Below are 536,707 nucleotides of genomic sequence, written 5' to 3'. Positions count from 1 at the left end.
GAGCTACAGCAGGACTCAATTACAAGCAATTGATTCCCATCTCCACAATTCCTCTGGCCTCCTAAACACACCTCACAATCTAGTATGAAAACGGCCTGGAATTCAGCAGGGCCTGGGAGCAGTGCCAGAAACCACAGGATACCTATCCATATGGAAATGCGCAGCCACCAATGCAGCACAGAGCGGTATAGATGCCTGGCATAAATCATAGGTAACATCTAACAGTGCAGGCACAACAGTGGGAGCAGGCAAAGCAGAGATACATCGGTACGGATACACTGATGTAATTATTATTCCAGAGGGGATTCTGAATGTAAGCAAGCCATTAGATGTGATGACAGCTTCTTTGTTTTTTCTTACAGAATTTCACCATAATATACAGACTAAATTTGATTGGAAATGGCAGGGTATTTTTTCTGACAATCCCAGGCGTTAAATCACCGTCCTCTGCATGTGTGTGGTTTCTGCTACATCATTTTTGTGGGTACTAAAGAAAGATATGGAGAAATACTGAATTAAAATGTAGGAATATATTTCTTTCTTCTTCACCAGTTGTGTTTTTTTTTACAGCAAAACAAACTGTAAGTTACATTTGATTTTCATGGAAATTTCTATGCATGATTATCATAGTATGATTTAGTAAAGGTCTTTTCTTGTTTAAAATATAAAACTTCAGTTTTGTATTAAAATTTTAGGGTCTTTTCAATGTTTTCTTACAGCTTTCATGAATATGGGTTCTGAGATCATTATCTACGGGGATCCTTAGGTATTAAACAAACACTGTGAAAGTAACATAGATGACTATGTAAATACTTCAAATTTAAGAAGTTGTTCCAGTTTACAAATTAACTCTAAGGTAAAATTTCCTAATTGTTTTCGTTTCTTGTCTAATGTGCTAACGTTGTTCCAAGGTTTAATAGGTGAAGCAAGTACACTTTAACAATGTTTCTGAATTTCAGCAATGGAAAACTGTAGTAAATAGAAAACAGGGAAAAAAATGCACTAAATTAATTATTATGAAACTGCAGTAATTTACCTGGCCATTGCCCAAATCCTCCCTAAAAAATGAAGGACTCTCATAAATTGTTGGAGGGGTGGTGGAGGGGAAGCTTTTCCTTAGAAATTCTATAAAGTTAGTTAAATAGGTTCATTCTGCCTGCAGCACAGAAGCCTTCCTCTTCTATGTGGAGACCAGTTTTATTTCTTCTGTTGCTTTTTTCCTACTCTTCATTCTTCATAACATGGCAAACATCAACACTGAACTTCACTCTTCCAAGCCTGCCTATGTGCCTAAATCATAATATGGGATATCTGTTTCCTTATGAACCTTTTCCAACCTCATAGCATTCTTCCTTCCTTCTTCATTGTAACAGTATTTTCCCTGTATTAATTCCTCCACATTTCACATTTTAATATGTGAATTTCCTCCCGTAATCAGTTACCGTTTGATCTTTAGGCTTCATTGCAACTATATTTGATTGACCTTTATTTTCAGCTTCTTAAAAACATCTTAATGCCTCCTCTCATCTTTTTATTTCAAAATAGAAGTGCAACTTTATTATGATTATTATTTATGTTGCAGTCCCAATAAAAATGCAACCTTGCACTGTACAAATATAGAATACAGAATGGTATTTCCTTATCTCAATATCCTCCACTGAACATATGCAAGACTCTTTTACCCAAGACTACTTAAATGTGCATGTTTTTCTTTTTGTGGAAAAAAAAACTTCATTGAATGTTTCATTTCTTAAAGCACTCCTCATTCTTAATCCCTCCCTTCTGCAACTTTAGCCTTGCCTCTCTCACTTAAAATTCTGTTCTGTTCCCCACAAGGACATTTAGTATCACTTGAGTACTCACCTAGCCTCTCGCTGCTGGACCAGAGGGGCAGGGGTCTCCTCAGGACCTAGCTATCTCATATATCTGAGCCACTCCTACATGGATGGCTCAGATAACCTAAGTTACCTCAATTAGCTCTAGTCATCTACGTTTAGGCAAATGGGCATAAGCCCCTGCAGTCAATGAAACTTGGGGAGCAGTTGAGATGCCATGGTACTGGAGGCTCAGTTGAGTCTGCTGGCCGAGTGTCTATTGTCATTTGATGTGTCTTATGTTACTCTGCCTGACCTCCAACTGCCATTCAAAAGAGTTGCCATCTCTAGTAGGTCCTGTGTCACACCCGCCAGCTCCACGAGAATGTCTCAGGCACCCTAGCGCATCTCGACATTCAACAGTGTTTGAGCCAGCTGAACCAAGCTCTACACATCACCTTTAGGCTTCACTCACTGCACGGAAAATGCTTCATCTTCCTCAATTACAGTTTAGATACCCTGGGCTCTATTCAGTCTCTTAAACACAGGTATCTAAGTGCCTTTTGAGATGTCCTGGAGTATCTGAGGCATCCTCACAGGCTGGCAAGTATGGCACTGGACCTAAGGGAGAAAACCCACACATTTCTGGAAAAGTTACTGGAGGCCAGACAGGTCATCTCAGATGGCTGTAAATGCCTACATTTAGATGACTGAACCAAAGAACAGTTTACACGAAGACCTACTGTTCTAGGATCAGTGATCTGAATCTCATGTCTAAAATGTGATTCATTAATTTCTTAACTTCACGCAGAGCATCATATCTGAGTTAACCACTTTTATTTCTTTCTGTTAAAAAAGAAACTGGTGCTTTTTGGATAGCTATTTTCTCATCCTGAGGTGATAAAATAAATTAGGTGAATCATGCCCTAGAAGTATTTCCATATTGCCATTGGCTCCGATGAGAGCCCAGATGACAAGCCCAGAAGTTGAGTTAAAAAGTAGCTAATGGAAGAAAAAAACATTGAGGCCCATTAAGTATTGAAACATGACTTTGGGTTCAGGAATTCCCTGCTCTGAAATATGCTGGACATTAACAAAGTATTATTTCAAGATTTCTACCATGCATTTGCCATCTCTTTTACTTTCCCCGGGACATCTGGTACTGACCACTGCTGAACATGAGATATTGGACAATCCAGGTTTCTGGTCTAACCCAGCACAACATTTATATGTTCTTACATTAATTCTTATCTCTGTAAATCTGCTCATTTCCACTCCTGAAACAGTGTCATCCTTAATGCCTCTGGAAGCCTGTTGTAGTCCATACAACTTCTGCCATGAGTATTGCATCCCTTTCCCATTGCAAGTAATAGCTTCCTACAGAACAAGAAAAGAAACAGTCCCTTCCTTAAAGAAGCAACTTATATGGGTTGTGAAAAGTAAGTATATTGGGTGGGCATAGTTCTTGAGAATGCTTTCCTCTGTAAGACAAATAAACACACACTTTTATGCTTTGTTTTACAACACTGCAAAAAGTGGTTATGAACTGGAAAAGACTAGCAACATTGATTCCAGCAACACTGATTCTTGGTTCAGGAAATGGTTTTATGAAAATAATACACCACACACAATTCAAGAAGCATCTGCACTTGGATTAAGAACTTCGGCAACCTGATCTCTGCACTGATGGAACCAGTTAATTTCAGCAAACCTCTAAAGTAATAAAAGGTATCTTAGTAACCATGTAATTACTTAATACTTAAAATACCACAATGATGAGTGTTGTGGTGGGTTAAATGGTTGAGCCGACCTTTGTTGTGGCCCTTCACACAGTGACGTATAGAAAAATATTGTTCTAATTTTCAGGCATGCTGAGATACCATACCATGAACTGAAAACCATAAGAACTGCCAAGTCTCAGCAGCTCTAAAAAACACCCCCAGGTGAGATGATCTGAGAATCCCTCTACACATAGCCTTAAGAATGTTATGTTAGAGTACAAATTACTTGAATGGGGACTGTTTAGAATCCCTGCTATCTTTTGCCCAGAGAGCTGGACAAGAGACATTCTAACACAAGCCTAACAACCAACAGCTGCTAAACTGTAATTATCCTATCAGCACAGAAAAAGTTTACTATCATTCAGGTGAACGCCAGGTTTTCCAGTCTGAACTCAAAGAGATTGGCAATTTACAAACAGATGACAGACTTCAATCACCTGATAAGAAATGTTATGACTGGTCATTTGACAAAGAGAATTAGTGCCTGTAAGAAAAAGGATGTCTGGTAATTTTAGTGAGTGAATGAATGAACATACCGAATAGAATCATAGAATCATAGAATGATTTAGGTTGGAAGGGACCTTCAGAGGTCATCTAGTCCAACCCCCCTGCAGTGAGCAGGGACATTGTCAACTAGATCAGGTTGCTCAGAGCCCCGTCCAGCCTGACCTTGAATGTTACCAGGGATGGGGCCTCCACAACCTCCCTTGGCAACCTGTTCCAGTTTTTCACCACCCTCACGGTAAAAAATTTTTTCCTTATATCCATCCTAAATCTACCCTCCTTTAGTTGAAAACCATTACCTGTAAAAACAGGTCTTGCTAAAGAGATTGTCCCCATCCTTCCTATTGTTCCCCTTTAAGTACTGAAAGACTGCAATAAGGTCTCCCTGCAAGGACCCAAATTACCGGCAGATGTACCATGTTACTTCATGAGGTAGGTAGCCATCTCTTGGATGGAAATTTAGCATACACTGGAGGATGTTGATCAAATCCCCCAAAGAATGCCCAAGAGTAATAACAAAATTAAGTCAAAATGGCATACATGAATCTTATTGTTTTGTCTGAGTTCATATATCCCTTGTGCTTTCTAATTAAGGGCAAACAGGCTCTCAATGTTTTTAAAAATTGTTTTATGTACTTAACTTTTCCCTGGAGAGGTAAATTATGCCCACCAGATTAAAGTTCAGAGGAAGGATGTCATTAAATGCTTGAGGCACTATAAAGCGTCGGTACTGGTGCTAATGCCAAGGAAAGATTGGTCATAAGTATCCACTTCAATGAAGGAGTAACAGAGTCCGAATCTAGCAAATGCACCAGAACGGACAAAGGAAAAAGTCAGTGCTGGAGTCTATTCGGACTTGGGAAGTTGAAAAGCACATGTGAGTTGGGATTAAAGCAACCCTTTCAAAAAAAATCCACATGAATTGCATAATTAAAAAATAAACACTTTGGGGTCACATTAAACTTTTTGACATACCTTGAGCTATCACTCTAATCGCAGGCATTTCTAACAGAAGGAAGTGTGATATCCTCAAAGGCTTGCATTCCTGACATAGCTTTAGGTATTTGGACACATAAGTCAGAAACCTATTTCAGCTGCATTTCCTCTATTTCTGGTGGAGCAGCTCAGCAAGACTCTGACCAACTAAGAAAAGCTGAGTAGAATGATTCTAACTGAAATTGTGTGCATCATTTATAAAGTTAGTAAAGGTAATGACACCCTTATACCGCATACCCAGTCTAAGAGCTATAGCTACGAACGTTAACACCTGTTGTGCCTGATTCAGAGTAGCCATCTGAACCTCCTGGGAAATATCCTGGCTGGTCTACTCGAAGGCATTCTGGCTTAGACCTTCTCATTCTCTCTGTTGAACATTTCACTTTCCATAAATTAAGCACTTACAGGTACCTAAGAGTTCAAAAGGGCTATGAGTGTCCACCAGACCAAGGAGACCTTTGGTTTGTTTTACAAACCTTACAGTAAATTTTAGCCCCACGGTTATAAAAACTTAAATGGTTCAATTTTTAATTATCAAAGTGATTAGGTGCAACTCCTCCCTGATTTTGCAAATGGCAGATATTTAAATTTTTTGATCCAGCTTGAAAAGACAAAATATATACAAAATTTACTCCTTTCATATGTTTGCCATTTTTAACATCAAGTCACAAACATTTGTGGATATCCCATTGCTGTCTTTCCTTTCAAGGATGAACAAGCAAGCCTTCAGCAGGGCTATTTTACAAGGGTCATAACAAGTCTTTGGTTTAAAAAGAAGCCCTTCACACTAAACTGGTATGGTGTGAGGGACATACAGGCTGATACACAAATCTAAGTACAATAGGGACTCTCAGAAACTTTCAGCATTGCTCAGTCCAGCTACTCCAAACAAGTATTGGAACCTGTAACACTGTGAAATAGATGGTTCAAGAAAACAGGGAACGAATCCACCATGCTATTTACAGCACCAGGTTTGAAAGCTGCCTCCCCTTGATCTCTAAGCTCTGTATTTATTGTGTCAGAGGGGAATACAATATACTATGCAGTAAAGGGAGTGGTCATACAGACACAGGATGTACTTCACACTTACTAGACTTGTTCCCTGCACTCTTCCCATCTGAACACGATAGTATAGAAAATATTTATGGGGCGGTAAGTAATTTTTGTGGATTTTTCCCATTCCACATAGCCCAGAATACTCTGAACCAGCTCCAGGAAAACAGGAGCTTGCCAAAATATTAGTTCAAGCAGGTGGTTCCAATTCATAGGACCTTCACCTTCTCTATGCTTCAGAGGTTCTTGGAACAACAAAAAACCTCACATGCCTATGTTGGCAAGCGTCAGATTTGAAAGGCAGATGTTATTCTCACATCCACCCATTGGAATCTTTTTGCCAGATTAGCTAGTGTCAGAACTATTACTTAGCTTTTGAACTGGCCACATGGGAGGGCTGCTATAATAGGGCAGCGATAAACCATGTGCTCCCACTGATCTTTGTGACTCGTACTGGGAAAGAAAGAAAAAAAAAAGAAGAAAAAAAAGAGTCTGAAGAATGGTAATTTCTTACCTGTTAGTTTATTTTTTCACATGCCTTAATATGCAAACCCAAACACTAGCTAAAGATCCTCCTGTCAGCAGATGGACACAGGGAAAACATAAAGCCCCGGGGGTGTCAGATTTGAAATGCAAGGGGATCATCTGTCTGGCTAAGTTCAGATTCAAACTTCTAGAACAATAAGGGGGGAAAATGCCATTTCAGAATGTGCAGTAGAAAATTTTTAGAAAGACAAAATATTTGGAGAGAGAAAACAACAGTTAACCAGTTGAACAGATACTACAATTTTACAGGTAATTACTAATTCCAAAAGCAGTACCAGCTAAAGTGATTACCCAGGTAAACAGTGGACAATTGATAAATATTTTTCTTGTTTTCTGTCTCTCTGCAAACATTTCGATTATAGTGTTGGTCTGTGCCCCTCCCCATGTTTTACCTCCATCTTGGACTGATATGGGCTAACAGTGGAGGAGTGTTATGCCTTGATAATTTCTTATTCAGATGGATGCACATGACATGCCCAGCCCACACAAGCAGGACCGGTAACCAAAGAGCCGACCACCTTGTAACATGACTAAAGCTTATCACAAAGTCACATGGCAATGACAGATGACTGGGCTTTTGTGAAAGGATCAAGCCTGATCAAAGCAACACCTTCTCTCATTGACTTGAAGGGATAAGTATGTGCTGGAAGAGCAAAAGCTAGGGCAACATTTCTAACAAAAAATAGTTTGAGAGGGAATAGATGCAATGTGGTTCGCCACTTCATACTTAGATGCAGCATGTCTGCGCTTTTGCCCTCAAAACCTATGTTAAGTATCTACTCCCCAGGCAGGACTTTGTAAGGGTTTCTCAACTATGATCTCAAACAGTCGGCACGCTGAGTGAGGAGCTACTGAGAGCCAGGGAGTAAGAAATACTGACAACTGAGCCTACATTACATCCATCCCTATGTAGAAGTTAGTCAGGACTCTAGAAAAAAGTTCCTGTCTTTTGAAGACACAGCATCCTGACTCTTTCTTGAAGAAACACAGCAGAGCTCATACTTTTTTGTTGTAGTTAAATTGCAACCAGAAGTGGTGCCAACACCCGCTTTTAACATAACATGTGGTGTCCACACCTCAGTTGGAAGACACAGGTTTCATACCCTCGCAGCACATGGTTCAGCTCACATATCCCACCTGACAAATAAGGGCCCTAATAATCAGCCACATAACTAACTAGGAGGGTGGACTTTCTGTCCGTCTGTACAGCAGTGGGAGGAGAACATCAATAGATCATGACATTGTCATCCAGGGGCTAGGTGATCAGCAGGAAAGTGGCATTTGTAGGCTTTGGTCTTTGCTTCTAGCAGAATGCTAATATTAAATAAGTGAAAGGTGGTCAACATCCATTGAATTTTTCAGCCTGAGAACACTATTACATCCCCTGTATCTGGGGATGAGAGTGCCCCAAACATTTGGTGCTGTATCTGGTGTGTGTGCCTGCGTGTATATGTATTTGGTATGGAAGCCCTGCTGCCTCCTCTTCAGCTGTGTTTCAGAGGAAAGCATCCATTGTATTTTTGTGAGACCCAATCCATCAGGCATGCTCCAAAATTATCTAACAGATTGGGTCCCTCAAGCGTTTGTAGATGGCGTATAGTCTGCTTTCCCAACCTTCCCCTTACTTGAGACAACAGAAAGGTATTGAGTTGTTTAATCTAGCAGTAAGTGTCTTGGGAACTTCACAGTCCTACAGGAAGGCATCTAGTCAAGCTAGGCAGCAGACGAACAGGTGGCTTTTGGATCACCAGTCCAGGCTCAGGCAATACAATTCCACTTAAATCCTGCTGTAGATGCTTTAACTCTGTTACTGGCTTCAGCCCCATGATGGTATCTATAGCAGCTGTGACTTCAAGCCCATATTGATGTGAAAAGGTGAAAAGGTTGGAGAATATTCAAGTGGCTGGCTTAAACATTTCACCAGGAAAAATGCATTCTTTCTTGGCACAAAAGCATAAGCTTGAGTCGCTTCTCTCTCAGTCCTAAAACTTAATCTCTAACACCTGCCAAGCTTCTCATAAAATATTGAAAAGAATAAAAAGATGACCTGACTTTCTGTCACATAAAAAATGTCCTCTGAAGGTAAAAGTAGTCTTTTTATTTTCAGGGGAAAAAAAGATGGAAGAATAAGAGAAATTCTGGAGCTAACTGTGAGAATGTTTCTCTGAGGGAATAGAAATAAAGAAATGTTATAAAAAAAAAAAAAGAAGTAGCAGGGGATCTCTGCCACTAGGGATGGGTCTTCTCCCACCCTTCTATCCAAGTGAGTGTTAAGGTCAATAGTGAATAATCTCTGAGAGATGTGTCCAATGTGTATTGGATTTTCTTTCTCCATGTTGCCTTCTTAGAAAAGCATGATTTGCTTGTTATTTTTCCTGGACTTCCTCCCAATGATTGTATGGTTGTTTGGTTTTACTGTTACTCTCCAATGTATTACATTGGTTTTCCTTTACTCTTCGTCACTTCCAGTCCTTTCCTGAATGAAATCACTCAAGCTTAATGCTTTCAGCCCTCTGTCTTGTAAAGGTTTTGATCAACCTTTAACTTCACAGAACAGCAAGTGTTCAGCCACTCACATTTTCCAGTTTCTTAAACGGCATCCAGGGTCACTTCCCCAGCTTTTTTTTTTCCCCATTTAACAAGGGTTATAGAAAGCAGCTTTCTATAGCAATAAAGTTTCTGGATAAGAAAGGTCTTGTTTTATTTAATTCATACTGAATACAGCTCTGGGTTTCTAGAGAAGATTGAGGTTGTATATAACACTTCTTTGTGGGCAGAAAAAATGCAACTTAAAAAGAGATATTTTCTCAGAAAATGTTTGAAGAATTGAGTTTTCAGAGGTGAATCTTCACTGAAGAGAGCTTCAGACAAGCTGAATGCAGGGACTGGCTGCCACTCCAAAAGATGTGGGTCTTCCTTAGGTCCTATGTGCTAAGTGACAGCACTGTATGGCTGTCTCAAACAATGCTGGTCACCAGCATTAAGTAAATTAAGCCTGCAAGGATAGGATCCCGCACCTGAATTTAAGATGCTAAGCACAGACGCATTGCTATGAGCTGGGTGTCTAAGTCACTATTGTGGTCATTATAGGTCTTGTCAGTGCAGCCAGTGAACTATGCAGACTGATTCAGCTGACCAAATGAAGTATCTACTTCAAGGTGCAAACTCCTTGGAATGTACTGGGTTAACTTCAGTTGCCTAAATATGGCACCTTGTGCCATTTGAATTGTCCTGGGGTAATCCCGCCTGGCCTCCAGTTGTCTGTCCAGAATTCACATTGCACTGTATCTGAAGGCCCCCTTTCAACGTATTAAAGCACAGGATTCAAGTGGCTCCTGTGGAGGAACCTGAATCCCACCCCACTGTCTGCAATGGAAAGTTAAGATACCTCACTCACATTCTCATAGCTAAATTCTGTGCTTGAAGGCAAAGCTGAACTTCACTCTAGGGGACTTCCTTTGAAATGCAGTGTACAGAGAAAAGAACTAACCCCCTTTTAGAGTGGAAACATTAAAGACACTCTCAAATACCTTGGGAACCACGGAGTATAAGATAATTCATTTTTGTACTTATTCCTCAGACTTAAAAACCCCATTTTGAAATGTTAGGGATAAGCAGGAGGTCTCTGGTAATGCTTCTAGATTATTTCTCACTTCTTCTACTCTTATGATCCCACCAGCATCCTGGCTGGACCTTCTCCTAGTTACTCTGAAACTTCTTCCCAGAGAGTGCTCCCCGCTCCCCCCCACCCCTTACCATACATATCCCTATTACATATCCCTATTATTATCCCTACAGTAATACCCCCTTTTTACAAAGTGTCACGGAAAAAAATTGCAGGCATGGCACGTCATGATTTGCTTGACAAAAAGAGGTGCTTTTAACAAGTACCTGTCTTTGCAAAGGAAGACTACCCCAGCTTCATGAATACTGACTGAATACTTATTCAGTGTTTCATTCAAATGTGCTTAGCTCTTAGGCGCATACTCCAACCTACACTTCAGATAATGTTGTTGACCAAGAAAGTAGTAAGAACAACTGCATTTATTCAAACATCAAAGATAATATTGTTTATGGGTGACTTACTAAAGCAGTGTGCCTTACTAAACACCAGCTCCACCTGCACAACTTGGTTCATCCACAGCCGTTGTTTAAGCTGTTGGAGAGAATACAGTGAAAGAGAGAAGTGGCAGACTTTTAAAATTCCCAGTGCTCTTCTTCAGTCTTTGCCTTTTGTCATCTTTCATTCATTTGGTATGATAGCAACCTTGCTAAGTACAATAGGGATACATTGCTAAGTACAACCAGAAAGCTAGGTGAGAGTAGGGGTTTTTTGAATAAAAATGATCCCTAAAACCATTTACTTAGGAAATCAGACGGTGAGGATTAGCCGCTATCACACTCCATAAATGCTTGGGATTACGTACTTAAATAAACAGCAATCTCTTAAGGGAATTAGTGTTTTGGGGTCTTTTCCATATTACATAATGTAAATGACATGATACACTAAGTCACAAAATCCAATAAAAGTACACAGGAAAGCAATGTTACTCCTCTGAGTGCCAGGACCTCACTTTAATTTATGACTGCATGTACGTAACACAACTCTTTCAAAGGGTTCATAGCGTAAACGGCTTATTGCTTTTATGGTAGCACAATTCCTAAAGAAATTAATTTATGCTACTTAGCTGAAGTCTTATTTTTGCTGACTTTTGGCTTTTTAAAAAAGTCCTGTTTAATCTCCTATCATCGTCTTTTATTTTTATCTCCAATTTCATGTTAAATAGCTTACCAAATCAAAACCTATTCTGTAAGTGGTCTGGAGTGGAGAACCCAGTTCAGAAGTGCTGTTCATTCAGCCCAGATATTTTTCTGCTTCCTTCTGCTTTATTTTTGGTCTGTCATGACAAATCTTAAAGAAAAAAAAAATGAACATAAAACCCCAGCAAATATTATGTAACTGTATAAAGCTGGCAACTTCCCAGCAGAAAACTGTTTATAAATACACTGTCTGGAGCTGAACAACCTCAGTATGGAAACCCAGCTCCAGGAATTCTCAAGGGAGCATACAGCAGCTCCCCAAGTAGATGTCCACATGCAGTGAGTCATCAGCAAGGGCTCAACCTGCAATCACCTGCACCCAAGCACAGCAGCCCATGGTTTTCAGGTGAAGAGCAACTCTGCTACTTGGCCCTTACTCAGTAAAAGTGGGGCACTCATCTAACTGCAGCAAGCAAGGCAAGAGCATCGAGAGGGTGCAAAAAACGTCTGGAGATTAGATTTTTGCATTGATACTCCAGTTGCATTAGTGAAGTGGCATTTCGCAGCACTCAGCTGGGGAAAGGGGCAGCAGTTTTCATCACTTTAACCTAGAGGGGGTACAGAAATGGACATGTGCAGAGAGTGGCCTGCTGCCTGGACCTCACTGCCTCACCCAGCGCTGGGCTGCAGCCCCAGGGCAGGGAGGATGCCTGTAGCTGTCCCCCATTTAGAATCATAGAATGATTTAGGTTGGAAGGGACCTTCAGAGGTCATCTAGTCCAACCTTCCTGCAATGAGCAGGGACATCTTTAACTAGGTCAGGTTGCTCAGAGCCCCATCCAACCTGACCTTGAATATTTCCAGGGATGGGACATCAACCACCTCCCTGGTCAACCTGTTCCAGCAAAGCACCGCCCTCACTGTAAAAAATTTCTTCCTTCTATCTAGTCTGAATCTCCCCTCTTTCATTTTAAAACCATTACCCCTTGTCCTATTGCAACAGGCCCTACTAAAAAGTCTGTCCACATCTTTCTTATAAGCCCTCTTCAAATATTAAAAGGGATTACAATAAGGTCTCCCCACAGCCTTTTCTTCTCCAGGCTGAACAAACCCAACTCTCTCAGCCTGTCCTCACAAGAGAGGTGCTTCAGCCCTCAGATAATTCTTGTGGCCCTCCTCTGGACCCGCTCCAACAGGTCCATGTCCTTCTTGTGCTGAGGGCTCCAGACCTGTACACAGTAGTCCAGGTGGGGTTTCAGCAGAGCAGAGCAGAGGGGCAAAATCCCCTCCCTCGATCTGCTGGCCACGCTGCTTTTAATGCAGCCCAGGAGGGCTCAGAGGCCTCAGCCAACAGGTGGCAGGTGCTGGGGCTGGGGGCTTCCACAGGCAAACCAGAGGAGGACATTTGGTGTCCTCAGGGCGGCTCCCAGGGCTGCCCTTCCCCGCGGGGTGGCAGGCAGGGCAGGGAAAGCAGGGCAGGCAGGGCAAGGCAGGGCAGGGCGGGCAGGCAGGCAGTGCGGCAGGCAGGGCAGGGCAGCAGCCGCCCCGCAGGCCCCGCCGTTGCCACGGCAACCCGCGGCGGGCCGCCTCAGGCCCAACGGCTGCCGGGGGTCTCCAAGCCCGCCTGAGGGAGAAGGAGGAGGAGGAGGAGCTGGGGGCATCGTTGATATGCGCGGCGCCTCGCCGCCGCGCCGGGGGTGCGAGGGCGGACAAAGGCCGGCTTCATCCGGCTGCGGGGCCGCGCACACAAGCCGCTCTTGTGGCGGGGCGCAGATGTTCGGAGGGGCGAGGCGCGGGGTCGCGCCACCGGCGGGCGGCCGGGAGAGGGAGGCGGGGAAGTGGCCGCCCTCCCGTCTGCTGGGAGAGCGGAGGGGAAAGGCAGCGCTGAACCACCGCCAACCCGCCGCCCGAGTCCGGCAAGCCGGGGGCGGGCGGCCGGCCCTCGCACCCCAGGGTCGCCCCTTCCCGCTGGACGAGGAGCCGGCACGCCGAGACCCGGCGGCCCCGGAGGAGGAGGCGGCGGGCCGGCGCCCCGAGCTTTGCGCTGCCCCGCCGCCCCAGCCCGGCGGGCGGAGAGGCCACTTCCCCCGGCAGGGAGGGACGGAGGGAGGAGAAGCGAGCTCCTGCGTGGCGCCCCAGGCCCGTGGCGGCGCGGAAGCCCGCGGGCCATGGGCCCCCCCCTCGGCAGCCGGGCCCTAGGGGAGCTCCCGCCTCCTGGGGCTGGGGGGCGATTAGAAAATGAAAGCTAAAATACGAGTATTAGCTATACTTAATTTAGAAGCGAGATGAGGTAGTTTGGTGTTTTTTTTTCCCCCAGTGGCCAGAAGCCAAAACTCCCACTGAACACCTCGCTGAATGGGAAAAGCTGCCTTGTTTAATTATTGTTAGTCCTTTTTCTCCAAGAAGGAAAGGAAAAATATTCCCATTATTTTAGCTCTTGGCCTCAGATTCTTAAAAGAGTCACGGAAGACATACTGAACCCAACCCTTTTTCCTCCCCACCCTCCCCCCCACTTGTTGCCAGCACCCATAGAGGCACGCGCATATATGTGAAAAGGGAGAGGGAAACATTTCTAAGCTATTACCTGAGCAATTGGACAGAGCAATTGGATAGGGCACCACGGGTACACCTAACGCTGTGAGGAATTCAAATCGCAGCAGTAACCTCAGTGGTACCCTTTCTCCGAACCACACCTCGCTTAGCACACTAATCCACCCAATGCTGAGGTACGTTTGTCCAGAGCACACACAGAGCAGTTCTGGTAGCATTTGTAACATGGTGGAATCCACTGTTCATAAGATCACATGGTTGTTCATAAAGAAGTTAAAACCTCGCTCGAATGTAGATTATAGCAAGTTTGCTGGGTGGAGTGGCTGATACACCAGAAGGCTGTGCTGCCATCCAGCAAGACCTGGACAGGCTGGAGAGCTGGGCTGAGGGGAACGTCATGGAATTCAACAAGAGCAAGTGCAAGGTCCTGCACCTGGGGAGGAACAACCCCATGCACCAGTACAGGCTGGGGGCTGGCCTGCTGGAAAGCGGTTCTGCTGAGAAGGACCTGGGAGTGCTGGTGGACAACAAGCTGACCCTGAGCCAGCAATGTGCCCTTGTGGCCAAGAAGGCCAACGGTATCCTGGGGTGCATCCAAAGCAGTGTGGCCAGCAGGTAGAGAGAGGTTATCCTCCCCCTCTACTCTGCCCTAGTGAGATGGCATTTGGAGTACTGTGTCCAATTTTGGGCCCTCGGTTTATGAAGGACATGGAACTGCTTGAGCAAGTCCAGCGGAGAGCTACCAAGATGATCAGGGGACTGGAGCATCTGCCTTATAAGGAAAGGCTGAGAGACTTGGGTTTGTTTAGCCTGGAGAGGAGAAGACTGAGGTGGGATCTTCTCAATGCTTATAAATACCTAAAGGGTGGGTGTCAAGAAGATGGGGCCAGGCTCTTTTCAGTGGTGCCCAGCGACAGGACAAGGGGCAATGGGCACAAGTTGGAACACAGGAGGTTCCACCTGAATATGAGGAAAATCTTCTTTTCTGTGAGGGTGCCAGAGCAGTGGCACAGGCTGCCCAGGGGGGTTATGGAGTCTCTTTCCCTGGAGACATTCAAAACTCACCTGGACGTGGTCCTGTGCCCCCTGCTCTAGGTGTCCCTGCTCAAGCAGGGGGGTTGGACAAGGTGATCTCCAGAGGTCCCTCCCAACCCCTACCATTCTGAGATTCTGTGATATATAATTCTCTCCAAATGAAAAATAACGATAGCTGTAAACCAGCTAGTAGGTCAGGCCCTTTTTCAGATGTCTGCTTTCCTGCTTCCTGTTCCTACACTGTTTCCAAAATAACAGTTTGCTCTAAGGAAAATACACAAATCTCCATTACATTGATGCAAACATGCCAACATTCCCACCAGTGTTTGGAAGCACATCAAATGTGTTTGTACTAGCGGTAATCGTGAAAGCATTATGATGAATAATAATATACAGTCATTTAGATGTTTTAGGGTATCACTTTTTCATTCAGGTATTACTAAGATGTGAGTTCTGTCTTTCCAATAAAAATACTCAGGTTTGCTGGTAGCCTTGCTTTCTTGCAGATGTGTTGTATGGCTGAGAGCCTGGTTTTGAAAGGATTATTTTCCATGTTAGGGAAAAAGGCTGCTGCAAGTTTTAAAAAGACGTTACACTTTTTTGACCATTGTTCTACTTACACCTTTTCTTTTTATGGATGGATCCTGCAGCTGTAATCTATTATTCTGATCAAGTATGTCTTGGCTTTTATGATGAAGCTAAACATGCCTTTAGAAAATGTCCTAGCGATGTATTAATGTGGAGATGTGGTTTCAAGTAGCAGGAACACAGTGATCACAAGCAGTACTTGGTAAAGGAGATGACTGTGTTTAACAGTATTGAGACCGGGCCCATATCTTCAACTCACAATCCCTGCTTAAGTGTTAGGAATTTTCGGACTGGATTACTTAGTAGACTATCAAGTCTGAAGATGAAGTCAGAATTTGTAAGGGAGGATGCACTGTTCGCAGCACAGCACTTTTATTTAACACTTAATTATGAAGCTGTGCACAGAGGAGCTTTTGAGATTGTTGCCATTAGAAACTGAGCCCTAGTTGCTGGGGTTATATGGTCAGGCTGCCATCACCACCCCCACCTTCATCCCCTGCTCCACTGACTGACCTTGCCATGCTTGGCTGAGCCGAACCTTGAGGTGCTGCAGTGTTTTACATTGCTGGGCCCAGACATTTAAGGTGCGAGCATGCAAGGGGTGGTGCCATCCTCAGGGATAAGAGTATTTTCCTTTGCTAAAAACCTGCCAGCTGTCGTTTAATATCACTGAGTATCATGTAACAAATATAAAAGCTACATGACAGTGAGAATGTCTCTCTTCCTACTGATCTAGGCTGGAACACAGCAGTTTCCATTTACTTCTAGCTACTGTGAAAAGAAAGCTCTGTCGACCTATTTTGACACTCAGCCAGGGAGGTGACTACATCAGTCAGAAGCCGACAATTTTTGTTTCCAAACTCACCCACCAGAATTTTAATACTATGCTTTGTTTGAACGGAAAGGCTGTCATTTCAGTGCTTTTACTCACCACTGATCTCAGCATTATATATTTTACATGGTATTTTGAAGCCATACTATTAGCCATCGTTATAATATACACTGTGTAAAATTATTGTGTGTGTAAGCCTGAAGAAAATTTCTAGTGAATTTCCATGTTACATAGTGGCACCGAACGATCTTTTGTGCAAAGATATCACACGTTTGCTCGTTTGTATCCTCTTCTTCCCAGGAAGGCTCTGATACTTCAATGTACAAGGCATTTGAAGTTCTGCAGTTGATTTTTGCAAGACCAGCAGCAGGCCTTGAGGTCTCCTAATTCTGCCTGTCACGGAGCATCTCCCATGTTGGGAGCCAAGAACATGCAGGACATGGCGGGATCAGATCCTGAATTAATTCTCCTGGGAGTAATTGATCCAGAGAATGATTTCCAAAGGCACAACTTCCAAAGGTGCCGAGTGCTGATACACAGCAGCAAAATGCCGCTTTGCAGACCAGCAAAGGAGCAGTCGCTCTAAGCATCAAAGCATAGGAAAATATTTTGTAGAGAACAATGCATCAGCAGGACATTACAGCCTTTAACCTGGATTGTTGACAGGTCCAACTGGATCATTGCTGGCCCACTGAGGGACTGCCTGAGTTTTCTGTGCATCATTTCTGCCAGACAGGATTCCTTCAGGTGCACCTAGCAGCATTTTGCTATAGTGAAAAGAGAAATTTGAGCCACATTGTCGACAACTGCAAAACATATAAACATCAGATGGGCACTAAAGCTCCACTCCCTATTAATCATTTGAAAAATCTCCCTCTGCATGATGCTGCCTGGGCTCAGGGCTAGAGCAACAGCGGGACACTGCCTTGGGGTTTGGTGGGACTCTGGTCCCTTATTCCAGAAACCTCCACTGAGATTCTCTTGTCAGGGAAGGAGCTCTGGAAGCCTTCCATTCATTACGCTTTTTGAGAACCATACCACATTCAGTCTGAGTATGTAACTAAGTTTTGGATTAGAGGGCAATCATAAACTTCATGCACGGAGTCTTTTTTGAACATAAGTTAATGTCTCAACTGGGATGGGCCGCAGAACCTACAGCTCTACCTTCAGTACCTAGAAAAACACTATTTGTGGCTGATGCAGATGTATGTTAAGCAAAGTATGAAAAATAAAATTTATTTTTAAGTTGAATCAGTTACTGAGCAGTGTGAGATGACAGTAATTATTTTTAACGTTACTTAAAAACCTGTATTTTAAAGAAAATGTAGGAGTTCAAATATGTTTGACATTTGTGAAAGTCAGAAGAAATACTGCTGATTGACAAAACCAGCAGTTTTACAAAATAATCTTCAAGCACAGTATCTAAAAAAATTCTGTGATTATCTGAAACCTAAGCAGAGGGATATAAAGTTAAAAACCGAAAAGAACTTTCATGGAGATGTGGTGAACATATCCACTGGTGTATCTTCTGGTGAGATAAAAGATGGTCCAAAGAATAAGCAAATGCTTACAGTTTCAGAGATCCATTCTTCTGTAGCAAACTCACAACTTGTATATTGCCTGTCACTTTCATGTTCAGAACCAGTATTTTTTCAAAAGAACATCTTTCCACTACAAACACTGTGGTTACAAGAAATGGCTTCCACACATTAACTGGAGCTGTTTGCAATGTGATTTTAAACAAGTGAAACTTTTCCAGAGCTTTGATGTTCCAGCAGACTGTGAAGGCCCATGGTTATATCCCTCCCTTTATCTGAAGAAACTTAGATTGGTAACAGAGAAGTTAAAGTGCAAGCAAACCACACTAAATTTATGTCTCCATAAGCTTTATCCTTGGCTATTTAATATACAGTGATCAGTATATTGGAGATCTCTCATGTATGTTATGGAAATCAACGGTATTGTCAGAGCTGCGGTTCACAACAGTAGAAATGCTTGGAACCCAATCTGTTAATTTTTTCAAAGAGATGGCAAGTGCGTTCTTATCACTTCAGATTGCCCTGCAGTACTTTTAAGTGTAACCCTTTAACATGACTGGCAGTTAAGCTTTCTAAGCTCCTAGGATGTCATTGCGTGTTTAATTCATACAATAATTATTAACATACCTTTTTTCAAGAGAATCTTTTTATTTCATGAACAAAAACTTGTCTGGTGTAGAGAAATTCAAATGTGTGTTTTCCTGGAAGTCCTACCTTTACGACTCCTTAGAAGGGCGCTTGGACTGCTGGCAATTGGCGCCTTGTTTCCTTTGCCATGAAACTAGGCCTTCTTATAGAATCAACTTCCCAATTCTTCTTAGAAGCTTTGTCAGGCTGTTCACAGAGGTAGCTGAACATCTTGCTGTCTTCAGGCTCATATCCAATCTGCCTTTGAAGAACCAGACAGCAAAAGAAAGATTTGCAAGGTGCAAAATTGCATGTTCAGTGTCAGCTTGTTGAGGTACCTATTTAAATGTTTAACATAGAACTTCTCTCCCCTAGCTTATGTATTCTCCAAACAGAATTTCTTGCTTTAAACCCGGTTAGAAGCCTTTCTGGGGCAGTTTACCTACATATTGTGACAGAAGTGGAGACAAGGAAGGATAGCTGGCTCCCTATGAGCCAGCAAGGATGGACAGCTACACACAGAGCTCCACTGTCACCATTTTGTAGCATATATTGGCATGTGCTTAGTCAATATTCATGACAGCGTTCTTCTTCCAGAGGTCTGGCTAGAGGGATTCAATGCCCATTGTAGTTTTGTGTCTCTCAAATACAACTGAGCCTTCAGGAATCTGATTATGACGGTAACTGGAAGTTGACAGGAAAGTAATGGAGCTTGCAAAGGTTTAATTTGGATGAAAAAAACTTGTCATGAATACATGGTACAGAGCAATATTTTCTAATCCGTGAGACTAGCATATAGTGGGCATGTGGTGGGAGGAAGGAAACTAAGAAAGGATGTCTTTCAAGCTGACAGATTTGATCATGAGAAATCTTTGGCTCCAAGTTTGGGTTTTGTTTAAAGTGTCTTCCTGGCAAGGCAGGCTTCACAAATGAGGAAGTCATTTTCAGACACTACACTAATGTCATTTTCTGACACTAATGAATCTGCATCTGTAACGCATACACAGTGCTCAAATTCTCCTTTACAATATTCAACACTAGAGGAAGCCTACTTAAATGAGGGAAATTATTATGATTTCGCTGGAATAAATGAGGACAGAACTTGACCAACTTAATTACCTGTACTTGCATCAATTAGTGTGCGCACTGTTTATTTTCTGTCTTTGGAGTAAAGAACCACTGTAATTGCCTCATACCTTTTGTTACAGATGTTCTGAAAGTGCTTGCAATACATGCTGGAAATTTCTCCATACAGTCCTCAATTTCATGTTATAGGCACTTGTCTTTGATTCAATGAGAAGGATGCACTGAAAGCCTGCAATAAATTATTAACCACGTCAGTGAGCCAGGTTTTGGATAGCTTAATTTATATTGAGTACATCTCTATCCAGAGGTGGCATAATTGAAATAAATGGCACTTGCTCTTCTGTAAGGAGACACAGAGCTTTGAGTAAAGCTATCAGAAGCAGTCCAGGCTGTGTGATTTTTGGAGAGAGGTACTGTAGAAAGCACGTGATATATTCGTGACACAGATGAGCCAATCAGGAGTCAAGCTGGTTGGTTTTCCTGTGGGTTTTCTAATAGGAGGCAGTATTGAATATTAGCCTACACATGTATAAATAATCAGCTATGACAGTAAAACAAACCATATAAAATAATTCTAAAATAATCCCCAAACTGAGATTTAGCTGAAGTGAAAGCTGCAGTTTCTGTAAACTATGGCAAGGTAACACTTGGGCTAGCTACCTACAACTGTGCGAGCTAGACAGGCTCTTCCTAGACATCAGTCATATGTCCTCCAGACAGGAATGCAAAGGTATCTTTGCTCCTCTTTACAGCAGTTGAGATCTCAGCATGGTCTTTCCCCAGACCCTTTACTCTACTTCTGGGAGGGAGGGGGCTGATTTGGCCAAATGAACATGGACATGCCCCTTTGACACCCTACTTGCCAAGATAATTTCTGAAATACCAAGATGAGAAATTAAACTGGGGTTCAGCAGTCTGAGGGACACACGATTATATGAACACCCACAACAAGAGAGAAAAATGTGATTCAATTAGTTTTTATGATTTGTTAGCTGCCAGATTGTACTTGACAATCTACACTCATTCCTAACGTCAGCCTGCTCTTGATGTTGTGGTTTTATCACGAGTTCTTGTTGACAGTGTAAACCACCTGTGCAGTAAAACCCTGTTATTATCCACAATCACAAAGGGTGATTTTACAGTACATACAGTAGATTGAATGTCATTTTGTACCAGTATGGGTTTTTGTGAAAGAGCTTCATATTTTACAGTTGCTTGTAGTAACTGTCGTATACTGGATCATGAAATTTTGCAAAAGTGTACTTCAGAAATAATATTACTGTGGATTCCATTAGGGAGAGCACTTGCTAGCTTTTGTGATAATCAACCATGAAAATAATTTCTGTTGTTGTAACAGATATAGCAGTGTACCTAAAAATGTAGTTCCCTTTACATTCAAACCTCTCTTTGTTTTAAAGGCCTTACTTCCATGCACATATACGCATGCCCTGTGTTGACTGGAGGAATTATGAATTGTAGGATGAGTATCCTGACTTCCAAAATACCTGAACGATCAGAACTTTAAGCTGAAATTGTGAGGACTGTGGGCAGCCAGCATCACCAAAAAGCCAACTCCTGAATAATCAAGGAAAAGGATAAGAAAAGGCCTGGATTCAGTCAGGCTGCCAGAAGGTGAGAACAAGACCAGCAGGTTTACATGAATGCCCAGCAGCAGTTGTTCTGACAGCAACATATAGACAGTGAGAAGCATTTATCACCCTTGATAAGCTGAGCATAGATTTCATGGGGTTAGTGAAATAATATTAGGAGAAAGCAGCGGTCTTGCTGATTGAAGCCAACAGCAAGCAGAAGTAAAGGCCAAGGAGCTGGGCAGGTAACTGGAGATTGACCAGGTGTTGTAAGAGTTAAAGAAGAGAGCCCACATAAGCAACTATAAAAAATGAAGGAGCAGAGAGACTAAACAGAGAGATAACAAAAAAACACCAGCTGTGCCAAGTTTTTTCCTGCCTTATGTAACAAGGAGGTGTCTGAGGCAGAAGAACAAACAAATACACATAGGTTTGGAGTAAAAAGAAAAAAACAGTGTTAAGGAATTAATATCTGACCCATAAAATCTTGACTGACCGACCCCTGAGAGAGAAAAAAACATGTTGTATTTAGGCCTGTGGCACTTACCTGAAAGAGAATTACTGTCTGAAACTTTAATATTATTGTTTAACATTCTGGAGAATGTAAACATTTTTAAAGAAATTTCAAAACATGGGAATTCATTTCTCCTGCAATAGAAGATTGTGCAACATAGCGATACATGTATCATCTTAAAATGTTGTATCTGTAGGTATAAGTACTCCTGAGCTTCAGAAGAGAAACTTAGATCCATATCCATTATTGATAGTAAAGGCCTTTTTTGCCATTAGATTTTAAATCTCTCTGCAATGTTCTATGTATAGATTTAAATTCCTGAATCATCCTGAATGGCTTCAGTTAGGTTGCTACAGCAGTGTGTGTGGTATCAAACCAGCTCTACCCTTGGCAGGCCTCAGGTGGCCCCCAGCTCAGTGCAAACTCTCCCCTTTGTAGAGGTACCCGCCTCTCGTGGGACTTTTTCCAGGAAGCCTCTCTGTAGCTGCTTCTTTTGGATTCTCAAATGCTTACTGCTCTACAGTGAGCATTTTGTTAGTTATCATCTTGCAGCTGTAGAGATCTTTTCCATTTCGCACTGATGAAACATAGCCTATCTCCACAGCTGTATTTGAGCTGCCTTACCTTGAAGTGAGGAGCACCAAGCTGCAGATAAGACCCTGTTCATACCTTGAGATTAGACACTGACCTCACGTATAAAACTACACACTTATATTTAGATGTCATAGTCTGGAGCTGAGTCCCACCAGTGCTAATTTCACTGCTACTGTATAGCCTCTGTTTTCCATCTCACATGGTGCCTGCCAGCACGAATCAATGATGGAGTGGTGGTAATGCTGACAGCTTCTCAATGAAGTGCTCTGGCACATGGTACCATGCTAATGGCCTACCATTTCCCCCCAGTACCACAAAAGCTCAGACATCTGCTCCCAGACCTGCTGAACTCTATGTCTCCACCACAGTAAGGATCAGGGGATGGACCTACAACACAGGCAGTGTTGTAGTAGATATCCCTACAGACAACTTGATCAAGAAGCGAAGGTAGATGAATCCTTCTTTGGGCAGCTGGATAAAGCTTGAAAGTCACAGACCCTGGTGAGCATAGATGACTCTGACCACCCTAGTATGTGCTGGAAGGGCAATGTGGACAGACGCAAACAATCCATGAGATGTCTGGACTGTACTGAAAACTGTTTCTTGAAGCAGGTGATCAATGAACCAACAAGATGCTGGACCTGCTATTCAAAAAACAAGGAAGAACTGATTGAAGATCTGAAGGTTGAGGGTAGCTTTGGCTGCAGCAACTGGGAGACTGGTGTTTAAGGACCTGAGAGAAGTGAGCAAGATAAACAGTAGAATTATAGCTGTGGACTACAGAAGAGCAGATTTAGGTCTGTTCAGGAAAGGCTTTCATGGGAAACCGTGCTGCAGGGCAAAAGGCCCCAGGAGAGCTGGCTGATCTTCAAGGACAGCCTCCTCAGAGCACAAGAACAGTGCACAATGTTCAGAAAGTTGAGCAAGCATGGCAGAAGGCCAGTATGGGTGAACATGGAGCTCCTGCCTGAGCTCAAACACAAGAAGTAGACAGAAGGTGGAAGCAGGGACAGACTACTTGGGAGGAATGAACAGACGCTGCTCAAGCGTGTAGGAATACAGTCAGGAAAGCCAAAGTGCAACTCAAGTTGAAACTAGAAAGGGAGGCAAAGGGCAACAAGAAAGGGTTCTGTAAGTACACCAGTAGCAGAAAGAAGACTAATGAGAATGTGGGCTCATTGCTCAGTGGGGCAGGGAATCCTGTGACAAGGGACATGGAAAAGACTCAGGTATTTAATGCATTTTCTTCCTCAGTTTTCATTGGTAAGGTCTGGCCTCCCAGGCCCCTGAGCTTCCTAGCAGCCTGCAGGTGTGAAGCAGTACCCACAGTAGAAGAAAATAGAATTGAGGAGCATTTAACCCACTTAGGCATTCACATGGGACCAGATGGGATGCAACCGAGGGTGCTGGAGGAACTGGCTAATGTGACTGTGGTGCTGCTAACACTTTTGAAAGGTCATGGCAATTTCAAAGGGGAGAGGCTCCTGATGATTACAAAACAGCAAAACTTGCACCCATCCTCAGGAAGGGCAAGAAGGAGCATCTACGTAACTACAGAGTGGTTAGCCTCACCTCAGTCTCTGAGAGAGTTATGGAGCAAATCCTCCTGGAAACCATTTCTAAACATATGAAGGACAAGAATGTGGTTGCGAGCAACCAGCATGGGTTTATCAAGGGCAAAACATGCCTGACCAACCTCATTTCTTTTCTATGATGATCTTGTGCACAAGGGGAGGGCAGTGTGTGTTGTATACCTTGACCTTAGCAAGCCTTTGACACAATCTCCCAAAGCCATCACCAAACTGGTGAGATACAGGCTAGATAAATGAATGATAAGGTGAGTGGAAAATTGGCTGTGCTGTTGGGTTCAACAAGTTGTGATCAATGACACAAAGTGACTTGTATGTTGGCCAGTAACTAGGGGTGTCCCTCAGTGATCAATAGTGGGACCAGCAGTGTTTAATCTCCTCATGGATGGCCTGGCTGGTGGGATAGACTGCATTCTCAACAACTTTGTAGATGACACAAACTGGGGGGAAGCAGTCAACACACTGGAGGGCAGGGCTGCTATTCAGAGGGACTTTGACAAGCTGGAGAAATGGGCTGACAGGAATTTCATGAATTTCAGCAAAGGCAAATACAAAGTGTGTCTGGGGTGGAATAAACTCATGCAACAATGCAGGCTGCGGGTCGGCTGTCTGGGAAACAGATTTTCTGAAAAGGACCTGGTGATCCTGAAGGACAAGAAGTTTAACATGAGCCAGCAATCTGACCTTGTGGCAGGGAAAGCCACCAGCATCCTGGGCTGTATTAGCAAGACTGCAGCCAGCAGGTTCAGGGAGGTGATCCTCCTCTACCTAGCACTTATGAGACTGCATCTGGAATAGCGTGTCCAGTTTGGGGGTCTCCAGTACATGAAAGACATGGACATACTGGACTGAGTCCTGAGGAGGCCAGTAAGCTGCTCTGGAGCTGAAGCATATGATCTATGAGGAAAGGCTGCAAGTGCTGGACTCTTGTTTAGTCTGGAAAAGCGCGATCTAAGGGGAGATCTGCAACTAAAAGTTGCGTCTGCAACTACCTGATCAGAGGACGTAGAGAAGACAGAGACAGACTCTTCCTGGAGGTGCACAGCAACTGGATGAGAGGCAGTGGCTACAAGGGGGAACATGGGAGATTTCAGTTAGATGTGAGATTTTTTTCTTGCCATGAGTCTGATCCAGTATTGGAAGAGACCCAGAGACACTGTTAGGGGACACACTCCATCCTTGAAGGTGTTCAAGACTTGACTGGACACAGATGTGATCAACCTGATCTGATTAGCCCTGCCTAAGCAGGGGGATGGATGGGATGTCTCCCAGAGGTGCCTTCCAGCCTACCCGATTCTGCGAATCCATGAGTCTTTGTCACCTGGTATAATGCTCCTAATACAACTTGCATAATGTGAGGAAGGAATACATTTTTAAAACCTGATTTCAAAATTCTGAAGGGTAGGTGAAGATATGATTACACATCAACATCAGATGACATCTAGAAGTCAACATAGGTAGCTACACAAGGCCACAAACTGTAGTACTCTAGAAACAGATCCCAGGCAGTGGTAGAGGGAGTCCCCACTATGTCCTAGTAACAAGCGATAGGACGAGAGGAAATGGCCTCAAGCTGCGACAGGGGAAGTTTAGGTTGGATAGTAGGAAAAACTTCTTCACTGAAAGGGTTGTCAAACAGTGGAACAGGCTGCCCAGGGAAGTGGCTGAGTCTCCATCCCTGGAGGTATTTAAAAGAAAAATGTGTAGATGTGGTGCTTGAGGATATGGTTTAGTGGTAGACTTGGCAGTGATAGGTTAGTGGTTGGACTCAATGATCTTAAGGGTCTTTTCCAACCTTAACGATACTATGATTCTATGATTCAGGTAAATCTAATGTTGTCCTGCAATTTTTAGGGTTTTGTTCATTGCTGGAATTGTTCCAGCAAACACCTGTGACAAATTACAGATCCTATTTTTATCCGTGTAGCTGGAGGCTCAGAATCCAGTTTCAGCCTCTGAAAATGATTGGTATTGAGCCAAAGAACAGGGATAGCCAACCTGTATATGGCAAATACACTTATTAATAATGGAACACGAAACTGAACTAAAATAATAACCATAATGATACGCCTGGTCAGTCAAGAAATGCAGAATTTTTTGTGCCATCAGCAATGTTTCAGCCAAAGTATGTAAGAGCAAAACAAAAAAGTGAATCGTCACAAAATTGGGACATTCCTCACATGAGTATAACCCATCTGAAAAGAAATACCAACAATAAAATACTGGAAAGGCTCAAAACTCATAACTGTACACAGTGTGGATGATGCATGCTAATTCAGTCCTCTGTGAACTGGCATTTGTAGTGAGGCTGTTCCAAAATGTTATTAAGGGCACTGCAGCATATTGCAGAATGTGCTGGCAATGCCAAAAACAGAGGGAAATCAGGAACATAGCAAAAACACGAGACAGCTGCCAAAGATTGATTTTCTGTAAAGGTGGGAAGCAAAGACATGGGGGCTTTTGAAGAGTGGGGAAAAAGTGTTGGAGTTTTTTTTGCATGTCTGTTCACAAGAGCTGAGGAGGCTAAACGTAGTGGTTGAAAGGGGTTTAATGTATGCACGTTCTGTGCATAATTACACTTGGGGGAACACATTTGACAAGAAACCAATATTAATATATCAGTGCCTGCCTAGGAGCATCTCAGCTGTTACCATGCAGTAACTCATGAGCCCTTGGATCCACACAGTGCTTGTCAACAGAACTTATACTTCAGTCCTCCAAAAGCGTAAGTCCCTGCCTCCTGAAATCAAGAAATAATAATAAAAAAAGCTCCACAAATTACAACATGTCAAAGGTAACTCAGAAAAGTGGTAAGCTGAATTCTAGTTTCACTTTTACTGTTGCGACATGATAGTTTTCAGAAAGTTTGTCAGTGAATGCAGATGCTATGAGGTGAAAAATGTGGGAACTGTATTTTAAAAGGTTCTTACGCATGATCCAGTTGGGCCACTGGTCACAGAAACTGTACAGAGGATTGTGGCAAGTGCTGAACAGTTAAAATGCAGATGCTGAATGAAGCAGAACTCTGGCAAAGCATTTGGTGCTGAGTAACTACCGAATCACACATGGTATCAGCAATAAAATGAACTAAAAAGCTCCTGTAGGGAGAAACAGACCAGCCAGCAAAAAGTTAAAGCTCCATTGACAAGTAGTGCCTGGAACAAAGAAGAGTCAAAAATTAACTTTACTTCTGACAGGAGCTGGCTCAGAATCATTTAATGGTTTTAATTCTTTTCAGTTAACGTTAGTAGAGGATGCTGACCATGGAATAACTGTAGAAATTTGAGGAAAACATTACTCCATCTAAAAATGAAAAATAGGAGTGATATGTTTTTAAACCAAGAATAAAATCGAAAAATGGAAGCGTAAGCACTCGTGACTGATTTAAGAGCTTTCATTCAACTTCGCTTGGCAAGCAGTGCAGGTGCTTTAAGATGTTACTGCTTCGCAGCTGTTTGTTATGGTCGCTTTGTAAGAGGTTATCACCCTTTAGCAGAATTGACAGAAGGAAATGTATGCCCGTGCACAATCTACTTCAGTACAGGAATTGTATCTTATTCAAGCCCACTTTCGCTGGTGATTTAAGGCTGGCTGTCAGCCTTCGCGTTAGCGCAGCAGAGGCACAAGCACACGTCCCCTTGTGCCAGCCCTGCGCTGATGACGATAATGGAGACACGAGAAAACTTTCCAACAACTGCAGCAAGATTTGCTGGATTTTATCTGTCAAAGTCTTAAGCCCCCCAAGACAGTTCTGCACTTTTAGAGATTTTGCCTTTCATGTGAGAAGAGAAGTTGAAAGGCTGAGTTACGGGACTGAGGGGCTAAGTAAAGGGGTACCTTAAATGAGCAACACATGATTAAGATATAGGACTTAACATTCATACGGAGACTAGGTTGGAAAGAAAAGGACAAAAGCATTGGAGTAGGTCTTCCAAAGACTTTGGAAGATCTCCGTGGGTTTCAGAACATAAGTGAGAAAACCACATTGCCTTCCTTTTGCCACTCTCCTACGCCCTCAGGTTCAAGTTCCTGGGAGAAGACCCTTCATCCTCAATCAGAAACTGCTTTGGAACAGGACGGAGTTACTGCTCTGCAGGAGGAAAGCAAATGAAACAACAGGTAGCTTGGGTGCAACTTCCTCGCCAGAGCCAGAAGCACAGTGGAAAGAACAGTGGAATCTTTCATTTCTCTATAGGTCCAAAACAATGAAACCTGTAAAGTGGGAACATTTTCCACCACACACTGGGGTATACGTTTCTGCAGAGAAGAGCCGGAAATATTTTCTGCACTTGATGTAAAAAAATAAAGTTTTGTGACCATTTTCCTCCCTATTGGGAAACACTGTTTTTGAGGATCACCGAGTTGGTTTTAACAGATGTTTCAGATGAAAATACACCTTTCTGACAGTGTAGATGTTGTTAAGGTATACATAGATGAAATTTTGATGTGAGAAAAACAATAGGTTGACGAGCGGCTCCTGGCAGCTTTGAAAAGAGTCAGGGCTTCTGGAATAAAATAAAAAGAAACAAAAATGTAAATTTCATATGGTGGAAATAGCATACCTCATTAAGAAGCTAACCTAACCATATGTACAGGGAAATGAAAGTACAGCCGAGGCCATAACCTACCTGCCTTAACAAGCCAGAAAGTACTTTCTTTTTGTCATGTTTCTCATAACTGTACTGTCAAAACTAGAGATCACTGCCTCAGAGAGGTTAACAAATGCAGAATGGTGATGAGAACAAATGGAGAGGAACTCTTTGGCTTTAGTAATTAGGTGAAGAAAGTTTTTGTCTTTATTAGTGAGAATGTTATTTATGAGGTGTGGGTGGAAGCTAACCATAAACCGCTTCTTGCCATTGCCAAAAGCACTTCAAACGCCCTTTCTACACCTCAGACAACAGATACACCTTTTCTTCAGCTATACATATATGATTTTAGATTGAATTCTCATCTGAGGAAAAATGCATTGGTTGGTATATTCTCAATAGCGGAGCTCTGCAACTGGCAATTTCATCTGGTCACAAAAGTATTTTCAGCATTTCCGAAATGCATTTATACATTACCAGATATTTAGTCCTGTGAGCTGCGACTGCATCCATGAGACACAGAAGAGTAGTGTGAGAGAGCAAACTGCAGAGGTTTCCAGGACAGGTATCAGGTACCCTGATACAGAAGGTCAGACAACCCTGGCATGGATGTTTGGCAAATGTGCAAAAGAGCGAAGTCTAAAGGCAGTCTACGTGTCTGTTGACCTGATAAAGAAAAAATATCAAACTGTCTAATCTCAGATGCAATACGGGTGGGGGTGAGATACTAAGGAAAGTACTAATACTACTGTTGTAATACAATTTCTAAAATAAAAATATAAAATAATAATGATATAATAACAGCATGTTCCCAGCTATTGCTATTGATTTATGGACGGTCCTCACAATACTAGATGAGATTTTCTCTAAATACACTAAAATAATGTTTCCAAGATCTTGCACAAAAAGTATTTCAAAAGCTACAAAAAGGGAACTTAGGCATTGGAAATATAAGAAATGAAAAGGAAGTATTTTGAAGTTTGTTGCATATGCCAAAAATACAGGCCAAGGCAAATGAAAGAGCTCGTATTGGCACCACAGAAATTGTTGGACCCCTGGAGCAAGGTAGGCATAGGTTTGTTTATACTGGCTGAAGAAGACTAATATTTGTCCTACCTTGCTATTCTCACTTTAAGATAGCTTTACTAGAAAATATTGCAACTAAGTAGGCAATTAGGTGTAACAAATTATTTTCTGGTGTAGAAAGAATGAAACTTAAGCCACAAAAATCAGTAGATAAAGAATTTTGTGGGGAGCAGAGGCATGTAACTGCCAATCCTTGTTATCTCAAATCTAAAGTGTTGTTAGAAAACAATGTCTAAATAACAAAGCACTGTAAAATAACCTGCAGAACCAGACTGATCTGTATTTAGATTAAATTACAGAAGGGTGATGATTAAATTTAGGTTGTCATCCATTGACATTTTACTTGACAAGATGCTGAAAACTACCAAAACCTGATGTCTGCTGTATAAAGAAAGGAATACAGCAGGATAAAAAGCCTGATATGATCTCATGACCCAAGAGCTGCCATCACTTCATAAACTGATGCTATGCATCAGGGAATAATGGTCTCAGAAGACAATGTCGTGCTTGTATCAGAACATCACTGTTCATATATACTGTGAAAGTATGGGTGACCCCTTTTCACAAATGGTAGTAAGAAAAGCAGATTAGCAATCTTACCAGAAAATGCCATCATGCTGAGGACATCTTTCCTGATAAGGTCTCTGGTATAAACCAAACCAAATGTTAATTGCTGAGCTTTATGAGGCTGCCATCCAGGCCCCAAAGGACCTTACTGGCATCAGGCAGCCTCGCCTGGGGCCTCCCCTTACAGCCTGCCCGTGGCCCAAGGGCCCCATTTCAGCTCAGCCCTGGGCACCCAGCCCTGCCCTGAGCCATGATGGAGGTGTCCCACTGCCCACCTGGGCCTGACTTGTTCCTTGGCCATCCTGGATTGACTTTGCACCTGGCCTGTGGCCTCGCACATGCATGATGGACACTGGACTGCCATCTTGACCTGACACTTCTGACTAACACAAAGAAACCCTTCAGTCAGGCTCGTTGCTCCACTGGAAACTTGGTGAACATGACAAATACATCTAAGCATTTTATGTTTCAAGGCCTCATTCTCATTTTGGTTTCTTTGAGTGGTCTAACTTCAGAAGTTACTATGAATTAATCCGTTTCAGCATCCAGCTGAGGTGCTCTAACTGTGCTTCTGTAGGAAGGGTCTGAGTTCCAATATAATAGCCTATTCATAAGGCTTTTCCCTTTCGCAGTTGAAAGAACTATGTCCTCACCACAATCAGCCACCTCAAGCATGGAAATTATCAGTCGTCATAAGGGATGGAAGCCTTTTCTTGGAGGCCCCAACACTGATGAAATTTCAGTCCTATCATTTTTAATTCTGACCATATCTCTGCCACTCCAGTGGAACAGAAAACCTTGCCCTTTTGAGATCAGTGAAAACAGCCCTTTTGAACCCTCAGAACATGTCACACTTTTATTCATGAGATCAAAGACCCCATTATTACTGAGATCCTGTTCTTCAGTTAGGTACTTAGGCAATTTGTCACCTCTTGTCTTCAATGCCTTAAGTAGTTTATTCCATGAGTTCCATGAGGAAGACTTTCCAATTTAATTATCCTTGAGGACCTTGTCTGAAATGTCTGCTTTTTCAAAATCCATACAAAATTGTAGACATCAGAGCTGGGCTTACTATTCCATCAGGATGAAACACAGCCATATGTAGCCTTCCTACGCTTTCTGAGTACAAAACTCCTGGGTTACATATAAGCATTGCATTACCATGGGAGAACCTGTTCACCTGATTTATTTCTCACAAGCTTCTTCAGATTCATTTCTTCCCCCATTATTTGTAGATGAATGAGTTTTCCTGTCACCATGTTGAAATACAAGTAGTTTTATTAAACTATTTACCAAGCTGTACAAAGTTCTCCATGATACTGACTGGTCACTCACCTAATCTTTGAGTCTTCTACAAACTTTAGGGGCAATATTTCTGTCTTTTCGTTAGGGGGTTGTGATAACAATTTCAACATCATAGTGGCCAAAACCATATAGAATATACCTACTCAGTGAGAAATATTCTCTTACAGTTACCTTTTTGGTCCCACGAGGTATCCATGTGTCATATTGATTTTAAGTTGGTCTTGGTCCTCACTCAATGTTGTCTTCCACCTAATGATGATCTTGAAATGTCTTCAGCTATTACTATACCAAAAAAGTCTGCCTCAAAATGCAATAATTAAAGCTTCAGGCAGCAAAGGTGAATTTATGTGAGTACAAATAATCCCAGCTTTACCAGTGACAATTATTTTTAACAGTAATGTTTTGCAGAGTCATGCAAGATTCGTGAGGTTGATTCTCAGTCCCTGTCTCTTGCACATTCAAGCAGGGGGAAAGAAAAAGTGCATCATACTTAGTTCCCAAGGTGGAAATATTTCCCATCATTCAGGGCATGTTTATTACAAACAGCTAAATGTAGCACTGTTGGTCATCTGCCACCGCACTGATGCAGTGCAGTCTGTCTTGGACATGGTAGAAGGAGAGGAGGGAAGGAGAGGGAAGAACTGAAAGGCACAGAAGAATGTAGAATAGCTTCCAGGTTCTATCTCACTTCAGCTCCTTAAAACCTTTTAATTAAAATGCATTGTGCAGCATCAGGAAAACCAAGTCAAATTTTGGTGAAAGAAAATCAGGGGGGTTTTGTGCCTGTTTAGAATCAGCCATGAACATTGGCCATTCCAGAACAGCCAGCCACTGATCCAGAAGAAAAATCTTCAAATAAGAGAATGGTTAATCTCAACATGAGGCATCCCACAATGACAGGGTTTTGATTTGAGACTCTTATGTTGTAAGGTACATGCGAGAAATATTTAGTGGCTTAACTGTCCCTGAGGAAGCTGAGAAATAAGTCACTGAAACCAGAACACCTGTTATTTATCCACTCAGTTTGTAGCCCAGCTGCAGGTAGGATAAAAAGGCTCAACTCCAGTTGCAAATGCAAAATATTTAAATATCTACTTACATGTGCATTAAGTAGATCATATGCAGTAATCAAATCTATTTATTTCTTTTTCAAAATATTTGGATACATTTAAAATTATAATTAATTATTCTCCTGCAGTACTGTCACACTGTACTACTTAAAAACAAGTCTGAACCAAAAAGTATTAAGGCTATAATGTTAATACTAATAAGTAGGTCTCTGGAAACGGATGATAGGTTTTTAAAAGTAATCAAAGTGAGAGAATCTGCGGATAACATTTTAAAAGCCTATAGAATTTATTAAAAACCACATGGCTATAGAGTTTGAAACTAGTTCGTAGACTATAACAGAAAATTTTCTCATTGTCAATGCTTGCTGTTTGGAGTAGAGACCATATACTTTTCTTTGTGCTTGCACTGCATCTATCATGCTGTGGAATGTTAAAAGAAAATTTTTAAACGGTGCAACTGCAGTCTCGAGTAGTCAAAGGACTGTTTTCATTGATTTCAAAAGGGTAAAGTCTTCTGTTTTTCTAATTCTATAGAAGTGTCATACTGAAATGCTAACCGAGTTTTCCAGAATGCCTATTTTAATATCATAAAAGCATATCCAAAATTATACTGGCACATTTATTACAGAAATAGGTGTGGATAGGAAGCAGTTAAAAAAATGGGCAAGCCAACTCAGAAAAGCTTAAGCCATTGACTCCCTCGTATGAATAATCTAAGTTTCAGGTACCTCTTACTTGTATACCCCTTTCTCTTTAACAGAAAGGATCAATTTAAACTACAGAGCTGGGCTGTGTTCCATTTCCCCTCTACTGTTTTAAATAAGATACTAAAGTTCTTTCCGTTTGTCATGGAGCATTAAGGGCATATTTTCATCGTGGATTATATAGTATCAATTGTTAATATGCCATGTTGTGATGGACCACAAAACATCATAACCTGGAGAAAATTTCAGATGTATGGAAGAAATTCTAGTTGAACAAGAAACCATGACAATGCAGGGGAAGCTAGGCCTCTTTGACTGCAGTTAAAGCATGCAGCAAATTTGTTCCACCAACAGGTTTTCCTGTGTTCTGTGATTGACAAGGTTTGTTCAACTTCTGCAGCACTGTGCATACTAAAGTTTGTGCATGAAATTATTGCCATGTATGGGTTATACAGATGCTCTACAAACCGAGAATACAAAAGCGATTAAGCAAACGAGGCAAAAGCCAAGGATATAGTTTACATCCCTTTATGTTTATATTTATACTCCTCTCCTTAGCCGGAGACAGTACTTTTTTTGACCTCCAAATCAGTATTTTACTGAATGAATGTAGTATTAGTCCATTTGATAAGTCTCAGAGAAAATTCTTCCCTTGACAGGAGATACACCTTACACTGCCCTGCCTGTTTCTCTCCGCAAGCTTTATGTACATCTAATACCCGCACAAAGTCATGTCTGATGACTTGCATACATCAATATTGCGGGGGGGGCGGGGCGGTGGTGGAATAACTATAGGCCAGTGTCTTGGCCAGATTAATTTTTACTGCAGCCTTGGATTTTTACTGCACTTTGATGATGGAAGACCATAATAATTTGTCACAAATATCGTCAGATGTCAGTATCACTGTACGTAGAGTGCTGGATTGGATTTGGCACAGTGGCTATTATTGTTACCATGAAACAAGCTTACTGCTTCGTTATTAAGAAGCAAGGAAAGAGCAGCATGTACCTGACCTTTGAATAGCATAGGTGCTTTCAAAAGACACATTAATTTTCAGATTTTCTTTAAGCTGGTCCCCTCATCCAAAGTTCCTATTGCTAGTAATGGCTATTTTTAGACTTTTTTTTTTTAACAAATAGAGCATAGAGTACTGGTATAAATTGGTGATCAACTGAAGTAAAAAAATCACTTTCCTGTGTTACACTTATTATGCCTTCACTTAATTTGGGCATAAAGCCAGGGATTTACTCAGAAATACAGTGATTTGAGGACAATTGATCTAGAGAAATGCTGAAGAATTACACAGTCAAAACCAATGTGTAGCAGTGTATATATAATATTACATATATGATATTTAATATTAATATATTTGTTATAGATATCTGCATTTGACACATTCAGCATGTAATTAACCCAAAAGTTTCACCTGTTTCTTCCTGCTTTTCATTATATACATAAGCTACACCTTGGTCTTAGGTGCAGGACAACAGAAAACTGATTCTGAGAGGAATTATAATTGTGAGAATCATTGTGTCTGTCAGCTTATTTTTTTCCTGATTCTTGCTGTCATTTTAGTCAGTGGAAGTAGTCCCAGGTCCTGTATTTCCCTAACTAGGAAAAACAATACCAGAAACCACCTCAGACCATTTCTAACCCATGAAAGTTTTATTGGTAGCATGCAGCCACCAGCACTGATGCAAACACTGCACACGCTGCCTATGCCTGTGACATGCATCTTTCTAAAAAAAGTCCAAGACATTATGGACAAGTATCACCATTCATTTCCTCACAGTGCCCTGTCTGAGGCATTTTTGTAACGAGCTGTGAAATACCAATAATGCACTAAGAGAATTATGAGAATTCAGAGCTAAATTTGCACAGTTATTTTCATTTTATCTGGTAGAATTCAATTTTTCCTCGATTTTTTTAGACATTTCAGATATTTCCCTGCATCTCCTCACTCCTTCTAACTTCTCACAGGCGGATCCTCACCAGACCAGAAGAATTCTTTTGAGACACAGCAGCTGAGTGGGATATACCAGAAGAAATCCAGTAACTGCAGCAGCTGTTGGAGTAGTGATCAGAATAGGGCAACCTAAGAAAAATAGATGATGTAGATAAAGTATGAAAATCACCAGGTCTTGTAGGTATTTATTGTCCAGAAAGACTGGACACAGCCTGCCAGGTGTGACTGAGCAATCAATAACTAAATTTGTGGAATGAACATTGCAAAAAAGGTGGTGTTTATAACAGGGATATGCACTGACTTCTATTTTTGAGTCTATAAACACTCTGTGAGTACTGTTTTGGGGTTTTATGAACATTAATGGATTAGTGAGGTTATGTCACTAATGTGAACACTGACTGCTCGGAGTAAAGTCTATATCTTTAGAGAGACAGGACTTAAGAAAAAAATGTTATGTTTGGGGTTTTTTTCCTTGGGTTTTGGTTGGGGTTTTTTTTGTTGGATTTTGGGTTTGGTGTTGGGGTTTTTTTTTTGGCAGGTTAACACTCTAGCAGTTATTCTTGAGGGGACAGACTACACTTTGCTTCCTGGCCTCATAAATCCCTATTCTGGATATCAGGACTACTGCTAGGAAAGATCTGTTTGCTAGACAAGCAAGTACAGGATGCTTTTCTTATGATAAAAGACAAGAAGAGTGATGGGGTGCTTCACGACAAAGTTGGCTCTCAATAAAGAAAATATTACCATTCTTTTTTCTTTTGTGTGTTAAGTATGGCATAATATATGTGTGAAGCAAAGAGGGAAACCTGATTATCAAGGTAAGGAGTGAGGTTAAACACTTGATTTTGAACAGCCTGTCAAGATGCTATATAGCTGAAAGCTTCTTTATGGTTTGTCACAATATAGCAATATGTCTTGTACATACTTCTCCCTCTATTTGACTTGCACAGAGATTTGAAATCACTTCTCAAATGCATGTTCTGAATTGAGTAGGAGTTTGCTGGCTTGCTGTCTGATATTTCTGATTTTTGAACATAGATACATAAATCATTACCCTTTAAAGCCTCTTCTAAAATTTATTGGATTATAATTAACAAGGATCAATTTAATAAAAGCAGGAACACTTTTTAAAACACATTAAATCTAACCAAAATTATTATGACATTTAAGAGCAAAGTGCAAGGTGCTTACTGTTCCAACATTAATCATGTGCCAGTATGGATGGGATTCATTTCACCTCACTATAGCCATTTGAAAATAAGTCATCACACCTCATCTGCTCACCTAAATTCCTATTAAATCAATGGCTAGGGACAGGGGTCCCCAGGGGACACACCAGCCCATTCTCAGACGGGTGAAATAAACAGACACCTATTTCTTACCAGTAAATATAGACAGAGCTAGATGATGTGAGATAGGAGCTTAATTTATTTGTCTGCAGATAAGGATCTAGTCTGTTTGAGAACAGTTATGGTATCCAGGAGATCCATGTGGTGGTGGCAGATGTGACCGAGGACTGACCCACAGAAGACCCTTCCACAGTGGCAGCTGGAGGCTAGACAGGGAGGCAGAACTGTGGATACCTAGCAGTTCCTTAAAAATGCAGTAAATATGTGACTGTTGCCCCTGAATCATGTCCAATGACTATAAAGGGAGCTCAGGCACATCTAAGTTCCAACACTTATCTGACAGCATGTACCACTGCCACACTATCTAAAACCGGTAGCTTTACAGAAGGAAGGAAAACTCAAAACAGACTGAAAGTTTCCCCATAGAGATACTCAATAAAATAAGCAGGTTGGCATCAAGAGAGGATGGTGCAGAGCCCCTCTTCATCCCCTCTGCCTGCTCTGGGACATATAATGTTGAGCTGAAAATCTGTAACCACCAGCTGTAATTATTCCTAGGGAATGAGTACAAGAACGGTGCAGCGAAGATTGGAAACACATCTTAAGTAGTGGTTATCACCATTGGTATAGGTTGATGAAGGCAGATTAGCAAAGTAGCTTGAAATCACCCTGCCTTGCATGATGCCTGCAATGCCATCAAAAGAGAGCACCACCAAGTAGTTTTGGAAGAAAACAGCATCCTGCTGCTTCAGTTGGCTTCCATTCCTAGTCCAGCAAAGGGTCAAAGATTGTCTTCCTAAACACAAAAATGGGATTGTTAGAGGACAAAAGGGACATTCATGCTTAGAGCAACAAAAAGTCTACAAGCAAAGAACAGTTGTGGCTTCCTAGCTTCCCAAGCCAAAGCAAAGCGAACAGTATGAACCACCCACACTGCCTTTACCGCGACCTATGCCTCAGTCCAAGTACCGCAGGAGAGTAAATTTTTCTTGACTTGAGCAATGGGACTTGAAAACCAAACCTGCTTTCTGCAATCTTTAATTTACAGGCTTATCTAACAAGCTTACCTTTAATGTAGGCTGACATGCCACTGGATTGTTTGCAATAATAACTTTAATTTTTTGTGCGTGTTCTTCTCTATTTATTCTCAGGTATGAGTTGCATGAAAGTTTCTCTTTATACTTATGCCCCCTGCCTCCCACCACCCTTGCCCTGCTCATTGAGTGCACTCACTTTTCCTATTCATGGCTGAGATTCCTTCATGGCCACTGATGGCTCCCCATGACATTTGCGACCACTCCATTGATACAGAAAATGGCATTCAGTCACAAGTGTGGTCCTGGACTTCCTTCTGTCTTCTTATGTATTCTGGTGGAATGGGTCATATGCCTGTCACTCAGTGTTGCCAGCCCATTTCTAGATCATGCCAACCATTTGAAAGCTCTTCCAGTTCCAGGGACAATGACACCCTGAGCAGAAGGACTTAAACTTGCGACAAGGGAACTCACGGTATTGTATACCCAGGGGACTGTGAGTTGTTGCTGAAGAGCCATTTTGGGCAACAGATGCAGGGCAACGTTTAATGAAGGGCTGCCCATGCCTACATGTTGACCTATCTTGTGAGCTGACTTCCTTGTCTCTTTGAGAACCCAGGAAGATAACCTTTCTAACACCCCTACAACATGAGCAGGAAGAATAGGAAGCTACCACAACCTCTGTGATTTCATGGTAAGCATCAAGAATTAATTACTCTTGAGGAATTAATTTTTTCCCATAGGCAATACTACTGAGGATTCTGCAGTCTTTCCTTTGAGGTATTCACAAAGGATGTATTCCAGCGCAAAGCCCACCCCAGCAATGAGCACGAATAACACTGGGCATTCTGGTTTTCAGATAAGGGTAAAGCCAGGCTTCTAAATAACCAGATTATAACCTCAAAGGCATCTTTTTTCCCCAAGAAAAAATAATTTTCACTTAGTTGCCCTCTCATTTTCCAGCTCAAATTTCACTTTTACCCTCTAGAATATATTCTTCATACTTAGGTTCTCCAAGTCTGCCCTCCTCTTAGTTTCAGTATCTTCATAGGCATATCCACATTAAATGTGCTTTCATCTTTAGCTTTATCCTTACCAGAGCTGTATGTGGGAAAAAATGATTCCTGCCTGTGTCCAAACCTCAAATATTGTTTATTAAACACATGCTGTGTCCCAGTCTGGAGGTAGCTGCACCCCCCTGAGAGGTCAAGTGACAACTGTATGTCCGACATAAGTACACTTGGGATGAGAAGTGCTGTATATATGCTGTACTGTTGTTATAAAATGTTAGCTTATACTTGCCTCTTTTTTTCGTCTTGTAGACTCATATATCAGTATTAGAAGCTGTAAAGCAGTTCAGCATACATAACAAGAAAAATACATTGCCAGTATTACCTCCCTCTTTGGTATTTGATTGTTGAAACAAAGAGGTCTAGTGGAATGTTTGGCTCTTAAAATTATGCAGCTATGTCCTGCAGAAGCTTAGCGGATGTGGCAGGGCAGTAATTGTATTTTGCCTGGGAGTTTTTTAAATTATCTGGGCACCAAAAAAATAATGAAATTTTTTAAGTGGTGGATTCAGTTGGGGCTACGCAGGTATGAGCAGTCTCTCTTCATTAGTGTTTATATCATGGGGTTGCCGAGGGACCTCAGCGGCAAGCAGGGCCCAATTGTTGCACTGTACAAATAAGGTAGAGTTTACCCCAAAGAAGTTATAACCTGAATACACGAGTACCTAGAGGCGAGGAGAGCGGCCCCACATCTCACTGGAGGTCGGGAGCTGAGGCGAGAGCCCCCTTCTCCCGAAGCTGAACCCCTCTAAACCAGATTGCTTCTCTCCTGAAGCTCTCGCCTTCATGTCACAGGTGCCTTCCTAGTCAGCTTGAGGCTTTTTTTGCTGCAAAATCTTTCATGTTCTGCCTGCAAGGTAGACAATATTGATTTAAAAAACAAAACCAAAAAAAGAGCAAGAAGGGTCTGCTTAGAGCTGTCAAGGTTAAACTTTGAAATGATTCGTCACTTTCCATCGCAGTCAGTGCAAACTACCAGCATTTCTTAAACATTTCTTTCAGCAGTCACTTACTTGAATAATTAACTCCCATGACCCTGCCTTGTCATTTACTGGTTAACACGGTCAAATGCTATCATTAACTTTCAGCATTAGATGTGCTTTCTCATACTTTCCACCCGCTGATGCAAATGCCTGGGCTCAAAGCTCACATTTCTAAATGCAGAAGTGCACAAACTCTTCAGAGGCCTCCTCCTGCGCAGGCAGTTGGCTGTGGTGCCGCGGTCTCCATGTTTTCCTTGTCTTCTCGGTCCCTTGTTTCTGGGCAGCCGCAGGGGAAACGTGTTGGGAGAGAGCAGAGGTTTTACCTCACAGTGGCCCTTCTTTATCAGCAAAGCCAGGAAGCTGCACAAATCCCTGGCACGCATCCACCTTCGGCTTTCTGAGAAGCAGATAGTGTGTTCCAGCCGGTGCTTCATTTAAAGAGGCAGGCTGTTTGGGGTGAATAGCTAAGAGTACAGAGCACTGGGGCATCGTATCTGCACGGATTATTTTTTTTTTCCCATCCAGGAAAAAAATGCGACCAAAGCGATGGTGGGGACTTCCCAGGTGATTGTAGCTAACAAAGTGGTAAGGGCTCCTCAGGATGCTACCGAGGACTCCTGAGCTCTTCCCTATGGGACCAAATTTTGCAGGTCTTAATCCGATGGGAAGTTTTGTCCTGGAGACAAATACAGGGTTTGATCCAAGTGTAAATTTTTCATTTTGTACCCCTACTAGGAGTAGGGTGGGAAATTGCAACACAGCAAGCTCCCTCTGTCCTCTTTAACGCACAGGCAATGAGCAAAATGTCATCAATCTCAAAGAAAGATTTATGTTCTTGTCCTTTTAAATCCCTACCCTCCATTACACCATTACCACAATACATAAGGTAATGGCAGAAGTTGAATGAGTCGCGGGAGACTTTCACTTAAATTTAATCCAAACTTTAAAAGCTGCCTACTCTGCATTGCCACAGTGTGGCATGTTTTTAAGCTACAGAAAATATGCTGCATTCAGCAACATCACATAATGTTAAGCTACCCCGTGGTCCTCAGTGTCAACGCTGTTGGTGACAGGCAGGGTTAAAACCAAAACTCTGATTATTAATTTTGTCTGTCACTAGCAAAGATAATTCTTTGATTATGGTGGTTATTATGGAGCTTGATTCAGGGTCCAAAAAAACCCGAATACTTTTAAACTCATCGTAGTGGAAAATCTTTAAACTGCTCTTCAGTGCGTTTAAGAATTCCTGTGCTCCCTCTGGGAACAAAATCTAAACCAAAATCTAACATGAAGGGAACAGGCTTGCTCTGATGCCAGAAGTGCTCTAATTAATGTATCTGGTTTTCATGGTGATAAATGGGGTCTGTCACAGGGTAATAATTAATTCTTAATAATGTGAACTTCTCAAGGTCATTTTGCCCTTAGGTTTTTGAAGAGTTCTCCATAACCAAAGCTGATACTGTAAATAAGCAAATCTTGATTTGGTACACGTGGTACAGGTATGTGTTTGCATTACTGAGCTCGGCTCCCCTCAGAAGCAGACATTTCATTTTTGATGCTCGGGCTACTGCCCTCCCACTCTTTGTTTGCACTTACTTATCCGTCATGCAAATGGCCATGTTGACTCATCCTGTCACTGCAAAGCTACCCAGTCTCTTCCTAGCTGGGACAGATCCACTGTCGGGGTTTGATGCTGGCAGCCATTGTGTGGGTGAAACACGCCCGTTCCTCTGCTTTAGTATTATCACCTCTAAAATTAGGGTCTACTTTGTTGCTGGAAGGCCTGTGCCAACCAAAAGGACATGAAATGTTAAAACGAAGGGGCATTTTTGAAAAGCGATCCTAACACCAGGGAGAAAAAAAGAAAAAAACCAAGATTTTTTTTTTTTTCTTAAAACACTAATCTATGTTCTGCATCTGTCTACTCATTTACCCTCTGGTAACACTGTCGGCTCCCCCTTTCCCAACAGTTCTCTCTCTCATGGAAAAACTGGGCAGGAAGAGGTCATTGAAAACATTCTTGGGGATTGAGGCTACCGGGGCTTGCTGCTGCACAATTACGCAAGCAGATCCTTTTGAAAACAACTTTTAAGAAGGAAATAGGGAGCTTATAGTGAACAAGTGAGAACAGTACTGATTGTAACTGTGTGCCTAGTACTGACTTTCCAGCCTTATATGGTAAATTGGGCTGTGCTAAGGTGTAGCTGAAGGACATGAAACAGAAGAGAGAAAAAAAAAACAGATAGCTATCTTTATTATCATCATTTTAAACCTTTATTCTGTAATTTAGACTAAGCAGAGAAATCTTGGAATCCTATGAAATATGCTTTTAATAGAAAGACAATGTAGCAGCGTGAGCATAGGTGGCAAACCCCAAATTTCCGCTTGATGTTGCACAAGTCGCTTTCCTGTGAACACTTTGGGCTTTTTTCATTTGGATTTTGTTTTTAACATGGGTTTCTTTCAAGGGTTTTGGAATGGTGAACACTAGAGCTGAGCTAGGTAAACACCGTTATGGATCCCGAGTAATCTTTCATTGCCAATCAAAGTAATGACTTTCTTTCGCTTCCCCTTTTACTTTCTCTCTCTCACTTTGATTTATACCCTGCTTTTTTGCTTAGTGATTTTTCAGAAGCTTCAGAGAAGTTAAAATAAACATGTTTAGTGCTGAACAGATTCATCTTCTCTTCATATCTTCCCTCCAGTCCTTTGCCCCGTTCACAGAGCTGCCATGCAGTATGGCTGCCTCTGGATGACGGCCCCTGCCATCCTCTGAAACCACGGCGGAGACATCCTGGGTGAAGTGCAGGTTCCTCCTGTGGAGGGGAGGCAGTAATGAGTAATGTGCCCTTAAAATTGTCTGCCCTCTGGGTTAGGAAACGTGTCTTATCTAGGTCACAGGTCAAGTTATCACATCCGTATGCGTAACCATCTAGGCTTGTCCGGAGGTCTGCTGGGGCGAGTGGGGAGCTGTGCAGGGACAGGGTCCAGCTGCAAGGTCAGGGGCCGAGTTTGGGAAATACCTCCGCTATTGACTTTGCAAGTCACAGATACACTTCAGGGGACAGGGATATGAAGTTGACAGCTTCTGGCTCTAGCATGTATTTATTAAATTCTCCTCTCCTTCTTCAAACTCTATTTTTTGGTTTCCTATTTTACCTGTTCAACACAAAGGCACCAAGCTGGCTGAAAATAATATGACACATGCTGGTTCTTTCACACTCTTCAAATATACATATAGAAACACTGAAATTTTCATTTTAATAAGAACTATCTCGTGTTTTCCACTGAGTGCTACAAGTGCAACTCAGTGTAATAAACAGGTTTACATCAGAGGGGCTACTTACCATAAATGAGGGCAGAATTTTCACATAAAAGCTTAAAATTACCACATTTCTTTTTAAAGGCTGTTATCTTTATTAAGTTATATTGTGAAAATTCAAGGGTAATATTTAATAGACAGAGGGTGCAAGCCACAAGAGTGAAGCCAATGATACTGCATTTATACATTTCCCTCTAAAGTGATTTGAGTTTAAGTTTCTTTTTACACTGCTGCCACTATGGAAAACGGACTTGGGAAAAAAACCCAAACCAAACCCCCTCAGCTACGCATAGCTTTGCAGACATCCCTAACCAATGCTGCTTTTACCCAAATGACTTCAAGTACTAGTACCAGGTAAATCTCCAATAGCTGGGTGGCTGCCACACACCCACTTCTGCGGATGTCTCTCTCCTTTTGCTTTGTCTGGTTTATGGCTCCTTTGCATTGGTGCTCTTCATCGTTAACAGATCGGTGGCGTATTGCACTCCCAGCTGGTTCTGTGCTTTCCTGTCTATAAGCCTTCATGTAAAAAACCTCACTGAATCGATGCCTTGCCAATGTGTCTGAAGGTTGAAAAAATAACTTAAATAATGCTGACATGTGTTTGCTTTCTCAAAACAAACCTTGTGCCTGTAATGTTAGAAGCTATAATTGCCTAGGGAATTTCTTCCTCTGACTGTGTGAAAGGTGACAATAAAAAGAAATCTTCTTACAGGGAAGTCCTTTTTTTCTCTTCACCAAATTGTTTCACTATGAATCAAGGTTATAACTAGAATGACAAAGCAGCAAAAGCAGCCAGGGCTTTCATTCAGGCCCTGTTTTGCCCTGAGTCCTCAGGACCCAGCCCGCCTCCCTGTTTCCTGGGATGTTCCCGTGGCTGCAGAGCAGGTGACAGCTCTGCCCCCGGCCAGGAGGAATCCCCAGGGCCCTGGGGTGACACAGGTAGGACCTTGGGACAACAAGGGTAGGAGGAGAGCTGCTGCTGCAGGGGTAGGACAAGGCTGCTGGGGCTAGAGGTGCCCAGGCTTTGGGGAAGATGCTTCCTTCCTTTTCCATGGGTCCAAAGCAGATGTTGGGGTTTGATGCCAAGGAGGTATCACTGCAATAGGAGAGGGGCAGGGCAGGGGGGGAAGGTAGTTTAAAAAGCCTTAATCTAATCCTCCTGCATCAACAAACCCTGTATTAGAATGAAATATTTTCAACTTGTCTTAATCTAAAGCAGAAGAAGACAGGTCTTAGAACAATTTAACTTTCTGGATAGCATCAGAGGAAAGGCTTGAGACTGACTCTGCATTGGCAATACATACTGCCGATATGCATATACTGAAATACATACTGAAACTTGAAAACTGCGCAGCAGCGTCCTCTCCCAGCAGCGTGACTGCGCAGCGGGGGCTGCGCTGCACTACCACCCTGACCACAGGCCAGCTCTGGGGGCCGCTGGGAGCAGCGATACAGGCACTGCTGCCACCCCAGCATCACCCCGGGCGGAGAACTGCAGCCAGCACAGAAAACGTCCTATGGGCTTTGGGGAGCCCCTCCTCTGGCATGTATACAGCGTCCCTCCCTTCTGCAGGGTATTGCGTCTGTATGAGCGCTGGGCGGGCGGCTCAGGGTGCCACAGGGAGCTGCCAGATAGAGCAGGGACTCGGCCTCAGCTGCTGGGTAACGGTGTCTCAGGCCAAAAAGTTGCCGACATTTTATGCAAAGCACATAAGTGACCTCTTGTGATTTCATCTGAACTCTTGCCATGCAAGGTCTGAGGTGGAAGCTTCTGTTATTGCTGGTACTTTTCCCATAGGGTCTGGCATACATCAAGAACTGAAAATGAGGTGGGATACCCAAGGCTTCTAACTCACTTTGCAAAAACAGGGTGTAGTGTGCTAAAGAAGGAGTGTCAGGCTTTGGCTTTCTTAAATTTCCGGGCTATTGTTGATTTATATCAGATCCTTAAAGCTATTTAAACACAGTGTTTTGTTGGTATTTCCTTAGTATAAATGAGTGAAAGGGATGACCTATTTCATGGAAGCTTATGGATGTATTCTTCTCAGAAAGACCCAAAGGGTTCTTTTGGCATCAGCACATCCGTTAGGCAATTGTTGTTAAGATGCATAATATGAACCAGGTAGACTTTGTGGCTCCTGGAGGTTTGTCGTGCTATCTTCCTTTGAACAGATACCTGTAGTATTTTGTGTATGGCATATATACAAAATTATATGCATTTATGCTACATGCTAAACCATGCTCCATAAAACTCTCTGGTCTCTCTTATAAAACACTTAGGATATATGCCATGTGTGGAAAAATTCTGTGCCAAACTAGATTTTACAAGTTTTCATGCACATTATTTAGATGATTTATCAACATCGCTATCAGGATATTTCAAGAAAAAAAGATCTTTCAAAGTTACAAAAAGGAAGTATATACTATACGATTACTGCCAGTGCTTACTTCTAATTAAGACTGTCCTGAAATAAAACAATGAAAAGTATATAAAAATAAGTACCTTCAGACTGCTTATGCTAATTCTTGTATTTCTTTGTTCTTACTAGAGGCCAGTGACAATTCTGGGAGCAATTCACAAAGACATCCCTGTTTCATCAGTTCACACTTGGTCTACACTAATGGTCTTTTTTCTTTTTCTTTTTTTTTTTTTTTTCCAAAGTGGTGCTAAAAGCGCAGCAATCTGCAGGTGAGAGCCGAGTTCAAAGCTCTGCCTCGGTGGCTGGAGACAGCGGAAGCCAGGCTGCGGCCCAGGGCCACAGCGAGTCCCCCCTGCCACCCCCCTGTGACGGGACGCTCCCCACGCCACACTGATTTGGCCAAGGCTCAGCCAGGAGCTCAGCCCAAGAGCAGGGGCTCAAAAGTGGGGATGGCAAACCACAGCAAGTGGCTTGGATGGACAGAAAATAGACCACAGCAAGGCTTCTTTTGACCTCTGTCTCGCTCACCTGCAAAGCCATCATCCTTCGCATCATCCTTTGAAGTCCTTGTGAGCAGATTCTCCCTCTGAAGAACACCAGCTTTCAGCCCAGCTCCTCGCATGTGTAGCTTAAAAATGTCGTCATCAAATCACAGGCAGCATTTACAGGGATGGCAACGCGCTGATGCTGAGCAGTGTCCTCCCCGGCTGCCCCCAAGGCTTGCAGTGAAGACTATAAATTCCAGGAGTATTTCTGATTTGAAGAATACAGCAACCAGATTTCTAAACCGAGACCGTGCCTTTGCTAGTCAGTGGTACCATAATCAAATCACTAAGCCTGCGTTATGCTGTGTTTTTTAAACCCAAGACAAGTCAAAAAATAAAGTCCAGACATAGTAACAGGCTGAAAATGTTGGAAGAGCCTCTATATTTCAGACAACTTTGTTCTGATACTGTTTTATTAATTTTTTTTCTTCTTCATAATATTAAAAATGAGATTTTTTTTTTCACCAATTCTTTTTTTTTTTCAGGACATGCCACCGAATTACTGGAAATATTATAATAGTCATTTCTCACAATCTAAAAGAAGTAGAATCCAAGCTATTACAGAATACATCCAGCAGCTACAAAGAAGATGCTGTTTTGACTTGAAGGTGCAACCAAAATATGTTTTTCCCATTGAAAGATAATGGAAAAGGCTAAACCAATACCAGTTGGGGAAAAAAATTAAAAATTACTTGTATTATATGGAAATATTGCTTTCTTATTTTAAAACACATGTGGACACACACAAGAGTGGGGAGGTAGGGCGTACCCTTTTTGTAAATGAGGAAGCTTTACCTTCTCCTAAATTGTACAGTATGAATCCCCGATCATCTGTCATAGCCTTAATCTCAAATAAAATTTGCATGGGCTAAACTGATAAGTTATTACAAGTTAAATAACCAGAGGAGAATATTAGTCAAAAGCTTGCTCCCACCAAAGATTTGATATATAGTTTCTGAGGAAAAAAAGATACTGCTCGGTTCTGAAACAGGCCCTGGAGACATTCGGGTATTATTTAATAGGAAGAGAGTTTATCCTGGAACAGACCGTGGTGCATGAGAGTGACTGAGCAGGATGAAAGACTCCAACAGCAGAAGCACAAGGTGGTATCTATCACTCCAACCTTTTCATTTCCCAGCCAGACATATGGCTGAATCTTGTAATTTAAATGCAGATTATCTGTCCCAGCAGGAGTGCCTGAACATCCTGGAACGAGTGTCACGTTTCAGTAGGGGTGTCAGTGACTGTTTTGTGTTGGATTGTTTAAAAATATTTTGTTCTCTGCCAGATTTAAATATTTGTCATGCTTTTAAAGGATGGGTCTTCCTTGTAGAGATGCTTTTTACGCTTTTAAGGGCAAAAACATTAATTTCTGTTTTTCTGTGCTACCTGAAAGCTAGTTTGTGTCCTATTTACACAGGAGGAATGAATCTCCCCATTTACGGTACCAGGGTGGCTGAACTTCAGAGCATTTGGCACCTCAGCCTGGGATGGAGCTGCAGTGTACAATGCACAGTGGTAAGCTCTGTGCCAAGGGCCTTTTGATGCAGACACGTCATTTAGTCATGTAAATATAGGGGTTGCATTAAAAATGAAGGTATATAGGTATTAGCCCATGTGGTTTTTTGCCAGATTTTTTTGAGGAGCAAGCATTAGTAGCAGCACATACACCTTTCAAAATTATATTGGGACCTGGACAAAATCCATGTACCAAAATCCGAGGGATCCAGACTGCCTACTCTCCAGCACTGTCTGGCCCACTAGATGTTTACTCTCCAGAAACATCCTGGTCTTCTGTCAAATCCCTCAAAGAAAAGTTTCAAGCCGGCTCAGATGCAGCCCGGTGTCAGGAAATGTCCCACATCTTTCACCTACGATCTGTCATGCTCCAGCCTGACCAGGCAAGATGCCCAACCTCTCCTGAAATTCCCAGAGGGGCCTTAACCTATGGGACTCTGAGTTCAGCTTTCAGCGTCTTCGGGGTTAGCTGTCTCACCTTAGAAACGGGACACTTTTTCAGCTGTCAGGGTTTGAGGCTGCAGCTCCTAAATACCACAAGAATGCTTAAATCGCAGTGCTGGGGAAATTTGTAGAGGGAGTAAGCTCTGCTGCTGCTGCTCAAGTTAAGCCACTGTGTGGGTGGCCCAGGAAATGTCGCATGGGCAGAAGGAGAGCCAGGAAGAGAAAGCCAGTCTGCCTCAGCAGCCATTAACAGAGGGGTGGAAGAGGGGAATGAGATGGACAGTGCGGACATGGTGCGGTGATTGCTCTCGGGGGAGTTAGAGAGCACAAAAGGCTGTGGGAAAGTCATATAGAAAGACACAGGTGTCCTCAAAGCATAGCAATGTTGTGGCCCAACAGGTACTCGTTCTCAAGTCACATCCGTGCCAGTAACCACGGCACAGGTCCAAACGCTAGCGTGTGGGTAGCCACATAGCGAAATGGTTAGTGTGGTCTTCTGGCACTACGTTGGCAATTGTCAGCTGGGGTAAGACCACATCAGGTCTAGGACTAATGTGAAAAATACAGTTGTTGACACGGCAAGGACTAGGACGTCCCTGCTGCTAGGACTCTTTTCCCAAGTGAAGGAGAAATGCCTTTAAAAGGCTACTTCTTAGACTGGAAGTGGGCAGCAAATTACAATGCAGGACCCAGGAGAAGTGACTGGATAACAAAGCAGAGTGACAGAACAGGACTCAACCCAAGCGCTGTAGAGGAAGCCACACTACACAGCTGATCCTCCTAATAATCTTCATACTATGAAATGGTGGACAGAGGAGGTAGACGGAAACATATTCTGAGCATACCTTGATGGAATACCTTTACCTCTCATGCCCAAATAATGCAACTTTTGTTTTAGTTCATGGGCAATTAAATAATTAATTCAGATAGAACTGAATCAAATGGGACATATTCCAGCATAAGACACATTGCAAGCTACAATAAATTTATGTGCCGGGTAAAAGATAGGTCCCTCAGGTAGGTAGTGACTACGTTTATTGTCTAGACTGGTACGGGTGCTGTGGAGGGCAATTGCACATGTTAAAAATGTACATCCCTAAGAGGGACACAAAAGAAATGACGCACTGAAAAGCCCATCAAAACTTATTTCAAAAAGTTTTCGTCATGTCTGTGTCAAGGCTCTTTGATTATTATTCTATTGTATGGTAGAAGAGCTAAATCGTTCCTAAAGGCTTGCGTGCAGACAGATTAGTGAGCAAAACCGCAGAGAAAGGTGAGAAAGGCCAATGGAGGCATTTTTTTTTTTGGTATTACTGTTCTTCCCACTGAATCTCCAAATGCCTCTTTAGCAAAATGCATTCAGTAGGTTAGGAATCAAGGAGTGTTTTCACATATTTTGATGCTCATTAGCAATTGGTAGGAGGGAGAGTGGATCAAGATTTGACAGCCACCTTTCACAAGCACAATCTGAAAATCTCTGTGTTTTAGAGGGAGATTTTGACGTGCTCATTCTCCAAACCCCCGGCTTTTAGGTTTGTCCTTGCATATTTCAGTTTAAAATCCCAACCAAGAAAATCATCACTTTCTATGCCTTGAGGCTTTGATCCTTTGAAAATCTGATTTAATGAATTCTGCCTTTTGCCTCTCACCTAGATAAAGTCTTTTAAAAAACAAACCTACTGCCATCAACAACACTAATAAATGTCCTGTCTGTAAGCACAATTAGTAAGAAAATAGCCTTAGTGGTGTTTAGCCTGCAGACACCCGGTGGAACTCTATAACCATAGATTCTAATTAAGGGATTGACTTTTCAAGAAAGATTAAAATAACGGAATGCATTTAGCTTTGCTAAACGATGACAGGGAGGGAATAGGAGAACCCTCAGCAACAATAAGAAGATTGTAAACACCAACAATGGACAAGAGCTGTTTAAAGGAAGAGAAAGAACACTTTCTTAGGCACCAAGAATAATAAAGAATAATGGATGCACAAATAGAATAAATAAGTCCAATGTTGATTATTGGTATTCTTATTAGAACTTTTGAATGAACACAGGGGTGTTACTTGTCAAAGACAGATTTATTCATGACCAAGGAAAATGGAAGGGCTCTGATTACCTTATTACCACTGCTGAATGAAACATCTACTTCCACGTTACCAGGGAGAGGCTGTACCACTGTACATCCCCTCATCATGGAAATGTTTGCATCAGGTCTACTTTCTAGGCAGCCTTTGTAGAAATGTTCACCAGAAATAACATTTACAGAACTGCAAACCCACTTCACCCTCCAGAGGAGCAGTGGTGGAGCCACTACCTTGCTCCTGCAGAGAGGGGAGGAGTGACCAGGAAGGCAGTGGAGGCCGTACAGTACGGTGTGCCCCTGGTTTTGACACTGTCTCCAGGGGCAGGAGGTGTTCTCTTTCTAGCATGACCTTGAGTAGATCCTTGGCTCCGCCATCAGGATTGCTTTGTCAGGTGTCTAACCAGCTTGGTGGGGAAGACAGAAATAAAGCTGAAGTACTTATAGTCTGCTACTGGTATTCAACCCCGCTGTAGGGATTTCTCTCACTTGTTTTGGAGAAAGACATATTTTGGGGTTAGAATAGCTCCAAAGCCTGTAAGAAAACATAGCTTTTAACTCATATATCAAAAGCCAAACTCAACATTGTCAAGCATTTCCAGGTTATTAAGATGTAGGCTCAGGCAGAAGTCTAGTTGCGGTAAATGCTAATGCTAGAAACTCTCACTAAAAACACTGTGGTGTAACCCATCATGTTTTCTGGGTCTTGATAGTGGAAGTGAATGCTATTATTGCTGAGAGAAGTAGGATCTTCAAATTAACCTGGGCTGTGTCCACTGAAGTGTCAGGATCCAGAGACGGATAGGGAGACAGTACACAGTTCTGGGTTCCCAGAGACAGAGGTGAATCCAGCGAGGCTCCAAGATTGCTTTCTTCCTCAGTCACCTGGGGACAGTTTCTGATGGTTCCTCAGAGTGTTTCTTTCCAAACAGAAAACTAATCGCTTCTGCTCATCCCTGCTAACATTAAATGTCCTGCTCTTCCTCTGGCATGTGGGCTCACCAGGTGAGCACCTTCCCTCTGCTCCACAATGTGGACAGAGCTGGGGACATGTACTATTTTATGTCATTCTAATGTGATGTTTTATCAACATTCCCCAGCAGTTATTCAAATAGAAAGATAACTGGGGATTTTTTTATTTTGTTTTCGCTGTAGAGGATGCATGGAGTGTAGCATTACAGTGCCTACCATGCAATTGTGATGGCATGTGATGGCAACATTTCCAAATAGTCTATCCCACAACAAAAGGTCAGCAAGTAACCACTTAGACAGACACAATGACAGACTTCCTTTCTATCTGACATGCAATCTTCGAAGAAAATAAAGACAGAAATTACTGAGTACATTTGTAAAACATAGAATGAGAGGTGTGTGTACAAAACCAATTAAGGAAAGAATTGCTTTTTGCTGCTTTTTTCCTGGTGCACTCTTTTGGAAATTTACCTCCATATACTAATTAACCTCTGGGTGACTTCATGTAAATTAGATGGCATTCTTTGCAATACTGCTGTGGTAGTGTAAGTGATTTAAAGTGATATAAAGTGCTTTAAAGGTAACCAACAAAGTTTCCCTTTAATGTATTACACTATAAAGATGTTGGAATGATCAGGCTCTCTTGCAATGAGAGATAGATGCAGAGATGGAGAAGAAAAGGTGAAAAGTGATGTGAAAGATACTGGGAAGAAACACAGAGTTCAAGGGCCACATCCCCAGCTTGACAAACATGCCCAGGACCACTAACTGCATGTAGACATTCAAACGGACATCATCTCAGGCCCTGGTCTCATACATTGAAAATAGATATTAAGGATGTTAACTGGAGTCCTAGAGTCCTTGGTGATCTCGGAAAAGTGAGTATCACCTAGGAAGCCAGGTGATTGGCTTCCCTTATGATAGCTTGCCATGCAATTAGTTTTCCTGGGTGTCAGAGACATCAGGGACAAGGAGTCTTGTGAGGAAATTTCACTAAGGAAACAGTGGCCAGATTTACAAAGATCTGTTTCTACACCTAAAAGATTTCAGAGCAGAATTAGCCTAGGTGGCCTGGTGTTACCCACAAACACCCAAAGCACTTGGGACAGCGAAGACATGAGGAGTGACCAAATTAGTGTCAAAAGAGCTGGAGTCCACGCTGAAGCCAAGTGCGCTCCTGATGCCCACTGAAGCGTTTGGCATGACAAAGATGTCTGGCAATGCCAGTAAAATTTAGAAACCTATTTTAGTATGAGATGAGTCAGACCCTAAAGGTGAATATCTTTCTCCATTAGAGAGGGTGCAAGGGTGGTTGCTCTTGATGTAAATGCCCACAGTCCACATTTAGTCAGAAATATCCCAGTCCCTCAGGCAAGCACAGCTCATGTCAGGAGTGGTGCTGGGAGATGAGAGCAGTAGGAGATACATCACCTAGGTGCCTGCTGTGTATTAATATTATTATTGTTATTCATAACATATATATTAAAGCATTGTACATTAAAATGTATACATATTGAATACATATTGTATTACATGTCATATATACATTATTGTCAGGGTACTGATGCATCATTTAAAAAAAATAAAAGTGAGCTGATTCAGCCCCTGGAAAATATGGCTAAGGTGCTCAGCTTGAGAGAGTACCATGCTGTGACTCCTAGCCCCATAACGCTACTGCCTTGCAGCCCATGCTTAGGCTCCTTAGCTGCTGAGACGGGGAAATTCTACTAGATGACTGGTTTCAGTTATCCTTCTTGGTTAGTTTAAGAGGCTCCCTGCTCAGTGCTCTGGCTGTGGTGAATCCCAGGCACTTGATTCTCCCCGTGACATATACAGAATGGGTATTTCACACTGCACGTCACAAATTCAGTAATAGGAGCTTACAAGCGATGTGCGGCAAAACTCGGTATTGTCATGTTGTCTGTGGATGTAAAGCCGGGTGCCTGGAAGTTAAGCACAGTAGCACCTAGCCTGTAGGCTCGCAAATTTTGTCAGATTTAGCCTGTCATCTGTGAAACGCTGAAACACTTGGAACAACGCCAAACAGCTACCTGGTTCACTGTCTGCATCGAACAGTGGATAGTCAGGCTGAGAGACTTACTTCAAGGCGGCCTTGCGGGAAAAAAAAAGGGAACATTTCAGAGAATTATTAAGGGAAAATTACATCATCAATTATATAATAATGGCATTAGGCAACTTTGCATGCTGCTGTTAGATGGGGGAGTGAATTTTCAGTATGATGGAGAGGCAGGCGCAGTGATAGCCGTGACAATGAGGGATTTCCTCCTCAGGGCATCCTGGTCATCAAACTCTCCCCAGTTACTCTACTGGGAGAGCAACCTGTTTAGCATTTCCCCTCCACCCACCCTTCTCCCAATAAACCTGCTCCTGGGCGATGCGGGGGTACCTAAAGTTCTGAAAGACATCGAGGAAACTTCTAAGATATCATTTCCCTTTGCTGCTTTCTACCTTCTTTTTGCTGAAAAGAGACATTCAGTCTGCAGCACCTTCCTCAAAGCAGCACCGAGGCTGCCAGCAGGGCAGAGCCCCTCACTCCGCAATGCGCTTTCAAACCTCCAGCCATCGCAGCCAGCATTTATTTGTGCCTCAGTCACAGAGGCCCATTCTTCTCTTAGCTCCAGTGCTTAAAAAAGAGGAGTGGAGGTCCCTAATGCTGGGGCTGTGAGGCAGTGATGCCTTGCAATCAGCCCCAGGTTTTCCAGGTTCAGCGTAACTTTGCATCGCTACAGGAGACATACCAAAGACATGGTGGAATAGGAGGGGGGCTCCTGATAACACTTTAAAAATGAAGAGAAAGCCTGTTCAGAGAAAATAGGTGGCAGACTAAGAAGGACGGAGCCGCCTTTTCTCTCTACCCCATGGCTGGCCTCATGCTCCGGTGTGTTTCCATGGAGGCTGTTGCTGTCACTGCATGGCTCACGCTGGAGTGTCACATTGGATGGGAGCCAGCTCAACAAGAAAAATAAAGTGAGTTTTTAAGAGGTAATGTGGTAAATGTTCTTCTCAGTCTGGCTACCAATATGTGCTGTCTAGCCTGAGGCGCGCAGCACATATGGGTGAAGCTACTGAAGTTTGGTACTTTTAACTTCTCGAGTCACTTTCTACAAAACCAAAGGAGACGCATTAGAGTAATTGAGGAAAAGAATAATAATAATAATAAAAAGGATAGGTAAGGAAAGGCAAGGCCAAGCGATCTGATCTCAACAGACTGCCACCACCATAAGAATTCTTATTCTGGGGCTTACAGGCTTTTCCACATACTGGGGGATTTTCCCTGCTGCTTAGGCACCGGCAGGGCGGGCAGCTGTTCGCAGCAGTAGACGGCTGGGGTAGCAAAGCGCCCCGGCCATGCTGATGGTGCCCAGGCAGGTGATGGTGTCCAGGGCAGGGGCAGATGCTGGCATTTGGGCCACCTGCTTGGGGCAGCTGTAACAGTAGCTCTGCCCTCCCGCCCTCCCAGCAGCTGTTGGAGTAGGCAGCCTGGCTCCAGCTCCTCCTGCCTTCGTGAAAATTCTATTTTACCTCCATTGCTGAGGCTCGAATGAGCTCTGGTGCTAGCTGCTTGCTCCACAGAGAATTTGGTCAGCCTGTTTGGGGGGGGGGGCTGTGCTAGAAAGGGCAACTTTTGCAAAGCAAAATATAGGTAATGTCTGCTCTTCGGAAATCTGCTCCTCTCTCACTTGTGGTCCTTCAAGACACTTCAGCAGGCATTTTGTGGTGTGCCCCTGGGCTTCTGGGAGAGCATCGCAACCTCCTCCTCTTTTTCCCATCTGTCAGCTCAGTAGTGACAACAGGGCAGACTGGAGTTTCTTTCAGCTCATTCGATTTCTATGGTTAGCAATTGCCAAGTGCTCAACCATTTGTAAAAATCATGTCATCAGCTGTCATTAGAAAGAGAATTGATAACTGGTATTCACTGCGCTTTGCAGTCACTCAGATGAATTCATTCTCTTAGTTTAAAATACAAAAACCACACAAACAAGCCAGACATTAAGTAAGCAATCGCTACAATACAATGCTTGGGTTTTTCAGCTGTTAGATTGGTACCTAGTGGCACAACTATGGTTAATAATCTGTGAAATTCCCCATTTAAAAAAAAAATATAACTCATTAAAAAAAAAAATTTACTCATCAGAAATGTGATATGTGCAACTGAGTCCAGACGAAGCCTCTTAATGCTTGTGAGCCATCAACCTTTGATCCAGAAAGCATATGATCCAGAAACCACCACGACAATGGATATGTCCATGATGCCCAGGAGCAAACCCAGGCATTTCAAGGCCACCTAATGAAATAACAGAAGTGTTGAAAAGAACCATTTTCAGCGTGTCCCATTTCCAACCTGATTCTGAATCTTTTCCATTCTTGAGGCCGGGTAAATACCTCCTGAATCCAAGAGATTCTGGTACTGGAAAAGCTAAGTTACATGGCCTTGAAGTCAAAACAAAAGTTACCAACGTGAATGGCCTGGCAACACAGGAAAGCATCTGTGAGACAGGGTGGAAGATGTCTGAGTCTGAGTAAAGAAGCATCATCTAAGTGCTTATTTGTTTGGAGATTTATTCTGTTCTAATTTATTTAACACCTCCACAGAGAACAAAGAACTTTGCTGAATTAAAAGCAACCGGGAAAAAACCAGAATTTATTGAAAATATTTGCTATATCTAAAACCTGTACAGAAAAGCATGAAAGGCTGCTATGATAATATCTGCAAAGAAGACATCCCAGATGTTTTTGGTTGCCTGCTAGGTATGAGATCAGATCAATGCCCACCTGAACATGTTCCTTTGCTAACCTGCCTGCCTAACGCTTCTCAGCCCTATGCACAAAACCCAGCTATTTCTTCCGTCTTTGAAACTGTTTCTCCAGATCTTTCACATGCAGAACTTCTTTTGTAGCCTACAAAAGCCACGTACAGGGAAGAAATTAGATATTGCCTATTTTACAGCGACGCAGCGGTGCACAAAGTAACCAGGAGCCACAGAGAACACAACACCGGTGGGAGTTACAGGGAAAATTTGGAAAGATTGTCCCACACCACATCTCTGTCTTACAAAAGGAGATGTAGTAGCTTTAACGTTCATATGAGAATACAGTACACCTTTCTATAAAGCACTGTTTAAGAGATCCCGGTTGGGGTTTTTTTGGTGGGTTTTTTTTGTTTGTTTGTTTTTTTTGTCTCCTAAACAACAGTAGACGACACAGTATTCAATATGAGGAGCTGAGATAATGGAATTGAACATGGAGCTTAAAATGATGTAAGAAATTTTCTCAGGGTTTATGTCCATAAATTCAGCCAGAGAGTTTTGAAATGAAAATCCAGAGCAGACCGTTCCGTTCCTGGGCATCAAATTGACACAGTGTCCAGGGACAGGAAGTGCTTGTCTCCATTTTATTTTCTTATAAAAACATTAAACAAACATTGGAGAGATGCAAAACCCAAAACCTTCTTCTTTACCAGAAAAATTTCACTGATGACTTCCTACTCCCTATTAACTTTTGCCAGTGTCAGATAATACTAGATAGGGGACTGTCCCTCATCTTTTTCTGCCTCTTATATAAGATATAACCCTTCAAGGGCTCTTGCTAAAAGAAAGCAAGTTTAAAAAAAAAACAAGAGTAGTCCATGACCTCAGTCCAAGGTTACAGAAAGGGCATAGAGCTTTCGGATCAAGGGAGTGAAGCATTAATACTGTGCGGCCCCACTTTCCCAGAATATGTGTCTGGGCAACATTGCTAGTCTAAACCTGGCAAATCCAGCATTTTGATCTCTGTCCCTGGAGAAAAACATACACCTATTATATCAGATTATAATTTTCTTCTTTTGTGCAGTGTAACCAAACTATTCTCCATTACACACTTTATTACATCAGAGAGGCTGCATGGTGTACGCTAACACTGCCGGCTAGGTTGGTTTTGTTGGGTTTTTTTTATGGAGAATGAGCTGAAGGGAGGAAGATTTCCTGATCGTCTGTCTAAGAACGAACAATTGGTTTATACAAAGTACAGAAAAACCACAAATGTGGTGTACAAAAGCTAGGATTTTCATACCCAAGGAATATTACTGCTGATGTTTGAGCAAGTCAGGTGAAATACGACAGCGCTACTTGTCAGTTGTACTTCCACGTTTTAGATTGACTGTTTTGGTTAATGGCCACCTAGAAGTTGGCTATAAACCCTAGCATTTGATGGTTGGTAGATAGTTGTGTATGGTGAAACACTTTATAAATAGATTCAAAGAAACAGAAGCTGACGTTCTCACCCAAATAAACTTTGCAACCTCATGCTTGATGGCGGCTGTTGGATAAAGGCGCAAGGCTCACGTGTTCATGTTGAGCTTAACACCTATTTCAGTAGAGAAGGAGTGGAGGAAGCACTTGGCAGGTGATCACAGGCTGGATTGCAAGACAGCAACCATACCCGAAAGGCTGTATCTGCTGATGTGGTCAATCCCTTGGCAAAAAAAAAACCCACTCCGTTTTCATCCCTGTATCCAAAAGGGAAGGCTTGTGAAAGGAATTAGTAACACAATCCCTCAACTGCGGGTATCTGAGTTGATTATCTGTCAACCTAAAGGTTTCCCTAAGTTCAGCAAATGAACACAACCTGTCTTCTAAAATATATCATGTAATTTGTTAAAGCTTTTGTCTAACCATGCATCCCAAATAAAAACGCATTTAGTTTTTGGTTTGGGTAGTAAGGTTCTTTTTTTTTTTTAAAGTTTATTTGAGTTAGAAAATTGAATACAAGCTGAAATGGAATAAACAATAGATAACTTGAGTGATTTTTTTTATAACTGGTGTTAATTTAAATGACAAAATCTCTCAATATTCAGCACATTGCTGATTTATTTCAGATGTATCTTTATTTGTTTCAGGCTCACATTGTTAAAATATGCTATTGATTTTCTGTTTTCTTTTGTTCTGAGGTTCCAGTGTGCTCTCTGCTGGTGATGCCATTCCCCATTTTGAAAAATGATTGATTCATTATGATTAAATTAAAAAAAAAAAACACAAACCCAAACCAAGACTTAAAACACACTTAAGTTAAAGGCAGAAGGCGCTAAATTGCTTTCAGGAGTATTATTTACTTGCACATTTGCGGGATTAGGATCTAAGACAAAATGCAAACAGGACAATGGATATTGGGGAATAATGGTGAAGAAAGTTCTGCATCCGTGGAGGACAAATGCAGAAGAGGTGAGAGGCTAAGGAACATTACGGACAGATTTTATAGGACCTTCTTTTCGGTAAGTTTTAGGCATTAGGGGAAGAACAGCTACAAGAAGACTGGAAAGAGCCATTTGAAACTGCAAGTGATGGGACTGAATAAAAGTGAATTAATAAAACTGCTTTGTAGGCAATATAGCAGGAGTGGAGAAGGATTACGGAAAAAGTCTAAAATACGCACATAAACGCACTTGTTGAGCTTATAAAAAAGGAATTAACCAAAAATATTCCATGGGCCGATTTGTTCTCCTGGCTTCCAAAAGGATGTTTTCCTATTTTTTGAATTGTATATGGCAATACGCTGTTGGGGTTCCTGTTCCAAAACTTAAGACTCTTGTTTCTGAAAAAATGGCATGCTGAAGGGTGCCATTGATGAGCAGGAAATGTGATTAAAACTCCTTCTTTCAAGAAAAAAAAAAAAGAGAACTTTCTAAATCATGAAAAATACTAAATGTTTTCAAGAGTATTTCTGTGTTAAAATGTAAACCAGAACCTTCTCAAATAGACGATGTATGCTCAGCTTTGTTAGGCTAGATGAGAATGGGAACAGAAGGGTCAGGTGTACGGAGTGAGCCAGGATGGTGATTTAGTAGGACAGGTTTTCCATAAAAGGATGTGATTGAGAACTACATTTCTCTATAAATCTGCGATATATATCAAATACTAATGCGCAACATCCCTACTTCTGTATCAATCTATTGATATATAATAATGTAATACGCTTCTCCTGAGAATGTAGCTACATATTTTTTGCTTTAGTTACTGCCCTGCAAATTCATGCATATGGGTAATAGTTCTCAGTAGCAGGCAATAGACCATGTAAACAGCCAACATAGCACGTAATGAAGCTCACGGAGAACAAATTTTATCACCAAATGTCAGTCAGCCGACCCCTCTTCTAGCTGATTTCCTTAGATATATAAGATAAATGAATAAAATATTTCTAAGTACGACAAAGTAAATATTGATGTTTTTAAATATTTTATCTGAAATTCAATGGAAATGAGCTTCGCCTGCTTCTCAGGGCACAGCAACGTGTGCGACGTGATGCTTCTCTGTTACACACCTTATCACACTGTCTACATGCAATCTTCTTCCCGCTATCACTATTCATTTTTCATGTGCCAAGTATTCATTAATCCTTTAACCTCAGTAGGTAGAAACCAGTTTTTCTCTGCGGATCACTCAGCGCTGGGAAATTGTTGCTCCCTGTTCCAAGTGGTTAAGAAGGATGAATGTTACTACTCGTGTTTTTTATTGATAATTCTGAATACAAGCTAATATAAACTACGCATCTATCCAGGGAACGTTTCCAGTGGTGTTCTGTAGTAGCCTGCTTCCTATGGGAATGCATATTTCATCTTTTAAAATGAGCGTTACACCGTTAACTTTTGACTTGGGTAAAATCTTCTGAAACCTAATGAATCACATATGTAACTTATGGCGAGTCGTTGGAACTGGCTCCGTATCTGAAGTAGTAATATGAGGAAATACGTTGCTTGGGTCATTAGACTGTATTTTAACTCTATGCTCACTTTTCTCCAAAGGAAATGATTACACTAGAGGCAAAATTATAATAGCAAATCATGCCTAATCCCCCTTTATAGCTTGCGGAGACATACATTTACATAGGCCGTGAGGTAGACTGCTGTTTATATCCATTTTAACATTTCTTATTTGCTATTCTGCTTTTTTTTAACCTTGTGGAAAGAGAGGTAAGATGCGGGGACAAATAGTGAGGGGGTTACGTTACCTAAACCACTTATGCCAAAAGGCAGCAGAGGACTAGCTGCAGGGAGAACACACGAAGCGATGCATAGATGTATTTCAGGCAGTTGGCGTGAAATCCTCTAAGGGAACAAACATAGTTTCTGGTTCTTCCGGCTTCCTCAGTAAATATTGTGTAGAGCAGCAAATATTAGTTTGTATTTATTGAAAGTCATAGCATTTTAGCAGTAATTATTTACCCGAGCTCAGCCTGGCTTTCTGTGTAAATACACAAGCTATACAGGCTTTTACAAACACACCCACACCACGGGCCAACCTACTAGACAAGGGATCCCTCTTTCTGCATTTTATTTTATTATGATTGGGATCCTCTTGAGCTGTTGAGCTGAGCTTGAATTTGAGGAGGACGAGGGGTGGGGACTCAAAAAGAACTCGCCATTTTCTACCGGCTCTGAGGGCGGCTTTTCCCAGGTCCCACCACAGCACCCTGACTATTCATAAGGCTATTAAGCTTCCTTAAATCGAATCCCACCCCCCCGAAACATTGCCCAGACTCCATCTTAGCAGCCAGGGCTGGTTAAAGCTCACCTGTGCTCTGGCCACGCCATATGTTTACACGGTCATGCTACGCAAACCGTAGGGGAGGAGGCAGAAAACAGCCTTATCAGCTTTACATTAACAAAAGGCTCTCCAAGGCAAGGGTATCCCTAGGCAGCCTGTCAGGCCAGCTCAACAGCTTTGGCACTGGTCAGGCATGGGCCAGGATCCTTCTGCCAAAATATTTCAGTGAGTAAACATGTAATGGTTTTGGGAAGAAATAGAGATTTGCTTCTTAAAGTTTAAGACCGACTGTCAGGATCTGTATTTTGTTTCCTAAGGTTTTAAAAGTTCTTCTTTTAAACCATGCGTATAAGAGTTTATGTTTTAAACAAACGTTAAGATTTTGGAATCTGTTTCTCTGTATATTCTCATTAAAAGCCTTCACAACCCGGTATCTGCACCCCTTACGCGTGAAAAACCTTCCCATAAAGGAAGTTCTCAGTTTGCAGAGGCGCGACTCGGACTTAGGCGCTGGCCTCCAGGCAAGAGGAGCCACCTCGCACGCTTCTCACGGGCTGCACCCTGTGTGGAGGGGGAAAAAATCACCACCACGAACAAACCAAGAGGAGAAAGCTTTGCCGAGCTCGGCCCCCGCCAGGTACCCGCATCGGCCCGGCAGAGCCAGCCCAGAGCCGCCGAGAAGCGAGGGCCGCCCCCGCCGACAGCCCCCGGCCCGCCACCGCCCCGGGTCCGCCTCCCCACCCGCCGCCCCTGCCCCCGCCCCCCGCCCGGGGCTCCCCGCGGCGGCCCCGCGCCTGCCGGCTCCCCTCAGCGCCCCCGCCGCCCTCTGTGTGGTGCGTCCCCTCACCACACCCCCCCCCGACGCCCCTCACTGCCGCGCCCGCCGTGTCCCCCCTGGGGCCCCCTCAAGGCCGCCCTCCCCCATCTCGGGCTCCCCCACCGCCCCGCACCCCGCCGAGCCTCCCCCGGCGCCCCGTTAACCGCCCCCGCCCCGGGCCTCCCCACGGCGCCCCCGCTGCCGGCCCCGCCCTGCCCCTCCCCTCGGCGCCCCGCTGCCCTGCCCCCCGCGGCCGGGGCCGGGGCCGGGCAGCGGGGCCGGGGCGGGGGGGGGGGCTGGTGTCGGTGCGGCCGGGCGTTCCCGTCCCCACCTCCCCCGGGGCGGGGCGGGGCGGGGCGGGGCGGGCGGTGCACCGGGGGGCCGGGGCGGCCGAGGGGCGGGGGCGCGGCCCCTCCCCTCCCCCCGCCCGGCTGCCGGTGGGGGCGGGGACGCGCCGCATGCCAGCGACGCCACCGGCGCCCGCCGCGGCCGGAGCAGGGGCCGGGAGCTGGGGAGGGGGGACCGCGGTCCGGACCGGGGCCCTTTGTCTGAGCGGCCGGCGGGGTGTCGCGGCGGCGGCGGCAGCGGCCCCACCGTGAGGTGAGGCGAGGCGAGGCGAGGCGGCGCCGGGAGCCTCCACCCCCGGCCCACCCTGCCCCCGGCTCATCATGTGACGCGGGTAAGTCGGCGGCGATCGCCGCGCTTCCCCGGGCTGCCCCCATTCATTTCCCGGGGACGGCGGCGAGCCCGGCCGCCGGCTGCCTCCGCCTCTCCTCTCCTCTGGTCTGCTGTGGGGGCGTGTGTGACACTGCCCGGGAGAGCGGGGCGGACGGACAGACAGACAGACAGAGAGAGAGCGGGGACCCTGTGTCAGGGGAAGGGAACAGTTTCTCCTGCTCTGCCGCTTCTGCTCAGGTCTGTGCCGGTTCCCTTTCTTATCGGAATAAACGGCTAACATCTGTATTTTTTGCTGCTGCTGTCCCAGTCAGCTTCCTTTTTTTTTTTTTTTTTAAAATAATCGCTCCTATACCGAAGTTAATAATTTTAAAGAAAAAACGGGGGCAGGGCGCCCCGCCTCCTGCCCCCCCCCCCCCCCCCTTTACCCAGCGCCACCGGAGCGGGCTCCGCCGCCGGGGCGAACCGGGGGTTAACGGCGGTGCCCTCCCTCCCCCCCTCCCTCCATTCCATCCTCCATCCCTCCCTCCGGTGCCCCGGCGGCAGCGGGGTGGGTGGGTGGGGGGGTGTGTGTGTGTGTGTGCCCGAAGTTTTCCCTCAACTTTCCCGCTGAGCCTTTTGGGTGGGGGGTGGAGTGGGGGGGGGGGCGGTGAAAAAAGCGGGGGAAAAAATAAAAAGGGATAAGCGAGGAGTGATGAGCAGCGAGCTGGGAGCGCCCAGCCCTTTGTGCTGCCGTCCCCCGGCTGGAGAGGGGGGGCAGTGGTGCCCCTGTGCCTTTGGGGGGGGGGGGACGGGGTGGGTAAAAAATTAATCCATAAAAATAAATATTTTAAAAAATATACATCAGAGCGTAACGTTATATGGGGGAAATCAGAGCGTAACACTATATGGGGGAAAAAATTAAAAATCAGGGTGTAATGTTATATTACCTTCTACAAAAATAATTATCTTCTATAAAATAAAGTACTTGCTCTTCTAGAAGTCGGCCGGCGTTGCTTGGGGAGCAAACCGCTGGTATTTGCGTTAGAAGCTTGTGCCCCGTGGTATCGGCGTCACCCTGGGAAGCCCACCGAAAGCTTTCCGCCGCTGGCGCAGCTGGGTAAATGCGCTGGGATAAAATTTGGACTCCTGTCCGCCTCCCCCAGAATCCCACAGCACCCTGTTGGGGTAGCGCGGGATTTTGGGGGAGGCGGGTAGGAGCAACCAGATGGGTTATTTTAGATTTCCCCTTCTCCATGGTTTGCAGGGATGCGATGCTCTGCTCCAGACGGCGGGTGTTTTCAGATCTTGGCTCCCGCGAACGGGCTTGCGTGGAAAATAGCCGTTTTACGCGCTTAGGGAGCAGGTACGAGCAGTTTGGTAGGAGGCACCCAAGAGAAGTTCGCTTGCACCAGGGTTTATATCGAGCTTGTAAAATCCTGCTAGCTTTTGGCAGTCCCCCTCCCCCTGAATAAGTAAGTAAACCAATTTTTTTTATTATTTCTCCATCATGAAATAAATGGTATTCTTCTCTCCCCACTTATTTTTTTTTTCTTTAGCCTTTTTTTTTGTCTCGCCACGGCAGGTAGATATACGCGGCAACTTTGCGGGGCTGCTTTATATAGCGCTGGCATATGGGCTCCATTTTCTGCTTTCTGGTTGGTCTCCAACTCTGAAATGTACAGGAACAGCAAAGTGGTCTTAGCGTGGGATTAGTAACTGTGCTGAATAGGTCACAGATGGGGTGATAGGAGCAGTTTATTAATGACGTAAGGCTGCATAAACCGAGTCTGCTTATTTCTTTTTATATATATATATTCGTGCTGGGGGAGGGGGAGTATCTTTCTAATGGGACGTAATCAACTTGAAACCGCTGTCTGCAAGCCGGCGTGTCACCTATCGTCACAAGCCAACCACGCATAACGAAGGAAACCTTGCATGCGGATTTTTTTTTTTATTATTTTTTTAATGCTTTTTAAATTTTTTCCCCTCCCTGCGCTGCCTGAGGCTTTGGCAGCCGGTCGGAGCTGCCGGCAGCGGGTGCCCGGGCTGGAGCCTGGCGGGATGACATCACCCCTTCAGCGGTCGGGGAGCAGCACCCATGCGCACCCCTCCCCGGGCTGGCACCCCCACCCGCTCGCCCCCCGGCGCGTCCAGAACAGCATTGGTGGTATTTTCCTCCTTCCCCCCCCTTTTTTTAATTATTCTTTCCCCCCCCCCCCCCTTCTTTTCCTGTGTCTGATACCTGGAGTTGGGGTGGGGGGGAGCCATCTGGGGGAGCACCTTTCTTTAGGCAAACCTTTTCATTAGCTTACTGGCAGCTTTGCAAGGTGGCTTGGGCTTTCTCCCCCCACCTTTTTTTAATCCTCTTTTTCTTTTTTTTTTGTTTCCCCCCTCAGTTCATGGAGCAGTCGATAGCATTTAAAGAGGGCTGTGAAAAATCACGTTTTCTATCCCCCAGCTATGGAGAAAAAGGCTTTTTGAGGAGGGCCTATGCCACGGGTCATTTGAGTGATTGCACGTGTGCTTGAGGGGCTGGGAAAGAGTTTAGGATGTGAGAGATACTGTTTGGTTTGTGCTTCTGATAGTGAGGCAACATCAGATGTGTAAAGAAGGGGGGGATGGGAAATGAGGTATTTTTAATTTTTTTTTTTTCCCCCAGCAATACTTAATGGTAATATTTCCAGGCCTTCCTGTGCTCTCTGGTAGAAAAACCTTTGCTGGAAAGGCCCCCGAGAGCCCAAGAAGGCTGTGTGTAACAACTTTTAAAAATAAACTCTAAGATTCCAGGACGGGCTAATCGCGGAGTCCTCTGCCAGCTGTTTCTGTCGGGATGAGCCAGCCCTGAACGTGCGTGTGGCAGGGCTGAACCAGCTCTTCTTCCCCCAGGAGATGGTAGAGTGGGGTCAGCAAAGGGCTTGGGCTGCAAAGCCTCGTGGTAGCGACCATCTTCCTCTTCAGCCAGACCAAGGTGGCACGTGACAGTGCTCATTACAATTAAATGGAAATACGGAGCTTGTTTTTGAGGGAAATGGACGATGCCTCACCCGGGTGCCGCACTGTGGGGTTGCAGAAGGTCTGTGTGATTCAGTGCAGGTTTCAGCGCTAGCAGGGCATCCTGTTATTTAGATTTTTGGATAGTGTATAAAATAAAGGGAAGGTTAATGGTAATGAAAGGAAGGCTTACGCTAGCCTTCCCACAGCTGTAGTGCTGTAGCCTCCGTGCTTCAGGCTGCTGGATCACCTCTGTGAGCCTTGCGCAGCCGCTGGTACCACTTTTCAGGATGGCCAACGTCCTTGCTCGTTCCTTCAGTGTCACTTGCATCATGCAACAGGTCTTGTCAGTACAAGGTTGGTTTTGACCAAGTCTTTGTTCAAATCAAGTAAAATATGAGACTGTGAATGAGGTGTTTGTATATGAATAAAGCCAGGGAAATACTTTTACTGAAGTGTTTTGCTTGTGGCTTTTGAAGTACTGTGTCTTGGTTCATTTTGTTGGAGGATGACTGTGGTTTGCCTTTCCTTGACGTAACTACAAAACGAAACAAAAAATTAATTCCTTGGAATGGAAATTTCATTTTTAGAAAAGCTGAAATGGATGCAGCACCGAGACTTTGACCTTCTCAGCTCCTGACTAGTGGTTGTTTACTACAGCTGCAGCTGTGCGTCTTTGAAAGAGGAGGAGCTGCAAACACAAGCATGCTCACTTTCCCCAGCTAAGAGGAAAACATATAATGAGCATGCTGTTCAAAGTGAGATGTAAAGAAAAGCATTGAGCAGTCAGGTTGCGGCTTTTGCTTTCCTTTTGTGCGAGGTGTGCTCTGCTGTATCTGTAAGACAAATTTTGAGTCTTAGAAGTACAAATGGGAAAGCATGAAATGACTACTCTTCCTATGCAGTGAAAAAGAAATTAATTTTTTTAAGTTAAATTCTAGAAAAGAGAAATGCTTTTGCACTGTGGTACTAAGGACTCTTTCAATGTTGTTCTTCAGTGGGAAAAACTCCATGTAACCTTAGCCTGTATCCAAGCACTGAACTTCAGATAGTCCTCTTGCTTCAACTGAGCGTTGTCTTTTTTTTTTTCTTTAAGTCAGTGCTTAAATGGAAAAAAAAAATAAAGGCATCAAGAGTTAGATTTGAGGATTCAGTGTCAAAATGATTGTTTTATTTTATAGCTAGGCATAGAGCTGTGTTGACAAACTTGACTGGAGCATTGACTAGACCTGATATATGTATGTGGCACTGTTGCAGAAGTGGGTAAAATTGGATCAATGTTGTGCAGTCTCTTTTGGTTTATATGTATGTAAGAAACCCTCCACAACTGTGCTAGTGGTGCCGTGTTTCCATGTGGAAGCTCTTTTCCATGTAGAAGGTCTGCTTAGACTTGGTGCCCTAAAATCTGTGAACTTTCTCATACTTCTGCAAAGTTTGGTGTGACTGGGAGGTTTGAAGTTTACTCAGAGTCTGTGCTCTCATGTTTGCTCCTAGGCAATAACTACAGTACAAAAATGGTAGAGTATTCTTTAAATAGTTTTATTTACCTTTTGGTGGCAGAGATTTCTTAATACTGAGTGACAGGAGGAGGAGGAAAAATGAACATGGCTTTGCCAGAAAGTCAGTGTATCTACACTGTATGTAACACTGAGCTTGTGTGGACTTTCCTTTCTTGAGTTCAGTGTAAAATCTCATGGTATTAATCAGGAAGCATGATTTAGACTTTGGTCTAAACCAAAATCAAAATATAATTTACAAATATTTTTTGCATTTATGCCTACTGCAGAATAATGTGTTTTAATTTGGAGAAGACAACTTCAAATTATGGTGTGCCTTGGTCCTATAACTATTTCTGTCATTTCCTGCATTTCTGGGAAGGGATGGTGGCATGAGCTTTCTCAGTGTTTCTCCACTGAAATATATGGTAGAACTTGGGAGTGAATATATGAAGTCATGTGAAATACATTCAGGGAGCGTATGCTTCATACTGACTTCACACTGACATGCTGCTTCATGTGTTCCAAATCTGCACATCAGCTCCGGTGTCAGAGGAGCCCCGTTAGCTGCAGGTACAAGGGTAGGACTTACGTAGCTGTTGGCTTGCTGATTATTGCTTTTTCATTTTTTTTTGACATTTTTTTAAAGTTCGGTAAAATCACAAGGATGCAAAAGCTAGGGTATATCAGAACTAAAATTGTGTGTGTTCGGGTCAAGGGAGATCCCATGATGAAAGACTATTAAAAGTAGATGCTCAGCGATACTGAATAAAGTTTACCAAGTCTGTTGCTCACTGGCATTTGCTACCCTCTGGATGCAATCCTTGCAATGCCTGTATAATTTTTTTTAATCTCCTGGTTTGTTTATTTGTTCATAGATTTCATAGATTTTTTTTTTTTTTTTTTTTCCTTGAAACAAGTGCCCTCATGTACTGTGGGTTGCTGGTAGTGCTGGCGTTGACAGGCTTTGGAGTTGCAGTGCAGACCAGCACCACTTGAGTTAAGGAATGTCTGGTTAGCGGTAGCAAGCTTTTGTCCTCTCTGTGAACCAGCCTCCAGGACGGGAATGAGGCAAGCTCTTTGCTAATGGCTGGCACGGTATTTGCTACATAGCAGAGTAATGATGGGACTCAAAAATCCCGAGCTTTGTTCTTGGCTGTGGGTCGAGTGTGTTCTTGTCATTTAAATGTAGAACAATCAAATGCATGACCTTGGACATCAGCGCCACAAAGGGGATAATTAATCAGATGATGTATCTTGTCGGGAGACCTGAGTTCTGGACTCGGTTTTGTGACATGTCACCTAGGACAAGCGCTTTGTTACCCTCTCTGTAAGGTGGTAAGCAGTGACCCTAATTCCTAATTAGCGTGGGGCATTGTCCAGTGGTCAGAGCTTCGAAGAGCACAAGGTTGTGCATGCTAATGCTGACCCTCCCGCTGACTACCCGAATAGTTTATTTTTTTTCTCCACCTTGGCCAAGAAGGGCTTTGCTGGTGGTGGTGTTGCATCTCTTTTTCTGGAGCCGTATAGGTCCCTGACAGCAATGTGGGAATCACAGTGGTGCTGGCTGGCTAGGTCGGTGCAAGGTGATGTGCAGAGAGCTCAGGCTGGCTGGAAGTAAGTTCAGGTCTGTTAGCAGAGTCGGAGATGCTACCAGTGAGCTCTGGAAGCCTTCCTGAGCATGGGCGAACTGTAATTAGATATTTTGTTCAAGTCTCGACAGACTGGTGTTGACATGGGCAAAGGCAGCTCTCTAACCCCAGCAGTTTCTGTCTTTCTCTGTGGATCTTTGAGGGAGAATCTTTCCAACAAAATACTCTGAACTATTTTTGAGCTTTTTTCCCACTACTGAAATGGTCAGAAGTGACTGGTGTGTTCTCAAAGGCTTTCAAGTCAAACTTTGCAGAAGTAGTCACTGAGAATTTCAGCTGAAATGATTAAGTTTGTTAAATGGAATAATACAATATTAGAAATTTGTAACATGAATTTCAAAGAATAACTGTGGCTGTTGTCATTTACCGCGGATGTTACTCCTTTTTTTCTATGGGACCAGCATTTTCAGACGGTCTGCTAAAAATTGAGGACGCCTTTTATAGCAGATGTGATAACATGTTGTTATCCAAGGTAGCCTCTGAGATATTTAGGATTAATGGTATCAGTTGCCAGTTCTTCCTAGGAAAAAAGAAAGATAATGGGTGTATTATGTAGCAACATCTGACACAAATCTGAGCAGGACTTGACTGAAAATCAGAATAATACAGGGTTGGTTTTTTTTTTTGTATCTGTCTTTATTTTGAGTGTGCACTGCTGGCATAAAAGAGTGTTGAGTTAGTCTTAAAGTATGGGTTGGCAGTGCTCTAGAAGAGCATGTAGAGAGCTGTGATTGATGACACTTTAACATCTTTTAAAGTGTTGGACAGTAGTTGGAGCTCTTCCAGTTCCTTTTTCAGAGAATCTTTCAGTTGCAAGAAAATTTGCGTTAACTGGGAAATGAAAAGATTTCTCTTAAAAAAAAAAAAAAACAAACAAAAAAAACCCAAAACCCCCAAAAAAACCCGCCCAAAAAAGAACCACCAAAAAAACCCCAAAAGTGGGGAAAAACATTCCTTTCCAGTTTCTATAAATCGATAACGGTTACAAGGTGACTTAATTTTCCGCTAGTTTCATCTAACCAAGGAAATCTTTTGTATAGACAGTGCTCATTTTTTCCTTTCAAAATTCCATAGGGCAAAGTGGGTTATTTTTCCCCTTTTGAAAGGGAGAGGATGCAAACTCAGTCTAGTTAGCAGACAGATTTGGAGGCTGCTATTTCGGAAAGTGTTGCCATTTTCACTTTTACTTTCCAGATCTATATTCAGCTAAATCAACATTTTGCTAAAATGTCTTTGACTTCTGTCTGAAGAGTAGATATCAATAATTATGGACCGTCTATTCTAAGAAGTTGATAGATCTGTAATTTTTGGAAGTAACTATTGGGATAAAGTTTACAAAAGTTGCATCAAACAATTAAATAGAAACCTAGCACAAAGTGAAAAATATCATGCGATTTAGTACACTTTTTTGTATTTGCATCCCAGCCAGAATCCAAGATGGATTTATTTTGCGCTTGCTTAAGATGCGTTCTCCTTTAGGTTTCATGTGTTACTGGATTTAGGAAGACAATATTTCTTTTTCATTGTGATGCTAAAGAAGCATGTGGACTAGGCAGGGATGGGCGGCCTGAGTGTGCGCATAGCAATCAAGAGCACTTGCCTACATCAGTTCTGGCAGATAGCTTGAATAAAATACAGTCGTTTCCCTAAAAGAGGAGCCTAGCTCATCCTTGCCTCAGAGATATGTAATAGAATCGTTAAGTTTGGAAAAGACCCTTAAGATCATCAAGTCCAACCGCTAACCTATCACTGCCAAGTCCACCACTAAACCACATCCTCAAGCACGACATCTACCCTTCTTTTATTATTCTCATGATGAAAAGACCACTGTTGGCTGACAGCAGAGGAAGTCTCAGATGTTTAGCTCACTCACAGATGTTTAGATGCATGCACTGTACTTGTTTAAAGATAGGCAAGAGGAGACCTGCTCTCCTTAAATCCTTGGAGAAGCATTCCTGGCCCTGCAGGATTTGATGCCGGTGAAGACGGAATAGCAGTTTCCATGGGCTCTTCTCTTGGCTTTTGTTATTTGGTGTTTAACTTCCCCTGTGTACTGTGAGAGCTGGCACCCCTAGCCAGGCTGCAGCTTCCTTCAGTAGGGACAGCACTGGGAGCTCTGCAGTTTGGTACCCAAGTCCTCATGTAGGCATAGCCTGAAGTCCATCAGCAGAAATGAAAAATACTTGGACTTCCAGATCCCTCCCAAATATTATTGAAGTTCTAGGTATGCATGGCTTTCACTGACATGTCTTTTCCCTCTCCTCAAAAAAATAAAGGGGGGGGAAGGGAGAGGGAGGAAGAGGGGAAGAAAGATGGGGCCAGGAGAAGAGGGAAAAAATCAAGAAAAAGTGAGAGGAAAAAAAGGAATTAAAACTAAAAGAGAAAGTTTCTTCTTGTGACGAATTCTGACCGCAGTTGATATATCATGTTCCCATCCATCCGTTCCTGTAACTGTGTGTTCAGCTACGGCGCTGCCTTCTGCTTCTTGCCAACAGCGCTGCCCAGCCCCTCTTCAGGTGAGGAGTCCTGTTTTCTGACAACCCTTCCACTGACGGCCACAGTGGAACAGTGTCTTGTCATTAAAAGGCTGTTTTGATTTTTATTGCCAGTCAGATTTTCTGGATCCTGGATGATTTTAAAGCTGCCTTCATTTTATGAAGGGTGTAGCAACTTTTAACTACTCTCTTCCCACCCACCCCCCGCCCTCATCCTGCGCTTCCTCATCCTGTGCTTTTTCTTAAAACCTTTTCTGTTTGTACTGTTGTGCTTTCCACCCATCCAACCGAAGAAACCAATGGCCCTTAATGCTATTTATGGCATATATAAATATACATATATGTTTAAAAGTGCTACTTGCTCCACATAATGGATATTTTCTCAGTTGTTCAGCACCTAACTGGCAAGCCCTCTGAGCAGGGCTGCCTTCCCGAGAGCGTGACTCTCTGTGGAGGCTTCCGCCTGGCCAGAGAGTGGCAGGTGGGGTAAAGGTGTTCCCCTGTGTTTGGCCATGGGTGCTGAAGTGTCTTTCAGCAGACTCAGAGCGAGCCAGGGTCAGTCCCGTGTCCAGGCTGGCTCCTTGGATATTACTGTGATATCATAAATAGAAACGTGAGGGTAGCACAACAAGCCTTCTTTTCATATTGGTTAAATATTAGAAATATGAAAATAGTGGAAATATTTTCCTTCTGTTATACAATGTTAAAACTAATTCAGCAAACCCAAAAATTTTTATCTGTATCAAAGAATCTGTAAAAGTAATTTTCATAGGAGGGAGGAGAAATAAGACACATGCTACAGCAATCATTCGATATGATCTAAACCAGTAATTCCAGTCAGTGTTCGTCAGACATTATAATGTTTTCAGTTTAAAAGTTGAATGACTAGACCGCAGCTTTTATGAAGCTTGAGGATTGGCAGCAGTGTCAAGTATGGGAATTGTGTCCTAAAAGCGTTTTTACAGTGCTGCAAGTGCCATAGAAGAAGCAAAGCCACGAAGCCACATCTAACCAATGTGTAAGTTGCAAAGATTTTTTTAAGGATTTCTGCCTGGATGAACAAGTTTGAATTCAGCCGCAGATGCTGAATTCAGTTCATTCTCCCAATTTGTAATATGAACCTTGTTTTTGGAGACCCATTTAGTTCTGTCTGTCTAGTTGGAGGCTTCCAGCTTGAAACTGAGCTCTTGGTTCAGTGGTTTAGAAATACTTCTGGGCTGTTCCGCTTTAAAACTATCATCCTTGCTCTTGGTGCCTGATGCAGGCTTGCCTAGCTCTCTGTAGAGCAGTCTTTTGCCTAAACATGAAGTCCCATGTTGAGAGGAGGATTTAATTCCCTGTGTCGTAGGCTAAAGAACATTAGGTACTGCCCATAGGGTGGTGTGTAAAATACAGTTTAAGTCTTCAATGACTTTGTGAAAAGGTTTTGAAAAGTATTTTCGCTCTTCATTGAAGAGTGAAGCTGCATTTTGAGTTTAGACGCATCCCAAAGGGTGGTATCAGATGATAGCTGGTTCAGTTCGAAGTCTTTAGTTGGTGGTGGACGTGTTGACATTTAGGCAGACAGCAGAAGGAACAGTCTGTTAAATGAAGTTATACTCACTGGAGGCAGGACTTAATGAGGGAGAAGAAATATGAGATCTCAACATGGGATCAAATTGTAGATTCATTGATTTGAAGATCAGAAAAGACCATTATGATCATCTCATTAAATTTAAATAATGCTGTCAGTACAGCATGAAGCACGTATGGTCTCTTGGAGCTGGAATATTTTTTTAATACATGGTTAGGATGTTAGAAACTTCATGCGATGGGGAATCAACTGTTGTCTTTGGTAAGCTGTTGCAGTGGTTATAATTACACTAATCTCTATGCATTATTTGTACCTTGAATTTATCCACACATTTGGCTTCCAGCCACTTAACCTTGTTATACCTCTGTCTCTTAAGTGAGTGGTCATCTGGTCTCCTGTCAATTCCTTCTTCGTCTTCGTTTTCAGAGTTTGCATAATTGAACAGTGTTTTAATTTGCGGCTGTTGAAGAGCATGAATTGATTTAAATCATTTTGACTTTAAAGTAATGGGCAGGAAAAACTGATTTAAACAATCAGTTTAAAGCTTGTTTGGTTTCTGCAGTTCTTACTGATTTTTCCATTCCCAGTGACGTCCGTCAGGTAAGTGATGTTTACTGTGTGCTGATATGCAGCAGATGAAATAGTCTGTATGCAAAGTATACTCATATTTTTAGCCGAGAGGATGCATTGTATGCATACCTATATATTTGAAAAGCTTGTAGACTTAATATTCATTTACTGAATGTTAATTTTTGCATGTTTAATATTAGAGCATGACTGATGATGGGTTTCTTATTAACTAGATGATTTAATTTTACTATTACTTTGTCAGCTATACTTAGAAACAGGAGCTCATAAACTAGAAAACATCACTGAAATAATTTTTATTAATATTTTGATTTTATTTTTAATGTGCAGCTTACTTTAAAAATCTTCTTTAAAAAGTATTTGTTTAAAACTAACTTGTATATTAAAGGAAAAATAATACTTGGTCATTAAGATAAACTCAGTTTCTGTTTAAAATATCCTTGAGAATTTTAGAACTAGTAGGTATCATCCTTCAGCATATTGTTTGTATTAAAAGACTGGAAGAGAAGAACATATTTACCAGGTTTCTTTTGTTCCCAGTAGATTTTTCAACTTCTGAATGAGCTAGTTATTGGTGTGTGGTGGTTGAATAAGCTGTGGGAAAGAAGGTATTCTGTTATGCACCTGCTTATTGATTAGTTTACTACATTTCATTTTTGTTTAATCTGTTGTTTTTATCAGGTTAGTAGTTTCTGTGAAACTTCAACAGCAAATGAGTACTGCTTGAGCATTGATGAAAGAAGGAATGTAAATCGGTTTAATAATTTCAAATGTAATTTTGTTGAATAATTTAAATGAGTCAGAATTTTTCATTAGACCATATAATAACATTACAAAAAAGAAGCCATTTCTTTACCAGACAGGTTTTGGAGCACTGTTGCTTAGCCCGCTTCTTCTAGGGGTATTAAGCATTGTCAAAAGATAGGAGTAGCCATCTGTTCTCATCTTGTGAAGCTGCCTATGAAAATAGGTTTTTTTCAAATACTTCACTTATTCTCAGCAGATGACACTGACACCCCATTTCTCAGTTGTCTTTTTGGACGTGTCTATTCAGTGTACTATAAAGTATGAAATAGGATGCTTGTTGGTTAGAGGTACCAGCTGAGCAGAACCACCCAGGCTCAGTGTTTGGTGTGCTTACCTTGTGCTGCTGCACTTCTCAGATCTTTCTGTCTCTTGCTCACTCTGTTTTTGCTTCCTACATTTTCCCAGGGCCATTTCAAATTTAATAATGCTGTTATTTGGGTACTCCACCCCTCACCCCCCCCCCCCCCCCCAACTGCCAATTGTTAATTATACCATTTTTAAAAGAGTGAGTAAGAATACCAGGTGATTTTGCTGAGCACTGCTCAACTTGGGGAAGTTGTGCTCTTTCACAGTGATCTTCTCATTGAAGTCCTACCAGTACTTGAACAAACTGGAGCTCTTCTCTGTAATTATTTCATACTTCTTGGAGACTTTCTTCCGTGCTTACATATATACTGCTCTATTTCCTCAGTCTTCTCAAGGAGATATAATTATGTTAATAAAGCCTAATTTCTATGTATTCTGACTTTAAAACTGTGATTGAAGGTAACCTCATTTTATAAGGAAACCAAACTGAAGATGGGCCTTTCTCCTTTTTTTTTTCCCTCTGTCATCTTCCTAACCTCTTAAAATGGCAACTAAAGGCCAAAGCAAGATTTTTTAAAATTTTTGCACGAGCTTTTTCATTGCATAGTTTTGTTCAGTGTGGTAACTTCATTTCTACTTCTGTTTCTCATGGAGCCAGGCAAAATGGTGTAGGATGTGGTGTTACAAAAAAAAAATAGTACAATTGGAAGTGTAATTCTCTTCTTCCCACTCAAAGAGGGAAAAGAAAGTCTGTTGGCTGTGTCGCTTTCTTTTTGCAAGTTGATGCAACGAGTGCAGATCCTGTGAGAAGGATCAGGGTTGGGAACAAGGCCATTGTGCGATATAGCCCTCTGCAGCAAGTCAGAAAAATGACTTGCGGTCAGGGGAAGGGTTTTATTAATGCTTTAAGCTGCCTGAGAGGAAAGTGAACCAGGTAAACAGCACTAGAAACATATCCAGGCATGATGAAGACCCTCTGCCAAAAGAATATCTCTTTATGCTCTTCAGAGAAGTCCAAATGGGTGTTTACTTACCTGTGTATTAAAAAAGGAAAGTGAAATACATTATAAAGCTAATTTTACACACATCTCATACTCCACTGCTACAAAACCGATTGGTCTGTGGGGAGACATTGCCTTTCTAAAATCCAGTCAACCTCCAGTCACTTTTTACAGCCCCAGCATTTGCTCTGGTTCCTCCTCCTGACAAACTCTTCTCCTGTGCACACTGCAATGTCTTGGTTTAGGCATCCAGTAGGGTGCTTGAGGTAGGCTTGTACTTTCTTCCGTTGGGCTTACTACTATTGATGATTTTTATGTTCTTTATGAACCACCAGTTTATTAAGGAATAGCCCCTTACAGTCCAGCAGTGGTGTATGAGGCTCATGAACAGCTCTCCACAGAGCTTTTGAACTTTGTCTTCTGAGTACAGCTCTTTGCACGGCAAAGAAATGTGAGCCTAAAGCGTTTGCAGTCGTTAGCTTAAAATCCTTTCTCTGCAAAGGCTAATAATGATTTCATTTTTTACTGAAGTAGAATTTTTGGATGTTTGTTGTTCTTCACCGTAACGTTGCTCTTGTTTTCTCCATGCAATGTCCATCAGCCTTTTCATCTTTTTTACTTTCAAGTTTTTTTTTTTAAATGCAGAATTAGTTTCCATTGCACACAATTCTAAATGTAAAAAACAGCTATCCCTTAATTTATATTTTCATGTTATAAATGGCATAGCATGTTACAGGTCCCTGGAGCCCTGAATTTCTGCTGAAAATTTATTGCAGCGGTTCCTGAACACACTGGTGAAGCAGTAACCCCTTGGTTTCTGGGTCGGTGCAGTAGACAGCTGGAGCTGCATATGGCGTCTCGGTGCTGGTGTCTTACATCACCTTTGGGAAAACTTGTGGTACCTCACAAGTTGCCACGTGGAAAGCAACTCCATTTCTTCCGTTTAGGTCAGGCTGTCAGGTGTCTTACACGTCCCGGTCTTCTGTAACTGGGACATCTGAGGTTTGAGGTGACTGTGAATTCCCTTGCAGTCTAGCAGGAGGGTCCCTTGGGCCTTTTCCTCTCCTTGCACTCTGGGTGAGGGCTGCCTTTGGTATATGTCCTTGTGTTTGTTCTGGCTCCAAGACCTTGAGAGTGTATTTCTGCTCTTTCCCATCTGTTTCCCAGTTATGCTGTTGGACTCTGTGTGAGTTGCCCTTCTCTGCGTTGAAGGCAGGTTGCAGGGGAGAGAAACTACTAAATTAAGGGGTGGGGGGAGGAGACAAATGGTCCAAGAAAAGTAAATGCATGAGTGTGTCTGTTTTATTAGTAAGTGGTGGCAAAAAGAAAGCCCATTGTTACTCAGTGGTGAGTTAAGATCTTTTGAAAACTATTTTCTGCTTAATATACTTTCCATGCAATGTGGACTTCCCATATTGCAGCACTAGTTATTATCCACTGAAGATCTTGCCCATTACTAATATCTCAGTCATCAGCTCTGGAATGATATTTCTTATACTGCAGACAACTTTGAGGCATTTTGTAAGACAGAAATTGGTTTTCACTGCTCACCACAGAAGTTCATGTAGCTAATATGATGCTTGGTATGTTGTACAAAGTGATTCTGTTGAAATGGTTCATTTTTGTTGTTCGAACAATCCTCTGTTGTAATGTCAAGAGAGTCTCCTGGCTGCTCCTTCTAGGCTTGTTGAGAAGCTGCAGGTTTATTTTGTGTGTTGCTCCTGAATGCGGATCTTTGTAGGTTGCAAATTCCTGCTGGATGCAGTAAATTTTGTTACAGCCAAAGTCCGTGGATTTGTCTCGATGCCTGTTATGTCAGGAGGAAGTTGAAATGCTTCCTTGAAGGGCTGATGTTTCTCTTGTTACCCTGAGCCACCAAAGAGCATCTGTGGCTTAACCAGTGTTGAGTTTCTCTGAGTGAGCAAAGTGAACTTTGAATACGTTTCGTGTATTAAACAGCTGTCAAGGGTGTCTTGTAGGTAGATGCGAGCAGATGTGAGAATGCGATGTGTGTTTTTCTAGTCTGGATTCTTCTGGTGAAACTTCAGAGTCTTTGCTTTCACAGCAAGGATGTTCAGACGCATAATGCTCTTTAAGTATATCTTTTAAAAGCACATTACTTGGCTTTTTGGAAACAGAGTTCTTACAGAACTTCAACAGACAGGAAAATGGATTTCTTTGTTGCTTTGATCCAGCTTCAGTGTGCAAGAGCACAAAAATACTGTTGCAGGTGTTTTAAAGTTTGAAGTCTTCACATTAATCAAAGTGGAATTTGTAGATTTGTTACTCCTACTTAGTGTCAGGCTTTACTTTTTCCTTCTCTCCTCTTCAGATAGAGATGATATTATGTCATTGCTCCTTGGCTGATAATCTTTCTCCAAAGATCCCATCAACAAAATTACTTTCGAGTATGTTTTGTGCTCCTCACCATTTATTTTACATCTGCAGGATGCAGTAAGCTAGTCATGCCTCAAATTGATTTAAATCTGTCAAATAAGAAAAATTATAGGAAAAAATATAAATCAAGTAAGCAGCATTCTAACACACTACTCTATCCCTAGATTTGGTCTTTATCTTCATTAAAATTTGAACTTTACCATGAGGTACACAATACAATTTTAGAGGGTGGTGAGATACATTCAGACCTCCACAGGTGGTGTACTGGCTGATAATTTGGAAGTCATTTGAGAAGTGCCTCATTCTTGCACGTGCAAAATTAATGTAATGCTGTTCAGCCTGGGTGCTTTTAGATGTACCATTGAGAAAAATATGTAGAAAAGCTGAGTAATACAAGGATTGTTATACGTGTGCTTCAGATGGCAAAGTCCACAGGGATTTCTGTAGATGCTTGCTGCATATGTTGTTTTAGCTGCTTCTGCAGACTGATGTGGTTTTTTTCGGAAGATGTAAGGAAAAGTGTAACTTCTTTCCTTTGTCAAACCAAGAATAACTTCTGAGTCCTGTAGCTGTGAAAAGTATATTGAAAGAGGTTGTTTGCAGGAGGTATTATCCACTTGGTTTCCTTGGAAATGTGAAACATGATTTACAAATATTGACCTGAGAAAGCTGCAGCTTAGAGGAAATCCTAAACTGTTGGTTCAGGCTTTTAAATTAATATTTCTGAAGAGTTTAGGCCATATTGAAAGTTACTGCATGTCCGTGAAATGATATTTATAATAATTCTGGGTTTCTGTGTTTCTTGGTGTAATAGCTAAGTCTGGATGCTGGAGGACTGGAGAGAATCTGTGAGAGTTCTGCTGGGTAAGGAGTGCTGAACTGGGATCCCTGGCTCCAGTTTCACCTGTGTTTAAACAACCTGACTCCTGCTGGAGTTAACGAATTAATGCTCCTAAAAATCAGGTCATTAGTGCCTTACAACTGATGGACTGCAACCTGGAATGTTTTCTTCTTGGTGGAGTTAGGCACTGTAAATCATCATTCGTGTCTTGTAAATGTTTCTAAACTCCGTGGAGGGTGGTGTGAATGCTCTTCATTATGTTTATGCAAGAGGTCGTGTGGTAAGCCTAAATAAATTACATTGACCAGATAACTTATTTTTATTTTATAGGAATTTTCATATATGCTTGCTTTTAAAGGCTGCTGATCATAATTTGGTCTTGCTGGGCTTGTTAAGGTTTTCAAAACGAAAGCTCCTTTATCCCTGGAGCATGATGTTGGGAGAAAAAGCATACAGCACAGTGTTGTGTACATGTGAGGAGTGCTGAGTTGTATACAGAGTGGATAGAGATTGTTTCTGTGCTCTCGTTAGCGGGAACAGGTCTTGGTTCAGTCAGTCTAACCAAGGTCCTGCTGGCTGTGGTTTTATCTGTGCTTCTCTTAGTGTCAGTGCGGGCTTATGCAGTCCCTGTTGCTACTCCTCTCCTGCGGTGCCTGTCCTGTTGTCACTCACACCACTTCTACTGCCAGCGTACTGGGTGGGACCAAGAAACTGCCCTAACTTCTTGGGTTTTACTGAATGACTTGGGTTATTTTCCCAGTTCATCCTCCAGAACAGCTATGACTGTGCAGGAGCAGACCAAGTGGTTAGAGGCCACAGTGCTGCTGGCAGGAAAGCACCTCTATGTGTTCTCAAAGTTAGGAGTGTGACAGCCTTATGTCCGCAGTGTTTTGAATCCAGAGGAATGCCTCCAGAGCAGAGATGAGGTCTTGGATTTCCCTGGGAAAAAGCCCGTCCTACATGTGTTTGTCTGCTGGCTGTAGTGCTAGTTGTTTCATGCCCATGAGAAGATGGCAAGGCATAGTTTTTAAGGAGGTGTGAGGTATTATGATGAGCAAATGGTGCAGTTGGAAGGAACGTGAACATGCAAGCCTGTGCTTCTGTTTTAGACCTGTGTAAGACCGTGTGTGTCTCAAACCATTGGATTTTCCCCCCAAAATTACATGTTTTATGCAAAATATTATTACTTCTTACAAACTGTGCCTTGCTTGGTAATTATAAAGGTATTTATTTTGAGTGGCCTAAGGTAGCCTTATATGGCTACATTAATTAAGGCAGGATGAATGTAGGTCTGCCTACATCTGGGGCTACAGGAAGATTTTACACTGGAGGGAGGAGGTGGGATGCAGACAGGCAGCTGCAGAGGTGCTTGTAGGGATCAGGTCCTAAATGTCCAGAGGCATTGGTAGTGTAGGCAAGCAAGGACCACTGAAACGTAGGTCAGTGTGTCACAGATAAGACATCTGTATCTATGGGCTGTATGTCTTGTGAGATTTGATGTTAAGAGGAAATAGAAGACCACAAAGCCAACCAATGCTGCTTTTCTTATCAAGCCAGTTTAAGTGAGGAGAAAGGCTTTGTTTAATGCTTCTGTAAATAATCCTTAACAACCTGAAGGTTACAAGGATGCTTGTCTCTGATGTGGGTACTAAAGAAGGATTCAGCTGTATTGTTTTTCAGTGGCTGGTTCTAGCAGATGAAGGCAGCTTGCTCTTGGCTTGCCACCTGCAATGGCTATGGATTACAGTGGCGGAGGCTGTGAGAAGCCAGGAAGATTAATGAATGGGAGGAGGGAATTGGGGACCTATGCAAAGAGAGAAAGTGCACACGTAGAAGAGACATAGCGGAAAATGGCAGTGATGCAAAATCCCATGGAGACTCCTGCTGTTGGCAACTTGTGCACAGAAGTGTTAAGCTGAAGGGGAGGCAGTAAATCAGAAAAAAGGGTTTGGTTGGTGTTTGCGGAATGAAGACTGAGAAAGGAAAGTGCTTGACGAGTCTTAGGGTGAGGTGGTTTTTTTTTTTGGGGGGTCCACAGACAATCAAAGCGGAAGGTAGAGTTTTGTATGGCTGAAGTCAGAACAGCAGGTATACCAAGTCATTCATTGAGGATTGTGAACATGCATCAGAGAAAGTGAGTCAGGCAGTTTAGGATGCCAAACATAGATACTAACCAAAAAGGAAGATAATTATGTCAAATGAACTGTGGTTCTTTGTACCCAAATAAACAACATGGATTACTGCAAAGTCAGTCAAGATGGGAACAAGGATTTGTAGCATGAGAGTTTTGCTAAGGTTATTGTTTTTATGTGAAGCCATCATGCCAATGCAAACTGAATTTCATACTGTAGGATTGATTGTAAGATAAATGCCTCCAGATGAAAGCTGGAGAGAAGTCATTGCTCTTTACATAAACTTAGAAGGAAGAAGGGATAACTGCAGTGAAGGTGTATAGAGACTTCTCAGAATATGAAAATAATAGATGGAAATATATGAGATGGCAGTGTGATATTGCTTTTATTTGAAGAGAGAGTATTATTCTGGGTTCCTTCATTTAATAATATGATGAGTGTCTTCTGAATATTGCTCACTTTAAGGCATTAGAATAGTAGCCCTATAAGTAAGGTATGCAGCCTCTAAGGCAGCAGTCAGGAAAAAAATATACCCTTAGACCTGTTGCTCTTTTCCAATTTCTTCTGATTTTCTAGAGTGTCACCAGTAAATTGGTAATTGTAAAAACTCAGTCCTGTAGAAACATCAGGGGAACTTTAAATGTGCAGTGCTTTTCTGGCAGAATATTGTTACTATTTTCAGCTTTAGGCTCCTCTTTGTTTCTGGCAAGTATAGGTAGATTTTAGAAATAGTTATGTGATATTTATTTAGCTGTTGCTTGTATAATACTGGAGGCTCAGAGCATCTCTCAGTGGCTCCAATGCAGCATCAATGTCAGTCATCAGATATGTTGGCTCTTACCCTTGGTGGTATAGACTTCTGGGAGTAAGGTGATGAAAGAAGTGAGAGATGACATTAGTCACAGAAAAAAGGGAATATCAATTCAAGTAGAAAGTAAATATCTCTTTCTTACTTGCCTTCAGCCTGTAATGTGTGTGAATATCTGTCTATCAGCTGGTTCTCTGACTGAGCATGAGAGCTACAAGGCGTTAAAGCTTTCTGGATAGAGCACTTGGATTCTCTGTAGCCTGATGTGATGAAAGAGAGAGCTATTTCTGCTAGAGGGAAGGTGGAGACTTCTGTTTTCAGCTCTGTGACAAGACATTCTTCATGTTGCTGATGAAATCAGCATTGGAAGTGTTCAAGGCCAGGTTGGATGGGGCTTTGAGCAACCTGATCTAGTGGAAGATGTCCCTACCCATGGTAGGTGGGTTGGACTAGATGATCTTCAAACGTCCTTTCCAACCCATTCTGTGATTCTAAATTAGAGATGTTAGTATGGAGGTAAGTTGGAGATGTCATCTCCTTCGAATCAGAATTGGCTCTTCCATATCTTCCAGGGTGTGTTTGTCACAAGGCTGTTATTGCCACAGGCTGCCTGGGGAGGTTAGAACCAGTGGGCAAATGGCTTCCTTTAAGAAGAGAAAAGGGTGTGGAAGAGAACTGACGGTGGAGTTGGCAAGGCCCGTGGAGTCGTCCTCGCACTGAAAGGAACTAATTATGCTGGTCTTGTGTGTCAGATTTACTGGGTCTGGATTCAGATCTGTACCCTGTACAACTTGAAAATGAATTCACTGAAGAGCAATATAATAGCGTGGTCATATGTAAATGGTGAAGTTACTGAGAGAGTAGGAAATGCTGGGTTTAAGAGGGAAGGATTTATGTGGCAAATGGAGTCTTATGGAAAAAGCCTGGTTTTAATGTACTCTAAAAAAAAAAAATCTGAGACACTGGCAGGCATCCTCTTCAGTTAGCAAACTGCAGAAGCATGTCTGTGCAAAATGAGAAATGTGTTTCCTTGGCCAGCTTTTCTGAACTGAAACATTAAAGGTGTTGTGAAATACTGTAGAAAGTACAAATGAGCATGTTGTCAAGAAAACCACTTTGCAACATGTAAAGGTTGCACACAGAGTACAGCTGGAGTGGCTGTATAAAAACAGGAGTGAAGCTGGTTAAGAGCAGTTGGCCCTGTTTCCAAGAAAGATGACTTTCTGGTATACATAAGAATTTACATCATTCTCCAGCCTTGCTAGAGGCAGTTTGTACACTGCTGTGCACCTCACTTAGTAATAGTGACAGTCCCAGACTTAGGAATGTTGAGATTTTGGGGACAAGATTTAGGAATGGGAAAAAGACTTGGGTACCTGGTCTTAATTGCATCATTAAAAGTATTTATCTGCGTGGGGTACAGTGAGATGGAGGTGGGAATGGAGAGGAGGGTGGGGGAGCATCTGCTTTTTCCTGAGCTAAAGTTGGGTTTTTTGTGTGAATCAGTCACTGAACTAGAAGGGGGCGTAGAGTTACAGAGAGATCAAGTCCTTGGAAAGAGGTGTTCAAGCAAGAAAGGGGAGCTGCAGGAACCAATGGAGGACCAAAGCAGTGGTGTTTGGTGTGAGACTAATGAGAGGTAGAGCAAGTGGACCTCGGCATCTGGAGGCTTCCAAGTGTATATGAGAACTGGTTGGGTTGCCACTTGCCAGCCGGCTGTTCAGGGGAATAACAATGACAGAGAAGACCCAAGGACAGCGAGGCCTGGGTGCACAGACAGAACACCAGGGGATGAGGGAGTAAGGTTGCACTTCTCAGAAGAGTTGAACTATTGCAAGTGCTGCAGTGGCAGTGCCAGGGTACTGCCTGCCTTCTGTGCATGTGGAATACTGAAAATACACACTGGTGGGTTTTGTAATTCACAGCCGAAGAGCCTGTGGCTCTACAGCAGTATACCCATGTTGCTTGGGTGTAAGAGCAGCTCTTTTCGCAGAGCTGTGCACCCATGCAGCACCTGGCCCTTCTCTCCTGGGTCTGTCTCCCTTCCCACTCAGTAGCAGAAGTAGCTCCATCCTTGTGGAGGCCTGGAGAGCACGGCTCTGTGAACCAGAAGTTCTTGGGTGCTGGAGTGGAGGTTTCCTACAAATAAATAAATTGTGGCATGGGGGGAAAAAAAGTGTGCATTAATCCTGGATTAACTTGAAGTTTAAACAGTGAAGCTCTCACTGTTTACACAGTAGATAGAGTATCTGTTGAAGGAAATAAACTACTGCATGTCAAAAAATATAACACAGCCACTGAGGTATTTCTTAGAAATGACTATGCTTTAAAAAAGTTAGGTCCTTTAATTTGCAAGCAGCAGGGACATTGCATAGTGGAGTTTCACTCTCGATACAGGTAGTTATCCACTTCTGTCACTAGCAGTGTTTTGCTGAGTGTGTTATTTCAGTCAATGTGTCCTGAATGTCACTGCAGCTAAACTGAAGTTATTCCTCCATAGTTTCATCATATTGTTCGTATTTATAATAGTGAAAAATCCTGTAGTTTGTAGACACTCTGTGGGTCTTCTTTGCCGACTTCTTAGATACTTAAAGTGAACTTTTCTTCAGGGTTTTAAAGATGTGGTGCTTGGTTAAGTGTAGTATAGGTGGCTATACACATACAAATTGCCAATTTTAATGGTTTATCATTGTATCTCGGCTTCAAGTTAAAAAAAAGTTGTTGGTCTTTCCCCCCTGACATACTTGAAAATTTGAGCTGAGATTGATTCCTTATCAGCAATAAAAGTGCAGCAGGTAAATAGAGGCCTCCATTCACCTGTGTAACTGTGTTGTCTTAAAAAATGCAGCTGATACTGTAGGAATGAAATACAGATTCTGGTGTGTTGTCTGCTTTCATTTCACTGTGCAAGAGAATAGGTAACTTCAAGGAGAAGAAAAAAAAATCCTGCAAAATCAGGAAAATACAGGAATTCAGCACTGTTTATCTTGCCCGAGTATAATATGTGGAAGAAATGATTGATTAAGGTTACACTTGCATTCTTTATAGCACTTAGAAGTTTCTTCTGTCTTGTTGCCAGCTCTTCCCTCTTAGAAATTATACACACAGAGACTAATTTTCTCCTTTTTTTGTGGCCTTGTTACACTGTCTTGTCTTGTTTGGGATTTGAAGTCTAAATAGGTAGTTGGGCAACAGCCTTTTCCAAATTCACTTAACAGTAACTGACTTCCCCTCTACCACCTCTTTTCCCATCTCTGGTATAAATTAACAATGCAATAGCATGCAGAAGATGATGAAGACTGGGGAGTGTGGGAGTGTGGATGGGGGCTTTCCCTTTCCCTCCCTGGTGTGGGTTGTCTATGAATGTGGGAATTGGACTTAGTGTTCATTCTTCTCTTAATCAAATATTGGTGATAATACTTGAGGGAGGGGGAAGAGTGTTCTTCTAAAGGTACTAAGGCTGGAGGTTATATTAGATTGGCTGGAGTCAGTCTAAGTGCAGTGTAGGGGTGCAGAGTTGTTTCTGCTCATTTACTGAAATAGTAAAGTTAGCCTTAAAATTTACCCACAGGGTATCTGAAGTTGGGTACCAAAAATGTGTGTCTGCTTTTGAAACAGTTTAGCAACTGGTATTGGTTTTCATATTGAGACATTGAAAAATGGTGGGCATATATTTGTAAATATAGGATAATAATGCAAAGTATTCTTTATAGATGTCTATCCTTAAAGGTTCTTGTGTAAGTAACTGGAGACAGTTATTACCCTGCCACATCTGGGAGGCAACCAAAGAAATTAAGCCAAGCTTTATGCCTGCGAGCAAAAATGCAAAGGATGTAAAGCTAATAATGTCAATGCCAGGGAGACAGTAGTTATCCTCTTTCAAAAAGCACTCCCTTCATTGTCATCTGTACAAACAGTGAGTGGTATGAGATGTACCTCACATCGTGTCACTTTAAAGAATTATGGATTTTACCTGGATAGTGGTTTCAAACAGATGAAAATGCAATTCAGGTTTCAACTTCTGCCAATTACAGCATAGCGGTGACAAGGAGCTGAAATCTTGGAGAGGCTGACTTTGGGGTGCATGTGATTTCTGTCAGTGATTCTGCTAGAATGAAGTGAGGAGAACAGTTTTGATCTTTCTTTCCAGATAGCAAGTATATGAACACTTACCGTATTTGTGTTTAGTGCATCAGTGCTGTGTTAAACTGAAATTAGAAAAGTGAAGTTTTAAAACTATTTTTTTCTGTCTTTATACTGAATTATATCAGAGTTAGTGTATCCAAAAGGGTTATTGTTGTTCAGTAAGTCTTTCAGAAAGTGTATGAATGCTGTGATCAACCTGTTTGCCGAGATCTTTCATAAGGGTTTATTATAATTAAATCAGTACCCAAGGCACACTTCAGTTTTGCTAACAGTAGTGCCTGATCAGAAGGCCATGGAGAATAACACAGAGTACATGGGTGGTCCCTTCGAAGAGAAGCTGATCTCCTCATTTGGGTCTATTCAAAGACTCTGACTGTAAATTGTTTAATCTGCTTGGAGAGCATGAAAACGGTTCAATTATGTTAATCAGCGGCTCTGCATCATCACAGAGTCGACCTGTGCTTTTCTTAAAATCATAGAAAGGTTAGTGGTTGGAGTCAATGATCTTAAGGGTCTTTTCCAACCTTAACCAATCACTGCCAAGTCCACCACTAAACCATATCCTCAAACACCACGTCTACCCTTCTTTTAAATACCTCCAGGGATGGAGACTCAGCCACCTCCCTGGGCAGCCTGTTCCACTGTTTGACAGCCCTTTTTGGTGAAGTTTTTTCTAATGTCCAACCTAAACTTCCCCTGGCACAGCTCGAGGCCATTTCTTCTTGTCCTATTGCTTGTAACTAGGGAGAAGAGACCAACCCCCACCTCGCTACAACCTCCGTTCAGGTAGTTGTAGAGAGCAATAAGGTCTCCCCTCAGCCTCCTCTTCTCCAGACTAAACAACCCCAGCTCCCTCAGCCATTCCTCAGGAGACCTGCTCTCCAGACCCTTCACCAGTTTCGTTGCCCTTCTTTGGACACGCTCCAGCACCTCAATGTCCTTGTAGTGAGGGGCCCAAAACAGAACACAGTACTCGAGGTGGGGCCTTACTAGTGCCGAGTACAGGGGCACTATCACCAACCTGCTCCTGCTGGCCACACTATTCCTGATACAAGCCAGGATGCCATTGGCCTTCTTGGCCACCTGGGCACACTGCTGGCTCATGTTCAGCCGGCTGCCAACCAGCACCCCTAGGTCCTTTTACTCTGGGCAGCTCTCCAGCCACTCCTCCCCAAGCCTGTAGTGTTGTGTGGGGTTGTTGTGAGCCAAGTGCAGGACCCGGCATTTAGCCTTGTTGAATCTCATACCGTTGGCTCTGGCACAATGATCCAGCCTGTCCAGGTCCCTCTGTAGGGCCCTCCTGCCTTCCAGCAGATTGACACTTCCACCCAGCTTGGTGTCATCTGCAAACTTACTGAGGGTGCACTTAGCCCCCTCTCCAGTCAACCATGAAGGTATCAAACAGGACTGGCCCCAACACTGAGCCCTGGGGAACACCTCTCGTGACCGGCCGCCAACTGGATTTGACTCCATTCACCACCGCTCTCTGGGCTCTGCCGTCCAGTCAGTTTTTAACCCAGCGCAGAGTGCACTTGTCCAAGCTGTGAGCAGCCAGCTTCTCCAGGAGAATGCTGTGGGAGACAGTGTCCCCACAGCCTTCCCCATATCCACTAAGCGGGTCACCTTATCATAGAAGGAGACCAGGTTAGTGAGGCAGGACCTCCCTTTCATAAACCCATGCTGGCTGAGCCCGATCCCCTGGTTGTCCCGCATGTGCTGCGTAATGGCATTCAAGATCTGCTCCATGATCTTTTCTGGCACCGATGTCAGGCTGACAGGCCTGTAGTTCCCCAGATCCTCCTTCTGACCCTTCTTGTAGAGGGGTGTTACATTCTTGTTCTGTTAGAGAATATTGTCCGTAAAGGCATCGTAAATGTTTCATTTTCAAATAATTTATTTGTTTTATTTGTCCAAGCCCTGGTCATAGGTCAGGATCCCCTTATGATAGGTAGTCCACAAGCAAGCTCCTACGAATCTTAAGACAGCTGGCAGTAGATGGACACAAGCAGACCAATGGGGGAACACACGGGAGAGCGATGAGTGGGATCTTAAAACAAAGGAAAAAAAAATCACAAATAAAAAAAGCCCCCCAACAAGTCAAAACAAGTGGGAAAACAACCCAGGTCTCAGCATATCGGCATTGTGGAAAAGGAAGTTTGAAGGTGGACAAATACTTCTTGTAAGTGATTACAAAATGCACTTTATTTTGTGTGTGCGTGCATGTGTGTGTGTATGTATATAAAAATTTGTTCTGTATATATTATACCTTTAGGTATAGAAATACCATCTTTTCTGTCTGTTTCACCCATCCTTTATTTGAATGTCACTGTCCTGTACAAGAACTGCCTTGCTCTTTCCTGGGTGTTTATGCCATTTCAGTACAAATCATGCTTGCACAGCAAATGCACCACTCTTGCTGGCTCTTTGCTCTTCTTGAACTACTCTTGTTTCTCCTTTCTACTTGGAAAGCAGCTCCTTGCATCAAATCTACCTGAGATGTGTCAAGATAACTTTTCCCCCACCTTTTAAAACCCTTTATGGTTGGGCTTTTTGTTGTTGTTGGGTGTGGTTTTTTTTTTTTTCCCCCGCCCCTCCCATCTTGCCCTTGTTTGTTATGCCCATTCATTGTCCTCCTGTTTCACCTTACCTGGGTGGTATCCAGCCCAAAAGATACATGCAAACAAATCTGTCATCTTTGCTCAATCTTTTTATTTTCAGGGAGGTAACTTTTTCCCTTAGGGTTGTGGTGAGTATCTTCTGGCCTCTGTGTCTCCCTATCGTTCCTGTCTTTGTAGCCTCTGAGTGCTTTGACGACTTATTCTGGAGTTGGGCTTAATGATGGGTGCTCAAACCACCCCCTCCCCCCACAGCAACCTGCTAACCACCCCATCAGTAAAAGTTGAAAAAGATTTAAGAGTGCCAGAGGCTGGGTGAGGAGGGGAGAGGTGAGGTGAGACAGGAGGCACTGAGATAAGGACGTTGTTCCTCAAGTCCACTGAAACTGGGAGAGCACATCAGCTATGCCTGTAGCAGCTACGGTGCTTTCGGCATGATTGTTGTGCTGGTGCTGTAGCCTTCTCTGTAGATGGGGAGGGGGGGATTCTTGGAGGCAGGATTCGTCCTGCTGGTTTTGCAGCCCTGTGGGCAGGAGGGGATGTTTTTGGGTGGCTGGGTCATGTGGAGGAGAGGGCTCCCAGTGCAGCACTGCAGTGCAGGAGCAGCAAGAGTGGGAAAAGAGAAATGCGATGCTGTCTGGTCAGCAACTGAGATTAAAAAAAAAAAAAAAAAAGAGAAAAAGAAAAAGACAGTGTTAACAGTTTAATGGCAGCCAGGAGGTTTTTGCAGAAGTCTGGAAAGTTTATGACGTTGTTGATAATAGCATGCAAATCCTCATGCTTAACAAAGCTTTAGTAGGCTATCAAGTGACATTAGCTACTGACATGGTGCTTAACTCTTATGCCATAGCATGTATAGCTGAACAAGAAATAGCTTCTTGAAGCCACAGTTTTGGCTGAAAAAGCCATCAAAGAGATTAAATACTTGGTTGTGGTTTTTTTTTTTGTCTGCATTACTGCATGTCTAAGGATATCTTCAGGCAAGACTGACTTGCCCAGGACTGGTTCCACAGCAAGGCATTTTGTATGATGTGCCATAATCGTTTGGTCCCAGCGGTTCTATGTTGCTGGTGCTTTGTGTGCTGGAGCTCCTGGCATCTTGCGAGGCGGCCTCTGTGTGGCCAGATGCGCTTCAAAGCTTGTGTTTTCAGGTGCATGATTTGAGAATAGGGCAAACAAATTCCTAGAATTGCTTAGTTTCAGAAGTAAAACTTGTTCAGGGGTAGGTGGAGGCTTTGCTGCATCTTTGATTTTTCACCTCCATTTTTCTGTGCCGTTCAACTCTCTTATGCGTGTATGTAACTTCAGTGGGAATTAGAAACTCGGAAAAGTTAAAAAATAAAACTTTTCTAGAACATGACCTCTACCGTCTCGGGCATGAGCAGGCTCTGGCAGATAGATATCTTGCTTGGCAATTACTTCTGCTCAGCAGTAACAAATGTAGCAAGGTACTAAATAGCTTTTAATGCTCACTTTGAATAAGTTGATAAGATGTGATGGAAAGAAGCCAGAGGAGATTAATTGATTGCAGTTTAAAGGTACTGCAGCAAATCACTGTAGTTTGAGTGTTGCCCATCAGCCTCATTCTCCCATCTTCTACTCAAAAGAACCCTGCCATGCTGCAGAGAAGTGGAAATACTTTCAGTCTGATGGTATGTATTTCTACTTTACCTTCCTCTCTGCAGCGTCCACCAATCTTCATCATCCTGTCACATTGAGTTTTTGGCAGCGTTCTCTGACGGCTTCATGTTGTCAATGGGGATCAGTCGGAGCTAAGTCCCACAGTTACTCCTGTGCAGACCGCAGGAGGGTGTGCTGGTGGTGCCTGATGTCCCTCATCGTGCTCCATGCTTGTAAACATCAGAAAAGACGTTAAGTGCCAAGTACACTTTGCCAGGAAACTATTAAACCTCTTTGGTTTTTACTTAGATGTAAATATTAAAGATCCTTCCACTAGCAGTCCTTGACCTGTGTCTGCATCCCCCTCTCTGTCCCCCGAGGAATTAAAGTCCTAAATATTTTGTGCAAATGATGTTTTCTGTAGGTTGTTCTCTTCCAAGTGATTCTGTCACCTTGCAGGCTGCAAGGGTGAAAGCAGTTTCCCCTACGTTCAGTCACTGCAGGTAGGCATCTGGTTTAGCCTAGTTGCCTAGATGTCTCCTATCAGCAGTGGTAGACAGAGATCACCAAAGGGTGTTTCCTCCTACCAGTCACAGAAATGGATCTTGAAAGATGATGAATTGCTGTCTGGAGGTGGCTGTCTTTTTCCTTGACTACAGAGGGAGCCTTGAACTGTTAGCTTCAGTTAGAAGTGCATAGCTAGCTAATGTTAGGTGGGCTGTTGAGTAGCTGAGGTAGCCTTTTTTCTGCATTATCCTCCTCTTGGTTGAGGAGGAAAATACAGAAAATGTTGAAATAAACAAAAAAACCCAACCAAACAAAACAAACCACAAACCCCCAAACAAAAATCAAAGAGGTGTTCTAGTGGTGTTTGATGTATCCTCACAACAAGGCCTGAGTAAAGGATAGAGGTTTCTTGAAAACTGAATTTGCATAATATGCAAGGGGTGGTTATCAAATCAGTCAGGCACTGAGGTAGTAGAATGTGAATATGCATGTGCAAATCTTCTACTTAGTCAGCCTTCTCTTTCCTTTTCCTCTGAATTCCTGTCCCGTTCCATGATTTAGTGGAGTCATTCAATTAAATACTTCCTTGCTTTTTTCCTTCCTTTTTACTCTGAATTTCTTGCCCACTCCTTCTGATCCATCTCTTTCTAAATCGGGTTTATTCCCTCACGTTCTCTCTTCATCCACCCATAAGGGTAGTCGGTCTTGATTGGGAAACGGGCATGAAATGGTCGACTTCCTCTCCTCCCTCTGATAAGTTTAACTGGCAACTTCATGAATTTTCTTTATTCCCAAGAGCAGCTCATAAAGGATAGATTTCTTCTCCCATGTGCAGTGAATGTGAGGTGATTGCCAGAGCATTGTTCTTCTAAATAGCTTATTTTTCTCCGGGGATGGACCCTCCCCCAACTATTTTTAGAGCACTGATTAAGTGATAATTTGTGTTCAGGCTTCCCTGAAGTACCCAGTGAGGTACAGCACCAGTTGGTTGGTGGGTTTGGTATTCTGGGCAGAGCACCAGCAAACTTGTGCACTGAAGTTCAGATGAAGAACATAACTGAGTTTTTTGTGGAGACTGCAGGAAAGCCCTAGCCCGTCCCTCCCTCTGTGCAATGTTGCCAGTTGCTGGGCTGTTTCAGGTGGCAAGAAGGTGGATCTCTATGCTGAAGTGATTGTATCAGTATCCGTGGTTCATGTGCAGCTTCTGTGAGCAACTGCATCATGTATCCAGAAGCAGGGCTGTGCTGGCACAGGGGTTTTGGGTGATCTGAGTGTGCAGCTGTAGGAGAAGGCAAGCCAACAGGCTCTGCCGAGGCTGACACCGCTGAACTCCCTCACACGGCATGCTGTGTCCAGCACTGGAGAAAGGAGACCTCAGGAGATCCATTGTCATCTTCCCCAGCTCCTTCAAGGTGTGAGGTACATGTTTTGTGCTTCTCAAAGCACATGGAGAGTTTTGGTATGTAGGCTTGGCTGGGTTGGCCAGCCTGACTTGCTGTCTCCTCGATGAACTCCCTCCCCTCTCCTGAGTGTGTGCTCTCATTGCAGCTGCGTTGCTTCCCAGCTGCTGCTTCTGGATCTCTCTTCCCTGCTGTGAAAGGATTGTAAACCTGACCCTCCTCCACTGACCCTCCCTCTTTTGCTAGGAGGTTGATGCATCTCCAGCAGAGTCTCTGTGCTCTCAGAAGAAGTGTTGTTTGCTTTCCCCGGATAAGTAGCTCTGCATTCAGTGGCCCACTTGCAATGTCAGACTGGCATTGTATCATAGCATCATTTGCACCACTGAGCCATTTCAGTGGACTAAGGGCGTGACTGGTGTGAAATGATTCCTTGGTGGGTAGTTCCCAGCACCTTTGCAGTGTTTAATTGCTAGTATCCCCACGCATGCTTTCCTTTAGCAATAGTTTTGAGGTGACGTACAAAACTTTTTTCACATTAGTCTTGCAGTGATCTGGTGCTGCTCTGACAGCCCACATGGCCAGAGACAACTGCTGCGTTCTGGCTGTGCTCATCCTGACTCTGGGTAGCACTCATCTGCAAATAACCTACCAAATGAATTGCTGCGGGAATTTCCACCTATGCTGTTGGTTGTCAGCTTGGGATTAGTTTCTTTTGCAGCACAAAACTCTCAGAAGTGTTCACAGAAAAGGTACAGCCTGTGAAAGTCTTCACAGAAGTCAGCAGCTATGCAGAAGACTGCTTTCACAGTGTGGCCTTACCTTCTTGTGAAGGTTTACCTGTAAGCACAAGTTGAGGTGGTTGCTTTGTTCAGTTGGGTTTGTCTCTTTGCTAGGTCTAGGCCAGATACTTTAAAATACTAAAGAACAATTTCTTCCCACAAGTTCTTCCAGGTAAGTTGGGGTGGTACTGAGTCTAAGGGCTCCATCTGCTTTTTATTCATGCATTGGGCCATCTCCAGTTTTTGCAGCTCTGTACTTGAGGATCTTGTTATTGCTTTTCTGGTGATCTGTCCACTGAGTTTCCCTTGTCATGTGGCAACTTACCTGCTTTATTTGGTTTATTTTTGTTGGAGATCTGCGAATTGCTCATCTGGGGTAGGAAAGACCCCTTTGTTGTGGCTCTTGCCAGTCAACAGCAACAGGCTTAGAAAAGATGCCCCAGATCCCAGCTGGTCAGGCCCTGATGTGGCCAGCTTTCATATATGAGGCACCCCACTAGTCTTCTGCAGACAGATGGCATCCACCACAGTTTCAGCTCAGTGCCGGTAGACTCAGACCCTTATGTATGTCTTAAAATGGTCACGAGCTCTGTCATGGTTCCGTGTAGTCCTTCAGTGTGAGACAGGATGTGAGAAACAATCTTTGCTAGTGTGGGGCCAGGACCTCTGAGCTCTGCTTATGGTCAGGTTCTTGTTGGATTGATATGCCCAGTCTGTATAGCAAAACAAGAGGAAGAAAGTGCTGTCCACAGTTGCTTTAGTCCTGCTTGCTTTATAAGATGAGAATAATTTAAGGGTCCTGTTTGGTAGGAAAAGGTATGAAGGCCTATGCAGCCATGAGATAGGTGAGCAGGGCACCCTGCCATGCTGCTGTGGTGATGACTTCCCAGCATGAACATTGCAGCTGTTCTTCAGACCTGTTCCGTGTCCAGTTCCTTCCTTCTTCCTGGCTTTTCCTGATGGATCTGGGACTTGCTTGGCTTCTTGGTCTTTCAGTGGTGCATTGTTCAGTCCTTCAGCCTGAAAAGCTCCTGCTTGCTCTTACAGGTCTCTTCCAAATGTTTTGATCGCCTCTAAAAGGAGGCTTTAGAAGGCTAAAGGATGAAGAACTTGGAATGCCATGTAACCAAATACGGGATGCAGGCAGAAAGCTCCTATCCAGATGAGTTATGCTCCCTTTCAGTGGCGGCAGGAAATCTTCAGAGAGTAAACACCTAAAGGTCAGAGAGGAGATGGGAATTAGTGATGGGGTTGGACTCCAGGACTGTCCAAGTCCAATAAATAAGTTCAGCTTCCTCTCCATAGTAAAATTGCTGTCTCCATGTGACATATGTTGGAATTTGGTCCGCCACCTATATGTAACAAATAACTCTTACAAATGAACGAAGGACAAACCACACAAAAAAGTATTTGGAGTTGATGCTCTTTCCTTTTTCTTTCTTTCTCTGTCAGTCACCATTCTTCCTTTTAGTGTAATTCCCTCCTTTTCTTCACAAGACTCTTCCTTTGCAACTTCAGACCATGCATGACAGAAAAGGAGGCAGTGCTCCTGCATTGTGACAGCCCGCAGACAGTACCATCTGAGGGGATGTGCTGACAGCACGCTACCCCTGAGATGCTGCAAGTAGATGTCCCTTTGTGGGAAGCAAGTAGATGTCCCTTTGTGGGGAAGCAGGTTGGTCCTCTTATGACCTTCCAGAAGTGCCTTTCAGAAGAGATCTCGTGTGTGTGACCTCCGTACTAAGAATTTATGTTGCACCAACAGTTTTAGAAGGGCTGTCATAAACAGGCAGGGTGTCTATTCAAACCACCCATGTCTTTATATCTGGACATAAATCATGAGTTAAAATTTCTGAAAGCCTCTTAGTCATTTTGACTTTGAGTGAGAAATAGGCTCCAAAAACCTAGCAGCTTTCACAATGGCTCTGAAGCATCTGAAGTGGAAAGATGATTTGGAAGATGACCTGTGTCATACTGAGATGGTTAATTTAGGTTTCTCACATAAATTCAGTTCAAACCTTTTTTTCCCTTACAAAAGCTTTTCTTGCATTGGCACCAATGACTGCTGCCAGAGCAGTGATGTTTTCTGCCTGCATTGTGACCACACCTGCGCCCCGGTTGAAGTCACACAGGTGACTTGAGTCCTTGGTAATCTGATCCTGAAAAGGTGTGGAGTGGTCATGGGCGAAAAAAGCATGTTGACTGTACCATCTGATCCGTAAACACGGTTCCAGATTGCTCGGCTCTGGCTCAGTGTGCACAAGTGAGGTGCCGCAGTCCCCTGAAACACAGCTTCGCAAGCTTGGGTGGTTGTGGTGGGGCTGCGGCCGTGGCAGCGTTGCTCGTCGGGCTTTGTCCAGAGGCAGGGCTGTGAAGTTGTGATGCATCACAGGCGCTTGCACTCTGCACTCATTTGTGCATTGAGGTGTAAAGCATCGATTGTAAAATATCCCCCAGTGGTTTATGGTCTTGTTGGAGCGAAGCGTACTGACACAGATGTTCTTATGGAACTTGCTGGTATGCATTTAAGTTTATTTGGGAAAGTTTATTTAACTGAAGTCGTCATTTTGAGTATTTTGTATTGTTTAGCAGGCTGAATCTCCCATCTCCCACAACTCCTGGGTGCATTGCAGGTGCTCTGGGCACTTCCACTCCTGCACCTTATTTTAGCTGTCCTCTTGGATTTCGGTGTGCCCCATAACTCTTTACATGTCTATTGCTAGTCTGCCTCTCCAGAGTGTCCCTGCGTTATGGCAGAATAGCAGGAGTGTGAGATGTAGGCTTGCTTGTTAGTTTGGGGCTGTCCCCAGGTTTTCTGGATAGGAATGCTTTTGCTCTGAAGTGGCATAGCAAAGTACAACGGCAGCACTGGGAGTGTTTCTGTAGCTCATTGCCTCACTATATGCTTGCTTGTGTTTGGAAGGTTATCTCAGCAGTCATAAGTTTTAGGTTTTCTTTTTTCTCATAGGGAAGATTAGGTTCTGCAGAACCAGATGATACTCGTGAAGGTTTCCTACTTACCATGTGTGGGCAGATGTGTGGATTTTTCATATTTTGCGTCCAAAAGAGATTTTTTTCTTTTTTTCCCCCTGTACTCAATGAAAGTGAACATTTAGACTTGGAGGAATGGAAATAATAAACCCACCCTTTTCTACCTGGGAGCAGACTGATGCTTCTGCCAACTGACCTCTTTCAGAGAGCCAGTGAAGTCATCAAGCCCATCTATTTTCATCCACTGACACAGTGCACCAAGGCAGCTGGAGGTGCAGGCACACAGCAAGCAAGCAAGGCAGGGAGGGTGGGTTTTATTTTTCCTTTGCTGCCCCAGCAGCAGAACTTTTTTCTTGTTGATTGACAGCATCACCATTTCAACCCTCTTGAGGTTTTGGTAGATGGAGTGATCTGAAGAGGTTGTAAACATCTCAGGCAGAAGTGTTGAAGGGGCAACTCAATGTATGTCATACAAAAAAGCTGGTCTCAGCCTTACGTGCATGTGGCTTGGTCTCAAGCTGTCGTGATGCCTTTGTTGAGCTAACTGGGTCATCGTGGGTAGGTGAAACGGTGACCATCGGGGGCTGCAGGCAGGATCCTTGATTTAAACAACAAAATGGAAATTTTTTGACCAAGTAAAGGTCAGAAATGCCAAGGCTGCTATGAGCTGATTCAGTCCTGCAAGAGATGGTCAGAAAAGTGGTACTACCAGAAGTAGGACACATAATGTACAATTTATCAGTATATAGGGAAAACACATTTAATGTCCTGCTGTGCAACAAATACATCCACTACAGGATCACCAAAGAGCGATAAGATGCTCTGTTTTTTAATGCATCTCTTCTCACTTAGTTAAAGAAAGTCACTTTTGTTCTTTATTGTTCAGTTAATCAAGAGCTTTATCTCATGTGCTTGTACTGTAGGGTTTCAAGAGTGAATGATGGGTAGGATTCTGCCTTGAGGATTACATATTTGCCACCACAGCATATTTAAAGGTGTACCATGAACTTCATATTATGAGCAATTATTGAAAATGGTTATTTCTGAAATGTGAAAATACTGCTAACTATAGGCAGCCTGAAGGAGTGTGCTGGCAGCCTCTCAGCTGGCTTAGAGAAGAGGCAGGCTGTTTTGGAGGTAGGCACAGAAGCCCTATCTCACCGTGATGTGTAGTTAATGGAACAAGACAGAGTTGTGGCATGACTGTGTTCGGGGGTCACGACGGTGAAGGATGCCATGATTCAACCTGATGTAGCAGTGGAGCCTTGGCAGGAAGCTGCCGTGTTTATAAGAAGCGGGGTAACCACAACGGCCGGCGGCCCTGAAAGATTCCACTGTGGCTTTCGTTATGAATAGCAGGCATGGCTGCTGAAAACCTGGGTTAAAAAAAAATATAAATCTAAATATCAGCAGGAGACATGGTGTGAAGGAGACATGAGTGCTGTCTCCCAGTAACAAAAAAAAAAAAAAAATTCCTGGTTCTGCATCTGTCGTGGCTGTTTTAAGATGGAAAAGGATCAAAGATTAAAGAATTCCAAAACACGCTTGATTCTTTTGATTCTTTTTTTTTTTTTTTTTTAAATGTGAAATTGATGTTGGGGAGAAGTAGGGAAGAGGAAGGCCACTGTTGTTTTGGTCCGTTTTGGTAGAAATGGAGAGAATGGGCTCCTTGCAGTCTGCTGCTCACTTCATTGCATTAAAAGACCTCTTCTGCCAGTGGTTTTGTCCTGTTGCAGAAATCAAGTGGTTTTGCTTTTTTTTTAAAATGCTTTCTGAAAATGATAGGCTGCATTAGCCTGAATAGGTTGAAATAATGTATTGTTTTAATCATTTGTATGCCACACAAATACATCTCTCTTGCAGCCTGACCTGGAATTTAGATCAAGACTGGTAAAGAACTCCAAAGTTTTAACAGTGATTTTTATTTTGTACAGGGGATGCGTTTTTATGTCTGAGTGAAGGGAAATCCCCGGAAGTTACACACCTCAGTCAAGGCTGAATCTCTCCCAAATGTGGTGTGCATTTTCCAGTGTACGTAGATTACATTTATACATAAAGCATCAGAAGTGAAGTTCCAAGTCTTTGGCTATGATAACAAATGAGGCGTATGAGCCAGGGTTTTTGGCTGACGTGTTATTGTGAAACAAAGTGTCAGTCAGTTTTGTCTTCTCAATATCATTTGTGTGAAAATCGTTTAAATTGCCAAAGATAAATGAAGGGTTTTTGGCCAAGCTTTTTCCACTGCAAGTCTGTTTCTCTACCACGATGCAGGCATGGATTTAGCTTTTAACCTGCTATGTTCCACGTAAGAGGTGGTATTAATCAACTTTGAAAAGGAGTTTTGTTTTCTTTGTTGGCTTTTCGTTCTGCAGCCTGTTAATCTCGTTGCTCTTTCTAGTCTTGAGTATCTTTTTCTGGTGCATTACTGTGAATTCTTAAAAGGATGCTGAACCTTTGTGGTACCAGGCTCAGTCCTGCCTGTTGTTTCTTCCATGTAAGTACTGACTTTTATGAGATCTCTGCCCTTTGTAGCTCTGAGCTGGGCTTGCTTTGATCCTTGTAGGGCCGGGTACCTGGTTGCCAGAGCTCCATGGCCTGAGCTGCTTCTGCTTTGCCTGTGGTTTCGCTCCTTGCTCTGCTCGCCCCTCACGGGGAGTCAGAAAAAGGACAGCCTGTCCCTGCTGCCCTTTGCTAACCTGCCACAAGCTCAGCTGATGAATTGCGTAAGCACCGTGCATGAAATCAGTGCAGAAAGGAAAGCGCGGGGGCGAGGGGGAGCGCAGGGTAAGTTGCCACACGTTTATAGCTTGGTTCTTACTTGGTGCTTTTTGGCATCCCGTGTCAGAGGGAAATTTGACAAAACTTAGCAGTTAATTCTGAACTTGACTGATGTTATCTGCTTCCTCAGAGGTCAGGAAAGTGCAGACTTGAGCTTGTTTTGGTCATCGCTGGGGTTGAATTACAAGCATGGCATGTGGGTTGGGCGGATGATGAACTCTGCAGCTGGGGAGGGAGGAACAAAGGGCTTGAATCTGGCTGGTCTGCACCTTGCTTTGTAACTGAGTAACTAGATTAGCTCCTTTTTATATCATACCTTGTTCTTGCACAGCATTTACACATAATGTGCAGTTATGGGTGGTCTAGATTCATGTTGACTTGGTTAAAGGTAGCAGTTGCTTTCATAAAATGCCGTGATGGGTTATGGAGGTGATGATGGCAGTTCCTTGTCTGGTGATGTCTTTGTAAAGAATGTGGAATTCCCTTACATACAGTGGTTTTTTTTATATATAGCTTTGTTTGGCGTATTGTGTAATAAATCTCTTGGGATCAACATGTTTAAGAGCCCCTTTCTCTTCCTCTTTGATACGTATGCTGTTGTGGTGAGAGAAATTACTCGAGCTGGAGTCCTTGTTACATTAAAAGTCATTTATTAGCAACACATTTTCCATGGGGAGCTTTGGACTTTGGACTTTCTGAATTTGCCCAGACCTCTGTTTGCTGTAGAGCATGGCACAAACCCCTTGTGCCTAGCCGTCTTATGAACAGAGGGGTTCACTGAGCATTGTAATTTGTGTGCTAAGAAATGAATTTTGCAGCTGGATTGGTTTTTGTCTTTTGGGGAATTCAGTGAACAGTTTCTAGCTGCCTTCTTGTGTTTGTAAATTTACCAGACAGGGGAAGTGCCTAAAACCACGGGTTTCCCCCCCCGCCCCTCCCCTGCGATACAGATCTGAAGCTGCTGGCTTGGAAAACTTTGATATTGCAGAGCAATGCAAATATGTAGGGGGCTGTGATACCATTAAATCTATTACAACAAATTAGTCTTTTAATGTCTGTATGGAAAAACTAAAGTTCAGAGTGCTGTTTTGCATTGATACCCACGCCTCCTGAAAGCCACGAGAGTCTTATGTTTCTCGATTATGTGCTTCTCGGCCTTAAAGACTAACTTTGAGAGAGCAGTAGCACGTGTAAGATCTAACTGCTTTAAGACATCTTGAGTTGGATGCTTAAATTCTGAGAAGCCCAGCCTCCTTTTGAAAATCCTGGCTGACAGTGCAGGGTTTGTTTGTTTTTTGTGTGTGTGGTTTTTTTTTTAATATGTCATTTTTTCATCTGTAGACTCCAGCATCTGACAACGTTGAGCCCAGAGGATTCGCAGCGGCCTGAGAGAGCCCTGCAAAGAGAGATAGGGGTGCATTGGGGATTGGACCTCCTTTCTCCTCTGTGCCTATGTCTGTCCAGCTCCCAGCACCAGGGATTTGGTGGAGCACCTCGTCTAGGTGAAGAAGTCTGGGTTTGCTTTCTTGTTGGTGTGGCGCAGGTCAAGCAATGTGTGGTTGAGTGCAAAGACCTGGAGGTTTTCCTTTGGTTCAGGGGAGGTGAGAAGTTAGCCGGCCTGGAGGACAGATCTGTTTGAGAAATGGGGGTGCGAGTGGCTGTGAGGAAGGATGGGCTTGCCATGTGGCACAGGGGTCTTGCACCCCATCACGTCTCTAGATGTCCTCCAGCAGGAAGGAAGAGGTTTGCAGTCCCTGCATGCTGTTGGTCTATCCAGAGCAGGTGACAGCTCCTGTGAGAGCACAAGCCAGCAGCTTTTAGATGTAGCAGTTACCCACAAGAGGTTTTTGTTTCCTCCTAAGCAAAATTTGTCAGGTTCTCTGATAAACTTCTCCCTTGGCTGGTCCCACCTACCTGTCCAGAGCTTCCCATTTTGGTATTCAGCTTCAAATAGCATTTGAGGGCTGTTTGGGTTTGGGCTCAGAAACAGAGAACTTAATGGGATGATAGATGAGAATAGGACTTGATTTTTTTTTTTGTAAGGCCTAAGTGACTTACTTCCATCTGCCCTGAAGTCTGAGGGCAGAAATATGCTGCATCTTAAGAGCCCATATACGGATGAGAAAGGTACAATCCATTTGCCAAATCAAAGAGCAGGTGGCAAGAAGACAGAAAAAAACAATAAGGAAAGCTCTGGGATGTTAGTGTAGTAATGCAAGAAAGCTTACCAGTGCAGATCATTATGGTGAAAAATTTTTCCTTAAAAAAAATTTAAAAATTTCCTGGATGGCATTTTGGTGGTGATGGTGACAGTCGTAATGGAGAAGAGGAATTCCGTTTTTGGATGTGGTTACCTCTTTGCCTTTTCCTATGCTTCAGAATTGGGCAGAAAGCTGTAATATTTGATTTCTCCAAACCAAACGCTGCTTTCCATGCGCAGCCCAAGCATGGAGAATCTGATGCTGAATGATAGGAGCTTCCTTCTGGAAGTGACTGTGAGAGAGTGAGTGTGGCAATGCTTGTGTGACCTACGGTTAAGACTGTCCGGTTTAACACCCTGTCACGAATCATATTTCCCACTTTCCTTTTTGAGTGTCTCCTGTTCTGAAGACAGGGAGGTTAAACTTAGTATTTCTTGGAGAGCATAAATATCTCCCCTCTAAGTGCTTGGATCTGTGGTAGGATAGCCAATTCACAGTGGTGTTATTTTTAAATTACCTATATTCCCTGCAACACAGAATGAAGCTCAAGTGACCCCCTCGGGTGGTGCTGGTGGTGGTTATCAAATACGTTGCGGTTGTATCTTTCTGTTTTGAATGTGGCAGGGTTGCAGCAAGAGACTTCTGATTTTTTTTGTTGTTGGTTCACAGATCCCAAAGAGTGGGAATTTTTTAGTATTTTGGGAATGGCAAGAACACACGAGGGAGGCAGAACATTCCTTGTGCAGTATGTGGAAAACAATTTAGAAACTCTGAGCTGTGTTTCCAGATACTCAGGTTGTGATTGCCTTAAAATACGAATGAAAAAATAAGAGGAACTGCTTTTATAGTGAGAGACAGTTGAAATGCAAGGAGCATATTCAGGTGACTGTACCTTACAACCTTTAGAAAAGCCTGAAAAAGCAGGATCTCCCAGAATACGTTCCTTTTTCCTAGCCTTTTAGAAAGCTGAAGATGCACGAGTGTGTGTTAATTTTTATACATTAAGACATGTTGGATAAGATAAGCTATATGTCCTCTTTTCTCCTTTTTGACTTTTCTTGTTTTCTTGCTGCAGATCATCTATTTCCATAATGATGCTTAGACTGTTCTAGATCTTGCTGCTCCATCCCTCTTCCCTGAGGTCTTCCCCAAATCATCCCTGTTCTCATGACTAAGGATCAAACAAAAGTGCAGATCTGTGTGGAGGACAAAAAGAAGAACGAAATAACTCCGCATCCCCCAAACACTGCGGTGCACATGTGGTTTTTCCCAGGAAAGATTTGAGGGAGACTAAGGTTGAGATGACAGGTGTTAGTTATGTTCCTTTACATCCTTTTGGAAGATGCTTATGTACTACAGAGCAAAGGATCCAAATTAATTCCATTCCTTGAAATATCCTCGTACCTTTTATATTTTGCTTGCTTTATGGTTGGCAGATTTGAGATTGTTTTATAACTGTGTGATCTTTTTTCCTGCCTGGGGGAAACAATTTAAATATACTAACAATTCATGTAACCCTTTTTGAGACTCTCGTATTTTTTCTTACTGAGGAACACACACAAAAAAACCCGCAAAAGCACCAGACTACTATAAGAGAGGCTTTCCTCTTAGTACGTTGGGGTGTCTGCAGTTGTGAAACTCTTTACAAAATAATCACCACAAATTTCTGTGACAAAGATTTGGCTTGTTAATGCCAAAGCATTTCCTGAATGTAGTTGTTACCTGGTCTTTGTCAAGACAGTGGCATTTGTTTTGATTTCAGAGCAGCTCAGTTTTTGTCTGGAAGAGTTCTGAAGCTGTATTTTTGATTCAGGACAAGGAGCTGGAAGGCTAGCGATGCATTCCTCCTTCTGCAGCAGGCTTCCTGTAGGAAGCTACTGAATTGCTCAACTCTTCTGCACCTCACTGTGTGCTCTGGTCATTTGAAAAGCTAATGCCCTGTAAATGATTGCTTTGGAAATTAATTAAATTTGGAGATCACTGCATGACGGTGGTCTCATGCAGTCTTTATATTTTTTACATACATATCTATATAAATTATGTAATATATATAAACAATATATATTTAATGCCTCATGTTTTTAAAAACTATTTCAGTGATGAAGGGTACTATCCAGAAGAGATGGGGTTTTTTAGTTTTTAAAAATCATAAAACAATCTTACAAGAGCATCTTACAACTTGTTGTTGATATATTTTAAGTCTTGGCTTTCGGAATTAAACATATATTAGTTTTAGTTCTTTTTATTCTCAGCCGTTACTGAGGGGCACGATACATGTCAGGGCAGGGAGGTGATGAACAAGAGCTGGGGTCAGGCAGAAGCAAGTCTGAAGTCTTGTCTTGTAAAGCTTCTCGTGGATTATAAATAATTTCAGTCAAGATGTTCCAAATACTCTGTTTTGTTCTGCCTGTAGGACAAAATAAAATGAGTTAAGGCAAAGAGCTTCTTCAGACCATCAAGGTATAAGTTTTCATAGTTAAATTCACAAAATAATGAGGAAAAGCTTGCATTTGACAATAAATATTTTAAGAAGTAAGTTCTATGTATTGCTCCATGTAAATTCCAGATATATAGTGGAGGGTGTGAATGGAAAATAAAAAAGAAAATGCTTTAAAGGTAGATGAGGAATAAAAGGAATATAAGATGTTGTCCAGTGTTATAGCACTGCTGTGGATGTGCAGTAAATAGTATTATTTAAGTGTTAATCTTGGAAGTGGGAAAAAGTATATTGCATAGTGTAATCGGGTACTCATTGTGGTGATACTTGATGCTTGTGCTACCTGCAATGACCTGACTCGAACTTTTCCTTTTGGGGCTAGTCCTTTTACCAAGCACACCTGGAGCATTGCCGTGGGATTTGTGCTCTGCTCTAGAAGCCTCTTCCCCCACCTTTGACAGTAAGGGGAGCCTTGGGTGATGGCTTCAGATGTGCTGCTGCCCAAAGGTACCACTGATCAGATGCCTGCATTTTCAATCAGAGGATGTCTGTGAAATTTAGCAAAATCCTCCTTACACGTTCGCAGGACATATACTGTTACTTCCCAGGGGCAAAGCTGCCAAATTCTACAGCCTCGGTACTTCAGCCTTTGAACTCCTTTCCCATGATTTTGTAATTATTTGTAAACATACTTAAATGTTCTGCCCTCATGGAAAATAGGGGAAGGTGATTCAGAGAAGCAGCAGGAGTCAAGGAGAGTAAAGGGAAGCATGAAATGTCCAATAAATACTGATTTGGTAATATTAGCAAAACATATGTCTTATGTCATGCAATATGAGTTTATTTTAAAAGGGATTCAAAGCAGTTGGAGAATCTTAAAACCGCCAGACTTAGACTTGTCTTACCCAACTATGTGCTGGAGGCTGTGTCTACGTGAGCAGGTGGTCTGGAGCAGCAGAAGCAGGTGGAAGCAAAGAGAGCAGTTGTCACTGTGGTCCCTTATGACCCTGTTGGGGGTTAGGAGTGTTTGGTGTGCAGCTGGAGAGGGGCTTCTGGTTTAGGTTCCTCCAAAAGCAACCTGGTTTGCGTGCACCATGGCTCCTCTGGGAACGAGGGTAAGCTGATAGCCCAAGCCAATGTGCAGCACAGAGGTGGCTTCCATATTGCAAGGTCTCTCCAGAGACCTTAAGGGACACATCTGCAGGGGCAGTTCAGCTCTTCTGTCTCTCTTAATTTGACTATATTTGAAACTTAGGGTCACCAAATTCCTAAATAGGGTAGTTTGGCATTTAGAGCTTATGTGGCGTAAAGCTCAACTTAACTGCTTGAAGAGCAGTAGAAGATAGCTCCTTTGGCCGCAGTGTTTGTGGTCCTGTGTTATAACTCTCTGTTCTCAGTTACTGCTTCAACAAAAGATTTGTTGCACGCTAAATTTTCTGAAGGTTAGAGCAGACCCAAATTAATGGAAAAATGCTTCTTCCCATTCTCAGAAGGGGAAGAGGTCTCATTTTATTTAGTCTGCGCTTGGTTTGTGGAGTGATTGTCTCTTTATCTAGCATCCTTGTTTGGCCTGGATATTCCTCCGGGCACAAGGATGAATCATTCATCTCTGCACAGGGTGAGAGGCTTTCTTTTTTTTAATGAGTAATATTGTGGCAGAACTTGTGCTTTCCCCCCTCCCCGTTGGGAATTGCTGCTGCGTAGAAAATCAACCAAATAGGACATAGTTACGTAAAAGACAAATCGCCCCTCACCGTGTACTGGAGGATGTCACTGTGGGAGTCGCAGTGCAGCATGCCACGCAGATGCTGTCCATTGTGTGTTATTTCTGCCTTTGGACCAAAGGGCCAGGGAAAGACAATGACAACAGCCGAGAAGGGCTTAAAATAATTTGACTAAAGTCAAACCCCAAACAGCTAACACTCAAAGGTTACTGGAACAGGAATATGTTCTAGGTTTTTAAATGCATAAGCTTACAACATGGCTAGTTATGTTAAAGTTTGGTTGCCTGTTACTGCAAATTACTATTTCTGTGTGCTACGTGGAGGTTTTTTTTGTGTGAAAGAGCTTGATGGCCAAAGTGGATTAATGCCTTTCGCATCTGCAAGCCTTAGTTCAGACCAAAAGTGAAATAAGCCATACATGATCAGAGTGGACACGTGTGCACATCATAAATACTGCTGTACAGGCTGGCCTGGATTGAGAATTAAGAGTGCCTTTTTTTTGTAGGAGGGATTCAGTGCTTAAATACCAGCATTTCACAAGCACCACAGATTTAGCCCCATTTTTAAAAATTATTATTCAGATGAATCCCCAAATCATTCTCACTGGGAAAATTTTGGTCAAACTTGGGTTTTTCTTTTTAAATTTTAAAGGTATGTTACAATTTGAAAGCTTTATAGCCATGGGATTTGAAGGTCTGGGGTTGTCTGGCATTTTTCCAGGTAGTCCAGCTTGCTTTGGAGGAACTGGGTAGGTTGGCAAAGCATGGTTTGGGCTCCTTTGTTAAATCCATCACAGAGAGTGAGAGAAACGGGCAGTAGCCGTGGTGAGGGCTTTATTTTGTGAGTACTTTCTGCCTTTTCATCTCAACCTCCCAAAATTCTGTCTTTTCCAGGGTTTTCCTTTTTTGTGCCAGGCTTCCTGAGGGCGTACAGGTGTGGCAAGCCTGGGGTTGTTACTCTGCTGCTTTCTTGGGAGGTGCCGGGGGAGCACAAGCTCCTGCTGCATCTTCCTCAGGTGTTGGTATTGATCTGAGATGGACTTCTGCAAAAATGGGGCCTCTGATCATGCTCTGGGAAGGCAGGAGCAGCCTCCTCATCTTTTGGTCATAGCGTGGGAAGGGTAAGATTTCTGAGACTTGATAAGACCACCGGTGAGTGTGGGACAGGTGGTCCCAGGTGCTTATTTGACATGGCTTACTTAGAGGTATGGATGAACAAATACAAAGATTAAAGCAAGCAGTGAGCTGCAGGTGTGGACACTTCAGCAAACACAAGCGAGAAAAATCAATTTTTCACAAATGAAAGAGGAGAAAAAAAAATCAATGGGGAAAAGACTGTTATTTTCAATTTAAAGCCCGAGGAGCTGGGGTTTGATCTCTGAGTTCATGCTTTCCTGTTCTTATTCACGTGTTGCATGGCTCTGTTATTGGAGAACTGTAGACTGTGTTGTATAGAGATCATTAAATATAAATGGCTGAAAGAATGTGAAATACTCCCCATCCTTATTTATTTATTTACTTGTCTTGTCTGCTTGCTGATACTTCTCCCTCTGCAGTTAACTCCTGTGGCTGCTAGTTCCCTGTACGGGAGTACTGGAGTGCATCGAGCTTTTGCTGTGAGGTCCACCAGCCTTTTCCTTGTGCATGTTGTGACAATATTTAAAGCACACAAATCAGACTGTAGTTATTGATCTGTATTTGTTTCTTTTCAACAGACTGTGATTCCATCTGGCTACCTGATGGTGAAAGTGCCCCACAAAAACGTGGCCAATGTTTTAAGTTGAAATGCAGAATTTGACTTTGTAGTACTATCTGCATGAGGTCTGGTAAATGAGATGTGAGGGGACCCAGGTGGGATGCAGAAGACCCTCTCATCTCTGCGTGGTCCAGCCTGCTGTAATGACAGGGCAGAGTATTATTTTTTTTATGTTAAAAACAAAATGAAAACAGTATCTTTTGCCGATTCCTATTGCTAGATTCCACGTTGCCAAACACATGTCTGCTAGCGTTAACTGTGTGAGAGCTGTGCTGCCTTGCAAATCTATTCATGTGCAGACTTAGCGTGGTAGGTAGTAGGCAAAACCATGTACCAATGCAAAGACACTCTTCTTATTAAGGCTCTGTGAAAGTGGAGGGCTCTCTTGCAAACAGGGTAGGTCTTGGCTCTGTTGGCATCTCAGGAGAGCAAGCGGAAGTGATCGTTAGGAACGTACTGCCAAGTTCAAAACTACATGTCTTTATCGCTCTCTTTAATCTATAGTAACTATTTTTTCTAGTACCTATTTTTTCAACTTAACTGGATTTCTCTGCTATCTATGACTCCAGCTATGCCAGTACAAAAGGTGGTGAGAGATGCACCCACACCCATTAAAGGCTTAGAGGTTTTGCCAAGGTGGATGGGAGAAAAAAGTCTGTCCTAACTTGGATTAGTTAATTTCTTTGCAACAACAATTTAGTGCAAGCATGCCAAGAGTAGTTGTGCTGAAGAATGTTTAAATACATGTATTTATATATCCATGCCTGTATGTACATATATGTATTTATACATAGGTAGATATATGTGGGTATACAAGGGTATGAAATACGATAATAAGGGAAGGTGATTTAGATTTATTTCATTTAACACCTGATGGAGGCACTGTGCTCAGATGAAGGTGGTCAGCACAGTGTTCCTGCTGTGGTCAAGGAAGAGGTAAACAGCTCTTCTAGATCTCCGGTGGGCTGTGGTGACCTCCAGAGACATCTGTCCCCATGTAAACTGCCTATAGGGAGAGTCTAGGACACCTTTGGTCCCCAACTGGATACATTTATTAGATGCTTTAAGGGGAGGAGGCCATGATGGCAAAAATAATGTGAAAGGTAGGCTTTTCAAATCGTCTGAATGACTGAGACAACTAAATGTGACTCTGACTCTCAGTGGGATGTATCTGAATGGCTGAGATACTCTTGAAAATGCCTCTCAAGCTAATACACAAGGACTTTTGAACTAAAAAAGTAAGGTGTACAAATTGCAAACCGATTGCCACATGATACAGCGTGTTCCCATGTTCGTGGAGCTCTGTAATAGGACTGTGCAAGCCAGGCACAAGTTTCACTACATACCTCTTTTCAGCTGCTACCCCAAAAACCTGCAACCCCAACCTCACCCTGTTGTAGGCTGTCACCCGCTCAAGTGTGTTGTTTGATTGTGTTTTTGTGTGTTATTGTTCCCTAATGGGGGATATCAGGTCTGAAGGGAGGGTAACCACTGGCCAGGGCGGTTTCAGCAGCAGTGGGTAGCATCTTCTTCGGCGGTGGTGGTTGGAGGAGGAGATGTACTCAGACCCTCTGTCGTTTCCACATTGTGCTGCTGCGTGAACAGTGTCTGGAAATCGCAATTCAGTCTTGTGCTTCTCTCCCTTCCTTGGAAGTTTCTTGAGGCTGTGCAACTTCTCTGTCCCTGCAACTTCTGGTGTGAAGTGAAGCTGGTGCCTCTAATGAAGGGGGTTGTTGCAGGAAGAATCCTTGCCATGCGGTTTGAGGAAAGGTTGCGTTATTGTTCTGAAACTTTTTTTGGCTGGGACTGCAGGAAGATCTGAGAGACAAACTGGGAGGAGAAAAAAAAGAATAATTAATGGATACTCAGACTAATATTTTCAGGGGATTACTTTATTTTTTATATATATATATATATATATATTTGCCTGGGTGGGAAAACAGCCAAAGAAGTTGGAAGAAATCAAGATGTTCACTAGCTGGACAGCAGAAAAAGTCTGAGTGTGCTGGACCCAGAGTGCCTCTCCAGTTCTAGGTGAGGTAAATAGTAGAGAAAATAAAACTAGCCCAAGGCTTTAAAGAGCAATCCCCAGTTTTAACTGGCTGCAGTCAGGTAGGGGTTGGAGAAAGCAGGAAGAATCTAGGGTGGCATGGATCTCCCTTGCTGCGTGGTTTGACTCCTTCCTCTGAGGTTGCTGTAGTTGTCAATAACTGAAAGTGCTTACAAGAAATTGTTCTTCGAGCAAAGCAGAAACCTGCATGGCGGGAGAGCTCCCATGCTCCTATGCTCCTGCAGAGCTGGAGCATGGGTGCGGTAGATATTACTCTTGTTTTTGCTCTTTCTGTCTTGCTGCTGGTTTGCTAAAATTCAGGATAGCCAGAAATGTTAATATAATGAAAGTACTCCTACTGGTCCTGTCACTTTTTTATTAAGCTCATAAAGGCAGGACATTGCCAGATATGTGTATTGTAAAAGTAAGGAAAGCACAAGCATTACAGCTGAGTAGCTTGAAATTTGCATTTTTCTGAATTTTTCCATCCTCTCATTTCTTTTAATGTGATTATCTGTTTCCTTATCTGACTTATCTTCATACAAGTGTCTCATTCACGTTGGTATGATGTTTTCTGTTTATGCCTTGCTCACCTTTTTGTGTCTCTTTCCATTCTGGTCTGTTGCTCACAAGTATGCATATGTAGGATGCTTTTGTGATTTAAAAGCATTTAAAATCAATAGACACAGCTTGTCTCAGTGACTTCGCTATAATTCCTGACAGTGGTCAGCTTGCTCAGCTTTCTGATGCAACAGTTTCTGTAAAAACAGAGAAGCAGGAAAAACAAAACCCACTACACCCAACCAAACAACAAAAAAATGACACTGTTCCCTCAGAGGAGTATTCTGAAGTTTCTTAAAGTACTTTTTCATACTGAAAGAGCTCTAAAAATGGATGCTGCGTCCTTTGTATTGCCTCTCTCGCCATCACTTATCCTGTTCTTCCTCTTTTTGCCCAGCTTTTTTTACTTTGCATATTGTTCTCTTCCTCCTGTTCCTCCTTTAGTGCTCTTTTTCCTTCCTTTGTCCATCCTTTTCCTTTCCTGGGAGGAAGCTATATTCCTGCTGTTCCTCCTGTTCCTAAAGGTACGTGGTGCCACTTGCCATATCCCTCTGTTAGTTGGAAGGCTTGGAGGAGATTGCTCTGCCATTGTGCTGCTGCATTCCTCATTGCATGGCTGATGTGCTTGGTCTGTTCATCTTCCTTCAGAAAGTAAGTTTGGGAGTGCTTAAATCCTATTGAAAATCAGTGTATTCTTACACACTGCTGAAATTACTGCCCCAGTGGCTGTTTTTGGAGCTCCAGAGGAGGATCTGGTTTAACTGCAGAGAAAGGCAAGGCCACCTGATGTCTACAAACAATGGTCACATGAAGCATGCGTGGGGCTGGAACTGAATGAGGGACGTGAGTGATTTTCTTCAGGGAGTATCCAAATGCATAAGACAGCTCTGGGAAGGTGGGAACACGCTCGGTACAAGACTGGTCATACTGTTTCTTGCTTCTCGCTGCCTTCTGAAGAGCAAATGTCTCATTCTTGGCTGGGAACAAGGTGTGGAGAGTGCTGCTGACCCCCTGTTGCTGCTGCTCGGTTTTAGCCAAGATGAGTGAAACATTGTCAGCTCTCCTGAAGTGAATAAGGTTTGCTCTCCTCCAGATGCAGGAGCTGCAGATCGGGTACCTCGTGTAGAGGGTTTGGGTTTAGCATTGGCCTTTTTTGGTGCATAGGCAGTTCACTAATTCTGGTCAGTTCTTACATGTGTGGGTGAAGGCTTCAATCCCACTGTGAAGTGCCTCTCTCTTCCCACGCACAGAGTCCCCATCACGGGCTACTGGGTGCCAGAGCTTGAGGACCAGGTGCCTGCGAGCTTGGAGCTGCAGTGGGGGACATGTGGACACTGTGGTGTACTGGATCTGATCTTCAGGTCTGTTTGTAGGTGCCAAATAATGCTCAGCTTCCGCAAACTGAGTAGTTGTCTCTTCTAAAGCATTTATGGTACCTAGTTCTTTGTGGTTCTGATATTAGAAGGTAGTTGGGATTACGAATAGCTAGTGGTGAAAAATCACTGAGACAAAGTCAAAATCAAGCAGTTTGATCTGTAATGCAAAGGGTACTTCATTGTAAGAAATTAAAAAAAAAAAAAAGCAGCTTTTAAAATGAAAACTGAGGTAAGCACTATCAGTGAAAGGACCTTAAAAAGGTTGCAGCCAGCAGTCATGATGGCAGGATGTGTATGGAAGTGAGTGTAGATAATGTTTTACCTTGAACATTATTTCTTTTTATATTCTTATGGTAAGGGTTTTTGATAATACTAAGCAGCTGAAACCCCGTATTTCTTCTAGAATCTCTAGTTAAATATGCGTATGCTTCCACTGGAAATCCGTATCTTCAGGGACTGCTGATTTTTAGCTGAAAAACTGTGTTCTAAGAAGAAACTTAGCATAGGATATCTCAACAAAAATAAAATCAAAGGGACTTCAGGTATAAATTAGCCTGCTGCCTGTAGAAAACCAGTTAATAGGACTGCAGAAGTTATGCTGTACTGTACTGCAAAGAAGTCTGCTATATAACAGAAATGGCATATTGTCCAGAAAAGAAGGCAAATGGTCTGTATATGACTAGAGTTAAGGTGTTGCTCAGTAATAGTGGTGGTTTTGAATTACCTTGGAGGAACCCGTTTTCTTAAAGTGCTATCTTTAGAGACTATGTTGAAGTATTCCTAGATGGACGTAGGAATGTGTGCTCCATTGGCTTAGCAGCTGGGTCCAGGATGCTTTTCTCTTTTGTCAGACCTACAAGTGAGTCTTGGAGGTTTCACTGTAATTTTATTTTCTTTTGCCTCTATAAACAAACATGTAATTAAAATATGCCATTTGTGCTGCCTGCTGTGAGACACCATGCAGGTAAAGATTCGAACATGTTCACTCGTATGGAAGCAAAGTACTGAAAGTCATCACAGCGTATCCTACCTCTTGTCTCTGACTGTCTGGTCTTCATTAAAGTGGCCATTGACATCATATCTGACAGTTAAATAGCACTCACGGGTTAATTTAATTTTCTTTTGAAGCGTGTCTGTAAAGTAAAGAGAAAGAGTGTTGAGAAAGAAAAATACTCCTGTGGACTCTTTGGCTTCTTCTTATGGAGAGTTCTCTTTATGTTTTCACTCACTGTTTCGGGAGTGAAATTACATTAAGGATTGATCGCACAGAAGTTTAATGAGAAAATATATAGCTCTGTCAACAGCAGACGAGTCCTGAGACGATTCCAGGATTACACGAAAAATGAAATTATTACAGGGCCACAGAACTTGATCCTACCAGCCCTTGCTGATGAATTCCTGACATCCTGGCTGAAAGTCAGTAGTAGTTTTGCCTGTTTGGTGACCTTGGTTCACCAAAGGATTCAGATGAACATCAGAGGTGGTGAACCTCTCATGAACCAAGAGTCAATGAGGTGAATCCAGAGTGGGGAGGGGGAAGGAAAGAACTAGTGGCACCACGCTTTTTAGATGGGTTCATCTGTTCTATTAACTGTGTCCTCCACCAAGAAATGTGACTGTCTTTTCCTGGCAGAGTTGCTGTTCTGCTTTACAGCTGAGGAAGCTGCGGTTGGGCTGCATGAAGGGTTTCCTAGGTGGTACAGTGTGAAAAACAGGACTACCATTGGGGACTATTTGTGCTGGGCCTGGATTATTCCTTAGAAGGACATTGCACTCTTTGATGTGCTTTGATTTTTAACTTGATAAAAAGAAACAGGGTATTAAGTATTAATTAGGGAATAGAAGTAAAATAATAATTAGAAGTAAATAATAATTAGAAGTAAAATAGATAAATAAACGTAAACCATAGTTATTTTTCTGAAGTACAGCTTTTATCAGATACAACTGAGTCTATGTTAAGATCTAGAAACTGTTGCTGCCACGGTCAAAACCTATTTTTTGGGTAAATTGCATGACAGCAGTGATTTTAATAAGGGATTTGATGCTTGGAGACAGTGAGTAAAACCGTTGCTGCGCTCTGAAACAGCCCATGCTCACCACCTAAATGGGTGTCCCAGGCACCTCACACAGTTGAGTCTTACATATTTATGTACAGAAAAAGTAAACACTGGGCTTGTAGAATTGCTAATACATTATCTTGAAGGATTAGCTACAAATTTATATATTAAAAATTTGAGCTAGACTGATGTGGTGGCTTTTCTTGCCTCAGGCTATATTTATGCGTTATAATCCTAATCAAAAGTGTCATAAATCTGTGCTTTTTTTCATCTTTATTTTCACTGAAAGCAATACATAAAACTCTGCTTGCCATACTTCTCTTATACTTTCATGACTTGCCAGTATAATAATTAACTTAAATCCCCTGTGTTTCCCACTTCAAAATCAATGAGGGTGAAACTGGCTTTGTATTTTACCAACAACAGTGTAACAGTGAATCTGGATTGTTAAGCCTTCTTAGGCAACATGTATTTATCCTCCCTCCTTCCATCCCTCCCCTGGAGAATGTGGGTTAAAAGTTAAAACATCTAAGTCTTGTGACCGTATTCTGAGAGAGAGAATGCTTTGCTTCCGTGGTTGGGTGGGGTTTTTTGTTTTGCCTTTTTTTTCTCCTTTCTCTTTTTTGTTTTTCTTCCCTCCAGAGCTGTATATTCTCTTTAGCATGTGACTTGATCATTTAAAAAATAATATAGTGTTACTCTTTGAAATGACTGTTACAGTGCAAAGATGGTTATGGGCAGAGCGCTAGATATTTAGTGTGAACTGTTGTTTTTTTGTTTTGTTTTTGCTTTTTTCTTATTCATTGAGTACTGTTTCCAGTTGCTTGGTCGCTGCTGGCTTTCACAAAAATGTTGAATGCTGAGTATACCTCGTGTGATGCAAAGCAGGGAGGAAGGTATGTTCGCTCACCCTTGAGTTTTTGCTGTGGGCACCTGATGGTGTAGTTCATGGCGAGCCGTGCTGGTGAGCATCCGTTGCCAAAGGCAGTGGGGGCTCTGGAGAGATGCCTGGAGGCACTGTGCGTGTAGTGAGCTGGACCAAGGCAGAGCTCCCTCACTCCCTTCCAGACATTTCCCAAGGATGGATATGTCCCACGGCCTGAAACCAAGCGTGACCTTCATGATTTACGGTTGAAATGCAGGCAGAATTTTCCACAGTCTGCTTTGTGTTCCTTCTCTGTGCTTTTATATGAAATCAGTTATGCCATTGTGGACAAAATTGTTACAGATGTTGCTTGAAAACCACTGTTTTAGTGTGGCGTTATTAAGTATTTTGGAACTGAGACACAACCTGGTCACTGTTAATTTTTCTAGGAGGGAGAAACAATATTGTCTGAGGTTGCACCGGTTTTGAAGGGAAAAGGGAACTGAACATGTCCTCTGACTCCTTGGTACGGAGTGCAGTCTAACTTTAGCATTGAAGTATAATAATAATTATGGATCCCATATGCAATTCTACTGATGCAATCTGTGGAGTCCTGGGTGATTAATATCACGTACGCGTCCTGGTGCTTTGTTCACAGATGATAGGAAACTACAAAAATCTGTTCCTCCTTCTGTTTCATCATGTGATTCATATTCTTAGTTTGTACATAAAAATCTGAAACTTGAAATTTCCTTTTGGAAGATATATTTTATATCTCAGATGGGTTATAACGTGCTTACATAAACAAACCGTGTGTGTGGAAGGGAAAAACCAACTGGTGGAGTTATTGTTACTTTGCTTTCACTTCTTGAAAGTTTAGTCTTTCTCAGAGCAGTCAATCCAGGCTACTTAAGTACCCTAGATGTAGTCTGATAGTATGTGCTAGTGATAGCACGTGATTTGGCACTCAAGTGATGCGGATCTGTCTTTTCAGCTGAAAACATACTGTCACTTTCCTGGCGTCTGTGTAAGCGTGGCAGTAGCTGTTGTTACGCTAGTGGGCATCGCATGGGAAGAACAGGAAACCCCTGACATGGGAACTGTGTTTGAAAATACAGTTCCTGATTATGGGAAAGCTGGAATATCCCTGAACAGTGAGAATTAACTATGTGTACTGTGTTTTTGTGGTATAGTACTTAAATACGAAGCTGCTGGGTTTTCTGCCTCTTCAGAATGCCATGAACAAATCGGAGGTTTCAAGATCTGTTAGAAAATACATATAAATACACAATATAAGTTTTTTACACATTCGTGGTCAGGAGTTCTGAAGGAAAATTGCATTTACTTGTGAACAGCTTGGAAGGAAAATAGGGTTTGGAGTTTTTTTGCCCAGTTGCAGGAATGCTAAAACTTGTGTGAAGCTCCCTAGTTCAGACTTTTTTTCCCCTGAATTCTGGGTCTTAAAAATTTGTGCCACCAGAGTGGGATAGTCCTATACTTCCAAAAAACCTGTATTGCCACAGTCTTAATGGTTGGATGAAACCTAATATACACAGGAGAAGACTCAGAATGGTAGATTAACGTAGGTTGTGGGGGATCTCTGGAGGTCATTCATTTGGTCTAGTCCCTGCTCAAATCAGGGCCAAATTCAAAATTGATTCCAACTTCAGAGTTCGGTGAGGTTGCTCCGACCCTTGTGTAATCCAGTTTTGAATATCTCCAATAACGGAGATTCTGTGACCTTTCTGTGCACTCTGTTGCAGTGTTTGATGGCCTTTATAATAAAAATATCTTTTGATTTCCTTACTTGGAATTTCACTTGCTGCCGTTTTGTCTCCTGTTCTTACACACCTCTGAGAGTAGTTGGGCTCTGCTGTCTTTGCACGATATTAGGTAGTTGCAGACAGCAGTAAGATCCCCTTTTCCTCCCTCCAAGCCTTCTTTCCTCCAGGCTGAACAGCCCCAGCTCTCACAGCCTGTCCACAAGCACCATGTGCTCCAGCCCCGACCAGCTCAGTGGCCTGTCCTGAATTCCCTCTGGAGTGTTCGTGTCTGTCTCGTACTGGGGAGCCCAGCCTGGGACCCAGCACTCCAGATGTGCCTCACCAGTGCTGAGCAGAGAGGGAGGATCACCTCCCTCAACCTGCTGGTGACGCTCTTCCTATCGCAGCCCAGAATGTTGTTGACCACCTTTGCCACAAGTGCACAGGTGCTGGTTCAAGGTCAACTTGTCTCTCAAGACCCCAGCTCCTTTTCCGCTTTCCAGCTGGTTGGTCCCCAGCATGGACTGGTGCATGGAGTTGTTCTTCCCCAAGCGCAAGACCTGCTGTTTGCTTTTGCTGAACTTCACAATGTTCCTGCCAAATCATTTCTCCAACTTGCTGACATCCCTCTGAATGGCAACGCTGCCCTTGGGTGTAGTGATCACTTCCCTGAATTTTGTTACCTGCAAACCTGCTGAGGGTGTGCTCTGTCCCATCATACTCGTTGTTAATGAAGCTGTCCTATACAGTATTGGTACATAGAAATTGGCTACTAGTAGGACTTTGAGTAGCTGGTGAATATATTTTGGGGCCGGTGGTCCAGCTGGTTTTCTGCCTGCTTTGTAGTCTAGCAATTGGAGGTGAAGGACTATTTATCTGGAGTACATAATGAATCATATAGGTTTCATAGCAGTAATATTTCTCTCATAAATCTTTCAGATTTTTTTAGGTATAGTTAGAAGAATGATTTCATTCTGGCACCCTCTGGTTCCCTTGGTCTTAAGGGTGTTATTTCAATCACTCTGCTTCTGTCAGCTATCTGCAAAGTGCTCGTTCAGCTCATATTTTCGTAACTCCCCACAGACCTTCCTCCCCTGTATTTCACATACAGAAAACTTGCATGTGGCATATTTACAGGACGCAGTCCTGGCTTTTGAAGGTCATGGTATTTTGCTTTATTTTAATGATGCTTTGTCCTGTCCTCCTCTTGTTCCACCATGTGCTGAGACTTCTTAGCTGCTATCTCTTCTTTGCTTTACTCTAGATAGCAAATTTAACCTTTTCTCTTCTAGCTTTCATATCTATTATCCTATTTTTCTGTTTTCTCTTTAAATATAAATTAATATGAAAAACTTATGTGTTCGCCCTGCTGCTACCTTGCACCTCTCCCCAGTGCGCTGTTTGCAACTTTGGTGGCAGGGCTTCCTGTCAGCATGTAAAATAAAACCCAGCACACGAGCTCATTCACACAGGAAGGAATTGCTAAAAATGGCAAAGCCGGGGCACTGGAGTGTGAGCAAGTGAGCAAAAATTCACAGATACACCTGTCTTAAAGTCAGCAGGAGTGCACAGTCACAAAACAGGAGTCAGTTACTTCCCTGAAAAGAACCTCAGTAAAAATATTAGACTTACATAGAGAAATGAACAGAGCAAAATAAATGTTAAGGGTAGCTTTCCATTTGCTGTATTAACACATAACCCATTTAGTGGTACAGATTTACACTTCATCTTTACATACCTTGAGTTGGGATGCATTGAAATAAAAAATAAAATCAAATACATGGACCAAATACTGACTTTTGTATTTCACTAGGGATCACAACCAATTAGATCATCAGCTCCAGGGACCTTTGTAATGACCTAGATGTGCCAGTATTGGAGAGTTCAGTGGTATCTGGAAACTTCATCTGACTAGAGTTAGCAACAGACTTCCCTCTTCAGAAAATAGGTTTAGCCAGGGGAATGCAGACTTCTGCATGAAGGAACTGCCTTTTGCCACTCCTGTTGTTTTTGGGGGGCACAGATCAGAAAGCTTGTGTACAAAATCAGGTTTTTAAGAAATTGGAGGACTGATGGCTATTGTGTATGGGTTGTTTCTTTCCATTTAAAAGACTACTGTATTATTTCATGTGATACTGAGGAATGGAAATGTATTTTTCTTACGTTCCTTCTTGTTCTTGACAGCTAAAACTTTGTGATAATAATTCATATTGCTTTTCATCTTTAAAACAGTTTGCAGACATCATCTGTGATAGTTGATCTTCAAAACATCCTTAAAAGGCATAGAATTTATTGGAATTAGTCATATTTTGTGGGAAGTTTAGTCCTAATTTTCCACTGAAAAACATTTACTTTATAGATGTCTATAGGAACAATTGAAGTACATATCGGAGCTCTTGGCAAACTCCCAGCCCGCATACACTGACTGGTTTTGTTCTATTTGTAGTCCTGATGGTAAGTTAAAGCAGATGTTTTGTCTTCAGAGTGAATCAGGATGAATCTTGGTGCTACAGGCAGTTTTGCTTTGCAGGTCAAGTGATTCCATTCTTGAAGCTTGTCTGTAATGGATGTAATGAAGATGTAATGAGTTTTGAGGTAATCACAGTGGTGTGAATTGCTAGGGAGAGACTAGATGATCTCTTGAGGTTTTCTCCATCCTAGTTTTTATTTGTGTGAATTCTCCATCGATGGCTCTTCAGGTGGCAACAGAGAAAATGAAGCTGTGAAAGCAGGGGAGGGCCAGGTGATAAGGACCCTGATCTGGCACACCCCTAGCAGGAGTGGAGGAGGAGGACTGATGCTTTCCTAGCTATGCCGTCCCACTCTTGCTAATTCCTTTCAGTTCGGGAACAGATCAGAAGACCCCATGGTCTGCTGGACCTTGTTTCCAGGGTAGTCATAGCTTAAGCTTAAGCTAAGGTTCGTCAGCTGCTTGAAGCTTAACTTAGTATTAGTTTAATTTAGTGTTAATGCCTCCCACTCCTATGGAGGAGGTCTTTTGTCTTGGGGGGCAGGATGGGAGATGAGAGGATGACATTGGCAGAAAGCTGAGCCCTGGAGAGGCAACATGGTGGTGGTCTCCTGCTGTGAGGTCCATAGCAAGCCCTCTCCAGTTCAGGGCTCGGTCTTGCTTTCCAATGCCTACAAGAGACTCTTGTGATCACCTGTGTAAAGGTTTGTGTTGCTCTGTCCTTACCACCTACTGCTCCAACCCCGTAACAGAACTCAACATGGCTAGTTCTTGTCTTCATCACCCTCCTCAAGAGGAGGGCAGGGCATGTTGTGACTGTTCAGTCTTCTTTCTTGAAAATATATTCTCTTCTCCTTTTCTGAACCCAGAAATGGTGCGTGTCTGAGAGTGCTGGGTGCAAAGCATGACGAAGCGGGTACTGCTGTCACCATTGCTGGCGCGCTGGTCTTCAGGAAACTTCTCAAGAGCAGCTTCTGTGAAACTTTTGCATCTCTGGTACAATGTGGAGATGTTTGTATATTTTGAAGGCACTTACAGGATAGTAACAAGATGTTTGTGAATGTCATCCCTGGATATTAGTACAAATGTGCTTCTGTATTTAGATAATACGCTCCTTCTGAACTCATTCAATGTAATGTGTTCTTGTGGGCTCTTTTCAAACCCTGATAAGAGAAAACAACACGGGGAAAAAATACAACAGTATGTGTTTAAAAGAGCATATTTTGTATTTGCGGTCATACTGCAGGTTATGATATTTCCAGTTAGGCTTGTGGCTTTTTAGTGGATTTGCTTGTTAGGAAGCCAGACCTCGATGCTTTTTCATTTTGAAATGGTGCTGGCTTTTTCTAATCCTTCTCCGCATGTCAAAGCCCTTTAAACCTCTGGCCCCAGGCCGTGAGATTTTTCCATAGAAGAAGATGACTTGCCATATTTGATACCCTAAAGATTAGGGGCCTGTTGAGATTCCCTGACTGCTTGACACTTGTATTTTAGCGTGTCTGCTGTGAGCAGTTGTAGATGAAAGTGGGTGGGTGGATGAATCACCGGACCGATCTTGCGTTATTGTCACTTGGTCAGTTGATAAGGGAAGGAGATGAGAAAAGTGGGCTTTCTCTGAATGTTAGATTGGAAAATGCAGCTGGAAAAGCAAAATAATCTGACCGTAATGCATCAGTGGGACTAAGAATAGAAGTGATGCAGCTGGTGAAAATGGCCCTTAAATGCAAGAAGCCTCCCCCTGTTTGCCCTCCCCAGCTGTAAGCCTTCAGTTGGGTACTAAGGCTTGATGGGCCAGGGAGGGGTGGTAATAGGCCTGTGCTGAATATAGCCCTGGTGGGAGCGGTTTGGATTTTAACCCTTTGATACTCATTCCCTGTGTGGGTTTGTACGTATGTCCACGTACAATTTTTTTTTCCTCTGAAACTAATCCTTGCAGGATCTAGAAGAGCCTGATCCAATGTGTAGGCATTGTTTTCACTTCCATACTTTCTCTGGTATTAATTTCAGGGCTGTAACACAGATTTTTGTGTTTTGTGTGGTTTTTTGTATTTTTTTTAAACTGTGAACGTGCGCTTCTGGGAGTGTTATTCTCAATGGTTTACTACTTATTATCTATAAAACTTGGTCTGTTTAACCAAAATTTATGGTTTTTATTTTTATTGACTTCCATTACCATCTGCCATGTATATTAAAATTGGTATGATTTTCTTCTCCCCCCTCCAAGAGACTAACAATTATTTTGTTTTCTAATGCTTAATTCATTGTCTTATAAAAATCAGCAAGTTATAACCTGCTTCATATTATAAGACTGAATTACAGTTAATTAAAAATATATATTTGTAATGGGCATGTTAACAGAATCTTAATTGCAATAACTCAACAGGATGCAACCCTGTAGGGGTTATCATTAGGATGATGACATTTGCCACTTGTGGGAGTGTTAGTTAGCAGTATTCCTTGTTTATTACAAAGAACACTGCAGCTACCTCTGCTTTTAATAAAACCATTCCCAGAACGTCTTACATTGCAACATGCAGGGATATTTGCTGTTCGCCTCTGAACTGCTGTCAGTACTTTGATTGTCTGTGGTGGTGAAATTAACTGAAGTTTGCTCCTGTAGTGATGCTTTTATAATTGCTTCGTTGTTGGTAACGAAAGCTTTTCAATAGGAGAGCATTGTGTGAGACGGGTTCTGTTTCGGTGGCGCCTTGGAGTAGTTAGCACCAGCCACCTGTACTGCTAGCAGTGAATTCAGAATATTGAAGGCTCAAAATATGGAGAACAAAGAATACGGAAAGCTCCAAATATGGAGAACAGAGAATATTTGTATCTAGTGAATAATCAGGAGCACAAATTAGGATATAGAAGAAATAATTATCTTTTGTATAAAAACTCCCTTGAAATCTTTCATAGTTAGTGGTGGATTAAACAGCAGGATGGAATCAGAATTTGTCTTTTTAATGGGAATAAAGCCAGTCTCAGTGAAAGTGCGAGAGCATGGTTGGATTAGTGCCAGTGGATGAGTGGTCCGCAAAAGAAGGAAGCTTGGGGAAGAGGATGAAGCGAGAGCTGTGGTAAAAGGAGTGAGGAGGGTAGGTGGGACAAGTCACGGAGGAGTGTTGGGTTCACAAACTCTACATCGCCTTGTTTCAGATTATAATTTTAAACTTTTGAAGCCACTGAATGTCAGGCAGTGGGGGCATGGGACTGCTCTCTTCCGTGAGTGGTGAGGACAGGGTGGTCTGGTTAACAGCCCCATACCCCTGAAGTTTGTGGCTGGAGGTGCCAGTTGCGGCACTGGTGCCCAGGTGTGCACAGGGGACAACGGTTCTGGAGCCGGAGGGGCTGCTGCCTTGCAATGCTGACTTGCATACTAGAAGCCCACCCTGGCAGCAAAGGAGATGGAAAGGGACATCCAGCGGTCGAGGCGGGAGGATTTTCCTGCCTGGGTCAGGTGTCAATGGGAGCAGGGTCTGGTGGTGGCTGTGTTTTGAGGGTAGCTGTAGGGTTCCGGAACCTGAGAGAGAATGGAAGAGACTTGAGGCTTGAGATCTGGACAACTACAACATTTCTGTGTTGGGTAATGCAGAAAGAAGAGCAGGTGTAACCAAAGGGAGTAGGTGGGAGAAAGGGCTGGGGGGACTCTGTGACACTGACGGTAGATGAGGGGCAACTGCTTGAAATCAGTATAATTGTAATGGCAAAACCTGTGTTTGCTGTCTCTTATTTAATCAAATTATAGGAATATCTTCCAATAGTTAATGTATTTTAAGAGCTTCCTCGTAATTTCAGAACACCAGGTAGGTGTATTCCTGGCATTAAACCAAGGATGGGTGTAGCCCTAAGTGTGTCTTCAACTAACACATTTCTGCTACTGCTAGTTAGTTTAACCACTTTGTTAACCAGTTTGTTATGTGTTACCCACAAATCAAAAAAGTAACTTAAGGGTACTGACAGAAAAACAAAAGCTTTGCTTGTTGGGGGCATTGCTGAACTTGATCCTCAGGGAAGTGGTGGGTGTAGTTGTTCATGTCATTCATGTTCTTCTGAGTCAGGATGGTTTGTAGGGGTTATGGATTATGGTGGTTAGCCTGGAATATTTTCAGGTGTCTTGCATAGAAGTCTTTGAGCCTTTCCAGAGGCATGCTTCATTCAGAACAGCATCCATATTGTCACATGTACATTGATTTTGTTACACCTGGAATACTGGGAGGAAAAAAAAAAAGTTCTCCTCAGTGTTACTCACAGAATGGTAGGGGTTGGAAGGGACCTCTGGAGATCATCTTGTCCAACCCCCCTGCTTGAGCAGGGACACCTAGAGCAGGGGGCACAGGACCACGTCCAGGCGGGTTTTGAATGTCTCTAGGGTGGGAGACTCCATAACCCCCCTGGGCAGCCTGTGCCACTGCTCTGGCACCCTCAGTGACGAAGCTTTTTCTTATATTGAGGTGGAACTTCCTGTGTTCCAACTTGTGCCCATTGCCCCTTGTCCTGTTGTTGGGCACCACTGAAAAGAGTCCAGTCCCATTATCCTGACACCCACCCTTTAGATATTTATAAACATTGATGAGATCCCACCTCAGTCTTCTCTTCTCCAGGATGAACAAACCCAAGTCTCTCAGCCTTTCCTCACAAGGGAGATGCTCCATCCTCTGGTATTCATGTCTTCTATTGTTATGAAATTATTTATTAGTGCTATTTATTTATTTATTGTACCCTCTTCCCTGAAAGATAATAAAATACAAGGAGTCCACTTGCAAGCTTGTAATGGGAATGGCAGGGGCGTAAATTGGGATTGATTGGTTTCACTGGTGTGATACAGAGTACAGGACTAGCCAGCCTAGCCAAGCTTCAGCGGCTCCAGGGTGAAAATCCTTGGGTTTTAAAATTGTGTTTTCCTATGTGCAGTACAGGATTGTTTCTTTGAAGTGCTTTCCTCTTTAGTTTAGTAAACCAAGCAATGTGACTTCCTTACCATCTGTAGTTTCTGATTTTTGTGATAAATTTTTTATGGTGTTGTCCATGTAACTCATGAGCAGTGTACTTGTATTAACTTCTATTTATCACCTTGGTGTGCAGGAAGCTTAGCATGGGCAGTGTTGCCAATTCCTGCTTGACAGTAGTATTTAACCATCTCAAGTTACTTCTTTTTTCCTTTTTCTTTTTTCTCCAAGCTCTTTAAAAAATGGAATGCTTTTCCAAGTCTGCCTGGCTCCATTGAAAAGGATGACTATTAAAGTCTTAAAAATTGTGAGGTTTTGATCAGGAGAGCAAAGGAACCCAAGACTGGTTTTAAAAAACAAAGCTCTTAAAACCTGTAGTACCCTTCACTCTCCAGACAACTAAGAACCATTTTATTTAAATACTTTTCAGTCAAGAGCAGTTGCTGGACTGACTGAAAAGCCAGTGACTCAGGCCCTTGTGCTGCCTCTTGCTCTCCTTTAACTACAGAGCCGTGAAGGGCAGCTGGTGCAGGTGTAGGAGTCCATAGGTAAGTGAGATGAACCTGCCAACTGGCAGGAACTTTATCCGCTGAAGTTATTCTTCAGGTTATAGTTTCTGGGCTGTGAATATGAGTAGTTACTGAGTGATGGTTAAGGGAATTGTTTGTCTGTGTTGGTCTGCAGAATGAAACGGCACTGGCTTACTGAATGCAGATGGTGAGTCCTGCAGGCTGCTGCAGTGATCTCAGTAGGGGACTGGAAGGTACAAATTACCTTTGGAAATCAGGCTGCTTGTGGGTTTTGCACTTAAATATGTAGTCAGATGGGCAGATGAATTCTCTCTTGGAGTACTGAATGAAACAGTACACTGAATTACTCCCCACCGCTACTCTGCCCCCCAGAAAATCTAAGTGATGGGGGAACTGTCAGACGGGGAGAAGCAAATATATTTCTGTTTAAACAAGGACAGGAAAATAGCCAGAGCAACTGTGTCTCCTGTCAAAAATATGAGGGCTATTAGAACAAGGAGAAAAATGACAAGGCCTAGTAGGGAGGCAATGGAATTTGACCAGGTATGTGTTGGGTAGATCTCTGAACAGATGCACCTTTTCCTAAGGTTAATCACTGCTTGCACTGAGCTTTGCAATGCATTGGGATGTTTGAAATGCTGGGATGGAAAGTTTCCAGTGGAAATGCTGCAGGACCAGTACTGGGGTCAATTTTACTCTTCTCACTCATCCCAAAGACATCAAGAGCATGAGTATGCTTCTGTGACTTTCTCTAGATTTCAAATTATTATTAAAAAATTTGTAGCTACTGAATCTGATAGTGGAGCTGTTTTGAGCTTACCTGTGCCTGATGGGAACGTTGTATACTTAGATATGGGATTCTGCCTTTTCTGAGCTGTTTACCTACAATATGCTAGGGATAATTATTACTAATAATGCTAGTCTGCACTTTCAAGAAGGGGCAGGCTAGGGGAAAATACATTAAAAATGATTAATGGAAACACTTGTGGTCAATTGATCAATTTTAGAGAGTGTACCTTCCTATTAAAATAGACACTCATCAGCCACATTTGTAGGATGGCAGCCAAATAAACTCCTTAAACTGATTAATAGCATCACTGCTGTCACATAGTGCCCCCAGTTTAGAGCCTGAACATATACCCACACCTTCAGGTACACAGATATCATGCTGTTTTCTTGAAAAAGCATGTTACTGGTATGTTTCTAATGGAAAGCAAAAGAAGGGGCCCAAATTGTAATGAATGTGATGATGAAATTTATGGTGGGTTGAGCAAAGGCAGGACTGGGAGCTGAACGTTAACTACCCGCTATGTAGAGCAGGGTGCATTCAGCTGTTGACTTTTTTTTTTTCTTGGAAGCATAACTTGGAGCCTAGAAACGAGGATGGTTAGGTTTCTTCGCTATATGTCACAGCTTTGAACAGCATTGGCTTGGTTTTCTTTGCTCGTTTTTCCCAGCTTTGTGGTAAATTGTGAAAGCCTGTCCTCCCTTAGCTGCTGCGGCTTTACTAGTTAGTGAGGTCAATGTCACATCATCCTTATTGTCACCTCTGTTTTGGAGGAGCAAAATAGGTTTGTTTGAGCAGTTTGGGTTTTTTTTCTAGCTTATTTTATGCTGATGGACGCGGTGAGGTGGCACTCCCCACATGTAGCTCAGCAGGTGCTTCTGAGGAGGTGACCCATCTCTAGGTTGGGGCTTGGTGAAACAGTGTTGGATCTCACTGCCTGTGCCAGCCGCGGGCATCAGCACCGATTTTACAACCACCTTCTGGTGATGTATAAACTTAAAGCTTGTGTAGCTTTCTCTGCTGCTTGTGAGAGCGGTTTTGTGTTCCCTCTTTTAAGACAAGTTTAATGGGCACAGCTTATTCTGGTTTTGCTTATTCTTTGAGTGGTTTTGCTGTGAAAGTTGGCACAGCGCGCTTGACGCTGTGGTGAGCGGAAAGCTGTGTGGTATACCGTCCGCAGTGGGATGATGGTTAGTGCCGTTTTTTAGCTTATTTACAACATCTTGCACAGTGTAAAAGGAAAAGGCACGCCGGGGTTTATATAAGCTACTACATGTAAACAGTATTGAAATTTTTGTTTCCTGCTCTGCTTCTTCCATTGTCCTGGTGTTCCCTCTGAAGGCAACTACGAGGAGACTCTGAAATTTTGAACCACATAATGGTAATATTTGCCATCTGAGGCAGGATTCATCTGCTTCAGATGTTCATGTTTCAGACTTTTCTTGCAGGTTAAATCACATGTTCCTGTGCTTACTACAGCTTGGTTGACCAAGAGGAGATTTTGGCACAAGCCTGCAGCAAATTTGCACTCATTCCTTTGGACTTGTAGCAAGGGGCCTTAGGTGTTCAGCCACCCTCCCTTAAATTAGGTAGTCAGGGAGTTGCCATCACCACAAGAAATGTCAGATGCATGGTCCACATGGAAAACCGATGCTCCCCTGAGTGTCCTAAGGAAACCAGTGACGTCGTCCTTAAGCTCTGGCTATTTAATTTATAACTGTGTACAAGTGCAAGGATTGTTTGTTCTTCTAATGGTCTCCGGGATTCAGCAGCCTCTTAATAGGAAATAAAGAAAATCCTTGTTTTGTTTTTGAACGGGTTAAAGTATAAATGAAGATTATCTTGCAACTTTGAGAAGGGAGTGTAAGTACTGCTGCCCGTACTGCAGGGAGAGCCGGCTTGATTCTGGACCAAGCATAAACCTAGTTGGAGTAAAAGTATTAAACCAGAAGAGGGTGTGTGGGTGATAGCATTTGGTAATGCTAATTCTTATTAGCAGGACAAAATAAAAGTATGAAACCTGTGCAATTAGGTCTCTTTCTGTGCAACCTCTGTTGTCAGTGCAGTCCCTTGGTGAAAGATCTGCTGGAGAGGTTGCAATTTATTCTTTCCCCATCATGATGATATGGAACAATCCCTGGCAAGTCTCTTCCCTCTTATCCTACTTGAAGCTCGAGCAGTTTTCCTGTGGGATATCTTCCATTTGGATTTCACACTTTAAGTGTACTAAAAAGAAAGTCAATCACACTTGTTTTGTCTGAAGTGCAAACAAAATGTAGAAACGCAACATGGATGATTCCAACCTGAAATTGGGAATAACCAGTTAAGTATTACTGTTTTATAATATCTTTCAGAAGCTCATAAGCCCTTGTGAGTTGAAATCTTGGATAGTCATTATTTGGAGAGACCTGTTCGCTGAAGAAAGTCTGAAGATAAGGGGAAAAGACCACTTTTAAAAATTCCCGTTCTTTATGAGTTCAGAAACTTTTTACAGCTTGGCTGAAAATCCTGTGTTATTTTGACGATATATTAGAAAGTATGCTTGCAGCAGATTCTTTACGACAACTATTTACAAAAAACATTGAATCAATTCACCAGAAATTTGTGGCTGTACGTGTGCATGTTTTTATATTAATAAACATATATGTGTGTGCGTGTATATATATGTAGAACGCTGTAATTCTTGCAACAAGAAAAGACCCACTAAGTCCTTTGATTTTGTGCACAGGTTGGTAAAAAGAATTTTAACTCTAATGTGGAGTATTAACAGTGTGCAAGGAATAAGATGATGAACTGAGAGACCTTGTGCTGTGTGCTCTGTGTAATGTGAACATTTCCGTATCTCAGAGAAGCTGTCCGAAGTGATGTGTGACTCTGTTTATCAAAATTTTATTTTATTTAGACCTAACAAAAAACAGTGTCATTCTATTTAAAGTAGAGTTGTGAAGGGACTATCAAGGTTTCAGAGCTATCCATTCAAACAACTGAGTGTGTCAAAGATAACCACTACTTTTAGAATAAAAAAAAATCAAGGGGGATATAGTATTTTGCTGTGCTTATCTTTACTCTCTGCAATTGCACTCTTCTTGATCATCCACTGATTATTTCCTATACACAGGCATTTGATGACTTCATTAGTTCTCCAGATTTTAACTACTAGATCTTTTTTTACCTTTACAATATAACAGCATGCACACACTTTCTCATTTCATTTGCCATACCAAAATTCTTTGTGTGCCTTGATACAGTTGCAGGGTTTTTTTAAGTATTACTGAAAGACATCATCCTTCTCAGAGTAATAGCTTTCTGAAATTATGAAATGTAGCTTATTTATATGTAATGATTTTTGTCAAACCAGACCCTTAAGTTCTAGGAAGAGCAAAGAGTTCTTGAAATTCATCTTTAAGTCCCAGAAGGTCTGGGACTTATCCTTGAAGCTGCTAAATTCAAAATAATTTGTTAATGTCAAATAAAAGACCCTGTTAAGAATAATGTTTATTCATCTAAGCCTCTGCTGGAAGACTCTGTAAGCACTACTTGAAAGTTTAATCACTGAATAAACCTTTTAAAAGGAGGAGGGGGAGGTGCATGGCATACAGACTTCTTGGGAAGGTTGTATGTTCAGTTAATGAATCATTCATCCACATCTGGCCAGCTGCATGCTTTTTTTCTATGGACACCTGTCCTGGTTTCAGCTGGGATACAGTTAAATTTCTTCGTAGTAGCTAGTATGGGACTGTGTTTTGGATTTTTGCTGGAAACAGTGGTGATAATGTGGAGATGTTTTAGTTGTTGCTAAGTAGCACTTACACTGGTCAAGGACTTTTTCAGCTCCCCGTGCTCTGCCGGGTGCGCAAGAAGCTGGGAGGGGGCACAGCCAGGACAGCTGGCCCCAGCTGACCAATGGGATATTCCACACCATATGGCGTCATGCTCAGTATATAAAACTGGGGAAAGAAGGAGGAAGGGGGGACATTGGGAGTGATGGTGTTTGCCTTCCCAAGTAACCGCTACGTGTGATGGAGCCCTGCTTCCCTGGAGATGGCTGAACACCTGCCTGCCCATGGGAAGGAGTGAATAAATTCCTTGTTTTGCTTTGCTTCCACGCGCAGCTTTTGCTTTACCTATTAAGCTGTCTTTATCTCAAACCATGAGTTACCTCACTTTTACTCTTCCGATTCTCTCCCCCGTCCCACCAAGGGGGAGTGAGCGAGCGGCTGCATGGTGCTTGGTTGCTGACTGGGGCTAAACCATGACAACACCTGTTATTGGAGTATAATGATTTGGAGAAAAAAACCCAAATAACAGAAAAACAATTGCTATACAGTCAGGTGAGCAAAAGATGAGCTTTCTCATGCTGCCAAGAGCCCAATGGCATTGAGATTGTTCTGGTTTGGTGTTAAAGTTTTGGAGGCATTGCCCCATGAGGCTCAGCTGAAATCAAGGCAGATGTCTGGCAGGAGCTGCATCACCCCGCCCCCCCTGCATTGCAGACTGCAGCCTCCTCGGCTTAGATACCCCAGGGACTGAGCTGGTGGCAGAGCTGCTGCTTCTTACCTTGAATCATGATGTACTTCAGTAAGTGCCTGCATCTCTTCTTTCTGTATGCTAGATGTCATTCTTCGTGGGAGTCTGGATAAATATTTCAGTCTGTAGGAGTTCAGGAGAGCTAGGTATCGCCTAGCAACAAGCATCCCACTCTGCCTCCTGCTTCTCTTTACTTTTATTAAAATACCAGTGAAAACCAGAAGTTGAAGCATTAAGTTAATTTTCAGAAATATTTTGAGCAGCTTAAGATATTTTTGTTATGACAGTACGTCAGAGCAACAAAGATGTTGGTGGGGGAGCTGGCATCCTAAAGAAAGTAACTCTGCTTGCCTTGTTTGAACAGAAATCACAATCAAAGACTAGCAAAAACTTTAGCTGAGGACAGAACAAACCTTATAAGCACAGTTGTTTAGTGAGTAACAGAATGCGTAGCAAGTGCTCCTTTGGCCCTGTGAGGTCTATAAACGATATAGCAGTTACACTTAACCTAAGCTGAATGCCTTTTAAGCTGTATTACCCCATTCATCTTGCAGCTTGTGATGGCTGCTGCTGGGACAGTGGCTTATGGTGGAATTTAAGCTTTTTAACTTTTTTAGACAACTGTGGCAAAGTGTTTTGGCTAGTTTTAGTTACAGTGGTACAGAACTCAGCTCACAAAGATCCTGGGGGTAGACCCAAGGCAAGAAAAGTAGGCACTCAAAGTGCAGTTTAGGTAGATTTCTGGGTATGCTGATTCAATGCAGCGCAGTGCTGTGCTGCATTTCAGCCTCTCCTGTCCCTTACTGATTTTAAATGTTGAGGACTGTTGCAAATCTGTAACTGGTAGTTAATGTATATTTTATCTGTGGCTTCTGCAGAATGTCTGCTTTATGGAGTTCATGAATTTCCCTGCAGGAATCAGAAGCACAGGAAAAAAGGGCAAGTATGTGGCTACTGTTAATATAAGGGTAGCCATCCTCAACACTGGGTTGAGGATAACCTGTGTTCCTTCATCTCTGAATGCTGCTGAAACTGTGCTTTCAGTGAACCTGCCTTACCTGATGTTCAGGGTGGCCTTTGAGTTTGGGAGAAGTCACACTCCATCTTTGGGGAATTTTGGCGTGACTCAGACTTTGAAAGTGATTGCAGAAGTGTAAGTGCAGATTTGAGGGCATTCAACAAGAAAAGTGCATACTTCTAAAGCTAAAGTAAAATTATATAAGGTTATTAAGAAACAGCTATGTCCAAATATGGGGTTTGCTTTGTAGAGGGAAAAGTTTATAAATCCTGATTCAGCAAATGACAACTTTGCAAATGAGTTGGTCTTTTCCAAATTTATGTTCCCATATCTGTCTGCATTAGAAAAGGGGGAAAATAGAGTATTTGTATTAATAGGAATTAATTTAAAAGTTAGCAGTACGTAACAGAGATGTGAAAGTGATAGCAGCATGAACTTGTTTTTTAATTAATTAATGTGGGTTTATATGTTCATAAATGTTCTATTTGTAGAGACAAGGGCACCTCTGCACACTTAGTGGCCTCTGTTTCTCTAGAAATATGCTCAGCATGATTGTCCTGAAACGCATCTAATGTTCCTTACTCTGGTCCATGATTGCTGCCCAGCTCCACCAGTGGGTGGGGATGCCAGCTAGGGAGGGACTACCAGGGCATTTATTCTGATCAAGACAGATTTTCAAAGTGAACTCTAGGTGTTGTAATTTCTGCTTGGTTTTCCCTTGCTGTAGGAGAAGAAATGTAATGTTTGGTGGCATTCATAAGCTTTATAAACTCCTGTGGTCTGAAAATACGGTTTTAGGATGATGGTTGTTCAGCCTGGAGAAGAGAAGACCAAGGGGGGACCTTCTCAATGCTTATAAATATCTAAAAGGTGGGTGTCAGGACAATGGGACTGGACTCTTTTCAGTGGTGCCCAATGACAGGGGCAATGGGCACAAGTTGGAACACAGGAAGTTCCACCTCAATATGAGAAAAAGCTTCGTCACTGAGGGTGCCAGAGCAGTGGCACGGGCTGCCCGGGGGGTTCTGGAGTCTCCTTCCCTGGAGACATTCAAAACCTGCCTGGACGCATTCCTGTGCCCCCTGCTCTAGGTGTCCCTGCTCAAGCAGGGGGGTTGGACAAGATGATCTCCAGAGGTCCCTTCCAACCCCCGCCATTCTGTGGTTCTGTTAGCCTTTGGCTGGATGTGGACATAATTCTGTGTTTGCTACTTTCTTTTGGTTGAAACTAGTGGCTTGTTAGGTGCTTTGCTCTAACTTAAAGGTTACTTGAAGAGCCCTTCTGACATAAAGGTTTTGAATCAGGAACATTGCATGCAGTTGTCTCATCAGGCAGATTTTCTGCTGGTATAAAACCCACTTGATACAAACTGAGGGTGCTTCTATTTGGACTTTCATGTCTGTTTTCACATTCTTGATAGTAGAAGCTGAGATTTCACAGCAAGCTGCTGGAAACCAAAGACCAGGGCAGGTTTCACAATGGTGACACACATGGCAGAATGGATTTGGGAGTCCTTTAAGGACAGACGGTCCTATTTTTCATATGCATTTCAAAGTAATTTAATCCGAAGTCAAAGATTGTCAGCTCTTCTGAAAATCGGGCAACAGATTTGTGAAGTTACTAGCTAAATGGCATTCTCAGATGGACAGTTTGCTCTTCATCCTCTCCCCAAAAGCAGCCTAAAATAGTTGCAGTGAAGAGGCCTGTGGCCTGTATGGGTGGCATGTGTGGCAAGCGTGCACTGGCCGCCAAAATCAATGCTCCTGGTCACCCTGGTGGTCAGTGCTAGGGGATCATCTCAGTCGTACCCCTAGACCGTGTGTATCACGGTGGAGCAGCGTTGTGGGATGGTGGCACTGCTGGAGATTGTTGCATGCCCTGCGTGTGCTTGGCGAAGAGGGTGACAAGCAAAAGCCTTTTCATGGAGGAGAGCACCCCAGTGATGCAGGGACATGGGTAATTCAGTGCTTGATAAATCGTGCAGACCCAAAGAGAATTAATAAGCGAACTCAATTATTTGCCATTGCTAATGAAGTGGCATCTTCATGAGGAGGGCTGTTGTACATGATTTAATAATGTGAAACCAGCTGCGGCTATGGCTAGTCGGCTAGTGGTATGGTAGCAGTTTTGAAACGCACACCCGTGTTTGCTCTGTCACCATAGCCACGGTAACCTAATAGGACTTCAGCGTTTGGGCGTAACTTGAAGTCAAGTTGCGTTGTAGGAGCATGTGTGTCTGTGTGCATGTAGGGAGGAGTAATGATGAGAAAACTTGGACAACTGGAAACAATTACAGGTCAAACTCTGTCTTCCTCTGGCAGAGACCCCATGAAGCTTTTGAAAACATTACATTTAATTTTAAAGAACTTGATGACGAAGTAACTTCCTGCTCAGGTTAGATCACCACATCATGTAAGTCCAGGATATGGAAAACCTGGTCCACTTGTCCCATTTTTCGACATTAGCACAGAGAAAGAGCAGCTAGAAACTCAAAGGTGGTTCTTCAAGTGTGCAATTTAAAACCCGCCCCCCCCCCCCCCCCCCCCCAAAATCTGCTTCATGAAATGGAAATTTTGAAGCAATCCAAATAATGCCAAAGGAGATTAAACAACAAAAAGGAAAGAGAGCCTACAAGATGCATTGGAGATGGGGCAACTAGTCTGCAACAGTTAGCAGTCTCTAAGCCTAGAGTATTTAGTTAGGCCAGTATTTGTGGTTGTTTTGTGACCTTTTATGATTCATATGAATATTTGGAACTTACTTTTTTTTCTATTAACCGTAATATTTTCTTAGAAATAAAATTAAGTGCATGGTGTTGAGGCAGTATAATAGTAGCACAGTATATGAATATTTACTAATTTTACATGCTTAAGGGAGCTTCTTGTCTTGTTTTCAGTGTACAAGTTTGCTTAGTGTTTGGAAACCTGTTAGTCATGTTGTTGTATATACAGTGGCAATCAAATACTGGGTTGTGGTTTAAAAGCAGGCAGGTGATGCTCCACTGCTATTTGAGGGATGACCTTATTTTGAATGATATAAAAATAACAGCAGATTGTTTATAACAGCTCTGACAGCAGATTTAGATTCTTGACTTCACACCATTTCCATTATTAACAGACATATGTAAGTACCATTTGCTTCCAGATATATGCACGTATTCTGGAAAGAGGTTTAACACATACTGTCTATCATTTAAATTTTGGACATGTAAAGCTTTTTTCTCCCCCAAGGCTTTTAAAAAGTTAGACTCCTGGATCAGTGTATTTTCTTAAACCGGAAGGAGCCTCCCAAAAGTATAATGTAGTATTTAAATTTCTATATACATTTTTCTTTTAAAGATTCGCATGGAAACATAAAATAGTTGTGTATCCAAAGGAAACCTTTCAAGAAATATGTATTCATATTTTTTAATGCCTTGCACAGTTATTTCCTATGGCTGGAGTACTGACTGTGTGCGCTAATAAATGCATTTTAGTTTTTAATGTGTTATTGTCCAGATCTCACATACTATTTCGAGGAAACACATTTTTAGATACCAGTAAAGAATATTCACACTTGGTAACTGCTGGAGAGTTTACCTGTACAAATGCATTGTACTGATATATAATGGGCCCTGAAGACTAATAAAAGCAGTTGGGATTTAGTGCCCTCATGTAGAAGCTCAGAAATTAAAGGCACTGAGAGCACTGACTAAAATCATTAGTTAAGAGGAAACATAAGGCTTTCTGCAACATACCTTTTGTCGTATTTATTCAGTTTAATTTAAGGTGTTTATAAACCTACTGCTCTACAGACCTCTCTTTCACTATGGAACAGATGTCCATGGTTAGGTTTTTATTTACATATACAATAATATTTGAGAAATTAATGAACCTCTAAGACAATACATCAATTAAATAATTTAAACTTTTCTTTTTCAGGATTGAAGTGGATCTAGGGACGAACGGATGACTGAATGTTCATATGAAGAGGAAAGCCATAAAAGTTGGTTGACATTTTTACAGCCGTATGCATTATACATATTACTGCTATTATCAAAAATTTATATTGTGTTACAAAATGTAATAGATGAAATAACCGGTCTGAGCTTCATATGCCGTATTATCTTTCAGACAGGGGAATACTACAGCTTAACACAGCTGTAGCTAAACGCAACAGTTCCTGACCAAACCTGAGTGTTCAAAGGAAAACCTAGTAGTACGTTAAGGAAATAGGTAATTCCTTTGAAGCCAGGTGTTTGAATGGGCCGATGCATAGCGGTGTTCATTATTCTTATGTGCAAGGCTGAAGGGAGAATGAGAGAGGCGTTGTCTTCCATTACAGCTACTGGCTATGAAGCTTACTATGTTGTGGAGTGGCACTCAGATGCCATGCTGACAAATGCTGTTTAAGAAGTCAAATAGGATACGATATCTTCAAAAGTATCTTTGTGCTTTGTTTTCTTATCCTAGAGAGATGGCTGTCTTACAGCATGGATTTTCTGTGCTAGTTAAAAAGGAAGAAGCTGCTAGCGGACCTCTGCGCTTTACTGACTTTATTGTTATGCTTTGTAAAGATGATAAAATTCAGTAGGCCTTGACATCTGTCAATCTGACTTATTGGTGACTGTGAACTATAGGCTTTGGCTGTGAAAGCTACGTTTACCAGTTCCTGCCGAGGCCCAGCTTGCTTAAGCAAAGCTGAATCTGCCTGTGGGTTTGCACTGGAGCAAACGAATTGTAATGACAGATGCAGGGTGCAGTACAGCGGGATGCTGTGCAGCAGCTTAGTTAAATAAGGCATTCTGGAAACTCTACTACTCAAGGAGGGATATGTTATGGTGGAAAACCTCTTTCCTAGAGAGCTTTCTTCAACCGAGTCCTAGTCAGGAGTGTGAACAATCTAAAAAACATCAAAACCCCCAGATTTTTTCCAAAAGCGCAGTGTCAGTTCAATACCAGAAATGTAAGTCTGTAGTTCTGTTAACTTGAGCAACGTAGGTCAGGAGGACAAAGATTCTTATCTATCTCAGTGATAGTTTTGTCTTTATCAATCTTTTAGTGGTTTAGAAGTTTTATAGTTTATCAACAACTGGCTTGGATGCAGAAGAGTTTACTTTAATTCCTTTTTGGGTATGCTTTTTTTAGTGCTTACAACAGGTAGTGGACATGCTGATCCTAGCTACCTCCAGATTCATATGCAGCATAAGACTTGAGGGAATCATCTGTGTCCTTGAATCCAGTCTGCCGAAATAACAGCCAGTGAAACAATCTTTAGTTCAGAAGCATCCACAGAACATCTGCTTTACGTACCACAGGTCCCAGAAAACACCTCCAGCCTCCAGGAGCCAAATTTAAGTCCTAACAGAGACAGGGAGCGGTGTTAGTAGCTCTGCAGTAATGTACACAATTTCTCTATGGGACAGGGACCCGTATGCCCAGATATGAACCAGCAGTTGTTGCCTACTAAAACCAGTGCATAAAGTCTTAAGAATTTCTCTTTGGTTTGATTCCTGACGTGTTGGTGGCTGCCGTCCATACTGATGTGTGATAGCTCGGGATGGGCTCGTGTTGGGGAGCAAACATTTCCTCTCTCAGACCTCCTGGCTATGAATAGCAGAGTGAAAAAAACAATACCACCCAAACCTTGCTTGCATCTTCCAGCACTGCAGTGACAAAATCATGTATGTACAAACTTGTTGGAGGCGCTTTACTATCAGAAAGTGTGAGGGTGCAAAGACCTACCTAACTAACTGTGAGCTGTCTCTGGATATCATTATGTTACGGAAGACTCCTCATACTATCCAGGGTGACCTCTTTCTTGTCCAGTCATAGTTCCACTTTTTCATGCCCTTCTGGTGACATCCCGCTGTAATTGTGGGGAAGCTGCACAAAATATGTGCAGATAAGGAAGGGGATACTGAGTTACTTCTTTACATGTTTTCTGTTTGGCAGTCTTTGCAAATGTAGGGCTCTGAATCCAGCTGTTAATCTTTTCTCTTAGGAAAGCACCACAATTAAATCATATCGCTGAATGAGAAAAAAATGTGGCTATGTGGAGAAATTTAAAGTTTGAGGGTAAAAATTCCTTTTCTGGGAAGACTGATTCCAGAAAGCTTAAGCAATAGAGGGAGAGAGGGCTCCTCTGTGATCACTGTTAAGATTAGTTGATAAAGTTCTGGCTCCCATAGGAATGAGACTGGATTTCACCCAGCGCCCTGCCTCAGCCTTTCACTTTACTGCTCCTTTGCTAACCAGGTTTTGAAAGCTTTTCATTGTCAACATGAGTATATGGGTATATCATTGGGGGTGTAAACAACTTGGGTTGCATTGTCTGTATGTTATAGTGGTATATTTTAGGTCTTTGTTGGTCTGTCTCAGGTTCAGTTCTCTGTTGGAGCTGACATTTAAAGCTTATGGTTTTAAGTCTACAGTGTTTGAATGGGGATGTATGGAGATGAGAGACTAGGGTAGGAGCTGGGAAGGAAATTGGTAACTGACAGGGAGGAACTATAGCTCAAAAAGTCCTGGTCAAAATAAAGATTGGGACTTTAAACTAAAAAGAAGTGGTAGGACTGAAAGGAAGTCAGAGAGTGAAATTAAAGGGGAGACGAGATTGCTCAGATTGAAAAGGCAGGTCTGCATTGTACTTAACGAGTGGTCTTGGGTACAGTCTCCTGCTGACACTGTGATTTCATGGACAGCCTGCAGAAATACTGCTGGGCAGTTCATTTGATGGGGCTTAATGATGTTCTAAGTTATTTAGTTCTCAAAAAATGGTAACACAGAGTTGTATTGAATTCGGCGATGTTAGGAGATGACCGCTTATTTTCTAAAGAGGTCTACGTGATAAGCCCAGGAAGTACTGCAGTCTCACAAGTGTAACCTGTGCATCATCTCTTAAAAAACAAAACAAAACCCCCAAAAACCGACAATGAAAAATGAGAGCCAAGTTTGGCTCAGCTATTTAGAGGGAAGGACTCAGGACAAAGGACATCTTTCTTGAGCTCTCCAGAGCTCATCCCATCTCAGGAGTCTTGCTACCTCTGATGTGCCCTTGCCTCATCTCCCCTGACTCCTATGTGGAGCAGGGCGTAAGGAGGGTGCATGTGCGTGGTGCCGCACAATGGTAGCCAGCTGGTGCAATGAGGGAAGGGCTGCCGTTCAGGGCGACCCTGGCAGGCTGGAGAAATGGGCTGGCAGGGACTTCATCAAGTTCAGCAGAGGGGAAAGTCCTGCGCCGGGCGAGGAACAACCCCATGCTCCAGTGCAGGCTGGTTGAGCCCCTGAGCCATCTGATCTAACTTTGGAGCTGCCCTGGTTTTGGATGGAGTTCGGACTCACTGAACTTTCAGTCTTTACTTTTGTCTTGATTTTAAAGTCTGATCATGATAAAAATAACTATTTTTTTTAACGTGTTTGAGGGTGTTTCAAGGAATCTTTGTGTTTTCATTTGCATAGTCAGAGTATTAGTAGCAGTGTGATGATGTGTTTGGTTTTTGTCCTCTGCTGTCCCCTCTGTATCCATTGCAAACAAATGCAGTTTTCCTAGAAAGGAAGCAGTTGCTTTTAAGTGGTCTTTCACATCCAACATCATTCAGTGGACTCTTGGAGTATAATTATGACTAGAAACATCAACAGGATGAAATATATTAATCTCAAGGGAGTTATTTCGCGCTGGCCATCAATCCATCCTTTCTGCTACGTGCTTTTCAGTTTAGATTACTCTCGGGCAAAGAGGCTGTAGTTCGATGTTTTGTCTTAATTCATTATGATTATAAATATCTTGGATAAAACAATGTAACAAACGACCACTTAAAAATGACTGATGGCCCCATTCAGCAAGGCAGGGAGACTCTGAAGTTCTTTCGGTTTCATCTGTTGTCCCTTAACAGTCAGTTGGTGGTTGATATTTAATGAATATTTCACAGTGTAAATAGATAGCAGGCAGTTGTTGTCTGGAACTCAATCATATTCACAGGGCAGATTTGCTTTTACTTACTCTCCCTTAAAAATGTAAAACTTAGGCTGAAACTGTAGAGTGGGAGGAAAACTTTTCCCCAAACCTTATATTCAGGAAGGGGAGGAACAGCAGAGATTTTTTTTCTTGCTCTGTTCCTTATGCTGACAGCCGCATGTTGTGCTGTCTCCTGCTCCCGTCCTTTCCCGTCGGGTGCTGGTGCTGCCGGAGGGCCGTGCAATGTGAGTGGTGTAGTGCCCAGGTTTGCTTGCCACTGGCTCAGCCCTGCTGAGAGTGGGGTGAGGTGGCCTTGGAACTGATTTTTCATGACAAATTGCTGGGGGTGTTTCCAACACTCATCTTTTCCAAGGAGAAAAAGGCATTTAAGACTTCTGCAATGAACCCCTTCAGCTTGACATGGTTGCATTGCATCCGAGCTCGTTCCTGTTCTCTTTGCCTTTGTAAAAGTAATGAATGATTTCTGGGAAGACCTCAGCATTCCTATTAGCCTTTTCTTACAAACTGCAGTACAAAATTCTTTCTACTACACTTATTTCTTCATTTCTGCTGGGCAGTTGCTTTCATAGCCTAAATGGTTTCTTGTTTATGGGTCCCAGACTTGGCTCCATTCCACTCATTTCCCAACTATTTTGGTGTGTTTACATGTTTAGTGTGTTCTCAGCAGCTGGCTTGGGGCGGGTATCCAAAGCACACGCACACATATATACACACACAAAATCAGCTCGTCAGACTTAGGGCCAAATCACATTTAGTACTTGGCTTGTGATCTGACCTTGTTTTAAATGAAGTTGGATTACAATTTTCAGGGTTTTGTCCTTTTATTTCATTCCTGACAGTGTGGATTGGGGGCAGGCATTTACAGAGGACTGTAACCATTGTTTTGAAGTTTCATATATCAAACCCACTATATTTTAGAAGTGTTATTTTAGTGAAGATAGCTGTGGTCTTTCTGCATGCTCAAACTTCAGAAAGGAAATGGAAGTAGGCACAGGGGTGGGGTTAGACATTCCCTGTCAAAGCGTGGTCTACTGCAAAAGCATCAAGCTTTGCTTTAAAATCAATAAATAAAGAGATCTTTTTATATATAATAAGGTTGTATTTTTCAAGTAGTCATCGCAGAGCTGCACTAGAGGCTTTGCTCAGAATCACAAGAAATGTCTCTGGCCCAGCAGCCGCTCAGCAGCGGTGTGCAGGGTTTGCATCCCAGTGGCTGCACAGATTTCTGCTCTGCTTGGAGCTGCTGTGGGATGTTTCAGGTGCATTGGTTTTGCAGTAGTGCTTGAATGAAAATCCTATTTATTAAACAGTTTTTTGAAACAGGAGAAATGGAGAATTGCATAAAAAGAGATGGCAGCAACCTTCATGTGAGGTGGTGTGTGGGGGAGTAAGGCAGCCCACATTGTAGTGCAGCTCACAGGAGAGTAGTCTAGAATTGACAAAATGTGACGAAAATGTGGAATATTTAAAACACTAGAGATCTTTTCACAGTTCATGTCATGAAAATTACTAAATGTCATTGTAAAGCAAAGGTAGATCTTGCTGGTGTTGCCTAGATCACTCCTCCGTGAGATGATAGGTGGTGATGATGAGTCTGGGGTTAGCAAATTGTGGATGTAGGTGAAAGCTGTGCTTAAGGGCCTGCTTCAGCACCTATTGGCATAGCTCAGTGCAGCAGAGTACCTGTTAAACTAGTTTGAAAAGTTAATAGATATGCCGTTACAATTTCAGTTAGTAAACATGTTGGCATCTATCATTTGTGTTACTTGCTGCTGTTGATTGTATGGCTTGGTGTGTGATTACATAACTTTTTTGGATTAATTTAAGTAATACAAAGCTTAAACTCTTCCTTTGATGAGTGTCCTCTTGTAACTGTCACTTTGGTTTTTAAAGTTTGGGGATTTGGGGGGGGTTTGGGGGTTTCTGTTGTTTGTTTTTAAATTCATTTTGAGAGTGAAAATCAAAAAACTTCACCTTGAAAAGTTTAGTCAGAGCTGAGAACAGAGACAGCAAAAACTAGCCTGTGAGCACAAGATGACAGATTGCTTTATAATGCAGGCACAGACACCCTTGGTTCCAATTTGTGGGTGTTTGAAATGCATGGTGTGTCAGTGTCCCCGTGCTGGGTGAGAAAGGAGAAGTTCTACAAGCAGAGTTCCCACTTCTCAGGAGGAGCAGAAATGGATGCCACTACCACTTGCAGTCTGCAAAATGCGTGTTGTAGGCTGTATGAAATAGTGATAGAAGCAGCCTGAAGATCTAGGTCGGAAATCTTGTTGTGAGCCATTTCCTCAGTTCTCGCTGCAGTTCTTGGCAGTACCTCAGGACTGCCAAGCCTAAATGTAGGACCTGCCATATCTCCCTTGCTGAGTGCACCCACTTCAAGGAGCAAACTGGCTGCGGTGCAAGTGGTGCCGAGCCCCTGCATGCCCACTGGCCAGGGTTAGTTATCTCTATACCATGCTTGCTGCAGGTGTGCTACTGCCTTTTGGAGTTTGTGTGTCCTCCTGTGGTGCTCCTGTTGCTTGTTGTTGTTGGAGATAATTGGAGGCCCATCAGCATTGAGCCTCCATGGCATGAAAGTATCTGTTGCAAGTTGTGGGTTCTGGCATGAGGCCATGTGCAGGGTTCTGAGGGGGACAGGCTTGGAGGGCTCGGTAGGACCAGTCAAACTGGTAAAGGTTTCTCCACTCTGTTACTAGAAAAGCCTGGAAGGATCAGCCCCCAAAACACAGACTGGTTTTGGTTTTGGTGGAAGCTGGCTGGAGCAGACCAGACCAGACCAGAGCTGGGAAATGAGCCAAGTGTATTACTGGTTTAGCTTCGATCAGGAAAAGTTTCCATGAACATCTCGGCCTGGCATGCTTTGGTTTGCCTCATATCATGGCCTTGGGCTGTGCAAGCGAGGTGGCTTTTGGAAGAAACCAAACCAGGAGGTGCACTCCAAAAGCCTTCCCTAACATGCTTTGATTTCTCGTGGGCTGCTGGATGCCATAGGCTGTGGATATCTTCAGCTAAACTGAAGAGATCCCTTCCTGTTGCAACATTGCTGCTTGCTGAGGGAGATGCAGACTCGCGGTTCTAGTAGGTGAACACTCAGGGACCTCCCAGCTGAGATTGCTCAATGTCCCTCTTTGTTTAATGGTGTTTCCAAACCAGTTCGTGTTTCAAACCAGTTTCTTTGGTTCCTCTTTCAGCCCTGGTACCCTTGGTGAGGACTAGTTGTCAATGATGGGACATAGTCTGCAGGGAGCTGGATCTCAAAGGCCTGGATCTGTTCCTTTCAACTTCAGCCATTTTGCTGAAGGCTCCCATCTTCCACTAGTCAGCAGACAGCAGTAGGCATCTCCAGAGGGCAGTTCTTCTCATGGGATTTCTGTCCCCCTCCAGAAGAATAGACATCTCTGTCTGTAAGCTCTGCTGGTGCAGACATGGTGAGTACCCTGGGCTCCACTTTGCTGGACTCGCTCTCCAGTCCTTGGGTTTTCAAAGCATCCCTGATCATCCCTGCTCTTGTAGCCTGACTTCTCTGCTGTGGCACATTCTCGTGGGAATGAAAGAGCAGTCACCGAGCTCATTTCACCTTTTATTCCTAGAGCACTTAAGAGAACAATTATACTAATTCTAATAATGACTAAATTTATACTACTCCAGAGAGGGAAGCACAAGGCATTTAATTTCAAAGCTGTTTGACAAGACCATTTTGATGTGTGTATTTTCAGAAGTATGACACAAGTTTCCAAAGTGCCTAATGGGGATAAAAATGTTTAAATTCATACTCTTAGGTTTTTGGTTTCCAAGAAGCTGAATACTGTTCAGTTCTGTTTGGCATGATCCATCAAATAAAACAAGTTTAAACCAGAGATTTACAGGATTTACTATTTCTGCTTGTTTCTTAATGACTTTTTTCTGGTCATTAGTTATCAGGATGTACATGTTTGCATGGGGGGAAAAAAAGATACTTCTGTTGTGGGAGGTATTAATTCTCAGCATCATGAAGCAACGCAGCTAACTGCATTTTAGAGGTAATCTTTACTTCTCAATGAGAAGGGAAAAACCCATGGTTCTTGGTCTGCACAGTGGTGCTGATTAAGATACATTGAACCAGAAATTGAAATACAATATATACTTTCTTGTTTTCCTTTTCCTACGTATCTGACAACAAATATTTAGTGCTGGAAATAAATGCATTTGGATTTTAGTATTTTTGACATGCCATGGAGAGAATAATGTCAAACAATGGCAATTTGTCATTTCTCATATGCAGGCGTAGAAGAACATGTTAGAATTCAGTAGCTAGCACATAAGGAGAAGGCACTTATTTTAATACTGATATCCACTGCTAACAGACCTGAATAATGATTCCACTGGATATGGTATTTCATATACCCAAGGACATGTGCCTAAAAGAGAAAATAAGCTCCTGGTATTAAGCTGAATCTTGACCTGCTCTGACGCTTCCCACACTGTGCTTCATGTGTACTCCTGGTGGTGATTCATTAAGTCTTTCTTGTGCGGAGATTCGGTGATGAGTCAGGAAAGGGCAAGTTTTCTGCTTTGAGGCTGTCACCTTCTTCTGAACTTCGCTATTTACTTAGGGTTTTTGTTGTTGTTTCAGTTCAGTTTGATAGCAGTCCGCTACAGTTGTGATTGCGGTGGTCAGCTGTGATGGACATGTGGGCATAGCTCAAGTGAAAACAAAAGCCTTGGCTTTCTGACATTATAGGTAAACATACACTGAGTTTCCACCTTACTTTCTAAGTAATATAGAAGTGTTTCACTATTTGTATTAGCAAAAAAACCAAAACCCTGAACAAAAAAAGATGTCCTAGCAATAGAGAGGTTCAAAACATTATTTTTCCTTGGCCTTATTTTCCTGTTTTTAGCGGAGATGGTACAACCCCCAAAACCAAAACATTTGGAGTTAAGTCTGAGTTCCATTTAAAACTTTATGAGCTTGGGCTTTGGTGGTCATGAGGAGAGATGACAGTAAGACTGTCTCTTGCAAATTAAGAAGTAAGGAGTTTCCCTTGGTCTTAGGAAAATGGAAAATAACTTAGATGCGTAGGTCGTCTTTAAGTGCAATGGAACTGAGATGATGTTTGCTGAACTACTCTTTGGAGATTTACATAATGGATGAGATACAGGAGCTCCAGGCGGCATGACAGTGGAGTTTATTTTATCGCAGAATGTAAAACAAGTGAATTGCCTTAATCTCTGCAGAAAGCAAGGATAATCTTTTTTTATATACAGAAAGAGAGCCAGAGAGTTCATAACATCCTGGCTATTCAAGTACAAGGAGTCATACCTTTCTTTTGAATAATCTGATTCCCTTTAACTATCATAGTGTCTTACTCAGGACTTTTAAAACTCTTCAGGAATGGCAAGCAACGTGCATCTCTCTGTGAAAATATGGCTTTTACGCAGTAAAAATACACTATCTGCTGATAATTCATGGCTTGATAAAAGAGGCTCATAAGAGGCTGGGTAATTATCCTGCTACATATTTAAATATATGGAAAGCATTTATGAACCAAGCTCACCTGCTATTTATTTCTATAGTGGTAATAATAGTAATTTCAAAAGTTTTAGAACCTTCATAATTTCAAAGTGGGTGTATGTTGGAAAGAAGTGTTAATGTTAACATTAAGAGTTTTCAGGCTTTAATTTACTCAAGCCAGTTCACTCTATTTGGTTGGTGTGGGTGGTTTTTTTTCTACCTCAGCTGATGATATCTTTTCAGCATGGACAGAGAAACACTGGAAAAGTAGAATAGTTAAATGTAGTTGGTAATAACACCCAACTCCTATTGTGTGCTTCTCAACTGTCTTCTCGACCATCTATTTGGCTTCAAGCAAGAGTTTGGCTATTACTTTACTCTGAATATAAATGTGCCATTACTCTTTGATCTGTAGCAACAGTTTGTTATGATCAAGGCTACTTAAACACTTTTGCCTGAAGGAAAAGATTTACTGTTGGGCATAGCAGCTTTCCAAAAGAGTGAATTATGTCCTTCGTTTCTGGTTTCTGTGAGCTATATGCAGCTTAAGAATCCTCTTGTAGTAACCTGATGTCAATTGCTACTTCTTCTGGGAAAGTCTGGGCAAGTAATTTATCGTATGTTTCTGTGTTGCACAGAAACATGGGCATTTATTTGCCTAATATGAAATCAGGTTATTGGAAAGAGGGGAACGTTTCATGACTGTAGCATTCCATGAGCAGAGTTAGTTTCTGCTTTTGTGCATGAAAAAACTTAAAATACTTCCAGTGATTGCAGTGGTGATGGACAATATCTAGTCGGTCTACTAAATATGCAGTGCTCCACTCTTAATTCCAGGATGCAGGCTGGGATTAGTTCTGCCAAATTTGCTCTGGGTATTGGATAGCGATTATGATTTATCAGCTGATGTAAAAAGTTAGATTTTTCTTTTTTTCCAGTTTCTTTTTCTGGCTGGATTTCTAGTAGACCAGTTATTTTTGTCTAGTCATAAGTCTGTGTCAGTAACAGTTACTGCAGTCTGCAAGGGAGGGCACCAAAGTAATAACCCGTTTGCTTCTATTTGCTGGGGTCTGTCCACATTGTGGCCTGGTGGGATCAGAGACCGAGGAATGTTTTATAAGGACAGAGTTGTTTTCATCACTGTTTTGAAACATTGAAATTATTCCACTGCGGTGGCTCTGAATTCTCCCACATGAGGATCTTTAGAGTAAGTAAATAAAAGATCACACCAGGCAAATGTGATTTAAAGTGTCTGTAACTGTTCCCCAAAGGGTGCTAAAATCCTAAATAAGATATGAGGAAAGCAGGTGAGGGGAAAAGTTCATGTCAACCCCCAGACTTTTCAATGCACTAGGTAGCTGCGTAGCACTGGAATAAGGACACAGAAGAGGATGCTGAAGAGTCATGGTGTCTGAAGGAGCCCCCTGGTTAGGACAGCCTCCTCACGCCCCACTCCTCCACAGCTTACCCCACTTTGGGATGCGTGTATTTTCATCTGAGAGAGAAGTCTGTCATTTCTAATCCAAGCGTAAGTGACCTAAAAGTATTTGCCTGCATGCATATCTAGTAAGTCAGAAAAAAAAAAAGCAGTGTTTTTCCACGTGTGGCTGAGATAACGTTGCATTTGCAAAGGAACCTAAGTGCCAGCTAGCATGGCTGTGGTTGTTTTGCTAAACTGTGGTTCATTTATTTAAAATTCCTGAAGCTTTCAGTTGAAAAAATTTCCAACAAGTTACAAACATTTTAAAGGGAGAAAATAATAAGCATATACTGCTTGTTGAGTTGTGGTGGCATGGAATTATCTGCCTCCTTCACTTCTTTCTGAGATGGCAGCTCAAGAATGCTTGTTACACTTAAACTGATGAACCTGTATTCCTTGCTAGTGAGGAGTGAAGCTGGCCATTTCCATCATGCATCAGCTTGGACTGCTTTTTGAACCCTGAGGGAGGTTCCAGTAGCCAGCCAAGATTTCATCCTGCATGGTCACTTGTTACTAACCTCTCTGTAGGCCATTCAACGTGATGAACATGCGAAGTAGTTAACTAGTATCTGTCTTGCAAAATGTCAACAAAAATGATCCAATCCAGGCATAAACCTTTACTTCTGACCCTAGAGCAGTTGTATGGCAGGTGATGATGGTAAAAATGTGAAGGATTATTTAGTAAGCTATTTTAAAAGGCTTTCTTTGCCTGAGTAGGGTTCTACAGGGCTTGATAATTACATGTAGTCATAACAGTATTAACAGTGATCTCTTGAATTCGTCTAGTAGTTCATCACAGTTGATCAGCAGTGACTTATTTTTTTAAATTCTCAGTTTTAGTGTATTCAGGTTAATACTTAATTTTGTGGTTTAGAACAATAAACATAATCCATTGATCTTGAGAGTATTCTTTCAGGTTGAAAACAAATTCAGACCTCTGCTGTTTTTCAGGTAAATGGCTGCTCAGAAGGTTGTCATTACTTCACAACAAAAAACCACAAAAGCCAAATTAAAAAAAAACAACAACAACAAAACAAACAAACCCCCCCAAAACCTCAAAATAAAATAAACCCCACCCCAAACAACAAAACCAAATCAGAAAACCCAACCTGAATGTTTTGGAGGCTGTTTTAAACTTAAGAATAAATAATGATAGACTTTCACATTTTTCACTTAAGACTGGATATTTTATTATTTCTGGCACCAAAGAGGTGATAGAATTACCGTGCTTTTTTCCTATAACTCTTGAAATGCAAAATTGATCAATGTCTCCAGAAAATGTATACTTCCACATATATAAGACTTTTACATGCACACAAAAGTTGGATGGAGGCTCTGTGTTGACTGCACTGAGCAGGGGATGGATATCTAAAGAAACAGCACCAAAATTTACATAGTTTTGGTGCTTTTCTTCACAAAACACGAGCTGGGTGCCTGACATAGATTTTTTTTTTTTAAGCTGAAGTCCTGTGAGGAGTGATTTTTAAGGAAAGGTGTATTTTCCTGAAAGAATTCTAAGGATTCTTTTTTTCTCTTTACATGTGAACTGGTGACTTGGCATGAGCTTTCAATGTGAAAGGCGTTCTTGTGCATCATCTACACTGATTGAGAGAATTACTCCCCAGATTTGTGTCCAGCATCATTCAATGTCTGATAAACACTGCTCTTGAAACCACTGCAGCTGTGATTTTAGTCATTAGAATATTTTAGTAATGTTTATTGAATTTCAGCATCCAGAATAATGATGGAGGCAGTTTGTCACATTATTAATGTTAGTGGTCTAGATCTCTTCAGAAAGATGCAGTGCATATAACAATCTATGCCTGTGCAGAAATCGTTGCTTAAAAATATGAGCAGCGTAACCCATCCAGTTCTTGTGGTGCAAAGTAAATCTAATAAAAGCATTTTATTCTATGTGACACATATCTAGTGTGGACAGGAAATCGTTTTCATCATTTTACACAGCGTAACCAAGCCACGTGTTGGGAATAAATATGTGATTTATACAGGCACAGTTTCTTATGTCCTAATGAGAAACGTTAAATATATTAGTATGACTCAGGGCTTGACACATGCTATAAAGGCTATGTATGATGCCAAACAACCAATTATCTCAGTGCATTATTTCTTGAAAGCTTTGACAATGGTAAGGTCACTATACATTTTTAATGGGAGCGTGATGCTAGGTTATAAAAAGATAATACAAATAACAATACTATGTTAGATCTTCCTGCTGCGCAATGTATAACCAGGTGCACTGACTTAAAGAACACTAATGAGGATTTAAAGACCCAGCAGGGGCACATTTAGCAGTCGCACACAATTCTGTCAAATGCTTTTTTGCATAGGGCACTTCTGATGCAAGGTAGAGTTCAACAGCAGGTAGGAATGTATAGTTTTATTGTATAGCTTGGTGTAAGACTTCTGTAGGTTTTAGTGAGAATAACAATAACTTGCAATGTTCTGGTGCTTTGCCAGGCACTGTCGTTTGGTTGTGATTTTTACCATTCATGAAACCAGCCAGGAATGGTGGTACGCATGGACAGAGTGCATTGCTGCATTTTCAGCAATCGAGTAATGACTGAAGGAAACAAAGGAAGAGGGCTCTGAAGCTATCATTTAAAGTCCATCCTAAGCTGTAGATGCTATGTGCTGATAATCATTTACCCTGGAATAAATCACAGGGAGTGAAATGCTGCTTAAGAATATACAGTGGCCCACCTAGCTTAAGGTCCCTTTTGGCAGTGGTCCGTACCAGGTACTTGGCAGAAGAATGTAAACTCATTCTTGAGTGCGAGTCTTAAGACTGGAATCCTGGGGTTTAGAGCTGGTTTAATTTTCATGTTTTTGGCATGTATTATACTTAAAGAAAAGACATGAGAATATAAACGTGGCCATTTTCTGTCAGAGCAAAGGACTGTCTACCTTGTGTGCATCCTCTAACAACAGTCACTAATGGATGCTTAGGGAAATGATGCACAGGGGTTGTGTGTGAGCGATGCTATTGCCCTGGTACATCTTCCAAGTTTGCAAAAAATCTAGGGTACAAAAATACTTCCATAGCCAGAGGTTGTATATGTATTTTTTGTGCTTGATAGCTCCTAATAAACAAATCTCTAGAGAAGTCCAATTGTTTCTGAACCAATTTCCAGCTCAGCAAACAAGTGGACTTGTCAGGAGACCATCTTCTCTTAAGTGGAGAAGTCATGGCTTCTACTGCAAAACCCATGGGTTCCAGTGCAAAAAGGCAGCATAAAGCAGGAGGTGGAAGCAGAGACAAGCTACAAAGGATGAACACAGAAATACTGTGTGGGCACGCAGGGACAATGTCAGGAAAGCCAAAGCTCAGCTGAGGTTCACAGTTGCAGGAAACATCAACGACAAGAGCTTCTGTCACTACATCAGCAGTAAAAGGCTGGACAAGTAAAATGTGGGTTGGTGGCAGAATGAGGTGGGTGAGTTATTGACAGTGAACACCAGTAAGGCCAAGGTATGCCATTGCCTTCTGTGCCTCAGCCTTCACTTGCGTGGCCTTCTCACGGACCTCTGTGCTCACAGACAAGGTTCAAGAAGCATAACCACCAGTCATGCATGAGGACCAAGTCCCAGGGATTACCTGAGAGGACTCAACCCAAACAAGCTTGTGGGACCCACCTTCCTGCATCAATGGGTGCTGAGATTGCTGGCTGATGTCCTTGTGGCAGCCATCTGTACCATTCTTGAAAGGTGCTTGAGACCATGGGAAGTCCCTGATGACTAGAAGAAAGCAACCAGTACACCACTCTTCAGATAAATCCGAAAGGGTGACCCGGGGCACTACAGACCAGTCAGCCTCCCTTTGGTCCATGGAAAAAAATCAGTGTGAGTCCTCTGGGAACAGACTTTTGGACATCATGAAGGAGGAAAAGGTGACTGGGACCAGTCAGCATGGATCACCTAGGATAAAGCATGCCGTGCTCACCTGATTGCCATCTACAGTGTAAAGTGACTGGAAGAGCAGCCAAGGGGAGAACACTGTTCACCTCAGCTTCTGCAAGGCTTTCAACAGCATCTCCAAAGATGTTTTTGTATCTGAGTTATAGTGATTACAGCTGCGATGGATGCACAGTCAGATGGGCAAAGATTGGCAGGATGTGTGGGTGCAGGGGTCTTGGTCAGTTATAGCCACGTGTGGCGAGAGAATGAGAGGCAACACATTGAAAACAAGAGAGGTGCAGGCTGGCTGTGAGGAAAACCTTTTTTTGCCACCATGGGGGCTGCCTCCCAATTGAGTAGGTTGCCCACAGAGGTGGTGCTATCTCCATCCTTTGAGGTTGTTAAGGCCTGACTGGACATAACCCTGAGCAACCTCGTCTGACCTCTGAGCTGCACCTGCTTTGAGCGGGAGGTTGGACTGGAGACCTCCCGAGGTGCCTTCCCACCTGAACTACCCTGGGAGCCTAATGAAAAAAAACATTGGCTATAGTATTCATTGTTCCCTGAATGTTTCCAGGGTTATGTGACATTTCATGCTGTAAAATATGTTATAAATTAATTACTCATTTATCTTGTGTTTCGTCTGGACACACACTCATGTATTTTGTTTATAACCTTAAATTTATTATATATGCCCAGTTTGATCAGCTGTATATAGCAAATTTGATATCTCTGAATTTTAAAGATAAAAGTTCAAAGCATCTGTTAATGTACTACTATGTGTGCAACTCCTACATCTTTTTCTGATGTTTTTCTGCCATTTTTCTGGCTATACCCATAGTTACTTAAAATACTCTATAATCTTGAAGTTATGCAGTTATTTTAATTATTGGCAGTAATTTTGTTCATGTGCAGTACACTTTTTAAACGTGTTTGAGGGATCGTAGCTTCTCTGAGAATCTGTGGGAAATGCATGTTGGCGACGTTTGAAACTTGTTAATTAGAAATTCTTAACACTTAATTAGAATTTCCCTTAAAGTGGACACTAGTTCCACAATAATTTATTGCTTCTGGAATCGAATTTGACAGTTTTGTACACAAACATTTTGGTCGTCCTCTCCTGGTTAAGAAAGTACCTCGTGAGCGATCGGGTATTGGCTTCTATCTAGAAATTGATGGGAGCAGTCTTAGAGCGATATGTTATTTTAGACAATTTTTTCACATGTTTGGTGGATACTTGGAAGTTCTCATTCATGAATTGAGGTGCTTTTATAAATCATTCACTAAGTGAACAAGAGTCAGTGTTTTCCCTTTTTTTGAAATGTACTAAGTGCTACTCGCCAGCTTTAATATTAATGTTTTCCCAGGAGTTTGCAGTGAAGCCTGTGGGGAGTGGGGAACCTCAGACTGATGTTAAATAGGACAGAGATCAGGTTGCGACAGGATGTTAAACATTTGCAGTTTGGGAGTTTCATCAGAACACACCCCCTGTCTCTTGAAATGGCAGAATAAGCAGTTTGTTTGCTCCACAGCAAGAAGCGTATAAATTACTGTTCCTCCACACGCACGTAAGGTGCTGTGTAAAGGGTGCAGGGAAGGGTGATGGAGTAATCCTTAGCTTCTGGCAAATAGTCCGACTTCTTCATCTGAGTTTGCAATCATTCAGCTTTATTTAATTATACCTTTGTTGTTTTGGCCCGTGCACGAATCAAAGGATCTTTACGTGAAATTTTGCAAACACTGGCGCTCTGGCTGTGTGGTGGAGCTGCTGGGGCAAAGGTTGTGGTTACAGCTCTTCCTAGCAGCTGGAATAGGGCCATTGAAAGAACATTTTGGGTTTCATCGTTTATTGCCTATCATATCTATGACTTTGTACATGAACCGTGGCAGATGGTTTCTGAGGTCCTGTGAGAACCAGCCATGCTTCTTGCAGGTGCGGCCTACGATATCTGGTATTGGAGGGTGCAGCTGCACACAAGCATGTTCTCCTCTTCTGCCTCTCAAGGCTGCCATGAATTTGCTCTGCCCTGTACCTGGTGGTGGAAATAAGCAACTTACTTCTGGGAACAAGCAGTTCTCTTATAAGTGCCATATTCTGCTCTGTTTTTAATAATGTTAAAAAAATGTTTTTAAAAATTGTTTGTGAACAAAGTAAATCTGAAATAAGAGTAAGGTGTAGCTGAGTTTCCTAAATTTTGGCAGTTAAATTTTTAACCCAGAAGGGGAAAGCTAGCTTATCCTAGCTTCCTTTTAGTTCTGCCTATATGTTGGAGCTCTCGCATAAGTGAGAAACACTTCTACTGGCTAAGAGCAATATCAGCTGCTTAACATTTCTGTGGCCCAGCTGCTAGAAGGCAGCTAGGCGTATTTAATGACAGCTTTACCTTATATTGCTCTTGTTCAGAGGATATAGTTTGTAATGTCCGTGATTTGTAAGAAGTCAGCTTTTGGGGCTGACAATCAGTTTATCACTGTATTTTATCCTAGGTGAGGGAACACAGCGCCTGGAGGAGTAACAGTTTTCTCCCTGAGCTGAAGGGCTGGGGACGATCCACTGGCCTGTCGTGCTCCAGCGGGGCACGCAGTATAGTTGGAAGTACGTTTCCTTTCTTTGAAACTTGGGATGGAAATAGCCATTTATGGAGGAAGCGATGATGTCCTGGCCCATGAAACCTCCTATGCGGTTGTTTCACCACTCCCTCTTGGGCTCTGTGATGGCAGAGCTAAAGGTGCTGTCGCTTTGAGGTGATGGTCCCTTTGGGCTTCAGGGAGTGGTGGAGCCAAGCAAACCCCATAGACAGCATCTTGTCTTCTTGGCAAAAAGCAGCTATGTTTGGCTTGCCATGTGACATTTAGGGCAAAAATTTTGTACTAAACCATGGCTACTGCTACATGCTAAACGCTCCCTTTATTCTCCAGCATGTAGGGCCCATGTTGTATCTGTTTTCATGGAAGCAGACTTTGCATGTTGGCAGGTGGGGGGGGAAGTGTGCCAACCAGCTCCCCATGCTTTCAGCAGCTCATTTTCCTACCAGAGCAGGTAAGGGCAGAATTCAGAGTAAAATTTTAGTCACTTTGTATTTGCTGGTAAGTTTCTGGCCAATGCTATTTAACGTTCATTTGCTCAAAAAATACAAAATAGTCATAATTTAGACAAATAACAGTTACAGGAAAATTTTGTCAGACGGCAGAATTATTCCCCTGACACTTTACTGATGTTGCACACTCCTGCTGGCACCAGAAGTTAATTAAAAACATGTTGTAACCTGAGACTTACTTTTTGATTATCTAAGCTTTGGTTTTAGTTTTTGGTAAAGGCAAGAGACAGGGGACCTCTTGAATAAAAACCTAACCTGAAACTGTTCTCACCAGCTGTTTCTGTAATTTTTTTTTTTCTCAAGTTTAATAATTGAGGTGACAACCCACCTAATGGTAAAAGTAGCCTTTAAGTGGTATATGTTTTAGTAAATTTGATCGATATAGTATTTGTAGGACTATGAAAATTCTTTTATTTCTGGTGGTGGTGGTGGTGTTTGTTTTTAATTTTAGGCCTCATATTCTTCAAACTCTTTTCCAAACTCGAGGACAGTTGACATAAAATAGCAGAAAACTACTTTGGAAATTGAGTAGTAGTTTTTTAAAACCACTTGACTTGTAACTGTGGTCAAGGAAAAGTGGCGATCTAGGTCAATTACTAGGGTTTTTTTTAGGATTTTGGCGGGGGGAAGTCATAAATTTCTACTTGAATGGCAGTCTTCACTACTTGTCTGTGCTTTACTATTATGCATCTTGAAGTATTATGAAAAGATTTTTTTAAAAAATTAATTATAGTGTAAAGATAAACACAGTCTATTCTTTTTCCAAACTTACCCTTTCTTAAGTGTATGTCTCTGCTAAATGATGGCTCTTTTTCGGGTGCTCTCTTTTTCTGGGTGGGGGTTGGGCTTTTTTTGTTAAGCAGGACTTTTAAGTGTAAGATAAAGAAAACCCACAAATAATGAATCCATTGGTATCCACAAAAATCTTATCAAATATATTGTGAATGTTGTATTAGAAGGAAAACAATGAAGCCATTAATGTTGATAAAAGTTAAATGTATGACTGTTGTAATTACTGTTACTTTTAATGTGTCTGAATTACATACTATAGGAATGACTGGTAATTCTTTGTAGAGACAGCTAAAAGTGGCAGGAGAGTAAAGCTGATGTAAAGGGATTTTAAGCAGTGTAAGCTGACAGGGTTGCCTGCTGAGTCTGAGAAATAGCAGATTGGCCTCTAGTTGTCAATGCACTTGACGCTTCTCTGTCACCTGGAAGCTATGTCTCTTCGGTTCTATTTATATTTGCTAAAACTAATTTAAGCCAAACAGACTTTAGAAGCAAAACATGAGATCTTGGTTCTTTTCATTGAACATTGTCTGGACTTGAACTTTTTCCCTGGAGACAGATCTGTAAAAATATGTAACAAAAGAAAACATAGCTACATCCTTAGGGATGTGGCTACTTAGCCGCTTTTGGAAATCCGCTATCTGCAAAATTAGTTTGGTTTTTTTGAGTGTTTTGGTTTTTTGGTTGTTTTTTTTTTTCCCCTCTAAGGGATCTAGGCACCGGAATAGGAATTCAAGAAGCTTGTGTTGCCTGTGTACATCTTTGTATTGGTAGCAGCAGGATACAGCCGGACATGGTCTGGTATATCAGATGAGGGTCTCAGCAGGATAACCCAGGCTGAAGGCCAACCATTGCACGTGCTTCTCGGGCATTGACAGCATCGAGTTGCAGCTGCTGTTCAGGTCTGAGCTCTACCTTGCATGCAGGGTTGTAGTAAGAGACCATACTCAGAGCCCTTCCTGGAAAGCTTAGAGCTATGATGCCTCCATGATCACTGGATGCCATGCAGATGCATGTCTGTGATATATATACCTATACCTCGACTGCCTTCCTCCCACGGCCTCCTGTGGCGTGAGGTGATGTATGGAATTTCATGCAGTGCATTTGGGTCCACCCTGAGCTCCATTCAGGGCTAACAAGCAGACCAGAGAGGTATGTAGATCAGTGAGAAATAACCTTGTTGTTAGCTTTAGTTAATTATTATTAACACTCGTGTGCTGAGCTGCTGTCCTAGCATATTTCCAGAAGTCCGTTGCCGTGGTGCTTTAAGCTTTTGCTTTTTAGATAAGACATAAACTGCAGCTTGTATGTCCATATTGTTCACCCAGGCTTCTGCAAGCTGTGTTCTCCTCTCACTAAAGGAATTTAATTTTGAATTGGAACAGACTCAAATCAACCCCACCCAGTTTTACATGAAAACAGTATGAAGGTTAAGGCTTCACTCTGCTTTTTTCTTGAGAACTAGTTTTGGTTTTCCTTGAAGAATCAATAAATGCAAACGATCCTTTTCTTTTCTGGTGAATTTGACTGGAAATTCAAGTTCAGAGTAAAATGCAGAACTACCAGAATCTCTGCTTTCATTATGTACATTTCACACAGCTCTAGACATAATTGCGTATGATGAAGATCTTATGGCAAGGCATGGGCTGTTAACCCCGATTCCCTGGCAGAACTCCCAGTTGAGTGATTATCTTCTAGCCCCATAAATTTACTTTTATTTTCTGTTGGATAGTTGTTTCCTTCACTTTTTGGAATGAACTGCTCTTACACATACTGCGGGAATGCTAACTGGTATGCTTCACCCTAGAGATAACTACATTTAAGTGACTAACAAATCTCATTGTATGGTATATAAAGGACTTCTTTGGAAATTAAGGTCTTCAGGAGATTGAGGTAGTAAAGAACTGAGCGATTCTTTCCTGTGAGAATTTGGAAAGAAGATATTCTCCTTGGCTTCCTCTCCCTATGGAGATAGTTATATTTGAGAAGAGATGGTAATCTTTAATTCTTCTATTATACCTTGAAGCAAAGAGAAAAAACAGTTTCCAACTTTGGAAATCTTATCTAGTCATATCCTCAAAAGGATCTCTCATATCTTCAAAAGCTTTGCCTTGAGTGGATCGCTCACATTTTATTGCCCTGAGGTGTTACGCTGTCTGTTGCTTTGACTGATAGCTAACTTCAGTATGGTAATGTAAGTGATGAAAATAATACAAATTTAGGTATTAATGTTCGGGAAAATCATCAAGGTAATCTTATTGCTAGGGCATGTAAGTGGTGTAGGCTACTTCATGGTTAATTCAGTGATGTTTCCAAGATATCTGTATAAAAAAGGACAACTTAAGTTAAAATTCGTGTTTCTGAGCTATCAAGAACACTGTTTTCAAAAAAAGACTCAAAATTTTGGAACCATAAAATAAGAATATAATAATGACTTAAGAAACTACTGCATGTGCAGAAGGTTGTGTAAAAATAACTAGAAGATGAAGCAGGGAAAGTTGTAAGTCAAAGCTTTGAGAACGGCTTAAGGGCCATTCTCAGCACTTAGCTATTCAAATGTACTCCCCTTAAACGTGAAACTTTTTACTCTAGCTTGAATGTTGAATTTAAGACTGTTCTTCCCCAACTGATACTTCATTTCTCAAAAAGGAAAGTATGTCATGTTAGGAGTTAAGTTTGTACAGAAAAGTAAAGGAAGAGTTGGAATGAAGGAATGAAGATGGGCCTAGGAAGAAGGGAGGGGTGTGGGGAAGTGTTTTAGTTGTCTTGGTTTCTCACCATCCAACTATTTTAATTGGCAATAAATTAAATTAATTTTCCCCAAATCAAGTCTGGTTTGCCCATGACAGTACCTCATAAGTGATCTCCCAGTCTTTATCTTGACCCATGAGCTTTTCCATCTTATTTTCTTCCCCTGTCCTGTTGAGGAGGAGGAGTGCGAGAGTGGCTGCGTAGGTGTCTGGCAGCTTGCTAAGGTCAACCCAGCAGAGCTGTGAAGTGTTTAATTGTGAGCTGAACTTTTTTGGTGTTTCATGGAAAAGTTTAGAACCATCAGTGGCTTTGTCTTGCTAGTGTGCAGCTCTTTAGCGTGACTAAGTAAGCCAATTAGCTTCATGAGTGACAGCAGTAACTCTGTGCATCTTTTGCATTCATGAGATAAACAAGAGGAAGAGAAAGTCTTGTACAGGAATGTATGCATGTATTTGTCAATCCTTGCAGGAAATGTGAGATCTGGGTTCAGGGTGCTCCGAGGCCTGACCTCACCGCTTTCTTCCTGGGGTGGCGTAGGGTGGTGGCCATCACATTCTGGCCAGGTCTTGGGGGAGCATCGTTTCATTTCTGACACTTTAGTACTGAGTAGCTAGACACAAAGATCTTGGAGAATGGGAGAGACAACAACTGTGGTGTGGGATGTGTGCCATTTCTGTCATCTCGTGCTTAGACAAAATCATGCAGGAGGTTTAGAGGCGTCTTTGGTGCTGTCTCAGGACAGGAAGTTGGTTGTGGCACCAGCTCTTCTGTTGTTAAAAGTTTGCAGCGTGATTCTCAAACGTATGGCTTGGCTAAATTAAAAACTTGGCTACGAAACCACATCTCATGGATGGAGCCAAATTTCATAATAGTGTAATTCATAATTAAATAAGCACTACAGGATGCTGGGGGGTTTTGTACCAAGATTAGATACGAGTTTTTGTTTTGTTTTCTCTTCCTCTAAAGTAGCCAAAGATAATTTGATTAAAACTTGCAGCAGAAAGTCACCTGCTTGAAGAAAATGCCAGTTGTAGTTGCAACGGTGCTGTACTGAAAATTAGTTTTAGGAGGGGGGAGAGTCTTATTATTAGACTGATTGCCATGGCTTCTCACTAGAAGAGCTTGTAAGCCTGAAAGCTTATCTGTCTTCTGTAACAACTGCTCTAATAGCAGTTGCCCATACGGACCTGGGTATGATTTGTGTTTTTCATTAATCTTTCAAGGGAATAAATGTCCAAAAGTGATTAGTGAAAGGTTCCAACGGGTGGCACCGAGAAAGAGAGGTTGATCTCTTTTAGGATGACTTAGTTTATTGATCCAAGAGAACAGATGTTTTGGTAAGGTCATGCAGTGTTTGACTTGATTATATGCCCAGTTTAGGATGTATGTCTGCTGTGTGTTTTACCTAGGTGGGTGACTGGAGCCCACCAGGTGGGTTGGGGTGGGAGGCAGGAGAATAGAGAAGGAAGGGCTGTCACAGGAATCCAGGTCACCTTCACCTGGGCAATGTTGGGAGCTGCCACAGTCGATGAAGAGAGTTGAGTGAGCTAGGAGGGGACTGCAGCCTGAAAAATGTGTTGACTCAATACGTCATATTGGCAGTCTCTGCTGGTGGGTCTCCCGAGTGTCATCAATTAACACGGGGTGCTGGAGCAGCCTGGCCTCGCTCAGGTGTGGATGCTCCATCTGCCTGGCTGACCAGAGAGGCTCCCAGGGGAACTCCATTCACACCCCCAGCCTCCGTGGGGGTGAGTCAAGCCCCTTTGCCTTAGATGACTGCACACCGTATGCAGACCTCAGCAATTACATCCTATTTGCTGAATGGCTTTGAACATACTGTAATGCAAACACTGGTTATGGCAGGAGAGCGCAGTTTGGAGAGATCAGCTCTCTGGGTGGCTATTGGGCTAAACATGTCATCCATATGTGTAGCACACAGACTGGATCTACTCGGCTATTACTAGGCAGCAGCCCCCTCAGGATGTGTCACACAGTGTCCTCCCAATTATAAATGCAGAAGGGATCAAATAGTTCAGAAAGAATCTACTTCTGTGATTATTGCTGCTGAATTATAAATGACCCAAAAGCCAGAGCTATTCATTGCATTCACTCTTCAGAGCAGTGCTCAAAAGGCAGAGTGCTGCTTTTAAGAAGTATGATTTTAGAGAACAAAAGGGGAAGCAAGCGCTATGAAAATTTAGTTAAATGTAAATGTGTTAAATGGTACATGAACTAGACAGGTTTTCATGATTTATCAGTTTTAAACTTCAAAGGCCCTGGTTAGCTTGCATTTTTAAAACTAATGAGTTTATCACAGCCAGTGGGGAAAAATGGTTCAAGTATATCAGCTGTAAATTGGTACAAAGCACTAAAAGGGACATTAGCCTCTAATCAGATCCTAACAGTTCATTAAACCTGCCTTTCCTCGGCGGCGCTTTGTCTTCCCCCCTCCTCCTGCCTGCACCTCCTGCGCAAGCCAGCCTCGTCCCTTCGTTCAGGCGGGTAAGACCTCCTCAGGGACACGAGGCAATATCAGCTCATCCTTCTTTGTCTACGAGCTAAACAGCCTAAGGGATGCTTGATGATGGTATATTCCTGATCTTGCTGTAAAACTCAACTGTGCTGCGTATAAATCAAGAAGGGACGGGGACCTGTCTGCTTGCAGAATAGGCGATGAGGGAGCCAAGAATGCCAGGCTGGCTCCTGCTCTTGCTCCACCCCAAACGACATCCAAACCACCGGAGCTCAGTGACACCTGAGATTTGCTTCTGATAAGTAAACAGTGCACCACCCTTGCTGGGAAGAGGGATGTAAAGCCTGGAACAGTTTCAGCCAGCTGTTTTGTGGCATCGGAGTCCTTCCTGCTTTTTCCCCACTTTATGCTTTGAACGCTGAACAAAGATCAAGGTGCACAAAATAAATTGCTGAGAAGACATAGGAAGAACACTTTCGGTTTTCTTCTTCCTGTTGTGTCAAGCTTAAAATATAGTACGTAGACAGCAGTAGCATAGCGTGGACTGGGACATCTCAACAGTTTGGCTTGTCCTCATTCACACGTGTTTGAACTTGGAGGTGTTCTGCTGAAAATTACTTGAGCTGAAAAGTGTTTAGAGCTTTTTATGAACTATCTAAATCCACTTTTTAAGAAAAACAATAGAGATTGCATTTGCTGTTGTACTTGCTTATCTGCTTTACCATCAAGTTTCTGCCTGCCCTGTAGTATCAAACCGCAGCTCTGTGTGCTGTAACACATGGGGTTCAAAGTGAGGGCGATGGGGATTTTAAGCAGGTCATTTGCTCTGCCTGTGGCACCGTGTTGGAGCATGGGCGTATCAATTTCCTGCTTTTCAGCATGTTATTTAAATTGCAGTTAAAAGGTAAGGTACACAAAAATAAACAGTTGCTGCAATATTTATATCCCTGAAAATGAAGACCCTGGGATGAGGTGCATTAATCGGAAAAAAGAAAATATTTAAAGTAATTGTAAGCTTTTAAAACGTATTTTGGAAGCTCCATTGGGACAGACCATTTTTCTTAAAACTCCCCTGAGGCAGCCATGATAAGAAACAGGGCTATGAGCATATTCCGTATGAATAATGGCACCACACAATACTGGACAGATCTGCTGCCCATGAAACACAGGGAGGGCGTTTTTTCCATTACAGTGGAGTTATTGAGGACTGCGAGGTAACAGAGTGGAGGTGAGTTTCCAGTCTTGAGTGCTGCCTTCCAGATGGGGCTGCAGATAAACGGCTGTGAATGAGTCACTTCTAAGCGATATGTGCTGTAGTTTCGCTGTTTGAAAAATAGCTGTGACATTTTCACTGTTCTGTACCTCTGACCAAGGTGTCTGGATTCGTAGGGTCAGGTTCTAGCTCGAGAGATAAATGTCTCTTATTTTCTCCATGTTGTCCAAACTAAATGGCAGCTGAAGGGGCAAGCTTTCAAACACCAGCCTTCAGCCTTGGCTGGAACAGAAAAATTGAGTCAGGTTAAGGTAGCATTTGAACTGAAGGCACAAGAGGTTGTTTTGCATGTCTACTGAAAATGCTCCAGCAACGATGGGATGTGATTCAGGGAAGTTCTGCAAATCTCTCTTCAGACTGAAGCTCTCAGCATATATTGCCCATTAGTACAAGGACAATTCATGTTTTTACTATGCTTTTTTATTTCTTTTGTGTCAGAGGTGAGTGCGTGGAGATTTTCATGGACAAATGCTGATAGCTTTACAGGATAATGAATGATATGAAATCCGAGTTGTTGGTGTATGTCAATTGATGGTGTGTGTGTGTGTGTACAGGCCTTCACTGTAACTTCTCTGAATTTAAGCATATGCTTCCTCTGTGTAATACATAGGTACAAATGTTTTGATTGAAATCAAATATACCTAAATATACTGTTAAAAACCTGAAGCTATTTGACATCACTGGTCTCCTCTCCAGTTCTAAAGGAGGGAATTTATATGCGTGCACCTGCATGATTCAATTCAAAGTAAAAAATAATTTGAGAATATTTTTTCCCTTGTTGCTTACAAAGACTTAGCTCTCTTTAGGATAACTGAAAGTATAATTTACTATTTTAACAGAAGTAATAACTTGGTAGCTACTACTTGAAATGAATATTGCATCTTTGTTAACTTTATATCTGCTAAAAGAAACTTACTGCTACAATATCGTAGAACTAAACCAGTGAATTAAACCAAGTGTTTTTCATCATTTTTTTGATTAACCTTGTCCTTTTTTTGCCTTAGGACATCAGCGCCTTTGGGAACAGAATGCTAATGCTTGATGGGATGCCGGCAGTCAGAGTCAAAACAGAGCTGCTGGAATCCGAGCAAGGGGTAAGCTGAGGTTTCTGTGTGGCCTCACTCTGCAGCACGCTGGTGACCCTTTCCAAGCTTCCTTGCGGTTAGCTGTCCCTCTCACTGTTCTGTCATATTCTTTTCTATGTTTTTGTTCATTTCTACCATTTTGGAGCTCATTTTCTTGGGAGATGTAGCAGTAGGCATCTAGATGCATCTGCTGGGAGCACAAAACAAAACTCTGAAAGACTTACTGAAATTATCTGGGATAGCTGAGATGCTGTTGGTGTCATTTTACAATCATTAAAAAAGGTACAGTTTAAAAAAACAGGGAAGAATAATGGATTACAGCAAAGAAGCCAAATTCATGTATCTGAGAAGCCCCTATGTATCTTTGCTATTCTGCCTTCTTGGGCTATTTGCCTTACTGTGGTTGTTTCCTCCTTTATATGCTTGTGCTACTCCATTTTCTGTTTGTGCAAACCTGCTCTCTTTCTGGTGGAATACAGGAATACACTTGTTTATCATTATGATAAGAGGGCTAGAAGCTTTGGATGGTTAAAGCTGGTATCATGTTGACTGCTGAATACAGGACAGAGATGAATAGGATTTTTAATTTTTTGCAGAACAATTGTTTTGCATTGGAGTGGTAGATTTTAGGAAGCCTACTGTTTTGGACATATTAAGGGTATTTTCTTACATATGTGGTAATAATTACATCAGGGATTGCAGATTACTATAAGAGTTATCTGTATTCAATGGATTTCATGTTATTATGTATCTTTATTTTCTTGCGTGCATTTATGTTATCCCAAAGGATCCAAGCCACCTTACTGCTCTGAAGGCAGATGCCCTCAACAAGCAGAGAGCATAGTAGAAGCAGCAATGGTATTGCCATGCAGGGATAGGCTTTTGCCTCCTTCTGTTAGCTGGCTTTTTTCTTTCCTGCTATTTTCTCAATTATTTAATTGAGAATTTAAATGATATGGAAGAGAGGGAATTAACTTTCAGGATGACTTAATTTGGAAGACTTGCAAGGAGACATCAGTTATTCAGGACATTTTTGAGGCTTTAAGTTTGAGAGAAAAAAACCTTTGATATTTAATGGAGTTCTTGCTCATCTCTCTGCTTTCTTGAGAGCAAGTGTCCTTAGAAAATACTCCAGTACAGCGTAAATTGAGGGAACATAAAAGTTGGACTATTGTATGAGCCACGATGATGAAAGATAGATCCATTAGAGGTAATTTTTAATACCTTCTGGATGCTTTGCATTATGTCTTTGTAACATAAACCTTTCTCTATACTGTTCAGAAGACAAACACTTTATTGGTATTTGCCTTTGTCTAGTTTAAAATAAATTCTATGCATGATGTATATTGCTGGGTCCTTTATGGAGAATACTTCCTTTAGCAAAGTGTGATTTGATTCTGGAAGACCTATTTGGTGTCTAGGAACTGGAAGGAAATTAACAATTTATATAGTTTTTTAATTTCCTTAGGGTTTTTTAAATAAAATTTTACAGACTTCTGTGTAAGCAGAAAATGATGTCATCTTTTTCTTTTCCAGTTACTGAGCTATTGGACAAAGAGCTCTGTTTGATTTGGGATTTTATGGGCTTCGGTACTAATTAAGTAGTGTCTGGTCAAGAGTCTCTGGCACCTTTATGACTCTTCATTAGGGAACAATCAATAAATACAAAATGAATTCTCCAGTTCACTAACACAGGAGCTAACCATCAGGATGGCAGTTTTCCAGCAAACAGCTTAAACTCTAAAGAGGAAGGTGGTTGAAACAGATGTTTAGCATGTGCTTCAGAGACTGTTTTGAATATGTAGATGTTGGTAGACATAACAGGGACAAGTGTTTGAAGGATGTGATTACCAAAAACAGCACGTGGAGCTGTTTGGGAAGATGAATATCATAACTGGGAAGCATGGAGTGGGAACTAAAGTGCGATCCAAGTAGTATGAATTTGAAGTTGCAGTGTCTGTCTGTGGTGTTACTGTGCCCAAATTCCGTAGAGTTGCACTTCCATCGCAGTGTATGCATGTATAGGGAGATGTGATTTCTACTTTGAAAATTTGCAAACTAAGATGGCATTTTGACTCTTCTGAAGGTAGTAGCCAAAGCTTCACCACTTAGAATGCTGAACACCAGACAAAATTAGGCAAACTTTTCCAAAACCGATAGGAAGACAGCTGGGTTTTATGCTGTTTCTGCTTGGTATCTGCTGTTGGCTCTAGGTTTGCTGCAAGGGCGAAAGTGAGACATGGTTTAATGGTTATGAAAAGAAGGTTTCATCTGTGGTTAGGGGATCCTGAAGGCTGTGTCGGTTGTGGAAGAGTTGAAACCAACAGAGTCTGGAGCACCAGCAGCCCTTGACCAGGGTGGTGAGCGCTGAGCGATTGGACAAGAGGGCACTGAGTTGCCATGCCTCGCTAATGAGGCTTTGGAGGAGCTGGGGTAATATAATTGATCTTTTGTCTGAGAAGGGCTATGGGACCACTTTGAATTGTCTCCTGTTTAAGTCTGAGCCCATATTTCAAATAAACATCATCTTGATTTTTAAATCCAATTGTGGTGAAGAACCTCCCACAGCTATGCTAGTAGTTACCTGTTATTGTTGTGAAAGCGTGCACCTAATTTTTAATCTGAATTTATCTAGCATCATCTTCCAGCCCTTTCCGGTGGCAGCAGAATTATTCCCTCGTGGTGCTGCGTGATGGTCTCGCTCAGACCTTTTGGGGCCAGGCCGTACAATGCGTGGTGAAGGGAGGGGGATTGCTCCTCAGGTTGCTCTTGCAGTGTGGGAGGCTGCCACATGGGATAGCTAAGCAGCCTGATCTTGGCAGGTCCTCTGTATTAATGGTGATGGGTGTTTACAAGGCAGTTACTGCAAAACTTTACTGAAGTTAAGATTAAATTAATTGTGGGTTCCAAGTATATGTGCCTACTTTTTGTAGGGATATTGAACACTTTCCTGCAGGGCATATGAATAAGTCAGCGAGAAAATGTGTTTTTTTGGTAGTTGTCCCGTGTGGTTCATGACCTCCAAGGTGGGATTCACAGAAAGGACCTTGCTGGGGGAATGTGGATATTGTTTGGCCATGGATGCCTGCAGTGCTGTGTGGGACACCCAGCCGGTCCTCCCTGCTGTCCCAGATCTGGCAGTGTTGGCCTGATGAGAGAGCAGCAAGCAGAGGAGAGTTTAATCTTACCCTGGGCAGTTGTGTGGAGGCAAGCGTCTGCGCTTGGAGAGAAGCAGGCTGGAGCTGGTGTGCCTCGTCGCCTTTGTGTTCCCTTGGTGTGCTGTGAGTTACTGCTGCAGGTGAGGCAAAGGTGCGGAGATTTCCTCAGGAGTCGATGGTGCCAGCACTGAATTACTGGCAAAGAGCTTGGGCCAGAAGGAATCCCTGTGATTCTGAGTTTGCCTCCAAGACCACAAAGAGATGAGCAAAATGCCTACGTCCTTGCTTCAAATGGGAATTGTTCTAGGGATGTTATGGTATGATGCTGGCTTGGTGGATTACTTCAGCACATGACAAGATCATAGGGTTTGAATCCATTTTTACTTCAAGGTTTCAATTTATTTCATAATTTGATGAGTTTAATGATTAAACAATATGTGTTTATCCTAGGACTTTATTAAAAGCCTTTTTCTTTTTAAATTCATCTGTCTTTTTATGGTTTCTGAACCAGTAACCCACCAGCCTATTGACTCGAGCAGTAGAAAATACCGCAGCTTAGCAGCCTTGGTAAAGTGAACAATGGTCACTGCAGTAATGTGGCAACATAGAAATAAAAAGCTAAGAAGAAAGTAACATTCCCCCTTTTATACCTACTCCACCAAAATGAAAGCACAATAGGAGGAAAAAGAAAAGATTTTTTACAAACAGCACCAGTTTTTAACCTTAAATTGGTTCTTCGCTTACCTTTTGTGGCAAACGGCTATGGTGAAGTAGGCACCATCTGGCCATGTGCATTTCATTCATCAGAAATTAATCTTCCCTGTACTGTTCTGGGTAACTTGGTCCTCACCAGGTGTTGCCTCTTGACTACATGTGGTGGTGGGAAGTCACCCATGATGTAGATGAGAACCAGGACAGAGCAAATAATTGAGCCAAGACCAGCGTTTTATGTTGTGTTTGGATACCAAGCCAGGCAATCAAACCATTTATATTCCCATGTTGCTTTTGGTTTTCCTATTGGAGCCCTCAGTCTTTGTGCAGGAGAGGTTAAGCCTAACATAAGGTTCTTCTCCACCATCTGTGTGTGACCTCCAGGATCTTTAAGTTTTTTGTTAGGAGATGTTTTGTTTTTGTTTGATTCACCTGTGTCCTCCACCGTGTTTGGTTGCTATGTGTCCAAACCTGGGCTGATACCTTTAAAAGTTCTTAAGTAGTATTCTTAAATAGCATCTCAGTCCTTACACTGCAGAAGTGTTACGTATCTAAAGCAAGTGAAGGTGGATTTAAAATGCAATACAGCAAGAAGGAATAAGCGAACGAAGAAAGTGTAGTCCAGCTGAAATTCTAGGGCAGCCCTGGGAGAATGAAGCTGTGTGAGCTACTCCCACTGCAACCCAGCCCAGTCTGTAGCTGAAGCAGAAAAGAAATTGGAGCTGATGCCTGTTTTTCAGCGGTGCCCCATGCACCTGTTCCTTTGAGCCTGTGACTCAAGAGGAGAGGTGGGCAGGACTCAGGAGCTACAGCCTGTGTTGATGCAGTGAAGACAAACCTTTACCAACCCAGGTTTAAAAGACACTGAGTTCAAGCTAGCTGGTTGTGGGAGAAAGGGATTTAGGCAGCCTGAAAGGGAAACATGCCTTACGAGATATAGGTTACTAGGCAAATTTGGAACAAAGAAGTATTTACAAGGAAAATGGATTTTCTCTTTGCTTTGGAAAAAGTTAAAACAGTTCTGCTTTGTTTTATCGTCACCAATTTAGAACAGTGTAATGATTTTTTAGAAGGCCATCAGCATTAGCAAGAACAGATGCTTATTTTTCCAGTGAACTACTGTCCTTAATTTTGCACAGGAGATTTAATGCAGACTATTGTTTGAGGCTTCAAGAAGACACAGTGCTGCTTTAATGACTTTATCACAAATGAAAAAAAGACATTACATAAAAGATATTGCATTGCCCTTTAACAAGGCTTCGTTATTATCTCCCCTACTGTGGAACAGGAGCTAGCATTGCTAATAAATTGGTAGAATTACTTTAGAAATGTGAATTTGCTTATCATTTAATATCCTCCGGTGACCTACAGCTTTAGATCTTTTGGTCTGCAGTAAAATCTTTGTATGTCAGTAACCAGCTTCAGAGAAGGATGTGAGGAAGGTGGTCCCTCCCCACATAGATGAAGGTGGGGTACTTCAGCAGGGAAAAAAAAAAAAAAATTAATTATTTGGCTGTGCCAAAAACTGTTCTGAAAAGTAATATTCCTCATTGTAAAACTATACAGAGGCTGGTTGAATTTAAATGGTAACAGAGATTGGGGAGTAAATTTGTTAGCTGGTGGCTACTATCAGGAAGTTACGATGGATAGTGCTGACTGGCTTCAGTGTGAAGTCTCAAAGTCTTGCTGGCCATTGCAGGATGTGGGCCAATTTCTAAATACTGGTAAATGTGTCTGACTTAGACACGTGAAGTTACACTTTCTCAGGTATTTGCAGAGTTGGGCCATAAGCTTTTGTTAAAAGGAGATATGAACGTGGGACTTCTGTCCCACGATTAATCTTCAAATACAGAGAATAACTAACCTCTGATTTTCATCAGCCTTTTTGATGCCAGATCTGCAATCTCATCCGTGCCTGCATTTTGTCCCCTCAAATCATTATTTGAAGATTATATATCTTATTCACCTCCTAATTCTGCTTGATCCATCTCCGTTCCCATGCCTTATCATAGCTGACTTATGAAAAGAGTGACTGAAATGACAAAACTCTTTAACAAGCCAATATTGTTCTCTGTGTCTTTCATCTCCAGGCAAATTATCTTGTCATCTTGTGTCTGAAGAATGCCATCCATGCTTATGTTATTATATATGTAAACATGTTCTACCTCAGCCTGGGTAATAGTGACAGAAATTTCGTTTGGTTTTGTTTTGTTTTTCCCCAAAGGTTTCAAAAAATACTGAAATTTAGTTGAGAATAGTATCAATAGCAAAGCTTGCTCCTTGACCATATGGGGAACTGTTTTATGGTGATTCATTCAGCTTACATACATTCTTTGTATTATTAGAAGAAAGAGCACTTCTAGTATTTGCTGTTGTAATTTATGAATCTCTGCTTTGTTCATATATTTTTTCCCCCTGAATTACTTAATGCTTAGCATGACTGATTTGAGGAAACAAATGTCATATGGACAGTGCACATGTATCAGTCCCTTTTGGATAGAGGTATTCTTACTTTCTGTTGGTTTTATTCATCTTGCAATAGATGATACTCAGGGTGTTATTAGAAATACAGCTGATATGATTCATTAGTTGCTTTACAGTGCCATAAATATATGACATTCTTCATAAAGAGATCAAGGTCTGATCCCAAAGGCCAGTAAGGACATAACCTACAGGGCATGATGCCGAGATGTGTCAGATGTACCTAAGGAGGTACAGCTGTGTTCCCTGAGCACTGCTGAAGGATATGCTTGCATCCCAGAAGGGTGCAAGACACATCCCAGAAGGGCGCACCACAGCTACATCAGTTGAATTAATTAAGCCAAGTGAAGCACTTCAAGCTGATAAATACTGTGGGTGCTGTTTCGTGTTAAGTGGAAGCTTGCATGAAGAGTAAAAGGTAGCCAACTCCTACAAAATTACTCTCAACCTGCCATTCCTGCTGTATCCATTGCCAGCGACTGAATGACATCGAGGAGAGTTGGGTCAACCAATCACTGATCCAAGAAAACCCAACAGGAGAAAGGGAATGTCTGTGTTCATCCTGCAGTCACGCTGTTAGGAAATCATGGATATTTTCTATCATATGGGGAGGGGAAGGGTGGGAAGATCACATGTGCTGCTTTTGACTAAGGCCTGTAGTTAGAGCGGGTTAACTGTGTCTGAAACTACATCCTGAGACACCTTTACTGCTGCCGGGGCCCAAACTGCCTACTTTGGGGCATATCTCTGCACTGCTGCCTTGCCAAATACTAATTACAGTGTTGCACGTGTTCCTTGCTCCTTTTGAAGTCAGCCCTTGTCTAGAATAGAGAGCTAAGGGGGTTTTGCACCATGGCTGTAGATGTGGTTTATTTATTTGGGATTTTTTTTCCCCAGGGATCAGACACAAAAGTGCAAGAGAAAGGTAATAGATTTAAGGCTAATAGGAAATGATAGCTTAACCAGCTCAGTCAGCACACTCGCTGTCACGCTTGCCAGGCAGTCTTTTTGCCAAGTTAACCTAGTTTACAGATAGAAAATACAGGTGGGGTTGTAAGATGTATGATGCTGTCTGAAAGTCTCGCTAAGAAAAGGATCCCAGATCCTCTGAGACTTAATTTACTGACCGCTGCCGGCCATTGCTTCTCTTTCCAAGGTAGTTAAGTTGTCTGTTATAGGGCACTGCAGGGAAACGTAGTCCTTATCCTGTCTGGTATCGTTTGCTGTATACGTGGTAGTAACAGGGAGATTTTCAGTTGTGGGTGAGGACTTCGTTGCCCTAGGCACTCTACAAATAAAGGGTGATCTCTGGAGATCTTGGTGTCATTAATCAAAAGTTGTGTTTCGACACTGTTTTAATGGGCATCTTTAGATGATTGTGCGTATTAGGAATGTAGTAGCAAGTCTAACAGGAGGTGAAGCAGAGAAGGATCTCTCCTCCAAACAGCTCGTGTTTAGCTAACAGTGCCATGCCAGAAAGAGGTTTCCCATTTCTATAATGATAGAAGGGCAGCAAGAAGATGATTTCACTTACTAAAAAACTATATTTTTATGAGGTTGTATTTGGTAGAGAAGGATAATATTTTATCTGCAAGACTGGAAAGAGTTTCAAAGGGAATGTGTGACATTACCCAGAAATTAACAGAACTTAATATTTTTACAGTTCTGTAGAAAAAAATCATAGTTCCACAATATATCATGGGTTAAATACATGAACTGATAATAGCTTTGTGTGCTTATATGGACTGAAAAAATAATGTTGGCTCTGGGAGAAGGAAATCAACCCTTTGATTTGAGCATAGTGGTGAAGTGTGTCGTTAGATCATAGTTTGGTTGCCTTCTATCCCCAGTCAGTTATTTTGTGAGCTCACCTTGAAGCCAGACTGCTTTTTGATGATGTATGACCTCTCAACTTGCTCTGCTACCAGAGCTTATGATGGGAATCTCATGGAAGATTTATTCAGCTGAGAAACTCTAGCCATAAAGAAAAACAAGCGTGGTACATACAAGCTGTATACCTGCTGGTTACTGTGAATTTCTAAATCTACATTTTGGGTTGAAAATTGTTTGTTTGATAGAGATGTGAAAGGTCAATGTTTCCTTTACTGCATTAAAAAGTAGTTAAACATGTAAAAAAAATGTTTAAAATATTCAACCATCTGAGTATCTACGCTTATGTCATTCCCCCTGGCAACCCCAGTTCTGATGACTCTTTGTGTGCTCCATGTTGTTTCTTTGGGAATCCTATATCCACAGCTTAACTGTAATTTTGATCTAGTTTGCAGTCGTAATTGAGTGGCGGGTTTTTGCTCTTTGCATCCTGCCAGAAAGGTATTAACGCTACAGTCACAGGAGTGCAGAGCATGCCATATATCAGCTGGTATACAGCGCTGTGGTCTAAAATCCTGTTGCACTTCTGCACTGAAATTCGACACATGTTTCTGTTATTTTGTGTCACAGTGAAATGCAATTCTAAGATACAGTAATGTGAGATTTAGACTTTATGCAAAACAATTATTGGCATCTAAAAAGCAGTTACTCTTCTGATGTGGTGACTTACCTGGTAGGGCATCTGAAGTTTAATTCAGGTTGCAACTTCAGTGAGATTCAATAGGTTCCAAGCAAACATAGTCCCTCACCGATGAAGGTGAGCTAGGTAATCCCGCTTTTATTAACAAGAAAGCTACCTTGAATTACCTCACACTTACCTCCGTGTGTGATTATGTATATAGATGGGTAGTGCAGACCTGCTGATGCACGGTAACTTCTTCATGGTTTGGAGTTCCTTATTTAGAATGTTTTCCATTGAAATGTCTCAATGACATAATTGTGAATCGCCAAATCTTTAAATTATTTCACTAGGAGAAAAGTTAATCATTCCATTTCATCTTGTTCTACTCACTGGTGAGTTCAATGGATTTTATTTTTTTATTTAAATGCTTATTAGAGTAGTGACTTCATTATGATGGTCTGTATTTTGTTCAACAGTGCTTGTTGGTATGTTCAGAATGGAAGAGAAATGGAATTGACTGGGCTCTCGTCCTTTCCTTTTGTTTTGGCTGAGGGTGAAGCGAAATCTTCCTGTATTCCTGGTTCTCACTTGGATAATTTCTATACTTTATGTCTTTAAGGACAATGAGATACTTGAAGTGAGAAGTATTCTGTAAGTGTGTGTTGTTGTTATATTTTATTATATACTGGCTAGCTTAAGAAAAATAAGCATAAGCCAGTACAACTCAATAATTTAAAGTATCACAGAACAGCAGCATGAGACAAATGCTTCTGTGTTATGATAGTACCAAAATTATTTCAATCTTTGTTGTTTGTTACGAGAAGAGATTACTTCTAGTTTTCACTTGTTTGTTGATGTTTTCTTAACTCTTCTTTTCTGTTTGAGGTTGCCTTATAAATAGTCTTTTTAATGTATATTTTACTCTTGTTCTGTCTCCTGCTGGGAAGTACTGAGAGCGCTGTATATTTTTTAGCATTATTGGCTTTTTTCCTTATTTCTCCCTGTGGAGATGAGCCCTTACATAAATTACTTTAAGGATCCTGTTTTCTTGATTTTTTTTTTAATTTATTTTTTTTTAATTCCCTTTCTTCACCCAACTCCCCCCCCCACCCCCTTGTTTCACACTGGGAGGATGAGTATTTAATAAACTGTTATTTAGGGGGCATCTGCTTTCACAGGCATCCTTTTACAAATGTTGTTATTGCTTGGTTGCATCACTTAAGCACACCAGAAAATCATAGGAACCATAGGCAAAAAAGCCAACAGTGATTAAAGGCAGTGTTCGACCTCCCCTGCTTGCGCAGGTTGCTGCCTGCACTTACCGTTGCCCAAGGATGGAACCCAGGCAGATGAGGACGGGGAGGCCCATGGCAGCTCTGTGTGGGCCACCCGTGCGATGGAACCCCAGCTCATTGGGGTGGGCAGGGAGCGAGGGGCTGGCAGAGGAGGAGAGGCACTGGGGATGCAATGGAGGGAGGACAGCAGGTCTTCCCAAGTGAGGCTTGTTCAGGGAAAGGCTCATGCCGGATCAGCCTCCCCAGCACTGTCTCCTCCAAATGCTTCCACTCTCCTTATTCCTTGGTGGGACACCAGCCACACGGTTGTCACCTGTATCCCGCCTCCTTAGGCAGCTCTGGAGGTGTTTGTAGCCTGTTTTCTACATTCATAATTTACACCAGAGATCTATATTGGTACCAAGGCACTGACTTTGGCTTCGATTGTTATCTGTGATGCTGTGTGTCACAGCATGTCATTGCGGTAGGTGAGTTACTGGAAATTCCTTAGCAGTTGTATCAATTTGTCCTTGTAAGACAGCAGCATCACCCTCTCCTGTCTGGGTTACAGGTATGCTTGGTTATGTTTCTAATACCGTTGGTGCCCTTCCATGATATTTGCCACTTTCTTTGATAGCTTTTTGCCAGATAGATGGTTTGGATACAGCTTGGTTGTATTCTGTCTTGGCAGTTCTCAAAAACTCTGTGCCTGGTGGCTCTGAATGTTTTCTTGTCCCCTTTGCTGGATTTCTCTGTTGGTTTTGCTCTTTCAATACTGAACAGCTATTTGTGAACAGGAAGGTGTAAACTGATAAAAGATCAGTTGTGGGCTTCTGTTTTGCACTGTGGAACAGGGAATTCTTGGTGAGGACGTACAACTGTTGACAGAAGACGGAAAGGTAGGATTAGGTACCGTGAGCAATATCAAATGCTTCACCCTGGCTGAATCTGTGTTGACTGTTCCTAGTCACCTTTTCCTCCTTCATGATGTCCAAAAGTGTGTTCCCAGAGGACTCACTCTGTGATTTTTTTTCTGTGGACCAAAGGGAGGCTGACTGTCTGTAGTGCCCCAGATCACCCTTTTGGATTTATCTGAAGAGGAGTGCACCATTTGCTTTCTTCTAGTCATCAGGGATCCCCCATGGTCTCCAGGACCTTTCAAGCATTGTAGAGAAGGGTGCTGCAAGACCATCAGCCAGCTGTCCCAACGCCTGTGCATGCAGGCAGGTGGGTCCCATGGGTTTTAGTCTGAGTCTTCTTAGGTAATCCCCAGGATTTGGTCCTCATTCATGACTGGTGGTTCTTTGCCTTGAACCCTGTCTCTAAGCATGAAGGCTGTGCTGGTGAAGGCTGAGGCAGAGAAGGCAGTGGAGCACCTCAGCTTTACTGGTGTTCGCTGTCAATAACTCACCCACCTCATTCTGCCACCAACCCATGTTTTCTGTAGAAGTTCTTGTTGTTGCCTTTGATTCTCCCTGCAAATCTGAACTCCAGCTGAGCTTTGGGTTTCCTGACACTGTCCCTGTGTGCCAGTGTGGTATTTTTGTGTTCATACTTTGTAGCTCATCCCTGCTTGCGTCTTCTGCTATACTGCCTTTTTGCACTGGAGCTCCATCACATGTTCTATGTCCGCCAAACTGGTCTCCTGATACTCCTTGCTTTTCTGAGTAGTGAGATGCACTAGCCTTGCACTTTGTTGTCCTTCAAGATCTTCCAGTTTTCCTGTGCTCTTTGGCCCTTTTACAGCTACCTCCCGTGGGATCCTGCTTGGTTTCCTGAAAATTTTTGCTCTCCTATCATCAAGGGTCTAGATTGATCTAGACTACATCTCTGTTACTGTCTTTCTGTCCTCACTCTCTTTAGGGTCTCAAACTGCATTACTTAAAGGTTATTACACCAAAGCTACCGCTGGTTACCACAGCTCCAACCTGTTCTTTCTTCCACGCAATCAGTGGTCATTTCGGTTTTGTCCATACGGGTCTTCATGAGAACACCAGAGTGACCACAGTGGATCAGATGAAAGGCTGTTCTTACCCATACAACGGCAGCTCATAGCACATGCCTACAGAAAGCACAAGCAAAAAGCAAGCATACAGCAGAACTACCCTGGTACACTCTCCAGTACCTGTCAGTGTGCAGACTGGGCACCCTGTGAGCGCGTATTGACCTTTAGTGTACTGCAAGTTGTCACTGCTTTTGGAGCTCCACGGAGATTTTCCTGATAACCAGAGGTTGTGGTGTTAGGTTTGATCTGTAAAACCTTAAACCATCTTGCACCTGCCAATTGCCATCCTGAGACTAAAATAAGAGCTTAAGATTTAATGATACAGATGGCAGTGGCAAAGAGAGCATTTCCTGTGATAGACTCCTGATTTATTTTCCCATTAGTCATAGCTGAACAGAGTTGTGGATTTTTAGGGAGTCCATGTGATGAGGCTTCCAGGGAGGGCAGAAAGTATGGTGTTGAGAACACTGTGACATGCAAAAGATGTTTTGTTCCTTTGGCTATTGTGTATTGTGGAACAGTGCTGTGTAATAACTTCATGGGACTATAAACCATATATTTGATAGGGTGCTTAGGGTTTGTATGCTAACATGCTGTTGCATTGTTGAATAAAAAGCAGATAAAATACTAATGTCATTAATTGCTTTCAACAAAAAAAGCCCCTGCGGAAGTAGTAGTGGTCTGGGCTGTGGTTTTTATGGCAGAGCATTGGTTTGGGAAGCTCCCATCCACTGTTCATTCTTCTGTGGTTGTGCCAGCTCAGACGTGTGCAAGGATGTACTCTAAACCAGAAAAAGAGGAAACAAGCTAAAACACCTTAAAGAGTTTTTCTCTCTGATTTCAGGATATTTCACAGATCCAGGTTAGGTTGTAGGTATAAACGGGTTAAAGTGTTAGACCTGCAACATCCACAGTTCTGTGCAGTCCGCAAGTTAAAACATGCTGTGCAACCGTGGCACAGAAAACATTACTGATTGTCATGATAGAAAACTTTGAAAATACCATATTGAAAAAGAGTAGAAGCCAAAACTATTCTGGTTGGCTTCTGAATAGTATTCATTTTTACCGAATAAACTAAAAAAAAAAATAATAATAAAAAAAATAATAAATCCAGAGTGGCAAGGTAAGTATTCCTTACCTCTGCTGTTAGAAAACAATTCATAGTTTGGCTCACTGAAGCTTGAGTTTGTTTCCTTTGTTGCTGTACGTGTTAGCTTTCGTGAATGGATTTAGGCTGAATGACTTGTCTGGAACATGAAATACACTTATTTTTTTTTTCCCTGAAAAACCATTCAGAGTATTGGTGGGATAAAGTGGCAATTTAAGAGAGCTGTTAGTATAAAATAAATACACATGTTGTTAGTATTGAATACACAAGCATTAATTTATTCCTGATTTAAAATTCCATAAATACTTCTAGCCTACCCAGGAGTACTCCTTGAGTTTCATTGCACTTTCACTGCCTAGATTAGGACCTTACTGTTATCAGAAAAGGATCAAATATTTATCAAAGGCTGAACAATAAAGTAGCTGGCTTATCTAGAAATTTGGTAGATTTAAATGAATTATGGAGAAACACTTGCGGCTTCCCGGAAATTGATATTTGCAAGTTCCTGGCTGCAAACCCCAAGTTAAAAAGAAACAAACAGTGCTCCAAATAAAGTAAATCCAAGTCACATACAAAGAGCATTAAATATCTGGTCCACAGTGGAAGGCGTGACATGGGCTTGTTCTTGAAAGGTACTGAATATTCAGCAGAGAATGTAAATATCTGCTTAGTTCTTAAGAACAGGAGGTGTTCTGTTACTTGCTCATGGCACCGACTTGGGGCCAGTGTACCATGCAGGAACCTTAAACCTATGGAAGTTGCTACCATGATCTCTACATTGAGTTGTGTAAAAGTCTTTAAACTAATTGGAAGAAATCAACCCGATGAAATTTCCTCGCTTTTTAAGGCAGAATTAATGTATTACATGTCAAGTATGATGCTTGTTCTAAATTTCGTTTTAATTCTACTATTAAACTAATCAATTTCCAATACATCTTAAAATAAGAGATGTTTTTCTGAAGAAGTGAACTTTAAATATTCTTTATGGACTGATTTTGTTTATATCAAATGGAGGGATGTTGTGAAGTGTATATGAGACAAGGTTTATTGCTGATTATGTACCCTGTTTTTTTTAGTATGTTCCTTGATTCCATTGAAGTGATTTCTAGAACCATATAATCTCTAAAAAGATACGTTTTTTTGTTGTTAACCAGTAGTTAATGGTGAGTGCAAATTACATCAGCAAACGTTGGGAGTGCATGCTATGCTAAAATAACTGTTTAAAAATTTTGCACGTAGTATCAGTAGATGGATTTGCCTTATTCATTTTAAAATCAGGGAGAAATCTTTATCCCAAACAGTAGGTTTTCTTCATCTGAAAGATGCATGACATAGGTCAGTAACTGAGCCACAACCAGTGCTCTTGTATGTTTAGGAGTTGCTCTTTACGTTGGGGGTGTGTTCCTGAACTGCAGCTCAGTCCCCAGCTCCACCGCAGAATGTGTTTGCCAGAGAACAAGGTGACTGTGGATGCCTACGGATGCCAGATGCAATTTAATTAAAAGCCTGTTTGAAAGAGTAGGGTATGGGCAGTAATGGCATGAAAGGGTGAAGAGGAACTGGTGGCGTTTGCAGTCCTTGCGAGCTGCAAGGAGGCACAGGGATAGGAATTCAGGGTGGGGATATGTTGCCATGCCTACCAAGTAATTTCTCTAACAGGAGGAGGCTGGTAATAACTGCTGAGTGGGAATTTTAAGAGAAAAATATGCCCCGTAAAAAACCGAAAAGTTATGTTTTTGATAATCAACCTTTGCCATCCCCGATATGAAATCCTGTGCTGGCAATCTGTCCATCAGAGCCTCCTGCTGTCCTGTCCCAGACCCTGCTGTGCCCATCTGCTGACCTGGGAAGTGCTCGTCTGCGGTGCAGTGATGGGTGCCAGTGCTGAGCCTGCTGCTGCAGGCTGACCCGAGCCCTGCGTGGATCGTTCCTCGAGCAGCTGTAAAAGTTTCACAAGTCTGTCTTCCCCTGGTGACTGTTTCGAGTCTTCCTTTTAAATCACTGACTAGCACATTTACTTTTTGTCTTCCTTGTCTCTCCTAACACAGTGCGAAAACGCTGAGGAGAAGAACTTTTAACAATGGCATTTCTTACAAGTATTTATTTCTAAACCCTGATTAGCCAGGTGCCCTGGAACTTGGACATGTGCTATTTGCATTTGGTCTGTAGCTCTGTAAATCCTTCTGACTTTAAAAAGGAGGGGGGAAAAAGTTAGTGAAGCTTTATATGAAATGCTGAATTTTTGTCTCGCTCATGCATTGCAGGAGGAATTAGCAGCGCAAGGCAGTTGCATTGCTTCACCTCCAATTCCCTTAAAGCATTGTTCAGCTTGGACTGTGAGCTGTGTTCAGACCAGTACTCCCACCCCTAGGGTTTGTGCCTATAGGGTATGAGCCACCTCTGGCATCGGAAGCAGCCAAATGGTGTTAGTAGGCAGTATCTCTGGATAAATCAGCCCCTGCTGAGCTCTGTGCTGCTGCAGCTAGGCTGCTGCCTCACCTTGGCGCAGCCAGGGATCTCTGCCGTGCGCTGCCAGGCCCCTGACTTTGTGCTTGTGCTCCTCTGCTGCCTTCTCTCAATTTCCTGCTCCTTCTGTAGCTTCTTTTGCAGACATGTAGACCTCAGGGCAGCAGCTAACAAGATTCTTCCACCTGTTTGTGCTATGTTTTAAATGATGACCTCTGCTTTTTCTGGCAGGGTAAGGTGTTGCCTTAACAACTGGCTGAGAGCATGGTGGCTTCTCTAGACTTGTGCTACCAGAAGGGCAGGATGAGTGCTCGGCAGTCTTAAGATTTAATAGTCCTCGTAGTAAAAATCTTACCATTAGTTGTAGTGGAGGCTGGGTCAGGCATTGGAAGAGGTTGTCCCATTCCTTTGCTCTTCCCACCCCCTCCTTTCCCTGACTCCTCAACCCTGAGCTGACACTGGTACCGGTGGGATCGCTCGGTGAGCCAGTCCAGCTTGCCAGTCTGGCACAAAAGAGCCTGGGAGAAAAAATGACGGTAATTTTGGCTTTCTGAGGAGTCAAGCAGACTCAAAGCAGAAAGGGTATGCAGGGAAAGAAAAGAGTGGCAATAAATGCTTGGACATGTACTACCCTAACTCATGGGTTGTGCTTTTAGTCACGCCATGTGAATGAAACATGTGGTTGAGGCTTTGCCGTGCAGTTTGCAGGTGCTAAACAACTGAACAATGCAGGCATCTTGACTCCAGCAAAGTACAGCTAAGCGACATTACGGGAAACAACAGAGCCGCACAACAGCACATCCCTCCCTGGTTAGGATGGTACGGATATTTCCCTGCAACCCTGTTTTTCTGACAGAATCTGCTGCTGGGTTTTTTTTTTGTTTTGCTTTTAAAGCTGTTTTTCTGAGCATGAGGGAGAGCGCGTGCTGAAGAACAGCACTTTTCAAACACTGTGGAGAGCTGTGTCTGAGGCTCATCCTTGGTAGCACCTCTGTGTAGCCTGCACTGTTTCTGGTAATGGAGTACATCAACCCTTTGAGCCACACAAGGACTCACAGGATCAAGGCCTTTCTTTATGAGGGTGATGCATCTGCATGCTAGAAATCTTGGGAGCATGTCATGAGGCAAAAAAAAAAAAGGCAGTAGCACAGATCTGTTAAGATTTATTGCATCATTATCTCACACGAAACAGTAAGATCGTCCTGGCATGACTGAGCAAAAACAATGGTGTGAGAGTATCATTATTTATTTTGACGCCCTGCTGATTGCCTCAGACATTTTCGGGAGCCAAGGCATCCTCAGCAGTGAGGTCCTTTATTTCACATAGTTTCAGAGATAGCATTTTCAAGGAGGGAAGCTTGATCTACGTCATGTTTCCTTCTTCAGTATTTTCCATAGATGGAATGTGTTCACCCGCAAGTTAGACTCTGTAAGTGGGGAACGGTTTCTCCTCCTGGCTCTTGTTTGCTCCTATAAAACCTGACAGAAAAGCCCCAGAGCAGGTGACTTACAAGCTTACACTGAAGAAACATAAAGACCGATCCCATTCCTTACAGACCTGGAGGAAAAACAAACTCCACACAGTACATTCCCCCTGTTCTAAGTGTAATGAACCAGCAGTTACTGCTGTCTGCAGGAACAACAGGAGACTGCATGGCTCAGTCCTAAGAAACAACCCATGACACAATTCTGTTTGGTCTACAGTCATAGGATTATTTTTTTGTGAGCATTATTAATGAGTAATAATCCAGTGTTAATATAATCTTAATACGTTTCCCAAGAAAGGAACGCAAAGTGAATAAGCTCCCCAATTTTGTATGAGGAGCTTCGTAGCCTGGAAGTGATGCACCAAACATGAAATTGCAATGTTTTAACTTGGATAGAGCCTGGTGCTAGTGGAATGGCTTAAAAATGAAGGTCATTGGTTAGTGGCGGGAGGTACTTGATGAGATCAGCTTTTAAATATCAGTGATCAACATGGAAAATACTATTATTGGTTGGACATTGTTACCGTTTCATACAGCATAAAGGTTTTGATGCAGTTGCAGCATCCAGGGTTTTCAGTAAGAGCTTCACTGTGCATAAGACTGTTCCCATTCTGAATTTCACGTTCTCGGTATTTTGTTTCTCTGTAGTACATTGGTGTATTTCTATAGATATTTCCTAAAATTCACTTATCAATTTGCTCTAGGCAAAAAGTGCCTAAACTGAAGCTTTCAAAAAAAAAAAAAAGCCCACTTCATATGAAATATAGATAAATGTATTCATTATGGTCCAGCTTCAGTTAAAGGCTCAGTCTAATTTTGAATTCAGAGTGTCTCTCCTCCCAGGTAAATCATCTAGTTCATTGCTACCCACCACTTCGCGCCTGACCTTGAGGAAGTAGAAGAACTTCTCATCATTCTCATAAGCTCGGGGTGGGAGGGTGGGGGCAGAGTAAAAAGAAGGTTGAGCTCTGCTGGGCCAAGGAAAGCACTTTTGTCATGAACGGCCTGAACATCTTAATCTGGTCAGATTTTAGCTGGAGAACCTTATCTGGGTTCAGTTGTCAGGGAAGAATGTATGGAGGAGAGTTTATCTGGGCTAACCAGCCTCTAAGTCAGTAAAGAATTCATAGACGGAAAATAACTTCTTCCACTGCGCCCTGATAAGAACAAGTCTGTCCCTTTTGCAAAACACAGGTATTTGTTTTATTGTTCTTTCTGGGGGGTGAGATGAATGCTGCACTAGATGGTGTTCAAATGAACTTTGTGTCCCTACTAGAAAAAATTAGCTTTACATCTAACGTGTGGTCTCATCTATACCATGTTGTACTGATCCCTGTGTCACGCTTCCTAAGTCTAAAAATAAAAACTGGCTCAAAATCTAACCATCATCACTGTGTATTTCTTAAATCCAAGTGAAGCTCTTGTCTTTTAATGTTTCAGACCCAGAATAAACGTTCTGTAGATCTGTTACCCTGGTTGATGCCTTGGGTGACTTCAACGATAGCCTCATTGGGAGGCAGTGAGGCAAATAGTGACTGAGGGAGTACCTTGGTCTCCAAAATTACTGTTACTGCATGGTAACTGCTTGAACCCTCAGCAGTTTTGTTACTGGGAACATGACAACATAGATGCTTTACAACCCATTCATTAGATTTGTATCCGAATGGCATCTGAGTACGCGGCGTAACATTTTGAGTGGCAATATCCACAAAGAAGCTAAGCTGACCCTCAACAGAAAAACAACCCCAAACCCTTGTTACGTGGGCATATGGTGAAACATACTGTGCATTAAAGCAGGTTTAAGTCTGGTTGTGTGGAGTGAGATGGTAGTGGTAGCAGGCTGATTTATTCAGAACCACTGTAATCACCACAGTGAGTCAAGTTCATTCTTGGAAGATAGGAGGTCTTTACCTCTTTGCCACGTCTATTTTCCATGCAGCATTTAAAGCAATGTGATACACGTCTTACTTCATAACCTGGCATCTTCTTTAAGGAAATATTGTTTCCCAAGAGAACTGCTATAAAATAACCCATTACCACCAGAAGAGCTACATTTAATGTGCGGCCAGTTTGCAGTCATCATGGTATATGCGCAGTAAGGGTTAGTTTTCCCACATGCAATAGGTGTTATTGCCTTGTCACTCAGTATTGCAAGTTCTTTCCGCAAGTCTTCATAGGTGGAGAACTGATGTAAAGAATATAAGAGAAGTCTCTGAAATGTGACTTAAAAACAGAAGTGCCACATGTTAAGTGTTCTTTAAAGGCCCAAGAATACCGCATATTAAATAACATGACCTTTTGCGGCAATCTCTTGATTTAATTAGCATCGCTCTTCTCACTTACGCAACTGCTGTATGTCAAGTGGCAAGTTCTTTCTCAGCACCGCACTGTTGAGTGCGAAGCCCTTTTACCTAGGAAATGGCACTTTCTTTGTGCACGTCATGCTTTGGCTGCTACCTACTTCCATTTTTTCATTGATTTGGTGTTCAATTAGTTGGAAAGCATATTTTTAAAATATTTTCTATGTCTACTTTGAAATGTTAAAAAAAATCTTAGAAATCACAGGATTAGATGTTTTATATATGGAAAGTGCTAGTGGGATTATTGGCAATTTCTTTAAATAGGTGCATTGTTCTTGGCAAATACATTGTTTGCGAAGCCAGTAACACTACCAGAGATCATTTGCTGTGCAGCTAAATGCTGCGAGATTGTTTGGCGTTATCTTATTGTTCTTAATTGGAACTATATTGAACTTAGGATCTGCAGAAATCTTCGTTTTTCTCTTTTAATTAAACAATAATACTACTTTTTCTGACCTGCTTATTGTGCCTGCTGTTCCTTGGGGATCGTTTGTATATAATGCAGCTTAAATTAAGCCTTGTGATTGACTTTCCAGTGTTAATCAGGTATTTGTCTTTAATTTCTTCAGCTTCTGAAGTGTAGAGGGAAGGGTGCTCAGTGCCTATTCTCCATCGTCCTCCTTTTCTTCCACCCGCAATTTATCATTGGCATTATTGCCCCATCTGCTTTGGGCCCATTTACTTTGGTGGGTGTGTTTTTCACATCCGTGGAGCCTCAGCCCTGTGGCACTTTCATGTAGGGGGAGGATTTCTAGAGAGGAAGACCGGCAGGACGGTCTTCTGTGCCCTGCTGGGAACAGAAGCGGAGTTCATGAAGTCGGAGTCCTCTACACTGCAGGGTCTCAGCTTCACACAGTGTTGAGGCCTGGCTCGAGGGTCTGTACAGCAGTGGGGCATTCAGTAAACCTTGAACTCAGGTTGTGTCTCCTACAACATGAATGAGAAAGTTTTAATATTACTGCAGGTGGTTGAGTGGCATCTTCCAAATAGAACAGAGCATCAAGCAGTCATTGGTGACAGTGGACTAACAAGTACGACCTGTTGTCCCATTCACTGATGGCCATTGATCATGAGCGCTGAAGGAATGGAGAGCTTTGTACGAGTGATAGTGTGTGATCATGTAAATTAAACACATGGGAGAACACTTCAGGGACTGTGGCATAACAGTTGTCTGCGTGGTCCTGCTGATCCCAGTGGGATTACTGGCAGAAGGAGGCACTGCTGAATGTGAGTTGATTTTACAGGACTACCAACCACCTGGGAAGACATCATTGTCCTAACCCTTTTGCGTTGCCCTCAGACTACCACCGCATCTCATCATCACCATTCCATGGCATAAACTAGTACTGCTGCCAGCACGCAGCATCTTCCCACCTTGTCTTGGCTGCACATGGTTGACCCCAAGCCGCTTCCCCATCATCAAAAGAAGTGTTTCTAGTACATCAGATTCAGGAACTGATACACAATAAAAATTAATGCTTTTTTTTGAGGGAAAGAAGTTATTTTCAACGTGCAAGTTCCATGGTGCTGCTGTGTAAGTCCCTATGGCAGCATGAGTGAGGAGGCAAGTTGGGGACAGGCGAGAGGTGGGATTGCTGCGCCTTCTAACATCAGGGTTTGTTGTCAGTTTACGTTGACCTTGGGAGGGTGGTGTAGTGCAAATGCTGCTGTAGAAAGATCAAGGTGATAAGTCAGTTACTTAGCTGTGGTGCTGCCTGCTTGGTACTGGTGGTAGCTGGACCCCTTGTTGTTATGTGAAGCTTTTCAGCCTGCAGCTGTGTTCTCAAGTATTTCTGATTTTACAGCTTGCATAAAACCACATCCCTAGGCTTATTAAAAAAGTAATTTATTTTTTTGGAGAGAATAAGATCAAGCAGAAACGAAGATTGAAAGATGTAAGGAAGAAGAGGGAAAGCTCAGCTCGAGATGTTTTAAATTGCTAACTTAATTTAACATTACTTCTGAGCAATAATCACAGATTTTCTAGGGTCCCTGGGAGGATGATTGTGAGCCAGCAATGTGCCCTTGTGGCCAAGAAGGCCAGCGGTATCCTGGGGTGCATTCAAAGGAGTGTGGCCAGCAGGTAGAGAGAGGTTATCCTCCCCCTCTACTCTGCCCTAGTGTTGCCACGTTTAAGGACAGGGAACTGCTTAAGCAAGTCCAGCGGAGAGCTACAAAGGTGATCAGGGGACTGGAGCATCTCCCTTATGAGGAAAGGCTGAGAGAGCTGGAGTTCAGCCTGGAGAAGACTGAGGGGGGGGATCCTCTCAATACTTATCAATATCTAAAGGGTGGGTGTCAAGAGGATGGGGCAGACTCTTTTCAGTGGTGCCCAGTGACAGGCCAAGGGGCAATGGGCACAAGCTGGAAGACAGGAAGTTCCACCTCAATATGAGAAAAAACTTCTTTCCTGTGAGGGTGACAGAGCAGTGGAACAGGCTGCCCGGGGAGGGTGTGGAGTCTCCTTCCCTGGAGACATTCAAAACCCACCTGGATGTAGTCCTGTGCCCCCTGCTCTAGGTGTGCCTGCTCAAGCAGGGGGGTTGGACAAGATGATCTCCAGAGTCCCTTCCAACCCCTACCATTCTGTGGTTCTGTGATTTCTGTGGACTTTTGTTTGAGGTAGTAGTGCAAAAATAGATCCTAAATCACTGTTCACACTCTGGACAGTCAGATAAAAATACTTTTTCCTTTTTTTTTTTTTCTTCATTTTGCAGTTATAACGTATTAAAAAAATAGAGAGAGAAACTTTTCTAGAAAATAATTTTGTTACAATTTTTTTTAATCTGAGCAACTCCACTAACAGGTTTTTCACAGGCAGATGCAGCTCATACTAGGTAAGCACCAGCAGCCTTCACTTTGTTCCCTGGCATTCTCTTCATATCTTTTTTTGTGGGTTTCAGGTTACATCATTCGGTTCCTGCTTAAGACATTGCCTGTACTTCTTTGGACAGCAGTCATAGTGATCATCTTCAAAAGTCTATCATCAAATACTTGTTGAAAAAATTTAGTGTTGCGATTCAAGCCAGTAGGGAAAACTCTTCTGATTGATTTTCTGTTTAAAAGTTATTGACAATATGAAATATTGTCAGAGTAAGGAACATTTTCAATTACATCCTATTTAATTTCAGAGGAGCAGTCAAAATGTCATAGTTAATTATGAAAACTCTAATTTTCAAGTTTGGTTCCCTCACCCTTCTCAAGTCCAATGGCTCATATCTTAGCAGAGGTTAATTTCTTTCTTAATTTATATGAAATAAGTAAATTGAGTTCCGTGCACTTGGCTGTGTGGGTGTGTTTTGGATGTGATCTTAAAAACTGAGATCCTGTTTATTATGTGTGGGTGTTAAAGATCTCACGCTATATGCTGTTTGCAAGTTGCTTACTACCTTCTGCCCTTTGAGGTGACTACATTTCAGCAGTGTTATGTGTACATAGTTGCAAAATGTTTTGGGGTCCTTCAGAGCAAAAGGTCCTCCGCATGAGAGTGTTTGTTATACACATTTATTGTGACTGTTGCTGTAGCGTTCTACATAATTTGTTGTTGTTTATTGCATGCATATTTATTACTGCATTAATCAGCTAGTCTCAAAAAGTAGTCATCTATTTAATTTTTTGAGCTGGCATGACTTAAGTTTCATCCAAACTTTTACAATGATGCGAAAAAAATTTTGCCATGAACTGCTCACTTAGTGCCTTCAGAAAGTGTGGCAGTGGTTGTGGGGCTCAGTTCCTTGCTGCGAGCCCTGACTTACTGGTGGAAGTTGAAGATGTTCAGGACAGAGTGGAATAAAATCCATGCAACATCAGGCAAGGTTTCAGTTTGTTGGAAGTCCAGGAATTTGCCCTTTTCTGTAGCATTTGTGGCTCAGTGTTCTTTGGAATTCCTCAAAGTCAGACGCAATACCATTTATAATAATCTGATTGGGGTGGGTTAGTCCATAATTTGTAATAATACCCAAAGAAAAGCATAATAATAGGCTAACGTGGAGCTAAAGACAGCTTGGCCTGAAGATATTTCCATGGCAACAGAAGGGTCCCTACAGATGTCTTCCTTCTAAACTTGATGCTGTTTATTAAAGGCTGTCTGTAGTACAATCTGTAATTATCATTAGGTAAAGAAAGATTGTGAACGTGGGTGGACTGCTTGGCTGATGCTCTCTGACTGATTTGTTTAGCACAGCTTTGAAATACAGTTACAAAAGGATATTAAAAACGTGAGATCATTTAGCAGTTTCTGCAGGTAAGCTGAGACTTAATTCAAGACACTTGGCTAATAAGAGCGAAGTACCTGAACAACAGTATGGGGAGGATAAGGAGAAATGTTTTCAAACTTTTACAGCATGATGACTATTAAAGATAAAAGAACTTCTAAAGCATGCTGGACAAATAAAATAAATGATGAGCTACACATAGGAAGGGAGGTAACGCACATTAAAATAAGGTTTTGTAAATAAAAAAAAGCTTCTGTAAGTAGAGGGAGACAAAGGAAACTAAGACTTATCTGAAAGAGAAGAAGAGAAAATAATGGATACAGAAGTTGGAATACAGATCAACCTTTCTTGCTTCTGTTGTTCTGAAAAAGGTTAATTGGGGTCAGCTGCTTAGCACAGTTGAAGCTAAGAGGAAGGTGGTAGGAACACGGGGCAGAAAAAGGAAAGAACAGGTTAAAGGATGTGTTCATGAGTTAGATGCATTCAGGTTTGTAGGCTTAGCAGGGAGTTTATTCAAGCAACTAATTGAACCAGCTTCAAATTCATGAGCAATTACTGTGTAAGAACAATAAAGGACAGGTGAGATCCCATAAGAGGGCACACAGAGAGCATGTTCTTAAAGTGGAGAAAGAAGGTTTTTGAATTGCAGACTGGTAAACCATATTTGGTACAACGAAAGATCCTCAAAAGCAAGTGGCCATGAATAAGTGAAGGCTGGAATTTTTAAGATAATTTTGTAACAGAGCACATAGATTTTAAGTCTCCTAGTTACAGTACTGAGGGCAGAAACAAACGTAATGATGGAGTATAGTGAGTTTGTGAAATGGATTTTATGAAACGATTGCTTGAGATAGTGACTTAGTGACCCTGAAGCTAAGCTGGGGTAGGGGAACAGTCTGTTTCTTCTTTACGGCTTTGGTTAGAGTCATATATGACATCTCAGAAGCAATCTGGAGATTTACAGTGTGTGTATGATTCTTACTATGTGGATGACAGCAAACATACAGAGTAATTGGCGATGGTATGCTGTCTGGCAGAAGGATATATCTAGTGAGGTTATGAATTTGTGAATGGTAGGATACAGCTGGACAGAACCACAGGGTGACAAGAGTGGCTGAGGCCAGCAAGCGGCTCTTGAGATCGTCTGGACCAACCCCTTGGTCAGGCAGGACCACCTGGAGCAGGTTGCTCAAGGCTGTATCCAGTCCATGCGAGGTTGGAGGCTCCACAACCCCTCTGGGCAGCTTGTTCCAGCGTTTGACAGCCCTCGCAGTACAGGAGTTCTTCTCTTACGTTTAAAAGGTATTTTCTGTTTTTCCCTTTGTGCCATTGCTTTTTGTTTGTTCACTGGGCACTGCTGAGAAGAGTCTAGCTCCATCTTCTCTACTCCCTCCCATCAGCTATTTTTGATACACTTTGATGATAAGATCCCCCCGAGTCCTCTCTTCTTGTGGCTAAACAAAGCCTGTAACCTTCAAGCTGGACTGCAAGCACTATAGAAAATGGGATTAAAATCAGTAAACTAAATGTGAGATCCAGAATCATTAAGAGGAAGATCAATGCAGAAAAGTGAGGAAATAATTTTACAATGGAAAATTAAGTTTTAATTTATAAAATGTTAATAAATGCATAGCATGAATTAACTGAATAGAAGAAGCATTCACAGGTAAGTGTTTATTCTAGAAAGAAGAAATAAATGATAGTGTTCGTATTCTTAGAAAGGTTGTTTTTAGGCAGCACAATAAACGTTTCTTATTAATATTCTCTGAGGCTGTGATGAGAAGTTTTAGTTTTCAAAGGAAAAACTTTGCAACATTAATGATAGCTAAGCACCATAACAGGCCGCCTCCGGAGGTTGTGAACCCCTAGTTCTTAAAGGTGTAATGATAAATTGAACAAACCTCTCTAAATCTATCTGGTTCAATTTTTAGGACAACAAAGTTAATTAGTTTCTACCTTTAATATCATTTACAGCCTTACTTTTCTGTGCTGCTGTGATCTCTTAGAAAGGAAATTTTATTTTTTTCAGAGGAAGGGGTTTCTTTAATGTATTGCCTGGTTTTCCATTAAGAACTGAACCAAATGTGAAAACCTGAATCAGCCGGCAGAATTAGGGTGATCCTGTAACTCCTCGTACTGTGCACACATCTGATTAGGGGCCAACTCTGTCATTACCAGAGGAAAAAATTTAGCAGCAGTCCATTTTACAGTGTTAATAAATTATGCCCTCATGAGTTTTGCTCACTTGTTTGCCTGGAACTGACATTTTAAATTGTAGCTCAGTCAGAAGATGTTAGTTGATATTCATGGTAAGGTTCATGTCTGCATTTGAAATGTAGTGATTTCGGCAGCTAAGTAAACAGCGAGTAAGAGGGGAGGAGACATGTAGCAAATAGATTTGTGAAATAATTTTTTGATAGCATCTTGCATGAATAATATGGTACAGTGCTCTTCTGTTAATATTGGTAGTGAGGCATTTTGCATATTCCTGTGTGGTAGGTACATGATCTCAGCTGAGATGGGAGCAAGAATACGCTGGCCCAATGATAGAAAGACTGGTACAAACAGAGGGATGTCTCCGTGTCTGAAGACAAGAGCAAATCAACTTTTCAGTTATTGCTAGCCTATCTCTGCAGAGCTTTGCCAATCCCTAACCAATGTCTGAAACGTGACAAAAATGAAAAAGCATTGTTGACTACTTCTACAGCATTGTAGGTAAATCAAAAAGACATAGAAGACAGAAGCTACATACAGTTGAGCAAGTACTTTTTTTTTTGGTCATTTTAGCATCTCCTGGAGAAGACCTTTTTTTTGTTTGTAAAGTTAAGCCCTAATTATATCTGGGTTAGTGTCTGTGGGGAGAAGAGGAAGGCAGTTGGGGCTGTTCCTCGAGCCCTGTGAACCTGAGCATTTTCTTTCACAAATTTTGTCTGAGCCTTACAACTATTTTGTGCTTACCCACAGCTTACCAGAACTACAGGAAAATTCCTGGGGGCCTGTTTTATTTGAGTTAGGCAGTGATAGTTGCTCAGTTCTAGAAGGGATTAAAGGGAGATCCTGAGGCTTGTTTGAGGCTAGTCAGTCTCCAAGTAAGCTGGAGGTACTTACTTTTTAACCATGCCTCATGCTGAATACACTTCATTAATGCTACAAGGGCTCAAGCCATCTGCTAATTTTTCATTGAAACGAAAAAAAAAAGAAAGCTTTTTTTAAATAAGCTTTTCTTTATAAACTAGATGGAGAAGGAAGGAGGCACCTGCCTGAGTCCTTATGCTTTATGCAAGCATAGAGTAAGTGACTGATGCTGTTATAATCTCTGGCATATCTAGGTGAGGTGAGTATCATTATGCAACCACACAGTCCTTCCTCCCTTATCGATGGGAGTTTAGGTTTGAATTGCATTGGGATGTAGAAAATTCTGTCTCAGGGCAGGAGCCCATTCTTGTAGGAGCTGGTCACATTTCCACCACACCCTCTGAAAAACACAACTGAGTTGCTTCTCCTGTAGATTAATCAGTGCAGAAACATGCTTGTATTTGAGAACTTTGGAGTTTTTTATTATTTCCCAAGTATTCTTCAGCAGAATGGCTGTATCCACGTCTATTTAAATTCTCCATACCTTCCCACCATCAGATGGAGGAGGGTGCAGGAAAGCTTTTCTGAAGGATTGTGATGTCTAGAAGTTGTGCATGACCAAAGCGGGGCATTTGAACATAATACTACATATTGCATTGCTTAATCACTTGTACTTCATGGGTGTTAGAGAAGGACATCTGTTTTTTCATGCCCTATTGGTAGATAAGAGGTTTGTCCCAGTCATAATTATAGTCAAAAAAAGGGGCAGTGATATATTTGGTATAGTGTGGTGATGCAATATGGAGTTTGCATCAGCTCCCTAGGGGTTATAAACATATAGCAGTGGTACTATTGGAGTAGTGCTGGAGTAAACTGGGAGCCTGGGGCATGTCTGTGGACACTTAAGTCTTTTCTTAAGTAGTCTTTGGAAAAAAAATGCTGTGAAGGGCACACTGTTTCATCAAACTCTGATCTGTTGTTGAGTTCTAGATGCTTAAAGCAATGTGGTCACTGCTTGCAACTCAGAAAAATATGTTGAAGTGCTGTGTCCTGCCCTTGCTGTTTTACACTCTCTCTGCATGCACAGTTCAGAGAGATGCTGCTTGGCATTTTCCTCTTCACTGGGTCAGTTAAGGTAACTGCTCTGCTTCAAGTGTTACAAAGAAAATGAGCTTCATACACTCACATTTAAAAGCTTAGATAGCTTCAAAGTCTGTTGGAGGCTACCCTGATTTTAAGATATGTTCCTCTAGTAGTCACTGTAATATGTTTCTGAACAGAGTGTCAAGCTGCAAGACAGCTGTTACCTGAAAGAACCGTGTTTATTACTGCTGCAAAGTAGTAGGGAAAAGGACTTTGAAAGGAAAATACAGGCTTAGTCTGCAAAGGATCAGAGTTGAAAGTGCCTGAATGGTGACCGGTGCTCTGGGAAAAATGCAATTTTTAAAGAGATACAGGGAGGTAACACACCAGCAGGCTTTGCTGTACCATCTGAGTCTGAGTTCACAACCTAGTTTTTGTAAGGATGCCAGCTTTACAAAGAATGGGGTCCAAGTGTCAAAACTCAGATACATCTGTTTGCAGGATTGTAGCTGTACTATGATAAAAATTATTCAGTTTAACAATAGTAAAACATTGCCTAATGGAAGGTATTAGAAAAATACTGAACCAGTATGCTTCACTAACAAAGACCCCATATAAGCCTGCCTATGCTATGTCAAGGAGAAAAAAAAGGCGGGGAGCCCTAAAAGAAGGAATCTGAGGAGCACACGCCCTGACACTGCTTTCTTTTTGACAGATACTCTGCTTGCTACTACATGCAGAAAAGATGTCTGGGGATTTCTTGTTTGTTTGTTTGCTTGCTTGTATTTTCTCAAACTTTTCTACATTCTTCAAAGTACTGTTACAGGAACAGTTGCTCCCCTTCTTCTATACAGCATCCTTGATGTAGAAAAGTTTTGAGGAACTAAACAACAAGCATAGTCCGTAGGAGTTTTTTGGGTTTGGATTGCCTTTACAGACAAGCTTTTGTATTCTTGGTGCATAGACTTGGTTGGATCCATTCACCAGGGCTCAGACCATATCTGAAGATGTTTGCTGTTGAATCTTCAGCATTTATATTGTATACTTTCTGACTTAAATATGGACATCTATAGTCTCTGTCCCCTGACCTTGACTGCAGATAGAATGTTTGATTATGCATGAGAAAAATCCATCAGGAATGTCCTCCAATCTTTGTAAAGTTTTCCACTTCAGACTAATAGTTCTTTCTCCTAGCTGCGACTGTAGCCGAGATCAGAATAAAACCCTGTTGCCCAAAGACTGTTGGTAGTGATTAAAAACAGCTCCTGATTAAAAAAATTGGCTTCTTGGTAGAGACGTTCTGGTGTCAAATTTAATTTCCCTCCTGCTGTTCCAGTGGTCGGACTAGCATGTCTGGGAAGAAAGTCAAAGCAACTTTTGGAAGATGTTACGAAACAGCATAAGTCAGTAATTCTGGAAGAGAAAGTAGTTTCAGGGGTGGGGGTGGGGAGCTGCCGAGAAGAAGATGCTTTTATTATGGTTTGCTGAAGTATGGAGTGCAAAGTAGAGCGTGGAAAGGCTGTGCCCCATGATCTCTGTGGGTGGCAAGAGATAATGTTTAGTGTGTGGGAATGGCCTCTAGGGACATTGTCTTTATAATGCTATCTGATTTAAGACTAAAAATAAGACTAGATGCAGCCGTCTAAGATATCTTGTAATACTCTGCCCCCAAGTCGTCTGTAAGAGCTACATGATGATGCTTGGTAGAATAAGATTTAGCTGCTGTTGTAACTGGTAATGCCATATCTGTTGCTTATCTCAGGTTCTCTTTCGTCTTTGATCTTTGTGTACCCAAATGTCTTTCTGTGGCATCTCCTGAGTGCAGCTCCTGTCCCTCTGTAACTGCAAACCAGAAGGAAATGGCTGTAATTCCCACTACTTCTACCTGGTTCTGGTGGGAAGATAGCAATGATACTCTCTTCAGAAACTTTGTTTCCTCAAACAAATTTCCTCATTTCCTCAAAACAAATTAAAAATTTCAGTTACTTTTGGAACTTTTTCACTTGACTTTTAATATCAAGTTGGGTAACATAGAAAAAATATAAAGCTAGCAAAAACAGGCTATGTCAGGAAATTATATATTTAGATCAGATCAAGTTCTGTATGATCAATGAAAAATAAAGACCATGCTTCTGAAAGAAGCATGACGATTACACTGAAGTGACTGATGGTTCACTAAGGAACTAATGGTGGTCCCAGTGCTCCTAAAGCCTTTGCCGAGGGACGTATCCTGTTGGACAAAAACACGTATGTGGGCCAACACCTAGGAAGAAATGTATGAACCTGCATTAATTACTGATTCATTCTCTTTGAAGAATACTGGAATACCCAAAGGAGCAAACTGATGTAAAATTCATGTTGGAGTTTGCTTTAAAATGGATCCTTTCCTAATAAGACTGTAAATTCAGTGAATTATGAATGTCCTGCACGGGGGAAGTGCATGGATGTGACACAGAGGAGGTACAGCCAAGGTGAGGGGAAGTCCGTATGTCTTACAAGCCTCTTTGTCCAGTAACATCAAGGAAGCAGCACAGGAGCAGTTAACTCATGGTTGAGATTGCCCTAGGGCTTCTATCTGTGTTAGTTTGATTATTTTTAGGAATGGTTTAGATTTATTGTCTTGAACTTGCACATTGTAAAAAACAATGATTAATGAAATTTGCAAGTATAAAAAGCTTTTGAACCAAGGTGGTTTATTTCTGAGCGCTCTACCTCTTTAGCTGCAGTGATTTCAGTATCTGCCTGAAGATTAAACTTCTTTACTTTCTCAGGCATAAATCAATGACAGGATCAAAACACTGAAAAGCGGGATCAGGAACTGTTTGACCTGTCTTGAAGCTTGAGACTGAACAAAGCTTCTTAGATTTCTTCTGTTTGCATACATTTTCCCCCATTATTTTTTATGCACCTTTTAATTCTGATTTGTCTCATTACCAGAAATTCTTGTGCCTTGAGTACTGACTAGCTCTACAAGTTGGGAACTCAGATGTCTCCTATAAACCTAAGAATTATTCCTAGAAATGCAAGCAATGGGTAACCTTGGACGATTTGTCTGAGGTGGATCTCATTTCAAGACAGAAGCTTTGCAAAAATACGGTGTGTTTTGTTTTCAGGTCTTTCAAGCCGTTGAAGAGTCTTGGCAGTGCCGTGCCTCTGAGGTTAGCTGGGTCTGAGATGAGATCATATTTGGGGAAATCTGAAGAACAAGAAATGGGTTTGGTTTGGGGGACAGACTGTTTCAGCTAGCTACAATTTTTCTGCATTTTAAACAAGTGCTGAATTCCCTCTGGGTCATACCCATAAGGTTCTGGCAAAAACCGCTTTGCCCAAGTCAGTTCATTCACCCCCAGTGCAAAACACATGCAAAAGGTTTCCCAGGAAGTATGTGCCTCCGACTCCCCCTCCGGTAATTTATGCTGCAGCAGTTGGGAGGCTGGAGCAGAATAACCTTCCCTGGTTAACTGACAAAGAAGAAAGAAATGGAAGGAACCATTATTTTCCTGTCAAGATTTCCCTGAAACAAAGAGGTGTAGAATTATGCATGCTGAGGGGTGTCTTTGGTCCTTTGATTAACAGCAGAGACCCAATTTCGCCATCAAAAGCGTTCTTAATTATAAGCCCCATTGAAAAGGCTGCCTTGAATGCTGTAGAAATGATATTACAGGGGCACGTCTGTCTTTGCTTAGGTGATCTGCAGGCATTTTATGGGACAATTTTATTAAAATCATTGGAAATACACTGAGAATGCAAGAGAAAACTGGAAATATCTGTTATTGGTTTCAGTTTAACCGCAGCAGAAGGCGTTGCATCCGTGAGGAACTCAAATAGCTGGTTGTGGCTTAAGTGTGAGAAAGCTACCTTAGCAAAGCCTGATATTCTCCCTGTGCAGCTGGTGACATAATGTGTATCACAAAGTCTTCCTCAAATAAAAGACATCCGTCTTGGTTATTTTATGAGTCTGCTGATTAAAGAGATTTTATTGTAATTACTATGACTAAAAGGCTACAGCAGAAGATGGAAATGTTAATTTACAATCTGCTTGCTGACCAAGTGTCATGTGATAATGGATTGGGACAGACTGTGGTTTGCAAACGGACCTGAATTTTCAGAGCCACTAATTTGAAGTGGCAGATTAAGTACCAGCATCTGTGTTTCAAAAGGGACGCGTTTGATTAACCAGCTACAGTGCAGCAGCGGTTGTTTGACAGGTTGGTTGAGAAATGATCACCTTTGGTTTTACACTGGCCGCGGCGATGTACATGGTAAAGGAGGAGAGGGCAGTGGCAGAAAGACAGATGGGCAGAGCTTGAAGGTAAATCTCTGCTTTGTAGTAAGCATCCTGTGCTCCAGGCCCACCATGGCACGTATGTTCCCAATTGCCAATTAAACAAAAGGGGGTTCAGGTACCTAACTAGATATGTAGATCAAGTCTTCAATTCTATCAGTCTCTTAAAGATGTATATGTAGTCACAGACGCAGCTAATTAGTTTTAAAAAGAAGCATTTTCCAGCCATAGCACTGGCCCTGCTGCTGTTTTTTCAGAGGCTTTCTAGCTCAGGGTGCAAGATGTCACACACCCTGACTCTTGTTACGGTGCCAAAGGATTTGAAGGAGTTTCATAGATGCGGGCTCAGGTGTTTCAATCAATACTAGTGATGGTAGCCTGGTAGCATTGCAAAAGGGTTTTAATGTTTCTGTGGAAATTTTGAAATAGAATGTTCCATAGCAGAGGGATAATGCTTTCTGAAATCCCCCATCTTGTTCTACATGTCCTATTAAAAAGGTTATCCTAATGAGTAAACTTACAAAGCAATTTCTGCAAATTTTGAGTCTTTATGCATGCTTCTGAAATCTCCTGTATAGGTAAACTATATACAGCACTGCTGAGCCTTGTTATGGGCTTTAATGGATCATTGTACTGAAACTTTAATTGTAGCTGTCTTGAACTAACAATAAAAAAAGAGAATATTCATTGCTTAAGTTCTTATTTTGGGAAGTGATATTATGCTACTAAAAGAACGAAGTGCGGAACACCTGACTGTATTTGTACTGTGGCTTCAAAATAAAGATGTTGTATTAGTCACTCTAAAACCATTGATGTATCCCAAAGCGTCATGCAGAGGTCTGGTTTTTGAAAAAAAAAAATTATACTACTGTTGTATATGATAATTGAAAAATAAGAGAGCTTAAATGCAGATTCCTTAAAATTGGCAAATACATTTCTAGGTAGACATCATTGTTTTAGAGAGTGATGTATGACACAGTGCTGTGTTATCCTTTAAATTATACACAAATTGCAAACAATCGATTACAATTCTGCTCCAGAGGTGACAGTGGAAATGAGTAGAAATAGCCTTGTGGCTTTATGTCTGTTTTACAAACTGAAGGATTGCTAGTTGGAAGCAACAAGTGTATGTGCAGTGTATATTAGGCATCTGTTTCTGGGCAATAGTTACCGCAATGTAGTGTATATACAGTACAAAAATACTAATTGCTGAATGTCACGAGTGGGTACTGAATTTCTAAAGAAGATGTGAAAAATAAGAAGCTAGAGCTGAAAGAGACATTTTAGTGATGGGCCCCCAAGGAGCAGATTCATAAGCACTGCTTGAAATCTAATGGAATTAGAGCTGATTTTATTAGAATTCTCCCTCTTCTACTTTGATCTTTGAAGGGACAACATTAGAGTTGTGCTGGTGTAAAACCAACTGTCATAAGCAGAAATGAATTGGAAATGCCCAAACTAAAATGTTCATTATGATATTGGGGCCAGTCGTAATAAAAACTAACTGGCTAAAAAGGAAGAACAGGTGTTCATTTTTTTTTCTAAAGAGTTTGCAGAGGGGAAAAAACAAGGAGAAGAGCTACTCAGATGAAGTCAATGTCTTATGCTGATTTTTCAGCTGTTCTGCAGTTCAGTGGGTAGAAGATCAGTGGTTCAAAAAATAGCCCTGGTCTCAGAAATGTATTGCTTTATAATATATGTTTTTTATAGGTATAGATAAATAATTATAGAATATGAATATATACACAAATATATACAATAGATAATTATATATGTTTAAATATTTTTATTTATATTATACTTTTTGATGTGTATCTATATATAAATAATTATTAATATTCAGCTGTTTTTGATGGATCCCAAAATGAATGGATTTGGGGTGGATATTCTCAGGCTTGAAATTACATAAAAAAGCCTTGGCACTTGTTGATGTCAGTTCAAAAGCAGAATGAAAAGGATGGAATAACTTGGTACTGTAGGCAACGCTGAGGCAGGAGTTTGAATTATAAGATGCCTGCTTTTAGGTGGCAAAAGGAAATCTACTGAGCTCGTTGGGGATTCTGGATTCCACCAAAGTTAATAGTAAAGCAAAAGAACTGGTTTGACCTGTTCATTGCCCTGAAGTGTGTGTGATGGATTCGTCAACTTTGTCACGTCCCTTAACATTGAGACAAAATGTTGGTAGATGGGATGTCATTTGCGATAGAGCTGATATGCCATAGAAAGCAGTTGCTGACCTATATTTAACTATATTCTGACCATGAGTGCTGCTGTGGAGGAGATCTGTGTTCAAGAGACCATGGAGGTAGTACGAAAAGCTGGGCCAGACCTTGAACTAGTCCCAAACTCTGAACGAGAGGCAAGGGGAAGAGGGCAAATAAATCTTGACGACATACACCACCACTAAAGAGCACTTGCACGGTAGTGCCAAATAAAGCTGCTTCACCTCACTGTCGTCTTGGTGGGCACTGAAGGTAGCTGGAGTGAAATTTGTAGCCCATGACAACATCGGGTAGGTCTCCTGGCCCTGGTACCAGGCAGCCTGAAGTGAGGCTGCCAAGGGCTTTGTGGAGAGCACATTTCGGAGATGTGCTTCAGCTGAGTGTATCAAAATGTTGTTTAGTCAGGTTTTTTCCAATTTTCTTGAGTTTATTCAGGATTTTGACAGAGCTTGAAGTATTATTGTTGTGGTGTGAAATCACTTTAATGCAAGTGGGCTACAAGGGAGTGGATCCAGCATTTGCCCTGGGCGCCGTCGTTGACGCTTTGTATGACTTCATTGAATCCTCAGTCTTGTTTTCACTCTCTGTGAAGAAAAGGTGAACCTCATTGACTGTAAACAAATTCTCTGAGATCTTCAGACAAGTAGTCACATTTTCCCAGAGCTGGGTGTGTGGCTGGCAAATGACGGTGAGCAGTACTGCACACAGCCACCTTTGACCGTAAGGTTTTCTGGTTTATCCAAAGCAGTCTCTTGACATGGCTCTACCAAGATCTGTGTTTGTTGCCCTGCCACGAGCTCCATCCAGAAACTAGGTTTTCTGTGCAGTGAACGTACCAGCACTGTGAGGCTGGGAAAAAAGTGGTGATTCATCACCCAAAAAATAAGCGCTGTGCTGATTATAGCTGCCAAATACTCACTCATTAGTTTCCTCCCCGTTAAGCAATTACCACCTCTCTAACTGTGGTGTAAGCAGATGGTGGGTGGAGAGAGTTGACCATTGATGAAGTTAGTCATTGCTGGAGCACAGTGATGGTCTTGTAGCTGCCCAGGGCATTAGGGACCTGTGAGGCCAGGTCTGCAGGCCTCACGTTAATGCCCCTTCTTATATTAGTAGTGATCTTGGTAATTTAAGCAAGCAAAAAGCTATAACTTATAGTCCTTGGAGATCAGTTGAATTTAGTAGCTATTAGTGGAAAATAAAATCTGAGGTTTTTTGTGCTTGCAATCTACTTTATCAGAAATTGTTACTCCATAAGGTGAACTGATTCAGTACATCGAACTCAGCTGCAAACTGAATTTGGTCACAGGCACCCGTGCCATTTAGTAACCACAGAAGTGTTGTTTTAATCTTTTCATTTGTATTTTATGTATAGTAATAGTATGAAAACCAGAAATTGTATCAGGTTACATTGTGACTTCTGTCATACAAACTCAGATTAAGTATCTTAATTTTCAGTAGTTTTAATGATGCACTATAAAGTAAAAAAAAGCAATTCACATGTGCCCTACTCATTCTTTCTAATCTCTTGTGTATTGTTAATTTTGCTGTTCAAAAATATCTCTGTCATGAATACAAACAATAGACCTTACTCCATTTTATCAGTGTCATTCATTACTATGTAGATAGTTTCATTGTGTTGGTCACTTCAGTGTTTTCTGTTGAGAATAAAGTGAACCACCTCACTGGTTCCTGGCAATAAATATTCTTAATACCTGTGATTTTCTTGGTTACCTTAAAGATAATAATACCCTTCTTGGGAAAACCAAGCTGAAGTTAAAATTCAGTATTCTTGGCATCCTCTAAGTCTAGTGCTTTCCAAAGGCCTATAAATGGTGCCTCATTTAAAGACGACGACAAAAAGTCTTTCTGGAGCATCCTATAGCCAGCTCTGTTTTAGCTTGGTTGAGTAACATTGTGCTACTTCTACTTCCTACTGTGCTCTTTATATTTTTACTTTCTGACTACATTCTGACCATGCATACCTTTGGCCAAAGGTTAATCTGGACAAAACAAAGGGAGTATTTGCTGATGAAGGAAATGAGAATTTCTAAATGAGACTACCCCTTTTACTGAGGCACTTTGCTTCCGTTTTCACTGCTTGCCCATTTTGCAGCTTGGGGTCTACACTTAGGAAGTAGAAAGGGATAAGTATACAGCTCCCCACCTGAAATCTTGATTATTCCTTTGTATGTTGTAATTATGGCCAGAGTGGCCTTCTTCCATTATACACATGGGATAACAGAAAAATCTCGAGTGCTGTGTTTTCTTACCTTATCCCATTTCAGTGCATGCGTACGTAGGCTGGTGGTTGGACCTGGTTAATAAGGGGAAGCTTTCTCACTGGAAGTCCAGAGCCTAGAGGGCTGATCTCGTCCTCAGGCAGACAGCAGCTCTTCTCAGCCCAGGAGCTCTCTGGCCTCTCCTGGCTCTACCGGCTATAGCCAAAGATTAAACTCCTACAGCTCACTTGTCAACATTTACATTGTAGACATCCAGATACAGGAGTGGTGAATATTATCCCTACCTGCAACCTGTTTGTGGAACACCTTTGTAATGGCAAGTGTCAGGAGTTTTGTTAAAATGTTCGGAGTACACTCTCTTCAAATATTCATGAAGGCTACTTCAGTCTAACACACATTTTGTGGTTTTATTGTCACAATAAAAGCAGTTTGACATCTTTTTCCACCATCAGTAAATTTTCTGGATTTTATTCTGTGTAATGTATGTTGGTCCATTGGCTTCAGCTGTAGTGTTTTATCAAGTTTATTTGGCCCTTAAGTTAACTTAAAGTGAACTTAAAACCAGCTCTCAAAACTCACAGCAAGATTTCAAGAGGCATGTTGACCCATGAGTACCATAAGCAGAATAATATTTGATAACTAAGTGCCTCTCAAATTTCATAAGCTACTTATCTTTTAAGGAAGGAGTTTTCGCTAGATTAATTCATCAATAACAGTAACATATCAGAAATACTCTCTTATGACATTAAACAGATGATAAATTCTGAGTTTTAAGCTGTTGTTCTAGTTTGGGAGAATTTTTATTGCCTTATGTCCTTTTGTTTGAGGAAAGAAAGTTCATTGCTGTCTGTGGTTTTGACATCATCTTGCCCAGCAACATTCTCACTCTGTATATGTGTACACACGTGTACAGACTGTGTTTGGGAATTTAAAGCAAAAGACTTTCTTTTCCTAATTTTCTTTCTTAGATCTTCTGGTTATAACCTAGATGAACTAAATGGGTTAATTTATTAAAACTTCTCTCCTTTTCGTGTCACTTTTTGGATTTTTTTTCTTCTTCCTTAATTTTTACAGTGTTCTGTGTCATTACCAAAAATGTATGTGGAGAGAAAATGAGTGGCATACTTCTTACTATATATACACCAAGGATTTGGCCTTTCTGCCAGATCTGAAAGACTGAAGACACTATACAAAGGTGTCTGTTCCCCAGGAGGATTTGACTGCTTGTTTGAGACTAGCCAGACTAGTTCTTTTACTGGACAAAGCTCATCTGTAAGGGGAATACTGGAAAAAATGTCTCACATCATTCACAGCCTTTCAAGCAGGAGAGACCTATTGAACTCAACATGAACTTAACGATAGCTTTCCAAGAACCACCAGTTACCGTATTTGCTGTCTTCATTGTACACAACTGCTATTTTAAGTGCTGCATTATCATTGTAATACCTCTTTCTGTATCTTGAAAGAGTTACATAGTAAACTAATTTTCCAGAGATAACTGGCTAAGCCTCACAATGATAAACATATCCTTCTACAATAGTATTCTGTTACTTCAGGATGTAAGGAAGATGTGATTTGAAATGTCATGATTTTGGTGTGTAATCAATATTTCTAAGATCAACTGTACATATGCGTTAATATTATTCTGTATGTAGAAGTCTTTGGAGACAGGTAGGATGAAGGCAAAGCATGAATTAGGTTGTATGTACCTAAGGTTCCTTGATTTTTCAGATTTAGGTGCATCAAGGCCAGTATTTTGAAGCAGCATTGATGCCTGAAGCGGGGCACAGTCTGCAAATTCTGGCCTGAACAAATTTTCTTTCTCTTTTGAGATGTCGAGTATGAATAAATAACTTGAGATTTCTCTCAATAGATGCTCACATTCAGTCTTTTTTTATTTGGCAGCCAGCCAGCCCTACTATTTTAACTGTCGCCCTGCTGGAACATATTTTTAATAGCCAGAGTTGATCAGTTGGTAAACGGGCCTTGTCGGCCATTTGGAAAACTGTTCCCTAAGAAGAGGAGTCATTAGTTCATTCAGCAACAGCCCTGGCCACTCTAAGCAATGCCTGCATCCCATGGGACTTGCGTCTGGGCTGATCCACTGTCTAATGTTGTGCTGAACACATAATACATCATAAAACGAAATAAGCAAATTTTAGAGGATGATACATTTACATACAAAACAAAATTAGAATTTGGCAAACTTCCTTTAATCTACAAGTGTATCAACTTTGTTGTATTCCTCCACATAGCATAGTCACTGTAGTTAGTCTTTGGGCTAATACAGCTGGCTTTGCAAAGTCCAAGTGATGACCTTTCTGTTAATTTAATTTTAATAAAATTGCAATATCTGTGACAGTAAAATACAACTGTTATTTACCTTTCATATCAGAAGAATTCACTTTTTTAAAGGGAGGGAAGGGAAAAAAAACCCCAGTGATAAAACTTGCCATTACATTCCAGGAAAATAAAGCAATAAAGCTATCAGTTATATCCTACGCAGGCGCTAGATTAGTTAGTAGTTGAATATAAATTGCTGTCTAAGATGTAGGCTAATTTGGTTTGAAGTTAAAGATTCCTCAGAAATGCTTAGTGCACTTTAGGAATAGGCACTTCTATATCAAAGTTCTTGTTCCCATGTAATATGATGAAGTACCTCATCTGTCTGTGAAGACCACCTGGGTTTATATTAACTGTGAGTCATTCTATTAAAATCTTGTAATGGGATTATAAACAGACTTTTCACAGCACTGTTGTCATGTTAAATGATGTCTGTGTCAGCTAGTCACTTGGACACCTAGTCATACTCAAGTGTGAATCCAACTGTCCTTTTTTCCTGAATCTCTACACAGGAAAATAAATGGGCATTTAGGCTGATCTGTTCCTGAAGTGCAACATCAATAGGGATTTCAGTACCAGAATTCAAAACTGAAATCTTGAAATCTTCTGATTGACCACAAAAATTTGGAGGATTGTGATATTTTTCTTTTTTTTTTCCTCTTTTTTTTTTTTTTAAAAAAAATTACATTTCTTAGGGCCTAAAATCTTGTTTATATGTATGTGGTCCTTTTAAAAGGCAGAGCAGTTCAGTGACATGTGCATCTAATTAGGGCTAGGAAGAGAGGTGATCCGTAGATCTCCTGTTGAAGATATCTAACCTTGTGGTTGAGATGTTAAAACTTTTACTGCTCTGACTCAGATTCTGCATCCCAGAGTCCTGAGAGAATTGGCTGATGTAGTTGCCAAGCCTCCGTGATATTTGAAAAGTCATGGTAGTCAGGTGAAGTCCCTGGGGACTGGAAAAAGGGAAACATTGCACCCAATTTTAAAAAGGGTAAAAAGGAGGACCCTGGGAACTACTGACCTGTCAGCCTCACCTCTGTGCTGGGGAATATCATGGAACAGATCCTCCTAGAATCTATGCTAAGGCACACGGAGGACAGGGAGGTGATTCAAGGCAGCCAGCATGGCTTCACCGAGGGCAAGTCCTGCCTGACCAACCTAGTGGCCTTCTATGATGGAGTGACTACATCAGTGGACAAGGGAAGAGCTATGGATATCATCTATCTGGCCTTCTGTAAGGCCTTTGACATGGTCCCTCACAGCATCCTTCTCTAAATTGGAGAGAGATGGATTTGATGAATGGACTGTTTGGTGGATGAGGGATTGGTTGGATGGTGACATCCAGGGGGTAGTGGTCAACAATGTCGTGATGGAGATCAGCAACAAGTGGTGTCTCTCAGGAGTCTGTTCTGGGACAAGTACTATCTTCATCAATGACATAAACAGTGGGATCGAGTGCACCGTCAGCAAGTTTGCAGATGACACCAAGCTGAGCAGTGCAGTTGACATGCCAGAAAAATGCCGTCTAGAGGGACCTGGACAAGCTTGAGAAGTGGGCCTGTGAGAACCTCATGAGGTTCAACAAGGCCAAGTGCAAGGTCCTGCACCTGGGTCAGGGCAATCCCCGATATCAGTACAGGCTGTGGGATGAAGGGATTGAGAGCAGCCCTGCAGAGAAGGACTTGGGGGTACTGGTGGATGAAAAGCTGGATGTGAGCCAGCAATGTGCACTTGTAGCCCAGAAAGCCAACTGTATCCTGGGCTGCATCAAAAGCAGTGTGGCCAGCAGGTCGAGGGAGGTGATTCTGCCCCTCAACTCCACTCTGGTCAGACTCCACCTGGACTACTGTGTCCAGCTCTGGAGCCCTCAGAGCAAGAAGGACATGGACCTGTTGGAGCGGGTCCAGAGGAGGACCACAAAGATGATCCGAGGGCTGGAGCACCTCTCTTGTGAGGACAGGCTGAGAGAGTTGAGGTTGTTCAGCCTGGAGAAGAGAAGACTGTGGGAAGACCTTATTGCAGCCTTTCAATACTTGAAGGGGGCTTCTAAGAAAGATGGGGACAGACTTTCTAATAGGGCCTGTTGCAATAGGACAAGGGGTAATGTTTTTTAACTAAAAAAGAGGGTAGATTTAGAGTAGATAGTAGGAAGAATTTTTTACAATGAGGGTGGTGAAACATGGGTACAGGTTGCCCAGAGAGGTGGTAGATGGCCCATCCCTGGAAACATTGCAGGTCAGGTTGGATGGGGCTCGGAGCAACCTGATCTAGTTGAAGGTGTCCCTGCTCATTGCAGGGGGTTTGGACTAGATGACCTCTAAAGCTCCCTTCCAACCTAAATCGTTCCATGATTCTATGATTCTTTGCTGGTGCGGCAGTCACTATGAAGGTTGTTGCTTGGGAAGTACACACAAGCTCTTTGTCATGCCTAACATACCTATAAAGATGAGCAGTGTCTGGCAAACTTGGCCCTGTGTAATGGATTGCAAATCATTGACTTGACAAGGTATTGAAACAGCAAGGAGATTATTGCAAAAGGGTGTTATATATGCCATCAGAGAGCGATTTTCATTTATACCGTCACCGGTATCTAAAATACCTTCTGGTGGGTGAAGGAGGTGTTGGCTCTTTACCAAACTGAGAAGGATAATCTCTGCTGTGAGAAGACTGTAGAGAGGACATTTAGAGCAGGTCCAGAGGAGGGCCATGAAAATGGTCTGAGTGCTGGAGCACCAATCCTATGAGGAAAGGCTGAGAGTGTTGGGGTTGTTCAGCCTGCACAAGAGAAGGCTCTGGGGAGACCTTATTGCAGCCTTTCAATGCTTAAAGGGGGCTTATAAGAAAGACGGAGAGAGACTATTTACCAATGTCTGTAATGCCAGGAGAAGGGGCAGTGGTTTTAAACTGAGAGAGATTAGGTTTAGAGTGGACATAAAGTTCTTTACGATGAGGGTGGCAAGACAGTGTAACAGAGAAGTTGTAGATGCCCCATCACTGTAAGTGTTTGAGGCCAGGTTGGACGCGGCTTTGAGCAACCTGATCTAGTGGAATGTGTCTTTGCCCATAGCAGGGGGTTTGGACTGGATGATCTTTGAAGGTCCCTTCCAGCCCAAACCATTCTGTGACACATTCATGTCTACACGTGAAGGTTGTTAGAGGTGAAATGGAGCAAATGGAGCAATGGTGGGTGTGCTGACATTCAGATTCTGAGCTGATCAGAGCAATTACACTGTGACTGCCCCAGGTTGCACCACAGAAGAAACATGGTCCTATCTGCTCAGGTGTTGCTCTGTGTCAGAAACTGTCTTCTGTATTACCTGAATGCAGAAGTCTTGAATTACTGAAGCAAACTTGTGAGATGCCAAGCCCTTTATGAAGCAGCTGCACTTCACAGCTTTTAGTTTTCTCGTGTTAGATTTTCATGGCTGTAACATGCAATTATGTATGTATTAAAGCTAGAGATACTCTTTTTAATTCCGTGGGAAAAAAACCCCTAAATCTAAGTGTGAATTCTCCTATTTAATTTGTAATGTATTAAGAGTTGTCAGTACTAATTAGCGCTGTAAAATAGCTTAAACATAAGACCCACGTGTCAACAAGAGTAATAGTGTCTGTGTCTCAGGAGAAGCAGGAACTTGAGTATGTCTACTCAGCAATGTATTTGGTGTGCTCATCTTCATTTGGTTTTGCACAGTAACAATGGTTAGTGGAAAAACAAACCAATTCAATTTCTACTTCTTTTAAGGTTACCTCATGCACCCCTCCCAAAGTAAATTAGCGTGCACGTTTTGCATGAAACTCAAGTCTTCCTTCTGAGTCAGAGCAGCAAAGCAGCGCATGTGCAGGGATCAACTCTTACATATTAATAGTGCTCCTTGAACAGTAAGTCTTCTGCAAATGCTCACTGTCTTTGGATCCTTCACACGTTGGCTGTTGAGTAGGGAGAATCCATGTGTCTGTGTATGCATGTAAAATCACAGAATCCCAGGTAGGAAGGGACCTCAGGGATCATCTAGTCCAACCTTTCTAGGAAGAGCAGAGTCTAAACAAGGTGGCCCAGCACCCTGTCCAGACGAATCTTGAAAGTGTCCGATGTGGCCGAGTCAACCACTTCCCTGGGGAGATTATTCCAATGGCTGATGGTTCTCACTGTGAAAAATTTCCCTCTGCTGTCCAATCAGAATCTCCCCAAGAGCAACTTGTCTCCATTCCCCTTTGTCCTCTCCATGTGACCCCTTGTAAAAAGGGAGTCTCCATCTTCTTTGTAGCTACCCCTTAAGTACTGGTACATGGTGATGAGATCCCCTCTGAGCCTCCTTTTCTCAAGGCTGAACAATCCCAGTTCTCCCAGCCTGTCCTCGTATGGCAGCTTCCCAGTCCTTTGATCATCTTGGTGGCCCTTCTCTGGACCCCTTCCAGCCTGTCCACATCCTTTTTGTAGAGGGGGGACCAGAACTGTACACAGTACTCCAGGTGTGGCCTGACAAGCACTGAGTAGAGTGGGACGACGACTTCTTTCTCTCTGCTGGTGATGCCCTTTTTGATGCAACCCAGCATCCTGTTGGCCTTGGCCACAGCGGCACACTCTTCGCTCATGTTGAGCTTCCTGTCCACCAGGACGCCCAGGTCCCTTTCCACAGAGCTGCTCTCCAGCCAGGTGGCTCCCAGTCTGTGCTGCACTCCTGGATTATGTTTTCCCACGTGCAAGACCTTACGCTTGTCCTTGTGGAACTTCATAAGGTTCTTGCTGGCCCACTCTTCCAGCCTGTCCAGATCCTCCTGCAGAGCAGATCTCAGGTGATGGAGTCAAGGAGTTGAGGACCTTCTTTTTTTGACCATGACAATAAATTTGGTTCAAATGTGGAGAGTGATTTCAATGATGTGGCAAAACATCAGCTCCATAGCCAATACCAGGTGTTGCATCCTGCTGAATCTAACATGGATATGTGTGACAGTGCTTACCCAAGCATCACTGTTGTGATGTTACACTACATTACACAGTGGGCAGTGTGTTTATTTCTGCATTAAATATGAAATAAAGCATTACAGAACCTTTTTACCAGCACGAAGCAAAGCATGAACTTTTTTCTTCTGCCTCCCATGCTTGCAGGAGGTGCTTGTGTGTGTCTTTTGCTGGGGTTTTTGTACGTAGGCAATTGCACAGTTGCAAGTATCATCACCTTGTGCCTCTGAGGTGTGCCGGTGTACCGCAGCTGCTGCCAGTGCCTCTTCATGAGGGTGCCAGAGTCTGTCCCCCAGTTCTTTGCCGTCTCCTGTGCACCAGGAGGTCCTGGTGTGGACCAGGATATGCCTGGGCATCCGAACTGAGTCCAAAACATTTGGCTTAGTGAAAGAGCCAAGGGTAAACTTTGTACAAAATGTTGTTTTGCTAACAAAGCACAGGGGTGGGGAGGAGGCAGGGAAAGGGGATTTAGGTCAACCAAATACTTTTGGGAATTGATTTCAAATTTACTAGCTTGTTATAATCAGTAAAGAAATAACAAAAAGATCAGAAAATAACTGATGTGTGTTCTTTGACTGCCTAAATATTAAGTGGGTCAATGTGCATCATTAATGATGGTTCGTTTCAATATTTACACCCCTCCCCTTTATTTTTTTTTTAAACAGAAACTTCTAAAGAGCTTGGAAATAAAATAAAATAAAACTTTTCATTCTGTTGAAAAATAATTCATGGACCAAAATAAAAAAAAAAAAAGGTTATTTTCCCTTTTTCCATTTCTTCCACTTTCTCTAGACAAGCTGGAAAAAGAGTTTGTGCCTTGTTGCCCCTGTGACCATGGGGAGCATATAAGAAGTTTCCATTAAATTAAAATATGTATCTCTAAAGGGGACTCAAGAGAATAGTTTTACCTACAGTTTAGCTTCAGGTGTCTGATCTGGTATTTTATATGTATTACTTGTTGTCAAAACCCAACAATTTTGTTTATACCAGAATTCAATTTTAGGAACTGTCATATTCCAAAGTTGATATAAGCTTAGCAAATGAAAAGTTATTAAGCTGCTGTTATGAGCACCTACTTTGAAAATGGATGCTTCCTTGGTTTAAAAACAATTAGGCCTTTGGAACAAACTTAGAGAGATGTCATCCATAACTAATAATACAGTCATCATATTAGCTTTGTATTACTCTGCTCTGAGAAAAACACTGAAATACCCGGTTTCTTCTGCTGTGTAATAAAAATCATGGTGATATTGTTAGCTATTAAAAAACGAATCCGTTTGAGTTTCTTTTAGTTCAGTCGCTGAGATATATATTGCTTTTAAGATCAAAGGTATAAAGAAACAAGAATATGAGTGTGTACAATTGTCTCAAATTTCAGATGTGATAGTTTCAAATAATGAGAGTTGTAGATATACACTGCAGGCTTTACTTTAGAGCATGAAAATTACTGTGAATAACAACAGATTTTGTTCTAGACTATTTGTATTCAGTATCCTTAAAAATCAGAAAGAATAAAATAATATAAATAGGGCTTCGTGGTTAGAATGCATTTATTTTTTTATTGAGTATTATAATGTTTTACCTCTAATAGTTGTAACTCTAAGCTTTGGTATTGTAGGACTGAAAAGGCTCTTGAGATTCTTCCTCTACGTCTTCCCTTCTGTAAAGTGGAGGTAGTCTCTGTTATCCCCATCTAAGGGGATTTCTGAAGACTAATCAGTTTGAAATTATCAGTAACTGGTTATTATTGCCTTAGGGTAAGAACTGAAGCAAGGAATTCTTCGCAGTCAGCTCCAGAGTGTTGCGTTAAATGGTCTGTACCTGAGTGTTCGTTTGCTGGTCCATGTATGGTGTCAATAGCTTGTCGGTCTCATAATCCATATCCTATCTTATTTAGCCTTTAACTGTAATTTTTATAATTTATATAAAGAGTCAGAAAAGGTACACAGAGGCAGTTAGGTTTTTATTCTTGGTCTTTTCTTCTTTAACAGTAAGTAATGTGACATACCAGGTCAGTCAATTGAATAAAAATCTGTTCCAGAGGCATTAAAAATTAATTTTCCAAATATACATATTCATAGTTTATATAAGAGCGCATTCACTTTTGGGGGAAAAAGTCAAAAATATCCATCCCAATCCTCCCTTTGCAAAAGCTATGTGAAAAGAACATTAGTGACCCTGAAAGATGAAGCAATCTGCCTCTGGGCAGTGTTAGGAAGAGGGCTGTCTGCACTAACTTTGATCAGACCCCGTAGCGGGCAGTTACTGCAATATGCACCTCTTGTCTTCATTTTTTGTGGTGTGGTGGAGGGACGGGATGTTTCACCAGCGGGTTTCAGGGATATCTGCTGACAGCAGAGGAATGGTGAACCTCAGTGGCTTTGGGTCCTCTGCCAGGCACTGGCAGGGCATTTTGCTTCACTTGGCACAAAGCCGTTAGTCTGGTCACTCCAAGCTTGACCCTTCTCCTCCTCTGGGGTGGGACGCTTTTCCTTGCATCCAGCCAAGCCCTGTGGCCTTCCCAGCCAGCCCCACCACCCAGGGATATGGGAACTATTTCCTTCCCACCCTCATCTTCATCTCATAGTCCTCCCATTTCCATCTGAGGTGACATTTGGTGACCTAATGGCTTGCTTAGGATTTAAAATGCCTAATTTCCTTAATTCGCTGACTCACCTCGCATGACCCTTTGGAGCCTGGGTCTCCCTGCTGACAGCATCCCAGCCTTCCCAGCCAGGACTCACTATCAGTTTCCTCTCTCAGACAGCACCAGACCCAATCTCTGCATTTTGTCTGCCTCTGTAGGGCTTTTTTCTGGCCAGTGTTATTCGTCTCCTCCCAAATACGGCTCTTTTTCCTTCTTCAAGGTCAGCTGATGTCCTCCTCGGTGCTGCCCGGTCCCAGAGGAAGGGCAGCAGCAGGAAGCAGGCAGAGGACTTCAGGGGGTTAGAGGTGAGCTCGTCGTGTCCTGTTCAACCAGCCTGGGGTAGAGCCACCTGCGCTCAGAGGATGGGAGGTTTTGTCTATAGAAATTCAGGCAATCGACTTGCAGTGCCAGCAAACAGTACCGGCCACGTTTGTTTTACTGCGACGGATGGCTAGTTGTGGGGTAGGTGTCCTGCAAGTCTGTTCAAGGAACAGACGCTGGAAAGTGCTATTTTTTAGTTAAAAATTACTTAGACTTTTTCTCTGCAAAGGGAACTTTTTTTTCTCCCGCCAAACCATTGAAAGGATTAATTTCAGTTGGACCTAACTATAGTTAGTTCTACTCAATGTATTTATTTTAGTAAAGAACAGTGTGTTGAAACTAAGATGCAATTTCAGTTGAGAGATCAGAAGAACAAAACAAACTTAAACTTTGGCTTGAAGAACAGTAAACAGAAGACGGAGGTTCATTTAGGAAAATTAATCGTTCTGGTGGAAATTAAGATGAACAAAGACAAGTAGAGACAGAGAGGAACCCAGCTGCAGTGTATGGATAACCTTCATACCTCAGAGGACATGTGAGGAAGACCGAGAAATGAGGAATAATCGAAAAGAACTAACTGCCTGCTCTTTTATGCCTTTTTCACTCTTGCAGTATCTGGCACTGCTTGCCCAAGGAGGAACGACTTCAAATTGCAAGATCAGTTTGGGAGTGCTGAGCTCCAGGGCTGGTGGGGATATGGCTGAGTTTTGCCTGGAGCTAAGCAACAGCTTGTAGGTGGTTAAAAGGTAGAAGTAAGAGTCTGATGCATTTTTTGTCAGAGTCATTTTATTGCTAATATATTTATGAATATTCTGTGATGATGTGCAGAGTAAGAAAGTATTTACCAAATCTTTGCATCAGAATTTTGACTTGTGGGATCTTCAGCAAGCTGTTGGCTACAGATTATTCTTCAGGCTTTCATTGTTTGTCAGTGCAAGGTGGTTTGTGTGGAAACCCTGAATGCTTCCGTGTTAGATAAAAATCTTAGAACATAATTTGAATATTTTCAACTAGGAATGGAAATGCTGCTGAGCACGTTTTTTAAAAAATTACTTTCACTAAGCCTTGCTAGTTTGGTGAACCTCTCTATCGGCAAACCCGCTTGGTAGGTACTTGCGGAAAGTTCCTGATGTATTCCGTCTTAGGCTAAGTAACTAGTCTAGATTGATGAAACCGAATTAATTTAAAAATCCCAATGTATGTCTAGTACAATTTTTCATATTATTTTCTAATGTAAATATCAAGGACTCAAATTTATTGACTCAAGTAATCTTATTTAACTCATAGTACTCTTTGATGCATAGTTTTTGGATAAGCTAAATGGAAAAATGCTGATTTAAAATTGGACTAGAGAAAATGAAGAGCTAAGGGGAGACCTTATCACTCTCTACAACTGCCTGAAAGGAGATTGTAGCGAGGTGGGTGTTGGTCTCTTCTCCCTAGTAACAAGCAATAGGACAAGAGGAAATGGCCTCACGCTGCACCAGAGGAGGTTCAGATTGGATATTAGGAAAAATTTTGTCACCAAAAGGCTTGTCAAGCATTGGAACAGGCTGCCCAGGGAAGTGGTTGAGTTGCCATCCCTGGAGGTGTTTAAAAGACATGTAGATGTGGTGCTTAGGGACATGGTTTAGTGATGGAGTTGGCAGTGCTAGGTTAACAGTTGGACTCAATGATCTTAAAGGTGTTTTCCAACCTAAATGATTCTATAATTCTGTGAAATTAAAAGAAGAATTACACCCAAAACATGAGAGAAAAACTTAAGAGGAGAGCTACTAAGTGGGTACGTTAAATTCTTCCTGTCTGGGATTTTATAAACATTTTTTTAAATCCCAAGACTAATGGAGGCAATAAGATATTTTTTCATGGTATTTTACCTTCCCTTAACAGTTATTTAGGGATCTGCCATTTGTTCAGAAGTTACTTTTAAATCTAAAATGGATTAGTACAAGGAATACAAATATATTATCATTATTCTTTATATGCTTAAGCAAGTATTATTGCAAGCAACATTTTTATAATACCATTGTTCCACATCTTTGTTAGACTAATTTCTCTTGAAGAGTAGCGTCATAACGCTGGGCATAAATCAGTTCATTTCAACAGATTCTTCCTTTGATAGGGCATTCTAGTAACACTGCTCAAATATAAGTAGTACATCTATGCTGAACGTCCAGTTATCTGAATGTGAATGATTTAGGGATCAAGAGGGTCGGTTTTGTTGCTTTTCAAAATAATCACGGCAGGCCCAAGTAGAGATTGAGATACTGAGAATTTGGCCTAGTGTTCCAGAAATGTATAATTTTTGCATTTCACGTACCAGATATTATGGGGGCTGATTAGTTTATTGGGCTCTAGAAATCTGTAATCACTTGTTCTTCTGTGCCATTGGAGAAACCCTTTGGTGACCATGTCAGTTTTGGGACAGGAGAGTTAAATGCCAAATGACCTTAATGCTTACTCTGTATTTGCAAATGTATTATTTAAAAAAAGTCATTTCACACTAGATGTATTTGCATTCATTGTTAAACATGTTTAAAAACTAATGCTGTTTGCACAGGAATCTGCTTTCATCTTGAAGCACATTTCCCCACTTCTAGTTTGAGCTGTTACTAAACGTTGCAGCACATGGTACTTTTTTATTGTTGAAGTAGTTGTGGAATAACACCATAGTGTGACTGTTCAGGAAAAGTTAAAAGATAATTTTTAGAGCCTTGGAGCTTGAATTTTGCTTGTCTATGTATGAATGGTTGGTTTAAATTTGGTCTCCCCAGCTCTTCGTTAATTCTGTTTTATTTGGGGGCAGCTTCTGTAAGTTCTACACGTTTAGCAATGCTGCTAACAAAGGCTACCTGTGCCTCATAGCATGTGCTGAGTTTCTTTTGTCTCTTCAGACCTACAAAGAGAATAGAAGTTTTATTTTTAGGCCCTGAGGGTTGGAAACATCCACTTTGAAATCAAGCATCCAAGTGTTACGCAGAGATAATGATACATTAATTGAATCACAAGTGCTTTAAAGTGGGTTTCACTCAGTCTCTCCTGTTGAATCGATTCCAATTTGTTTAAATGCATTTTCATTGAACCTCTTTTTATTTTAATAATCCCTGGGCTCTACCCTCTGTCTTTGTTGGTCCCAACTGGTGCTTTTTAGAAAAGCTTCAGTGGGAGTTGTTGTAAGTCTTACCCAAGCATACTGTTTCTTGAGGGTCTCTCTTCTTCCTTTGGAACACAAATTTAACCTTGACCCCGAGGAACCATTTCTTGAAAACTGATAGTAAGCCACGTTTTAATTTATGCTTCCAGAAAAAAAGGAGAAAGATCCAGCTGTCTTTTGCTTTCTTCTTCAGTGTGACCTCCTGCATTCGTCCAAGGAATCCAAGCTGAGCAGTTCTGTCAGCCTGGGAAAGCCTGCGGCAGCAGCCTCAACCAAAAAGGCACAAATGCCTCTTCACTTGGTGCTTTTGCATTTGAAAACAATTTTTAAAGTATTTTGCTCAGTTTTAGTTCTCAACTATCTACATGTTCACCCTTTGGATTTTATATAGCCGTCTGTTGCTGCTGTACTGGGGTACCCTCACAGACAGATTAAGAGTGATAGCTGCATCTCAAAGTGAGCGTAGTTGAGTCTCAGATGTCTCTTCAGGGTGACGGGAGTGTTTCAACTAGAGGTTGTTTAGTTCATGTTTTTTGCAGGTTGTATTACTTCTCCCTTTTCTTAGAGTATTTTGTTCGCTTTCGTTAAAGTGGCAATTTTTGGGCAGAAGCATGTTAGTATTGCAAATGTAAGTTCTCATGACGGGAAGGTGTTTTCAAAGACATCTCTTCCCATAATTTTAAAGAGAGTTCACTCCTAGATCAGTGATAAGCAAGATAAACAAAAAGGGATTCGGAGTAAAGGGCTTGGTACTTGGGCCATAACTTCCAGGGCTCTTTGAAGCTGCTACTTACCCAAGCTAGCCCTGTGCCAACCTTTCATACTCTGTAAGTGCCTGGTTGGGGTGTGACAGGACAAAACTGATAGAGGCAAATATGCTTCATGGCAAGTACCTGCAGAATTGCCGTTTCAAGGGGATGAGCTTTCTACCCTTACCTACAGGACAGATTAGGAAAATATTCCATTTTAATTCTAAAAAACAAATCGCATACACAGATGAACACACCATATCCTAAACCAAATCCACCTGCATGCCCATCTAATGACATTAGAGTTGTAAGCACATCTGTCTGCTATGCAGAAGCAAAATTAGTTCTGCTAGAGCGAGTGCTTTTTGTCATTTCAAACCTAGTATGTGTTTCTTTTACAGTGAAGTGTTAGAAAATCTGTAACCTGCGGAATATTCCTGGTTTATTTAGATTTCACCCTTCAAGCACGATCAGAGCTGAAGGCTGCTCTGCCTTGGCGCAGTTCTCCCCTGCCTGCCCGGAAGACAGCATGCCTGCACCACCAAGCCTCAGCGTTTTGGTGTGGCAGTGGCAGCGGCATGGTTAAAATTGTGGGTAGCTTTTCAAAAAAAGTATGACTTTTCTCATCTCACTCTTCTTTTACTCTGAGAAAATAAAATCATCCTGCCTGAAATTTCTCCTGCCAGAGCAGAATGAGGTGTGGCAGCACAATGACAACCAAGGAGGGGGTTTGTGTGATTTGACTGAAGAGTTAAACATTTAGCAAGTTATTTTTTAACTTCCTGTCCTCAAAGCCAGCTTATTTTATAAATGCTAAATTTAGTCTGTTCGGTTTCCGTCATCAAGGACAGCTTTTTTGGTATGCTTTCTTACAAATTGTTTGACCTTGGGAGATTGCTGCCAGAAAGGAAGAACACTTTAAAAGCTGACAACTGATTGTTGGAGGTTTGTAAACTCCGCTGTGCGGGAGCAATAAAACTCCACAAAGGCATAAAGACTCACTGAAGCTTAGTACCCTGTGAAGTTGATGAACTGCAAGGCGTCAGGATGAGTTGCTGAAAACAAAATGATCATTGCTTTTTCACTGGTTTTAACTTCAGCTGTGTGGAAACTATGAGTCTGTCAGGGCTTTGCTACGATGGGAGGCAGTGCTGGTACACAGAGAAGATTGCCATGAGCAGAGTAAGAGAGTGGAAGGGGGCTGTTGCAAAATTTACCCTGAAGTAAGTTAGGAGGTGGAGTTCAGGGGGCTGGAAGGACGATGAAGTAGAACTGTGCAGGAAAGGATGACCATCCAGCAGATAACACGTTATCAGCCATAATTTCACCATGCTTCACTCAGGGTCTTGTGGCTGGTTGTGTGGCTGGCTGGTTGTTTTTCCATAACAGTCAGGGAAACAGGCAGTAAGGAATGCTTTTTTACACAGCCAAAAAAAGCTTTGTGAATAGGGAAATCACATGTTATGTTCCTGGCGGTGTTTATTAATGGCAAGCTAATGAAACAAAGCACTGCAGAGAATATTGGTGTATGGCTTTAAAGGGCAGGCACAAAAAGCATGAGCCAAGAGCACTGGCTAGTAGAGGCTGCAGCTTTATTAAAAAGCCGTTTCTAGCAGGGAGCCATCCTAACCTACCCTCCAGTTCTGTTTTAGTCTGTATTTGAGTGGATGGTGAACAGCATAAGGATGTGATGGCAGTGTTGCAGAGAGAGGCATTGCTGAGATTTGCCTCCTAGTCCGAGCTGGAGGCAGGGCTGAAGCTGTCCCTCTCCTTTGTGCCAGTGGGCAGGAGCAGTGAGATGAGGGAAGCCTCATGGAGCTGTACCCCCTCATGTTGTACTCTCGCGGTCTGGGCTGACGCCCAAGGCAGCCCACAGGGTTACAGGGACCTCAGGCTGAACCCTTCCTAACCCACCAAACTCTCTGGAAGCTGCCAAATTCCCAATAGAATTTAGACCCCTAAAACCAAAACAAAGTTTGCAAAACCAACACAGACGCTTTTGGGGTGCCAGATGAGGAAAACCTGTTCCAGACACCCAAACTAGCAATCAGTTGAGCCCACACCACCACAAGAAGCCCAGTTTACTAGATGAGGATGGAAAGGCAGGAGGAGTGGAGAGACAGGAGAAAAAACACGCAACCATTTGTTTTTCGTCCAATTCACTTTATAAGCTGACAAAATGGCTGGAAGCATACCCTTGAATATCCCAGCCATAGTGTTGTGATCCTCTCAATTAGAAAAGATGTGGTTCCATTAAATAAAACTAACGGCAACACTCATCATCTAGGGAAATGAGCAGTTAATTCTTGGTTGATGACATTACAGGGAGATGCTAAGAAATAGTGTTCTGAGAATGTACCCATCCTTTTTGGCTTCATTGCTACTCTTGATCACATAGTTCCTAATTCTGGAGTAGTCATCATTGTTGGGAAAGGTTTGCATATACTATCCATTTTCAGAAAATAACGATAATTTAATGTTCAAAGTTTTGATTCAAATACAGTTCAAATAGAGCTTTGGCAGCTTAGGTAAAATCTAAGATCATGGAGAAACATCTATACCACTTGTAGGTCACTGTAAGGGAGCATGAGTTGTTGGGGTAGACCTTTTTGTTCACCACCAGCAGCACAAAATACAACATTTGTTTACAATTTTTATCTTAAGCACGGGACATACAAACCTGTTTTGATAAGGATCCTGTTCTCTTGTAACATTGACTGACAACAGTCACAGCCTGAATTTACCAAAGAAAGGGCATTCTTAATCTTAGGGTTTTGGCAGGGAAAGGAGGTCATGGAAGGGCATACCAGTTTGCACCCTGTTTGGAGAAATCCATGAAGGAATTGTAAAGGTTTCAAGTTTAGTTCCACTACTGAAGGCTGAAATAATAATATAAACAGTATTACTGTAGTACATAGAGACTGCATGACCCCTCCAGCAGCTCTGGACAAGAAGAGGGTACCTACCAAAAGGTAGGTGCAATATACGGGATGTACAGTACAAAAGTAAATGCAGAAGAGCTATTAAAGGAGAAAGTGATTTGTATAATAGACTGCAGTCACATGATACTTCTTTTCCTTTTTTTTTTTTAATTCCCAAAAGACTAGGTGAATTACTGTAGTAAACCAATGGCCTGTTCTTAGCACAAACTAGAAAAATCTGTAAGTCATGACCTGTGCTTTGTCTCAAAGACAATTGACTCAATCCGTGGAACAAGTACTTTGTGTGACATCAGTTACCTAAGGGTTTGGGGTTCTTCCTTACTCTTCCTTTAAGGGGCCTGATGCTGTTTGCTGCAAAGGCAGGTGGGAGTTTGGGGCAGACTGCACTCATTTTGGTGATGGGACTGCTTTCGAGGTCCATGTGGATCCCTTGCGTCCAGCTTCAGGAGTGTCCCAGAAGTCAGAAGACTCCTGGGAGCAGTCTGACGTGCATATGCTGGTTAGACCAAGTCCCCAGTCCCCTCAGAGCACTGCAGGGTGCTCTGAAGAGCAACAGAGGACAGCAACAGCAGGGAAATCCATCCTTCAGATCACAAAGTGACAAGTCAGTGCTGCTAAGGCAGGCAGCATTAAGTCAACCTGAAACCTGCCCCTGGCACCCAGGGGAAGCCTGGAAGTACGTCAACATGTAGGTTTTTCTCCGTGGCACATTTATCTGTCCTGTGGATGGGGCTGGTGGTTCATCCTGCTTCTAGATGACCCCTGCCCAGCCATGTGCACAAGGGGATCCCTCATCTCCCTTGTACTTGAGTTGATCCCCTTTATCCCCCTTCTCTCAAACATTTAAGATAGAAGAGGTTGTCTTTGGCCTGATGAAGATTTGGGTGTAGCAGTGCAGGGTGTCCCTCTCTGCCTTGCCTTCACTCTACCACCAGTCTGTTTAGTTCAGCAGAACCAGTTTGCCCATTGCATATATAAGACTTGTCAAGGTTTTACAAATTAACTGCTTGTGCCACATTTATGGTTTTGTCTCTATCATGGCACATATGGTATGCCTAGTGCAGAATTGCATTACTGACAATAGCCTGGATAAGGTGTTTCAGAGGAAGTTACGGAATTATCACTGGGCAAGTTACAGGAGGTTTTGCCGCCTTGAAGAACAGGTTTTCGTAACCTTTTCACTCATGGCTGGTTATGCACTTTGAAAAGTGACCTGTTCTTCACTCTGTGTTCTTTTTTAGCAGGAGAACTTCCCACTGTCTTTATAAAGGGATTTTTTCTTTTGTTATTAGTATTAAAGCAGAACAGCAGGGTCTAGGGGCAGGATGAATGGGGGTCCCTTTGTTTTAAGTTGATTTGTGTATGAATAGAGGAAGAGGCTCACTGTTCCAGAGAAGGTCTTGCTTTCAAAAGGGGGAAAATACCAGATTGAAGAACCAGTCTAAATCAGCTGAATAGGTGGGATCTACTACAACATCTCATCTTTCAGCATGCCAGGGATAATATCCACTTAGGCTGTTATTATTACAATTTTAATACTAGTGTTTCTATTTCCCTTTTGCAATAGAACTCCATTCTGTGATGGAATTTGGCTCCTACTCAAAACCAGGAGGGTTCTCCATGAAAATATTTAACATAGTTGATTATAAAAATCCCAAAGTGAATTCATAGCATGCTTGATTGTTAGCTTATTTAGAGTAGATGAACGAAAATATTTTTGGCCTAAATATTTCTGACTGAATATTTTTGGATACTTAGTAAATACTATAATCTAGAGATTGAGAGAATGCATTTAGAGCTGCTTAGGTACCATAAAAAGATGGCTTGTTAGATCTGTATATGGACTAATTGCTTTGGGTCAACTGAGTTGTGAAGTAGCTTGGTAAATGGGTTTTTCTGAGGTAGGTTTTCCATACTACAGCACGTAACAGCGTGTGTGTGCGCCTGTAAAGAAGCTCTGCTGCAGCGCAGTGCCCTGGAGATACTTAGCTGGGGAGATGAGAGCTGTGCTTTGTCTTACTACCATGTTATAGATGGGCATTTCCTTCCTTGCTCTGCCTGTTGAAAATTACTTGAAAAAACATTTTTAAAGAGTAGTTATTAATGATGTTCTGTCAAAAAGGAAAGATATATCAAATGAGCTTCTCCAGGGATCTATCTTTGGCCTAGCATTATTCAAAAATTCTATTAACCTCTTTGATGATGGAAATAAGGAATAAAACTATAAAAATAGCAGAAGGCAACAGTCTAGAATAAATTTAGAGCAACCACCTTTGAAAGAGTTGGTCTAAAGCATAAGATGATTTTGCAAAGTTAGGAAAATTGTTCTTAATTGGTATGGAAAAACAAACACACAAAAAAATTATTTATCTAACGTGCTAATTCAGAATAACCAATTGCTGTAGCCGTTGCTGCCTGTAACAGGGCAACCATACAAACGTGGGGCTCTGTACTGACCTGTAAGCTCATTATCAGTAACCACGCAGAATACAAAAAGTCGAACTTTGAACCGAAGGACTGTGTTTAGCGTAAGGCACCGCCTTCTGGAAAGTGATGTGGACAAAGCTACAAAGACGGCTGCAGTGAGCAAACGGGTGCTAAGGCTTGTTCTTTTAAAGGTGACTTATGACAGAAAGAAGCAGCAAGGTCTGCCTAGTCTAGAAGAAAGTAGACAAGTAAGGGGAAATGGCAGTCTTCAAGCATGCAGAAAGTTGTTTGAAAAATGGTGGTGACCAGTTTTTCTTCACGTCTGTTGGAGATGACACGAGAGAGTAACACTGTAGCTTATAGTTAGATGTTGGGAAGAAGTGTCCTGTGAATATAAATAGTGGCTACCTGTGGAGATACTAAATTTTTGTCACTGATGACTGCGTGGTGCAAAGAAACAGGGTGATCTTGTACAGTAATCCTGCCGCCTTCTAAGAAATGGGAGTAGAACTTTTTTTCAATACTCCATTCAAACTGAACATGTCTGTGCTTTCTAGCATGATTTGTCCTTTAAAATTATGAGCTGACACAAGAAAGGGAAACAAATCTTGTGGCTTTCGTGACAAAGTTGTGTGATGCACGTTAGCAATTTGGTATGCAAGTCATCTTCAGCCACATGTGTAACTATGTCCCTTTGTCCTTCCTCAACAGTCTCCAAACGTCCACAACTACCCAGATATGGAAGCTGTACCCTTGTTACTAAACAACATGAAGGCAGACCCTGTGGAGGATTCATTATCTACAGACCATTTCCAAACACAGACTGAACCAGTGGACTTGTCAATAAACAAAGCCAGGTCATCCCCTACAGCAGCTTCATCTTCACCGGTTTCCATTACAGCATCAGCCTCCTCCCCTTCTTCTACTTCTACTTCTTCTTCTTCTAGTCGGCCAGCTTCATCACCCACAGTAATAACATCGGTATCCTCAGCGGCATCTGTACCGTCAGTATTAACTCCAGGTCCTCTTGTGGCCTCTGCGTCTGGTGTTGGAGGCCAGCAGTTTTTGCACATTATCCATCCAGTACCACCTTCAAGCCCCATGAACTTGCAGTCCAACAAAATGAGTCACGTGCACCGTATCCCCGTGGTGGTACAGTCGGTACCTGTTGTCTACACAGCTGTGAGATCACCTGGGAATATGAACAACACTATAGTAGTACCACTGTTGGAGGATGGGAGAAGCCACGTCAAAGGTAAGGGGGGAACCAGTTTTGTGCATCTGTGGCATCTCTAAAACCTCTCTCGCATGAGGAAAAATGTAACAGAGTTATAAAACTGTTAGCGTACAAATTTACAGGGTCATTTGCTGAAAAGACACATAACTTACACTATCGGAAGGAACCTTTAGAAGTCTCACTCCAGATGCTCTTTAAAATAAATATGTTTAAAATGATTGAGGTCAGCGGTGGTGTTAGATGCTCAGCCAAGTCATGGCAAGTTTTGTCCTGAGAGGAATAAATCCCCCTGCCCCTGAAAAAGGACAACAGAATAATGACAATATACAAAATGTCACAGATGAACATGGAAAACTCACCAGGTGATACAGGTTTGGCAAGAGAAAGAATGTCAGAGAGATTGTTTCCATACAAAGAGAAAGCAATTGTTGGGCTGTAGGAACGTGAGAAGGAAAGGCTTTTGGACCACAGAGAGGTAGCAGATGCAGAGAGGTAGGTTTTACTAAGCCCAAGGAATAGCAGAGCAATACTTTGAATTATGCTTCTTTTTCCAGATTAAACAGCGGAAGGGAAGGAAGCCACATGGAGTGTATATATTGGGAATGAGTTTTGCAGACATACGACCTGAGGGGCACATGGAGGTGTGAAGGGAGGAAGAAAACACATGCCAGAAGGACAGATACACTCTTGGAGAGGTGTCCAAAGAACACAGAAAGGGGAGCTGGGGAGCAAGAAAGAATGAGAACATAACAGTTAATGAGGGAGCAAAAGCTTGGTAGAGATGGTGACATGGTGGGTGGAGAAAGAAAAGAGAAAACAGATGTGCCCAGATATGTTGAAAAGCATAGCTTTATAAAGAAGGCATTAATGACACAGATAGGAACATGAGGAAAGGAATGAGAGAGACTCATCTCAAGGTTCATTGCATGGGAGTGAATAAAATGTGGCTAATTCACCCCTGAGATGAGGTATTGCTTGAGGCAGAAAGGGAGGGTACTGGCAGATAACCTTACTTCAGGGCTTATGAGACTACAGGGCATTTAATAATACATCTTACAACATCTCTTCTGTACCTAATTGTATAATGAACGGGTCCCTACAACTGAAAGACTTTTTTTCTTCAACTCTCACGTCTGTTTTTGATATACTGGTGACTGTGTATTATTCTATAGGATTACAGTGATGGGTCATTCTGATGTTTAGTAGCATCCCATTGTCCATAAATCTTTGGTTCTCCTCCCATTCCCTCAGTACCCGAACATGGACTATGCCCTCTCAACATGCTTGGACGTAGAAAACCAGCTCACAGCTGATCTGGGTTTTATTTTAAGCCTCAAAATGATGGTTTAAGAAATTTTATTGCACTTCATACAGTGTTGTAATTTTAGGACTTGGTGCCATTATGTCAAGAAATGATGAATGAAAGCAGAACTTTTCACCATGTGGTCTGGGGAAAAAAGAAAAAGGAAAGTTTTAGTCTGTAGTTTGGTTTTGGAGCTTTGGGCTGCACCTGACCTTGAGCTCATCCAGAATTTTTCTCATTTGTTTTCTTTTCAAAGGTGCTAGCTGGCTCTGCTGGTAGTCTCCTCTGTAGGAAGCACCTCCTGATCTTGTAAAACTGGAACTTTGCTACCCCAGTTTTGTCAACAAAATTCCAGAATTTAATGTGCCATAGGGATTTCAGCCCACAAGCTCCAGGCCTCTGAGCTGCCCTGACAATTTTGCCTTTGTGCTATTATTGGCAGAGATCATTAACCAGTCCTGCAGCACTTATTACAGTACAGCTAAAGCAAAAGAAGGGATTAAGCATTTGTAATATTTTTTTTCCTCATCAGTTGTACCCATTTTGCTGTCACTAATTCTTTTGATATAAATATTCAGGTTAATTTGAATAAGTACAATAGAAGAATAATGGGCAACAGTCCACTCTAGGTAGTCATCTTCTGTCCGCTTTTGCTGGAGTGTGATTTTCTTTCCTTAATGTAAAACAATATAAAAAATGAAATGCAATGATGTTGCATAAATTAACTGATTAAATAAATTTCATATGTGCTTACATGAACTCCCCTTCGGTGGTCAGCTTTCATGCTGAAAGCAAGAAATAAATGTACACAGGTGCCAACAGGACCTTGCTGTCAGATGGAATTGATTGCTGATCCTCTACCAGCTGAAGGAGAAATGCAGTTTAAGCATCATCTAGAGTCACTACTTTCAACTTCTGCATGAACTTTGATAATTTTCAGAAACAAAAAAATACACAGGCTGAAACAAAGTCAATCAACAGATAGGATCGGCAGCATTTGTTCGATAATCTCTGTGTTGTTGCAGCTTTGTGGCTAAACCAGAGACCGTGTTGATGATCCAGGGGTGTGGTTGGGAAGCAGTTTAAATTATATTTTACATTAGCCTGTATCCAAGTCCTTTTCACTTGAATAGAGACTTAGGCACTTTCCTGAACAGAGATACTTTCGGTGCTAAAATTAATGAAAATTACATTAGATTTATGTTCAGACCTCTCCCGGTTTTTCAGATACAGGTACTTGGAGGAAAAATGCGAGAAACAGGATATAGAGAAAGGTTTTTTCTTTGTTATTCCCAGTTTTATTTTCCTCTTCCTTCCAGGTCTGACTAGAACCATTCCGTTTTAAATTCTGATGCAAAACCTTCTCAGGCCACCACCATCCCCCTAATCCTGCCTCCAGGCGTTTTGCTCGGGTGGCTCTCTGCTTCCCCTGATGCTTCTCAGGTACCATACAGTCCACCTTGCTCTCTCTCAGACAAAACTGCCTTTTCTAGGCTATTAAAGCAAATACTTCTTTCTTCATGTTCTGTTTGAATTCGCTCTTCCCTCCAGCACAAGAAATCACTACCTGCTCTTCTGTTTCTCCCTTTTCCTATTCTTCCATTTTTTATAGTCCTTCCCATCTTACCGACTGTTCTTTGAGTGCCAGTTTCAGCAGCTCTGCTTCATCTCTCCCTCCTTATCTGTTAATATTTCAAACCCATGCTGTCATCTCCTCCTCTGCTGCTGCATGTCCTTCTCTGTGTCGTTGTTCATCCTGGCAGTCTCCGTTGCAGCTTCCTTCAGAAGGGTCTCAGATCTCCTTTTCTTCTTCCCGACGTGCTGCTCATTTCTGCTCTCTGTCCTGCCTCCTCTCCTATTTTTCACTTGCAAGGTTTCCCATTAAATCAAACACTTTCTGCAGCATTGAAAACCAGACCGGTTTGCAGAGAATTAGCTCTTGTATTTATGAGCTGCCAGTAGCATCCCGTGAGGTCCTGTGCCGCGTGCTACACCCCAAGGGGAGCAACGGGAGCTGGGGGTATCATCCTGCGAAAGCACCCTTCTGTCAGATTGATGCTTTTTGCAGGATAAGAACCTCCCAGTTCACCTAGTGTAAATCGAAATCAGAATCAAAGCATTTTTAGAAATCTATTAACAACACATAATTAGAAGGTAATCAGTAGACGATATGTTCAGTATCAGTAATACAACACTAGTCATTTACAAATCTTGATAAATTCTTACAAATCTCTAAGACTGTTCTGTAATCCCACAACGCTCACATAGGTGCATGCACACACATAGTTACATGCAGACTCCCCTGCTGACCATGGATCTTCACCTACTGACATCCTCCTGATGCACCTCCTGGGGAGGAGGCGCCCCGGGGAGACCCCCAAAACTCTTAAGTGCTCTCCCCACACCACCAGCCCAGCTGTGCCCGCTACAACCTAATCCTCACATTATTCCATATGCGCAAAGTGCAGTAATGTGTTAGGGCTGTCGGGGCATGGAGGGCACTGGAGCCAGACACAAGTCCCTGCGGGCACCACGGGTCAGGGCTGCACCCTCTGCTACCCCTACAACGTGGCAAAGAGATGAAGTTCACTTCCTTCAGTGGTCACCTCTGTCGTCTTGTCATCCAAAGCCTTAAAAAGCACTTGGAGATTTTTTTCTGCGTGGAGTAGGTGGTGACCACTAGACCTTATTATACACTAAAGTATTCCAGAGCATTAAAATCCCATGAAAAACTCTTTCCTCACCTTTTTTTCTCCCTGCTCAGCAATGGTGAGGATTGCTAAAAGGTGTAATTAGAGACACAGCAGGTAGCAGCACCTATAGATAAGGTTGCCTGATGGTTTCCTTAAAACCCTGCCTTCAGTTGCTCAGTCTATCTATATGTTAACCATTTAGGCTCACATTTTCCATGCCTCATGTCTGCCTCAGGCTATTCCTTCTTTCTTTTTTTTCTTCCTTTTTGTGGAAAGTTTAAAGAGAAAACTATTCTGCTCTTCCTGAGACTAAGTGTAGAGAAAAATACGTAGCATTTTCCATGTTAAAAAATTTATTCCACTTTATTTTTTGTGAAAAACTCTAGAACCTCTATGGTTTTGTGCCATGAACCTCAAGTTTGGTTTGGACCATTGCCCTTTTTTTTGTCTTTATAAGCACTTGTGAAAACCAATCCAGGTGTGGAGATGTGAGAAAAAAAAAAAGAGTCCCCTTAAAGAGTAAAGCAAAAAAAAATTGTGGCTGGGAAAAGGCAAGGAGGAGGTTGGAAGGGGCTGGGCAGTTGAGAAAGGGGCAGCGTGGGAGGGACAGGGGGAGAAAAGGAGAGGTGGTGAGATGGCTGTGGTTGTGTGAACGTGTCCAGGAGGAAGAGTGGGAAAAGGTTGGAGACAGAGGATGGGAGAAGAAGCAAAAGAAGGGTAGAAAAGAGGTCTGGGCAGGGTGAAGGGGAACAAGGAGAGGCTTGGACAGGTGGGAGTGAAAGGATCCACCATGGCAGCAACACATTCCCCTACAAACTCTGGTACTCCCATTGGCCATCGGTCTTTCCACTGCTTTGCTTTCAGAAGATATCCATGAATACCACTGGCAAATCATGTCCCTCTAGCAGTAGGCTTTGCCAAAGATAATATCCTTAAAAATTGTTCTCTGTAGTTCAGAAGAGTTACTCCATTCATTGAAGGGCCTTTTAGAAGCTCCCACCTGCTGATGGTGCACCAAGGACCTGTGCAACCTTGGTATTGCTGGGTTTTTGGGTTCTCACTCTTACAGGTTTTAAAGTTTTCAGAAGACACAACCACTTGCAAAATCCAGCAGTCAGGATGTTATAAATTTAAATTTGCCAACTGAACTTCATCTGCCTCCAGTGTGCATAAACATCCACAATGACATTGGCTGGACTGTTTTCATGTTGTCTGTACAAGTTGTCTAGGTCTGTGTATAGACCTAGCAGAAGTACACAGGATGTGTCTTTTCACAATTTAGTCATGCTGTATTCCTCACTGTGGATACATTAATAAGTAGTAAATTCAGTACCTTTTGCTACAGAATTTTCTGTGACTGAAACCAGGTAATACCATTAGATGACATTATGCACTGCCCCTGTTGTTTTTTTAAAGCACAGCCTGTTATTTCTACCTACTGTAAAGTTTATTCCACAAAAGTAAACACAATTTATAGTACAAAGTTAGAAATTTAGAGAACCATTCCATATGTTTAAAGGTCAGATTATATGGTCTGTTTATATAAATTATGCTATGGAAGAGACTCGTAATTAAAACCAGTAATGTTGCTTTTTTTACTTCATGTGAACCGATTATCCTTTCTACATTTTAGTAGATGGTTATTTTGGATTTGAGTTGCATTCAGGCAGAGAGTTTCTACTTTAGCTGTAATTTTTTTGTTGTTACACACAAAAATCGTTTGCAGCTATACATATTCCAACCTGTCCACATTCCACCCTGTCCACCTCCACCCTCCTGCCCCGCAAGATGCTGAATCTCTCTCCCCCTGCTTGCTTGGTTCATCTGGAAGAAATATTAGTGGTTTTTGGAAAGGAGAAGCAGGTTGGCAGTGGCTAGCCAGGAAGAGAAGCAGTCTTGTGTTCAGGGTGGGACCTGCGTTGCTGGAGGTGGTGCATATATATTTAAGAACTAGAGTAAATAGTAATTCTTGCCAGAATGTAGAGTTAAATCACAGGTTACAAGATATGCTGTGGTATTTGAAATTGGGAAGGAGGTTGCCTGAAGACAAAGTAGCTTGGTTAACTATGGGGACTCCCATAAACAGTCTACCACTTAAACCTCCAGAAAAGTCATATTTCTGGTGGCTCGCTAGTGACCTGCTTAGATTTTTCCAGTACAGAAGCACAAGCTCTTCTAAGATTTATCAGCAGTGGATTTAACATCATGTATGCTTTTAACTAGGAGCAGGCTTGGGGAAGGGACTGAGGTAGATGTATATTCCAGTGCTGTGAAGCCCAGCGTAAGGAGGATGAGGAAGGCCATTTTGACATACCCTGAGTCCCTGCACCTTTTGGAAGCTTAGAGCAGAGAAAGAGGAAAGAAGTTAATTCTTTCTCCTCCACGTGAAGAATGCCTCCGGTCCTTCAGCTCCGTACTCTCACCAGGGCTGAGCTTTGATCTAGTTGCTTTTACCCCACAAATTTGCATCCAGTAGAAGCACATGCATAAAACTTCTCATTTATTTTATCCCTGCCTTAGGTTTTATTGTGCCTTGGACCAACCTGCCAGAAACTTCCTGGTGTCTAAACTATCTGTAGACTGTTGCAGCGTGTAAATTGCAGTCTGCTACCGTTTTGCAGTGGCATTGCAATATTTTATTTAATATTAAACATACTGTGTACTTATTGTTTTCCCTGTTTACGTTTGGTGATAGAGTATTTGTATATTGGATGCTCAGTAAGATGTAAATCTCAGTAGTCTCGGTACTTTGTTTTTTGTGTAGATGAGGTCTCATGCATTCAAATAGCTTAGAAAGAGAAAAATCCTTTGCTTAAAAACATAGTAGTGTATGTTTATGTATACAGCTCAATGACAGAGGTGCTTAAATATGTGCATATATTACATCCATGCAATCACTCTCACCTCTGTATTTCTCCTCACAGCTATTCTTTTACAGGTTTATGGCAAATTATTTGACTGGTGAAATGATTTTAAATATTGCCTTTGATTGGATCATAGCAATTAATATTCTCTGGTAGATTAGTTACGCTGTGTGTTCCGTGCCAATTCCCATTCTCTGTGAACCATAGCTATGCTGGGTGCAGTTAACTGCTCTAGCCATATAGTCCCATAAAATCTCAATAAAATCCAAAAACTGTGGAGTATGGGTAATCTTGCTATAAATTGTAATAAAAATTACCCCTGTAGACTCTATATTCTGACCATTAAGTTCATGGATACTGCTGCTTTGTACATAAAGTTTTATGAAATAAATCGACCAATTCTGCTGCCCCTACCAGACACCAAGCTGCTTTGATTGAAAATCTGATAGGTGCGCTCAGAGCATTTTCCAACGCATAAAGCGTTTATAATGAACTTTAAATAGGAAGAAAAATGCCATATATGTGCTTCATATAGTATGGACCAGCTTAGGAGGAGAAAATCATGAACGCCATCATTCCCACAATGAGTGCATTTGTTAGGTCCATAAAGCCAGAATTTGGTTTCCTAAAGCACGTTAAGTAAACCTGAATATAACACTTAATCTCTGAGAGCTTTGTTTCAAATAGCTTGTGTACTTCCCTATTGGGAAGTGTTGCTTCCACCGTTGAAAATGTGCAGTGGAGTCTGCAGTGTTCTTCTTTGGTGTTCTCCTGCTGGGGGACTTGGTGTTGGGCTCCTGCTCTCTGTAAACCTGCCAAGAAGGGGGGTGTTCGCTTGTGTCTGCTCACAGTCTGAAGCCACATGTCAAGCTACAGCATGAGGTTGGGGCTGCACAAGTTGTAAAAACTATTTTCCAAGAGTAACCGAGAAGGATGGAGATGAGTCGGTCCCTCTACTTGGTGTTTGGTCCACCCAGATGAGCCTTTTTTATTGGAGGTATATGAAACAGTGGCAGTTTAAGAAAGAGTTACAGTCAACTGTTGGCCAGCAGTTTCCTTCTTGCAGTATTTCAGGTACCGCACTGTGTCGTATGCCAAGTGTAGAGACCAAAGTTAGGGTTTAGACACTACAATATTCATAACTGTTGGCACATTATTGGTTTTAACGATGATTACTGTGTCCCCCTGTGAATGACTCCTCTTCCAGATTTGCCCACTACAGCCCTGAGGCCAAAGATCATTATCTTCAGCGTTGCTGCTGGGGACCTAGATGCCTCTGTGGCATTAAGCGAATGGTGTCAGGTGGGGAAGGAGCAGGAGTGAGCAGAGCCGCGCAGTGCTGTTGCTGTTTTCCCATCTTCAGGCACGTACTGAGGTTGCCCAGACACTTTTGCTCGTTTCCCAGAAACCAAAGGCATGACAGAGTCGCGAGGCAAAGGCTCCTCTCCTGCCTTTCCCAGCAATGAGTGGGTCTGCAATGGCTCAACAGGGCACTGAGCCACTTCCCTCTGCCAGGGCCGGTACCCCAGCACCTGGCAGAAGGGAGGTGGGCTTAGCTCCCCTGAAGGCGCCCATCTGCCTCCACTGGCTCTGTGGGAGGGCTGGGGCAGCTGTATTTGCAATGCAGGTGTATTTGCAGTGCGGGTGTCTGAAGACAGGAGGTGAGAGGCTGTTCTCTTCCCTCTCAGTGTCACGCAGCTCCTGATGTCCAGGGCTCTGAGAGAGGATGGGGGCTGATGGAAGCGTACAGTTAGGTGCCATTGGGTCATGGGGTCATTGTAAGTGGCAGACTGTTATGATTAGGTTCAAACTCCATTTTTCACAGTGTTTGTGATGCTGGCAGACTGTAGCTTATTGTGTTAAAGCATGAGTGCCATATAATTTTCTCAACCATATTTTCCAGTACCATCCTTCTCGGAGTTTGGCAGCAAATGTCACTTTATTACTTCAGTCCTTCCAGCTCTGCAGACACAGGGATGCATGTGTGTAACAGCAGCACTAATGAGACTTTTGTAAGTTTAAATTTTGGAGTGTAGTGGAGGGTAGTATTTGGTTTTCCTTTTGTAATGGAGGTTAGTGCAAAGCGGCCGTTCCTTACAGCTACAGATGATCTTTTTGCTGCTGTATCCCAGCATGCACAGGAAGCAACTGGCGAGCAAGGAGTTTCTAAGAAAGACATTTGGCAACAGCAAGCATGACTCTTTCTGGCTTATTTGAGGTACATCACGTTTCTGCATAATTTAAACTTCCACTGCAATAAAAATCTGTGGCTGTGTTTGCGAGAGCAAACACGTCACCTGGGTGTGGATCAGAGCTAGCAAGCCCAGAGCGGCCTCCCCACCACCCAGGCTGACGTCTCACCTAGCACGGGCCTTGGCGTTACTCTCCCCGCTGCAGGCATCTGTAACCCTGCTTGTGGCTGGCAAGTCTAGTGGGTAGATGCCAGGGCCACGTGGAAATCCCATCATGAACAATCATTTTGATTAGCAGGCTAGATATTAGGCATCCTTCAGAGAAAGCAGGGCGGGGAGTTCAGTAAGTGAAACAAAAGCAAACAGACTCTGAATTTGGAAATCCTTTCAAAAAGCAGAAATAGATTGTTAATTATGTTAAGCGAGCAACTAAGCGTGATTCAGTTTTTACTATGATGTGGTGTATCAGCAGGCCTACATGTATATTTACAAAGTTATTAGCAGAGAAGTTAATTTAATGCAGAAAACAGGTTTTAAGATAAAGTGAGCCAGAGGCTTCAATATTTCAGGATGCTGAAATTTTCTTTCTGCTTTCACACCAGCAAGCATCATCTCATAATGAGTCATTTCGGCATTAGTTAATACTACATAGCTTAGCTATAAAGAGAGGCGAAACTCCTGATGGTTACTTAGTTTTCTCCAGCTCTTAAATATTTCATTTCTTTAACCCAAGGGGTTCATATTTGCCTTTAAATCAAAGATTGTAGACATGAAATTACTTCTAGTGGGTCTTCGTGAGTCTGCTGATGGGTTGAGTTTTCATCCCTTTCACTCACAGGAAATTTAACTGCAGAAAATAAATCACGTTGCGGTAACTGAAAACTGCCAGCAGTGATTTGTTTATCATATGTTAGCGTATGGCCCTTTCACGCTGAGAAGGGCCCAGCTTCAGGCCACGTATGGGCATCCAACTGCAGCATTTCTGACGGCACTTGGCCTTGGCCCGAGCAGGTCAGAGCACTTGAGCTGCATATCCCTAAATAATCGCTGGAAAGCAGCAAAGCGATTAGGAGGTGTTTGGGTGGAGCCCGGATATGACAGACGGGAGATAGCATTTACCCAACAGCCTAGTAACAGCAGCACGTGTGTGAGGAGCAAGAGGAGGCGTGCTGGGCTCTCGTCAGCCTGGAGAGATTTAAATCCGCAGTGCCCCCTTCCCACGACTTGTGTGGATGTGGACAGGAGCACAAGTTTAGAGAGTGAAGAAGGAGAAAAATACCCTGATGGCATGGCCCTGTGCTCAGGTTATTCCCCTGGGAGGGTGGAGGTTCCATCCTCTTCCGAGGGGTTCGTCTGCCCTTAGCAGCTGGCAGGCTGGATCTTTCCTGGACATTTTGCTTCCATGATGGGGCTAATCATTTACCCAACACAGTGGTGTGCCAGAAAGCAAATATTCGATCAGTGCTCATTAGAAAGTAGCTGTGCAAGTTTAAATATGTTCCAGCATTGTAGAAGGGGCAATTTTGTCCTGAGAAACAGGATCAGGCACTGTCTGGCCCCTGCAGCCAGCAAATATTTTAAAGCCAAAACCTGTTTAGTTCAGTAGGAATAGAAGAAAGCTTATATGTGATCCAGATCAGATTTTTTCCTGCTGGCAACTGACAGTTGGCAGATACAATATTAATGATGGTAGACCAAGTTCTGGAGTATTTACAGGCTGGTATGTGCCTTACATGAGACTCATTTGCACATCTTACCTTAAAACAAGTGCAGAGTGAATTCGCTCATACCGCCCGAAGGGAATCTCCTTTTTGGTACAGTATGGCAAAGGGGCCGTTGAGAAGTGACTGCGTATATGTACATGCATCAAGAGCAATTCTCTGTACTTTCTTTAGCAAAAAGGATCATTGTTTCTTGAGGCTAACAAGGATGGAAAGCAACGTGGCCACTTGCAGCCTTCAGCACTTGCAGACATTCTTAAATAACTCCCCTGGCTTGCCAGTCTCCTCGGCATGGCGTGCTAACAGCTTGCTTCTGTAGCTCCTGTGCACTCTCTCAATGACACCTTTGTCCCACGAAAGCAGTCTCTGACTCGTTTCTTTTTGCTTGCCTCGCCTTAGTCGCATTCACACTTCACAAAACCACCAGATTGCTCTGTCGGACAAATCTTGCCTTTCAGGAGGAGTATCAAAGGCAAGAAAATCAACTCATTTTCAAGGCTTGAGCTTTATTAATGAAATGTGTCTGTCTGTGACAGGGAGATGTTGATTCAGTGACCCAGCCGGGTCCCTTCTGGACCTGTGGTCCTAAGTTCAAGATAAAGCTAGGCCGTCAGAGCAAGGTACAGCACGAAGGGAGGTTAAAATGCACTGGCACGTTTTGTGGGCTCTCTCCTCCACCTTGCTTGCCAGTTGCATTCCATCACTCATTTGTCCTCCACCTTTTTCATCTCATTTGCTGAATTATCTCTTGCCTGCATCTCTTCATTCTTTCCAGTTTGGTGTTCGTTAGGCCAATAATTACTCTTAATTCAGTGTTTATGAACTGCCGCTGCTATTTATAAACCTTGGTGCCAGCTTTCGACAGTTGTTCTTAGATGTCCAAGAGAAAGTCAAAGCTGTTGACTCTGTTGTCACGAACTCTGAATGTATAAAAATCCTGTACTGCAGTTTGCACACACTATAGTGAATGGTGAGGAGATCTCTGTTAGGCTTTTGGCCAGTTGGTTATTCACATGGCTCATTTGGGGGACGAGAATTGCTTTAAAGGCGGTTTTTACCCGCAGCAGCTGCAGCCATGCTGATGAGAAAACAGGGCAGTTTACACCAGCTGGCAGCAGCAAAGTTCAGCCTCCTGGTTAGTCATCTCGGCTCCCCAGCACCTCAGCCACCCAAGTCTGCAAGCTGAGAAGAGCTCACAAATGGAGGAGGGGATGAAAAAGTGTGTATGTGTGGGCCAACATTAAAAAATAAGAGAATGATCGCTAGATCATTCTCTAGCTTAATTATCATCTTTAGTGAGGTTCACTGCAAAAGTATAACAAAAAATGTCCTTGAATTGCCTGCCTTTGAATTTGTCCCCTGATAACGTTTCCTTTCCTCACCTTTTGTTCTCGCCATGCTCAAGTGTCACAGCACCTTGTGATGTGCTCAAGCATTGGGGTCTGGAGGGGCAAACTGTGCCCAGTGGGCTAAGTTATCCATAGGTGCAAAAAGCACAACCCCATTGGCAACTTCGTGGCATGTTAGGAGTGTACAGAGTAGGATTTACCTCGCCCAGCAGAAACAGAAAGGAGGTAACGTTTTAATGTAACTGAGAGTTTTCATCCTAGCACATTCCTATGGTAATCTAAAACCAACACCAAATATGATAGGAGTCTTAAAAATATCATAAGAGCTGGTAATCTGCAATCATAATGAAACAGCGTGTCTTGTAAGGAACAAAAGTACGTAAAATTTTTCATATACATTTATACTGTCTTGTTATGTAGGTGTATTCACACTTAAGTAATCAAAATTCATATATAATAACTGTATTACAGAGTAAATTATGTAACAATGCTCGTGACTTCAAGTTAGGCTTAGGTTTAAACATTAAGAAAGTTTCCAAGCTAGCTACTTAAAACTTTTGCTGTAGTGTAAGTCAGATTAAGCCAATGTTAGTACAAAGTATCTCATAAGTAGTTTCTTGTTACAATTTTAATTTTATTTACAAACATTTAAAGCATCATTTATAGCAGCATTTAAGTACTGGGCAGATACAAACATGTAACTTCTTGTAATGAGGCTCGCTTCAAGAAAAACCGAAGAAGTAATGAAATAAGTAACAATAATCTCATACTTGAAGTTGCTTTTAAGAAGGAACATTAGGGAACAAGACATCCTCAGAAATAACATTTCTTTACAAATAGTTTTCTGGGGCTAAATCAGCTGACTAGATGGTTCAGCTGCTCTTAAATCAAATACTAGGTTATCCCTAATGCTCAGGTATGCATTGAATACCGTCATGTGTAAGTCATGATTTTAAGAACAGTCAGAATGGTGCTCATTCTACCTAAAATGATAAAATGTTCTGAACAATTTCTGAGTTGCTGTATGTTTGTCTCATGCGGGTCATTGTTCACTGTCAAGTCTTTGCTTTGGTAAGCAAAAGGTGTTTTCTTTACCACACAGGAAGAAATAATAAGCAGTCTAGATGTAGCCAGTATTATTGAGGCACCTAAACTGTGCTAGTAGAAAGCTAATAGAGGTCATTCTGCGCATCTGTAAATGCACTGCACTTCCAGAAGGGGTTGTTGCATCAGCTTACTGAACATACTTGAAGAGTATTTTCTTTATGAAGTTCTTTAACATAAAAAAAGTGCAGCTGAAGTGTAGTTATAATCACTCACTGTTCTTTTACTCAGGGTGGTTCACAGCTAAGACACAAATTAAAATTTAAGACCAACTTTCCCTGGAGTCATCACTCCTTTGGTCGGGAGCCCACCTATCCATCAGTGCTACTTTTATGGCTGCACAGCTCCTGGAGTATCTGCAGTATCTCCAGTGAAACTCAGTCCCTTTTCTAGAGTTAGTGAACATGGGAACATAAGAAACATGGCAAAAAGGGAAATTTAGCTGTGACTTTTGGAGCTGCTGTCTAGCCATAGGCCCACTGGACTGTTCTTGACCTCTAAAGGAAGCCGGTGATACCTGTTGTCCAGGGCTGTGGTTAGCCAGAGCTGAGTAGGAATGACAGCTGCCTTTCTTAAAAAGCATGTTGCAAGACCCAGAAATTGTCCTATCTCTGAGACTGCAATACAGGAGAGCACAAGCTGGCAAAATTAACAGTTAGCTTTTTAAATAAATAATCTTGAATTCCCCTATTTCACCTGGCCAAACAAAGCAAACGCATATTTAAACAAATCTCTTTGCCTGTCTTCCCCTTCTCGCTCCTCCCTTGCAGGGTCAGGCATCACTCCAGTTTTGCTCTCTATTCCAGCTGCTTTTGGTGTCTCTCAGCACTTACTAATCCTAAGTGGTATTTCGTGGGTGAGGAGGAATGTCTCCTCCGCAGTTTGTCTCAGGGTCCGTCCCCTGACACAAGCAACCCCCAAGTCTGCTCGGGACTATCCCAGATCATACTTGTGCCTCACAGTCCCCTTCACACCTGTCTCTTGGCTTCCTCCCCCTGCCCACATGCAGGTTGTGCTTAGGTCCCTTTGGAGGGCAGCAGCCAGGATAAGAGGGAAGGTGGGTAGCCTGCCTTTCTGCTCTCCTTTCCTTTCCCATCTCTTTTTGGCGCAAAGCATAACTCTGGTGGGTTGATCTTGGCTGGCTGCCAGCTGCCCACCCAGCTGCTCTCACTCTCTCCTCAATGGGACGGGGGGAGAAAATAAGGTGGAAGAGCTCATGGGCTGAGGTAAAGGAAGGGAGATTGCTCACCAATTACTATCACAGGCAAAACAGACTCGACTTGTGGAAATGTAGTTTAATTTATTGCCAATTTAAAGTAGATTAGATTAGAACCACACACACACCCCTCCTTTTCCTGGGCTCCCCTTCACTCCTTCATTCAGGGGGATGGGGAGTGGGACCTGTGGTCAGTCTATAACAGCTCCTCTCTGGTGTTCCTTCTTCCTCATGCTCTTCCCCTGCTCCACCACGTTCTCGTCAGGTGAAGCGGAATCTCTGCTTCACCATGGGGCAGCATGTCCTCCCCTCCATGCCCTCTCACCTGAGTGTCTGCAGGGCTGTTTCTCATGCTTTCTCTCTCGCTCTGCCTGCGTGGCATTTTTTTGCCCTTTCTTAAGCACATTTTCCCCGAGGCACCACCACCTTGGCCGAGGGGCTCAGCCGTGCCCTGCGGTGGGTGGGTTGGAGCCAGCTGGACCCATCTGTGTCCGGCACAGGGCAGCCCTGGCTGCTCCCCACAGGGGCTGCCCCTGCAGCCCCCGCCGCTGTCAGCACCTGGGCACCTGCACCCAGTGCATTGCCATACAGTATGGATACTGTAAGCTGTGGATGGACAAAACAATCCTGCAATTCCTGATCTTTGGCTGTTTGTAAGGCGTGAGACTGTGACTCTTCAAAAAAATCTGCCTAAGCCTATCCGACGTCAGGCACCAGGCAGTGAGTTGCCTGTGTGAAGTTATATGCAGAGGCTTGGTCACCTGTAATGTGGAGAGGAGGCTCCTTCAGAGGTTGACACTGGTGTTGAACTGAGCCAGAAGTCAGTACAACTGAGGAGTTTTTGACACCTAACTTATAGTTAACTGGAGTGACATGGGTCCCAGCCTGGTATCTCATGATGGACAGTCGAAATGAAAGATTGCTCCTGAAATTTTGCTGTAAAATTTACTTTCGAGTATGCTGTGTTGTGCAAAGTGGGCATAGCCCTTTCTCTTTGCTTTCTGAATACATTCAGTATAAGTAACTTGAGGGTAAACCGAGTTTTTGACAAATATTACATGTGCAGTTTTATTTCAGGACTGCCAAATACGTTGGTGTAGCTAGCCTGTGTGTGTTTGCACGCCTGCATGCTGCTGGAAATGCTTGCACCTAGCTGTAGCACCTCTAGATGCCTTTGCGAATCCATCTCCTGATTTGGGAAGCTGAGCACAGGCGGTGCCATTCGGCCCAAGCGAGCGGATGTGTTGTGCGCCCTGATGTTGTTCTGGGACGAGATTTAATTTCAGTACGCTCATATTAATCCATTATATGTCTCTTTCCAGCACAAATGGACCCCCGAGGCCTATCTCCCAGACAAATTAAAAGTGACAGTGATGATGACGACCTGCCAAATGTGACCTTAGATAGCGTTAATGAAACTGGATCTACAGCGCTCTCCATAGCCAGAGCAGTACAAGAGTAAGTATCGCATTCCCAGAGCGAGATGAGTGTTGCCGAGGTGCTCCCTGGCCAACGGAGACACCAGCCCTCAGCGGTGCCGCAAAGGTGTCCCCCCAGCTGCGGGCCGGCATACCTGCCAGCATCTCTTCTGTGTAGCTTTGTTCCCTTTAGGAAGAGGTGGCTGTATCTCTCCTCTCTCTGATTCTTTCTTCCTTTCTTTCTCTCCCTCCTCATTATTAGGTAAAGTTTTGAACTGAAATTGTTTCTTCCCCTTTATTTACTTGCAAAGCTTGCAGTGTTTTTATATCCTCTCCAAAGGGAGGCCAGGTTAGACTTTCACTCAAAAAACACGAAATTTTTTCTTGACTGAAAGCAGCATCAAGAAGTTTCTTCTAGTTGCTGTCAGATGGAAAATACCTACATTTCTCCTGAAGGACAGTGTCACTGAACGGAAATTAGTGAGAGGCTTTGAACAGTTTTTCCATTGCTATTATTTTTCTGTGTACTTTTGCTCACTGGATAGACAAATAATTTGTTAATGTAATATCTGTATTGCTTGTTTAAAAAAAAGTTTATCATGAACATTAGCAATTCTGTAGATGCATGAGCTTGCTCAGTCACTGTAGCAGCTGGAAGGGAACCAACTGTGAGGTAAATAAGTATTAATATCCCCATTTTATAGGTGAGGAAAATGAGGTTATGCGTAAAGGTCACCCTGTAGGTCTGAAGCAGAGCTGGAAATAGAACTAGAGCCTCCAGGCACTGAAGCCTGTGCTAGACCCACAAAGCACATTACTTTATCTGAGAGGTTCGAAATATGGGCATTCTGGATGTTATTAAATAGGAAGGGATATAATAAAGGCCAGTAGACATTGTTATTATATAATTTATTATAGATGCATTTTAAATGTCTTATCTAAAAGTACTCAGGTTTGCTTTGTTTTCCTGGCCATCAGTGGCCAAAAGCGCTGACGTTTCCAAAGCAATGGCCTATTTGTTTAGAGGAAACCAAGCCATGTTTGAGGGGAAACTACTTTTTGGGGGGTTTCACCAGACACGTGCTAATTTATTTTCTAGTCAAGCAGAGTAACCTCAAACCTATACTCCCCTCTGAGCAGAGACGGAGTTCTTTATGGGCAAGGCAAGGCGTTGGCTTTCACTGTTATTAGCATGCTCCCCTTCTGACAGTGATGAAGGAAGGGAAGGTTTCTTCACCAGTGATGCTATTGCTTGATAGACAGGCCTTACACATATTTTGAATTTGCTAGTTCCAATGCCAAGCCCTGAAGTGCTTAGTGGTTTTTTTTTCTCAGTTTATAGCAAGCACACATAATAAGGCAGAAAAATAAAACAAACCGTCGTGATTTTGTATTAAATGGTTCTGACTAATTAATGAAAGGAGGAAGCTTGGGGTGCTAGCAAATACTTCTAATGTATGACTGGCAGGCAGATACTATTCTCTGTGACTGATATTGCGTGAACACTTAGGGAATTGGTCAAACCATGAAAAGCTTTTTTAGCTTTTCCACAATGCATTCCACAGTTTGTGAAGGTAAATGTGTTGAATATTACTTGGCTGGCTCTGGAGCTTAAGAATTAAATTAAGAAATTTAATAATATAATATCAACTCATCCTTGTTACAGGTTTTATTTAAACAGTAATCTGTTAGTTTATTTCAAAAGCCTCATTAGGAAAATCTAATTTGACTGTGATCTGCAATTTGTCTTCTTTTTTACTTCATTCTCGGTCACAGACACTACACATAACACTGCTGAGTGAAAAGAGACGTCAGCACATCATACCAACTCCACTCAATCCATTTCTTTCTTGGTCTCTAATATAGTACCTTAAAGACGGGCCCGATTCTTAATTTAGGCGTCTAACGTGTACCTTAATATGAGACATTTAGCAAAGCGGTCCGCCGATAATAAAAGCCCACATTCTACATACCCTTGTTGCAGAGCGGAAAGTGCCTTTGATGCCTTCCAAAGGGAGATCCTGTGTGCTCAATTTCAGTGTCTAAACTTAGCAGACGGGAATTTCCTCTGAGGATGTGGAAAGGCACCTACTGTTCTGCTGAATAACCGGGCAGCGCAGGGGCACGCATAGAAAGACTGCTTCAGTAGTCAGTAAAGCGTAGGTCTAAAGCCAAGTGCCTAAGTGAGGTAGGCTGGATCTCAGAGTCTAGAATACTGTCTGATAGAGTGTGTTCTTTCTTAAGTGAGCTTGTAAGCTCTTTCCTGTGAGTAGTTACACAGTTAACAATGAAAAATAACTTCTTCCTGACAGAGAGTCTTGCCTTGTGGGGTGCTGGCTGGGAAGTACAGCATGGCACCTCCAAAGGGATGGCAGCATCCTTTCCTTCAATACTGGATTGCTGTTGTGCAATCTTGTCTTTTTTAAACAAAATACCAAGCCTAGTTTGTAGATGCTGCTGGCAGGTGCGAGACAACAGTTGACCTTTTTCTGGTTGGTTTTCAGACATGTTTTAAATTATCCTACATAAGGATTATAGAGATATATATATATATAGATGTATGTGTATATATTTGCCTGTTGCTGCCTATTATCCAGGAGCTGAAAGGGATTTCAGATAGCCTGTGGTAGGTATTTGCTGTGGGTTGGTCCTGTGCAGCCCCTCACACGATGTATGGGGCTGTAGGGCATTGCTTTATTGAGGCTCCTGACTTTCCCTGTGTGTTGTCTGTGGCGTTCAGGCTTTGTCTTGCGTAGTTAGGCATCTGCAATGTAGGTGTCTGCATCCGAGACAGTTATTTCACCTCCCTGCGTATGGGCTGGATAGCAGTTGGTGTGTCCAGGCAGTAATTCTTTCAACCTATTCTAGCTGTCTAATTTAGGGAGAGAGAGTCAAGCTCATGAGCGCCTGTTCCTCTCCATTGACTGCAGGCGGTGCAGACAGCTGCCTGGGACACATGTGTCAGCACTGCAGATCTCTGGTGTGAGGTGAGGGTAAGGCAATCCACGGCGCCTGACTGGGGAGTCAGCGTGCCAGAAGCTGGAAGTGACAGGACGATACTGAATGCTCTGACATCTTCCCTTGGATCTAAATCTGCCAGGTGGGGTTAGCAATGCCAAGGTTTTAACCACGTACTGGAGGAAATCAACTAGTCATTATTTGGGGAGGAACTGGTTTTTTTCATATATCACTTTTTAAGCTTGTTGTCTTGGAAATTACCCTTATGTGGCTGGGTCGTCGGACAGTCTGGAATGCCCATATGAAAACTTTGCTTTTCACATCCTCTGAAACTGGAAGGCATCCTTCTGTGTTGCTGCTTTGTTTCAGGTCCACTATAGTCTTACAAGAAAAGAATTCTTTACAGTAAAAATTGTGACAGTCAGACACTGAGCCACATGTTTGGCGTGAGTTCTTATTTACTTAAACAGAATGTAATTTGCTTGCATATTTGTAAAATGACCAAGTATGACTATTTTTTTTCTCAGGGAAATTGCCTTCTTGCTGCTAGCTTTATATTGGCTGAGCTTCCAGACTTCTCAGTAGTTCTTTTGGAATTACTTCATAGTCCCTCTTCAGTTCGGCAAATCCAATCAATAATGTAAAGTTATAGATAAACAAAGTCATTATTTCAAGAAGGGTACTTTGATGAAATTTCTTTCTGTGGCAGTGCTGCTTTATGGCAGTTGCTATGCCTTACCATAATATGGACTAAGAATAATTTATTAATCTCAGATAATATGCTCTGGCTGATAATAAATATTGCAGCAATATGTAGATTTCAGGAGGCTTTGCATTGCAAGCAGCATTTCATCCTATTTGTAGCGTGTTTTACAAACTCATTTTGACATGAAGCTCTCTAACAAAGAGCAGATTTGCCTCTATACGCCTGACACCACTGATGCTTATTACACAACATGAATAGCATCATATATTCAGGGTCAAATCTCAGATATGCTCTGGAAATCTTTATGAAGCCAAGGGAAGAGAAGGTATTAGTCAAGCCCTGGAATAACAGCGAAACTTTTTAAGGGCTCCCCTCAGAGGCAGCATGCTGTTCCCTCAGCCTGGCAGCCCTTCCATCCCTAGGTAGCCCTGATGCAGCGGTTCTCAGGAGCTGTCTCCGTGGTACATAGTAATGCAGACCCTGAACAGGGCATTCATCTCCTTCTTTCCCTACGCACTTGCACAGTAAAATACATTACATTACATCATGCAGCTCTCTTTCCCTGAACACACACAACATAAGATCTCCACCTTGCAGAAGCTGAGGGCAGAAGCAGGAGAGGCAGAAGATGATTTTTAATATGAACTTTTGATCAGTGTATTGGTAAAAATCCAAAGATCCTCAAATTCCTCTTTCTCTCTCTCGACTTCTTTTCTCCTTAGAGGGTGAAGGGTGAAGCCCTTTGACGAAACCATTTTTTCTTTATATAATGTCAAGGAGAAGATGGACTGTGCATATAAACTGATGATGTTTAAGGTAGCTTGTTGTTTTTCCAGGGTGATGGAGAGACAGAAAATTCAGAAAGGAAATCCTCAATACTTGTAGTTGTAGCTGCAGTTAATTCATAGAAATGCGATTTGTCATTTGGATGTGACCGTGGTGACCTTTAGCGTGAACTCTGCTTTGCGCTGAGCTGGGTGCCACGGAGTGCTTGTATGAAAATGAGATTAGAGGCTTTGACCGTACGTCCCATTCTCTTTGGCTACGTTATGTGATTGATACATTGATACTAATGTGATCATCTTACTTTATTTTTAAATTCTGCTGGCTTTTATTATTGCAATACAGTGGAAGGTAGATAGTTTTGGATACTGCAGTAGTGAAAAAAGAAATTACACACACAGCAGTCAGACAGCATAGCCACAGTACCAATGTACTCTCTTAAATTGGTATGTAATTTTCAAGTCTGATTTTTTGTCTTTAGATGTTGGGTTTTTTTCTCCCTCCTCTTCTTCAATGTAAATCAACTTCTGTGGTTGATTTTGATCTCTTTTGAGGTTTATAACTGTGTTCCCATCAGCCATTCATTTTCTACACTGATATTGTCTGTTTTCCATCTTCAGCTGCAGTCATTACTACCACTGTGCTATTCATTATAGGGAACTTTCACCTCAGTTTTTCCTTCTGGTTACAGACAAAATACTTTGTCCTGAGTCTCCAAGAAACACCAGCAAGGGTGTTTTGGCAGAACTTGTGTGAACTTTGCTTCTCTCTCCTCTGGTACATCCGTCCTCCATGAACAAATGCTCATTTCAAAACTGGCACACGACTGGATGGTGATTTTACGGATGGAGAACTGACTAGTGCTGGTCCAGAATTTCTCAATAAAGCATTTTTTTCACTGGAGAATGCTAATTTTGTCTAAAGCAAAATCGTGGGAATACATCGGTTTCAATTTTACTGTTCTCATGAAGATTTCCCAAGTCTGGGATGCATTTTTCGATTGCAGTAAGGCTTTAGAGCAGATGATCACACAGTTGCTGCAACATTCCTGGGGGGAGATTGGACCCCAAACTCAGAAAGCAAAACTGCCCGTGGGTCTCCCACCTCCCCACAGGCTGTTATGCTGTGGGGCTTCTCCTCAGCCTCCTCAAGAGTCGTTCTACAAACTGAACTGACTTACTAAACGTTAATAGAGAGGTGTGTATGCAGATACGCAAGTGAAAGACTCTGGTGACATAGAGCCCTATAAGGCAGGCAATCATCTATATTATGTTGTTGCCCCCACTGTGTCATTATTTCAGGTATTTTTCTGTTCTGGTTTCATTTTATTTTTTGTCAACTGTCTCAGATAGGTATCCTGTGGCAGAAAAGAGGTTTCTGCAGTGAAAAATGTTGCTGAGTAAAAGCTGGCAAATGACCCAAGGGCACCATTGAGCTGCAGGGGTGTGCTGTGTCTTGGCTAGCTTAGGGAACCTCTGGGCAGTACTGGACTGTCCAGTTTGGACATAACCTTGCAGCAAGGTTCACCTCTCACAATGTAATCTATCTAAAAGTTAGGCTCAAGTATTTTAGATTTCTTCAATGGAGAGATGTGCATATTTCTAGGTGCAATCATCTCATCAGTTGAGATCATCTGCCTTTTGGAGGTGCCTGCCTTCTCTAATGTTTATAAAGCAGCCTGGACGAATGGCTTAGGGAGAGTGATGAACCTTAACATTGCTGAAGTTACATATGAGAAATGCCCCTCTACATGATTTTCTGAGGCCATGCTGGAAGTCTGTGACTCAAGAAGAAACTAAACCAGTGCATCTAAACTTTGGGCCTATGCAACTCCTGTAGGTGTGATTTCTCCTACCTACATGTGGTTCAGATAACTCACTAAAGAAGGACTGACTTTTTCTACAGTGTATTTATATGGCACTTTACAAACTTTCTTCCAGTAGAATTTAAATTCTCAGCATCCTCTGTTTGTATATAAAAATGAATGTACCTAAAGCTGTACTAAGGATTTCTACTGCAAGAGCTTGAAAGCCCTGTATAAATTTGGGAATTGCTCTTTAGGCACTAACTATGAGCCTTTGGGTTCAGTAATCCAAATGGACCGATACTATTCTAAAAAGGTTCCTTTTCTATTTTTTCTCTCTCCTTTTTTTTTTCTTTTTGGTGCATATGTGATATGTAAAAAAAAAAAAGTTTAATAACTTGACAGTTGGGCAGTAAAATCGAAGGATGCCATTCTGTGCATGCACAGAGATTCTAGGATTTTTGGTGTGGAAATTTGCCAATATATGTCCCAGAGCCTCTTGCCAGGATAACAGATTTCCCATCAGCCAGCGATATTAGGAACAAGTGCCAGGTAGACGGCAACTGTAAATCAAAAGGAGCTTCTACAAAGAAATTGACATCGCTGCCTGCTTTGAAAGGACGGTATTGCTTAAATGACAGTGTATTAGGAGATAGGGATATTGTTCCCTGAAGAAAGCTAGTTTGATAATAAAAGTGCTTTTAGCTTGGTGTACACAAAATTATGTTTTCCTATCTCCCCTATGATAGTAGGTTACCATGACTGTTGAGTGGATGAATCTAGAGCAAGGACACATTGCCATTAGGATGTCTGTTCTCTTCTTTTGAACCACTTTGAAGTGCCAAACATTGCTCTTCAATACATATTTTATCACACCATTGCTAGGAGTAATATTTTCCTTTTAAGAGAAATATTTTAAAAAAATGGACAGTAAGCTGGGAGAACCAAGGAATCCTGGCTTTGCTAAAGTCCAGAGGAGTTTTACCATTAACTTCACTGGGACTAGCGATTAATCTTAAAACTGTAACAGAAGTATGGATGCTAAAAAGAAAAAAAGTAACTCAACACTTAGGCTGTTTTGGGGACCGGCACGGTGCAGAAAGAGAGGTATTTGTAACATTGAGGCGTTCATAGATACCTTCCTGTACGTGTCTTTCATTACCTTTGTCCATCACAAGCAAACTTTCAAAGACTGTTTCCCAGCTTCGGTTCAGTATCTACATTGAATTGTCTCATCTGATTGTCTTCTCAAATATAAATTAATTTAAATTTTTGTCTAGGAAGTGCCGGTCATTTCAAGGTAGTTATCAAACATTGCCGTTACTGGGATTTTACATTACAAAACATGTTTACACAAATGTGCGTTGGAATAAACTGCCCCCAAACAATAGCATATGTTTATAATTCATATAGCACTTTTTATCTTTGGAGTGCTTTGCAAACATTAACTAATTAAATTGTACAGGTCCCCTGCGTGTTCAAATCTGATAATTATCCGCAGGTTAGTGACTTGCTCAAGGCCATGCAGCCAAGCAGAGGATGAGCTGGGATCAGGAATGTCTGCCTTCCAGTCCCATGCTTAATCCACTGCGATGTGTCGCTCTAGAGTGAAGCTTGAGTCGTTAGTGGCTAGAGATGTGAAATGCACTTTATTGATAGGGAGGCAGGCATTGTGTAATTGCTTGAAGAGCATGACACCGAAGAATGAATTATAAATAACATTATGCATTACTGCTACCCAGTTAGCAGTTCATACACCTATTTGGCATCTGTTTCCCCAGTGATTTGTTTTTTCAGCTTTTTTCTGTTTTTTCTTTCTAAATCAGCACGGAAAGCAGAGGCAGAGCTGTGTGCATTATGAAATTCAGAGCTGTAGCAAATACTCATCAGTGCGGATTAGATAGAAGAACACTGCCAGAAAAAGCCACAATAAAACTACCTCAGTGAACTGCTACCTTGACTTACTGATAAGAAAAAGAAAGAGCATTGTCCTCTGCTGTCACTTGAGCCAAAATTACTTCTTTTTTCATTATCTAGATCAGATAAGTTTTTATCTTTCCTTTTCCATAAAGCAGTTCCTGTGATTTTGTGACAGACAAACATGCAGCACAATTAAATCTTAATAGCAGTGCTTATACTGATTTATGGAAAAATGTTCCCCGAGTGTTTAGATCGATGCATGCAAAAACACAAAAAAAAGTAGCGTAGGTCACAGGTATGTAAACTGCATGCAAAGGAGGGCACTGTTAAGAGGGGAACATTGTTTAGCAAGGCATAATCGAGTGAGGATGTGAATACAGGGATCTAAAAAAAAAAAACACCCACTTTTTTTTTTCTGCCATTTTCCTTTTTCCTGCAAAACGAGAAAAGATTATGCTAGGTTTTGCCCTTTATTATTTCAATCCTGCTTCACTAGTAGTGACTCCACTGCAACCTCATTTCTCACAGCAAGTTCCTTTTAGGCTGGAGATAAAGAGGAGTGAAAGGAAGTTCTTGGATGATGGATATGGAAGGGTTTTTTTGTCCTGAGCCCATGTGCCAAGGGGGTGTTGTTCTCCATGTGTATGTGACTGGAGACATGAGTGTTACTGTTTTGGACACATCAAGGAAAGGATAAGTGGAGCTTAAAGCCACCACACGTATGAAATTACTTTAGCCAAAATGAAAGGAATTGAAGGCTGAAATAAGGAGTAAAGCAACGCAATGGCTGAGATAATAGCGTCTAATCCTGAGGTGTGTCAGAAGTAATGATAGTCACAGGTTTCAGAGTCAAGCCGAGCACCTTCATCATTACAGCCATGACAAACAAAAGATGTGTCGAGAATGAAGTTTTGGGTCATTTTTTTATTTATTTACCCTTCTGGGGTATACTGAGGTGCCACAGCATACAGCGGTGCAAGGAAATATGAAAACTGACGCAGGCAGAAAAGAAGGAAGAGACCAGGGTGGATCAGAGGAGGCAGCAACGGCCAAAACACTTTTGCCTAGCGTGTATCACTAGGCTTAGGCAGTGTGGAGCAGGCTGGCAAGTACTGAGGTCAGAGGCTGCCCTAAAAAGTACTCATCCTGAGGCCTGCCTATGGTATCTGCTGCTGGCAGAAATCTCTAGCGCTGCTAAACAGAGCCTGAAAAATGAAATAACCTGGAAATGAGCAGAACCTGCCAGCAGGCACGAAAAGAAATGCTTGCATTTATGTGCTCGTTAAAAGTCAGCAGGAATCTCAGTCTTGTCAAAATATCTCCCTCAATTATTTGTATTAGAAATACAGTATTTAGCATAGGGCTGGGATACTGCGTGATAAATCAGGGGCACACAGTGCTGTCAGACAGACAGATGGTTTCGCATAGAAGTCACCATGGTGTTTCTCCTAAGAACTGATGGCCATTGCTATTTCTGTGATCAGTTGCTTATCAGGGCCAAAGAGTCAAACCATTTATAAAGAAGTTCACAGGAGGAACTGGAATAATGATCAAAATCTCAGTCATAAAAGTTTCAAAAGCAGAGTAACAAGATAATGTTGTGTAATAAATTAATTATTTGCTGAAAATTACTTACTCAGCTGAACAGGTTGATTGCACTCAATACGTCCACTTCTGAACTACTGGCTGTCTGTATCACCACATCATTTCCGAGATTCTTAGCCACTACTAAAGCATACTCAAAATAAAATGTTTTTCCTCTTGCTTGAGAGGAACTACCAAGTACATGCAGTTCTGGAACAGGTACATCCTTGTCAATATACAGCATGGCATAGAGGTACTGCTGTCCCCATATGCTCGCAGCATCCTGCAGAACCAAGATGGACCATAACAGCACAGGCACTTGAGACGAGGTGCAGTTTGCCTGCTTTGGGGGAGGTCTGGTGGCAGCGTTGTGAGGTTATGAAATAGATAACTGGCTCCAGCAGCATTTCAGAGCACCTACACAAGGCATCAACGCTCTCACAATATGGTCAACACAGAGTTAAATGCTCTGAAGTTCAACAGGCAGAACAACCAGCTTCCTAGAGCCCGTGCCACTTACCTCCTAGGTACTTGGCTATGAGTCATCTCTGCTTTCTTTGGAGCTTGGGCTTCTGACAGGTGTTGTTCATTAAAATACAGTTTGGGGGGGAAAAAAAAAACCCACAACACACAAAAAAAGCTTATGGTCTCAACTTCCCATTGTGGAGGCTGACAGAGCAGTGGAACAGGCTGCCCAGGCAAGCTGAGGAGTCACCTTCCCTGGAGAGATGGACGTGGTCCTGTGCCCCCTGCTGTAGGTGTCCCTGCTCAAGCAGAGGGGTTGGACAAGATGATCTCCAGAGGTCCCTTGCAACCCCCACCATTCTATGATTCTGTGAAAATAAGAGATCAAGTACTTTATTCTGTGCTTACCTATTTCTGCTTGTTTTAAAATGCAGAAAATGCTGTCCTTTTCCTACCAGCCTTCACTCTGTTTAAAAACATGATGGCCAGCAGCAGCAGTGGTGCAGCCACCCGTGTCTGGCATAAAAACCTAGTGGTTAGAGCACTGGCTCAGGAAGCCAGATACCTACGTTTGCCAATTCTGGAATGCAGGGCTAGGATACAAAATCCAGGAATGGTCCTACAACATCCTTTTCCTCTTCTTTTTCCTCCTACACTTGTATTTTTTATACTGTGAAGTGAGTCTTACAGATCCCTTTTATGCTGGATCCATGTTGTCAGGTGTAGTTTAGCCATTTGCATAGCACAGGTAAGGTTCAGGCTCCAGAGGCAAGTGTTGGGCATTTCTCCCCATGGTTTCTGGATCAGAGCAGAGGCTGGGTGGGAGGCCACAGCCATTTGGCTGTTTGGCCAGGCCAAACAGAGAGGAATATAGTGAGTTTTAGGCGTCTGTGAGGTTAGTTGGAGGATGTCTGGGTGTCTTTTGCTTCAGTGCCTGGATACTGTAGGTTCTAACCAGAGCTAGTTGTCTGCTAAATTTCCCACTGACAGAAATTCAGCATGCAAATACTCATCATCCTTACCAACTGTATTTTTGCCTGCCCTATTGCTTAGCTGTTAAAAAAGGACCTTTATGAAAAGAAGTGCACAAAATTTAGACTGATGACTTCTGGATAATGTATTGCTGTTTGTATCAGCTGTAGGAATAAATATTCTTCCAATAAGACACAGAGATTATTATAAATTAATTGATATGGATGAGAATGGTCAATGTTATGGTTTCCAGTTACCATTTTTCCAGTGCATAATGATTTCGGTTGAGGGCTATCGGGGTAGGGGAGATTTTGTCCCAGTGCCCTTTGATTAGGTACTGACACAACTGAAATAAAATCCGTACCTAGTGATACCATGGGACAGGTACCTGGGATACGTTTCTGAAGAAGGAAGAAACTGTACACAGAGAGTGGAAAAAGAGGGTGGAAAAAAACAATGTCAAGCTGTGAGAGAGCTAATAACTTCAACTTTGACCATTCTTTACATCATTTTTTCATCTTGCTAGCAGATTTCTGTCATGATCAGAAACTTAACATTTAACAAATGTCAAAATCAAGCAAACAGTAAAGACGACCAATATTTACTGTACACTTGAAGCAAGGAAATTTGAGAGGTTCGAAAGATGCAGTGCAAAATCTTGGGAGAAAATAGATTATCTGTAGGTTTCCAAGGGCCAATGGAAAGTTCAATTATATAAATTTGAAATATAAATTTGAAATATAATATGAAACTTTGAAAGTTTCCTTTTGACTTTAAACAATTACTGTGCCAACCTGGCCATTTTAATTGAGCTTTATAAAGGATCCAAAACGTTTCCAGTGCAAATGCCTTCAACTGCTAGTGTGCTAGAACATTTTTATGATTCATGACGTTATTCTAATATTTTTGCTAGTTTCTTGGGCGTTGGCCTCAGACTAATTTCATGGTACATTTGAGGTCTAAACCACAGAGAGAAGGACTGAAGGGGGTTATTCATGGATTTGGCTTTCTACAGGTTTGTGGGTTTTTTTGTTTTTTTTTTTTTTGTCCCTAACGTGGTGGAACTGTTTCCACAAGCCAGCTGTATGATGCTTCTTGTTTGAGGACATGCAGTAGATCAGAATTTGTCAGTGAAAAGGAGCATTCCACATAGTCCAAACCCCAACATAGGAGTTTATACAGCTATGACATCGTATATTTGTGTTATTCAATATTCCAAATAATGTTCTAGAAGATTATCTATTTTCCCTGGAGTCTCAGTTTTAAGTAAAAAGTGTTAAAGGCTTGGTTTTTCAGTGATGCGTTGGGAATAATATTACTTAAGCAGCAGAATTCTGGGAGCGGACGTTTGTTCCAGCCTCTGTTTCCTCTTTGTGCAATGTCTGCCTGCTCTAGATTCTCATTAATATTTTCCTCGTGGTCACTGATTATTTTTTAATGAGAAAATACGATCCACCATGATCCAGAATTGCCATTAAGTGACATCTGGGCCCTTAAGCTTTGACTCTGCTCCCATGCAAATTAATGGCAGAGCTCCTAATGACTTGCTTAGCATTAGTTGGGACCTCTACAGGGCAATTCCAGTTAAAGAAGGAGTTTCAAGTGAATTTAATCCTAAAGTCCCTGCCACACTGAGGCTAGGTGCTTACTTTGCAGTAAGTGTTCCTCAAGCTTGTCTAAGTCCCCTGCAATTGTTTGGGGTAACTTAAAATTCCTAATTGTCTGTGTTCAATTTCCAGAGAGAGCATGTGGGGCTGTGCCAGGTCAGCTGTTAACCCTTTTCGTTTTTTCAACTCCAGGTATGAAGCATTTTATTGTGTATTATATAATGTTCTGTTTTATTGACAAAGTCTAGTAGCAGTGCTTTTCAGCTTTCTTTCCCTCTTTATGTCATGGCTGGGGATATGCGGGGTTGGGCAAGGTCCAAAGTTGATTTTTGCTGTTGCTTTTTATATTTGGGGGCTGGGAGGGTGGGGGTGTGCATCCTGGGAAAGCTGTATTTTTTTTTTCCCAAATCCCAGTGACTAAAATGCAAGAATAGGGAAAAAAATCCTGTCTGGTAATGTGGTATAAAATGTTCAAAATAGTTTACTGAAATTGAGTAACAAAGTTAATGGGAATCAACATAGCTCATAATGGGTCATTGCCAGTTACCATGAAACAGTCAACAAGCAAAGCTGTAAAACGTAGGAAGAGTCTTTGCAAACATCTCCTTGCTTTTTTTTCACAGAGGCTAAAATTTTAAAACCTGACTGTGTAATGCACCTAGCAGATGCCCTGCTTTAGAGTGCAAAGTTGATATCCAGTGGTGGGGGTGACTGGGAGGTTTCAGCGAGCGTTGTGATGGTATAAGGTGCCTCAGGTTCACCTCACTTGCCCAAGTAGGAATGATGTCATATGACAGAAGGGATGTACCAACGCTGATAGGGTTCCCGTTTTTGTTGGATTTGTTGCTCTTTTTTTATTGGGTTTTAAAATAACGTGCAATGAAATGTCCACTCTCGGTGTGCTAGCTTGCTCGTTCGTCCTCCCCCCTTCCTTTGTTTGTTTTGTGGTCCCCTAAAAATATTCCTTTGGAGTCGTGTTTATCGTGTGATGAGTGTAAACCCATCAACTCACTGCTTACCTACTCTTAGTAATCCGTGGGCCCTCTGCCTGTGGAGTACAGAAGGAAAAGCAACTTCACACATTCAGTATAAGCAAATAAGCTGCAGAATAAATCTAAATCTTCACATTTCTAAGTAGAGCTAAGCTTCATAATAAAATTAAGAAGATGGCATGTTTAAGAGCAATTACAGTTTCAAATTGCTAATGAGTAGTCAAATACAGAAATCGTTCCTCAAATCTACTCCTATCTCCAATTTGCAGTTAATTGCATTACACCTGGTATATTTATATTAAAAATTTGCAGGATCTTATTACTCAAACATTTTCAAAGTAGCAGCAGCAGGAAGTTCTCTGTAACAGCCAATACAATACTTCTAAATTTTCCTCAGGTATGAAATTGAGATGATGAGTTTACTTTTGAAAAGATCCATAGAATTTTCTTTGATCTGATTGAAATGATCAGTGCAACTTCAGAAATTATTTTAAAGAGCCTACTAGTCTCCCAAAATGTTGTGTTTCTAAAAGAAATTTATATTTCAGATTCGATTTTGAATGCAGGCTCCTTTAGCTGAAATTAGCCATAATATTCTATATAATCACCAATTATATTAGCTTCTATTCTACAGGAAGAATTTTCAAGAGGGAGGCTTCTGTTGTCAGGTTTTTTTATCTTTTTTTTTAATGTTGTCAATATTTTGTTAAAAAAATTGTGCATGAACTTACGTGTAAAGTTTATGCATACCATAACAATGAATATGAGATCGTACTGAACAACATGCATGGTTAGATGGAGATGAAGATGGCGTAAGTCATCTTATGTACCAGTTCTAAACCACTGAAAGTTTGTGGCTCCGACTGGAGTGAGACGAGACTGAAATGCAATATTTTGGTGAGGCAAATAGCTGCTAATAAAACCAGAAACTTAGAAGAGAGATACAGGGTCTTCTATGTCTTTTTAAAATAAAAGAACAAATTGTTCAAGAAAGTCACATCTGTCAAACCTTGTTTAGACCATGTGGACCTGTCTGTAGAGTGAAACATGGAAATGAGGCCAATGAGATGAATATTTAAGTCAGTGTATCATTTGAAAGTATGAATTCTTATGATGCTCTTAAAACTGCTCACACTGCTAGAAGTATTCCTCACAGCTGGTCTTGCCCCTTGGAGTACAGCGCTATTGCAGAACAGTAACTGCTTGAAAGGAGTGAATTCTGCTACAATTAAATACAGCTATGTGAGTGTACATATTTTATTTGAATGAAATTTCATGCCTACCGAGTTTGGGGGTTTTTCTCAATTTTGTACTACTAAAGTTATCTTTTCCCATTAAATTTCAGTGAAGGTACTCTTCCATAAAATTACACTCAAAATTGTGGTATTCTAGTTATGAAAGTACAGAAATGTTCTTAGATACTTGATTTTCTATGTGGTGGCGGGGGAACAGAATGGATCACAAAGTGTGGAGAAACCTTTTTTGTTGGCTCCTTTCCCTTTTTTTTCTCTTGGGATCATGAAATCTACTAAAAGCCGTAAGGTTTACTCAAAACCGGTCCCACACAAATGTTCTGCATCTGCTGACCTCCGTGGATGGCCACAGGCTGGGACCGTTGCTCCAGTTCATACATGTGTAACTGTTCTTTTCCTGCAAAATGTTGAGCGTTTCGTCCATACTCCCCTGATCCAGAAGTGCCCTGGTCCACCATTTCACTGGTGACAGAGTGATATTATATGTGAGCTTCAGATGTTGGCGGGCACAACGTGTCTCTTCGTCCTTGGTGTCTCGCGAACTGTACTGCTTTTGCTCTTGTATAATTTACCCCTGTTCTTCGTTTTAACACCTCCTTCCACAGGCTTGGCCAGATGGGAGATGTTTGGCAGCTGGAGGACCCAGATGCCAAATTCTGGAATAGAGCTTTCCTGCATTGGCACGTGGGTTCATGGCTGGCTTCTTGGCTTGCACCTCTGCTAGCTTCTTGGCTAGCTGTTTAGCTGGCAGCTGTAGCCCTGCCTCTGGTGCTATGTTAGGGTCAAGCTGCTATGGAGCTGAATGACTTTCCTGATCTGAATTACCCTGCCGGACACCATTTTCACCTTAGTTTACTTTGACTGTCCACTATTCAAAGATGAACGTTTGCACTGTTCTGTTTTATTCCTGCCATTTGTAAGACTTAACTTGAAGCAGTAGTTCTCATTTGTCACCAGTTCAAAAAGAAAATAAGCATTGCAGAGTACACTGTTTCACTTGTTAGGATTCCCATTCAGCCAGTAGGAATGTAAAGGCCAAGTCTGTACTTGCAATTCATCTCTGGAAGCAAATTGTAACTACAGAGCACAGGCTTTAAAAAAATTTTTATGTCTAAACTTTGATTGCTTTCAACCATGAGTGAATCTAGCCTCTGTCAAACAGAAAAAAAATACACATTTGGGGAGACAATCTGGATAATTTTTAAAGAAAAAGGATAAAGAATAATGATGATAATAATAAATAGGACATTACTTGTAATAATTAAAAGTGCTGCCAGAAGAAAATGCTTGATCTTCTCTTTGCCTGATTTGGAATGTCCTCATTACGTACTTTAGTTTTACCTCAGGTTTTGCGGGTTTGTTGGGTTTTTTTTTTTTCCGTAAATGAGGTAATGAAAAGTTAATGCATCTAGGATAGCCAAAGCATTTGAAGTTATTCCCTAGCCTATGCCTTTTCCTCCATGCAGCTCAGTGCATAAACATTACTTTCAGTGGGAGAAACTGCAAAATCAGGAGGTCACTTAGACTCCGGATACCTACAGTAAAATACAGATTAGTCATACCTGCTATGAAATTTTCATTCCCTCACTCAGCTGTAGTGAGAGTACGTTGTGCTACGCTGGAGGCAGCACTATCCCTATGACACACTCACAAAATTTCTTTAACACGTGAGATAGTACTTGTGCCTCACTTGGACACAAACTTCCACCTGTATGTTAAGGTTAAGCTTTGTAGGGTGATCTGACCTCTGAGGAAAACCACCTGAATTCCCCATTATAATCACTGGAGAGAGCTGTGTGTCTCAGGAGCAAGAAAAAGGAGACCCTGCCCATCTAGTTTAGGTGTATACTCATCTTTGCTGACTGCCTAGGGAACGTTAAGTGCTTCCATAGGAATATAGCCCAGTTACATTAGATAAGTCTTTATGGACTATATAGGGAACCAGTAGGAACTAAAAGCATCTGTTTCACTCAGAGGTAGTCCGCACAGCCCCTTCTGGATGATAACAGAGCAGGGATGATTCTTTTCAAAAACAAGCTGGCAGCAGCAACAGCAATATTCTATATCTAAAGGGTGGGTGTCAGGATGATGGGACTGGACTCTTTACAGTGGTGCCCAATGACAGGACAAGGGGCAATGGGCACAAGCTGGAAGACAGGAAGTTCCACCTAAACATGAGAAAAAACTTCTTTCCTGTGAGGGTGCCAGAGCAGTGGAACAGGCTGCCCAGGGAGGGTGTGGAGTCTCCTTCCCCGGAGACATTCAAAACCTGCCTGGACGCATTCCTGTGCCCCCTGCTCTGGGTGTCCCTGCTCAAGCAGGGGGCTTGGACAAGATGATTTCCAGAGGTCCCTTCCAACCCCCGCCATTCTGTCATTCTGTGATTCCCACCTTTTGCAGGAGAGCTTTGTTAACTAGCTTGTCAATGAAGTAGGAGATCTGTGTTTTAGGTTCTCAGCACAAGCATCGCAGAGGTGTTTTACTGGTTAGGATCCTTAGCACAGGCCTAATCACATTAAATACTTGGGGAGCAGTGGAGTCTTTCATTTTCCTTCTTGCTGAATATGGGCCATTGTACAGACAGGAGCACAGAAGTCACAGGACAGGAAGGAGAGTAGTTAAGAAGAGCCTGAATCCTACCTGAGCAAGGACAGGACTGGGACTGTAGGCTGTGTTCCCTGGAGCAACATTAAGCCAGTAACAGCTTTGGATACTGAAATAGAGCTTTCCTGCTTCCCCTCTCATAGCTGAGTGTCCAGATTTCTGGTATGGAGCCGAATCCCCTTTTCTACCCAACCTTTCAGCCTCACAGTGCCCAAAGAAGCTCCAGCTTAAGAGTGAAGGACCTCATGAGTTTAGGGACATGCTGGGTAGGACTGTTCATGGAACAGTGGGTGGGAATGCAGTTATGGACCTAGGAAGGCTTTTGGGTGCCTGCCTCTCAAATTAGGGTCTCAGCATGCCAGTTTACACACTTCTCCCATATTTCACTTTCCAAACTATATTTTCTCCTTTCAAATGGCAAGCTTTCAGTGCTTTTTAATGTAGTAGAATTAAAGATGTTATTCCATTATCTAGAATATTCCTTTTTCCCTGTTCATCTGTTCCTGACCTGTCGCCTATCAAAGGATGGATCTGGCTGTCCTTAATTTCTATATCTCAGCCACAATTTTTGCCCTGTTGAAGACACTCTTGTCACTTTCCATGTCCCAGTGGATTTGGAAATCATATGTAAGGTAGAGAAAATTGTTGGCTTTTTTTTTTAAAAAAAGCAACTATGATTGCTGTCCCTCATGCATTCTTTTCAAGCAGAGAAACAATGTGCGCTGTTAAAAAAGGAAAATGAACAACTGCAAAGATGATTTTCCCTTCCCTTGCACCTCCAGTACATTCTGTAACCCAGTAACTGTAATTATTTTTAAACTTTTTTAAACTTCTATACTGTCAAGAGGTTGCAGTAAAACGAACAAGTGTAAGTATTTCTCATAAGGCCAATGTGACCGCAAAGGATGAGAACAGATGACAGAGCAAACAGAAAATCCCATGTTTTGTTTATCATCATCTTTTTTTTGCCTAATGGCAGATACTTGGAGGGAGAATCTGTTTACTTCAATGAAAGATGAGGGTTTGCTGATTCCCATGGCAAAAAGAAGGCATAGTTTCCAAATGCAAGCTATTCAGTGTGTGGGATGAGCTAAAGTCATTTGTGGATTTGTATGTTGCATTTTGACGTGATTAAATGTTTTAAGTCTATTGATTTCATGCTGGGGATTAATGATGCTGAATGAAAGAGCATCAAAGAATAAAATGTGTTTACATGCCTGATTAAAATATCTTAAAAAAGAGCCAGAGTACCTATTATCGGATAGGAATGAGATAAAAGCAGCATAGGACCAACCGTGCATTCTGCATTGAAAGGAAAACGAATTAACTTCCTAGGCATAGAAAGAGGAAGAGTGAAGATTTGATAAGGATTGACTGTACCTTTCTGAATGCTTAACACTTGTGTTTGACTCGTTATTTTGGAAGAGGGGATTAAAGAGGTCTCATTATCAGTTGCCACAGATCTGTTTTACTGAATCAATCAAAACATGATGCTTAGCTCGTTGGGATTAATGAGACGATCTTTTAACTGGAGGACTTGTTGGTTATGGCATGTTAATAAAGGACAGACCCAAAGATACTCAGTACAGCTGTGGACATGAGATACAGTAAAGATGGTGTTTGCTGCTTTAAATTTACTTTTTGATCTTTTTGCCTTAGCATAGCAACTCAAAAAATATTGTTATCTTAAAACGTTCATAGAGTTAATTGGTTTGTATCCACTCTCTGCAAATGTTGCTAATGACTGTCCAGATTTGTGGGTCATACCTGGATTTGCAGTTGGGCGCATGGTCTCTTGACCAAGGTAATAGTAGATGAAGATGGAAAAGACCTATTCACTTGTTAAATCCATCCTGTTGAAAGCACGATGCAGGCTCTTCCAGTAGTACTAAGCTGTTAGTACCCCTGATGTTAACCAAAATGCCAGAGAGAGAATTTATTTGTGTTGTATCTGTGGTGAAGAATGCCTTAATGATCAAGTTAGCGTGTGAAATACTTGATGCACGTGAAATACTCCCTACTGAGCTAGGGAGAAGTTTAAAGGTGCAGTCTAATGCAGCTGAGTAAATATCTGATGAGACCAGCTCATGCACACATTCGTTTTTTCTCTGCTGATGCTCTGATCCGGATTACCATACATGAGATGAATTCAGCAGTCTGATACAAACTACAGTTTGTTTGTCTCAGAAAGGTTTGAATTATTATCCTGGGTTTGGGGCACCAGGGGTGGGGGTGTGTGTGACAATGTGAGGCTATTCTTTTTCCCCCACTTCCACTGCTTAATACAAGACCTGAAGCCCCGAGTTACAGAGCAAAGTGTCTGAGCAGTAACCCAGCTTGTGCAAACCCCGGAGAAGAGTAATGACTATTCCTTGCAAGCTTCCTGCCTCGGTGCAGGTGCAGGAATCAGGAGGGCCTGAATAATTCATAAGGTGCAAATTAGCCCCAGCTTGCTCCCACTGCTCGAATTTTGCTTCTGCTTACCTACCTAGTTGCTAGAAAGAACAGAAATAAAGGAAGCTTGGGAAACTAGGGAGAGCAAGGCAAAAAGTGTTGCAGTTTAAAGGCCAAAGTCACAGAGACTGCTGAATACTGGGTGTGTTTGAAGTCTTGGTGCTTGTTGAGGAATTGGACTGTGCATTGATTATTCATTAAGTGTTTTCTCAGGAAGGAGTAAGCTCTGGGGACCCATTCCATTGCTCTCGGAGAGGGAAAAAACTTCCTTTTAAGAATAAGGTTTTTCCCGCTTTTATTGTTATTGTTTCTAAAAATTATTGGTCAAAAAATAACCTCTTAAAAGCTCATTTAAAGCCTAGTAGGCTATTTGAGAGAGTATGCATTTACGGTGTCACGGAACACAAGGGTCCAGAGAAATTTTATGAGAAACTTTGGATGTTGGGCTGGTTACTGCTTCGAGTAAACGTGGATTCCAAGCACTTGTAAGAAACTAGTTATGTCTGGAAATGCAATGTGTAATTAGCTTGTATTTTTGTCATTTAAAAGGCAGCTTTCATCTATTTTAAATACTGTTAGTGATGGTTACCTTTTCTATTGGGTTACTTAGCTGCTTTTCTGCCCAAAAGAACAAAATGAGAGGCGAGTGGTGCTTAATCCTTCTGCTGCACCACATTGCAGCTCACCCAAATACCAAGTAAAAGGTTTTGCTGAGCACTGTTGTTATGGGAGAAGGGAATTCCCGACACATATCTTTGAACAGCTCCTGTGTCACCACACAGTACAGGGAGGAGCCAGTCTGAAAAAGGCAGATCATTTCTGCCACGTACCTGAATATCCCTTTGACATCTCTGATGTGCGAGATGGAAACATCCGACATCCCCAGCAGGAGCAGGAACAAGGTAGTTATTTCTCCCTCTTGGCAGGTGTTTGTCTGGAGAAGAACTCTCCTGATGTTTTTGCTGTGCTGAATATGAAAAGAGAAAAAGAGCAGGAAAAAAGCTTCTTTTTTTAATGGTTGGGGGGGGAGTGTTTTGTTTTTGGTTGGGTTTTTTTTGCAGGATTTTTTCCAATATATACCCCTTCTTTCTCCATTCCCTTCTACCCCACCCCCTCTTGGCTCCCGTGTGCAGCAGCTAGGTCACGTTACCATCATCTGTTTTTGTATTTCCCTCATTTGGGTGGCTGGAATAGGAGCTGGCTCTCATTTCTAGCTGATTCTGTCATTTCCGCTAGGCCCCAGCTTGGGCGAGCGCCAAGACCAACAGGTGATCCTTGTAGCTGCAAAACAGCAGGAAGGAGGCTGTGCATGTAGGAGACAGTGCACCAGAGGGGCTGCTTGGCCCTGCTCCATCTTTCTGTATAATTATCGCCCCCCTCCCCAACCCCCCATACCGAGCAGAAAATCTGTGCAGAACAGCTCAGCTGCGGCAGCCATCGTAGGAAAAACGTTAATAAAGAGTCCTGGAAGAATATTGGTTGTGCGAGCTCAGAGGTGCGCTCCATCTTTGAGAGGAACCGTGGTTGGTCCTTTATAGGAACAGGGGCAAAATTGTATTAGTTGCTGAAAAGTAATATGCACTTCGTCAGCTGTTGCAGGAAAATAAGCATTTCAATAAATTTTGGTGCTATGCTCACGGGCTTTCTTATTTGTATAGGAACTAGTTTGGAATGAGGTGATAATTCAGTTAAGCTTTTCTCTACAAGAAGTGGCTTGCGAAGTCACTTGGAAATTATTTGGACAGAGAATTAGCTCTGGTCAGGAAGAGCCATCTCGAGCTGTAGAGCTCGGGGCAGCCGGTGGAGGAGCCATGCAGGCTCTGCGTTTTCTGGGCGTCTGTGCCAGGGAGGCCTGACTGCGGGGCTTTGCAGGGGTAATTTTTAGAACACATGAAAAACTTCCAGGAATCCTCAAGACAGCGTCAGAGAACTATTTTTTTTCAGAGGAAATTCCTAAAGGATTTTTTTTTTTTTAATGAAAACAAAGTTGTATTTAGGAGATGACAGTGGCTTAACAAAACCAGTTTCAAAACATATCTCCAAGGCTTAGGTTAACCCCTTGGCATATACCATAATGTGAGATAATGTGTCCTGGAAACCCGAACTGCATGTTTGTATTTGTGAGGCAGGCTGATGTTTTAAGATAGGCACTCGGTAGCCTTAATCCTTTGCAAAATAGATGATACCTCAAATTCTTTCTGCTCGGTACACATGAAAGCCAAATTGCTTCCCCTGCTTGTGGAATCAGTGCTAGTCGTTTGAAAGCTGAAGGCTGTATATAGGCAAGGTGTACGTTTTCCGTATGCACTTGAGCCGGGAGCTGGGCTCTCAGTGCGCCACAGCACATCTGCGCAGCAAGGGCAGGCTGCCGGGAGAAATGAACTGTGAAGCCTCCATCAGCTCCGCCGGTGAAAACGAGGTATTGCAGCAGATCTGCACAACAGCAAGCATTTGCCCTGCCTGACCATTCCTGCTATACGCAGACCAGAAACACAAACAGCAATGAGAGTACACTCGGTTATGAAACATCAACATATTTAGTAATGCTTCTAGAAGCTAGCCGTCTGCAATCCTTTTAACTAAGCCAGCAGTCGTTTCTCTGTACATTGTTCTACGGTGTGTCAGCCATCTGAAGGGAGAGGAGGCACCCTAGCAGGGAGACATTGCATCTCAGGGGTATGTCATGTGTCTGGAAACCTAAAGGTGATCCTAGACCTGAACTGGCAGCAGATTGTTCATGAATACACACTTTACTTCCCTTGGGCATGTCTCCCCATGCTAAACAGTGCACCGATGGATGCTAGCATTTAAATTTTATTTTCCCTTGTGCCCCTTCCTTTCTCAGTGCTGGTTTACTACCTTTGTCCCCTTCAGAAACCTCCGGTAGATGAGGGTCTGAGGTGTCTCCATCAAAACACTCTGAATTTTTCTCTTCTCCTCTGTATCTTGTGAGACTGTCCTAATACCTCATTTGCAGTGGGTCCTGGACAAACCTGAATAGTGCCTCCAGCAGGCTTTGCTGTCCCTCTGGCTTCCTCTTGGGTTAAGGGGCTAGTGGGAATGATTTCTTTCTCAGATGCTCACCACTGGCTCCAGTGACTTCTATAAACCCCCACAGGCATGGCAGGATGAAGCAGAAGCTTTTGTCCGCAGGGAGCCCAGTGACTCCGTTTCATCAGGAGGCAGCAGTACCAGTTGGGGAGGCTGGAGAACAAGCAGGAATACTTCCCGCCTGCATTTGGCTCAGTGCAGCCTGGTCTGGGCAAAAGCCCTCCAAAGAGTACTGCAGGCAGGAGAACAGCATCCTTCGGCAACCCCCAGAAAGTCAAGTTTTCCAGTGCATTTGGCAGGCAGCCTGGAGCAGATCCACTCCGTATGCCAGCCCTGTGGAGCACCAGCCCTCGTGGTTCTCCCTCCCGCTGCACCACATACCTTACTATTATTAATAGTCCGGAGGTGCCAACAGCGTGCTTTGCTCTGGACGGTATGCTGTTGTCCAAAGAGCAGGGAACTCTGTGGCAATTGTTTTTGTACTGGTAGATGGATTTGGTAAGAAGCGCTGTAGTTTTTCCTGGTCTTGGTTTGTTTTTTTTTTTAAATACACCTTCCTCTCTTCTTCCTCCCGCCCTGGTCTGTCTCCAGTGCACCCAGCAGGTGAAGGATGCTGTAATCCCTCTGGCAGAGGAGAGGGAAGTGCAGTCGGGACACAGAGGTGCACGGGAGCGGCAGGCTCACACAGCGTCGTAGCAATTCAGAGGGAGTAGATCAGCTACATGAAGTAGGCCGTGCAGTTCCCTGAACAGTGAGTCCTAAAAATCAAATGAAGAGTAAGCAAGAGAAAAAAGTCGGTCGCAAGTTCTTCTAACTTGCAGAGTCCCACAATGTGGTTTGTTGGTCGACTACGTCGACTATGTGGTGTGTAGGGAAGTGAGCTGTTCCTGTGCGTTTGGCCTGGTGCGTCTTGGCCCGAAGTCACAGACTTTATCGTGCTGTCACTGTGAAATCAGTGAAAGCTTCAAAATCTGTGGCTGCTGTTTGTTGAACCATAAATCCTTAATAGCCGTATTTACTTTGGACCTGACAAAACTTTCAAATATATCTGCTTTCAGGCTGCAAAACCTAAGCAAAAAAAAAAAAAAAAGATGCAGGTTAGCATGCAAGCAAACAGCACTTTAGGAAAAAAAGCAGTGGATTTGGAAAGCATGCTAACAAAATGTCCAGTCATGGGGATTCCTCTGAACTCAGTGTGGAATAAGAATAAGCAGCATGCACTGAACCTCATGTCCCCTAGATTAGTAACTGTTTAATGTTATTCCTGTAACCCATATACTTCCTCTTGTTACACCACCTCCTCCTGGTTTTCCACCCTGCATAGTTCTACTGTTTCACCAAGTATTAGTTCATGGAGACACGTAGTTTGTCTTTTTTAACTACTTTGTGAAGTACCTAGTGCTCTTTTGGGTGCCATAGAAGTAATAATAATAATTTGCCAGGTGTACTGTGTCAAGTTGTTCTTGTTTGTTGCGCAGACACAAAGTAAGGGTGACTGCTCAATGCTGATAACTCAGCTGTAAGGTAAACCTCTAACACAGGAAGGGACATGGTCTCGTTTATTTACGAACACACTCAGAAACAATGCCTGCCTTCCAGTATACCCGTGCTTTTTTAGGATAGTGCATTTTACTTGGATGCAGCATTGCCAAAGGTCAATAATAATCAGGGCTAAATTGCTTACTACACAGAGGTAATGAGAAGCTCTCATTACACTGGTCGTCATTTTCATTGTTAATTCAATGTTGTTTAACTTTTCATGGGTTTCTCCATTACAACTGTGGCAGTGAGAAAGCCAGGCTGAGCCATCTGCTGCTGGTGCTCGAAAGGTACAAAAAGACACCGCAAGGAAAATCGATTGACTGCAGTTGACCGTTTCAGGGAGGGACCTTACTTGAACCAGCAGTAACTGGAGGGAAGTGTAAACTGACTTTAATTCTGTAACAGGCCACTGAATATTAAGGATGTGCACAGCAGTTGGGAGGACGCATTCAGAGTCTGGTCATGTTCAGGATCACATCCCCTTGGCTTTCTCATTGTTGTGGTTGTTTGCAGCCAAGGGGAATCCTCTAGCTTTTGGATTTAATGTTAGATATGTAATTGGTTGGAGAATTAATGTAAACTTAAAATAATTCAGTTTCACAGTCATTATACTCCTTAGCTTTAAATTATTTAGTTTTGTGTCTCTGGTATCTCCCAAAAGCCCTGCCATTACTGATCGTCTGACTCTCTTTATTAGCTTATATTTTTCCCTAAAAGCAAGGCCTCATGTACAGTGTAATTATCCAGCAGTGCCGATTAACTGCATAATTCTCTTTTCTGTAAAACTGCTGTGTAAATTACTTTTCATTTCACAAAAATGACTCATCAGGCAATTTTGTGGAGGGTTTTTTGTTGAGTTCTTTTTTTTTTTAGGTTCCCCTTTCCCAGCCACCCTCTCCATCACTGTGTCATGGTAATATCATTAAATACTGTTGTGTGTGACCTTGATGCAAGCATTAAGCCCTACAATGATTCCAATGGAGAAAATTAAAGTGGTTTCCATGGTGTTGTTACTTCTACTACCAGACCTGATGAGCAGAAGTTGCTGAGATATCCTGCTCTTAGAGTAGGGATGTTTTTAGAGAACTGTCGTACAATGAGATCAGGGAGACTTGTTCAGCTGAGCTAGCTGTTGAAAACTCCCCACTTTTCAACTCAACCTTTCAGACTGCCTGTTGCTGCTTCCAGTATGCTTCGCTCACCTAGGCAGCCTGCATGACCTATTCTTTTCTGCTGTTGTCCCTTCCCCATTTGCCTGGGCAATGGCTCCTCACCCTTCCTCCACGGAGACCAAGAAGCTCACCCACCACCTTCCCATGCCCTTAGATATTTCTTCATGCTCCCTACACCTGCTTCCTGGGCTAGATGATACTGAGTAGATGGCATGTCCTTGTGGGACTATAAAATATTCTTGAACAGGAAATGGTAACTATGCTCATCAGCTTATCATGTGGATTCAGCCTGAAAAAACGATAGACAATGTACAGCATAGATCCCTGTCTTGTTGGACTACTGGATAGCCTGGATATTGCAAATTGAATCTTTCCTTTCTGATGAGTGTGATTCCTTGGGTCTGCCATTTTAAAGGCTGTCATCTGTTGCATGTGCCATGCATTTGTAAAGGCCCCAAGTAATGTGGAGTTTGGAGATCTTCCTAGTCCCACGTGGGAGTCCTTCAGTAAAGATGGCATTCAGTTTCGAAAGGGCGTGTTTCACTAGTGAGTGTGTGTAGAAACAGCTGACCAAAGTCTAAAATCCTTCCTCCTGAGTGGGTCCAAGTGGACCCAGTACGTGGCTAGTGTTTTTACCAAAAGAGCATTAAAATGGGGCTGGTATAGAGTGATTCTTCCTCTGCAATACCTACTTCCCTCCTTCTATCCATCTTCTACTTTACTGCTTCAAAAAATCAGTGGTTTTTATGCACCTTCAGCCTCTGAGGCTATTTCTTGACCTTAATGTTTTATTAAACATGGATAAATATGAATATTTCCGTATATGGCCCTGCCCTTTGTGAACTTGCCTAATCCTCCTTTGAGCGCATTTATTCTCTTGGCCTCTGCAGTATGCAGTGGCAATGAGTTCCAAGTATGTGTTATATGAAAGAAAAGAGTTCTTCCCTCCGTTCAGTTTAAGCCTCCAGTTCTTAGAAAAAATAGTGAATAATCACTTCCTATCGTTACATTCTTGGCTGTGCAGAGCTCTGCTATCTCCCCTCGGTTATCTCACAGATTTGGCATTCCCAGGCTAACGTGGTTGCGGGCCAGCTGTCAAAGATGTGGCTGAAATAATTTTCACAGGGAGAGTTTTCACTCTGTGCTCTCTTCTTGCGACCAAATTAATCCTAGATCTGCCATCATTTGAATCTGTTACTAAGAATAGGATAAATTAAAGTAACATGCTTCCTGTGAACTATTCTATCACTCTTCACATTCAGAACATCACCGCAGATCATTTCTTGTGGCACAAAAAATTGCAAAGCGTAAAACAGCTGAAATGCCAGTTGTTTAGCTGCTCTCACCATTTGCTTCTAATGAGGTGGTAGCTTGTTCAACCCTCTGTTTCTGAAGTTTGACAAAATTATGCTTGTTGCTGGTCTGCTGCTTGAGCTATTGGCATATCCCTATAGAGCTCCTCATTTCTGCAGTGCCAGGAAGAACTAGGATTACTCTACCAATTGTTCTAGTTATTTCCAAATTTCTCTCTCTAGCTTGTATTTCTGGAGCTAATTTGTTGTCTTTTTACATTGTTTTATATCTTTTTTATTTTTTTTTTTTGCGTAATCCTATGCACCTGAACTTTTAGACTGTATATCTTTTCACTAATGTTCTGTGTGCTGCTGTGAGTTACAGCAATAAGCAGAGTCAGACAAATAAGTATCTTTTATGATTAAAAAAGAAGTTAATTTAATGTGTCTAAAGATGCAAATATATATTTTGCATTACATATATTTCTGAGTTTTAGACTTTAACCAGTTGTGTTAAAAATGATCCTGATACAGTTACTTCCCTGGTTCTTCTAGTCTCAATGACCTTAACAACCAGTATTTTTGTTGACACATGGCTTGGCAAATAAAGGCTAAAATTGTAAATGGACTGTCCTCTTTGATGTGTTTCATAACTGTTTTCCATTAGGCATTTGCAGTACTGTTTTTAAATGTTTAATTATACTCAAAAGTCATTAGAAATCTATTACATATGTCTGACTTTGAAGGGAGAGAAGTAACCACTTCAATACACCCCTCCCACCACCCCCAATTCCACTGCAGCATTGTGACTGATAATATTCTCCCTATTAATTAGTTTTAGTATCACAGGATAGAGATAGCTGTCTTAAAGTCTCTGTGGGCCTTTGACTAGAGTGGCTGTCGATAGCAGGGGCAGATTTTTGTGGGACATTAGGGGACATCATTGTTCAGAGCACCATAACCCCTATGTTTTCCCCTACCTTGTTTCAGTACATCTCTGTACTGCAGAAGGGATTTGCATCAGTATGTGTACTAAAGAGTTGCTCTGCATTAGCAGTCCCTTCCTTATAATTGGGAGGGAAAGACACAAACATGTTGCTTTGCAGCAAGGATCTCCTTAATTGTAACAGAGGTAGGGCTGTAAACCATGCCAAGCCATAAAGGTCATAGCTTCTGTGAAAAGTTTCTCTATTAATAGTCTGTAAGTATTTTGTTTCTGCCAAGCTAGCGCTTACAACCAAGTTAGTCCGTCATTACAAGTCTCGTATATTAGAGTCAAGGGTGCATCAGCATGCCCTGTGTTGCCTCCAGACACCCTCCCTGGTCCCTTGCTCCGACTGCATTTTCATAAATGCACACTTACAGCAAATATGAGTAGACAAATGACAAAGCAATTTGTTGGGCAATCAAACAACTTGTAAAACAAATGAGTCTTTTTTCTCTTTTCTTTTTTCTCTAGTCCTAAATACGTTTTGCAAACCACTACCTTTTTTTTTTATCAGCTGTGTGGAAACAGTTGCCTTGATTTCTCAGTGTCACCTGTTGCCTTCAGTGTTGCAGCTAAAGATATTACCATGGATAAATAAATAATCAATGTTTCTCTTGGTAGGACTCCTTTTACCAGTAAAGTAGATAGGTAGAGTTCATTCTGCATTTAATGGAGAGAGGTGGACATCTCCATCCCATATTAAAACATACATGTCTAAGATACATGAGGTGAATTATCTCGAGAATTGCCCGTTTCTCCCTATGTCTGTCTTTCCTTTGGCCATCAAAAGGAGTCTAAGCAAACCAGTTAACTGTGTTAGAACAGAGAAAGGAGTTTTGAAGAAGACATAACAAGGTAAGGTAAAAATAACATCCTGGAGAAAAAAAATCCTTCCTCAAAAATTAGTATGTGAGTTCTAATCCTAAATGCCATAAAACGAGCACCCAGTGAAAGCCAGATAAGTGGAGTTTGAAAGGTGAGTTATCTGGAATCACAGACGCCTATGTGCTCAGTAGGTATATGGGACCGTGACTTAAGATTTCTTATCTACCATATACCACCCCTTTTATCATAGATTTCTTATGCCCTGACTTTTAAGAATGCCCCAATCACCTATATTTTCCATTCTAGATAATACCTATTGTAAAAAAAAAAAAAAAGAAAAAAAAGGCAGTTAATTACTCGTGTATCATTCCTTTGTCTGAAAAATGGTAGTAACATTGCCCATCAGCCTCACTTGGGTATTGAGAAAATAAATTCATAAATCTGAACTCTGTTCAGATATTATGTTGATTCTCATAGTAAAACCTATGAATTATAGATAAACCTGATATAATTGAGAAGAAAGGGAAGAAGAAGGCTTACTGCTTTGTTTGCTTGCTTCTTGCTTTCTCTAGTAGCATGAAAATGAATTGTTCATTACTGTAGTCCTAAGGGTGAGACCACTGGTGACTTCTGATGCTCTCAAAAATTGTGTCAGGCCCTCAAGATACAGTTTTTAAAGTGGCCATGGTTCACATGTCATTTCTGAATCATAATGGTGTTAGATCCAAAAGTAAACATCTTGATCCCAGCGGTGCAAGTGCACTTGTGGAAGCAACCCTTTGCACCTTCTTTTAACTTCCGTGGGGTCCCACGGTGACACAGGTTCAGCCATCTCAATCCACTTGTGGGATTTCATGTTTATGTCCACCAGTTCAGTTCAGTTTTTTACACTAAGGGACACCACAAAACACAGAACTACGTACTAGTCAGGGCTTTCTCCTTAAAAAGCATTGGGATAGTGTTAGTGTCGTCTTCTAGAAGACATTTTATGTCTGGGATGCTTCAGTTGTGATGCGACAAGGAAGTTAAGTTTGAGAGTGTACGTGGGTGGAAGTTTTCATTTGTTGACTTAGTGTTCGAATCCGTTGGCAATGATGTGACTTTGTGATATTAGTTGCTTTTCCAAAGTAGCAGGGATAACTTGACTGCATAAATGAATGAGCAAATCTAATAGGCAGAGTCCAGTCCCTGTTCCTAGCCATGGGTTTTGGCCTCTTCCCTTGTATGGGTACCGATGTTCAGCCAAGTGCCGGTAAATCATGCCAGGGAGGGCAGTGGCACATGTTAGCTGCCTAACCTGCTTCTCCATAGGGTTAGAGGCACCTGTGGCTTGGGATGGAGGGGGAAGAAAGCAAAACTGCTGCCTTTACTAGACGCCTGTGGTTACATCATTTCAGGTGTATGGTAAAACCGCACTGTGAGAAATGCCATGTAATGGTCATGTAATTAGTAGTGGTGGTCAAGTAGAGTCTAGTAATAGGCCTGTTCTACATTCAGGCTTCTCCAAATTGTCTCATCTTGCAGCAGATTGAGTCAGAGGTGAATTCAGAAGTTAAACTTGATATTTTTTGTTTCTTACGTGTTTGTATGTTTCTTACGGTACTTTATGTCAGTCTACTAGTCTTAAATCCATGTTTCTCAGGATCCTTGTTTCTCTTGTTTCCATGCTTCTCCTAGAAAAGTGCATTTCCTGACTGCAGCCGGAGAAAGGTGAGGATGAAGATATGTATTGGAGTTTTCTGTATTTTTATAGCCTTTATCATTGCACAAGACCACGCGTATGCCTCCCAGCAAGGCAGCTAGGTCCATGTTTCTCAACTTCAGCTTCACCAGCCTTAGGATATCTGGGGCCTCGAAATGACATGTAGGGGACTGAACTGTGTGGGTTTTATGCAGAAAAAATGTAGTCCATCAGTTGTGAAGACAGCATAAATATAACCCTAGGATACAACGCTAACATGTTGATGTGCTAGAGCACCGCATTAAGTACCCCTCAGCACTAACTGTTCCAACAAGCAGTTTCTGAGTGGTCTCCAATGTCCCTGTGTGTCCTTACCAGGAGAAAAAAGACCATGACAACATGTGTATGTGGGAATCCTCAAAATGCTGACAGTAAATGTGAACTTAAAGTCTAATAACTAAGTTTTGAAAACACATTTATGGGAAACTGCACAGAGGGAATTGATCCAGCTGAACTGGAATTGTTTGCCCAAATAAAATTGCTTGTGTGCTTGAGGGCTCACAGAATCAGCCTCTAATTGCAGCAGTTTACAGATGTTAAGGAATTACGCATGCAGGGACTTTTAGAAGTGTCTGTTTAAGACATTTTTGTATTTCCATTTGATTCACGTGAATGCCAGAGTTGTCATCACACCAAAGAGCGTGTGAGGAACACTGGAGTTGGAGGAGGTGCGGTACCCTACCTAATACCAGACACTAGCAACAGGGTGGGGGAAGGACACACGTAGGAAAACAGAGAGACTTGCCAAGGCTGGTGGCTGAGTGGCAAAACTAAAGGCAAATATTAGAAGAAAGGAAAAAGGAAAGGCATTCAGACAAGGTGTTTTAGCTTGAGCAATAGCTTTCCTTATGTGTTAAGTTTTATGACACATAAAGTAGCCTCAGTTCATCTAATAAACTCCACCAGCATAGTGTCAGTGCACTGTGCCCAAAGAGAGAAATTTGTAAAATTGTTCAGTGCTTTAAAATCATATTCTTTAGGTAGACTTTTTTCCTCGTTCAAAGTCATTATGAAATGCCACCCTTTTGTTCCATTTCTTCTGTGTCTTTTTCTTTTTTCTGTCCTTTGCCCCCTCCCTTTCTATTTGAGGGGCTGTCGTTAGATGAAAAGAAGCACTATTTTTCTAACATTTCTCCAGGTGACTGATGGGGAAAGGGGGGGAGGGGAAAAAATCTTCCTTTCTTTTTTTCCCCACTTGAGGCTTCAATTATTCTGTATGCTTTGAAGAACTGTGTAGCGTAACTGCAGGAATGGCCTGATTTCTTCTAGTGGAAATGCTTTGCAGTGATCTTCCCCAAACTGTGCAGCTTGGAGCACTGGAGTCTTTATTTTGGGGGAAGAGAAGGAAGTATAGAATTATTTGGAGGGTTAAGGAACAAAGACCAAGAAACTAAGGAAAGGAGAAAAGTAAAAAATAAAGGAGGCTGCTGCCATCTAGAGTCGAGACTTGATGTTGATTGTGTTTTCAAGAGCAGCATTCAATTAATATATATGTGAAAACAATAGTAGAGGAAAACCGTTCAGAGCAATAGAATTGCTTTCTTTGTTTTTCATTTCGGTGGGAATAATGGGAACTTCTGAAAGGATTTTGGATTTTTAGTAAGTGGGGGTTTTTGTCTACAGGTAATTTAGGTATATTAATTCCGATTAAAATTTTCTAATCACATATAAAAGTTGAGAAATAAAATAGTGCTGAAAGGAGGACAACAATTTGCACGTAAGTACACGTTTAGAGGAGGCAACAAAAAGTTGCAGCCAAGCTGGATACAGATAACTGAGATTGAAAACATTCCCTTTGATGTTGTACTCGGTACAATGCAATTTTCATTCATATCTATATCGCTAGGATATGCTGTAATATTAAGCAACAAGCCATACGTTTTACTTTTTTCATATTCTAAAAATTTTTTATTTTCTAATATAATGTTAAATCCCAAACTTCACCTGATGGTCAAGTTGTGGAGGGGTTTTGAGCTTTCTTTAAAATATAAATTTAGAGCACAGACTGTGTAACATGAAGATCAACCTGAAAAAGCGTGTGTATAGAAGCTAACCAAGCTGGTTAGAAGCTAAGCTTTCTCTCCAGAGAGGAAGAGAGAAAGCAGATTGCTCAGTTTTCAGGAGTTCAAACCCTGGAGAGATGCAGAAAGATGACAAACTACTAATTGAATAAAATTTTTTTTCATTTTTTAAATTCTCTGTTTTTATAGCATAAGCAGGTACCTTTTTAAGATAGCTTCCAAACGTGAATAAGTCACTCTGGCATTCTACTTCGGTTTTAGACTTCAAAAATTAATTACATATTTGGAGTGACATGGCCTCTCCGTAACTTTCTGACCAACCTGAAATTTGAACTGAATTTTAAACCCTTCTATGCCATTTCCTGGCTGTATTCCTGAAAACAAATTGGATTTAGAAGAGGGCATGTAAAGATGCTATCAAAGTTGTGGTCTGTATTAGGACTTGTTAACTGACAAGCATCTTTTTGTTTGTTTTTGCTTGATTTAAAAAGTCTGTCCAATATTTTCCAAGTGGATTGCGTTCTTCTTTGTAAGGGCTCGTACAGTAACCTGGGAGCACAGGCGGAAAAGCAACCTATGTGCAGAAAGGCATATACAGAGGGGCTATTCCCACTGCAGCGACACAGGGCTTTCCTTATCTCCCTCGTCTCTTTTCCCTCAGATGTTTCCCCAGCTCCGGCCTCTCAGTCCTTTTGTGTAACACCATGCTGGGGAGTTAGCACTCAGACCAGGCGGTAGCATACTGGAGAAGACTGGGAGCAGGGCAGGCGGGTGGAGAAGATCCAGTGCAGAGTTGATTGGAGTAAGGCTGTGACTTTTGACTTACAAATCACAAATAAGAACGGCTTGTCTGTTTGTTTGTTTTACAGTTTTTTTCCCCTTCTTCTTACAATTAGATATCAGAATTAGTGACCTTAGTCTGGACGACTTGAGGGCTTGTAGCTCCTTGAACTGGGACAGTGGCAGACACCCTTTGCCCTGTGTCATATTTGGTGTCCTCACTTGTCTGGTCCTCCTTTGCCGCTCCCTCTGCTCCTGGTTGTGCGGTTTCACAGTCCCAAGGGAAGACCCAGTGATGGGTCTTTCTGGGAGGAGAACCTCTCTTGCGCAAAGCCAGTCTCCTCTCTCCCACCAAGGCAGCACCCCACAGAAGTGTGAATTTGCAGGAACAAGCAAACACAGTTGATGAGACAAGGTGCCTCTGATCTCCTGCTCTGGTGCAAGCAAAAGCTCCTGCTCTCATGTTTTTGTTAGGACTGTGAAGCAGGCTGCCTCACAGCACAGCCCCCCGCATAGAGCAGCACATCCCATCCAGTTCCTAAAGGCATTAGAAATCCCGTTGCATGCCTGAAGGACTAGAGGTATGGCATTTGATGCAGAAAGGGTAACAGACTGTCCTGACTTGAATCTATGCAAATGTCCCATCCCTAATGTATGGCTTGCAGCGTGGTGGGATGGCCTTATTCTGCTCAGTGGGTTGCAGATGGGGGCAAGGGAAGGAGGACAATCATCAGGGGGAGCAGAGCAGAGCAGGGCTGGGCTCGGCTTGGCTTGGCATGGCATATGCAAGCTCAAAATATTGTGCCCTAATATTTGGTGGTGGGTGTGCTTTGAGAATACCTATTGCCATTACAGCATCCTTATTTCTTTTCATCACTGGTGTTTCCTACTTCCAGAGCCTTGATATAACTGTTAATTAGCAAAAACATTTTGAGTAAGTTTACATATTTTCATTTTCTATATAAAAGACTATGTTTCAATTAGCCTCCTTTTCACTTGTGTCATTTGATAATATTCTAATTTTCAGCTATTCAGATTTTGATCTCTCAATTTTAGTCAATTAAATGTATGAACACACTCTGTTTGGGAACCGCTTTTTAGCTACATACACAGAGACATTTATGTCTATACATGCAGCACTCCCTAATTTAAAATCGTAAAGTGCTCTTTGTCCTTTTCTTTGGCTCTAGCAGCATTTCACTGACCTCAGAACAGAAAGGAATATGATTCTGTTTTCATGGAAGTTCAGCTTAGGATCAAACATTTCACACACTTTGATAAATCTGCTCAGCCACTTTTTAAAAAGAAGGCTGTCAAAAAGCACTTTATAGTTTTACTCTTCCTTTTTGTTGTTAGTTCTTTGAGTTATCCTGTTCCGAGTCTTGAAAATAACTTCACATTCGTTAGTTGTTTTCTCTTTTTCCATTTTCCCCCAGTATTCTCTTGTCTTCTTATTGCAGGCTAGATGCAACTATTAAGAAGAAGTTAAATTCATAAAGTATATGAACTCTTTTTTCCTTCATCTCCTTTGAACTACTTGATCTCTGTATTTAATTCTGAGGGCTAAAATGAAACACTGGCACCATATCTTTCTCTCTACCTTGCTCAATTCTCCACAGCTCTGAAAGGAGAATGAGACTTATGACAGATTACTCATACTATTTTTCTTTGTAGTTGCTGCAATTAAGATTCACCAAAAACGTTTTGAGGGTTGGGGGGAGGCTGGGGTTTAAAATTCTCTGCTTGCCCGTCTAACATGATTACCACCTCCAGTCTCCTTTTCCCTCTTCTGGTTTAATAGAGTATCAAACTAACACAATATTTCTGTTTACTTTCTTATTTGGGTGTAAGCATCTCAGAGTTTATGAGCAGGATCTGGGTTTAAAAAAAAAAGGTAGATTAGTTTGTTTGTATTCTCTGATAGATTGGGCATTTAGTCATTAAGAATTCATTGCATTCTTTGAAGTAGAGTTTCACATGGAAGAAAATGTGGAGGGGAAGAATATTCTGCACAGGAGGTATTTACCTGGTTTTTAGATTTCTGCATGCTTGCTTCATTCTTTATACTGGCAGTTCCACCCGTCCTCATTTACAATGGCATCCACGCAGCATAATGTCATTATATTACACATACGGCATATAGGTGTCATCCTGCAAATGCTATTGTCGTGCTTCCTTGCTGAGAACATAGCATTATTTCAGAGAACTGTGCTGCATTCAGTACATTTACAAATCTGAACAAGATTTGAGAGGAGCAGCAAACTGCTAAGGTTGCTGGAGGGGATAGCTAAGAGGACAGAGTAAAAAAAGTTAAATACATGTGGCTTGGCTAAACAGCAGCTCAGGGGAGTGTAGCATCAGGTCTTGGAAATGTAAAGAAGATGGAACAAGAAAGAATCAGTTAAGACAGTATGTGAAAGTATTAGGTAAAAGCAGCAGCAGCAGGTTAATTTAATCTATTTAACCCTCAGTTTAAAAACTTTCACCAGCACCTTTCCTTTGCATCGCAACATACAGTGGAAAAAACCCTTCAGAATATTTAAGTGAAGCAAAAAAGCCCAAGGATTCTCTATGGGTGGGAACCAGAAGAAAGTATGACAGTGGGCTCTCAATTTGTTGGGTGTTAAATTTGGAGGAATCTCCTAGTCCTCCTGTAAGGAATAGTTTGTATGGCTGCTGCTTCTTTAGAAGGTCTCCCCCTTTCTCCTGTTAACACATATTGTAGGACCTTTGTTATTACTGGTGATGTCCCCATGCAGTTGCCTCCAGGAGAGAGGATGAGGTGTCAGGTGAAGCATATGTAATTCAAAATTCTGCTACATTGCAATTTGTCTTATCTGTGCAGGGAAAAATAGCATGACCCATGCTGTGTGCATGCCTCCCTGTAATCCCGTCCTGTTAATCCGTATTTCTGTAGCAGTTGTCCTGCTGATAGTCTGGGCAGTGTTAGTTGTAGGCCTAAACCCAGGCAGAGCTGCAAAGGGACTAGGGAGGGGTGAGTGGAATTATGGCTCCATGGAAATCAGCAGGAGGTTGCTAGCCAGTGTGACCAGAATTCCCTGCAAGACAGTGGTGTGTTACTAGAGCTATGTTCTTTTAAGTTGGCTCTTCTGCATTTCATAATTTGGGCCACTAAAGATTTTACTCTTTTAAAAGAATTCTTTTTTTCCGCCAGATATTTACTGAACAGCTCTTCACCAAGATGCCCTGTTAGATTTTGGTTAACTCAAATAAAAAAATTCTTACATTACTGTGTCTCCATTTAAATAGGCACTACTGTCCTTGAAATGTCAAACATAATATGACATGTCAATTATTGTATGTCAAGCACATGATGTATTTTCAGCCTCTGTTGATTTAGATAGGTTTTGACGTGTGCTTGACGTATTCTAATGGTGCTTCTTCACTTCAGTGAATGTCTTGAAAACAACATTGAATGGCACATAAATCACAGCACCACCTTTTGCAGGGACGTTTGCCAGAACATGAAGTAGCGGCTTCGCGTTCCTGCAAGCGCTTGGCCAATAATGGCTCTCTTGTCCCAGAGCTGGGAGCCTGCAGTTCCTGGCAGGTTTGCCAGCAGGGCAGAAGTAGTCTGATCACAAACCTGTTTTACTCAAGGATTGTTTAATCATTACTTCAGAAAAAGAAAACCTAACGTTTTCTTAAGAGATGTTTTGTAAATCTGATACCAGTATTTGGCTCGCATTGTGTCTGGCAATGTGTGTGTGATACGGAAGTATACAGTAGGACCGTAAGCATGATCCCTGTATAGCATTAGTGAGGGTTTCTTCCTAATCTTATTCACTTAAAATACGTACCTAGAATAAGGATGAAACACTCTCTCTGGACATTGTTGCAAGCAGTAAGTGGTGTTTACTGACTGCCAGCAGAGTGCAAAATGAGGAGAGAGATAGATTATGTTTTGATCTTTTATACTCTATACTTTCAGAATTTGTTACTTCTGTTTAGTACTAGCATTTACTTTTCTGCCTGAAAAATGTGGGTGGAGTTGGAGCCCCCTTGCTGCTGTGTTCATACGGGCATGTGATTCAGCCACTTCCCAAAAAGATGGTACCCCTGAGGTGGTGGGAGGAAGAGGGAGAGAAGGAGGAAGGGTAGTATTCCCATACTTTTCAGCTAAACCGCAAAAAGAACAAGGGATGGGACTAAGGATACCCTGAAAATCAGTTGCAGCTATCCTCCTTTCCTGATCTTTGCTGCTGTTTGAACGTAGCACATTGCTTTAACAAGAAGCTGTGCATTTAATTTAGATATTGTTGAGTAAGATGGGCTCTGAAATAATGTGAAACTTCATAATAGTGTCGTCCTTCAAAATGGCTTTTAAATCCAGTGCTTTCAGATGTGTAAAGTTATTCTTCAGTCCTTCAGAAAAAAAAAACTCACCCATGGCACATGTATGTAAACCATGTCTTTGCTCTTTGAACTCCAGAAGCTGAAATGAAAGCAGCCTGTCACAAAAACGGATGAATAATGGGCCATTTCTTGTTGTTGCTCAACTTTTTGTCACAGAAATAAGATAGTAGGATTTACCATCCTGTTGTTAAATAGAGAGCAGTGCAGTATGCACTACCAGTTTCGCTGATATTCTATAATTTTACATACCATCTCCGTGCCTGCCTTGTCTTTTCCAGAAGAGGTTTGTCAGACTTCTGGTATAAAAAGACGCAAGAGGTCTGCCTGCCAGGCCACCAGCCACTGAAAAGGTTAAAGATGCTTTGAAAATTACTATAATTTACTGAACACAAAACACATCGAAATTCCGACATCTCATTTTTGTAGGAAAGACCATAACAAGAGCAAGAAATGACTGGCCAGTGAACGCAGCCTTTTAATGCTACCTCAAGGGAATACAGTGGCAGAAGCACTACAGCTTTCTCCTGTGCCTGCTGCGGGGCAAGTGGTGGGCACGAGTATCCCTGTCCACATCTTTCACCTACCTCCTGTGTGGCAGGAGAGGGACTTTGTCATGCCACAAGATGCTTCTACATCACATTTAATTAGCATTTTTACTGTTTAAAAATCCATTATATCAGTATTCAAGATTTCTCCACCTCCGTTTGTGTAACAGGCTGAGTTGCACTGGAGTGGCCAAATGTGAGGCTTAAATGAGAAGTGGATTTTGTGGCTGCTGTTACAGCTAATATGAAACTCAGAACGAACCGCCACTTACCCGGGCAGAGGGGAAGGAGGTGGACTTGGAAATGGGAGTTTCCAGAGAGAATTTAGGGGTGTAATTGGAAGTGAATGGCTTCCCTACAGCAATATTTCGGGGGGGGAAACAGAGTATACAGGCACATTAAGTTGGGTTTTGTGTGTCCAAGTTGTGATCATTTGTCAAACTTCGTTGCAGTGTGCGATGACAGCCCTCCTTCCTCCATCCCTCCCATACGGGATAAAAGTATATAATAGGGGCAAAGAAATGAGAACTGTAGTGGAAGGGAAGATCTCTGCTCTCTCTCCCCGCCTCCAGATGTGTTTCCTCACCTCTGGGTGGGGTGTCGCGAGGTGCCTTGAGCAACCTCCCACACCTCCCAGACGGTGTCGGCAGGGACACCTGCCCAAAGCGGTGGGCGGCTCCGTGGTGCGCCTGGGGCGCGGGACCCCATTCCCAGGGTGAGACGCCCAACGTGTCTTATTCAGGCAGTCGCTTGCGACAATCACGGTTGTCTTGTCTGACCTTGCGCCGTATGCCGCTCTGATGCCTCCCTCCAACTGCCTAGCACTTTTTCTTATGTACTGTAGTTACAGCAATATCATTCTGTCGTGCTGGGAGTTTTGGATTTGGATTTGGTTTTTTTTCTGTGCCTCTTCCAAATGAACAATTGTGACAGCAAACTGCTTTGATAATTATCCCTTTTTACTGCATGTGACGGCTCCAAATGTTTTAGGAAATTATGGGGTTTTTTTGATCTTTAAAGTTCTGGTATGTTCCATCCCATTTAACAAAACAAAACAAAACAACATATGTGCAGGGTTGAGTTTTGCTAGATTTTAACAGACTCTGATTCCCCCAGTAAAAGCTTGAGTGTAAGCACGCCGGTTGTTCTTAATTACTATATTGGCAGTACAAGTTGGTGCTTTATTTGGTGACTGATATTGTCTGCAAGATCTCAGATTAAGGAAGGAAAAATATCCAGAAGTGGGTGGGGGGGATTTTTCCCGTTTGTTTTTGTTTTGTTTGCTTTTCTTTTTTAGAAAGGGAATTTTAAAAGTACAACTAAAGAACTCCTGATGTGGATTTAAGTTATTAAGCCGAACATCCTGTTGGTGAAGATTTGGGAGACTGGTGCTTTCAGGGAAGCAATAGGAATTCCAGAGACAAATGAAATGGATCCTGGGTCAGCACAACTGGCTTTGGGCTAATATATGCAGGAAACCTGTGGCAAAATAAGGCACCACTGGGTCCTAGACTTGTGCTCCTGACTGCATATTTAAGATACTTGAAATTCAGAGCACTCTTTTCTAGCCACTCTGATCCGTTGACCTGCCTTCGGGACTTAAAAACTACGCTTGGCAGAGCACTAACAAGCAGCATGCATAAATTAGCAAGGTGAATGGAGTGGCCCTTGCCATTGCCATCCCTTGATTCTCAGCGTTGCAGGAGACACAGTCGGGAGGGATGTGCACACTTCAGAGAGAGCAGCTAGACAGGTCTGCTTCGCTTCTTTGAAAGATTTCCCTTGTAATGTGAGCGTGCTTCCAAGTGTGAAGATAAATGATAGTGATGGTAGTGACAGTAGTAGTATTTAGTAAAAAATAAATACAACAAGTAATAACAAAGCTGTAGAAATGTTCTTTAGCACTAAAAAGGACAAAGAGTATCATGCGGTTGACAAGGTCCAATACGCATTTTGAAGGCGTCTGCAAGAAATCCAACTGGTGACTGGGTGATGTTTCTCTGTGGATGGAAACCAAGTTTCTTTCCTCCTCTCTGAGGTATTTTTGAATCAAAGGAAAAAGTGTGCTGATCTGAAAATGGTGGCTATTTAACCCCCTGTGAAAAAGTGTTCATTTAACTACAACACTATATGACTGTGAATTCTCTCTCTATTGTTTCTAAATATTTATGTAAATAATTCTCATGGGATGAAGCTAAATAAAATTTATTTCATAGAGCCTGCAAACATGCAGGTTTGCCTGTCGCTAGTCTTTAGGGAAGGGCTGGGTCAAAAATCTGGCAGTTGCAAAGCTTGTTCAACTTTGTATATTTTGATCATTTTCTGAACAAAACATTCAATGTCTGTTGGAAATAGCAGAACAATTTCCCTCAAATAATTGAATACTTGATGTCCCAGAGGTAGACATATGCCCTTTCGCCAGTGGGAAAATATTTCTTATCAGGAGAACGCCTAGTGTTACACTTCAAATAATCTGAAGAGGCAACTTCATTTAGATCTTACCCAGTTTAAATCCTCACACGAGAACTTTCCTATAAATTCACATACAAAGTGATAGTTAATATAACCAGCCAAGACCTCAGTCCGAGTTTGCCTTAGCATGCACAGGGTGAAATCTTCACCCTTTATTGTGATCACAAAACGTCCTCAGGGCTTTGTTCTTGCCTTTCTAAAAAAGCATATTGCCATCCAAAAGGTGTCTGTAGATTTTCCTGACCAGGAAGTAGCCACCAGGTGAGAGCTACCTAATTGTTTAAGTGGAGGAACATGAGAGCAAGCCCACGCAGCCACCTTGACTGGGTGAAGCCCAGAGGAGAGGAGCTGCTTGGCCATCAGCCTGATCGATACTCCTGAAAAAGTGTTACAGGGTATTTATCGTGAAGAACAGAGACTGTGTACTCTGTGTGCAAATGGAGCGATTTCTAATGCCACAAACAGATCTGTTAAAGATGTATTTCCTTAGATTTCTTAGTACAAAACATACCTTATGGCTATATACAGTCTGCCTGCAGAAGAAATTTTGCTCTTAATCAAACCTTGCACTGCCCATGAGCACTTGAGATCGTAAACACAGTGCTGCCTTGGTGAGAAAGTGTTAAGGGGACCAATTAATGAAAGCCACAATACTCTGGTTTCCTCTTTCTGTTGGGAGAGCGTATGTCTGACTCTGCTGAAAACAATGGCAGCTTTGCCGCACTTTTCCGAGGCCCGCGTCCAAGCTGGATATCTTTCTGACTGCTGAACTGGTGTAATGATAAACAAGGAATTGCTGAAATTTGCCTTTTTGGTATGTGTGAGAAGTGTGTGCTCTGTTGCCTAATCAATTACAAGTGGAAAGACTGAACCTACCTGCAGTTACTCAGAGTGCAGACTGAGCATTCACTGCTTGGAAACCAGATTGATTTCAATAATGGAGAGAAGAAAAGGAATGGTTGCCCACATCGCCCAACTGATTTGTGCAAGGCCTGTAAAAAGATATGGTAACTCTTCCAGCTCTTAGATGGCAGTCTTGGGTTCCTGTTTCTCAGACATTACGCAGCCGAGTGATTTCTGCAACTTTCAGGGACACCTATCTCAGTGTGCAGACGAAGCCACTAGAAATTTTTCAGATCCTAGCAAACGTGGTGAAATGGCAACTATATAAATTTTTGGCTGTGTAAATATCGTACTCGGTGACAAAAGCTGGCCCTGTGATTTCCTAGCGAGGCAGTTCCCAGCTGGGGAGGTGGCAGCAAGTCTGGGGGAAGAGGGAAGGAAAATAAAGGGCAGAAAGAGAAAAATAAAAAAGGCAGTTCCCAGGAAAGGAGTCTAAGGAGCTGGACCTGGTGAAGCCGAGAACATTGCTTAATTTTCGTGTGAGAGTATATTATAAAAAGCTGCGGAAAAGCACAGATGCAACGAAAGCTTTCTTCATATTGCAGTAGTGTATTAGTACCCCCTTCATGGATTTGGACCTCACTGTATTTATTTTGCTTTGCAAACACAGATCGGCAAAAAAGGTGTAGCAAGGATCTTGCAATCTAAAGGAAGAGATTCTTCATAGACATGCATGGCTGTAAAGCCAGGTACAAGTTAGCATATTGAATAGAAAAGCTAGCTTCTTGTGTAACATAAATACATCAGGATACCTCATTGTCGTTAACAAAAATGCATGGTAACACAATCTGTATGGCCTTTAGGGTGTAGTAACAATTTTGATTTATAGAATATTTTCTCATGTTCTTTTATAAAAACTTCCTTTCAATAGGAGACGGTGCTCTAGAAGGAAAAAAAAAAACATAAATCTCAAACTTTACTGATTAGAAAGTAGTTTTAGAAAAAGAAACCAAGATCCCTGAAGTATGATCTTATGCCTAGTAAAGTTTTTGTCCCCAAATGAATTAAATTTAGGAAACATGGTGGTGTTGTGTTGATGGTTGGACTTGATGATCCTAGAGGTCTTTTCCAACCTTAACTATTCTATGATTCTATTAAATTATTTAGTCCCTTTTCTCCTAGCCAGATCAAATAAGTATGATACTTATTTTATCTCTGGAATAGATTAATTCTTTGCAATATATATTCTCAGAGACAGGAGCTTGTAGTTAGCTGTGGGGCATACAAAATTGGTTTTTTTAGATGATATTCTGTCAGGGGTGGCAGGTTATCACAGAATCACAGAATAGTGGGGATTGGAAGGGACTTGTCCAACCCCCCTGCTTGAGCAGTACACCTAAAGCAGGGGTCACAGGACTGCGTCCAGGCAGGTTTTGAATGTCTCCAGGGAAGGAGACTCCACAACCCGCCTGAGCAGCCTGTGCCACTGCTCTGGCACCGTCAAAGTAAAAAAGTTTTTTTCTCATATTGGGGTGGAACTTCCTCTGTTCCAACTTGTGCCCATTGCCCCTTGTCCTGTCGATGGGCACCACTGAAAAGAGTCTTGCCCCATCCTCTTGACACCCACCCTTTAGATATTTATAAGTATTGAGAAGATTCCTCCCTCAGTCTTCTCCAGCCTAAACAAACCCAGGTCTCTCCGCCTTTCCTCATAAGGGAGACGCTCCAGTCCCCTGATCATCTTGGTAGCTCTCCGCTGGACTTGTTCAAGCAGTTCCCTGTCTTTCTTGAAGTGGGCCCAGAACTGGACACAGTACTCCAAATGTGGCCTCACTAGGGCTGAGTAGAGGGGGAGGATAAACTCCCTCAATCTGCTGGCCACACTCCTTTTAATGCACCCCAGGATACCATTGGCCTTCTTGGCCACAAGGGCACATTGCTGGCTCATGGTCAGCTTGTTGTCCACCAGCATTCCCGGGTCCTTCTCGACAGAGCCGCTTTCCAGCAGGCCAGCCCCCAGCCTGTACTGGTGCATGGGGTTGTTCCTCCCCAGGTGCAGGACCTTGCACTTGCTCTTGTTGAATTTGATCAGGTTGCCCCGGCCCAGCAATCCAGCCTGTCCAGGTCTTGCTGGATGGCAGCACAGCCTTCCAGTATCAGCCACTCCTCCCAGCTTGGTGTCATCAGCGAACTTGCTGAGGTTACACTCTGTCCCTTCATTCAGGTCATGGATGAATATGTTGAACAGGACTGGACCCAGCACAGACCCCTGGGGAACACCACTATTTATGGGCCTGCAACCAGACTCTGCCCCATTGATCACGACCCCCTGAGTTCTGTTGTTGATCCAGGTCTCAATCCACCTCACTGTCCACTCATCTAACCCACACTTCCTAAGCTTACCTATGAGGATGTTATGGGAGACAGCATCAAAAACCTTGCTGAAATTGAGGTAAAAAACATCCACTGCTCTCCCTTCATCTACCCAGCCAGTCATGCCATGAGAGAAGGCTATCAGGTTGTTCAAGCATGATCTCCCCTTGGTGAATCCATGTTGACTACTTCTGATAACCTTCTTTTCCTCTACATGCCTGGAGATGACCTCCAGAATGAACTGTTCCATCACCTTTTCAGTGACAGAGGTGAGGCTGACTGTCCTATAGTTCCCCAGGTCCTCCTCCTTGTCCTTTCTGAAGACTGGAGTGACATTGGCTACCCTTCAGTCCTCGGGCACCTCTCCTGTCCTCCATGACCTTTCAAAGATGATGCAGGGTGGCTTAGTAACAACGTCCACCAGCTCCCTCAGCACTTGTGGGTGCATCCCATTGGGGCCCAGATATGTGTCTTTACTAATATAAGCACAGAAGTGTACACTTCAATGGAGTCAACTATTTAGTAGTTACCAAAGTCTGCTTGATGACACACAGTATGACAGATGACCACCTATAATTGCATTATACATAGGTATCCAGAGTAATCAAATATTTAACCTATCGATAATAAGCCTTCTGAAGAGGAAGGAAGAAAAGGTCATTCGCATGAGCTTCAGTCCCAGTGGATGCAATGTCCTCATTTAATGTCACTGACCTGACAAGACGTTATGCAACAATATTGTCAGCTAAGGGTACAGGAAGAGAATTTTTAATCACCACTGCCGTGATCAGTTCCACGTTTGTTATTCTGACCAACAAGAGGAAGTGGATGCTCAGGCGAGAGTCATCATCGTACGGGTGTTGGAACTGACTGCTGTGCTGCACAGGTGTGAGAAATCAGAATTAGAGATACAAGAAGAAAGTGAAACCTGGAGAGCAAGGTACAACATGCAGGGAGTGCTTCGCTAGAAAGTGGAGCGTCTATGCTGTTTCTACAAGTAACCAGAACAAAGGTGAAAAGCATGAATATGTACATAGTCATCTAATTTCCATGCTGGAAATTTCAGCTCAGCCTATGTCTCCAACAGAGTAGTCTTTATTTCACTTTTTTAATTTCCTCTGCTGAGAATACCAGTATTGCTGTAGCTTGTTTGCATATGTGTTGCCAGAAAAACATGAAGGAAAAGTATGAATCAGAAAGGAACAGGAAAGGTAAAAAGCAGGGCCCTGTGCTCTCAAAGCTGAGCTGGAGGTGCTCAGTTACCCAATTTTCTGCTCTGTTTAGAAGGGGACAAAAAAGAAAGAACAGAGTCAGCATTGATGCAGCCTCCGTCTGGAAGGAGCGTTGGGACGGCTGGTGCGTTAGAGATCCTGTGAATGATCATTGCTGTTCTGCCAGCTACGAAAGGAATGGATGAAATAAGATGCTCTTTCTCTGCTAGCCCAGGTTCAGCCTCCAGGCCTCAACTAGAGTGCATCAAACACATTTGGCGTACAGCATTTCAGGAACTGTTCCTGCTTTCAGGAAGATGTACAATGCTTTGTCTTCAGATCAAAGAACAGAGATTTGCTCATGCACTTTATTGCACCTGCAAGTTCATTTTGAAGATACATTTTCCCCACTGCTTGAGGTTTCCGTGTTTTCATGGATTTCCACTTCAGTTCAGAAGACCACTGGTCTCGAGCAAAGTAAGCTCATTTTAAATAAATAAATAAATGCACCAATTATTAATTAATTAATTGAATTCAAGCTTGCGTTAGCTCCTAGTCACTCTGTTACCTTTCATCATAACGTGTAGGTATGTGTATTTATAAAAATAAACATTTATGTAGGAACTATTTAGGAAAAATGAGCATTCATTAGAAACTGCCTTCAGAACATGAGCACGGCTGCCCACTGGAACATGTTGCCCAGAGAGATGCGATTTTTTTTCTATCTTTGAACATTTTCAGACTTCAGCAGGGCCAGGCCATAAGCAATCTGACCTGGCTCTGAAGCTAACCCTGTTGAGCAGCAGGTTGGACAAGGTGAACCCCACAGCCCCCTCCCCAGCTGAGTTTGTCTATTACTCTTTATTCCACAGTCATGCGGCATGTTACCACAGGAGGTGTTAGCGTGGGCTTCGGCATCCAGAGCAGTCTTTGCACCGTGTTCAGCCTTCCTGAGGAGCTGGAGCTGTCAATCATGCAGCTGTGCATCTTCTGTATGTTGCACACGTTAGAGAAAGATATCTCTTAAACAGACTTAAACAACTCATGTCGTTTGTCCCAGCAAAATCTATGGCAAAACCGAAGGCCAAGTGTCTCACCTAATGTGAGTCTATCTATCCAAACCAAGGGAAAGACAGAGAGCAATGAAGCGGAATTATGTTTAAAATTACTGAAAGTATTTTGTCTACGTGTAAAACATCGTAGCCTTATTGTCAAATATTTCTAAAACTTTTACAGATGGAAACAAGTTCTGTATGTCCTGCCATGTTAGGAGAAATGTGAAATTTGTCTTTGTTAAGCAGCAGCCCAGTAATTCGGTAGGGGTGTCACTGGTTCGGGAGCTGCTGTTGCTTATGCTTGACTACGGCTGGACATAGCTGTGTGGGAATAAGATTGTCTCTGCTTAGAGGCTGGCCCAGGTTCTGGTTCTTACAGCAGGATCCGCAGGTGGAGCAAGTTGTCATATGGACATGAACTTTCCCAAAACCAGGAGTAAACATTTCAATTATGTAGGCAGTGCTTACGTGCAAGATAGTTAAACATGTAATTCCTTCGCTCTTTTACACAATAACTCTCTAGAGTAAATTTTTCTTAGTTAATGATAAGGGTAAAATAGATGGAAAGTTTTGGTGTGGTGGTTCTTTTAGTGGTATTTCAGAGTTCATCATAGGCTTGATTTATAGCTTTTCTCTATTGCAAGTGTGCTTTGCAGTCCCAGTCCTCCAGTCATCAGATCTGGGGCACGTGCTGGAGCATGTTGTAGATACTTTCTGGCACAGCTTCCTTTTCTGAGAAACCCAGCACAGAGAAACAGCATGAAAAAGGAGGATGTGGTATGTGCTCAGGTCTCAGCCCAGTGTGGAGCTGGGATACACCCCAGGACAGCACTGCCCTAGGAGCTGGGAAGTGCTCCTGGATCCCACAGCACAAACACAGCTCAGGAGGATCAGGCAACTGTCTCATCCTCATGTCTCAGCTTAACAGAGCTGATGACGGAAGTGATGGATCATTTTGGTAAGGTGTGCCATGGTTAGCATTAGTGCTTTTCCTAGTAGACCCCAAAGCTCTTTCCCTGTGCCAGAAGTTTGTTTCATGTATAGTCGTGCTTTCAGTTCTACCACAGCCAGAGAGATGATTTAACGCACTCGGGTATTCCAAGGCAGCTCCTCACCAGTTTGAGTAACTTTAGCTGGGCTCAGTGAGAATAAATGCCGCAGATAAAGTCATGGTCAGAGATGTGCAGGATATTTTGTTTGCCAGCCACCCAGGACAGGGTTGGCACGGGAATGGCTATATGGAGCCGGAGCAGAGGATCCTCTTGCATAGGGCTCTGCCTCTGGTAGCAGCCAGAAGAGGACATCTAGGACAGAGCATGACAGGGCAAACGTGCCGTGGGCCTACTCCCGTCTGCTCCCAGCATGATTTCCCACCATCTCCAGCTCAGGCACTTCTTGAACCAAACATGTTTTGTTTGCCCATGTGATTTTCCCATTTAATATGTGTACTGTTTGTGTATGCTGCCAAATTCCTTCTTTCTTTCTTGACAAAAAATACAATTTCCAGTACCGCATCACCTTAAAGTATACTGATTGAAGTAACTACCACAAATAAAAGAGTAGTACATGTTTTCCTTTTGTGATTGCCTTAAGTACTGCTTGATATGTTTTAATGTCTCGCATTCCTAAAGCAGATGTTTGCCTTTCATGAAACATTAATTAGAATCTAAGGATCAGAGGATAAAAAATACATATGTATATATGCATGTGCATCTGTTTGACTGTGAACAGGAGACAGTAGAAACTTTGTATGAAAAAAAAGCAGTAAGTAAATATTTGAGGGGAAGACTTTATTAGATTACACTGACGTTTAAGCATATTAAAGCGAAACAACTACTACGTTTTTATATAGTAGGATTTTGGCATCTCACTACTAGGTGAAGTTTTATAAATTGTAATGAAAAATAATCCATATCATATTTCTTCTAAGTTTAATATGTAGTGCTTATAAGTATACTTTCACCAATATCCTGAGCGGGAAGGTAACATTTTATGAGCTATCAGAAAATGAAATGATGTTGTGTGAAAACCTACTGCAAAAGAAAGTAATTGAGAGCTGGAAACCGGGAAATGCGATTCAATTTCCCTTTTCAAAAACACATGGAGTACGCCTATCATCTCTTTTAGCATCTGAAACTTGAAGGTCTTAACAGAAAGAGGATACCTGTATCTTTAGCGAGATGAGCTCCCTGAATAAGGGTGTGCTGCTGTGCACACGTTCACTTGATTCAGAAATGTGCCAGAGGAGCCAAGCAAAGGTGTTGGGACCACAGCCGTCTCTGCTCCTGACTGTCCTTGGAGGGGAGTTGCTCCGTGAGCCGCGTGTGCTCACTACTGCCCTGCTTCACCCACAGGATGACTGACAGCTGCCGTGGGTTTGCATGAGGTGGACTGACATGCTCAGGGGGCGGGGGAGGCTGTCCCACCACTGGATTCAAAAGCCAAGATTTTAAAAACGCAGAAAGCTTCACTCTGATGTCAATATTTATTCACTTACCCATGTGATTTTCCCATTTAACCTCTAGTTTTTATAAATGTGAAGTGGCCAAAACCCACGATGTTCCTACAGCTCAGATTCCTTTTGAATGCCAAGCAAATGCAAGAGATCCAAGGATTTTCTTCAAGTGCTCATTACCATCTGAATGCAGACATGTTATTCTCTGGTTTTCTGCTTTTATTTCATTTGCCTGCACGTTTAGTGACTACGACTGAAAGGTTGGCCCAGAAGCTTTGCATATCTCTTAAAGTAACCATTCACATCGCTAAATTTAGACACTATTTGTGTGTTTGAATATTGTATATTTATATCTTTTTTCCCTTTAAAAACAAAGCAAACTTTATCCTGTATTGCCAAGGCACATTTTCACCTCCTAAGTATTTAGTGTGGTAGTATCTCCCAGTTTCTGTTTTCAGCCGATCTATTTAGTGTTTATCTTTGAGTGTGTTACATATACAAGTATGACAAGAAGCCTTGCTGTGGAGCAACAGGTAGATTTTTCCAATTGTTCCTTGTGTGTTATTGCTTATGTCCGTGTTCTTGATTTCATCATAGGAATTTTTAGTTTCCATAAAAGTGGTGGCATTGGTGGTGATCACAGCTAGTTGCCACCGAAAGAGGTGATGACTCTCCCCTAACTCCTGGCCACAGGTTCCCATCCTCTCCCATGTGTCAGTGCAGGTACTTGGCAGACTTATTTAGGGAGCTAAACCAGCAAAAGCAAGTAAGATGCTCAAGTGGGCTTTTGCAGAATTGACTTTTTGTTATTTTGGGTCCCTGAACTGGCTCACTGCAGAATCAGGCAAGTGTCAGTGCTGACACAAGGGAAAGCAACTGGAGCAAAACTGTCCTGGTATGCCAGCTTAGCCAAATCACATCCTTCGACAGCCCAGAGCCTGAGAAACACAAGAGGGTCACAGCTCGCGTTATGCCCACCTTGTGGGGCATGCCCTGGCCTGCCGAGCCCCTCACTGAGCCCCTCAGCTGAGTGGCTGCCACATGGGGCCCAGCCTGGGCCACTTCTGCTTCTTGTGGTAGCCAGAGTGGAGGGGATACAGCTGATATGTGTCTGGTCTCACCCCAAAGTGAAGTTAGCCTCTGTTTTTAGCAGTCATGGACTATTGTTAAGGTACAGCCATAAGTCTCTTGTTTAACTGCAGGTCCAGCTAGGGAGGAAGGTAATGCAGTCTGAATGCTGTAATGGAGAGATACATGGTAAGGTTGGGGGGACTTTGGACACAAGCTGGTCTATTAAGGTTGGACTAGATGATCCCTGAGGTCCTTCCAACCTGTGATTCTGTGATATACCTGTTGGCCATGGGTCAGTGTGTTTTCCACTAGGTCTTTTGCAAGGCAGGCAGGAGAGACAGCCAAAGAGGCAGAGCTCATAGCAGAGGGGATGAGGAAGAGTAAAGGTGGCAATCACAGGACAAAAACGCAACACTGGGACGCTGTTAGGGTTTGTATGGCAAAGAGCAAAGCAGTGGCTCGCTGCACATCACCAGCTCCATGCTGGCTGTGTCAGCCAGCTGTTACCCAGCTTGCTGGGACATCGGCAGTGCCCAGGAAGCTCGTACTTTGGTGGCCGAAGGTAACGCTGCATGTTTGCCACGGGGTGAGAGCACACGAGCGGGCTGTTTGTGGGGAGCAGCCAGCGTGCAGCGACTCGTCACCGTATGGCACGTTCTTGGTCTGTCGCAGCACTCAACGCAGTTCAAGGCCTTAATAAACATGCTGTGCTCCCTGGGCAGCTCTTCTCTGCATATCACTCAGAAAACACAGGATCAGTATAAAAAGATCCGCTACTTGTGTTTTTAACAGTGTTACTTCATATGCCAGAGGCCTTTCCCAGTCTGTATGTAGAATGGAGGCAAAACACCTGGGAGGTCATGGGCAGCATTTGTAGAAAGGAAAAATAATCCTGTGTTGCCAGGGTTGTTATAATCCTCTTCACATGTAGCACAAATCACGTTCAGCAGAACTTGATGGCCATCTACTGGCGAAGCCCCAGTCTTTGTTTAACTTTGCAGACTTTTTTGCATCAGAGAGACAAGCACTTGGCCATGTGTGAGTTGCAGAGATGCATGGTTTCACTTCTAGCTGGAAATAACACAGCGGAAGTTTTGTAAATCATCCTAAATGCTTACATTGATTCCATTCATTTAACCCTATGAGCATCACTGACTGCAGGTGTTGCAGCTGCTTACAGAGGCAGCCAGCAGTGTCCCAGGTTTTCTGTTAGTGTAGTAGTAATTATAGTGTAATAGTAATATAGAAATTACACTGCTTTTAGAAATAATGAACTGCAAATAACTAAGTGTCAAGCTGACAGGTCAGAACCCAATTTTCTTCTTTGTTAATTTATCTTTGAGACTTGATGTGTCAGCAGTGCTTTGATACATCCTGCAGTTTGCCTGGGATGTTATCTATCGTATCAGTCCTATTGCTAAACCCCACCTTGAGCACAAAAAGCTGCCTGAGATCTTGGCTGTTAACAGGAGAACTGATAGCTCCTGGTCTGGGCGCCCTGGCAGCGCTTGCCTCTGACGTGTTTCCAGGTCTTCACTTTGGGCAGCCTGTGACAAACACTTGTGTTTGAGAGGGGCTGCTAAGATCTGGTGGGGTTTTTCTTATTCTGGGGTTTTGGGGTTTTTTAATGTATTTTTCATTATTTTAAAACATACCGTAAACAAAAAGAAAAAAAATGCAGTAAAAAAAATAAATACCTCTGAGTTCCCTTTCACGTCCATTCTCCAAGTCTTTGTCCACCGCGGTGCCATCAAAGAATAGTGTCAAGAGCTCTGTGCTGACCAGAGCCACCCAGCAGAACCCCCATGGCCTTTAGAAGGCACAAAACGTAGTTTTGAGGACTTCTTTTATGTCTGTCTGTGTGGTCGGTGAGGGTATTTTGTAGAGATTGCTTGAGAAAGGGGAGAGCGTCCCTTCACTGCTGCATGGCCAAGGGAACCAGCTGACAGTTGCTGTGAGAGGGACTAACCTCAGGAAGCTCAAAAAAGCACCTCGTGCTCTTTTTAGGGCTTCCTGTGGTAACTCCATTTAAAAACATCACACAGGCTAAAACAAGGCTGGTGATATCAGGTAGGATCTGACTCCTTTTCCACTGGTGATTGTGTCTGCACTGTGGGGTCCCCCTGCGCCACGGGGTTAGAGCAGCAGAGGAAGATCACCTTGGAGGTGTGCTCTCCCTTGCCACGTGAGTCCCTTCTGCTGGCTAGTTTGTCACGTAGCCTGCACTGCTGCGAAGGGACAGCATGAGGTTACAGCTGCTGGGTCCAGCTGATGGTAACTTTCTCCTTGGCATGCCGAGCAAGCAATGACTGTGAAGCTCGTGGCGGACGATGGCAATGCAGAGCACCTTCTGCAGCTTATTCGATTATTTTCCCTGGCGTGGAATAGGTAGGATGCTTTGCCTTTTAGAAAGAGGGAGCAATTCAGTTAAGAAGCAGCAGCGTTGATCATGTGCCACCTTTGCGGCACCACTTTATGCCACCATCTCCTGTATAAATATCCGGGAAAGCATGGAGCAGTTCCAGCAGTGAGGTCACTTTCTTGTACGTGACAGATAGCTTTTTACGAGCTGCTGACTCTGCTCAAGGTTCATTTTGTCTCGGGGCTGGGAATTGCAGCAGCATTATAAGCTTGATCCACCTCCCATTTAAACGAGCTGTACTATCCAGGATCTGAATTCCCTGTTGCAAAACACGCTTTTAAGGCGCCTTGTAAATCACATGCAGCAAAAATGACGCACAAATATTTATTTTTAAAGATTAAGGTTTTCTGGTCTTGAGCACTGGATTTTGTACCTTCAGTATTGAGCTTTAACATTTTCTTTACATGTTTGCTTTTTATTTTAGCTGGTGGAATGTTTAAAAAACAACTGAAGTAGCGAGACCATTCTCAGTGAATCATCTAACCCAAGACTTTTATTTGCCCTGAGATGCAGATGCTTAAATGCAATTCCTAAGCCATGTCTGTGACAGCTAAACATATCTGTATTCCTGTCACATAGTTAAAGTGCTGATGTGCCTTACTCTTTTGGGGACTACTGTTTGCTAGTTAATGTTGATATTACAGACCTCTGTCCATTTCTTGGTCCCTTTCAGAAATTCCCCGCATGCCCGTTCACACACAGTGTATTATAGGCAAAATTAATTAACCTGGAAAATCTCTTTGCCTGAAGGTGAAATATGAAAATATATCAAGTGTTAAGAGAAAAAGAGGGCTGTCAGAAAAACAGGTACTCCATTTTTTTAAAATAGTGCTTTAAATTGAGTTGTACTGTAACAATATTTAAACAGAAAGAAAAATTAACCATGAACTCAAGGATGAAAGATTTGTAATGCAGCAAATTGGAACATCAGTAAAATCACATGCTAAGTGAGATGCTTTATGCAAAGCTTTAACCCACTATAAATAGCCCTCTGCAAATTCTGGAACTCTCTAAAAGTTAAGTTTATGGCAGAACAGCTACAGCTATAACAGCACTGGCAGTTGTAACAGAAGGTTGAAGATTGGTGTTGACACAGGAGCTTCTCAGCAGACGCGTCAACATCAGTGCTCCTTTCACATGCCTTTCTTAGTATCTTAGCTTCCCAAAGGTTTGTGCTTACTTCTTTTCATGATCAGATTCAGTTTCTTTTCTTCCGATTCATTTTCAATTGACAGTCACAAATTCTTCTAGGAGAACCAGGAACTTGCATCTTAAGAGTTTAAAAGAGCTGGCTGACGAATAAATCTCTAGATCATTTACCTTAATTGTCAATAAACCAGGAATGTGGGGGGAAGCCCCAGAAACTTAATGAAGGCCAGTGTTGTTCTAGTACTCAAAGTAGCTAAACAGGCTAGTATAAGTGTAGGTGAATGTGACTGCTGTGCAGCATAACCATAATGGGGTTGATAAGGCGATCAATTAACAATGATTTATGGCTGGGTAATGCAATTAATGGAAGTTAGTGAGGGTTTGGGTCTTGGCATACCAGCTTGATAATAGTCTATGAGACAAGTTTATTTAACCAAGGCAAGTGCATTGTTGTAGCAGGCTTTCTTCAGGTATTAGACTCAGTGCATACTTTATTTATAAAATAAAGCAACATAACTTCAACATTACGTATTATTTGCTTAAAATTGGGATAACCGATAAGCCTTAGGATGTTGCTTAAAACAGAGTACCTTTGCTGAGCACAGGTATTTCTGTGGGGATCATTTGCTGGCCCTGTGCTAATAAACCTTTTTATTTATCAGATGTCTGAAAGGAAATAAAATTCATTGATTTGCAGGTGATAGATTGAGAATTGTTGAATAAGTAAATGGAAAAATCACTGCTGCAGGGTGATATGGATCTCTTAGCAGTCGGTATGCAAGCAAACAACAGGTGTTTGGCCAAACGTGAGGATCCATAGTCCATATCTGGGTACCAGAAACACTTTTTCATAAAAGCTTTCAGGATTTTTATCTATATAAACTTGTCAAAGAGAAATTATGGAGGCTATGTATAAAGTTGCTTAGAAAGCAGGGTTCAGTGGGCTTGGATCTGGACACATGTAAAATAGAAATAAAGCTCAGATAAAGTCAGGCTACTCCATTACTGGAGCAGTATTTCAAGGAACATGGTGTTTTCTCTGGCAATAAACACTTCTAAATCAAGACTTGAATTATTTCATACTGCAAAATAGGCTCTAGTTCAAGCACAAATTGTTTCAAATACGTGCTGTGGACTACGTTGTAGAAAAGGAAATAATTAATTGTTAAGGTCACTTCTGGCCCAGTGATACGTTACAGCTGATCTTTTGGGGCCTGGGATATACACCATGCTGTTGCTTCATTTTTTGCTTCTGTTCTGTTTTTTAGTTCCATTTCACCATTCAGTATTGAGAGCACAAGGCGTCAGAGAAGGTCCGAGTCTCCAGACTCCAGGAAGCGGCGCATCCATCGGTGTGACTTTGAGGGATGCAACAAAGTATACACAAAAAGTTCCCACCTGAAGGCTCACCGGAGGACGCACACAGGTAAGACTTTTCTGGTACTGTGTACCCCAGTTAAGACAAGCACGTTCCTTTCTGCCTAATTTAGGACGTATTGAACTCGTCATCCTACACTAAGGGCTGAAGGCCTCTGCCTAGACAATGGAGGTGTCTGCAGGTGCATCAGCATTGGCATTCTGGTGCAGATCAAGTGTGATTTTGAACTGAACTTTCCTGTCGTCCCCACTTTGCAGCACAAGAGTCATCTCAGCACAAACTGAACTCCTTTCAGATGAAACTAAACAGAAGAGTGGCCTCCAGGGACATATCTAATGTGCTTCAACGAACAATGGGTGGTCATTGCTTTGGACCAACCAGAGCTAGTCCAAAGAAAACCCTCAAGAAAATCATATGGTGTGGATGTCGATCTTCAGCACCATGTTTTTCACTCTACAGACATGCTCCTATTGAGCTTGTACTTGGTTTTATAGATGTAAATGATATGTGAATGATAGGTGCTCCTAAATGCCTTTGGTTCATTTCAAGTGTAAACTCAAGAGCTCAGTATTTTTCCCTGGAGGCTTTCAGAGGCACCTGCCACATACTGCAGAGGGAAGTCAGTCACTGTATGAGAACACATTGCATTGGGTCCCTACAACAGAGATGCAAGAAAGGTGCCTAGATGAGCTGGGTCCCATTCAGTGATGGCTTAACACTTAATCAATACCTGGTCTCCTCATTAACCCTATAGGCTGTTACTGGTCTACATGATAGGCCTGTAAGGGTAGCTGAAGCAGTGATGTGTAATTGTAATTTTATTGCGGATAAACTCAGGAGTAGCAATTTGAAATCATCAAGAACAATTTAAAAGGAGATTGCTTGGATGGCTAGAAAGGCAGTGGACCGAACACCCTAAGTTTCAGTGCTGTTCCTTACTCTGCTGCTGATTTGCTTAAATTAAATTTATTGATCTCTCTGTTCTTAATGCAGTGTTCTTGTAACTCCTTGGAGAAAAGATGGTGTTTATCCAGCATGTAGCACAATGTTGTTCTTTGCTGAGAATCTGCTGGCACTTTCTGTGGTGTGATGTACTCCAAAGAGTATGAGATATTATTTTAAAAAAATGAAGTGATGGCTTCTACATTTCAAATGAGGCCACGTCTCCATCACTCTTCCCAGTATGTCTTTTGGTTGGTAGGACTTTTGTTGAGAGGAATACTGAACAAGGCTCCGTCCTATTACCCCCTACTAAACTGATTTCTGTAAGGGAAGAGTCCCTTCCTTAAACAGCAGAAACGTTCTGGTGATCTGGGAATTCCATTATGTTTTCCCTCTAGGCCAATTATTCTAGTTTCTTCATGTCTTCCATTAATGCTTTTGCCTTCTTCTCTCTCTTAAGTTACCACATCTTATCTTAATTATTTTTTCCTCTTCCCTCTTCTTCCCATCTTCAATGTGGCCTTTTGTCCCTACACTTCCAATATATTTTATATAACCTTACCTTTTCACCTTGTTCTCTGTCATTCTTGTTTTATTACTTTTATCCCAGTCCAACCCTACTCTGTCCCTTTCCTTCTCCCTGCCCTGATTTCTAACTTGTTTCCCTATTCTTGCCTGTATCACCCTTTGAGGATTTTACAGCTGTAGCAGATCAGAAGGCAGAGAGCCCAGCAGAGGTGTGAAACCAGTAGACTTTTTAGTTTGAACCAAAAATACCACTTATGTGCTTATACCACAGGGAGGTCACTCTTTTCTAGCCTGCAAGACTGGCGACCAGTGCAGGAGTATAAGCAAGCACCGTGGAAGGAGCCGAGTTACAAAACTCGACGTGAACAACCTCAGAAATGTCACACCCAAGTTAGCCCACAAATACAGGAGGCTCTTCTCTGCCATGGTGTTTTAAATCACTGAGAACCACGTTTGTCATGAGCCTGTAATTCATTAGTGATCGCATGGCAGACCAGAGCTTGTGGGTAACTCACCCAAATCAGTGTTTGATAGTCTGCACTGCTGAATCACGGGCTGTGCACTTAGGGTGCTCAAAACCAGGCACTGAAGGCTTGAAATTGTGTTGGTAATTAAGCTTTTGCAGCTATAACTCTCCAGCAGCATGAAGGGAGTTTCTGTACCTGCCGTAATCACGGGATTGATCTCCTCAGCCTTGGTTCCCTGGCAGCTGGCTGTCTAGGCTATGCTATCTGTCTGGAATCTCTGAGTAGTCAGAGAAGAGGGATTGGCACCTCTGGGGCACGTTATTCCCTCTTCAGGTAGACCTAGGGATTGGCTTGAGAAGGTGCTTCTCTTTCATGGCTGAATACAGAGGAAGCCTCGACACTTACCTGTTAGCTGGCTGAGATGAATCCCCACCCCAAAAGGCAGCCATCTGAAATATTTTGCAGTCATGTTGGACGTTGGTTTATTCCTTCAGGGAGAAAAGAAAAATAACATCAAACCAAAAACCTTCGTTAAATGGCCAGCTGTTAACTGCTTTATATTGTCATGTCTTCATGCCTGCTGCAATGTAAGAAGTGTAGTCTGGAGAGAAGGTGAGCGCTGAATTTAGCTAATGGATCCAGTGAAAAGTATGTATTGTGCTGCTGAAATTAAATGTGTCTTACAGAACACTTCTCAAGTCTTGGTAAGAAGTTGGTATATTCAGACCTGCATGTAGCATTGGCCATGAGCATACTCTATGTATTAATCTCATCTTACGTTTTTTATCTTGACCTTTACTTTTGCTTCGGGCAAAAGAAGTTAATTATTCACATATGACCCACAATAATTAGTGCAGTTTTGGATGAGTATAAATGAAGTATGACAGCTATGCATGCAAGGGTGAGCAAGTTTCAGTAAGAAACTTTCTGAGAAAAGATCACAGAAACTCAACGTTGCATAATCTGGACTTTTTTTTTAGGCAGGCTGATCTTGCCAACAATTGTTTACCTAAGCAGGATGCGTTTGAGAACTACCTTTTTTTTCATTCACTATATATGCATAACCACCAAAACATTCACAGTCATTTGGATACAGGAGGAAAACCAATGCAGTCTTTTGAACAACTTTCTTTGTTGGAAAGTATATTTTTTTAAAATGAAAAATGGAAACAAAATATTATAGGCGTAATAGTTGCATTTAATTCTCTCAGAGTGACCCCTAGATTTTTTTATGTATGACTTCGTCTAGCTCCCCAGTACTTCTCACGGTTGTCCTCAAAACTTAGTGTACTGGTGTGGGCATGGAGTCCACTGGGGGGCGAGCTTGAATTACACATCGTCTCTCCAACTAGAAAAACTGCAAGTGAAACCTGTAATAGAGCATTTCATAAATCACAAGCACTGGTATTAAATTTCTCTTTCTAGTATCAGCTTCTTGTTGTTGTTTTGCCAAATCATCAAATAAAGCTATCAGGAGGTATCGGGTGTGATGGGGAGCCTTCAGGGCTCGCAGGCAATCTCGCAGCTCAGGTTTATCAACTCTTTCCGCAAGGAGAAACTGTGAGAAGTTGGCTCACAGGAGTTGTGTTGAGTTAGTTTCTGCTTCAGTGAACTTAAAGAAAATTACTGATGTGCGACTCCGCAAATGAGTAATCTTTAAAAACGGGAAAACCAGCAGCCCTGGGTTGCATCCCCAGTCTGCTTATGTCTGTGTTGCGCTTGGTGTAGGTGCTGGTGTCAGCCCCGGGAATGGGGAGAGCTGTAACTCCTGTTTCCTGTGAGGTCTGCAGCCATGCAGCCCCGGTGGGACTGACGTTCTTCACTTTGCTGCTTTTAGTTTGAAGATGGAGAAGGAAACAACCGTAGCGTTATTTTATGGTATGTAATGGCTATTTCAGGCCTTTAGGCAGTACTAAAGTTGCCACTGACACTCCCAGTAGGACAGCTGAGCATTGCAGACTAAGTAATACTGGTTGCTTCCACTGTGGTTTTTTTCCCCCATCAAAATTTCATTCTAAAATTATTTAAATTTATCTTAATGAATTGTTGTTTCCTTTTCAACTAGCCCTGGTTTGTGAAAGACCTACAGACTCTGTTCCCTCTGAAGAGAGATAATTAAAATCTGATAGGTTTTATGTAAATCGAAGAGGCAAATCGTGACTTCTGTTGAGAGGCCAATACGGGTTATAAAAACTAGACTTTAATAACTGATCTGTGAAGTTGGTGAAACTGGAAATCATGGGTCTGTGAAAGCTGTAAAATGCATTAAATAATTTCATTATTTTGGCAAAAAGCAGGAAGATATTTTCATGCCATAAAATTGAGGGCACGCATCTTGACCTCCTCTCTAGTTGGCTGGATGTTTCTGAAATGTCAATAGAAAGCTGCAAAGTAGTCAAAATTGCTTGCAATTTCCCTGCAAATTTCACTTGACTTGTCATTATTTTTCAATCATCTGTAACTATAATGAAACTAAGTTCACGGGCTAGGCGCAGTGAAGGTGGCAGGGCAAAGCCATGCAGTCAGGCCATTTATCGTGTTAAATGCAGTGCAGTAAAGTCTCAGGTGAAATAATACATTTAATGTCTATATTGTTATTATAGCTTCAATCAGCTTCTTAGCTGTGGATATAGGGAGTGATTGGAAAGATGAGAGGTCAAGAGTGTCTGTTTTAGAGAGAGAGAAGAGGGGAAACAAGAACAGCCAGGACCCTTTGGGCTAGTTGCTGTAATAGTGCAAAGGAGACATTAGAAAGTGAAAACACCTTTTGGATAGATGACAGTGATCATACGAAAAACACACAAGCCCTTTTTTATTCATAGTGATTTCAGTTGCCTTGCTAGTGCATTAGATAATGAAAAGCATGATTATCAGAAGATGGCAGGTTCTGGCTGCCAGCAGAGAGACTGCAGGGCAGTAGCTGCTGGCTGTGGGCAACATCCCGGGGCACCCGGTCATGGGCAGACTGTCCCACTGGCCGACCACATGCCTAAAAGCTACTTTCACTTTTCATCTACAGGCTCCTTAGTCTGCAAATCCTAGCGTGCAATATTCTCTTTTAACCTGAATCGTAGGTCTGTTGGTACCAAAGCTAACCTTTGCATATCATGATCCGCTTTTCATAGACATCATCTGTCTCCTCGTAAATAGGGAGAGCATGTAAATTTGAGGCATATTATGTAAATTGAAGAGGCAAATTATGCTGTCTGTTAGGGGGCCTGCTAAGGAAGGCAGAGTCTTGAAACACATATAATGGATGGTACATGTGGGAGAGATTTAAAGCTCTTCTTTCAATTCTCTGAATTTGAAGTATTCAGAGAACACTGGGAGGTGTGAATGCATCCCAAAGCGGTGCCTAGCATAGGGACTGCAACCTGAGAAATCTAACCAACTGCATAGTCATTTAAAGGGAAATTAGATTTGTCTTGGATTTCACATCTAAAGTTGCGTACAGCTAAATCCAGTTGTAGCTCATTGTGGCTACCCTTTACCATACGGGTGGTAAGCGTAATCTTCCCTTTGAAGGTATTCTTTCAGTAAAGAAGGAAGATGCCTGCTTCGGGGTTACCTAAGATGTAATTTTACAACATCTGATACAGAAGAGATTGCTCCCTGTCTTTCACCTCTGTAGGATTTTCTTTTATTGTGAGAGTAATCAGCATCCTGTGCAACCTTGTTTCAGTCATTAGTTCCTAATCTCTGGAGGAACAGGGCAGAATGGCTTTCTGGGGTCAATGGCAGCCAAAGCCTGGGACTTCCCCAGTGGGCGCGAAGTGGCAGCGGATTTAGTTGGTGAGTGTAGGGCACCGTGTAGCCACAGCCATGGCTTTTCTCCTGCCTCTGAGGTGTGGAGGAGGGCAAGGGCTGTAACAAGAACACCTTCTGTGGGGCTCTGAATCACTCTTCCTCAGTGCCGCTGCTGCAGAAGATGCGGCCGCTTCGTTAGGCACTTACAGAGGCAGGCTGAATATAGCCCCCAGGCCAAATGAATTTTTTAGTGTTTGGTGCTTTGTCCTTGATCAACGCCTATATCATTCCTGAGAGATGGGAGCAAATACCTTTGCCACAGACGTAATGAAGCCTATTTGTCAGTGTCAGGGGGTCTTCAGCAGCGTTACATGGAGTCAGTAAACATCTCAGAAATGTGGTTTTGTACCTGAGAAAATGACAGCATTTCCTCCCTTTATAGCTGGGTTGAGACACTGCCCTAGAAGAGAGAGGGCTAGTGAGTACATGGGTGTTTTATTTAGTCTGTGCTTTTTCAAACACTGCATTCCTCTCACTCACTGTTGCTCCATATATTATTTTAATATGAAAGGGCCCCTGTCATTAGTCTTTGTTCACATTTTCCTTTGAGCAATTTCAGGGCAGACTTAAGAAGTCGGAGGCACCAAAAAAGTTATTTTTGCTCAGTAGGTTTTAAAACTCCATTCATTACCTGTTGTTTTCATAAGGTCTGTTTAGTGCCTTTTGCTAGCTATAAGTTCCAGAGAGATATTTACAGGTTTGTAATCCCTTCTTTAGGCAAATATTGGGAGGAAACAACATTTTAAAAATAATCCTTCTAGATTTGACTTGAACTGTGTAGATTTTTGGCCTACTTTAAAATTAACACCTCTTTGTCACCTACCCTGCAGACTTGCTCTTCAAAAGCCCAGCTTTTCTTTCTCATGCCCTACGTTCTCCCTAGGCCCTTATCCCAGAGCTCTCCCTCTTCCACGTAAATCTGTCAGGTGAAAAGAACTGCAACAGCAGGTTCACATGCTGTTCCAGAAACTGGGAATTTAAATAAACAAAGCCAATTTAAAAATTAATTTGCTTTAAGTAAAATAGGAGGTTCTATTTGTATTGGGTGATGCTTTTATTTTTTAAGAAATGATTTCTTTTAGTGTTTAAAATTTACTGCCAGTTTCAATAAACAGTAGAGCTTTCCAATGTGGAAACCAGTATATTTCATGGAATTCTTCACTTGTAGCTTTTCTGCTCTTTCTTCATGCAGTTTCTATTTAGAAGATAAACAGATTATTCAATAAATGGGGCTGCTGAAGCCTCAGTCTGTTCTCATTGATGTGACTGGGTTCAGATTTCAGGACAGAAATATATTTAAAAGCAGATGTCTGCTGGTGCGATATGTACCAGGGTGTAAAGGCAGACTCACCAGTGCCACCACAGCCTCATAAGGTGATGTTCAGAAATGGGAACCTCTGGATGCAGTGACATAGTTGTCTGAGTCCAGCTACTTACGGGCAGGTGTCCATACCACAAGGAGCTTGTACATCCAGTTCTCTTCCAATAGCTTCTCTGTGGAAAGTTAAATGATTTCATTTCTGGCACATTTTGCGAGCTCTGAATTCACCTTGCACACGGGGAATCATTCCTCTGCATTGTAGGTCTGATGCTGTGCCGATATGGAAGGGTGCCCACGTGGTTATTCCAAGGCACTTTGATGGGAAAGCAAGTCTAATTGCGTCTGTGATTGCTTTCAGTCTCTAGGTTATGAAAAATATTTGCAACAGTGCCCCTTGACTTCGTAAATATGGGGTGCATATGTGTTTTGTCTGTGTGTGGCACGAGGGAATAATGATTATTTCATTATGCAGAATAAAATTTTCTCTAAGTAAACCATTTAGTACTTAATATTATACCTCCAAAGAACTGCAGTTCAGCTAAGGTCTCAGGCATGATTGTGGTCTACCATGTGTAGCCCTGCAGTGGCATGAAGGCGAGAAAGACCTCTCTACTCCCATTCCCTCCAAAATGCTTTCCCAGATGTTACACCCAGACCTGGAGGAGTAAATACACAGTACAGCCTTTCCAAGGACGTTGACTCCTGCAGCCCACTCAGTCCCCAACAGAGGGAAGAGGGTAGCAGCTTGGTACTGAAATGCCCGTCACTGGTGATACTCCGTGTCTTTCGGGAAGAGCGTCTGGAATTGCTTGTGGCCGCCCTGTCCTTTTCAGGGCAGCCTTTGGTCGGAGCATGCTCAAAACTGCAAGTAAGCTTCACAAAGCCTTTGTTTTAATGTTTTATTCAGGTTTTCTTTTTTTCTGCTTTCTTTGTTCCATGGCTAGAAGCAAACAAGAAGTAGAGCCTGAAAGCTAGTGTTTCAATCTTCACTTTTTGCAAATAAGTAGGTAGAAAACCGGGGAAAATTTACAAAAACTTCTTGTTTCATAGGAAAGGAAAAAGATGAGATGACACCTGTGTAGAACAAGGGGTTATTTTCTGCACTTCAGTGTTTTTTCCACATAGGATATGAAATGTAGTGGTATTTTGGTCACATTAACTTGAATGATCTTTCCCCTTGTCATGTGTATTTTTGTGAGTTAATATTTTTGTTTAGTATCATATATATTTATTCTGCTTTCTTGTGGTGGTAAAAATTGGTATCTCTTCATTTGGGAAGTTTAATTCCATTCACAACTCATTTACTTGAATGGGAGGTGGGTGTTTTAATGCTCTGTTTTCGCAGACAGCCCAGCACACCAGGGTCCCAGCCTCTGCTTGAGCCTGACTTGTAGCGCAGTGCAAACAGTAAAGAATCGGTTGTGCAAAACTGAGTGAGACAAAGCTCGTCCCTTGGAGCCTTTTTGTTGTTTTTTTATTTGGTTATTTCTTTAGGGGTTCGTTTGTTGTTTTGTTTTTTACAGGTAGTGGAAGATTTAACTTTTATACTGAGAAACATCAGTACTGCTTTTGATGAATGTGGTGGAGCCATCCCTGGAGCATCCAGGAGGAGTGACAGTAGCAGAAGCGGAAGCAGATGGAAAGGGAAATGTCACTTGTTTGGCATCTCCCTTGCAGTTATGGACCACAATGAAGGAAAGGTGTTTTATCTGGGGAGGCCAGACTAAAACCCAGGCCTGTAGCACCCCAGTAAAAGAGGGCTAGATTGCAGATCTGCTGGCACCCTCCGTGCAGTTGGCTGCTGATGAAAGTACGGATCTGCTGCATCACCTTTCCCAAGTACCTTTGTGACCGAAGGCTGCCATAAAAGGAAAATTCTCAGCTTTTCTGTCGGCACTGGAAATAGTCCCGTGTATTTGCTGTGGCTGTGGGAAGGAGAAACTTCATGCCATGTTCTAATACATACATATATATATATATGTAGTATATATATAAAGTTTATATGTTAAGTGTATACATACGCACTTAACATACCTAAATATTTATATATGTACCACATCACACAGGAAAAAGTTATCAGGAAGGGTAATAAAATGCTATTTGTCATCTACTGTTGGGATTTGCTCTGGCTTCTGGATTCAGGTGCACAGGAAGAGGCCTTCTACATTTCCAAAATATTTATTTTTTCTGTTTTTACAGGAATTAAAATTTATCATTTTATATCAGCAATGCCTTTGGCAATGTACATAACTGATCCCTGTCCCAGGGCATTAATTCATTTGTATCTCACATAGTAGTAGATATGTCGTGGGGCAAAGTCCCTGTGCAGAAGCCCAAGCTCTCCTGTGCGTGCAGTGACAGAACAGGGCTGAGACCGATGTAATTGATTTGCCACTTTAAATTACACGGAATTGAATTTTGTGAGTCTGGTCACAGAGACATTTTTGCTGGGATTTGTGTTAAAATAGCAATAAACTGAGGCAGCTGTATATACCTATACATATATATACCTAGAGGGGTATGTGGGACAATAGCAGGAGAAGGAAAGAGATAAGGTTGCTGAACTAGTACTGGTCTCGCAGAGGAAGTGAGAAGAAGGGCAGGGATGGCAAACAGGACCCAAGCTCAGCAGTGCAGTGAAATGGAAAGATGGTTCTGTGTTGTGATGTGGGGAAAGGGCTCACGCCTGAATTATCAGAAGTGGCGCTTGTAAATAATCGGTTCAAGAGCTGCCAGATGTGTGATGAAGTTCTGGCTCTTGTTTTAGAGTGGAGGTTGTCACTGTATTTTTGATTTGAAGAAATCATTTTGTTCCCAGTTTTCACATGAAGAAACCATGTCCCTGTGTTTTGCCTAAGTCAGACTGAGAACAAGGAATAAAAAAACCTGAATTTCAAGACATGTCACAGGCAGCACAGTATGTTCTTGTTCTGCTCATAGAAATTGTTTTCCCAGACTTGCTCAACTGATACGAGACTTTAATCTCTTCCCAGAAAGATATTTTATTTGCATATTTTGAAAATACTGAAACACAAAAGTCAAATTCACTATGTTCACCAAAAAGATATAGTGAATCAGTAGCTTGGAAGCAGAGATTGCAAATGAGCTTTGGAAAGACATCTAAATAATTTAATTGGATTTTTGCATAAAAATGATTGAAAATATTTCAAACTTTTAAAGGGACAAAACTAAGATCTAGAAGTTTCATTACAGAAAGTAAGGTGTTCCTAATATGTGAGTCCTAGCATTGCTGTTCACTTTCTCTGCAGTTTTGGGAAGGTTGCTGATGCTCGCTGTGTTGGTTTTCCTACCTTCAAAATCCACACAATATTTGTTACACAGTGCTATTAAGAAGACAGACTTTTATGAAGGATTACATTTTTAAAAAAAAAAGCTTTATAAGGCACTTGAAGTTGGAAAGTGCTTTATAAGTGCTCTGATGTTTTTTCATTTAAAATTATACTAATAAAAATATCACACAAAACGTAAGAGTTGTCATTTTTCCCTTTCCCCTGTGTATAAAAACTAAGCTGCCCTCTTACCCTGGGAGTGCCTGAGGCTGCTCATTATCAGATAGTGCTTCTGCTGTAAAAAGATTCTTTTCTGCCTGAAATTGCTTATTTTTAGTAGAAATGCAAAATCTGATTAGCCATCATCTGTGGTTTTCGATTCAATGATTTCCCCTTCCTGAGTCCTGTCAGCATGGGTGCAGTGTGGCTGTCCCATATGTATCAGAACGATTCTGGTGTTTACGTGGGAGCTGAAACCGGCTGACATAAATACTACACCTTAGATATATTGCATAATATTCTGTAGCAGAAACCAAACAAGGAATCACCAGGAGATGTCCTCAATCCTGCAAAGCTGCAGATCTGTTGACTTGGACTCAAAAATTCAACGTCATCAAACATAGGCAGAGGCATGCACACTGGTTTTCCTTCAACTTGTTATGGGCTAAATCTGGTTTTATGTGGGGAATACTCCTCCCAGAGTAATGGCAGTAGAAACTGAGTGTATAAAGATGTGGCTATAGATAGCACGGCTGGGCAGGTGCCACCTACTCAACCATGCAAGTTTGACTCAAAATCATTGTATTTCATGAATGGAGTGAGGGATGGCATCTCCCCTATGCTCCCACCTTCACAGTGTGGAAACTATAAACCAAGTTTGGTTTCCATGGTGCTTTTTTAACTTTGTCCTTCTCAAAAGTGGAATTTCAGCTTGTGAGTCTTTCTTTAAATACAGAAACATCCGATTAGGTGGATACGCCTGTACCCTTCAACAGCCCCTTATGCGTATTTTCTAGTTGACACTTACTTGGAATAAAAATGTTACCAGTATTTCAAAATGCTGAGTACCTTTGCAGGAAGGGGCTACAGAGAAGCGTTGTAATATCTTAGAGTCATGGTGAGAATTACACGTGCAGAAAAATTGGATAGATGGGAATGTCTGAAGAGGACACAAATAAGAAGCGACATGGCACTCACCTGTAGTTCCAGGGAGAGAGGTGAGTTTATGCCAGAGAAAGAAGTTGGTTTAGAATTTGGTCACTGGGATGTGTTCTGTCCTGGTAATAGGCGGTGTTACCTCGTTGTTACTTAATGACATGGTTGCCAAGAGCCTGCTACACTGACGAATAAATGAATCTTAAATAATACACAAATGAAAGGAACTGCAAGCGTGCACAGAGTACATAGGGCATTTGCAAATGTAGTAAATAAAGTTCCTCGCCTAGGGAGCGTAAGCCTGGCTCCATTTCCTGGAGCTGCAGAGCAGTTCCCCCGCTGGCAGAATAACCCATAACTGTTTACATGGTGTTTTTGCGGTGCCTGTCTTTTGAAACATCTGGCATCAAATACCATGATACCAGCTAGTTGATGGGCAGAGGATAACTGCTGAGGAACATACCGCATGGGAAATTCTGCCTGGGGTAGAACAGACCCTGGTCCCTTCATCTGTTACACGGCATGGTCTCCTGCTGGAACCCTCATAGGGTTTGGTTTTTTTTTTAAGGAATACATGAATGTCATCGTGTTGCAAAGTAAAAGTTTGAGAGGGATTTATTTCCGTGGGTGAATGATGTTCTGGATGTTAGAACATGAATAAGGATATGGGAAGACAGATGTTGGGCCGTGGAGAGAGTGGAAAATTTTGGAAGGATTGGCTGAACAGCGGTCATTATTTTGTGTTATTAATTCATTATTTGCTTGAGTTTAGGGAGATTTAGTGAGTAACTGTTGTAACTATGTTCTTAAGTGCTTAAGTGAGAGGAGTCATGGTAGGGTAGGAAAAATAATATGGGAAAAGTAATTAAACTAATCTGGATTGTGGCATCTGGACTACAATAGGCAAGGTTTTAGAGGGCTCTGAGAAATAGATGTTTTGTTAATAGAAGATTTAAAAAGTTCCATTTGGGGCATTGAGTCATACCTTTAAAACTGCATAATTAACTTCCCCAAATAATAGAAAACACTCATTTTCTACAGGGAACTGTCTAGAATAACTTTTTCATGCTCCAGGGTCCCTCTGATCCATGTGAATGCCTGTCATGGCATACTGTTCACTGTCCATGCATGGCAAGACACAGCTGTGGAATAGCATCAGAATACGATTTCTCTGTGTTCTGGGATCTTTTTGTCAGGTTTTGGGACAAAACAATAGAGCTGTCAAAGATGGATGCAAAAGCAGAGGGTCAGCTCCCATGAAAATGTTCACAGCTTGGGGCATTTATTTTTAAATGGGTAGCTTCTACAAGTCTAAACCCTTCCAGATTCAGCAGACTGAACTAACTGACAAGGTTTTATCTTCCTCCAGTTTTCTTTTTCTCCTTGTGTTAATTGCCACAGGTTCTCGGTCTTTTTCTGCAGCTCTCTTTACTACCGTTCCCAAAAACTGTCCACTGTTTTGTCTTCTCCTTTATTCCCGTGTTTCCACTACCCTGAGCAAGACTCAGGCCACCTGCTTTTACTCCTCAGAGCTGAATGAGAATTTGAGTGTGTGGTGCATGACAGTAACTGTGCGACCCATGCTCTTGCTGCTGCTGAGCCACTGAAGGAGCCGAAACATGCCCACACTTTGAACCCAAGAGTTTCTTAGACACTTAAGCTCAAGTGCTTGCAGAGAGGCAGAAGTGTCTGAGTCAAAATGGTTGAGTATTTGGCTTCAACTCCACTGCGATTCAGTCTTGAAATGGCAATATATATATCAGTTTCTTCTAATTAACGAGCTAGTTTTGTCCACCTCCTCACTCACCACTTTCTGGGTTGCCCTGCTGAGATCCTGCTTCCCTCTGTTGATTCTACTGAGATTTTCAGCTACGAGTGCCCAGGCTCATCAGCCAAAGCTGGTGTGTGGTATCTGACAGCAGCTTCCTGTCCTCTAGCAGTTCTGCTCCTCCTGGTCCCTTCTCCATCCTTTGAACTCCTGGATCTTCTTGTTTTTACTGTAGTTCTTACAGACTCAGTGGTCACTTTTCATGTCTGGGATGTTACCAGACAAAAGGCTAACAGTATAGCATTGCCTAGGAATAACATGGTTTTTTCTAGCACCTGTCCATCCACAGGTAATGTGGGTGTTTAACAAAAAAAATATATTCTTCCCCTAAAAATTAGGTTTGCGTAAAATGTTGTGTATCTTGCACGGTTTCTTTACAGTGGCTTTTTTTAAGGTGCACGTGAGTGAAAGTCTTCAGAGTAATGCTACTTTGCCTGGTTTGTTCCTTCTTATGTTATATGCATATATTTAATTGAAAATAATGAAAGGTCTTTTTAGGTTGAGCTTGTAGAAGCGATTTTCCTTCAGCAGTGTAAATAGCTTGAGAGGAATGTGGTTAGTCCTGCCTCTTTCACATAGCTCAATAGGCGCTGGGGAAGCAGGATTCATTGAGGAGGGAGGCTGGAAACAACACCTGGGAACTCCAGCCGCGTGGCCCGCGCTCATGTCCTTCCATCAGCTGACTTTTGTTTCTTACCTAAAGTGATACTGTTTTAATGGACGAACAAACAATTTCTGGTACTTCTCTTTCACCAACCATACCTCCCTGCATCGGGTTCTCCATTTGTCTTCTGCCAAGGGAAAGAAGAGCTGGGATTTGCGTAACCAGAGATGCCATTGCAAGGGAAGGATCTCGGGGCAGGGAGAGACTTAGAATTTCAGATGCTCTTAAATAACGATCCAAAGCTTAGGAAATACCTCCTCATTTTGCCGTGGAAGTCTCTGTGGTCAAACAAACCAGCTGGGGCAGTATCCAGAGTCTAAACAAAAAGAGTTTTAAAGTGCATTGAGGATGGGCAGGGCAAGCACTCTACTTGGAAACTGTTGATGCGGTGTGACGAGACTGTTGGGATAGACCTGCCAAGTCAAATGGGGAGATTGCTATATTTGTCTGGTGCTCTGCACCAACTGTTTGTGGCAAGGGCATGTATGTAAGACAGTTCGGTGGTGAATCTGAACACGTTTTGTAGCGCTTTGCCCTTGGCAAGAGTGTGCAACCCACCATCTGCCATGCAGCTCATGCCCATCCAGCTCATGGCAGCTGCCGGATTCCAGGCACCCAACGCTGCGGCTGCTCAGGGGCAATGAACACTGTTTGGTGCTTTGTGCTTGGCTGAGGACTGTAAAATTATCTAGACTAAGTTGCTGCCGGTGCAGCTATGGGCTGTGGTCACCTCAGAGCCTGGATTGCTGGGTTCTTCTCGCAGCAACTGTTTCCCACCCCCGTCTGACATCAAAACTGCAGCACAGCCCAGATGGTGCACAGAAGGTACCAACGCAAGGAGCTCAAATGTTGCTGACAACCCTGTTGACATGCCTGTACAGCATCTGATTTCCGTACAGAGGCACCCATGGCAATTTCAGCTGGACTTTTCAGGGCTATTTGAACTTTGTGATGATATTCATACTCAGGAATTTTCTTTTGAAACCAAGGGCTCTCAGCAAAGTATTTATTGACTTCTGAATAGACGCATGGAGGAACGTGCTGCCTACGACAAAGCAAGTGTTGTGTCACTGGTTCATGTAGTTGAAATAGTTTCTTGCAAGCTGGTTTTGATTCATAAAAGATAACAAATAACTGAGGGATGATTGTGCCTGACGAAGGGAACAGTTGTTGCAGAGATGCTCTTTTGTTGCCCTGGTTGTGATTAGCTGGTTTTAGAAGGGGAGGTAAAAAATAATTTCTGACGCACCAAAGGAAGATACATACGGACCTCACACAGTTCTTCAGTTTTGGTGCGTGCTCGACTGGGGGATCAAGGTAACTGCCAAGAGCATTTAACATGTAGACATTGAGGGCGGTGATAGAAATCACAAATAAGTATAGCCTACAAACATGGCAAAAATGGGGTTTTATAACAGTTTGCTTCATGAAAGCGCAAAATCCAGATATGCTGTATTAATCTTGTCCTCTGACAGATATGACACAGAACGTGGGGCATGCATCATGCTTACCTTTAAATAAAAAGCAGAGGGTGGGATTTTCCAAAAGTCTATACTTATCCCAAGTCTGATCTCATTGAAGTACATGGGTGTTTTTCAACAGCGTTGTGCAAGTCCCACGGCTGGGTACATTTAGAAATTGTACACTGTTCCTGGTAACGTCTTGCACACAAAATTAATTTTACCGAAAGTAAGTGCAATAAATAAAGAGGACGTTTTGCAGATTGAATTTTTATGTTTGACTGGGAAATGGTAGTTCATTTTTACCAGCTTGCTAAGAAATGTCCTGCAGAGTTGTTTACACAAACAATTAGAAATCTTTGTAAACTTCATAAAAATAATTGGAAGTCTGTGACAGCCTATGATAAATTGCTGAAATATCGGGTAATCTGGCTATTTTAGGAGAAAGCATAGCCTGACACGGTGAGGGTAGCAAACCTGTACGGTAATCATGAGAATAATTACACAGCCCTTTGTCCTGATGTTAATCCCCACATCACCCCTGCAAGGTAGGATCTATATTGTTGCCTTAATCCTGTTGATTTTCTTAGTCATCTGAATGCCACAGGAATGATAAATCTCAGGGCCCTTTCCTTATATTCAGCAGATTCGGTACCTCGTAATTGTGTAATTTGGCCTAAAGCAACCCCTAGGCAGTGGGTGTTCATGGGAAGCGTGCAGAGGGGGTTGCGGGGATTAAGAGCAACAAGGGGAAAGTCACTACCTGTTTTTCCCCCCCTCCCCTCTTTCTTTTGTCTCTCCCAGGAGAAAAACCCTACAAATGTACCTGGGAAGGCTGCACCTGGAAGTTTGCTCGCTCGGACGAACTGACGAGGCATTACCGCAAGCACACGGGAGTGAAGCCATTCAAGTGTGCAGACTGTGACCGCAGCTTTTCCCGCTCAGATCACTTGGCGCTCCACCGCCGCAGGCACATGCTGGTTTGAGAAACGCTACCTGTTCCAGCCGAGTTTAAGAGCTGGGTCTCTTAACTACCCGGAGTGAATTCAGCAGGGCTGAATCCCCTTCTACAGTGTTAACAGACAGGGCTTTCCCTGACGTCCGTAACAAAAAATAATAACAGAAATTAAAAAAAAAAAAAAGCAGGAAAAGAAGTGCCACTCTTCTCCTTGCCATCTGATGTTAACCCCGTCTGCCCCTCAGCATGGCTACCCCCTGAAAGTGTCATCACAATCACCTGGGAAATAGCAGCCAAAATGCTACAGGAATGGGCATTATTTTACATGCTGCGTCCTTTGACAAAAAATGTTTATAGCTTGTATGTTTTCTCAGCTGTCGGACATTCTGTTCCTGAAAAGTCACTGCTGATTGGAGGATTAGATACAACAAACCGATGATGATGAAAGCAAGACCGCTAGACCTTTATTATCCCATCTTTTCCCCTTGTTTTGAATACCATCTGGCCGGTGTCAGCATTACACCCGGGCTGTGCTACAGACAAGCTGTGTGTGAGTAGGCAAGAAGATTCTGCTGGGAACGTCCCGCTGTCGGAGCTGAAGGGTCGCTTGAGCAGACTTTTGCAATAACGATGGTGGCATTTTAATATTGTACCACAATTTGTCATTATGCCCTAGGGGACGCCAGCCATTTAACCTTCTTTTATCCTTTTTTTTTTCCTTTCTTTTGTTTTGTTGTTGTTGCTGTTGAAGTCTGTAAAATAAACAAGGGGCAGCAGCAGCATCTCTGCTGAAAGTACAATATTAAGTATCTGTATTTTACCATGGACTTATTTAGAACAGTTTTCTGATTTGTATAGAAAAAGCCCGTCTAAAAACTACTACCCCATTCTCAAAGTGCAGTTTTCTTTCATGCAGGTATCCTCTTCCCCAGTGTTTGAATACAAGGAAATAGTCAGATCTTACACTCGCTGGTACCAAGATTAGTGGTGTAGCCATTCATGAAATGGAAGAGGATGTACCAACAAACAAAACAGAGAAGGAAGGGCTGCATCTCTTAGAGATAAAAAGCAATAATGAGTAAAATGGCTCTCGAGACAATAATTTACTCCACACCAACAGAAGGGGGGGTTTGCAGAAATAGCATGTAAGATCATTTAAGTTAATCTTTCTGATGGTTTCACTGACCTGCTAGGTACCACAATTAAGTACTTTCATTTCCTTCAGCATAATACTTGTGTCTGGAAAGCAAGATAGATAAAGGAAAGAGCTGATTGTTGAGGAGTCGGTGGATGAACTGTAAGTGGGAAGGAGAAATGGTTCTGCAGTGGTGCTCTGCAAGACATTAGGTATCTCCCTGGGAGTCAGGGAATAACAAGATTTTGCCAGCTGCCTAGTATGATATAAAGGGTCCTTTATATAGGTACCAGTGGCTACCCCTGCTGGGATTTTCAATCCAAGCCTTTTCAGGTTAAATAAAAGGAAATTCTTGATCATCCCCATACAGCCCTGTAATTGTGAATCAGTTTGTATTAATTGAATTATGTAGGAAAGAGAGAAACTCTTAGCCACCGGTTGTTCATGCAAATGGATTAGTGTTTTTCTATCTTATTTCCTCACGAGGATCTGCCTACCCAGCTAAATTTGACAAAGATGAGGCTTGGCAAGATATTTTAAGTGTTGAGATTTTTATAGCTTAGAGATAAAAGATGTATACATAAAGGTCTTTTGCAATGCATTTAATTATGAATATTTGGTTCCAGGAATTGCACAGATTAAACTTGTGATGCCACTTGTTCATTTTTAAATGTTTGACCAGTCTGAATTAACTTCTGATTCCTGAAGTAACCATAATAATGTTGGGGGAATTCTGGAATCGAAGTAATCTTAAAGGAAAACCAGCACAGAGCACCCATACAAATACTGAAAGCAATTACAGTTAATTGAGGATTAATATGACTGGGATAATACTTTATAATAGCATTCACAGGGCTGAAAGTTTCATTGTCTTTAAATATGTTCTTAATATTTCCTGGTACCGGATAGTTTATCAGCTCTCTGAAAGGAGAACTTCAGTACTGTTAAAGCTCAGGCTCTCTTCTGCCGAGTGGTCAGCAGAGAAACCCAAGACAAATTATTCGCGGCCATTGTGGGAAAAACGCCTCTCAATTCCCGTTGACTGTGTTGTTAATCAACTCTCACAAAATTCAACAATGTTTTATATCCATCTCCAAATCAGGAATGAAGCAAAGGCGCTACATGTCTGTGCAAAGCATGAAAAGGCTGCGATGGATCCGGGCTTCTAGGTAGGCCATGAGGCATTGCAGGGCAGCAGAACTGGGTCTTTACCAGCAGCGTTTACTGCTGTTGGTTTAAAAAACTGGTTGTCAGTGTTGTGTGTGAGATGGTTCATGGATTACGTCTGAGGTCTGTCTTTTCTGTACTTCAGTATCATCCCCTTAAATGAATCTGTCAGTCTCAGCATTTAGGGAAAAAAGTCAGGTCAGGTAGAAGTCAACTGATAAAATTATTTTCCCGCCCAAGAACGTTTTACTGACTAATTACTTGAATAGCAGTAATTCAGTTGAAGAACCGATGGCATACAGAATTCCTTTCAGGCTCTGACTTTTTTTCTCCCATAGGAAATGAAATTTATTTGACCAGAAGCTCCTGAGGCCATTCTGTTAGCATGTGAGAGGAGCAGTGAGAGATCATCTCTGATGCTATTCACAAAGGCAGGGTGTAACTGGGAGAGACCAGTGTCCTCTTTAGGCTTCTTCCGTAGTCAATGAAGAGAGAAAAATTCCAAGAAAAATTGAGAGGCCTTAAATTTCAGCATTCAGCTCTCAGTGCTGCCCCGAGGAGGAGCATATGTATCACAGACCCTGGGGAGGCTCCTCTCCCACGACCAAGGTTGGTCTTTGTGAATCCCTTGTCTTTGAGCTGGTTGCCCATTACTTCATACATAGGAAACACTGCAACAGAAAGAGGGTCTGGTTTTATTCAAGGAACCTCGAAGTGATACAGGCATAAAGCAGCACTCATGGCAAGTGACACAGGCACAGAGCGTGTCAATGGTAACAGAATGAAGCCAAAAGGTAAAGGAGTGTACGCTCAGTTTTCTTACTTCACAATCAGGAAGTATATCCTCAACCTTTCCAGCACACATGTAAGGGCTTTTCGTGCTGATGTTACCTCTAGACAACTTAGACTACCAGCAGTAGTCCAGCACTGGGTTTCAAGTGTGGTTCTTGGCAAGTTTCTCATTCATACCAGCGCCTACAGGCATCGGCCCCAGATACTCTGTGAGGTTGTTTTCGGGTTTGTTTTCCCCTTCAGAAGTATTTTAAAAGATGTTACTCTGTGGGAGGAGCGTGTTTGGATGTGGAGCTGGTGTTCCCCAGATTCTCAGGGTGTCCTTCCATCAGTGGCTGTGGTTCAGACCCACCAAACTGTGCTTGTGCAAAGACCAAGGGCGATTGCTCCAAGGTAGTTTCCTCAAAAATCCTGGCATCCCACTGCAGGTTCATGACATTTTGTAGCTGTGATGAAGGCTTACATCATATGTAGCATGCAGAAATACCAGATCTTGTCTTGACACAAAACAGTAGGTCCGTCTTAACTGAGCAGTTGGGAGGGACAAATATAGCGTGTCCCATTCTTTCGGGAAGACAGAAATGTATGCTTCTAAGTGTGAGTAAAGGGTGGATAATATCCACCGTGCCCATTACGACTTGCAAAGGAAACTATGCCACAAAGTGTCAGATTTTAAACGTTTCCAAAAGGATCCAATGGATTTGTCAGGAACTCAGTAGCCAGCATTATAGGAAAGCGTAACGAGCAAGAAGCTTTGATACAGAACTTTTTAAATTTTAAACTGTCATTATTTTTTGAGCACCTGTTTTATTCAGCACTGTAAAATTGGCTCATTGCAACAGCAGTTTATACTTGGGGATGAAGATGCAGTATTCCTTATTCTCTATCACGCTTACACAATTAATTAAATAGATTTAGACTGACCTGTATATATGATTATGTGCTGGAGTAATGTATAACAAAATTAACTGTTAAAAATTACATCAGTGGTGTTGATGTTTGGGGTAAACTCACGGTGCAGAGCATGGACAAATAGCTGGACAGCCTTTCTCCCCTTTAATAATGGGAATAACAGTGATCATAAGTCTCGTTTTCCATTAGCCACATTGAAAATGTATTCTAGTTGCCATTTATAAATTTATCTTCTGATAATAAATGCTGTTTAATGGAAAAAATCTCTTTCTCCTTTATTGAAGGTGGGAACCTCAAAATCAGAGTAAATTTCACCATTAATATCCCGCTTATTTTTTAGTTTGAACTTTGGTTTGGAGAGGTCAGTGTGTGAAACTGCATCTTCCACAGCGGACAAGTCTAAAGATCGTTCAGTGAATCAGCCCTGCTCCCGCATGTTCATCCATATACCCATGTGTATAAACCCCAGTACTTCCACGTGCCTCCACCCATGTGCAGGTAATAAACAAGTTTATTTTAAAAAAAAATCAGAAAAGGAAGAATTGGAAATAAACACTGTAAAAGAAAGTACTACCTTCTTAAGAAACCAGCTCATGTTACTGTGTTATGCCTTTGCCTGTGATTTATAACTGGAGAAGCGCACAAAGAAATTTAAAGATTGTTGTATTTTCGCAGTTCTGCTATAGCGTAACAGTTGCTGTGTAATGTGTGCTCATGAAGTAAAGCCCATTGGTACCTTAAAAATGCTTAAATTCTGATCAATTTCCACAGTAAATCAGGTTTTAGTACAAAAATGGAACTATAAGGATACTGCATCTTTAGAAATCAAAATACATTGACAGTATTTTGCTGTACTTGTAACAGTTTAAATGTTCTGTAATATACATGATAGTGGAAAAGTATTTCCAAACTCACAATTTTACATGGCGTGTAAATAGGTTAAGTGAAGTACATTTTTAAAAATCATCAGGAAAAATGGTGAGACAATGCCTTGCAAAGCTTGAACACAAAGTGGAAGAGGTAAATGGTTCCGTTTTGTCAGAGCGTGTTTTCTCTGCAAAATGGAGTGTCCACTTCGTTGTTCGCAGATCGTGTGCGGTATAGAGAAGTCATATCGAGTCCTTCAGTGTCAAATAAGTCAACACTCAGAATGTCGTTGAATAAAGGAAAAAAAAAAAACACTTAATCAAAATGAAAACCATATGGAAGGTTTTGGGTTTTTTGTCTTTTTTCTTTTTCCCTTCTGGCATTTCACAGTGAACTGCAGATACAGTAATGGCAAACTCTCATTTGGCTTTATTTCTTCTTGTGTTTCCCTGACTACAACACATCACGAACAAAGGTTGCAGCTGCTCCTTGCCGATTCCAGGGAAGTTTAGTCTTGCAGGTGCATTAGCATGTCAGCAAAATCAATTGTAGCAGGACAGTTGTGACATTTAAAATGCACATACACTTCAGCAAGAGAGCGTAAAAGCTATTTTAAAAGATGACACAGAAACTGAAAGTGCCTGTAATTAGAACTGATGGGATGTTCCTATACTTTTACACAGCAATAACTTATGGGATTCTGTTAACAGTAAGGTGAAAATGAAATTTTACTAGGAGAACAATAATGCAGCACAGAAACAAACACAAAGTGCCATTTGTATATTCACATGTTGAGATAATTGTGTTAGAGGTTTTAGTTATTTTCTCAGATAATGTCTGTCATATACTTGTAAGAAGAAGATGATGCTTCGCGTACAAATGACTCATATCCATATCGATTCTCAGTAGGTGTGAGTGGAGCTCATTGTCAAGCAGTGTTTTAGGGGATTCCTTCCTAATTTATGTCTGATGTGCCCGTGTATCCAGGGTATTCTCTAATGAAATAATCCAAAAACCAGCAATAAGCCCAATGAAGCTTTTTTAGGGTATATGGTAGAACAGGGATTCTCTTGCAAAATCCTCTGCATCAAACTCTGGAAACACAGAGTTCACCTTATGTCTCCTTTCTATTCGTCATGTAATGCTCGTAGTATTTAATATCATCTTAGAACTGGTTGACTTCAGGAGTGGACAAAATATATCACTTTTCTTTCTTTGCGGGACAAATGAGTGAAAAAATGGGGACTGTCAGTCTAGAGACTATTTGAATAGCAAACAAGAAGTTGATATTCCTAAAATGGAGTACATAGAGGTTTATATTGAGTGGCCTAAACATTTGCATCAATAGAATAATTGATCTTACAAGAAAATGGCCAGCTGTGACTCTTCCACTCTTTTTTTTTTTCTCTTTTTTTTAAATCTGGTAGGTTTCTGTAAAAACAAACTGCTGCTAATGGATTCTTAAAATAGCAGTGTAATGCCATCCCTCTTGCTTCTTCTGTTTCTAAAAATGAATTCATTGGAGATCAAAGTGTAACTGATTGTCCTAATACCTTTGCCAAGGAAGATTGCTTTCCATCCTCTAAATTTGTACCTGTCATTCATCCAGGCAGAAATTTATATTTGAAAATTTCCAGATTTTGCCTAGACTTTTGCTGCCATCGGTGGTTGCTTCTGGAGTGGGGGGATGGGTCTTCGGGTTTTATTCACTGAGGCAGGATTGGGTGTGCACAAAGATGCTCATATACTGAAGAAAGTGCAGGTGCAAAAAAGAAAAAAGCACATGGACTCGCCTGTAAAAACCAGGTGTTTATGCACGTCTGTTAATTGTGTGACCAGACTGAGGGTTTAGGAACAGCTTATTTTTAAATGTTAGCCACTGCTGGAAATAAGCCCATCAGAACATGCATACACTCATTCTGTCGTCCTCAGCTTAATCTCCAGATATTAAGCACATAAAAGAACTCAATTGATGCTGGGGATTTTAGGAAGGCACCAGGGAATGTGTCATCAGAAGGACAAAGGAAACGCTAGTTTCTTACCTCATGCCTGAGCCCTTGTTGGAGAGGAGGGCTTGGTTCTTTGTTCTGGAGCAGCAGCACTACAGGGAGGCACCCTTAGTGCCTTGCAGCGTTGGGAGGTTTGGCCGACTACAGCCCTATGTGTGTTAGTTCCTGCGTAGGAAAGGGCACCTTGTCTTCACCATCCCAAAATGAACCTGGCTTTTTTTTTCCTTCTTTCTGAAAAACAAATACAGCATTGGTTTTTCCTCAGTTCTACTGATTTGCCAGCATGTGCTTGTGACAGCTTGTGCTTACTGACTTTAAATTATGAAATAAACTGAGTTGCCCTTTTATTAAGTTTTAGATTATTCAGTACGCAGTTGTTCAGTCCTCCAGACAAGCAAAACTGCGAATGTGGATTTTTAGCTATTACTAAAGTAAGAATTGAAAAAATTATGTGTGACCTGCAACATCTTCCCCAGCTCAACCTCAAAAGTTTCAGTGAGCCAAGATGCCCTCAGTTATAAATGAAGAGGTGAACGGTGGTTCACACATTGGCTTGCCAAACCTTGCTCCGTGCTGTGACCTCTGCATTTAAAAAACAATAGTTCGGTGTCTGGTAGGGAACCACAGGTGATGGCTTTGATGTACCATCATAAGCATGAACCATGAAACACAGAAGTAGGTCCAGGTGCTGCCTTTCTAGATGTAAAATGCTTCTTTGGAAAGACAGTTTGAGCCATAATCTTCACGGCTGAACTAATCTTTCTCACAATTCAGAGTTCATGTTGTCATTTCTGGTTTCAAACTATTTTTCACTTCTACGTTTGCATTTTATTTTTCATTTAAAAAAAAACACCATGGTTTATTTCTTTCCTTATCGTCCTATACATCGCTTCCTTGGTAATGTAAGTTCTCCGCTGAACACCTACACAGTATGTCCTCTTGACCTGCTGTCTGTCCCTAAAAGGTTATATCTCCCATTTGCACTTGCAATAAAACGTTCACAGAGATAGTAATGAATTACTTCAGTTTCATGCACCATCAGCCTTCGGACCTTCAACCCACACACAGACACGCACATTCATACACTGCAAGTGAAAGAGAGACTTGGACACTGCTGTCAACATGTGGGGTCAAAAATACCATTAAATTGGAAAGTTCTTTCAGCTGTGTTTAGGAAGAAACAATCATGAAGAATAGCGTTCTTGGCCAGGTCACTTATGGATGAAGCAAATTCCCCTATGGCGTTACTTGAATGAAATGCTAAGGATGGGGTTGCATTTGGCCCCACATTGTTCCTTCTAATCGGGTCGTTACCGCTGTACGTACCAATGAGTGTTCATTTGATCCTCCTGTGTAAAAATACAAAAACATCCCTTACTTTACAAAGTGATTAATTTGGGACTGAAGCGTCACAGCCGTGGAATTAGTTAGGTATGGCACCTCAATCTTTTTCCTAGATAAGATGCAAAAGGGAGGGTCGCTATCGGTAACCCCATAGAGATAATACTGTCAATAGAGGTCCTTCGCTTAGAAGGAATAAAAATACCAGTACTAGCAAGCAAACATATTAGTTTCTTAAGTCTTTCTTTTGCCTTCTTCTCAAAAGCTTTTAAATGCAAAAATTACTTTTCTTCAAAAATAAAAGTAATCATCTGAAGATCTAATTTCCCAATAGTTTCCTCTGCATTTATATACTATGTAGTGTTTAGGCAACACCTATGTTATAAGTTTATTAATATTATGTAAGTGTTGTTCTTGTATTTATGTATAGTGTATGTATTGTAAATATACTCAGAGCTTTTTTTCCTCTTACTGTAAAATGGTGATTTTTGCCCTATGATAATGTAAAGGGAGTCCCCTAATGAAATCCTGTCAGAGGATGATTATTCCAGTCTATTCTCAAAGATTTAAATGAACAAGTGTTATCGTTTTTAATGGTGTCTCAGACATATTTTGTTGGTGCATTGCTTTTCTGTATTCAACTTTCCTATGAATTGAGCTGTGAATTGAAATAGAGTTTAAACCTTTAAATGTATGCATTTGTATAATTATCTGAATGGAGGCATGAAGGTTAAATAAAGCATTTTGTATTGAACAAAACCCCTAATTATTACTGTGGATGACTCAAACCTTCTGGAATACCCAGTTATTAACTTTTTTAAATTAAACCTTTGTTAAAAAAATCTTTTCTATAAACATACAGTGATTTTTTTTTTTAATGGAACGTTTGCTTAAGAAATGGATTTTACTTGCTTTTCTGATTCTTTTGAAAGCCATCATATAGAGTAGACATTCTTTCTCCTTTCACAGTGTTTGTGCATCTGTGGCAAAGCTGGAACAAATAAAATAGCACTCAGCAGTATAAACAAAAATGTCCTGGGATGATATAAAAATATTTTGCATTACTATATAACCTGAGTTCCTGAAGTACTTTAAAATGGAGTTGCGTGACTGTCTGCTTCTTTCTCTCTCCTTTCCCTGTGTGCAGGGAGGCTGGCACAGTTAATGTGCAGCATGCCTAAGCTAAGGTAACCCTGCAGCCGAGAGGGGATTCGTCCAGGTGCCTGTAAAATAAAGGAACAGCTACTGAAGGAGGGCACTGGCCCCCTGGAAACATCAGCTTCATACTTAGTTGAAGAGGGTTGATATCTGTGATTGCTCCTAGAGACGTTTCAAGGCCCGTGGGCTTCTCCCTCGTGTCTGACCGTTCCACAAAGAAGCTTGCTTTATGTTTGAGCGGGTCTGTAGGACAATGGTGGGTATCAAGCTAAAGACCTGGGGCTGCATTTTGCTCCTAATGGTGAGATTTCTCCTTAAATGTGAATTTTCCCTTTCCATTTTATTTCCACCCGCTTGCTTTTAGCCGATACGATCATTTATCTCATGAAAACCATAGTGTTACATGGTTACAGGCAGAGAAACAAGTAAACAAAGTGATTTGATTTGGAGACCTCTGAGCCTTATCAAGAGATGTGTCTAAACCTAAGCCATGCTAGAACAGATCTTGAATCTCTCAAACCACTAATGAATTTTAAAATCAGATAGTCCTACTGGCCCTTCCAAGGAATTTTTCCTTTCCACACAATAAGTTGTTTGTTCTTCCTCAGTGTCCTGTGTGTGTTTAATATCATTTTTTCTCCCAACAGTGCCATAAGTATAAAACGCATTGCTGCCTGTTTAGTCTGACTTCTCCAGCGAACGCCCACATCGTCCACTGCCCTGACCCACGGTCTGTTCCTGGAAAGTTATTTCTTCCACTTGCACAAACAACAGTTCAATTGACATCTAATCCCTCCCCACCTTTTTTTCCCTTTGTTACTGAATGGCCCATTTGGAGTCAAAAGTCGGCACGTGGTGTCTCATACGCCGTATGCGGCACATCTGGCTCTCTGCGAGCGCGACAAGGAGTGGCCGCTGGTAACCACCTTCAACTTTGCACATTGAATTGCTAGACCAGATAAGCACAGTCCCCTCTGTACGTGCAGGAACAAACGCATTGGCGTTCTTGGACCTGGGGCAACTGCTCGCCTCCCAGGTGAAGCTCTGGCAGTGGAGACCTTCACCCATGGGTTTACAATGCTATTCCTCCTCGTCAGCATGCAGGGAAGCACGCCCATATGGGAGGTTTGGCTGAAATACCTGCTCACTGTACCGCAGCATGCTGCGCTGTGACCCAGTGGTGTGAGGATTTGGTTGGGCGTTGAAAAGGTGAGGCTAGGGAAGCCGACTTTTGGTGGTCACTGAGTACTTGTCCTTTCCAAAGAGGAGCCAGCCCTGTGGGACAGACTGCTCCTGGACATAATCGGTCTCTTCAGCAACACCTCCTGTGGTGTACACTGTGGAAACATGTCCCTTACCAAGCCTCCTATCCTTGCAAATCAGGCAAAGTTATGCCCTGGTAATAGACAAAGAACCAAAGGCAATCCACTGAAGCTGGAGTGACTCAGTAGCTGAGCAAGAAATGACAGAATCACAGAGGTTTGAGGTTGGAAGGGACCTCTGGAGGGCATCTGGTCCAACCACCCTGCTCAAGCAGGGACACCTAGGACCATTTGCCAGGACCACTCCAAGGATGGATACTGCACAGCCTCTCTGGGCAACCTGTGCCAGGGCTCAGTCACCCTCACAGGAAAAAGTGTTTCCTGATGTTCAGAATAGTACCTAACCATTTCAGGTCCCTACTCTCTCACTTTAGCCATTAGACAGAATGGTCTCCCTCAGTAAGGTTTCAACCCAGTCCATAACTGGCCATGGTTTTATTACCTTTTTTTTTTTTTTTACCCTTTTTTTTTTCCCTGAGAGGCCCTGAATAGCAGCAGTAGCCACTACCCTTCCTGTTGAAGCATACTAACAAAGGCATTTACTGCCTCATGTATTTGTCTTAGCAAAAATATATAGCCCATAATAACTAGGGCTGCCACTTACAGAGGAATGAATAACCAGATTTAGCCAGTAAGCTCAAATATGTCAATATATTTTATCCTTCATGTTTTTGTTTATATCTTTGCACAACCTCGCTCACAGGTGTACTGTGCCCTTTCCTGGTTATCTTTCTTATTCGCTGGGGATATTGGGCTATAAAACCTCCTTGTAAAATATTTCAAATGAATTCTCTTTTTTTTTTCTTTTTCTGGGGTGCCTTCTCTACACCTGTATTTTCGGGCCTGTACAGAATATTAACAGACAGAAACTAACAATAAAGTCCAGAAAGGACGACAAAAACAAACAGTGAAACCAAGACACTTACAAAGCTCTATAAATCTCTGCTGAGCTCAGGTTGCTGTTTAATCTTTATATACAGGTACGTCTCAAGGTTATCTCCTCCTGAGGGGTTCACTGGAGGCTTTTGTGATTTGTCATCTGCTCAGCTCCTTATCAGTCGAAGGTATTTCCCCTTGTAACGTTTATTATGGCTCCCTTCTGTGTTTCTTACTAGTGCGATGCTGTGAAGAAGCGCTGGTATGCAGTCTGTAAGGAGTTATTAAATGTCCCTCTCCTGTCATCAACGGGATCATAAATGTGACACATGTGGTGTAGCGTGCACGGCACTGCTGGTGGCTGAATGCCATCACTGGGTACGGAATGAAAACAAGGGAGCCTGCAGCTCTGGAAAGGAGTTTTCTGTCTCCATCCAGCACTGTCTGGCTGGAAAAGAAGTATAGTTGAATGCATTCATTAAATACGTCGTGTACGTAGAAGAGAAACTACCACAAATAGCATAAATAAAATAACCATTGTAGCACCTTTGCTAACACACTGGGTCTGATCTTGAGGCAGAAGAATCTCAACCCTTTCCACCAGAGCAAGTGTGGTCATCCTGCCATGCTGTTTCATTTCAGCAGAGGTGAACCCAGCCCTGGCTGATGCAACCACACGTCGCCATGTCCAAGGAACCAGCAGACTTGGAAGAGGAGCACACTGAAATTGCTTCATCCCTGGGATGGCAGGGAGCCCATCTGTGTGAGCCCATCTCTGTGTGGCTGAGGCCAGGGTGGCAGGGGATTTCCTGGGAAACAGCTTCCTCTCCTGCCTCAGCAGCCTGGTAGAAACGTGTCGGAGCTGCCAAAAGAGAGGGCTGGTGCTGCGGGAAGTGGGATGCAACTGTTCCCCAGCTATCGCTTTATCCAGCAGATAAAGCCGCTTTAATTCCTCATTTGTTCTTAAATACCGGTTATGTCTACATTGACGTCAGAGGTCTGACTGGTAGCACGTATAGGCATGCAAGTACATATATATATCTGCTTAGTACATACATACATATAGATAGATATATAAACACACACACACGTGAATGCACTGCGTGTGTATATATATATGTATCTATGTATGTATGTACTGACCAGCTCCTTCTAAAGGTAGTTGGGGTACCTTTACAAATTTATGCTTTACTGGGAAGATCTTAGGAACCAGGTGTCCATGTAACTAAGCAAAAGCTGTATAGCAGTTTAGAAGCCCTTTATTTTAAGATGTTAGAACGAAAAGGCCAAGGGGAGGAAATGAATGCACAGACTCCTTCTATCCCCCACACCTGAGCTGGTGCTTCAAGGGGTGCACCCCAGACCTGATCTCATCTCCCTGACAGGCAGAGTGAGCTCAGCCCGAGCCCAGACTGCTAAAAGTTGGTAGGGGCCAACATGCCCCCCTCCACCCAAATAAGGACACCAGGTCACCCAGACAGCCCGGGGCCATGCATGCAGCACGGCCACCATGGCACCTAGGCAAGGATGGAGGCAGACGAAGAAGACGAAGAGCTCCAGGGGACAGCAGGGACACAAAGCAGAGGTTTTTAGCCTCGGCCATACTAGGGGCCTCATCTCGCATTCAGGCTGGCTGATGGGTTCCCAGGCAAGTTATGTGAGCGGGAAGCCGGCGGGGTGCTCCTCGGGTGCCTCCTCTCTCCTCCAGCAAGCAGTGGTCTGGTACATCCCTGCTTCCAGGGGGTCACAACATGGAGGAAGGAGCTTCATGGTACTCGAAAACCTGGGATTAGCTGAAGTGAAATTGATCTCTGTAGAGGCAAATTGGTAACATGGCTGTTTCGGTCGGCTGGTGAAGCATGCAATCTGTTTCTGAGGCATTTTATAAAAAATTAGAAAAGGCTGGTAGAAGGTTTCTGCAGAGCTTTTTGGTTCTGATTATTCATTTATTTACAAGTGATCATTTATACCATCTGGGGCTTTTCAGTGTAACTGAGAGTAAACTCTGAGCTTCCCAGGACTCTACAAACATGCCAAGAAGGGAAGACTGCAAAGGCTTTTAGAGCAAATAAAACAAAGGAAGAAATGCAGCCCGTTGTGACAAGGCGGGGGGAGGAGAACACGGGGACGAGGCCCTTTTCCTTCCTCAGCCTTGCTTTGTTTCCCGTTTTGTTTGACATTTGTAATCAAAACCTCAGCACCTTTGCTTTAGTTACAATAACTTTGCTGTAGTTATTACATGAGCCTCCACAGATGTATACACAACCCAAGTTTCTAGCCTCCAGCACTGACCGCTCCCCAGACAAGATGCTTGTTCCTCTACCACGGTACGTGTGATTCTGCAAGTTTCATTTATCACAAAGCAGCAGTACAGACACAAGAAAAGTACAGTGGGAGCCAGGGGCTCAAGACGAGGTTTGGCACACAGCACATCAACAGCAGAAAAGGCTTATTGCTTGAGCTTTCATCCCTAACAACATCTGGGAAGATGAATGTAACTCAGTCATGGTTACTGAAAATTAAAATAAATTACTAACTTGCCAAGTTTGGGACAGAAGTGCTACAGTCATTTTTTTTTTTTGTGGGAAAACTAATGTGGCCCTTTGGGACTGACAGCTTTAGTTTGATTCACATTGATGGCCACGTACCAATACATTTAAAGGAAGTTTCAGGGCCTAAAGTGTTTTCCTTGACTATCCTAGCAGGGAGGTTATGGGTAGGAAGTAGGGACAGCATTGCCAGCAATTTCGAGCTTGAATTCAGCTCAGAGCAGTAGTCACCAAAGGTTTGTTCACTGGCTATAACTCGCAGGAATAGTGGTGATACCCAGTAGATAGATAGCCACTTACTGAAGACACAAGGGAAGGTGACACCTTGCTGTAGGAAGCAGGAAAGGCTTAATAAATATATGAAACTAATTTTTTTTGTTATTCCTTTTCTATTTCTGATTTGGGCTGCTGCTGGTAGATTGAAAGGCTGTCTCTGCAGCTCAGCACATCAGGGCTGGGGTGCAGCCCCTGGTTCTGGAGGCATGGGGCGAAGGCTGGCCCACGTTCACACTGCTTGGTGCCAGCCCCTATTAAAGGCTGGCCATGTCCATGCTGCATAACACATGGAGCTCTTTTGGGCCCCGTGTGGGCATACCCCTATGTCACAGATTATTTTCTCTGTGTTTTCCTGCATTCAGAGGGTCTGGGACAGAGGCTGGACTCTGCTGCCGCCACTGCAGTCCTGGGTTTATAGCTGCAAGAGGAGGAAGGCTGTGCACACTCCAAGGTGTGGCAGCAGGGCATGGAGCCTGCAGGGATGGTGTGGGAGGGCAGCGGAGGCAGCTGGGCTCCGTGCTCTGCGGCGTCTGCTCCTCCACGTGAGTGGTGCTGGGTGGGAAGGCTCCTGGGAGCCCAGGATGACCCTTTTGCTGGAGGAGTGGAGGCTTTGGAGTCCCTCACGCACTCTCACCAGAGATGGCAGCAGGGTTACCACCTGGTTTGGCATTGAAGGATTGATCATTTAAGCTGTTTGGCAGAAATAATGAGGATGAGTGGCAGGAGGTGACACAGACAGAAACCATAACATTGTAGTGTCCTCTCAAGGTGAATCTCCTCTAAAACATGAATCACTGATTCACACGTACCTAGACGTCTCCAGGGAGTCCCTGTCACTTGTGGCAGAAGACTAATCCTTGTCCCAAATCTGCCTCAGAATCTGATGTTTTTCTTCCAGAGTCAATTTATATAAAGTAGTAGATCTGGAGCAGTTTGGCTCACTTCATGCCAAAGCCAAAGGCCATCAGACGCGTCTTGTTCCTCATGCATAATGTCTAACGTGTCTTATCTTTGGAGTACATGTACTATGCTGACGGCAGCGTCATCTGCATGGGTCACTGTAAGCTTGATTAAAGTTCACAAAAGACCCAGATGGGAAGTATTTAATAACTCTCATGTAATATATTTAGTTATGATGATAATAATACAGTAGCTAGAGTCTGAGCTGGTGCTTTTATATGTGGGAGGAGCACATGATGCAGAACTCAGGGTTTCTCAGCATCCTTTTGCAAACGGCTGCATTAGTCACAACCACAAAAAGCACCACCAGATGATGCAAGTCACTGGTTCCCACTTGGGGAGGCAAGGCTCATGCCACACTTGTTAGCCCGAGCTGATAGGTCTTCTGGCCTTTGTGCAGGTGCAGCATTACAGAGGTTCAGCTGGGTCTATCTGAGGTTGTTGTCTTTAATTCCTACCTAGCAGAGGTGGTGGGGATGGGGGGAGTACAGAGAGGTGGTAAGGCACCTGTAGCCTGAACCAAGGACTAAGAAGAAGGATATAGAAGAAGGATATGAAGTCAGGAAAAGAGATTAAAGGACACAAGGCAGTATCAATAACCTTGGGGCTGAGATGAGGATGAACTGATTATACAGTGATCCTAGGGGTCAGGGTTGGGGGAAAGAGGACAGTGGCAGTACTAAGATTTGGAAATAATTAGGCTGTGAAACACTGAACAAAATGGTACCAAACATAACCCTTTATATGTCCATTACACCTTTATCTGTACAGCCCGCATAAAGGTTTTTAGAAATGGCTTTGCAGGCTTTGTAACCATTATAGATGCTGGTGGTTTTCTCCTCTTTTAAAACACAGTTCTCTACCCACAAGATTCAAACTAAATACAGAAAGACTTATTTCAAAAACTTGTACAATCTTATCTGAAGTGCTAATTTTATCAGATTTATCTCCATCTTTATTAGAGAAAGACAAAGCATTTTGTATCCCATTTGAAAACCTAGGTCTTCCCATTCTTTTGCAGTATAAAAACTGTTTCTAATCCTACTGGGCAAGACCATAAGCCACAGGCTTAAAGGTTCAAATCAACATCAAACGAAGTAAATACTGCAAGGGTTACATTTATTTCTTTTTATGACAGGTGTTTTAAGTTTCTTGAGAGATTGGAAGTTGGGGTAACTCTTGAAAAGTCTCTATGAAATTACTTTAGGTCCACAAGGAATGTTTTCTGATTTGCAGTTGTGTTCTAGCCCAGTTTTAACTGAAACCATGAATTTCAGGCATTTCTAGTGAATTTTAAGGAAGGTCCCTCTGCATCTGCCTGAAGATACTGAGCTTTTGTTGTTTTCACTGCCAAGAGAAAATGGTGATAGCTGACAAGAGTCTGTATTCACTAAGAAGCTGCCAGGGATTCATAAGGTCCAAATAACTGATACCCATTAGGGGTGTGAAAACCTTCATGGGCTCATTAAGTAGGTATTGAAATGTCTTGGCTGGGTAAGTGGAGCTCAATGAACCAACATATTTTCAAGAGAAAATCTCTTGTGGTGAAAAATGTTTGATCGATGCTCATCTTAATGTGAACAAGTAGATTATGCAGTCCAAGACTGGCAAACAAACAGGTATTAGATTCAGCCGAATTGTACAACTTTCTATTCCTCTCCTGAGCATCCTTTCTGCATAAGGGGCAAAGATGCCTCAGATTGAACCTGAAAGATTGAGGAGTGTATGTATCATGGTTTTCATGTGTTTCCATGCAGAAGTACTGTTTCACATTTTAAACTTAAAAAAAAACAACAACAAAGCTTGCAACAAAAAGAGAAGCAGTGGCCCCAGTGCTTGACTGGAGCATGAGCTTGAACTCTGGTGGACTTACCATGTATGTTTAACCACAACACCAGTGACATGTCAGCAGTTTACAGACTGGAAAACAAAGCCATTAAGTTCTTTTGGCATTGTGTTTCTCACAACAAAAGAAGGTCTGAATAAAGGGAGTTACAAAAATGTGTTTTACACTGGAGGCCCATTAGCTCTATTGGTCGGAGAAACTGCTTTGCAGCCTCCACCTGCACTGTTGTGTGCGAGGGATTTATTTTATGCTGTGTTCATCACAACAAACAGACCTCCCGAGTAGCAATGTGCGTTCTTATATAAAAGATAATTTGGGGCTCTGAAGACTTGAAACTCAAATTTGGTCATAATTATTAGAAGGTCACCTAGGAATTCTGGAGCAGTTTGTTTATCCTGATTCCAGCCTGCTAGGTCCAAGAAAATACACTTAATTCAATCCAGGTGACTCTCCATTAAATATAATCTTGTCTTAATTGGTGCCACCTTGACCTCTACTTGTGAAGTCTGTTTTGTGGTCTACAAGTCTAGCTTTAAGTGCTCAAACACACATTTTTCCATCTGATTCCCCATGATTTCATTATGACAACAACACACTTCATACCAGGCACTCCATGTGCGTGTGAAATGTAGGGATGGTTTGGTAACAAGACTACATCCAAGCGGGATGGCGGTTGACCCCTCAGGCCATGATGGGCTCTGTTACTCACACCCAGCTTAGTTATCACAACCTTTAAGATGTCCAAGATCGAGAGATCAGTGAGTGATTCAGAGGCAGAGCTCTCTGGGGCTGCCAGATAGTGGCTGCTTCTACAGTCCGTGGAGAGTAATGCCAACATTAATTAGCCCTCTAGTTCAACAAGTGCTTATGGTATAACTACTACACCCCATTGAAAAGTCCAGGTCTGGTGGAGAGCAGGAGCTGAGCTACCTGAAAGCCACTCACCCTCCCCAACAGTGACATCCCAATGTCCAATTTCTGTGACCACTGAGTAGTCTGCAAGTGCCTGCCCCATGAGTTTCAGTTTGCATCCCCACCCCGCCCAGTGTGCTTTCCTCCTTGAGGTAGCCCCCTTAGCCTGGCAGCCCTATAGCAGGCTTGAATTTGCCCTCGTGGGGCTCTTTCCAGAAGACCTCAGCCTCTGTTAATGATTTGACACTTTAGCACTGCTCTAATGCAGGAAGTAACAGGAAGGTTGAGGAGCTGCTACAAAGTGGTGGACCAAAAAGCCTTCAGAACCACAGTTCAAAGCACTGCAGCTGATGCCCTCCTCTTGGCATCAGAGCTTTTAATCTGATCTGGCATTTCAAGCTGATGAACAGATTGTGCTGAACTTCTATTTCTGACAGTGGCAGAGAAACAGAAGCTCCTTTATTTCGCCGAAAGCCGCAGTTTCCATTCTAGGAAGGAATACAGGAGTTAAGTAGTCTGTATCACAGGCAATAGCCAAGAGGGAGCTTGTCATGTTTGATCAATTGCTGGCGGTAGGAGATTTTCTGTGAAATGTGGTAAAAAAAAATGTACTCAACCACTGACATAAATTAATACACTAATGATATTAAACCCTGGCTCCACTGCTGGCTGCTGCTTCAGAGGGCTTGAAAAACTGAAGTTCTGAATTATGTACCAAACCCAGGCCACCGATTCATCTGGCAACGTTTACAAATGTCATATCAATGCTTTGCCAACAAAGAACAAAGTAGAAACACTGACAGGTTGCAGCAAGCTTGGAATAGACAGAAATTGGATAGAAATTCATGTGGAGTGCTTAAAACAGGTATGATCTGGATTGAGCTGTAGGTCAGCGTCTCAGGTACTTTACACAAGCAGGAGCCTTGAAGGCTTTCAGGTAAACTAGATGAAAATCAGTACTATTAATAAAACTGCACCACATGGCATAAGGAAGCAAAGCACTGCTTGATACACAGCACTTGATATATGTAAAATATATACTTGATATATATAAAATATATATAAAATACACTTGATAAAAAGTGCATTTTATATGCAGCATTTTAGTAGTATCTACATTTTGCACAGCAGAAGGCAGATATTTTGGCTTGCTTTCAAAGCCACAGCTTCTGGAGTCACGTGGCATTGTGAGACGCAGCTCACATTTTAGCTGGAGGCAGGAAATGGTTAGTCTGGGGGCCACAGAGAAAATTTAAAAATTGAAATTGTTCAAGAACACGGAAGGCAGATAGAAGGAACAGATTTCTACAGCGCTATTGTTTTTAAGCCAACTTCAGAGTTTGAACCCTAACGTGAAGATCGTTATAATGATATTGATAATCCTACCAAGACAACTTGGACTAACCTAATTAATGATTATCCTAATGTACTTTATTACAGAAAAGATTTCCATATTGCTGCCCAAGAGCCACATGCAGTTCCTGAAGCAAAATCTGGGATCTTCAGCCTCCCAGTGGTGTTGTGAGATTCAGCATGTGCCCCTTCAAGGCACCTGGGTGGGATCTTATTAGAGGAAAGGAAGACCTGAGTGTCAGAAATGGGTGGGGAGAAATGCGAGACCTGTTAAATCTACCTAAAAAGAGATGAAGAGAGGTTGCAAGGTCCTGGAACAAAGGTCTTCTAAGCAATGGTGGTGCAGGGAGGCAGCACGGGGAACCCTGGTTTTTAGAGTATGTTTAAGAATCCATTTAGATGCCAGCCAGTATTTTATGAACGTGTGGTGTGACTTAAATTTCTTTTTGGAAAGCTCAGGCAGGATGAAGGGGTGATTGGTAGAGTGAAGGAGTGGCTCTGTACTGCCATACATCATACTGACAAGACAAGGCCAAACCTCCTCTGTGGCCTGCAGATCGTGCCAGTCTGGTATTTCAGTGTATTACACAAATAGATACCCAGAAACTCATCTGTGCCAATGGATCTCGCTACAAGCCAGGCTTCAGTCCTACCGTGACTGCCTCTGTTGGTTTACAAGGTTGCCATTTCACCTGGGAGCGCCCCCGAAGTTTGCCCCCAAAGCCCATGTGGACATGCTGACCTCACTGGGTTGTAGCTACGGAGTGTGGCAGCGATACTAAATCAGAACCTGGGGTCAGAGGAGGCCAGGCATGACTCCCCACTGGAGAAGGGGTAGGAATGATGCTCACACAGGCAACTAGTTCAACAGGGTCTCATTTTGTGCTGGGTCCAATCCAGACACATGCTTATGCCATAGTGGCCCCCCAGCTACACCAGAACTGCTTTAGCTAAGCTGAAATAATTAACAAACTATTGCCAGATCCCTCAAATACATTTTTTTTTCTTCTTATATTCAGCTGACCATGGTTTTCTAAGTACCAGCACAGCAAAGCATCATTCCTTTTGTAGGTGTATTGTTGCCTGTTTAACAGATGTATGTCCGAAGGAGTTGAAATTCACCTGGCTGGTGTTTTCTTTCACAGTAGCTTTGGCTTCCATGGTACTATGCCAAGAAAGACATCTTTATTTGTGCCCTTAACTATCAGTGGTGTCAGCAAATTACTGGCAACAGCACATATTAGTGTCTTCATCAGAGTAAGGATTTATGATGTCACCACTAAATCCATCAGGGTCATTGCATCCTTATAATTCATAGCTGACTCTTGAACACATGAAAGGAATGGCGATGTGCCAGCTAACAAAGAATAATTGTGTTACTTACCTCAGCCATGATAATTTGCTTAAATAAGAAAAATACGCTGGTGCAACAAGGAAAAATAAATGCACTGATAAACACAAAGGAGAAAAACAGGGAAGTACTGAGTAGTATATTAAATACCCATCTATTTGGCAGCGCCATTTTCAATTTCTGGTATTTTAAGCTGGTGGATGCTTTGATCAATATTTACACTTCATTCAGTCAAGAGGAACATGGCAGTGTTGTTTAAATTTCGTTTTATAACCAAAAGGATGGCAGTACTGTATGGCAGAAAAAAAAATCGTACGGGCAGCAACCTGCAGTCATTCCATATTTTCAGTGCAAAATTGATTGACTATGCCTCAGAAAGGATATTAAGTGGGTATTCCAGAAGCCTAATTTCATCTGGGAAGGAAGTTGAAATCACTGATAAAAGGAATTGCTAAAAACAGGCTCTCAGTGTAGATTTATGGATTCTTCACTGGTCATGTCAGGCTTTCCTTTTTTTGAACTTTTTCTCAACGCAAAAAGATTCACAAAGATGGGAATACTAGACCTAATCAGAAAACAGGATTTCTTTTCCCATGAAAATATCGTTGTTATTATTATGATCATTACCATTGCTTTTATAAGCACCATCGCAAAAGCAGAGTTTGTTTCAAAACTGTGAAATGTTGTCTGGAAGCTACCGTTTTCTGTATGGAAAAGGTATTAAGGTTCCATATAGTAACTGTAACCAGAGTGTTTCTATGAGCTGAACGCCTTGGAGAACGTCACTGGTGCAGCGCTGTTTCTTTCTTGCCTCCTGGCTGTTGTGAATGATGGGAAATGTAGTCCAAGCAACACACTTGGAGAGGAGAATTAGGGCACAAACAGATTTCAGTGGGATGCTGAAGCAGTCATCTTGGGATCCACGCACTGAAGATTTTTAATTTGGAAGGTATCCATTATTGAATCAAAATACCTTTGACTTTTAGCCCCTTGCCCCCTCTTTCTCTACTTTCCACCCTGAAAACTTTGTCTAAAAAACCTTTTTCATTAAAAGTTGGCCCAGTGGAACACTTTCAGTCAATTCAGACGAACATGTTTTTGATAAAACAGACTTCAGTAGAGCAAACTGAAAAGGAGGTGTGTATACTGAAGACATTTGCCATATTAACCCATGCCTAATTTATTAAATGCTAGAAAGGACTGTGTGGACAAATAGCTTTACTTTTCAAAACATCACACTTAAACTCAGAGGGATGGGGGAGAGGGGGAGAAAGGAAGGGGAAGTTTGGTGTAAGAAATCATCTATACAAGCTACAAAGGCTGCCAGACAAAATATTTGTCTTCTGTTGAATTATACAGTGTGATATGGAAACACTTGCACTCCTCTCCTAGAAAGACAACAAAAGAGAAAAATACTGAGAAAGAGACTGAACCTCAAAAGCCAAAGTCAGGGTTGGTATTCTGCACTCCATGGTAATCCTCAGCTTACACCAGCTCTCAGTTTGGTCCCCAGTGCCAAGGGACAGTAAACTCCAGTGATTTCACCACCACTGTCCTGCAGCCTATGAATTAGAGACATTGTCTTACCGCCAGGAAAAAGGAACCTGTTGAAAGAGATGTGCTCTGTAACCATGGCAGTCATCAAGAGGGTTACGAATTTTAACCACTTTAGTGAGTAAAGTAAAGCAAAGCAAGCTGTCAGCATAAGCACGTAAAGGGGAAAAATCCAGAGGGAGGCAAACTACTGCAGTGATGATATTTCCGTGATTGTGTGAGACTGGCGAACAGTGCATACCTTGTTATACGATTTATGAAAGCAGCTATAATTTGTGCTCCTTACATTTTGGGAGATGTTTACTGGCACTGATCATGTCATTAGTGGTAAGAGAAGTTGCCTATACTTAACTGCACCAAGGTTAAGATGCAGCCAGCCCAGACGTTTCTAGTTTCTTATCCAAAACCTGTGAAGTGCAGTTTCTCCTGCAATTTCTAGTAGCCAGCCAAAAATATTAGTATAATTACACTACAATATGTCATGAGTTACCAGGAATACCTGAGTCACTGTGTATTCTACATACCTCTAGTTCTTTTAGTGTTAAGTCTGAATGCTATCGTGTTAAGATAGGATTTATTGCTATAAATATTTTTCTTATGTCTCCTTCCCAGTGTTTTTGACACTTTGACAGTGATAAAAGCCAAACTGACATATGTCCATTGTGTGGTAATGCACTTACTTCATGCCTTGTCTCTTGAATTTTATAATCTGTAGACTGCATTGCATAAAGGAATGGCTTTTACAGTACTTCAGTCTTTATAAAGCAAACATTTGTGGATTAAGAGTGCATTTCCCTACTGATACATGTTGGCACACCTATTTCTAATTTCCATTGTATAAGCCAAGAGAGAATTCTGCTTGGTAAGAACATGTAGCTGTATTGATGCAGGTGCACTGCATCTCAAGGGTTACCTGAGGCCATCCGAAAGCCAAATCTGCTATTAACTGTCTGGGAGGCCACAAGGTTAGTGCAGTGCTTTCCTTTGGAGCATTTTAGTGCTTTATGCGTTCAGGCATGTCCAGCACATTTGTAAGCTCTCATCATGCCATGAGAAGGTCAGGGTGCACACAAGGAGGTCAGGCCAGGCGAACCCGGACAGACTTTTTGCAGGTTGCATGTGAGGTTCTCAGGTGGACAGGAGGTGGGATTGTGTATTCACAGCTATAGATGCAGCTGTAACATGCCTTGGCCAAAGAATGCCAAGCACGTGTACATACGGCTAGCTGGGAAGGGGGGAAGCAAAATCCGTGGCACCTTGATTTAAATAAAAATGACCTATGGAATTGGAGCTAAGAATATCTTGCTCCACAAGCATGACCTTACAGACACAGAACACATTCACTCAAGCAGCTGAAGAAAATACTGTACCAAGGAATCATCTTTATTGCAGGCCAGTGCTTTGGAGCGCTGAGGTATGACATATTACTCACTTGACCTGCCGGGTCAAAAAGTATGTATTTATGAATAACCCTCCCCAAAAATGTGGCTTGTGCCAATCAATCTGTCCTTAAGATGGTATCGGATTCAAAACTGTCATGACCCTCATTTTCGGATTTGATTCAGATATGGTCAGAAATACAAGTGAATTATTTCTATATTTCTATATTTGGAAGTAAAAGTTCTAAAGATCCCTGCAGCAACACTGCCACATCCAACTGGGCTCCCCCTATTTGTGTGCACATCTTGAATCCTGAAACAAACACAGCCTACACCCTCTCCCATGTCTCAAAGGTAACACTAAAGCACTCTTTTGTTGTAAGACTTGCAGAAAGCCCCACACTTTATGTATGGCATAAAATACATTTATGGTCCTTAAAAGGTCAGCTTAAGCAACAAATAAAAAAAGGCAGCAACTTCCTCATAACCCATTGTGAGTAAAGAGGGTGGAGTCCGTTTAAAAGGTGGAGGTGGTTTTGAGAGCCTTTCAGCAACCTATTCAGGAATCATCCAGAGGCAAGATCAAACCTGCTGATTTACAGGCCAAACGGTTCATACCTGTGACACATGCTGCAAATGGGACATTATTGCAGCAGAGCAGCTATGATCTCATGATTGCTGACTACATGTAGCTCTCACTGCTATCACCCTAGTCCTGCATGGACCAAATGGGCTGCACACTCTGTATGGGGCTATGAGTCAAGGGACTGAGAAGTTTTTGTGTAAAATAGGATGACGAGAGAATATCACACTTCATCTCTAGATGAAGTATCATGTGGTGATCACCACATGAGCCAGAAACCAGATGATGAGGACTGTATCTTCTGTGCCACCAACGTTCTTTCAGCAAGCTGCAGCAACAGGGGTAGAAGGAAGTCTGGGTGTGGTGTTGCAGAGGGCAGATAAATTGCTACCTTAGCAGTTCTTCCTGCTGTTAGAAACCCATCTAAACCTGAGCTTCCCTGTGTTCAGCAAGGGACTCAAGACCCACCTCTTTGTTCAGGCTTTTAGCCAACTTCCCTCTCTGCTAAAAATAACTAATAGTGAATGCAGAGTTTTTTGGCAGTTTCATAGTAAACTAGCAAAAGTTTCTACTTGTTTTTCTTTCAAAGCTGAAGTGATTCAGAGGTTCACACGATGTTTTTTTCTCAAATCAGGGAATGGCACTTCTTTTTAATTGAATGTTTGTCAGTACCTCAGATAAGTGGAATAAACAATAAAAAAAAAAAAAAAGAAGGAGAAAGAGTAACGCCACTCGTGTGGAGGAATGCCAATGGTGCTCTAGACTGCCTTCACCACTGTGATGCCTGCTTGCTCATTGCCTGTTGCTGTACTCCTTTCAACACAGCTATACCACTGATCCTGCTGCAAGCCTATAACCCTCTGAGGGCTTTCCCATATCAACCTGGCACAGGTCTTTGCTCTTACAGATAAGTTAGTCGTGCTATTTTCTTACAAGGGCTTTGATTATCAGTCAAAATGGTGACATCTGTGTCTGCCCAGGACTAACACTTTGCTCAGCAAGAATTGTTATGTGGAGGGAGGGAGAGGAAGGAGCACATTTTTGCATTTTCTTCATTTTAATGAAACAACAAACTCTGGAGAAAGGTTTATATGCATGTTCCCACACCTCCACACATGTTTGGTTTATGTAGACAGCATGTTGTAATCAGCATCTCTTCTAGTCCTCCTCCCCCATCCTTTCTCTGCAAAGTGACCAGAGGAGTATCTGCGTTTCTAATTCTTCAGTATCCGGTTTCATTCACAAAAGTAGCACTTCTTTCATGCAGGGAGGCTGGTTTGAAGATACTTATGCAGCCAGTTTGCACTGGGCCAGATGTTCAGCACACAGTTAGTTTCAAGTTTGGCAATAAAACCCTACTTTGGATAAGGAGTTGCAGCTCTCAATGGCCAGAACTGCAGTTGCACCCCAGTATTAAAAGGCCCTTCTTTCTTGGTGACCCTCCCCATAATTGAAAATTAGGTATATCTTTCTTTATGAGGGTGACTCTACATTGTATGAAAGTAATCTCCTTGAGATCTTTTCCAATATCTGCTTGATTATAATGTTCTATTTAAACAAACTAGCAAGCCTGTCAGAAATGGTACTTATTGCAGGGCAAGAGGCTTTTGACCTTCTGTGTAATTATTCCCAGCTCACCCTTGGAAGTCTGTATTACTCTGAGCTGAATTTGTGGCATTGTGTGGTGCAAAAAGGAACTGAATTGTATCCATTAGTAAATTTGAACTGGAACACACAGTAAATGTCAAGACTCTTAATTGCGCTTTCTATAATGGCTTCCAAGCTTACTAAGGAACAATCAAAAGCTATCTGTTATGGCTAGGTAAACATTTTAAGGATTTTTTTTGCCAGAAGTCTCTTTACTTCTATTTGATGAGTCTTTGTACATGACTTAAAGTTATGAAAGAGTAGAGAGTTTGTGATAGAATTATTGTGAGGACTTTTATGAGAACATTCAGGCCTAATACTCATGGTTTCAAAGTTTTAACTGTAAAGCTTTCTGCATTGGTCTATATTACAACAAGGTCTTTTTTTATGCTAAAGTACCTGAGATGCATTCTTACCTATTGTCTACCTTCTGTGCCGGACTTTCTCCTGTTAGGTTTTATCTCTTCCCTGGCTCAACAGTATGAAGTTGACCATGGAATTTATCTTCCTTTCTTTTTGAAATCAATGACAGAGATTCTGCTGGGTTTTATTCTAGAGTAACTTTTTTTTTTTTTCCCAAAGCTATAGAGCAGTCTTGTGAAAGATCTAGTCAGGAACAGCATAATGAAAATTTCTTCCTTTGGAAATCTCTTACTCAACATTTGACTGAAAGCTAGGCAGAGGGCAAAGGCTGTAGCTGCTTACAACAGCTCCTCAAAAGCCAGTGTTACCTGACCGGCAGTAACACACTGTTATCCAAGACTAAGAATCTGTTCGAAAAGGAAGATAAGTAGTTGGCTGCTGCAGCAAGATTGGTTAAGATACAATGCTTCTGTAGCCAGCAGCACAAAAGGGAACAATGTGTTTAGCATCAGATCTAGGTCAGATCTCAGCTCACATAACCACATATGCATTTAAGTTGCACAGAGTGGAAGCAGCTTTCAGCAGGAAAAAGGCTTCAAGTAAGTCCAGAGCAAGGCTTGAAATCTTATCAGCAAAGCCCTAGTTCTGCCACCATTACCCACAATCTCATTTAGATGCTTAGAAAAAGTGCATATGGGGCTATGTCCCATGGCCCTTCAGGTAACTTACGAATTCTGATATATAGCAATAAGCAGCAGCAAAACCAAAAAAACTGAAGGAACTCATGAGGCACCAGTAAGCAAATTTGTAAATTGCTTGCTGACAAGTAGCTAAATAACTTGAGAAGCATTGGTCACTGTTACATCTGGACACCAAAGTACAGGGTCAGACAGTGAAAGCTTGATCTATGGACCCTGTGCTTTGTGTGTCCTGTGTCCCTGGAGACATAGGGACAACCAAAGGGAGGCACAAGGTTTTGGGAAGTAGATGGAATTTAGACTGCCTTAATCTAAGCTCAAGTGCTTTAAAGTCCACCATACCAAAAATCTCTTAATTCACTGTTCTTAACAACAGCTGCCTTTTGTTAACCACAAAAAGAATTTATGCTGATTAACCTTTAGAAAATTATGCAGGTTTTAGTAGAAGATAAGTACAAAATCATTAAGAGATAGTTGATTGCAACGGGCTCCTTTTTTCTCCCAGATGGAAGCACCTGTTAAAGCTATATAGTTCATCTACACAGGGACTGCAAAATTAGAGACATTGTTGTCTACAGTGACTATGTGTGAGAACAAGGATGCTCTTAAGAATGCAGTGAAATTAGAAACTTTCTGGGAAGAAATCCAGAAAAGTTCTTCACAAGCAGTTTGCAAAAAAGATTACCCAAGATAAAATGTCAAAAGCAGCTGACAGTCAACAAGAAACTTATTTATTACATCTTGATTTTTATATAGTCTCAATTAATAGTGTCAAAGAAAACTGGAAAGTGTATTAAAGAGGAAGAAATGGTAAGAAATATTAGTAAAAAAAGATGATACCACCGCTCATTGTCATATAGTTTATTCACAAAATTAATTTAGGTTGTGGATTTATTGATACAAAGAGGTAGACTTTAAGTAGAGAGGAGGAAGGATGAAAGATAACCACAGTAAAGGAGAAGGGATAACTACCCCTAGGCCACTAAAAAAGTGAGAAGACAGAGATAAGCAGAAGCAGTGTGAGATGATGCCAGCGATGACCTATTTCTTTTTTCCAAAGAGCAACATTGCCCCATTAATTCTTCTGCCAGTGCCTTATCTACATGCAGTCAAACTGTCCCAATGCTGTGCAACACAGCTTGCTTATCTCTTAGGAGGAGGTGCTGCATTAGAGTGGGATTTACCTGCCCTACCTCAGTTAGCTGGGCTGCTTTAGGCACCCAAATGTTTATCACTGAGCCACCTCATCCCCATGCTACCACCACTCTCCTGGCTTTATGTCCATTAAGCGACTAAATTCAGGTGCTTGAAAATCCTCACACACCCGTGGCAACCTTTGCAGCACACACATCCGTAACAATGTATGTCCCTAAGCCATGGTAAAACCTATCACTACCTGGAAGCCATTATGCTATTGATGAGAAAATGAGGTCAAATGGGCAGCCTGAAAACAAGGCAGCAGGACAGTATGAAAAGTGTCGAGGCCACACAGGATGTCCCTGACTTTTAGGCAGCTGGGGAGGAGTGAGACAGCAGTTCTACTGAAAGCAAGGTCCTTTCTGTGGGTCCTTGAGATTTCATGAGCACAGATTATCCAGGAGGCACTACTGAGTGGTTTTAGGTTTAGGTCAGTGTCTGGTCTAATACAGGTCTCAAAGCCAGAGTCAGAATGAATGAGATAAGGGACAGGGGCTTTTCAGTAAATGCATAAGACTGCGACCCTACTGCTCTTTGGGTATCTGTCTCACCTGATGCTTGGCTTCATCTCAGCTAGTACTATGTGTTGAACAATACCTCAAATTATCCATTGTTTTTGGGTTTTGTACTTTCTCAGTAGAAGCCAATGCCTGTATTCTTTGTCCCTAACCCCAGACCTGCTTGAATCACGTCTAAACCCTTTCTGAGAAGCAGTGTGGGGAGCATTCACAAGCACTGCAGTGCTGTACAGTTGTATCATTGCAGTGGCCTCTGGACTGAGCTAGCAATCTTCCAAAAAGCACCCAAGCATCCTTAAGGAGTTAGCATGGCCCAGAGATCCTTTCCAACAGGCAACTGGGTGCTACTATCCAATTTTGAAGACCAAGAGATGAACTGTGTAGACATGAATTCTCCCATGTCAGCTGGCATCAGTGCTAGAAAAATGGCCTCGGGGCGGGGGGGGGTTTTAAATGCACCAGCCATTAGTGGGGCAACACTTCTGTTCTTGCATCTTGGTGGCCCAGCCCTTCAGCATCAGGTTCATCCACATGTCTTTTAAGAACTTGAGGCAGCTTCTATTTTATCCCAATTTATTGAAAGCTACGGGCCTGCAAGGGGTTGGAGTCAGTGATTTAGGACATATTAAGACATGCATGAGGGGTCTTACAGAGCTATAAAGGGAGACGACAGAGCTGAGAGGTTTTGTTTGCTTTTCCTGTGCAATTTGGAATTAAACTCATTAGCTGCTTGTGGTGGGCAGAGAGCTGTTCACAGCTATCCAGAGGCTGGGTGAGGTAGCACTGGTCAGCAAGTGGTTGTGGGCAGGAGAAGTGGTAAGACGTTTAAGTCTCAATTCATGTATCTCTAAATGTGTGTATCTAGTATAATCAGAGATGTCCTAAAGCATCATACCTGGCCTCAGCTGCCTCTCCATGAGGGCAAGGGTCACCCACAGGCCAGGCTTCATAGCTGTCAGTTCCATGTAGGTCATCTGCTTGCCTATGTTTAAAGTACAGACTTGAATCTTGCAGAAGTCTTTATCTGGAGTATCTGGAAAGTCTGCTATTCTAACTGAGAAAGCCACTGAGGATGAAAACCTTGACATCTGGAAGGTTGATAGTGGGTGTATGGAAGAATTAAGTGTCTCCTACAGGCAGCTCTATTGCAGCTAAATGCAAGCATCTAACTGGGAGAGATGTCTACCTGTACTTTGGATATATAGCTTAGGGCAGACAAATTGCAGTGAAGGAGTCTAGTAAATTGCTTTGTCACAAGCATAACTAAAGCAGTAATGTGCTCATTCAGTGGAGGCAATAAAGTTCTATGGAAACCAGCCAGTACGATTTAGCACTGGTGTTAGAAGTTCCTTAATGTTATTTGCTAATGGTGCAATAGTACTACTTTGGAAGGCCTTTACAGGGAAGAGCAATCACACTGTCTTGCAAAGAGGCTGAAAAACAAACAGATTTATAAATTACTCAGTGAAGAACTCAAAAATGGACAGACTAAACAGCCCTCACGGCCATCTGCTCTCCTCTTTCCCTGCGGAAGTGTAGGAGGGTAGATCAGGCAGACAGTGATACTTCCTTTAGAGTTTAAAAGCCTGGACTAAGGCTTCTCACTATTTTCCCTATACTAGTATCTAAAATTAATTTAGGGGACTCTCAGAAAGTCCATATTTAACTTCAAGTTCATGGGGTCTTCAGCGTGGGTTGGTGGCAAGGAACCACAGTGGAGCTTGAGGCAAGGATTTCCTGGGACAGAGTGCCTGAGCATCCAGAGTCACTGAAACGTCATGGGGAAATTGCTGCGGTCCCTGTGACAGACTTCTACTAGCTGGTCTGGAGGTGGTGGTGAATGCTCCAGGAGGGAAAAACTTTCCTCTCATTAAAACTGCCACTCTGGCAATTAGAGGTGGCATTTCCAGAAGTCCTCACCAGAGCTCACACTGCTTTCATTAGAGCCAGCTGGCGTTTCACCACTGATATCTGTAAGATCAGTATCGGTCCAGCTCTCTCTCAACCAAATTAAAGTAACTGTACAGTATTATATTGCAAACACAGAATATCTTCAAATATGTAATGGTTTTTTTCCTGTAAACAGTTGGAATAGAAAGTGACTGATAATTAGTTGAGCACTGTTCATTTGGTTTTGAATTCACTCTACTACCTGGGTGAGCTTATAAACAAGAGAAGAAGCTATAAAAACAAATAGATCCTATTCATATACACAAGACAATCCCAGAGGATACTGCTAAATGAAACAGAGAGCTAAATAATTTTAAAAGCTGGATTTGATTTATTTGGACGTAGCAGGATAAACAAGGTGGAGAATGTATTGTGCTGATTCTCAAAATTGCATCACAGGATCAATAATCAGCCTTTTAATTACTTTCCTCTGTAGTCAGCTTAGATCAATATCAACTTATCTGTTTGTTTTATTTGAATCCTATTTTTTTTTCTTTTTTTTGAGGGAAGACATTGTGTGACTGTGCAGGTACTGGAACGGAGAAGGGATCTTAAGGGTTCAACAGGTGAAAGCTGAATGCCTGTTGGAAGTGACACGTATGAACCTCCCCCTGCAGTGTTTCTGAAATAGAGAGATCTGCAATTTATGTATTTTTGACAAGACAGCAAAAAATAAGACCTGAATAAATGAATCTGTGACTTGTTTCCACCTGCAAAGGGGCCTCCCCAGACTGAGCAAGCTGGAAGTGACTCATAATCACAATCGAGAAATAATAAGGTTCTTATAAGAATTGCCTATCTGGTCATCAGGGATCTGGACATGACAACCCAGGCCTGCATCCCCAAAATAGGTTTTGTAAGCCAATGTCAAGAGCATGACAACAGGGAAAAGAGAACGACCTAGATAATATTTTAGCATAGGCCTCCTCTTTGTCCCCGTTAACTAATTCCACCTTGCAATCTGGTGGCACCATGCAATAGACCAGAAAAATCTGCTGTATGCCTCCTTTTCCTAAGTATTGAGGGCATTTAACTGGAAGACCAGGTTCTCCTCCCAGTGACATACTTAGCATCCTATTCACGTAAGTGACTTTGATTCAGCTCCACAAATTAAAAGGAAAAGGACACAGAAGTCTAAGACAGGAGAAGGATGAACTTTAGGTGCATCTGATCCAAAAGTCAAGCAAACTAAAACCTCATGCTTTCTCAGCCCAACCTTACTGAGCTCACTAGACTTGCTGAACTGATTTTTGTTTGACCTCAGAGTTGCCTTGGTGCCCGCATGCCTGGGCATGCCCCAAAACACTGGTCTGAGTAGTTTTGGGGCCTAACTCCAGTCTACAACAAGCTGGGATTCAGAGTCTGATGGAGCAGAGTGGCCTGATCCAGAGGTTTCAAAGGGCACTGCCACATAGAAATATGACGTGTGTTGCAGACAGGAGGTACTCATTCTCACACCGCCTAGATGAACATTTACCACTCTGGTGGAATGAATCCTAGACCCCGGTGCCTACAACTGAAGCATTTAAGAGTTACACTTGGAAGCCATCATCTAAGACCTCAGCTGGATCTGTCCTGTTGTGACACTATGAATTAATTATTTTATTTCCAATAGGAATTTGCATATAGAAAATGTAAATTTTAAGCAACTGGGTTATGCTGGCAGTTTGTTCAGACATTGGCAAGCAAATGAAAAAAAAGTCAAGACTTACTTTCTGCTCTATTACAGTAAGTTAGCTGTACAGTATGGAGATGCCCTGTTTTGCAACACTGCAGAATGCTTTTTCTTATATAGGACTTGTGCCTGGAGAACAAGTGCAACAGGAAAAACAGCAATGTAAACAATTCCATGTAACCATACTTATCTGGGCAAAGACACAGAAAAGTCTGGACAAGTGTTGGCTCTCAGAGACATCCTCAAGCTGAAGGCCAGACCGCCAAGATTTCATTACTCTTATGCTGATGGAGTTGTTGCTATGCCGAAAAAAATTTGGAAACCCGCATCCAAATATTGAAGATGAATCTGTATTTAATACTACAGTTCTCCATTGGCAAAGAGAGAATAAACTGGGTGATGTAATAACTACTTTCCATCTCAAAGTTCTACTAGGCTGTATATTTTCTTTGATAATTACTGTGATTTCTTTTAACGACTTGAAGAGTGCCTCAAGCTTTGGCAAAGAAGTGCCTTTTGTTAATAGCAGTATTATTAATTATAACAATTGCATAGTTCAAATGGTTTTTGCAATGGTATATTTTGCTGTTCCTCCATGAAATTTCCAGCAGGTTTTAGTTTAAACTTGGTGAGAAATTGCTCGAGACTATATCTTTTCCCAACATTCTGTGAGGACCTGAATGGGCAATAGCACAAAAAATGGAAGTCAAATTTTGTTTCAAAACTTGACATAATTTCAAAATGCTGGGTGTCTGCTACTTGGGAAGTTTGTTGGGTGGTGTTGTGGTTTTTTTTTCCCCTAAAACAGAGTTCTGAATCACATCTAAGTTCAATTATAGATTTTTTGAAATTTCTTGCAAACTGGAAATTCCAGGAGAATAATTAAACAAATACGTAATAATTAATAAATAAAAAAGCTGGCAAGAAGTTTGGGGGTTTGCTTACTGTGTGTTTTCTTCCTAATGGGCTCAAGCATGGACAAATGCAGAAGTGTTTTTATAGCCTCCTCAAATAAGTAATACAGAGCTTCAGTGACAGAATCTTGTTACATTGACCTACAGGATGAAAGAATACCAGTCTAAAACCAGCCAAATTGTCTTAAGTATCTGCAATCACAATTAGGTGAGGGAGCAGGAAGGACTGTCATAAATACTGTAGTGGATAGGGGATGCCCCATGAAAGCATGCAACATCTGGTGGCATTGCAACTTGCTTTGTACAGCTCTGGTAGTATAGTTTAGAGCTTCTGACTGTGGATAGATGTTTGCCAGATAAGATTTAAAGGAAGTAAATTAAATTAATAGAAAAACTATTGAAGAGGAAGTGCAAATTTAATAACTCCCTTCTTCTGTTCTATCATGTGAAATAAAAGCAAGCAGAGACTGTGCCATGATTCTGCATTATTCTTACGGGTAATCATAAGAAACACAAATTAACAGAGCAATAATTATTCTGTTTCACTGCTGAATTGTAATACAGGATTTAATGAAACTTGCACCTTATATGCCTGTTATGGAGACATTTATAACACAACTCAGAAAACCCATGGACAAGATACCATTTGAAGGGAAAAGTATTCTGACCTGAGACAATAGGTTCAAAAAGAAACAAGGTTTGTGAAAGGAAAAATCGCTGTCAGCTATGAACTCTATATGCAGGTAATGAAGCTGTGATGAATGATTGAAAGAGGTTGGATGTGCTCAACATCTGTTTTTCTTCTGTCTTTGAAGAGAAGCTGGAAGTTGTGTCCATTACATTCAATGTCGTGGATAGAATAGAGAAGTTACCATCTGTAACTGCAGAGGAGGGAAGGCAACATCTGCTGGAGAGCTTGCATCTAAAAGTCATAAGGAAGTTACCTGAGATCTTTGAAGGCCTGTGGTAAATTTTTAGCAAAGCTTGGAAAACTGAAGGGTTTAAAAACCTTTGGTACTGGTCTAGTGTTTGAAAATGATGAAAGGAATGACACAGGTAGCTATCAGATAATTATCCTGACAGTGTTGGTTAGAAAATACAGGGCCATGGCTTTGGACTGCAGAATAAAGAGTTAGAAGCTGTAAGTATTTTGGTTGGAAGGTAGTTTTTGTTTGTTGTCTTTTGTTCTGAAGCTGGCAGAGGAAGGTAACTATACTGATGTCACATACTTGGATTTCTCCAAGGCATTTGATTTTCTAGCCATTACATTTTGACTAAGAAACAAGAATTATATAAAATTAACGCAGCATAACACATAACAAATGTGTCATAAAGTGGCTCCTGGAGAGATCTCAAGTATTTGCTACAAAGGAAGAACAGATTTGTTTCCAGCACTGACTCTTAAGCTGGCACTGTTCAGTATTTTCATTAACATCGACGACCATACAAAGTGTTTTCAGGTAGGCTTCTTAGGCAACACAAAGTTTGTTTGGGTTAAAAAAATATAGAAGGAAATACAATACAAGCAGCATCAATATAATTGTCCGCTTAAACTGTCACAACCTCATAAAATGTGTTTCAGTACAGACAACATGTTTAGAAACAAAGACACAAAAAACCGATTCCTTCCACAGGAAGGTGGGCTTCACCTTGGATACACTCTACCTCATGTTAGGCCATTAACAGAGCCATGTGTTCCGACCAGTGTTTGTTAACTCTTTGATTATAAGTCTTTAATTTTCTAGCCTATAAGCCTAAAGTTTTATACTACCAACCTAGATGCAATCAGGGGTTATAGCTGGGGGGTATAAATTTAGGTGAGATTTATCTTGACCATTCTCCATGGAAAAAGTGGCTACAAGAAAGACTTAATCATTATATTTGAAAAATTTGACCTCAGAATAGACAGTGCCAAAATAGCACCTGTGATCCTGGGATACGAAAAGGAGAATATCCCATAAAGACTGGTAAATGCCATGGCTGTCCACATAGCCTTGACAAGGCTGCTACTGTGGTATCAAGCCTGCTCTGATATCCACTGTTTCAAGAAGAATATGGAAATACCAGTGTGGCTATAAATGGAACTTCAGGGCTGGAAGACAAGCCTTTCCTAAGGGTTAAGATGTACAACTTTCTAAATTCACTGAAGAGAAGAGGAGAGGTCATTCATCTCATATGATGAGATCTGATCGTGGGATGCTTTCCAGTCTTCTTAGCAAAGGCTTAATGAGAGGTAATAGCTTGAAGTTCAATTTAGACAACCTTGGCCTTGACATTAGTTCAATTTTCCTAGCCATAAGGTTGGTTAGGCACTCGAAAAGCTTAACTGGGGTGGCAGTGGATTTAGACTCTCTTAAATATGGTCAGAAATATTGCTAAGGTTGTGCTTTAATCCAGAAACTGGATTGAAGAGTGAGGGTCAGTCTCATGACTTCCTGACATGCTGGAATCAACAGATCTGTGGACTGTGGGATTTTTCTCTCTCTCCTTTATGATCCACAGTGAAAACATAAAACTAGGAATTTAGGTCAACATGCTTGTAACCTCCACATTTTGACAGAGTCTTGTAGTTTCAGTAGTCTTTAATAGGTTGCTGGGGAGGATTTCCCACTCTTTCTTTATGTTCAATGTCCAGATATGGGACATATGGGAAATGGAGGTAGTATGCAGACTGAAGTCCCAGTTGTTGAAAAGGTGGTAGTCACCGACCTGCTCCTTCACTTGGATGTTCACAAGTCCATGGGGCCGGTTGGGATCCACCTAAGGATACTGAGGGAGCTGGCAGAGGAGCTCGCCAAGCCAATGTCCATCATTTATCAGCAGTCCTGGTCAACCGGGGAGGTCCCAGGTGACTGGAAACTAGCGAATGTGATGACCCTCTACAAGAAGGGTCAGAAGGAGGACCCAGGAAACTACAGGCCTGTCAGCTTGACATCGGTGCCGGGAAAGGTCGTGGAGCAGATCATCTTGAATGCCATTACACAGCACATGCGGGACACCCAGGGGATTGGGCTCAGCCAGCATGGGTTTATGAAAGGGGGGCCCTGCCTCACTAATCTGGTCTCCTTCTATGATAAGGTGACCCGCTTAGTGGATGAGGGGAAGGCTGTGGATGTTGTCTACTTGGACTTTAGTCTTTGACACTGTCTCCCACAGCATTCTCCTGGAGAAGCTGGCTGCTCACGGCTTGGACAAGTGCGCTCTGCACTGGGTTAAAAACTGGCTGGACGGCCGAGCCCAGAGAGCGGTGGTGAATGGAGTCAAATCCAGTTGGCAGCCAGTCATGAGTGGTGTTCCCCAGGGCTCAGTGTTGGGGCTGGTTCTGTTCGATATCTTCATGGATGATCTGGATGAGGGGATTGAGTGCACCTTCAGTAAGTTTGCGGATGACACCAAGCTGGGTGGAAGTGTCAATCTGCTGGGGGGCAGGAGGGCCCTACAGAGGGACCTGGACAGGCTGGATCATTGTGCCAGAGCCAACGGTATGAGATTCAACAAGGCCAAGTGCCATGTCCTGCACTTGGGTCACAACAACCCCATACAACGCTACAGGCTTGGGGAGGAGTGGCTGGAGAGCTGCCCAGAGGAAAAGGACCTGGGGGTGCTGGTTGACAGCCACCTGAACATGAGCCTGCAGTGTGCCCAGGTGGCCAAGAAGGCCAATGGCATCCTGGCTTGTATCAGGAAATGTGGCCAGCAGGAACAGGGAGGTGATAGTGCCCCTGTACTCGGCACTGGTGAGGCCGCACCTTGAGTACTGTGCTCAGTTTTGGGCCCCTCACTACAAGAAGGACATGGAGTTGCTGGAGCGTGTCCAAAGAAGGGCAATGAAGCTGGTGAAGGGTCTGGAGAACAAGTCTTATAAGGAGCGGCTGAGGGAGCAGGGGTTGTTTAGTCTGGAGAAGAGGAGGCTGAGGGGAGGCCTTATCGCCCTCTACAACTACATGAAGGGAGGTTGTAGCGAGGTGGGGGTCGGTCTCTTCTCCCTAGTAACAAGCAATAGGACAAGAGGAAATGGCCTCAAGCTGTGCCAGGGGAAGTTTAGGTTGGACATTAGGAAAAACTTCTTCACCAAAAGGGTTGTCAAACAGTGGAACCGGCTGCCCAGGGAGGTGGTTGAGTCTCCATCCCTGGAGGTATTTAAAAGAAGGGTAGACGTGGTGCTTGAGGATATGGTTTAGTGGTGGACTTGGCAGTGATAGGTTGGCAGTTGGACTCAATGATCTTAAGGGTCTTTTCCAACTTTAACGAATCTATGATTCTATGATTCTATATATTGTATGCCTATGTACTTTTTTCTCCCTCTGAATCACTGCAGGTTTGTTCCAGCTGGAGGAAGGTCTGCACATCAATGTTCTCAGGGGGAACAGATGCAAGCTTGATCTCTCCTGCTTGTATGCTCAGAAGTCAACTGATCACCAGATTTGATTTGGTGCATACCAGTAGGGCTTTCCTATTCTGCACCTGCAGCATTTATAACCCTGCTTGATTCATCCCTAGCACATTTTATTTTCCCTTCATTTGGGACAGGACATGAGGACTAGGGTAAAAACAACTTGAACAAAATTGCCAACAAATTAATACCATCATTCTGTAATCATCTGCCATGTTGTCTGCCAGCTACTTCCAATTAAAAATATTTCATAGTCAACAAATTATGATAAACTGCAGTGCACAGCTGCACTCTGACTCTAATATGGGCCTGTACTGCTCTGCCACTTCAGCCATGCAAAACTGAATAAGGAACAGAGATCCACAGGTGGTGGTGAGGGAAATAAGTGAATTAATTCATGTTGTAATTCAGATGGTAAAATCTTCAATATACTAGCACTGGAGTGCTCTGAATGTCACTTTAGTAAACATGTAGTGTCATTATGAGTGTTTTTTGGCTCGCCAGTGTTTTGTGAGGTAATGGTCTGCGTAATGGTTACACTAGAGCAATCATGATAACGGAAAACACTTAATATGTCATCTTACATTGCCCACAATCTATGGCTGAACATTAGCTCATCTCATCCAATCTGATGCACCTGGGACTCTGAATTACTATTGGGATGAGCTTGAATGAATATTTTGGAAGCCCCAAAAGAGTTGCTCTCTGAACTCACACCATACTCTGAATTCTCTCCTCCTGGGTATCCATTGCATTGTCCAAACCTGATACACTTTAACTGTTATTAGCAAGTGGAACAGATCTTAAATTGAGAACAGCATTTGCGCAAAGTAGAGATTGAGAGGTTTAATACAGGTCTCTCCTGGCTATCAAAAACTATTTACTTCAATTTAGGTAATATTGGGCAAGAAGCTGGCAGCAGTGGAAACGCCAGCAAGGCCAGCTCCACTGAATTTCTGACATAATGGATTTATTTATTTAGTTAGTTAGTTATTTAGTTATTTTAAATCTGGGCTTGGGCTGTGAAAGAGCACAGCTCTGCTGAAGCCAGCTGAGCCTCTCCAGGCTGGGTCAGCAGAGGAGCTGGTCAAAGGACAATAGAGACAGTCCTTCTGAGGGCCACCAGCTGCTGCTCAGGTAAGCAGTCACACTGCTGCAAGGTGCTCTGAGCACGACAGTAAAGCAGGGACAGTCTTTGTGTTAAAGGTGACATGTTCCATACGAGTATGGAATATCTTTCTGCAAGAGTAGCTTGTTAAGTTTTATTTTTCATAAACTATATCAACTCACTTCAACTGCATCGTTTTTCTTTAATTATTTATTAATTGAGTCGTGTCCACCTGCTGGACTCTTTTGCCTGGTATTGACATCAGGATGACACATCTGTAATTCTCCAAGGCACTTCATTTACCCTTTTGAAGTGTTGGCAGAATGCTTGGGTGGGTGGGGGAGAGTGTTATTAACTTTGATGCTGTTGAAATGTGGCAGATGTTTCAGATCACTCCTCAACTTTTCGTTTTACTACTGTATTGTTCAAGAGATCTATGGCTGTAAATTAAGAAATGCCATTTGTTAGGTTTCTTAATTACTGATACGGTAGTAAGCATTTCATCCTCAGAGGGTGGTATGATGATATAATGGAAGAAGACGATTTAATGACTTATTCTGTTTTTTTTCATGACTTATGAATAGGTTAAAGCAAGATGTTCAGACACTTCTATAAGGTATAGTTTCTCCAAATCTACTGGAAAGCTAGAGATCTTAAAAATTCCCTTTCCCTCTATTTTTATTCTGTATTCTTAGTGGTTATCCAAAGTGTGGGGATATCACCAGTCCAAAAGATAACATGTCAGCATTAGATGTTGAGTGAGGATGTACAAGGAATATTCTCGAGTGATGGTAGATCATCTCAAGGCATTTTTAGAAAGTTGTGCTGGTTTTGGCTGGGATAGAGTTAATTTTCCTTAGAGTAGCTAGTATGAGGCTATGTTTTGGATTTGTGCTGAAAACAGTGCTGTTAATACAGTGAGGTTTCAGTTACTGCTGAGCAGTGCTTACACAGAGTCAAGGCCCTTTCTGCTTCTCACACCACCCCGCAAGTGAGTAGGCTGGGGGTGCACAAGAAGTTGGGAGGGGACACAGCTGGGACAGCTGACCCCAACTGACCCAAGGTATATTCCATACCATATGACGTCATGCTCAGCGTATAAAGCTGGGGGAAGAAGAAAAAGGAAGGGGGGGACATTGGGAGTTATGGTGTTCTGTCTTCCCAAGTGACTGTTGCATGCAATGGAGCCCTGCTTTCCTGGAGATGGCTGAACACCTGCCTGCCCATGGGAAGAAGTGAATGAATTCCTCATTTTGCTCTGCTTGTGTGCACAGCTTTTGCTTTACTTATTAAACTGTCTTTATTTCAACCCACAAGTTTTCTCACTTTTACTCTTCTGATTCTCTCCCCATCCCACCGGGGGGGAGTGCATGAGTGCCTGTGTGGTGCTTAGTTGCTGGCTGGGGTTAAAGTGTTAAAATTAATTTGTATTTTAACTTCAGTCTTCCAAAATGGCTGGGTTATAGCTACAATACTTAACATCGCTTATGTATCATTACCAGTCATTAGCAAATGTCACCTGTCATGTTTTCCAGTTCCCGCATTACGACATACATTTCTGCTTCTCGATGACTGCAAATTGCCCCTGCTCAATCCTGAACTGTTGAGACAGCTGGCGGGAACATCCAAGATGTCAATTATCTCGTATGTTTGGCAGATGGACAAGATCTTTTCCAGAAAACCTTTCTGACAGACTCTTACTGAAGCTGTCATATCCCCCACCTGACCCTCATCCTTACTACAGTTGCTTCTGTCAGAGGACTTTACTATGTATTTTTGTAATTACTTTCCACAACTTATCATATAACTCATATTCTTAGCGATGAACTGTGAAATGTAACAGATGGGACTACAAACCCCCAAAATACCAGGAAGTAGACGTTTTCCATGGTTGCTATATTATCATGCAGGGACATTAGTGACATGTGAAATTGCTTGAGACTTGCAAATCTTTCAAAAACACCTGCAAAAGAGGTGCTGATTTTTTGTTTAAAAAGTAACACGAATCTCTACAACTGTTACCCATATTGGGCTGTAAATTCAACCCTTTGATTTTTAAAAATGGCCTTAGGGAGAACTGACCATCAGAAAAGTTCTGAGCCATGTAGAGCACAGACTTGAAAAAAGTGTAAAATAAAAGTCACTGATTGTTCTGCATTGTTCTTCACACCCAGTGAGAACAAACAATCAAATCCTGCCACTTTTGGTTATTATACCTGTGCTTGCAGAGGTGCCAGTTTTGTACCTTTCTTTTGGGCATGTCCCAGTAATGATGAGTGTGACTAATGGCACAGAAATATCACTTTTTTGAAAAGCTTTGAGGTAACCCCAAGCTCTCCTTTACACCAAATATTATTGGTGTGCACAGCATCTATCCTGCACTTAACTGTATGTGAAATATTCTAGGCATCGGGAGAAAGTACATATGTTTGAGGCTAAATTTAAAACTCATTAGAATAATATCCAATTCCTATTTTTAAAAGGAATGTTTACCTGAAGTTTCTGGCCAAATTCCAATCCCACTAATTATGTTTTACTGAAATAAATTATCACCTGCAGTTTTACTTGGACAGAGTATAGTTTTTTGGGGTTTGCTCCATTTGGATAAATAGTGTTGCTTTGAGGTATTAGCCCGCGCTATATTTCGTTGATAGGTATAAATCAGGGATGATTTTGCAGGGAAATACAAATACAGACCAGGATGCTTCAGATCTTGGACGCATCTGGATGGGATATTCAGGCTGTTTTGCAGGTGAGCAGGCAGGACAGGTCCCCCAAGGACCGACTCTGGCTACAGCAGTTGGTGTATACAGTAGTTAAGGCCCCAGTCCCTAATCATATCCTGCTCGGCAGATTCCGGGGCATGTATAATTTCTGCTTAGGACCTAGTCCTGATGATAGTTATGTGTGGAATCAATTCTACCTACATGCTTTCTCCTGTTAACTAAATGGAATGAATCACATAAATGAAGTTACACCCAGGTTTGAAGTATGGGTTTCTATGTTTCCCAAGTGATGGGGATGCAGTTTTTGTGCTTGTTTTTTTTAGCGTAAGTCGTGTAAAAATCAGGTTTCTTCAGCAATACTCTAATGCCTCTTGGTAGTAGTCTATTCTGATTTTTTCCATTGCAGAAAACAGTTTTTATTATGATTTCTGAAGACCAGACCAAAACGTATATTTAATTTCACTTACAAGTTCCCAAACACTATAAAACTGTAGAAAATTCACTGAGAAAATATTTACATTCACATACTGGCTGTATAACACAAATATTTTGTCACCATTAACATTCCATGGCAGCTTAAAAATGAAAATACATACAATATATTTATTTCCAAAGTGCTGAATATATTCCTTTTCAAAATATTTTCAAAGACATTATAATTAATAGGATGAATCACAGAATTTCTTTGCCTTTTGGGTTAGCCAGAACCAGTATGTTTATTCTCTCTTGCTTATACCGGTAATCAAATTTTTGGCTGTTCTCCAGAAACGTTCACTAGCCTAAAAAGAGAGCAGTGAACAGGATAGCAGAAAACTGGCATCTTGGAGTATTTCTGCTTAGGGGTTGTTAAACACCACCATTCAGCTTATGGACAGATATGACTGTGAGCCAGTCCAGAAGCTCTACAGGCCCCTCAGCGTAGCTCTGGGCATCATCGAATACAGCCTATACTATGACCCAGTGTTGCGCTAATATGGCTCCTATAATGTGTGAACTCAGAGCCTGTTTCTCACCAGCTTAGAGCAGAGTATGGCCATTCTTTCTGCACCCACCTGGAGAGAAACCTCTCCAGACCGCCCGTAGCCAAAAGGGAGCTTGTACTCATTTCTCCAAAAATGTCTCCTTTGCCATAACTTTCAAATGCAATGATAATATACAAATGCCTGCACAGGAGCAGTTGTAAGCTACAGTTTGGCACATGGACTAAGTATCAGGACAGATGGTCCCTGCCACTGCCTTCCTGATGGTCCCGGGCAAGCTGTGCCTCATTTTGTGCCTTGGTTTCTTTGGCTTTGCATTGAGGCTAATTACACTTCATGTTTGTTCTCATCTCTGAGATCTAGCCTTCTGCCAACAATTCATATAGTGTGGTGGTGAGCATGAGGAAGTGTTTGGACAGCCAACCCTAGGGCACTTTCCCCTCCCACCCCTGTGCCTATGAAGGAGATCTTTATGCCACAGCCATGTCTTTGCTCCATCCAATGAGCTGAATGTGGTTGATTGTTGCCCGAAACAAATCCAAAACACCTGCTCAGGACTGGTTATTTTCCATAATCTGCAGCCCAACAGTCAGAATATAGTTACAGTTAGGGGTAAGATAAAAGCATCCTAAACTCTGTTTAGGTAAGGTCACTATTGCCTAAACCCTGGTTTGATCCGAGATGAAAGTTCAGCTTGCCTGCTTTCCACAACTGCCTAACACTGTATGTGCTTAAGTTTGCTAGATTCCTCCCTAATTAACCTGAAAGGTCCCCAGGCATTTAGGTTTAGCCACCCACGTGTGGTCAGGAGCATCTGTTCCTGGTGAATTACTTCTACCTGTACGTAAACAGATACCTAAATGCTGTTGGTATTCCTTGAAAAGTCTCTAGTCTCATGGTAAAATTGGAGTCAGTGCCATTAGTAAGGGTCATTCTTGTTGTTTTGTATAAAAGTCAGGTAGTTTTACCTCTTGCCAAGACTTCTTCCTTCTCTTTTCAAGAAGGGGGAGATTTCTGTTTTAAGCATTAAAAAGGATTTAAGCTTATCAAGTAAGCTCCCTGAGCTTGCAAACAGCATACTTGCTGGGCCCAGCATCTGGTTTTTCACTTCTGCACTGAAGCGAGGTCACTGCAAAATCAGGCATCCAAGAGTTTTGGAGCTGTGAAAGCAGTTATGTCAGAGCCTACTTTTAGTCTGGAGATTCAGCTGAAGCTGTTAGAAATGTGTTCTTGAATTTTTAGAAGTTATTGTTCCTTTCCAAGCCAGACTTTGTTCTTCATCCAATATCTTGTGTGACAAGCACACGCATCCAAGGGACTTGGAGTGGAGCTTCAGCTCTGCAGCACATATGCTGCTTGCAGACATACAGAGAACCGTTCTTACCGAAAGTGTCTGCACCAGCACCCTGAGCAGGGGTATCAGGGTTCACCACAGGTGATGCTATCACTGAGCTGCTGCTGACAGTATCATGCTCTTTCTGGAGTTTTAGGGAAAAAAATCACTGCAGCAAGAAACTGTCACAATCAATAAAGAAGGCAGAGAAGCTCTGAAGGATGCAAGTACAAGAGTAATAAGTTTTAGGCAAGTCTCAGTTATCTGCACAGGTTGTATCCAGATTGAGGATTATGTGAGTCAGGACCACAGGGTCATATAAGCTGATTCAAGGTTGAGTCTGCTTTAGTAGCTCAGTATCGGCAATCCCTGACCATGAATATGGTGCTTCTTAGGGACAGCTCATGTTCAGAAGCACCATAGCCACATCAGTGTGTCCTACAGTTCAAAATAACAAAACCTGCTGAACACGTACTAATTTGGGGTAGAACCAGCTCAGCTGGCCCTGCTTCATATCCTTGGGATCCAAACAGGTACAAAATATGATGCATGCTACACAACCAGCTCAGACCTAACAGGGTTTATTAGCCCTGCATGACATGATTTACCTCTGTGTACTCACGTTATTCTGTAGCCAGTTTAGGAACCTCTCCTGGTCCCCGGGGAGCTGGAAAACATGGATACAGAGGCACCAGAGATGTTGTCCAGCAGCTCTCTTGGGTTGTGCTAGTGCTTTGGCTAGTGCTCGTATATCCTGATGAACACAAGCCAATGGAGTTTGGCTGGACATTAGTACTGTGTATTCAATAACTCAGGCACTGGATTATCCAAGTTCTTCTTTCATCTTCAGTAGCCCAGATAATGAGGAGCTGCTGATGCAGTTCTTACAAAGTCACATTTGGGATAATCTTCAGATTGATGTTCCTACGGCTGTTATACATCTTGTTAAAAATATAAACTGTAACTTAAAGAGCAACTGTTCCCAGGACAGGCTAAGACTTGCAGCTTCACACCAGAGGGAGCCATTTGTGGAGGGTCTTTGTTTGGAGCATGCCCTAACTCTGGATTTCTGACAGCAAGAAAGATTACAGGGTCCTCAGAGCCATTTAAAAACAGACCAAAAAAAAAATCATAATTTGCACAGTCTCACAGTTGGAAAGCCCTCAGCTGACGTCTTCAGGGTAATTTTCTTTCTTTTTTTCTTTTCGTCTTCTTTTTTTTTTTTTTAAAATGTACATTTCTTTGAAGTGTGTTGCATGAAAGTGTTATTGCATATTTTGGGAAGTGTTATTGTCCCTGTGTGTTTTCTTCCAATGTAACTATAAATTTCTATCCAAATATGCTCAGAAGCTGTTCGTTGTCAGAACATGAAATCAACTAGTAGATAAGCATACATAAAGGTGGTTATTTCCATAGTGAAATCAAAGGCACAAAACAAATTAACAACGTTCTTTGAGTTTTAAACACAGGCAGCTATATGGGTGGCAGGATAGGTGGTTTTGCTTTTTAAAGTGTATTTCCTTAAGCGTGAGCTTGAGTTTAAATGTCCCCAACATGAATTTGCATCTGACTCTTGATGTTCTTAGCAGTATTTTTATTAAAGTTTACTCATCTTGCATCTCAAACGGTGATAGATCATTAATTTAAGTGCCTAAAAGTTAGACAGGTAGTGTAAAGTAGGTCATTTACCTACCTTGATAGCCCATGGAGGAAGAGGAGCAGCTCTCAAGGATGATTATCCCATACCTTAAATATGTGATATCCCATATCAGTCTTCAAATGGAAAGAATTGAAAGCCCTGACCTGGTGACTACAGTGAGAATGCGTAGATGTGGTGCATGACTTTTAGACGGCTAAAATTAATTATGTTAAATCATGTCCAAAAATCACAGAAGATATCCAGCTGAGACTAGGTTTACACTAGCATGTAATTCATTGCAACAGGAGAAGATCAGTGCTTCGCAGCAAGGGCCTTACAGCCATGTGTACTTGAGACTGGCTTAAGGCTGGTCCTCTGAACTAAACATCCCCACAAATTCTGTGATTCAAAGCTGTGTGAAGGGCCAGTTGTTGGTTTGAATGTTTATCTCCCCACTTAGGATCAGTGTGCGTTGGTGTGCAGCTGGAGCAGAGCTTCTGGTTTAGTTTCCTTTGGAAGGAATCTAGTTTATCTTCCCCCAAAACTGCCTTGAAATTGAACCAACACATGGGACACTTGAGGAACTGGGCTACTGCTCCAGTCCAAGATGCTCAAGTACAGCCTCATATTTTTGATTAATATCTGCTAACAGGGGCTGCTGTTGGTCATCAAATCTCCATGAAATCAATGAGACTCAGCAGGATTGAAAAATTTCCATGGGCAAATCTCTGACCCAGTTACAGACCCCCATAAACATATTGATAGGTGTTTTATACCAAACTGGGTCCTTATGCAAGACTGTGATCTAAAAGAGAACTCAAGCAAATCACAGGACAAGAGTTAAGCAGACAAGGTAAGGACAGGCCAAAATCTTCTTCTATCACTTTTAATTTACTTTTCACTACTCATTTCCTATGTACCCATTTATATTTAAAAATCTTCCCCAATTATTAATGAAACCCAGATATCGATAAGCTGCTGCTACGAGAGCTTTTCTATGCAGCAGTTCAAACTGTATCTTCTCTTCTTATGCATTTACTGTCATATCTTTAACCCTTCTGCCTCATGATTTTTGAGACATATTCTTTTTTTTTTTTTTAGAACTGTAGCAAGAAAGAAGACCAGAAGAACTAGTCCACCTCATTTAAAATGCAAAGGAGAGACCTTTTTGGGGTGATTCATCTGCCTGAGCTCTGGATTTCTTTTGGACATGACACGGTTCAATTCCATATCAGGATTTTAATGAGTGGTAGTTGTAGTTACCACCTGTTATCAGGTTTTCTTATGCACACCTGGTCCATGTGATAAGTGAGTTTTTTAGTCGATGTCTATATTACATGCATAGAGCCCTGCCACTACTTTGAGTTGGTACACCAGCAGTTAACAGACTGAATAAAAAGGATAATCACTACATGAATCAAATACCGAGAAGGCAGCAGATAAATATTTGCCTCCTGACAGCAGCAAAAGAATCCATCTGGGAGGAGCCCAGAGTGGTATAGTAGAGGCAAGACCAATATATAAAGGAAAGTCGATAGAAAATTTTATTATGGCAAATTTGCTAGTGGTTTGGAACTGACTACACTGGTAGAATAATTGGGGAATGCACATTGAATAATATTCAATGAGCTTTTGGCTCATGCTCTGTTTTTCAAACAATCCCTGATCTATTAGAAAATTTAAAGATACATGATTTAATCAAAAGTATTTCACGCATGGTTGAGACGATAATGGTGAGATGTGGGGAAACACTGGCCCATGCTAGCTCCAGGCAAAGCTGGTGAGATCTTTGAAGGTTTTCTAAACAAGGTGTATGTACCTCATCACGTAGTATGTGTGTAAAAAAAACATTACCTGTTTTCCATTAGTGATAAAGGCAGAATATATTTATTGTTATTGATTATGTAGCCATAAAAGATTTTCACAATTAATTTTTGAATTCAAAATGCATTTTTTATTAACATTCTAAAAATGTACGATTGCAGTGACCTTTTTGCGCTGAAACAATTTTCTGGTATTTGTCACAGGCAGCCAGAACACTTACAAAATTTACATTTTGTTTTGCATGCTGGTAGGCTGTTGTTGCAAAATATCCTCAGGGCTAATTACCTAATTATTAAATTATTAAAAGCACATTTATATAAAGCCAGACAGAACGTATCCGTACGTAATTGAACTGTGGTCAATATTTTGGATCACATTCTGAGCTGCTCTAAGGCACCCAGGCTATGCAAACGTATCTCTGTTTACATCACTGAGCCTGGACCTTTGTATTCTTTAGCAGTTCTGAGTCACCAGGCACAAAATTCTCTTCTCTCTGCAGAACTGTGCTTCAGACTATCAGATACGTCCCCGGCATTGAAATACATGAAATAAGTGAAAGTTGTTGAGTGATTGGTCCGATAACAGCAAGGAATGTTTTAAGAAGAAAAAGCTCATAGCTGGAATTGCAATCGCTGCAGTTACTGTGAGCTGGTCTTAAAGCAGATAGATTGAACTTTAATCAATCAGTATGTTTTTTCCAGATGGCCATAAGTATGTGTTTTATAATCTGCGTTTTAAGGAGTGTTGGTTTCTTAACTCCTGAGGTAAGAGTAAATTAAAACATAGCCCTGAAATCAGTTTAAAGAACACCACAAACACAAAACTCTGTTTTTCTTTCTGATACATAAATAAGATATCGCTGAGAGACAGTGATAGCCTGCTTTTCTCTGTTTCTCTCACAAGGACATCGATGGGTGCCTGTGAATACCGTGCTGCCAGCACTTCATTACTTATTCATAAGCAGAAAAGCCACTTGCTCTCAGGTCTAAAGTCAATCAGCATCACTCCAAAATTTTGCATCTGTGTGCTGGATGTTATTTAAAACAACCAACAATTATCAGAGCACTGGTAGAGGCCTTGGGCTCCAGGGACCTCTTCTGGTCCTCTCTCTGCCACTAACCCCACTTTTGGTAAATTCTGTCTGTGCCATGGGTGGATTTCTCTGATGCGTATTTCCCACTTGGTCAACCCAGAGAGACAAACCTTTCCCCTCGGGACCAAGCTCATCTAGAGGCCAGCTGAGCACCTGGTGTCTCTTCCCACTGGGGCAGAGCGCTTCCACGTAGTCCTTCGGTCTCTAAAACTTTGGTCATACTCTGTTGGCCACAAAGTGTCTCTGGTAGCCCAGTCTGCCTTTCCAGTCCCTGCACAGCAGATTGCTCCAAAGGGTAGACCTTGGCTACACACTTCAGGATCAGGCCCCAGCAGCTGGAGCAGGCAGGCAGCAGAAATGCACGTCCCTCTGAGCAACTTCCGTTACCCACCCTTAGGAAGAAGCAGATCTGGAGGGATCCTCAATTGTATAACCCCAGTATTAGCAGAAGGATCAGAAATGCCCTAATTCCTAGAGTAATTTGGGGTTGTGTAACGCGGAGAATAAGCTTTGCTTTAGCACGTGCTCCAGAGCGGGAAGGAGGCACTCAGGGGAACGGGATGAAATTCACTGCGACTCGGGTGGAGGCAGTGGATTAAGTGGGATTTTAAACCAACAGAAGCATTAGTTGTAGTAGCAGCAGAGCGTACCAGAAAGTACTGCCTCTCCATCTCTGCAGGAAAAATAAGCAGAGCAAAAATTGACCAGGAAGGTGCAGGACCACAAGAAGATTCAGAGGGCTGAGAACATGGCATTCAAGGATTACAAAGCCTGCAAACACCCTTTTTACAAGGTTGAGCCTTTCAATATTGCTACCACTAAATGCTTTATCCCAAATGGCTCCCCTACAAAATTAGTGTATTGCTTAACATATTATTATTCGGTATCTCACGAAATGGAGCTTGCTGTGGGAAGCAATAGACTCAAAGGGAGGGGAGCAAGGAACAAAACACAAAGGATATCTTAAAAAGAAGGATCTTTTCCAATAAGAATTTAGAATATCTAGCAGAGTGCCCTTCAAGAACCTTATTATAAAGCAAACAAACTGGCAGTAGAAAATTAAAAATGAAACTAGCTTATCCTCAGTGGGCCAGGAGCTCTTCTAGGGACATTTTAAGTGAGACACATGCCCCTGCTGAACAAGATTCTGACCTTGGTTTAAATCATCTTCTGGAAATTCCTCCCTCTCCACCAGCTGTACAGAGAGGGTAAGCTAGGTCTGCTCCTAACACAGGCTTTTGTTTAAGGACCTAGAGCAAGGTGGGATGAATCTGCAGCTGGATGATTATGTGTTCGCCTGGGTGAACCCTATGTAATTTGCCTCTGAGGACTATAAAACAAAAAGCAGCGTAGCAGGTCAAGACGTAGCAGTAACTGTAGCTACAACTTTCCAGGGAGCTCTTTATATTTCTCTTATTTGGCAATAAATGTGTGGGAACAACTTGCTTCCCTGCTCCTGCTACAGTCCCACCTTTTGATTTTGTTTTCTTCAAAGCACAGTCAAAAGGTGTTCCTTCAGGACAGACCTGTGCCACAAGGACGACTAGGGGCGGAAAAATAAGATCTACATTAATCTGAAATCTGATTTGAAAACAGCCTACCAGTCAATGTATTTCAAACTCAGCCCACTGGACTCTTGCAAAATATATCCTGGGAGCTTCAAACGTATGCACTGAAATGCTCAGTGTTGGGTTTTTTTTAAGATCGCTAAGTGTATAAAACATTAACTTACATAGTGGGCTGCCAATACACAAAACCTGTATATACAGTACTTAGGATGGAAACATCCATGCCGTGTTCATGCAATATGACCAGTATTGTTTCCTTTCTGTAATTCATTATGGAAAAGCTTTGGGAGTGAGCAAATTCTTCCTTCCAGACCACCACATTCTGAAACCCAATATTAAAGAAATTCAAGGGCTGTGAATGGAAACAAGACATGTTTGCTGTACTAATGTCCTGCATCATGTGGCCACTAGCATGCATTTGTGGAAGAATATTTGTATGCACAGAAATAGCACCACAAGGAATCTTGGCAGTGCTGTTGAAGGTTTCTTAAACATATATATACACACATTTGTTTCTTGCTTCTTTAAATTGCTACCGAGTTGAACTAGAAATTACTTTTGTCCACTTTCCTTCTTCTCAGCTCTTTCTGGGTATATTATTACCTCATCTCGCTTATTATTGTACCTTGTGTTCTTTTCCTTCTTCATTACAGTTCCGTAAAAAGCTTTTGGACTTATTGTTAATTTTCTCTCCCCCCGCACCCCGCAAGTCTTAATTGTATATCTCTGAAAATGTGTTTCTGAGGTTTTTGCTTTGGCTGGGAACACAGTAGTTATATTTATGGGTCTACCATCAGTTTGCTACAGTTAAAGTGATTTTCTGCTTTTTGCTTGTTATGTTTTTGCCTGAACTTGATATACTTTATGAGTTTTTCTGCGATATTGGCTTGTATATCTGGCATAGATAATATTTTGCCTTTCTGCTAATATCCTATCAGAGACCCAAAGAGTAATAATTTTTTCTTCCTGGGTAATGTTGGGAGATTATTTTCTTTAAATGAGCTGGAAAGCTTTATTAGTTTACCAGAAATGAAAGCTTGTAATGAATCCACATGGAATTCTTTAATCATATCTTTGCTATTTTATAACTGTACCTTCAAGTGGAATGTGTTTATATTTGCTGAGGAAAAAAAAGAAGTTCTCTTGTTTAGCATTTTGGCATTATGCAGGAATTTTCAGTGCATGGGGTTGCTCATCATTTTTTCAAAAGTACAAAGAGTACTCAGAAGGGAGAGAGGAGAAAGGTGAGAGGTGCTTTTCCAGCCTGAGAAAGGTGAAACAGCGGCTTCGCACTGCCGTCAGAGATTTAACTTCTGGCAAGCTGACTTGTGCGCTGTCATGTAGAGCTGGGTTGTGGTACTACGAAGACACGAACAGCTTATCTTTGTAGAGAGGGTTTTGGTCAATAGTTATGTTTTATTAAACTTTCTCTCCATGATAGCATTCCGAGAGAACTTTTAGGCTAAGAAGGTTTTTACCTCCAAAAAGTAGTAGATATCCACACTGTTAGAGGGTGTTTTGACATGCACAGCATTTCAAATAAATGAACATAATAGAAAAAGCACACTTAGCCATGTTTGCTTGTACCTGAGAGATCTTTCATGGAGATTTTATTAAGTCTAATGTGAACTGAGCCCAGTCACATGTGGAACAGCAGCCCCAAGCTACAACCTCAGACTCATCTGACTGTAGCCCAGGACGCTACAGGTGGTGAGTACAAGGCCATAAGGTTCATGGGGTGAATCCGCTCTCCACAGGCTTCCCCTACGATCCCCAGATGGGCTGTAGGCGCTCTCAGGGCAGAATGCTCACCACCTACCACTGTTCTGCTTCTACATGCCCTCCAGTGAAGCTTACTGCCTGCACAGTCTTCATTAGAAGCAGGTGTTTCTGAAGACTATGCAGATACCTAATGCAGTATGAAGGAAGAAATGTCTTCTAGATTTTCTAGCAAGAGCAGCTTATTGTGGTACAATAAAACGGTGAGGAGAAAGGTCCTCTGAGGGAATTTCAGTTCTCAATGTTAGGCATAATTTTTTAAATGCTGGATTCTAACTGATGGCAGATCCTGGTTACAGGAAGGTGAGCAATGGGCCTGGAGTTTTTCACTGATAGTTGCCTTTCATAACAAAGCATTAAAGACTTAGCAAAAGATCCAGGGGCTGTCTGGTTAAAAAATCTAGGATAAACAACCTACATTCTGCCACTTTCTGACGTGCAGAAGAGGTTCCCCTTCTCACACATTGCTTTCAGCTGTCCTTGCAATTGCTTAGCACAGGGAGTAGCATTAGAGCATCATATTGTTATGAATTTCTTGCTTACTGTAACAAATAAGATACATTTATTTTTGAAAGCCTCATAAGACCTTCTTTTAAAAGTTCTATTTATTATCAGATTGCCTGGATTGTTGTCTTAGATCATAGAGAAATGAATCTCCTTGGGATCTTTTAAAAATTGCTGTGTCTACGGTGTCAACTGGTTTTTCCCCCAGTTGTTATATAGCACTCCCATCATCACCTTTCAATTATTCTGAATGACTTCCTTCCTTCCTAATGCAGTCATATCCACAATGCTTCTTTCCACAGTTTAAATGGGATGCTTTTGCTGTAATTCTCTTTGTTTCTGAAAAACATTTATAAAAAGTTGAAATTAAGTTAAAAAAGAAAACAAAAGACAAATAAGACCAAAACTGGATCAAATCAGAAAGAGAAAAGAAGCAGCAGCTCCCTGAAAACTCTTAAGTATTCTTCTGTTTACTCACTCTTCAGACATCTTGCCAGGAAGTTCAGTGTAGAGGGCGTGCAAGTGGTAGTAAAGGGAAAGGAGAGAGGGTGGTGTTATACCGAAACAACGGATACGCTGTGGAGAGCAAGCCAAGTGCCAAGGGCAGCCCTGCACCTGAACAGTGGCCAGAAGATGATGCCTGCAGTTCGCAGAGGTTTTGACGTTCTGCGGTTTGCTTCTGATGGAGAACAAAAATGAGAGTTCTGGTGTGGTTTTTTTTTGTGGGGGAGGAAACAAACAATAAACAAAACCATCAGAGAGCGCCCACAGCGCAAGTGAGGGCATCTTATGATGAAGTTGAGTTGTGAGGCTCTGCTCCACTCTGAGTAGAGCGAAGACTTCAAGCTTGCATGCCTACAGCCCAGCCAAGTGCCGCAAGCTTTTGTAGAGCCCGTCTTGCTCCTTAAGCTTCTGAATATTCACCTCTTCCTACAAGCTATACAGATATAGCAGGAGGCAATGGCCATAACATCTTACTTTAGATAAGGCTTCTAATAGGGAAGCGGTTGATCCAGATTTACGCTTTTCTCTCCCTCAAAAAGCTACAGAAAGCCTTTAATTTGGGTTCTGTCACATTTCCACATCACCAGGTCAGGGAGGGTCCCTCCTGTGTCTATCTGGAGTCTTGAGTAATGGTGCTGAAAACAGGGTTTGACAGAGGGAAAATGTTTCAACCAGCTCAACTGGGCTCCTAATTTGGTCTAATATGTACCCTGGGGTCTGTTCTGCGTGTATTAAATACATATGTAAATGTCTTTGCATTTTTTCTGACTTGCATGTCACACTGCACAAGCTGTCTTGAGAAAAAAAACAAGAGGTGCAAGTGTTTAGTAGGAGCTGCTGACATGCTTCAGAATTCCAAATAAAGTGTTTCTTCAGAGAAGTGTGACAAGCATGACTTCTGCCCTCCTCAGCGTCTCAGCTCTCGGTCAGAGACAGTTTTAAAGGACCTTGATTTTCAGGAAGTGCTTTTAGCACCAAGATCTTTTATGACAGCGACTTGAGCAACTTGAAACAATTAAAAATCCCTATATATACTTGAAAATTTAAATCAGGAACTTAGTTTTTTGTGTCTCTTGGTAGTCAAAATGAGTTCTTCATTTAATCTCCTTACAGGAGATTGATGGTGCATTAACATAACATCTAAATCTTGCATGGATTTTCAGACCAACCTCCCTATGGACATGGTTTTTTACTCACATTGAAAGATTTCATTTATCATGTCATTTGAGATACCAAGCTCTTTGCACCACTCTAGTCAGGGACAATTGGGTGTCTTAATACAAATGGCACTCCATGTCTGAGGTATTTCCATCGGGGGAAGAAAAAAAAAAAAGGTAGATGATACTAGAATAAAATGAAGCTTCACTTTTCAGAGGAAATGTAAAAAATACAAAAACTTCTAAAAGGTATAACTTCTAGTGCTGTCATCACATACTGAAAAGAGAAGAGAGGCAGGTCAAGTCATAACACTGTGTGAGAAAGAGAAGGAATTTTCTGATCACTTTCGGAAGTCCATTAAGACCACACTAAGAACTTGGTGTTCCCCAGGGCCTCAGCCATTTCCCTATATATTTTAATACTTGATTAAAAATGAAGAAATGAACGTGTGCTGGAGGGATGCAAACACTAGGCTATGAAAATGAGGGAAAGACGAGACTAACAGATGGCCAGGCATGAGGTCCCATTTTAAGGCACATACCATCATGTTAAGCTACTGTCCTTCTGGAAATGTAAATGCGCTCAAAGAAAGAATAATGGCCCCCTGCTAATTTTTCTTCAATCTTTACGTGCAAAGCCTTTTTATTTCCATTTCCACTTAATTTTTATTTCTATGATAAAATAGGTATTGCAGATAGTTAGATGAACTGTCCTCTGGAGATGTCAATGTATTTCTGTTGTTTCTGTCCATCCATATAATCTACAAAAATCCTGAAAACTCACTTCTCTGTGTGTCAAGAAAACAGAAAGGAAAAGAAAAGGGAGAGAAGGGTTGTGGCATCAATTTGTTACCATAGCTAGGTAACATATGGCTTTCATGACTAACTTCTCCTTCTCCCTTGGCATTCCTGGCTGTATGGGTTTCCTCTCAGCTGTCCTGTCTGTGTGGTACTAAACTTTTCCCTGGACTTTCACTCTGCTTTTAATTTTCTCTTTTCTTTTTCCATAACCCCACCTCATATCTGTATTGTGCTCACTGAACTCCAACGTCCCAACCTTCCTCTTCTCCAGAACCAGCACTTTTCTTACTTTTCTCCAAGAGTGGAAAATGGGGCTTCCTCTGTGAAAGAAGAGGAGCTCCTCTTTGATCTGAAGAAAAATGCAGGACCCCATCTTTCCACCGCATTGTGCTCTGCTGAAAGGTAAGGGAAGGCAGGAGAGAGCATGAAGCAACCCTAGGAAGAACCTCCTGACTGCCCACATATAATCAGTCCTTCAGCTGCTGCTTTCTCATCTACTGAACTAGCTTTTTCTACCTACCTCAATTCCTCACCCTCCCCCAGGATAGGAGTGAGTAATGCCACATCGTGTGTGCCATGGTGTCATATTGATCTCTGTCCTCTACTCACTGTCCTTTTCCTTTCCTATCATAGGAAGAAAATAAGTGGAGGTTGTTAACCTTTAAAAACCCATCAGAAATCCAGAAAGGGGCATGCTTATTTTGACTGCAGCCCTGTCTTAGATGGCACCCACAACAGAGGGTCGTGTCCAAAGGTTTTACTTGGTCCCTTAAAGAGGAAAAGGAGGGTGGGGTGGAAAGCAGTGAGGGTTCCCAAATATGTCCACAAATTCCTATCTCCCTAACAGTAAATGGTGTTTGGAGGGCTGCTTTGGTTGTAGCAGTTCATGCTTCAAAAAAACCCCAGCAATCTGACACAAAAGACATTTTTGCTGTGAGATGAAGTCTGATTTCTGTACTTGAATTTTCCGTTATAAGGAATTATGACAGTAACATCCATTGTAAGTGTGTATTTTCCCAGTGCTGCTAAAATCCCACTATACTTTTCCTATATGAGCAGTCACTAACCTGTGGGTATATATGCCTGCACTGTTGTCTCCTCACTGCTCCTTCAGTGAGGCTCAGCATGTCTTGGGATTGGGGTACAAGGATGCATATCAGTGGGGCTGTGTCTATACTACTGAAGTCTCCAGACCAAACCCTGGCCATGTGCCACAGCTTGGTTCCTCTATGTGCTGCTTAGTGCTGGCTCCCAAGAGTAAATTGTCTTGGGAGGAGACAGCTGGAGGGCTCTGGACCAAACCCACAGAATAAGCTACTCTGTGAGCAGTTTGGATCATCAGAAGTCCAGTGCTAGAGCTCAGTCCCTGGCCTCTTATTTTTTAGAAGTGCCTAAATGCCACAAGAGCTCTGTCTTTGCACAGAGTCATTTGTGTGAGAGCCATTTAGCCCAGAGGGACTTACAGTGTATTCCAGACAGCCCTATACACTGCAGTCCCAAAACCATCTCCCCAGTGATGGGGACTCTGCAGAATCAAATCCCCCAATGTTTTACAATTCTGCAAACATTTTCAGTCTGGTAATCAACACTTTTTTCACAGATTTCTCTTCAAATACACCTCTAATTGTTCTGCACGTATTTGTTTCTTTGTAATTGTGGGTTTCTATAAAGCTTAATGTCCCCTCTCTAATTTTTCAGCTGAAATATGTGGAGGAGATCTGACGTGGGTAGGACTGGTAATTTTATAAACTCAGCCTCTAATTTTCACAGAGGAATCTGTGAGGTAAGCAGTGTCTATTAAAAAAAAAACCAAAAACCCCATGAGCCTCTACTGTTCTTTTAAAAATTGTTCTGTATCTTTGTAGCGGTGATACCACCATCGCAAAATCCTCCTTTGACAGTAATTTTAGATAGATTTTGTTGTTTTTCAAAATGGCCAAAGAAAGTGGTTTATCTTTAATATGTATAAAGAGCAAAAATTCATAGATATTCAAATGGAATTTAATCTTGGAGTTTACTGCAGAGTTTGTTCAAAGTTTACCTTAGGATTCATGAATTTCTTTGGATTTTTACTCTATGGACAACTGGTGAAATATGTACAGCTAATGATAGCTAGGTACAATCAGCCAAAAAGAGATGTTTCTTGGACAGAAAGTATGTAATGATTTGATTTTTAAGTCTTACTTATGATTTTTCTTTTTCTTTCTCAAAATTTCCTCTTATTAGATGCTCTAAGACATACATTTCCTATTCATAATTACAAAAGCTGATTTCTGTTGTATTTCTTTTAAAAACTATGTTTTAATGTACTATCCCTTTGATGTGTAAAAATACCAACAAACTCTAAAATGGTACTGAGTGATTATACATTTGCTAGGAAATGTAAAAACTGTCAAAGTGGAGACTGTATTTAAGAATTTGAATGTATTAGGGAAGCCGTATAGTACAGACACCTCATGCATTTAGGAAGACCAGAAGAATCAAGTCCCTTGGTACAGTATTTGAAACATCTTCCCGTACAGCAGAGTACATAAAAATAACTGCAAATTCTAGAGGAAACTTCAGGGTTTACAAGGCAGGTGCCAGAAATTCAGAATGATTCCAAGTATGTTAAGCTGAAGGAAGAAGTAATGGAGAGGCTATAGCCCAATAGAAGCCTACCTGCTGTAATACAAAAAATGCAATACTGGTGAGATCACATCACTTCTGATAGACCCCCTAAGCAGACCAAATAGATGCTTTCTAACGAGGCGTTTCTTCAGCGCAAGCAATGGCAAGAGTTGGAGTGAGCCTAAAGTATACTCTGTACTAAAAAAACAGCTGAAGTGGCACTATGTCTACAGCAAATGAGAGACCCGGAAAAAAGAGACTGTGGTGGGAATGACTGCTGTCATCTGCCTTCTGTTTAATGGATATGGTGAGAAAGGAGGGAGGAGGGTAAGGTTTAACAGTGCTTTTATCTGAACCCAGAGGGCATGCTTAACGCAGAGTATAATGGAACTTTAATATCACAGGACACCTATCTAGTAGGTGAAATCTGGGAACTATAACTGCTGTTTCTCCTACCATCAAAACTGAGTAGGTATTTTTCTAGGTATAATATAGTGTCAAAATTTGAGGTAACGTGGTCAATTGTAAAATTTACTACAGATTCATATGGATTTCTCATACTTCCAGCTCTTACAGAAAATGGTAGCACAATACCCTTAATAGCATTTCAGGATCAGTTTCACAACCATGTGAAAGAATATAAATAGCCCCTGCTTATGGGGTCTGGTTCTGAATAACCAGTCCTCCACTCCCTCTACTGTCTCACTGCTGAAAAGGGACATCTCATACTGCAAACTCATTATAATTTTAAGCCCCCAACCACATATTTTAGTAAACATGTGAAGTTAGGAAAAAGAAGTCTTACTCACTGAATTTTATATTCTGCATGGGAATTAGGAACAAGTCCCCTGAAATCAAGGTGTGATTATTTGTCCTATTTCACAAACTGTAAGTAAATATTAAGCAATCATCATCTCCTTTTTGTTTCTATAAGCCTTGCATTGAGTAATGCTTAGTACTCTATTGGATCACATCAGCAGGCACGACATGATGTACTGTACATGTCAGATATATTTAATTTTGCCACGCATTCTGTGGGTGGCTGAGGAACAAGCACATTCCAGGACCTTGAAAATCCTTCTTGTTCTGCAGAAAGGGAGGGTATTTTTTTTTTTTTACAAAACTTTTTTCCTCTTATCTTATAGTATTCACCCTGAAGAACAAGAAGGATTTTAAAGGGACCAGACAGTAAATCAGCCAAATGCTTAGAAGGCAAGAAAATATACCAGCTCCACCCATTGCTTGATTGATAAGCTCACCTCATGATGTTAAAATTTTTTTGGAAAGTAGTTGTGCTGGCACAGTAGAGGCACATGCATGTTCTAGTCATTACACTTTTGCTAGCAAAATACCATATAATTCTATAGCTGAAGCTTCACATTCAGCTTAATCCGCAATACCTTTTTTTAGCTACAGAATCAGCTGCCTTGGTCACACAAGGTCAAGACTATAAGTAGCTCCAATGAACTCTGGAATGTATTTTCCAGTAACAACATCTGGCTATTGAAAACTCCACTGACAGCTGCATTGGTGGCTGCGAGAGGCTATCTTCAGGTCAAACTGCTGTAGGGCTGGCTGAGCCCTCCTTTTCACCAATAAGATTTACTTTTTCCATCCCTTTCCATTTGAATCTGGATGATATCAAGTTTTGACCGTTTCCTTGGGCTCATGAAAAACACACTTATCAGTTAAGCTATGAGCTGATGTAAGAATATAGTTGAGCAATAATATAGTTGAGTTTGAACAGTTGAATCTAGTTGAGCTCGGAAAAAAATAATTTTTGCACATTTTCCCTTGCAAAAATAAGTCCAATATCAGATCTATACTATCGTATGAATAGATAAGATACCAGACAGCTGAAGACAGGATATGACAATAAAGTCTCTGAAGTGTTCTCAAAGAAAATGACTGCTTAATGGTTGGGGTTTTTTTGGTTGTTTGGGGTTTTTCTTCTGCAAGCCCAGTTGAATTCTACTCATTTCAGCTGTTCCTTACTTCAAGAGCTTAAGTCCATTTCTGTATAACCTGGCAGAAACTACTGAGTTTTACTAAGCACAAGCCACAAATGATAAAGCTAATGTAAAATGTGAGAAGCTGTATGTGAGGGTGTGCAGGTACATAGCGCCTGTACACTCCAGCCAGGCTTTCAAAAGTGGGGATTCTACTGGGACACCAGCTGACATGTATGGAGAGTCAAGCTAAATCTGAAATAGTTATTCCTCTGATGTGTTTACAATGAGAATCTTGCTCATTTGTTGGAAAGATATCAGTTCTTTTCTAAGATATTGATTTGCTTTGACTTTGGTGAAGTCAACCAGGAAAGACATTTCACATCTTTCTGTTTATTTGGTTGTGTTTATTTCTAAATTTCTGTTTAATTGCTCTGAAGTAATCATCTCATTGGAGATGACTTCCAGAGAATGCAAACTGAACTAGTAGGTACCACAATAAAAACTCTTTCCAACAGGAATCAGGAAAGATCATTGGAAATGTTAGCAGCTGTGTTTCTAGGAGAGATTGGAACTTAAACAGCTTTTTTCCAGTTGGCTTTAAGGTATGATTAAATTGTTTTGCATAGCTGAGAACTGCAGGAAGACTGCTGCTTGTGAATACTTTACCAGGAAATTGTTTTAGCTAGAACATTATTTTTGAAAATGTTCGTTTGCCATTATTTCTGGAAATGCTTACGCCCAGCCCTCAGTGGGTTTCAGTGTTTGCAAAGGGCTCAATCAAACTCCTACTGAAATTAATGGAAAAATCTAAGTAGTGGAAAAGTGTCTAAATATAATCAAGTGTATCCTTCTCTGCTTGCCCAGAGGACTGAACTGCCATGATTCTTAAACAAACCACAGACAAGAAGTGCAACAGATAAAATCCTATCCTATCTGAAATCAATGACAGCTTTGCTTTTGACTCTAGCAGAATCAGACTATCAGCTAAAAGGCAGAAATGACACTGACAACGTATCCTTTACTTGCTTCCCTTTATTATCCTCTACTTCTGTCATCCTTACCAAAACTAATGTGCATTGCAGATTAGATTTTAACTCTGAATAATAACTCACCATTAGCAAGGCCTAATTATAATCTCACTTTATATTTACTATTGATTTTGTGTAATCTTGATATACAGAAAGATAAGAATTGGATCATTTCAACTGAGTTAGATGCTGTACTGTTGAAATCACTGGGAGCAGGAGTTGGCCCTAATCCAAAGACTATTGAAGGAAACTGGGATCTTTTTATTAATTTGGATGGGTTTCATTTCATATTCTCCTTGATGACCAAGGGGAAACAGTTGCTGAAGTACAGAAACTTTTTCCCCCTTTCTGAATTAACATTAAAACCCTGTCTGGGTAAAGGTTTGCTTTTTCTTTCCTTTAAACTCAACAAAGTCTTTTAAAAATAGAGTTGCAGTTTAATATTTCCAATGATAATGTCTTTCATACAAATAAAAATAGTCGTGTTTTATAAATGACCTTGGATTATTAAGGAAAGATGAGTGCAAATGGAAAAAAATTCCATTTGTAATACTGAATGTAGGCAGCATTTGTATCTGGCAAAAACATTTTGTATGCTACTATATTGACTTTGAACTTATTTCCCATGGGAGTAGAAGTTGCTCAAGAAAACAGGTGTTTCAGTATAATACCTGGAGGGCATCATTTAAGTAAGTTTAATATTATTTGTTTAAGGAATCCACTCAAGGTATCATGCACTTTGTTTTGACACAGTTCAGTAGAAGATATTTATTAGGATTTAAATAGACCATGGTCCTAATTGTAAATGCCCCATGACTGCTACATAAATCTGTTTAGACCTGCTAACAATTTCAAACCGTACCAGGACATCACGTTTTCCAAGCTCTGGTTTTTGTATACCCCATGTCTCAAAACTCTGAACACGATGGCTTTAACCCTTTGGTTGATCCTGTCTGGAACATCAGATTGAGGTATCTGCAGTCATGTTAGCCAGTGGCTGGCTGCTGAGTCCCGAGAGCTGTGCCCACTCTGGGGAAGATGCTCACAGTTTCGCCCTTGGGGAATCAGATTCCTCTTATCTAACTCCAATATCTCAAAGGCAGATAGAAGTCTAAGGTAATCACTGCAGTTCCCTTAGAGAATAAAAGAGGAGGACATTTTCAAAAGGACATTCATCACCCTATCTTCCAGTGAAATGAATAAATGAATTGCCACTTGAGCTGCCCACCTCTCCGTTGGTGACAGAGCAAGCCTCTTACCTAGCAGGCTTTCTGCAGCCAGCTTTTACATGGATGGTGTTAGGGGACTTAATCCCATGGCTGTGACTAATGGTTTACAGAGCATGTCTGCACAGGTGGGTACAGACAGCCCTGAATTCATCCTGTCCTCACTTCTGCTCAGTCAGCTAGCTCTGAGGAAAGGCAAAATGAGCTCAGGTCTGCCTGCACCTGCCTGGGTAAATCACACCCTTGGAAGAAGAGGTGTAAGTGGCCAGTTCCTGCTTTCAGCTGCAGCCATGCAGATCTGCTGAGGTCACCCCTGGGGAAAAATAAACCAATAGGAAAAGGTAACTGAATGGTGTCAAAAAATGCCCTCTCTTTCTGACATTGAGTGTGAAGGAGAAAGGGAGAAGAGAGGAGCTGTGTCCCAGGGGGTATAGTTAATAAATATGTGAGACTAGGATCTCTTTTTAAAGGCCATTAAGCTCTAATTGCTCTGAAAGAAGCCAGGTTCCATAAAATCAGCTTCTGCACAGTAGCAAGTGCTCGCCTCCCCATGCACAGACTGCTCTGCATGTAGAGCAGATTCAGAGGTGTCTAGGACGTGAGTGAAAATACTTATTTTTGAAACTCTCTTCAGCTCCTCTGAGTGCTGGGAGTTCTATTTTTATGGTGAAAGTAAGAACAGTAACATGTGAGTACTATTTTTTAAATAGCATACTTGATACTCTTTAACAAATTAAGCATACTGAAAGTGTCTAGTAGTGAAATTTGCAAAGAAAAATACAGAAAATATGTTTTGTTTGTGCTTAAACATATGGTTTTAAAGCTTGCATATGTGCAATTTAAAAATGTTATGTTTTGCTTCTGAGTATAAATATTTTCCTCTTTTCCATTGGAGATTAGGTGAAGATTAATCAATTCTGGAGGCAGAGCCCTTATCATTAGGTTGTCTACCATTAGACTTTTGGGTGTCCTAACAGAAAAAACCATTCACTAGGTCAAGTAAATCTTGATAACACTGTACCTCCTAATAAATTTCCCACCTGCTTCTTTCAGTGTTGTCACTTAATTGGATGGATAACACTAAAATGAGGTCTCAAATGCATGAAATATCTGTTCAATCATCTGTTGTAAAACTATTTAGGAATAGAAAAGTTGATTCTAAAGTATCTGTTGATAAATATGACTTTATATTTTTACTCCAAATATGTACTCTGAAAGCAACGCACTGTTGACATAAAGACATCAGTCAAGAACTACAGTGCTGTGTGATACCTCCAACGGGGGCTGTGAGAAGGTGTTCCTCCAGGAGAAATGGTGTGGTGTGTAGCTGTTACATACTGCTTCCTTTACAGCAACACTCAGCTGAGGCTGAAACCCTATTTTAAGCACGCAGGTAATAACACATAATCACCGCAGTCTGTGTGACTTGACAAAGAGTAAAGTAGGCATGGAAACATTGGCACAGAAGCATGGAGGAGGCCATCCAAATGCAGAACCTCTGCCATAACTCCAGTACTCCAGGCTGACACCCAGGTCCCACTGCATTGCTTTGCAGACTGCTGTCAAACTCAGGATCATTGGTATCTATGCTGTTATGAGGCACCACCTGGCTTTGAATTATTGTTTTATTCAGCTAGAGAAGCCATTCTGAGATCTTATTTGCTTTCTGAAGCCAAAAGACTATTGCTGACATTTTACTCACATAAGTTTAGACAGGCAATACAGCAACATAGTCTTGAACAAAAACTCTCACAATGAAAAATGACTTTGAGAAAAAAACTGTTTTATTTTGAACTTTTCACCATGTTCTTTACCTACATATTTTTTGAATGTTTAGAGCTTGGTATCACATCTATCTTCCTCTCTCTTTTCTTTGCATATATACAGGTTTATGTACCTGTGTCTGGGATAGACCTCACTGTAGTATGTAGACAGAAATCAATATATGATTAATCTTGTCCAAGATGAGTTCTCTTCAGTCACTCTTTCCTTCTCCTAAGTCTATCTTCTTGTGTCATCAACAGAGATGTCAGTGCAAAAGGTAATCCTGCTTGTCTAGCTTACACATCTAACTTGCTTCTAATTTTAGGTTCTTAGTTAACTTATTCTATAAAAGTAGGTGCTTATAAAGTCAAAGGAAAATGTAGGTGCTTTCAAAGTCATCCAAGAACAATTACTGCCCACTAAGTTTTAGGTATCTAAGTTAAGCACCTACTTTTTTTCATTTACTATACAGAGAACTTTGGTGCTTACAGTAATGCTTCCCTAGATCCCTAAAAGTTAGGTGCCTAAGCTAGGCAGAGGCAATCCCTTTTAGTGGAATTCATGCAAGCTGTGCTTAAATACCTGCAATACAAATATCTGCATTTGAACTAGTTATATTCTTAAATATCTGATCTTTTTCAGAAATATTCCTCAAGAAACTGGGAATTGCATGATAGGAGTGTCTGTTTCTTTTCACTGATTATAACAAAGGATGATAATCTCAGAAGCAGCTACCAACAGAATGAGGGTATTGAAATTTGGGAAGATTAATTCCACTGTTTGTTGTCTCTATGAGAAAGACTTCAGAAAAAGATGGGCTGTCCATTAAATTGGGACTCATCCCTGATTCATGCTGAATACAACTTCTTGTGAGGCACATTATGTGACAAAAAATACAGCTTAAGAGGTACTAAAATATTTAAAATATACCTGCCAAATCCGCAAATAGTTTGAGCCAAAAACTGCTGTGGGATCCATCATGATTCCCACCGGCATTCATATCCTTTCTAGTTACAGCTGTCTTGTTAGATTTTTTTATTTTTATTATTCACTGCATCTTTATCTTACTCTTACCTGAAGGGATCTGGATTTGCAAACTAAAGAAAACATTTGAAGAACTGTTGAATATCCTCAGCCTCTTCAATTTTACCAGGAGATAAAGGTACTCCAAGAATATTCAGTATCTTACACGTAAAGCCCACACAGAGAACAAGAGGCACTTTGTGTCTTTATCATAAATCTCAACTAATATTTTAAAATAAGATAGGAGTTCCTCAGCTTCATGTGACACTAAATTCTGTTGAACAAATTAACAAGTATGAAGCCCATGTGAGGAGCAGATCACGACATCATGTACAGTTCCTTGTTATGATGGACAAATGGACTATAGAATGCTTTTCATAAACTGATCAAAACCATTTTAAAATGGCTAGGATTTTTCCTCCCATTACTTTCCTTGTAAGATTCACAACTTTATTTTATAGAAACATAGAATCATAGAATCATATAATTATTGAATGGTTTGGCTTGGAAGTGACCTTAAAGACCATCTAATTCCAACCCTTCTGCAACAGCAGGGGGACCTTCCACTGGATCAGGTTGCTCAAAGCCCCATCAAACCTGGCCTTGAACACTTCAAGGGAGGAGGCATTTATTTCTTAGAATCCTTCTTTTATTTTCTACCCTGAACTGTGTTTGCTACTAATTTTTAACTGTCTGTTCTATTATAACATAATATTTTATCTTAAAATAGTTCTTTTGCTTTCTTATGTTTATCCCCTCAGTTTAGAGAGAGACCAGCCGTTTTTCCTCTCAGCCTTTAGTTTCCCTAGTTAGGGAACCAAAGACCAGTTCCACACCAGCGGACTTAGCACAGTGAGGCCACATCAATTTTTGGTCTTTGGACACAAGCGTGGAAATTACAGTCCCAAGTAATACATTTAAATTCTTTGTCCAAGGATTTGGTACAGCCTGGTGTTTATGAATGGAATTCACTCACAACAGCCAACATGCCAACACTTAAATTAACCCCATAGGAAATGCCAGAGAGGGGAATGTGTCTGGGATTCTTGCCATGGCCTCTACCATGATACTCATATTTCTGGGTTGTTTCTTCTTGAAATACCTGGTCTGATACATTCTAAGAATAACAAGCTAACCTGTTGTCTCTGGAGATCTGAGCTCCTAGTTTAATACAGAATGCAGCCGGGCTGTACTGGTGCATTTATGCATTTAGCAGAAGTTTAGACCTGAAATAGCAAATACGAATTGATGTGACTGGTAGAGCTATCCCTGAAACTGTTCACAATGGCTGTGGGTTATTTTGAGATAGGCTGGGGTATTGTTGTGGTCTAAAACCTACAACTTTAAAACCAACAAAACAAACAATGTGAAAATTAACTAAGTTAACACCATCAATGTGCCATTATTCCAATGTTATTGTGTTATTACATTTAGTCAGTTAAGAAAAAATATTTACAATGTCTTTATCTGAAAAAGTAAAAATAGGGAGAATTATTACCTGCATAAATTTTATGTTGCAAAAGCATCAGAGCACATCAAGAAAGAAAGTATGTAAAAATGAAACAGACAAAAGTGACATAAAGTAAGTAATAAACAGACATTCTGTTATTAGGAAAGTTTAGTTTCATACAGACAAGGTGTTCTCAAAGCGTTCATTTGTTAATCTATTCCAATAGTAAATCTTTCAGCTTCTCTTAAATCTTTCGGTCTTTCTCAGTCACATTTCTATAGGCTGTTAAGAGAATATACCTAGCTTTTTAGCACAAAATGTGAAGGCTGTTGTCATCCCAGTTTTGAAACTCCATGAAGTCATAATTGCAAACATAAGAGCAAATATAACCTTGTTATTAAGCAAATAACTAGTTAAGCCTCCCTGAAATCTTCTCCACCCCTCAGTGTAGGATATATCAAGTTTTTCACATTCTTTGTCAGATTTATTTCGTTGTCAGTTCAGTTACTGATGCAATTAAAAAGCTCTATGTACGTATTACATTTATGACAGAAAAAAACCTCTTTGTGGACTTCACTCATTCATCACTGTTTTAAAGACACTTTTTGGAGTTTGGTTACATAGCAACATTCCTTTCAAACTTCCCCATCGGCAAATTTGCTATAGTTGCCAGAAGTATATGATTAGCAGGTGATGGTGGCAGTTAGATTGGGTGTTCTGGTGAAACAATTTTGTTTCAGTGAGTTAAATATTCATGCACACACAAATAAAAAATTTAAGATCATGAATGACTGGCAAATTAATATAACATGCCTTTATCAGTATGCTTATTAAAATTTGTTTCATTAAAAATAAAACATTTTTTTCTCATTGGAAAGATCCATTTTGTATTTATGAATGTCCAAGTATCGTTGGTATGGATCTGTAGAGATTGCATTTAATTGAGTTAAAATAAATGCATAGGAATTAATTAATCCCTCAATAATTAGACAAGACATCTTTATTTTTCCTTTTGAAATCCATATACAAGCAGGGTCAATTTATCTCACCTGTCTTCAGGGCCTCAGCTCAGTATATGAATCTAATGAAATATTAGATTCTTCAGGTTAGTCCACAATGCCTTCAGCTACCTCCCCAGAAGAGTGCAAGATGTTTGGATCCTGTCTAATGGCAGGTCAACACAGATTTTTTTAGACCATCTAGGATATGTTGTCTATCTTGACCTCAGTAAGGCATTCGACACTGTCTCCCATAGCCTCCTCACAGGCAAGCTAAGGAAGTGTGGGCTGGATGAGAGGACAGCGAGGCGGATGAACTGGATCAACAACAGAACTCAGAGGGTCGTGATCAATGGGGCAGAGTCTGGTTGGAGGCCCATAAATAGTGGTGTTCCCCAGGGGTCTGTGCTGGGTCCAGTCCTGTTCAACATATTCATCCATGACCTGAATGAAGGGACAGAGTGTAACCTCAGCAAGTTCGCTGATGACACCAAGCTGGGAGGAGTGGCTGATACTGGAAGGCTGTGCTGCCATCCAGTGAGACCTGGACAGGCTGGAGAGCTGGGCCGAGGGGAACCTGATCAAATTCAACAAGGGCAAGTGCAAGGTCCTGCCCCTGGGGAGGAACAACCCCCTGCACCTGTACAGTCTGGGGGCTGGCCTGCTGGAAAGCAGCTCTGTTGAGAAGGACGCAGGAGTGCTGGTGGACAACAAGCTGACCCTGAGCCAGCAATGCGCCCTTGTGGCCAAGAAGGCCAACGGTATCCTGGGGTGCATTAAAGGGGTGTGGCCAGCAGGTCGAGGGAAGTTATCCTCCCCCTCTACTCAGCCCTAGTGAGACCATATTTGGAGTACTGTTTAAGAAGGATGTGGAACTGCTTGAGCAAGTCCAGTGGAGAACTATGAAGATGATCAAGGGGCTGGGCATCTCCCTTATGAGGAAAGGCTGAGAGACCTGGGTTTGTTTAGCCTGGAGAAGAGAAGACTGAGGGGGGATTTCATCAATACCTATAAATACACAGAGGGTGGGTGTCAGGATGGTGGGACTGGGCTCTTTTCAGTGGTGCCCAATGACAGGCCAAGGGGCAATGGGCACAGATTGGAACGTAGGGAGTTCCACCTCAATATAAGAAAAAACTTCTTTCCTGTGAGGGTGCCAGAGCAGTGGAACATGCTGCCCAGCGGGGTTGTGGAGTCTTTGTCCCTGGAGACATTCAAAATCCGCCTGGACGAATTCCTGTGCCCCTGCTCTAGGTGTGCCTGCTCAAGCAGGGGCGTTGGACAAGGTGATTTCCAGAGGTCCCTTCCAACCCCTACCATTCTGTCAATCTGTGGTTCTATGATTATGAGGGATGCTGGTTGCCTATGTTTAGGCAACCTACTTGAGCCACCAGATGCTTCAGTTGTCTTTTGGGGTGAGATCTATATATAAGCATGGAGGTGTCTACACTTGAGCAAAGTCTCTAACCTGTGAAAGTAATTTGCACTCTAGTCAATACAGTGAATGGAGTATAGAGTATTCAGCTGACTAAATGTAGGCATCTATTGTAGAGAGAGTTGAGTAGCTTTACTGATTTTATTGACTATACTAAGAGTCAGCTCAGCTCCATAAATATAGAAATTCAGTTCCATAGAAGCTGTTCCAGGATATTCTGACTGGCCTCAAGCTGCCAGTCCAGAAGGGTTTGGGTTTCTCATACATGTGTCCTATCTGCCAGCCCCAAGCAATGTCCCAGGTACCTAGAATATCTCCTCAGCATCCCCCGATGATATATGAATCAAACCCTGAATCAGCATTCACTATAATGAGAACTTACACATTTATCTCACGTGTAGACACTTACACTTGGATGCACTAGGCGTCTGCAACCTGGAATGATTCCTGGCATAATTTGCCAAACCTAACCTTGTTGTCTAGTATGTCTCTAGACCAGAAACAGCAACAGGCACCTCCAATGGGAAATTCAGACCTTTCTAAGATCAGAGATAGCTAGGATGGGATGCCTATTTCTCTTCCTGGACAGTCCTCCACAGTTAACGAAGATCCATGTTATTCTGTGCATGCTATATGCACTGTAGATGAACAAAGGTGATGCCAAGGTAAGGACTTGAGTGAGGCCCACGGGTAGCAGAACTTGCCCAGAATTGTCTTCAAGATTTTGAGAAGAAACAAGCAATAGTACATACCACTTGGCGTAAGTGACAAGAACTTAAAAATCAGGATTCAGAGGGAAGTCACAAAAAAGTAATTATTTTGGGGTCAAACTCATGAGTCTTTGTACTTCAGCTATTATCAGTATCAAGTAGGGGTGTGCTGGTATTTGATTTTATGCCTGTGTCATAAATTCAAAGATGTATGAAGCTTTCATCAGATATTTTATTTCTTTTGTTTTCAGCTAGCCAATGAATGAATAAGGCACACTTACAAAAGAGCCCATAATCCTAGCATAGAACTGTCCTTTGGTGTATGTTTTGCAAAGAAAAAGAAAGACACTGGGAATTCATATTTTGAGAGCTTCCTTCTGTGTGGGCTGAACAATACAAAACAGATAGTTTCCTTTCATTACCATGTGGGACTGTCATTTAAGGCACAATCTGAATGGGTATAGAGCAGCTGTTCTTTAGTTCTCTGGAGTTCAGAGTCTGACAGCTTAAATTCAGTAAATCAAGAGCTCCAACAAAGTTAGGAAAAGCCTTCTGTGCTTGCCATTTTTGCTAGGTTTAGCAGTTCATAATATGGTATTATGCCACTGCTCAATGTATAACGAGATGTAGAGACAAAGCTTTGATTTAAGTTAATGGTTTCAGGAGCTTTGGTCTGTATCTCCTAAAAAGATTAGAAGTTCTTAACCCATTATCTTTAATCCTGTCAGAATCAATCTAAGGTTAACAACATGGTACAATTTAAATAAGTTCTTATCTTCTTTTATCAAAAATAGAGAGACAATGGTAATACACAACTCTTCTGCTGGATATCACCTGTCACTTTGGATTTTAGAGATAGTGGAAGCTGGGACAGGTCAGGAAATAAACACTGTAGAATTAGGTAATGTCTAGGATCTGTATCTCTGGACCCTTTGACTCCCCTAGTATATAGTCTTTTTAAGTTACTCCTTTGTTTCTTCCCACAAATATGAAGCCTTTCCTACCCATTTTATAGGTCTCATTTGAAACTGAAAGTGGAATTAGTAAAACGACTTCTTTAAACTTTGCTGTACCTTAGACTGGCACCAAATAGTCACTCCATCTTCATCCAGATACATTTGACCCCTAAAGCCTGTCACTGTTGCTCTAGCAGTAATACATGGGAGTTATGGCTATTCTATGTAAACACACACACACGCACAAGTCTTTGCCCTTTGAAGATGTGCTGGCTGTTTTGCATTCCAGTTTGGTTTTGCAACTGCACTGAGCAGTGTATCCAACTTTCTTTCAATTTTTTCTTCACACATAACTTTAATATTTAGTAAATGCAAAAGGTCTCTGGAATCCTTGCATCAGAACTCTTGTAGTGCAACTTTCCTCCTACAGCACCTCAAAGGTATTTAGACACAAATTATGCAGACACATCCATTGCTATGAAATCCATGCCTGCTGGAGAGTGACTACCTGGACAATGCAGTAATGGAGGGAAAGCGTACTTATGACAGAATTGTATGTTGACTGTTAACAAGATCCTGTTAATAATATCGTAAAGATCTCGGGTTTTCTAACCCTGAAGGTTAGATTCTTCCTGAAGAATAAAGGATCTGAAGAGATTCAGATGCTAATTACAGCAAGTGTGACTTTTTAGACCACTGAAAGTGTTTCAAAGCTTCCGCTTGAATACATGAGTACATGTAATACTTGTATTTAGAAATCAGGAGATGAGCTTCTAGCCAAATTCTCCTGCATGTGCCATCTTCTCCAGTGCTTCTAAACTGTACTTTCTGCAGCTGTGGAGGAACATGGGTGCTCTTTTTCCCCAACACAGTCAGAACCATATCATCTTCTTTTGTAGTAAAGTTCCGTAACATTGAAAGGAATCACCCAAACACAAAACATGAGAGCATCCTCACTCCTCTTTCCTCTAGTAACAGACACAGTATTTGGGTTTAAGGGGAAATCACAGGTTGGACTGCAAAAGTCACTGATTGTAGGCACTACTTTAATGCAGCTTTGTACACCAGTGATGAGCAGAAAGGGAACTTTAGGACCCAAAATGTCACCCTTTGGATTAAGTGAGAGTCAGCTGGTCTTAAATTCTATGCATAATCTGCCAAAACCATATAAATTGGCTTAGTTCTTCCTATATAGGTCTATTCAATAAGGTAGGTAGATGCTTATATTCTCATGGGCACATAAGCATATCTGGACAGGCTTTTTAATTAATAGCTATTTAATTTGCAAAGAATGTTACCACTCTTAAAGACATGTTAATACCAATGGATAAGCTAGTTAATCTTCTTTTATAAACTGCCAACATGTAGTGACATTTTCTGGTGTTTTTTTTAATGAGTTTCATCACAGTGAAGTGCTGGTTCTGCTATATAATTCAATCCATTTTACTGACTCACGAAGGGTGGAGTAAAATGACAAAGTCTTCTGGTCCTTCAGTTAGAACTTTTCATAATACTGAGCGATTATACATTTATCTGCTTATTAACATCAAGGACAGCACTATGTGAACTCTTGATCTGTAATTACCATTGTAAAACTAACTATAAAGTGCAGCAGAACCAGCCTGACATGTAAAGAGATAGAGAAATATGCTGGATCTGAGGATATACAAATAAAACTAGCCTATCATTAAGAAGTGGGGGGAGAAGGGGGAGGAATCCCAACCATCATGTCATGAAGTCTGATATCTTGGCCAGAGGTCGAGGGCTGTGTGTAGCAGGTAGTGCAATGAAGCCAAAGAAGTATTAAATAATGCTGCCTGCCATAATACAGGAGTACCTGTATGAAGTGTCTTAGGGCAGAAACGAAGGGGATCGTGTGTTTTTGATTCTGCTTTCTCCCATGCTTGTTCATAGAAGTGAGGAATTTAGGTTAAAACATTAAATATGGGTTAGTTGGATTAATAATCCACTTTGCTTTATTTGCTGAAAAAAAAATACTCTATATTTCATGTGTTTTTGACATTCATGTCATGTAGGGAGGAGTCAAAGGTTTTGCGAAGGAGCCTTTCATGGAAGTTTGTGCTACGTGCCTAAGCCCTGAAGGCTGCAAGAAAACCCAAAAGTACACAACTTTCCTGAGATTTAAGAAAGCGTTCTTATTTTGTGTAGGAATGAAACAGAAGATTTTCACAGTTAATAAATGAAAAATGAGAAAACCCTACTTCCAAAGAGGTTGGTTGGTACATCACTTAGATTTGGAATACTTTCCTGTCCTGCCATTTCACCCATCTCACCTTGGTGGACCCTTACCACCAAGCTACTACTCAGTACTTTTTGACGGACATTCCCTGTTAGTAGTAAACTCATATTAGCATCTGAATATTAATTGGAGAAGAGACCTTAATGAGGGGCTTACTAATCTGAGGCAACTGTACTATGAATTGGACCAAAACTACTGTAATATTGTATTGGATTTTTCTCACTGGAACCAAGTGGATTAACAATCTCAATTACAGGAAGGTAGTGAGAGAAGGAAGAGAACAAAGAAGAAAAAAACAGAAGTTCAGACTTGATCCTGTCATGTTCCAATTTTTGGCAAGGGAAAACTGTCATAAAAATTCCTAAGTGACTTAGGAACACAAACCTTGTATTTCAAAGAAGCAGATTTTTAAAACCAGCTAGACAGCTAGAGATTTAGATAGAGTCATCAGGAAGTTTTTTTAAAGAATTGAGCAGCCAGCAGAATATAATTATTGAAATCAATAGGAGTTTGTTCTGGGAATAATGCATTGTTTAAAAATCAGCCAAAGCTGGGATGTCTAAGTTCACAGAGCTTTTCCATTGTCCATGTTCTGATTGACCAGCATGATATAGCAACAAGCTCCAATGACTTGTCCCCAACCATTTTCGAGGTGCAAGTCTCATACCTAGGGTTATTATTTTCCTATATCCCATTTTTCAATTATTCCACAGACACTGAAACAGCCTAACTGGGAAATAAAGACCTATCCTGTCAGAATAGCTGTTAGCTTGGCACTAAGATACTCTTTTGGGAGGTCAAAGTGAATTAAATGCCAATGGTGAGACCCAAAGCTAAGTCTTTCTAAGTGGTTAGGTAATTTAACCACCACGTTGTGGACAGAAACTGCAAAAGTTTTCTGGCTTTCTCAGTCTCCTTAGTCTTCTTTTCTTCCTTATGCATGGGGCTTTATTTTGTGAAAAGGCCTTGCGAACTGAAGCCGTCAGGTGTGATAAGTCAGGAAGGATTTAGGTCTTCCTAGCTTTCATTGCCTAATGTGTCTAGATGTGAGCTAGGTATCTAAATTTCTAACAGGGAAAAATTCAGTTGAGTTTTGGAAACAATTCAGCTGACCAGATGTAGGTGTCTTCTGGACTAAGTCTTAGATGACTTCAGCAAGATTGTAGAACCACTTGTGCAGATTCCTACGTTGTACATACCCTATTTGGGCCATGTGCCTTGAGAAGCCCAGTACTATTTTATCTCAAATAAATACAAAGCCACCCTACATTCAGCAAATCTAAGGTGTGTCTGAGTGTGCAACACTTTGAACACCTAAGCCAACCTTCAGTGAAAAGAGGCAAGCACCATAACAGGACAGCTTAATTCTGGAGTGAGCCAAATCACCTACCAGAGATATGTGTCTCCTTTGAAAAAGAGGAAGGTTATGGTGAATAGGCGCCTTACTTAAGTAGTATGAAACCAGCCTTTCCAGTCTGAAGCTTCTGTGTTGTTGCACGCTTTTGACAAACTCTTCTTAATGGTTACCTTTAGCTCAAGTGATCTGTGTTTATGTTTTGGTGTTGCTGTGTATACACAGTATGTACACATGTGTGTACAGGTAGAAAATAGAAATGTGCTGTTGATGAATATGTTGGGTTCAGAAAGCATAGCTATCACATGAAAATTAAACTCATGATATGAATTACATAGTTCTTAAAAATATACATAGTGGGACTGAAATGACAATTCTAGCTGTTCCGTTCTCATTAGTGACTATAAAGCCTAGGTTAATTGACATGACGTGCCAGTTGTGAAAGAGACATAATCTGTGATTCAGAAGAGGGTGTATCCCATGGTCACAACTGTTTACATTAATAGACATCAATTCCAACACCTGTTTGATTTCTAACTGCTCTGTAACCTGACTTCCAGAACAAACTTTGTAGCCCATTTAGGCCAAGATCTTAGGCCAAGAAGCAAACCCAAGAACTTCATGCAGTCACCACAGAAACAGAGGTAAGCAGTCTAAATTCTTCAGGACTAGAGAATGAAACTTCAAGAATAGAGAATGAAACTTTTAATGAGGAGGTCAAGGATTCTAACAACACCAGCTCAAAGAGGACACAGTGGGTAAGCCTACATAGTAATTAAGGGCAGTCTTGAAAAGTCAGGATCTGAGATCCTTCCATTTATATTACTCCCTCAAGGACTGACTGAACTGGCCCTGCCTGAATCCCTAATGTGGAGGAACCTGGGTGAGAGGAGAGAGAACTCAACATGCTAGGCATGGGGAGGCATGCTTGCCCTGGCAGATCTGGGAGGTCATGGTTTATCCAAGCCTTCAGGCTACTACTACATGCCTGCAAAATGGACAGAAGATGAGTCTGGTTTTCAGGGTGACTGTGTGGAAGTAGACACCTTGCTGTAAACAAATTTAAAGAAGTTTCTTGGAAGACTTTAAGACCAGGGTTGAGACCCAATATTAGGATCACAGCATTGCTATCTCACATGACAAATCCCACATAATTTGATGTTTCATTAAAGTCCAAGTTCCTGAGACAAATTGTTATCTAAAGATCTCAGATTTTTTTTTCTAATGAGAATTTAAGTCTGAGCAAGACACACTGGCCTTTCTGTATACAGCAGATGTAAAGAAAAAGACACCTCCAGAAGGTGATTCATCTTATCCTAAGATAGGCATCTAAGATAGGTCACACAAATTGCCTCTGGTGGTGTTTATTTTCTTCTACACTAACTATAAAAGAAGCCTTGGTTAAATAGCTCACACTTAGATGTCCGATTTTCAGACATCTGGAAGCCATGTGAAGGCAATGTTTGAGAGTCCCAGTGATAGGGCCAGTGAGCCTGGGTTTTGCATTGTGTTAATGGGATGTACATGACTTTTGGCTTTCTTCGACACTAGGCAGAGCTCACTCAGTGCCTGCAAAAGACTGTATAGACACACCCTGTGAGAGATTATCTGAGGGAATTCCCTGAACAGAAAATTTTTTATCCTACCTGCAGCAAAACTTGAGCAACAGTGGCAAAAATGCTGCAAAGCACTGCGGAGAAGTGGTGAATACATGAGGAAAGCTAGAAAGATAGGTCCCAAGGAACGGAATTTCTTTATCTGCCCTGTCCTCAGCATGGGGAATAGCCACAGGCAATAGGAATTCCTCCATACATCTACCACCCTGAAAAATGTGAAACCAATGACAATGAAATATCTGCGATTTCCAGGCATATTTGGCCTAGGGGTTCAAGTGGTCACAGCAGGTTTCCTTCATCACTCCAGTATTTACAACATGGATAACAGACCTTTATTCTTCCACTTCAGTTTGTGGCTTCTTATACATGAGAATGGATGCTAATTGTTAGCCATGTTTATGACAGTAGTGTCCCCAGCAATTCGAAAGATGAATGGACTATCGTCTCAGACTTCACAAGCCTCTTCTTGTTTTTTACAGCTAAGATATATGACTTTCAGGATTAACTGGAAGATGCACCTGCTTTCCCAGGCTTGCAGAGAAAGAGCGGATGGACTGAATGAATGATTGCTTTTGGACAGACTCGCATGGAGATGGTAAAAGATTCTCTAGTGGAGGCTGTGTAGCATAACTGGATAGCTTAGTGGTCATCATGCTGTGCAGAAAGAGTTGGTCTGGATGATCCAATGAACTTTAATTCACTGTTTTCATATTTCAGTCCATAAATTCTTAGAATGATAGAATCATTAAGGTTGGAAAAGACCTCTAGGATCATCCAGTCCAACCATCATCAGTATGTGCAGACTAAGATATAAACACAATAAAACCCTAGACAAATAAATAATGTGAAATAAACTTGTAATCATCAGTCTGGAAAAGATAAGCTTCCTCAACTCATCAAACATGAATTAGATAAAAGGTCTAGCATTTCTGTTTAGCTGCATATTTGTGAGCTTGAAACCCAACCTGATAGTGCTGTCATATGAAATAATAATTGCTGGAAAGACACATACCACATAATCAGCTAAACTAATGAACCTAGGCCCAGCAGAAGACAATGAATGCCTCATACATCTCCCTCGTGTACAAGGAGAGCGTACAGTGCTTTGTGTATAATCATTCAGCACAGTTTCATTCAGTCGTCCATTTAATGCAGGCCAGAAATGCTGGATTCTGCATGCACCATACAATATGTCTGAATGTACACCATGTACAGTCACATTGGTAGGTCTGATAGATTGCATTTGTTGTTTCATAGCCATGTGCATGCTTAATGCCCAGGTGTCGAAAATCCTTCAAACAGTCCTGCCTAATCTTAGCTGGAGCTATCATGAGATTTTCTTCATGTTCTTTAACTAACTGTAGCCCAAATTAATTCTGAGTAATTTTAAAGGTATCTGAGACAGCTGCACTAGATGTGTAGGTGACCTAAATGGTGCCAACAGCCAACAGGGAGAACCAGACACTTCTCAGGGTGCTGAATCACCTTCCAGATGTGTCTTTCTTTCTCTGTTGACTCCCCAGGGGCCTGGAGCAATGAAGCTTCTGGCTTGCATGCTTCAGCCAAAGGTGTTTGGAGGAGGAATTCAGGCCTACATGATCCCTGGCAGAAGAGCACAGAACAGGCCAGACTGCATTCCCTTGAGCAGCTTTCTCATGGAGCCCCATGGGGACCTGGCTACGTGGTCTCTGCCAACAAATCGAGGAGGTCTGGGACCTGGTCCCAAGGCAAGTGATGCTAATTGCCTTGCACCCTCCCTGCTTTGGGGTTGCTGCCTTTCCAGCATATTTTCTCTGGGCAGAAGCAACTGGAGCATCCCAAGCAAAGGCCAGTAGCAATTAAACTGTGTGAACCATCAATGCTCAAGCTTGCTCTATAGCTTTGGCTGACTTTTCATGTCTTCTTAGTGCTCTGTACACTAGTATTTAGATTTTTGAGAAGTACCAAAAATAGCAATCCATTATGTACCCAGTCTCTGCCAATATTAGTCAAAGATGGGTTTATACCAGCAAGGATTTATGCTTCAGGTTCTTTAGCAAAATACCTATGAGCCTACCTTCCCATCCACTCTTCAGTTACTAGCTACAGGTAATTAGTCCAATTCAGAAAATGATTGGGTGTTTGGACAACATGCTTTTACATGTTGCCTCCAGCTGGACACTCAAACCACTCCAGCGTGGGAAGCTACTTAACTCCCACCGCCCCACTGGGTTTTTGTTTTGTCTCTTTTATTTAGTATTTTGGCTCTATACATCTCTGTATTAATTGTAATTTTTAGAATATTTTTACAGTTCTTTGGAAAAATCAGAGTTTGGCATAAAAAGTGACCAAGAAACCATTTTGAGAAATCCTGCCCTTATGCTCTAGACCAGCATTACTCATTCTGCAGTCACTGGCAGATGGTTCATGAAATATTTATTGAGAAATTAAAAACAGCAACAACAACATTGACAACAACAGCTTATATATACACACATTTTGCCACAAGCTATTGAATGAAAACCTTTTCTCCTATGAGGACAGTCGGACAGGGTGCAAGGTGTCCAGAGAATTTGTGCAGTCTCTGTCCTTGGAGGTGTTTGAGATCCAGCTGACCACTGGCCTGAGCAATCTGGTCTGATCGCAGAGCTATCTCTTCTTTGAGCAGGAGGCTGGGCTAGAGGGGTCCTCCAATCCTATGATCCCATGATCCTATGAAACCGGTGTGAATGATCATATAAAATGAAGAATACGTCTCCTGACATTTAGTCCAATATTGATTTGATTTTAAATGAAAATTACAAGATGGTTCTTGGATTTAATTCAAGAGAGGAGCTAGTTGGTGAAAGAAAAAGGTTTTCATAGAAAATCTGATCTTAGTAGTTAAACCTGTTGCACTTTTTTTCAGTCTAACTCATGATTTTGCGTACTTTGAGTGCTGTTTGTTAATTGGTAAGAATTCTTGTCAGAATTTTCTAAAAATGTAAAGCAGCTTCATCTGGATATGTAAGTTTGTTGTGGCTTTCAGTAACTGCATTAGAGCAAGGTTCAGCCAACTTCAGTTTATTTCCACATCAGATCTGTTATCTATATTTCTTTATTTTCAACACAAGAGCATGGCCTGTATCCCATAAATGTTTGGTTTTTACTGTTTACTTACAGACTTGTTGCTCTGAAGTGGTTCTGTGTTTTGTTCTATGGTTCAGTTCTCAAGTCATTAGAAACAGTCCATTTGTTTCAGATTTTTTAGAAGATTGTTTAACTGGAAATTACTCTTTGACACCTTTTCCTATAGTTTTTTTGAGAATGGAAAATATTTAAAAGGGAATAATCGCAGGACTGATGTGTACTTTTCTGCTTAATATTTACACATAGATAAGAATCACACATTCAAAATACTATTCAAAATAGTGAACATGACTATTATAGCTAAGCATGCTGCTTTGAGATCAAAGGTGAAATGTATATGTCACCTGGACTGGTTTATAATTGCATGGATAAAGACCCTTGTAAGAATTCCAGCTTATATTGGTATATTGTTATTGATATCTTTTATTGTAAACAAGGCCTGTGGGGATAGGAAAATTACCCAGGAACATGGGAGAAGAAATGCACTTCCTTTATCTCTTTGTCTTTATCTCTTTTTCTTGTGCAACTGATAAAAATTAATCCCCGATCTGTGAGGCCTGGTGAATCAAGTGACCTACACCAAGAGCAGAGTCAGCTCTGCTCACTCCCTGGAGCACAGCACAGGGAGATATTCTGAATATCAAGATTTTGTAAACAGCAAGAAAAATTAAAAGTTGTGTAATCACATGCTGCCTGCCTGTATTCACTAGTATCAGTGATGGAAATCTTTGTCCTTTCTCTTTCTGTCCTGAACTGCTGCTTGGTGCTGCTATACACACACCAAAAGTTTTTCAACCTAGAGATATCTCCAGATGGTTTGATGGCAGCAGCAGAGAGTCTGAAACCCACATAGCACTCTGGAACCATTGCCTTCAGCAACAAGGCTGTATTAATGGGGTTATTATTAATCATCTTACCATACTGGCACAGACCACCAAGCTCACAGAAGAGAAGCGCAGAGCAGGAACTCTCAGTACCCCACTGCATCTGTAAAATGCCTCACATCAGGACCCTCATCTTTAGTGACCCTTCAGTGTGCTGCCCACACAGGATTAGCATCACAGAAAATCACACCAGCGCAATTTAGTTGTTTCCATTTCATTTCAAATATTTTCCACAGCATATCAGATTCAGAGAAATCTGGAATTAAGACCGACACTGGCATCAAAGAGATCCAGTCAGCATTTTCTACTAATTCCTCAATTCGATAAAAATCATCATGGTTCAGTCTGAGCAAAGATTGAACAAGAAGGCCTGAGTCATCCCCTGCAGTGTTAGCTGTCAAACCGTCAATGAAATATTTCAGTCTGTGCCTCTGGTGCTTAACTGCTTACGAACTAACAGTTCAAATACTTTTTTTATTTTTCATGGGCTAATTCTCCTCATCCCTTACCTATGGTCTAGTTGGGAAAAGTTAGTGAAAAGGAGTTTGAACTTGTACAATCAAGCTGTCTTTGCATTATGAATAGGCCAAAGTGACTTAAAACAGTGAGGAGTGTAATAAATAATCACTCTGCTGGTGTGTAGTTCAAAAATGACTTGGCAAATGCTTTTCCAAATTCTTCTAAAACTAAGCAACAAACTTTCCAAAGTCAAGAAAAATCTGTTTACTCATTTGCTGTCTCTAAAACAAAGGTAAAAACGAAGAGGCAGGAATATAGGGAGTGCTGAATAGAAAATAAATCATATCGCAGGAGTCTGGTTGTGACCTCAGTGTGTGGTTCTCCTTTGAAAAAGGATTCTCTAAAGTTTTTCCAGTTCCCATCCTGCACTCCAAGCTCTGTCCTTCACTTTGCTCATCATCCCCAGCTTTAAAGATTGTGTGGGCTAAATTAAAAAATTAAAGAAATTTTTTAAAAATTGGCTTTTTCTTCTTTCCCTGACCTTAGTCCAATGGAAAACATCTATAGGCCTCCCCAGTCAGTTTCTCAGCTCCAGAGACATCTTTGCCAAATTGCAATTTACGTAATTTGCACTTCAAAATGTGGGCACATAACCTCAATGCTCTCAGAGTTGTGGGAATAAACAGAATTTCTCCACAAATCTTCGGGGGAACTTTTAATCAAAAGTCTGCCTGGGGCCGGATGTTATCATGCAACATGAAGAAGCAGGATTGTGATAGATCTACTCCCAGAAAGGTTTAATCAAATCTGTTCAGTCAGAGTACTCTGCTCTTGAGTCACTGATGGGCATAGGCAATGTAGGAGTGATGCAAGAATGTCCTTAAAGAAACATGGCACACTCTTGTCCTTTGCATTAGATGTGGACAGCATAGAGCACCGAGCCCTGCCTGCTTTGGGTGATGGGTGATGTGCACTTACTCCGCTTTCAAACACTAGGATAAACACAGTGGAGTCAATTCAATATCCTTTAAAATCACATGCATTTGTATGTGCCTCTGGAAAGCGTTTTCAAAACTCAGTAACCCACAAATGAAGAATAATAAAAATATTTATCACCACCAAAAAAGTAACCCTGAGGAAAAATGAGGCAGAAATAAGGCACTGACTGTACAATTTATTTATTTGTAAGTTTATGTAGAACCGCATATGAATTTGAAATTTTGAGTATTAACTAATCACTTATTAATACTACAGAGATCTAATTTGAATCTCAATTATGCTGGTGTTATTCTGAAATAACTCCACCAAGTTAATGCTTTTGAATCCAGCAATCCATTAACACATTCAGTCTGGAATTTCCCCAAGTTTACACTGCTTTATCTTAGATTTTGGAATGAAGACTCATGTCTGGAAGCGAGGCTAAAACAGCCATTAGCCATTTGCTTAGGATGCCAAGGCATCAGAAACAAATCGCCAGTGAAAAGTGGCTTAAGGATTTACTCCTCAGAGCAAAAAGAGTGCGGCAGCTTACCTGTGGTACTAAAAAACACAGATATATTTTTTTGAGATATCTGGGTTCAGCAGGCAGAAATGAAGGACCATTTTATATGAGGCACTAAGTCACAGAGTGAGGCCCAAAATCTCTGTCACCAGCTTCACCAGCAGCTGCATTCACCCTGTGCAGTGGGACTCACAGTATTGATCACACCACGTCCTCGTTCAGCAGGGCCAGATAGACCTAAAACTAAAAGGAAGTTCGTTTTCACCACCTGGTTGTAAAATTAATTAAGTCCACTGGTTGGGCAATGATTGGAACAATATTTATTTTAACATTTTCCACTATTTCTTAAACCATAACATCTTCTGCTTAAAATATATGGGACATTGAACTTTTAATAAATATGACTGTGTTGGAATGTGGTTACACTACTACTTGTGTATAAGGTAGGGGATTATTCTGAAGAAATGAGAGGACTCAGGGTATTACAAATGATTTCTCAGCTGAGTAAAAGAAAATATAACTTTTAGGAAAATGATTCCCAGTAACTCAGGTTTTGGTTTTCCTCCTACAGGAAAAGTACAGGGTAAGTAGGGATAGAGCTGAGTAGGAATTTTCAACAATTCAGACTTTCAGTTGAAAATAACGATTCAACTTTTGCTTGGAAAAGACTTGGTTTTCACTGGGGTTTTTTTCTGCCTACATGTTTTGAGGAATTATTTTAAAAATTTGTCTTTCTGTTGCTAATAACGTTGGAATCAGTAGTAAAGATAAATTTCTTTTTAAAAGAAGAAAAAATGAATTCACAACAACTTCTAGAAGACAGATGCTCTACAGGAAAGTTGCTAAGATATTAATATGTTCCTCTTGTTGACCCTGTATTTCTTTTTAAATTATTATTCATATATATACAAGCATTTTTAGAGCGCCCTTTGGAATAGCAGGCGTGCCGGTGCGGTCCCAGCTGCCTCCTTAGCACAAAAAGCCCCACTAACAGTAGGAAGCACTTGACCCAGGAGATGTTCCCTTTTGGTTCTTGCCTTTACCTCTCTGTGATCAGACACTAAGCCCCCACAGGGAGCCTGGGAGAAGGCAGAGGGGAGGCAGTTTCACCTGCAGCATTTTAAATCATTCTGAGAGGGATAGATTTACAGTACCCCTTCAGGCCAGTGTAAAGGAGATGTACAACCCTGCAAACAGAGACTAGAGATGTTTTACAAATTGTAAAGACATGGAGACAAAGACACAAAGCAAAGCCAGGAGTGAAATCTAGCCAATCTTGCAAACTGCTTGATTATTCAGGCTCCGAGTAGGAGCTGAGACTTTATCCCCGGAGTGAGCAACCTTTGAACTCATCTTATGCTAAATTTCAGATTGTGTTGATGACTGCGTTCCTAAGGAGTACAGGTTCCATCAAAGGTCTGAGAGCGCACATGAAAGCACAGCAATTGCAGAGAACAGGAATGAAGGGAAAAGCATTGACTTGCTGTGCGAATGTGAAACAGATCTTGTATCTTTTATAAATATTTACAAAGTAATTAGAAAAAAGGAAAGAAAATACACATCAACAAATGAGGCACATCAAAACACTGTCACTAAAGTTTCCATTTCAAAAAAAGTTAGGAGGAAGAGAAGGGCAGCTGTAGTCTATAGAAAACTTCATTAATGTTTTCAAATCACTCATAGGATTTAGGTGCTGAAAGGCATGCTAAATTGGGATTTATACATAATCAGATCATTGAAAAACATACAAATGGCTGCCAGAGTAAAGTACAATGTTCACTTTTGAAATTACAAAAAATCCTTTGTTTCAGAGAGTGAATTGACTAAAGTTTAGTTTCAGTGAAGCATGTTTTTGCTTTGGGTGTCATTATTTAGTTTGGCCTCCTTGCCAGAGAAACCTTTTTACTGACTGCAGTTCCTTCAACTGTTGTTTTTATTCTCCAGCAACTAAAAAAAAAAAAAGAAAGGAAAATCAAGGCTGTATCAGATGCTTCATATTTAAATGAGAACCGCTCAGTGTTTACCTTTAATTTTGAGATGGCAGTGGAGGAGAATTGCAGGGGGCTTGATTGCTTGCCAGAATTTCTCAAACAGATGGATTTAAGCCTCCTCACTTAAATAATCTGGAAAATCAGGTTGGACTGGTTGAATCAAAATGCTGGCAAGTGCGTAAAGAAAACATCCATCCATCTATCTATCTAGGCACCTATATCACTCCCATCGCCATGGTATCTGTGCACCTTCAACAGCAATGTCATGCGGCAGCCTCAGATTCCACACACCACTAAACATGCCCTTGGCAAAACCCCAGCAGCTTCGCCAGAAATAAAGGAATATGTATATTATGCCTGCACATACTAAATAAAGGATTTTTGAACTTTAACAGCAGTTTCTGAGGGTTCTATGGCTAAGACATTAAAACACACACATATCCTAAATCTTAGGACTTAGTGATGATAAATAGCTCTGAATGTACAGTATGTTCATCAAAACTTTGTGATTAGAGAAAGAATACAACACATATTTCCTTTTACAGTTAGATGGAGATAGTAGGTAGTGTTTCCAGATGGTTACTAGGTAAACTTGTTTGTCATAACTTTGTTTTCCTTTTTTCCCTCTCTCTCTCTCTTTTTTTCATGTGAGAACTGCCTGTCTCAACACCTGTAGAGACAGGAATTATTTAGATAGGAATTCATTCAGAGGAGGGGGGAGGAAGTGGGGGCAGAACTGAACCGTCTGTTTGAACATCCACCCTTGCTGAAAGTAGTTCCCATGGATACAATAGAAAAATACATTTCTCTGCAAAGGAAGAATGAAGTTCCAGTAGATAAGGGACATAATGTGTCCTGTACAGTGAGAACAAACTCTGATCTTCCTGAGCTGCACAGTCGATAAAGGATATTTGAGAACAGTACAGGGGGTAGCCACCTGTGTGGGTGGCTAGGATTAGCGTGATGTGAAAAATTCTGAATAAGGACCTTGAACCATTTCTCCTCCTCCTCGGCCCACACTTGGAAGATTGCACTGGCATCAAGCTAGTTTACAGGTATGGAAACAAGCAGATGAATTAAATGGGTTGCATATTTCATGGGATTATGTATTGCACATACTTTGTAATGGTTTAAGAATCTATTTGTTGCCAAGAATCAGAGTGGGAAAAAAGAACATGTATCAAGCTTTTCCATACTATGTGTTTATAGACATATACATAGTCTGAAGGGTTAGTCCCTTGCGTCAGTGCACAGCTTTCTGAGCAACCACTATTGGTATCACAGCTGCCATCTTTCTTAGTGTTCTACTAGGTCAAGAAACTCCCTCCCTTCTGTTCCCATTGATCTACTCTGTAGGGTTAAGCTGTGGAAGTCCTTCCCACAAGATGCTGCAGATGTGGGATCTTAAATTTGTTCACACAAGATTGACTGAATGCACGATATACAAACTCTCTGAGGGCTAGTAAACACAAAGCCACCACCTCTGGTTCAGGAAACACCTCCTGCCTGCACAAGGTGGGCAGGACCAGTCCTTGCTGGCCACTGGTGGAGGCAAGATATGGGGAGAAGTACTTTGGTCTGACCAATACAGAAGTTCCTACCCTCTGCTCTGTTTTATGACTTCACAGAGCCATAAATGCACAACATTAAGCTCTCTTAAATTTAACCACCGAGATTAAAATAACTGAGATTCTTCAGTTAGGAAACAAGATGTACCAAGGTGGCCCACAGCCCCTGGAGAATTTCCCTCCAGAGATACCTTTCTCTCCATTGCCTAGAGACTGCCAGGCAGCCAGGGTTCTCAATTCCCTCAATGCTTAATTGCTTAAATTTAGGTAGGATAAATCTAGGCCTATGTTTTCTTATGAGCATTTACACAGGAAATACTCACCACATAATTGTTGAGAATGGATGTCTAGTACTTGTCTAGAATAATAAATGTAAATGCGTACCATAGAGGAGCAGGGTTCATTCCAAACCATAGAACCCAATCCTGCAAATCTAGTTGGAAAACTGTGATTTCTGAGCATTTTGTTTTAATGGTTTTGTTTTTCATTTGTTTGTTTCTTCAAGGAACTCTAAAGCTGAAAAGTGTTTTCAAAAAAGCTTTTCAAGAGAAAAAAATAGCTTGTTTTCTTTTGAAAGTCCCCAAAGGTCACTAGGGAAAAGCTTTAGTTTGCAGATTTCCCATTAAAAAAGAAAAAAAAAAAAAAAAGAAAGAATAGAAAATGTCAGACAGAACAGGCTGTCTAAAAATTGTTATTGTGGTCAAAAGCCATTTCTCAATTAAAAAAATGCCAGTGACACAATGTCTCCAAGTTCTAATCTCCAGTGTAGAAGTACTTACTGATATAAGTGGTATCACTGGCTTCACTAAAACTACTTATGAATAAAAACAATTGTTATTTAAAGGCATGTATAATATACCCTTAAATTATTGTTTTGAAAATGATACCATGTATTTCATTTAAGTTGATGCAATTTGAAGTCTCTCAGCATCTTGCAAAACTCGGATCCCTTAGCTGTTATTGGCAGTGATGTTTCATACATCATTGTTATACTGTTATTGTTTTATATTGAAATAACAGCTAGACCCCAAGCCTAGACAGAGCATTAGTGTAATGCATAGAGGTACAAGGAAAAGGCAGTTTGTAAAAGGTTTTAAAAAATCACCATAACAGGCCGCAATGCAAACGTAAACAGTTTTCATTTTGGCTGAGTATTAACACAGCTATGTGGCCAAGGTTGGAGCATAGGATCCTTGTCCACACTTATTTAATTTAGGCTGGATTTTGTTAGCTTTATTTATACGGAGTAGCAGTGGAACCCCTGTATGAATCAATGAAATATTTATAGAGCATGAGGCTGACCATGACTAAGGACATGTTTACAACCAGAATGAAAGGTGATGCAGAGAGCCCAAAGCCAGTTCTGAGACTGGTATTATCTCTGACAAACATTACCATGAAGTCAGACCAATATGACACTGTGACTACAACAGTGTTTCCATCTACACTGCAGAACTGGAGATTTGCAATCCCTGACCCTGAAAATACAGAGTGTTTGTCCTAGGTGGAGCAGCCAGATCCCATACTATGAAACACATGGGCTCAGCTCTCTTCCAAGCTGCCTCTATGGCTCTAACATACAACTCTTCACTTCTGTGTGGTTTTTTTCAGCTGCTCAGTATATTGTGAGGGCTATGTTGTAGCCCATCAAAGTGGTGTTTCTATACCACAAAGCTAAGAGTATATGTGACGTACTCCCTGAGGTGATGGGAAGTGGGTGGTGCTTAAGGATACGGAGGACAGTGGAGGCAGCTAAGCATGGTGCCATTTAATTTAGTCATATGGCTTCTGGAGTAAATAATCCCAGAGCAGTGCTCAAGCTTTATTTCAGAAGGTGCACCCCAAAACGGAGCCCAGGATGAGCTAAAATCTCTGTAGTGTGGAGAATCAGGACCCATGCCCAGGAGTGCCCTGGAGAGCTAAGCTGTTTGGTAGTGGGGCTGTGGCCACTGCTGAGCCCTGCTCCTCGCCAGACAAAAAGACCCTGCCTGGGAGGTTCCCCTACCTGGCTCCACCTCATCCTCCACCCAGCAATCCCTAAAGACATGAGGCAGTAGCCATCTGTCAGGCTGATGGGGACCAAAAGCAGAGAGCTCAGCGTACCACCCTCCACTGCAGAGGAGCTGTGGTAGAGCCTAAACTCACACACGCTGGTCCCTAGAGAGTTAAACCACCTGCTTTTCCCTCCACTTTTTTCCTCTCCCCTAAAAAATGTCTCCATTTTGTTCCTAAACTCATCTGCGTTTGAGGGTCTCCTCTTCATCTCCTTCTTTATGCTGAAAATCTGTAGCTGCTGAGCGCATTCTGTGCACAGGTCCCTGCCATTTTGTTACCAAGATTTAGGTCACAAATCCTGAGACTAAGCAGAGAAAATCTATAAATGGTTACCTCAAAACAAAAAGTGTTTTCTTATTGTGTCTCCATTTTTTCTCCTAAAGGGTGTATGTTTTTAACCTCCCTGGTTACATACCCTAATGTTGTTCTGTAGTTCAAATACCATGTAAAAGTACGTATTTGCACCCCATCTCTACTAGATCTAAAAGAGCCAATGAAAGAACATTTGCTCTGAAAAACATATAATTCAGATTCTAAAGTACTATAGCCTGAATGCCATTGTTTCAGCAACGATAACAGCCCTGTAAAGGTAGGAAAGATGGTTTTACCCAATATCAGATGCGATTCAATCACTGGAAGATTCCTTATGCTCAGTACAGTAAAATAAGTAATAGATAGAATGTTATCTGTCTCATATTGGTGTATATGTGAAAGAAGCTAGATTCACAGGCTCCCTGCAAGTGTCTGTTTCTCTAGCCTAACAATAAAGGGATTATAGAGCAATGCAGACGTCTCTATTATAGATGTTTGAAGTTAGGTGTAAACAAAATATTTACTTCTGGACTAGCATGTCTTGGTGCCATAACTGCTTAAAACTCTTCTTTCATACCTGCTAATAATTATGAACTTGGCCCTAATATCAAAGATATTTAGAGATGAAACATATTTTAAAATTTTGTATTTATTTACCTTCTATGTTGTGGGGGGAGGCTCAGCCTTCAAGGTACATTTTGGTCATGTATTTAAGCTCTCCCTTATAATGAAGGCTACAACTGAAATCTAAAAGTCTCATGTAATCAAATGACTCTGGAAAGTGGGGTTTCAATATTCCCCTTACCTTTGCTAAGAGTCAGTAATAATTGGGTTTATAATGCAAGAATTTGAAAGATGTTTTCTAGAAAAATATAAGTGGCTTCTCTTAAAAAGATTACAAATCATGTCTCTCTTTTTATAGAGAGTGCTGTGAGATTAAGAACTTCAGGAAAAAAGAGAGGTGGTTACACGACTACAAATACTTACACAACATAATGCCTTTGAATGACACGTAGTCATTGTGGATCCTGTACGAAGAAAATGTTGCTAGGTGGTAGATAAATAAAAACAAAGTGGGTTGGATGTGTAGCTGAGTCTGAACATGAATTTTCAGAACTAGCAAATAAATATGACATGAACAAAGGAGTCAGCAAGGAAACAAGAAAGAGTTTGGGAGTAATGCTGAAGTTACTTGCATTGCTTTCCAAAGGTAATTAGGCACAGTCAGGTGCAGCAGCTGCCACTGTCATGTGGCTGCAAAAATTAAGACAATAAAGACAAACACAAGCTAATTTTAAGGTGGAACTAAGGCAACTCTCTAAAACAGAACTATAAATCCAGCCAGTGCAAATAGTGACCTCTGAATGGGCAGAACAGTTAATTTAGGTAAATGATGAAACAAGGTACAAACAAATGAAACAAACTACACAATAACATTTGAAATTATTTATTCGGAAAATTGTTTAAGCGTGGTCTAATTCTGTACAGCTACGTGACACAAATTATGTATAAATACTATTTTAAAGTGATAACCCACAAAATACTGTGAATCTGGAAGATCTTACAGATGTAAAACTTGAACTGACAAGTTTAGCAAACTGGGGCAGGTTTTGATTTGTTTCATAGAAGTAATTAGAAGTTGTTAAGCATCACGTCAAAGTTACTATTTTGTTACTCTAACCACAGCTCCATATTGTTTTCCTGTAACCTACTAAAAATGGGATCAGGCCTTGCCTCCAATATCATGACTATAATTTGTTTGTATTGAGAAGTTTCCAATTTATGTTTTTTTAACCATAGTTTAGCGCAGTATACCTAGAGACCTCAAGATTAAAATGTGGACAGATTTTCCCTCTTAAAACAGCTAACGTAACTTCCTGACTTTTGAATTTCACTAATCTAACAGTACAGCAGTATCCATTTTAAAGAAAATGAGAAATGTTTCCTTCTTTCCCTTGAAATTAGAATTTCCCCTCAAAGTGATAGCAGAGCAAAAGGGAGGTTCAGAATAGGTGATATTCTGCCATATGGAGGGGTGAATTTAAAAGGTACTTTATGCAAAACACATGTTTGATAACTATTTTTAAAAAATGTTCACCCCTGCAGGGCTAGAAATAAGAGCTTCACACTATTGCTTCTAGCTGAAAAGGTCCTACAATAAACAGTATTGTAAAAGTTGTGACATCTTTATGCTTCGGAGTAGAGATTTTGGAAGATTTTTATGGTTCTTCTTGACCCCTGAAAGGTTGGATTCATGATAAGTAGGGCATGTGGCTTTTCAAGGCTACATAGCATAGTCTCAGTAAAAACAGGCAAAACGCCCTCACTGCTCTGATGGTTACAAACCTCCTTCTAATTTCCAGCTTCAATTTATTCATGGTGAATTTATACCATTTGTTCTCATGCCAACCTTATCCTTTATTTTTAATAGCTTTTTAACCTCCCTGTGTTTACCTCCCTAATGTATTTATAGAGAATGATCACATGTCCTCTCAGATGTTTGCTAACATTTTCAGTGTCCTCTGGTAAAAAGCATTTAAAAGATTGTGCTTTAACATACACAGCCCATGCAGAATACATATTATGCTATAAATTTTTCTACCACTTAGATGGAAAAATCTCCACAATTTACCCACTGTTTTCCACTGCTGAATACAGCAGTAATCCCAAGCTAGGGTGTATACTTCCTTCTTAATATACATCTCCTTTGCATCTATATAAATGTATAGTATGTATCTTATTCTTGAAGAAATAGTTTTATTTAGGCTGTCTATGAATGAGTATATGAGTATATAGTTTATCATTTTTAATTAATCATCTACACTGCTGTGGACCTGAAAGTAATGCACATTTCTAGTGCTCAGCACAAAGTAAATTGATGTAACACAGAGTCATCTCATGAAAATGGGTAGCATGCTGATGAGACAGTATAAGCGTTCAAAAATTACAAGCCAGAATCCCAAATTAAGGAGACAGCCATAAAAGCCATGAAATTAAAAACATTTCTTGAGGTTTTCATGTAGCTTTTGACTTTTTAAATTTTCATGGCCCAGACCTTTCTCTGCAACTGTAAGGATTATGTATCAACATCATAAAAAAATGAAATGGGATTTTCTTGTAATTAGCTGACTTCAGTGGAGGTTTAGATAAAAAATACAAAATATTATGAGACTTGTGATAAAATCTTAAGAGTCAGCAGTGCTGAGTTATAGAAACAGAAAGCTGTAGGTGGTAGGAGCCAAGAGAGCAAAACAGGTATCACTCGTCTGTTGATGGATTACCTGGAGGTCCAGAGAAGAACACAGTTTTAGAAAAAATGGGGGATTTAGGAGGAAAAATTGAAAGCCTTAACAGTGTTCACATTACAGTTTTGAGAACTGCTGTGAAAGGGGATCCCTTCTCAGGAAACATTGCTTCATGCAACACCTATCGGAGCTCTGCGTCATGAAAGAGATTTTCAGCTTCTTAACATGCCATCTTCTGCATACTTAGGAGAAGTCCTGCGGCTGCTTGAAAGTGTGCTGGATAGTAGCCTCTTCAAATGGGAACTGCACAGCAGAGGTTGCTGGAGAACAGCTTGCTCTGGTCACAACTCCTCCAGCTGGGAGAGTGGTCAACTTTGTGCTTCGGGCAATTTTCCAGCCTCTTTGTGTAGCCAGGAGTGGATCTAGCCCAAGATGTATGAGGTACAATAGGTTGGAGCAAGTGCCTGAAAAGTCCGTAAAACCACGAGAGTTATTTTGAACTGGATCGTGAAATCAAAAAGAAACTATTACAGTTGCTTCGATGTGGGGGTGATGTGTCTGCACTTCTTTGTACTCATGAAAAGGCGCCAGCAGCACTCTGCACCACTTCTAGTCTGGAGGTCTGGGACTTCTGGAGGCCAAAGAGAAGCAATTGCATTGATGCCAATAAAAAGTATATGGTATGCTGAATTTTAGTTCAAAAGCAACATGACTAGCACACCTTCCAAGGGAACAAATAACCACAAAAAAGAAAGGCAAACCATGGAAATTGTTTAAAGAAGAAAACTCACATTTAATTGAGAATTGCTTCATGTGAGGCAAGGGAGCCAAACCCACTGAGTGTTTCAGCTATGCTTGATTTATTGAGCGCAGTGAGCTTGTCTCTATCACCTGACATAGTAATTTTAAGCTATCTTTGAATTATCTTTTTTAATTAAATTTCTAAAGGATGATTGGATTTTCTGTTTGAGCGATTATTTGTTTGCTTAGAAAACACGCTAGACATCTTGCTGTTTGACCTTTCTTTTACTTCACATAAGAGCTTAGAAACACTTAATAGCTGGCCACTTTGTTAACAGCTAGTCAATTGTAGCTCCAAAGCGGATACATCCTTCCCTAGCAGGAGCCCCTCAACCACACAGGAATTATCTGGTAACACAGACCTCAGGTAGAAGTCCGCATGTTTCCCACCAGCTTTTGCTGCTGACGTACAATTATCTCACGTCCGCCTGTTCCCTGTCAGCCACACTGAACACCCCTGTAGCCTTCTCTGTGGCTACGTCTTGGCCGCAGCTGAGGATACCGGGGAAGGTGTTGAAGAAAGTTTAACATGTTATATGTACATATGAGAGGTGCAGAAAGGGAGAAGGCAGGTGGTGGGGGATGAGGCTGTAGATGAAGCTCAACCTTAACCAGCGTTTTTTATCAATATATAAATAGAAATTTTTATACGTAGAAATAAGCAGAAGAGGTTAACTTTCCACACATTAAAGAAGAGTTGGGCAGAAATGGGCATTTTGTTGTTATTTCAGTGGTGGTAAAGCAAAGATGAATGCTTATGACTAGTCTCATCTCACATCTCATATCGCAGAATCGGAGGCACAATATCACCAGTGGTTTTTGGTTGGTAAAAATTGAAGAGAGGATTAAGATGCTTGGCTACATTAACACCAGAAAAGCACATCCTAATAGAGACTGAACAGGCAACAATCATTCTAATGCGAATGCTGGAATTAGCCCAGAAACAAATTTTAAAAGAATGACCTTTTCAACCACTCATAGCCACACTTAACCCTGGGATTTAGGAACAGCTCAGATTAACACTGATCTATGGAGTCCTTAGATTTTATCCCAAGCAATGCATGAATTATCAGACCAGCGGCCATTACACTGCTGGGTTTTTTTTCTTCATCTGAGGGAAAGATAAACATTACTGCTATTAGGAATTTTAATAAAAAGGATCACAGACAGACCTGCCTCCTCTGACAGTATGCCATATTCAGCTCCCTCTTTCATTAGAAGCTCCTAAGCAAATTTCACAGAGTTGGCTAGGGATCTAGTGAGCCATTTGGGGAAGGAGTCTTCTCACCTAATTTTGTACTTGTACAATGTAGACATCTACAGCTGATCTAGTCATGCTAGTTATTGCTGATGAAAGGAATAAGGACACAGGGCACATTTCATCTGAACTGGCTTAGAGGTTTCTGTTACGATAGAGATGCATCACAAACTGCAAACACCTTTTTCTCCCCAGTGACTATTAAGGAGGACTACGTTGATTAACTCAGATGTTTACATCTATTCTATCGACTATATGTAGGCTTTTCCATACAGTTAATATACTCCACCCTTTCTTACTCTTATGACATAGCATTACACATGATCCTAACTCTTTCTGTTTTGCCTACTTAATTTTTGTCTGTTTGTTTGTTTATTTATAATGCATAGAATATTTGTGCATTACCACCTTTGCACATACGATAGCTTTTTCATATAGGCATACCAAACTTCTGACCACGTGAGGTCTAAACAATTCATTTTGGCACACACAGACATACAAGGGCTTTCTCATGCCCAAGTAGAAAGCATATTATGATAGTTGATCTCATAATACCAACAAAAAATAGTGATTGTTCTGTGCTAAATGACCTCAGTCATGACCTGCAGATTATCTGCAGATGATCTGTCCTCTGTGACTCCCTGACTGTTTCTCAGGCTGTTCTGCTTCACAGTTATGACTGGCTGTGATGAACTGAGCCAAATGACTCGGTCTCTTAGTATCTCTGATTAAAATGTTATGCTTTCAAAACCAGTTAAAGAGTTTTCGTTTAATTGTAAAATTGGGGTTTGTTTCTGATGGGAAAAAGGCTTTATTTTTGCTTTATTTAGAATTTTCCATTTTAATGTTTCTGTCTCTCCCTGTTATTTTGGGGGTGGATTTTTTATGCTCTTCTTTCACTGGAAAAATCATCAGAGATTTTTTTTAATGGTTGGAAAACATATTTCTCAACTTTTGAATCCTTTTAAACTTTGTATTAGAAAAAGTCTTGGTACAAGAACACTATTCATTCTGTTTAGTCCCTTCCCCCTTGTATTCTCCATGTTTTCAGTGGGAGAAAATTAAGGGAAAGAGGAAAAGAATGAGTGAAAGCTGATGAATTATTGAAGGAACAGGCTTATATTTTTTGTTTTGGCATCCTTTGAAAAATTAAACATTTGACCGAATTAATTTTTTCACAATGTTTTGTGTCAATTCATTTTTTTTGATATAAACACAACCTTTCCTCAAGAAAAATTACAATAAATTATAATTAGTAACTCCGAGTCTTTTAAGATAGACTTGCATTTCATTATAGCGCCTAGGACAAATAACCCAGGTGTTCTCTGCTTTAAAAACAGCTTATTTCTTGAGCATCTTTGGCTAGCCTACACAGATGTCTCATCCAGCTCTTGTGTTTTCTTTCCATTTTCAAGCAAGCTAAATTTGCATCCACACTATAAAAGTTTTTGCCCATTAATATTGTCCCCAGGAGAGGTGATTTTCAACTGCTACACCAAACCAGCCAGACAATACTGTTTCAGAGGGGAGGAAGGCAAAATGTCTTTTCAGGTATTTATACTCCACCAGACTTCCTAAGTACTTCATGCATGAAATTTTAGCTAGATTTATATGGAAAACACCCTTCCCTCCTAGTCATCGGTTCAGGCATTAACTTACTTCTATAGCATTGCATGTGAAATCACTGAGGGCACAGAGACAAAAGAGCCCATGTAGGCTTCTGGAAAGTTTCTGAAAGCTTCAGCCAGCTCCTGACTTCCCTGGTCACCCCCCAACAGATTCACATGCTGGCATAATGAGCGTGAATGATGAGCTGCTCTTTGCCATGAGCCACCTTATGGGTCTGTCTGCAGAGAAAGAGTTTAGCAGCAGATGACCTTTGCATTGTCGGTTCTGCTCTGAATGGGAAGATGAGAAGAAAATAGCTCTCAGTAGATGTAAAGTGAGAGATAGTTGAATAGAAAAGAAAGAAAGTAGAGCTCTGGAAAATCTCTGCGAGCATAGTGGTGAGTTTGGGACATACATGCAGCAAGGAAAGGCATATAAAAATGAATAGTTTGTCTCCTTGATTTGACTTTTGAGACTGACTTTCATGTGGATATAACATGATCATAAAATGGTCCTTCTCAGCATTTTGTTCTCCTTTGCCAGGATGTGGAGCAACAGAGCACTAACCAAAACATTTAACTAGCCCAGCAATGTCTGCTCAACTGCTGAAACCCAAGTTTTTAGCAAGCTACAGATTTTTACATGCGTACATAAGCTGTGATACATACATACCACTGCAGAATTTAGCCTGAGACATAGTCCAGGTATAGTGAAGACAATAGAGGCAGGAGAATAAAGACTCAAGTCTTTTGCCAGTGTTCACTGAATAAAAGTAAAACTTCCACTTTGATCCATGTTTTTAAATATTTCTCACAGACATGAAAACAAGCAATTGTTTTCCCTTAATTCTTACTATGAAGTGTCAATGTAGTATTAATTTGCTGTTATTTGGCATAACAAGAGTATTGCTGAGAAACAAAAGTCTCAAGCCAATATGTAAATATGACCTAGATTTTTAAAGGTGTTAAAAGGTATGAATTAATGGATTTTTGAAAGGTAAGTATTTAAGTGCCTACCCATTTAAGTGCTTACCTATGTTTAATCACATTGAAGAGCTAGCTGCATCTAACATTTCTTTCATGCTGTTTTAAAAACTGACCCTCTGCTTTAAAGAGGAGTTTTTGGGCAGTCATCTTGAAATCACTTGTATTCCTATTGTTTTATAAGAATGTCAGGAATTCTATGAGGTGGCAGATACTACTGTGCTGCACGAGTCAAACACCATAAACAGTTTCTAGCAAATAGTTTGAGGTGTGTACTAAGTAGTTTATGGGTAATCTATACAGTCAACTGAGTTAAGTGGAAGCTTTCTCAGAAATATTTTAAAGATATTACATGGAGAGAGAAAAAGACATTTTTTTGACTGTTTTCTAGGAGTCATTCTCCAACCTCTACATGACACTAATTAAAGTTCCCCAAATCAGGGTTTTTTCTCTTTTGGGTTTGTTGGTTTTTTTTAACATAAACTGTATTTTCTCCTCCCCAGGGTTACCTTCTGTATTTTGCAAAAATAAAGCATGTAAATGCCTACTTTAGAAACTGGAACAGGGAATTAAAATGATATTCCAAAGGAGCTGAATTCATCTAAAACTAAAGTACATTGTCAACCACCTCCACTTGCTCCAGGCACTGATGCCATGATTACCTATGCAAGAAGCTACCTGCTGGTTTAGAATTATATGAAGTCACCTCAGGGTATCTACAAGCTTCTCACGCACAAGATACTGACAGTTTTTTCACTTGGCTTGAAACACAGTTGTTGCTACATCCAAGTACTATATCATAGATTGTTATTTCACAAGCTGTCATTAAGGTAGCTTGCCTTATTCTCACCAAACAATTAGTCTGCAAACAGTAATGGTTTGTTCCAAATACCCTCAAAGACTACAGGACCTCTAGCATTTTTCAGGTAACAACAACTCATCTGCAGTAGGAACGTGCACTGTTTTTTAATAATAGAAAATTAGGAAAAAAAAGAGATATTATAGTCTACTTTTACAAAGCAACTTAAACTGGGGAGTGGTGGCAGGAAAGAGGAGACTTATCATGGTACAAAGATGCCTGGCAACAAAGATACCTGTGAATCTGAACAGCAATATGTATGTACAGGAGTTTGGAGCTGAAAGTGGTTTTACCTGAACTGGCCAACTTTCTTTGGAGAATCTATATTTTATTTTAATTTTTTATTGTCAGTTACTGTGTACATAAAAAGCAAATCCCAGCAGCATGGTGGATTAGGTATAAGAACACATATAGTTAAGCTTTCTCAAGATAAGCAGCATAAATGTTGTTTATTCTGTTTAAAGTCAGTGAGAATACTTTAGTCAGAAGGCACTTGATGTACATTTGGTGGTCTTTTTGCACACTTTGCCTCATGATTCTGGTTATCACACTGCACAAGGAAAGGATGAGCAGTTCCAATTAGATCAGAAGTTTTGTACCCAACCTGAAGCAAATGCATCAATAAAACTTCACGTGGACAGCCCTTCCGTGTTAAGGTTTCTCCTAGGCTAAAGCCAATAAACTCAACTGCATTTTGCAGCTCTTCTCTGACATGAGCAAACATTTCCTTAAAAAGGTGTTTCAGTAATTGCTCACCTCATTATTCAAGATTTAGTTTGGATCAACTGACTCATTTTTACTTGTAGTCTAACCAGATCTTCATTGCCATAAAAAATCAAGCCTAACAATCTGTTTTCGTTCTGATCTTCCCAGCTTCTGTGCTTACTTACTCATTCCCCCTGAAATGCGTCCATACAACCTTCCTCATCCTGGTTCTTTTACGTTTGCTGATGGCACTAATGATATTTACATGTGTTTGCATGTCAGGAATCCCTGCCTGGCACAGCGTGGCACGAAGGTGCCTGTTAATAATTCCACCAGCAAAGATGGGAATAGATGCTGTCAGCGCCAGTCCAGAGTAATCTGCACCTTTGAAAATGAAACCGTTTATATTTAGATACATAAATATAGACTGAAGAATCTAAAATTAATTCTTAGGTTGAAAATGTTGACCTCAATGAACAGACCCCTCTGGTGAAAGCTGCAGAGGAATGGTATCATTAAACAGTTGAAGAGTATGATCTGAGCTCTTCACTGCATTCATCTCCTGGTATGACTCTGCAGCCTTTAAGCAAACACTTCCTTGAAAATTACCTTGATCATAGCTAGCACACAGGTTTCACGTTTTAACGAAACTGGCATTAAAGCAAAATATAGCCCCTGAGCAGTAAAAAAAGCTATTTTTATAACTGAGGAACTATAAGACATACTGTCACCAGGACCATATACCTGTGCTTTGGAAGATTCATGCACAGGAGTGTGCAAAGGGCTCAGAACAGTTGAGACGTCACATGCAGAAACACAGGCACACAGACACGTGTATATATGTGTATACATAAGTAGAGAGTCTTCCTGTCCCAAAGAGCTTACAGTGTAATCACAGACAAGATGTAACATCAGAAAACCACGAAAATAGGAAGTAGAGGGAGGGAGGAAGAGTGGAAAATAGTCACCCTAATGCTAATGCATTTACTGCTTCGGCTGAGATTTCACACTATATGTTATTCAAAAACATACTCATTAGTGACTTCAAAGCACACGGAAGTCAACATAAAGGCTCCTATTTGTCTGCCATAGAGGTTGAAGCAGGCCTTTGAAAACACATGGCTACCTGCTTTGTGTCAGATGGTGTTAACCAATGCAAAACGTCACTCACCAAAACAAACAATCTGCATGAATAGCTTTTCTGTTTCTTCCATATTTTGCTGTCAGCTTGTCATATGTGAATTGCTTCACAATAATAAACAGACCATGGCAGGTTTGATTAATATCAGGTTTTATTACAGCAGTTTCAACCATTAATTATCTGGCTGACTAATGATGAGATGTGATGTGGTTCTTATCTAATAGGCAAGGGTATCAAGTTCATTAGAGTTCATCACATATAAAACTAAAAAAATTTGATGCTGCAACTTTTCTAGAAGTCTCATAAGAGCAAAAGTCTCCAGCATGCACATTCATATGACTTTTTTTTCCTGTCATGATATAAAACTCAAGCTGCCTTAAACAAGAAGAGCAAATGAAAATTAGCTGGAAGAGTTTTTCAAGTTGCTCCCATCTTAAAATTATTTGTTCTTCCCAAAAAAATATTTAGTAGCTTCCTTAGTGGGTGTTTTCTGTTATGATTTAAAATTATATCTCATAAATCCCTTGAAGAATTATCCTAAAAATACAGGGTGAAACACAGGCCTATTGAAGTCAATGCCAAAACTCCCATTGACTGCAGCAGAGCCAGGATTCCACCCACATTAAGATTCAAAACAAGAAATTACAAAACGTCCTTTTTTGTAAACGCTTAATACCATTGTTTAATGACCAGTTCTTCAGTGTTTAGTCTTTGCTTCTACCTTGTCTTTGAATGAGGTTTTAAATCCTAGCTCAGCTTACAAATGATCTTTGAGTGTGCTTTTCATGCATCTATGTTCATATTTATAAATGTATTCACCATGTGCTTACACAATACATAGAAAGAAATACAGTAGGTGGACTTATTTCTTCCTTTTCTGTATCCAAACATTTTGCTGCTACAATTTGCATGTATATTAAAAAGCTTGATTAAGGCAACTGAAAAGATCTACTTGTAAATGACTTCAGCGATAACTGTTTGCCTTAGAGAAAAAGCATGATTTCTGTAACACAAGATAAGAGTCGTTCTTAAACACACTACATCTTGAATTTTAAGTGTTTGGCATCCAGATGACATTTTAAGAATTTAATGTTAATAGCCAGGAAATAACAAAGTTGCTATAATTAATACCGAGAAATCTTGCTTGTGAAGCTCATAGGGCTGCTACATATGCAGTGTATCCAAATCAAGGCTAAAAAGCAAGGAAATGAAACTGTAAGCTACATGAAAGTATGCAGATTCTACTTTTCCTTTCAAAACTTGCTTATTACTGTCAGAGCACCAGACACTACACTCCTAATGGAGCTTCCTTAAGAGCACCAAACTGCTGCCATGAATTTAAACAGTTTTCCCAAATAGTCATTTAACCAGACTTCACTCTCAGAATGTAAAAGCCACAGGATGAATACAGGGAGTCACACACGTTGAGAGACAGTCACTTGGCAAATACAAAACCAGACCTGAAGGAAGAAGTCATCTCACATGAACACAGTGGATGCTTGAGCATGGCGGGATGGGCGCATCTGTCTCCAGCACTGCCCCGCACAGAGAGTCCAGGCAGCCTGAGCCAATAGGTGCCTCTGTCCAAAGAGGTTCAGATTTGAGGGTCTGATCTCTCTTAATGAGAAATAAATAACTGAGGTTGCCATGCAATTCAGTCCTGTCTGCAAAAGTTTTAATGAGATTAAGAATTGCCATGAAGATGTATAATTAATTTGCTGTTTTCATTCTAGCTCTTTGTATTTGCTTGCCAGATGAAAATGATAATAGGTGATATGGTCTCTCAAGCAAGAACCTAACTGCCTCTAGCTTCAGGGTATTAGATGACTTGTTCTCACAAAAGGAGATATTAATAGTACTCATTAACAAGAGACTGACTTCTCTCCACCAGCTTATGGTAACTTAGAAAGGCAAGAGTCTATTTTACTGGGGCCTGGGCAGCGCTTATTCAGCCCACTCAGAACATATATTGGTGAGTCTGAGTTTTTTCGGGCAGAAAAAGGAGCCTTTGACCCTGAAGAGCTCTGACGTGGTCCTGGGTGGCTGGGGAACCATGACAGACAAGTGAAGCAGCTCGTCAGCATCTTCAGCAGGACGCTTGTCAGAGTGAAAACGACTTGATGACGCCCAGGAGTACGTAGCCTGCAGCCTACCGCTGGTCTGAATTTTGCAAGAAACAAAGACAGAATAACTGCTTTCAGTTCTAGGTGGCATCATGTTCTGAGTTAATAGAAGGCCTGAATGCTGCATCTGACCAACCTTCACTCTCGCAGATGCAGTGAAGACGGTGGTGACTTTCCAGAGAGCTGTAAAAGCTCTCCACCCTTTGTAGCCGTCTCACCCACAATGTCCCGTACTGCCTTTCTCTGGTTAGTTATGAGAAGCACCATTGCTCTGAGTCCTCAAGGTGAGAAAGAGGCAGCAGCACATTCTTCACAGAAGCCTCACAGGACTAGAAATAACTTGCTCCTGTGACCTCTCAGAGTCAAGCCTGCTGAATTTTTCGAAGGTGGAGCAGACTCCTTATTAATTCTGGCATTTCCTCCATGTAGACCTGTAATCACAACTTCCTTGTTTCAGACTGACAGTGTTGTTTCTGACCTATAAACTCCTGAAAGGTTGGACAAGTGTTTACCTCGAGGATTACCTCTTTCTCTGCTCTGTGCTGCTGCAGCTGAGAAAAGGCAGCTGAAATAATACTCCCAGAAGACAAGAAGCTGTTGGTGTACCATGGAGACAAAACAAGTTTGGCTGGATATCTGAAGGATAAAGGTTATTTGCTGTTAATGTGAACTAGACTGCACTTTTAAGGATCTGTACAAGGGTACCTGAACCCCATTACAATGAAGTGATACATTTATGATACCACTTCTGGACTCATTAACTCCAGTGCAATGCAGAATGAGGAGCACAGAAAATTGTATGGACCCCATGTGCTGTTAAGTCCCAGGAGAACATTACAGAGCCTTCCAGTAGGATTCACACAACACTTGGTCCCTGCTGCTGCTTTTTTCCAGGAGCAAATTATGATCGCCTTTTATGGAGCCGGGCATTTCTAACTCCTTGTCTACAGACTGGTAGTCACCTCCAGCAAATTTCTTCCTGGTCCACAAATATTTTTGAGGGCATTTCCAATGGAAATGATCCATCCCAATGGATCAACAGTGTCCAGAAGAAAGTGCCAGTGAGACTGTCTAAGCCCCTTCTTTCCTCCTTGGGTGCTTTTGTTTTCTTCTCTGGATATGTGGTCACATGAAACCATGGTCGTTAGCATGAAGGCAGTTATAGGTACATGTATGACAGTTGTAGCCTCTCTCTCTGTAGAGGACAATTTAACTTTTACTCCCCTTGGTTGGGGATAGCCTGGATCCTTTCCCCAGAAATATTTGAAACCGGTGTTATGAAGATGGCACTGGCATTTCCAGTAGTGTATGGAGAATCTCACAGGTATTTCAAGCATCCCCTCACTCACTAGACTGTAGGCATGTAAGATCCTACAGGCCCTGTCATGATGAGATAGTACCTTCTCCCATTTAGGTATAGGATAGCCATAGCTCTGCTTATGTAGCCTTTGAAATTGTTTAAAGGATTAATTGATAAGAATATGCTTTCATGTCAAAGCTGTGATTACTCCTTCTCAGCACACACAATGACCCTGTCAAGAGAAACAGGGTGTAGTAAAGGCTTGTTCCAGGTAAAGCTATGAGGACTGGATGATATCTAGTGATGGGACTGCTGCACAGGGGTATAAAAGCAGTACACAGATAGACTGACTTTAGTCTAAAGAGGTTCACCACTCCTCCAGGACTGGTTCAGGGCACATAAAGCTAGGCTTCTGCTTTGCTTTATCTGCAAAGGCAGACTGTTGAGACTGTCCTCCCCATCCTGAAGTCCACATCTGGAAGCACAAACCAGAAATCAATTTGGGCTTGAGTGACTTTTCAGAGCAAGTGCTTACAGCAACCTTAGTCCTACCATAGGGGTATAGAGAACACTATTGCCCTTCCTTCTTCTGTCACCACCTACTGAGCTGCCCACCTGCCAGGGACTCTGCACAATACATATGAAGTGAGGAAGGGATGCACAGAGGATAACTCACAGGGGCTAAAGCTCAGATAAACATACCAGAGCTGCTCATTAGGTCAGGCAAAGCTAGCAATGTAGCTGTGGCAACAGAGAACTTGGGGCAAGGTGCAAAGGCTGATCAAAAAACTGACAAAATACTTGGGCAGTTAGCTCATGCCGTGTTATGTGCTGTACAGGCATGGTTGCTATCAGTACGTGGGGAAGGAGGCACAGTTTGAAGCTGACAGAGGGACATCTGCACAAGCTGAAGTCATTGCATGATGCTATGCAAGGCAACAAGCTCCCAGTCAGAGACATGTGGAGGGGATGAAGCAGCTCAGTTACCAGCTACTTTTACCGTATACATTGTACACACAGAAGTCCTCTGTACTCAGCAAAAGAATATCTAAGAGATAGCAATACTGTACAAGTGCTTGCATGTTAAACCTATTTGGTCCTTCTAGTAGGGACTTCGTTCCGCTAGACCTTTCCTCTTCACTTTCTGGAAGGTCAGAAAAGGTAAGTGTCCTTCTCAGCCCTCATTTTGTCTGCCAATATTACCCACAGGGGGTCAGAAACCCCCTTACATCATCTTAAATGCTTGTTGCCTTCAGAGGAATGCTCCTGTGTCTAAGGAAAGCTCAGCTGTGTAGACCAAGACCAGACTGATTGTGTTTCACAACACAGAGTTCAAGCTGGAGAGGAAACAAAGCAAAGCACATGTGCTCCCATCCTACCCGCTGCCTCTGTCAGAGACGGTATTTCAGAAACAGAGCAAAAATATCAACATTTTCAAACAATGGTAAGTGCAGTTGGACTTTCAACCTGTATTCTGGCACCCACAGTGCATAATTAGCTTTAATATCAGAGCTGGTGAGAAGTCACAGACGCTGTTAAGAGACAGGCACAAAGACTATTAAGGGAGCTGCAGCTGTCTGTAAATCAGGACAGTGGCCTCAGGCCTACCTTTGGAATAAAAAGCTCCAGTTTTACAGCACTAAAGCCCAGATCCTCAAAGACATTCAGATTCCCATTGGCATCTCTTTAAGGTTTCAGGCTTCATATCTCAGCATTTTGGAACCAAATACATAAACATGTTCCTCAGGTCTCTCTAAAATCAACATTAACCTTCCTTTTGTTTCCAGCTTATAACTTATATCAAACAGTGATGACAGAATTCAGGGCAGAGTATTTGACAGGTAATAATAACATCGTGTCCGCTTTGTGTTTCTGGGTGAAAAATCCAACAAGAGCAACTAGCATTAAATTTTTTTTCTGTATTGTAGTCTTCGGTCATGCTCTTATGACTGCTGAAACAAATTGCACCTACAAATGTTAAAGGTGTATGTGGACTACATGAAACAAGGAAATTTAAATTGGAATTGTTTGTACAGAAATACATTGATGGAAAAATAGATATTAGAGCTACAGAATGAAGAAACCATTCAACTATATCTGCTTTTCTAAATAGTTTCTAATTTGAATAGTATTTTATCTGTCTTTGTTTCCTTAATATGCTAGATCCAGGATGCCTTCAGTATCGCACTTCTGTAAGCACGGAAATGCTGAAAAGTCCAAAAAGCTTTAAAATAATGTATTTTGATAACTTGTAAAAAATAACAATAAATGTACATTATTAGGAAAAAATAAATATAACTCCCAAATCATATAATGCTCTGAAGAATAAATGGTATACATTTAATGTTATAAATAATTTATGTATTTTTTAAAGGGATTTCAAAATCACTGGGAATATTTCATTTTAAAAGTTTGTTGAGATATAATGGCGAAGAGTACCTCAGAACTTAAAATGTCTTGTTATGCTGATCTTGTCCGTTCATATACACCGATCATGTGGGTAGGTATAGTATTACATGTAATGGAGAATGAGAAATTTGATGAAATCCATGCTTGAGGAGGGAAGGAATACCAATTTTGAAGAAGCGCCTGTAAAATACTGAATACAAATGTCTGAAGTACTATTTTAAAAGGAAGAAAGGTTATAAATTTTAAAAAAACCCCACACTTTATTCCTGACTGAACCAAAACTGTAGACTTTAAATGGAAGATCACCTAAAACACTTTGCTGGCCCACTGGCCAATAAGTTGTCCACGAATATTTTTGGCATTAAGTAGTTTAAATTAAAACCACAGAGCTCTATTTCATCACGATTTTTTTGATACCCAATGCCAGACACTGTAAAGTTTGAATGACAGAGCCACATCGCAGTTTTTAATTCCAAGTGTAACCTGCGGAGAGGCGCGAGTGTGTGAGCAAGAGCATTCCAACTGTGTCTAGAGTATCTGGATTGCCAGACTTCAAATCCCCAGTAAACAGCCTGTTGCAAACCTAAAAATAGCTGGACATGTGCAGGACCTGATGCAGCAGCTTTTAGAAGGAAGATTCCCAAGCAGGGGGACAAACAGAAGGCATTAGGAGTTCAATGACTTATTATAGTTGATTTTCATTTTAGATTTTCTTTATTGCTGCCTACCTTGTTATCATGCTATAGATACTACCCTGAGTCAGGACATCAATTAGGTACTTAGAGGACTGTGGAACATAATTTTTTCAGCCTTTTCAGCCACACAGTAGAATTTGGTTTAAATTGGTTTTTTCCGACCTAAGTATTAGCAAAACTGTCATTACAGAGAAAGCCTAAACATCTGGTCCTTACTCTTTGATAGCTGCACTCCAGTTATTTCAGGAAGAGAAGGTGAACTGATCTCCTGGCATCTAAGAATACCTCGGTTTCAGGGTCTCACGAAGTTGTTCCCAAATTTTCAAGAATTCTCTGAGATATATGGAATTAGTTTATGCTATTGACATATTTTGGGTTGCCTTAAAGTCTTCCAGAAAAATGCAAAGTGCCACAGGCCATCTTAAATATTCCCTTGCAACTGCTGGCCTAACTGTATGGCATATGCGGCTTCTATCAGACACGGACGAGGGAGAAATGAAGCAGGCATTCTTTGGTCATGATCTGGCATACAGGGAAATGTTCAGAGCACTGGTAGCAGTATCTGCAAAGGGTGTACACCTTTAAGCACCCACCTATGAAACACTGGAGGCCCCCTGAAGAAACGCTTTACCATAGCACTACACTTCCTTGGTAAAGGTCACAGTATCAGTATGTCTTTTCCCTCTGTGCTGCAACACAATGTGATAATTAGCACAAAATGATAAAAAGTGGGATAGCAAAATACTCATTTGCCTGGGAGGCAAGTGCAAACAATTGCAGCTCTGTCGAACTTACATGTGTCTATGGCTTATCAAATAAGTGCATTTGAAATATGATTTATGTATAAAGCTCATGGTGTTCTTTTCTGACTACTACTTTGCTGGAATTACAGTGTAAACATGTTATATAAAATGTTTTGAAGTCTTAAAATAAAAAAGGCATGGCACTCTTTATGTATGCCAAGGATTTATATTGCAAATATACATGCATGCTGAAATAGTCATATTATAGCGCCTCACATATGTAGTTCATCCTTTCCAAAGGATTTCATTGCATGGAGGTTTTGAGCACTGCTCTATTTATATTCATCCTGCAGCAAATATATTCAGAAAGTACTGTCATCACTTCAGTACCTATTTTGAAAGAACTCTGTTCTGGTGAGTTTATGTCTTACATGCATACTTAAATCCAATATAATGACCGTGAGTGGTTGCCATAAGGGTGTGTATACCAGAGACTTTATGCATAATATAGCCACAGTCCATCAGTCATTTCACCCGGCACAGAGCAGGAGGAGCTTTACTATTACTATATGACACAAACACTCTTAAAGTATCATCTGTCAGTATACGTCATAGAAATTTTAGTATGTTCAGATGTGAATAACAAACATAAAAGTTCACACTGAATTTTCAAGCATGCAAAATCTTAAACTGAAGCAGAAGCGATATTCTTTTGTTTTACTTCTTGACAGGGAAAGTAAACCAGTAGTTCCTCTCTGCACTGAAGGAAATCTAGATGCTACAAACAGCAGAACCTACTTTTTCACACTGGCTCATTCCTACATAAGAATCCATTTTTTAACATTTACATATGTGAATATTTTTTTCTTTTAAGTTTATATAACTCTGAAGACAATGGGCACATTTCAGTACCCTTTGATACCATCATTTCCTCTTTGTAAGTCACAAATACTCCATTTTTCTATTTTGAATTGAAATGTGGCCTGAAGCATGAAATTAGTATCACTGCTCAGGGTGGGTCAAACCCAAAGATTAAAATCTGAGCTCATTTGGAATTTGCAGGAACTTCAATGGATTCCAAAACCAAACTGGGGTCCAAAGCCAAGCCATTCAGATGGGTATCAAATCTCATCAGAATGATGAATATCTCCTAGATTCTTGTTAGCTTTTCTATGATGCCTATACTTGAAATTTCACCATAATTAGGTTAAGAACCTAATCTATGCCATATGGATTCGAGAATAATGCTGTGGGTTGTTTTGTTTTGTTTTGTTTTCCAGTCATATGCTTTACTGAGGGAAAGTACAGGAAAGATGCATACTATTAAGTTAATGTGTAGTAAAGCTTAGGATGTGATTCAAGGAAGTTATCATGAAAGTAAACACAGGGAAGTTGTGAAATATGGCACAGAACCATGCTATTAATTATCAAATAGCACTTTCTTCAGCAACTAAAAAAATAAAGAGCAAATGGAACGTCTCCTCCCTTTTTCCTCCCCATATACATCTCTGCCTTCTAGCAAATTGCCGTCTGACATTCAAACCATGCTAAGCCTGGAATGACATAGTGCCCATACTGAACATATATTCCATGCACCAACAGAGACGAGTGACACAGGAGCCACAGCACCCACAGGGATAGGGGGACTCCAGAAGGAGCGGGGAGGAACCAGACCTTCTCTTGAGTGGCTCTGGGACAGACCAAAAATGAAGCAGCTTTAGGCATTCACCTAGGAGGCTGTTCTACCAGGATTTTGAGTAGTGCCTAGGCACCTAGGACCCAGTGCAAGCTTGCCACCTAGGCCCACTCCCAGCTGAGGCACCTGCATACTCTTGAGGACTTCTGCCAGGAACTGCATTGCAGAATGGTGTCGGACCCAGGTCTTGCAAAGGCTTTGGCTAGCACCCTAACCACCGAAAAATCCTTCCTCTTGTTGTTCTTTATCATTCAAATGTCGAAGAATGGTCTTGCGGTTTAGCCCCGGTCGGGATCAGAAAAGGTGGAGCCAAGCACCCCAGGCGTAGGCAGGTGCAACACAAATTGTAATCGGTTCGAGGCACACCCACCTTAAATCAAAGGTACATTTGCTTCCTGGCTCCTGTTCCTGGCTTGGACCTTGCACAAGTCACTGGAACTGTTGGAGCTTTTGTTTCCTCACCTGTAATTTTAGGATAACGAAACTGGCCTAGCTCCCAAGGCTACTGAGAGGTTCTACCAATGCAGACTTGCAAAGGACAGCGAGATCGCTGGTTGGGAAGCTGTATGTAAATGCACCGTACAGTTATCATTAACATCACTCGCAGAGGACTCAGATATATTAAATACATACACACACACATTTCGTTTTATTGGTTCATTTATGTGCCAGTGAACTAATTGCAGATTACTGTGTCATTAGCCTTAAATAATATTCTTTCCAGAGTTACTGAATTGCTCATTCAAGCGTCAAAGTCTGGCTGAATATCTTTAAATAATTTGGGTCATTTTCTCCTTCATATAAACGAGTGGCTGTGGTTTTACACAGCTGAGAATCTGGCTCCCGAATTTTTGTTAGGTAAGGTTTCAATCACTGCTGTCAGCCAGTACGAAACATTCTAAACCAGTTGAAAAATTCCTGAAAATTAATAACCTGAACTGTTAGCCATATCCCTTCTTCCGCTCCGGAGCTGCCCATGTGGCATTCCTGGAGGGAGGCTGGGCTGCGGAAAGGGTAACCACGCTGTGGTTAATTGGTAGGGCTGCAGCCTGGCTCCCGTCCCACTGGCAGCTCTCAGGCATTCCCGGTGCAGCCCTGACTGCTGCTGCATCACCGGTGGCATCAGCCCAGCTTTAGACGGGGCTGTGTAGGTTGTTGGTTTTTTGCCATGCAGCCAATGTATTTCTGAGGAGCAAAATTGGGAGGAAAACGGGAAATGTTAGTAGCGTACAAGTCAGACAGTTCCCCAGAAAAGACACTTCTTTTCCTTGCCAAAATTCAATGTCTGCTATATACAAAGGAGGCATTATAGCTTCTCATAAAAAGGTCACAAGAATCTTTTGTAATGGAAAGTGGTATACAGCCTAAATATAGGATCTCTCCCAGAATTCCTAAAGCATGTAGATTAAATTCTGTTTATTAGTAATGTGTGGGCTGCTGCTACGCTGTGCCATGCAAAATTCAGGAGTTGAAAAAGAAGAACACCAGTCCATTCTGTGTGTAGCTATGTAACTGGAAGGCAATGTCATTATACGTATTTTAAAGCAGAGGAATCTTAATTAATCTGCAGAATCTTCCAAGATGAATCACTGACCTCTGAGCCTCTGATGGAAAATGTGTGTGTTTTGTTTGTCTTCTTTCTTTCATCAGAAGTGTAACCTGTGGCATGTGCATTTGCACAAGTGGAAATAATTGTCTGTGAGCTTTTAAAGTATATAATAAAAATCCATATTGTGAGGAGTTCCTGGACAACACATGCCATCATGTAAAAATTCCTGAGTGTAGAATTACATCACAAGCCATTACTGTGTGAAAATATGTAAAGATTAGCTTTTAATGGCCCATGGATCAATAATTAACATTTGAAATGTCCCTGAATACATATTCACAAGATACAGTTTTGCAGGCTTGAAGGCTTGACAGAGTTCTTACCCAAAGGTGATGGAAGCTGATTAATTACAATTAACTATAATCCTGTTTAGAAAGCAGCAGTTGTTCAGTAATATATCATGTGCTGCTCAGGGAAATGGGAGTGGGGATTTCTCTCCAATCTGTCTTTCGTTGTAATGGTCCTGAAAGCTTCTCAAATCCCAATCTTAATTGGTTGCCACTAAGAAAACCTCATGCTAGAAAAGTATCTTCAAGTCAACTTATCCACTTAGCCAGTAGTTAAAAAACAGAAAAAAAAAAAAAAAAACAGAAAAAGTATTTGAAAAAAATGATGGAACTTCCAAACCTTATCTTGGCCTTGCTTAATCTAAAAAACCTGCTTGGCCTTTCAAGTATTGTTGAAAACGTGGCAAGCATCACAAAGAGCAGAGCAATACATATTAGCTGTGCTGTTAGACATTCACTTGTAGGAAGTTCTGTCCTTTTGACATTACAGATCTTGAAATGGGGAATTACTGGCAATTTTAACATCAGCAAACTGAGCCAGCATTTTCCAGGGAATAGCTTTTCCCCTTTCTGGCTATACTTCTAACTACTCAGAAACAAAACAGTCCTTATCTACCAGTACATTTTCTAGTCTGTTCTCAATCATTATTCCAGCAACACCTCAGCTCAAAAAGTGTGCAGGCTATTATTAATAAATATTGTTAGAAGAAAAGCAGCTTTTGCTATCTGATTTTGTTTTGTGGCAAAAAACTCATCATTAACTTCTACAGTTTCAGCTTATATTACTGCTTGCGTGAGACGGGGCAGCAATCACTTCCACTGTGAACATGGCAAAGCATTTGCAGAAGGCACATGTCATTTATTCTTAATGTATATATATTTATGCACACATGTATGCACAGGCACATTTGAGTTGTATCAGATGTGTGAGGGGAAAACTGAACAACAACAAAAAAATCAAAATAGATTTTCAAAGCATATATCTCCGAATTGCTACACTAGTCATGCTGCCTAGGAGACTATAGAAAAGTCATACTAAAAAAGGTATTAATATGAAGACCATGTACTGGATGCCAGCCATGAAACCCCACTGTATGTTCATCCTGCATTGCTTGAAGCAGCACACGGTTGGGATACCAGTGACTCTGACATTATCTGACTTACACCAGGAAAAGAAACAAACAATGCCACTGGCAACTGAAGAGGAGTTTTTAAGAAAAAATATATGGTTGCTGGAGGCTGTGATTCTGGTGGGGTGAGATTCCTCTCCTTATTTTTGCCATCTAAAAGTTAATTGTCTTATCTAAACTTGTCACCTTGATTCTCTCTGGGGAAGTGCCAATTCATCTTATTCTACAATAACTGTCTAAGATAGGTACATGAGCTGCTCTTTGTAGGCATCTCATTCTTTTCATTGACTGCAGAGAGCCAAGATAAATTATTTAGATTTGGTCTTTAATTTTTAGGTGATTAATGGTCAGTGAGACAAATACCACCTGGCTCCCGTGGGAGAAGAAACAAATCTTTCACTGCAAAGCCAGCAGAAAGAACAAGCAATCAAGGACATGGAGACCGCAGTCCAGAATGTGGTTTCCTTGCACCGAATCATCAGGTCTGGAGGGAATGAAAATCTGTGAAATGAAGGACATGCCTTTATTCAATAACTGGCGGAAAAGACTTGGATTTCCCATGGTGTCACTGCCTTTGAATCCCTCTTTGCTTCTGTTCTAATGACAAAGACTGGCTCTTCAAAGAAAAAGATTAGACTTTCCTTTTTAATAGATCTAACAGTTGGTCTTAGGGTGCTGCTAAGTCATAGGCACTATAGATCCATTTCCAAAAGCATTTTCTTCAAGAGACACTGGTCTTCTGGAGAGTATAGCAGGTGGGTCATGCGGAAGGGAGATATCCACTAATGATCAATAATTTATTAATTATTTAGTCCCCCTATTCAGAGTCTTTCTTTGGTCCTGCACCTTTTGAACTGCCATTTGCTGCTGTCCAAGAGCAATTTGTGCAGAGGTGAGTGAGCACTCGGTGGAGGTAGCTGACCTTTGCACAGGTAGAAAGGCAGTGGAAGACCACTTGCTCTCTCTGACCACCCCATCACAACTCAGGAGAGGGGTTCAACATGGCCATGTGGAAGTCTGAAGAGGCTCTGGCATCACTTATAACTCCAGCAAACCCAAAGCAAGCTACTCTGGCTACCTAGACGGGCTTCCAGGCAAAGCTTATCCAACTCCCTAAGACTTTCCTATGACACTACCAGGCCGTTGTCTGGAGACAAGCACGGCATTGCAGACTGCACACAGGCCTGAAGGAGGAACGCACGCACACTGATTTGCTTTACAGCAAGATTAATTAACAGAACAACCACAGTGCGGGACTGAGTGCTGATCTAATCAGCTTGGCATGCGTGTTTTATTCTGCCACCTTCCATTGAATTAACTCCCTCTAAAACAGGTGTCAAAATGAATAACTGAAAGTGGTAACTCCATTGTGATGGTCAGCTAAAAGACTTACATAATGTGAGTAATCCGGTCAGAAATAATTGGTGACATTTCCTTTGGCATAATTTTCAACAATATAACTAGCAGGAAGAAGCATAAGCTGATCTAATAGACCGGTTTCTCTTTGTGGCATCCTTTCCAATTCCATTTCGAAGTGTTGACCCGTTGATGAGACAGTTGTGGAAATTTTGCCACTCTTGCACTGAATGAAGAATTGATGATGGGCACAACCACTTTTTTTACACATTCTTGTTTCACTCCTGTTTATGGCAGATGCTCGAGCTGCTGTTTCCTACACTCAGAGGAATCAGACAAGGGAGAGCAGGTCTGCCCCCTGTCCTGAGCCTCTTTCACCAGCCATCTCCTGGTGCTGCTTCTGGCAGCTTTTCTGGTTTTCTGTATCTCCTCTGTCTCTCTGTGGTATTTCTCACTCTCTTATGCACAGATGCAGTACACTAATCCCTTTGCCCCCGAGGCATGTCTTCATGATATAAGACAGCAAAGGCCTGCCATACCCATGCTTGCTCTGAGCTACAGAGAGCAGCAGGAGGATGTAAGTGTGGCTGTACTGCTTAAAAATGGGGTAAATATCTGCATCGTGAGGTATGTTGTGCACTGCACATGTACTCAGCTAAGCTTTCCATCATACACTGGTGGCTTGGTAATGGACTTATTTCGGCTGAAGAGCTTTGCTGTTTCAGCTATGCCTTCCATAAAGAAGCTCAGCTGTGTCTTAAAATTATCCTGAGTCAAAGATAATTGTGATACTAAATGAAGTCAATGAGGATTAGCTTACTAAACAAAAATGTTTTGTAAGTACATTGATAAGAGTCCCTGACCCAATCAAGGTATCGCTTATAAATCTCTAGTCTTCAAAGCAGTTAAAAAAAATAAATATGCTAAAAATCTGCTGCAACCAACTGTAATTTGTACTCATTTCTTTACTATCTTTGTTTATGCAAAAATTAGAAAGAATTGTTTTTAATATCTTAATCTCTGTTCTATATCATCTTTCTGTTTCTGGAATGTAAAGCAAAGATATTAAGTATCCCATAAATCTATACCCAAGCCACTGGGAAAGAATCCATGAAAAGCAAATGCTGTAAGAAATACAAAAGCTAGTTTCTCTGTCTAGTCAAGAAATTTCTAGTCACACCAAAACAGTTTATCCTAAACAAAGTACTTGCTTGCTATTAATCAGTTGTATGCCAATGGAATTTAGATTTTTGCCTCAGAAACCTGTACATTTGAGGCATGTAAAGCTGCAGGTAGCCTCTTTGAATGGTTTTCCTTTTGAACAAGGCACTTATTCCAATGGACAGGAAAAATGCATTTGTCTTAAACATAAAATAATAAATTATTTAAATAATAAATAAGGCAAAGGTTAGCTTGAAAAATGCTGAGAAAAACTGTGCACTCCAAGCACTCTTGAACTGTTTTGAATGACTGTGAAAAAACTTCAGCTATTAGTAATTCAGGCCCAGAGTATCTCATTGACTTCAGTAGTAATTGACTTTGGCTCTTGAAGAGCATATACGTACATGCAGAGATACTGAAATGATACAACTTATAAATCCAAAGGTATTTTTAAAAAAGCCCTTAAACTGTACCTTCCACATGGTCTCCTCCTGCAAGGAAGAGCTTGAGCGTTCGTTATGCAGCAGTGCAGGACACTGCATGTTAACTGACAAAGGGCTCAAGAGAGGGAAATTGTTTTCAGAAAGGGAATGGGACTCACCAGAGCAATCCATACTTAGACTTGGTTTTGCCCTGTTAGGGCAAATGCAGTCTTTCCCAAGTGCAATACTTAGAATCAATAAAGCATGCTTTATTTTTGACTTCAGTTTATTTTTTGCTAGCTTCCTCCCCAATGGATTTCACAATGCCTGTACTTACCAAATCAAAAACCATGGCACTTTTCAGCAGTATCCAAAGGACCTTTCTCCTGTCTGTCATCATGAATGGTTACTCTGCTCTTTACAGTTTTCTTCCAGATTCTTTTTTTATCAGCCACTGTCTGTGACAGGATACTGTACTAGTAGGATCCATGATCATATTCAGTCTGGCTGTCCTTATACTATGTTCTTACAAGAGATGATCAGAGCTTTCATACACTGATCTTGTGCAAGTAAGGCTGTACCCACAAGTATAGAAGTGACAAACTGGTCATGTCTTAATCCATGCTGCTAAAACTGACTTTTTTTTTCATTGAGGTGGGTGGTGGCCAGTTTCTAAAGCTGAGGTTTCAACAGAAAATTCATTGTAGCCATTACTATAAATAAGTTAATTGTGGTTACAAGCTATTGGCAAACACGTTTTGGAGTTCAAAATATAACAAAGGCAATCAGAAATTGGAAGCACTTTCATTTTAACAGGAAAAAAGAAGATGAAAAGTGTATGTTCATTGCTTGAGAGAAACTGAAGTAATGAAAATTCTAAATAATGTAAAGGATTGCAGATTCCTTTTTTTAGCTGGTAATGGATAATGACACAAAGATGGAAATATATGTGTTAGGGTAATAGTAATCAGAAATTATTTCTGAATACAGGGAAAGAATAATACAAGCAAAGGAAGACCTGTGAGGCAGAATTTAGAAGGTCATTGATTGTCCTCAGCTGAGTAAGGCCCTGAGCAATATAGTGTAACTTCAGAGTTGGTCCTGCTCTGAGCAGGGAATCGGACCAGAGGACTTCCAGCAGTCAAGTCCTCACAAAATTATCCTATGATTTTATGTTCCTATGTGTGTCTCTCCTAAAAATAGGAAGTGGTGAGGAATTGTGAGTAGGGAGACTGAAATCTCCGTCTGGGTATTGTTCAAGGTTTGACGGTGGCCCGGACAAAAGAATGAACAAGCAACAAGCTGCTCTACTCCATCAGGGATGAGGTGTTTTCCGTGTTTGTACATAGTTGCAGAACTTTAAGCAGAAATGTGAAGGTCCTGACCAAAGGGATCTATGAAGCTTTGGCACACCAGTTAAATGGGAAGGTGCCAAGTGTGGGCTTTTAAGATGGTAATTTTCAGGATACAAGTACAAGGATAATACTTTCTCTTGAAAGATGACAGCAACTAGTGGTAGTGGTGATGTTGGTGGTGAGGTTACTTTTTTTAATAGGAATATGATTATTATAGCTGCTACACAAGTTCTAGGAAAACTGCTCTAACATCTGAGCTATAAAATAAAAGAGAAACTGTTAATGCCATGAGCTGTGTAACTACCAGTTTGGTATTCTCAGGACTTAGATGGTAATGGGCTTGTTCAAGGGCTGAAGTTATGTGTTTTGAGAACAGACAGTGTTCTCTAGTGCCTCGGGAATTCAGAGGCAGCTGCAAGCAGATAAATGATCCAGTATGATCCAATAAATAAGGCCACAATTGCAACAATTTATTCTCAGACCACTTAGGATGTTCAACATCAGGATCAATTTGATAGTAATGTCTCTGGTTTTGATAAAAGAGGAAAATGAGGCGGTGAAAATACAATTAAAGAAGACAATATTTCAGAATGGAAGAATGGAAAACTGAGGGTACTGGGTTTGGAGGGGGTTTGGGTTGGTTTTTTAGTTGGTGTTTCTTTATTTTTTTTGGGTAGCCTAATTCAAACCTGAATAACTTTGAAATTTATCCTACAGAAAACTTTGTATCCTACTCTTTCAAAATATAGTGTCTACAAAATTTCTGGGCAGAAGCAGTATTTGCTGGTGGCAGCTCTCAGTTTTGCATAACATCTGTAATGAGCTATGAAAATTAGACAAAGAACATGAACTTTGTCTTGCCTTTTTTTTTTTTTTTTTGCTACTCAAAACAGAAGATCCTTATTGTGTTTCCTCTGCTCCAAGATACACAACATAAGAGGAGGGAGTTGTTTTTTCAAGAATATTTTCCCTTCCTTATCCCTTATATAAACTCTTTCTGGATCAAAACAATAGATTTTCATTCCTGAAGCCAACTGTATATGGAATCTTCAAAACATTCCCCTAACATAAAAAAACTAAAAAGCCAAACTCTTCCCCTTGGTGGAAAGGTACTTATAAAATCAGGTCAGATAGAAATATGTGACAAATGGGGTAGGCTGTAGAGTACACCACCTTGGGTTTCAGCCTTTTATAGAGCACCAGCATCACTTTGTGATTTAAATGGGTAATGAAGACGATAGATGTATGGAGGCCCCGATAAGGAATCTGTGGAACCCTTGAAGGGAGCAAAGTAATTACAAATACTCATGCCTGGTAAATAAAGGACTTCAGGAGACTTCACCTCCAGACACTCTCTCTGCCTCCTAAGTTACAAGAAGCTATCCACAGGCTGTGCATCATTATGTTAAGTATGAGGAGTGCATCCTGAATAACACTGTCGGCTACGTATCTGAAGGAACTGCTACCAAATACAAACAGAGGGGCAAAAATTTAATCCTAAATGTGACAATTCACTTTATTATCTGAATAACATTGTTTTCTGCAGGAGAAGTTTCTTTATGCTGTTTGGATCTTGAAAGTCAGGGGAGCTCCTGGAAGACCTCACCCTCCAGCTGGCTATATTGCTTAGCCCTGCATTGCCCACTGCGATGTGGCAAACAGCACCAACAAGAGCATGTATGTCCAATGACACAGTGGAGTGCTCAGGGCAGTAATAGGTCAGCACCTGAAAAGAGTATAGCTCTGTCAGTGCAATATGGTTAATAAGATTTATCTCCTAAGTCTTGACATGGTTGTTCATTTGATTCATAGAGGTGAAAGCAAAATTATTTTAATGGAAGTTACATTAAAAGAATTGAGAATCTCAGACTTTCAGATTTAAATATTTGTGTGAATGTGTGGGAAAAAATATTTTTCAAGAGATCATAAACAATAAAAATAATTATTTTAATTGTTTCTTGTAAAAGAAAGCAAGCAAGAAAGGCAGCCTTTTGTGCTTCATGTAGCTTGTTTGTTTTCTGCTTGGAATTTCCATAAACTCCCAAAGGTGTTTGGAGCCCCCTTGCCACATTATAGCTACAACAAAATCAACCTACACATCTCAAATTTTCTCCAAAGGCACTTCTTTCCTCTGTGTCAGGAAGGAGTGGGAAGAAGGGGAGTTAACCAGATTAATGTTTGTCTAGCTAGCAGAATGCTTGTCATCATTGATCAGGACTCTAATTTATGTGACCACATGAGAGATAGAGACTCTCAGTCAGCAACTCTCTCTCTCACTACTGGCGGAAGAATTTGGCCAAAATTCAAACCTATTATTTATTTTTGAAAATACAAATACAAGTTCCACTGGGATTTCCCTGATGAATAACAGTGTAGCTGGAGAGGGAGGTAGGACCAAACTAACATAGCTAGGAAGCCACATACGGGGAGAGTTACTGTACCCAGTGAAATGTCTGATGAAAACTCATAATATAAAATAAACAAACAAAAAAATCGATTATTTCTTATTAGTTATGATTTTATATTATGGAACTTTGAAATTATAGAACATTTCATAATATTAAGTGAAGAAACAGGTTTTCTGTCTGAATTGAAGGTGAGTTAATGAACAGAAGACTTTGCATCAGGATGCAAGCATGAAAAGAAAAAATAAAATTTGATACCAGGGCTGAAGTCCTGGGTAATAATAGGCAAGGAAGAACAGATAATGGGGTCATTGAGTGTTCAAGAAAAAGAAAACTAGCAAGGCTTGAGGGGTATCCTCCCAGGTGGGAAGAATTGAAATGAAACCTGGTGACCGGGTTTCACAGGAAAGAGCTGGAAAATGATAGGAAGCTCTGTGAAGCACCTGGGTGTAAATACAGTGACAATAACTGTTCAAGGAGCAGAAGGGTCATGAAGACATTGTGCCAGAAGATACGATACGAAGCATGCAGAATGAGCTTCATCTCACCTCACTTTAAAAACCTCTTTAAAAATCTTTGAGTTAGTCATTCAGATTCCCTTTAGAGTCAATAAGTACTTCCAGGGAGTGAGTCACCTGACCTAATTTAGATGTCTATCTTGAGATGGGATGAATCACACACTCAGTGTCTATTGATATTTATTGACTATAAAAGGAACCGGGACTTGCTTAGATGCAGACATCTACATTGCATATGAATCCCATCCTTAGGCATTTTACAGAGTAACTTGATAAGCACCAGGAAAATCCATTATTTTGGATCAAGCTTTGAACACAGAATGGGGGCACAGAGAATGTGGTGCCTCCCTTCCCCCCAAATATAACTGGAAATAGGATTATTAGTCTGGGAGATAGGATAATCCTTTAGTGAGTTGAAAAGGAAAGGCCACAGCAAGAAACTTTGCTCCACAGAAAACTGCTGTTAATGACAACAATTAGGCTGAATCAGAGGCTCTGCTTAAAAGACACATGTAAGATATGTGTTGGGCGGAGGAGAGAAGGAGCAAATAGCCTCTCTTCACTTTGGAATGCGGGATGCAGCATCTAATCAAAGACTGATATCAAAGTGTTAAAACTTTATTAAAAGCAGAATCTAAACAAATGCCTTTCTCCCCTGCTCACCCTCCCAAATTCCTTAATGGAGAGTTTAAATGAAAATAAAAGTTCAAAATAAGTTCAGTCACTCTTGAGAAGCTCTTATATCTGAGGATTCTGCAATGAGAGTGATTTGTTATATATTAACTCGAATCCTTAAGAAGCCAAATTTTAGAAAGGTGTTGCTCACCCTAGCAAAAATTACCACATATTGCTAATATCCCATGCTTTCAAATATCATGTTCTAATTACACTTACAGGTTAATGAATATAATCTGGGTTTTGAAATCTTTGAATGTTCTCCACTCCATATTATCACCTCTAAATAGTGTCCTCACTTGACTGAAGCGGATAAAAATTTTGCCATTGACTTCTGTGGGGGCAGGATTTCACCCACTATGAGTGCAATGCCAATTCTGCTGCATTTACAAGTGCAAGACCTCCATCAGACACCCATCTTCAGTCAGTTTTTGTCCTTTGTGCAAAAGATCAAGTAGAAGTGTAGATTTTGGCTGCCTCGGTAGAGGACTGCCAGTCTGGGAGTCCTGTTGGAACCTCAGACGCTTCTATATATTTCAATAGTGGAAGTCATTAAAATTTCCATTTTTGCTTTTTGTTCAGCCTTTTCTCAGATAGATACTCCCTGTGGATACACAGCTTTCCTACTTTACAATGAGGCTGTTGCAGTATGCCCTGCCTGGGATCACCCCTCTTCTTTGTGGAGGTAGCTGTGTTGTTGCAAAGTGTTCAGCATGCCTTGTGTGGGTTTTACTGAGCTGTAAGAATCAGTTTGTTTATCTCTGCAAGGTGAACAGAGAACCAATGCATTTGTTGAAGGTATCCATGATACAAGTTAAAATATAGATATTTAAGTGAAATACTGTTATTAAGCAGAGGTTGTACTCATAAAAAATTATATGGTGTCTACTATACAATAAGGGTACATCACTGATGATGGCAACTTTGTTCTCCCTAATACTGTATAGGAATTTTTTGAACAGGATTGTGACTACGTTATTGATACATCAGCAGTACAAACCCGGCCAATGTCCAACAGGTCAAATGAGGTATGTGGTAAAAATCACCATTTAAAAGTCCAGAGGGGCTAAAACATGGAAAGATCTGCATAAAACTTGCTTGCATAATTCATGGCAAGGTTCGGTATCATCTCCATTAGAGCCAATATAAGGAATACAAAGATAATTTTAAAACAACCAGTGAAACATTTAAATGTGCTTTGCATTCAGACTTAGTGTGGAGATTCCAGTGAATCTCAGAGTGCATTTCTTAGTTTAACATTTGTTTTGCTAATTCCTCCATGTCTCCATGGATTGTATTTACTGTTCTGTTGCTAATGCATTTTAAAGCTTTAAAGCTTTTAACCTTTAATCTCCACTTATTCTAGTGAGGTTAAGTGATCTTTTTCCTTACCTTGTGTCCAAAACCAGGTCTTCAATCAAACATTCTTCTGGAAAGACCACACTTACACTTACCTATATCCTCATAAGCTTCCTTTTAAATGCAGAATCCTTTCTTAATGGTAATTCAATTTGTAAGAAACATATTAAACAGCTAGTGCAGAATTCAAGAGCAAACTAAACACTACCCCCCCTCTCCGTTCTTTCACATTTAAAGAGGGAGATACAAAGCGCACTTGATGGAGACACAGGGTGCTTCACAGCAAAAATTATATTATGTTTATTTGAAGTAGTAGTGCAATACTGCTACTCTACTGTAATACATAGATTCTACTGAGATAAAGCAGAGCTTCAGGGAAAAAACAGAAAATTGGACATGCTGTATCAAGGCAGATATGTTTTTAAACAAATCAGCTTCAGAATTTGTTTTGTCAATGTAAGAACTGAGTTATAATTAACTCAACAAAGACTTCAGGAAATAGCACTGTTTTTAAACATTCCGTCTGTTTTTCCTTTGGCATTCCTCCCTGATTCAACTCCCAACACACTAGTTGTACCTTCTGGAGGTGCCTCCATCTTTCTCTTGATGAAGAAGGAGCCTGGGAGACCAGCTTGGAGCAAATGCACAGCCTTTAGACAAAGACATTTAGCAGTTCATGTTCTGCCACCTCACACTGCAAGGAGAGGCGCACAAGCACTTGAAAAATCTGAGTCTAATATGCTCCTTTTCAAAAACGCACCTTTGTTCTTGCTATGTATGGGTAAGATAGGAATCTGACAACAGCAGAAGCAAAAGGCCTCAAAAGGAAATGTGTAAGCAGGTGTCTGTACAGCTCCTCTGATGAGTCTCTTAGCAAACAAAGAATCCTTTTTAGAAATGAGACTTTCAGTGTAGCTAAATCCAATTCTCATTTACTCTTTGGCTTCTAGGTTGAAGTTCCCAAACAAGTCCCCAGTCAGCTATCCTGAGATTTTCTAATGGGATCTAACTACATGACTTGTCCATGAAATCTCTCTTGTAAAATTTTCCATATCCTCCAACATTTTGTATTGAAAGTGTATTTGAAAACTGAGATAACACAGACGTATCAGTTCAGAGAGATGCTGACATACTGTTTCATCCTATGTGGATTACCAAACACAGATGGTGTCAGTCTTAAAATGAGGGCAAATAAATGAGAAATCCAGACATAAAAAGCTACAAAAACTGGGCCTTTCAGGTCATCAGAGACAGATCCAAAGATTGTTGTCTGTTGGAATTCTTCCGTTTACCCTGCAATCTTTCAGTCAGTCTCCAAGCAAATCAACAGCAAAATAACAATTCGGTATCACAAGCTCAGAGTTGTTGCTTGACTGTTTTGTTTGCATGATAAAAACTTAGGCGAAATTCGAAACCGAACTAGTTCAGTAACTTGTGGAAAGTGGAAATGCAGTTGACTCTCAGATGATGTAACAACATAAATATCATGCTTAGGGACATTGCATACCAGCAAACACCTTTTTTCAGTGTCCAACAGTATAAAAAAAAAACCTTTACAGGAATCTTGTGGTGAGTTTGTTCAAAGATAGTATTCTAGGGTGTTTCTTTTTTCGTTTTGGCTTTAATTATAGCAATTGCCGTAATAAAAGGTTCTGAGGTAAGGACTTGTGCATTCCATTCACTCACTGCCGTGTTTAATTCCTATCACTGTTCAATCACTTGTTACTTTATTTTTAGGGGCAAATTTATAGCAAGCTGCTGGATCACATGTACCCAAGTATTTGAAGTATCTGCAGCTGCTTACATTGCAGGAGATCCAAGCTGCATTCCTGTCATGAATCATAGATTTGTGAGGGCAGAGCCACAAATATATATTAAAAAAATGCAGCTTACTCTGCCTGCAATCAGATTTTAAACAACCTTCCTAAATGATCCCTAGTGCCAGAAGAGCTGAGGCACTCATTCACCCGGGTTATGATCTCTTTCCTGGTACAGGGCATCTTTAGGTACTCATTAAGAGCTTCTACTGGGATGTTTACTGGAGGCAAACAATAGTCACCATGTAAAAAAGATAATTAACCGGTAATTAACAGAAAATCATTCAGGACCAACTTCCGGGGGGGTTTCCACTTTCAAAAGCCGAGGCACAATGGATTTTGCATTGTCACTGATGTAAATTCTTTCCTGCAGGATTTGCTTGTGCAAACAGGACTTACACCTATAACTTGCATCACTTCGCTTTATATGAGAACGTCATCAAATTGCACTTGTACGTTTTAAACAAATCAGTTACTGTTGGTGAAATAGTACAGTCAGGAAAGCTATCATTTGAAAAATCGGTCTGTGGCAAATGGATCTACGTATCAGTGAATATCTGTGTGTGTGTGAAGGGACACGGCCAGTTCAGTTCATTCTCGATCACATTCTCTGTTCTGAGACTGCTGACAATTGCCAGGTCACTCTGAAAACATTTGGGACTAAAAAGTTTCTCAGCTGCTAACTGTGACCAGATAATAAGAATGAGGGTGATTGCTGTGAGTCATTATTAATTGTTTTGTGATTCAGTTTTAGCTTCCAATCACGAAGGAAAAAAATTCTGTTGCACACATATCAACCCAACCAATACAAATAGAGTTAAACAAACAGTTCATGAACAACACGTAGTCTGAAATTAAAGTTTTCCACCACTCCCCTTTTTTTTTTTTTCTTTCATTTACAGATTGGAATAATTCTGAAGGGAAAGAGGGTAATGTACATGAGTCACTAACCAGAGAGGGCTAAACTGCTTGCATAGTTTGAAAAGTTCTCTGTATAATAAGTTTAAAATAACAATGTAAGCATGTTCATTCAATGAGTAATAATTATCATATGAAAATGAGAATTGGTTAGAATCCCTTGTGCTATATAAAAAATTCTGTAATTTTATTATATAAGACAAGAAGTCTCAAATACTACACACACAGCACAGATGAGACTGTTAGACTGTAGAAATTTCCAACTTAAGCAAAAGCTACGTTTGCGAATCATTATTTGAACCTCCCGATGCATATATTTTTTCCTCCAAAATGGCCACAAAAACATTTGTCCTCAATTTCTTTCATATTTTCCATGTCTTATATCTCTTCCTGATTTTCTTTCCTAACCTGCAATGCCAGTTTAATGATTCAATATTATTTTCCTTCCAGGTCTTTTTTTAAAAAAAAAAAAAAAATGTTCAGTCCCTTGTTAGTTTATAATCATATCATGGTCTTCATACTATTTGTGTTTGTTCTTCCCTCAGGAGGAGATATCTATAATTTCTTGAAGCAGGGACAACACCCACATATTTGTCTCAGATAATAAGAAAAGACTGAAGAACAGTAAAGAGGATTTTCACAGAAGAGAAGATGAGAGAAATGTTTTTTCCCCACTATTTAAAAGTCTCTGATGTGCTTGCCCAGGTTCAGTGATGAAAATACACCACTTCTGACATGTGTATGTATAATGAAATTAACATTTGTCAGTGCTTTTCTAGGATCATGGATCTGAACAAATAGTTACCAGATAGACAAAAGAGTAGTAAACCTGATGTCAGGAGCACAGTACACGATCACATGGAGCAAAGAGCACCTGAAAGGAAGAGCAGAATGGGAAGGAACCTAGGCCTTTTTTTAATCTTATTTTATTTTTTGGTGGATGTCTTACCTACATTACAGAAGGATGGATAATTATGACTTCAAACAAATGTCATATCTGAGCTCTGTCATGCAACTTGTCATCTGAGTTTAACTGCCCTCTAAATCAGCTACTTATGTGATCTCTTAAAGTTAGGTTTGGAGATAAGAACATGTAAAATGACTCTTGTTTAAGAATGCCTGTCTTTTTATTTCTGAATATTATTATAATGTTTTATACCAGGTTTTAAAGGCACAGACATCCGTTCAATGTCCATAAAATGCTACCAAATAATAACAACACATTATTTATAGGTATTATAAAATTGCTACCTATAAAAGGGTTTTCTGAGAACAACAATATGTTACTATCCAACCCATGCTGACCAGCACTTCTTCTCAGACAATTTCCCACATTTGGTATGTATGTGCTTTTTTACATGGACACATGCAAAAGCCCTGAGATACTTTGCTGATACCAAGAGCAAGCTGAGTGCAAGCCAGCTCTGCATGGAAGCTTTATGGCCCTGTTAGTATAAAGTGCTCCTGAGCTAAAATACCCTTCCTTGCGCAACGCTCTGCCATGGAGATAGGTTCTGTTGTTAAAGAACAATATATGATTCCACAGATTTTCCTAAGGTTATTGTTTTGGAATGACGACAGTGCCTAAAGAAACACATGATATAATTTCCTTCAAATTCCTTGTAAAAGTTTGTTCAAATATTTGTTAAAGAATAGCAGGGCAAGCATTTTCACAGATAATTTGAAATCTCTTTGATTTCTCTTCTCTTCAGAAATGTTGCAGTTAATCAAAGAGCAGAAACAGCACCATATGTTTAATCTCAACAAAATTAGAGAATCATTTTGTAGAGAACAAAGAGAACAAAGATGTAGTCAATGCAACTATCTTAATTTAGACTTCAGTGTAACCAGGACAAAAGCCTCTTTTTCAATAAGTCTGTAACACACCTATGACACCTTTTACTTCAGTCTGGCTCAGACTTCTAGCTGTTACTACAACACATGTTACGTTTGTTGGAAAAAATTCACAAAAATCAAAGCATGTTCCTGTCTAATTCCTTAACAAAAAAATTAATTAAAGTAGTTTTTTACTACTTGGGTTTTGAAATATTTACAAAAAGTGATAATGAAGGAATAAATTAAATCACTTATTACGTAAAGTCACAAAAGATCATTTTGCTGTACATGACATTGAGTCAGACTAAAGAACTATGCTTTATCCTTGTCTCAGTCTTTGTATTTAAAGTAAATGATCAATCAGTGCAGAAGAGACTAAGAATCAATAAAGCAAACATATTTTCCTTGTACCTTGTCCAAAGGTTATGATTTAGTTACAGTGCAACTTAAGTTGTTGGTTCAGTTGCAGCATGTACAACATTATAACGTCTCTTTTTATTGAGCATGAACCATGTGGCTCAAAAAAACAAAGAGAATAAGATTTAAAAATGCTAAGTCCATAAAACAGTTCTGTCTTAATGGGCTTCAGTACACCCATTTCCCAACACTGCATCTTTATCTGAAGCCCACAGAAGTAATAACTGTCTTTCCATGGACGGCAGTGAGTATTGAAACAGGTTTTTGAAATTTTATATAATTAAAAAATAGGAGTAAAACCTACATATGAGGAACATTCATTTGCCAGATGCATTCCTCATATGGTGCTGCTGTTGATGACAATGACATTTTCCCGTACAGAATGCATGCAGAAGAACTGTATAAAGTAGGAATAACTCACTATGAATAGATAAAATCCAGATTTTCCTCAAAATATTTGTAAAGAAGACTTTCTGCTTCAGGTTTTTAAAAAGTCATCTTTTCATGGAAGACATTTGTCCATTCCCCAAATGAAAGATTTTGAAGACCAAGCTCACTGAGGTAATGACTGTGCTGTATACAGATTTATGTATTTGTATACACAAGTGTATATACACCAAGTGTAAAAGGCCTCCTCCTAAAATCAGTTATAATTTCTGACCTGAGAAGGCTGGCTAAGGGCAAAGGGAGAGGGAGAGAGATTTTGTTACCACAGGCATAAAAAAATTCTGGCACCAGAGCTTGCAACCGCAGAACAGAACAGAGTAATGATAGTTTACATTTTTTAAATTTCCAGGAGGACATATTTAGCATCCTATGGGCTTATCACTTAAAAATATATGCCATCCATCCCTTAAATAAAGTTCCTACTTTTAATAACTTCGGCTTTGACCTTGAAAAACAGACAATGCCATGATCAATTATGCGCAAAGCCTTCCTTAAATGTCTTCCAAAATGTTGCCTTCTTCGGTGAAAAAAATAGGAACAGGACTTTGAAAAGTCCCAAGTGAAGTAGTCAGTGACTGTCAACCATTAAAATCAGAATGGCTTGGACATGAATTTCCATGCACCCCCTCCCCAGTGTCAGTTTCTACCAGTGAGACCATTGAATATCCCTTCATTATAGCCTGAAGTGTCCCAGAGGTCCAGAAAAAGCCAGTCTGGGGAAACAGAGAGGCGTATGTGTTCCTGGGATCTGTGTTTTACTCTGACAGCCCTTCATACAGAATAGTCTTCATGTAGTTATCCAATCAATCAAAAGACAGTGAGATCCTGGAAGTTATTTGAGTTTGGAATCACTTACTGCCTGCTTAAGACCAAACAAGAAAAAGGTTTTCTAAGTCAACTAAGGGACAGGACATCCAGGTACCAATCTTTTTATACTTTCATACCAGATGAAATAGTTGTGGCAAGAGGAGCTGGAAGCAAGGAACTCAGCAGAAAAGGGCTTTTTGCTAGGCTTGTGGGTAGCCTGGATCCAGCCTCTTCCCTCTATCAGGAAAGAGCCTGTGTTACGCTTACCTTGCAGAACAGTTTTATTATTCGTGTACAGTACAAAAGCATACCCTGGCTATACATTTTGTTGTACTCTGACCATGTTTACAGTATCAGGTCCATGATCCCCCTAATATGAGGATCCTGCTTTGGCTTGAACTTAAACAGCTTCTGTGCCTGTGAGGTTTTGGACTTTAAATGGCTTTTCAAGCCAATTGCTAGAAAATATTTGGTAGGAATACTTATCATTACTTATTAATCTTCATTTGTACATACTTCTTACAGTATTCATTCTTGTCATTAAGGAACTGGTAGCTCATCAAGGATACCTGATTGCTAGTGTGGGGTGGGTAAAAGAGAATAGGGTATGTGTGCTGAGATAAGTGAAGCATCTAAATATGGAGCTTCTTATATCCCGTCTCTTGCTTTGGCCTTTGTAGACTCTGTGACGTTTCAGTGAAATGAGAGATCATGGTACCTTCTCAAGGCATCCCTAATATGGGCCAGCCAAGTGCTGAAACAGAGAGCAGAGTAACACAGCCATGAATCACACAGGCTGGTCGGGAAGTATTAAGATTTTGAGTAAAAAGTATGACAATATTCTAAAAACTGGACCCTGTGCTGTAGGATATATTTTTTTCCCCCTTTATTCCCATATTTGCAGTCTGTAAAAAAACTGCAATGCATTTTGGATCACAGCTGTCTACTGTACCACAATGCAGTACTGAATTTGGAAGAATGCACAGAAGAATTTAAAATTACATGCACCACAGATTCTGCAATGAAAAGACTTGGCATTCCTGGAAGATCATCTGCCAAATTAATTAATGACACTTTGGATGTGGAAGTTGAGCCACTGATGGCATTCCTTCCTCGAAGATGGTATGAAAGAGACATTTAGTGTCTTTGCTGCAAGCTTTCTCTTCCACTCTGCCTGGAGCAGAGAGAGAATTGGAAAGGGCGTGTCCCATATATTTAAAGTGTACAGTAAGAATCTTCTAAAATAAACCCTGAAAACAAAAGGCAAACTTCAAGAAAATTTAATAATAAATAAAGATGAAATAAAAGAACATGACTTGCATGAACTTGGCAGAAGTAAGACAAAATGGTTATCTGCTGGGGAGTGAAAAAATAAGAAGATAAAATACTATGAAAATACATCTAAAAGACTGAAAATACATCTTTGGTTTGTTTGGCTGTTTAGTGTCATAATTTTTTGACACATCAGGCTTTTTAGAACAAATAAATTTTGTGAAGGGATCTGTTGCATTAGAAGTCTTTGATCATGAACTGACCTGCTAGAACAGTACAAATCTGCACTCTTTCACATCATCCTGAATTGAATAAATAGCAATAACTTATTTTCATTTGAAAAATCATTATTATTCCTCTATTTCAACAGTCCCCTCACTTTCCTGTACTGCAAGCCATTTTTAGTTATTTGCATGAGTCACAGGGTTGTGCTGCCAGGACGTTCTGCTGTATCGCCAATGTATTATTCTGCAATATTTCCCTTAATTTTCTTTTTGCTAGAACTTTGCCTACAATAACTTTGGCCCATTTAGTCCTAGATTTGTCCCATCCAGGTTTCAGGCACTTAACAGACATAGGAGGTTAACATCTTCCTGAATATGCAATAGGTACCTTCAAAAGTTAAATTCAGCTTGATTCACTGCTGTGCTGCCTATTCTGACTTCACTCAATACTGAGAAAGCCTGAAGTGACTACTGATATAGGCGCCTCACCTAGGTGGGATTAATTCAGGTGCTGAAGTCTTTAAATCAGTACTAAACACCTACTTTTAAAGATGCTCACTTTTTCATGCAGATACCATAGCTCTGATACAAAATTTACTGGTGAAACTGTTACACACTGGGCAGACTTAGTGTTCATATTGGCATCTACAACCTCTAAATCTACGCACCCAGAAGTCATAGTGTAAGGTATAGGACTGATGGAAAGTGTTTACAGTTAGTCTGACTACAAAAAATTTTTACTAGGTGAAAAGTATATGAAATTTGTATCAATGGGATATGCAGCCCTGCAATCACCAAATCATGTTGGGATATATACTAGTGGGTTGCAAAATAAAGCAAAGTTTGGACAACTAACTTCAATTTGCAATGTTCTGAACACAGCATAATTCGGAGCTATGGAAGATCGTTTCCTGACAAACTGGCAGCTGATGTTCAGCTTATAGCAGCACTCTTTGTTACTGTGTAAATGAGCTCACTGTATTACAGTTGCTCAGATTGTTGCAAAAACTCTTGGTTTCTTCATCAAAGCATTTTTTTTACATACAAAATTGATGGGAACATTTTCCGAACCTTCAGTACTTCCCTTGTCCCTTCTTTTGTGCCTGTTTGTTCTTACTCAGTTCCATCATCTTCTGGCATTGTTCTTGGCTAATTGTAATGGACTGATTCCTAACATGTGTTGTCAATGGATTGTTTGCTGGCATATCTGACAATATTGCCATCTACTTCAGTCTCTTATAAATTTTGGTGTTTTTATACTGCGGTAATTTAATAAACAGACCGGTAATTTAGAAAAAGAAACGTCAGCAAGATGTGTGGGATAGGACAAGGCCTACTCTATATCCCATATTCTTCAAATGCAATTGTTTCTTTTCAAAGCAGCACAGCTGTTCAGCAATCAAGGACTATCTGTATCCCATATGCTAAAGCCAGATGTCAATATTGCTGTGTGTGAATTTGCAATGCACTGTTCAGAACAGTCAAACCATATTTCAGGGGAGGACATTGTCCAGGGAACTGAAGCGGGAAGAGTTTCCAGCACAGCTCCCTGCCAAAGCAGTAATAAATCCTTTCTTTAGGGATTAAGCAAAAGCTTTGCATTATGTGGAAAACTGACTCTTCTTTCTTAACCAATAAACCCACAAAAACACAAAATAATGTTTTAAAAAAACGCTCACCTCTCTCCACTGCCTGTGAAAGGCACAGACTGTGAGCAGCTCAGATGCAAACATCTACTTTTTGTCAGATGAATCCCACCCTGAGTGCCTAGTCACATGTGACTATGAAAGCACAGATTTACTATCCTCCTCCCCTACAGTGCACGCTGTATCTTCCCACTCATTCCACCCCCCTCCATGAGATATGTTCATCATATGTGTCTCCCCCTCTGATCCCTTTCTAAACACTCTTTGCTCAGCCAGTACTGCTGAGGTAGGTGGAAACGTACCGCCATTCCAGAGGTGGCAGCTGCAGCGAAGAAGCATTGCTTTCTTGGCCACTTACTTTCCACTTTTCTAGTAGGGGCTCCATTTTCTTCTTGCATCCTATCTGAGTGCTGTCACTACAGACCACTTAGTTGCATGGATTCGGGAGGTCATCAACAGGTCCTCGTTCCCTTGGAGCCCAACATCTACATCAGAGATGGAGGGGTTGGAGGTTGGAGCAGAGCCCTCTCACATACCAGAATGACTCTAAAAATTATATTAAAAATGGAGATTATAATGAAGATCCTTATAGACATCTACAGTTGTGATGTCGTGGAACAAATTCTTTCTGGGGTAAACCAAATGTTGGTAATAAGGTACAGAAGTTCCGGACAAAAATAATGGAAAATTAAAAGAGAACTGATGGGTATTCAGCTTTCTAAAAGGCGATTCTTAAGCAAAAAAAAAAAGGGGCAAAAACTTAGAAAACATGCTGGATAAAAGGAAATACATTATTGGATTTCCTTTTTTATTGACTGAAGCTCTAGGGTCCTATCACATACTGAATTCTCTACAGTTCATTATAATATACATCCTACCCATTCTCCATACACACTGCACCTATTCATCATCAATGAAAACTATCCTTACACCATTAGTTTTTGTACATTTCCATCTGGGACTATTGCTGGCACGGAAGCTGCAAGACCCCCCAAGATGTGCTAGAAGTTTCAGTAGACAATTGTACACTGAATCTTGAGCACTAGAAATTGCACGACCATAAGTAAATGACCTCACATTTCAAATAGTTCAATCCAGAATAGTCTTTTTAAGTGAGAGAGACTGCAGGTTTTTTGCGTGCATGTACATCAGTGGAGTACACAAAATTGAATTGTATATAAGAATAATTCAAAGAGAATTTTCACTGTGTGTATACCATTAACAGTTAAGAAATACAAAGCTTTCACCAAAGTTGAAATGAGTCTAGGTTTTTTTGGATATGAATATAGCTCTTATTTTTTTTTTTTTTCTCCCTATACCATGCAAAGAACAGATGTAATTTACATTTTTCCTTTCCGGGACGACACCAGATGGTTAACAGCATGCTGCAGGAGCTGAATTCAGAGGAAAAGAGGTTGATGTTATTTCCAAGAACCATGTAAGATTCTGAATTTCTGTTTGAAGGCTTTTACAGCACTTTGTTCCCAACAGTTTATTGTATCCTGACTAAAGCAGTTTTGGGATATGATCCCATTAGGATAGCTGTGTCCTGAAATGTGTTAAAACTACTTCAAACCTTTGCCATTGGACTGAAAATGTTAACTTCTTAGGTGTTCTCTTTAGCTTTATTAGCCAAAGAACAAAAAAGAATACATACTTGGCAGCAGCCAGAAAAAATGACATCAAAATAGCCCCCAAAGTAGAAAGTCAATCTCCACTTACTCCACGAGAATGCAGATTTGGATCTTTAAGAGACCATATCTAAAGGAAAAATATTCTAAAGCACCTGCATAGCTTGACAGCCTCAGTCCCAATTTCAAGGATCCATTTGCATATTTCCTGAGAATCCTGTCTACAACTTCAAGCACCTTAGTACCTCAACAGTTTGTGTCTCCATCAATGGTAACTCTGAGCCTCATAGGTGTTTGGACACACTCTGTATAAGAAAATAATGATTCCCGAAGGATTTACAGAAGCCTGCTTGACTTCTGCGTTGATTAATGCAAACAAGGCCCTGGCACTGCATAAATCAGCCCTCCTTCTGACAAGAAAATGGTTGGGATCCAGCCAGCAGAAGCCAGCATTGACCTGTCCCTTCTCCAGAGATTAGGCAGCTAACCCAGGATTTGGGGAGAAGCACTCCTAATTACACAAGTTTCAGGCTGCTGTACCCAATCTGAGATTAGCCATTCGCAAAGGCAGAGCTTGTTTTTTTAAATACAGCCTACCCTCTGCATCACAGTTTACTGGTTTAAGCACTCATGCAGGACGCTGGAAATTTGGATGCCTGAGTCTTTTTAGCTTGAGGGAGTCAGATCATATTCCTCCTTTCTAAAGCTGTGCCCTAAACTTCATGCTGTAGACCAGGTTCAGCTAGGCACTCTACTTTCCTCCTGTTAAGGCTTTGTTTTTCAAGCAAGGTCCGGATTTAAGACAGGTCGTTCCCTTACTACTGGAAAGAGAACAACAAATAATTCAGAAAGCTGTTGGTTAGTTCATTCAGCTGGGAGGGAGAGACCCGATCCAGGTCCTAATCCTACAGTCTCTTCTTTTTTCTAAATTCCATGTCTATCTCATCAAACAGCATAAACAGCCCTGGGAGGGGAACCAGCTCCCTGCAGAGTGCCTTAACTGTGAGGCCTCAGAGCTTAGGCAAGTTATTGCTCAGCATATAGGAGACTGACTCATAATCTCAAGATGTCTAACTTTCTTACTTGTCTTAACTAGGCTGCCTGAACACCTGATTTAGGTACTTTTGACTTATTCCCTGAGCACTGGGCAGAAGCTCTGTAGGCACGGCAAAGATAATGTTCAAACCAAGCGTTATGCAACTAGATCTAAATCACTTTTCAAAGGCCTTGCAGAAGTCGTAAGTTAATTAAAAGCACATGAAAGACAATCACCTTGAGTAGTTTCTATTTTTATATGTTTGTTTGCCTCAGTTATTCTTGCATACATTTAATTGCTGGCAGACTGTGCACTAGCGCAGTCATTTCTTAACTGGATATGCTCTCTCTAGTTGCAGACACTTATACTGGCCAGGCAGCTAGGAGAAGGCACTATCATCATTGCCATGAAGGTGCACAGAAGATGTGGCAAGGCAGAGGAGCAGGTTGACAGTTTGTACGGTAGTGTGCCTGGCAGGAGGTGCCAAATCCTGACCACAAAGGTTGCCCTAATGTTCTTCTCCTAAGGAGAAAACAAGAGAAATCAAACCACTCATCATGACACAACGTTGAAGAGGACAAAGAGCAAGCATAAAGAGAATAGCAGAGTGTAGCATAGCACTGCAAAGAATACAGTATTCATTCTCTGCTCTTGCCTCCCAGTGATTTTGCTGCCCTGCCCTCTGTACTTTATATTCTTTAGCTATTAAAGGAATTAAAAATTCAATAACGCACATTAAAAACTTCATCCTTGACCCGAAGGAATGGAAATAACTGTTGAGGCTCTCTAAACTTTCTCAGAGAAAGCACACAAAAACATTTGCAATCCTGCAATTCATCACAAAGCAGAAAATTGTTTCCTATATATCTTTATTCTATGCATCTTCAAGGGTTGTGCTAGTTTTATGCAGAAGGTCAAATTAATTCCACATGAAATTCAACATAGCAAGTGAAGCTACATTGTGACTTCATGTGCCCATATAGATTATCTAGACTGTTCTTTAAAAAAATAAAAATTACCCTAGTTTAAAAGTATTTGTAATAAAACAAATAAGCGTTTCATCATGTTCCTTCCTGTGGCACATTAAAGCTGTAGCTGTTGGTCTTTTACTACTATGTCTTAAATCTGTGACAGGGTGTTGGAAGTGTTTTGTGGCCTGTGGTTTGAGGGGGTGTTTGGAGTAGATGTTCTGTGAATCCTTCAGGACTATCCTGTCTTTTGCATGCAGTTGGAAAGGACTAGGCTTGATAATCTAGGTGGTCCCTTCTGTCCCATGATCTTATGCTTTGGTTGTTCAAACTCTTCACCATATACTTCACAATATCTGTCTTTTAGACTGTTGGACTAGATTACTACTCTCAAACCACCGATGGAGAAAATGTAACTGTTCATTACAGAAGAAAGTGTTTGAAGGGTCAAGGACCTGGACAGTATTCACTTCTAACAGCGGGATATTAATCAGAAAAAATACATCTCACCATAGGTTAAAGAAACATCTTTCTCAGTTCTGTGACTTTAGCTGTATTTTGTTTCTACTGAAACAAAGGTATTTTTCCATGTAAGGCAAGTAGTTCCTACTGTATCTAACGTCTACTTGAAACTTTATCAGGCCATCCTGATTTATCTTTGTCAAACAGTAATTCCTTTGGCTACAGCATTATTTTCCCCACAGGTGTAAAAATTGCAAAATTGTAAGTTATAAAACAGAAGATGACAGAATCCCATTTGTACAATACATCTAGATGCCAAAAGGTAATCTTATTACAAATAACACAATCTTCTCACAACACTTGCTGTATTATTTTCCGGGTGGTCTAAAAAGTTGATTCAGAGAATAATGCCACAACAGCAACTTGTAGTTCCTAAGGCCAAATAGCCAGATGTGTCAATAATCAGTGCAAACTAGAAACAGATGTAGGTCCTTGTTGAATAATAAATGTAATGAAAATACTTCCTTAGCTCTCTCATGCTTTCACACACACAAGAATTTACGTCTTCCATATTTTTTTAATTGAATTTATTTGCCCCTTCATTTTTATGTCATCAGGATCTCTTTCAAAATCTTAGTCACTCCACAATGAACTATTAATGATTAGTGTATCTACAGCAATTGCTTAATATCTGGTCAAATTGGTTCTACCTGATCATTTTATTAAGGAAATTCCTTATCACTGAGATAAGATGAAAACTCTTGAAGGCAGATGTGAAGGCCAAGTCTGGGTAGTCTTCCGTACCTGCATAGTTTCTGCATGTCTATGAAAGTAGACAGTCTATAGAGTTGATAACACAGTTCAGACCACTGGCAAAATCCCTGACATGACTAAATAGACTTAAGTATTGGGTGAAAGTCAAAACAATCTTTCAGGAATATTTCATGCTATCAGGATCTTTGTGAGACCTTGTATAAAGCCACATGTCCAAACTTGATCTGTAACTTCAGTCCTTGCTTGCAAGTGATGACAGCTCAGCTATGTGAAAAGCTACTTTAAAACAGAATACCATCTTCAAAACTAAAAATAAATACTTTGTAAGCTAAGTATCGAGGTACTATTTGCTTAGTTTGTGATACTCAGCACTAACTAACCAAAAAAAAAACCCACCCCAACTTCTTAAAATGGTCAAAGTCACATTTTTCTTACCTAAAGTAGTTTGAAGATTTTTGAACAATATTCCACCCTAGATTAAGACAACGGTCTTCCCTATACAGAAAATACAACATTAATGTCAGAACTATAAAGCCTCTACACAAAGCTTATATTATGCCTTTAGAGACTAACTGGAACTATGACCTGACAAAATTAAACAAGATACTGGGAGAAAATGTTATCTGCCTTTTCCCCCAGGTGCCAGCATGCACATCAATCTGCACCAAAGCTTTGCCAGTCAAGGCAGTCATTTCTGCATTAGAAAAGGACGAAGACTAGTAAGGAAGAGCTCAGGAGTGTGAGTCATTGCCACAAACTGAAGCTGGGAAAACACTTCACATGCAAAACCCCAGAAAGGTGTTAGAGACTGCATCGCTTTCCCTAAAAATGTGTACGGGAGGATAACCAACGCTGCAGAAACAAAAAAATAAAAAGGTTGCATACTGGTTATGCCACCGTTTTCCATGGCGCTTTCATCCTTCGGGCTCTGGCTGCGGGTGTCCGCAAGCGGACAGCTTCAGTGGCAGTGCCAGTTTCGGGAATTCCCACCCCACCCAGCTCCAGTTATTCACTCCTCTTCCTCCTCCTCCTCCTGCTCCTCCTTCCTCCCAGCGCTGCAGTGCCAACTCCTCTCCGCTTTGCCAGCACAACAGTTTCAAAGGCTGGGCTCCGAACCCCGTTTTATCAGAGCTTTTCCTTAACCCAGACCATTTCAGCAATGCAGCCCACGCTGTAGCACTGAGAGCAGTTGTGTCAGCGCAAGTGGTGGGGCCCCTGCTCTGGGATGAGAGCAGGGCAGGAAGGCAGGGAACAGGGAACCCAAACTTTTTAAGGTGGCATTGCCACATAGCTACCGTACCCTGAAACTGCAGCTTCAGTAACAGTGTTTTGCCCTCCCGAGTGTATTGTTGATGAAATCCCAAGGGGGGTCAAATAATCTGTGTGAAGGGTGTACTAATATTTATACATACACAACTTTATTACCTTGCCTTAGGAATGTGACTTCCAAGTGATAGCCTTGCATCAGCTCCCATGTGTCTCCTTGGATACTAATAACGTGATAGAGAAAGAGAAGGTGGGCATATTTAGGCACAGGGGAACAAAGCTGTGCTCTGATTGTTGTGTTAAATTTATAGTCATTAAGTAACCGCATCCATGGGCAATTAGGGGGATGTGTCTAAGTTAAAATATACCCCTTACCCTAGTTTCAAAATCTTTGAACTCAAAATCAAATGCAACAGAGGGCTAGATAAAATCTAACAACATTAATTGTCATACAGCCATAGGAAAGATAAAAACAAAAAAGATCAGTCGCATTTACTACAACTGCAATCCAGAAAGCAGTGACACTAAAAAGAACACAGAGGTCAATATCCAGCACCACCTGAACCTGATTCCCAAAGCATCCCGTTGCAAAATCAAACACAAGTAGATTTTTTTTAAGCTGGAGTTGGCTGGTGTCACTATTGGTGCTCGTGACATTGAAAAGTCATGTTTCCTGTATCTAGTTTTGTTGCCCCCACTGAAAGGGATGTTGAAAACCTGCTGAGGATTCATGAAACAGCAATCTGTGGTTTAGAAAACATGCCTTATAAAAGCAGATGAAAGCCATCCCCATAATCTCATAGCGCTGCTCAGTCTTTGCTGCAGAGCCACCAGGGCCACTCTATAGCACAGCAATATTCAGCCACCTGACATAGGTTTCCATGAGGCCTCTAATTAAAAAAAAATATTAGAGCTCATTATGAGCTATTGTAGAAGCAGCTGATTTAGAAATTTAGTTCCCTTTCATAAGCAATCTGGGTAGGGGGTTGCTCAGGCCTTGTGGTGTGCGGCTCCCAGCTCTTCTCCCACTCCAAGTTCCTGGCTCAGGAATGACCAGAGGTTCAGTTCCCTTCCACCAGGGAAAAGACATGAACTTTACTTTCCCACAAGCTGGGTACATGTCATATTTGGGACATGCTTTGTGAGAAATTTCTACATCTCACCATGCCTGTTCTCTTGGCCAAGAGCCCCTGCTCCTGTGTCGCTGTGGAGTACAGACAGGACACTGCTCAGGGAAACATGATGATGTTGAATCTGAGCAACTCCTAAACATATATCTCAAAGACAAACTGTAGCTGTTGCCTTGTTTGTGAAACAGGTGCAATAGCTTTCTGTTTCACAAGGTTGTTAATGAGGATAAACATCTCAAAAGCTGTCAGACGTAAAGACAGGATCATATAGGTACCTTACAGAAGCAGGAGGCAACAGCAGCCACGTGATAGAGAAATTAAGATAGGTAGATTCTGAAGCTCAAAGAGACCATGACAGCTAGTGTGACCCTCTTCATTACATAGGCCCAGAAGTGCACTGAAATGTTTTTATAACATATTACTGAAGTAGAGACATCCTTCTGAAAGACTTCCCACCTTGCTTTAGACGTGGGGATCTGGGGAATTTGTCCTATGCATGTGTAGTGTGTTACTAACAAGGGTTAATTAGCCTTGTGAAAAACTTAATCTTATTTTCTGCTTAAACTGTGTTGACTTAACTTAGAGCTATTAGTTCATGTAACAGCTTTGATAGATTACAGAATCGTTGCAACACTGACTGGAGCAGTGCCTAAATACCTTTGAAAAACAGACGTAAGCTATGTGCCCAAGGAAGCCTGCTGGAAAAGGAACCTTGGCTTCTCAAGTCCTGGGCTGGCACTGAAATAGTTTGCACTTTTTTTCTACCAGCCTTATGAGCACAGCACAACTACCTGTCTTTTGTTATGTACAAATAAATACATAATATTTAAAATAGCACAGAATAATAAAAAATACAGTATGTCTATGTACAAAGAAGAACTAAAATTTCTGCGTATCAACCCTCAGAAACCTGAAAGCCCTTTGAACACAGGATTTTCTCTCACTGTTATCTCATGATAAACAATGGAGAAGAGGAAGCCTTTTCCAAGAGAAGATGACTCATAGAGAAGATTCTTAGGAACTCACAACATTCAATACAGTTGGCAGTGAATGAAAAAAGCTCTTATTATATTTTTTTTTTTAGATTTTCCTTGTTCCAATAGTCACAAAGCACATCATACTAGTCAGTTATTTCCACAGTGTCCTTCAGCACATTAAATTATTATTTCCAGCAGGCTGTGCTGATTAGCAAGTTCATATTCTTAATGCTAGCAATCAAAAATCTAGTTTCATAGGATAAATTAATTTGCACTGGATTCCAGTTTACCATAGTTACACTACTTCTAGTATTTGAGATAGATTAGATGTACATTGCAATGTAGATAAATCAGATAGGATTAATATCAGCCCCCTTGTGACATTTCTTTCTGAGCTGGTCACTCTCATCTTCTCTTAATTTCAATTAAGAAAAGTAAGGCAATATAAGTAAAAGATTAATCTCCTACTTTTGTAGATATGTGAAATGGATCAAAAGAATCATGGTCCTTAGAAGTTCCTTTTTGCCTCCACTCACTACAAAGTAGTGACTAGCTCAGATATTGCTGTAACCTTCATTGTCTAAGGACAAAGGTGAAGCAAAGTTTATAGGTAGAGGTAATATCTTCTATTTGAACAACTATTAGCTTTGCTAGAAGTAGCAAAGCTTCTGGGCTTTTCAGTCTTTTTGATTTGAAAAAGACCTTGTCGTCTTTTCCCAGCTATAACAATTGTTCTATTAAAATTTTGACCTCTACCTGTACATCTTGCCTTAGCTCAGATGGAAACATCTACAGCAGAAACATGTTTGTTTGGTCAAATTAATCCACCTTGACACTGATGAATGCTTTTGTCAAGATGAACCTTTCTTCAGTATCCACATGAGCAATAATTACTATTTCAGTTGTGAATTAGACCTGTGAATTGAATACAGCCCACTGAGAGCACTCATTCTCAAAGTCCTTGTTTACACTTCTCTTACAGTCCTGTACCTTGCTCACCTAGTTTAACTACCTAATAAATATCTTACTCCCATAAAAGTTAGATATACAGCACTGGCATAACACTTTATGGGTAGGGAGGCATTATCCAAAAAAAAAAAAAAAAAACCAAAAAAAAAAACCCAAAAAAAAAAAAAACAAGAATGGTGCCAGGAAGGCAGATTGACTCATTGCTTCTGAAATTATTATCTTCAGAGACAAATTATTCAATCCAGAGACACGGCATCACCCAATGTGTACTCTGGGCAAGCTATCAAAATGCAACCCTTCCCACGTGTAGGCAATTATTCCTAAACCAGTAGGTATAATAATATCTATGGGCACAACTTTCTTCTACATTTTTCACTCTTAGTACATAATGTTCTCAAATTTGTGTTTTCCCTTATTTGAACCTGGCAGTTGTTAACCTTTTCTCTTTTCCAAATATCAGGCCTTTCACTTTGTCTAGGATTATGGGAATATTAGTGAACTAGTTTTGCTCTGGAAAATTTAAAACACTGTTCAGTGATTGCTATGGCCCTGATTAATTAGCGGACTTCTTATTGCAAGCTGTACATTCCTCACCTGTATCTCCCTCTGTGCTTTGCTAGCCACGTTAAGGAAAATCTTGCAGGGGAGATGGTAGTTCGGGTATCTGATGGGAAGAAAAATAGAGAGAATCAAGAAAGCACGGTCTTCCCTCTTTAATTTTTCATACTTTTTAGAATTAAAAGGGCATTTTTTTTACTAAAGAGCTAAGCACCATTAATCCCTCTGATATCGCCTCACTCTTCTGTCAGAACAGGGTTTATTAAGAGCCAGCTGAGGTGTTTCTGCAAAGTATTGCATAGTGTCACACAGACACATTCACTCCAGAGACTGACAGCAGGATCCTCAGCTAAGTGATGCAGAATGATTGCTCAAGTGTAGCCTCTTTCAGAGAAAGCTCTGCACTTCTGATCTGAGGTAGCATACAGCTGCCTCATGGTACTCCCATAGCCCTTAAATACAGTTAGCATTTTATATTTATATATATATATAAATAGAGATAATATATATATTTTTATATCTTTATATTTAGATTTAGATTATATTTATATACAGAAGTAGTCAATATCGTTTGAAATCTCCTTGGTAATCCACTGACTTTTTGTACTTTTATCATGAGATTGAAAATGGGTGTTGTATGCCCTGAGGTGTGGTATGAGGGCACAGGGAGGAGTTTGAGACTGCAAAGCCTGCAGGGATATTGTTGGAGGACTGTGTGAGGCAGAGGGAGGCAAACCTGACGCGGTCTCATCCTTACCGCACCATACGGGGTTTTTGTTTCAGAGGATCTACTTGCCTCCCTACAAAGAATGGCCTGGAAGAAAATGAATATTTATGCAACGTGGACTGTGAGGGTATATGGACCCAGGAATGAACTGAGAACCTAAGTTCTTGATAATGTAAATGTAACCAGAGTGACCTGAGACATGGTCAATGCAGGTTTGACAAATAGGAGTATATGACCTTCCTTAGCAAGCGTCTCCTTTTTCTGTCTGTCCTGGTCTTGAAAATAATGCATGTAAAAAGCACAGTGATGGGCAGTGTAGGAACTCCAGAGCTAGATTTCAAATACTGCTTCAGTCTCGGTCTTCGTCTGAGCCAAAGTAGGTTATTGCAATGGATAATGCTATTTGTTCTAGCATTTTTGCACTGTGGAGAAATGGAGTTGAATGAAACCATGAAATGTAATTTTTTCAAGAAATAAATTATGCTAAAGGTTTCCAGAGAGTACTTCTTTCAAACATTGTCTCATTTACTGTACCAACTCTACTTTGTTCAGCTAAAGCAAAGATTGGAGTTGGCACCTACAGAACTTTACAGTCTTGTTGTCCTAGTTGAGAAAATTTCAGGCACCATTTTTCCTCATTTCAAAATTTCTCAGCAAAGTCAGATGAATAATCTGTTTTATTTTTTGTGGTTACTTGATAGCAGGTCTATTCCTGTACACATTGTCCTAAACACTCTCGGCATTCGCATAAAGTCTGCTGACTCTGCTTTTCAGGGCTTAAGCCGTAGCAGTCTTGTTCCTTATTCCTACCCAGTTTCTACAGTGTCAACATTACATCTAGTCAGGAGGGTAAAGAACATCTCCTTGCTTTTTTATGTTGTAAAATAGGGAGTTAGGTTGAAACAATTTGCTGAATATAGCATAGATATATTTTTAAAGACCTGATCCAGTGGGTTCCACTGGATTTCTCAGTTTTTATATCACACAAAAAGAAGCCCGTAAGTCTGATTTTAAAGGTTGTAAGCTGACTTCGGCAACAAACACGAATACTCCCTTTTTTCATATCTTTCCCAGTGCTGATCATGTACATATCTGTTAAACCGTAGGTTTTGAAAATGCCCTGGAAAATGGCAAATGCCAGTTTTTAGACATGATATGAAGTGTAGTTGCACGACATCGGCCCACATTATGAAAACATTGGCAAAATAACTCCTCTGTGTTATTATAACAAAGAAAGAACTGGCTGGCTGATTTCATATCCTACAGATAATTGTGCTGTCTTTATACCACTTGAATAGATTTTCAATGAAGATACAAATTGATATCATTACCAAATTCAAACCTTCGCATGATTGTACTGTGCAGTAAGTAATTGCACACTGGAATGGGTTAGAGGATTTCCAAGTAACGTGACCAATCTTCGACTTTTTCTGTACACCAGACTGCAAATCTTGTTATTTCTGATAAGTCATGGGACAAGGGTGTGTGCGTAAAGAGTCAATATGGTTCATCCAATGAACAATAAGTTGATGATGTGTTTGATTTCATATCCTCCAAAGCCTGAATTTCAAATTCAGTTCAGAACAAAAATGGATATCTCTAGGCCCATCCACAATATTGTAAGTGCATCTTAGTGTTTATGATCATTTCTAACTCAAAGATTTTGCTCTAGGAGTTAAACACCATGTGAGTTATTTTTGATTATTGCAATTCCTTCTCAGTTCCACTGGGGTTTTTTATCCCCTTTTCTTTCTTTTTTTAAATCTTTTTGGAAGGCCACAAATGACCATGATGTTCATGCAAATTAAGGCTTGTTGCAAAAAAATCTGTGTTTTGGAATAGCTGTCATTCCTTTAGTGGTTTTGGATTGAACTTCTATCACTCAAGATGGTATCTCATTTCAGTTTAATGAGATACATCCCAAAACTCTTTATTAATGCATTTCCATAAAGAATAGGAATTCTTCTATGGCAACAGAGCATTCCTCAGGAGCTGCTTTATCAGTTTTTCTGTTGAGGCATTTTAGACAACATTTAGTCACAATAAAGACGATGATTTACTTTATTCTTTAATGCAGTGAGAAGACTGGAACGTCTGTCCATCAGAATTACACTAAAGAGCTGAATGTTAAGACTCATTAGCAACCTGGCAGAGAGAGCTGACAGATTCAAGTTGTCAATGCTTCTCTCCTCCAGCGACAGCAAATATTTTAGCTGGGGAGGGTTTCAGGGTTGGGGAGAGAAAAATGGTTTGGCTTTATTTTTTCTTAATTTCTTTTTTTTAAGCACAACAAACAATGGGTACTGTTGAGAAAGCTCTGTCTCATTTCAGTGAGCTAAACTCAGTATAAAAGAAATTACAGCTGGCATTATCAGGAGGTATGAATTTGCTCCACAGTCACCCTGCTACAAAAGACCTGAACCAAAGGAGAGTTCTTCCCAAACTAGTTTCTTCATCCCTTTAAATTTTCTTCACACTTTAAAAAAAATTCCCATCAGGGATGAGGATTAAAACATCAAATTTCATAAAATTTTTGAAAGAAAACAAAAGAACAATTACTTCAGACACTTCGACATTTTTCGTTTGATAATAAGGAAATGTTTGCTTTAAAATCCTATGTGATCAATATTATTTTTATTGTAGTCATTATTATTAATTCGATTAATTCTATTTTTCTATTCTATTATTGACTCTATTATTATTATTAGTTCTAAATAAGAAGTTAAGTGGAAAAGCAGAGCTTTTTTTCCTACATTCCAACAATTCCAAGCTTTTCTTTCCAAATGATTTTCAAGACTCTTAATATATCAAACCCAGTTATTTCTCATGAAAAGTTTTGGCTTTGGGCATTTTTTAAAATAAAAACATTTAATGATAATTCAGTTCTATTCCAAAATCCACTGAAGTCATTGAAAACTTCCTTTGATTTCAGAAGTTTTTGGATCAGGTCCACAGATGGGATTTATGCAAGCAGTATAAAAGAAAAAACACCACCATTCCACTGGTCCAGATTTTAAGCTCAGATCTATATGCACAATTTCCCTTGACTGCAGACACAAATACATGTAAGGGCAATATTTGGCCCTGAGGTGTATTTTCAAAAGTATATTAAATAGAATTTGAGAGTTACAGCTGAGAAAACAACCGATTTACTTCTTTTTATTATTATTATTTATGACTTATACACAAATGATTACTTATATTATTACATGAAAAGAAGGTAACAGTCTACAGTGCAGATAAACTTTTTTTATTACAGTACAGATTTAAATCTAAGCAATTAATTGATTACTTTTTCTTGACAGCTGCTCATTAAACACAACACAATCAGTTTCTGCATAAAATGAACACAATGGAAAGGAATGTTTTAAATCCGCTAGATTTGGGCACATATTCCAAATTAATTACTTTATGACTAGCACAATCTTATATTACTTTTGTTTTTCCTGCAGGCTCAATCCTCAGCTGTGCTTGGTTTGTTCAAAGTGACATCGACACTGTCCTAGTCCAGGAACAGGACACCCCTGAAAGCAGTCGGTATCACTCTGAGCAGCACGCAATCTCTCCTGTCTTCTTGTAAATGCCATCAGCAAAGTGAATAGAAAGGATTTTAGAGCTTGTCACAATGTCTTTCACTATCTCAGGTCAAAGTATCCTCAGTGAAATCTTCAAGGCGGTTTTCTAGTTGCAAAGTAGCATGAGCAAGCCATAAAGGATTGGGCAAGTTATACAGGTTTGACATACCAGCGACAACACTGCAAATAGTTATACGGAACAATCAACCATAGACATACACAAGTGTACATCTATTCATCTACTGTGTCATGTAGGTAATGTGTCAAACTAAACCTAATTCAGAACTATGGTTACATATACCATAACATATGTATGTACATGTGTGCAATCATATAAAAAAGGAGAGATTTTGAGGGGACTGCATGCAACGTTAATGCATATCATTAAAGAACAGCAAATGTGTACTTGGACTTTAGATGGAGACTGTTACGAAACAAATAGTTTTCCATGTTTCCGTTTTGACTCCTTTATATGCATATATATATACACACACAAAAACCTAAAATTGTGCCTAAACATTTGTCACATTTATTCAGCTACAACAGCTAGTTACCCCCACTAACACACCTTAATCTTCTTGTGTATCCAAACATATGCACAGGTACATGGAAGAATCTTCTTTTCATTTTTAATAGCAAGATATATTGCACACACACAACATCAAAACTCAATGTCAAAGCCATTTCAACTTGAACCTGAGTTTTATTTCTTCTCATAATACTTGTTCCTCTCTATGACCCGTAGCCAAATAGTTCACAAGTAAGCACCTAGGCATGGATTAATCTCATTAACATTAAACCTCTAAAAGTTCAGGAGTTAGATGTTCAGGCTCTGTCTTCAGTGAATGGTGGGGGACAGGCAAACCATCCATGTGTAAGACAGGCATTTAAGATATGTAGGTGAATCACCAGCTGAACATACCTATTTCTATTCACTGAATCACACACCAGGAGGTAAGCAAGGAGAAGCGGAGGAAGGTAACTCAGTACCTGAAACTGAATGGCATTAACACGTTGGTCTCCTTGCATGCACAAGCTGGTCTTTCACTCGTGGGTGGTGGCGAAGTGATGTCCACAAGGTTTTGAGTGTGGCTAATGTATTTGTCAGATGACCTACCTGATAAGTCTGCCCTTTCAGTGAAACAGGGTACGTGTGGGATGTGATGCTACCAGGTGACAGCAAAGACCTACTCCAAGGGCTGAGCTGTGGTTTGCCATGGGGTCCCTGCATGGAGCAGAGCTTGGCTGAGCAGCTTCAGACACACACGATGGAGCTGCTTGGTGATGGGATGACTGAAAAGATCAAAACATGCTCCTCTTCAGTACCCTTGTCATGAATGAGGAGGAGGAGGGTTAACCTTGCAGTGACCCAGTGTAATTAATGTATGCTTCCTGGCTGGTGGCTCTGACTCCTTTTCTTTCCCACTCACTCCTCTCTTGCATGAAGCAAGACAGGGAGTAGTATATGTGCGTGTTTTGGCCTATCATGCTGTCTTTAACAACAGTTTTAATGCCGACTCACAAGCTCCTCCCTTGAAAACATATGTAATAATGATATTCATGAGCATGGCACATTTTCTTGTGCTTGCAAAGAGTTCCTGATAATGTGGAGCTGAGCAAGGTGCATAAGAATGAAATGAAAGACTGAAACTGTGGCACAAGGGTTATGAAGCCACTCACTCTGCCGTGTCCCTTATCATGTTGCTACTGCCTGGGAACCCAGTTTCATTCTTTCTTGTTATGCACACCAATTTCTCTAAAATGATTTAAGCCCACTTTCAAAGTATTGCTATAGTTCCTGAAATCATATTTGGAATATAAGTATACAAAAAATTCTCACCTATATAATTGTAAAAAATTCCTATATACAGTAAAAGGCCATAATTCACTCTTTGAGATTCAGAAATGCCATAAACCTCCAGAGTTGAGTTAACATAATTAATCACCAGAGCCACAAAATTAATTTCTTTTTATTATCATGATATATGTCTGATGTTTTATCATACACATTTAAAACATTTTTACCTTGAAATGTTCACTAAGACATGTTATCTTAGTGTTGTCAGAGTTTATTTAATGTCAGTCAAAGTTTACGCTTTCTCTCAAAACTAAACAGTCATTATGGGGCTGGAGTAAAAATTAGCGTGACCATGTAAACTGTGGGTGAAACAGTACTCTTAAGTATTCAGGAATCAAGCACTTGACACCACACTTCCAGGTTACCACATCAGTTATCCTTCTCTGTTTCTACTCCTACCTGTTTAGAGTAATGCTTCTCAGCTTCAAAGAGAAGTAAGTGCAGGTGCAATGGGACATTATTTCCCAACTGGTAAACAGATATACATGCTGCATAGCTTGATTTCACCTAATTTAAGTAAACAAAACATGTAAGTTAATAATATATTTTCTCTTCCACAAGTCCATAGAAAGAAAGAGGTTTTTCCTTGGGGTAACCAATCCATGTAATTGCTTTTAGCAAATGCCTCTCAGTTCTGATATCCAGTCCCTTGTGAATCAAACCCTAATATAACTCACTCACCTGAACTTTGCAACAGCTTTGCCACTCTTTTGGCTAGAGATGGTATCATTCAGGCATTCTGGCAAGAGGTTGGGAAAGAACCGGCTCAGGTGAGCCAGGTAGGAGGTGGTGGCTGAGCTGCCTTGTTTCCAAAAGGGACTGTTGCCTGATTTTCTCTGTGAGGGAGTAGGGCAGCATGGCTTGCTCAGTTTATCCAAAATATTGTGTTTACCTGTTCTCAGTCAGCTGTAGGCAGACAGGATAGCTCTGCTGGCTGCGAGCTGCCTCCATCCCAGGCTGTGCCAAGAGGCACCAGGAAAGTAAGCTGCTTTTGCCTTCAACCCCCACTTCTCACATAGGGCTGGGCATCGTCTGGCCATAATAAAGACTTCAGCTAACTCGTCTTTGAAGTGGGAAGTTGAGTCACGCCGTCTGTGAAATCCTCATTTTTCATCATTATGAAAATGCATGCCAGTGCCAGGGTATCCCATTGTTTATTCACTGTTCTGGCAGGGCCGTGCAGCGGGGTGGACGCCAATCACAAAGCAATGTGCGAGAGGCAGACAAACACAGTAGGTGAGACTGGTTAGGAGGTATAGACTAGACATCTCCCTTGAAAAAGGCCAATGTGTTGCCAGTATGACTAGGAGCCCTTGGAGGCTCCAGAAACGTGCCCTTCAGTATTTTGGCTTACAAGTCAGTTACACGGGAAAACAATACACGGTCTTACTATGCCCAGCAACACAGCTCCTGCCTCAAGCACAATAAGATGGGCTTGCTTTTTGCAAATAATGGGGAAAAACACTTTCAACTAAGAGATTGATTCATGCATTTGCAGTTACATAAAACGCATGTTTTTGCCAGAGTATCTCATTATGCAGCCACCGTTTTGGCGTGCCAGTGTTAGGAGCATGCTGGTTAACCACATAATTATGAAGAGGATGCAAATAGGACTGTCTCTTGTACTTTTTTCTTCTTTTAGACTAGCAAGTAAAATGCCACCTCCACTGTACTATATGTAACTTTTGGAATTAAATCAAGGTTTCATGCACAACTTCTTGCAGCTACTGTCAGCGAACAATTGTGTTAATAAATGATTTCCTTTGCTGGCAATAAGTCATTGTATGTGTCAATTATTACTAATTCTCAGTCTGAAATTAAGATTTCAGTAACTTCTTGATGCAAAAACCTCCACCAAATTATTGCATTGTCAAAAACTCACACTGAAATAAATTCTTGCTGTCTCTCTCTTTTTGAGAATTACACAAGGCTGTTGAAAAAATGAATGACATACCTTAATGGTGGTGGAAGTTCTCTTTTACCTAGATCAGCTGCATTTGAGTTATACAGTGTTCACATTCTCAAGCATTTCTGCAACCCCACTTAATATGAAACAAGAGCTGAGATTCTTCTATAAGTACAATAGTTCAGGGAGGTGAAGTTTGAAGAAAAATATTAACTATCATGAGGGTTCATGATAAAATCTTGAGATACAGAAAGGAAGAGTCATTTTCAGAAAAGAGGGGAGTAAATAATCTTTAATTTAAGAGAATACTGACCTGAATCTTCTCTTAGTTACACTATTTTTAGGTGGTGAAATCCTCAGGTTACTCCCAATTTAAATTTATAACTGACACTAAAGCTCTGTCTGCATGATGCAATGGAGTGTTATGCAAAGACCCTCTGATCCTCTCCAAGCTCACTCTAGGACTGGAAAATATATACTAATATAATAATGCAGCCCTGATTCTAAGCTAATAACATTTGTTTAGAGGCAGGATGAATTAGTATGGGTGCCTGTTCCTATTCTCTATGCTAGTTCACTTAGGTAGCTATTAGGTCTCAGGAATACATGTTCTCAGGATCTCAAGACACGACATTCAGTGGGAACTGCTTCTCTGAAATGCAGTCATTGAGCACTGGAGATACACCTGAAAAGTAACCATAATAGATTCTTGATTAACTTGCAATATTATATTTTTCTGTATAGAAAGGACAATACATAAACCCATTATGATTCAGGGGCTTGAAATATATAAATTGTACTATTTATGAAATGCTGTCATTAAGGGCTGTGTGCTGCTCTCTTTGTTGTGTTTTGTGGTGCTACAGAAATAATCATAGCTATATTTATATAGCAATTCTTCCACGTATATATAAGGCTATGACCTTTCCTAAAGCCTTTGAACAGAGAAAATGTCAAAGTTGAGAATGAAATGCATTAGACATTAATACCGTGAGTCTTTAAAGGAGAAATAAATTTTATACTTTTCTCAGGAGGATGGAAAAAATTGATTTGGTTGTTATGTCCCAGAAGTTCAAAAGTAGTCCAAGTATGGGCTCCATCACAGACCTGTGAGCATCCATACTCTTTTATGTTTCAGGGTATACCTTAGTCTTGTTTCTGTTCAGGTTAAAAACCTGCCAGAAGGGGCCTGGACATGGTTTACAGGATAGCATGGGCCAAGGACTGTTCTCTTAAGGAACCTGTGGCTGCAGTTCAACTGTTTTGGGGATGGAGGAGCTTTAAGCTATGTGCTTGTGAGCCTCATCTTGCCACTTGCCCTCAGGACCAGAGAACAGTCCTGTCTCATCTACCAGTACTCAGACATAGCCACTGGGCCTCTAACCGTAAGAGATGCCCTAGGGTGTTCAAGATATCTGCATGTGACTACAAATGCCCCACCTGTAAGCAGCCAAACTGAGTTACCTTGGCTATAATGGGAACTTAACCACCAGGCTTCCACGTAAACACCTGTGTAAAGACATCAATCATCTAAGTCTGTGACAAGAATCCTGTCTGTGGGATTCAAATTAACTGCTAAAACATTGATATTTAGCACCATTCAAACACAGTAGGTTATCCTCCCTGATCAACAGCTGCTACTGCAGAAAGGCACAGATATCTCATATCTGCTAGTGCCATGCAGGTGTCTTGGATATTCAGATGCCTTAGGTATCTGAATCTCAGATAGAACTAGACAGATATGCCTAGGCAACTAAATCCTATGCAAGGTGATAAAATTTTGAGTCAACTTTTAAAAGAAATCATCTTCATATGATGGCCGGCTCAAGGTGCTTGAGTAAAACCTTTCAGCTCCAGACCTGCAGAGGCTTAATCATGACACAGAGAGTCCTTTGCATCATGAGCATGTGGACTCCCAAGACAGCAGAGTTTTGTACTATCAATGATACTGTTACCTGCCCACAGAATGGTGGTTGCGCTGAGGTTGAAGAAAGTTCTTTCATTGTTTCCCCTAAGTGATAAAACCCATATTGACTATGGTTTAAAAGAACTAAAAGGCCCAGTCAAGGTTTACCATCTGTGTGGCTGGAACTGTTTAAATACAATCACAATATTGATATTGCTCTAACCTCTGTATGCCTCTCTCTGCCATCTGCAAAGCTGGGAGAACAGGTTTTCTTTATACTCACCATGACGGAGTATGTGATGGATTGGAGGAAATCTTGTTTATATAAATACATAGTGTGTATACAATACATATAAAATAACTTGAACATCTTGACTGAACACCAAGTATCCAGGAAAGTACAGTAAGTCACCTCTGTTATCAAAATGCAAACAGAATTTTGTCCAACCAGAGCCTTTCTGAAACACGTGGCATGCAATAGCATGTTTGAAGGTTATGTGTTTATGTCAAACTTAGCTACAATAACTGGTAAGAATAGAAAAGTCTATGTAATCTATGTCATCTAAAAGTCCAAGTAATAATGTTGAACTTCATCACTGATACAGTAAGAAATTGTCAAGAAAAGGAGAGGTATTTATTTTATGACTAGTACCAAAATAGAGAAATAATATTGTCCATGTTACTGTAAAATACGCCTTTATGTGTAGAATGGTAATGAAGGAGTTCATACATTCACTTCAGCAACTGCCAAGCATATAAACACATAGGGCAAGATAAATAAAAGAAAGCACCTCACCAGCACTGGGAAGTGTGTCTCAGAAAGAGATGCTGAAAGAAGCTCATCAGCATCTGAACACAAGCTCTGGGAGCTTAGTACAACGCACCCTGTGTCAGCAGGGCTGCATGGAAGATCAGGGGTGGTCTTTTGCCTAGGTGACATCATTTTGGAGTTAAAGTGTTATTTTTAAGGTACTTGCTGATGGTCTTTCTCTCAAAGATGGCATTGTAGGGTGAAGGTGGCATCTGAGAACTAAAGTGTCTTTCTTTGTCATTTGGCAAAATACTTCAGATCTACGCCATGAGCCGCTGAGGCCATTACAGACTTCTGATCAGTTCCAACGGTCTCTGAATCAGGTATGTCATGTAAGAACAGTGAGAAAGAGGGCAATTACTGCTAGGCTCTGGATGACATGACATGATAAAATAGGAGAATGAAGAGTCTTAGACAATGTTCATTTCAAACTGCAGGAGAATTTTAAGGAGGAAAGGCTACATGTAATCCTCAAACAGGGAGTTCACAAGAGCTACAGCTCTGAAAAGCACTATGGGATTGACTGTTGACCCCAAAAGTGGCAATTTGACAACAAATGCACCCTCAGGAGCCTGCGAAGCACCAGCCTGGTTCTGACTCAGCACAAAAAATACAACCTAATGAGTCATCAGCATCACTTCCTTCTGCACAATTAATTTCCTGAAGTTTCCCATCTACTTTTGGTTTCCTGTAAGATCTAGCAATGGCAAGGCTGAAGATCAACATATGAAATTTCACACTGACAGAATAGTAAAAGGAAGAATGATTCTTCTGAGATCATGTATGACACGTTCTATTTACCTGTATTTTATGGGAGTCACAGTAGAAAAGGCAAGTCAATATATAAATTAGGCCCATTTTCCTAGTGTCATTTTTCAGGTGAATCACCACATTGAGTTGATCGCATTTTCTAATTTAAAAAGTTTAAACATGCAGAAAAATGTACTTTTTCTCTCTTTATCTTATCATGTACATCATCAGCACACTACCACCCTCTTCCACTAAAAATATTCTCCATCATGCCAACTATGAACATGCCCCAGGGTTATTTCTTAAGAAACATTAAGCATTACTTCATACAGTGCATTGAAAATACGTCCAATAACAACACAACATCTAAGAAAAATGCAGAAACCATTATTTTCTGTCAGTGAGGTTAGTAACTAATTTTCGTCTTAGTCTGGAAAAAAAGGGGGTGGTTTTCACTTTACTTTTTGATTTCCTGATTGCACCATTTTGCAGATTGCACCATTTAAACTTCATATTCCTTTCAGCAGGCTCACAAGTGAGACCAGACTGGTCAAGTCAGTTGATTTTATTGTATGTCATTGTCAACACCTAGATTTCAACTTCTTATGGCAAACAGCAGATAATAAAATCAAAGGTTCACCTTGTAATTATTATTCATTAGAGCTGGCTCAGCTCTCACAAAGTCAAGAAATTATGAAGACCATGGAAAATTTCAGTGAGTAGGATTTCCCTTTGGCAAGCTGAAGTCATTACTTACCCTGCAGTAACCACGGCTGTTTCAGATGCATTGTCCATTCGCACTTTGCTCTTGGCATGCCTGAATTTCACATACTTATGCTTGGATTGTTTTGGCCAGCCATGTCTACTGAGCCTGCACCTGCACTCTAAAGCTCCTCCACCCATTGCAGCAAGACTGAATTTTTTTGCCGTTACAGACTTCAGGTGTTATAAAACTCCACTGCAGTGAGAAGGAGAGCTGGTTGGGCAACATCTCAGAGAATCATCGCAGTTACTGCAGCCATTTTATTCTGCCAAAAGGGAACCCTAGTAATGGAAATTTCCATAGCTGACATCCTTTCTTGACATCCTTATGCTTTCTGCTGCCATGACTCACAAGCAATGACCTGATGTGTAGGAGGTGAGAGTACTTGGAGACTACCTTAAACAATGGCTACAGGACAGCTCGGTGAACACACAAGCTTCAGATTTAATTTTTCGACCAAAGAATAATGTGTAAATCTATGGTCTGATCCCCAGCCACCTCCAGATTTCAGAGATAGGCACACTTCTCAGGGAAGCCACAAAGGCTGCCGGCACTCTGGTGGTGGCATGATCTCTAACCTGAATTGGTAGATCTAATCTGGTTAGCTCATAACAAACTTAATGCAATTAGACACCCACTTAAAGAGCCTCTGGCTAACTGTCTGACTTTCCGTCCTATCTATGAAACTGGCAAACAACATTGGGGAAACTGAAAACTTTGGTCCTATCCTGATTTTAAAAAGAGCTCTGTGTATATCCCAGACATGCCATCCGGCCTTAGTGTGTCAGAGTCAGGTCTGAAAAAAGAATAATCAAATAAGTAATCTGGTGCAAAAGTAAGGATGAGACCATGGCATGTAAAAGCTCCTACGTAAGACATAAACATGACTCTGTCCTTATGGAATTCAGTGGCCCTACTGTGCCAGCATTTCCCTATTTCATGGGCAAAGGGAAAAATAAAAACACACGAGTTTCATAATAGTTTCTTAACAGTATCTGGTTTAGAGGTTAATATTACATTTGTCAGTATCCAACACACATTTCTCACCAGCTTCAGTAATCATTTGTTAACCGACTTATCCAGGTGAACTAACTCTAGTATGTGAGGATATTCAAGAGTATGTGAGACAGGGTTCTCTCTGTGTCACTTCTAGGAATTCCTTAGTATCTCCACCTGAAGAGCAGTCCTGAGATATTTGCTATGTGTCTTGCAAAAATGAGGGTTTCAGGAATCTGAGCTTCTTTTGAGGCTAACAAAGGGGTGGTTTGGGGGTTCACAGGACATATCTCCCAAAGGCATTCTCTCAGAAGAGAGATCTGTGGCCCACCAGGCCAAGTACTGCAGGGTCCCTCATGCCCATGTTGGCTTGGACCTCCTTTGTGTCAAGTAGGAACACCACAGCTCCCTTGGACCTCTAAGGCATACTAATAATATTTGTGTGCATTTTTTTCAGTTCAACATCCAATATGTGTGTTGTATTGCAGCCAGTAGAACAGTGCTTTCTTAGGGTGATTAAGAGGGTAAGTGTTTTGTGTCTTGCAATATGGCACGTATTCACTTGGGGATGCTTGGAGCAGAGTCTTGGAGAACTGTGGAGGACAGAAGGAAACAAATTTGGTGGAGTCACATCCATATTGACATCAGTCCCTCAAGTGATCTATCCCCTGAACTGGTTATCATCTCAGAGCAAATGAGTTGGATCAGTCCAGAAAATATATTGAAAAGGAATTAATAAATATATGATATGCCCAACCTGGGGAAAAAACCGGAAGGTAAGTAATGTGTCAGTGCAGGGATACCAATAGGGTCATAATTCTACAGATACTCCTTGCCATTCCCTTCTTCACTGGAGTTGCTGTTCACCACAAGAGAGCTCCCCATCTAAATTTCATGAGCCCTTCAGTGTTGATGGCCTAGCTCTGAAATTTTTATTGCAGGTGGTTCAGTAGGAAAGGGCCACGGCAGCACTTCATCATCCTTTTCTGGGGTCTACAAGTAGTGCCATTAAAAGGAATTAATTGAGTGAACTGGGAATATTTCACTGTCATGTTTAGAAAATGACAAATGTTTCTTTCACAGAGGAGATAAACTCAGCAGGCTGAATTAGGTGCTCCTTTCAGCACTACGAAAAGGCTTGTTACTGTAGCTGCATACCACAGCTGCAGACGATAGAAGAAGCAAGTGCAGCTCAACATGTACAGTTATATGACCCAGAACTGCAGAGGATGCAAGTGTGAAATTCTGCCTGGGGATCAGACTCTTTTGCTAATAGTCCTAAGTGATGTGCTATCAGCACTCCTCTACCAAAAAACCTGTTCTAGGGGAAGGCTGACACTGCTGCTACAACTACTTTTGCCTACAGCTGTCCTTCCAAGTATGAGCCATGAGCTACCTTTTGAGAATTACGTGAAGCCTCTCCCTTCCAGAGGCCAAGGAATGCAATCCACCCTTTCAGTCCCTTGAGGAAAAATGCTTTTTCCAACCACAGTCAAGACGTTGTGTGAAGGAGGACTTGGCTGCTTTTCTGGTGCCCTGAAACCTTCTTAATAGAAGGCACACAGGAGCCTGGTCTAAGCCAAAGCTCACATCAAGACTCCTAAAAAGGGCTGGGTCTGTGGCAAACTTTGGAGTGGAGCATGGACTCCAGCACTTCTAAACTGAAAGTAAATGTTTGCAGCAATATCCTTCAGCTTCCTATGACCCATTGGGGAGGGAATGGGAGATGGAACATTCTTCTGGAACATGCCTCTCCCGAAGGCCAAAAAGTGTTTCTGTGGACCATTGTTTTAGCATCACTGAAGGGTGAGAAAGGCAGTTCTTGAAATCAGAATACTTTGCTTAGTTACAGAACAACCCTCAATAATGGAAAAAACATTTCCCTGACCTAACATTACAAAAGCTGCTTTTGCTGTTTTTCAAGTGCTGAACAGGATGCTACGCACCAACACTATCTCTAACTAAACAAACACACAACTAAATATTTACTAAAAAAATTGGTTTCCTACTGCTCAGAGAAGAGGATTCTGCCAAGGGCTTCTGTCTGGCAATCACAGAGTCATAGGCAAGACTCAAGGGAAAGTTGTTCCTGCTCCATCTCTCATAATTTCCCATGGGGTGTGAGGGCAGTCACAGTTCAGACGTAGTTTTAAAGGCCAATAATGACAATGGGAGGCCAAGCTCACTCTTTTTGGGGGTAAGCCCACTAGAATTAGAACATATATGGATCAGTGGAGATCTTCCCTGTTAACATCAAGATTGTCAGAATGTTTATAAGGCAATGTATTCTAATGCCTACTTTTTTAAAAAAAAAAAATGTATATCATGCAGTTCTGTCACTGGAAAAAAAATAATATCCCAGGAATGTAAATGCAGCTAAATATGTAAATGTACCTTTACAGTGGATTGGCTCCTGATGTACTTAATGGCATGGACTTCATAATGGAGTACTAACACTTCTAAAATAGAATTACATGAAAAAAAATTTAGAAGAAAAGACCTGATATTGAAGTGATCTAAATTCATAATTTAGCGTTTCTGCTTCTTGGAGCAGAAGTTATAAAGTTCTATGTTTCTTACACGATGAGTGCAGAGTTAAGCACCTAGTAATTGCATATGCAGCAGCCACCAATGTGACAAACAATACGTCAAACATTTAAAAAAGCATAGAGACATGACTAACCTAAGTAGGTTGGATATGCCTTCAAAATTCCTCCATAGCCACTGGCTCCATAGGCATCTGACCGTACAAGAAAATTAAGCCTTTGCTTTGGATTAAGGTCCAGTGTTTGGGTTTATGTGGACAGGACCACAACACAGGGACCATGTATAGCCCTCTTTGAATCTGGTTGCCCTATGAAAAAAGAGGACCAAGGCATCTAATTTATCTATTTGGGACTAAAGAATTAGCTAAGTTTTCTTTGAATGGGTACTGATAGTACCAATACACACAACATTTAGAACACCTATCGTACTTCCAGTTCCTACATCTGTATTTATTATATATTCTTCTTTATGTTCCTTACCCCTTACTGTAACTACAGAACAAAGGATTCTTCCCTTTGAAGAACAGTTAGTGAAGAATAGAAATTAAACAGATCTTTATGAGTTATGGAAGCACTATTCCCACAAAATTCAGAAAATGGAGGCCATCTCATTAACCTGCTAGTAGAGGGGTCATAGAACTTTTTCACACAATGCCTGACTCCATATTCCATGTATATAATGCAGAGGGACAAAAGCATGAATGGGTTCAAAGTGGAATTAGACAAACATGGCAGAAGGGTTCATCAGTGGTTGTTAAGTACAATGATTTGGATACAACTCCAAACTCTTCTGGTCATGAAAATCCAGAAAACTATGTTAAGAATAGATACCCTATTTGTTTATAGAAACTTACTCTAAGCAACTGCTCCTGGGTGGTATCAAAGACAGAGCTATGGGGATATTTGTCTTACTTGGCCTAGCATTTCTTATGGTTTCAGCCCCCTGAGGCCACTGACAAAGGTGGATGTGGAAGGAAAGTGTTTATACTGTAGTCATACCACTGCATAAACAAATCATTTAGGAAGCCTCCTTGTGTTACACCTTCTCTGTGCCCTTTCAACAGCTTCCTGCACCCTATATACCTCCCTGATGACCTACAGAACTTCAAACTATTGAATGATTCTGACTGGGACTGGTTTTTTAGCAGTTGTCACTAGTTGTCTTACTTGGCCACCGCTGGGGAAATTAATTAACCTTGTCACGACATATGTCTGGGCTGCTATCATGTCGAGGTTATCTATACGCTATCACAATCTCCTTCCCATAGATGTTGTTGTCTGCTGTCCCCATTTTGGTTGTTTCTACAGCTATGTCTACTAGCTGGAGTTTCTGGTTGATATATTTCTGTTGTTTTCCAGCAAGTTTCCTACTAAGGAACCTACTGCTAAATGAAAGAGTTTTGGTATCAGCTTAGGAAAGGGAAAATCTTCAAAAGCCAGAGGTATATCGAAGACGTCTCCTAGCAAAACTTTGGATTTTAGTTCTAGGCTGCTTCCATGAGAATAATCAATGGTAATATTTGATGTAGCTCATTCAGACATAGACAAATATGAACTATTTCACCCACTATTCATCTGTTTGCTGATCCTGGGTTCTGGGAGAGATGTGAAAACTTGAACCTTACATTTTATCTTTGAGTAGGATTGGGAGCGCCAAGCTCTGAGAGAAATTGTGTGTGGGCTTTTGGGAAGGATTGCTTTTAATGAACATGTAAAACCTCATCTACTGCCAAATATGCTACAAACGCAGAAGAGCAAATTAAAATTTCTGAAAGAAAACAGTATGAAATTTCTAACAAGTACAATTAAAATTATCAGAAAGCACTGTGGGAATTTCCTGAGGGAACTTGGAGACATTGCTTCTGCAGAAGAAATATTGCCCACAGTCAATGATGATAGAAGCAGTTGATTACAGTACTAGACTACAGTTACAGTACGGTTATATTTGCTGTTTGGCCAACTACAGACTGTATGCTCTGTCTATCTATATGCCTTCTTGTCTTCATCCCCCAATCTTGTATTGATTCAATACAGCTGACAAAAAAGGTTATTTGGTAGAAATACTGTGATTAATTATTTTCTCTAGCCTTTGTATTTCTTATGCATTTTCTTTTCAATGTTATTTGAATGTATACTTTTAAAATGTGTTTCCTTTTCTCATAAAAACTGTTGATAGGAAACATGTTTTTCCTGGCTTTATGTGAAATGAAAAAAAAAAAAGAGAGAACAGGCTCTATTATATATTATACTGAACATACATATAAGCCCTGCAAAGCTTAAAACTTTCATTTATAGTGAATACCACCAGCACCCTAATCCAGTCATATGTTTTAAAGTGAGCTCATGTTTATGGAATTGTAAAGCCTATAATAAATAACCAATGGTAAAATAAATTAAAATATCTGACTGGATGCATAGGCCTAAATGCATTAGAGCTGCACAGGGCTTGCTGTACTTCAATTATGGAGACACGGATGGAGCTCAAGAGTTTGTTCTTCCATTTCCCCCACCCCTTCAAAACTACTCATTCATTCAATCACTAGAGGTAGCACATGGAGATGTCACCCCGAGTGAATTTCTCTGATGCCAATAAAAATCACAGTGTAATGTAAATAATACCTTATCTGTGTTACTAATTGAGGGCCAAATTGAGACCTGAGAGATAGTGAACGGATTGGGAAATAAGGGACTGTTCGATGACAGTGAGAGCAGCAGAATTTGGGCCTTGGAGCAAGATTCCTCAAGTGAAGACCTGGAGGCCAAATGCAGTTCGTGATGCCCAGCCAAAGCTCCTGACAAATGAGCCTGCCTGGGGAGCGGCCTCAAATCCAGATGGGCTGAGCGATAAGAACCCTGGGATCTTACACATATGCATGAGGCAGGGAGAAGTAACTGCAAATAACAGCTACAAGGGCACAAGCACATCCTGCTCCTCCCATTCACGTGTGCTTCTGAGCATACTCCTTCTTGGGTTTTGATCTCTCTGCTCTTCTTCAGGGTTTTTTTTTTTGTCTCCTTTCAAAAAGGAGTATACATTTCTTTTTTTCTGTTCCCAACTACTCTATTATCAGCAGAATGTTAAAAGCAAATTACTTCAATAGTCCTTAATCTAATTTTTTTTTAAAGAAAACAAAATTTGGGCCCTGAAATACACCAGTGAAGTTAATTGTTTCCTCTTTTCTTAAGCTGGTCCATCCAAAGAAGTGCTTTGGCTTGAATTCTAAAAATACAATAAAATTTTGCAAATAAGTAAATAAAAGCTTCAAACATTGTTCCATGTTTGTCAGTTGGTGAATATGTTTTAATGATTGTTATAAAAAGTAGAAACACAGGACTAGAATAGTCAATACAGTAAGTGTATATGGTACATAACATACCTTTTAATAACTAGACTAAGATTATGTGCAATGCCTTTTCACCTATGATAAATCTCAATGGGTACGTTTACACAGACAATCTGCTAGTAAGCTTATTCTCCAGACTCTTGATGGTGACACTGCTTGAATCTCAGCTTACTCTGTGGCCCCGTCCTTAAGATTGTCCCCCTCTGCAGTCTCCAGAATTAGTCTGCTGTAAAAAGCACTGGCACTAGGCAGCATTGATGCAAGCCAGCCAGTGTCACTTGGCCTCCAGGTGAGGGGATGATCCCTGCCTTTCTTCTAGAAAGCCTCATTTCATACACACGCACAGATGCTTACTCAGGAGATTAACACACTCTTATTTTTACCCGGCATTACACGCATCTTTATTTCAACCAGGTAATTATGGCATTAGGCTGATAAGAAGACAGATGAGGTGTCAGCATAGCAATCAAATTTTGTGTGGCTTTCCCTGAAGTTGTCCCATAAGCGTTGCGACATGAGAAGCATTAAGACTAAAGAAATCTGACCACCTGCCAACCTCTGCTGGGTTAACCTGTGGGGCATTATTTTGACACTTATCATTAATATAGAAAATGCAGTGAAACAAATGGAGTTACATCCCTTAATATGCCCTTAATATGTCCCTTAGAACTTACAGGGCATAGGAAATCCTGTCCCTGTTGGGTTCCCGTAAAGAACGTTTCGGGTGATGGGACTCCTAACTTCAACACCTCAGTTCAGACCCTAAACTTGTGAATAAAGACCAAAACCCTACTACTGTCTTTGCAATCAAAGCCAGTCCCGTGTAATATACTATCCAATATTATTCCAGCAACAAGTTTATGTTGCATATACTTGTAAGGCCCACATCTTTATTATTCTAGCTGTCATCTTTTTTTAAAAAAAATATAGATCTTCTAGTATATTTTTTATGCTACAGTTTCGTGATTCATTCTGGCTTGGCATCGGCACAACATTTTTCCACCCACATAGAAAAGCATGCCAAGCCTCCGAGGTTTTGCAATATTCTTTTGTAGTATTACTTTTACCAGGCAATCAAGTAAATATTAATATAACTTTTTTTTTTTTAAGGAAAAGCAGCTTTTGCTGCCAACTCCACAACTTTCCGTGTGATATGAAGTATCAACGTGTATCTTCTTTGAAAAATTCAATTTATATATTCCCAAACATTTGTAGCTTTAAACTGCTTATGGTTATGAACTTAATATCACAGGTATTTTTACTTTTTTGTCCATATAGATAGTTCATGTTGATCAGGGCCCAAAGTCTGTTCCTTTTATTCACATGAGCATTCCCTATTTGACTTAGAGGAGGGAAAATCCAGCAGCTTTATGAGAGTTATGTGCTCTGGTGCAAACACACTTATGCTGGCATGTAAATTTTAATGCTATTATAGCTTATTCTAGATCCTGAATGGGCATAACCTGCAGCAGTTTCAGTACTTCCAAAACTGTGATAGCATGTTTAGACTGACATATTTTACCAGTTGAACAATGTAATTAAACCAGACAAACTTTCAGGTTTAAATCTGATGTCAGAGCATAAGAATCTGCCTCATATACCCTTCAAACGATGGGGTTTGGATGATTATTTTGGAGACGGGTGAACACATAGATACATAAGAGATACTGCCCAGTTTCACAATCTTTTTGTACGATGAATCACTTTTGCTCACTCACATAGGCGAATAGGTATTGTGGCACTTCAAGTGAATGCAATCCAAAGTAAAAGTTGCAGAGCAGAACCCATAAAATATGTAATATAGCAGATAAGCTTTCCAGTCATGCTGTGAAATAAGATCGTTTATTATTTCCTGTCATATCGTTGCATGGTAATTTTCAGTTCATGATCTGGTGGTTCCTGCCCAGCATCCTTTCTAAGCTTTTTAATCCACAGCCACAGGAATATAGCTACCATGCTTAACCCATGGCTACAGGCTACACAGAAACCTAGTTCCTGGTCATTAGCAAACCAGATGAGACACATGTTCCTTATATTAGTTAACACACACACACAAAATCTATTTCAGGTTAACGGAAAGGAATTTATTGTATAACTTTCAGTTCCACCACCAAACCCCAAAATCCATTATTTGCACAGTTCTATTTCCAGCACACGTAAATACACCATTCCTGTTCATTAATAGTACCATAACCTACCTCTGTCCTTTCTACTGTGTGAATAGAGCTATTCTTCACACTGCCAGCACTTGTTTACCACTTCCATTGCATTCGTTGTGAGATATTGGGTAGAATTCAGCTTGCCTGAATTTAAGCTCTGCAACACAGGTGTCTTTATCTGAGCTTCTCCAAGTTCCCATCAAAGTCAAGGGAAAACTCAGATCCAATTCAGTTTCCTAAACATAGATGTCTTATTGATGTGTTAGATGCTGTGTGTTGTCACCCTTAGGCTGCCTCAGAAGAGCATGTGTCCTCCCTAGGTCTTGTGCCTTATCTGCAGGCTTCATGCAGGTATCTCATATTCTTGATGGCATCTCAAATAGCACTAGAAGACTGTTCTTAGGCAACCTTCAAACTCTCCATTAACTTTAATAGGAGCTTAACACCTAATTGGGGTGCAGATATCCACAGTGCAGACACCATAAATTTGGCTGAGCTGAATCCTGCATACTCAGACTTGGGGGGAGCAGACGACCACCTGTTTTGGGGCTTGTGGACAATTCTCTGACTAACCTATCCTGACTTATTTAGGACTATTCTGAATTCAGACATCCTTCTCATAAGATGCTTTTTCCTTTGCAATTACACTTAAAATCCTTACACATGGTCTGAAGAATCCCCTATCACTTGTAGGGAGAAAGTGAAGGTAACGTACATCTTTTGTACAGTCATTTATATCAATGTAATCCATTAGTATCTGGCATAATAAAGCAACAAACAAAAAACAAATTCAAGAAGATCATCTGTACCTACAGTGCTAACTCCACCCCAAGGAAATCAACTAATGCTCAAGTGTCCACAGGAACTTTCTCTAAAAGGAAACATACTTTTTTTCAGGACTCTTCAATACTCTTACTGTTTTAATTGTGAACACCAGCAAAGTAAACCAAGACATAAAAAAAAAAAAAAATAAAGGAAGGCTATTTGGTGCTATGGAGAAAACCCCAATCAGCAATCAGCACCATCTGTAGCCTAATTATGTTCAATGGTGCATAGGAGAATACTCACCCACAAGAGACCAAAATATATGGACATTCCTAAAGGCTCTCAGGGTTCTAACAACAAAACATCTAAGATAGAAGACAAAAATTTAAAGGGCACTGTCCCATTCATATTGCAGACAAATGGAATAGCTGCAAATTGTAATGAGGTAGTTCTGGACCTTTTATTGACTCAGAGCTCTGCAGTGAGACTCTGAACACCCAAGGTATCTAAGGCTACATCTGTATCAGCAAATACAGAGCAATGGGCTTGGATGCTGAGGAATACTGTGTACACTGCACACATTTCAGGGGTTTGATGTGAGACTAGTTCTAGTTTGGTCCTGTTGACTGAATTTCCATTAGCAATTTGAGGGTCTTTCTTCTGGAGCATGTTTTCTAGTTAGTGACATCCAAAAGGAATCCAGATTGCATGCTTTGAGAGGCTCCATGATGCAAACCAAAGCTTCACTGGCCAGCAGGTTGAGGGAGGTGATTCTGCCCATCTCTCTTCCTCTGGTGAGACCCCACCTGGAGTGCTGGGTCCAGCTCTGGATGCCTCAGCACAGGAAAGACATGGACCTGTTAGAGGAGGTCCATAGGAGGGCCACAAAAATGATCAAAGGGATAGAGCACCTCTCCTATGAAGAAAGGCTGAGAGAGCTGGGGTTTTCAGCCTGGAGAAGAGAAGGTTCTGGGGACACCTTATTGCAGCCTTTCAGTACTTAAAGGGGGCTTCTAAGAAAGATGGGGACAGACTTTTTAATAGGGCCTGTTGTGATAGGACAAAGGATAATGGTTCTAAACTGAAAGAGGGTAGATTTAGACTGGATTAAGGAGTAAATTTTTTATGACAAAGGTCGTGAAACACTGGAAAAGGTTGCCCAGAGAGGTGGTAGATGCCCCATTCCTGGAAACATTGCAGGTCAGGTTGGATGGGGCTCTGAGCAACCTGATCTAGTGTAAAGATGTCCCTGCTCACTGCAGGGGGGTTGGACTAGATGGCCTTTAAAGGTCTCTTCTAACCCAAGCCATTCTATGATTCTACCATTCTATACTAGGTAAGGGCGGTCAGGAGACTCCTCTCAAAGTAGCACTCCCAACCCAAACTAAAACACTAATAAGGACCTCTCCTTTAACAGCTTCTTATCCTATCTTCTGATTTTAGTAGTACATTCTGCTTGTCGTTCCTGGGACTCCTTTGTACACTGTATGCATCCGTTAATCTCCAGAGGTATTTCTGTCCTCTAACAGGAGTATTAATTGAGAGAAAAACATTAGGTCTGAGCAGATACAGATATCACTGTCTTTGTATGATATGACTGTGGTCACCTGAGTCCTTTTCCCCAATCACAGACATAGTCATCAAAGAAGTTATTGTAATTAACATTCTTAATGATAAGTTCAGCACAGTCTCCAGAAAATTAATTGTCAGCAATGTAATACCTTAACTAAACAGGGTTATGGCAAGATTTTTGCACTGCACTTGTTCTGTACTAATGCCTTCTCATGATTACCTGCCACCTTTTGCCAGTTCTCTGTATAAAGAAGTGTATATGTATTACATCAATGTCATAGTCACTGGCCTCTTGGCACGCTTCATTTATAGCTTCTTTGCGTCTTTATATTTGGTGATGTAGCAAATGGAGCACAAGGGGTTAACCAGTTTCCAAAGGGTGCTGTTTAACAATGGTTGGCCTTCTGAATCACGGATTAGCAAATAATCGTTTGTTCTGATGATGTAACATTTGTAACTTACCATCATGTTACTAAAGGGAGGAGTTCTGTGAAAATTGAACTGGTCTCTCTGGTTTATGATCCTTCCTGTTCCCCTGCTCATGCACTGACTTAATCTTACTCATTTGTCATGGTTTCAGCTGGGATAGAGTTAATTTTCCTCCTTGTAGCTGCTATAGTGCTGTGTTTTGGATTTAGCATGAGAATAATGTAACACATGGTTTAATCCCAGACAGCAACCAAGCACCATACGGCCACTCACTCACCCTCGCCCCCAAGTGGGGTGTGGGGGAGAACTGGAAGGGCAAAATTAAGAAAACCCATGGGTTGAGATAAGAACAGTTTAATAATTGAAATAAAACAAAATAAAAATAATAATAAATGGTAATGAAAAGGAAAACAAAAAAAGAGAAACAAAACCCAGGAAAAAACAAGCGATGAAACTGCTCACCACCCACCAAACGATGCCCAGCCAGTCCCAGAGTTGCGATCACTGTTTCCCCCAGCCAACTCCCCACAGTTAATATACTGAGCACAACATCATATGGTATGGACTATCCCTTTGGCCAGTTTAGGTCAGCTTTCCTGGATGTGCCCCCTCCAAGCTTCTCGTGCACCTCCTCGCTGGCAGAACACGGGAAGCTGAAAAGTCCCGGACTTAGTACAAGCCCTGCTTAGCCACAACTAAAACATCAGTGTTTTATCACATTATTCTCATGTTAAATCCAAACCACAGCACTGTACCAGCTACTAGGAGGAAAATAAACTCTATCCCAGCTGAAACCAGGACAATCTTACTCAGTAAACACATTTGTTCCCTAATTCTCCTTCAGACCCTAATTCGCAAACAGCTCGGAGAAATTCTGCTTTCAACCCCAAAAGAATCAAGCAAAGAAAAAAGAGTGTCTTAGCACTGAAAAGTAAAAGAAAGTATCTTAGCACCGGAAAATTATTCTAGTCATTTCATTCTAACTCAGCATAAAATTAGCTCCCTGGAGACTGCTGATAAATACACTTGTCTTCCTAAATTTTCATTTGGCTAAGAATCTGGAGTATATCAAGAGTTTCTTTTTAAGGCAGTTCCTGCAAGGCAATACTAAATGTTACTACTTCTTATTAGAGGTAAAAAAATAGATTATATTGATGTTTTTGCTACTGGAAGTGTAAGTGTAAAGCATTTTTAGACATTCAAGCGAAATTTTTCCTGTAGGTGCTAAAAATTGTTATTTCATCAGTGCTGCAGACCTTCTGAGGAATACGCTTGATACTTACTGATAAGTCCTGAAATGGAATTCTTTTTTTTTTTTCCCTATTTCAATCCCTTTTCTTCCACAGATAAGTGAGTAGGAGTAAGGATTCTCTCACCACCTTGTACTCATTCACCCCGGCAGTGACCATAGTTGAAAAAACAATTATCATCTTCAGCTGTCACACCAAAACATTTACCATAATATGTAAAAGAAATGGTTACTTTCAAGCATCAAATGCCAATACAGGGAGTATTTCTGTTAATGAATACTACTAAATATTTCTTTCCAGTGATACCATAGTGTGTATCTAATGGCATACAATAAAATAAAACATGTGAAAGGCTGGATGCATTCAAGATGGAAAATCATGCTCAGACCATGGAGTGAACAGGAAGGAGGAAGCCATTATTCAGCATGACGGATTGTGTTTGTGGATTTGACAGTTGCAGGATGGAGATTCCTGCTGAATGCCAAGCCACCTCCTCTGCATGTGGCTGCAGTGTTCTCAACTTACAAACCACCTTGATTACATAGTCCTGAGCACAGTCCACTGCTGACTCAAATCTGTTATCTGTACTAGAACTACAATATCTCCTCTTAACATAGCATTAGTGATTTCTTGCCCTTCAGATAAAGTGGACTTTTACAAGAAATTGAGTGATACCAGTACCAGTTCCTTGCCAACCAGAAGCATCAGAGCTGCTTTTTTACTGAGAATCACTGTTTATAAATTATTTTCCCAGCTGAACATTGAAGATTATGTGTACTATTCAAAATAAGGGCACATTAACTCAAAAAAACAAATGCACTAAGCATACATACAGAATAACATGAGAATGTTCCCAAACTCTGAAATAACTCAAATAGATCAGCATGCACTGATGCATAGATCAATCAAGTCACAGCATGCTTTTGTTTAGTTTAATAGTAGATATTCTGCAAACAATCATAACATTTTTAGTTGCACACTGCAGAGAAACAATATCATAAATGGATTATTTGTGTGTGTTCTTCAGCTCATATTCTATTCAAACCAATGTAAGGTTTGTAATTTTTTTTTTTTAAGGTTGAATAAGTTTCTGGTGATTTTCTTCGTATTGTTAGAAAATGCTTTGGTAAACAGCCATACTTATTATCCATTTAGAATACATTGACCTAGAACTTTTTGAAGAGCATTCATCATATCCTTAAATACTTAGCTTACTTTTGCATCTTAAAGCCAAATGATTTGGGTAGTATCCAGCAGTTTAGTGGTAAAGCGGTCCATTGTCCCACTACCAACAAAGACCACTGGAATTTCTCATTATTTTCACTCAGTCTTAAAGATGAGAACTGATAGCTGAATGGCTCTTTTGTTGCTGGGACAGAAAGGCTGGTTAAAACTGTGAACACCATCTGTGTTAATTATAATGTCAAAATTTGTTTTGGTACTGAGTCATAACTAAACCAAACATTTTAAAAATTCCCAAAAAACAAAAAGTTTTACATTTTTATTTTAAAAATTAACTTGGGAGGGAATTCTGATTTCAGTCCAACACGAAATTTCTCATTGTTAGTCATATCATTTATACAACTACAGTTACAGATATTTACTTAATTTTATGGGTTGATTGTGGAAGTCCATAATAAAACACATGCCATAACATATTAGTTGAAAGAGGATTGCAGGATAATGGAAAGATACGGTAAACTGCTGGCTTCCCTAATTAGTATGTCGAACGTTTACGTGCTCTTCTTGTTAAGTACCAAACTGTTTCATCAGAACAAAAACACGAGATACTTTGATCTGGAAAATAAGGTAAGATGTTTCAATGATACACTGCAGTCACAATTCATCCTACCTAACGTTAATCATCTATGAGAGGCATGTAAATTAGGAGGTTAGTCACCTCAGACTCCCTCTAATGTTTCAGGAGGAAGATGGGCACTTTCTCAAGGTGGCAGAGAGACTTGGTGGCTCCACAAGAGCGGAGGAAGCTGTGGTGGCCAGTGCCTCAGCAGTACAGCTGAAACTGGAGGGACCAAGGGCAGGTTCAGGCACTATCCCATACCTCCTGGTTTTCAAAACAAATCAATGAAATACTGTGATTTTTCCTACTTTTTAATTTGGTTTGGAGAGGGGGGATTTTGGTAGGAAACATAAGAAAAATCCTTTTGATTCCACAAAAGCTTCTATGTCATTAGAGAAAAGAAAGTACATTTGGTCCAAATCATCCCACCAGCTTCAGCTGTGAGCTCTGCAGAAGAGCTATATTACCAATTCATCCAGGAAGAGATGTGCCTTTATTCTTCAGCAAACTACATTTATGACTTCAGAAATGGTCTTTAACAGGGTCTGGAAAGAAGCCAAGTCAACTTTACCTTTGGCCTACAGGCAGGTCAAGCAGAAATGATGATTTTGAGGGACAAAATGGGGAGATTAGAAAGATACCTGAACTGCAAGATTAATTCAGCAAGAGGCACATAAATTCCTTGGGTGATCTTCTTTGTATTCTCTGAATTATATTGTTTTCTGTTACAGGAATGTGAACTCAGAATACGTTATTGCAAGCCTATGGGAACATCAGCATTATGGGATAATGCAGATACACCTATCTGTCATCTTGAGCAAAAATAAAGGTGAATGGAACGAGGCTGGCATAGTGTATGCCTCTATGACTAAAAGCTTTCTATATTCCTAGATCCAGGAACCACAGGAAACCCTGCAGGAAGTGAGCTCTGGAAGTCACCCACAGCAACACTCAGCTCAAACTGGAACAATTGCAAATACTGGATCAGCTCACCAGGGCCTTGTCCAGCTGAGTGCTGGAGTCCTCCAGGGATGGAGATGCCACACTGCCTTGGTTTTTGTACTGGGACAAGTCTCCCAGAGACATAAGAGGTTACCCACTGGTGACTACCTTCAAACAGGTCTGTCCTTTCACAAAGGCTGATGCAGGACAGAGGAAGAGGTGGTTGTCCTTTGTATGCATCGCTGCTCCCATGCAAGAATTTTGAGAACCCTGAAGGTGGAAGCAGTAAGGAGGGGAAGATGAGAGACTGACTCCATTCCCCTAATCCCAATCACTCTGATATCAGAGCCTTTTTTCCTCGAAAGCATTCAGCTCCTAGTCACCATATTTCCTCAGAGGCCTCCACCAACTCCCATACATCTGATGCCCTTTTCCTGAGGGGAAAATTCCTCCCCTGGTGCAATTCCCAGATATTATACTTTACGTGTTGTAAGGAAATAGACAGGGATCGGCGACAGGAGGATCACGGGCTGTGACGGAAAGATAGACTCCTCCCCATAGGAGTGGCAGGAACAGGAAGCGCAAGAGCTATATAAGTGTGTGACGCAGTTAAAAAAACGGACAATTTGCATCCATCATATTGATGTCTGTGCATCACTGTCCCCAGGGTGGGTAGAGCCCTGTGTCCTGGAGATGTGCAGCCCAAGATAAGTTCTCCCACAGAAGCGTACAGCAAGGTGTCAACTATGTCCTGGCTTCTCCTAACTCTCCCTCCACTCTTCTGTAGAAAAATCCCTCCCACTTGAACTTCCCACATACCCTTTCCCATCCTTCCAGACCAACCCCCAAATTCCCAGCGACTCAAAGCCCTAGTTTTTCCTGTCCATCCAACTCAACCTCTCACCCATTGTCCCTCACCTAGTCTCCCTTGCTCCAAGCTTCCTGGCTCCTGCCAACCCTTCCTTTCTTCATGCACACATGACTCTCCTGTGCTGTTGCCACTTCCTGCTGTCACCACCACTTCAGAGACAGAGATTCCACTGGATATCAAAACCCAGGACACTCTCTGCCTAACCCTTCCTGCTTTCTGGATTTCCCTAGGGTTTCCTCTGCTTTGGCAGGGATCTAAAGACCTCACACTCTTCACCAAGAATCCACTTTGGTGTTTGCTTAGTGGGCAAGCAAAAAAAGTACTTCCATGAGAAAGAGGAAAAACAGAAGCCATAGATAGAATATAACCTTTCTGCCATTTGAATGATTTGAAATCCTCGTCTACAAAAAAGATCGAATATAACTGAGGTTAAGTGATAAAAATACAGGGCTCTAGAAAGACAAGCAGACCTAGAAACACCAAAATTATGTCATTAAATGAAAGAAATGCTGGGCTGTTTTAAGTGGGAAAGGAACTCAAATTGGCATTATTAAGTCTTATCAAGGATAATGAAAGCTACATAGTTGTAGCCTGTGTGGCTGGCCGTTGGAGTGGAAACCAGAACTTCTATGAGGCTTTACATACACAGCATAGGGAAGGTCAGATGCCCCAAGACAGGATTCAAATCTACGTTTTCAGCATACCTACCATTCAGGCACTTTCAGCTACTTTACAGTAAATACAAAGATCAAAACATGTCTTACTTCTCATTCACAGACCAGAACCTGTAAGTTGGTGCCTACATGTCCTCTTTCCAAAAGCATACTTCTGAAATGTGCTGGTGATAGAAATGTTGCTGTCTATTTAGTACAAGTAAAGCTGTGGAGGGCTAAGTGGGCTAAGGGGAGACCAAGATTTTGTTTCTTCCAGTCTTTCAAGTGTCAGATCTCCTACTTATCTGAGTTGAATTGAAAGGGCGTTGACCAGAAAGCATATAAACAGGCCTCAAAGGAGGGAGCTCTGCCCAAACCTACTTTGTGCAGGCTACAGAATAATGCACCTCTGAGGAGGTGCCTGTCCTGTGTCTTTTGAATTTTCTGCTGCACATTAAAACACATTTAAGAGAAAGAGTAGAGAGTGTGTATGAAACCCCATCTCTCCCACCTAAACAATGTCACCCCTGGGGAAGACATTTTCCTTGGAGAAATGTTGGTTTCAATCCCTTCAGTCAGAGCAAAGTGTTGAATCTGAGTCTAACTTCCTCACTGAACAGCTTAACCACAGGGTATTGTATGAAAGGTGGGTGGCAGATCCTCCTCTGCTGTCTGTTCTAAAAAAGCACCCACAAAGTATTTTCCAAGGAGCCTTCTAGGTGTGCATTACGTGGTTTTGTTGTTTTTTTTTTGAGAATGTCTGCAGGTTTGAGCCCCCCAGGAGACTTCAGCAGAGGAATGCCTAGCTTCTTAGGTGGGAGATAGCTATCAGGCTGCTTAAACTGTTCTGGGCATGTGCCAAAGCAGAGCTCTGGACACCCAGAGGAGCTGAAGCCCAGACAGGCAGGTGCCTTCAGCAAGATTCATATAAAGCACATAAGCACTTATGGTGCAACCAAGGAGAATTTCATAAAAGAAAGAGAAAAATTATTTTCCCAATAACATTTGCCCCACTAAGGTACTAAAAATTTCCATTACGAAATTTACTTTGAAGCTTAAAATTACGCCACTGACACCTTGACTGAACTAAATACATAGACTGCTGTTTCCCCGAGTGCGTTTGGGATTTACAAAGTAGGTATTCCATTGCCTAAGGCCCCCAAGGATCCCAGTCTTCTGGGCTTGCTTGAATCATGTCTAATGCATATCAACAGCACTGGGTTCAGCATAGGGCAGAGTTGCCACGGTCACTTTAATTCAAAAACAGTGGTGCAGGAGAAGCAGCAGTGGTGGTGGTATCCATCTTTTGCAAAATTTGTAACCCAGGTTCGCTGAATTCTGGCATCAGACTGCAAGTACAAGAGCAGATAAATCCTTCCCAGTTAAGCCGTGGTGTTATCTGGTAAGACTTTTATATTAAGGTAATTACTGGCTTTTTAAATGTTATTCCTAATGAAGTATATTTTGAAGAACTTATGGAAATTCTTCCTGTCCCAGCTGATATCAGGCATGGACCAGTTTGGTCCGCAGTTATGTTAATGAACCTTTTCTGTTCAATAAGCTTCCCTGCTCTGTAAAAGTATAATGGAGTCTAACGTGTCGTACTCCAAATGGATGGGGACTGCACCACAGCCACCTACCCCCATCTGTGACTAGGATGAATTTAGCCCACTTCCACTGAAAAGGGCAAACAGTGACAGCAGCTGTCTGTTGGGACAAGACGATAACGAAGTGTGAATAACAAGCCTCCCTTTCATGTTGATATTATGCAGATTATTCTTATTTGGTAACACCCGGAGCTACTGAGATACTTAAACACATGCTGTTTGGTTAAGTAAACTATGAAAGAATATGGGAACCCAAAGGCACTGTAAGAAAAAAAAAAGCCTAACCTCATTGCCAGATTGGATTCAAAATCCTGCAAAGCTGGTGAACGTAGGCTGGAGAAAACAAAAGACAGCAATGCTATCTATGACACAAGAAATAAAATAGGAAACTCAGCACAGGGTTTGAAGATTTCTGTGGAGGTGGGTGAGTCACTGTTGCTCACACTTTGAAGTCAGTGAGACAAGCCTGTGCGTCACATATTGTTTCCTCTTAATCTGCAGAGAACAGGCCATCCCAAACCATTGATGGAAGCCAAACACTTGGAGCACAAATGAAACGTGACTGGACATGGGTTTCTCTTAGTCAAGCATCCTGGGAGCCTAGAACCACAAGTCAGACTCTGTCAGCAGTTGAAATACCTTTGGTTTACAGGTTAACAACCTGATGATAAAAATGAACTGTGGTTGAAACTAAGCCTACGTGGGCCTAATGTAATTAGGAGCCAAGTTTCATACCGCTATAGGGCTGATACTACACCCACTGAAGTCAATGATAATCTTTCCATGAATAACAGAGGCAGGCCCTTTCATCTCTTGATGCCCGTACTTATAAAATGTGGATAACGGTACTTTCTTTCTCTTATGTTTGCAGCCTCAAAAAAAAAAAAAATTTGCAGCAAGGACTGCTTCTTTCTAGGCACTCCATGTGGCATTTAACACCTCCAAATTCCTCCCTTGTTTGGAATTCAAAGCTAGAAAAAAACATTAGGACTGACATGCCATTTCCAGCAGTTATGATGTTTGTTGTACACAGAGTACCACAGAATTGTATAGATCTGAAGACGTTAAGTCTATGGCTACCGCTAGAAACTCTGTAAGTAAGTGTTATCGGCAGTTTTTCAAACCTCTGTCTAAAAACTCTGGGGTTTTTATTTCTTCTTTGAACTACAACAGTAGTATAAAGCTTGTGAAGGCAGCATAGCTGTTAAATATCTAAGAATTTCGTAGGAGTCTACAGGCACAAGGCTGACTGCATCAGTGAAGATAACTGCTAAACTGAGTAAGTTGGATATTTATGTACCTTTTATTCATACAGTGCTGCTTAAATGAGTAGCTCAACATATTACATTAAGAACAGTCTCTAGCACATACAGGACATATGGCAAAAGAAAGCCTTGCATGTTCTATATTGTATTGAACTGTACTGAAAATTGAGATGGACCCTTCCTTTCGTCTTTAAGTTACTTATATGGACGTATACTTGGTTTGGTTCTTTTCCCTTTATGAGAAGTAACTATACTTTGCATAGACTGTTATTATTCACTGTTTTGGAAGACATGTTGGCAGCCTCGTTAGTTTACATCCTCTGTAAGTCTTGGGTCTTCTGTTTTTTCAAGTAAATATATGTCTACTTGAACATGGCATGCTGGAAACGCATTTTAGTACAGTTTTGTACCAAAGTTCCACACCATTGAACACTATGCAAACATATACACTACATGAAAGGATATTAATCTTTGTTTAGGCTTAAGTAGACAGAGTCAAGCTCTTTCTAGGCTATAAGCACCTTATTAATGTATATGATCAAGTAAAACGGTGTTAACACTCAAGAGGAATCTCTCCTCAGAGTTCTCAAGTGTCCTCAGTTAGACCTCCAGATCCTGTCAAACTGCTGTCATGTCACAGCATACCTGAAAGGTCACAATTTCAGGAGAAAAGCCAGAGGTAACAGCCGTCAGTCCTTCATACTTTGCAGGACCCCTTCCATCTTGAAAATCTGCTGTCTGTCCTAGTGGAACTGCCCATTTTAAGGCTAGAAATATCTCTTAAAATTATAGACTCTTTCAAAACTTTTGTAAGCCAAATACTTTGTTGTTGCTTTTGGAACAAAACAAATCCTTGGGCAACTAAGCATAGAAAATAGGGCTGAACAACCTGTTTAGAAATCCCAACCTGCCTAAACACAGCAAGTTTCAGCTTGACGAAGACTGATTGTGCTGAGGATGGCCTGAAGCCCACAGAATGGAGCTAACTTCCGTGTCAGTTAGTTAGTTAGGAGCTTCAATGAGCTGGGGTAGGCACTTGCATTTAAAGAGAAGGCTCCACTCAGCTATTGGAATCAGATTTAGTTTTGCTCACAAAATATAAACAAGAAAAAGAAAAATTTATTGAAATAACCTGGGTGGCATTTTTTCAGTATTATACATATCATAATCTCTGAGATGCTTGTTGGGGTTTTATGGATGCCAATATCTTCCACTGTTTACTCAGAAAGCTCTCAGATGTGGAAAATGTCCTTGAACGTCTCATGGTGGCCATGGAAAAATGTAGGAGAAAGGAGCAAAGGGGACTGATTCACTACAGTGTTTTATTACAAAACGACACATGGATGTAATACTGCTAGGATTGATTGAGTCATACGAACATAAAATTGGGTCAAAGAGGTAGTGGATTTGGCTTAAATTATCTATTAATGTTTTGAGGAAGGGGACACTGCCTCCTACTACTTCAAAATAGCGTGACTTTTTTTTTTTCTGTAAAACAGTAGTGGCTGCCAATAATTCACCAGGCTTGTTGAAAACACTTTCACATGACGGCAGGTAACCATATGTTATAAACTAGCTGAGACCTGGGAAAACACTCTAGGCAGTGGTAGGCAGACAGGTAAACTTAGCCTCATGCTTTGCTTTTAAAAGTTCCAGTACGTACTGCCGCAACCAGTTTTTGTTTTGGTTTTTTTCCCAGAGAGCCAGTCTGTAACCACAGACAAATGTTTTTCTCTGTTGAAACTCATCCTTATGGCACGACAGCCTGGCTAATTCTTGGTTATACTGCGTACGTAATAAGAATGCTCAAACATAAAAGGGATGAAAGACCAAAGCGGGAGAAATTTTCCCTCGATTTTATTTTCCAGAAAAGCAGAACCTGGCATACCAGGTCTTTTTGTTGGTTCCCAATGCTCAAACAGTGGAATTGAACAGCAGCCACTGATGCTAGTTAGATTTCTAAATTTATTTAAGAAATCTTTCTCTTAGGCTTCTCCTTTGTCAGGTTTTTCCTACATGTTCTTTCTCCCATATTCTGGATTGAACTCATTCTGTTCAATAGCCTACAAGGTACAGACCCTGTCTTCTAGATTCTGATGTCTAGGATCTGTCATCTAGTTTCTGTTTTGTTCACCTTTTGTGACTAACCTTGTAAGTCACTCCTTATCTCACTTGTGTAATTGTGTCAATAAAAATTTCAATAAAATGACATAAAGAGGCCTTATGTTCATGTCCTATGACTGCATCAAAATACTCTAGTGAGCAGTTTAAGGTCAAAAAAATGTTGTTCTTTGTTGCTTGCCCTAAAAACTCATCCTGGACATCTGCAAGTCAAACTGCTCTTTTTCCATACATTTAAACAGCTATAAAAATTCAGCCATGGAAATCTGGGCCCCAGTTCAGAAAAGCACAACTATTTGCTTAATAATGGATGAGACAAGGCTGATCTAGCTCACTTTTCCATGTATGGGCTGTGCAAGGCTAGCCAGAGCTAGGGAAGTAAGAAAATTATTTTCATAAGCAGCACAGGTGGTCACAACTGAAGGAAAACATATTCATTTCATATTTATGCGTATTTGTGCTCCTACTTTCCATTTGATCAGGGATCCTCTGCCCTACACAGGTGCTCACCACATCCCAGAGGGGGCTTGGAGCTGCCATTATGGACTGAGCTAGGTATTGCCGACGGGATCACACTCACACAGAGCTGTTGTTTAGCTACACGGCCGCACTGAAGGAGCTAATACTCTCTTGTTTAGTCGTACTCCAACTGTCTTTACTCACGGTGAGTAATTCTTTTGAAGTCAGTGTGTCTACGCAAGTGAGTAATGGCCTCAGGATCCGGCCCTTCAACAGCCTATGACGTGTTATGTTTCAGATGCTTTTGCACTGTTGTTTTTAATACTGCATTGCAATTTACCTACCGGAATTATCTTCTGAATAGCTTCTTTCCATGGATTCCATTATGTATATTCTTTTATTTATTACATTTTCACTTTGATCTGCATGCCAATCAAGATAAGCTCAATAAAGATAGAATTTTAATGAACACAAGGAACTATGTGTAGCTGCAACAGCCAGTTTTACTAGTTTTATGGGTGTGTGCATTTATTTTTACTTGTGTAATATCCAGATTGTAATGTGGCAGTGTGCGAAGCACCTCATATTCATTTGGTTCTTGTAAAGAATGAGATATCTCTATTATTTTAATGACTGTCATAAGTACCTCATTTTATCTGTTTGAATTTTTTTGTTCGATTATACAGAATTAAAGGAGACTGTTAAGAAAAACAAATACTGAATAGAATCATGACAAAGATTAATATCTTCCAGAGAGGATACCAAGGAGTCTTTAAGAACAGGGACCGCTAACAGTGAATGTCTACCACCTGGCTCCAGATAGGTTATAGATGGACATTTCTAAGTCAGGATCAAAGAAACTTGAACCTGTTAAAGCCCTTTTCCTGGACTAGAAAGGGTGGGAGACAAGCAGCAGTTGTTGGGTGTTTCTTCTAGTAGGAAAGAAGTAGGGCAGGACTGAGGGGAACATATGGAAAACACACAAGGAAAGACTAAGTCTTAGATGGAGTCAAGCAAGCCTTGTGACACCTTTCACAGAATCACAGAATGGTAGGGGTTGGAAGGGACCTCTGGAGATCACCTTGTCCAACCCCCCTGCTTGAGCAGGGACACCCAGAGCAGGGGGCACAGGACCACATCCAGGTGGGTTTTGAATGTCTCCAGGGAAGGAGACTCCACAGCCTCCCTGGGCAGCCTGTTCCACTGCTCTGTCACCCTCACAGGAAAGAAGTTTTTTCTCATGTTTAAGTGGAACTTCCTGTGTTCCAGCTTGTGCCCATCGCCCCTTGTCCTGTCGCTGGGCACCACTGAAAAGAGTCCGACCCCATCTTCTTGACACCGAGCCTTCAGATACTTACAAGTATTGGTAAGATCCCCCCTCAGTCTTCTCTTCTCTGAACAAACACAGGTCTCTCACCCTTTCTTTACTGTTATATATTTTTTGATAAGTAATACATGCGTTACCTGAATAAGGCATTCAACACAAGCTCTTGGAGAGATTTTTCTGTACATGTGACAAACCCAGTTAGATTACGATCAGGAGATAAAGGTAGCCTTCCTCAGTCCAAAGTACAGCCCTCGAGTTGTTAGGGGGACTGTTTCTATCACAATAGACAGGGGCCAGGAAAAAGAGCAGGTTCCAATTGTGAGAGAGGTTTTTAAGAAAAAAGGGGGAGGGTCGGGGGGAAGGAGAGTTCTGTGGTAGAAAAGGTCTTGCAAAAGGATCTAAAACATAGTTTGCCCTGCAACAATGGAAGATGCTTTAACAGATAACAGCCACCAGATCTGTGCAGGTATATGAAATTAGTCAAAATGTAAGCGTTAGCCTTCATTGTCTATAATGTAACAACATTAATGAAAGTGATCATTGCTTCATAATAAAAGTGGTTGTTACCAAAGAGGTGATGTTTTTACTACGGTCAAGCATGCACTTTGTGTTCCTTTTCATTTTCTGACAACATTGATTTACCCCACCATTGAAATCACTTGTGGGTGTTTAGACTGTGGCACAACATGGACAGCATATGGACCTATTCCACAGCACATCAGTTCTGGCAATGAGGTTGACACCAAGATGCCTGTCCAAGGTGTACATTGCAATGCAAAGGATATTTCTGTACAGCTTTGCCTTTACTAACAGAATTGTGCACTGGCATAGATTGTGAGCTGCTGGAGGATGCAGGGAAGATGTGCTTTCCCTCTTCTGGAGGTCCTTTGCATCACTGCTGGTGGAGTGATCTGGATGGAGTCCCGGCGCCTGGCTTCAGCCTTGGTTCCTGGGGTGCACTCACGTGTGTGCTGCACAATTCCAAGAACAGACACAATGTAAATTTGCACCTAAACAGCCACTTCTCCAGACCACTAAATTGCTAACATAGATGCACTGGTTGAGCACCAACCTACCCCTCTGAGTGAAACCTGGCATGAACCAAACTCATCCCCCTACCAAATTCCAGTGACAAATGCCTGTATTGGAAGGTATCTAGGCTCTTCTTTAGCAGAGGTTACTACAGCTTAGCAACTGTCAACATAGAGGAATCACCATCATGTGTCCACCCAGCCCTCAGCGAAACAGCAGTGGGGCATGAAGAATTGCCTCAGACTCACCATCATAATTATTTGCTGTATATTAAAGGTGATATGATAAATGAGGTCAGATGCAATGAAGAAAGCAAAAGGCAGATTCTCTTCCCTAAATTTACCCTCACCTTGCAGTACTGTCTCAGAAGCATGAGGTATCACAGTTCAAAGATCAGTAAATTTTAACCAGTTTCAAGAGTTCATCTGATCATTTTCTTGATTACATTACTAAAGCACTTGTCGAGAAAATGATAGGAGGACTCCAGCAATGTAGGCAGTGGTAGTAGCAGCTCAGTTAGTGCCACAAAAATAGCAATAATGTTCAGTGTCCATGAGACAGGGGAAGTGTGGAAAACACAAGGATCTGATGGAAGGATGAGGAAAAGGAGGATGGAGTATGCAAATGGGAATGAAGGATGAGACACATCATGTTCTTGCCATAGTGGAGAGAGTATATTATACACACTAGTGAAGGAGTAACACAGTACACCTGCCTCTCAATGTTGCAGGATGTTTGGCTGTTCATGGCTTGTGAATGCTTCATCACAGAAATTGTTCATGCTCCACTCTGAATGCATGTATGAGAGTTTTTGGTCCTTGCCTTAATCTCTTGCTCAAATCACCCATCTCCCCTGTCAAGTTCATTCTCCTTTTTTTCAGAGTAGGACTTTTCTTCAACATGTCCTCAGTGCAACACTGGACTTACCTGGACAGCCAGGGCTTGGTTTGAGCTCTACATTTCTGTTGGGACAGCTCTGTCACTGTATGTGGGATTTCCAGGTTTTGACAAATATGGACATACCAGCAAAAGGCCTGTCTATACTAGCCATAGCCTTGGAAGAAGACCACCTTTATACCGGCTAAGTATTCTGGCGCAGACAGCTTCAAGCACAGAGTGCATATGTGCATACCACTCTGTATTTTGTTCAGAAGTGACCATAGTCTTCTGCCTTGTTTCAGGGAAAATATTTGATTTGAAAGTAGTGGAAGAATCTCTGTTATTTTTCAAGCAGAAACACTGAAGTACAAACCATTTCTTTCACCAAATCATTATTCAGGTCTGTGGTATAGCAAGGTTTGACTTTAAATCGTTAGCAGAAATCCATTGCTAAAATTTTGTGATGAACTGGACAGAAATCTGTACAATAAGATAAAAAGGTCTCTTGCTGATTTAAGAAGTGAGTTAATGTCTTATTCGGTCCTGATGTGTCCTTTGATACAATCTGCACAGTTAAGGCACAACACAGTATGAATACAGGTTGGGTCCTGACCTCTGCACTTTCAAAAGCCAGTCCTACTTCACTGGCTTCAAAGAAATCTGAAGAATGAAACCAGAATACAGTGCCCTGCAGGCTGGGTAAATACATAGGAAAGCTGTGCAGCATTGCAGGTTCCTTCAATGAAAGCCAACAGCAAGAAAAAGGTGTTCACCCATTACCACGAGGAAAATGAATGGTATATACCCGGCAAACAATTTCACCTCCCTCGCTTCAAAGGGAAAATAACCACAGGAGGTGCATCCTTGGTGTACACACACCTTCTCAGGTGAGAGGGCTGGAATAACGAGCAGCTCTCCTGTGATCCCTGCAGGTATGTGAAACTGCACATGAACTCTTCCCAGGAAAGAGTCAAGTTTGGGTTGGAGGAAAGGGAATTTAAGTGGAATTCCTGGTAAAAGTCTTGCCGGGCAGAAGTATTGCATGCAGGCCTGCTGTTGGCATGAATCTGAAATGAGAGGCAGCACACATACATAATCTATCAGTCGCTTTGACATGTGTGGGGTGGCTTCACTGAGGTGACTTCATGCCTCAGAGACCTGCTAAGCCATGCTGCCAGATGGCCTGCCTCGCTCATCCCTCAGGGCTACAACATTTTCTCTGCTGCCACCGACCCTCTGGGAGCAGGCTTCCCTTTTCGGTCAGGCTGGGAATCCACAGCCCGTGGGCTGGGATGGGTCTGGAGCTCCGTTCCAGAGGACCTGAAGCCACCCTGGCAGGAGGAAGGAAGACACAGGCCTTTCACTAGTGCATGGAAGGTGAATGCTAATTGTGTTTCTAGTTATCATAGCAGAAGTCTGTTGTGTGTGTGTCAATGTGCAGCCCATAAAGAACGCATCAAAATCCTGACTAAACGCTAAGTTAAAAAAAAATTCTCATCCTGTGGCTGCAGAGCCTCCTCTGTCCATGAATCTGCAGCAAATGATACAACAGAGTTGTCGCATCAGGTGGAGCCACACCTAATCCTTCATGTGCCATAAAGCACACGGTTTATCACCTAACTCTCCACACAACAGAGCCTGCATAATTATTACGATGAGCATAACCTTGTACTATGTCAGTGATTAATTTATGTGTGTCTCTTCTGCTAATAAATGGATTTTGTAGCGAGCGCTAATGATGGGACAGGACTGGTTCTGCTGAAAGAAATGTGGATTTAAGTCAAAACATTTATAAAATTACTGTCATATTCACAACTTTTTTTCTAAAGCAAAACTGTCTCTCCGTTTCTTCTGTCACAAAAATAAATTAAGCATTTGGGTTTTCTTTTACGTAGAATGCTAAAATCAGTTTGAAACCTGCACAACACATTTTATTTTCTATCAATCCAAGATGATTTCTTAAATGACAATGACATGCTATCAAGATAACAAGGAAGTGAATTATTCTCACAATCTTGTCTCATTGACTATACTGAGGGCAGCATCCAGAGGTCACTACTTGTAGGTAACTATTTTTAAAGGGCAAGTGATCTGAAACAAAAAACATTGCAAAGTGATGAAAATGAAGCAAATGCAATGCAAATGAACCTCCCTAATGCCAGCGAAACAATACTTTGAGATATGGCTTAGAAACTGAAGGAACTCAAAAACAAAAAGTATCAGAATCATGCATTTTACAACTAAATATCAGTATGTACATTAAATACAGATGTTACAATTGTTCTGAGAAAGAGATTAAAACTTTACCCTCTGTGATTAAATATCTGTGAGGAAACAGATTAAAGAGACATTTGCCATCTAACAAACACCTACAACATTATAGAGAAACCCTTTGAAACATAAGTCTAATTTACAATACGCCTCCTAAAACTTCACTGTGAATATTCATTAAAATCATTGAGCACTAAGAAAACACTGGCATCAGAATTACAAAATTATCTGTCTATGGAAAAAAATGGTAGGGTGCCATGATAAAAATATACCACCCAAAAAACTCTACTAATAATCTATTTAAAAATAGATGTTTGATTTCAGATGCAGTTTTATGGGGTGGGTCAATGAATCAAAGCAATAGAAGGCTGGAAATGACCTTAAGAGGTTGCCGAGGAGGAGTAAGTATTCCCAGATCATCCTTACAGGCCTTTTTCTAGTCCATCCTTCAAAGCCTCCAAAAAAGGAGATTTTTCTATTGCCTCAAGTGAATCTATCTTTTTATGGTAATCTCCTTACTGTAGTAGACTTTTACATTCCTTCCTCAGTCTTCCTCTTTTAGAACAAGCAATTATTTTTCTACAGTTTTCTTTTGTATGGCTTGTTTTCTAAACCTCTTAACCCTGCTTGTTACCTTCACCTGGAGTTTGCCTTGTTCAAGGGCAATGCCCAGAAGTGGGCAGAGTCTTCCAGCTGAGGCTTCACTAATGACAAACAGAGCTAACCAGTCGCCCTCTACTCTGCCCTAGTGAGACAGCATTTGGAAAACTGTGTCTGGTTTTGGGCCTCCCAGTTTAAGAAGGACAGAGAACTGCTCGAGCAAGTCCAGCGGAGAGCTACCAAGATGATCAGGGAACTGGAGCATCTTCCTTATGAGGAAAGGCTGAGAGACCTGGGTTTGTTCAGAGAAGAGAAGACTGAGGGGGGATCTTATCAATACTTATAAATATCTGAAGGCTGGGTGTCACGAAGATGGGGTCGGACTCTTTTCAGTGGTGCCCAATGACAGGACAAGGGGCAATGGGCACAAGTTGGAACACAGGATGTTCCACCTCAATATGTGGGAAAATCTTCTTTCCTGTAAGGGTGCCAGAGGAATGGAACAGGCTGCCCAGGGAGGCTGTGGAGTCTCCTTCCCTGGAGACATTCAAAACCCACCTGGACGTGTTCCTGTGCCCCCTGCTCTGGGTGTCCCTGCTGAAGCAGGGGGGTTGGACAAGATGATCTCCAGAGGTCCCTTCCAACCCCTACCATTCTGTGATTCTGTGGTTCTTGATCACATCATGCTGATTCTGTCTTGTTCACAAGTGCCTCATGTTGCTGACTCCTAGCTGGTTTGTGCTTCGCAGGAATATCCAAATGCTTTCCTGTTGTGCTGCTGTATCTCTTATTATTCTCCATTTTATTTTTTTGTTTGATTTTCCTTCTGAACTGTAGTTCTCTGCACTTCCCCTTGCTTAGTTTCATTCTGCGGATTTCAGGACATCCCTCCGCTTTGCCCATTTGTTTTCCGAAGCTCTCCTCCAAAGTGCCTGGAGCATCATCCTGTCAGTGCCATCTGCAAATTAACTGCGTGTGTATGCTCTCTAGCCTGTTGTCTAGACCCTTAATGAAAACCCAGATTAAGGCTGGGACCAGGACAAAATCCTGCCAGGACACCACTTGGAAGGACTTCTCAATTTGCAGTGAATCTCATGCTTACTCTTTAAGAAAGATGTTTCAGGCTGGCTTACTTTCCAATCACTTTCTATACACTCTGTTTCTTTACCTTGCTCATGACATCATGAAAGATGGTGTCAAAAAAAGTCTCACCAAAATATTTATCTGCTCTTCCCCCACCCTTCAGCAGGCTACTTATTCACTCAAAGAAGGAAAAGGGCTTATTAAGGCAATACTTTCACATTGAATCATGCAACAGTCCTTCCATTCTAAACAAAACTCTAAAGTAAAGTGATTTCTAAAATAAATGCCTGAACTTCCCTATCAATGACTTCATAAAATTCCCATGTTTGAAAAAGAATAAATAAAATACACTCATACTACAGGTATGTATAAATACTTCTGATCAGACAGCAAATGAATAAAACTTATGCTTCGCTTACAAACTGTTTGCTTTGGCATTTGCCATATAATGTGTCTGTACAAAGACAAGGCTAGTCATGCAACATAATTATTTTCCCACCTATTCTTGTCACAAAGTTTCCTGAAAGTGCAGTTTCTTTCTTCACTCCCTGTACATAACCTCAAAATAGTATCTCATGGTCACAAAACTCTTATGTTGTGTAAATATCTTTTAGGGCATTTGATCTTTTCCTTCTTTTCTCCTCTTCCATTAGCAGTTTTTATTGCAGCTGCTTGAATACAAGGTAATGAAGGCTCATGTTTCTGTTTACGCTAGGTCCATATTGGTACACAGAACAGGAGAGGAAACAAAAAGTCTGGGCATCGTTATAGAGATTGTCATCAAACAACCACTATTTTCTAGTTTGTGCTTTAATCAGTGTCTGGAACGACACTTCAGGACCTGGCAGTTAACACATTAAAGGGACTTTCTCAGGGATTCTTTGCAAATTGCTCTTATTTCTGTGTGCAATGAAAGGCAGCATATTTTAACCTGGTAAACAGTTTAAATTAGATAATAACTTACGCTTGTGTACAATAAATGATCAGTGAGGGATCTGTGATTGCGTAATGATTTCTGTTCTTCAGACAGGGTATGTGGCACCATTCAGCATTATATGGCGATGGCGAGTGAATCAGACTGTCACTTGCATATCCTATGAGTCCTTAGGACTTTTCCAGGAGAACAATGGAAAGTCTCCAGTAGTGGGAATGCTGTTGTTACATCACATGAGGGACAAGGATGATAAGAAAAACCAGGTGGAGAGTGCATCCTTCTTGCAGCTGCGAGGAGCTGCATCCTTCTACATTACTGTACTAGGGCACATGACAAGAGAAGAAAATAGCCCGACAACAGCTTTCCCACAAGCCCACCATTTCTTGCTGAATTCCCTCTGCACAATGACACAGGAGGTACAAAAGTCCCATGGCTATTTCATCCACTGGTCCTGTAAGGTCTGCAGGCCTTCCTAATTCTAAAAATAGCATTTTAGTCATCCAAGCCAGTCAGTGCCAGCCCCTGATTTTTGGCCTATCAGTTACTTGCCAGACTAGCTCTCCTTGCTCATTGATTAACCGCCAGCTGACAGCTCTTTCTTACAGGACTGTCAATGGATACGATGGCAACTTTTGCAGGAAGGACAGAGCTAACTCTATAATAACCAGACCAAGTGAGAGTAACATCAGTATGAAGTTTAGTACAGGCTGCATGTATATCTTGGCCAGGTAAATATTTGGCCAGGCAGAGCCCTGTACCATTGCAGTTACACTACTAGCTAATTTACAGCTAGTGTGGTAATATTAACACTGGCTACAGTGACACGCTTGATTGAAGCATAGGTACACCCTAAAAAGGAATAGATTTACTAGGCTCATTTTCGAATCCTTTTCAATAACAGCCAACAAAGACTGTTGATCCTTATTTGTTCTTCTAAATCAGTGCATTTTGCAGCACTCAGCAAAAAAAGCAAACACCCAGTAGCAACACCTAAATGCCTTGAAATATCTACACAAGAGCTGAATTGGTCTCATTCAAAACATGTGAATCCAACTAGAAACTGAATATTGTAAAACTACTCAGGAATTTATAAAACTGGAAAACTTAGCTATTCGCAAGGAAGAAGAATCATACTGAATTGCAGTTGCAGTTGTGTCAAAGTTGAATAATCAAACTGACTGTCAGTGCGTTGTTGATATGCAAACTGATCAATGAGACAGGTGTGTAGAACAAAAAACTTATTGAGAGCATGTTGGTAATATGCATTAAGAATTGAATATTGCAAGGTTAAGATAGATGGATCGATTGATAGATAAAGGGACAGATCTGGAATGAGGAACTGTCTACACTGTACAAAGATAAGTGGTAGGGGAAACTTTCTATTTGTATTCGATCAGTACATAAATATTATGGTTTCCATGGTGTTGGTATTTGTCAAACTACTTTCTAAGGAGAAGTTCAAATACTGAATAGTTAAATGACTAAGAATGTCATTTGAATGTTAGTTACTTCAAAAACTTAGTATGTAACAATATCCACCCAAAGCATTTACAAATTCCAAACTACCACAATTATTTTTGAAATTATAACCCCTCCCATGAAATATGTATAAACAGAACTCTCCCTAGTGAGTGCTTGAAAATCTGGCCCTTTGGCCCCAATCTTTGGTTCCTCGGTTAGTTAATTAATAGGCTTTTCCCAGAAAATAAATTTCATACAAATCCGAACAATGGACAAATTCATGGAAAACGTGAACAGCTCATAGGCAAATCATGAACAGAAGAAAGAGTTGGGTTGGAGTTCTTCAAACAACTTGATAGATCGTAAGACCTCTTATTTTGCTTAGTACTAGAAACAGTGGGGTCCTAGTACATCTGAAAGGCCGTGTAGTAATAAACCTGTAGACGGTTAATGTAATTCTACAGCATAAATGACAGTCGAGTATTGCACTCATTTAGCCTCTCTCTATTCCTGGCATTCCTGTTAATTTTAACTTGTTTTTCTTAATTTCCCGTACTACAGAAAGTGCAGTTTGTTGAAATACATGACTGTGCAAGTGGGCTCTGCAATGGCTATTCTCTAATTACTACGTGGAGGACTAAAGAAATCATTACAGAGGGAGTGAGTAACACACTTAAGCATCTTTAAAAATCCCATTGCACTGCATCTATATTTTTAGGCACCTAAGTACTTATGGAAAGCTGGCTTTTTGCAGATGCATAATTTCAAGCCCACTGATAGCTCATTGCAGTTAGAGGATATCGTTCACACACTTGAAGTTGCACATGTTCCTGAGTGCTTTGCAGAATAAGGGTCTACTTTATCTGTCAAATGGAAGTACAAACAGCTGGAAACTCTTTATTAAGCAGCCAGAGGGGAGGGAAATAAAATGGGAATTTAATAAATCAGAAAAATGTTCCAATGATTGGTTTTGCATGAAAAATTCAAGCAAAATCCAAACATTTTTGGATGGAGGTCTCAAAGGCACAGCAATTTATTCTGAGTAATAAAAACCCACCCTTGCACTCACATATTTCATTTACCCACTTGCTGGCTTCATCCTGCACTTTTGAATAAGACAAACTCTCATTAAAACTAATGGCAGTTTTGCCTGAACATGCACCTGCAGGATCGGGCTTCAATTGTTGAAACTCACATTTACTCCCTGAAACTACCAGCAGATCAGCATGATGATAAGCACTGAATACATTACCGCAGGAGAACATACAAAGCTGCGTTTGAACAGGTGACATTTCCTTTTCAAGACAGACCTGTTCAAAAGTTTAGCATTAATCATTTCCAAGCAGGCATAACAGAATTATCTACTATATCTGTCAACTTTCTGCTTCTTATGAAGGTAAACTTCTTCAACCTGTAAAAAGCAATGTCAAAAACAATAAAACAGGGCCACTGATTAACTACTCAGTGCAATTTAACAGCAGCATCAGAACTTGCTCCATCAACAGTTGCTACATGTCAGTAATATGTATGTGTATATATATATACATAGTTATATACTGCTTGAAGTAAGAGGCAATATTTGGTTTGGTTACCTCAGGCTCAGTTCTGCAGAGCACTACAGTCGCAACTGACTTTTCAAAGACGAGTGAAAACTGAATGCACCGGACTGGACTAGCAATCGATATCCACGTATGCTATGAGAGGGGCAACTGATGCACCTGTGTTCTATTTTGAAGAGCCTCCATGGGCTTTGTTTCAAGTGCTTGAACCATTAAAATGCATTGTTTACAACAAACGAAAGGGAAAAACACTTGCACACTTCTAACAGTACCTGTAGCACTACAGAAGCATCTACCCAGCATCCATGGGGTTGCCCTTGCAGCTGGGAAAGAGGATTGTCCCCGACCTCCCCAGTTCCTGTTTGCCGGTGTGCTATGAGGTTCATGGCTGGATTGTGAACTGAGAGGGAGTCCCTCGGACCCTGCAAGGTGGATTTCAGCCACAGTTGGGGCTGCACTTGCAGATTTTACCATTTGTGCAGCCCAGTTGCATTTACACTAATGAATGACACTTACAAGGGACCATTCTGCAGCATCAAAACCAGCCAACTCACAGTGCACCATGCCATTAGTATTAAACTCTCTTAATTCCCAAAACAGGCTGGCCACATTCACATGGCTGCCTAGGAACAATCCCTGGCCTCTGCTGAGTCCCTAGTCATGCAAGAGAATTGTTTTGGGGAGTCTTTGATGGCCCGGGCCAAAAGCATGTCAGTGACTGCTCTGATGACTTAAGCCCCAGTGCCCGGGCACCATTTAATTTACTAGTGGAGAGGCAGGCTCAGTGCATGTGGTCTTGGGAGCAGCCTTAGGAAGCATCTCAGAGTGAATGTAGAAATATCCCCTGAGGCTACTGATGGGACAAGTAACTCCTTGAGCTGAGCAAGATTATCAACATCTGGCCTATAATTAACACCACTGTCCAAGCTGGCAATACACTGATACAGTAATACTTAGCACTGTTGTAGCTTGCTCTGTTTTCATTAACGATTGTGTATTTAACTGAACAGTATACATTAACTGCTATTATCAGCACATTAATTGTTAACTACACACTACCTAGATACTCTATTCGATAATTGCTTTTCTGTTAATACATTAATCTATATGCCTATAGATTAAATTATTTGAAAAAAACCTCTTCTGTATATCAGAAATACGTGTATTAAATTATTACTCTGTAAGGATATTGATAAAATAATTCTGAGCTTTTTAATTCCTTTCCTACTGGGATATTTTTACTAATCTGGCTGTGGAAATACCACTCCACTTGTATGATCACCAAACAGCTACCACATTCCTATAACCTCAGATCTTATCATCGTCTCTACAACCTTTGCAGCACCAATTACCTAAGTTTACTCATCAAGAAGCTCCCATTCCACAATACAAATGATTTTCACTGCCAGAGTGATACCTGAATAAGGCTTCCTGATAACCCCCAAATCTGGGAGCATTTATTTGGAATTAGACTCCTATGTTTCCATCCCTATTTTTCTTCAACAGGAGGTTGAGCAAAACTGAGTATGTACCCAGATGCTACTGCCATAGGCACTAACTTGGAAGCCCAACTTAGACCATGGATGAAGGCTCCCTTGTGTTTGTTGGTGCAGTGCTGAATGTGCTGAACTCTCTGCAATGATGAGTAACTTGGGCCAGGACTGGGAGAAGCCTGCAATATGGGGCTTAACCAGCATGTGAGCAAGTACATCCAAGCCTGCTTTCCTGCAACTTCCCAGTACCACCGCAGGCACTTCACTTCCACAAATTCTTGCCTTTTTGACTCAGGAAGTTCCACACACACAGAGAATTGTGCCCCAGGGATATTTCCCCCATGACAGAGCTGAGAAGCTTGGCCCCTGCTCAAGCCTCAGTCTCACTAGGATCCACAGCCTGAGGAGCTTTGGTCCATTGGTCTTTCCTAAGGCATCCTACACACTATCTGGATCCGTCTGCCTCCATACAACAGGGTGGCTCATACCACTTTTTTAAAAACATAGCCAAAGGAAAAGCTGCCAACAACCACTTTGTATACAACAATTTAATGGCTAGGGCATTCGTGAAGGATGGGTGATATGGAGCCTATGGTAGTTTCCCATCTGGAGAGGTTCAGCTACCCATCTTCCAAGCCCTCAAGGAGTGCTACAGCCACCATTGTGTTGAAGTTGCCAGGCTGTACAAAAAACAAACACAGGGACCTAGTGAGAAAGAAAGCAAAAAAGGGTATGACTCTGCATCCATCGCCAAGGAGAAGAGTCCTAGGTGTTGGTTCTTGTTCCAAGAGTTGTTTGTATATTTTATCTAATGATTATTTCATGTAAACAGTCCTTGCATGAAGGATGGGAATCTCTGGGGCCGATCCAAAGCCTGTTGAAGTCAATGGAAATCAAAGCCAAATGAAGTCAATAGAAAGTTTTCCACAGATTTCAGTAGGCTTTGGATCACTTCGGGAATACTTCTTGGGTGGTAAAGGCTCCAAGCCAATGCACTGAAGGCATGCACCGATTGCATACTAACACACACGTTGTTGTGGCTTATTGCTATATTGGAACCAGCCTTTGAAAAACATCATAATATCCTGAGGCAAACTAGAGAGTCAATTATTCAAAATGCTGGCCCTGAATGTTTAAAGGCCCTGTCATGGGCTCCTTAGGCTAAGTTCCCACTGCCTGCAATGAGAACTCTCTTCGAGGAGGACAGGCTCTGGGACTCACAGTTGCTGGGTATTTTGATGCCCTTGGCACAGCCATGACTGCAGTTTAATGCAAAGATAGCCAACCTGTCTTGAAACTATGTAATGTGGGTAGTGAACACAATTTAGCCGTATTAGCATAGCCCTTCATATGGGTTAATTGGCCCTGCCAAAAGGCAGAGTTCATTAGCCTGAGGAGAAAGCTTGCACAAAGATGGACTACTTCCGACTCATTTAGAGGTAGTTTTGCAAGGCAGTGCTTTGTGCCATGCAGACATGCTAACTATCCTCCTATTCCAAACATTACACAACTTCTGATTCTGCGGCAGCTATGGCAATTGTGCAGTAACTGTGGACCCATCTGCCATCTGCATGGAAGGGTCTGTCATGTAATTTGGTATTTCAGTTACCAGAGCACACACACTGAGGCTTCGCTCTGATCAGGCAAGTCAATCCCAGGTTAAAGTTTGACACGCAAAATTTTAGCAAAGAGATTTTCATTGTTTTCTTTTTCCAGGGGAAAAAAAAAAACAACACAACAACAAAAAACCACCACAGTCAGTTCTCTTTCTGATTTCAGCAGTGCAAGGCTTAGATTCCTGGAGACAATTTCCAGCACAGTCTCGTCACCATACCTTGACCATATTTCTCATTCCCGCCTGCAGTGACCATTACTCTAAGATTCGATGGGTAGCTTTTTCACACCCAACAATTCCAGTCCAGATTCTTTTTTCTAAAGACACACCTTCTATTAAAACTGTTTTCCTGGCAACTCTGCAAGTCAAATTTGCCCAATGCAATTTTAAGCTTTGTTTATTAATTTGCACGGGGTTCCAGTTAACCGGAACTTCAGTATCTTGACTGCAATAACACCTAAAATTTTACTCCAGGAATAAATTCAGATACAGTGAATGGTCTGAAATCCACTTTTATGCACTATTGATACTTTGGTGTCTTGATGAATATTGTGCTGGATCTGTCCATGTGTTTAGCTTAGGATCTCCTCATGGCAGGCAACATGGTCTCAGTCCCAGAAGATGTGTAATCTGAGAGAGAGCTAAATGTGAACTGAAGTTGCCCAACTGAGAACCCCACAGGATTTTACCGTAAATGGAGATACGATCTTTGGCCCACAGAGCTAAAGAGATAAATTAAACACAAGCAGACAGATAGACCAGACACCTCCCATGTTTCTCAAGTGAGTTGCTACATTGTGGGCATTCATATTACCAGCTGGTGAGGTGCAAGAAAAGGGAGGAAGAGGGTTTGATTTGGTGTGATCCATCTTGGTTCTGGGACCATCTTTTGTGCAAGCAATTTCATACTAATTGCCTGTCCTGGGCATGTGACACCACACATCTGTACCCAGTAGGCAGCACAAAGTGTACCTCTGTGCAGCCGCCCCACACTGCTTTGAGGTTGCTGGCAGAATCACGTGCTTTGTGCAGAGTGCAGACTGCTGGCGGACATAAGGAAGGTGTGTTTTCCCCCTTTTGGAGGTACCTTGCATCCACACTGCCAGTGGGGTACTCTCACATGTGTGCTGCATGACTCTATATACACAAGGCACATTTGAACCTCAACAATAACTTCTCCAGAGCACTAAGTAGCTAAAGGAGATAGACCCAGGGAGTGCAGCAAGTGCCTCTTTACATAGGAGCTACCAAGGAGGCAACTGCAAGGAGGCACTAAGCATCTTGCAGGTTCTGTCTGTAAATACAATTTCATGTCATAGTAATGAAAGTCATCCAGTGCTATGGTGAGATCCTAATGTAAAGTCAGTTCTTGAACACTGCTGAAAATTATATTTCAAAATCCACTCAGGCAGTTGCACTTAGATAAATAACTTTTCAAAACAGCAAAGTGATGTTCAGACTTAGAGAGGTGGTAAAGAATGGAGCTGTTCCCATAACATAGATGCAGCTCTGTACTGAGGAGGGAACTATGCATTAGTTTCTGTGAAAAATTTGGATATTTAGAGCTGTGAAAGCAAACAAGGGCTTCAACTAATATTTACAGCACTTGGAAACTTTATCATTTAAAACTACGGAAGTCCCCAATGGACAAACATACTGTGTGCTTGTTGTACCTTCGTATGCCCAATAGGCTGAATAACTTCAAAGAAATTTACTCTGCTGCTTGCTGAAAAGCCTTTTTAACATTATACGCCTTCAGAAATGTTATGGTACCTGGTGCCAAGAGTCTATATTTTTTAAATCCCCTACTTCAGCCTGAGTTCTGAACCCATTAAACTCAGTAAGAGTTTTGACATTGACTTAAAAGAGTGAAAGATCAAACAATTATCTGACAGACTGTAACAAGACTCAGAAATAATTAGGGAGTTTTGAAGCCTATCCATGCAGGGGATTTTTCTCTGCTTTTAAATAACAAATGTATTCACAAATGTATTTTGGAAATATTAGTTTAAATTTAGAAGGGGGAAGATTTAGCATTAAAGCAGATGTTTGACTCAACTTTTTGGTCTTGTTTCATATATTTTGCATGTTTTTGACATCTCTCCTTATCTAAATAAGACTAGGGGAAGCCACAATGACAGTTATGTTGGAACTAATGTAATGTTTTATGTTTTTGTTAGTCAGGGATGGCATCCCACATAGAAGTACACTTTAATTAATCTTTTCAAATCCTTTCTTCCTGCCCCCCAAATTCATCCTGATTCACAGAAAACATCATGAGAACATTATTTCACTGGACCTGTGTGGGCTGCAGTAATACTTTTGGTATCTCTGCAGTTACAGCTTGAGACCTCTCCAGTGAACCAGCAACTGCAAATTGTTTCAAAATTTAATTTATCAAATGAAAAATATTTGGATGCATACACAGGTCCCAAGTCATTGATTTATGCTGAGACATATTGTCAAAACACAGTGTTTGTTAATAGTGCGACCTGCAGCTGTATGCAACAAAGCAGCTATTTTTGTTATTCTCAGGCCTTCGGAAAATTTGTGGAAAAGAGCAGCCACAACCTCGCCCAAACCATTACTCTGGAAAAAGGCCAATCTGTTATTAAATTCAACTGCTGATATGCCTCCTGTACTCTCATCAGTCTCCTAGAGCTGAGTGGTTGCTGGTCTCTGTTGTGGGTATGTCCATGTCACAGCCTCCTGAGCAACCAGCTGCCTAGACGCAGTCTTTCCCAGGTCATGCAGATGTGGGAGGCTGGGTGCCTCTGTCCCTCAGGAACAATATGACCAGGAAGTACAGAAACACATGTGTTAGTGAGAGAACCTTGTGGCTGTGCAGGTATACACACGTGTACACTTTACTCTTAAATGAGAGGATATTAGCATCTCTTTTAAAAAATCAAGAAACTCTTGGGCATTCCTTGAGCATCTCTGTATTTCTCATGTAGGCTTAAACTTCAAAAAGTGTCAGTAGCTCTCCCAACAACACAGAATGCCCGAGCTTTTCTATAATATGCTGTTATTCTTGTCAAATCAACGTTTGTCTTATCTTTTTTACGTTTAATTTGTTTAGTACCTAGATAACAACACAAGCCCTTTTCCTACTATGTGCAGCCACAAAACCTAGAGTAAATAATAAGGTAGTAGGAAAATGTTGGATTGTGTTTCACAGTTAGTAAAAGACAAACTGACATGACTTATTATTGTAACAGGACAACCAAATTTACATTTTGTAGGTATTTTCAGGAGACCATCACCATACTACCACATTGTTGTATAAAAGTATCTACTCCTAGTGCTTAAAAGTGAGATTAAAACATGGAATTTGTCAAGGTGTCACATTTCATGCACTTATTCCTGGAAAAGGTACAGACACATCTACATCAAGCACATAGTTATAAAAGACTACACAGGTCAGTTTTCCAATGTTTTAAGTCATAGGAAAACTTGGCGTTCAACAGGCCCCCAGACTTTCTGCCCTGTGGATGCACTGTTTAGCAGAATCATTTAAATAAACTGCATAAATTCACTGGTCACTTTTTTCTTTCAGTTTTGACTGAGAATCATAATTTGATGGCTAATCTCTGCCATGAATGCCTAAAGGCACCCAACAGAAAGACCCAAGCAAACCTGACCCTATGCAAGAAGCAATTTGGAAATCCAGATGACACACCCAAGGATTCATGGATAAACCCATGAGAAATGAATGAGCTGAAGAACCTCTGTTTCGTTCCTTTTTGTCATAACTGAGTTGGTAAAGTAAGGAGAAAACCAGGAAGTCTAAATAAAGTAATAGCATTGAGGTTTTTTCATTTTATTCCATCTGGGGTTCATGTTCACAGAAACTGTTCCAAGTCAGACCAATTCATTACCTGATAACCCTAATTATTTCCCTTCATGTAAGGAAAGGGGTGAGTAAGAAGATGCGACTTTGTGTCCACAGAGACCTCAGACAATGTAATGTCTGAGGAAGCAGAAGGGAAGCAAAAAGGGAAGCAGAAGACAAGGACTTTGACATTTCTTTCCCTCCCCAGTAAATCAGTACTAGTGTTTAGAAGTTAGAACTTGAGCTGTGTGCACCAGTGAGTCAGGTGGAGGGAAACAAGGGGATGAGACTCAATCTACTGTGCAGGCCTTTAAGGAGTGAAAGCCATTGCAAGCTGAATAGGTCCCTACTATGAGTAATTAGGTTTTAGTCAAACCAACAAATGGAAAGGCTTTCTTCAGGTGCTGTCCACATTCCACAAAGCCGTCAAATTAATGGTTTGGTTTCAGTTCATTAAAAAAAAAATTACTTCAAGTTTAGCTCAGTTCCCTGCACAGATAGTTGTAGATAACCCCTGGCTTTTTTTTTTTAAATATATATATATATATATTCAGTGTAATCCCAGGCGGTTCATTCAAAAGTCTGTATATCCACTCATTTATTAAAAAAATGAATATACAGAAAGCTATTCAGCTCATAGCGAGGATGACCTATTTATCATGTAGGAAGACCTATCACATAGCTCTCTGGACCCCACTAACTGTGTTGACTAAAACTCCACTGCCTGGGCTGGTTGCTCAGACACTTGGCTCCCATGTTGTACCTGCAGTGACACCTAAGTTTAAGTGTCTACAACCTGGACCTGAATCCCACTCCTCCAAACTGTCATTTAGGGCTCAATTCAGTTGCCTGGAGTCTGGTATCCAGGGATTTCCAAGGTGCTGTGAGGTACCTCACATGGCCTCCAAAACATCTCAGCAGTCCTGTGCCCTATCGGCCAGACTCATGCAATTGCCCTGGCTGCCCTGATGTGTCCAATGGTACCACACACCTAAGGCTCATCAAAGGGCACTAGGCACCTAAGCTCAGGCCCCTGACTTGATTCCTTAGTTTGCATAGACACAGCCTACATCAGCAAGGCTCTCATCTTAGCTGGAGGAGATGATTGAAGGGGGAAATATCCAGGGGGATTGCATAGTCTCATTTGCTAACTTATAGTGTCTCAGCTTTGTGGTCCTTGCTCAGACAATGATTTCAAGACCACCATTTTTTCCATCAAAATCCCTCAAAAAATGTCAGTTAAATTATAGCTTGATTTGTTAAATTGCCCGGGGGAGGGGGGAGTGTCATTTCACTTTTTCAACCAGTGGTGCAGAAGAAGTTTGCCATGCACCTGCCTTGTGCCTCCCCAGTGTCATGGGCGTGGGCTCCACAGCATCCCTCCCCAGGCTCCCTTGCTTGGGTTTCCAATGGGGAACTCACCAGCCTTGGTGGAAAGAGTAGGAAGGGGATTTCTCTTTCCTTCTTGCTCCATGCCTTCTTAGATTGAATCACAACCTGGTGAAGGCAATGAGATGAGAGGGAGGAATGAACAAAAGCAGCAGATGATATCCAACACATGGTTCAGACACTGAAGCATCTTGTCTTAAGTCACAGGGATTTGTTTCCCCTGAGTTGTCAGTGGCCCTTTAAGTAACCCAATCTGTTCTCGCTGCTGTTGACTACTTTAAAACAAAAGGCTTTGTCAGATAAAATCCTTCCAGTTTAAAACAGAGACAAGTTAAATGAGTTCTATATTTTGCTTCTTTAATCCATTTCCTTAGGACCAGCACTTATGGGAAAGCTTTAAACTTTTAAACTTGCAACTCACATGATTTCAAACATCATGGGTGTTCAGCTGCTGCACTGAAATAAGAACTGTTACTCTGCAGCCATTGTTGGCACCATAAACAACCCCTTACTCAAAAACAAATAAAAACATTTTTATTAAGTCAGAATTATGTAATATTTTACATTATGCCATTCAAAATCTTACAAGTAGTCAAGGACCTGAAGTTTATTTACTTGAGGGGAAGACTTTTTTTTTTAGAATGATATTACTGGGGGCCTGTGTGGCTTTACATGAATACTGATAAGTTTACTCAGCATGTTTTCCAAAGGTCTCATTATTTAAAGCCAATAGTTTATATTTACATTTGTCCTCAGTGGCATATTTGTAAATTCCCTCTTAATTTACTCACAGGTCTTGTTAAGTTTATGAAACAAACAAACAAAAAAATCCCCAAGACTGACAGGCTTGAGTTTAAATCAAACATGCATACACACACTCCCACAAATGAGAACTAAGCAATAACTTGGAAAATCCATCCAAGAATCTGTTCTGATTCCTTTGAATTAGTACATCTGCACTAACCGCTGTGTTCAGAGAATAGACACACCTTTTATTTTTTCAGCTATTGGAGCAATAAATGAGTGGAACAATATACTAAGGAATCAAGGGGATTCTCCACTTGAGACCCCCTAAATAATAACTGGATGACTCTATAAAAAGACACATAAACTGCCTGCAATGCTGGAGATTTACTCATCTCTCTGTTATATTCTGATTTCTTTAATTAACTCCTGAGGAAGCTACTGTTGCTGTATTCCTATGTTGTGTTCAGATTAAAAGAGATGAGTCAAAATAGATCAAAGTGACTGATAGGTAAGTAGTCACAGCATCTCATTAAGAACATCTCTTTTCCTTAAACAAAATTGATTCAGATCTTGTGTGGTACATAAAGTGAGTTCTACACAATCTGCTGTTCCAGAAAGGTTGGGTTGTTTTTTTTTTTTCAAGGTGACTGCATGGTATTTGAAGTCCTGCCTGCTCCTCCTAGACATCAGTGAATCTCATCCTTTCCATGGTCTTTAAGCAAAATTTCCTCTAGAATGCTCCTTTGTAGTTTTTTCTCTCCTGACTGGTTTTTCCTTTTGAATACTGAAATACACCGAATAGCCAACACCTTCACTGTGTTTAACGGAGGGCTGGCTGCTGGGAGGTGTTAGACATACAGAAGTTGTGAGTGCTCATTGCTTTGCAGAATGAGGCCAAACTTCGTATGCTGCTTTGTGATGGACTGGGCACTCTCCTCTCCCAGGAGAACAGGCTGGCCTGAATTAACCACATAAGACTCCAGAGAGCTGTCAAGTGCTGTCTGTCACTTCTTTCATAATTGAATGAACAAGATTAGAAGAAATTACCAACTGATAGAGCATATATGCTGTGGTTTCTTGCCAATATGGGGATTTCCATCAGCAGTTTATTTCCACTTGGAGCACTGGTACTGTGAGGAGAGGCTGAGGAATCAGGGCTTGTTTAGCCTGGAGAAGAGACGGCTGCTGAGGCACCCAACTGCAGCCCCTGGTACCTACAGGGAGGCCAGCAAGAAGGTGAAGCCAGGCCCTTCACAGTGATGCATGGCAGGAAAACATAAGGTGGTGGCCTTATATTGAAAAAAGAGGAGGTTCAAAGTGGCTATAAGGAAATAAAAAAATCACTGTGAGGAAACCGCCCTTGGAAGTTTTCAAGACCTGACCAGATGAAGCCCTAACAACCTGGTCTGAAGAGGTAGGGTGAGAAACCTCCCAAGGTCTCTTCCTACCTAAATGATTCTGTGATTCTGTACCTTTTAAGAGCACGTTTCCAGGTTGTGTCTTATAGGAGTATAGTATTTGAGCTACAGACATTTACATTTGTCTGAAATCGCTGCACTGATTATCACAAGGCATAAAGGAAGACCTTGTATTTTTGTACAGGCAACGCGAGGACAGAAGAAAGCTATATTCACATCATCCAGGTTTACTATTTTAGGTGTGTAGCACAGGTGCAATTTCAAATACCTACAGTGAGGGGCTTGTGATCATTATATAATCTTGGCAAAGATAGGTGCCTCCAGAAGGTGATCAGAGCACCTATTTTGGATTCATAAAGCTAGGGTCAATGTCCCCTCAGTCTTCAGGTTGTTGATGTCATTGAGATTGATGTATATACAGATATAGATGTAGTTCTCTCACTCTATTCACACTACTAGTAGCTATATAGGGACACTGTTATTTTGATCAGAACTGGTGCTGAGACGTAATATGTTCCTGTTGGCTGTTATATTTTCAGCTGTATCGGAGACATGTGAGTAATATGTTTATTTTGTATGTCAGTATTTTGCAGTTTGCATTCCACTGCACTTTCTGCACATTAATAGATTTCCCTTTTTTATCCTGGATGCTTTGTGGAGTGGCCTATTGAGGATTTAACTTTAGGATGAAGCTACTTTTCAAAATAAGAAAAAAGCTTTGCGTGCACATAGCTTTAGAAAGTAACTGGTATGTGCATACGTTTGTTTAACCCCCTAATGTAAATACATACATTCTGAAATGTATTTTAGTCCTCTAAGAAGCTAAGAGCAGCTCTCAAGATCACATGACAAGCAAAACATTTGTTAATCAGAAAAATTACAGCCTATTCATACTTACTGTTTGATTATTTCCACTCTGACCTCAAAGATCCCATTGTTGATTGAACTAGTTATAGTAACTTCTATTTATTTTTACAACTAGCTATTATGAGTGCAAACTATCCTTATCTCCAAGTGATTGATAGGCACATTAAGAAGCTGTTCAACAGGTTGCTAGGTTTGAAGAAATGCTTAAATCATGATTAGTTATTCTTATCAGCCAAGAGTGGGAGCTAAGCTCAGATAAATACACGGTGACAAAAATTAAATTTTCAACGTCAAGTGCTCTCTCACCGTTTTCTGTTTGCTATTGTTAAGCAGAGGTGCTACAGTTTCCTTTCAGTTTTATTTAAGGAGCATTTGGGCTTTCTTAGCAAACTCACTTGTCATGTTAGTGTGCTTAGGAGAGCTAAAAACCTTGTTCAATGATAACTTTCTCCAGGGCCTCTATGTAGCTTTAGTGAGTGGAGAACTGGGAGTTATACAAATACATAGTCATACTTTCTTCTATTAAAAATTTGAAACAAATAACTTTCATGGGTGAGGATTTTTAAGTGTGGAGATGTTAGACTCATTAAAATTCTCACATGGGGATTTATAGCTTTATTTGTGCTACTCAGAACAGCATTTCTATCAGCTCAGGCCAGCTGTGCAACCTGAGGACAAAAAAACTGGAAGGGCAGCTGTAGGAGGTATAGCACCTTGTGGTTTTACCAGTATAGTGAAGTCTCTGATATTAATAGTCTGCAGATAACTCACACATTTCAGGCACATTTCTACCTTTATTCTCCAACCCTGGTTACTCAGGGTAACACACAGTGTGATTTGATACAATTTGTGAAGTCAGTGTATGGGAAGAAGCACAACTTAAATGACCAGAAAATAGAAAGGAACTCAGCTCCTAAGTTCTTGTTTTTGGAAAAGGGAGCCGTAAAATTCAAAGTCAGCTGCCTCAAAGAAAGGCTGTTTTAACATATTTGTCAAAATGCACTCTACTCAGTTTCTACTCCTTGAACTGTGTTTGTAAATAAAATCGCCAAGCATGAATTGACAACCCTGTTGCAGGAGATTTTCTGCATGCAAGGTTTGCCAAAGCAGAATATTTCCTTCTCCAGTTTTAAACCACAACTACTCCAAACAAACCTTTGACACAATTAAAGGGCAGATGAGAGCAGGGACAGAGAACTAAAGTGAAGATATCAATCTGAAAGCTGAAAATGTTTCTGGTTTTTTCTATCAACATCCTACAAAGGGTGAAAGAGCCGAGCTTTCACTCCAGTTTACACTCAGAGTGTGGGAAAGGGGGAAGGGAAAGATGGTTTTCAGGTGGCTTTGAAGCTATGAGATGCTCCATCAAGACCTCAAATGCTTCCCATTAAAAAAAAAAATCAAGAAAGACAGAACCTGAAGGCAATGTGTTTGCATCCAGGGTGATGAGGGCCTCGAGTAGGACTGTGTGAAGCAGCTCAGGGGTGAGGCCTTCATGCGATGCACACACACCAGCCATGCCTCTGCTTTACCTGGAGGGTGCAGGACACACAGAGCAGGTAAGACAACAAACACCAAGCCTGGCTGAGAAAGGACACAGTAGCAAATCCTTCTGCACTCCATACCTCACAGTTAAGGTGCTTGCTCAATAATTGAAAGACTGCTTCCTTCCCTTCGTGTGCCCAAGGAGGTGGAGAGATGACACACATCTCACACCTTCTGCTGGACATCCCTGCAATCAGCTGGGGATACCCGAGTTATGCAGAGGGACTGTCTGAACCTTCCCTCAGAAGTGGTCCTGTGTTGAACAGAATAAATAAATATTCACTAAGCCAGAGAGAGAAAGATAAACAGAAATAAAAGAAAACAGTGCTACTGCAAGCAAGTGCTGCTGTGCAGGAGAGAGTGAGCTGAATTCCCCAAAAGGCCCTGCATCAGCAAATCTGTCACAAAAAAGTGGTGACGAACTCATTAGAGGTTATGATCACATCCAGTTATCATAGAACCACAATCTTCAGGGTTTCCAGATTTCTCCATGGAGACATATAGCAATGGTATGTAGGAACCCTTGCTGTGAGTCAAGCACTGTTCGCTAAGTCACCAGAGAGATGCTGCAGTGCAAAACTAACATTTACACCGAGGTTAGAGTTGTCTCTGTGTGAGGCTGGCCTGTGAGGCTCACGTGATGCCAGTATTTTGGTAGGCAGCCCCCCATGTCTGACTTTCCAGCCCAGATGGCTGGATGCCCATAACCACGTGGCTGTCTCTGAGTGGCTCGTAACTGCACCCAGGCTTGCACTCACATCTCCAGCTCCTCAGAAAGATGCCTCAACCATTCTGCCATTTAACTGGTAAAAACCAAATTATGTTAACAACCTTCCAGATTATAATCTCCTTAGTGTTATGTGTTTATCTTATGCTTCTCCTTGTTTACAAATGTCAAGTCAAGCCTATGTGGGATCGCAAGATCAAAGCAACACTGGATTTTCCCACTGTAACCTCAGTTTGCAATTGCTTCCAGCATTAGCACAGGGTGAATTAAAGCTCTCTGTCACACAGTCTGTGCACTTTCTATCCCTCCATGTGGCAGAAGAAAAATATTTTGACCCCTGGATCATAAAAGCCTTTCTGTGCTGTCAGTCTGCCCACCTTAGAGACATACTAGCTTAAAGGAAGGAAGGTTCATAGTGAAATCACGGATGCAAAATCTGCCTTAAGGAAATAAGTGGGTGGCAGCATGTAATTAATAGAAGAAAATCTCCAGAAAATACTTGCTACAGACAAAACCAGTCTTTGCAGGAGACAGCCGTGACAAAATCCAAACCATAATCTAATTTTTGTGGTATGCGCATCTGAAAATAAATAAACAAAAGCAGTCTTAAGAATACCTCTCCCATTCAAGTCAGACTAGAACCTGATACAGCCATGGAACAAAGAGACTGTGAATTGCTTGGTTTTGATACGACAGATCTAACTGAAAGTCCCAGCTCTTCTTGGCCGTATTAGCCAAAGGAGTATGAAGGATTTGGTGTTGTTAGATTTAGGCTTATTTGGATGTGGTATGTGACCTGGGCCGTTTCATGGTGTTTTGCGTCAGTCAGCTGGTAGACTTCAATAGTTCCATCAACTTTCATACACACATCAAAGGAGCCAAGGAACCACCAAGAGAATATGAAGCATAAGTAGCCTGAATGCAAGGAGCTAGGGGAGAGATGCACTGGGAAAAGAGAAAATACAGAACTGGGAATGACAGCAGTTCACAAAGTAAATGAGACAGCAGTTGACCCTTAGCAAACATCAGCTGGTCCCTGAGAGGGGTGTATGTGTGGAGCCCCTCCGAGCTCCTGGGTCTGAGTGCACGCTCCAGCCACATCCTGACCCCAGAAGGAGGTAAAACACAGGTGCACACCGGCTCCCAGCTGCTCAGGCAGCCCCAGTGGCACCCCAGCAGAGCTCAGGGTGAGTGACCACAGCCCAGGACTGTAACTGCCCCCCAGCAGGCAGAGTTGAAGTGCTGAGGATCAGACCTTGCTGAAAGCACAGCTAGCACACTGAAGGTTCTGCCCTTGAGCTGGCCCTTAAAGGCCATGACCAGGTGAGATCAATATTTAAAGAACTCTTTTAAATATGTCCTAGAGATATGGGAAGCTGAGTGCTTCTCATGAGCACCCTGGCCCACGGAGTGATCCTATGCTGAGATGAAAAGATGTGAACCTCGTCCTAGGTTCACACAGCACCAGACAGTCGTGTCTTTGAGTGTAGCCTGGACCTGGCTAATAACAATATAGGCAGTGGTGGTTCTTGGATTAATAGCAGCCATGGTGCAGCCACAGATCTAGTGGGCAGCTCAGAAATAAACCTGTCTGGAACACAGCCTGGTGGTGAGAGCACACGGGCTGCCTTCTGTGGCTTCTTCCAGGACGACGCAGTGTAAGGGTGACGACTGAAGGCGGCTGGTGCTTGGGTCTCTCCCTGCAGCAGCGACAGGTCAGAGCGCAGAACGGTACGAGTCCCACAGAGTGCTGCCCTTTTGAAATCTCCAGGAACTGCTTTATCCACCCTGTTCTTTGCCTTCTGTCTTCTCCCACCCATTTAGAGCCCTTGAGAGCACAAATGTAGGCATTTTCCAGCCGAGGTAGGATTGCTTGTAATCTAACAAAATACAACACTATGGCCTGAAATTTTACAGGTGTCTATCTATCTCCTGAAGGGGTTTCTTTTTATTCCCCTGCTATTTCTGAAATTATTTTTGTCCATTTTGGCATATAAGGCAATTCTTGAACTTTTTTGTTAAAAAGCCCTGGCTTCCCATGTTTTGTAGCCAGTCCTTGGAAGTCCAGCAATGACGGCCAACCTAGTTCTGTTCCTCTTCCTGCCCCTATGAAAACCTACCCAAAGTCAGGAAATTGAAAAATTTGAAAATCTGAGGTCTGCACCTGCTCAGAGATTTGTCTGAGCAGCTGTTTTAGCCTTCTCAGGCTAAAATCTTTTGGAGTCACTGAATATGCTTGAATTTCTCACAAGTTCCTACATGTGACCATGCTGCACAAACATGGTCCCAGGCACAGCATGCAAGTCTGGGCAGGTATCTGCTTCTAGCTCACTTGTACAGGACTCTGGTCTTACTGTGTATGTAAAACCAAGGTCTTTGCTCACACTCTGGTCAACACTATGTCCAAGGCATTTGGCATCAGACCTTTCATGACTGGGCTATAGGAACTTTATCAGACCAGAGGTGGAAGCATGGCCCCTGTAGACCCCAGCACCGAGTGTCCCCACAGAGCAACTCAACTAAAGGAAAGCAGACTTTCTTCATGGCTTAGTGGCTGGCGGCAATGCTTAGGAGTAGAAAGGGATCAGGTACAAGAACCAAGAGCAAGAAACGTGTCTCTCCTGCATCTTCTGGGAGATCACTGCTGGAACCAAGGCAGCAAGAAGAGGAATCAGAGATGTGGTTTGAAGGGTGAGATGGCAAAAGTCAGATCAGAGGGTCAGAATGAGATCTGCTGGGAGGAGTTTTGTGAGATGATCCCAAAGCAGGGAACAGAAACCTAAGCTGGCTGGGTGTGGAGATGGGGAGCGATGACTGAGTATGGAAAATTGGACCTAGACCTGGGACTAGACAGCCAGCTAGCTGAGAAACAGCGGCTGCATCTGTACTTACTTGCTTTGCAGCATATCTTAGGGCCCTCATTTCCTGGTCATTTGAATTGTCAGGCCTGTTGGGACATGCTGCAGCTCCCATCTAGCACACATGTGCAGGTTTCCATCCCAGCATGGAGCTGGGACATGACTAAGCACACATCCAGACATGGGAACTGGGAAGCACTGTTGGGTCCAATGGTGTAAACACAGACAGAAAGTCTAGATAAGGAGCCTGAGAAAGAGGAAGACGACGACTACATGACCATTGTTTGCTAATGGATACAAGCAGTCTGGGCGTGAGGGAAGACTGGGCAGGATACAAAAAGACAATAAGATTAAGTGTAGGAGCTGGAGGACTCTTGAAGCAAAACCTTGGGAATGGGAAGCAGGCCTGGGGGGAGAGTGGGGACATGGCACAGCAGCATGGAAAGACTATGGGATGGGCACTGCGGCAGACTGCCTGACAAGGCCAAGAGTTTGGAGTTGTGTGACCAGGCTGGGTTGTAGCAAGTCCTGGCAGAGGGCCGGGACCAGCTATGCAGGGAATCAGACATCAGGCAAGAGTCTGGATGCAACTGGTGCCTACTTCTGACGTTATCCACTTCCCATTTAATCCTGTTGTTTAATTTTTCCCTGACTTGTGACACACAATCAAACAATACGATGCACCACGTCGAGTACAAAGATACTTGACATGTGTGATGACCTGCCTGGCTGTGGTACTTGCAAATAGAACTTTCTTGCTGAATTAATGTATGCTTTTGCATCCATCTTAATTATGATTATCTGGGTCAGGGAACCTGTTTTATTTCTAGTCCTAACTTGCAATACAGAATATAGATTCTCTCACTTCTTTGCTACATATCAAAAACACAGGTCAGGCGTTTACAAATTTCTGTTTGTCTGAAGGCAGCCTATTGCACCTTTCTTAGATTGCTTTCCTGCTGCTCACATTATTCTTTAAAACACTTATCTTTATTATAACACTTTAAGCCTCATTCTCCTGACTACTTAAACCAAAATGCCACTAGTCCTAAGAGCTTCTTTTAACACTGATATTAGAAACTGGAAATCTACTTTCCCAGAAACATTATGCTGAAAGCCTCGGCTCCTTTTTGTGGGCTCACAGCCTTATATATGGCAGTCACACTGCATATTTTGTCTCAGACAGGCTTTTCAATAAAATTGCAATGTAAATAATCTACCTTTATTCCACTCTATTTTTTCCCAGGTGCTCTAAAGAATGTATCTGCCTCACAAGTCTCACTCAGGCTAGCATCCAGTTTGCAATTCTTACATTTGCAACTGAAAAAAAAATTGTTTCCCAGCAACATGCTTGCCAGGCCCCTTTTAGCAGCAGCAATAAGTAGTTTATGATCAGTTTCAACTAGCAAAGATTCCAATAAAGCTTTTTTACACCTAATGGCCTGAGACCAAGTCTTCCTTCTCTATTTGAGCAGTGTGACATTTCATTTCTATAAGTACCCATGACATATGATCCACTGTATTGCTACTTGGCTGGTCTCCAACCAGCCAGGCCAGTTTTGCTGTGGCTTGTTAGCTGCTGGTGGAACAATTTAATCCTGGGTTTTCCTTTTCATGAGGGCTTGGGGTACCAGTGTGGTAGGAGAGAGCAAAGGGAATGCAATGGGCCTGATGCAGTGAGGAAGAAGAGGCTGAGTCTCTCTCTCTCTTGCTGTCTTGAAAGAGGATATTGCTTTCCTGGTAGCAGGGTGGTGAGATGACTTCGGTTAGGGTGGATATCCCACCATGCCACCAGGCAGACTGTGCCTAGGGCAGCTGTGACCACAGCTCTGACTGGGAGGGAAAGGAAGAAGGAAAAGGCGGGTCATAAATGATCAGGATAATCTCACGCTAGGACTGGAAGATAACGGGGGAGGATGAGTGAAAGAGGGCGGTTCAGAGCAAGGGAGGTGAGATGATGGGTTTTTAGGTCCTACAGAGGTGAAGAGAGATCCATCAGGACTAGATAAAGACATCTCGGTTGAAGGCCCAGGAGACCTGCAGTTCTCAGTCACCTCAGCGCTGAAGGGTGGATGGCTCTGAGACAGTCTAGCTTTCAGCTAGGGAAACAGGCTTGCACCTCTAGATAGCTAATTTTATGCAAAAGCTGGCTACCACCATCATTATTCCTGACAAGCAAAAGGACCACTGGTTTTAGGCTGATTGTAAAGGTACCTTTAGAAGTAGGGCAGTACTAGCAAGCGGGCCATCCTGACCATCATCCATGATTAGGCACCTAAGGTACCTTGAAATCCCAATTTTAAATCTTAATCTAGATCTAGGAAATTATTTACAGATAATTACAAGGGTTAGCATTTGCCTCAGAATCCAGACCCGCAGGTTCTTCTCTCAACTGGGCCAGAGCCATACCGTGCCTTTCAATCAAGGTAGCTCTTAATGCTTTTATTTCCTCAGCTAGGATATTGCAGAAGTTACTTCACTAACTTTGGAAGTGCAGATTAACAGTTTTACAGAGGATCCCATTTGAGTACTGTTAAAATGCTGCTGCTAAGTTCTTTTAAAACAATAGGCATCTCAGTTTAATGCAAATATTAGTAAAATTATTCCAATCATTTACAAGTACAGCTGCAGGCAAGCATATTCACACAGATGCCTGCTATAATGCAATGCAAGCAGCCTGGGATGCCAAAGGTCTGTGTGGCAATTGCTCATTTGAAAGGGCCGTTACAGGCACTTCTCGGGGGCGGGCAGACAGGCATAGGAATAGCAGAAAACACTGGAAAGGAAGGCAGACCTGTCTTTTGGGGAAGAGTTTCAAAGGAAGAAAAGGAGACGGCTGAAAACAAGACGGCACCAAGGCAGTAGAAGGGGTGACCAGTTTGGCAGCCCCATCAAGAACAAAGGGAAGGGGTTACCTGTGCTCATGAGACGATGAGATGTTGAACTGCTCTGGCCCAAACAGAGCCAACCAGCAGGTTTAGGAGGAAGGACAAAGGCTGGGAAAAAACATGGATGTTTCTGGGAAAAGATGGCTTTATCACAGTGTCTTTCTCTACCCTTTTGACTACTGAGTCTGCCCCTCCTTTGGGGAATTCTTATTTCTCAGTTTGCCAGTAAATGGGCAAAGGCACTGCTTGACAAGGCTCCTAAAGGACTACAATCCCCATCATCCTCTGAGGGATGTGTCCTGTCAAAGTCAGCCTGGTTGAGTGCTAGTCAATGGAAAGGTACCACTATGGCCACACTCAGGTATTAGAAATATGCTCTCATTCCTAAAGGAGTCAGGCTGTTTTTCTTCAGCTCTCACCTGTCCAATGGTTTATGGATTCCCAAGGTCATGAGCAATAAAATATTAACATCTAATCTGTCATACCACCAATGAAAACTATAATCTGGCTCATGACCTCACGTGAGTACCAGGTTGTTAACTAAAGAAAGGAATCAAATCTTCCTATAATAAATACTCAAGACTGTGACAGGTAAAATTCAGGTCATACGTCTCCTTTGAAGTTTTAATGGCCACTCCAATTTTATGATAAAGCCACTCACCTTATGTTTGTAGTAATTTTGCAAAGCCTGAAGCGGCTCTAGTCATCTTTGGTGCACAGTTCCCAAGGACAAAGCTCTCATAAAACTGCAAGCTTCAAAGGGATTAGACCCCTTCTTTTCTCTCCTTCTCTCTCTCTTTTTTTTTTTTTTTAAAAAGGAACATTTCTGAACATTTCCTCCTGTTTTCTACATAGCTCCCTGAGGAGAGTTCCAGTTGAGCCCCACAACTAGACTTCTTCCTCAAGCTCTGTCACTCACTGAAATAAAGTTTTTTTTAAAAAAAAAAAAGAAAATGTCTTTTCCCTTTTCTTAATAATAAGGCAATTTTCTGGGTCATTTCTGCTTTTTGTCATTATTCTATTGTCAATGCAGAGTAATTTGAAGCAAATCAATAGAGCCTGTGTATTTGCATATTTCTCAGGCTCTAAGAAGGACCACATGCAGCAGAACTGCTCCCCTGAATGCCATTTTGTTTTGTTCGTTTGTTTCCCTCTTTTTAAAGTCAGGGGGAAGCTGAGCTGAATCTGTCAAAGCTTGAACTCCAAAGCTAATGTCCATCTTGGTAAATGAAACAGTGCCGGGGAACGTTCCCAGGCACTGGAAGGCAATTGTCTGCTCTGTTTAATTGTTAGCACAGTGCCTGGCACAGCGGAGCTGGGGCCAACTTTCCCAAACAATTCCCAAGCGCGGGCCAACAGCTGGCATGGGCCAGGGCCGCGCTCAACAGGCGGTTTGTGTGCAGGGCATGGAGGGGAGGAGAGCCCAGTAGTATGGATGCAGCCATTTCCATCGCCATCGGCCTCAGCACCAGGGAATGGTCCTGACCGCACTTAATCTACTAACACAGACACAGCCATTGTTGCTCGAACTTAATGCTTGTACAACTACACCGTTGTGAGGAGAAAGCTGCTTATCCAACTTCCTGGCATAAACATATATATTTGCTTGCAGACTGATTTTATGCATTGCCTTGGCTCTAAGATTGATTTGCTTCCATTAATTGCTAAGGGTGTTTTTTTCAGATGTTTATGCTTAAATGTCAAGGATGAGACACTTGGGGGAAAAAAAAATCCCATTTGTCCATTTTGCCAGTTTCCCAGTGGCATTAAGAAGTAAAAGTCTGAGAGGGAGCAGATGGGAACTTTCTGTACTTACTCCGAGTGCTGGAAAACAGTTAAAATCAGGTGTCTGTCCAGGCATGGGCCAAACTATCCTGAACCACAGTTGTGCAAATAGTGTCCAGTTCAGTCTTACTCAGTTTTATCAGCAAATGTGCTAGCCCCAGCATGGTACGGTGCCCCGACCCGCGCACCTTATGGCAGTGGCGGCTGGTGGTATTTGCATGGAAACAATACTTGCTTGGAAACAAGCTGAAGCCTGGTCAGATGGTCATCCCTCTTTCAGCCACCAGACCTCAGCTAAACACCCTGTTCCCCACTGCAGGGACAAGTGAGTAACACTGAGAAGGAACGGCAGGAGGTGCTTCGAAGGGACCATCACAAAACAGCAATGCCAGGCACAGGCCAATGAAAGAATATCTACTATATGCAAGCTAAATAATGTAAATACACAAAATAATCTCACAAAGATGATAAAAGAGGAATATGTGGGTCCCCTGAGCCTAATTTTTCTGCAGATGGTACATGTCAGAAATAGCTGGTATTCAGAACTGTCTTTTCAGGGTATGCTTCTTTAAGGTTACTGAAAAGTTTCTTTATTCAACAAATCAGCTTAAATGTCCTAAGGCACAGTATGTACCCTGAAAATACTCACATTTCATTTGATTGCTGTTGTTAATGTTTCAGAAATGAAGTAAGTTTTCCCCTGGGGACATTTAGCCTGGCTTACCCATTTGTCTGAGCTTCTTCAAAGGAGGAATGATTCTTAGTTCTAGCCTGATAACAGCACAGGAGAAAAACCAAATGCAGTGTTAGGAAAACAGCGATTTATTAATTTTTTGGGGTGGAGGGGAAAGCACAGGTAAATTTAGTAATAGCATACAAATATTTGTATAAGAAAACTGCTGCTATTTCATTATTTAGTTGGAAACACTGAGAACAAAAAACCAAGCCAAACCAATTTCAACTTCAGGTATATCTGAACACATAACTATTGCTTTTTCTTACCAGCACTTTGTGAATTTGGGTGTTCATCTAAGGGATTCATCAGAGATGGGCTGAGGGGAAAGGTAAGGTTCTTACTGATTATCGGCTACAGAGCAAATAGTGTTAATTTTGCAAGAGGTCTGCTGTCTTCATCAGTAGAAATCTCATAGATTTTGCTCTCGGATCACTGTATTTGAACAGAACTGGAAAATAAACCTCCTCTTAAGGGTCAAATCTGGACCTGGCCCCAGGAGAGACTGCAGATTAAAAGACTGGAATCCAGAAATGTGTTATGAAAACTCCCTGAGAGCAAAACACTCAGACTTTAGGCCTTCTCCTGTGTCATACTTAAATACAGCAGTTTTTAAAATTAAATCCTATTTCACTATATCATTTCAATCAGCCATGGAGGTTTCCAGTCCAGCCTGAAGTATACAAGGTGCCCAGAGTCACCTACAAGATGGTGGCTGGGCTCACCTGGTGCCAGCTCTGCACCATCACTACCAAGGGAGGAAGGCTGCTCCTACAGACCCAGACCTCAAGTATGGCTCTGGTGCCAACGCAGCCTGCAGAAACAGATTTCTCAAGTCTTCCCCAGTGATGTGAGTTACTGAAGCTGCACATTGCTTCTTCTCATTGAAGAAAAACACCAGGTCTGATTCCCCTAAAAGGGATTTAGCACCTGAGGTGGGGTGTAACATAAGCACGTAATCCAGAAAACCTTTGTTCTGCTAATGTTTAACCCTAAAGGTTAAACTCTGTATGCCAGTAAATTTATGAGTTTGAAATTCCTATGGTCTTCAAGCTGTGCTTGTGCAGATATGCAGCAGAGACTCAGGCTTCATGCTGTTATAGGGACTCAGGTCACACTCATCCCTGGTCAGGGTCCAGAAATGAGGTATTGCCCTGCTGAAATCCACTGCGGGGTCTTAATGTCAAAGGCACTCTTCTGGTTCACGTTCTGCACGTGTACAGGATGGGGCTTCTCACAAGCTGCCGCTGCTTTTCTTTGCAAAGCCAGCGCCTTGAAGGAATTTGGTGATGGTGCCCCTCTTTGATAGACTAACCTACAAAGCAGGACAATCCTCTGGTGGCTGGGAGATGCAGTACCTACTCCTTCTGGGCCTGAGAAAGCCGAAAGCCAACGTCCTCGGCTTCCCAGGAGGCCCACCAGGCCACGGGCTATTCGGAGGCACAGAGAGGGCTGAGCGTGTCCACTTTTGTCCTCCTCAAGGCCGGGCCAGCGAGCAGCAGAGAGTGCTGGATTCATGGGACTGGAAAAAGAAAGCCATGAGTCCACAACCTTGCAGCACGGGTACTGACCTGGGAGACTGGGACTCTGGTCCTTCTGAGGGTGCCTACATCCTTTTTTTGGTCTAGCAATCCACCCCAATGGGTTGGAAATAATGACAAACCACAATAACAATAGCCAGCTAAACAAAACAAGTATAAACAGAAACAACAACTGAGGCTGGGAAGAGAAATGGCCTTTGGGGATATTATTTAGAAGAAACTTCAGACTTTGATTTCCCAGGCAGTGAAGATGGCAAATCAGCCAGTGTGACTCCTCAGTTCTTGAGAAAGAGGCAAACCACATTTTCCTAAAGCTTCCTGTAGCCAAAGTCGAAGCCATTGAACTGACTCTACTACAGTTAAAAAAGAGTAAGGCAGGAAAATGGGAAGGTCAGCACAAAAAGCAAGGCTGGAAACCCCATGACTCCACACTGAACAGCTGAACGTTTCTGTCTGAGTCGCTGCCTCAGAAGTACAAGAATCCCCCTCGGCATCACATGCCTTTTCTCAGTCCCACAGGAAGGAGAAGGCTCTAATCAGCTTCCCGAGCCCCGCGTGAAAAAAGGAACATGCTGGGTGCAAAAGTCGTTATGCACGTAGTAATAGTGTGTCCTATATATTGACACAAGCACTGTACATACAGAAAAAAGAAGGAAGTTTGCCCCAGATATACAATACAACACAGGGAGACTGGCAGAAAGTAAACGAGCTGCACTGTTGTTCTTTATGCCACAAATTAAAACCTGAGTTAGGTGAGATGCATGCCGCAGCTGGGGGCCGCACAGCAGTGGGGTGCCTGCAGGCAGAAACGGGCAAGGGCAGCACTGGCCCGAGTCCGGCACTGGCAGCCGACCGGGTGGGAAGGAGCCACAGAGGTAGCTGGAGCTGTGGGAGCAATGGGAAATATGAAGTAAGCCTGAGAATGATGGGGGACCAGCAGAGACCGGGAAGGAAAAACGAAGCTAAGGGAGGAGGAAGTCTGCTTTGGCAAGCTATACCTGGGACCTCATTTCAGGATGCTGTCTGCTGCCACCTGCACAGGTTATCCTGCAGAAATAACTCACGTTTTTAGCTTGCTTAGCTGGAGATTTACTCTTTTACAGTGTGAATTAACTTTGTTTCTGCAATATAACTGCACTTCCCTCTCCCCACAGTGCTCTCTCCCTCTCCCCCACAACCCCCCCTTCCCTCTTCCCTCATTTAGAAGATTTCAAAATAAAGAAATAACCTACTCCTTGGAAACAGAAATTCATTGTTGCATTTCTTCCTCAGCACAGTATCCATAGCGGGGAAACCAGACCTTTAAATTTCCCCAACGGTTTGGAAATTTGGTGCGGAAACAGAGGAGCGCCCATTTTCTCCTCCCCTGTCCGCTCCTCAGCTAACCTGTGGAGCTCGCTGCCATGACACGTCGTCAAAGGCAAGTATTTGCCAGGATTCAGAATTGAACTGAATACGCAAATGAACACGAGCGCGCACGCACACGCGCCAATATATATTTGCATACATATTTATATATAAACAGTAACTATTTTTAAAAATCACTATAACAACATCAAAGAAATCTCGGGAACCACGGCACTCTCTGTTTGCCCTAGGCGGGCCTTTGTTCACCGTTGACAGACCGGACTCTGCCTGGTCTGCCATAGGCTTCTCCAGTGGCCTGTGTCAGCTCGAGTCCCAAATCCCAGACAAGCAGCACCGGTGAGGGTTCTAGAAGCACAGCAGATGGCAACAACAACCTAATGGTTAGTGGTGGAGGAGAGGAGTAAGTAAACAGAAGTGAAGTATGCAAGTCACTTCATTAAAAGCATACCCATCGGGCTGCTTCTGCTACCTACAGTAGATTCCCTCTGTCCTAATACACTTGAACTGCAAGGATGCATTATTCAGCACATGAGTAATTCACCACATTCTTTCAGATAATAGTCAGTTGTTGAGCCGGACTCTCTTTCACGAAGGTCAAAAGCAACACCACTGATGTGGTTACAGAGCACGGCAGAATCTTGTGGCACCATGTTGACCAGACTAAAACAAGGATCCGCGCAAGGACCCCATGAAATGAAGGCCACAAGGTTCCCATGCGGCCACAGAGGCACTTCTGTGGAGTATCAGGCCCTAAACTCGCATTGAAAACCACAGGAAGGAACTCGGCACCCAGTCAAGAGGAGAACTAGGTGTTCACGTGGCCACCAGAAAAGCCAGTTGGCCAACTGGAGTTTCCCTCTTTGTTTGGAATGATAATTCAGGTGCTGAAGGATAATTGGAGAGTTGAATTTGAGGGTGGCCTCAGTACCTCAGGGTACTCTGCACCTACTGCTTTAAACGAACTGTGCAGGGGCTGAGGCGACGCTACCTTTTCTTGCAGGTTTTGAGATCAAAGTAGAGCTCAACCGTGCTGTTGAACTACTGTATTAATATTGTGCGTTGTGGATGTAGCACTTGCCAGTGAAGAAAGCTCCTCCACCTTTGGTTTTGTAATGTATTCTGGTGCACGGGTCTGCTGTGCCTGTCTCTGTTTGTATTAGGTTAAACGCTGCTGAAGTGGATGGGCCTAATTATGGCCTTTCATGCAAGATTAATATGAAGCCATTAAGCTGGTTTATGCAACCAGGTAGCTGAGCAATAGAAACATCTAAAACAAGTATGAGGCAATGTTGGAGGATGAAACCGTGCCATCAGCGGGCTTTCGTTGTGAAAAGGCATGGGAAATGCAGAAGGGAGCGCTGCTTTCATCTATGGACTTGAGACAAAACACGCGATTCGCTGCGGACGACTGGAAAGAGCTACCAAACCTGCCACTGGTCCGACCCTAAATTGGCACTGAGTTATGCGGGCTGAGCGAAACAGGGAAGCTTGTGGCTCCGAACCCGCCGTGACGCTGCTGGTATTCACCTCACCCTGCACTCGGGAAAATAAGCTCCGGTAGCTCTTTCGCCATGGCGGCACATGAACGGTTACCCAATTCATGTCCAGCTTCCCCTCCAAGCAGAAACGCTCCAGAGAAACTCATCTGTTTTTCTAATGGCTGCATCAGAAAAGGGTAATGTCGCAGCAACGCTTCCGGGAGCTATTGCTCCCTGTTCTCCAAAACATCGCTCCTACGTTTATGGTTGTGCAGTTAGGTGAGTCGCAGGTGGATTTTCTTGGTAAACAACCGGGAGTTCACTGACTTTGTTAATGCTATCCTAGGTATTTTTTAAGAGGATGGGTTCTTTGACATGTGGGAGAGGCTAATTAAGAGAGAAAAATCAACTGAAGAAAGATCAAAGTTAGGTTGTAAGGAAAGAACAGAGGAATTTGAGAAAGGATTTAGGAGCCAGAGTTTAGAAGACAACAACTGAATTTTGAATAAATTGATAGTTGATTTAATTGGATGATTATAATCTGGAATAGTAAACAAAATTTAAACTGAATCTCTTACTGGTTTTAAGATTGATTTCTTTAAAAAAGCTCAGTGTGCCCATTTCCTTTACACTCGGAGGAACGGACGAGAAGACAGATGTAACCCCAGATCTGAACCTAGGCATCGACTTGAATTTTTCAGTTGGGCCACACTTCCATCTGCCGAGAGGAAGATACTGAAGAGGAGACGTTGCTTGGGTGGGGGGCAGGAGCACTGGGCAGCACCGCTATGGGACCTTCCTGTCTTTCCAGGGCATGAAAAGAACTTTTGGGGGAGGAAGTTCTTTCGGGCGACACTGCAGACGAGCATGAACAGGTTTTACTTGTTTTCAAAGTGGGAGAGAATTTGTACACTTTGTCCCAATGAGTACCTTTAATTTACAATCGTGCTGCTGCGGAAGGCCTTTTGCAACCATTTTCAGGCTACCGTACGCCCCCTTTAAAGTTCTGATGGCAGAAAAGCACCATGAAGTACTTATCCCTTCAAATTTATTATTTTCATCAGGGCAGAACGCAGAAGTGCCAGGTACTTTCCAAAGAGACAATCCCTGCTACGAAGAACAGGCATTCTTCGCTTAATATTGCTACGATTTCCAGCTCCCAGCGCAAAAACACAGAACTTTCATTGTCAGGAGCTACAGAGAGCGCACGCACGCAGGCGCACACACACACACACACATTAGGCACTTTGTTTTATTTTGCAAAAAAAAAAAAAAAAAGTCTTTATATATAAACCGTTTCATTCTCTCTCAAAACATTCTAGAACTATACAGCTGTTTGCTCCATCATTTGCATAGGAGATACCACAATACAAAAATAAGGTAGGGGGAGCAAAAGAAGCAAAACAGCAACCAATTTCTGCATGTGTTTCCACGTATAAACATTTGAAGCCTTACAAAATTATTTACATCGTTTGTCAACTATTTACATTAAGAGCAACATTTCTAACTAGAAGAAACAAAACTATAATTTATCAAGTGTATGTAAAATTGTCTTAAAAAAAAAAGAGTCTATCATATACCACAAATAAATAAAGACAAACAACAGTTTTAACAAAGCTAGGTTTTCCTGCAAGACCCTTTTTTTGGTATTTTGATTGTCTATTCTAGCCTTTGGTTGACAGCTTAATATTACGGCTTGTGAAGTCCAGACACTTGTTAGGTTTGTTTGGTTTTCTCCTGTTGCCTGGCCAAATCCTACACGGTCGAACCTCGTCTTTGGCCCTTCACCTACTCTTTCAAGGCCGAACACTGTGAATCAAAGTCATTGTTAGCATAAAAGGGCACCACTTCCTCGACTTCAGTGGAGTTTCAGCTCCTTTTGTCAGCAGTAAATTTTCCCCTGCGTGTGTCAATCTGAACCGTGGCTTAACTAAACTGCACTGTAATTTTAAACAAAATTACTGTATCCTTTACCTTCCAGTAAATTACATGCAATATCCACATGAAACTAGATCATACTGGTGCTGAACCAGCTTAACATGTCTGAATATGAAAATTGCATCCCAAATCCTTCTTTTTAAAGTGATACTAAGTTTAGCTTATAGTAAGAGGTTTAACATTCTGTGTTCATTGTAACTATCCCCGCTACCTAAGCTTCCAACATTGACTTTACAGTTCATTCTAAATGTTTTGCCCTTTTAAGCAATTTGAAAACAAAATCCTGCTTTGAATATTCAGTGCACACCGTTTTGAGTTAACAGGTACAAAACATCTGAACACTTAGCTCATTTCTCTTAAGAAAAATGAAGCTAAGTTGGTACTGTTTTGAGAGGTATTTAACTTTTTTTTGTAAATGTGCTGTGTTATCAAATGTAAAACTGCTTTTTTCAGATGACTCTTAGAAAACTTTTGTATTAAACCTAAAAAGCTGATTTGCATATTTACAAAATCTTTGTCATAGCAAACATGCAACATACAGAACAAAATGTTTTGTTCTATGGCTGTTCATGACTTTTTCTATGTATTTTGTCTCCACAGAATGACTTAACATTTAAAAAAAAACCCACAAGTACTAAATATGTCCAAGTAAAAACCTGACAGATTACAGTTCATGGCTTTTCCACTGTGTTCATTCATCTGCAGCCTCTCACTAATTCGTTTACTAAACACTGTCACAATAATGACAGTGCTTTGGTCAAAACACCGCAAGAGGAAAAAAAATGGTATAAAGCTGCAACATGTCAAGACATAATACTTGTAAAGAGATGAAACCTGCTGACTAAAGCCATCTACATCATGAGAGCGAACAAACGACTGAGCACTCTGGTATCATGATACAGTGTCTTCCCTTTTTTCTGCATAAATATACAAAATATACATTTCCAGTTTCTTTTGAGATTTCTTTTAAATGGATAACCCATAGTCAAAAATTAAACTAATTTTAGTTGTATGTCAAGAGTCAATAGGAAATTGCATAGATACAAAACAGCCTCAGCGACAAGTCCAGCTTTTAGTTCTGATGCCGCTTCATGTGGAGAGCCAGGTGATCGGAGCGGGAGAAGCTGCGATTGCAGACAGCGCACTGGAAGGGCTTTGCCCCCGTGTGTTTCCTGTAGTGGCGCGTTAATTCATCTGAGCGAGCGAATCTCCAGTCGCAGCCTTCCCACGTGCACTTGTACGGTTTCTCACCTGAAACAGAGCACAGAGAAACGAGCCTGTCAGCTGTCACTCTTCGGGAGAAAACTGGTGTGCCATCACGTTGAATGGCACTGCTGTTCCACTTAAAGAAGAAACGACAGAACCAGAGCTGATGTTTCCTAATTGTTCACAGCTCTGTTCAATAGGGCCGAAACTAACAGCCCCTTTGTTTTTTCAGTGGATTTTGCTCTTGAATCTGTGATTTAATACCTCGGTAAAATGTAAGAAACTTTCAAACATACAAATTGGAGACAGCTAACGGTACAGAAATGCACAGAGGTATAAAACTGCACGAGACTGAAATACGCTCCCTCACACTCATCTCAACGTGAGAAGGAGTAGGAAAAAATAAGCACACACAGGACAACCTGGCCTAGTTTGTAACTTACGCTTGCACCTTTCAAAAATGGGAAATTAAGTTATACTGAGCTTTTTTTAAGAGGTCTGAAATGGGAAGGAAGATTTCTATAAAGATTCTTTGTAGTGTGCAGAGCTGTTCAAAAGTTTTGGATGTGTGAAGAAAGAGGTGCAGTGTGTTACAAACACAAGGGGGATAGTATTTTCTAAAATGTCAGGGGTAATAAAAACTTGCGGTATCCTGGCTTGGGCTAGCTATATATAGGAGAAAGCACCTAAAAGATCAAAGCACCCGTTTTCAGGATTGAATGTCTACAATCAGGTGCTTAAATAGCCATATTTTAGAGGTGGCAAGTGCTTGCTGTCTTCATCAGTCTACACTGAAGTAGGGGGAGCATGGCGTCTCTGAAAACTTGCTGTGTTACAGCAGCTCTGAATACAGCTTCGAAGCATCCAGCCAGTCTTGAATACACAGGCCCAAGCACCCAAAATATTTGCATTCATCCATTTTAAAAGTATAAATGGGGTATTATAAGCATGCCTATAATTTATAGATCTGTTTGCTGAAATGGGAGAATGTGAAGCCACAAAGCCAAGATGACTTCTGTGTGAGACCAGAACTTTAAGCACGTACATACACCTGCTCGGGAGCTGGTATGGACATGATGTCATCATACAAGCAAGCTTTGTATAAATAAAGAGGGCAAGATTACCTATTTATAGGCTATTGGTTGACAATGGTTGACAAGAACACCTTTCAGTTGGGAGAGTCGATTGCTATCTATATCCTTTATATTAACTTGACCCATTTGGCAAAAAGACGAAGAAAACCCACGTTTATCAAAGCACTTGACAGTGAATATCCGGAGCAGAATCAGACCGAGGCTGAGCTTTCCAAAAACTCCTTTCCAACACATTTTACAGACCTTCTTCCCCTCCATTGGTCTCACACCTTTAGCCTCACTCCAGCAGCGCTGTGGAGTGACTCCTACTTTTCCCTGTTCTACCAGCCAGTATCCTGCAATCAGACTGTTTCTTCTGCACCAGGTATGCAGAGAATACCATCTGAGAAACTCAAAAACATTACTTCAGAGATGCTAATTTATCATTCCAATAAAATTATGAAACTGTTTTTGGCTGGGAGTTTCTACTTGCTTCTTCTGATCAACTAACTAGTAACTTTCCGTCTACTACTAAGAGCAGCATCAGCCCTTTGCTCACAATGGGGATGTGACTTCATGTTGGCAGCACAGTCACCACCAGAACCAGACCTCTACAAGGAAAACTAACAACTCAGCCAAACCACCACCTCTTTGCATAAACGGTGACCAGGATTTATTGAAATCACAGTGGAAACATATCATCCCTTAAGAAAACAAACTTAGGGCCTGGCATCACCTCCCAGAGCTCAAAATTATTTGGTGGATGGCACATCAGAACATGAATTATCACAGATTTCTGTCATAGTTGAATTACTCTGCCTGATGCTGACTGAAGGCTGGAATGATCTACTATATAGGACTCTTTTCGCTTCATGCAACATATACTATAGGTTAAAATACAGATTTCATTCAAACCCAGTGTGTAAAGCTTTTCTAACACCCAAAAAGACAGTTGAGATAACACATTTGGTCTTCACGGCAGAATGACAGGGAAGGTCTCTATTCAGCATGGGATCTTTTGCAGTATATCCATCACCCTTCATGGGTTTAAACTGGGTTATTAATGCAGTCTGCAAAAGACTCGGCTTTGCTGATCCATAGGCATAGCACCAGGGAGATCTTCCGTGAAGGCTTTGTGTTAAAACACATGTGCACACACAGAGGCTGCACAAAAGCATTGCTCCTGCATGCGAAGCACCTTAATGTAAAGCCAGTGTAGTTCTTTTTCTCCTTTCTTTCCCCTCTTCTCCCATGTTACTTTCAAACTCTTCTTTAAAAACCTTCACTTAAAACTGTCATAAGACTTAAAACTCCCGATCTTGTGATCCTCCCACTCTAACTGCCCAGAGTGAGCATGTATGTGGTCAGGCCTCTGTACGCTGCAAATGCTTCCTTATACATTTTGCAGAATTACATGGGGAATGAAAGAAACGGTAGAGAGGTCAGAGAAAGAGCAGTAGTTGAACAAAAGTCTGGGAGTGTCCAGACTGAACCAGACCGGAATGGGGACCAGGAGATTAAAATCACAGTTTCCAAACTTGGTGTTGAGGAGGTATTGAAGTATATGACACACTTTGCCATATGTCATGTATGCTGTACTGGAAAAGCAGTCTCAAAGTTGTCCCACATAGGTGGTACCTCACCCTGTCTGAGTCCAAACAAAACTGCTGCTCCCCATTAAAACTTCTTCTAACCTGCGAGCAGCACCGGCAGGTGATATGAAGGCTCCTGGCATACCACCAGCAAGTCGGGGCAGTGACGAACCCTGCACCTTGCTGGGCACCACAGCTTCCAAGTCGATGCTGAATCCAATGGCCAGACCCCCATCACGCTCCAGGGCACCCAAGTTGCCAGAGACGTTATCTAGAAGCTTACCCCACCGCCACGGTCACTTCACTACCTGCCACTGCCACAAATCCTCCCAGGCAATAGGAAAAGCTAGGCAGTGCCAGGCAGAACAGCACCGCTCCTCCTTGCCTGCAGACTTCTGCAGACCTGAGCTAAACCGAGCAGCGCTCAGGGGATGCGCGGAGGGGAACGAGCTGGTGCCTTACACAGATTGTTTTAACAGTGTTACTTTTATGTACTGGAAATTGAAGCCAGAACGCTGCTTTTAACCCCTGCTTTGGCCAACAGCGAGAACTGGAAAATGTATTTTTAGCGCCAATGTAGAGGCCCGGATTATTTTGAATAAATCCTAGGGGTAAAATACTGAATATCTATGTTTGTAATGCTAGTTTCCGTTGGAAAGTTCTATTTAAGAACTGAATCAATTTCAAATGTTTTCCTTTCGGGCAAGGAGGAAGGAGGGGGGGTCAAGAAGAAGAAGGTGGAGATTATTTTCACTCCTTTAAAGAAAGCAGAAGAACAACTAGCTGGTAGTATTTTCTCTCTCTCAACCTATACACATGCTTTTTGTCATTTTGCAGAAATAAGAATTTGGTTTAAGTTCCTGTGGTAAGGGAAAAAGAGCCTCATGTTACATATTTTCTGAAGTGATCCTGCTTCTTTGCGATGCTGACTTCAAAGTGCTGAGAAATCCGGGTTTGAAGATTTATTTTTAAAAAAAGCAGGTATACAAAACAAGGGACACTGAACCCTTTATCCACTATTTTCATTGGCCACATAGTAATGTAAGATTTGTTTACTTTAATGATTGTGCAAAATACAGTAGCTGTAAAGTTTCAGAAATATTTGGTTTTCCTCCAGCAATTTAGGGCTTCTATAGGGTGTTAAACCAAGAATGCCACTGGTCATCAAATATGAAGGCAGTATGGCTCGGTTACTGGAACACGATCGCGGTATCAAACAGATATTTCACTGTAAAAGCAAGAAAACAGCTAACTCCTCCACTTCAGGGGAGCTTCCACGGGATTTGTTAGAATGTCAACACTGTTCAACTAAAACACCATGGAGGAAGCTGGTACCGATTTCCAGCCAAATAGCACACTCCAGCCCTTTCTTCCTAAGCCAGAAATATTATACACAGCACTTCTGGGAAACAGAACTGCTTTCCTTTAAATTATACTTCAACAGGATAGGGATTTCATAAGTTTAATTGGATTTCTGCATAACCTCCTTCCAATATCACTGATTTAAAATATTTTGCTGGGCTTATACATCACAAAATATATTTTTAAGTTCTTCAGCTGTTAATATGTATCCATTCTCCAGTTTTAAAAAAATACATTTGTGGAGCAGGAGAAACAGACTTGCATTTGAGCACAGAAATTGTAAGCCCTAATGTTTAGTTTGGAAGCTCTTTTACAGAAAGGACCTAGCAAGAGATAAGGGAGTTTAACCTGAAAGGAGGCTATTTTGCTTGCAATGTGTCTGTATGTTAGAAAAAATAATTATTTATAATGCTGTGAGATTACAAGAATGTCAAAGGATGTCTGGATATCCACATATAACATGCTAACCTAACCAGCCACTTCAACAGATAAACCACCCCAAGGCAGATCCCAAGGTTCGGGATCCTTGCCGATACCACAAGAGAATGGTCTGGACCAGTGAGGCTGTGTTGGCTCTTCTCCCTTTGATTCATATTCTTGGGATTTAGTAATTTCAAAACACACTGATTGCTTTCCCAACATTAATTCTAGCCACTGGCAGTGACCGTCGTGGCCACACTCATATGGGTAAGGTACAGTGACACCAGTGGGAGGGTTGACACTCATTTTGAAGACACCCTCTACCTTCAACACGTTTCTGTTCAAAATTCTGTTTGGAAAAAACGAGTCACTGAAAACCTCCATTAGCAATGAATCTCCCCATTAACAAGAAAATAAGCTTCCCTACTTCACCAGAGCTGTGTGACTTTATTTCTGCAACTCACTGCTAGGGTGGCTTTCTTTAAATATAAAGCCGCAAACAGCAAGGGCTGGATTTTCAAACCTAAAGTTAGGTAACTCTATTGGTATGCAGAAATCCAAATACAGGTATTACACCAGCCAACGCCTGCAACTTCTCTTATTTCCTATCAGAAATTTCTGTCAGAGCCGTGAATATGCAGCTTCCTTGAGGAAGAAAAAGGCTCCAAAAAGACAATACCTGATCACAGCTCGTCAGGGTGTAAGTGTATAAAGACACCCCCCCGCCATTCTTTCCATCATTTTAATATTACTTGTGTTTATTATGGAACTATTTCTCATAGCAAGTGTTTGGCCTTAAAAAATATTCAACTAGGTGTGATAAAAAGGTGGCAGGCAAAGCAGAAGTTTCTGCGCCATAATTGCACTAGTTACGTACGTAACCTGTATTATGTCCAGTTTTAAAACAGGCTATTATAAAGATTTATGTTGTCTCAAAGTTTTCTGGTGCATCTGTTTTCAAATTTGTCACATCTTAACATCAGTTCTCTTCGTTCCCTGACATGCTATAGCCTCAAATTTTTACAAGAAATAAGAACAAATGAAATTTTTTCCCTCTGTTTTAGTTCGCCTGAAATATCTTTCCTCTAGCTCATAGCATCACCATTTTAAACTCTGGTCTCTTCCAGGCTGACTGGAACCAAAACTAGTTGCTTGGGTGTACATCTGCACTCATTCAAAATTTTTTTAGCTCCCAACATTTACCTAAAATTAGACCTTCCTTCAGCCATTGACCAAGCACTGTAGCCATTGTCAAAAGCAGCTTGTTGGTTGGGGTTTTGCCCTTTTTAAGACAGGTTTGGGGTTTTTCTTTGTTTTTGTTAAGAGGCAGAGCAGAAGAAAGCTGCAATTTCAAAATAAAAAAATCCGAGACGGAGATGGATCAGAGGGCTGACAGCAAGCAAGGTACGTCCAGCTTATTTTGTGAGTGACAAATTAAATTTAGTCCTTGAAACACCCAGCCCACCAGTGATACAAATGCGCAACATATACTGCACATTTTTAAATGCGCTAAAGCCTCTGCCTAGTATAGTAATGGCTAGAGGCTGACCATTAAATGCTACTTCACAACAGAACAGTGTTTAAGGAATCCTGTAACGAAGAGCTATTGCACTTCGTGAGTCCGATCACTGACGAATCAAGCAGAAATTGACCTCTTTCTACCAAAAGCATGAACAGGAAAGAAGATAACTGACTGGTATGCGAAAACGACAGTCAAAAAGGCTGTGCATCATTCACTTTCTGACTACAGAGGCACAGAAGGCATTATCTTCTCAGAGCTCCCACCAGTGCTTGAAGCACTCTTATTTTGCTAAGTGTTGTCTTACGCAGTTCAAGGATTACTGGGGAATCTTGACTGGCCTGTGCAGTGGTTTATTTTCTTTCTGGCATAACATTCCGTCTTAACAGAGGTGGTCTCTCTTCAAGGAGATATGCAAACAAAGAGGAAAGGAATTTTTTTTTAAGTAGGTTTATAAGAAATCCATGCCATCTGGGGTGTATGGCTGTGTCTACAAGTCCTCTGCTGAAGAACACATTTCCTCATCTATGCCTGTGGTGCAAGAACAGCTCTTTAGCTTTCACACCAATAACACTGGCTCTTGTACAGTCAGATAAGAGGTGCTTTTAAAATGGAATTTATTAAACACGTACTGTAGACTTCCAGATTTCCATCTACTGTATGCACACACACATTAAAAAAAAAAAAATTGAAAGCAATACATTAAAGCTATTTTAACTCAAAGCGAAGCACTGTACACTTGCCAAAATCAAAGGTTTTAATATGGCCTTAATCAGAGTCGTTAGAGATCACTGAATATAAATAATGCAGCCTGACAGGACAGGAATGCTGCTACCAAGATACTCAGACTAAACTAGGACATTACTTAAATGTTTCTAATCTTTCACCAATGGGAGGTGCAGGTCATCTAACAAACAACAAACAACACACTGCCCTGGAACCAGGAGTCAATCATCCCGGTCAAGCTCAGAAATTAATTACAATAAGGAATGTCTAATCAAATAATGGAAAGTTTTAATCACGGGCAATTGCTGTGAATCTTGGGACTATATTAGCTTATGTAGGGCGGTCACAAAATGAACGATGTTTAAAGCCGGTCTCTTCGGTCAACAGTTTCCTTATCAGGAATCAAATATCCTGGAACTGAAGTTTAATCCTCTCAGGGAGCAATTGACAGAAACAACAGGTTTTTTAAGCTTTCATGCTTAGAAGGACTTTCTAGGCTTTTAATCAAAAAGAAAATATTAGGCTTTTCAGTATCTAAAATTTAACAGGAGTACCCCATACCTGACACCTTGGAATTTAATTCCTGCTACATAAAAACTGCGTGCTGGACACAGGTGTGAATGAGCAGTAACATTTAATTGAAATTTAGGTTTATGCTGCTAAGATTTCATCCTCTTTTGAGCAACACATTCAAAGATGTCTCATTTAGGTTACAACTACAGATAAAGAACCCGATCAATTAATCCCAAGGTCTGCAATCATTCACAAAGAGTTTGAAAAAAAAAAAGGCATTATTTTCCCTTAAACTGTGGTTTGCACAGGAAAATAATGTACTTCCATTTCTCACACAGGCAACTAATGGATTTAGCAGAATTCATAAATAAAAGATACCAACATATTCTCCAGCAGTGTCTAGCAACACTGTGCTCTAATGCACTTTGTCAACGGTTTTATTTAACTCTCCTCCATTTGTCCTTATTGTCTCTATCAATGATGGCATTTAGTGACACCTCCTTAAAGTATAATCTGTGCAACTGACTCATCTAACAGGTTAAAGAAGCAGAATCTGCACAGAAATATTACTTAATAGCAATTTTCATGATGCAAAGATTTTTCCAGGTTTGTTACGTACACAGAAAGCTGCAACCGTGAGCAAGGCAGACTCTTCTGGGGCCTCTGTTCCCCACTCGTACGCCATGAATGAAATCCCTCAGCTAAGCCTCAGTCTGACTGGAGTCAACAAGTGTTTTCGCAACATGATTTTTTTCCAACAGGAGTCCAAGTACCAATTGTCTTCCCTTCTGACCAACGGACATCTGGAATTCCCAGGCAATTCTATATGGTATCACCTTTAACAAGCATCTGTATACAGTTATGGTAAACTCAGAGCACCAAGTCCTATGGACTGCTGAAGTCTATTGCACACAAATGGTTCTAATTATGATGTTCCACCAGGGCCTAATTCTGGACCTATTGAGGCAGAGATCTAAATTAAAATAAAACGTTTAGCACCTTGAAGAGCCACACAAGTCAGCAGCTGTCCCATGCCTATATAAACATTTGAAATGACTAGGGACAGTGGAAGTATTTTGAGTGCATCTCATTTAGAGAAATGCCATTTCTCTTGAGTTATCTCGGCTTCCACTTCCCATCTCCAAAAACAAACTAGATCTATAGATAGAGATGAAATAGTTCTACAGTTAATGCTAGAAACTATTAATGGCAAGCCCACCATGTGACCAGAGAACAAGCCTGTACAAAGACTCTGTATACAGAAAACCAACATGCAGCTGGAAAATGTCCTCCATGTGCGTGCCTTGATATGTTCAAAACAATGACAGATTTTCCTCTTAAAACCATACACAATTCTGAGGCGTGCAGCTGTTCAGAGATATAATAATAATAATAATAATAATTTAAAAAACCCTCCCTGGAGCCAGCAGCTCTTCTGCAGCGTTACAGGTAGGGTATTCCAGGTGCCTGCAGATCAAAGGTTCAACTTCCACAGCCCAAGTTTTTAACTTACAAAGAAATCTATCAGGGTAAGTTATAGGACCGCTGTTTCTAAAGGATAGTTTGAGATGTATGTATATACTTGGATTCCAGAAAAGGAACAGAAGGAGGTTTCTCTACAACACAAAAGTAGCTGCTTTTCGCTGACATATGACACGTTTTTCAAGTTGGACACAGAGCTGTTAAGCCAGAGCCTTAAGGTATTTTTGCTGCTGGACAGCCAGCCCACAATAAATGCATAACCCTCTTCCCCATTATATACCGTAGCTGCACAATGCCAGATATGAAACGAAACTTGTTCCATGACTAACAGGTAAAATTATTTTAAAAGACAACCCCTGCTTCAAAAGGTCAAAAAATCCAATCTGTTTGGAGAGCTGTTCCAACAGGCACTTTAGCATACTGAATACCATTTTACCTGTTTCAAGAATAACTAATACCAAGTTAAGATACCATACTGAAGTGGTTTAAGGCATTAAAATGTACCAGACATCTGCTCCGGCACTGCATGGAGATGGATACAAAACGCCCCGTATCTTTGCAGCATTTGAATCTTTGTTCACGTTCAATTTTGGGGTTACCAGTTAACCAACGACTAAAATTTACTTCGCAATTTACAAATGTTGAAGCATTACCTAAAGAAAGAAAAACGGGTGCCTGCCTCAGCGACTAGTACAAATACATTATCCTTCCTTATCTCTTTAGGCGAATATTGGATTCCTAATCAACAGCAGAAGTCCAGTATAATTACATTAAATCAGAATAACTATGCCAGCTTATACCACCTGACTCGGTGTAAGGTAAACACCTTGGGAACACCTGGGAAGAAAAATGTGAGAGATTTTCCACTTGCCCATTTCCTACAGTTTTATTTAAATGTAATTTATAAAGTCTGACAGCGTGTTCATGTCTGAATTGGAAAAAAAGACTACAGCCTACATTCCACCTATCACAAAACAACACTTCCCTTAGGTTTGTTCTCAAAAAATCATCTACTAAGCCCAGGGAAAGCCTTTCAGAAGAGAAAGGCTGCTAAATAAATACTGTGAAAAGGCTAGATTTTCCAATACAAAAGGAAAACCATAAGGTCTGTCTTGACTTTTAATGGCAGACAAACTTTGCTGCAGGCTCTTTTATTTTAAGATGACAGATTGCTGAGAAGGGCGGGGACTGGTTGGGATGAGAGAGACTGCAGCCAATTTTAAAAGGTATTGTTAAGAAACTAAGAATAAGGAGAAAACAACTTCAGTGGTCCATGATTACTAAAGAACGGGTTTAGCCAGATAAACAGGTCTGCTGTCCCTGAAGGGATTTGAAAGAATATCACACACAACTTTATTAAAATGGATTACGTGACACTTGCTTTAGACTTTGAAGGTAAAAGCTTCACAAGAGTCCTTCTTTTGAAAAAAAAAAAAAAAAAATCAAAGCTCAACAGCACTGTATGAATTCATAGGTCTGGGGGATGGGGTGCTCAGAGGCACACACCCAAATTTAGCCCTCGGCACCGAGGCTTTCCCTTTGGAGATCAATAGTGAGATTCCCCTGCAGTGCTGGAGGAGCTGTGCAACTTCACAGGTTTCCCTGAGCTTGCGCTCATTTACTTTAACATTCAGTAAATCGATTTACAGGACTGGGTAATACACATTTCAACCGTGTGTTAAGGCAGAGATCAGAATCGGTGCTGGAAATCTTCACGTATTAAGTGAATATTCACGAGAGTTAAACTAATCCAAACTCCAAAATAATGCAGGTAACAGGATACAGACTCACATTCTTGCATGTAATGCACGCTTTAGACAGTTTATCCCTTCATTCACCTCCCCAGAAGACCCTTTGTATTACAGACCTGCTTAAGTTCACCAGATTTTTATCTAAAACAACATTCTTGTTTCCATGAATACATCAGCTCCTCTGACCTTTGCATATTTATCCACATTTCTAAGGTCAAATAGCTATAGGTAAAAAAGTGAAGGCAACGATAAACATTAGTGACCCTAAGCAATACAGATTAGTGATGTGGTATATTTCTATGCACACGAATATTAACTTCATAAACCCTAAAGTTGTTACTATTCAAGATACAAGAATTACACACACTGATTTAAAAAAGAAGTGTATGTTTCAAATGAGGACTACATGATGCTCAGTTTTAAACTAAAGTTTTGCTTTTCTCTCTCTTCCTAGTTATTGTATTAAGCAAGCGAGATTTTTAAAACTGACATTTAGCTGCTGGCTAAAGCGCGTAAGTGAAAATCGCACACTCTTAAATTTACAGATTATTTATTAAAGTGCAATGGGATTATACTCTCTGACACTACTCAGGTTTATAGCCTTGTGAAAATATCCCTTTCTTACCAAGCTTACTGGTAACAAGTGATTATATATCTCAAAAATATTTTTAAGAGTGTTCTTGTTTAGTCTATTACTAATGCAAAGCAACATCTTTGTACAGTTGCTTTTAATTTTTTACTGTGACTGCAGCACAGGTAACTCTTTCATTTATCAAAACAAAATTTCCATAGTAACATTTAGCCTGGAGATACTCAATTTCTTTATCATAATCCAACGATCCATTCAAAATAGCTGCTCAATAAAAGCCCTTGTTTCCATAGAGATAGTGAAACATTTTGTTAGATCATAGCTCGTGCCAAGTTCTGCTTTGACTTTTCGTTTAAACTTAGGTGAAACCCCATTCCTAGAACAGCACAGCCGCAGCGCTGGCAGCCTGCTTCAATAAGCGAGTTGCTTGAACAGTGACTCGTGTTTTGCTCTGAATCAAGGTCCACGCATAAAAGAGCTAGGGTTCATACTCTGTTTTAAAAACAGGAGTCGCAGCCCTCTCATCTGATTTCTTTACAAAATCAGTCATGTGTTTTTTACTGATTCAGCATGACCAGTCCTGTACTAAGATCCCAGCAAAGAACTATCCTAAATAGTTTCAGTTGTGCTGTTGGGGAGCTATGTTTTCCTCCCTCTCTCCTCCTTCCCCCTGCCTCAGCAGGTGAAGATTTCGGAAGAGCACCTAGGGCAGTTCCACCTCCCAACTGCTGTCCTCTGCACGCCTGACTCCTGTGCCCACGCACAAGCAATGCTCTGTCCCTAGCTCCACTCCACGGCTGCTCCGCTCCATGCGGGCCCATGAACGGGGACTGCGCCTGTAGCAGCAGGCAGGTACAAAATCGAGGTACAGAAAACAAGTGTAACACACTGACACTTAATTTCCTCCATTTTAATGTCTTTCACTGAAAAAAGAAATTACATCTTCTTTTTGAAAAAGTAAATATATAGAAACACTTGTCTTAAAAAACCCTGACAATACTAAGGGTGATGCAAATGGAGGTATCTTGGGAGTTTTCACGATGTTTCTGAAAAATTCTAAGGTAAAGTAATTCTAACAGGTCAAGGAGAAAGCTCAAACCAGAAAATTTTATCTGTTTAGATAAATCTTGAAAACTGTAATGTTTGCTATGTTTAATTCATTATTCAACAGAGAAAAAGCATTTTTGTCTTAATGCTTTATGGCATTTTAGATTGAAAAGGAAAGTTTCAACCTCCTTTATTCTTAGCTATTTTGAGTTCTGTATTCCATAAGGTTTAACAAAACTGCATGAAGACTAAAAGCAATTTTTCCTCACATTGACCAAACCTTAACTGAACTGCCAGCCTGAACCACTCTACAGAAAACAGGGAGAAGATGGCAGATCAAACACACTTGGTTTCTTAGAAAATGTGTAAGCCATGAATGAACAAGAGACAGTGAGAGAGTGAGTACATACCCGTGTGAGTTCTCAGGTGCGCTTTTAAGTGAGAAGACTTTGTATAAACTTTTGTGCAGCCTAAGACAAAAGAAAACAAAAAAGCAGAGAGGCATTTCAGTAAGGGGAACAGGAACGCTCCACGTTACATTTAAACTTCCTCGCTCAGTGCTGGTGTACTATCTGCAAACGTTTAAGTTTACTACCTTCTGGCACCATCACCATTTAGAAGTAAAATTTGATATACAAAGCTCCTAGGGAGATGTTGCTTTTCATAGAAAAGAGAAAAAATGTGTGCATTTCTGTTAAACTTACTACCTTGTAATGTAGTACAGACCAATAGCTGCTACAGTCTATGCACAGAAACACCTGCTATGTAAATTAACAACTCAGGTGGACTTTATTTTTTAAAAACTTCCTAGAGGACCTGCTCAAGGCAGACCTGGTGTCATCGCCACGCAGGGCTAAACATAACCTTTCCACTGAGCATTTCTCATACTGTACACCATACGGGTGATACACCGCTGAGCTGGGACACGCTGGTGAAGGGGGAGATCAACCACGAGTTTCTCTCTGTCCTCAGATGGGTGTGAGCGTCTTGGGTCTGAGATCACGTACTACGTGGAGGCACAGTTTATAGTCAGGTTCCTCTTCCCCTTCAGTGTAGGGGAAGGAGAGGCTGGAAGGGAGTCCATCTGTGGACAGTTTTCAGCAGTAGTGTTAATGGATTTATGCAGGCAGCTGAATCCCCTGTTCGTAACAGGGATGATACAGCCATAGCCTCGGCTACCGGAGCTGAAATGATTCTTTCAGCACCAGTGGATTCAAACTGAGCTGTACTGGATTGGGCACACTGAGCCTCCGCTCCATCGCAGGTATTGGAAAAGTGGAGCAGGAACTGCATGGTCACACTGGCTTAAATTAGAGAAGGACACTTTTTTTTTTTTTTCCTGTGGGGTACAATTTTTGTAACATGGTAAAATGAGCTCAGGCATTTACGAGAATAACAAATGACACGAAGAAAAGGGTGTAAGTTATTTAAAGAATGTGAAAGTGTGCCACACAAAATAAGACAACAAAGAAGAGAAGTTCTTCATTAACGAGAAATTATTTGGTTCTCCCTAGGTGTAGACTACAGCTAAAGAAAACCACTTATACCTCGTCCACGGTTATTCACACTTGTTTTTATTGCAAGAGCTGGGATTTTTTGGCACAGATCGCTTACCGGGATAGTCACAGTAGTGGATGCGTCTCTTCTCCAGATCTGGGTTACTTCTCCTGTTGTATCTGACTGGCTGGATGTTCTGGGGGGTTATGGGCAGAGTCGCTGGTAAATTCGGATTGTGAATTGCCAGCTTGGAAGCTATGGTTGCGGCGTATGATGGAGGAGGGGTTAAATTCTGTAGCATCTCTGCTTGTCTATCTGGGCTTCCAGGCTCTGAGCTCGGGGGTGAAGGAGGGAAGTAAGTGGCCTGCTGCTGCAGAAACTGGTTTGGCATGGTGTAAGTGCAGGGGGGGATGCCCTGGAACTGTTTCATCGCAGTCTGTGGAACAGCCGAGGAGAGCGTGTTAAGGCCCGCCATGGCTGACGGCATGGAGACATTGTTAAGGGAGTCCATGACGGCTGCCTGAGTAGTAGTGTTGGGCATATCTAAATCCGGTGAGCTCAAGAGCTGATATAACTGGCCTTGCTGGGGCGTGACGGAAAGATGAACATCTGGAGTAGGAAGCTCCTGCTTGATGAAAATGTTGTTCACATCGGGAGTTTGGTGGGAGCTGAAAATGCTGGTAAATTCAGGGAGAGCCTGAGTGGGGGCAGGGGCAGGGGCAGTAGTTTCGCTCTGGTGACTGAAGATGGTGACCGGCTCTGTCTTGATGTGGGTTACGCAGGGTCGCTGAGATTTGTACAGGCCAGTTCTCAGGTGGCTGATGTCAGGGAGGAAGACGTTCATGTTGATGCTGTAAGGCAACCCTTCGCTGTCAGTGAAAAACTGGTCTACAACAGAGGCACTGTCTCTTCGGTATTTCTTATGTTCGGGGATGACGGGAACGGGTGGGAGCTGAGGCGCCAGGTATTTCTCCATTTCACATCTTGTCTACAAAAGCAAAACATATCATAATACACATAATTTGTTACCGACTGGGAAAGATGATGCCATGCAAGTCGCACGAGGCTTTGCAAATAAAAGGCAATACTGCTCAGCCAGCAGCAAGCTACCTACGGAGGAAGTTATAAACATTCACGTTAATGAAAACCTGTCTTTTATAATTGTCACTCTAATCAACATCATCAAGGACAAGGAGATAAAGTCATAGCACAAGTCGTTCACGCAGAGCAAGCATTAAAATCAACGTGATGTTTCAGCACAGGACAAACTTTTCATCTTTTGTGCCTACAAGACAGTGCAGGGCGCAGAAATGACAGGCGCTGCACCTAATCTGCAGATCTCCTGCTCTGGAATTCACTGCTCGAGCAGGGTGACTGCCTATCTGTTTCACCCTCTTCTCTTTGAAATGCTAACTCCAAAAGCCACATCCTCAGCTGGCTATTTGAATGCTAATACTTCAAATAATGTTTATATATATTCTATACTTCCAGGATTTTTCATCCTGAAGAGAAAGGTATTTGATTAGAAATACGACACCGAAGTGTAAAATTATAAATAATATTGAATTTAAAAAAAAAAAAAAAAAAAAGGATTGACTGCATCAGAGTACCCTTTGTGTGAAGTTTCTCTGGGACTACACTTAAAAAAAAAAAAAAAAAAATCTATGCCGTGTATAATCGGCTAATAGCGTGATAAACACGTCCCTATCCATGCCTCGGTCCTAGGAGAGCTCTTTAATTACTGGGAAGTCATTCCCTCAGCGTAGTGGTGCGAGGGAATCCGTGGGCGGCCGGAGCCCGATACGCTGCTGGTACAGTCATCGGCAAAACATGTATCACGCACTCTCCAGTGGGCAAATGCTACATTCCCCCCTGCCCCGTCAAGGCTGCCCTCATACCAGACCCGTTCAGCGCCCCGCAAGAGAGAGAAGGCGAGCAGCTGGCAAACGGCGGCTCTGCCCCGACGCGGCTTTTAGGGCCTTTCTTCAAAGACCCCCGGTAAACACCGCAAACAAACAGAGCCGCCTTCCCGTCCCTTTGATCTGGATCTGCCCCGACATGCCAGGCTACTTTTTCCAGCTCTTGTTTACGAGCCGAGGGCAGCTCGCTTTGAAGACGGCAGTTATTTATTCGCCGGGGAAGACACCACCGAAAGGCAGCGCCCGACAGACCTCTGCCCGCCACCGGGGGCTCCCCGGGACCCCCCTCACACCGCTCTCCCCCCAACTCCCTCCCGCCCCGGGGGCCGGGGCCGCAGCAGCCCCCGCGCAGGGGGAGGCCGGTGCCTCACAGGGGCTCCCGGTGCCTCACAGGGGCTCCCGCCGCCGCCCACCTCGCAAAGCGAGCACCCTCCGCGGGCTGCGGTCGGCGCCTCCCGCTTTTAGCTCCTCCAGCTGTTTGCGTGTGGATCCGCTCCCAAACAGCCTCCTGGGACGGGCAGAAAGTCCCGGGAAGTCCCCCCTCGCCCGGTGTGTCGCGTCTCCCCCCCCCCCCCCCGCCCTCACCGAACATGACTCCCTGCGTGGGCGAGGAGGACAGGCGGCCGCTCTAATTCTGCCGCCGGGCAAGTGCAAAGGCAGCAGCTGTAGCTTTCAACACACCCGCGAGGGCAGCCCTGCTCGCCGTCCTGCCCGCCCCGGGACGGCCCGTCAGCAGCCGCCGGAACCCGCGCCCCGCCTCAGCCCCGGCCGCCCCAGCCGCACCCCGCGGCCGCCTCGCCGCGCCGCTCCGCCGGCGGGAAGGCGGGAGCTCCCGGCGCCTCTCCCCGCTCCGCGGCGCTCCGCACAGGCGGGCTGGGCGGCGGCCGCTCCCCCTCGCCACACGCACACACACGGGGTCAGCGCCGCCGCCCCAGCCCCGCACCTCGGGGTCCGCAGCCCGGCCCCACCCAGCCCCGCCCGCCCGCGCCTCCTCAGCCGCCGCTCCGCGGGAGAGGGGGCGATGGCCGCTGGGCCGTGAGGGGGGGTGCCCGCCGCCTACCTGTACCATCTCCTCCGCCGGCAGAGTCGCGCCGCCGTCCCCGCCGCCTCCCCCCCCCGGGTGCTGCTGCTGCTGCTGAGGCGGCGGCGGCGGCTGCTGCTTCAGGTCCTCCCCGGGGAAGATCGCCGCCTCCCTGGCCCCCAGCACGGGCTTGAGCTGCGCGAACACCGGCTCCTCGGGCTGCTGCACGGGGCCCAGGCGGGCGCTCATGGTCAGCACCCTGGTGGCCATGAGGCGGGCTGGCGGCGGCGGGTGCGGCGGGTGCGGCGCGGACGGGCTGCCCGCCCCAGCGCAGGGGGACCGGCCGGCGGGCGGCTCCGGGCGGCGGCTTACTCGTGCGCTCACTCCCCAGAAGCCCCAGCCCGAGAGCGCATCCACTCCGGTGTCGTCAGTGCCTCCGCCTGTACCTGGCCGCGGGTATCTACCCGGTGACACACGCCCGCCTCTATTTCACCCTACTCCACCCCCGGCGCCCCCCCTACACCCCACCCAGCCCGGAGAAGGGGGCCGGCCCTGCGGGCTGCCCGGCCTACGGGGAGCGCGGACGGCTCCTCCCCGCGGCGCGACTCCCGTGCGCTGCCCTGCCTTGCCTTGCCCTGCCCCGCCGCGGCGTGCCCGGCCCGCGGGACCGCGGCGGAGCGGCCCGGCCCCGGCCCCGGCCCCGGCCCCGGCCCCGGCCCCGGCCCCGGCGCGGCGGCAGCCCGGCTGCCCGCGGCTGGTGCGCTGCTGTCCCGGCGCCCCGGGAGCGGTGGCGAGCTGCCTGGGCCGGTGCCGCCCGGCGTTGCGGGGCTCGCAGCGAGGTGGCAGAGGGTTTTCAACAAGTCCGAGGTCCCACCGCCTGCTTTAGTGTTATTTACAGTCTTTTAAAGAAGCTCTGCTAATGTGGGCGTTTTAAAAGAACCTTCTCTCCTACCTTTCATCTTCAAAAGGGTTTTAAAGGCAGTCATTCAAATTTATTATTTTTTGTCCCGAAGGCAACTCGTACTCGAAACCTGCTGCTAATAAATTTCAGCGCTGCAATACGCATCTCCACCATACGCTGTGAGACTGCTGTTACAGAAACAGAGGAGAAGGAAGAAGGGGAGAGGAAAAGAGATAGTGACAATTGTCCTCCCCCCCACCCCCCCACCCCCCCCGGATGAGGCAAGTTTCTATTTACTTGTTTTGAGGTGTGGTTTTGACGCAAAGCATATTTCCCCGTAGACACAGGACGGTGAGCTAAGCTCCCGCAAGCTTCACTCAAGGAGGAGGAAAAGGAGGGACGCCGTCCTGTGCAAGCCCGAAGGGCTCACCTTGTACGGGAAAAGTACAGCGTGTAGTGGAGCCTTGGAAAAACACCCAAACTTTCCACCGTTCTCCTGGTCCCGCCAGCCCCGCGCTCCCGGTGTGCAGGGAGAGAAGCTGCGAACCCACGGAAATGTTGGCAACCTCTCCCTCCCCGCATTTACTCCCTATCATTTGCAGACAAGGCTCTGTTTTTAAACATAAAAAAGCGTTTTTCTGGTCAACCTGGCACTCCTCCCCTTTGCCTTCCAGCTCACGGCGAGTAGGATGTCTCAGAGCCTGCACGCAGAAAGCTAATTACAGAACCAGGAAAGAGTTCAGCATAACATTTCTTTGCACAAACTGTTTAGCAATATGTAGCCGCTTGATGCTCGTTATTACTAACATAGATCTGGCTACTCCTGTCAGCGTAGCTTTTAAAGCCATGCAGGGTAATTTCCATCCAACACTAACACGTATTCATATTCAGACAATATGCAACTTCAGTGTCCTTTTCCGAAGACTCATTGCTGACATTTCCTTCCCCGTTCTAGCCTAGAAACAGGTGTTTTAACAAACAGATTTTAAAATCATGTTTTGTATTCGTGTGAATGCCCTTCACATAGCCCTAGTTTAGGGTTACGCTTCAAACTATGTTTTCTGAACACCCTTTATGTACCCTACTTCCACCCAGTTAGGCTTTGAACTACGTTTTTGACCCTCTGAAATGATGTTTGGTATAAACTGCTCCGTAGCAGCTTTAAAAACACAAAACTAGTAATACTACACTATGCTGCCCAGAACTTAATTCGGCTGTAGTTCTCCTAGGTCAGGCGCAATGCAGGGCTAGGCGGCATCTGATGCAGCGCGTATACCTGTAACTTTCAGACATTTATGTAAATTGTATGGTTGTAGTAACTGAAATGTTTCTGAGACTTGCATACTTTAATTATATGTTTTACCTCCGTCTGATCAAATGAATGATAAATAGATAATTTCAAAATTGTTTTTTTGTTTTGCTTTGTTTTATATATGTACATTTACAAAGGGCCTGCCCTGGCAAATGCTTTGGCAGGTTAATGAGAACGTTATCGCTGAGCAAGGCTCTGTGTATACTTAAACATTTTCAGAAGCAGCTCTGAATGTGTTTTAATTTTTTTAAAAAAGGGTATAATTAGGTCTGAACTGCAGGTAAACAAATCCAATCCCATCGCCATGTTTTTGTGCTAATGATGGGCCCGCTCCTACAGTCTTTTGTCAAGCAACAGTCAATGGAAGATTACTAAAGAGTGTATAATTTTTAAAAGGC

General features: G+C 41.7%; 2 protein-coding genes and 3 long non-coding RNA genes across 26 annotated transcripts; 2 read left to right on the top strand and 3 right to left on the bottom strand.

Moving 5' to 3' along the window:
- Positions 1 to 26,527: 26,527 nt before the first annotated feature.
- LOC142055087 (uncharacterized) lies at positions 26,528 to 40,115 on the bottom strand. Of its 2 annotated transcripts, XR_012659802.1 has the most exons (4): positions 39,889 to 40,115; positions 39,404 to 39,588; positions 35,312 to 37,430; positions 26,528 to 28,502 (listed from the first exon to the last, which is right to left on the bottom strand). It is a non-coding gene; the product is annotated as an uncharacterized LOC142055087 (long non-coding RNA). The 2 variants fall into 2 exon arrangements; XR_012659804.1 differs by lacking the exon at positions 26,528 to 28,502 and having other exon boundaries at positions 34,007 to 37,430; positions 39,752 to 40,105.
- A 9,562-nt stretch (positions 40,116 to 49,677) lies between these two features.
- LOC142055082 (uncharacterized) lies at positions 49,678 to 61,082 on the bottom strand. The gene is made up of 3 exons (XR_012659801.1): positions 60,593 to 61,082; positions 53,078 to 55,332; positions 49,678 to 50,589 (listed from the first exon to the last, which is right to left on the bottom strand). It is a non-coding gene; the product is annotated as an uncharacterized LOC142055082 (long non-coding RNA).
- KLF12 (KLF transcription factor 12) lies at positions 61,065 to 312,943 on the top strand. Of its 19 annotated transcripts, none has more exons than XM_075088380.1 (9): positions 61,768 to 62,061; positions 132,947 to 133,010; positions 159,266 to 159,355; positions 190,394 to 190,438; positions 216,291 to 216,834; positions 232,581 to 232,716; positions 245,608 to 245,667; positions 287,432 to 287,589; positions 287,799 to 303,800. In XM_075088380.1, the coding sequence occupies exons 2-9, from the start codon at positions 132,990 to 132,992 to the stop codon at positions 288,050 to 288,052; spliced, it is 1,308 nt and encodes a 435-aa protein (XP_074944481.1). In that variant the 5' UTR covers positions 61,768 to 62,061; positions 132,947 to 132,989; the 3' UTR covers positions 288,053 to 303,800. The 19 variants fall into 19 exon arrangements, with proteins under 19 accessions (XP_074944574.1, XP_074944610.1, XP_074944509.1 ...); XM_075088425.1 differs by lacking the exon at positions 287,799 to 303,800 and adding an exon at positions 303,808 to 312,943 and having other exon boundaries at positions 61,783 to 62,061; XM_075088390.1 differs by lacking the exon at positions 61,768 to 62,061 and adding an exon at positions 62,073 to 62,297.
- Positions 312,944 to 377,968: 65,025 nt separating this feature from the next.
- LOC142055011 (uncharacterized) lies at positions 377,969 to 382,850 on the top strand. The gene is made up of 3 exons (XR_012659765.1): positions 377,969 to 378,084; positions 379,536 to 379,651; positions 380,580 to 382,850. It is a non-coding gene; the product is annotated as an uncharacterized LOC142055011 (long non-coding RNA).
- A 132,829-nt stretch (positions 382,851 to 515,679) lies between these two features.
- KLF5 (KLF transcription factor 5) lies at positions 515,680 to 534,583 on the bottom strand. Of its 3 annotated transcripts, none has more exons than XM_075088358.1 (4): positions 534,136 to 534,583; positions 531,274 to 532,144; positions 530,070 to 530,129; positions 515,680 to 517,630 (listed from the first exon to the last, which is right to left on the bottom strand). In XM_075088358.1, exons 1-4 carry the CDS (start codon positions 534,364 to 534,366, stop codon positions 517,452 to 517,454), a joined length of 1,341 nt encoding a protein of 446 aa, XP_074944459.1. In that variant the 5' UTR covers positions 534,367 to 534,583; the 3' UTR covers positions 515,680 to 517,451. The 3 variants fall into 3 exon arrangements, with proteins under 3 accessions (XP_074944459.1, XP_074944440.1, XP_074944449.1); XM_075088339.1 differs by lacking the exon at positions 534,136 to 534,583 and adding an exon at positions 533,661 to 533,798; XM_075088348.1 differs by lacking the exon at positions 534,136 to 534,583 and adding an exon at positions 533,489 to 533,610.
- Positions 534,584 to 536,707: the final 2,124 nt, after the last annotated feature.

This window comes from Phalacrocorax aristotelis, chromosome 1, assembly GCF_949628215.1.
Source record: "Phalacrocorax aristotelis chromosome 1, bGulAri2.1, whole genome shotgun sequence".
NCBI classification, from domain to species: domain Eukaryota; kingdom Metazoa; phylum Chordata; class Aves; order Suliformes; family Phalacrocoracidae; genus Phalacrocorax; species Phalacrocorax aristotelis.
Note: the sequence above shows the minus strand (reverse complement) of the source record. Positions and strands in the feature narration are given on the sequence as shown.

Excerpts from the sequence above, each read along its gene's own strand:
- KLF12 (XM_075088380.1), top strand. The coding sequence starts at position 132,990 with ATGAAGAGGAAAGCCATAAAA. Across the intron at positions 159,356-190,393 it reads TGCTGGAATCCGAGCAAGGG|GTCTTTCAAGCCGTTGAAGA; the intron begins GTAAGCTGAGGT and ends TTTTGTTTTCAG. Across the intron at positions 216,835-232,580 it reads TGGGAGAAGCCACGTCAAAG|CACAAATGGACCCCCGAGGC; the intron begins GTAAGGGGGGAA and ends GTCTCTTTCCAG.
- KLF5 (XM_075088358.1), bottom strand. The coding sequence starts at position 534,366 with ATGGCCACCAGGGTGCTGACCATGAGCGCCCGCCTGGGCCCCGTGCAG. Across the intron at positions 530,130-531,273 it reads CCACTACTGTGACTATCCCG|GCTGCACAAAAGTTTATACA; the intron begins GTAAGCGATCTG and ends CTTTTGTCTTAG. Across the intron at positions 517,631-530,069 it reads GCACCTGAGAACTCACACGG|GTGAGAAACCGTACAAGTGC; the intron begins GTATGTACTCAC and ends GCTCTGTTTCAG.